The 576,716-nt window shown below is 42.6% G+C and overlaps 5 protein-coding genes, 2 long non-coding RNA genes and 2 other non-coding genes across 10 annotated transcripts; 3 read left to right on the top strand and 6 right to left on the bottom strand.

Annotated features, from left to right (window-relative positions):
- Positions 1-22,508: 22,508 nt before the first annotated feature.
- On the bottom strand, positions 22,509-23,004 carry LOC117515027. The gene is made up of 2 exons (XR_004562002.1): positions 22,954-23,004; positions 22,509-22,602 (listed from the first exon to the last, which is right to left on the bottom strand). It is a non-coding gene; the product is annotated as an uncharacterized LOC117515027 (long non-coding RNA).
- A 77,089-nt stretch (positions 23,005-100,093) lies between these two features.
- rbl2 (retinoblastoma-like 2 (p130)) lies at positions 100,094-312,475 on the top strand. Of its 2 annotated transcripts, none has more exons than XM_034175745.1 (22): positions 100,094-100,351; positions 126,144-126,274; positions 149,019-149,219; positions 171,008-171,072; positions 189,468-189,596; positions 223,537-223,697; positions 238,132-238,196; positions 238,811-238,982; positions 255,548-255,711; positions 262,097-262,209; positions 262,295-262,398; positions 264,762-264,899; positions 278,827-278,991; positions 280,581-280,689; positions 282,887-283,150; positions 283,293-283,492; positions 285,226-285,402; positions 286,567-286,638; positions 290,552-290,651; positions 290,757-290,984; positions 294,246-294,421; positions 312,234-312,475. In XM_034175745.1, exons 1-22 carry the CDS (start codon positions 100,214-100,216, stop codon positions 312,399-312,401), a joined length of 3,240 nt encoding a protein of 1,079 aa, XP_034031636.1. In that variant the 5' UTR covers positions 100,094-100,213; the 3' UTR covers positions 312,402-312,475. The 2 variants fall into 2 exon arrangements, with proteins under 2 accessions (XP_034031636.1, XP_034031635.1); XM_034175744.1 differs by having other exon boundaries at positions 100,214-100,351; positions 290,757-290,989; positions 294,248-294,421.
- A 25,370-nt stretch (positions 312,476-337,845) lies between these two features.
- Positions 337,846-348,965, bottom strand: rpgrip1l (RPGRIP1 like). Its single transcript, XM_034175988.1, has 5 exons — positions 348,956-348,965; positions 348,821-348,913; positions 348,150-348,256; positions 344,691-344,867; positions 337,846-337,949 (listed from the first exon to the last, which is right to left on the bottom strand). The coding sequence occupies exons 1-5, from the start codon at positions 348,963-348,965 to the stop codon at positions 337,920-337,922; spliced, it is 417 nt and encodes a 138-aa protein (XP_034031879.1). The 3' UTR covers positions 337,846-337,919.
- Positions 348,966-349,232: 267 nt separating this feature from the next.
- LOC117515026 lies at positions 349,233-357,995 on the bottom strand. The gene is made up of 2 exons (XR_004562001.1): positions 357,949-357,995; positions 349,233-349,335 (listed from the first exon to the last, which is right to left on the bottom strand). It is a non-coding gene; the product is annotated as an uncharacterized LOC117515026 (long non-coding RNA).
- Positions 357,996-455,416: 97,421 nt separating this feature from the next.
- LOC117515262 (cocaine- and amphetamine-regulated transcript protein-like) lies at positions 455,417-461,149 on the top strand. The gene is made up of 3 exons (XM_034175742.1): positions 455,417-455,774; positions 457,804-457,887; positions 460,535-461,149. The coding sequence occupies exons 1-3, from the start codon at positions 455,673-455,675 to the stop codon at positions 460,640-460,642; spliced, it is 294 nt and encodes a 97-aa protein (XP_034031633.1). The 5' UTR covers positions 455,417-455,672; the 3' UTR covers positions 460,643-461,149.
- Positions 461,150-461,174: 25 nt separating this feature from the next.
- Positions 461,175-486,145, bottom strand: zgc:114188 (uncharacterized protein LOC541327 homolog). The gene is made up of 5 exons (XM_034175741.1): positions 486,097-486,145; positions 482,835-482,986; positions 477,597-477,702; positions 468,498-468,563; positions 461,175-461,303 (listed from the first exon to the last, which is right to left on the bottom strand). Exons 1-5 carry the CDS (start codon positions 486,097-486,099, stop codon positions 461,226-461,228), a joined length of 405 nt encoding a protein of 134 aa, XP_034031632.1. The 5' UTR covers positions 486,100-486,145; the 3' UTR covers positions 461,175-461,225.
- Positions 461,396-461,522, bottom strand: LOC117516427. The gene has a single exon (XR_004562405.1). It is a non-coding gene; the product is annotated as a small nucleolar RNA SNORA71 (small nucleolar RNA).
- LOC117516428 lies at positions 480,436-480,563 on the bottom strand. The gene has a single exon (XR_004562406.1). It is a non-coding gene; the product is annotated as a small nucleolar RNA SNORA71 (small nucleolar RNA).
- A 23,445-nt stretch (positions 486,146-509,590) lies between the features above and the next one.
- Positions 509,591-574,724, top strand: tes (testis derived transcript (3 LIM domains)). The gene is given in 9 exon segments (XM_034175740.1): positions 509,591-509,761; positions 526,143-526,228; positions 551,794-552,238; positions 556,480-556,938; positions 556,941-557,015; positions 567,284-567,476; positions 567,479-567,498; positions 573,138-573,296; positions 574,154-574,724. Coding segments are annotated over 9 exon segments (1,656 nt in total). The 5' UTR covers positions 509,591-509,734; the 3' UTR covers positions 574,346-574,724.
- Positions 574,725-576,716: the final 1,992 nt, after the last annotated feature.

Genomic DNA, 576,716 nt, shown 5'->3' with positions numbered 1-576,716 from the left:
AATCACCGGCAATTTAATTTTAGTGAAGCAGGTTTTTAACTAATTCGATAGCTCCACATAGGACTTGTTTTTTTTTTTTAATTCATAATTTCTCAAATTTCTGTTCAAAGACACAGTATGTTTAAAACACCAAGGAGAGTTATACTACTTCACAAACAAGTGTTAAAACATTGTTTAAAAAGTGTTTTTATGACTTTTTCTATGTTCTCAAAAATGCCATTTTTGGTCATATCAACTTGCTGACTTGGAGGCGCATTTGCCTCAAAAAAAAATCACGATTGTTACCATGACAACCACTTAATATTATGGCCAAATATTTTGGGGAAGTTTTACACTAGCTAAGTACTGTTCACACAGCCAGTTTCATTAAAATCCGTAAGATGCCACTTTTCATGTTTTGGGCCCCTATGGTTGATTTTCTCAGTCTCAGCTGCTCTTAAGATGAATACATACAGTAGTGTTCAGAATAATAGTAGTGCTATGTGACTAAAAATATTAATCCAGGTTTTGAGTATATTTCTTATTGTTACATGGGAAACAAGATTCAGTAGATTCTCACAAATCCAACAAGACCAAGCATTCATGATATGCACACTCTTAAGGCTATGAAATTGGGCTATTAGTAAAAAAAAGTAGAAAAGGGGGTGTTCACAATAATAGTAGTGTGGCATTCAGTCAGTGAGTTCGTCTATTTTGTAGAACAAACAGGTGTGAATCAGGTGTCCCCTATTTAAGGATGAAGCCAGCACCTGTTGAACTTGCTTTTCTCCTTGAAAGCCTGAGGAAAATGGGACGTTCAAGACATTGTTCAGAAGAACAGTGTAGTTTGATTAAAAAGTTGATTGGAGATGGGAAAACTATACGCAGGTGCAAAGAATTATAGGCTGTTCATCTACAATGATCTCCAATGCTTTAAAATGGACAAAAAAAAAAAAAAAACAGAGATGCGTGGAAGAAAACGGAAAACAACCATCACAATGGACAGAAGAATAACCAGAATGGCAAAGGCTCACCATTGATCAGCTCCAGGATGACCAAAGACAGTCTGGAGTTACCTGTAAGTGCTGTGACAGTTAGAAGACGCCTGTGTGAAGCTAATTTATTTGCAAGAATCCCCTGCAAAGTCCCTCTGTTAAATAAAAGACATGTGCAGAAGAGGTTACAATTTGCCAAAAAACACATCAATCCACCTAAAGTGAGATGGAGGAATATTTTGTGGACTGAAGAGAGTAAAACTGTTCTTTTTGGGTCCAAGGGCTGCAGACAGTCTGTGAGACGACCCCCAAACTCTGAATTCAAGCCACAGTTCACAGTGAAGACAGTGAAGCATGGTGGTGCAAGCATCATGATATGGGCATGTTTCTCCTACTATGGTGTTGGGCCTATATATCGCATACCAGGTATCATGGATCAGTTTGGATATGTCAAAATACTTGAAGAGGACATGTTGCCTTATGCTGAAGATGACATGCCCTTGAAATGGGTGTTTCAACAAGTCAATGACTCCAAACACACCAGTAAACCAGCAAAATCTTGGTTCCAAACCAACAAAATTAATGCCTCACAGATGTGAAGAAATCATGAAAAACTGTGGTTATACAACTGAATACTAGTTTAGTCATTCACAGGATTGCTAAAAAAAAAAAAGCAGTTTGAACATAATAGTTTTGAGTTTGTAGCGTCAACAGCAGATGCTACTATTATTGTGAACACCCCTTTTCTACTTTTTTTTTTACTAATAGCCCAATTTCATAGCCGTAAGAGTGTGCATATCATGAATGCTTGGTCTTGTTGGATTTGTGAGAATCTACTGAATCTACTGGTACCTTGTTTCTCATGTAACAATAAGAAATATACTCAAAACCTGAATTAATCTTTTTAGGCACATAGCACTACTATTATTCTAAACACTACTGTACATGACAACCCCTTTGAGGGCCCACCTGTATAACCTAGTGAGAAAATCCATAAAATCAACACAAAATCCTTACAACCTCCAAATCGCACCAAAATCAGTTTTATTACAGTACACACAACCGCATAGCGGTATCACATAACTGGGATTTTGTCCACATATTATGAGTTGCCACAATGATATTAAAGTCAGGATCATTAGTATTTCCTCCACAGCTGAATTTCAAACAGTAGAGATCTAGTATTCATGCATCAAGCTGAATTTTATAGAACTGAATGTGTCAAATTTAGTTATTTTTTACAGAAACAAGAACTGTGTGTCACTAATGAAAATACATTGATAAAATCATGAAAAATAAATTGAATATAATGAACAAAATAAAATATACCTCAGAGCTTCATCAAGTGTATCGAAAATCGCCTTGCCAGTGCCGATGTTGCAGACTGGCATGTCAATGATCCTCGACTTCGCCCCTGTGTTTATTAGGGATGGGTATCAGTAAGATTTTATCGATATTGTTACCACTATCAATTCTGCTTATCTATCCGATTCCTTATCGATTCCCTTATCGATACCTCTTGTGAATTTTTTTGTGTACTAAAAGTAGGCTTTACAGGTTTTCTATGTCAGCAGGTGAAACAGCTTTTTCTTATCATGCACCTGCTCTGTGGAACGGTCTTCCTGTGACTGTGAGGCAGTCGGAGTCCGTGGGCATTTTTATGTCAAGATTTAAAGCCTATTTTTATTCTCTTTCTTATGAATAGTTTTTATTTTTTATCTGTTTTATTCTTTTACTTCTGTTTTAAATTATGTATTTACATTTTTTATGTTGAACTGTTCTATGTGAGGCGCCTTGAGACGGCTTTTGTTGTAATTTGGCCCTTTGTAAGCCGATTAAATTGAAATTGAACAACATTTTACTGAGTCTTAAAGTAAATAAATATGAAATTTGTCACTGGATCCTTAAACTCTGGACATAATAAACTCCACATGGTGGATCCTTGATCTCTGGACATAAATAGGAATAAACAAAATCTGTAGTTTTTGTCAAAAGTGTTGGGAAGGTGTCGTAGCATGGACCCACAACAGGGGGCGCAAATGAACGGACAATGAGTAAGCCAAAATGTAACAATTTAATGTTGTGATAATACACAACGAAACGTGCAGGAATCTTCACAGTCAATAACACCAGGTGACGTGTGGGCAGGCTCGAAGATAGAAGACCCCCGACGAGAGAGAAGCCGCGTCCCACACGGCCTCCACCACCAACGGTCTGAAGAACACCGGAGCCGCCAAGTCCCGAGTCCCCAGGTGGCCTCTGTCTTCGGCTGTCGACCCTGGTACTGCTGGCAGAAAGCAGAGATATGATGTGTGAGTGTGAGTCCGCACACTCAGTAATCCACAGTCCATACACAGTTAGGAGGGAGCACCTCCACCTCCAACTCACACACACTCGTGCAGCTCCTGGTCAACCACTTATCTGAGATGGGGTGTGAGGCGAAGCCGTCGCTGTCACACCAAACGCCAATCCTCCAGATAAGGCAACACTCCAGGAAAACGGCTGCAATAGAAGTTCAAGTTATTACACACACAGTGTTAGTCAGCAGAGAAATTACCTTGGTACTGGTAGTCGATTTCTCGGCGAGGAGGTGGAGTTGCAGTCCGGCTTTTATGGTGGTGATGATGATGAACGAGTGACAGCTGGTGCAGGGGATGAATGACAGCTGTCACTTCTTCTAGGTCTGGCGCCCTCTGGTGGTGGTGGACCAGCAGTACCTCCTCTTCAGCGGCCCACACAACAGGACCCCCCCCTCAACGGGCGCCTCCTGGCGTCCGACCAGGCTTGTCCGGATGTCTTGCGTAGAAATCGGCCAGGAGGGCCGGGTCCAGGATGAAGCTCCTCTTCACCCAGGAGCGTTCTTCAGGTCCATACCCCTCCCAGTCCACCAGATATTGGAAACCCCGGCCCATACGACGGACGTCCAGGAGCCTGCGGACTGTCCAGGCAGGCTCCCCGTCAATGAGCCGGGCAGGAGGCGGCGTAGGTCCCGGAGTACAGAGGGGCGAGGTGTGGTGAGGCTTGAGACGGGAAACATGAAAGACAGGGTGAATCCGCAGTGAAGCCGGGAGTTGAAGCTTCACTGCGGCCGGGTTGACGATCTTGAGGATCTTAAAGGGTCCAATGAATCTGTCTTTCAATTTTGGGGAGTCGACACACAAAGGGAGGTCCTTGGTCGAGAGCCACACCTCCTGCCCGGGCTGGTACGTGGGGGCCGGGGAACGCTGGCGGTCTGTATGGGCCTTGGCCCTCGTCCGGGCCTTTAACAGGGCAGAGCGGGCGGTCCGCCACACCCGGCAGCACCTCCTGAGGTGGGCCTGGACCGAGGGCACACCGACCTCTCCCTCCACCAGCGGGAACAATGGGGGCTGGTACCCCAGACAAGCCTCAAAAGGGGAGAGGCCGGTAGCAGACGAAACTTGGCTGTTATGGGCATACTCGATCCAGGCCAGATGGTGACTCCAGGCCGCCGGATGCGCGGAGGTGACACATCGGAGGGCCTGCTCCAACTCCTGGTTGGCCCGCTCTGCCTGGCCATTTGTCTGGGGGTGGTACCCGGACGAGAGACTCACGGTGGCCCCCAGCTCCTTGCAGAAACTCTTCCACACCTGTGAAGAGAACTGGGGACCACGATCTGAAATGATGTCCGATGGTATCCCATGCAGCCGCATGATGTGGTGGACCAGGAGGTCTGCCGTCTCCTGGGCCGTCGGGAGCTTCGGGAGGGCCACGAAGTGGGCCGCCTTGGAGAACCGGTCCACTATCGTGAGAATCACGGTGTTGCCCTGGGACGGCGGGAGGCCCGTGATGAAATCCAGGCCGATGTGCGACCAGGGGCGATGAGGCACTGGCAGGGGTTGGAGGAGTCCCGTCGTCCTCCGATGGTCTGCCTTGCCCATGGCGCAGATGGTCCAGGCCTGGACGTAGTCCCGGACGTCGGTTTCCAGGGACGCCCACCAGAAGCGCTGCTGGACTACTGCCACGGTCCTACGCACTCCGGGATGACAAGAGAGCTTGGACCCGTGACAGAAGTCCAATACGGCAGCTCTTGCCTCTGGTGGGACGTACAATCTGTTCTTGGGGCCAGTCCCCGGGTCCGGGCTTCTTGTCAGGGCCTCCCGGACGGTCTTCTCCACGTCCCAGGTGAGGGTGGCCACGACAGTGGACTCGGGGATGATGGTCTCGGTGGGGTTCGACAGCCCCACTTTGACTTCTTCTTCGTGCACCCGGGACAATGCATCTGATCTTTGGTTCTTGGTCCCGGGGCGATACGTGATCTGGAAGTCAAAGCGCCCGAAGAACAGAGACCAGCGGGCTTGCCTGGGGTTCAGCCGCTTGGCGGTCCGGATGTACTCCAGGTTCCGATGGTCCGTGAAAACCGTGAAGGGCAACGATGCCCCCTCCAGCAGGTGTCTCCACTCTTCAAGAGCCTCCTTCACCGCAAGAAGTTCCCGATTGCCGACGTCATAGTTCCGTTCAGCTGGGGTCAACCTGCGGGAATAAAAGGCACAAGGATGGAGAACTTTATCAGCCTCCATGCTCTGGGACAGCACGGCTCCTATCCCTGACTCAGTGGCGTCCACTTCTACTATGTACTGGCGATCAGGATCAGGCTGCACCAGAACCGGCGTTTCAACTCCTGGAACGCGGCTTCGCACCAATCCGACCAGGCGAAGGGGACCTTGGTGGAGGTCAGGGCAGTCAGGGGGCTAACTACCTGACTGTAACCTTTAATGAACCTCCTGTAGAAATTTGCAAAGCCGAGGAACTGCTGTAGTTTCCTGCGGCTTGTTGGTTGGGGCCAATCTCTCACCGCCACAACCTTAGCCGGATCAGGGGCGACGGAGTTGGAGGAGATGATGAACCCCAGGAAGGACAAAGAAGTGCGGTGGAATTCGCACTTCTCGCCCTTCACAAACAGCCGGTTCTCCAACTACCGCTGTAGGACCTGACGTACATGCTGGACATGGGTCTCAGGGTCCGGGGAAAAGATGAGTATATCGTCCAGATATACGAAGACGAACCGATGCAGGAAGTCCCGCAAGACGTCATTTACCAAAGCTTGGAACGTCGCGGGGGCGTTAATGAGGCCAAACGGCATGACCAGGTACTCAAAATGACCTAACGGGGTGTTGAATGCCGTCTTCCATTCGTCTCCCTTCCGGATCCGAACCAGGTGGTACGCGTTTCTAAGATCCAATTTCGTAAAGATTTGGGCTCCATGCAGGGACGTGAACACTGAATCCAACAGAGGTAACGGGTATCGGTTGCGAACCGTGATCTCGTTCAGCCCTCTGTAATCAATGCATGGACGGAGTCCGCCGTCCTTTTTACCCACAAAAAAGAAACCAGCACCCATCGGGGAGGTGGAGTTCCGGATCAGCCCGGCAGCTAAGGAGTCCCGGATGTAGGTCTCCATTGATTCGCGTTCCGGACGTGAGAGGTTGTACAACCTACTGGACGGGTACTCAGTGCCCGGGACCAAATCGATGGCGCAATCATACAGTCGGTGCGGGGGAAGAGTGAGCGCCAGATCTTTGCTGAAAACGTCAGCAAGATCATGGTACTCCTTTGGCACCGCCGATAGATTGGGGGGAACTTTGACCTCCTCATTAGCCGTAATGCCGGGAGGAACCGAGGATCCTAAACACTCCCGGTGGCAGGTTTCGCTCCACTGCATGACAACCCCGGACGGCCAATCTATCCGGGGATTGTGCTTCACCATCCATGGAAAGCCCAAAATCACTCGGGAGGTAGATGGTGTTACATGGAACACCATCTCCTCCCTGTGATTCCCAGACACAACCAAAGTCACTGGTTGTGTCTGATGTGTGATTAATGGAAGCAGGGTGCCATCTAGTGCTCGCACCTGCAAAGGTGCCGGCAGAGCCACCAGGGGGAGCCCTACTTCCATTGCCCATCTGCTGTCCAGCAGATTCCCTTCTGACCCCGTGTCTACCAGTGCTGGGGCGTGAAGGGTTAAATCCCCACAAAGGATTGTTACTGGGATTCGTGCCGATTTGCGGGGTTTTCCCGCGTGTGTGTTATGGCCCACCCTTAGCCCAGTTTCTAAGGACGGGCGTTGTAGTTTGACCGTTTTAGGGCAGTCCTTCTGCATGTGCTCGTAAGAGCCGCAGACAAAACACTCCCCGCGGGCCAGCCTCCTTTGTCTGATATTTGATTTTAATTTGGCCCTGCTCGTGTCCATAGCCTCCTCAGCAGGGGGAGCTGTAGCCACACGGAGCTCTCTGGCAGTGAAGCGTGGGGACGACGTCTCCTTGTCGGAACCAGAAGGGGGAGGGACGGCTCGTGCCCGGTCACGCCCCCCGGCCTGCTCCCGACGATGCTCGTTTAAACGGTTGTCTAAGCGTATAACTAAATCGACAAGCCTGTCAAAATCCCGCGGTTCCTCCTTGGCCAGTAGGTGCTCCTTAAGGACCGGGGACAGTCCATTTACAAAGGCGGCGCGGAGCGCAACGTTATTCCAGCCGGACCTTGCTGCCGCGATGCGGAAGTCGACTGCATACTCGGCTGCGCTACGGCGCCCATGTCTCATCGACAGCAGCACATTCGAAGCGGTCTCGCCTCTGTTGGGATGATCAAACACTTGTTTGAACTCCCATGCAAACCCAGTATAAGACGTTAGGAGCTGTGAATTCTGCTCCCAAAGCGCCGTAGCCCATGCGCATGCCTTTCCTCGAAGCAAATTAATAACATAAGCTACCCGGCTAGCGTCTGATGCGTACATGCCAGGGCGCTGTGAAAAGACGAGCGAACACTGCATGAGGAAGTCTGTGCACGTCTCCACACAGCCTCCGTACGGTTCCGGAGGGCTTATGTATGCTTCAGGGGACGGTGGGGGGGTTCGTTGAACGACCAGTGGAACATCTGATACAGGCCCAGGACCAGCCAGAGGAGTGGCTGCAGCAGCGCCCTGATCGCGCGCTTCCACCCTGGGCGGTGAGAGCCTCCACCCTCCGATTAAGGAGGACATTCTGCTCGGTCACTAAATCTAACCGAGCCTTGAAGGCGGTTAAGATCTGCTGCAGCTCACTCAACACGCCTCCCGCTGACGCCTGCGCTCCTGGCTCTTCCATTGGCCGTTCAAGCTTGGGTTGACGCCCCTCGGAATCCATGACGATGGCCGAGAAATCCTGTTGGGAAGGTGTCGTAGCACGGACCCACAACAGGGGGCGCAAATGAACGGACAATGAGTAAGCCAAAAGGTAACAATTTAATGTTGTGATAATACACAACGAAACGTGCAGGAATCTTCACAGTCAATAAACACCAGGTGACGTGTGGGCAGGCTCGAAGATAGAAGACCCCCGACGAGAGAGAAGCCGCGTCCCACACGGCCTCCACCACCAACGGTCTGAAGAACACCGGAGCCGCCAAGTCCCGAGTCCCCAGGTGGCCTCTGTCTTCGGCTGTCGACCCTGGTACTGCTGGCAGAAAGCAGAGATATGATGTGTGAGTGTGAGTCCGCACACTCAGTAATTCACAGTCCAAACACAGTTGGGAGGGAGCACCTCCACCTCCAAATCACACACACTCGTGCAGCTCCTGGTCAACCACTTATCTGAGATGGGGTGTGAGGCGAAGCCGTCGCTGTCACACCAAACGCCAATCCTCCAGATAAGGCAACACTCCAGGAAAACGGCTGCAATAGAAGTTCAAGTTATTACACACACAGTGTTAGTCAGCAGAGAAATTACCTTGGTACTGGTAGTCGATTTCTCGGCGAGGAGGTGGAGTTGCAGTCCGGCTTTTATGGTGGTGATGATGATGAACGAGTGACAGCTGGTGCAGGGGATGAATGACAGCTGTCACTTCTTCTAGGTCTGGCGCCCTCTCGTGCTTGGAGCCTGCACTCCAAGCAGGGCGCCCTCTGGTGGTGGTGGGCCAGCAGTACCTCCTCTTCAGCGGCCCACACAACAAAAAGCATTTCTTTTTCAGACAGTATTGGCATAAATATCTTTCCATACATCTGAGCTGAGCTCTTGCAGCTCACTGTGCTGCACGTAATTTGTAAAGAATGAGGACATCTCATTTTGGGAGGAAAAAATGTTTTAGTCGATTGTAGTTTCTTGTCTGTAATACAACATTTTAAAGAGGTGTCATTTTATTTAAAGAGGCAAATCATTTAGAAATTATTAATTCTGATCGGACTCTGTCTCGGCAGAGAGCTGCGCAGCGTTTGGAGCTGTGCCAACGGAGAACGAGTCTTGTTTCTTGACTGCAACAAGACATGAGTCCCAGTTAGTGACTTTAATCCACACAAAAGTGACTCATGATATTTTAATGCTTTTGAGAGGGGTTAATCAATCAATCAATCAACTTTTTTCTTGTATAGCGCCAAATCACAACAAACAGTTGCCCCAAGGCGCTCCAAGAAGCGGACATGCCGTTTCTGAAGAGCAGCGAATCAAAGAACCAACGAGCTAGTGGATCGAAGCATTGCTTCAGTGGTTCACGCTTCAAAGTGGAGTCGCGCTGCAGAAACGGTTGATTACAGAGCCGCTGCAGACCAAACCCTGAATATCCGTAAGACTTTATTTGTATGTCCATATGACTCTGGAACTCAACAAACAGGAGACAGAGTGATAACACCCCCTAATTTTTATATGACACTGGGACCTTGCTTTTATGTGACGAGACACACATTTCTACCACAAACTGCTGAAATGCTCAAGGAAGTATTCCTGATTGTGTAAAGAATAAAATGAAAATATATGCTATTTTACTCATAATTAGCTTTGCATGCTAACAATGCTAAAAGTTACCAAACTGAATAAAAGGTTTTGTGTTCATTATTTACAAAAAGTAACAAATGTTTAGAAGTGTGTACATCATGCAGGTTTAAATGAACTAGATATTGTATTGAATGAATGAAGTTGAATAGAGTGTATACTTGTGCCATAATGTGTTTAAGGGTTTTATCATGATGTCAAATGAATGAAAATGTGTATGCCTATGCTTTGAAAGGTGTTCAACTGATTTATGATGGTTTTGAAATGATACAATATTATACAGTTTGATTAATGACTGAAATATGTCCTTATGATGAATTGTATGGAACATGTTGAACTGCTGACAGGTGTGTTGACTCTCAAATCAGTAAAGTGTTTTGGTTTAAGGTTTTCATCAATAGCATATGCTTAAGTAGGGTGTAACATGTTGGTTTTAAAACATGTCAGACATTGACCATTTTTAATAAAGTCATTTTTATGCCTGACATGATGTTTCATGATATGTTCAAAGGTCATGAGGTCAAGATGTGTACTGCAAATAATATTGCTGTTGCCTCTGTTTATAATCAAATGGTTTGTACATTTATGTTTGAACCATGCTGATCAATAATGAACAGTTGAATGACTGTATTGTTCAAAATGAATTGCTGCTTCTGCATTCTGTAAAATGTGAGCAATTTCATATTTTGATTGTGAAAGAACTTTGTTTCCACAGGAGAGAACAATGACTGGATTATGTGTTATCGGGGAGGCAACCTTGAAAATGTCTGCAGAGACACAATAACGCCACTGAATTGAACACATGGACATGTTCTCATACGGAGCTAAAAACAAGAAAACAGTGATTCTTTAATTAATTAGTTACACTTTGCCACAAAAGGCAGAAACTGGGGGTGTATGTGCTGGTAAACCTCGGCACCCAGGGCAATTATCAAATCAGTTCCCATCACAACGTTGGACGATTAAGGATTAACAACAATACCTGCTTTATGGACTTCATGGAGTTACATTATTACATGAGGCCGAGGACGTGTGGGACTGGGAGCCCCGCCCGGACAGACTGACGTGTGGGACTGGGAGCCCCGCCCGGACAGACTGACGTGCGGGACTGGGAGCCCCGCCCGGACAGACTGACGTGCGGGACTGGGAGCCCCGCCCGGACAGATTTCTGAACTGCAAGCTTAAAAACTCTGTTTTTGAAAAGAGTGTTCTTTTGCTGCACATGCTGTGGGTATTGGTTTTGTGGCGTTATTAAAGATGTGTATGCATTCTGAACCCATTTTTGCGCAAAGATGAATGATTTTTGATGACTGATCTGCTCTGCTGTTTTAATAAACCTGGTAGGATTAACTTGAATTTAAATTATTGTCTGTGTATTCTTGCACTGCCCACGGACTCACGAGGGGAAACCTGAGATTTTCTATGTTTTGAGTAAAGGTTTTTTTTTATGGTGTTTTTTTCCCCAACAATTGTCACTAATTGACATAATTCGTTCTGTTCCCACATCAGGCAAAGGGTGAGAAAGACAGTTGAGTTAGGAAGATATGACATATCTACATCCCAACAGCACCTGTTTAAATGTACCGATGTTTTGTTTTTTGAAATACTTTACAATACTTTTTTCAAAACATCTATACAAGTACAGATGTTGTGCAGATTACTACGCCCCCCCCCACCACTATCTAGCTATCTATCTAAGATTCAAGTATAGATGTCTTGAAAAAGGCTTTAATGTTAAATACACATGCTTTGTGAGTCTTTAATCTTAAACATATGTGGCGTTATTAAAGATGTGTATGCATTCTGAACCCATTTTTGCGCAAAGATGAATGATTTTTGACGACTGATCTGCTCTGCTGTTTTAATAAACCTGGTAGGATTAACTTGAATTCTAATTATTGTTGTCTGTGTATTCTATTTGCACTGCGCACGGACTCACGAGGGGAAACCTGAGATTTTCTATGTTTTGAGTAAAGGTTATTTTTGTAGTTTTTCTTACTCTAGTAAGATTAAAGTACAGATGTTGTGCAGGATACTGTATGTCTTGAAAAAAGGCTTTAATGTTAAATACACATGCTTTGTGAGTCTTTAATCTTAAATGTATATATTCTGAAGTTCTAATTCTCACTTCCCTGTCACATTCACTCTTGGGATAATTGGCATTCAGACACCTAGTGGAAACATCAACAGCAACTAGTATGGCAGTGAATGCAAAAATGGCTCAAATCCGAGGTGTGAAGAGGATAGCCCCAACTTCAGAAAGACGGCCTCCACAAGGCGAGCCTAAAAAGACAGAAGGCACCTCGATGGAACAGTTGCGTGACAAAAAAGTTGAAATGCAGTCTTTAAAAATGAGGATCCGTAATCTTCAGAAAGAATTACAAGACTCAGAACGTAATGCTAAAATGAATAATGATACCATCAGGAGGTTGGAGGCTCAGGTTACATCACTCAATAAGAAATTTTGTGACCAAGATCTCAGCATGAAGACCGCAAAGGAAAAAGTGGCCCAAGCTTCTCAAGACTGTGCAAAGTACAGAAAGTGTTACCTGCAGGAAAGTAAAAACTCAGCCAAATGACACAAAAATATGAAAAGTCTGAGAAACACATGGAAAACATGAAAGCAAAAAAGAAGGAACAAGACATTCAGGCGAAACAGTTGAAGAAGTGGAGTGATGAGATCAGGCGGAGAGAAGAAAAAGTCAAAGACCTGGAGTCACAATTAAAAGCCAAAGACGACTACATTCAACAGATCCACAAAAAACTGCTTGAAGTGATCGAAGGCTTTGAAGAACAGTCTGAGCTCAAAACCAGACAGGGCCATACAATTAAAGAGCTGCCAGACACGATAAAAAGTCTTTCAAAGAAAGTACAAGACCTCCAGAAGGATCTAAACATGAAGAGGCAGCAAGTGTCTGACAGTGAAACACAGATAGAAAGACTGAACAAATGTCTGAATGACAAACAGTCAGAAGTTCAGCATTTAACAAATGAAAATAGAAGACTTCATCAAAGACTGGGTGAATTGGAACTGGAGCACAAGAGTGTCGAAATGCAAGCTGTAAATGCTGAAAAACAACACCAGCAAGAGATGGAAAACATGCACAAACAACAAGCACAAACAAACAAAGTGATGCAAGGGTTCCAAAGAGAAACTCAAACCCAAAAAGAGATTATCCAACAAATGGAGAGTGCTGCCTCTTACATGGGCAGAACTCTGGTGTCAAAACAGGAATGTTACAGCAAGCTGGATGCATTGACCAAGGACTTCAAATACAAAGTCCAACAGCAGCTTGAACAGTGCATGTTGGAGGTGGATCAACCTGTCAAACTGAAGGACAGAATACGTTGCCTCCTTGCCTGGTCTAGAGACTCGCTCGGCAGTTACCTCATACACATACCCGAAATTCATGAGGCTGATGAGTGTCCAGGGCACAAGACACAATTGATGCACAAGGAGTTGCAGGAGAGCTACAAAAAGCAAAAGAAATTAGAAGATGAAGAACTAACAAGGAAGGCTAAACTGTTTGTCAGAAATATCCAAAAAAGGGGAAAAGCCCAGAAGTGATAGGGCCCTTGAAGATGAAATGAGGGTGGACATTTCAGCAAGACAGTGATCCCAACACACAGTCAAGGAAACTCACAGTTGGTTTCAGAGAATGAAAATAAAGCTGCTCAAACGGCCCAGACAATCACGACTTCAATCCAACAGAAGGTCTGTGGAAAGAACTGAAGATCAGAGTTCATAGAAGAGTTCCACAGAACCTTCAACATTTGAGCAATGCATGAGACTAGTTTCTCCATATAGGAGGCTTCTTGTAGCTTTTCTAGGCTTTTGTACAAACTATTAAATACATTTCAAGAAGCATGTTCAATACTTTTTCCCTGTGTCATTCCATTTTATTACACAGAACTTAATATCGGTACTTATTTGTTTTGGTTTCTTTGCATGAATGGACAGTGTTGTCACAGTTACTTTAAAATGTTACTTGTTTAGTTACTTTATTAGCAGCTGCTGACAACTTGTAACTAATAAGTAATGTAACTAATAAGGTTACTGGTAATCTAACTTGGTCACTCTTAAGATTGAGTAATCAGCAAAGTAACTAATAGGCAGCAGAAACAAACAAAAAACTAAACTAAACTAAAATGACAGAAAGTAAGCTGAACATCAAACAGGAAAAACAGGGATTGGTGGGGTGGGTGTTAATTTGGCTTGCGGAGGAAGTTTTTGCAAACTCTCCATATTTCAGTCGGAGCTGACAATGTTAATGTGCTCCAAAAAAATCTGTGAGGACTATATTATCACAGTCCCAAGCCACATTCTGCACATGTTACCGTGGACTCCATGGGGGTCCTCCGTCACGGGCCGACGGCTGTCCGGTCTATTGGTACCCGGTTCTCGAAGGACCAAGATGTCAGAGTTGTTCAGAGTTGGACCAGAAAAGAACAACTCAGTTAACACAGAAAATAATCACACAGGAGACACTGAATTTCTTTTCCTGATCAGGAGACAGCAAACGAGCGTCACCCTCTGCTAACGACATCCTGTCAGCTCTGAAGGGCCCCGCCCATCTGCCTCTCATATTTATTAGAATAAAGTTACATGCAAGCGTATGGAGCCGACAATAATACAAAACAAGAAAAGACACAAAGTCTGGTCTCACGTCGATATGAAAACTGTTATGGCTTTGAGCCTCCAGTCTCCTAGCCTTACCATAACAACGTTCAGCCCTGAACCAGTGTGCCGGTCACGCCGCTCTTCCCTCAAGGCTGAACCGTTAATTAAAGATGCACATCTGCGCTTAGCAAAAACATAGCTTTAGCAAAACAGTCTGCACATTCACTAAGCCAAACATCATCTGTTCACTTTCCCGTGTGAGCAGTTGTAATGATTATTTGAACAGTTCAGTGTATGAGTGCTTTAACAATAAGTGATTAATTAAAAGAGTAATGGTACATGAACCCTCACACATGCATATATGTATATATGAAAATAGAGAACAGAATCAAAGACAGTACATCAAAGTAAAAAATTAATATTTGATAACCATATTGCTGATATATAGAAAAACCTGTCACATGTGCTTCCTGATATCCTTATTCTGGATGGCATTACCCTGACCTCTAGTAATACTGTGAGAAATCTTGGAGTCATTTTTGATCAGGATATGTCATTCAATGCGCATATTAAACAAATATGTAGGACTGCTTTTTTGCATTTACGAAATATCTCTAAAATTAGAAAGGTCTTGTCTCAGAGTGATGCTGAAAAACTAATTTATGCATTTATTTCCTCTAGGCTGGACTATTGTAATTCATTATTATCAGGTTGTCCTAAAAGTTCCCTGAAAAGCCTTCAGTTAATTCAAAATGCTGCAGCTAGAGTACTGACGGGGACTAGAAGGAGAGAGCATATCTCACCCATATTGGCCTCTCTTCATTGGCTTCCTGTTAATTCTAGAATAGAATTTAAAATTCTTCTTCTTACTTATAAGGTTTTGAATAATCAGGTCCCATCTTATCTTAGGGACCTCATAGTACCATATCACCCCAATGATGTTCCCGTGATGCACTGAGTGTTTCTTTCTCTTTTTGCTCTGTATGCACCACTCTGCATTTAATCATTAGTGATTGATCTCTGCTCCCCTCCACAGCATGTCTTTTTCCTGGTTCTCTCCCTCAGCCCCAACCAGTCCCAGCAGAAGACTGCCCCTCCCTGAGCCTGGTTCTGCTGGAGGTTTCTTCCTGTTAAAAGGGAGTTTTTCCTTCCCACTGTCGCCAAGTGCTTGCTCACAGGGGGTCGTTTTGACCGTTGGGGTTTTTACGTAATTATTGTATGGCCTTGCCTTACAATATAAAGCACCTTGGGGCAACTGTTTGTTGTGATTTGGCGCTATATAAATAAAATTGATTGATTGATTGATATAAGGCAGTGTACAGCAGCTTTTACAGGACAGTGATGGTAGCTTACTTGGTAAAGTTTGACTGCAATTAGAGCTTTTGGAAGGCGCAGCTAAAAGCTGCTGGGGAAAAGCTGCTGTGTTTCCGCGTGCATGGAACCATTGCAGCATGTATTTTTTTATTTGTTATTTATTTTTTCTTCACGCCAGCTGCATGGTATGTAAGTTTAAGTTTAATTAGCTTATAATGCGCCAAATCACAGCAAAAGCCGTCTCAAGGCGCCTTACATAAAACAAGTCAACATAAACTTGAATAAATACTTAAAAATTAATTTTAAAAAATTCAAATACAGAAATAAAAACAGAAGTAAGAGAATAAAACAAATAAAAATAAAAACTATTCATAAGAAAGAGAATAAAAATAGGTTTTGAGTCTTGACTTAAAAATGTCCACAGACTCAGACTGCCTCACGGTCACAGGAAGACTGTTCCACATCGTGGGTGGACGATACGAAAAGGCTCTTTGACCTGCTGACTTCTTCTTCACCCTGGGAACACAGAGAAGTCCCGCATCCTGTGACCGCAAAGCTGGGGCCGGCACGTAGAGTTCCACCAGATCAGCCAGATAAGATGGCGTCAGTCCATGAACAACCCTATAAGTCAATAACAAAACCTTAAAATCTGCTCTCACAGACAGGGAGCCAGTGCAGAGATGCCAAAATGGGTGTGATATGTTCAGACCTTCTGCTACGTGTCAGAAGTCTGGCGGCAGCGTTCTGAACCAGCTGAAGACCCCTAATGCTGGACTGTGGTAACCCTGAAAATAGAACATTACAATAATCTAGTCTAGAAGAAACAAAAACATGAATCAGGGTCTCAGCATCAGCCATAGACAGGATGGGGCGGATCCTCGCTATATTTCTCAGATGGAAAAAAGCAGTCCTAGTAACATCCCTGATGTGGAGGTCAAAAGACAACGTGGGATCAAAAATTACCCCAAGGTTCCTCATTCTGTCCGTATGATGTATGACACACGAACCCAGGCTGAGCGCCAGCTGGTTAAACTGATACCGATGTCTCGCTTGACCAAGAACCATCATTTCAGTCTTATCAAAGTTTAAAAATAGGAAGTTACTAGACATCCAACTTCTCACTGATAGAAGACAGTCCTCCAGGGATTTTATGGGAGTGAGATTTCCCACAGTTATCGGCATGTACAACTGAGTATCATCAGCATAACAATGAAAGGCAATACCAAAACTCCGCAGTATACGCCCAAGGGGTGCCACATACAGGGAAAAAAGCAAGGGGCCTAAAACAGATCCCTGTGGAACCCCAAATCTCATGTCAGCAAGGACAGAGGTAGTGCCATTATACAAGACACATTGAGAACGACTGGACAGATATGACGTCAACCAGGCAAGGGCACTTCCAGTAATCCCAAAAAAATTCTCCAACCTATTGAGCAAAATATGATGATCCACGGTATCAAACGCAGTACTGAGATCTAACAACACCAAAACCATAGTGGTGTTTGAGTCCATTGCTCGCAGAAGATCATTCACTACTTTAGTGAGCGCTGTCTCTGTGGAGTGATATTTCCTAAAAGCAGACTGCAGCGGCTCAAAAAGATCATTCTCAGTGAAGTGGTATACGAGCTGCCGTGAAACCACCTTTTCTAAAATTTTGGAACAGAATGATAGATTTGATATCAGCCTGTAATTTTTCAATACACTAGGGTCCAGATTAGATTTCTTAAGTAATGCTTTAATCACTGCTGATTTAAAACATTTTGGTACAGATCCAGAGGTTAATGACAAATTAATAATTTCCAGCACAGTCGGCCCAAGAGTGGGCCACAGGTCCTTAAACAGTTTTGTTGGTATGGGATCAAATAAACAGGTTGTGCTTTTTGTAGACGCCACAAGTTTCGTCAGCACGCCCAATGAAATGCTATTAAATTCTGTCAATCTAGGTAACACCTCAATGGTAGTGCCCACCTCCATAGCAGGTTTTAATGACAGGGCCAAGGCATGCTGAGATATGCTCAGCCTAATATCTTCTATTTTCTTCTCAAAATAATCCATGAAATCCTGTGCTGAAAAGGGAGAATGACTAACAGGTGGCTGCCCGTGAATAAGAAATGTGACCATGTCAAACAAAAACTTTGAGTTATGTTTGTTTTTACTGATCAAATCAGAGTAATAGGTCTGCTTCGTGGCCAGTAGTGCATGCTTATAATCTAAAATAGCATCCCACCACACAAGGTGGAACACCTCTAATTTGGAACAACACAATTTCCGTTCCTTCCTTCTGCCTGAGGTCACGCAAATAATCATTGAACCAAGGTGACTGTGCCTTAGGAGGGCGTGACCTTAAAAGACGAGGCGCAGTCTTATCAAGTGTAATTTTAAGCATTAAATTTAGACTATCCGCGAGGCTGTCCACTGATTTAGCATTCTCCAGATTCAAAGCTAAAATATCAGGTAGTCTGGCCTCAAGTTCAGTCATAGTTGAGGGTTTAATACGACGCCGCAGTTGTAGATAAGGTTGTTGTTCCACTAAATGTGGCAGCGTAAATGTAACTCTGATAAGTGAATGGTCAGAGACTATAGATGTGAGAGGCAAAATGTCAGTATTTGTGACAGCAAACCCACGTGCAAGAACCAGCTCCAGGGTATTTCCACTAATGTGTGTTGGGTCCTGAATGCATTGCTGGAATACTAAAGCATCCACAATTTGCATAAATGATTTGCTAAGGGGATCAGAGGGCTTATTTATGTGAATGTTAAAGTCACCAATAATCAAAATGTTATCTGCACTAGTTGACAAACTAGAGATGAACGCACCAAATTCATCTAAAAAAATCAGAATATGGGCCAGGGGGCCTATAAACAGTGACAAAATAACATAGCTGAGCTCCAGTTTTATGACCCTGACAGTACTTAGCATCATGGGCATAACGGAGAGTCAGATGCTCAAACAAATTATATTTGTGACCCCCAACAGCTATTAAAGAAAACCTAGATTTGTAAATAAAAGCCACACCCCCGCCTTGCTTCACACCACGAGACATGTGACTAAATGTGTACGCTGGTGGACAGGCCTCATTCAGAGGAAGGAGAGTTGTGGGTTTGAGCCAGGTTTCACACAAGTCAATCATATCTAAATGATGATCCATGATTAAATCATTAAAGGACAGTGATCTGATGTTCAGGATACCCAGGGTAAGGACCTCAGTGGGGATGACAGTCTCACTGTTCGGAACCCGGCGAAGCAAGCTCAGGTTCAGAGAGCACCACTGGTGCACATCAATCCGGTGAAGACGTGGACGTCCGGGCCGACAGTCCTCAGAGCCGACCAGTGGCACCACACAGGCGTTAACTGGATCCACAAGGCACCAGGGCAGCACAGATCCTGCCAGAATTCTGTGCACAGCTCGTCCAGAAGCCAAACAGCAGGCCAAACAGAGCTTCAGCTTCACCAGACGTCCACTTCGTCTCCCGTGGCGACGACTGTGCTTTCGGCCGAAAGGCAGCGCAGGAGCACGGCACAGAAAAGCCGGCACCTCTGATTAAAATGGGGGCGGAAAGTTCTGTCCACCCGCCGTTAACCACACCGCACCACGAACCGGTGGCTGGAGATCCAGCAGAGTTTGGTGATCATACACCCCCAGTGCCTCTGACTCAAAAACAGCATAAATTAAAAACAATAGAATAACAAACAGACTGGAGACACAACGGCGCCATCTTGGCACTCCCTCCCTTTCAAGGGACCTTGTAACCACGTTGTGCAGCTGGTGGCACTGTGTTCCCACATGCACAAACCCCCACCAGCATCGTGCATGCCTGTCCGTCAGCGTAATGTATTTGCACTATTGGGATTTCAAATTCCGCAAAATCTTGTAAAACTTCGAGAGATGTCATTAACATTGAGAGCTGCATTGAGACAATCTGATCAGGCTGGACTTTAACCACTGCACACGGACAACAGCATAAACATCACAACATAAACCTCTTTGTATATTATGCCTAAAACTCTTGAAATATATTATCTGGGTTTTTAAACATTGTTATTGCGTTTGTTTGTTTGTTCCTCCGTTATTTTCAATTGGAACTGCTGTGAGCCACGATTGTTTCCTGTTCATGTTGTTCTGGGGGACAGTGAAGTATGCTCTTTAACGTTGATTGTCCTTTATAATACTTTGTCCTGTTTGTTCCAGAGTAATATATATACGTCTGAAATTCAGTTTGCGCGGCTTTCCATGACAAAATCTCTTGTTAAAAGTGAAATCTGCCGGAAAATGGCTGATGTCCAGCTCTTGTGATAACCAGAGAAATTGCACACGACGGTCCCGGCTCCACACAGCCATCCGTTTAGAAATGATGTGGTGGTTTCTGCCTCTCGATGGCAGCTCGAAGCGCGGTGCGCCGTGCGCCATTGTGGGCCATCCTTAAAGCTGTAGTAACACTCCTTATTCTCTGTGAAGCCCGTAAAATTTTCACCGAAAGCCAGATAAATTTTTCGAATGGTTTCCAGCTGCCTGTCTCTAACAGTTTCTGAAAAAATTCTGATGGAAAAAAAGCGCAAATCATTCCACCATTTCCTCGCAATGAAACAACGACGAGAGGGGTGGACCAGTGCTCACTCAAAGCCTGCCCACAGGCGAATGATGCAAACGACAGGCGTGGAAAAACTCACGCATGCGCACAAAGGTTCAAGCTTGGCTGACGTAAAAACATATGAATCAAATCCATATAGTTTTTGAAAAAAATGAAATGGTTACTTTTCTAACAGACCTCGTATTTACCCTCCCTATCTAGGTGAAGCGCTGCTTATTCTGTGTGTAAGTCTCTCTTGTTGTAGGTGAGCTTTTACAGATGAGGCTCCTGGCTTCATAAGGAAGGCTGAAACCAATCTCCAGTGCTCCACCCTCTTCCTGTTCCCAACTGATGTGTCTCTGAGGTCACTTGTTTTTCTTTTGTTAATCTTTTGCATTCTTTTTGTAAATTTTGAAATTATTTGTTCTTGAAAAGCAGTCCAACATTTCTTGTTAGTATGGGTGAGAAGCCACGTTATTTTGATAGTTTTCTCCTGTTTTTGCATAGGCAAAGGCTGTTCGCCCAACTGTTGGGCAGATAAGTTAGACATTGAACATTGCATGCCCAACCGTGATTGTGTATTTGACACATTTTGTGCATCTAAACTATGTTTTTACACCACATTTTTAAGGCTCTATTGCGGCGTGAAAAACGGCGTATGTTTGACACATTTAACAGCGCTGTCTTTAATTACTGAGAAAAAAACACTGCAATGGATGAAAGCAGACAAACGTCATAAGAATTTTAAACGGAAGCCTGTTGAAGACGACAGTTTTTATGAGCAAAATGCTGCTTGTTGCCTATAAGATTGTTTTAGTTTGACATAATTCCCTGGGTGTGATGAGCCAAACAGAACCGCTTTAGATCACAGCCGGCGAGAAAATATCCGCCCTTTTTCCCCACATTGGAACCGGAAGTGAACTTACAAGTGTGCTCATTGGTCGGTTGTGGTTAGGCGTATATGCTCGCGTATTTACTTTATTGAACCAAAGGTTGGGCGTATAGCCACTCCATTTTGCTCAGGAGCTTAGGTAAGACAACTGTTGTTTGGTTGTTTTATTTGAGCACTAGGTGAGAACAGGGTTTTTGGTAGTTTGTTTTGTTTGTTATTTTGGCCTTTTTCTCACCCTGAAGTTTCATTTAAGAATAATAATTTTGTTGTATTTTGGACTGCAGACCTGGAAGTTTGGTCATCCTTGGGAGTGCGGGAGTCATTTTTATGTTATGTCTTGGTTCACCCCTAGGCCCGGTCATAACACCCACATCACCGAGCCTGGGTTTGAGTTTCAGCATCAGGTGAAATACAAACAGCAGGGTGTCCATGCAGCGCAGGTCAAGGCAGATCATCAGGTGGGTACATTTAGTTAATTATCATTTATGAACTAATGTGACAGAATATACATGTGAGCCTTCATTAAAATAAACTCTAAGACATTGTTTTTTACATCCCTCTAGGTCCAGTTGACACTGATGTGCCTGCAGCTGGTTATCTGGACACCTGCTTCCACCATTAGTGGATGAATTTGTTTCAAAGAAGGTTCTGCTCTGCCCCAAATATCTCTTAAAAATCTCTTAAAAATACAGTCATCACTTATCAGGTGTAATGTGTGTTACAGACAACAAAAGAGCACTGTAGGAAAATAAAGAAGGATGGAAATAAGACACTTTCAGATGTTTTTTTTTTGTTGTTGTTACAAGGAAAACAGTGTTTTCAATACATTTTCAATATGTTCCAAATTAAAAAAAATTATCTGTGTTCTGTACATGTCACATTTTCCACCATAAGCATCAGGGAAATAAACATGATTATTCCAGAGGGAGAAACAGCCACAAAATACTTAACTGAGTTATTTGCATAATAGTGACTGTATGACTCACTTCTTGAGCCCAGGTTTTTTCCTTTTTGAAAAGTGTCTCTGTGCAGTCAGTTACAAAGGTTGTGTTTGCAACATGCGCTTTAAAAGCTTTTGGCAATGTCGCTTTAATTGTTTCATGAGGCAATCGCACAGTGAGAGCTTTCATGTGTTCACACATAATGTCTTGCTAACCTGACCTTGTGATATTTTAAATTGGTGTGCCAAATCAGCCATGACAAATTTTTGTCTTAGTTTCATCAAATTCATTAGAATTTGGGCCATAACCAGCATTGATGGTGAAGTGTTTTACATTCTGTGAGTGGAATCCCTGCATACAGACGGGAGTCTGCATGCAGTCAGCTACAGGGTGTGGTGGTCCCGGTGGTGGTGGTGGATGCATTTCACACGTGATGGTGAGCCCTTTTGAACAGGTGTGATCTCCATCTCTGGGTCCAACATGATAACTTTGTTACTGCAAACAAGCTCCTCGCCCTGATCCATCTCATCTGGTTCATCTGAGGGCAGCTATGCTGGACATGATAATCAAGACCTGATGCATTAGGGTTTTCATTACAACACTAATTACACCATTAACCTTCCATCAACCCCACGACTTCTCACTAGTAACAGCATCAGCTCTGTGCTCCAGAAATCAAGAGAAAACCTGGTACATTATAACAGCTACATTATTAAATTCAGATTAAAATACTGCATTGTTGAACATTTTGTCTGTACTGAAATTATGGCATTTTTAGGTTCATACTGACCAGCAGTCCAAATGCATTTTAAGTTTTAACTCTTCAGAAAAGGATAATACTAATGAATAATATTACAGTGATTTGTCCTCCAGACACATGAAATCATACCTGTTATTCTGGTGACACTGCTGACGGTCGTCTTTATCTTCTCCGGTGGTCTGTTATATCCCAGCCGCAAACTAAGACTTTCCTCTGTCGGCTTTTTCATCAACAAAGTGAAAAGAGCAACGCGTATAACGTTTTAGGTGGTCTTTTAAAGTTGAGATTTTTCAGCCACATCCTTCTGGGTTCCTCATCTCTCGGTTGGTGGTGGAAACTCTCTCAGTCTGGCTGCATGTTAAAAACATCACTGTTGTAGCCGCAGATTTAACTTTGTCTGGTTGTTAAGTACAACTGCAAACAGAGCAACATGTTCCTGAGTTGCACAAGAACATTTTTTAAATGCTGCGGGACCTGATTGTCGTTTAGAAAAGAAAAACTTTAAAATAAACCAGCCCGGAAAATGAAAATCGCTAGAAAACAATGGCTCACTGCTACGTCTAACAGGACGTTACACCCATAATCGCTTCTACAGCAGCACCCTCAGGAATAAGGTGGATATAACGGCTGAGTGGATCCTTGTCATTTGATTGGTGCCTTTTATGTCACGTGAAAATTCAGTAAGGTATATCTTATATTCCAGTTCTAAGGTGGAACTGTGCTAGTACAGTGGTCCCTCATTTATCGCGGGAGTTACGTTCTAAAAATAACCTGCGATAAGTGAAATCCGCGAAGTAGTGAGAGCTATTTTTTGCAATTATTATAGATGTTTTAAGGCTGTAAAACCCCTCACTACACACTTTATACACTTTTCTCAAACAGGCATTAACATTTTCTCACTTTTCTCTCCTGTGTAAACACTCTCTTTTTCCTTCTGGGTGAGAAGATTATAAACAGACACACGCAGAACTCTCCCTTCACTCACTGCCTCCGGAGGTACAGATGCGGAGCCTGCAAAGAATCCAAGTCCTCCCTCGGTGGCAACGGAGCTCTGCAGCTGCGGTCAACATCCGCATCAAAACAGCGAGCGTAGTCTCTGGACCTGTTGCCATATTTGGCGCAGCTCCGCACAGCAGACAGGAGGGCAGTGTGAGTGGCCCGCTGCTGCGTTTACGGAGCCCGCAGACTCAGTAAGCGCATCGGAGGCAGTGAGAGCAATCGCGGTGATGCCGACCAGTGCCACGACCGGCCCGCCTGATAAGGACACAGAACACAATGCGCTGTTAAAAAAAAAGCATGCAAAATTGCACTAAAAAAATCAGCGAAACTGCAAGGCTGCGAAGGTGAACCACGTTATAGCGAGGGACCACTGTATACTAAGGTATATTTAAATATCTACAAAGGAAGAGTAAAATAGAAGAGTAGAAAAGAGTAGAGTATAGCCACTTAGGTGCCTGGTCTTGAGAACCAGGGATGATAGGTTGAAAAGCTTTTTCATCCCATGGGAGGGCTCCCTACCCACCCAAGCGGCTCAGGAAAAAGGTATGTATAATAATAAATAATAAGACATAAGAAAGATAAGACGTCATATATATATATATATATATATATATATATATATATATATATATATATATATATATATATATATATATATATATATATATATATATACATATATATATATATATATATACATATATATATATATACATATATATACATATATATATATATATATATATATATTCAATTCAATTTATTTATATAGCGCCAAATCACAACAAACAGTTGCCCCAAGGCGCTTTATATTGTAAGGCAAGGCCATACACTAATTACGTAAAAACCCCAAAGGTCAAAACAACGCCCTGTGAGCAAGCACTTGGCGACAGTGGGAAGGAAAAACTCCCTTTTAACAGGAAGAAACCTCCAGCAGAACCAGGCTCAGGGAGGGGCAGTCTTCTGCTGGGACTGGTTGGGGCTGAGGGAGAGAACCAGGAAAAGACATGCTGTGGAGGGGAGCAGAGATCAATCACTAATGATTAAATGCAGAGTGGTGCATACAGAGCAAAAAGAGAAAGAAACACTCAGTGCATCATGGGAACCCCCCAGCAGTCTAAGTCTATAGCAGCATAACTAAGGGATGGTTCAGGGTCACCTGATCCAGCCCTAACTATAAGCTTTAGCAAAAAGGAAAGTTTTAAGCCTAATCTTAAAAGTAGAGAGGGTGTCTGTCTCCCTGATCTGAATTGGGAGCTGGTTCCACAGGAGAGGAGCCTGAAAGCTGAAGGCTCTGCCTCCCATTCTACTCTTACAAACCCTAGGAACTACAAGTAAGCCTGCAGTCTGAGAGCGAAGCGCTCTATTGGGGTGATATGGTACTACGAGGTCCCTAAGATAAGATGGGACCTGATTATTCAAAACCTTATAAGTAAGAAGAAGAATTTTAAATTCTATTCTAGAATTAACAGGAAGCCAATGAAGAGAGGCCAATATGTGTGAGATATGCTCTCTCCTTCTAGTCCCCGTTAGTACTCTAGCTGCAGCATTTTGAATTAACTGAAGGCTTTTCAGGGAACTTTTAGGACAACCTGATAATAATGAATTACAATAGTCCAGCCTAGAGGAAATAAATGCATGAATTAGTTTTTCAGCATCACTCTGAGACAAGACCTTTCTAATTTTAGAGATATTGCGTAAATGCAAAAAAGCAGTCTTACATATTTGTTTAATATGCTCTTTGAATGACATATCCTGATCAAAAATGACTCCAAGATTTCTCACAGTATTAATAGAGGTCAGGGTAATGCCATCCAGAGTAAGGATCTGGTTAGATACTATGTTTCTAAGATTTGTGGGGCCAAGTACAATAACTTCAGTTTTATCTGAGTTTAAAAGCAGGAAATTAGAGGTCATCCATGTCCTTATGTCTGTAAGACAATCCTGCAGTTTAGCTAATTGGTGTGTGTCCTCTGGCTTCATGGATAGATAAAGCTGGGTAGCATCTGCGTAACAATGAAAATTTAAGCAATACCGTCTAATAATACTGCCTAAGGGAAGCATGTATAAAGTGAATAAAATTGGTCCTAGCACAGAACCTTGTGGAACTCCATAATTAACCTTAGTCTGTGAAGAGGATTCCCCATTTACATGAACAAATTGTAATCTATTAGATAAATATGATTCAAACCACCGCAGCGCAGTGCCTTTAATACCTATGGCATGATCTAATCTCTGTAATAAAATTTTATGGTCAACAGTATCAAAAGCAGCACTGAGGTCTAACAGAACAAGCACAGAGATGAGTTCACTGTCTGAGGCCATAAGAAGATCATTTGTAACCTTCACTAATGCTGTTTCTGTACTATGATGAATTCTAAAACCTGACTGAAACTCTTCAAATAGACCATTCCTCTGCAGATGATCAGTTAGCTGTTTTACAACTACCCTTTCAAGAATTTTTGAGAGAAAAGGAAGGTTGGAGATTGGCCTATAATTAGCTAAGATAGCTGGGTCAAGTGATGGCTTTTTAAGTAATGGTTTAATTAATGCCACCTTAAAAGCCTGTGGTACATAGCCAACTAATAAAGATAGATTGATCATATTTAAGATCGAAGCATTAAATAATGGTAGGGCTTCCTTGAGCAGCCTGGTAGGAATGGGGTCCAATAGACATGTTGATGGTTTAGATGAAGTAACTAATGAAAATAACTCAGACAGAACAATCTGAGAGAAAGAGTCTAACCAAATACCGGCATCACTGAAAGCAGCCAAAGATAACGATACGTCTTTGGGATGGTTATGAGTAATTTTTTCTCTAATAGTTAAAATTTTGTTAGCAAAGAAAGTCATGAAGTCATTACTAGTTAAAGTTAATGGAATACTCAGCTCAATAGAGCTCTGACTCTTTGTCAGCCTGGCTACAGTGCTGAAAAGAAACCTGGGGTTGTTCTTATTTTCTTCAATTAGTGATGAGTAGAAAGATGTCCTAGCTTTACGGAGGGCTTTTTATAGAGCAACAGACTCTTTTTCCAGGCTAAGTGAAGATCTTCTAAATTAGTGAGACGCCATTTCCTCTCCAACTTACGGGTTATCTGCTTTAAGCTGCGAGTTTGTGAGTTATACCACGGAGTCAGGCACTTCTGATTTAAAGCTCTCTTTTTCAGAGGAGCTACAGCATCCAAAGTTGTCTTCAATGAGGATGTAAAACTATTGACGAGATACTCTATCTCCCTTACAGAGTTTAGGTAGCTACTCTGCACTGTGTTGGTATATGGCATTAGAGAACATAAAGAAGGAATCATATCCTTAAACCTAGGCAGTATTATTAGACGGTATTGCTTAAATTTTCATTGTTACGCAGATGATACCCAGCTTTATCTATCCATGAAGACAGAGGACACACACCAATTAGCTAAACTGCAGGATTGTCTTACAGACATAAAGACATGGATGACCTCTAATTTCCTGCTTTTAAACTCAGATAAAACTGAAGTTATTGTACTTGGCCCCACAAATCTTAGAAACATGGTGTCTAACCAGATCCTTACTCTGGATGGCATTACCCTGACCTCTAGTAATACTGTGAGAAATCTTGGAGTCATTTTTGATCAGGATATGTCATTCAAAGCGCATATTAAACAAATATGTAGGACTGCTTTTTTGCATTTACGCAATATCTCTAAAAATCAGAAAGGTCTTGTCTCAGAGTGATGCTGAAAAACTAATTCATGCATTTATTTCCTCTAGGCTGGACTATTGTAATTCATTATTATCAGGTTGTCCTAAAAGTTCCCTAAAAAGCCTTCAGTTAATTCAAAATGCTGCAGCTAGAGTACTGACGGGGACTAGAAGGAGAGAGCATATCTCACCCATATTGGCCTCTCTTCATTGGCTTCCTGTTAATTCTAGAATAGAATTTAAAATTCTTCTTCTTACTTATAAGGTTTTGAATAATCAGGTCCCATCTTATCTTAGGGACCTCGTAGTACCATATCACCCCAATAGAGCGCTTCACTCTCAGACTGCAGGCTTACTTGTAGTTCCTAGGCTTTGTAAGAGTAGAATGGGAGGCAGAGCCTTCAGCTTTCAGGCTCCTCTCCTGTGGAACCAGCTCCCAATTCAGATCAGGGAGACAGACACCCTCTCTACTTTTAAGATTAGGCTTAAAACTTTCCTTTTTGCTAAAGCTTATAGTTAGGGCTGGATCAGGTGACCCTGAACCATACCTTAGTTATGCTGCTATAGACGTAGACTGCTGGGGGGTTCCCATGATGCACTGTTTCTTTCTCTTTTTGCTCTGTATGCACCACTCTGCATTTAATCATTAGTGATCGATCTCTGCTCCCCTCCACAGCATGTCTTTTTCCTGGTTCTCTCCCTCAGCCCCAACCAGTCCCAGCAGAAGACTGCCCCTCCCTGAGCCTGGTTCTGCTGGAGGTTTCTTCCTGTTAAAAGGGAGTTTTTCCTTCCCACTGTAGCCAAGTGCTTGCTCACAGGGGGTCGTTTTGACCGTTGGGGTTTTACATAATTATTGTATGGCCTTGCCTTACAATATAAAGCGCCTTGGGGCAACTGTTTGTTGTGATTTGGCGCTATATAAAAAAAATTGATTGATTGATTGATTGATTGATTGACATTGTTTTTGCAAAGTTACACACCGATTCAATGTTAATTTTAGTGACCTCCGATTGGCATAACTGGGTGTCATTACTGCCGACGTGAATTACAATCTTACCAAATTTACGCTTAGCCTTAGCCAGCAGTTTCAAATTTCCTTCAATGTCGCCTGCTCTGGCCCCCGGAAGACAACTGACTATGGTTGCTGGTGTCGCTAACTTCACATTTTTCAAAACAGAGTCGCCAATAACCAGAGTTTGATCCTCGGCGGGTGTGTCGCCGAGTGGGGAAAAATGGTTAGAAATGTGAACAGGTTGGCGGTGTACACGGGGCTTCTGTTTAGGGCTACGCTTCCTCCTCACAGTCACCCAGTCGGCCTGCTTTCCCGGCTGCTCGGGATCTGCCAGAGGGAAACTAACGGCGGCTAAGCTACCTTGGTCCGCACCGACTAAAGGGGCCTGGCTAGCTGTAGAATTTTCCACGGTGCGGAGCCGAGTCTCCAATTCGCCCAGCCTGGCCTCCAAAGCTACGAATAACCTACACTTATTACAAGTACCATTACTGCTAAAGGAGGCCGAGGAATAACTAAACATTTCACACCCAGAGCAGAAAAGTGCGGGAGAGACAGGAGAAGCCGCCATGCTAAACCGGCTAAGAGCTAGTAGCTGTGCTAAGCTAGCGGATTCCTAAAAACACGCAAAGTGAATAACGTGTAAATAATTTAGAGGTGATTCAGCAGAGGGAGTGCTTTAGTTAAGGCACGTGAAGATTACACTGTGAAACAAATCGTTATCTAGTTATCTAGATCAATCTAACTGCGCAGATTAAACAGCTAACAGATACAGCAAAACAGCAAAACACCGCTGTGACGTTGCAATACAGACAATAAACTACAATTGACTAAAACGTTTTTTCCTCCCAAAATGAGATGTGTTGCATTCTTTTTAAACCTGACCTGCAGCACATCTGCAAGAGCTGCAGCTCATAGATATGGAAAGACATTCATGCCAATAATAATGTCTGAAAGGAAATGCTTTTGACAAAAACTAACAGATTTTATTTCTGTTTATCTCCAGAGATCAAGTATCATTCATCAAGGATCAAGGATTATTATGTCCAGAGTTTAAGGATCCAGTAACCAATTTCATATTTATTTACTTTAAGACTCAATTAAATGTTGTTCAATTTCAATTTAATCAGCTTATAAAGCGCCAAATTACAACAAAAGCCATCTCAAGGCACCTCACACAGAACAGTTCAACATAAAAAATAAATAAATAAATAAAAATAAAAAAATTCAAATACCTAATTAAAAACAGAAGTAAAAGATAAAACATAACGAAATAAAAACTCCATAAGAAAGAGAATAAAAATAGGTTTTAAGTCTTGACTTAAAAATGTCCACGGACTCCGACAAACCCAGAATGCGATTGCCCACTCAACAAACTTCCCCAGCCTTCTGGACATGATGAAGGGACTTGGGCTGTCGTACCTGGCTTTTCCCCTTTGGGTACCCTTAGAATGGTCAATTTTTAGCTAGAACTTTCAAAAGCTCCACCCCGGTCGCTTCACTCCCTCGATATTACCACTACACTAAAGTTTTATCCTAGCTAAAACCCTGTTATCTGTATATAATATTTTTTTTTTCTTTGAAACGAAAACGTCCCTTCATGAACAGCGACATGACGTCTCCTAATTGGGCAAAATATTGATGAAGTTCCCAGATGTTAATGCATTTTCAATGGAGATCCGCGACTGTACACACTCAGAAAAATGCTCGCAAAATATGTGTTAAAATGCCATTTTGACCTGGATATCGAGCCAGTAAAATTAAATTACATTAAATTATGTCAGGAAAGTATTAAACTTACTCTGACACACACACACACATTCCCAAATATTAGTGTTGAAAGTTACACGGATCTGTGCTGTTAAGCTGCTGAGGCGTCCTGCTGCAGCTGCTGTTCAGCGTAACTCCTAAAACCATTACAATACATTTATATTTTTACACAGTTATCCTTTATTGACCGAGTTTCATTCATGAAGTCAGTGGTGTGGGTACACATCTCTATGTGTGGGTGTGACTGTGAGCGGCACAGCACGGGTCATTATAATCTCATTATTTTAAGGTGCAAATTAAAAAAATCCCCAGTCTTGTCGAACAATTTTAATCACTAACGACAAGTATTTTAAGTAGACATTGGTCTAGCAGTGGAAAATATCAACTAGACATAAGTTAATGGTCCGTGTCATCGGGCGACACAGGTACGGCAGGAAACATACAGCTGTTTATCATCCAAAAATCATGGACAAAGTGACAAGAAGAACCAAAACCACTTACTTATGGAAGGAAATATTGTCTCCCTTGTTCCTCCGTTTGTGGCTTTGCCAACATGCGCAGCTTTCCGGCATATTCCACCTGTTTCCTGAACTTCTATGCACGCAAATCACTAACTTGCCCGGAATTAAAATGGCGACCACGCCTCCTTACTGACATCCATCCATTTTCTTCCGCTTTATCCGGAGTCGGGTCGCGGGGGCAGCAGCTCAAGCAAAGCCGCCCAGACCTCCCGATCCACACACACCTCCCCCAGCTCCTCCGGGGGAACCCCAAGGCATTCCCAAGCCAGCCGAGAGATGTAGTCCCTCCAGCGTGTCCTGGGTCTTCCCCAGGGCCTCCTCCCAGTGGGACATGCCTGGAACACCTCTCCCACGAGAGGTGTCCTTACTAACAGGATTTATTTAATGGTTTTCATTATGCTGTTGTTCTTATTTTGAAAGTTCAATAAGTAGACTGATATGAAACTGTTAGAGACAGGCAGCTGGAAACCATTCCAAAAATGTATCTGTCCTCTAACTCTCCGAAACGGAGGTGTTCCTTTGTCTTGCTTCATCAGCGAATCGGTCGTGACGCGCGAAGCCTCCGCGCGGCTTTCCATGACAAAATCTCTTGTTAAAAGTGAAATCTGCCGGAAAATGGCTGATGTCCAACTCTTGTGATAAGCAGAGAAATTGCACACGACGGTCCTGGCTCCACACAGCCATCCGTTTAGAAATGATTTGGTGGTTTCTGCATCTCGGTGGCGGCTCGGAGCGCGGCGCGCCGTGCGCCATTGTGGGGCGTCCTTAAAGCTGTAGTAACACTCCTTATTCTCTGTGAAGCCCGTAAAATTTTCACCGAAAGCCAGATAAATTTTTCGAATGGTTTCCAACTACCTGTCTCTAACAGTTTCTGAAAAAATTCTGATGAAAAAAAAGCCCAAATCATTCCGCCATTTCCTCGCAATGAAACAACGACGAGAGGGGTGGACCAGTGCTCACTCAAAGCCTGCCCACAGGTGAATGACGCAACCGACAGGCGTGAAAAAACTCACGCATGCGCACGAAGGTTCAAGCTTGGCTGACGTAAAAACATATGAATCAAATCCATATATTTTTTGCATAAAATAAAAAGGTCGGCTACTTTTCTCACAGACCTCGTATATATGGGGTTTTTTTTAGGAACATTTTCTGTGCACGCAACCTAAATTCAGACACACTTCACATGTTTCCAGTGATGAGCTGAATACCATGAAGTCCAATCAGAAGAAAACAGCTCTGCTCTTCAGAATTGGAGAAAAGTGTCTTCAACAACTCCACCTGAGGTCAAAGCTGCAGAAGAGACCTTCATCTGGTTAAATGTCCCGAGAGTCCAGCAAACCAACACCTGCTTCTATACTTCTAAATAAAGCAAATGCTCTTTAAACAGCAACTATTTCATTATTTTTAAAAAAAAGCTGTTTCATTTTATATTTTAACATTAAATGAATGGATCATTAAAATGTCCAAAGTTCAGCTTAAATATTTGCACCTCTCATGGAACTTAGTGCTTAAAACAACAATTGAGGATGATGCTTGGGAAGAAATTTTAATATTACCCTCAAAAATATCAGTATGTAATCGGTACAAGGAGATGCAATATAATATATTGCATAATGTTTATATTTCTCCTTATATCTACAGCAAGTTCACCCCTGGAACGTCCCCAAATTGTCCTAAATGTAAATCGACTATAGGAACTAGATTTCATTGTTTATGGGAGTGTAATATAATACAGTCATTCTGGAAGGCGGCGTGCACACAGACCAGCACTGTAGTGGGGGCAGAAATTGTCTCCCAGCCCTCTGCTATGTCTTCTGGGACTGATACCTGTAGGCCTTAAAACTCACAAAGACATCTTACAATTCCTCCTGATGCTGGCTAGAAAGACCGTAATGTCCAAATGGGTCGGTGGTGATGCCCCTTCCATTCAAATGTGGAAAAATTTAATTTCTGAGCTAGTGACTTTGGAACGTTTAAGATATCGTCTTAATGGTAAAGCCAACCTGTTTAAAAAATGGGAGCATGCTCTGGACTGTCTGCAGATCAAAAGATTTGTGATTTGAAATTGCCAACAAATTTGTACTTTATCTTATTTTTATTTATGTTGCGGTAATTGTTGGAAACATCCTCAGACTACTGGCTACCAGTCAGTTGCCTGTATACATGTACTGTGCTGTTCTGTTTGTTTTCATTTGTGTGTTTGTATTAAGGAAAAATGTTTAATAAAAATAATATTTAAAAAAAAATGTCCAAAGTTCAGTCAAAATATATTTGTACAGGTATACTAGGGGAGCTACGACCACTACCTTTGCACCCCCCCCCAGGACTAAACCAAACCAACTTTTTTAGGTTCCTTAGATGACCCCAAAACACAATCAGGATGTTCCCAAAAATAAAAACTGGCCTCAAGCCAGTTATCCAAGCTAGCGTCCAAGATGGGCGCCAAAATAGTTTTTTTTTTCACTTAAACACCAATGATTTCTGTCATTATTAAGTCTATTGTTTCCTACTATGTATTTTAATGATAAGGATCTATTGGCGGCCATTTTGGGCGCCATTTTGAATCTTAAACCCATGAATGAATTTAGGCACAAATGAGTTTGCTGTGACCTGCAATGGTCTTCCCATTGAATCTCTGTGATATTTAAGTTTTTTATAAGTTGTGTAAAGGTGTTTTAGTGAAAAAAAAACATATTTTGGCCATTTTAAATGTTTAAAAAGGCTGGGGGTCGAGGACCCATTGTTGGGGGGTCTGGGGGTGAAGCTCCCCAGAAGCTGAAGGGTTTTAGCCATGCTAATGCTCCCCAGAACCATTTTCTGCAGTGAATTTTCATGGAGACATAGGAAGGATGGAGGCAGCTGTTTATCCAACTCTTTACAAGGTGGACAAAATGTATCTTCACATGCCAGCAGCTTCTGTGCCGTGTGAGTGAAGAGAAGAGGAACAGACTCAAGCCTAACACCACTGAAAAGATCTTGTTTTTAAATAAAAACCTTTAAAGTCCCCAAATCTCCTTCATTTTGTACAACTATGGTCATAACATTCACTAGTTGCACAAACATTGCACAATTTATATCTCTATTTCATACAGTATTTTATGATGGCACAATCAGATTATAAAACAAGTATATTATTAATGTCTTTAAACCAAAATACGTATAGTCAAAAATTTGAAGACGCACATAGAACCTTTATTATTTAACATACAGTGCCCAACTGTTTCATTGTTCTGTGCAAGTGCTATTAAAGACTGGACAGCAGATGTTGCAATATTTAATTATATAACAATATATATAACAAATGCTTCTTAACACTGAACCATTTCAACACAATTGTTTCATATTGATTCAGTGGTTCAAAATGCTTTAGTTTCTCTGTCAGTAATAATTTAGCAATAAAATACATCAGCAACCACATTTTTTAGCGCATGTGCACAGAGAGACTTAAAATCATGAAAACCTGTTAACCAGAACATTAAATAACCTATGACATGTCCTTTAAATTGCCGAGTTAGCAGTTAGTTGAAGACTGTAGCCGACTGTCTCAACACACAATTAGTCTGACTAGGCTACGTCTGTTGTGACAACGGACCCCATTTTATTAGACAATACAATAGATGATTCGATTTGTTTGGCTATTTATCAATCAATCAATCAATCAATTTTATTTATATAGCGCCAAATCACAACAAACAGTTGCCCCAAGGCGCTTTATATTGTAAGGCAAGGCCATACAATAATTACGTAAAAACCCCAACGGTCAAAACGACCCCCTGTGAGCAAGCACTTGGCTACAGTGGGAAGGAAAAACTCCCTTTTAACAGGAAGAAACCTCCAGCAGAACCAGGCTCAGGGAGGGGCAGTCTTCTGCTGGGACTGGTTGGGGCTGAGGGAGAGAACCAGGAAAAACACATGCTGTGGAGGGGAGCAGAGATCAATCACTAATGATTAAATGCAGAGTGGTGCATACAGAGCAAAAAGAGAAAGAAACACTCAGTGCATCATGGGAACCCCCCAGCAGTCTAAGTCTATAGCAGCATAACTAAGGGATGGTTCGGGGTCACCTGATCCAGCCCTAACTATAAGCTTTAGCAAAAAGGAAAGTTTTAAGCCTAATCTTAAAAGTAGAGAGGGTGTCTGTCTCCCTGATCTGAATTGGGAGCTGGTTCCACAGGAGAGGAGCCTGAAAGCTTAAGGCTCTGCCTCCCATTCTACTCTTACAAACCCTAGGAACTACAAGTAAGCCTGCAGTCTGAGAGCGAAGCGCTCTATTGGGGTGATATGGTACTATGAGGTCCCTAAGATAAGATGGGACCTGATTATTCAAAACCTTACAAGTAAGAAGAAGAATTTTAAATTCTATTCTAGAATTAACAGGAAGCCAATGAAGAGAGGCCAATATGGGTGAGATATGCTCTCTCCTTCTAGTCCCCGTTAGTACTCTAGCTGCAGCATTTTGAATTAACTGAATATTAACCGATTAACTGATATCGGCTGACATCAGTGGCTGACTCAGAAACAAGCTTTGAAGCACTCAAACTCTTTCTGAATTCTTCACTCTTGACGTATCAGGTGCAAGGTTTTCAGCAAATCAACGACCAAAAAATGAGGGATTTTCACACACCTACAGGCTAACTTCTGCTAACTGAGTTTGTGCATCAACACGTCTGGTACAATGGCGAGTCAATCTAAGCTCCACAGAAAGTTTACTCTTTTTACAGAATCTCTTTTAGATCTTCCAAAAGTAACATTTCAAGATGTGTACTGATTAACAGAGAGAAACTCTCCTATAGCCTGCTCCAAACTGGACTAAGGATACAGTTTATTTTTTTGAGCGCATTATCTACAACTATGAAGGTTAGCAGCTTAGCCAGTTTAGCATCTGCTCTGATATAAACAGTGTTAATGCTATAATGTGTGCACTTGAGGGTAATGTTAAACCTAAACAGTTTAGATGCTTTTTGTTAAAATATAAAACTGAGTTGACTTATTTTACAACCCCAATTCCAATAAAGTTAGGACATTGTGTAAAATGTAAATAAAAACAGAATACAATGATTTGCAAATCCTCTTCAATCTATATTCAATTGAATACTGTTGTGTGGGCCGCTGAAGAGGAGGTACTGCTGGCCCACCACCACCAGTCGGCGCCCTGCTTGGAGTGCGGGCTTCAAGCATGAGAGGGCACCGAGACAGAGTGACAGCTGTCACTCATTTACACCAGCTGTCAACAATCACCGTCATCTCTATAAAAGCCGGATCATTACTCCACCTCCTCGCCGAGAAATCTACTACCGTCAAAGGTAATCTTCTCTGCTGTATCTAACGATATTATTATCATTATTATTCTGCTTTGCAGCCGTGTTCCTGCGTCTCAGTCCCTGCTGGAGTGGTATACAGTGAGAGTCAGCGACGTCCTCGCCTCTCACTCCTCCTAAGCAAGCGACTGACAGGAGCTGCACGTTTGTTCTTTATTGGAGGTGGAGGTTCTCCCTCTTGAAGGAACTAGTTCCAAGGATTACTGGGTGTGTGGATACACACTCACCTTAACTGTTTTGTCATCTTCTGCCAGCAGTACCAGGGTCTGCAACAGAAGACGGTGACCACCTGGGGACTCAGGACTTGGCGGCTCCGGTGTTCTTCAGGCCGTTGGTGGTGGAAGCTGTGTGGGTCCCGGCCCTCAGATCGCCAGAGGTCTCCTATCTTCGAGCCTGCCCGCACGTCACCTTGTGTACAATTGGCACTATCTGTATCTGTATTTAGTTGTGCGATTCACAACATTAAATTGTTACTCTTTGTCTTATCCATTGTCCGTTCTTTTGCACCCCCTGTTGCGGGTTCGTGTTACGACCCTTTCCCAACAGAATACACCACAAAGACAAGATATTTAATGTTCAAACTGATAAACTTTGTTGTTTATGTGCAAATATTTGCTCTTTTTGAAATGGATGCCTGCAACATGTTTCAAAAAAGTTGGGACGGGGCAACAAAAGACTGGGAAAGTTGATGAATGCTCAAAGAACACCTAACTGGAAACAGGTGAGTGTCAGGAGCATTCCCAAAAGGGTCAGCCATTCACAAGCAAAGATAGGGTGAGGATCACCATTTTGTGAACAACTGCATGAAAAAATAGTCCAACAGTTTAAGAACAATGTTTCTCAATGTTCAATTGCAAGGAATTTAGGGATTCCATCATCTACAGTCCATAATATGATCAGAAGATTCAGAAAATCTGGAGAACTTTCTGCACATAAGCGCCAAGTCCGAAAACCAACATTGAATGCCCGTGATCTTCGATTCCTCAGGCGGCATTGCATTAAAAACCGACATCATTGTGTTAAGGATCTTACCGCGTGGGCTCAGGAACACTTCAGAATTGTCAGTTAACACACAGTGAGTTAAAACTCTACCATGCAAAGTGAAAGCCATACATCAACAACATCCAGGAATGCCGCCGCCTTCTCTGGGCCCAAGCTCATTTGAAATGGACAGACGCAAAGTGGAAAAGTGTGCTGTGGTCTGATGAGTCCACATTTCAAATTGATTTTGCAAATCATCGACACCGTGTCCTCCACTGTGGCTTAAAGAGTGTGGGTACTAGACTGGCCTGCCTGCAGTCCAGACCTGTTGCCCATTGAAAATGTGTGGCGCTTTATGAAGCGCAAAATACGACAACAGAGACCCTGGAATGTTTAACAACTGAAGTCGTATATCTAGCAAGAATGGGAAATAATTCCACCTACAAGGCTTCAACCATTAATGTCCTGGGGGGTCACATGGGTTCACCAAGCAAGATGGATGCTTGAAAGAGCTCTCCCGATCAAGGCTCACAAGTTTACGCTATTTCACTATCAAAACTCGCTTCTCAGTAACGAATGGTTGTTACTGGCTGACTGTAAATGTTATCGGGTGGGGTGGTATTCATTTTGCAGTGAACAATGATGACCAGGATGGCAGTGGCTAAACAAAGTGTGGTAGCTAGCAGGCTAATCATTGGCCCGCAAGCCAAACTGCGGACTCTGGTGTGTTACTGGAAATACAGCAGTCTCTACAGAAAGCTATGGAAGAAATGGCTAGAGTTGGTCAGCTTCTGACAACTCTACAAAGTGATGTGAGGGAAGTGAAGCAGGCTAATGTGGAGCTACGTGGTGATGTCGACGGCGTCCTGCTGAGACTGGAGGAGGCCAGAGAGAATAATACCCCACCTCTTGTCAAAAGTTTGATGGATGACGTCACAGCCAATCAGAATCGACTACGTCACTAAGCCCCACACCTAACCCCTCCCCTAATCCCGCCCCATGATGTGCCACAGCCAATCCGAATCAACTACATCACTAAGCCTCGCCCCTAACCCACACACAGGTGTCATATCAGCCTAATTTGCATTGAATGCTAGTCTGTGCATGGATGGGCATGTCTGCCCAATTTGCATCGACGGGTTCACCCCTTCCATGAGTCTCTGACGCTATAATATTATATATAAAATAAAGATTTATAAAATGTAATTATTTAATTCTTTAAACAATTGTTTAGTCTGGGAGCCCTGTGGGATTAACCCTTTAAAAAACGGTTCTGGCAGAAATGCCCATTGCAGGTGATGTATGCATGCGCATGTGCACGTGTGTGTGTGTGCGTCTCCCTTTAAAGCTGGTGGCGAGCTGGAATATCTCGCTTTTCAAACCGCGATGGCTCGACGTGTTTTAACTTCGCGCTGCATAGCCGAAACTCTGGTAAATATTACAATGGTCTCTAACGATGGGGCAGCGCCTAAGAAGGTAAAAATTATACATAAATCATGTAAAACCGCCTCTACCGCTCGACCACCTGGCTGGGGTAGTGAATTTTGAGTCAGGAGCCTGTCTGGGGTATACAAATTTTCGTATTTTCGAAGCGTATAAAGCAACCCTGAGTTTTTACATGTTACCCTCGATCGAGCCCCACACCCCGAAAGTGACTTTGTGCACATTTGACTGGAGCGTTATGTCCACCGTGGTCGTTGCTTATTTGAAAGGGGATGTTTCTCAGACAATCCGTGCTGAGAACAAAAAACATTTTCAGATTACATGGACCGGTTACACCAGCTCTCTGTATAAAGTGACCTTTGAATAAGTGCAAAAACCGTCTGGAATGAATAAACGTTTTAGATCCGTGTAGCACTGTTTGATCTGTGGGTGTGATGATTACAGCTCTTGTTATGTGTCGGACGCAGCTCGGAGAACCGACCAGCGTTTGAAGGACCCAGTATGAAATAAGCAGAGCACGGTACAAAGGCTAACTGAATTTAATACATAACAGTGATACAAAAATAACAGAAAGTGCGGTCTGGCGTGGTGCGCTCCCAGCAGCGCTAACGGTCCGGAGCCAGAAGCTGTTCGGACCCAAGGACCCCGCCGACACCCCCCAGGTGGCCGCAACAAACCGAGTCTGTGAAAGAAGGAACCATTATGTGAGTCCACACTCTACACACAGAGAGAACACTTAAAGGTGTACAAACAGCAAACACTTCCTGGCTTGATTACTAATCAGCTTCCCAACCTGCAGGCATGGAACATCCAGTTCACAAAACTCCACTGCAGTGGAAGCCGATACATGACTAACATACAGCTCAATATAATAAAGGTGTGAGGGACACCACATTTACTGACTGTATAAATGTTAGTCACAAAATCTAACGTACCTCAGGAAGTGTGCTGACGAGCGTGAGACCTCACCCCCTCCTCTTTCACAGACCGTGCATCAAACCCTGGACGTTCTCTGCATCCACTGATGATGAGATGGCTCCTGAGACGACGATCTCACCCGTCTGGTCACAAGGTCGAGTCTCTGGCAAATACACACTGTATACTCCAGTCTTAAATGCCACCATGTTCCAATCCATGCAGATGCACCACAGCTGTGAGTCCTGATGAGCCGCAGGTGATCAGCCTCAGGTGATCAGGGTGAGGTCCTGATAAACTCAGCAACACAGCCACTCAGTTCCAAATGCAAGCCACCTGGAAGGAAAAACAAAAGACAGAAACAAAAAGGCAGCCAGGCCCCCCAGCCATACAACAAGCTCTGACCTGTCTGGAGCGAATAAACGTTTTAGATCCGTGTAGCACTGTTTGATATGCATACAGTACCGGGGTGTGATGATTACAGCTCTGACCTGTCTGGAGCGAATCAACGTTTTAGCTCCCTGTAAGAGGGTGAGGGACATATACAATCTTGATTTAGCCGGAAAACAGGGTCAAAGCAGTCGCTCTGAGAGATCTCCACACATCCGCGTTAAAAGGGGTATTTTCAAAGTTTGATTATATTTGCAGGTCTTGACTCTCAAAATGTTAATAATCAACTCTTCCAACTAGAAATTGAAGCTTCAAGCATGAGCAGATTCTGCGGTGAGTGTATTTTGTAAATTGATTTTAAATTTGTTTTTACAGCCTGTTTAATAATAATTATCTTGTTTTTTGTCTTACCTAATTATTATTTATATATGTTATAAATTTGTTTATAATCATTATTACAACCTGTGTAATATATATAGGCCTATATATTGTCTAGCCTGATAATTATTTTATATGTTATTACAGATTATTTAAAAGCGAGTTGTGTAAATAAAATTGGTATGTTTGCTCTGTGTTTTAGAGAAATCTGCGCGGACATTACAAACCTGTTTCGGACATGCGTCAGCCGGGAGAGGTAATTATCTCAGATTATTTATTTATTTATTTGTGTATGTATTTATTTTTTAGCGTTTGAGGAGCACATATAATCCTTTCTCTCTCTCTCTCTTTCTTTCTCTGTCTTCACTTTTAGAATTCAAGCCTGAACAAGAGGTGCTAGGTAAATTACCCTCCGTTCATAAAAACTTTCTTTCTAATGAAAAGTATTTATTTATTTATTTTGTATGTATTTATTTTTTAGCGTTTGAGGAGCGCATATAATTCTTTCTCTCTGTCTCTCTCTCGCTCTTTCTCTGTCTTCACTTTTAGAATTCAAGCCTGAAGAAGAGGTGTTAGGTAAATTACCTTCTGTTCATAAAAATTTTCTTTCTAATGAAAACAGAACTTGTGTAATAATTATTTTATTTTCTATCCATCCATCCATTTCCTTCCGCTTTATCCGGAGTCGGGTCGCGGGGGCAGCAGCTCAAGCAAAGTCGCCCAGACCTCCCGATCCACACACACCTCCTCCAGCTCCTCCGGGGGAACCCCAAGGCGTTCCCAAGCCAGCCGAGAGATGTAGTCCCTCCAGCGTGTCCTGGGTCTTCCCCAGGGCCTCCTCCCAATGGGACGTGCCCGGAACACCTCTCCAGCGAGGCGTCCAGGGGGCATCCGGAAAAGATGCCCGAGCCACCTCAACTGACTCCTTTCGACGTGGAGGAGCAGTGGCTCGACTCCGAGCTCCTCCCGAGTGACCGAGCTCCTCACCCTATCTCTTTGGGAGCGCCCAGCCACCCTGTGGAGGAAACTCATCTCGGCCGCTTGTAATCGCGATCTCGTTCTTTCGGTCATGAGCCAAATCTCATGATCATAGGTGAGGATCGGAATGTAGATCGATCGGTAAATCGAGAGCTTTGCCCCCCTACTCAGCTCAATGTTCACCACGATGGTCTGATACAGCAACCGCATCACTGCAGGTGCTGCACCGATCCATCTATCGATCTCACGCTCCATCCGTCCCTCACTCGTGAACAAGACCCCGAGATACTTAAACTCCTCCACTTGAGGCAAGGACACTTCACCGACCTGAAGAGGGAAAAGCACCTTTTTCCGGTCGAGAACCATGGCCTCGGATTTGGAGGTGCTGATTTTCAACCCGGACGCTTCACACTCGGCTGCAAACTGCCCCAGTGCACGCTGAAGGTCCTGATTTAATGAAGCCAACAGAACCACATTATCCGCAAACAGCAGAGACGAGATTCTGTGGTTCCCAAACCAGACCCCCTCTACACCCTGGCTGCACCTAGAAATTCTGTCCATAAAAATAATGAACAGAACCGGTGACAAAGGGCAGCCCTGGCAGAGGCCAACGTGCACTGGAAACAGGTTTGACTTACTACCGGCAATGCGAACTAAGCTCCTGCTGCGGTCGTACAGGGACCGGATAGCCCTTAGCAAAGGACCCCTGACCCCATACTCCAGGAGCACCCCCCACAGGTCCTTGATTTTTTACAAGTCATGGAGGTTCTGAACTGCCCTTAGTCTGACCCGTCACCTAGGACCTGTTTGCCTTGGGAGACCCTACAAGGGGCACAAAGCCCCCGACAACATAGCTCCTAGGATCATCCGGGTACGCAAACTCCCCCACCACGATAAGGTGGCAGCTAGAGGGGGAGTTTACACAACTCGCTTTTAAATAATCTGTAATAACATCATAAATAAAATAAATAAATAAATAAATAATCTGAGATAATTACCTCTCCCGGCTGGCGCATGTCCGAAACAGGTTTGTAATGTCTGTGCAGATTTCTCTAAACACAGAGCAGATATACGATTTTATTTACACAACTCACTTTTAAATAATCTGTAATAACATATAAAATAATTATCAGGCTAGACAATATATATATATATATATTACACAGGTTGTAATAACGATTATAAACAAATTCATAACATATATAAATAATAATTAGGTAAGACAAAAAACAAGATAATTATTATTGAACAGGCTGTAAAAACTAATTTAAAATCAATTTACAAAATACACTCACCGCAGAATCTGCTCATGCTTGAAGCTTCAATTTCTAGTTGGAAGAGATGATTATTAACATTTTGAGAGTCAAGACCCGCAAATATAATCAAACTTTGAAAATACCCCTTTTAACGCGGATGTGTGGAGATCTCTCAGAGCGACTGCTTTGACCCTGTTTTCCGGCTAAATCAAGATTGTATATGTCCCTCACCCTCTTACAGGGAGCTAAAACGTTTATTCGCTCCAGACAGGTCAGAGGTGTAATCATCACACCCCGGTACTGTATGCATATCAAACAGTGCTACACGGATCTAAAACGTTTATTCATTCCAGACAGTTTTTGCACTTATTCAAAGGTCACTTTATACAGAGAGCTGGTGTAACCGATCCATGTAATCTGAAAATGTTTTTTGTTCTCAGCACGGATTGTCTGAGGATCCGCTAAAACATCCCCTTTCAAATAAGCAGTGACCACGGTGGACATAACTCTCCAGTCAAATGTGCACAAAGTCACTTTCGGGGTGTGGGGCTTGATCGAGGGTAACATGTAAAAACTCAGGGTTGCTTTATACGCTTCGAAAATATACCCCAGACAGGCTCCTGACTCAAAATTCGCTACCCCAGCCAGGTGGTTGAGCGGTAGAGGCGGTTTTACACGATTTATGTATAATTCTTACCTTCTTAGGCGCTGCCCCATCGTTAGAGACCGCTGTAATATTTACCAGAGTTTCGGCTATGCAGCGCGAAGTTAAAACATGTCGGGCCATCGCGGTTTGAAAAGCGAGATATTCCAGCTCACCACCAGCTTTAAAGGGAGACGCACACACACACACGTGCACATGCGCACGCATACATCACCTGCAATGAGCGTTTCTGTCAGAACCGTTTTTTAAAGGGTTAATCCCACAGGGCTCCCAGACTAAACAATTGTTTAAAGAATTAAATAATTACATTTTATAAATCTTTATTTTATATATAATATTATAGCGTCAGAGACTCATGGAAGGGGTGAACCCCAGTCGATGCAAACTGGGCAGAAATGCCCATCCATGCTCAGACTAGCATTCAATGCAAATTAGGCTGATATGACACCTGTGTGTGAACTAATTATGGATGGGTGGGACTCCGGAGGCGGGCTTACGCTGATTGGCTGTGACTTCATAGGGGCGGGATTAGGGAGGGGTTAGGGGTGGGGCTTAGTGACGTAGTCGATTCTGATTGGCTGTGACACGTCATAGGGGTGAGATTAGGGGAGGGGTTAGGGGTGGGGCTTAGTGACATAGTTGATTCTGATTAGCTGTGACGTCATCCATCAAACTTTTGACAAGAGGTGGGGTATTATTCTCTCTGAGGCCGAGCAATGCATTTCTGAGCTGGAAGACCATAACAAGAAGCTTCACCAATCGGTAAATAAAAGCACAAAAAGATGCGAGGAACTCCATCAGGCAGTAGAGAATGCAGCTAACCGAGATAGATACCAGAATTTACACCTGATTGGGTTAAAAGAGAGGATGGAGAAAGGAAAGGTAGAGGAGTGTGTGCCAAGTATAATTGCCGAAGCACTTGGTGTTGAGCTTGACCCGATACAGTTACAGCGGGTGCACCGCACACCTGTGCCGATACCGGAGGACAATAAACAACAGAGACCGATAATCATCAGGTTTCTGAGCTACTTGGAACGAGAACAGGTGCTCGCCACTGCAAGGGAGAAGTATAACAGGAAAGAGAGTATCAGCTGGAAAGGCTGCAAGCTGTCATTTTTCCCTGATATGACCAGGGAAATGGCAGAAAAGAGGAAAAAGTTCACGGATGTCAGACGGAAGTTACACGAGCTGGATGTGTGTTTTACCCTGGCTTATCCAGCAGAGTTACGCTTCACCTGGACGGGTAAACAGGTGAAGTTTACTGACTATCGCCAGGCTATATCCTTCTTAAGTAACAATGAGGTGGAGGAGGAAACTGCAAAGGAACTGAAGTAATGTGTCTTTTAACTACCCACAGATTTTTTTTTCTTTCTTCCTTTGTTGTGGGGGGTGAATAAATACAGGTGTACTGTGGAGGCAATTACCACATACGGACATTATTCTATAAGATGAATATAGGGTGGTTCTTGGCCGTAGTATATTGATAATTTTCAAAGTCGTTTGGTTACTTTTGTTTAGTAATTGTTACTTGAGAAATGGCCCATGTGACCACTCGTGTGTCGCATGGGCCATGTTTATGGGACGTTTTTCTCTGAACAGAGAGTTGGGGGGGGGGGGGGGGGGGGGAGATATGAAATCACAACAGACACAATTGGCCTTTATACAGGAAACACATTTGTCAGATTCAGAAGTACTTAAATTAAGGAGGGACTGGGTGGGGCAGGTGTTTCAAAGTTCATATGCAAGTAATCAATCAATCAATCAATCAATCAATTTTTTTATATAGCGCCAAATCACAACAAACAGTTGCCCCAAGGCGCTTTATATTGTAAGGCAAGGCCATACAATAATTATGTAAAACCCCAACGGTCAAAACGACCCCCTGTGAGCAAGCACTTGGCTACAGTGGGAAGGAAAAACTCCCTTTTAACAGGAAGAAACCTCCAGCAGAACCAGGCTCAGGGAGGGGCAGTCTTCTGCTGGGACTGGTTGGGGCTGAGGGAGAGAACCAGGAAAAAGACATGCTGTGGAGGGGAGCAGAGATCGATCACTAATGATTAAATGCAGAGTGGTGCATACAGAGCAAAAAGAGAAAGAAACAGTGCATCATGGGAACCCCCCAGCAGTCTACGTCTATAGCAGCATAACTAAGGGATGGTTCAGGGTCACCTGATCCAGCCCTAACTATAAGCTTTAGCAAAAAGGAAAGTTTTAAGCCTAATCTTAAAAGTAGAGAGGGTGTCTGTCTCCCTGATCTGAATTGGGAGCTGGTTCCACAGGAGAGGAGCCTGAAAGCTGAAGGCTCTGCCTCCCATTCTACTCTTACAAACCCTAGGAACTACAAGTAAGCCTGCAGTCTGACAGCGAAGCGCTCTATTGGGGTGATATGGTACTACGAGGTCCCTAAGATAAGATGGGACCTGATTATTCAAAACCTTATAAGTAAGAAGAAGAATTTTAAATTCTATTCTAGAATTAACAGGAAGCCAATGAAGAGAGGCCAATATGAGTGAGATATTCTCTCTCCTTCTAGTCCCAGTCAGTACTCTAGCTGCAGCATTTTGAATTAAGTGAAGGCTTTTTAGGGAACTTTTAGGACAACCTGATAATAATGAATTACAATAGTCCAGCCTAGAGGAAATAAATGCATGAATTAGTTTTTCAGCATCACTCTGAGACAAGACCTTTCTGATTTTAGAGGTATTGCGTAAATGCAGAAAAGCAGTCCTACATATTTGTTTAATATGCGCTTTGAATGACATATCCTGATCAAAAATGACTCCACGATTTCTCACAGTATTACTAGAGGTCAGGGTAATGCCATCCAGAGTAAGGATCTGGTTAGACACCATGTTTCTAAGATTTGTGGGGCCAAGTACAATAAGTTCAGTTTTATCTGAGTTTAAAAGCAGGAAATTAGAGGTCATCCATGTCTTTATGTCTGTAAGACAATCCTGCAGTTTAGCTAATTGGTGTGTGTCCTCTGGCTTCATGGATAGATAAAGCTGGGTATCATCTGCGTAACAATGAAAATTTAAGCAATACCGTCTAATAATACTGCCTAAGGGAAGCATGTATAAAGTGAATAAAATTGGTCCTAGCACAGAACCTTGTGGAACTCCATAATTAACTTTAGTCTGTGAAGAAGATTCCCCATTTACATGAACAAATTGTAATCTATTAGACAAATATGATTCAAACCACCGCAGCGCAGTGCCTTTAATACCTATGGCATGCTCTAATCTCTGTAATAAAATTTTATGGTCAACAGTATCAAAAGCAGCACTGAGGTCTAACAGAACAAGTACAGAGATGAGTCCACTGTCCGAGGCCATAAGATCATTTGTAACCTTCACTAATGCTGATTCTGTACTATGATGAATTGTAAAACCTGACTGAAACTCCTCAAATAGACCATTCCTCTGCAGATGATCAGTTAGCTGTTTTACAACTACCCTTTCAAGAATTTGTGAGAGAAAAGGAAGGTTGGAGATTGGCCTATAATTAGCTAAGATAGCTGGGTCAAGTGATGGCTTTTTAAGTAATGGTTTAATTACTGCCACCTTAAAAGCCTGTGGTACATAGCCAACTAACAAAGATAGATTGATCATATTTAAGATCGAAGCATTAAATAATGGTAGTGCTTCCTTGAGCAGCCTGGTAGGAATGGGGTCTAATAAACACGTTGATGGTTTGGATGAAGTAACTAATGAAAATAACTCAGACAGAACAATCGGAGAGAAAGAGTCTAACCAAATACCGGCATCACTGAAAGCAGCCAAAGATAACGATACGTCTTTGGGATGGTTATGAGTAATTTTTTCTCTAAAAGTTAAAATTTTGTTAGCAAAGAAAGTCATGAAGTCATTACTAGTTAAAGTTAATGGAATACTCAGCTCAATAGAGCTCTGACTCTTTGTCAACCTGGCTACAGTGCTGAAAAGAAACCTGGGGTTGTTCTTATTTTCTTCAATTAGTGATGAGTAGAAAGATGTCCTAGCTTTACGGAGGGCTTTTTTATAGAGCAACAGACTCTTTTTCCAGGCTAAGTGAAGATCTTCTAAATTAGTGAGACGCCATTTCCTCTCCAACTTACGGGTTATCTGCTTTAAGCTACGAGTTTGTGAGTTATACCACGGAGTCAGACACTTCTGATTTAAAGCTCTCTTTTTCAGAGGAGCTACAGCATCCAAAGTTGTCTTCAATGAGGATGTAAAACTATTGACGAGATACTCTATCTCCCTTACAGAGTTTAGGTAGCTACTCTGCATTGTGTTGGTATAAGGCATTAGAGAACATAAAGAAGGAATCATATCCTTAAACCTAGTTACAGCGCTTTCTGAAAGACTTCTAGTGTAATGAAACTTATTCCCCACTGCTGGGTAGTCCATCAGAGTAAATGTAAATGTTATTAAGAAATGATCAGACAGAAGGGAGTTTTCAGGGAATACTGTTAAGTCTTCTATTTCCATACCATAAGTCAGAACAAGATCTAAGATATGATTAAAGTGGTGGGTGGACTCATTTACTTTTTGAGCAAAGCCAATAGAGTCTAATAATAGATTAAATGCAGTGTTGAGGCTGTCATTCTCAGCATCTGTGTGGATGTTAAAATCGCCCACTATAATTATCTTATCTGAGCTAAGCACTAAGTCAGACAAAAGGTCTGAAAATTCACAGAGAAACTCACAGTAACGACCAGGTGGACGATAGATAATAACAAATAAAACTGGTTTTTGGGACTTCCAATTTGGATGGACAAGACTAAGAGACAAGCTTTCAAATGAATTAAAGCTCTGTCTGGGTTTTTGATTAATTAATAAGCTGGAATGGAAGATTGCTGCTAATCCTCCGCCACGGCCCGTGCTACGAGCATTCTGACAGTTAGTGTGACTCGGGGGTGTTGACTCATTTAAACTAACATATTCATCCTACTGTAACCAGGTTTCTGTTAGGCAGAATAAATCAATATGTTGATCAATTATTATATCATTTACCAACAGGGACTTAGAAGAGAGAGACCTAATGTTTAATAGACCACATTTAACTGTTTTAGTCTGTGGTGCAGTTGAAGGTGCTATATTATTTTTTCTTTTTGAATTTTTATGCTTAAATAGATTTTTGCTGGTTATTGGTAGTCTGGGAGCAGGCACCGTCTCTACGGGGATGGGGTAATGAGGGGATGGCAGGGGGAGAGAAGCTGCAGAGAGGTGTGTAAGACTACAACTCTGCTTCCTGGTCCCAACCCTGGATAGTCACGGTTTGGAGGATTTAAGAAAATTGGCCAGATTTCTAGAAATGAGAGCTGCTCCATCCAAAGTGGGATGGATGCCGTCTCTCCTAACAAGACCAGGTTTTCCCCAGAAGCTTTGCCAATTATCTATGAAGCCCACCTCATTTTTTGGACACCACTCAGACAGCCAGCAATTCAAGGAGAACATGCGGCTAAACATGTCACTCCCGGTCTGATTGGGGAGGGGCCCAGAGAAAACTACAGAGTCCGACATTGTTTTTGCAAAGTTACACACCGATTTAATGTTAATTTTAGTGACCTCCGATTGGCGTAACCGGGTGTCATTACTGCCGACGTGAATTACAATCTTACCAAATTTACGCTTAGCCTTAGCCAGCAGTTTCAAATTTCCTTCAATGTCGCCTGCTCTGGCCCCCGGAAGACAATTGACTATGGTTGCTGGTGTCGCTAACTTCACATTTCTCAAAACAGAGTCGCCAATAACCAGAGTTTGTTCCTCGGCGGGTGTGTCGTCGAGTGGGGAAAAACGGTTAGAGATGTGAACGGGTTGGCGGTGTACACGGGGCTTCTGTTTAGAACTACGCTTCCTCCTCACAGTCACCCAGTCGGCCTGCTTTCCCGGCTGCTCGGGATCTGCCAGGGGGGAACTAACGGCGGCTAAGCTACCTTGGTTCGCACCGACTACAGGGTCCTGGCTAGCTGTAGAATTTTCCACGGTGCGGAGCCGAGTCTCCAATTCACCCAGCCTGGCCTCCAAAGCTACGAATAAGCTACACTTATTACAAGTACCATTACTGCTAAAGGAGGCCGAGGAATAACTAAACATTTCACACCCAGAGCAGAAAAGTGCGGGAGAGACAGGAGAAGCCGCCATGCTAAATCGGCTAAGAGCTAGTAGCTACGCTAAGCTAGTGGATTCCTAAAAACATGCAAAGTGAATAATGTGTAAATAATTTAGAGGTGATTCAGCAGAAGGAGTGCTTTAGTTAAGGCACGTAAAGATTACACTGGGAAACAAATCGTAATCTAGATAACTAGATCAATCTAATTGCGCAGATTAAACAGCTAACAGATACAGAAAAACACCGCTGTGCTCCGGAACAGGAAGTGATACAATACCGCAGTGAGAGCCAACCACCAGTAGAGGCAAGCCTCTGAACAATGTAAGTAAGAAGTAAGAAGTAGGGGGTCGCTATTTTGGTGCACAAAAAACAATCTTTCTATTATAAAAGAACAAAAGGATTCAGAAGGTAGAGTGATATGTGTGGAAGCTACTGTTAATGCGGTCAAGGTTAATTTATGTAATATCTATGCCCTGAACATAGAGGATGCACATTTTTTCCATAAAGTAAACAAAATGATAGGGGGCTTGTCAGGGGATCATACAATAATTGCGGGAGACTTTAATCAAGTTTTAGATGTTGCATTAGACAAGACCACCTTCACCAGAAATAAACCAAAACACAGAATGGCTATTAAACCAAAGATGCAAGATCTTGGACTAGTGGATATATGGAGAGTAGTCAACCTGCGGGAAAGGGAGTATACATTTTATTCACATAAACACAAATCACAATCCAGAATTGATTACTTTTTAATAAGTAATAATCTGGTTGGGAATGTGTCAGAGTGTATAATGGGACCAATAGCCTTAACTGATCATGCCCCCATGCACCTAGGAGTGATTTTGAAGCTAGATCTAGGCAGAAGGGGTAGATGGAGCATAAATGTGTCTTTGTTGCAAAGCCCTGATTTTCTTAAGTTACTGGAAGATGAGTTGGATAGTTTTTTCAAAATTAATATAGGCTCAACAGAAAAGACTGGAACAGTTTGGGAAGCATCAAAAGCTTATATGAGAGGGCCGATTACTGCTTATAAAGGCAGACAAAAAAGGGAACATTCAAAAAAGATACTTGTAATAACACTGGAAACAGAACTTAAGGAACTGGAGAGGAAGCTATCAGCACATTATTCAGATGATACATTGAAACATGTTTGTGATCTAAAATTACAGATAAATGAAATATATAATAAAAAAGTTGAATATGCCCTGTTTAGACTAAATAGTAATTTCTATGAGAGTGGAGAGAAAACAGTAGGCTGTTAGCCAGGCAGCTTAAAAAGAAAGAGGTTAGTTATACAATACCTGCTATTAAAGATGAGACAGAGGTACTTAAGACCAGTACTAGTGACATAAAGTCTTTCTGACATTTTATAAGAAACTTTATGAGTCAGAGGTAGTATATGATAAACAGAGGTCTGATAAATTCTTTTCTAAATTTAATTTGCCAAGATTGACAGAAGATCAGCAGAAAGGTTTAGACAGTCAATCAGAATACTATAAAAAGTTAATGACGGAATGGAAGACGAGTATATTTCGATCAAGATTATCCCAGCAATGTGCTCGCCAAACCCCAAGCATATAATCCCATCAGGTGGATCTTAAAGGAGAAGGGGGTTCGCTTTCAAACTTTATATCCGTCCAGACTGTGGGTGTTTTATGAGAACGGCCCCATGATTTATAACAACGTACAAGACGCATCTGACGATTTGAAGAAGAGGAACATGATGGAAGTGGACCGGAGAACACATCGGAGCGCGACTCTGGGTCCAAGCTGGGTATTCGTATATAGACCACCTGGGAAGGACAAAGGATTGATCAAGAAAATTTTTGATTTGATTGCAACAGAAACATCTGGGACACTGATATGTGGGGGAAATTGGAACACTCACTTAAATCCTTATCTGGACTCTTCTAGCAAAATTAAAAAGTCTCAACCAGAAGCAATATACGTATATTTAAAAAAATGCTTAAGCAATCAGGGTTGGTAGACATATGGAGGGAGCTGCACTCACTAGACAAAAAATACACCTTTTTTTTTTCCCAATTCACACCTTATGTACTCAAGATTAGATTATTTTTTGTGTCAAATTCAGATCGGCACAGAATTGTAAACTGCTATATAGGGGTGAGAGATATCTTGGCTCACGCAGGGGTGTATTTGACACTCCACCTGGTAATGATTGTAAAGAGACCCTGTGGAGGCTGAACACTGGTCTGTTGAATGATATTAACTTTAAGAATTTTGTAGAAAACGAATTTAAAGACTATATGAATCACAATTTAAGGAGAATATTTCCCCTAGCATCCTATGGGATGCAGCAAAGGCAGTCCTTAGAGGGATATTAATCATGTGGTCTTCATACAAGAAAAAAGAAAGAGACAGTTATTTAAAATGTCTCACCATGAAACTAAAATCTTTGGAAACAGCCCACATGGAGAATAACGATATCGACACCCTATTAGAAATCAAAGAAGTATGTCAAGCTTTAAACAGATTGTACGAAGAACAGCTGGAAAAAAAAGCAAAATTTATCAAACAGAATTATTATGAAAACGGTGCCAAATCTAAGAAATTCCTTGCTTGGAGGATACATAAGCAGCAGGCTGATAGATTCATACAGAAGATTAGGAACCCAGTAGATAACACGACATACCATAATCAGAGAGTTATTAAAAAATCTTTTGTAGCATATTATACTCAACTGTATGCTGACCCTCACACAGTAAACTTACCCTCTGTGGAGGCATTTCTCTCTTCGCTGGACTTACCATCAATAGGAACAGAACAAAATACAAAATTAATGCAAACTATAACTGTGGACGAGATTAATAACGTCATTTCAAAACTGAAAGTGAATAAAATGGCAGGCAAGGACGGTTACCCAGCGGAGTGGTATAAACATTTTTGAGAGTTGGTTATACCCCTGCTTGGGGATTGCTTTAATCATGTGCTTTTAGGGGGGGAGATACCACCTTCATGGAAACGAGCGGTGATTTCAGTAATTCCTAAGGTGGGTAAAAACAAAGCTGAGTGTGGTTCTTACAGACCAATATCAGTCTTAAATATAGACTACAGGATATTCGCAACAATATAAAAGGCTTGAATTTATAATTCCCGATCTGATAGACACAGATCAAACAGGTTTTATCCGAAATAGGCAAACTCATGACAATGTGAGGAGGGCTTTCCATCTGGTAGACCAAATTAAAAATACAGAATCAATAATTGTCAGCCTCGATGCCGAAAAGGCGTTTGACTCGGTATGTTGGGATTACCTTTATTTAGTTTTAGAGAGATTCGGTTTTAGCAGTGAAATCATCAGATGCCTGCAGTCGTTATATAACTCACCTGTTGCCAGGATCAAGATTAACAGTGATTTATCAGATACAGTGCGCCTGGAGAGGGGCTGTCACCAGGGGTGCCCCCTCAGCCTCTCTCTCTCTACACTTTTTACGGAACCTCTGGCTCAGGCTATCAGAGAACATAAAGACATTATGGGGGTAACAATTAACGAGACAACACACAAAGTCTGTTTGCACGCAGATGACGCCCTGGTAACTTTAACCCTGACCTGAGTTTACCAAATCTCCTACTTTTACTTAAGATGTTCATTATATACTTGGGTTACAAGTTAAATCTACAGAAGACCCAGGTTCTCATATATAATTATCAACCATCACCTAACGTTCAAAAAATGTCCAAATTCAATTGGAATAGTACTTCTATAAAATACTTAGGAGTTCAAATATCTAATGATTTAACCAACCTTTTCGAACATAATTATGTCCCACTAACTTCATAAATTAAAGCGGATTTACAGCGTTGGTCATTATTACCCATGAACATGCACAATCGGATAGATATAATAAAAATGAACCTTCTACCAAGGCTTCTTTATCTTTTTTCAGGCACTGCCTGTCCATGTGCCCTCCAAGCAATTTAATGAATGGAATAGGATAATCTCAAATTTTATTTGGAGAAAGAAAAAAAACAAGAATAAAATTTCAGATCTTACAACTACAAAAGGACTAGGGCGGGCTCGCTCTGACACACTTGGAGGATTATTATAGGGTAGCGCAGATGCGAATTGTGATTGGCTGGTGTGACCCAACCAATGAGACCAAATGAAAAGTGATCAGTCCTACAGTGAGACACCCCTCCAGTCATTGCTTGGAGATCAATCTCTTATTAAAAGATACATAGAGACAGACCTGTTCCCAATGTGGAACAGGTCTGTTCACTGTACCAATGAATATATGGCAAAAAATATAAAAAAAAAAAAAAAAAATTGAAAGGAGTGCCCGGACTTTGCAATAGCCTGCTTATGATACAGATTTTTCACCAGCAGACATGGACAAGAGCTTCAAACAATGGTTACAAAGGGGAATAAAAGGATATTGGAGAATTTTTGATAAAAATGTATTGAAAGATTTCCTGCAACTTCAAAAAATCTATAATTTGCAAAAACAAGATTTTTTTAGATACCTCCAATTAAGACACCATTACAATAAAAATATAAAGTTCTTAGAAGAGGAGGAAACAGGCCTCGTTAAGATCCTTCTCGACTCATGCAAAGGAAACGCCCCAAAGAAACAGATATCCAGATTATACTCCTGTTTACAAACGAGGAGAAATCTTAATACAACACACATTAAAATTAGATGGGAAAAAGAAGCTAAAATTATAATAACGGATGATAACTGGTTAAATATATGCAATACTGTGCTCATTACTTACGTAGCTTAAAGCAGATAACCCGTAAGTTGGAGAGGAAATGGCGTCTCACTAATTTAGAAGATCTTCACTTAGCCTGGAAAAAGAGTCTGTTGCTCTATAAAAAAAGCCCTCCGTAAAGCTAGGACATCTTTCTACTCATCACTAATTGAAGAAAATAAGAACAACCCCAGGTTTCTTTTCAGCACTGTAGCCAGGCTGACAAAGAGTCAGAGCTCTATTGAGCTGAGTATTCCATTAACTTTAACTAGTAATGACTTCATGACTTTCTTTGCTAACAAAATTTTAACTATTAGAGAAAAAATTACTCATAACCATCCCAAAGACGTATCGTTATCTTTGGCTGCTTTCAGTGATGCCGGTATTTGGTTAGACTCTTTCTCTCCGATTGTTCTGTCTGAGTTATTTTCATTAGTTACTTCATCCAAACCATCAACATGTCTATTAGACCCCATTCCTACCAAGCTGCTCAAGGTGTTGTGTGGGCCGCCAGAAGAGGAGGTACTGCTGGCCCACCACCAGAGGGCGCCCTGCCTGGAGTGCGGGCTCCAGGCACCAGAGGGCGCAGCCGCCTCACAGGAGCAGCTAGGGTGACAGCTGTCACGCATCACCTGCAACAGCTTTTACCAATCAGCAGGGGTACATCAGCAGGACGACGTCTCCACCTCTTTGCCGAGATATCGTTCTACCTGGAAGGTAATATTCTCAGCTGACTGCTTGACAGTAACCTTTTGTGATTTTTGTGAGTGATAACAGACCTTTTTTCCAACGAGAGGTGGAGGTAGCTTTCCTGCCGTGCGGATTACTGGGTGCAAACGCGCCCACCTTTAATTGTGTTTTTGTTCCTCGCCAGCAGTACCAGGTCCGACACGCGGAGGCAGTGGCCACCTGGGAGTTCGGGACTTGGCGGCTCCAGTATTCCCGGGGTCTGGTGGCGGAGGAAATCGTGTGGTTCCGGTTCTGCTTTGGACAGGTGTCTCCTATCTTCGAGCCTGCCCACACGACACCTTTGTGAATTGATTCTGATCTATTGTTGTAATCTGTTGTATTTGTTGTGCACATTCACAACAGTAAAGTGTTGTTATTTGACCTACTCCATTGTCCGTTCCTTTGCACCCCCTGTTGTGGGTCCGTGTACCGACACTTTCCCAACAGGATATCTCGGCCAGCGTCATGGATCCCGAGGGGCGTCAACCGGCTGTTGAACGGCCAATGGAAGAGCAGGGCGCACAGGCGTCCGCAGGAGGAATGATCGGTGAGTTGCAGCGGATCCTCACCGCTTTCACGGCTCGGTTGGATCTAATGACCGAGCAGAACGTCCTCCTTAACCGCAGGGTGGAGGCTCTCGCCGCGCAGGTGGAAGCGCGCCCTCAGGGCGCTGCTGCGGCTCTCCCTCCTGTCGACCCTGTGCGTAACAGTGACGTTCCACAGGTCGTTCAACGACCCCTCCCACCTTCCCCGGAAGCATACATAAGCCCTCCAGAGCCGTACGGAGGTTGTGTGGAGACGTGCGCAGACTTTCTTATGCAGTGTTCGCTCGTCTTCGCACAACGTCCCGTCATGTACGCGACTGATGCTAGTAAGATAGCTTATGTCATTAATCTGCTTCGCGGCAAGGCACGCGCTTGGGCTACAGCGCTTTGGGAGCAAGATTCACGGCTGTTCGATCACCCAAATAGAGGAGAGACCGCTTCAGCCGTGCTGCTGTCAATGAGACAGGGGCGCCGGAGCGCAGCTGTTTATGCAGTCGACTTCCGCATCGCGGCTGCGAGGTCCGGCTGGAATAACACTGCCCTCCGTGCCGCCTTCGTAAACGGACTGTCGTTGGTCCTGAAGGAGCTCCTGGTGGCCAAGGACGAACCGCGGGATTTAGACGGGCTTATTGGTCTCGTTATACGATTAGAAAATCGGTTAGAGGAACGCCGTCGGGAGCGAGGCGAAGGACGTGACCGGATAGGCGCTGCCCCTCTCCCTTCCGGGTTCGAAAAGGGGCCGCCCTCCCCACGCTCCACAGCCGCAGCGCTTTGTGGGGCAACAGCTCCCCCTGGTGACGTTGTTAGGGAAACGCACAGGGCCAAAATGGGGAGGCTGATCCGTGGAGAGTGTTTTCTCTGCAGCTCAACAGAGCACACACAGAGAGACTGCCCCAAATGGCCAAAACGTCAACACTCACCCTTAGAGACTGGGCTAAGGGGGGGTCAAGACATTCAAGTGAGACACACACAAATTGCCACACGACTCCCAGTCACAATCCTGAGCGGGGATTTAACCCTTCAAGCCCGAGCACTGGTGGACACGGGGTCAGAAGGGAATCTGCTAGACAGCAGATGGGCAAAGGAGGTAGGGCTCCCTCTGGTGGTGCTTCCTTCGCCATTGCAGGTGCGGGCAGTAGATGGCACCCTCCTCCCTTTACTCACACACAAGACACAACCAGTAACTCTGGTGGTGTCTGGAAACCACCGGGAGGAGATTGAGTTTTTTGTGACTTCTTCTACCTCCCGCGTGGTTTTGGGCATCCCATGGATGTTAAAGCACAATCCCCGGATCCATTGGCCGTCTGGGGTGGTGGTTCAGTGGAGCGAAACCTGCCATCGGGTGTGTTTAGGATCCTCGGTTCCTCCCGGTTCCCATGCTAAGGAGGAGGTCAAAGTCCCTCCCAATCTGACGGCAGTGCCGGTTGAGTACCACGATCTTGCTTATGTCTTCAGCAAGGATCTGGCACTCACCCTTCCCCCGCACCGTTCGTACGATTGTGCCATTGATTTGGTTCCAGGCGCTGAGTTCCCGTCCAGCAGGCTGTACAACCTCTCACGACCTGAGCGCGAATCAATGGAGACCTACATCCGGGACTCATTAGCTGCCGGGCTGATCCGGAACTCCACCTCCCCGATGGGGGCAGGTTTCTTTTTTGTGGGCAAGAAAGATGGCGGACTTCGTCCATGTATTGATTACAGGGGGCTGAATGAGATTACGGTTCGCAACCGATACCCGTTGCCATTATTAGATTCCGTGTTCACCCCCCTGCATGGAGCCAAAATCTTTACTAAGCTGGATCTTAGAAATGCGTATCACCTGGTTCGGATCCGGAAGGGAGACGAATGGAAGACGGCATTCAACACCCCATTAGGTCACTTTGAGTACCTGGTCATGCCGTTCGGCCTCACAAACGCCCCCCGCGACGTTCCAAGCATTGGTTAATGATGTCTTGCGGGATTTCCTGCACCGATTCATCTTCGTATATCTAGACGATATACTCATCTTTTCTCCGGATCCTGAGACTCATGTCCGGCATGTACGTCAGGTCCTGCAGCGGTTGTTGGAGAACCGGCTGTTTGTGAAGGGCGAGAAGTGTGAGTTTCACCGCACATCTTTGTCCTTCCTGGGGTTTATCATCTCCCCCAACTCCGTCGCTCCTGATCCGGCCAAGGTTGCGGCGGTGAGAGACTGGCCCCAACCCACTAGCCGTAGGAAGCTGCAACAGTTCCTCGGCTTTGCAAATTTCTACAGGAGGTTCATTAAGGGCTACAGTCAGGTAGTTAGCCCCCTGACAGCCCTGACCTCACCAAAAGTCCCCTTCACCTGGTCGGATCGTTGCGATGCCACGTTCAAGGAGTTGAAACGGCGCTTCTCGTCTGCACCCGTTCTGGTGCAGCCCGATCCTAGTCGCCAGTTAGTGGTTGAAGTGGATGCCTCGGACTCAGGGATAGGAGCCGTGCTTTCCCAGAGCGGGAAGACCGATAAGGTCCTTCACCCGTGTGCCTATTTTTCCCGCAGGTTGACCCCGGCCGAACGGAACTATGACGTCGGCAATCGAGAACTCCTTGCGGTGAAAGAGGCTCTTGAAGAGTGGAGACATCTGTTGGAGGGAACATCCGTGCCATTCACGGTTTTCACTGACCACCGGAACCTGGAGTATATCAGGACCGCCAAGCGGCTGAACCCCAGGCAAGCCCGCTGGTCACTGTTCTTCGGCCGTTTTGACTTCCGGATCACCTACCGTCCCGGGACCAAGAACCAGAGATCGGATGCCTTGTCCCGGGTACGTGAAGATGAAGTCAAAGCGGAGTTGTCGGATCCACCGGAACCCATCATCCCGGAGTCCACTATCGTGGCCACCCTCACCTGGGACGTAGAGCCCGGACCCCGGAACTGGGCCGAAGAACAAACTATACGTCCCACCAGAAGCTAGGGCTGCAGTCCTGGACTTCTGTCACGGCTCCAAGCTCTCCTGTCATCCAGGGGTGCGAAGAACCGTGGCAGTTGTCCGGCAGCGCTTCTGGTGGGCGTCCCTAGAGGCCGACGTCCGGGATTATATCCAGGCCTGCACCACCTGCGCCAGGGGCAAGGCTGACCATCGCCGGGCATCAGGTTTACTCCAGCCGCTGCCCGTGCCTCATCGCCCCTGGTCCCACATCGGCCTGGATTTTGTCACAGGCCTCCCGCCGTCCCAGGGTAACACCACCATCCTCATGATAGTGGACCGATTCTCCAAGGCGGCCCACTTCGTGGCCCTCCCGAAGCTCCCAACAGCCCAGGAGACAGCGGACCTCCTGGTCCACCACGTCGTCCGGCTGCATGGGATTCCAACAGACATCGTCTCCGATCGCGGTCCCCAGCTCTCCTCGCAAGTCTGGAGGAGCTTCTGCCGGGAACTGGGGGCCACGGTGAGTCTCTCGTCCGGGTACCACCCTCAGACCAACGGGCAAGCAGAACGGGTAAACCAGGAGGTGGAGCAGGCCTTGCGCTGCGTGACTGCCGCACACCCGGCGGCCTGGAGTACCCATTTGGCCTGGGTCGAGTATGCCCATAACAGCCAGGTGTCTTCAGCCAACGGCCTCTCCCCTTTTGAGGTATGTCTGGGGTATCAGCCCCCGTTGTTTCCGGTGGTTGAGGGAGAGGTCGGTGTGCCCTCGGTCCAGGCCCACCTGCGGAAGTGCCGTCGGGTGTGGCGTGCCGCCCGTTCTGCTTTGCTAAAGGCCCGGACGAGGGCAAAAGCCCATGCAGACCGTCGGCGGACCCCGGCCCCTGCGTATCGGCCTGGGCAGGAGGTGTGGTTATCCACAAAGGACATCCCCCTCCAAGTGGACTCCCCCAAGTTACAGGACCGTTACATCGGCCCATTCAAGATCCTGAAGGTCATCAGTCCAGCCGCAGTGAGGCTTCGGCTGCCGGCCTCACTGCGGATCCATCCTGTGTTTCATGTGTCCCGGATAAAACCTCATCACTCCTCACCCCTCTGTACTCCGGGTCCGGCACCGCCTCCTGCACGGATCATCGATGGCGAGCCGGCTTGGACTGTACGCCGGCTTTTGGATGTCCGTAGGATGGGCCGGGGCTTCCAGTATTTGATGGACTGGGAGGGGTACGGCCCCGAAGAACGCTCCTGGGTGAAGAGGAGCTTCATCCTGGACCCGGCCCTCCTGGCCGATTTCTACCGCCGCCACCCGGACAAGCCTGGTCGGGCGCTAGGGGGCGCCCGTTGAGGGGGGGGGGTCCTGTTGTGTGGGCCGCCAGAAGAGGAGGTACTGCTGGCCCACCACCAGAGGGCGCCCTGCCTGGAGTGCGGGCTCCAGGCACCAGAGGGCGCAGCCGCCTCACAGGAGCAGCTAGGGTGACAGCTGTCACGCATCACCTGCAACAGCTGTTACCAATCAGCAGGGGTACATCAGCAGGACGACGTCTCCACCTCTTTGCCGAGATATCATTCTACCTGGAAGGTAATATTCTCAGCTGACTGCTTGACAGTAACCTTTTGTGATTTTTGTGAGTGATAACAGACCTTTTTTCCAACGAGAGGTGGAGGTAGCTTTCCTGCCGTGCGGATTACTGGGTGCAAACGCGCCCACCTTTAATTGTGTTTTTGTTCCTCGCCAGCAGTACCAGGTCCGACACGCGGAGGCAGTGGCCACCTGGGAGTTCGGGACTTGGCGGCTCCAGTATTCCCGGGGTCTGGTGGCGGAGGAAATCGTGTGGTTCCGGTTCTGCTTTGGACAGGTGTCTCCTATCTTCGAGCCTGCCCACACGACACCTTTGTGAATTGATTCTGATCTATTGTTGTAATCTGTTGTGTTTGTTGTGCCCTTTCACAACAGTAAAGTGTTGTATTTGACTTCCTCCATTGTCCGTTCCTTTGCGCCCCCTGTTGTGGGTCCGTGTACCGACACTTTCCCAACACAAGGAAGCCCTACCATTATTTAATGCTTCGATCTTAAATATGATCAATCTATCTTTGTTAGTTGGCTATGTACCACAGGCTTTTAAGGTGGCAGTAATTAAACCATTACTTAAAAAGCCATCACTTGAACCAGCTATCTTAGCTAATTATAGGCCAATCTCCAACCTTCCTTTTCTCTCAAAAATTCTTGAAAGGGTAGTTGTAAAACAGCTAACTGATCATCTGCAGAGGAATGGTCTATTTGAAGAGTTTCAGTCAGGTTTTAGAATTCATCATAGTACAGAAACAGCATTAGTGAAGGTTACAAATGATCTTCTTATGGCCTCGGACCGTGGACTCATCTCTGTGCTTGTTCTGTTAGACCTCAGTGCTGCTTTTGATACTGTTGACCATAAAATTTTATTACAGAGATTAGAGCATGCCATAGGTATTAAAGGCACTGCGCTGCGGTGGTTTGAATCATATTTGTCTAATAGATTACAATTTGTTCATGTAAATGGGGAATCTTCTTCACAGACTAAAGTTAATTATGGAGTTCCACAAGGTTCTGTGCTAGGACCAATTTTATTCACTTTATACATGCTTCCCTTAGGCAGTATTATTAGGCGGTATTGCTTAAATTTTCATTGTTACGCAGATGATACCCAGCTTTATCTATCCATGAAGCCAGAGGACACACACCAATTAGCTAAACTGCAGGATTGTCTTACAGACATAAAGACATGGATGACCTCTAATTTCCTGCTTTTAAACTCAGATAAAACTGAAGTTATTGTACTTGGCCCCACAAATCTTAGAAACATGGTGTCTAATCAGATCCTTACTCTGGATGGCATTACCCTGACCTCTAGTAATACTGTGAGAAATCTTGGAGTCATTTTTGATCAGGATATGTCATTTAAAGCGCATATTAAACAAATATGTAGGACTGCTTTTTTGCATTTACGCAATATCTCTAAAATTAGAAAGGTCTTGTCTCAGAGTGATGCTGAAAAACTAATTCATGCATTTATTTCCTCTAGGCTGGACTATTGTAATTCATTATTATCAGGTTGTCCTAAAAGTTCCCTAAAAAGCCTTCAGTTAATTCAAAATGCTGCAGCTAGAGTACTACGGGGACTAGAAGGAGAGAGCATATCTCACCCATATTGGCCTCTCTTCATTGGCTTCCTGTTAATTCTAGAATAGAATTTAAAATTCTTCTTCTTACTTATAAGGTTTTGAATAATCAGGTCCCATCTTATCTTAGGGACCTCATAGTACCATATACCCCAATAGACCGCTTCGCTCTCAGACTGCAGGCTTACTTGTAGTTCCTAGGGTTTGTAAGAGTAGAATGGGAGGCAGAGCCTTCAGCTTTCAGGCTCCTCTCCTGTGGAACCAGCTCCCAATTCAGATCAGGGAGACAGACACCCTCTCTACTTTTAAGATTAGGCTTAAAACTTTCCTTTTTGCTAAAGCTTATAGTTAGGGCTGGATCAGGTGACCCTGAACCATCCCTTAGTTATGCTGCTATAGACGTAGACTGCTGGGGGGTTCCCATGATGCACTGTTTCTTTCTCTTTTGCTCTGTATGCACCACTCTGCATTAATCATTAGTGATCGATCTCTGCTCCCCTCCACAGCATGTCTTTTTCCTGGTTCTCTCCCTCAGCCCCAACCAGTCCCAGCAGAAGACTGCCCCTCCCTGAGCCTGGTTCTGCTGGAGGTTTCTTCCTGTTAAAAGGGAGTTTTTCCTTCCCACTGTAGCCAAGTGCTTGCTCACAGGGGGTCGTTTTGACCGTTGGGGTTTTACATAATTATTGTATGGCCTTGCCTTACAATATAAAGCGCCTTGGGGCAACTGTTTGTTGTGATTTGGCGCTATATAAAAAAAAAATTTGAATTGATTGATTGATCGTTTTGCAATGGCTTGTACATACACTCAACAAAAATATAAACGCAACACTTTTGGTTTTGCTCCCATTTTGTATGAGATGAACTCAAAGATCTAAAACTTTTTCCACATACACAATATCACCATTTCCCTCAAATATTGTTCACAAACCAGTCTAAATCTGTGATAGTGAGCACTTCTCCTTTGCTGAGATAATCCATCCCACCTCACAGGTGTGCCATATCAAGATGCTGATTAGACACCATGATTAGTGCACAGGTGTGCCTTAGACTGTCCACAATAAAAGGCCACTCTGAAAGGTGCAGTTTTGTTTTATTGGGGGGGGATACCAGTCAGTATCTGGTGTGACCACCATTTGTCTCATGCAGTGCAACACATCTCCTTTGCATAGAGTTGATCAGGTTGTCAATTGTGGCCTGTGGAATGTTGGTCCACTCCTCTTCAATGGCTGTGCGAAGTTGCTGGATATTGGCAGGAACTGGTACACGCTGTCATATACGCTGGTCCAGAGCATCCCAAACATGCTCAATGGGTGACATGTCCGGTGAGTATGCCGGCCATGCAAGAACTGGGACATTTTCAGCTTCCAAGAATTGTGTACAGATCCTTGCAACATGGGGCCGTGCATTATCCTGCTGCAACATGAGGTGATGTTCTTGGATGTATGGCACAAACATGGGCCTCAGGATCTCGTCACGGTATCTCTGTGCATTCAAAATGCCATCAGTAAAATGCACCTGTGTCTTCGTCCATAACAGATGCCTGCCCATACCATAACCCCACCGCCACCATGGGCCACTCGATCCACAACATTGACATCAGAAAACCGCTCATCCCACACGATGCCACACACGCTGTCTGCCATCTGCCCTGAACAGTGTGAACCGGGATTCATCCGTGAAGAGAACACCTCTCCAATGTGCCAAACGCCAGCGAATGTGAGCATTTGCCCACTCAAGTCGGTTACGATGATGAACTGGAGTCAGGTCGAGACCCCGATGAGGACAACGAGCATGCACATGAGCATGCACATGAGATGGTTTCTGACAGTTTGTGCAGAAATTCTGTGGTTATGCAAACCGATTGTTTCAGCGGCTGTCTGAATGGCTGGTCTCAGACGATCTTGGAGGTGAACATGCTGGATGTGGAGGTCCTGGGCTGGTGTGGTTACACGTGGTCTGCGGTTGTGAGGCTGGTTGGATGTACTGCCAAATTCTCTGAAACGCCTTTGGAGACGGCTTATGGTAGAGAAATGAACATTCAATACACAAGGAACATTGACATTCCTGCTGTCAGCATGCCAATTGCACACTCCCTCAAATCTGCGACATCTGTGGCATTGTGCTGTGTGATAAAACTGCACCTTTCAGAGTGGCCTTGTTGTGTGTGGGCCGCCAGAAGAGGAGGTACTGCTGGCCCACCATCAGAGGGTGCCCTGCCTGAAGTGCGGGCTTCAGGCACGAGAGGGCGCTGCCGCCATGGACACAGCCGGGGGGTGACAGCTGTCACTCATTACCTCTTGACAGCTGTCACCCATCTACTCAACGTCCTCTCACTCCATAAAGACCAGACGTCATCTCCACCCGTTGCCGAGATATCATACTTCATTGGAGGTAATATCCTCAGCCGTTTGTGTTTACTTATAAGCTGTATATGTGAGTGTTTGCAGGAGTTACCGGTCCTTTTGTGGAGGCTGTGCAGGACGGCACTCTCTTTTTCCTCTGAGGGATCGCTGCAACATATGAGTGAGAGGTGGAGGTGGCATTCCCCACCGCTGTGTTACTGGGTGTACACACACCCACACTTGACTGTCTTTGTTCTCGCCAGCAGTACCAGAGCCGACAGTCTGGGACGGTCATCACCTGGGAATTCGGGACTTGGCGGCTCCAGTATTCACCAGGTTCTGTGGCTGGTGGAAATCGTGTGGTTCCGGCTCTTCTATCCTCGAGCCTGCCCACACGTCACCTTTGTGGATTGACTGTAATGATATTCTGAGATTGTCTGTATGTTCGTTGTGCACAATTCACAACATTAAATTGTTATATTTTGGCTCATCTATTGACCGTTAATTTGCGCCCCCTGTTGTGGGTCTGTGTCACTACACTTTCCCAACAGGCCTTTTATTGTGGGCAGTCTAAGGCACACCTGTGCACTAATCATGGTGTCTAATCAGTATCTTGATATGGCACACCTGTGAGGTGGGATGGATTATCTCAGCAAAGGAGAAGTGCTATCACAGATTTAGACTGGTTTGTGAACAATATTTGAGGGAAATGGTGATATTGTGTATGTGGAAAAAGTTTTAGATCTTTGAGTTCATCTCATACAAAATGGGAGCAAAACCAAAAGTGTTGCGTTTATATTTTTGTTGAGTGTAGTTATTTATTTTTATTTCCCTTAATCTCAAAAAGCCTTCAACCATCCTATTTGCTCTGAATGTTTGTTAAATGTAGTCTGTATGTTCTGTAATTTCATCGTCTGTTCTTTCTTTTGTTTAAAAATCAAGAAAATCATTAACATTATTCTGACCCAAGGGTGACAAGTTTTAACAAATCGATTGGTATCACCATTCTTTAGATTAAGGAGGGGGACAAAGTAAGGGGATCCTCTGAGTCCCCTATTATTCAGATTATTTTTCGAACCTTTAGCGGCCGCAGTTAGAAATGATAAAAGCATCAGGGGAGTAATCCATGGCTCAGAAGAGCATAAAATGTTTCTGTATGCTGATGATGTTTTGCTCTTCAGTTCCAAAGATTTTATGCACAATTGACAAATTTTCAGAGCTATCAGGCTATAAAATAAATTGGCAAATGTCAGAAGCTATGCAAAGGGATGTCTCCAACCTCTTCTTTCTCCATTCCAGTTTAGGTGGGTTCCAGTCGGAATTAAGTATCTGAATTAGGTTATGCTCCGAAATGACTAACATAATTTCAATAAATATAGAGCCATTATTACAAAAACTGAAAATTCATTTAGATAAGTGGAAATTGCTGAATCTTACTTTGTGGGGTAAAATTAACATATTAAAATGTTGGTTGCTCCTCAATTTAATTATATATCAATGATGATACCAATATCAATAGGTAACATTTTTTTTAACGATATAATTTATTAATTAGAGATTTTCTTTGGAATGGATTGGAATAACAAAACTCACACCTTTGAGGGAATGTGGAGGGCTGGCTCTTCCGGACCTGGAATTATATAATCTTGCATTTGAAATGAATAAATTATCCACTCATTGGAAAAACGAACAACCAGAGGTAGGGTGGATTAAACTTGAAAAGGAAATTGCAGCCCCATTTGATATTATTCAATTGCTTTCCCAAAAATCTACAAATTCAATACAACAGAACCCAATCACAACACTCACAGTGGGCATGGGCAAAGACTCATAAAACATTACAAATCTCTCCATACAAACAGATCTATTCTTCGGTATGGAATAATCCTTTAATGCGTATCGAAAATCTCCCTTTCTGTGGCAGAAATGGCTTGAACAAGGGGAGCACAAATTAGAACATCTACATAGAGAGGATAACTTTATCTCATTTAACATGATAAGAGAAACATTTAATTTGGTTGATAAAGGGGACTTCTGGAAATATTTACAGATTAGGAGAAGCCTGGGCTCAGTGTTTGGTTTAAATCAGATACAGAAAGAGAGTACATTACAGGATTGGTTGAATAGGCCAGGTACTCAGCAAACTGCATCAATGTTTTATAAGAAACTTTTGGGTAATCAAGGTGCACTATGTAATGGCTTAAGAGTGATCTTGCAAATGGATTTACAAATTTAAATTAGCGAAGAAAGGTAGAGTAATATAATTTCAAATATAGGCTGGGCAACTAGAGATGTCAGAAGCAAGTTTATCCATTACAAAGTGATACATCGATTATTTTACACCATCAAAGATGTTCAACATACCTTCACTGTCTCTGGGAATGTCCATTGGTGTTTTCATTTTTGAGAGATAAGTCCTTCCTGCCACCTTCATCTACGAAAGAACTGTTCGGATTTTTGATGGCTGCATTTATAGTGGCCACCAGATAAATCCTACGGCTTTAGAAGCCCCCATAGGCCTAAACGTGAGGACTGGATTACATTGATGTCAGACTGTGGCCTATGAGGCTTTCAGCTCCAAAATATGATGTCTGTTAGAAAACTATCCGACCTTTTATTTTTGCAAAAACCATATGGATTTGAATCACGTGTGATTGCATCAGCCAAGCTTGAACCTTCGTGCGCATGCGTGAGTTTTTTCACGCCTGTCGGTTGCATCATTCTCCTGTGAGCACGCTTTGTGGGAGGAGTGGTCCAGCCCCCTCTGCAGATTTTCATTGTCAGGAAAATGACTGAGCGACTGCCGCTTTGCTGCATCAAAATTTTTTCACAAACTGTGAGAAACAGCCAGGTGGAAACCATTTGGAAAATTCAGATGGCTTTCGGTGAAGATCTTATGGGCATCACTATCACCAGATCATTTCCAAAGTGAAGGCTGTGATGATCTGGGATGTCGTCTGACTACCAGAGAAATGGCAAGAGAGGTGGACATAGCACTTTTTCGGCACATTACACTGTTACAGGAGATTCTGTAATGAAAGACATGCGGCAGAATTCACGCGTCAGGACGGAGCCGCGTAATGGCGCAGAACAAAAAGCACCTCCGTGTTGGAAGTCTCATGGGACATGCCCAGCTCTTCCACCATTCGGAAGATTCAGGTTGCTTTGGGTGGCTTTTCAGTCGAGTGAGTATCCGAGAAATTGTCGAAGATCTGGGCATGTCACATGTCCTGTGAGACCAACACAGAGGTGCTTTCGTTCCGCGCCATTAGTGGCTCCGTGGTGAATTCCACCGCTCCTGTTTTCATGACAAAATCTCCTTTAACAGTGGAATGTGCTGGAAAAGTGCTGATGTCCACCTTTTCTGCCATTTCTCTGGTAGTCAGACGATGTCCCGGATCAACACAGCATTCAGTTTGGAAATGATCTGGTCATTTCAGCCTGTCGTTTGCCGCTCGTCCGCCATTGTGCACCGTCTTTAAACCGGCTGTAACACTCCTTAATCTGTGCGATGCCCATAAAATCGTCCCTGAAAGCCATCTGAATTTTCCAAATGGTGTCCACCTGGCTGTCTCTCACAGTTTCTGGAAAAATTTGATGCAGCGCTGCTCCAGCTGTTCAGACATTTTCCTTACAATGAAAATCCGACAAGGGGGGAGGACCAATGCTCACTCAAAGCCAGCTCACAGGCGAATGACGCAACTGACAGGCGTGAAAAAACTCACGCATGCGCACGAAGGTTTCAAGCTTGGCTGATGCAATCACACGTGATTCAAATCCATATGGTTTTTGCAAAAAATAAAAAGGTCGGATAGTTTTCTAACAGACCTCGTACATAAGGTCCATGATAAAACCAGCAAAATGTGGATATTTCATGTCATTTCTTAAAGAACAAGACTCTGCTATCATCAAAATACCATGATTGTGCCATTGATTATTTTACACATTATATATTTTTTGTTTGTTGTTTGTTTACTTTTTATTTGTTTTACTTTTTTGGGTTGTTATAATATTTTGGTTGTGTGAAAAAGGAAAATTAATAAAAACTTGAAAGACAAAAAACAATTAGTGTCCTCAGTTCCCAAACACTTATTGAGTGTTAGAAGGAAAGGTGATGTAACACAGTGTCCCAGCTTTTTGAAGCGTGTTGCGGGCATCCATTTCAAAAAGAGCAAATATTTGCACAAAAACAATAAAGTTTATCAGTTTGAACATTAAATATGTTGCCTTTGTGGTATATTCAGTTGAATGTTGGTTGAAGAGGATTTGCAAATCATTGTATTCTGTTTTTATTTAGATTTTTTCACAACGTCCCAACTTCATTGGAATTGGGGTTGTAGTATTGGACAATACAGTAAACAATCCATACAGTGTAAGTGTTTCTACAGTACATACAAATCTCTGTGTTTGATGCATTAATTACTTTTTTGTCATGGGCTGCCTTTGTATGCCTGTCCCTGTCCTATCCAGACCTCTAACCACAACAGTTTTGTTTTATCAGTATGCAACATCATTAACAGGAAGGTTTAAAAAAATCAGCAAATTAATCAATTACTGATTTATAAAGCAATTTGTGTGCAGGCCCACAGGCAAATAAAAATAGACTTTGGGCAACTTTTTTCCAAACTTGATGTTGACTTCTTACATTAAAGTAGGACACTGTTCCCAGGGGATTCATGCAGAGTCAGTTCAGGACGCAGCTGTGAGGAGACCAAAGCCATCAGCCAGGAGTGTCTGCAAACCAACACTCTATCAATGAAAATGTACCTGCTGTGTACGTCATGCCAGAGCATTGCTATGATATGACACACTATCACCTCTTATCATCATTCACTTGCGCAATGAAAATTAATGATGATAACATACACACAATGCAATGCAACTTGCTACATCTTAACTAAAGTGATATGAAATATACAATGACATGGTTAGAATTCATCTCTATTACCCGTGTGTAGAACGGGGAATTCAGCTAATTAAACTTGAGCAGTGAAAATAATGTGGGCCTGTTTTATAAATAAAATTGCTGAAGGAAACAATTTAGGCAGCGTGGAGACTTAGGGCTTAGCACTGTTGCCTCACAGCAAGAAGACCGTGGGTTCAATTTCCACCTGAAAACCATGATGGTCATGCTGTGTGTGACTCTCATGTTGATGAGAGCCACACAACATGGCCATTATTTGATAATGTTTTAGCTTCATAATTTTTGTTATGTGTCGACGCGGGTTGAGGAGCGGACCTGCGTCTGATGGAACCCAGCGCTAAAGCAACCAGAAAGCGGTTCCAATAACAAAACAATTTATTTTTCCACCCTTTGGTGCATAAAAAAGTGTACAAACAAAAACTGCGTCGGTCTGGCGGAGTGAAGGACGGCACGCTCTCCAGCGCCCACAAGGATCGAAGCCCGGCGCTTCTGGACCCACGTTCACCGCCAAACACCCCCCCAGGTGGACACGACAAACCGACTCTGCGAAGGATAGAAAAAGTGAGGTAAGTCAGCAGCTACAACTAATATCCTTCAAAAAGCACACACTATCAGCAACACATTCAGGTCTGAATTTAAGCTTTATGTAAATGAGCAGCTTCTCACAACAGATCATCAGTCCGCATGCCACGGCAGTGAGAAGCGAGCTGCACAATTCTCATCAAAGTTCAAATATACTGCGTAACAAAATACCAAGTTACTGTTAACAATTATTCAGATAATCAATCACCTCTGATGTGTGCTGACAGCGTGTGTCCCTCACCCTTCCTCCTTCACAGGCACGATGTGTCAAACCCAGGCGCGGTCCTCAGCGTCTCACAAACGAACATCACAAAGTCGAGTTCCCGGCAATTCTGCTTGAATCACACATGACTTAAATGCAGAACGCCATCTCATTATCTGCTTCAGCTGAAAGTCTTTAAGGTTGCACGTGAGCACCATACACAGGTGCGCACATCATGTTGATGAGGGTGAAGGACTCTTCTGCCAGCACCTTCTCCACAGACAATAAATCAGTTTGCATACCACCTGGAGAGCAAAGAAAAGAAAAGAACATCAAAACGTCCAGCCACACACCCCCAACACACAACAATTTTTGAATAATAAAAACCTCTTTTTCATGTTTTACCATTCTATTAGAACTGCGATATGTTTAAGTTTTAGGAATACATGTTGGCTAAGCTTTGGACTCAAAATAATAACTATGGACAGATTGTTCAGTCAGTGGCCCTGAACATAGTCCACTCTGTTAATGGACATATACATGGTTATCATAAAAAATGTTAATAAAGTAAATATTAAACAAAAATCAGCTTGGATAATATTTGTCCCTTATGCTATTGTAGTTTTTTCATTCTTAAAACAATAACAAAACAAATACTGATCAATAATACCTTTCAATTTTTAAAAGCCAGCATTTTTATGGACCCATTTTTGCAAACAGGATGGAGAATGATACCAAAATTTTGCACAAAACATCTATATGTTGTTAACATTTCTCATCTCTCAAAACATCTTGTACAACCCCAATTCCAATGAAGTTGGGACGTTGTGTAAAATGTAAATAAAAACAGAATACATTGATTTGCAAATCCTCTTCAACCTATATTCAATTGAATACACCGCAAAGACAAGATATTTAATGTTCAAACTGATAAACTTTATTGTTTTTGTGTAAATATTTGCTCATTGTGCCACCTGAGGGATCGAAGGTCACAGGCATTCAATGTTGGTTTTCGGCCTTGCTGCTTACGTATAGAAAGTTCTCCAGATTCTCTGAATCTTCTGATTATATTATGGACTATAGATGATGGAATCCCTAAATTCCTTGCATTTGAACGTCAAGAAACATTGTTCTTAAACTGTTGGACTATTTTTTCACACAGTTGTTCACAATGTGGTGATCCTTGCCCCATCTTTGCTTATGAACGGCTGAGACTTTTGGGGAAGCTCCTTTTATACCCAATCATTACACTTACAATTAGTGTCCTCAGTTTCCAAACACTTATTGAGTGTTGTTAGAAGGAAAGGTGATGTAACACAGTGGTAAACATACCACTGTCCCAGCTTTTTTGAAACGTGTTGCAGGCATCCATTTCAAAATGAGCAAATATTTGCACAAAAACAATCAAATTTATCAGTTTGAACATTAAATATCTTGTCTTTGTGGTGTATTCAATTGAATATAGATTGAAGAGGACTTGCAAATCATTGCATTCTGTTTTTATTTACATTTCACACAACGTCCCAACTTCATTGGAATTGGGGTTGGAAGACATTTATTGTTTTTGTCAAATTATTAACTAAAAATGACGTGTAACAATGTGGAACCACAGGGTGGAACACAGGTTCCAACAGGTTTCTAACAAGCTTCCTTCATTGTTCTGCAGGGTTCACCATGTTTTATATCATAATGTATGTGACTGTAATAGCGTTTCAAAACATTTTTTTTTTTTGCTACTGTAGATTTCCTTACAGTGTGCAGTTTGGTGGATGAACACAACAGACAGTTCATGGTGATGACATGTGCAAAGCAATTCTAGTAAGATGGTCCAAAAAAGATTGACAAATTTGAGAAGGCAGACAAAAATATGTTTTATTTGGTTCAAATAAAGATACTGCATTTAATCTTGTGATTATCATTAATTCCTTAAAACAGAGCACTTTTTGTATAAAAACAAGTGATAATTTATCAGTTTCACATGAACCTTGAATGCTGCTTGTAAAACAATAAAGAAAATAACAGGGTGAACTAAAATTCTATTGTTTTAAAAAAAACAAAAAAAAACATGTGGGTCCAACAGAAATGAACACCAAACAATGTTTAACAATAACAACCACTAGAAGCCACCTATTATTTAGTGATCGATTATACATAGTATATCTTATATAATTTGTAATATGCATAAAATATAAATTGTTCCATAGAATTTCCAGCAGAAATGTAATTTGTTCTGTAGAGTGTGTGTGTGTGTGTGTGTGTGTGTGTGTGTGTGTGTGTGTGTGTGTGTGTGTGTGTGTGTGTGTGTGTGTGTTTACGCAAGCGCATGTGTGTAGAAGTGTAATTACTATCCATCCATCCATCCATTTTCTTCTGCTTTATCCGGAGTCGGGTCGCGGGGGCAGCAGCTCAAGCAAAGCCGCCCAGACCTCCCGATCCACACACACCTCCTCCAGCTCCTCCGGGGGAACCCCAAGGCGTTCCCAAGCCAGCCAAGAGATGTAGTCCCTCCAGCGTGTCCTGGGTCTTCCCCGGGGCCTCCTCCCAGTGGGACGTGCCCGGAACACCTCTCCAGCGAGGCGTCCAGGGGGCATCTGGAAAAGATGCCCGAGCCACCTCAACTGACCGAGCTCCTCACCCTATCTCTAAGGAAGCGCCCAGCCACCCTGCGGAGGAAACTCATCTCGGCCGCTTGTACTCGCGATCTCATTCTTTCGGTCATGAGCCAAATCTCATGACCATAGGTGAGGATCGGAACGTAGATCGATCGGTAAATCGAGAGCTTTGCCCCCCTACTCAGCTCTCTCTTCACCACGACGGTCCGATACAGCGACCGCATCACTGCAGATGCTGCACCGATCTGTCTATCGATCTCACGCTCCATCCGTCCCTCACTCGTGAACAAGACCCCGAGATACTTAAACAACTCCACTTGAGGCAAGGACACTCCACCGACCTGAAGAGGGCAAAGCACCTTTTTCCGGTCGAGAATCATGGCCTCGGATTTGGAGGTGCTGATCTTCATCCCGGATGCTTCACACTCGGCTACAAACCGCCCCAGTGCACGCTGAAGGTCCTGATTTGACGAAGCCAACAGAACCACATCGTCCGCAAACAGCAGAGACGAGATTCTGTGGTTCCCAAACCAGACCCGCTCTACACCCCGGCTGCGCCTAGAAATTCTGTTCATAAAAATAATGAACAGAACTGGTGACAAAGGGCAGCCCTGGCGGAGGCCAACGTGCAGTGGAAACAGGTTTGACTTACTACAGGCAATGCAAACCAAGCTCCTGCTGCGGTTGTACAGGGACCGGATAGCCCTTAGCCAAGAGACCCCGGACCCATACTGCCGGAGCACTCCCCACAGGGTGCGCGAGGGACACGGTCGAATGCCTTCTCCAGATCCACAAAACAAGTGGACTGGTTGGGCGAACTCCCATGAACCCTCGAGCACCCGATGGAGCGTGTAGAGCTGGTCCAGTGTGCCGCGACCAGGACGAAAACCACGTTATTATAATGTGTTTATCATCAGAAGCGTCGTTTTGTTTCTTACATGCGGCGTGTGAGAGCTCTGTAATGACAGCGTTACTGAATGCTGTCAGATAGGTCCACTAAAACAAAAGCATGAAGTAATCGTAGTAAGTCCTTTATATGATTGGCAGCCGCGCTGACCAATCATGCTCGGTAACGTGGGTGAAGGGCGGGGCTATTCTTACGTAGCGCGTACCCTCCCTCAGCACGTAGCAGCTGTCAGTCAAAGGACATTTAAATGGCCACACCGTGCGGTCCTGTGTGTCGCTGCCTCTCACGGTAACAACAAGCTTATCTTCGTGTTGTGGAAGCGAGCTGCGTAAACGTCGTTTCAGTTGTTTTTCTTCCAAACCGGCATTTCTAAGAAGGAAAAGGCCGAAAATGAGCGACGAGGACGACTTTCTGCAGAAAGCCAGACGTGGGTTTGAGGATCTCTGTCGAGCTTTGAATATGGACGAAGAGGCGAGCACTGAGGCATGGAAGAGCTACGAAAACACCAGCAGGAACTTCACCTTAGAGGTATCAACCCCACGAAAAAGAGTGTGATTTTGTTTAGCGGTATAAATGAATCGACAGCAGAGTTTGGTTTGTTCACCGACGCAGCCCGTGTAAAGTAGCTAGCTGTCTGCGCGGCGATTCTAACTTCATAGCTAATATCATACAATCACAACATGTTTTCTAACCATGCTGGCGTTACATTCTTTAAAAATATAAGTAATTACAAAAGAATACAGTTTAAATACGCTTAATAATGTCCGAGCAGAGGACGCATCATACCGGTGTTATAACAACTTCTGTGACCCAGTAGATCCTGTGTCCGAATTAGGCATAAATATAAAGTGATTTTTTAACTGGCCTTCTAATGTTATTCAATTTGATCGATGTGGCAACTAGAGGGCAGTATTAGAGAACATACCTTTGCCAAAACCACGAACACTTCTGCCTTTAACCGTGCCGAAGTGCCTGTAGGGGCGCTGTTCTTTCAAATTACCATTGGTTGTGTATATAAATTACACACAAAAAAGGAAATCAGTGATAAGATTGTATTCTTATTATTTATTTTCCAAACCTAAAATGATTCTCAAAGATGATGCATTTGTCAAAACAGTTTAACAGCAAATGGGTTGCACTGTATTTCTAAACGAGCAGCATGTCTGTTGTGCTTTTCCATTTGATCTCAAAGCTCAAGCCACTTTAGTGCCTCACCACCGCCAGCTATGATGGTGCAGCAGTTGCGTCACTTTAGTGTGATATCATGATGGTTGTTTTATAAACTGATAGAATAATTCATTTAATATTATCATAATGTGATGTTTAAGCTTACATGTGCGTAGCATGTGTACAACCCCAATTGCAATGAAGTTGGGACATTGTGTAAAATGTAAATAAAAACAATACAATGATAAGCAAATCCTCTTCAACCTATATTTAATTGAATACACCACAAAGACAAGATTTAATGTTCAAACTGATAAACATTATTGTTTTTGTGCAAATATTGCTCATTTTGAAATGGATGACTGCAAAACATTTCAAAAAAGCTCGGACAGTGGCATGTTTACCACTGTGTTACATCACCTTTCCTTCTAACAACACTCAGTAAGCATTTGGAAACTGAGGACACAAATTTTTGAAGTTTTGTAGGTGGAATTCTTTCCCATTCTTGCTTGATGTACAACTTCAGTTGTTCAACAGTCCGGGGTCTCCATTGTCGTATTTTGCACATCATAATGTACCACACATTTTCAATAGGCGACAGGTCTGGACTGCAGGCAGGCCAGTCTAGTACCTGCACTCTTTTACTACGAAGCCACGCTGTTGTAACACGTGCAGAATGTGGCTTGGCATTGTCTTGCTGAAATAAGCAGGGACGTCCCTGAAAAAGATGTTGCTTGGATGGCAGCATGTGTTGCTCCAAAACCTAGATGTACCTTTCAGCATTGATGGTGCCCACAGATGTGTAAGTTGCCCATGCCATGGGCACTAACACACCCCCATACCATCACAGATGCTGGCTTTTGAACTTTGCGCTGGTAACAATGTGGATAGTCTTTTTCCTCTTTTGTCCAGAAAACACAACATCCATGATTTCCAAAAACAATTTGAAATGTGGACTCATCAGAGCACAGCACACTTTTCTGCTTTGCATCTGTCCATTTCAAATGAGCCCGGCCCAGAGAAGGCAGCGGCGTTTCTGGACATTGTTGATATATGGCTTTCACGTTGCATGGTAGAGTTTTAACTTGCACTTGTAGATGTAGCAACGAACTGTGTTAACTGACAACGGTTTTCTGAAGTGTTCCTGAGCCCATGTGGTAAGATCCTTTATACATTGATGTCAGTTTTTAATGCAGAAAGTTCTCCAGGTTCTCTGAATCTTCTGATTATTATGGACTGTAGATGATGGAATCCTTAAATATTTGCACAAAAACAAAGGAATCTTCTGATTATATTATGGACTGTAGATGATGGAATCCTTAAATATTTGCACAAAACAAAGTTTATCAGTTTGAACATTAAATATCTTATCTTTGTGGTGCATTCAGTTGAATATAGGTTGAAGAGGATTAGCAAATCATTGTATTCTGTTTTTATTTACATTTCACACAACGTCCCAGCTTCATTGGAATTGGGGTTGTAAGAGGCTTAATCAGTTGCGTGGGAGTGAGTGCATGCTTGTGGATATCTGTGGGTATGCATGTGGTTTTTGGCATCTTTTAGGAAGATCAGAATTTGCAAATATGCAGATTTTTAGTTTTTAACTTTGCTTGAGATTACCATGTGACATCATCAATGCCAGCCACAAGAGAGCAGATGTCAGTGCAGAAAAATGGGCTCAATATCTCATTTCAGTTTGACCTTGACCTTTGACCTGTGACATTGACATGAATTGTTCAAAAAATGTGAACAAACTGCAAACTATTTGCACATAAACTGCAATGAAGGTGAAGTTGTGGCCTGAAGGTCTTAGCTGCCTCGAGGGAGGGCAACCCTTGAATACCGTGGTGGACACCGGTGGTCAGAGAAGCCGTCCAACTGAAGAGTCCTTCCGGCAAATGTTATCTCGGAGGACTCTGGAGGTCGTTGCAAGGTACTGACAGGCCTGGAGGGTGGCAGCCTCTGTTGAGGGAGGCAAAGCAGCAGGTGGTGGATGATTTTGGAGTAACCATAGAGAAGGACATTCAGTCGGCACTATGGTCCTTCTGGCGGGCCATGAGGCACCTCAGGAGGGGAAAATGGGGAACCATCCAAGTTGTCAACAGTAAGGATGGGACTCTGTTGACCTCAACTGAGGAGGTAATTGGGCATTGGAAGAAACACTTTAAGGAACTCTTTCATCAGACTGGTGTGCTCTCTTTAGTAGGGGCAGAGCTGGAAGCTGATGGGGGCTAATCATCAGTTTCCCTGGTAGAAGTCACTGAGGTAGTCAAACAAATCTGCAGTGGCAAAGCCCGGGGGTTGATGAGATCTATCCAGAAATGCTGAAGGCTCTGGATGTGGACGGACTGTCTTGGATGAGACGTCTCTTTAAGATTGTGTTGAGGTCTGGGACACTGCCTAAGGAGTGGCAAACTGGGTTGGTGGTCCCCATATTTAAAAAGGGGGCCCAGAGAGTGTGTGCCAATAATAGGGGCATCACACTACTTAGCCTCCCTGGTAAAGTCTACTCCAGGGTGCTGGAAAAGAGGGTTTGGCCAAAAGTTGAACCTCTGATTGAAAAGGAACAATGCAGGTTTCATCCTGCCCGTGGAACAACCAACCAGCTCTTCACTCGCACAAGGATCCTGGAGGGTGCCTGGGAGTATGCCCATCCAGTCTACATGCGTTTTCTGGACTTGGAGAAGGCATATGCTTGGGTACCCGCGAGAAACTGCGGGAGGTGTTGCGGGAGTATGAAGTGAGGGGGTCCCTTCTCAGGGCCATCTAATGTCTGTACTCACAAAGTGAGAGCTGTGTTCGGGTGCTTAACAGGAAGTCTGACTTGTTTCCGGTGGGGTTTGGTGTCTGCCAGGGCTGCACCATGGCACCAATCCTGTTTGTGATATTCATGGACAGGATACTGAGGTGTAGTCGGGGGGAGGTGGGTTTTCAGTTCGGTGGGCTCGGGGTCACATCACTGCTTTTTGCAGATGATGTGGTCCTATTGGCTTCGTCAGCCTGTGACCTCCAACACTCACTGGATCAATTCGCAGCCGAGTTCCGCAGCACCTCTAAATCTGAGGCCATGTTTCTCAGCAGGAATCCGATGGATTGCCTGTTCCAGGTAGGGAATGAAGTCTTGCCCCAAGTGAAGGAGTTCAAGTACCTTAGGGTCTTGTTCACGAGTGAGGGAACAATGGAACGTGATGGGCCAGAAAATCAGCGCAGTAGGGACAGTATTGTATTCCCTCCACCGTGCTGTTGTGACGAAAAGTGAGCTGAGCCAAAGGGGGAAGCTTTTGATCTGCTGATCAATCTTCGTTCCTACTCTCACCTATGGTCATGACCAAAAGAACTAAATCACGGGTACAAGCAGCTGAAATGGGCTTCCTCAGGAGGGTGGCTGGTGTCTCCCTTAGAGAATAGGTGATAAACTCGGTCATCCGTGAGGAACTTGGAGTAGCTGCTCCTTTGTGTTGAAAGGAGCCACCTGAGGTAGTTCAGGCATCTGGTAAGGATGCCTTGTGGGCACCTCCCTAGGGAGGTGTTCCAGGCATGTCCATCTGGGAGGAGACCCCGGGGAAGATCCAGCACTAGGTGGAGAGATTATATCCACACTGGCCTGGGACCACCTCTGTATACCCCAGTCAGAGGTGATTGATGTGGCCCGGGAAAGGGAAGCTTGGGGTCCTATGCTGGAGTGCTTGAACTCGCGACCCAATGCCAGATAAGCAGTTGAAGATGAGGGAGTGAGATGAGTGTAATGCTGTCACCAGCTGCTGCACAACCTGTCTGTCCCTGCCCTGTCTTTTTCCTGTGTCTGTCTCTGCCTATCCGGTGCCTGTCTGTGCCTGTTGGTAGTACAGGCAAAAAAGGAACAAGTGTGATACATGTGATATCACATTTTTAATAGCAAGTGTCTGCAAACTGCTGTGCCTGAGGTAATAATGAATGCTTATGAGTGCAATGGAAAGAACATTTTCATTGCACAAATTGAAAACATTAATTAGTTGTTTTTATTCTAACCACCTGGGAAGGACAAAGGATTGATCAAGAAAATTTTTGATTTGATTGCAACAGAAACATCTGGGACACTGATATGTGGGGGAAATTGGAACCTCACTTAAATCCTTATCTGGACTCTTCTAGCAAAATTAAAAAGTCTCAACCAGAAGCAATATACGTATATTTAAAAAAATGCTTAAGCAATCAGGGTTGGTAGACATATGGAGGGAGCTGCACTCACTAGACAAAAAATACACCTTTTTTTTTTCCCAATTCACACCTTATGTACTCAAGATTAGATTATTTTTTGTGTCAAATTCAGATCGGCACAGAATTGTAAACTGCTATATAGGGGTGAGAGATATCTTGGCTCACGCAGGGGTGTATTTGACACTCCACCTGGTAATGATTGTAAAGAGACCCTGTGGAGGCTGAACACTGGTCTGTTGAATGATATTAACTTTAAGAATTTTGTAGAAAACGAATTTAAAGACTATATGAATCACAATTTAAGGAGAATATTTCCCCTAGCATCCTATGGGATGCAGCAAAGGCAGTCCTTAGAGGGATATTAATCATGTGGTCTTCATACAAGAAAAAAGAAAGAGACAGTTATTTAAAATGTCTCACCATGAAACTAAAATCTTTGGAAACAGCCCACATGGAGAATAACGATATCGACACCCTATTAGAAATCAAAGAAGTATGTCAAGCTTTAAACAGATTGTACGAAGAACAGCTGGAAAAAAAAGCAAAATTTATCAAACAGAATTATTATGAAAACGGTGCCAAATCTAAGAAATTCCTTGCTTGGAGGATACATAAGCAGCAGGCTGATAGATTCATACAGAAGATTAGGAACCCAGTAGATAACACGACATACCATAATCAGAGAGTTATTAAAAAATCTTTTGTAGCATATTATACTCAACTGTATGCTGACCCTCACACAGTAAACTTACCCTCTGTGGAGGCATTTCTCTCTTCGCTGGACTTACCATCCATAGGAACAGAAACAAATACAAAATTAATGCAAACATAACCGTGGACGAGATTAATAACGTCATTTCAAAACTGAAAGTGAATAAAATGGCAGGCAAGGACGGTTACCCAGCGGGTGGTATAAACATTTTTGAGAGTTGGTTATACCCCTGCTTGGGGATTGCTTTAATCATGTGCTTTTAGGGGGGGAGATACCACTTCATGGAAACGAGCGGTGATTTCAGTAATTCCTAAGGTGGGTAAAACAAAGCTGAGTGTGGTTCTTACAGACCAATATCAGTCTTAAATATAGACTACAGGATATTCGCAACAATATAAAGGCTTGAATTTATAATTCCCGATCTGATAGACCACAGATCAAACAGGTTTATCCGAAATAGGCAAACTCAATGACAATGTGAGGAGGGCTTTCCATCTGGTAGACCAAATTAAAATACAGAATCAATAATTGTCAGCCTCGATGCCGAAAAGGCGTTTGACCTCGGTATGTTGGGATTACCTTTATTTAGTTTTAGAGAGATTCGGTTTTAGGCAGTGAAATCATCAGATGCCTGCAGTCGTTATATAACTCACCTGTTGCCAGGATCAAGATTAACAGTGATTTATCAGATACAGTGCGCCTGGAGAGGGGCTGTCACCAGGGGTGCCCCCTCAGCCTCTCCTCTCTACACTTTTTACGGAACCTCTGGCTCAGGCTATCAGAGAACATAAAGACATTATGGGGGTAACAATTAACGAGACAACACACAAAGTCTGTTTGCACGCAGATGACGCCCTGGTAACTTTAAACCCTGACCTGAGTTTACCAAATCTCCTACTTTTACTTAAGATGTTCATTATATACTTGGGTTACAAGTAAATCTACAGAAGACCCAGGTTCTCATATATAATTATCAACCATCACCTAACGTTCAAAAATGTCCAAATTCAACTTGGAATAGTACTTCTATAAATACTTAGGAGTTCAAATATTACTAATGATTTAACCAACCTTTTTCGAACATAATTATGTCCCACTAACTTCATAAATTAAAGCGGATTTACAGCGTTGGTCATTATACCCATGAACATGCAACAATCGGATAGATATAATAAAAATGAACCTTCTACCAAGGCTTCTTTATCTTTTTCAGGCACTGCCTGTCCATGTGCCCTCCAAGCAATTTAATGAATGGAATAGGATAATCTCAAATTTTATTTGGAGAAAGAAAAAAAACAAGAATAAAATTTCAGATCTTACAACTACAAAAGGACTAGGGCGGGCTCGCTCTGACACACTTGGAGGATTATTATAGGGTAGCGCAGATGCGAATTGTGATTGGCTGGTGTGACCCAACCAATGAGACCAAATGAAAAGTGATCAGTCCTACAGTGAGACACCCCTCCAGTCATTGCTTGGAGATCAATCTCTTATTAAAAGATACATAGAGACAGACCTGTTCCCAATGTGGAACAGGTCTGTTCACTGTACCAATGAATATATGGCAAAAAATATAAAAAAAAAAAAAAAAATTGAAAGGAGTGCCCGGACTTTGCAATAGCCTGCTTATGATACAGATTTTTCACCAGCAGACATGGACAAGAGCTTCAAACAATGGTTACAAAGGGGAATAAAAGGATATTGGAGAATTTTTGATAAAAATGTATTGAAAGATTTCCTGCAACTTCAAAAAATCTATAATTTGCAAAAACAAGATTTTTTTAGATACCTCCAATTAAGACACCATTACAATAAAAATATAAAGTTCTTAGAAGAGGAGGAAACAGGCCTCGTTAAGATCCTTCTCGACTCATGCAAAGGAAACGCCCCAAAGAAACAGATATCCAGATTATACTCCTGTTTACAACGAGGAGAAATCTTAATACAACACACATTAAAATTAGATGGGAAAAAGAAGCTAAAATTATAATAACGGATGATAACTGGTTAAATATATGCAATACTGTGCTCATTACTTACGTAGCTTAAAGCAGATAACCCGTAAGTTGGAGAGGAAATGGCGTCTCACTAATTTAGAAGATCTTCACTTAGCCTGGAAAAAGAGTCTGTTGCTCTATAAAAAAAGCCCTCCGTAAAGCTAGGACATCTTTCTACTCATCACTAATTGAAGAAAATAAGAACAACCCAGGTTTCTTTTCAGCACTGTAGCCAGGCTGACAAAGAGTCAGAGCTCTATTGAGCTGAGTATTCCATTAACTTTAACTAGTAATGACTTCATGACTTTCTTTGCTAACAAAATTTTAACTATTAGAGAAAAAATTACTCATAACCATCCCAAAGACGTATCGTTATCTTTGGCTGCTTTCAGTGATGCCGGTATTTGGTTAGACTCTTTCTCTCCGATTGTTCTGTCTGAGTTATTTTCATTAGTTACTTCATCCAAACCATCAACATGTCTATTAGACCCCATTCCTACCAAGCTGCTCAAGGTGTTGTGTGGGCCGCCAGAAGAGGAGGTACTGCTGGCCCACCACCAGAGGGCGCCCTGCCTGGAGTGCGGGCTCCAGGCACCAGAGGGCGCAGCCGCCTCACAGGAGCAGCTAGGGTGACAGCTGTCACGCATCACCTGCAACAGCTTTTACCAATCAGCAGGGGTACATCAGCAGGACGACGTCTCCACCTCTTTGCCGAGATATCGTTCTACCTGGAAGGTAATATTCTCAGCTGACTGCTTGACAGTAACCTTTTGTGATTTTTGTGAGTGATAACAGACCTTTTTTCCAACGAGAGGTGGAGGTAGCTTTCCTGCCGTGCGGATTACTGGGTGCAAACGCGCCCACCTTAATTGTGTTTTTGTTCCTCGCCAGCAGTACCAGGTCCGACACGCGGAGGCAGTGGCCACCTGGGAGTTCGGGACTTGGCGGCTCCAGTATTCCCGGGGTCTGGTGGCGGAGGAAATCGTGTGGTTCCGGTTCTGCTTTGGACAGGTGTCTCCTATCTTCGAGCCTGCCCACACGACACCTTTGTGAATTGATTCTGATCTATTGTTGTAATCTGTTGTATTTGTTGTGCACATTCACAACAGTAAAGTGTTGTTATTTGACCTACTCCATTGTCCGTTCCTTTGCACCCCCTGTTGTGGGTCCGTGTACCGACACTTTCCCAACAGGATATCTCGGCCAGCGTCATGGATCCCGAGGGGCGTCAACCGGCTGTTGAACGGCCAATGGAAGAGCAGGGCGCACAGGCGTCTGCAGGAGGAATGATCGGTGAGTTGCAGCGGATCCTCACCGCTTTCACGGCTCGGTTGGATCTAATGACCGAGCAGAACGTCCTCCTTAACCGCAGGGTGGAGGCTCTCGCCGCGCAGGTGGAAGCGCGCCCTCAGGGCGCTGCTGCGGCTCTCCCTCCTGTCGACCCTGTGCGTAACAGTGACGTTCCACAGGTCGTTCAACGACCCCTCCCACCTTCCCCGGAAGCATACATAAGCCCTCCAGAGCCGTACGGAGGTTGTGTGGAGACGTGCGCAGACTTTCTTATTGCAGTGTTCGCTCGTCTTCGCACAACGTCCCGTCATGTACGCGACTGATGCTAGTAAGATAGCTTATGTCATTAATCTGCTTCGCGGCAAGGCACGCGCTTGGGCTACAGCGCTTTGGGAGCAAGATTCACGGCTGTTCGATCACCCAAATAGAGGAGAGACCGCTTCAGCCGTGCTGCTGTCAATGAGACAGGGGCGCCGGAGCGCAGCTGTTATGCAGTCGACTTCCGCATCGCGGCTGCGAGGTCCGGCTGGAATAACACTGCCCTCCGTGCCGCCTTCGTAAACGGACTGTCGTTGGTCCTGAAGGAGCTCCTGGTGGCCAAGGACGAACCGCGGGATTTAGACGGGCTTATTGGTCTCGTTATACGATTAGAAATCGGTTAGAGGAACGCCGTCGGGAGCGAGGGCGAAGGACGTGACCGGATAGGCGCTGCCCCTCTCCCTTCCGGGTTCGAAAAGGGGCCGCCCTCCCCACGCTCCACAGCCGCAGCGCTTTGTGGGGCAACAGCTCCCCCTGGTGACGTTGTTAGGGAAACGCACAGGGCCAAAATGGGGAGGCTGATCCGTGGAGAGTGTTTTCTCTGCAGCTCAACAGAGCACACACAGAGAGACTGCCCCAAATGGCCAAAACGTCAACACTCACCCTTAGAGACTGGGCTAAGGGGGGGTCAAGACATTCAAGTGAGACACACACAAATTGCCACACGACTCCCAGTCACAATCCTGAGCGGGGATTTAACCCTTCAAGCCCGAGCACTGGTGGACACGGGGTCAGAAGGGAATCTGCTAGACAGCAGATGGGCAAAGGAGGTAGGGCTCCCTCTGGTGGTGCTTCCTTCGCCATTGCAGGTGCGGGCAGTAGATGGCACCCTCCTCCCTTTACTCACACACAAGACACAACCAGTAACTCTGGTGGTGTCTGGAAACCACCGGGAGGAGATTGAGTTTTTGTGACTTCTTCTACCTCCCGCGTGGTTTTGGGCATCCCATGGATGTTAAAGCACAATCCCGGATCCATTGGCCGTCTGGGGTGGTGGTTCAGTGGAGCGAAACCTGCCATCGGGTGTGTTTAGGATCCTCGGTTCCTCCCGGTTCCCATGCTAAGGAGGAGGTCAAAGTCCCTCCCAATCTGACGGCAGTGCCGGTTGAGTACCACGATCTTGCTTATGTCTTCAGCAAGGATCTGGCACTCACCCTTCCCCCGCACCGTTCGTACGATTGTGCCATTGATTTGGTTCCAGGCGCTGAGTTCCCGTCCAGCAGGCTGTACAACCTCTCACGACCTGAGCGCGAATCAATGGAGACCTACATCCGGGACTCATTAGCTGCCGGGCTGATCCGGAACTCCACCTCCCCGATGGGGGCAGGTTTCTTTTTTGTGGGCAAGAAAGATGGCGGACTTCGTCCATGTATTGATTACAGGGGGCTGAATGAGATTACGGTTCGCAACCGATACCCGTTGCCATTATTAGATTCCGTGTTCACCCCCCTGCATGGAGCCAAAATCTTTACTAAGCTGGATCTTAGAAATGCGTATCACCTGGTTCGGATCCGGAAGGGAGACGAATGGAAGACGGCATTCAACACCCCATTAGGTCACTTTGAGTACCTGGTCATGCCGTTCGGCCTCACAAACGCCCCCGCGACGTTCCAAGCATTGGTTAATGATGTCTTGCGGGATTTCCTGCACCGATTCATCTTCGTATATCTAGACGATATACTCATCTTTTCTCCGGATCCTGAGACTCATGTCCGGCATGTACGTCAGGTCCTGCAGCGGTTGTTGGAGAACCGGCTGTTTGTGAAGGGCGAGAAGTGTGAGTTTCACCGCACATCTTTGTCCTTCCTGGGGTTTATCATCTCCCCCAACTCCGTCGCTCCTGATCCGGCCAAGGTTGCGGCGGTGAGAGACTGGCCCCAACCCACTAGCCGTAGGAAGCTGCAACAGTTCCTCGGCTTTGCAAATTTCTACAGGAGGTTCATTAAGGGCTACAGTCAGGTAGTTAGCCCCCTGACAGCCCTGACCTCACCAAAAGTCCCCTTCACCTGGTCGGATCGTTGCGATGCCACGTTCAAGGAGTTGAAACGGCGCTTCTCGTCTGCACCCGTTCTGGTGCAGCCCGATCCTAGTCGCCAGTTAGTGGTTGAAGTGGACGCCTCGGACTCAGGGATAGGAGCCGTGCTTTCCCAGAGCGGGGAAGACCGATAAGGTCCTTCACCCGTGTGCCTATTTTTCCCGCAGGTTGACCCCGGCCGAACGGAACTATGACGTCGGCAATCGAGAACTCCTTGCGGTGAAAGAGGCTCTTGAAGAGTGGAGACATCTGTTGGAGGGAACATCCGTGCCATTCACGGTTTTCACTGACCACCGGAACCTGGAGTATATCAGGACCGCCAAGCGGCTGAACCCCAGGCAAGCCCGCTGGTCACTGTTCTTCGGCCGTTTTGACTTCCGGATCACCTACCGTCCCGGGACCAAGAACCAGAGATCGGATGCCTTGTCCCGGGTACGTGAAGATGAAGTCAAAGCGGAGTTGTCGGATCCACCGGAACCCATCATCCCGGAGTCCACTATCGTGGCCACCCTCACCTGGGACGTAGAGCCCGGACCCCGAACTGGGCCGAAGAACAAACTATACGTCCCACCAGAAGCTAGGGCTGCAGTCCTGGACTTCTGTCACGGCTCCAAGCTCTCCTGTCATCCAGGGGTGCGAAGAACCGTGGCAGTTGTCCGGCAGCGCTTCTGGTGGGCGTCCCTAGAGGCCGACGTCCGGGATTATATCCAGGCCTGCACCACCTGCGCCAGGGGCAAGGCTGACCATCGCCGGGCATCAGGTTTACTCCAGCCGCTGCCCGTGCCTCATCGCCCCTGGTCCCACATCGGCCTGGATTTTGTCACAGGCCTCCCGCCGTCCCAGGGTAACACCACCATCCTCATGATAGTGGACCGATTCTCCAAGGCGGCCCACTTCGTGGCCCTCCCGAAGCTCCCAACAGCCCAGGAGACAGCGGACCTCCTGGTCCACCACGTCGTCCGGCTGCATGGGATTCCAACAGACATCGTCTCCGATCGCGGTCCCCAGCTCTCCTCGCAGTCTGGAGGAGCTTCTGCCGGGAACTGGGGGCCACGGTGAGTCTCTCGTCCGGGTACCACCCTCAGACCAACGGGCAAGCAGAACGGGTAAACCAGGAGGTGGAGCAGGCCTTGCGCTGCGTGACTGCCGCACACCCGGCGGCCTGGAGTACCCATTTGGCCTGGGTCGAGTATGCCCATAACAGCCAGGTGTCTTCAGCCAACGGCCTCTCCCCTTTTGAGGTATGTCTGGGGTATCAGCCCCCGTTGTTTCCGGTGGTTGAGGGAGAGGTCGGTGTGCCCTCGGTCCAGGCCCACCTGCGGAAGTGCCGTCGGGTGTGGCGTGCCGCCCGTTCTGCTTTGCTAAAGGCCCGGACGAGGGCAAAAGCCCATGCAGACCGTCGGCGGACCCCGGCCCCTGCGTATCGGCCTGGGCAGGAGGTGTGGGTTATCCACAAAGGACATCCCCCTCCAAGTGGACTCCCCCAAGTTACAGGACCGTTACATCGGCCCATTCAAGATCCTGAAGGTCATCAGTCCAGCCGCAGTGAGGCTTCGGCTGCCGGCCTCACTGCGGATCCATCCTGTGTTTCATGTGTCCCGGATAAAACCTCATCACTCCTCACCCCTCTGTACTCCGGGTCCGGCACCGCCTCCTGCACGGATCATCGATGGCGAGCCGGCTTGGACTGTACGCCGGCTTTTGGATGTCCGTAGGATGGGCCGGGGCTTCCAGTATTTGATGGACTGGGAGGGGTACGGCCCCGAAGAACGCTCCTGGGTGAAGAGGAGCTTCATCCTGGACCCGGCCCTCCTGGCCGATTTCTACCGCCGCCACCCGGACAAGCCTGGTCGGGCGCTAGGGGGCGCCCGTTGAGGGGGGGGGGTCCTGTTGTGTGGGCCGCCAGAAGAGGAGGTACTGCTGGCCCACCACCAGAGGGCGCCCTGCCTGGAGTGCGGGCTCCAGGCACCAGAGGGCGCAGCCGCCTCACAGGAGCAGCTAGGGTGACAGCTGTCACGCATCACCTGCAACAGCTGTTACCAATCAGCAGGGGTACATCAGCAGGACGACGTCTCCACCTCTTTGCCGAGATATCATTCTACCTGGAAGGTAATATTCTCAGCTGACTGCTTGACAGTAACCTTTTGTGATTTTGTGAGTGATAACAGACCTTTTTTCCAACGAGAGGTGGAGGTAGCTTTCCTGCCGTGCGGATTACTGGGTGCAAACGCGCCCACCTTTAATTGTGTTTTTGTTCCTCGCCAGCAGTACCAGGTCCGACACGCGGAGGCAGTGGCCACCTGGGAGTTCGGGACTTGGCGGCTCCAGTATTCCCGGGGTCTGGTGGCGGAGGAAATCGTGTGGTTCCGGTTCTGCTTTGGACAGGTGTCTCCTATCTTCGAGCCTGCCCACACGACACCTTTGTGAATTGATTCTGATCTATTGTTGTAATCTGTTGTATTTGTTGTGCACATTCACAACAGTAAAGTGTTGTTATTTGACCTACTCCATTGTCCGTTCCTTTGCGCCCCCTGTTGTGGGTCCGTGTACCGACACTTTCCCAACACAAGGAAGCCCTACCATTATTTAATGCTTCGATCTTAAATATGATCAATCTATCTTTGTTAGTTGGCTATGTACCACAGGCTTTTAAGGTGGCAGTAATTAAACCATTACTTAAAAAGCCATCACTTGAACCAGCTATCTTAGCTAATTATAGGCCAATCTCCAACCTTCCTTTTCTCTCAAAAATTCTTGAAAGGGTAGTTGTAAAACAGCTAACTGATCATCTGCAGAGGAATGGTCTATTTGAAGAGTTTCAGTCAGGTTTTAGAATTCATCATAGTACAGAAACAGCATTAGTGAAGGTTACAAATGATCTTCTTATGGCCTCGGACCGTGGACTCATCTCTGTGCTTGTTCTGTTAGACCTCAGTGCTGCTTTTGATACTGTTGACCATAAAATTTTATTACAGAGATTAGAGCATGCCATAGGTATTAAAGGCACTGCGCTGCGGTGGTTTGAATCATATTTGTCTAATAGATTACAATTGTTCATGTAAATGGGGAATCTTCTTCACAGACTAAAGTTAATTATGGAGTTCCACAAGGTTCTGTGCTAGGACCAATTTTATTCACTTTATACATGCTTCCCTTAGGCAGTATTATTAGGCGGTATTGCTTAAATTTTCATTGTTACGCAGATGATACCCAGCTTTATCTATCCATGAAGCCAGAGGACACACACCAATTAGCTAACTGCAGGATTGTCTTACAGACATAAAGACATGGATGACCTCTAATTTCCTGCTTTTAAACTCAGATAAAACTGAAGTTATTGTACTTGGCCCCACAAATCTTAGAAACATGGTGTCTAATCAGATCCTTACTCTGGATGGCATTACCCTGACCTCTAGTAATACTGTGAGAAATCTTGGAGTCATTTTGATCAGGATATGTCATTTAAAGCGCATATTAAACAAATATGTAGGACTGCTTTTTTGCATTTACGCAATATCTCTAAAATTAGAAAGGTCTTGTCTCAGAGTGATGCTGAAAAACTAATTCATGCATTTATTTCCTCTAGGCTGGACTATTGTAATTCATTATTATCAGGTTGTCCTAAAAGTTCCCTAAAAAGCCTTCAGTTAATTCAAAATGCTGCAGCTAGAGTACTAACGGGGACTAGAAGGAGAGAGCATATCTCACCCATATTGGCCTCTCTTCATTGGCTTCCTGTTAATTCTAGAATAGAATTTAAAATTCTTCTTCTTACTTATAAGGTTTTGAATAATCAGGTCCCATCTTATCTTAGGGACCTCATAGTACCATATTACCCCAATAGACCGCTTCGCTCTCAGACTGCAGGCTTACTTGTAGTTCCTAGGGTTTGTAAGAGTAGAATGGGAGGCAGAGCCTTCAGCTTTCAGGCTCCTCTCCTGTGGAACCAGCTCCCAATTCAGATCAGGGAGACAGACACCCTCTCTACTTTTAAGATTAGGCTTAAAACTTTCCTTTTTGCTAAAGCTTATAGTTAGGGCTGGATCAGGTGACCCTGAACCATCCCTTAGTTATGCTGCTATAGACGTAGACTGCTGGGGGGTTCCCATGATGCACTGTTTCTTTCTCTTTTTGCTCTGTATGCACCACTCTGCATTTAATCATTAGTGATCGATCTCTGCTCCCCTCCACAGCATGTCTTTTCCTGGTTCTCTCCCTCAGCCCCAACCAGTCCCAGCAGAAGACTGCCCCTCCCTGAGCCTGGTTCTGCTGGAGGTTTCTTCCTGTTAAAAGGGAGTTTTTCCTTCCCACTGTAGCCAAGTGCTTGCTCACAGGGGGTCGTTTTGACCGTTGGGGTTTTACATAATTATTGTATGGCCTTGCCTTACAATATAAAGCGCCTTGGGGCAACTGTTTGTTGTGATTTGGCGCTATATTAAAAAAAAATTTGAATTGATTGATTGATCGTTTTGCAATGGCTTGTACATACACTCAACAAAAATATAAACGCAACACTTTTGGTTTTGCTCCCATTTTGTATGAGATGAACTCAAAGATCTAAAACTTTTTCCACATACACAATATCACCATTTCCCTCAAATATTGTTCACAAACCAGTCTAAATCTGTGATAGTGAGCACTTCTCCTTTGCTGAGATAATCCATCCCACCTCACAGGTGTGCCATATCAAGATGCTGATTAGACACCATGATTAGTGCACAGGTGTGCCTTAGACTGTCCACAATAAAAGGCCACTCTGAAAGGTGCAGTTTTGTTTTATTGGGGGGGGATACCAGTCAGTATCTGGTGTGACCACCATTTGTCTCATGCAGTGCAACACATCTCCTTTGCATAGAGTTGATCAGGTTGTCAATTGTGGCCTGTGGAATGTTGGTCCACTCCTCTTCAATGGCTGTGCGAAGTTGCTGGATATTGGCAGGAACTGGTACACGCTGTCATATACGCTGGTCCAGAGCATCCCAAACATGCTCAATGGGTGACATGTCCGGTGAGTATGCCGGCCATGCAAGAACTGGGACATTTTCAGCTTCCAAGAATTGTGTACAGATCCTTGCAACATGGGGCCGTGCATTATCCTGCTGCAACATGAGGTGATGTTCTTGGATGTATGGCACAACAATGGGCCTCAGGATCTCGTCACGGTATCTCTGTGCATTCAAAATGCCATCAGTAAAATGCACCTGTGTTCTTCGTCCATAACAGATGCCTGCCCATACCATAACCCCACCGCCACCATGGGCCACTCGATCCACAACATTGACATCAGAAAACCGCTCATCCCACACGATGCCACACACGCTGTCTGCCATCTGCCCTGAACAGTGTGAACCGGGATTCATCCGTGAAGAGAACACCTCTCCAATGTGCCAAACGCCAGCGAATGTGAGCATTTGCCCACTCAAGTCGGTTACGATGATGAACTGGAGTCAGGTCGAGACCCCGATGAGGACAACGAGCATGCACATGAGCATGCACATGAGATGGTTTCTGACAGTTTGTGCAGAAATTCTGTGGTTATGCAAACCGATTGTTTCAGCGGCTGTCTGAATGGCTGGTCTCAGACGATCTTGGAGGTGAACATGCTGGATGTGGAGGTCCTGGGCTGGTGTGGTTACACGTGGTCTGCGGTTGTGAGGCTGGTTGGATGTACTGCCAAATTCTCTGAAACGCCTTTGGAGACGGCTTATGGTAGAGAAATGAACATTCAATACACAAGGAACATTGACATTCCTGCTGTCAGCATGCCAATTGCACACTCCCTCAAATCTTGCGACATCTGTGGCATTGTGCTGTGTGATAAAACTGCACCTTTCAGAGTGGCCTTGTTGTGTGTGGGCCGCCAGAAGAGGAGGTACTGCTGGCCCACCATCAGAGGGTGCCCTGCCTGAAGTGCGGGCTTCAGGCACGAGAGGGCGCTGCCGCCATGGACACAGCCGGGGGTGACAGCTGTCACTCATTACCTCTTGACAGCTGTCACCCATCTACTCAACGTCCTCTCACTCCATAAAGACCAGACGTCATCTCCACCTCGTTGCCGAGATATCATACTTCATTGGAGGTAATATCCTCAGCCGTTTGTGTTTACTTATAAGCTGTATATTGTGAGTGTTTGCAGGAGTACCGGTCCTTTTTGTGGAGGCTGTGCAGGACGGCACTCTTTTTCCTCTGAGGGATCGCTGCAACATATTGAGTGAGAGGTGGAGGTGGCATTCCCACCGCTGTTGTTACTGGGTGTACACACACCCACACTTGACTGTCTTTGTTCTTCGCCAGCAGTACCAGAGCCGACAGTCGGGGACGGTCATCACCTGGGAATTCGGGACTTGGCGGCTCCAGTATTCACCAGGTTCTGTGGCTGGTGGAAATCGTGTGGTTCCGGCTCTTCTATCCTCGAGCCTGCCCACACGTCACCTTTGTGGATTGACTGTAATGATATTCTGAGATTGTCTGTATGTTCGTTGTGCACAATTCACAACATTAAATTGTTATATTTTGGCTCATCTATTGACCGTTAATTTGCGCCCCCTGTTGTGGGTCTGTGTCACTACACTTTCCCAACAGGCCTTTATTGTGGGCAGTCTAAGGCACACCTGTGCACTAATCATGGTGTCTAATCAGTATCTTGATATGGCACACCTGTGAGGTGGGATGGATTATCTCAGCAAAGGAGAAGTGCTATCACAGATTTAGACTGGTTTGTGAACAATATTTGAGGGAAATGGTGATATTGTGTATGTGGAAAAAGTTTTAGATCTTGAGTTCATCTCATACAAAATGGGAGCAAAACCAAAAGTGTTGCGTTTATATTTTTGTTGAGTGTAGTTATTTATTTTTATTTCCCTTAATCTCAAAAAGCCTTCAACCATCCTATTTGCTCTGAATGTTGTTAAATGTAGTCTGTATGTTCTGTAATTTCATCGTCTGTTCTTTCTTTTGTTTAAAAATCAAGAAAATCATTAACATTATTCTGACCCAAGGGTGACAAGTTTTAACAAATCGATTGGTATCACCATTCTTTAGATTAAGGAGGGGGACAAAGTAAGGGGATCCTCTGAGTCCCCTATTATTCAGATTATTTTTCGAACCTTTAGCGGCCGCAGTTAGAAATGATAAAAGCATCAGGGGAGTAATCCATGGCTCAGAAGAGCATAAAATGTTTCTGTATGCTGATGATGTTTTGCTCTTCAGTTCCAAAGATTTTATGCACAATTGACAAATTTTCAGAGCTATCAGGCTATAAAATAAATTGGCAAATGTCAGAAGCTATGCAAAGGGATGTCTCCAACCTCTTCTTTCTCCATTCCAGTTTAGGTGGGTTCCAGTCGGAATTAAGTATCTGAATTAGGTTATGCTCCGAAATGACTAACATAATTTCAATAAATATAGAGCCATTATTACAAAAACTGAAAATTCATTTAGATAAGTGGAAATTGCTGAATCTTACTTTGTGGGGTAAAATTAACACTATTAAAATGTTGGTTGCTCCTCAATTTAATTATATATCAATGATGATACCAATATCAATAGGTAACATTTTTTTTAACGATATAATTTATTAATTAGAGATTTTCTTTGGAATGGTATTGGAATAACAAAACTCACACCTTTGAGGGAATGTGGAGGGCTGGCTCTTCCGGACCTGGAATTATATAATCTTGCATTTGAAATGAATAAATTATCCACTCATTGGAAAAACGAACAACCAGAGGTAGGGTGGATTAAACTTGAAAAGGAAATTGCAGCCCCATTTGATATTATTCAATTGCTTTCCCAAAAATCTACAAATTCAATACAACAGAACCCAATCATACAACACTCACAGTGGGCATGGGCAAAGACTCATAAAACATTACAAATCTCTCCATACAAACAGATCTATTCTTCGGTATGGAATAATCCTTTAATGCGTATCGGAAAATCTCCCTTTCTGTGGCAGAAATGGCTTGAACAAGGGGAGCACAAATTAGAACATCTACATAGAGAGGATAACTTTATCTCATTTAACATGATAAGAGAAACATTTAATTTGGTTGATAAAGGGGACTTCTGGAAATATTTACAGATTAGGAGAAGCCTGGGCTCAGTGTTTGGTTTAAATCAGATACAGAAAGAGAGTACATTACAGGATTGGTTGAATAGGCCAGGTACTCAGCAAACTGCATCAATGTTTTATAAGAAACTTTTGGGTAATCAAGGTGCACTATGTAATGGCTTAAGAGTGATCTTGCAAATGGATTTACAAATTTAAATTAGCGAAGAAAGGTAGAGTAATATAATTTCAAATATAGGCTGGGCAACTAGAGATGTCAGAAGCAAGTTTATCCATTACAAAGTGATACATCGATATTATTTTACACCATCAAAGATGTTCAACATACCTTCACTGTCTCTGGGAATGTCCATTGGTGTTTTCATTTTTGAGAGATAAGTCCTTCCTGCCACCTTCATCTACGAAAGAACTGTTCGGATTTTTGATGGCTGCATTTATAGTGGCCACCAGATAAATCCTACGGCTTTAGAAGAGCCCCCATAGGCCTAAACGTGAGGACTGGATTACATTGATGTCAGACTGTGGCCTATGAGGCTTTCAGCTCCAAAATATGATGTCTGTTAGAAAACTATCCGACCTTTTTATTTTTTGCAAAAACCATATGGATTTGAATCACGTGTGATTGCATCAGCCAAGCTTGAACCTTCGTGCGCATGCGTGAGTTTTTTCACGCCTGTCGGTTGCATCATTCTCCTGTGAGCACGCTTTGTGGGAGGAGTGGTCCAGCCCCCTCTGCAGATTTTCATTGTCAGGAAAATGACTGAGCGACTGCCGCTTTGCTGCATCAAAATTTTTTCACAAACTGTGAGAAACAGCCAGGTGGAAACCATTTGGAAAATTCAGATGGCTTTCGGTGAAGATCTTATGGGCATCACTATCACCAGATCATTTCCAAAGTGAAGGCTGTGATGATCTGGGATGTCGTCTGACTACCAGAGAAATGGCAAGAGAGGTGGACATAGCACTTTTTCGGCACATTACACTGTTACAGGAGATTCTGTAATGAAAGACATGCGGCAGAATTCACGCGTCAGGACGGAGCCGCGTAATGGCGCAGAACAAAAAGCACCTCCGTGTTGGAAGTCTCATGGGACATGCCCAGCTCTTCCACCATTCGGAAGATTCAGGTTGCTTTGGGTGGCTTTTCAGTCGAGTGAGTATCCGAGAAATTGTCGAAGATCTGGGCATGTCACATGTCCTGTGAGACCAACACAGAGGTGCTTTCGTTCCGCGCCATTAGTGGCTCCGTGGTGAATTCCACCGCTCCTGTTTTCATGACAAAATCTCCTTTAACAGTGAATGTGCTGGAAAAGTGCTGATGTCCACCTTTTCTGCCATTTCTCTGGTAGTCAGACGATGTCCCGGATCAACACAGCATTCAGTTTGGAAATGATCTGGTCATTTCAGCCTGTCGTTTGCCGCTCGTCCGCCATTGTGCACCGTCTTTAAACCGGCTGTAACACTCCTTAATCTGTGCGATGCCCATAAAATCGTCCCTGAAAGCCATCTGAATTTTCCAAATGGTGTCCACCTGGCTGTCTCTCACAGTTTCTGGAAAAATTTGATGCAGCGCTGCTCCAGCTGTTCAGACATTTTCCTTACAATGAAAATCCGACAAGGGGGGAGGACCAATGCTCACTCAAAGCCAGCTCACAGGCGAATGACGCAACTGACAGGCGTGAAAAAACTCACGCATGCGCACGAAGGTTTCAAGCTTGGCTGATGCAATCACACGTGATTCAAATCCATATGGTTTTTGCAAAAAATAAAAAGGTCGGATAGTTTTCTAACAGACCTCGTACATAAGGTCCATGATAAAACCAGCAAAATGTGGATATATTTCATGTCATTTCTTAAAGAACAAGACTCTGCTATCATCAAAATACCATGATTGTGCCATTGATTATTTTACACATTACATATTATTTTTTGTTTGTTTGTTTGTTTTACTTTTTATTTGTTTTACTTTTTTGGGTTGTTATAATATTTTGGTTGTGTGAAAAAGGAAAATTAATAAAAACTTGAAAGACAAAAAACAATTAGTGTCCTCAGTTCCCAAACACTTATTGAGTGTTAGAAGGAAAGGTGATGTAACACAGTGTCCCAGCTTTTTGAAGCGTGTTGCGGGCATCCATTTCAAAAAGAGCAAATATTTGCACAAAAACAATAAAGTTTATCAGTTTGAACATTAAATATGTTGCCTTTGTGGTATATTCAGTTGAATGTTGGTTGAAGAGGATTTGCAAATCATTGTATTCTGTTTTTATTTAGATTTTTTCACAACGTCCCAACTTCATTGGAATTGGGGTTGTAGTATTGGACAATACAGTAAACAATCCATACAGTGTAAGTGTTTCTACAGTACATACAAATCTCTGTGTTTGATGCATTAATTACTTTTTTGTCATGGGCTGCCTTTGTATGCCTGTCTCCCTGTCCTATCCAGACCTCTAACCACAACAGTTTTGTTTTTATCAGTATGCAACATCATTAACAGGAAGGTTTAAAAAAATCAGCAAATTAATCAATTACTGATTTATAAAGCAATTTGTGTGCAGGCCCACAGGCAAATAAAAATAGACTTTGGGCAACTTTTTTCCAAACTTGATGTTGACTTCTTACATTAAAGTAGGACACTGTTCCCAGGGGATTCATGCAGAGTCAGTTCAGGACGCAGCTGTGAGGAGACCAAAGCCATCAGCCAGGAGTGTCTGCAAACCAACACTCTATCAATGAAAATGTACCTGCTGTGTACGTCATGCCAGAGCATTGCTATGATATGACACACTATCACCTCTTATCATCATTCACTTGCGCAATGAAAATTAATGATGATAACATACACACAATGCAATGCAACTTGCTACATCTTAACTAAAGTGATATGAAATATACAATGACATGGTTAGAATTCATCTCTATTACCCGTGTGTAGAACGGGGAATTCAGCTAATTAAACTTGAGCAGTGAAAATAATGTGGGCCTGTTTTATAAATAAAATTGCTGAAGGAAACAATTTAGGCAGCGTGGAGACTTAGGGCTTAGCACTGTTGCCTCACAGCAAGAAGACCGTGGGTTCAATTTCCACCTGAAAACCATGATGGTCATGCTGTGTGTGACTCTCATGTTGATGAGAGCCACACAACATGGCCATTATTTGATAATGTTTTAGCTTCATAATTTTTGTTATGTGTCGACGCGGGTTGAGGAGCGGACCTGCGTCTGATGGAACCCAGCGCTAAAGCAACCAGAAAGCGGTTCCAATAACAAAACAATTTATTTTTCCACCCTTTGGTGCATAAAAAAGTGTACAAACAAAAACTGCGTCGGTCTGGCGGAGTGAAGGACGGCACGCTCTCCAGCGCCCACAAGGATCGAAGCCCGGCGCTTCTGGACCCACGTTCACCGCCAAACACCCCCCCAGGTGGACACGACAAACCGACTCTGCGAAGGATAGAAAAAGTGAGGTAAGTCAGCAGCTACAACTAATATCCTTCAAAAAGCACACACTATCAGCAACACATTCAGGTCTGAATTTAAGCTTTATGTAAATGAGCAGCTTCTCACAACAGATCATCAGTCCGCATGCCACGGCAGTGAGAAGCGAGCTGCACAATTCTCATCAAAGTTCAAATATACTGCGTAACAAAATACCAAGTTACTGTTAACAATTATTCAGATAATCAATCACCTCTGATGTGTGCTGACAGCGTGTGTCCCTCACCCTTCCTCCTTCACAGGCACGATGTGTCAAACCCAGGCGCGGTCCTCAGCGTCTCACAAACGAACATCACAAAGTCGAGTTCCCGGCAATTCTGCTTGAATCACACATGACTTAAATGCAGAACGCCATCTCATTATCTGCTTCAGCTGAAAGTCTTTAAGGTTGCACGTGAGCACCATACACAGGTGCTGCACATCATGTTGATGAGGGTGAAGGACTCTTCTGCCAGCACCTTCTCCACAGACAATAAATCAGTTTGCATACCACCTGGAGAGCAAAGAAAAGAAAAGAACATCAAAACGTCCAGCCACACACCCCCAACACACAACAATTTTTGAATAATAAAAACCTCTTTTTCATGTTTTACCATTCTATTAGAACTGCGATATGTTTAAGTTTTAGGAATACATGTTGGCTAAGCTTTGGACTCAAAAATAATAACTATGGACAGATTGTTCAGTCAGTGGCCCTGAACATAGTCCACTCTGTTAATGGACATATACATGGTTATCATAAAAAATGTTAATAAAGTAAATATTAAACAAAAATCAGCTTGGATAATATTTGTCCCTTATGCTATTGTAGTTTTTTCATTCTTAAAACAATACAAAACAAATACTGATCAATAATACCTTTCAATTTTTAAAAGCCAGCATTTTTATGGACCCATTTTTGCAAACAGGATGGAGAATGATACCAAAATTTTGCACAAAACATCTATATGTTGTTAACATTTCTCATCTCTCAAAACATCTTGTACAACCCCAATTCCAATGAAGTTGGGACGTTGTGTAAAATGTAAATAAAAACAGAATACATTGATTTGCAAATCCTCTTCAACCTATATTCAATTGAATACACCGCAAAGACAAGATATTTAATGTTCAAACTGATAAACTTTATTGTTTTTGTGTAAATATTTGCTCATTGTGCCACCTGAGGGATCGAAGGTCACAGGCATTCAATGTTGGTTTTCGGCCTTGCTGCTTACGTATAGAAAGTTCTCCAGATTCTCTGAATCTTCTGATTATATTATGGACTATAGATGATGGAATCCCTAAATTCCTTGCATTTGAACGTCAAGAAACATTGTTCTTAAACTGTTGGACTATTTTTTCACACAGTTGTTCACAATGTGGTGATCCTTGCCCCATCTTTGCTTATGAACGGCTGAGACTTTTGGGGAAGCTCCTTTTATACCCAATCATTACACTTACAATTAGTGTCCTCAGTTTCCAAACACTTATTGAGTGTTGTTAGAAGGAAAGGTGATGTAACACAGTGGTAAACATACCACTGTCCCAGCTTTTTTGAAACGTGTTGCAGGCATCCATTTCAAAATGAGCAAATATTTGCACAAAAACAATCAAATTTATCAGTTTGAACATTAAATATCTTGTCTTTGTGGTGTATTCATTGAATATAGATTGAAGAGGACTTGCAAATCATTGCATTCTGTTTTTATTTACATTTCACACAACGTCCCAACTTCATTGGAATTGGGGTTGGAAGACATTTATTGTTTTTGTCAAATTATTAACTAAAAATGACGTGTAACAATGTGGAACCACAGGGTGGAACACAGGTTCCAACAGGTTTCTAACAAGCTTCCTTCATTGTTCTGCAGGGTTCACCATGTTTTATATCATAATGTATGTGACTGTAATAGCGTTTCAAAACATTTTTTTTTTTTTGCTACTGTAGATTTCCTTACAGTGTGCAGTTTGGTGGATGAACACAACAGACAGTTCATGGTGATGACATGTGCAAAGCAATTCTAGTAAGATGGTCCAAAAAAGATTGACAAATTTGAGAAGGCAGACAGAAAATATGTTTTATATTTGGTTCAAAATAAAGATACTGCATTTAATCTTGTGATTATCATTAATTCCTTAAAACAGAGCACTTTTTGTATAAAAACAAGTGATAATTTATCAGTTTCACATGAACCTTGAATGCTGCTTGTAAAACAATAAAGAAAATAACAGGGTGAACTAAAATTCTATTGTTTTAAAAAAAAACAAAAAAAAACATGTGGGTCCAACAGAAATGAACACCAAACAATGTTTAACAATAACAACCACTAGAAGCCACCTATTATTTAGTGATCGATTATACATAGTATATCTTATATAATTTGTAATATGCATAAAATATAAATTGTTCCATAGAATTTCCAGCAGAAATGTAATTTGTTCTGTAGAATGTGTGTGTGTGTGTGTGTGTGTGTGTGTGTGTGTGTGTGTGTGTGTGTGTGTGTGTGTGTGTGTGTGTGTGTGTGTTACGCAAGCGCATGTGTGTAGAAGTGTAATTACTATCCATCCATCCATCCATTTCTTCTGCTTTATCTGGAGTCGGGTCGCGGGGGCAGCAGCTCAAGCAAAGCCGCCCAGACCTCCCGATCCACACACACCTCCTCCAGCTCCTCCGGGGGAACCCCAAGGCGTTCCCAAGCCAGCCAAGAGATGTAGTCCCTCCAGCGTGTCCTGGGTCTTCCCCGGGGCCTCCTCCCAGTGGGACGTGCCCGGAACACCTCTCCAGCGAGGCGTCCAGGGGGCATCTGGAAAAGATGCCCGAGCCACCTCAACTGACCGAGCTCCTCACCCTATCTCTAAGGAAGCGCCCAGCCACCCTGCGGAGGAAACTCATCTCGGCCGCTTGTACTCGCGATCTCATTCTTTCGGTCATGAGCCAAATCTCATGACCATAGGTGAGGATCGGAACGTAGATCGATCGGTAAATCGAGAGCTTGCCCCCCTACTCAGCTCTCTCTTCACCACGACGGTCCGATACAGCGACCGCATCACTGCAGATGCTGCACCGATCTGTCTATCGATCTCACGCTCCATCCGTCCCTCACTCGTGAACAAGACCCCGAGATACTTAAACACCTCCACTTGAGGCAAGGACACTCCACCGACCTGAAGAGGGCAAAGCACCTTTTTCCGGTCGAGAATCATGGCCTCGGATTTGGAGGTGCTGATCTTCATCCCGGATGCTTCACACTCGGCTACAAACCGCCCCAGTGCACGCTGAAGGTCCTGATTTGACGAAGCCAACAGAACCACATCGTCCGCAAACAGCAGAGACGAGATTCTGTGGTTCCCAAACCAGACCCGCTCTACACCCCGGCTGCGCCTAGAAATTCTGTTCATAAAAATAATGAACAGAACTGGTGACAAAGGGCAGCCCTGGCGGAGGCCAACGTGCAGTGGAAACAGGTTTGACTTACTACAGGCAATGCAAACCAAGCTCCTGCTGCGGTTGTACAGGGACCGGATAGCCCTTAGCAAAGGACCCCGGACCCATACTGCCGGAGCACTCCCCACAGGGTGCGCCGAGGGACACGGTCGAATGCCTTCTCCAGATCCACAAAACACAAGTGGACTGGTTGGGCGAACTCCCATGAACCCTCGAGCACCCGATGGAGCGTGTAGAGCTGGTCCAGTGTGCCGCGACCAGGACGAAAACCACGTTATTATAATGTGTTTATCATCAGAAGCGTCGTTTTGTTTCTTACATGCGGCGTGTGAGAGCTCTGTAATGACAGCGTTACTGAATGCTGTCAGATAGGTCCACTAAAACAAAAGCATGAAGTAATCGTAGTAAGTCCTTTATATGATTGGCAGCCGCGCTGACCAATCATGCTCGGTAACGTGGGTGAAGGGCGGGGCTATTCTTACGTAGCGCGTACCCTCCCTCAGCACGTAGCAGCTGTCAGTCAAAGGACATTTAAATGGCCACACCGTGCGGTCCTGTGTGTCGCTGCCTCTCACGGTAACAACAAGCTTATCTTCGTGTTGTGGAAGCGAGCTGCGTAAACGTCGTTTCAGTTGTTTTTCTTCCAAACCGGCATTTCTAAGAAGGAAAAGGCCGAAAATGAGCGACGAGGACGACTTTCTGCAGAAAGCCAGACGTGGGTTTGAGGATCTCTGTCGAGCTTTGAATATGGACGAAGAGGCGAGCACTGAGGCATGGAAGAGCTACGAAAACACCAGCAGGAACTTCACCTTAGAGGTATCAACCCCACGAAAAAGAGTGTGATTTTGTTTAGCGGTATAAATGAATCGACAGCAGAGTTTGGTTTGTTCACCGACGCAGCCCGTGTAAAGTAGCTAGCTGTCTGCGCGGCGATTCTAACTTCATAGCTAATATCATACAATCACAACATGTTTTCTAACCATGCTGGCGTTACATTCTTTAAAAATATAAGTAATTACAAAAGAATACAGTTTAATAATACGCTTAATAATGTCCGAGCAGAGGACGCATCATACCGGTGTTATAACAACTTCTGTGACCCAGTAGATCCTGTGTCCGAATTAGGCATAATTATATAAAGTGATTTTTTAAACTGGCCTTCTAATGTTATTCAATTTGATCGATGTGGCAACTAGAGGGCAGTATTAGAGAACATACCTTTGCCAAAACCACGAACACTTCTGCCTTTAACCGTGCCGAAGTGCCTGTAGGGGCGCTGTTCTTTCAAATTACCATTGGTTGTGTATATAAATTACACACAAAAAAGGAAATCAGTGATAAGATTGTATTCTTATTATTTATTTTCCAAACCTAAAATGATTCTCAAAGATGATGCATTTGTCAAAACAGTTTAACAGCAAATGGGTTGCACTGTATTTCTAAACGAGCAGCATGTCTGTTGTGCTTTTCCATTTGATCTCAAAGCTCAAGCCACTTTAGTGCCTCACCACCGCCAGCTATGATGGTGCAGCAGTTGCGTCACTTTAGTGTGATATCATGATGGTTGTTTTATAAACTGATAGAATAATATTCATTTAATATTATCATAATGTGATGTTTAAGCTTACATGTGCGTAGCATGTGTACAACCCCAATTGCAATGAAGTTGGGACATTGTGTAAAATGTAAATAAAAACAATACAATGATAAGCAAATCCTCTTCAACCTATATTTAATTGAATACACCACAAAGACAAGATATTTAATGTTCAAACTGATAAACATTATTGTTTTTGTGCAAATATTTGCTCATTTTGAAATGGATGACTGCAAAACATTTCAAAAAAGCTCGGACAGTGGCATGTTTACCACTGTGTTACATCACCTTTCCTTCTAACAACACTCAGTAAGCATTTGGAAACTGAGGACACAAATTTTTGAAGTTTTGTAGGTGGAATTCTTTCCCATTCTTGCTTGATGTACAACTTCAGTTGTTCAACAGTCCGGGGTCTCCATTGTCGTATTTTGCACATCATAATGTACCACACATTTTCAATAGGCGACAGGTCTGGACTGCAGGCAGGCCAGTCTAGTACCTGCACTCTTTTACTACGAAGCCACGCTGTTGTAACACGTGCAGAATGTGGCTTGGCATTGTCTTGCTGAAATAAGCAGGGACGTCCCTGAAAAAGATGTTGCTTGGATGGCAGCATGTGTTGCTCCAAAACCTAGATGTACCTTTCAGCATTGATGGTGCCATCACAGATGTGTAAGTTGCCCATGCCATGGGCACTAACACACCCCCATACCATCACAGATGCTGGCTTTTGAACTTTGCGCTGGTAACAATGTGGATAGTCTTTTTCCTCTTTTGTCCAGAAAACACAACATCCATGATTTCCAAAAACAATTTGAAATGTGGACTCATCAGAGCACAGCACACTTTTCTGCTTTGCATCTGTCCATTTCAAATGAGCCCGGCCCAGAGAAGGCAGCGGCGTTTCTGGACATTGTTGATATATGGCTTTCACGTTGCATGGTAGAGTTTTAACTTGCACTTGTAGATGTAGCAACGAACTGTGTTAACTGACAACGGTTTTCTGAAGTGTTCCTGAGCCCATGTGGTAAGATCCTTTATACATTGATGTCAGTTTTTAATGCAGAAAGTTCTCCAGGTTCTCTGAATCTTCTGATTATATTATGGACTGTAGATGATGGAATCCTTAAATATTTGCACAAAAACAAAGGAATCTTCTGATTATATTATGGACTGTAGATGATGGAATCCTTAAATATTTGCACAAAAACAAAGTTTATCAGTTTGAACATTAAATATCTTATCTTTGTGGTGCATTCAGTTGAATATAGGTTGAAGAGGATTAGCAAATCATTGTATTCTGTTTTTATTTACATTTCACACAACGTCCCAGCTTCATTGGAATTGGGGTTGTAAGAGGCTTAATCAGTTGCGTGGGAGTGAGTGCATGCTTGTGGATATCTGTGGGTATGCATGTGTGTTTTTGGCATCTTTTAGGAAGATCAGAATTTGCAAATATGCAGATTTTTAGTTTTTAACTTTGCTTGAGATTACCATGTGACATCATCAATGCCAGCCACAAGAGAGCAGATGTCAGTGCAGAAAAATGGGCTCAATATCTCATTTCAGTTTGACCTTGACCTTTGACCTGTGACATTGACATGAATTGTTCAAAAAATGTGAACAAACTGCAAACTATTTGCACATAAACTGCAATGAAGGTGAAGTTGTGGCCTGAAGGTCTTAGCTGCCTCGAGGGAGGGCAACCCTTGAATACCGTGGTGGACACCGGTGGTCAGAGAAGCCGTCCAACTGAAGAGTCCTTCCGGCAAATGTTATCTCGGAGGACTCTGGAGGTCGTTGCAAGGTACTGACAGGCCTGGAGGGTGGCAGCCTCTGTTGTGAGGGAGGCAAAGCAGCAGGTGGTGGATGATTTTGGAGTAACCATAGAGAAGGACATTCAGTCGGCACTATGGTCCTTCTGGCGGGCCATGAGGCACCTCAGGAGGGGAAAATGGGGAACCATCCAAGTTGTCAACAGTAAGGATGGGACTCTGTTGACCTCAACTGAGGAGGTAATTGGGCATTGGAAGAAACACTTTAAGGAACTCTTTCATCAGACTGGTGTGCTCTCTTTAGTAGGGGCAGAGCTGGAAGCTGATGGGGGCTAATCATCAGTTTCCCTGGTAGAAGTCACTGAGGTAGTCAAACAAATCTGCAGTGGCAAAGCCCCGGGGGTTGATGAGATCTATCCAGAAATGCTGAAGGCTCTGGATGTGGACGGACTGTCTTGGATGAGACGTCTCTTTAAGATTGTGTTGAGGTCTGGGACACTGCCTAAGGAGTGGCAAACTGGGTTGGTGGTCCCCATATTTAAAAAGGGGGCCCAGAGAGTGTGTGCCAATAATAGGGGCATCACACTACTTAGCCTCCCTGGTAAAGTCTACTCCAGGGTGCTGGAAAAGAGGGTTTGGCCAAAAGTTGAACCTCTGATTGAAAAGGAACAATGCAGGTTTCATCCTGCCCGTGGAACAACCAACCAGCTCTTCACTCGCACAAGGATCCTGGAGGGTGCCTGGGAGTATGCCCATCCAGTCTACATGCGTTTTCTGGACTTGGAGAAGGCATATGCTTGGGTACCCCGCGAGAAACTGCGGGAGGTGTTGCGGGAGTATGAAGTGAGGGGGTCCCTTCTCAGGGCCATCTAATGTCTGTACTCACAAAGTGAGAGCTGTGTTCGGGTGCTTAACAGGAAGTCTGACTTGTTTCCGGTGGGGTTTGGTGTCTGCCAGGGCTGCACCATGGCACCAATCCTGTTTGTGATATTCATGGACAGGATACTGAGGTGTAGTCGGGGGGAGGTGGGTTTTCAGTTCGGTGGGCTCGGGGTCACATCACTGCTTTTTGCAGATGATGTGGTCCTATTGGCTTCGTCAGCCTGTGACCTCCAACACTCACTGGATCAATTCGCAGCCGAGTTCCGCAGCACCTCTAAATCTGAGGCCATGTTTCTCAGCAGGAATCCGATGGATTGCCTGTTCCAGGTAGGGAATGAAGTCTTGCCCCAAGTGAAGGAGTTCAAGTACCTTAGGGTCTTGTTCACGAGTGAGGGAACAATGGAACGTGAGATGGGCCAGAAAATCAGCGCAGTAGGGACAGTATTGTATTCCCTCCACCGTGCTGTTGTGACGAAAAGTGAGCTGAGCCAAAGGGGGAAGCTTTTGATCTGCTGATCAATCTTCGTTCCTACTCTCACCTATGGTCATGACCAAAAGAACTAAATCACGGGTACAAGCAGCTGAAATGGGCTTCCTCAGGAGGGTGGCTGGTGTCTCCCTTAGAGAATAGGTGATAAACTCGGTCATCCGTGAGGAACTTGGAGTAGCTGCTCCTTTGTGTTGAAAGGAGCCACCTGAGGTAGTTCAGGCATCTGGTAAGGATGCCTTGTGGGCACCTCCCTAGGGAGGTGTTCCAGGCATGTCCATCTGGGAGGAGACCCCGGGGAAGATCCAGCACTAGGTGGAGAGATTATATCTCCACACTGGCCTGGGACCACCTCTGTATACCCCAGTCAGAGGTGATTGATGTGGCCCGGGAAAGGGAAGCTTGGGGTCCTATGCTGGAGTGCTTGAACTCGCGACCCAATGCCAGATAAGCAGTTGAAGATGAGGGAGTGAGATGAGTGTAATGCTGTCACCAGCTGCTGCACAACCTGTCTGTCCCTGCCCTGTCTTTTTCCTGTGTCTGTCTCTGCCTATCCGGTGCCTGTCTGTGCCTGTTGGTAGTACAGGCAAAAAAAGGAACAAGTGTGATACATGTGATATCACATTTTTAATAGCAAGTGTCTGCAAACTGCTGTGCCTGAGGTAATAATGAATGCTTATGAGTGCAATGGAAAGAACATTTTCATTGCACAAATTGAAAACATTAATTAGTTGTTTTTATATGAGTGGATCCTTGTCATTTGATTGGTGCTTTGTATGTCATGTGACATGGATTATTCATTCCAGTTACCATGCAGATTGGTTCCATACGTTTAGTACCATTGGCAGTTTGTTTTGCTGACAGATTATTCAATTCAATTCCATTCAATTCAATTTTATTTATATAGCGCCAAATCACAACAAACAGTTGCCCCAAGGTGCTTTATATTGTAAGGCAAGGCCATACAATAATTACGTAAAAACCCCAAAGGTCAAAACGACCCCCTGTGAGCAAGCACTTGGCGACAGTGGGAAGGAAAAACTCCCTTTTAACAGGAAGAAACCTCCAGCAGAACCAGGCTCAGGGAGGGGCAGTCTTCTGCTGGGACTGGTTGGGGCTGAGGGAGAGAACCAGGAAAAAGACATGCTGTGGAGGGGAGCAGAGATCAATCACTAATGATTAAATGCAGAGTGGTGCATACAGAGCAAAAAGAGAAAGAAACACTCAGTGCATTATGGGAACCCCCCAGCAGTCTAAGTCTGTAGCAGCATAACTAAGGGATGGTTCAGGGTCACCTGATCAATCAATCAATCAATCAATCAATCAATCAATTTTTTTTATATAGCGCCAAATCACAACAAACAGTTGCCCCAAGGCGCTTTATATTGTAAGGCAAGGCCATACAATAATTATGTAAAACCCCAACGGTCAAAACGACCCCCTGTGAGCAAGCACTTGGCTACAGTGGGAAGGAAAAACTCCCTTTTAACAGGAAGAAACCTCCAGCAGAACCAGGCTCAGGGAGGGGCAGTCTTCTGCTGGGACTGGTTGGGGCTGAGGGAGAGAACCAGGAAAAAGACATGCTGTGGAGGGGAGCAGAGATCGATCACTAATGATTAAATGCAGAGTGGTGCATACAGAGCAAAAAGAGAAAGAAACAGTGCATCATGGGAACCCCCCAGCAGTCTACGTCTATAGCAGCATAACTAAGGGATGGTTCAGGGTCACCTGATCCAGCCCTAACTATAAGCTTTAGCAAAAAGGAAAGTTTTAAGCCTAATCTTAAAAGTAGAGAGGGTGTCTGTCTCCCTGATCTGAATTGGGAGCTGGTTCCACAGGAGAGGAGCCTGAAAGCTGAAGGCTCTGCCTCCCATTCTACTCTTACAAACCCTAGGAACTACAAGTAAGCCTGCAGTCTGAGAGCGAAGCGCTCTATTGGGGTGATATGGTACTACGAGGTCCCTAAGATAAGATGGGACCTGATTATTCAAAACCTTATAAGTAAGAAGAAGAATTTTAAATTCTATTCTAGAATTAACAGGAAGCCAATGAAGAGAGGCCAATATGGGTGAGATATGCTCTCTCCTTCCAGTCCCCGTCAGTACTCTAGCTGCAGCATTTTGAATTAACTGAAGGCTTTTTAGGGAACTTTTAGGACAACCTGATAATAATGAATTACAATAGTCCAGCCTAGAGGAAATAAATGCATGAATTAGTTTTTCAGCATCACTCTGAGACAAGACCTTTCTAATTTTAGAGATATTGCGTAAATGCAAAAAAGCAGTCCTACATATTTGTTTAATATGCGCTTTGAATGACATATCCTGATCAAAAATGACTCCAAGATTTCTCACAGTATTACTAGAGGTCAGGGTAATGCCATCCAGAGTAAGGATCTGGTTAGACACCATGTTTCTAAGATTTGTGGGGCCAAGTACAATAACTTCAGTTTTATCTGAGTTTAAAAGCAGGAAATTAGAGGTCATCCATGTCTTTATGTCTGTAAGACAATCCTGCAGTTTAGCTAATTGGTGTGTGTCCTCTGGCTTCATGGATAGATAAAGCTGGGTATCATCTGCGTAACAATGAAAATTTAAGCAATACCGTCTAATAATACTGCCTAAGGGAAGCATATATAAAGTGAATAAAATTGGTCCTAGCACAGAACCTTGTGGAACTCCATAATTAACTTTAGTCTGTGAAGAAGATTCCCCATTTACATGAACAAATTGTAATCTATTAGACAAATATGATTCAAACCACCGCAGCGCAGTGCCTTTAATACCTATGGCATGCTCTAATCTCTGTAATAAATTTTATGGTCAACAGTATCAAAAGCAGCACTGAGGTCTAACAGAACAAGCACAGAGATGAGTCCACTGTCCGAGGCCATAAGAAGATCATTTGTAACCTTCACTAATGCTGTTTCTGTACTATGATGAATTCTAAAACCTGACTGAAACTCTTCAAATAGACCATTCCTCTGCAGATGATCAGTTAGCTGTTTTACAACTACCCTTTCAAGAATTTTTGAGAGAAAAGGAAGGTTGGAGATTGGCCTATAATTAGCTAAGATAGCTGGGTCAAGTGATGGCTTTTTAAGTAATGGTTTAATTACTGCCACCTTAAAAGCCTGTGGTACATAGCCAACTAACAAAGATAGATTGATCATATTTAAGATCGAAGCATTAAATAATGGTAGGGCTTCCTTGAGCAGCCTGGTAGGAATGGGGTCCAATAGACATGTTGATGGTTTGGATGAAGTAACTAATGAAAATAACTCATACAGAACAATCTGAGAGAAAGAGTCTAACCAAATACCGGCATCACTGAAAGCAGCCAAAGATAACGATACGTCTTTGGGATGGTTATGAGTAATTTTTTCTCTAATAGTTAAAATTTTATTAGCAAAGAAAGTCATGAAGTCATTACTAAGTTAAAGGAATACTCAGCTCAATAGAGCTCTGACTCTTTGTCAGCCTGGCTACAGTGCTGAAAAGAAACCTGGGGTTGTTCTTATTTTCTTCAATTAGTGATGAGTAGTAAGATGTCCTAGCTTTATGGAGGGCTTTTTTTTATAGAGCAACAGACTCTTTTTCCAGGCTAAGTGAAGATCTTCTAAATTAGTGAGACGCCATTTCCTCTCCAACTTACGGGTTATCTGCTTTAAGCTGTGAGTTTGTGAGTTATACCACGGAGTCAGGCACTTCTGATTTAAAGCTCTCTTTTTCAGAGGAGCTACAGCATCCAAAGTTGTCTTCAATGAGGATGTAAAACTATTGACGAGATACTCTATCTCACTTACAGAGTTTAGGTAGCTACTCTGCACTGTGTTGGTATATGGCATTAGGGAACATAAAGAAGGAAACATATCCTTAAACCTAGTTACAGTGCTTTCTGAAAGACTTCTAGTGTAATGAAACTTATTCCCCACTGCTGGGTAGTCCATCAGAGTAAATGTAAATGTTATTAAGAAATGATCAGACAGAAGGGAGTTTTCAGGGAATACTGTTAAGTCTTCAATTTCCATACCATAAGTCAGAACAAGATCTAAGATATGATTAAAGTGGTGGGTGGACTCATTTACATTTTGAGCAAAGCCAATTGAGTCTAATAATAGATTAAATGCAGTGTTGAGGCTGTCATTCTCAGCATCTGTGTGGATGTTAAAATCGCCCACTATAATTATCTTATCTGAGCTAAGCACTAAGTCAGACAAAAGTTCTGAAAATTCACAGAGAAACTCACAGTAACGACCAGGAGGACGATAGATAACAACAAATAAAACTGGTTTTTGGGACTTCCAATTTGGATGGACAAGACTAAAAGTCAAGCTTTCAAATGAATTAAAGCTCTGTCTGGGTTTTTGATTAATTAATAAGCTGGAATGGAAGATTGCTGCTAATCCTGCGCCTCGGCCAGTGCTACGAGCGTTATGGCAGTTAGTGTGACTCGGGGGTGTTGACTCATTTAAACTAACATATTCATCCTGCTGTAACCAGGTTTCTGTAAGGCAGAATAAATCAATATGTTGATCAATTATTATATCATTTACTAACAGGGACTTAGAAGAGAGAGACCTAATGTTTAATAGACCACATTTAACTGTTTTAGTCTGTGGTGCAGTTGAAGGTGCTATATTATTTTTTCTTTTTGAACTTTTATGCTTAAATAGATTTTTGCTGGTTATTGGTGGTCTGGGAGCAGGCACCGTCTCTACGGGGATGGGGTAATGAGGGGATGGCAGGGGGAGAGAAGCTGCAGAAAGGTGTGTAAGACTACAACTCTGCTTCCTGGTCCCAACCCTGGATAGTCACAGTTTGGAGGATTTAAGAAAATTGGCCAGATTTCTAGAAATGAGAGCTGCTCCATCCAAAGTGGGATGGATGCCGTCTCTCCTAACAAGACCAGGTTTTCCCCAGAAGCTTTGCCAATTATCTATGAAGCCCACCTCATTTTTTTGATGATGATGATTTGAACAAGCTAATTGATGGTGCTAATTCTTCTAACACACACACACACACACACACACACACACAAATCCACTTTCTCATAAGCCATCTGGAGGCATGAAGATCTGTTAGGATGAAAACCTGGAAAAATTTCTGATGTGATTTTTCGTTGGAGTGAGGAAGTACACAAAGTGTAGGGATGCTGAATAGTCCCTGATTATGTTTTGCTGGATCTAGATTATTAGAACCCTCGGCAGGTGGTCGGTAAGAATCATTCCAATGTCTTTGTCCAGATCCTTTATTGCAGCTGTCTGGCAACGTATGATGTGGTTCTATGAATCAAGTATAAATGAACACAAATGAGATGCAATCATTAAATAAAATATAGAAATGGTGTATATACCTAACAGATAACACTAAGAAATATGGCAAACCTATAACAGCAAAGATGGCAAATAGATAAAAAAGTGTCAGATACGTTTCTGTGTTTCTACAGCCATCGCCAAACCAACACTGCTATCTACTGGCCGTTGAACGCACTGGCAGTTGAAACCATGAGGGAAACTAGCCCCGGCTAATGCTACTGGCTGCTATCATGCAATTAAGTTTACAACACACTTGTGCTAAGCCAAACAGCTTATAAACAACATCACAGACATCATCAAAGAATCACAGGAAGACAAGTGGATTCTCTCACTCAATTGCACTGTACACACTGTTGCCAAACATGGCTGGTTAGGCTGATGTTGGCAAGGATTGCTGTGGATTGCAGCCCCACTCTGTGTTGAGCTCCAGACTACGGCAAAATGGTTGAGGTACAGTAGAGGAGAGAGAGTGCCCAATGACAGTGAGTGAAAGAACCAAATGTCCAGTAGAGGGGCCAATAAAGTTACAACCCTAATTCCAATTAATTTAGGACATTGGGTGAAATGTAAATTAAAAACAGAATACATCCATCCATCCATCCATTCATCCATTTTCTTCCGCTTTATCCGGAGTCGGGTCGCGGGGGCAGCAGCTCAAGCAAAGCCGCCCAGACCTCCCGATCCACACACACCTCCCCAAGCTCCTCCGGGGGAACCCCAAGCCGTTCCCAAGCCAGCTGAGAGATGTAGTCCTTCCAGTGTGTCCTGGGTCTTCCCCGGGGCCTCCTCCAAATGGGACGTGCCCGGAACACCTCTCCAGCGAGGCGTCCAGGGGGCATCCGGAAAAGATGCCCGAGCCACCTCAACTGACTCCTTTCGACGTGGAGGAGCAGCGGCTCGACTCCGAGCTCCTCCCGAGTGACCGAGCTCCTCACCCTATTTCTAAGGGAGCGCCCAGCCACCCTACGGAGGAAATTCATCTCGGCCGCTTGTACTCGCGATCTCGTTCTTTCGGTCATGAGCCAAATCTCATGACCATAGGTGAGGATCGGAACGTAGATCGATCGGTAAATTGAGAGCTTTGCCCCCCTACTCAGCTCTCTCTTCACCACGACGGTCCGATACAGCGACCGCATCACTCGTGAACAAGACCCCGAGATACTTAAACTCCACCATAAAGGCACCTTCATAGCGGATACGTGATAGATGAAAACGTGGGTCATTCTTCGTATAATCGCTGACACACCCATGCATGGCTCCTTCTTCATCCTTCATTAATCGGTGGGACCCAGGCTTAATGCTACTAGCTGCTATCATGCAATTAAGTTTACAACACACAAAATGGTTGAGTTACAGTAGAGGAGAAAGAGTGCCCAATGAGAGGGGAGAGTGCCCAATGACATGAAAGACCAACTTTTCCACACAAAGTCCTTTTTTTCTTTGGAAGTATTATGGACTACATTGTCAGAATCATTTGTGAACTATCGAACTGTTTTTTCAAGTTGACTGAGATCAATTTTGGATTCCTATTTAAAGTTTGTGTTGGATTGTTGATATCAAAGCACCAGTGACGCACCAAAATGTAAGTCTGTTTTCTGTTGTTTAAAAATTAATATAATATCAAATGACAAGGATCTATTTTAGCCCTTATATAAAACAAATAATGAATGTTTTTAAATTCTTTCAATGGAACAAATATTTAATTTGGTGAAAGCTGGAATGAACGTACCATTCAACTTGGTTTACCTCATTGAATGGAACATTCCATCTTTCACCTCATGAAATATTGTTACCATTGTACTCGTAAACATTCATTATTTGTATAGTACGACACCCAAATCAATCCAGTGTTGCAATTACATAGTCAAACCAAATGCCAAATGTTGGGTAGTTTACTCATATCATGGGATACATCTTCCAATGAATGAAAATATTCCTTCTATTGCACAAATGCAAAATATTCTTTTTGTTTTAATGACACCTAAATAGGTTGGTGAATTTTGACTTAAAATTACAAAAGTTTTTCTTGTAGGAACAGGAAGCCAACAGCAGAGGGAAGAGTAGGCTCTGTGTCTAACCAGCAGGCAGTGATGCCGGTAATGCGAGTAATCTAACGCGTTAATCTTTCCAAAACAGTAATCAGATTAAAGTTACTTCTCCATGTCACTGTGCATTACTATTATTTTGCATTGTGGGTTGATAGCAGCATTAAACTTGGTCTGTGGGCAGGAGGTCGGGGTTCGACTGAACTGCCCACTTTAAGCGAGCTGTGAGCTTTTCATCCACGTTTTTTTGCAGCTGCTCGACTCGTCCTCACATCTTAAAGCACGGTGATCAGCACACCTGCACTGAGCAGGTGAGACATTTTTATACTTTTTTCCCTCCTTTATTTAGAATTCTGAGCCGCTCCGTATCGTCTCATTAAAAACAGCTGATCCTCCGCAACGCGTCAACAACTAACACTATTTTCCACTCAAATGCACCTAAACTCTCTTTCTGAGGACCACATGATGTGAAAACGCAATAAAACTTTCTTACCTGTAAATCTGGTCCTGTTTTCTGCATAAATAAATGTTATCCATTCTTTGTGCTCAAACGCCAAAGCAGGGGCGAATCCAGATGGAATGGGGCGTGGGGCAGGGATGTGCCCCCCCCCCACAACACCCCTAGATTAAAGGTCCAGTTTTGAAGCCGTTTTTTACTACAACTACTAATATTGCTTAAAATAATAATAATTTCAACAAGTAAAATGTTTAGAGAGAATTTAAATGTTAGAAAAATGTTAGAATAGTTACATTTATAAAAAATGTAGGTTTGAAATTGCAAGTTTTACTGTTACAGTGCTGTCAACAGTTAAATATGAGGTCAAGAAAGAGGTCTTTATTTTACTTTTTATAAAACAAGTATTTATTTTCATTGAAGTCAAGAAAGGGTGAATATAAAGTGAGTTTTGGCAAAACAGGTATCATTGTCATGTTGACGTGGGTTGTTGTCGGCAGCTGGGGAAAGTAACTAAAAAAGTAACTAGTAATCTAACTTAGTTACTTTTACAATTGAGTAATCAGTAAAGTAACTAAGTTACTTTTTCAAGGAGTAATCAGTAATTGGATTACTTTTTCAAAGTAACTGTGGCAACACTGCCAGCAGGTTACTCCAGCTGGCAGGGGAGACAACACACCACTGAGCAGGACAAGAGCCGCTGAGAAGTTCAGCGGTATGTGTGGAAACACGTCTGCTTTCCTCAATCCTGTGAAAAAGAGCTTCTACGGTGGCTAAAGATGTCCCCATGAAAACTGCTGCTGCTTGATTTAACTTCCTCACATAATGGAAGCATTTTTGCAAAAAGCTAATTGAGGCATGCAGTAGAGCAGAACTTATTATATGGGAGAAAAATGTACAGCAAATAGTACAAAAATGCACATCAGTGATGTCACTCAAACAATGGGAAAATTAACATACAATCCACCAATCAAATGACAAGGGTCTATTTAGGTGTCGTATAATCTGCACTAACCCATGTCACCCTAGGCAAACATTGCTAAGTTTATCTTTGACAAGTGACACTTTTCTGCAGAGGGCTTTCCAAAGGACATTTCTGTGATTTGGACCGTTTGTCCCCAAAATCAATAGGCCAAACTGGTGCATTTCCAAACAGAATGAAAATAGCAAAGGTCATACCTCTGTACAAATCTGGGGATAGCCTAAGCACCACTTCACAAACTACAGTCTTGTCTCTTTACTCCTGCAATTGTCCAAAATTGCAGAAGTAAAAAAACTAAAAAAAAAAAAAAAACCCTCTTCAATAATTGATTGGACTTATTCACTGACAAATACAAGCTACAGACAGTCAATATGGATTTAGGACACGAAAGTCAACAACTCTGGCTTTACTAGACCTAACTGAAGAAATTACTAACTCCATAGATGAAAAAAACAGGTAGTTAGCATATTCATTGACTTCAAAAAGCATTTTAAACAATAAATTACAGCATATTAATTAAAAAGCTGGAACGATATGGCATTAGGGTGATAGTTTTTAACTGGGTCAGTAGCTATTTAAGCAGTCGGAGACAGTTTGTGAAGCTGAGTGGCAGTTCCTCTTCATGCTTGGACATCAGTTGTGGTGTACCCCAGGGGTCAGTGTTGGGACCAAAATCTTTCCTCATATATTAATGACAGTAAAGTACAGTGGGATAAAAAAGTATTTAGTCAGTCCCTGATTGTGCAAGTTCTCCTATTTAGAAAGATGAGAGAGGTCTGTAATTTTCAAAATAGGTACACTTCAACTATGAGAGACAAAATGAGAAAAAATAATCCAGGAAATCAGATAGTAGGAGTTTTTACAAATTTATTTGTAAATTATGGTGGAAAATAAGTATTTGGTCAATAACAAAAGTTCAGCTCAGTGCTTTATAACATAATCTTTGTTGGCAATGACAGAGGTCAAACATTTCCTGTAAGTCTTCACCAGGTTTGCACACACTGTAGCTGGTATTTTAGCCCATTCCTCCATGTAGATCTCCTCTAGAGCAGTGATGTTTTGGGGCTGTTGCTTGGCAACATGGACTTTCAACTCCCTCAACAATTTTTCGATGGGGTTGAGGTCTGGAGACTGGCTAGGCCACTCCAGGACCTTGAAATGCTTTTTATGGAGCCACTGCTTCATTGCCAGAGCAGTGTGTTTGGGATCATTGTCATGCTGGAAAACCCACCGATGTTGCATCTTCAATGCTCTCACTGATGGAAGGAGGTTTTGGCTTAAAATCTCATGATACATGGCCCCGTTCATTCTTCCCTTAACACAGATCAGTCGTCCTGTCCCTTTTGCAGAAAATCAGCCCCAAAGCATGATGTTTCCACCCCCATGCTTCACAGAAGATATGGTGTTCTTGGAATACAACTCAGCATTCTTCTTCCTCCAAACATGACTAGTTGAGTTTTTACCAAAATGTTCTATTTTGGTTTCATCTGACCACATGATATTCTCCCAATCCTCTTCTGGATCATCCATATGCTCTCTGGCAAACTTCAGACGGGCCTGAACATGTACTGACTTAAGCAGAGGAACACGCCTGGCACTGCAGGATTTGAGTCCCTCTCTGCATAGTGTGTAGCCTTTGTTACTTTGTTCCCAGCTCTCTGCAGGTCGTTCATCAGGTCCCTCCATGTAGTTCTGGGATTTTTGTTCACTGTTCTCATCATCATTCTGACCCCACGGGATGACATCTTTCGTGGAGCCCCAGATCGAGGGAGATTATCAATGGTCTTGTATGTCTTCAATTTTCTTACAATTGCTCCCACAGTTGATTTATTCACACCAACCTGCTTGACTATTGTAGATTCACTCTTCCCAGCCTGGTGCACATCTACAATTTTCTTCCTGGTGTCCTCGACAGCTCTTTGGTCTTGGCCATGGTTGAGTTTGGAGTCTGACTGTTTGAGGCTGTGGATAGGTGTCTTTTATACAGATAACGAGTTCCAACAGATGCCATTAATACAGGTAACAGGTGGAGGACAGAAGAGCTTCTTAAAGAAGTTACAGGTCTGTGAGAGCTAGAAATGATTGCTTGTTTGTGGGTGACCAAATACTTATTTTCTACCATAATTTGCAAATAAATTCTTAAAAAACCCTCAATGTGATTTCCTGGATTTTTTTTTCTCATTTTGTCTCTCATTGTACCTATGATGAAAATTACAGACCTCTCTCATCTTTCTAAGTACACTGAAAAAAGTGAAAACACAGTGCACTTCATTCAAAGTACTTATTTACATTGGTCTAATGGAAAATTGTGGTTTCCAATTTAAATCTGCTGAAATCACTTTACAAAATCATGAATATACATTGTGAGAAACTAAAAAAAATAGCTGTAACAAATTACATCAATTTTTTAAAGTTGATCCAAAGTAGCATTTTTTTTCAGTGTAGGAGAACTTGCACAATCAGGGACTGACTAAATACTTTTTACCCCACTGTATGTAAATCATTAAAATTCATAGTATTTGCCAGTGATACCAAAGTCCTTTGTTCTGGGGGGCATTTAAGAGAACTACTGGAGGAGGTTACAACCGGGATAATTAAACTAAAGAAGTGGTTCATTTATATAAAAAAATTATCACTAAACTTAAATAAAACTAAAGTAATATTATTTGGAAAAAAATAAATTCACCATGCAAACAAACATTCAAATAGATTGGATTAATATCAAAAGATTTAAGGAAATTAAATTTATTTGGATAATTATTGATGATAAATGTAGCTGGGAACCACATATATTAGGGTGCCACTTAAAAATAAAGTTTCTGATTTTTTCCACGGACAACAGCATTAAACTCTAGTGCCTAAAACTCTCGTGAATATATTCTCTGGGTTTGTAGACGTTATTGTATTTGCGTTTGTTAAATTCCACACATTTTAAATGTAGCAGACAGGGATTATCTGGAATTTTGTTTTCAAGGCCTCTACTGCCATCTACTGGCCAGTAGTGTTCATGGCAGTATTCGCCCTAAGTACTAAGCGTCTGGGCACCAAATCAACTTTTTGGCATTGCAAATGGCTTTTTTTTTTTACAAATGAAGTTTAAAAACAAAACAACAGCAATAAATAAATAAATAAATAAAATAACATTACAAGACAGCTCTGCGGTTTTTGCACAGGTACAGTGCGAGCGGTTAGATGCTTGTAGCTCTACAGCAGCAGGATACCCTCATGATGGCCGACCACAATAATATCAAACAGGTTTGATTTTCATTGGACCATACGATCGGCGATCAGGAGGTGGTCCTGAGATGTTAAACGCAGCTTGTTACTCCATGTACACTACACGATGCAGGACGCGCGATTAACCTGAAACTCGGTCCAAAAAATTCCTGCATGAAAAATCGTCTCGCACAGTGTAAAGCACGTTTTACAACATCATAAAACATGCGCACATTTTCTCCATATGCAAAACATTTTGCGATGACACTTCCAGGGCTCTGTAAAAATGCCTGTTTTTACAAATAAAAAAATGGAATATTTTACAAAAGCACATTTATCTGTAAACACCAACACACGACAGACATCACATTAATGTGTTGGTTTACATAATGAATGACTGAACCAATCAGTGTTTAGCAGAGGCACTTTTACCCAGAATCCTTTGCGATCTGTGTTTGTTACAAAACATCAGAATTAGTACATTATTCAACATTAAAAGATATATGCTATATTTTAACTTTGTACAAATGACAGAATTGACATTAATGGAGTTATTCTATTGGTATTAATGTTATTTTTTTGTAATTTTCTTAAATCCTCCAAACCGTGACTATCCAGGGTTGGGACCAGGAAGCAGAGTTGTAGTCTTACACACCTCTCTGCAGCTTCTCTCCCCTTGCCATCCCCTCATTACCCCATCCCCGTAGAGACGGGGCCTGCTCCCAGACCACCAATAACCAGTAAAAATCTATTTAAGCATAAAAATTCAAAAAGAAAAAATAATATAGCACCTTCAACTGCACCACAGACTAAAACAGTTAAATGTGGTCTATTAAACATTAGGTCTCTCTCTTCTAAGTCCCTGTTGGTAAATTATATAATAATTGATCAACATATTGATTTATTCTGCCTTACAGAAACCTGGTTACAGCAGGATGAATATGTTAGTTTAAATGAGTCAACACCCCCGAGTCACACTAACTGCCAGAACGCTCGTAGCACGGGCCGGGGCGGAGGATTAGCAGCAATCTTCCATTCCAGCTTATTAATTAATCAAAAACCCAGACAGAGCTTTAATTCAGTTGAAAGCTTGACTCTTAGTCTTGTCCATCCAAATTGGAAGTCCCAAAAACCAGTTTTATTTGTTATTATCTATCGTCCACCTGGTCGTTACTGTGAGTTTCTCTGTGAATTTTCAGACCTTTTGTCTGACTTAGTGCTTAGCTCAGATAAGATAATTATAGTGGGCGATTTTAACATCCACACAGATGCTGAGAATGACAGCCTCAACACTGCATTTAATCTATTATTAGACTCTATTGGCTTTGCTCAAAATGTAAATGAGTCCACCCACCACTTTAATCATATCTTAGATCTTGTTCTGACTTATGGTATGGAAATAGAAGACTTAACAGTATTCCCTGAAAACTCCCTTCTGTCTGATCATTTCTTAATAACATTTACATTTACTCTGATGGACTACCCAGCAGTGGGGAATAAGTTTCATTACACTAGAAGTCTTTCAGAAAGCGCTGTAACTAGGTGTAAGGATATGATTCCTTCTTTATGTTCTCTAATGCCATATACTAACACAGTGCAGAGTAGCTACCTAAACTCTGTAAGTGAGATAGAGTATCTCGTCAATAGTTTTACATCCTCATTGAAGACAACTTTGGATGCTGTAGCTCCTCTGAAAAAGAGAGCTTTAAATCAGAAGTGCCTGACTCCGTGGTATAACTCACAAACTCGTAGCTTAAAGCAGATAACCCGTAAGTTGGAGAGGAAATGGCGTCTCACTAATTTAGAAGATCTTCACTTAGCCTGGAAAAAGAGTCTGTTGCTCTATAAAAAAGCCCTCCATAAAGCTAGGACATCTTTCTACTCATCACTAATTGAAGAAAATAAGAACAACCCCAGGTTTCTTTTCAGCACTGTAGCCAGGCTGACAAAGAGTCAGAGCTCTATTGAGCTGAGTATTCCATTAACTTTAACTAGTAATGACTTCATGACTTTCTTTGCTAACAAAATTTTAACTATTAGAGAAAAAATTACTCATAACCATCCCAAAGACGTATCGTTATCTTTGGCTGCTTTCAGTGATGCCGGTATTTGGTTAGACTCTTTCTCTCCGATTGTTCTGTCTGAGTTATTTTCATTAGTTACTTCATCCAAACCATCAACATGTTTATTAGACCCCATTCCTACCAGGCTCCTCAAGGAAGCCCTACCATTATTTAATGCTTCGATCTTAAATTTGATCAATCTATCTTTGTTAGTTGGCTGTGTACCACAGGCTTTTAAGGTGGCAGTAATTAAACCATTACTTAAAAAGCCATCACTTGACCCAGCTATCTTAGCTAATTATAGGCCAATCTCCAACCTTCCTTTTCTCTCAAAAATTCTTGAAAGGGTAGTTGTAAAACAGCTAACTGATCATCTGCAGAGGAATGGTCTATTTGAAGAGTTTCAGTCAGGTTTTAGAATTCATCATAGTACAGAAACAGCATTAGTGAAGGTTACAAATGATCTTCTTATGGCCTCGGACAGTGGACTCATCTCTGTGCTTGTTCTGTTAGACCTCAGTGCTGCTTTTGATACTGTTGATCATAAAATTTTATTACAGAGATTAGAGCATGCCATAGGTATTAAAGGCACTGCGCTGCGGTGGTTTGAATCATATTTGTCTAATAGATTACAATTTGTTCATGTAAATGGGGAATCTTCTTCACAGACTAAAGTTAATTATGGAGTTCCACAAGGTTCTGTGCTAGGACCAATTTTATTCACTTTATACATGCTTCCCTTAGGCAGTATTATTAGACGGTATTGCTTAAATTTTCATTGTTACGCAGATGATACCCTGCTTTATCTATCCATGAAGCCAGAGGACACACACCAATTAGCTAAACTGCAGGATTGTATTACAGACATAAAGACATGGATGACCTCTAATTTCCTGCTTTTAAACTCAGATAAAACTGAAGTTATTGTACTTGGCCCCACAAATCTTAGAAACATGGTGTCTAATCAGATCCTTACTCTGGATGGCATTTCCCTGACCTCTAGTAATACTGTGAGAAATCATGGAGTCATTTTTGATCAGGATATGTCATTCAAAGTGCATATTAAACAAATATGTAGGACTGCTTTTTTGCATTTACGCAATATCTCTAAAATTAGAAAGGTCTTGTCTCAGAGTGATGCTGAAAAACTAATTCATGCATTTATTTCCTCTAGGCTGGACTATTGTAATTCATTATTATCAGGTTGTCCTAAAAGTTCCCTAAAAAGCCTTCAGTTAATTCAAAATGCTGCAGCTAGAGTACTAACGGGGACTAGAAGGAGAGAGCATATCTCACCCATATTGGCCTCTCTTCATTGGCTTCCTGTTAATTCTAGAATAGAATTTAAAATTCTTCTTCTTACTTATAAGGTTTTGAATAATCAGGTCCCATCTTATCTTAGGGACCTCGTAGTACAATATCACCCCAATAGAGCGCTTCGCTCTCAGACTGCAGGCTTACTTGTAGTTCCTAGGGTTTGTAAGAGTAGAATGGGAGGCAGAGCCTTCAGCTTTCAGGCTCCTCTCCTGTGGAACCAGCTCCCAATTCAGATCAGGGAGACAGACACCCTCTCTACTTTTAAGATTAGGCTTAAAACTTTCCTTTTTGCTAAAGCTTATAGTTAGGGTTGGATCAGGTGACCCTGAACCATCCATTAGTTATGCTGCTATAGACTTAGACTGCTGGGGGGTTCCCATGATGCACTGTTTCTTTTTATTCACCTCTTTTTGCTCTGTATGCACCACTCTGCATTTAATCATTAGTTATTGATCTCTGCTCCCCTCCACAGCATGTCTTTTTCCTGGTTCTCTCCCTCAGCCCCAACCAGTCCCAGCAGAAGACTGCCCCTCCCTGAGCCTGGTTCTGCTGGAGGTTTCTTCCTGTTAAAAGGGAGTTTTTCCTTCCCACTGTCGCCAAGTGCTTGCTCATAGGGGGTCGTTTTGACCGTTGGGGTTTTTCTGTAATTATTGTATGGCTTTTGCCTTACAATATAAAGCGCCTTGGGGCAACTGTTTGTTGTGATTTGGCGCTATATAAATTAAATTGATTTGATTTGAAATTGATTTATAAGTCAAAACCATCAGTCAGCATGACTTTATTTTTCAAGACCTCCGCCTGACCAGAGCATTGTGACTGATAGAGAGTTGGCTTTATGGCTGCTCTCAGAGTGCCTCTACTGGGAGCTCTGTAGTGAACAAGTGCTTCCAGCAGGGGCAGACTGTTCAAAGACAAAAGTGTGGTCTCATTGTTTGGGTCTGTTATTACTTTTAATGTTACTAGAAGCTATTGTGGCATTAAAACTTAAATTTGTTTTATTAGTAGTTGTAAATGTACCAGAGACAATATTCGAAGTTATCTATAACTTCTGATGCATTTTTGGGTGGTTTATTGTTTTCTCTTTATCAAAGATAACTTTTCAGTTATCTGATTATCTGTTATCGAAGTTAATTTTTTGGTTATCTGTGCCCACCACTGGCTGCAGATCATTTTGTGGTGCAGATGACTCGCACGTGCATGTGACCCAAGCCTTGAACCTTTATCACAAATGTGTTGAAATGGCCAAGAGACGAGAGTTCATGTGCAGTCAGTCGGAACTGGCAATGAAAGATGTACATCTTCAGACTGCATATGAGCTTTGCCATCATCTAGCTCGATGGAATGCCTCAGGAGTCTGAATGTGTACATTACTATTGGAGTCAGATTCCAGAAACAACAGTGACAATGGCCGGAGCTCACAGTAATCGTCTCTGAGATGGGTTGTTAGCTGTTTCCGAATGAAGTGAATGATATCACCCTTAACTGGATTGACAGCTGATGTTATGAACTCTACATCTAGTCCACTTTCATAGCCAGACTGGTTGATTGAGCCCCAATTATATTACGTGATATAGGGAACACTTGAGTTCATTGAGCTACCAGTAAATATTCATATATATTAATGAAACTTGCAGCAGTTGATATGCTTCATAAAAGGGAAAAAAAGTAATGGGTGGGACCTGGAAAAAGTTTTAAAAAATGGCCATCATATTGAGTGGCACCCTAACATTTATGACACATACACTCAAAAGTATTAAAAAGTACTGCAATAATAAGCAAAGTAAAACAGCTTCTGGATGACAATTCACTCCAAATTCTCTACTGTTCACTTGTTTCACTTGTGTGGGAAAATACCTATAAAAATATATCACATTCATTAGTTACTCTCCAACAAAGAGCAATAAATACCCAGTAGGCTGGTGACCTGGATCATACAGATATATTTTCACTCTAAAATTCTTAAGTTTGTAGGCTTTCAAACTGTGCAGGTATTGTTTAGTTCAGGTAATGCTTTGTAGGTCGAATTCTTTCCCATTCTTGCTTGATGTACAACTTCTGTTGTTCAACAGTCCGGAGTCTCCGTTGTTGTATTTTGGGCTTCGTAATGCGCCACACATTTTCAATGGGCGACAGGTCTGGACTGCAGGCAGGCCAGTGTAGTACCTGCACTCTTTTACTATGAAGCCACACTGTTGTAACACGTGCAGAATGTGGCTTGGCATTGTCTTGCTGAAATAAGCAGGGACGTCCCTGAAAAAGACATTGCTTGGATGGCAGCATGTGTTGCTCCAAAACCTGGATGTACCTTTCAGCTTTGATGGTGCCATCACAGATGTGTAAATTGCCCATGCCATGGGCACTAACACACCCCGATACCATCACAGATGTGGCTTTTGAACTTTGCGGTGGTAACAATCTGGATGGTCTTTTACCTCTTTTATCCACAGGACACGACATCCAAGATTTCCAAAAACAATTTGAAATGTGGACTCATCAGACCACAGCACACTCTTCCACTTTGCGTCTGTCCATTTCAAATAAGCTCAGGCCCAGAGAAGGCAGCAGCGTTTCTGGAAGTTGTTGATGTATAGCTTTCGCTTTGCATGGTAGAGTTTTAAATTTTACTTGTAGATGTAGTAACTGTGTTAACTGACAGTGGGTTTCTGAAGTGTTCCTGAGCGCACGTAGTAAGATCCTTTACACAATGATGTCGGTTTTTAATGCAGTGCCGCCTGAGGGATCGAAGGTCACGGGCATTCAATGTTGGTTTTCGGCCTTGCCGCTTATGTGTAGAACGTTCTCCAGATTCTCTGAATCTTCTGATTAAATTATGGACTGTAGCTGATGGAATCCCTAAATTCCTTACAATTGAACATTGAGAAACATTGTTCTTAAACTGATGAACTGTTTGTTCACGCAGTTGTTCACAAAGTGGTGATCCTCACCCCATCTTTGCTTGTGAACAGCTGAACCTTTTGGGGAAGCTCGTTTTATACACAATCATTACACTCACCTGTTTCCAATTAGGTGTTCTTTGAGCATTCATCAACTTTCCCAGTCTTTTGTTGTCCTGTCCCAACTTTTTTGAAACGTGTTGCAGGCATCCATTTCAAAATGAGCAAATATTTGCACTAAAACAATAAAGTTTATCAGTTTGAACATTAAATATTTTGTCTTTGTGGTGTATTCAATTGAATATAGGTTGACGAGGATTTGCAAATTATTGTATTCTGTTTTTATTTCCATTTTACACAACGTCCCAACTTCATTGGAATTGGGGTTGTAGTTTAAGGAGTTCACTTAATTTTAAATGTAGAAGAGTGCAGACGATTATGAAAAGTTTTTTGTATTTCTGTTTGTGTGGTGAAACGGTGGAACAGTTTGAACGAGGAACTAAAGGAATGTCCAAGCATGATCCACTTTAAAAGGTTGTACAAAAATATGGCATACACACAGTAAATTTTGCTGAGTAAATTTTACTTTGCTGGGAAAACATTTGGTCCCAGTCTAAATAGAATTAAATATACTCTACCACACAGCTAAATCGACTGAACACAGTGTAAAATTATTTGAGTAAAACCCCTTGAATTGACCAGTTGGTGTTGCTGACCGAATGGTCCTTCCTAAAAGTTGGTCCGCCCTGCCTTCACTGCACATGCGTCATTAGCCGCGGTTCACGGATTATCACCTTGTTTCTGCTTAAAACTGCACACCAGTCATCATCTATCTCAGCGACAGATATCTGAAGCTTTTGTACAACAATCATTTCCACATAAATTCAACATTATTTTATCATAAAAGACACAGGAAGTGATCAGAGTGCCGCAACTACACAGGCTGCTAGCTGTTGTGTTCACTGCATGTCCGGCATTTCAAAGCATCGCTGATTATCATCTCGTTTCTGCTTAAAACTGACTTTAGAATGAAGAGGTTTTACCTTGATATCTGATGGTTAATAATCCCATTAATCCATTTGATCTTTGAGTGAAGACAGTCCATCTCACAGGTGCTGCTGTGGTTGGGGGGGGGGGGGGGGGGGGCTGTTCGGTCTGTGACAACGGTAGAGCTGCTTTCAGTCTATAATTAGGAAATAACCCTGTTGTGTCTGCTGATGGGCGGACATTTATGCTGGGTTATACGGTTGAACATACAGCTTGACCGTATAACAGCATGAGCGTCCGCACATCATCAGACACAACAGGGTTACTCCCATTCTAATCCAATTCCATAATTTGCACGCTTTATTTTTCTGTAGGTAATTTGGCTTACCATGAAGCAGCGATCATCTCTCCAACTGTGGTCAGAGAGCGGAGTAATCCATCGAATGTGAAAAGCCATCAAACGCGTAACGGTGATTCTGTATCAGAATCCACATTAATACTTTCGTACTGTAGCTTAAATTCACCCATTTCAGCGGTGGCACGCAACTTTCTCTCACTCTGAGCTAACAGCGCTAACAGGTAACAGTGCTAACAGCTAGCAGCACGCACAGCCGATGTTCTGAAGAATTGTGCATTTCGAAAGTTCCACGTCCCGACAATACTGACATGCGTGCGCATGTGCAGTTGTGCGCATGTGCAGTTGTGCACACATGCGCAGTTGTGCGCAGAGGACAGAAATGACATTCAACAGTAATCATATCTCGTCAGAACAGCAGACACATCGCATCAGGGCATGGAGTAATACATCTTTTGCAACTGTTGTTGCAAAATTACACGTATATAAGATATTATACGGTCTGCGCTCTCACACGATTAACCAATCAGATTTGCAGAAAAAATGTAATTGGATTAGAATAGCGTGTATTTTACTTTATTTAGACTGGGACAAAATGTTATCTTGGCAAAGTATCTTTTGCTCAGCGAAATTTACTGTGCAGGGAAGAACTTGCATAAAGATAATGGCCTGTTTACAGTGTTCTTTTTATGTGTTATTTTAAAATTTTATATGTGTTTTATTTTTGTAAATTTGTGTTTTTAATGTTAAGCACTTTGGACACCAGTCGGTGCTGTAAAGCGCTTTCTAAATAAATGTTGATTGATTGATTGATTGATATTTATTTTCTGTATTTATTTTTTACTTATTTAAATATTAATTTCTTTGACTTTTTTGGTTTATCAAACGAGGTCTGTGAGAAAAGTATCGTACCTTTTTATTTTTTCAAAAACTATATGGATTTGATTCATATGTTTTTACGTCAGCCAAGCTTGAACCTTCGTGCGCATGCGTGAGTTTTTCCACGCCTGTCGGTTGCGTCATTCGCCTGTGAGCACGCCTTGTGGGAGGAGTGGTCCACCCCTCTCGTCGTTTTTTCATTGCGAGGAAATGGCGGAATGATTTGGGCTTTTTTTCCATCAGAATTTTTTCAGAAACTGTTAGAGACAAGCAGCTGGAAACCATTCGAAAAATTTATCTGGCTTTCAGTGAAAATTTTACGGGCTTCACAGAGAATAAGGACTGTTACTACAGCTTTAAGGACGCCCCACAATGGCGCACGGCGCACCGCGCTCCGAGCCACCATCAAGAGGCAGAAAACACCACATCATTTCTAAATGGATGGCTGTGTGGAAATGGGACCGTCGTGAGCAATTTCTCTGGTTATCTCAAGAGCTGGACATCAGCCATTTTCCGGCAGATTTCACTTTTAACAAGAGATTTTGTCATGGAAAGCCGCGCGGAGGCTTCGCGCGTCAGGACCGATTCGCTGATCGAGCGAGACAAAGGAACACCTCCGTTTCGGAGTGCCAGTGGACAAGTTGGGACATGCCCAGCTCTCCACAATTTCTCTTATACTCACTGGGCTGGTAAGCATTGAAAGCCGAGATAGGCATGCTTGTCTCTAACAGTTTCTGAAAAAATTCTGATGGGAAAAAAAGCCCAAATCATTCCGCCACTTCCTCACAATGAAACAACGATGAGAGGGGTGGACCACTCCTCCCACAAGGCGTGCTCACAGGCGAATGACGCAACCGACAGGCGTGGAAAAACTCAGCATGCGCACGAAGGTTCAAGCTTGGCTGACGTAAAAACATATGAATCAAATCCATATAGTTTTTGAAAAAAATAAAAAGGTACGATACTTTTCTCACAGACCTTGTATATTCTGTTGTGTTTTTTGTTCATTTTTTTCTTCTCCCACTTTTTTCCACATTATGTTATTATTTAGGAAATCAGATGTTTAGTTAAATCAGGTTACATTATGGAGAAGGAGTGGGGCTATTAAAGGATTATTATGGGGAAATATCAGACCAATGCATTGTCAGTACGGACCGAGTGTTAGCGAAAAAACATGGCCCACTCAGCTCACTCCTTTTTGACAGTGTCAACTCAGTGCTGCAACTTGCAGGTACTTGCTTCACTATTTTGCTGGAAAAAAAGAATTCTTTCATTCATTCATTCATAGATAGACAGATAGATAGAGAGATAGCTCCTTTCATTCCCTCAGTAACTCACGTGCGCACTCTCCTGTGCAGGGCAGTGAGCTGCACTGGCTGGCCTGTGCGCTGTATGTGGCCTGCCGGTCCTCGGTGCCCACAGTGGGCAAAGGCACTGCAGAGGGGAACTACGTTTCTCTGACCAGAATCTTACGCTGTGCAGAAATGAGGTAGGCCCGTAATGCACCTTCATACCTGCATCTGTCTGTATCTGCTTAATTACTGTGACACATCATTGCCCTTCATAATGAATTATCACACCAAAATGTATGTAAATTAACAGGGAATGTGAATTCTGTGCCTCTTCCTGAATTATTTGTTTCAGATTTGTTCCTTCTTTTTTTGTCCACCTGTATATAGTGGCAGAACGGTTTTTTTTTTAATTATTATTAATATTTATATGTTTTTTATGTATGTATATGTGTGTGTATATATATATATATATATATATATATTCTCTACTCAGATTGCAATAGCCAATCACAGATTAGCCTTTCTGTCCATCATTTACCTGTATTTTGGCATGCTTGGCACCAGAAAGTTATATTGGATCCAAAAGGATCCAAAAAGGGTAGGACCAAAAGTTACCAATAGCGTTAGAGCTTACTGCCAACAGCTAGCCAATCAGAGCGTGGCATGCGAACGTCAGGAACTAGCTGACAGACGCTGGTTGAAAAAATGGCAACAAACATGTCAACAACAGCAGAAAATCGTCTGTCAGCGATGTTTGCTGAGTTCACAGAGGAGGAACTGGTGGAAATATTGAACTCCAAGGATGCCAAAAACACTAAGAAGGTACTCTGAATCAATCATATGCTGTTCACAACAAAATAAATTTATTTAATTTACTTGACTCTTTGTTGTTTGCTTAATTTGGGAGGAGGGTGGAGAACATAACAATTGATGGATGGCAAGTCATCCAACATAGAGAAATATTTGATTCAATCAATCAATTTCAATTTTTTTTTTATATAGCGCCAAATCACAACAAACAGCTGCCCCAAGGCGCTTTCTGTTGTAAGGCAAGGCCATACAATAATTATGGAAAAACCCCAACGGTCAAAACGACACCCTGTGAGCAAGCACTTGGCAACAGTGGGAAGGAAAAACTCCCTTTTAACAGGAAGAAACCTCCAGCAGAACCAGGCTCAGGGATGGGCAGTCTTCTGCTGGGACTGGTTGGGCCTGAGGGAGAGAACCAGGAAAAAGACATGCTGTGGAAGAGAGCAGAGATCAATCACTAATGATTAAATGCAGAGTGGTGCATACAGAGCAAAAAGAGAAAGAAACACTCAGTGCATCATGGGAACCCCCCAGCAGTCTACATCTATAGCAGCATAACTAAGGGATGGTTCAGGGTCACCTGATCCAACCCTAACTATAAGCTTTAGCAAAAAGGAAAGTTTTAAGCCTAATCTCAAATGTAGAGAGGGTGTCTGTCTCCCTGATCTGAATTGGGAGCTGGTTCCAGAGGAGAGGAGCCTGAAAGCTGAAGGCTCTGCCTCCCATTCTACTCTTACAAACCCTAGGAACTACAAGTAAGCCTGCAGTCTGAGAGCGAAGCGCTCTATTGGGGTGATATGGTACTATGAGGTCCCTAAGATAAGATGGGACCTGATTATTCAAAACCTTATAAGTAAGAAGAAGAATTTTAAATTCTATTCTAGAATTAACAGGAAGCCAATGAAGAGAGGCCAATATGGGTGAGATATGTTCTCTCCTTCTAGTCCCTGTCAGTACTCTAGCTGCAGCATTTTCAATTAACTGAAGGCTTTTCAGGGAACTTTTAGGACAACCTGATAATAATGAATTACAGTAGTCCAGCCTAGAGGAAATAAATGCATGAATTAGTTTTTCAGCATCACTCTGAGACAAGACCTTTCTAATTTTAGAGATATTGCGCAAATGCAAAAAAGCAGTCCTACATATTTGTTTAATATGCGCATTGAATGACATATCCTGATCAAAAATGACTCCAAGATTTCTCACAGTATTACTAGAGGTCAGGGTGATGCCATCAAGAGTAAGGATCTGGTTAGACACCATGTTTCTAAGATTTGTGGGGCCAAGTACAATAACTTCAGTTTTATCTGAGTTTAAAAGCAGGAAATTAGAGGTCATCCATGTCTTTATGTCTGTAAGACAATCCTGCAGTTTAGCTAATTGGTGTGTGTCCTCTGGCTTCATGGATAGATAAAGCTGGGTATCATCTGCGTAACAATGAAAATTTAAGCAATGCCGAACCTTGTGGAACTCCATAATTAACCTTAGTCTGTGAAGAAGATTCCCCATTTACATGTAAAAATTGTAATCTATTAGATAAATATGATTCAAACCACCGCAGCGCAGTGCCTTTAATACTTATGGCATGCTCTAATCTCTGTAATAAAATTTTATGGTCAACAGTATCAAAAGCAGCACTGAGGTCTAACAGAACAAGCACAGAGATGAGTCCACTGTCTGAGGCCATAAGAAGATCATTTGTAACCTTCACTAATGCTGTTTCTGTACTATGAATTGTATGTATGTATTGTATGTATATTACACAGATTAAGGAGTGCTCCAGCCGGTTTAAAGACCGCCCACAGCTACTGAGAGCGCGCCGTGCTCCGAGCGCCGATCGACAGGCTGAATCAACCAGATCATTTCCAACATGAAGGCTTTGTTGATCCGGGACGTCGTCTGCCTTCCACAAAAATGGCAGGAGACATGGACATCAGTACTTTTTCATCACATTCCACTGTTACAGGAGTTTTTTTCATGGAAAGAGAAGCAGAGGGATGCGCCACGGAGCCATTCATGGCACGGCACAAAACCACCTCCGTGTTGGTGTCACAGGACAGCTTTGAGATGGCTTTCAGACGGCTTTCGGTGGTTTTTCAGTCGTGTGACTATCCAAGAAGTTGTGGATGAGCCTGGACATGCCAGAACATGTCCTGTGAGGCTTCATCACGGCGTTGCTTTACGCCATGCGGCACCACCGCGACGCGCGGAATTCCTCCACTCCTCTTTCCATGACAGAAACTCCTGTAACAGTGGAATGTGCCGTTCATTTCCAAACTGGACGCTGTGTTTTATCCGGGACGTCGTCTGACGAGCACAGGAATTGCGGACGACATGGACATCAGCACTTTTTCGGCACATTGAGACAGACGTGCGGAGGATTCGCGCGTCGGCACCCAGCCGCTCATGGCGCGGCGCCACAGCAAAACACCTCCGTTGGAAGCCTTAACAGGACAAGTTTGAACATGCCCAGCTGTTAAATAATTTCTCGGATACTCACTCGACTGAAAGCCATCGAAAACCGCCTGAATCTTACGAATGGTTATCAACACGGAGGTGTTTTGCTGTGGCACCGCGTGATGGGCGGCTGGGTGCCGACGCGCGAATCCGTCCGCACGTCTTTCATTACAAAATCTCCTTTAACAGTGGAATGTCCGGATAAACTGCTGATCCCGACCTCTTCTGAAACTTCTCTGTTCTCTCACGACGTCCTGGGTCAACAGAGGCTTAAATTTGGAAGTTTTCAGCTCGAAACAGGCTGACGACGGCGGCTCGGAGCGCGGCGCGCCCTCCGGTGCCGTGGGTAGTCCTTAAAGCGATAGTAACACTCCTTAATCTCTCATCAGCCGTTAAAATTTTCACCAAAAACCATATTAATTTCTCGAATGGTGTCCACTCGGATCTGCCTCACAGTTTCTGAAAAAATTTTGATAAAGCAAAGCGCCAGTCTCTCAGCAAGTTTTCAGACAAAGGAATTCCGACGGGAGGGGTGGACCAGTGCTCACTCAAAGCCTGCCCACAGGCGAATGACGCAACCGACAGGCGTGAAAAAACTCACGCATGCGCACGAGGGTTCAAGCTTGTCTGATGTAATCTCACGTGATTCAAATCCATATAGTTTTTGAAAAAAATAAAAAGGTCGGTTTCTTTTCTAATAGACCTTGTATATATATATATATATAATGTGAATTGTGATGTGGTGGACAAAAAAGAAGGAACAAATCTGAAACAAATAAATCAAGGAGGGCTGAACACCAAAACAACATAGAGACAAACAAGCACAAGACATGAGTGGTGGCAGTAGTAACAGTGAGGTGATGTAATTTGTGAAACACCAAAGAGGTGTAACATGATATAACATACCAGGACAGACAGCAACACATAAACGAGCAGTGGCAGTAACAGTCTGTTGTCTGATTAGTGACAATCCATACACTTACTGCAGGACACCAGAGTCTTGATGCTTTAGGGAAGACACAGAACCGAATGGTGGTGACATGGTGATGGCCACGGACACTGGACCTTCCACATACAGAGACCCACATCACAGCTGAATATCCGTTCACTTCTGTGGCTGGTGTGTTTGGCCATGACCCAAGTACAGAACCTGACCATACGACAAGGACCACTCCAGCATAACAGGAGCCACACAGGCGATTGCACGAACCTTGACAGAAAGGGATCCAGGATGCAGAGCCCTCATGGGAAACCAGGAGAACCAGGACAGCAGAAAGGCCCAGGGGCAAGGGAGGGCACCCACCACGGCCACTGGAGCAGCACTGGAAATATTCAGTGGACACCGGAGCAGCCCAGGCGCAACCCTGATGCATCCCCCCACCCAGACGGTCCCCCTACACGGAGGCACAGGAAACACCCCTGCGCACAAAGGGAAGTGCGGGTGGGTGGGGGGGGGGGGTCAACAAGAGCCGTGGAGCCAACACACCCAAACCCCAAGCCTGGGCCACCCCTGAGCAGATGAGGGCGAGACCCAGCCCCCAGGTGAGGGGCAGACCACATGCCCAGAGCCAGGCCGCAGGCGATAAACCCCAGCGGAAACTCTCCCAGCACATCCAGCAGGACTCCCCATGGCTCCCCGTCAGCCCCCGAGTTGCCCCACCTTCCCCAGGACCCCCACACACAAAATCCAAGGTCAAGAGACCACCCAAGCAAGAGCAGGACAGCATCCCCCAGCCGAAACCACGGACCTCAACGCCCATCAGCAGTCCACTACCCCCCAGTGACATCACAAGCACCCCACCGCAACCCCACCCGGCCACGGTGCCCTGGCACCCACAAGCTCCAGGGTAGGGCCACGAGACCACAGTGGGACAGGACAAATGGTCCCCACGCAACACCAACACCACCGATGTCCCCAGCCACCCGGGATCAGTCCCACATGCCACACTGACCCTAAGTGACAAACCCACCCTTGGTATTATAACACTGGTCAACATGATTTTTCTTGCATGGACTTTTTCAATGACTTTTGGGGAATTAGAAGGCGCTGAATCTGAATCTTGTGTTTGTTTTTGCCAATTGCATCACATTTTTGAGATATGAAAACATTTCTTCTATTAAGCATTGAAGAAAAGCTGCAGTCTCACACACCTCTTTGGCACCATAAATGATATTACAGCTCTTGTTCACATTTTGCAAACCTGGTTTAAAAACTATGCTTTCGAAGCTGCTTTTGTGCACTATTAGTGGCATCAAACTCTTGAGTGAATGAACAACTTTTGCATAATCTAAAAAAAAAATGTGATGTGATAGAGGAAATCTGAGCAGATTTGGATCTGATAGAGGAAATCTGAGTGGATTGGGATTCAGCACCCAAAAATTACCTTGAATCAGTTCTCAAAGTCCATGCAAGATTTTCTTTTTTTTTTTTTTTTGACCAGTGTCATTAATTTCCCTTGGTGTGTGTATCCCCCTAAGTGAGTAAGAACAGATTGCATTAAAAACAGGGCAGGAACGACAGGTGGCAGACTACTTTTAGCAAATGTGTGGCAGTAGAAGGAATCGTGATGACATCACTCGCTGGGCAGAGCCCACACCGGTAGGCAAAAACTCTTCTTCAGCCACTGACTGTGTGCACTCGGTGACCCATCACACGCTCACAGATCAGCTCTGTACATAAAAAACACATCATTTCCAGATGGATGACAATCTGATTGAAAGCTTTTCACTTTGCAGCATTTAGCCTCAAGGATGGGATGTGGTTTGGCTTAGAATTGTGTCCAGTACAAGTGGGAGAGATGGGGTCACATGAGCTCACCCTGTGTTCAAACTCATCACATTAATACTGGTGGTTGGCTCTCACTGCGGTATTGTATCACTTCCTGTTCCGGAGCACAGCAGTGTTTTTCTGTATCTGTTAGCTGTTTAATCTGCGCAGTTAGATTGATCTAGTTATCTAGATTACGATTTGTTTCCCAGTGTAATCTTTACGTGCCTTAACTAAAGCACTCCTTCTGCTGAATCACCTCTAAATTATTTACACATTATTCACTTTGCGTGTCTTCAGGAATCCGCTAGCTTAGCGTAGCTACTAGCTCTTAGCCGATTTAGCATGGCGGATTCTCCTGTCTCTCCCGCACTTTTCTGCTCTGGTTGTGAAATGTTTAGTTATTCCTCAGCCTCCTTTAGCAGTAATGGTACTTGTAATAAGTGTAGCTTATTCGTAGCTTTGGAGGCCAGGCTGGGCGAATTGGAGACTCGGCTCCGCACCGTGGAAAATTCTACAGCTAGCCAGGCCCCTGTAGTCGGTGCGGACCAAGGTAGCTTAGCCGCCGTTAGTTACCCCCTGGCACATCCCAAGCAGCCGGGAAAGCAGGCTGACTGGTTGACTGTGAGGAGGAAGCGTAGCCCTAAACAGAAGCCCCGTGTACACCGCCAACCCGTTCACATCTCTAACCGTTTTTCCCCACTCGACGACACACCCGCCGAGGATCAAACTCTGGTTATTGGCGACTCTGTTTTGCGAAATGTGAAGTTAGCGACACCAGCAACCATAGTCAATTGTCTTCCGGGGGCCAGAGCAGGCGACACTGAAGGAAATTTGAAACTGCTGGCTAAGGCTAAGCGTAAATTTGGTAAGATTGTAATTCACGTCGGCAGTAATGACACCCGATTACGCCAATCGGAGGTCACTAAAATTAACATTAAATCGGTGTGTAACTTTGCAAAAACAATGTCGGACTCTGTAGTTTTCTCTGGGCCCCTCCCCAATCAGACCGGGAGTGACATGTTTAGCCGCATGTTCTCCTTGAATTGCTGGCTGTCTGAGTGGTGTCCAAAAAATGAGGTGGGCTTCATAGATAATTGGCAAAGCTTCTGGGGAAAACCTGGTCTTGTTAGGAGAGACGGCATCCATCCCACTTTGGATGGAGCAGCTCTCATTTCTAGAAATCTGGCCAATTTTCTTAAATCCTCCAAACCGTGACTATCCAGGGTTGGGACCAGGAAGCAGAGTTGTAGTTTTACACACCTCTCTGCAGCTTCTCTCCCCCTGCCATCCCCTCATTACCCCATCCCCGTAGAGACAGTGCCTGCTCCCAGACTACCAATAACCAGCAAAAATCTATTTAAGCATAAAAATTCAAAAAGAAAAAATAATATAGCACCTTCAACTGCACCACAGACTAAAACAGTTAAATGTGGTCTATTAAACATTAGGTCTCTCTCTTCTAAGTCCCTGTTGGTAAATGATATAATAATTGATCAACATATTGATTTATTCTGCCTTACAGAAACCTGGTTACAGCAGGATGAATATGTTAGTTTAAATGAGTCAACACCCCCGAGTCACACTAACTGTCAGAATGCTCGTAGCACGGGCCGGGGCGGAGGATTAGCAGCAATCTTCCATTCCAGCTTATTAATTAATCAAAAACCCAGACAGAGCTTTAATTCATTTGAAAGCTTGACTCTTAGTCTTGTCCATCCAAATTGGAAGTCCCAAAAAACAGTTTTATTTGTTATTATCTATCGTCCACCTGGTTGTTACTGTGAGTTTCTCTGTGAATTTTCAGACCTTTTGTCTGACTTAGTGCTTAGCTCAGATAAGATAATTATAGTGGGCGATTTTAACATCCACACAGATGCTGAGAATGACAGCCTCAACACTGCATTTAATCTATTATTAGACTCTATTGGCTTTGCTCAAAAAGTAAATGAGTCCACCCACCACTTTAATCATATCTTAGATCTTGTTCTGACTTATGGTATGGAAATAGAAGACTTAACAGTATTCCCTGAAAACTCCTTCTGTCTGATCATTTCTTAATAACATTACATTTACTCTGATGGACTACCCAGCAGTGGGGAATAAGGTTCATTACACTAGAAGTCTTTCAGAAAGCGCTGTAACTAGGTTTAAGGATATGATTCCTTCTTTATGTTTTCTAATGCCATATACCAACACAGTGCAGAGTAGCTACCTAAACTCTGTAAGTGAGATAGAGTATCTCGTCAATAGTTTTACATCCTCATTGAAGACAACTTTGGATGCTGTAGCTCCTCTAAAAAAGAGAGCTTTAAATCAGAAGTGTCTGACTCCGTGGTATAACTCACAAACTCGTAGCTTAAAGCAGATAACCCGTAAGTTGGAGAGGAAATGGCGTCTCACTAATTTAGAAGATCTTCACTTAGCCTGGAAAAAGAGTCTGTTGCTCTATAAAAAAGCCCTCCTTAAAGCTAGAACATCTTTCTACTCATCACTAATTGAAGAAAATAAGAACAACCCCAGGTTTCTTTTCAGCACTGTAGCCAGGCTGACAAAGAGTCAGAGCTCTATTGAGCTGAGTATTCCATTAACTTTAACTAGTAATGACTTCATGACTTTCTTTGCTAACAAAATTTTAACTATTAGAGAAAAAATTACTCATACCCATCCCAAAGATGTATCGTTATCTTTGGCTGCTTTCAGTGATGCCGGTATTTGGTTAGACTCTTTCTGTCCGATTGTTCTGTCTGAGTTATTTTCATTAGTTACTTCATCCAAACCATCAACATGTTTATTAGACCCCATTCCTACCAGGCTGCTCAAGGAAGCCCTGCCATTATTTAATGCTTCGATCTTAAATATGATCAATCTATCTTTGTTAGTTGGCTATGTACCACAGGCTTTTAAGGTGGCAGTAATTAAACCATTACTTAAAAAGCCATCACTTGACCCAGCTATCTTAGCTAATTATAGGCCAATCTCCAACCTTCCTTTTCTCTCAAAAATTCTTGAAAGGGTAGTTGTAAAACAGCTAACTGATCATCTGCAGAGGAATGGTCTATTTGAGGAGTTTCAGTCAGGTTTTACAATTCATCATAGTACAGAAACAGCATTAGTGAAGGTTACAAATGATCTTATGGCCTCGGACAGTGGACTCATCTCTGTGCTTGTTCTGTTAGACCTCAGTGCTGCTTTTGATACTGTTGACCATAACATTTTATTACAGAGATTAGAGCATGCCATAGGTATTAAAGGCACTGCGCTGCGGTGGTTTGAATCATATTTGTCTAATAGATTACAATTTGTTCATGTAAATTGGGAATCTTCTTCACAGACTAAAGTTAATTATGGAGTTCCACAAGGTTCTGTGCTAGGACCAATTTTATTCACTTTATACATGCTTCCCTTAGGCAGTATTATTAGACGGTATTGCTTAAATTTTCATTGTTACGCAGATGATACCCAGCTTTATCTATCCATGAAGCCAGAGGACACACACCAATTAGCTAAACTGCAGGATTGTCTTACAGACATAAAGACATGGATGACCTCTAATTTCCTGCTTTAAACTCAGATAAAACTGAAGTTATTGTACTTGGCCCCACAAATCTTAGAAACATGGTGTCTAACCAGATCCTTACTCTGGATGGCATTACCCTGACCTCTAGTAATACTGTGAGAAATCTTGGAGTCATTTTTGATCAGGATATGTCATTCAAAGCGCATATTAAACAAATATGTAGGACTGCTTTTCTGCATTTACGCAATATCTCTAAAATCAGAAAGGTCTTGTCTCAGAGTGATGCTGAAAAACTAATTCATGCATTTATTTCCTCTAGGCTGGACTATTGTAATTCATTATTATCAGGTTGTCCTAAAAGTTCCCTAAAAAGCCTTCACTTAATTCAAAATGCTGCAGCTAGAGTACTGACTGGGACTAGAAGGAGAGAGCATATCTCACTCATATTGGCCTCTCTTCATTGGCTCAACTCACAGTTGTTATCAGCATACACTGGGTTTGTGGGGGAGTTCAGAACAGTGTTTGATCACCCTAACAGAGGAGAGACCGCTGCAACAGTGCTGCTGTCAATGAGACAGGGACGCGAGAGCGCAGCCGCTTATGCAGTCGACTTCCGCATCGCGGCTGCGAGGTCCGGCTGGAATAACGTTGCGCTCCGCGCCGCCTTCATAAACGGACTGTCGTTGGTTCTGAAGGAGCAGCTGGTAGCTAAGTAGGAACCGCGGGATTTAGATGGGCTTATCGATCTCATTATACGGTTAGACAATCGGTTGGAGGAACGCCGTCGGGAGCGAGGCGAAGGACGTGACCGGATACGCGCCGCCCCTCTCCCTTCCGGGTTCGAAAAGGGGCCACCCTCCCCACGCGCCACAGCCGCAGCGCTTTGTGGGGCAACAGCTCCCCCTGCTGACGTTGTTAGGGAAATGCACAGGGCCAAAATGGGGAGGCTGATCCGTGGAGAGTGTTTTCTCTGCAGCTCAACTGAGCACACACAGAGAAACTGCCCCAAACGGCCAAAACGACAACACTCGCCCTTAGAGACTGGGCTAAGGGGGGGTCAAAACATTCAAGTAAGACACACACAAATTGCCACACGACTCCCAGTCACAATCCTGAGCGGGGATTTAACCCTTCAAGCCCGGGCACTGGTGGACACGGGGTCAGAAGGGAATCTGCTAGACAGCAGATGGGCAAGGGAGGTAGGGCTCCCTCTGGTGGCGCTTCCTTCGCCATTGCAGGTGCGGGCACTAGATGGCACCCTCCTCCCTTTACTCACACACAAGACACAACCAGTAACTCTGGTGGTTTCTGGAAACCATCAGGAGGAGATTGAGTTTTTTGTAACTCCTTCTACCTCCCGCGTGATTTTGGGCATCCCATGGATGTTGAAGCACAATCCCCGGATTGATTGGCCGTCTGGGGTGGTGGTTCAGTGGAGCGAAACCTGCCATCGGGGGTGTTTAGGATCCTCGGTTCCTCCCGGTTCACAGGCTAAGGAGGAGGTCAAAGTCCCTCCCAATCTGTGCCGGTTGAGTACCACGATCTTGCTGACGTCTTCAGTAAGGATCTGGCACTCACCCTTCCCCCGCACCGTCCGTACGATTGTGCCATTGATTTGGTTCCAGGCGCTGAGTTCCCGTCCAGCAGGCTGTACAACCTCTCACGACCTGAGCGCGAATCAATGGAGACCTACATCCGGGACTCATTAGCTGCCGGGCTGATCCGGAACTCCACCTCCCCGATGGGGGCAGGTTTCTTTTTTGTGGGCAAGAAAGATGGCGGACTCCGTCCATGCATTGATTACAGGGGGCTGAATGAGATTACGGTTCACAACCGATTCCCGTTGCCATTGTTAGATTCCGTGTTCACCCCCCTGCATGGAGCCAAAATCTTTACTAAGCTGGATCTTAGAAATGCGTATCACCTGGTTCGGATCCGGAAGGGAGACGAATGGAAGACGGCATTTAACACCCCATTAGGTCACTTTGAGTACCTGGTCATGCCTTTCGGCCTCACCAGCGCCCCCGCGACATTCCAAGCCTTGGTTAACGACGTCTTGCTGGACTTCCTGCACCGATTCATCTTCGTATATCTGGATGATATTCTCATCTTTTCTCTGGATCCTGAGACCCATGTCCAGCATGTACGTCAGGTCCTGCAGCGGTTGTTAGAGAACCGACTGTTTGTGAAGGGCGAGAAGTGCGAGTTTCACCGCACGTCTTTGTCCTTCCTGGGGTTTATAATCTCCTCCAACTCCGTCGCCCCTGATCTGGCCAAGGTTGCGGCAGTGAGAGATTGGCCCCAACCAACAAGCCGTAGGAAGCTGCAACAGTTCCTCGGCTTCGCTAATTTCTATAGGAGGTTCATTAAGGGCTACAGTCAGGTAGTTAGCCCCCTCACAGCCCTGACCTCTCCAAAAGTCCCCTTCACCTGGTCGGATCGGTGCGAAGCCGCGTTCAAGGAGTTGAAACGACGGTTCTCTACTGCGCCAGTTTTGGTGCAGCCCGACCCTAGCCGCCAGTTCATGGTTGAAGTGGACGCCTCTGACTTAGGGATAGGAGCCGTGCTGTCCCAGAGCGGAGAGACCGATAAGGTCCTTCACCCGTGTGCCTATTTTTCCCGCAGGTTGACCCCGGCTGAACGGAACTATGACGTCGGTAATCGAGAACTCCTTGTGGTGAAAGAGGCTCTTGAAGAGTGGAGACATCTGTTGGAGGGAACGTCCGTGCCATTCACGGTTTTCACTGACCACCGGAACCTGGAGTATATCAGGACCGCCAAGCGTCTGAACCCCAGGCAAGCCCGCTGGTCACTGTTCTTCGGCCGTTTTGACTTCCGGATCACCTACCGCCCCGGGACCAAGAACCAGAGATCGGATGCCTTGTCCCGGGTGCATGAAGACGAAGTCAAAACTGAGTTGTCGGATCCACCGGAACCTATCATCCCGGAGTCCGCTATCGTGGCCATCCTCACCTGGGACGTGGAGAAGACCATCCGGGAGGCCCTGGCACGGAGCCCGGACCCCGGAACCAGGCTGAAGAACAAACTTTACGTCCCACCAGAGGCCAGGGCTGCAGTCTTGGACTTCTGTCTCGGTTCCAAGTTCTCCTGTCATCTGTGGGTGCGAAGAACCGTGGCAGTTGTCCGGCAGCGCTTCTGGTGGGCGTCCCTGGAGGCCGACGTCCGGGATTATATCCAGGCCTGCACCACCTGCGCCAGGGGCAAGGCTGACCACCGCAGGGCACCGGGACTGCTCCAGCCGCTGCCTGTGCCTCATCGCCCCTGGTCCCACATCGGCCTGGATTTTGTCACGGGCCTCCCGCTGTCCCAGGGCAACACCACCATCCTCACGATAGTGGACCGATTCTCCAAGGCGGCCCACTTCGTGGCCCTCCCGAAGCTCCCGACTGCCCAGGAGACAGCAGACCTCCTGGTACACCACGTCGTCCGGCTGCATGGGATTCCAACAGACATCGTCTCCGATCGCGGTCCCCAGTTCTCCTCGCAAGTCTGGAGGAGCTTCTGCCGGGAACTGGGGGCCACGGTGAGTCTCTCGTCCGGTTTTCATCCTCAGACCAACGGGCAGGCAGAACGGGCCAATCAGGAGGTGGAACAGACCCTGCGCTGCGTGACGGCCGCGCACCCGGCGGCCTGGAGTACCCATTTGGCCTGGATCGAGTATGCCCATAACAGCCAGGTGTCTTCTGCCACCGGCCTCTCCCCTTTTGAGGTGTGTCTGGGGTACCAGCCCCCGTTGTTTCCGGTGGTCGAGGGAGAGGTCGGTGTGCCCTCGGTCCAGGCCCACCTGCGGAAGTGCCGTCGGGTGTGGCGCGCCGCCCGTTCTGCTTTGCTGAAGGCCCGGACGAGGGCTAAAGCCCATGCAGACCGCCGGCGGACCCCGGCCCCTGCATATCGGCCAGGGCAGGAGGTGTGGTTGTCGGCAAAAGACATTCCCCTCAAAGTGGACTCCCCTAAACTGCAGGACCGTTACATCGGTCCCTTCAAGATACTCAAGGTCATCAGTCCAGCCGCAGTGCGGCTTTAGCTTCCGGCCTCACTGCGGATCCATCCTGTTTTCCATGTGTCCCGGATAAAACCGCATCACACCTCACCCCTCTGTGCTCCGGGTCCGGCACCGCCTCCTGCCCGGGTCATCGATGGTGGGCCGGCTTGGTCTGTGCGCCGGCTCCTGGATGTCCGTAGGATGGGCCGGGGCTTCCAGTATTTGGTGGACTGGGAGGGATACCGACCCGAAGAACGCTCCTGGGTGAAGAGGAGCTTCATCCTAGACCCGGCCCTCCTGGCCGATTTCTACCGCTGCCACCCGGACAAGCCTGGTCGGGCGCCAGGAGGCGCCCGTTGAGGGGGGGGTCCTGTTGTGTGGGCCGCTGAAGAGGAGGTACTGCTGGCCCACAACCACCAGAGGGCACCCTGCCTGGAGTGCGGGCTCCAGGCACAAGAGGGCGCCGCCGCCTCACAGGAGCAGCCCGGGTGACAGCTGTCACTTATTACCTGTGACGGCTGTCACCAATCATCTGATCTTCAATCGTATATCAGCAGGACGACATCTCCACTTCTTTGCCGAGATATCGCTATGCTTAGGAGGTAACGAGCTCAGCCAATCAAGTTGTCTTTTCGACAGAAGAATATTGTTGCTTTGTGTTTTTTGACAGCAGACTTTTCGACGAGAGGTGGAGGTGGATTTCCCACCATACGTGTTGCTGGGTATAAACACACCTACATCTAACTGTTTTTGTTCCTCGCCAGCAGTACCAGATCCGACAAGCGGAGGCAGTGGCCACCTGGGAGTTCGGGACTTGGCGGCTCCAGTATTCCCTGGGTTCGGTGGCGGAGGAAATCGTGTGGTTCCGGTTCTGCTTTGGACAGATGTCTCTTATCTTCGAGCCTGCCCACATGACACGTTCTGTAAATTGACTTCATTGCATACTATTGTGACCTGCCGTGTTTGTTGTGCTCATTCACAACAGTAAAGTGTTGTTATTTGACTTCCTCCATTGTCCGATCTTTTGTTCCCCCTGTTGTGCGTCCGTGTTCCTACACTCTCACAACAGTATGGCCTTGCCTTACAATATAAAGCGCCTTGGGGCAACTGTTTGTTGTGATTTGGCGCTATATAAAAAAATTGATTGATTGATTGATTAATAAGAACAAACCTCCCTTCTGTATTTTTTCTTTTTTCTTTAGGTTTTCTCTGTGCAGCTCCACATTTAGATGATAAGCTGTGACTGAAGTTATTATGAGGGCTGCAAACTAACAATGATCTGATTTTCAGTTCATTCTTTTGAAATCACACACAGTTCAACATGTGCAAAATAATAATTTTGCAGACAAATGGATGAACACAAAGTGAAAAGTTGGATTCACCAGCGTCAAAATGACTGTAAGCTGTGGAAGAAATAAAACCAGTGAGAAGAAAAGCAGAAGTGACTGTCCAGGAACCCATGTTTTCAGTTCTAGCCGGTCTGGTGGCTTTCAGGTTGTTAAAATGTAGAAATGTATGAATGCATACATTACACACACACACACACACACACATATATATATATGTGCCCACCACTGTATGTATATATATATATATATATATATATATATATATATATATATATATATATATATATATATATATATATATATATATACGATAATCCGATAACTGATAATTATCGAAGATAATGTTTTCATTATCGGATTATCTTTTTTGATAACTTTAAAAACCACTATCAGACTAATTATCTTGCAATAAATTTTTGTCCGCTAATTTTTATACCGATAACGTGGTAAATAAAGCTGAACAGCTACAAACACTTATAAATTTTAAAATCAGTTGAGTTACAGTTGAGTACTGTTAAATGTTTCATAGCAGATGTGTAGTTCTACCCTCTGCAAAACAGAGGAGAGCTGTTTATAGAAGAAACTGCTCTATCATCTGCAGGCAAAGGAGAACTGGTCACCAAAAAAAAAAAAAAACCTCATTTCTTTTAACCCCATACTGATACACGGGCAATATCACCCAAGTCATCCAGAGGCATACATTTTTAATTTATGGTTCAAATTTTAACCAAATTTCGGACAAGTTATTTAAATTAACGTCATGTCTGAAGTTTTATAAAGTGAAAATATCAGATATATGTTTTAGTTTTAAAGTAATGCGCTAATTTTTAAGGATTTAGTGTGGAGATGCTGATTCCAGGTGCATTATGGGTATGATAGGGTAATCTCAGTACGTTCACGACATGAGAAATGCATTTCAAATACTGATCAGGCTCCACGGACAACAGCATTAAACTCTAGTGCCTAAAACTCTCGTGAGTATATTCTCTGGGTTTGTAGATGTTAATTCCACGCATCTTAAATGTAGCAGACACGGATTATCTGGAAATTTGTTTTAGCAAGTTTTTTCGGTCTCTACTGCCATCTACTGGCCAGTAATGTTCATGGCAGTATTCAAACTGAAACTGGGCTGATATTTTCAATCACTGTACTCAGTTCTATATCAAACTGTACCACAGAACCGCACAGTGTAAAAGTTCAGAGCGCCCGATTTAAGTTCTCACACACATTGTGAGTTCAAAAACCACACATCGGACTCGTGTTTACAGAAGCAAAACGTAAACAGAAGCTTTTTTTTTCAAATTTAATTTACATTTCTTATTTTCTACAAAAACTCTCAATAGGAGACATCAAAGTTTAAAAAAAAACATTACAAGACAGGTCTGCGGTGTTTGCACATGCACAGTGTGAGAAGTTGGATGCTTGTAGCGCTTCAGCAGTGGGATACCCTCACGACGGCCGACCAGAATATCAAACAGGTTTGATTTTCATCTAACCATACGATCGCCGATCAGGAGGTGGTCGTGAGATGTTAAACGCAGCTCATTACTCTATGTATACTAAACGATGGAGGACGTGCGGTTAACCTGAAACTCAGTGCGATCCAAAAAATTCTGGCATGAATGAAAAATCAGCTGAAAAAGGGCCAAAACTCGCACAGTGTAAACCCAGCTTAAGTATTGAATGTCTGGCACCAGTAGATCATGGCAGTGTTCTATTATTTATTTTTGACACCGGTTATATCAGACGGTTATCTAATTACAACTTGGCTTTTCTTTTTTTGAAAATGCCTTTTTTTACAAATAAAAAAATGGAATATTTTACAAAAGCACATTTATCTATAAACACCAAAACACGACACACGTCACATTAACGTATTGGTTTACATAATGAATGACTCAACTCAATCAGTGTTAGCGGAGGCACATTTTACCCAGAATCCTTTGCGATCTGTCTGTGTTTGTTAAAAACTTCAGAATTAGTGCATTATTCAACATTAAAAGATATGTTATATTTTAACTTTGTACAAATGACAGAATTGACATTAATGGAGTTATTCTATCAATATTCATTTTATTTATACACCAAACCATAACTCAGCATTGCTTTATTTTTCAAGACGTCCGCCTGATGGCAGCGTTGTGATGGAGTAGAGAGTTGAGCTTTGTGGTTCCTCTCAGCTTGCGTCTGTGCTGGAAGCCATGTAGTAAAGTGGAGCTTCCAGCAGGGGGCAGGATGCTCAAAGACAGAAGTGCTGACTCATTGTTTGGGTCTGTCGCTTTTGATGCTACCAGCAGCGACCGTGGTGTTAAAACTCAAAATCAACTTGTTTGTAGTTGCACGTGTACCAGAGACAATACTGGAATTTATCGTTTATCATTATCTGTAACTTCTGATACATTTTTGGATGGTTTATTGTTTTATCTTTATCAAAGACAACTTTTCAGTTATCTGATTATCTGTTATCGAAGTTAATTTTTTGGTTATCTGTGCCCACCTGTGTGTGTGTATGTATATATATACACTCAGCAAAAATACACTCAACAAAAATATAAACGCAACACTTTTGGTTTTGCTCCCATTTTGTATGAGATGAACTCAAAGATCTAAAACTTTTTCCACATACACAATATCACCATTTCCCTCAAATATTGTTCACAAACCAGTCTAAATCTGTGATAGTGAGCACTTCTCCTTAGCTGAGATAATCCATCCCACCTCACAGGTGTGCCATACCAAGATGCTGATTAGACACCATGATTAGTGCACAGGTGTGCCTTAGACTGTCCACAATAAAAGGCCACTCTGAAAGGTGCAGTTTTGTTTTATTGGGGGGGGATACCAGTCAGTATCTGGTGTGACCACCATTTGCCTCATGCAGTGCAACACATCTCCTTCGCATAGAATTGATCAGGTTGTCAATTGTGGCCTGTGGAATGTTGGTCCACTCCTCTTCAATGGCTGTGCGAAGTTGCTGGATATTGGCAGGAACTGGTACACGCTGTGGTATACGCCGGTCCAGAGCATCCCAAACATGCTCAATGGGTGACATGTCCGGTGAGTATGCCGGCCATGCAAGAACTGGGACATTTTCAGCTTCCAAAAATTGTGTACAGATCCTTGCAACATGGGGCTGTGCATTATCCTGCTGCAACATGAGGTGATGTTCTTGGATGTATGGCAGTGGGCCTCAAGATCTTGTCACGGTATCTCTGTGCATTCAAAATGCCATCAATAAAATGCACCTATGTTCTTCATCCATAACAGACACCTGCCCATACCACCACTCAATCCACAACATTGACATCAGAAAACCGCTCACCCACACGACGCCACACACGCTGTCTGCCATCTGCCCTGAACAGTGTGAACTGGGATTCATCCGTGAAGAGAACACCTCTCCAACGTGCCAAACGCCAGCGAATGTGAGCATTTGCCCACTCAAGTCGGTTACGACGACGAACTGGAGTCAGGTCGAGACCCAGATGAGGACTACGAGCATGCAGATGAGCTTCCCTGAGACGGTTTCTGACAGTTTGTGCAGAAATTCTTTGGTTATGCAAACCGATTGTTTCAGCAGCTGTCCGAGTGGCTGGTCTCATACGATCTTGGAGGTGAACATGCTGGATGTGGAGGTCCTGGGCTGGTGTGGTTACACGTGGTCTGCGGTTGTGAGGCTGGTTGGATATACTGCCAACTTCTCTGAAACGCCTTTGGAGACGGCTTATGGTAGAGAAATGAACATTCAATACACGAGCAACAGCTCTGGTTGGCATTCCTGCTGTCAGCATGCCAATTGCACGCTCCCTCAAATCTTGCGACATCTGAGGCATTGTGCTGTGTGATAAAACTGCACCTTTCAGAGTGGCCTTTTATTGTGGACAGTCTAAGGCACACCTGTGCACTAATCATGGTGTCTAATCAGCATCTTGATATGGCACACCTGTGAGGTGGGATGGATTATCTCAGCAAAGGAGAAGTGCTCACTATCACATCACAGATTTAGACTGGTTTGTGAACAATATTTGAGGGAAATGGTGATATTGTGTATGTGGAAAACATTTTAGATCTTTGAGTTCATCTCATACAAAATGGGAGCAAAACCAAAAGTGTTGCGTTTATATTTTTGTTGAGTGTATATATATGCATTCAGCTTGGGACTCCGACGAGGGCGGTCGCATCTCCTCCACTCTCCCTTATCTCTGCTTTAACCTTCAAGTCCCTACTTCACCAGACTGTGAATTCCTCAAATTATATTGGATACTGGATCTATTGGACTACTATTGGATTAACCATGGAATTGATCAGCTGGTCTCTGAACGCTGTTGACACCAGCTTTTCTACAAGAAGGTCAGGACCAGGGGATCCTACCTGCCCAGATGGAACGCATCCTGCGGGCTATGTTCTCGATTCCTGGGGGTCTTGGCGTATTGCATGCTTGGCACCTTTCTCCGTTGAAAACTTCGAGGATTTATTTATATTTGGCCTTATGGTAACAGGGCTGGTACTCTCTGGCTTATGTGCTGCCCTGATCTATCGGAAAATTGGCGAGACGGCGGCATCAAGAACCACAGCCCCTCGCTTGTCCATCATGATTAACGAGGTGGGCAAGGCATTGCATTCTCAGACTGCGATGACTCTTGAACTTAGACGCAAGTTGGATGACATCTTGGAACAGACTTCGGAGGCCGGGGGATATTCTTAATTCATAATTGGGAATATTCTTAATTCATAATTGGGATTTGGTTTGTTCAAGTGGAACTTTTAAAAGTGTTTTTCACTGCTCAAACCGCAACATGGCAGGCTTATCAAGCCTAAAGAACAAATTGCCCGACTGTTTTCCTGGACCATTTTCTTCAACTTCCACCAAAGATTTTCAATTGGATTAAGATCCGGAATATTTGCAGGCCATGACATTGACCCTATGTGTCTTTTTTCAAGGAATGTTTTCACAGTTTTTGCTCTATGGCAAGATGCATTATCATCTTGAAAAATGATTTCATCATCCCCAAACATCCTTTCAATTGATGGGATAAGAAAAGTGTCCAAAATATCAACGTAAACTTGTGCATTTATTGATGATGTAATGACAGCCATCTCCCCAGTGCCTTTACCTGACATGCAGCCCCATATCATCAATGACTGTGGAAATTTACATGTTCTCTTCAGGCAGTCATCTTTATAAATCTCATTGGAACGGCACCAAACAAAAGTTCCAGCATCATCACCTTGCCCAATGCAGATTCGAGATTCATCACTGAATATGACTTTCATCCAGTCATCCACAGTCCACGATTGCTTTTCCTTAGCCCATTGTAACCTTGTTTTTTTCTGTTTAGGTGTTAATGATGGCTTTTGTTTAGCTTTTCTGTATGTAAATCCCATATCCTTCAGGCGGTTTCTTACAGTTCGGTCACAGACGTTGACTCCAGTTTCCTTCCATTTGTTCCTCATTTGTTTTGTTGTGCATTTTCGATTTTTGAGACATATTGCTTTAAGTTTTCTGTCTTGATGCTTTGATGTCTTCCTTGGTCTACCAGTATGTTTGCCTTTAACAACCTTCCCATGTTTGTATTTGGTCCAGAGTTTAGACACAGCTGACTGTGAACAACCAACATCTTTTGCAACATTGCGTGATGATTTACCTTCTTTTAAGAGTTTGATAATCCTCTCCTTTGTTTCAATTGACATCTCTCGTGTTGGAGCCATGATTCATGTCAGTCCACTTGGTGCAACAGCTCTCCAAGGTGTGATCACTCCTTTTTAGATGCAGACTAACAAGCAAATCTGATTTGATGCAGGTGTTAGTTTTGGGGATGAAAATTTACAGTGTGATTCCATAATTTATTCCTCAGAATTGAGTGATTCCATTTTTTTTTCCCTCTGCTTGGTCTAAAAAAGGAACCATTACTGACTGCCACAATTATTTTTCCTGATTTCTTATAGTGTTTCTTAAAGCCAGAAAGTTGCCATTTGAAATGACTTTAGTTTTGTGTCATGTCTATGATCTGCTTTTTTTCTACAAAATTAAACAACTGAATGAACGTCCTCCGAGGCCGGTGATTCCATAATTATTGCCAGGGGTTATATATATACACACACACACACACACACACACACATGCCCTCATATGGATGGGCACAATTTTGTGTTTATGGTTCTTGTATTTTTTATTTTATTTTTGGGAAGTCGTGTGGTCCACACAGGTGTATACGAGATCTGTGAGAAAAATATCCGACCTTTTTATTTTTTTCAAAAACTGTATGGATTTGAATCATGTGTGCTTGCATCAGACAAGCTTGAACCTTCGTGCGCATGCGTGAGTTTTTTCATGCCTGTCGGTTGCGTCATTCGCCTGTGGGCAGGCTTTGAGTGAGCACTGGTCCACCCCCCTCGTCGGATTTTTATTGTCAGTGAAATGGCTGAGAGGCTGCCGCTTTGCTCCATGAATTTTTTTTCAGAAACTGTTAGAGACAGCCAGTTGGAAACCATTCGAAAGATTCAGATGGATTTCGGTGAAGATTCTGTTGGTATCACACGGATTAAGGACCATTAAAACTGGATTAAAAATGGCCCATGTTGGCGGAGGGCGCAGCGAGTGGCCATTGATAGGCTGGAACGAGCAGATCACTTCCAAATTTAAGGCTCTGTTGATGCAGGACGTCATGTGACTAGCAGAGAAGTTTCAGAAGAGGTCGGGATCAGCACTTTATCGGCACATTCCACTGTTAAAGGAGATTTTGTAATGAAAGACGTGCGGAGGATTTCGCGCGTCGGCACGGAGCCGCTCATTGCGCGCAACAAAAAAAAACACCTCCGTGTTGGAAACCATTCAGAACATTCAGACGGCTTTTGATGGCTTTTCAGTCGAGTGAGTATCGAGAAATTGTTTAACAGCTGGGCATGTTCCAACTTGTCCTGTGAGACTTCCAACACGGAGGTGTTGTTTGTCCAGCGGCTGTGAGCGGCTGCGTCCCGACGCGCGAATCCGTCGGGACGACAATAAATATATAATAATTTCATTTTAATCGCCTTATTTTATTATTTTTCACTTAAACAGTGCACTTCTCCTTGAGGTACCTTGAAGTAATAATCTACCAGACTTAAAAAAATTTACAAATTTCCATGTTATTTTATTTGTCTAAAAATAAATGTCAAAGGTTCCTTATGTTAAACAACAGTTAAGCAAGAGTTTCGGTGGGAAAGTGTCGATCATCCTCTTGTCATTCCATCGAGGCGTCAAGCTGAGTGCGTAAACACACAAACAGCATTTCTTTAAAAGAAACTTTGTGCGCATAACTCTCCCCACCTCTGTCCGGTTGAACTTATGTTTTTTCTTTTGTTCAATTAAAAAAAAAAAAAAAGATTGGGTTGAACTTTGACTGCGTCAGCCTGCCGACAAGCGGCATTGCGCGCTCCCGTCAGAAGCGTCACATCAAAAGCTGAGCTAAAGTGACGCGTCTCACGTCTCCGACGCTTCCGATGCCCCATTAATCTGCAATAATGAGCCTGAAATAGCGCTGATCAAAATAATGAGGATAAAATCTATATCGGTTTCCTGATCAAGATGCAACGTCAGATTTCGATCAAGTCTGAAACCACGTGATCGGGCCAGATTTCCGATCATGTGATCGGATCAGGACATCCCTAATATATATATATATATGTATATATATATATATATATATATATATCTCGTATATAGCAATGGCTTTGTAAAACAGTTACATTTTCATTCCTTCTCATGAGTTAGATAATATATCTGTGAAGTTATGTTTATTATAGATAGTTGATTATTTATTTATTTATAGTTTATTATAGATGTCTTGTCATATCTCATCATAATCTCAGTTTCAAGTTTAGATGCATAATGACACGCAGTGATACGCAGTGTTTTCAAATAGGTTGCACAATGTTCATGACTAGTTCACAAAATTAATGTGAACTAGTCACATTAATTGCTGCTTAAGTATATAGAACATAGGCAGCATTTGGTAACATTCTGAAGCTGCGGTTTCTCCTCCTTCCCCTCCAGCCTGGTTGAGTTTTTTAATAAGATGAAGAATTGGCAGGACATGGTCAACGTGCCTCAGGATTTCCGTCAGAATGCAGAGAAACTGGAGAGGAACTTCACGGTGTCTGCAGTCATCTTTAAGAAGTATGTTCCCATCTTCAAAACTATCTTCAAAGCCCCGTCGGATGACCCACCCCGAGTTCACAGAAGCCGTAAACAGAGGTAGGACAAAACATTTTGTTCCATTTCCTGTCAGAATGTCCCGGTCAGAACATAACTGGTCATGTGTCAGCACTTGTAAATCACACTCTAACATTATCATGAATGAAATATGAATGTGAAATACAAAACCATTATTACTAATGTCGTACAGGTTGTACAACACGTACAGTCCCTGTACGACCGCAGCAGGAGCTTGGTTCGCATTGCCGGTAGTAAGTCAAACCTGTTTCCAGTGCACATTGGCCTCCGCCAGGGCTGCCCTTTGTCACCGGTTCTGTTCATTATTTTTATGGACAGAATTTCTAGGCGCAGCCAGGGTGTAGAGTGGGTCTGGTTTGGGAACCACAGAATCTCGTCTCTGCTGTTTGCGGAAGATGTGGTTCTGTTCGCTTCGTCAAATCAGGACCTTCAGCGTGCACTGGGGCGGTTAGCAGCTGAGTGTGAAGCGTCCGGGATGAAAATCAGCACCTCCAAATTCGAGGCCATGGTTCTCGACCGGAAAAAGGTGCTTTGCCCTCTTCAGGTCGGTGGAGTGTCCTTGCCTCAAGTGGAGGAGTTTAAGTATCTCGGGGTCTTGTTCACGAGTGAGGGACGGATAGAGCGTGAGATCGATAGACGGATCGGTGCAGCATCTGCAGTGATGCGGTCGCTGTATCAGACCGTCGTGGTGAAGAGAGAGCTGAGTAGGGGGGCAAAGCTCTCGATTTACCGATCGATCTACGTTCCGATCCTCACCTATGGTCATGAGATTTGGCTCATGACCGAAAGAACGAGATCGCGAGTACAAGCGGCCGAGATGAGTTTCCTCCGCAGGGTGGCTGGGCGCTTCCTTAGAGATAGGGTGAGGAGCTCTGCCACTCGGGAGGAGCTCGGAGTCGAGCTGCTGCTCCTCCACGTCGAAAGGAGTCAGTTGAGATGGCTCGGGCATCTTTTCCGGATGCCCCTTGGACGCTTCGCTGTAGGGGTGTTCCGGGCACGTCCCATTGGGAGGAGGCCCCGGGGAAGACCCAGGACACGCTGGAGGGACTACATCTTGGGAACGCCTTGGGGTTCCCCCGGAGGAGCTGGGGGAGGTGTGTGTGGATCGGGAGGTCTGGGCGGCTTTGCTTGAGCTGCTGCCCCCGCGACCCGACTCCAGATAAAGCGGAAGAAAATGGATGGATGGATGAATAGATATTACTAATGTCACAGGTATTTTCTTGCACCCACACTTATAACCATATGTATAATAATGTAACAAAGTGTGTCCACCAGCTGTCCATCAATTGTCCACCAACTTTACCATGTAGGCGGTCCCCTGTAGCCACCACGTTACAGACCTTCACAAATGGAACATTACTTAACAGTTCCATAAACACGCCAGTCCTTCTCACCTTTAGTTCACAATGCAACAAACACAGCAAACAAGACAGTAATCTTACTGTTAGCAAGCAGCTCTGTGTGAGAACTGTACTCGTTGCTGGCTAACTTGTAGCTACTGGTACGTTGAGGCTACTCACTCTGTTAATGACTTTTCATTTATTGAAGTGCCACACTTTGCTTTTACATAAGTCGTCATTCATACTATTGTTAACACTCTGTAGTGTATTACCGCTCTGACTGTAAAAATGTAGGATTTTGGTGGCCTGTGGAGCCAGTTCTTAAAAGTATAAGCATCTATCCCTGCAGGGATATATATATATATATATATATATATATATATACACACACACACACAACCCCAATTCAATTGAATACACCACAAATACAAGGTATTTAATGTTCAAAATGATAGACTTCTTTGTTTTTGTGCAGTTATTTGCTCATTTTGAAATGGATACCTGCAACACATTTCAGAAAAGTTGGGATGGGGCAACAAAAGACTGGGAAAGTTGTTGAATGCTCAAAGAACACCTAATTGGAAACAGGTGAGTGTCATGATTGGGTGAATCATGACACTCACCTGTTCCCCAAAGGCTCAGCCATTCACAAGCAAAGATGGGGCGAGGATCACCACTTTGTGAACAACTGCGTGAAAAAATAGTCCAACAGTTTAAGAACAATGTTTCTCAATGTTCAATTGCAAGGAATTTAGGGATTCCATCATCTACAGTCTATAATATAATCAGAAGATTCAGAGAATCTGGAGAACATTCTACACTTAAGCGGCAAGGGCGAAAACCAACATTGAATGCCCGTGACCTTTGATCCCTCAGGCGGCACTGCATTAAAAGCCAACATCATTACAAGAAACTCATCTAGATAATGACAAGTCAACAAAACTGCAGAGGGATTGGGTCAGTAAAGTATTTTATAGTACCTAAATTTCAAATCAAATCAAATGTATTAATTTATATAGCGCCAATTCACGATGAAATTGTTTGAAGGCGCTTCACACAACATAAAAAAACAATTAAAAATTTAAAACACAATAAAAAGACGACCATAAAAGAAAGACAACCATAAAAGAATACAAGAATAAAAACACATCATAACACTAATGATAAAACAGGGAAAACAAATGAGTCTTTAAACGTGACTTAAAAGTCTCCACAGTATCCGACTGCCGAATGTGTGCCGGGAGATCGTTCCACAGAGCTGGGGCACGGTACGAGAAAGCTCTGTGACCGGCAGACTTTTTATTCACCCTGGGAACACACAGAAGTCCTGCACCCTGAGAACGCAGGGCCCGAGCCGGTACATAGGGGCTTACCAGGTCAGCCAGATAGGGAGGTGCAAGTCCATGAACAATTTTATAAACTAATAACAGTACTTTAAAATCTGATCTTGCAGGAACAGGAAGCCAGTGCAGGGACGCCAAAACGGGCATAATGTGGTCAAACTTTCTGCTTTGTGTCAAAAGTCTGGCAGCAGCGTTTTGAACCAGTTGAAGACCCCTAATCCTGGACTGCAGTAAGCCAGAAAATACAGCATTACAATAGTCCAATCTAGAAGAGACAAATGCATGAATCAAAGGCTCAGCATCAGCCATAGACAGGATGGGACGAATCTTCGCTATATTTCGCAAATGGAAGAAAGCAGTCCTCGTAATGTCTCTAATGTGGAGATCAAAGGACAACGTAGGATCAAAAATTACTCCAAGGTTCCTCACTTTATCCATATGATGTATAACACACAAACCTAAGCTAAGTGCTAGCTGATCAAATTGATGCCGATACCTCGCTGGACCAAGAACCATAACTTCAGTCTTATCAGAATTTAAAAGTAGGAAGTTACTAGACATCCAACTTCTTACTGATGCAAGGCAATCTTCCAAAGATTTTATGTGAATAACATTACCAGCAGTTATTGGCATGTACAATTGAGTGTCATCAGCATAGCAATGAAAGGGAATCCCAAAGAGCCGCAATATATTCCCAAGGGGTGCTACATAAAGGGAAAAAAGCAGGGGGCCTAAAACAGATCCCTGCGGAACCCCAAACTTCATGTCCCTATGATCAGAGGAGGTGCCATTACACAATACACAGTAAGAACTGTTGGGAAAGTGTAAGTACACGGACCCACAACAGGGGGCGCAAATGAACGGACAATGGAATAGGTCAAATAACACACTTTACTGTTGTGAATATGCACAACAAGGACAACAGATTACAATAAAGGACAAAGTCAAATTCACACAAGTGTCATGTGGGCAGGCTCGAAGATAGGAGACGCCTCTCCAAAGTAGAACCGGAACCACACGGTTTCCTCCGCCACCAGACCCCGGGAATACTGGAGCCACCAAGTCCCGAACTCCCAGGTGGCCACTGCCTCCGCGTGTCGGACCTGGTACTGCTGGCGAGGAATAAAGAACAGTTAAAGGAGGGCGCGTTCGCACCCAGGAATCCGAACGGCAGGTAAGCTACCTCCACCTCTCGTTGGGAAGTTCTCTCAGAGAAATGCACAAAGTCACAAAGATCACTGTCAAACAGTTAGCTGAGTACGTTACCTTCTCGGTAGAAACGATATCTCGGCAAAGAGGTGGAGACGTCATCCTGCTGATATACTCCTGCCGATCAGATGATTGGTAACAGCTGTTGCAGGTGATGCGTGACAGCTGTCACCCTGGCTGCTCCTGTGAGGCGGCTGCGCCCTCTGGTGCCTGGAGCCCGCACTCCAGACAGGGCGCCCTCTGGTGGTGGGCCAGCAGTACCTCCTCTTCTGGCGGCCCACACAACAAAGAATGACTGGACAGGTATGACGTCAACCATGCAAGAGCAATTCCAATAATCCCAAAGTGATTCTCCAGCCTATTGAATAAAATATGATGATCCACAGTATCAAACGCAGCACTAAGATCCAGCAGCACCAAGACTGTAGTGGTATCTGAGTCCATTGCTCGCAAAAGGTCATTCATTACTTTAGTAAGTGCTGTCTCTGTGGAGTGATATTTTCTAAAAGCAGACTGCAGTGGCTCAAAAAGATTATTCTCAGTAAGGTAGTCCACGAGCTGTCGCGGAACCACTTTTTCCAGGATTTTAGAACAAAATGATAGATTTGATATCGGTCTATAATTCTTCAATACACTAGGGTCGAGATTGGATTTCTTAAGTAATGGTTTAATCACTGCAGACTTGAAACATTTAGGAACAGATCCAGAAGTTAATGAGATTTATAATTTCCAGCACAGTTGGTCCAAGAATGGGCCACAGGTCCTTAAACAGTTTTGTTGGTATAGGATCAAGTAAACAGGTTGTGCTTTTAGTAGACGTCATGAGCTTCGTCAGTGCGCCTAGCAAGATACCATCAAAATCTGTAAATCTGGGTAACACCTCAGTGGGTGCATCCACTTCCGTAGCAGTATGCAGTGGTTGGACCAAAGCCTGCTGAGATATGCTCAACCTAATATCCTCAATTTTCTTCTCGAAATAGTCCAAGAAGTCCTGTGCTGGAAAGGGAAAGTGAATAACAGGTGGCTGTCCATGAATAAGAAATGCTACAGTTTCAAACAAAAACTTTGAGTTATGCTTGTTTTTATTGATCAAATCAGAATAATAGGCACGCTTTGTAGCCAGTAGTGCCTGCTTATAATCTAAGACAGCATCACACCATGCAAGGTGTAACACCTCTAATTTAGAACTACGCCATTTCCGTTCCAAACCTCGAGCCTTCTGCCTAAGGTCACGCAAGTAACCATTGAACCAAGGCGACTGTTCCTTGGGAAGGTGTGGCCTTAAAAGAGGAGGTGCAACCTTATCCAGTGTAGCCTTGAGCGCTGAATTCAAGCCATCCGCAAGACTATCCACTGACTGAATATTCTCCAACCCTGAAGCCAAAATTTCAGGCAGTCTGGCTTCGAGTTCAGTCATAGTTGAGGGATTAATGTGTCGCCGCAGAGATAGACAAGGCTTTCGGTCCACTAAATGCGGCAACATAAATGCACACCTAATAAATGAGTGGTCAGAGACCACAGAGGCAAGAGGCAAAATGTCAATGTTCATGATAGCAAGGCCACGTGTGAGAACCAAATCAAGGGTATTTCCACTAATGTGCGTTGAATCCTGAATGCATTGCTGGAATCCCAACACATCCACAAGTTCCATAAATGACTTGCAAAGGGGATCAGAGGGCTTATTTATATGAATGTTAAAGTCACCAATAATCAAAATGTTGTCTGCACTAGCTGACAGGCTAGAGATGAACGCACCAAATTCATCTAAGAATTCAGAGTATGGGCCAGGAGGCCTATAAATAGTGACAAAATAACATGACTGATTTCCATACTTCTGACCCTGACAATATGTAGCATCATGAGCAGAGCGGAGAGTCAGATGCTTAGTAATGTTACTTATACACGTCCTGGTTTCATCATCCAAAAGTAAGCTGCAATGAATGTGAGATACAGATCTGTGTGCTCAGATCAGCAACAACATCAAAAGCGGGCGCCGTTCTTCCTCTCCCGCTCTTTGCCTCCGCTACGCTCGCTGTTTTAATGCGAAGTGGCCGGTACACCTTTTGCTGCAAGGACAGACTTCTTGCGGCAAAATCCACAGCACCGCACGTCTCGGCAGTCGGAGCCCCAGAGCTCCATGGACGCTGAGAGAGGTTTATATATTTTTAATGACTGGGATTCTTTGCGGGTCTCGCCTCCATATCCCGCGATGGTACCGGAGGCGAAAGACAGTAGATTTTCATTGCGACACCACTCAATCAAACGGGCGTATGAAAAAGTCCCCCAAAATAATTTTCAAGCACAAATAAAAGAAATGTGTACTCACCAAATGTGCTGCAAGACAATATGAAGTTTTAAAAAAGTAGATACTTCTGTATAAGACAAGAAAAAGGTGCAGATGCAAACTGACGTAAATCCACAAATTACAATTGGCACAATACATGCTGGGAGAGTGTCTTGTCCGTGACGTCTCGGCAACATCCATGATGAGAGGGACAATTTGCGGAGGGCTAAATGTTAGCTGTAAATTTGTCATTTTCAAATGAAGATTTCTCCGTTGAATGACAGATCTGGGCTTGCAGATTTACTTTACTACATTGAGAAGGATCTCACGTGTAAATGTAAGTCATTTTTTGTTCAAAAAATCTGACTGCATTTTTTTCAATGCAGGTCTCCTTTAAAAATGCACACTGAAGGACCAAGAACCATGTCAAGTACATACCCAAAGATAAAAAAAAATTACACTCAAGCCACTAAAAACCAAGTTACAAACGAGAAAACTGGAGAAAAAACAGAGGAGCGGCGAACACACAACGCCAGTCTCATCTAGATAGTATTCTAGAGTATTCTACTCATCTAGCCAAAGGGGTGTCTGTATCCTATTACATAAAAATGTAAATGTCACTATTCACAAACGACTCTCGGACAGGGAAGGCAGGTGGGTAGCAGTAAGTGCAGATACACTATGTTTGCTAGCAGATGCTCTTTCATTAATATATATGCACCAAACACAGATTCTCTTGATTTTTTTGCTAATATTTGCAGTGTGTTGAAACAATTGGGGGATACTTACATAATTATTGGTGGGGATTTTAATCACATAAGAAACCAAGCCCTTGATAAATCAAAAGTCACTAAGGTGGGATTAGCACATAAATCACAACTAGCCATAGATGTTTTGGAAGATGAGCTGGGATTATCTGATGTCTGGAGAACTCAACACCCCCGCAAAACGGAGTATACCTTTTATTCAAATCCACACTCTTCATATTCAAGAAGAGATTATTTCCTATTATCAAAACAATTAGTTAGTGCAGTTGTCTCTACTTCAATTGGAAATATTGTACTTTCAGATCATGCACCAATTGAGGTGATGTTGGGTTTTAAAACAGAATCCGAAGAATGGGATACATTTAAAGCCTGTTTGAGGGGTTGCTTAATACAACACAGTTCTTATTTGAAAAAACAAGCTACTGTCCGATTATTTGAATTGGAAAAAGAAATTAAGGATCTTGACCCAGTAGTTTTTACCCAGTTGAATAAATTGAAATTTGAACTAAATTCCATACTGCAGAAAAAGGTTGAATTGTCATTATTCCAATGTAGACAGAAGTATTACGAGCAAGGAGAAGCAGCAGGGAGATTTTTAGCCCAAAGCGTAAAACAGCGGCTTAATCATATCTTAATAACTTCTGTGGAGAATGAAAATGGGACATTAGTGACAGGCAGAGGAGAAATTAGCGAATTATTTAAGATATTCTATCAAAAATTGTACACTTCACACGGTGGGGTAGAACAAGAGGAAATAGACAGGTTTTTGTCCCAAGTGGATCTACCAACCCTGTCTGGGGAAGAACAAAAGGAGATTGGGGGAGATATTACACTGGAAGAGGTTTAGCAAGCTATAAAGAAGATGAACTCTGGGAAAGCTCCTGGAAATGATGGGCTACCAACAGATTTCTATAAAGAATTTGCGGACCTACTAGCACCGAGGCTAGTGATAGTTTTTCAAGATGCAATTAAGAGGGGTAACATGCCAGAGAGTATGCAATCTGCAGTAATAACCTTGATACATAAGAAAGGCAAAAATCCACAGCAGTGTGGAAATTATAGTAGTGTCTCTTATAAATGTAGATGCTAAAATACTGGCCAAGATATTAGCCAGGAGACTGGAGGTGCATCTACCTGACCTAATTCATCCGGATCAGGTAGGGTTTATTAGAGGTAGGTCTTCAGCAGATAATGTACATAGACTACTACATTTAATCTGGCAGGTGAGGAATCACACTGAACCCATAGTTGCTTTATCTTTAGATGTGGAGAAAGCTTTTGATAGAGTGGAGTGGACTTACTTGTTCAGAACACTAAACAGGTTTGGATTAGCCCCCTCCTTTATAAATTTGGTTAGACTTCTATATCGTAATCCCAAGGCCTTTGTGTTGACAAACGGGAACTTGTCCTCCTGTCCTCCTGTTGCGGCGGCCATCAGGAATAATTCAGCTATTAAGGGTATTTTAGCTGGAAAGTGGAAGCTGGAAGCTTGAAGCTGGAACACGGAAGCTGGAACACAAAGTATTTCTATATGCTGATGATATTTTGTTAGTGACCTCAAATCCAGAGACAGCTGTTCCTCAAATTTTGTCTTTAATTGATACTTTCTCTCTTCTTTCAGGCTATAAAATAAATTGGGGAAATCACAGGCAATGCCACTGTCTAGACTATGCCCACCAAGTATTAGACAGAATTGGCAGTTCACTTGGCTCCCTTCAGGTTTGGTGTACTTGGGGATAAAACTTACACCAGGTTTAAAAGACATTATGACAGAAAATTTACTCCCCCCATGAAAATTGAGAACACTTAACAAAATTGGGCTAAATTAGGATTATCTCTGTTGGGTAGAATAAATGTCCTGAAAATGATGATTATCCCACAAATTAACTAGATTTTGCACTTGCTACCCATAAGTCTCCCATCCCCTTTACTTAAAAAATTCAGCGTAACAGTAGATTTTTTTTAGGGGGGGGGGGGGGGGGGGGGCAAAAGACTGGATGTGAAATTCCATCTAGTAATCCGTTGCTGTCATTCGCCAAAGAAACCTTTTTAAACTCAGATAAAACTGAAGTTATTGTACTTGGCCCCACAAATCTTAGAAACATGGTGTCTAATCAGATCCTTACTCTGGATGGCATTACCCTGACCTCTAGTAATACTGTGAGAAATCTTGGAGTCATTTTTGATCAGGATATGTCATTCAAAGCGCATATTAAACAAATATGTAGGACTGCTTTTTTGCATTTATGCAATATCTCTAAAATTAGAAAGGTCTTGTCTCAGAGTGATGCTGAAAAACTAATTCATGCATTTATTTCCTCTAGGCTGGACTATTGTAATTCATTATTATCAGGTTGTCCTAAAAGTTCCCTAAAAAGCCTTCAGTTAATTCAAAATGCTGCAGCTAGAGTACTAACGGGGACTAGAAGGAGAGAGCATATCTCACCCATATTGGCCTCTCTTCATTGGCTTCCTGTTAACTCTAGAATAGAATTTAAAATTCTTCTTCTTACTTATAAGGTTTTGAATAATCAGGTCCCATCTTATCTTAGGGACCTCGTAGTACCATATCACCCCAATAGAGCGCTTCGCTCTCAGACTGCAGACTTACTTGTAGTTCCTAGGGTTTGTAAGAGTAGAATGGGAGGCAGAGCCTTCAGCTTTCAGGCTCCTCTCCTGTGGAACCAGCTCCCAATTCAGATCAGGGAGACAGACACCCTCTCTACTTTTAAGATTAGGCTTAAAACTTTCCTTTTTGCTAAAGCTTATAGTTAGGGCTGGATCAGGTGACCCTGAACCATCCCTTAGTTATGCTGCTATAGACGTAGACTGCTGGGGGGTTCCCACGATGCACTGTTTCTTTCTCTTTTGCTCTGTATGCACCACTCTGCATTTAATCATTAGTGATCGATCTCTGCTCCCCTCCACAGCATGTCTTTTTCCTGGTTCTCTCCCTCAGCCCCAACCAGTCCCAGCAGAAGACTGCCCCTCCCTGAGCCTGGTTCTGCTGGAGGTTTCTTCCTGTTAAAAGGGAGTTTTTCCTTCCCAGTGTAGCCAAGTGCTTGCTCACAGGGGGTCGTTTTGACCGTTGGGGTTTTACATAATTATTGTATGGCCTTGCCTTGCAGTATAAGGCGCCTTGGGGCAACTGTTTGTTGTGATTTGGCGCTATATATAAAAAAAAAAACCTGGCAAAGATCACATGATATTATTGGCTTTGACCCTTTCTTTACTAAACAGTCACCCTTTTGGCATAATAAAAAGTTGAAAGTGGGGGAAAAAACTCTGTATTGGAAATCATGTGCTGTAGCAGGGATTATTTATGTTGGAGATGTTTTTGAGGGTGACAACTTAATGTCCTTTCAACAATTGCCAACTAAATACAAACTCCGTAAACAGGACTTTTGGAAATATTTGCAGTTACGAAGCTGTATATTACAACAAAAACAAAAACTTCCCCTGTTTACTCAATCCGAGTTACAATAACTAATGCATGTTAATCATGGAGTTAAAGGTGGGGCATCTAAATATTATAGTTTTATGAGAAAATCTCACCCAACAATTCATTTTTAGGACAACTCATTTTATCACACCCATTTTGGCATCTTTGCAGTGGCTCCCTGTCTCAGATTTTAAGGTTTTGTTATTGACTTATAAGGTTGTTCATGGACTGGCGCTATCTTATCTGGCTGATCTGGTAGAATTGTACGTGCTGGCCCGGGCTTTGCGGTCTCAGGATGCGGGACTTCTCTGTGTTCCCAGGGTGAAGAAGAAGGCAGTGGGTCAAAGAGCCTTTTCATATCGTGCACCCACCCTGTGGAATAGTCTTCCTGCGACCGTGAGGCAGTCGGAGTCTGTGGACATTTTTAAGTCAAGACTGAAAACCTATTTTTATTCTCTTTCTTATGAATAGTTTTTATTTTTTTATATGTTTTATTCTTTTATTTCTGTTTTTAATTATGTATTTGAATTTTTTTTTATTAATTTTTAATTATTTATTTAAATTTTATGTTGAATTGTTTTATGTAAGGCGCCTTGAGACAGCTTTTGCTATGATTTGGCGAATTATAAGATAATTAAATTAAATTAAATTACTTTGGGATTACTGCGAGTGCTCCCTTCATGATGAGTGACGTCATGGTTGACATCATACCTGATCAGTTCTCACTGTGTTTTGTACAACAACCAGTGGTGGGCACAGCTAACCAAAAAGTTAGCTTCGATAACAGCTAATTAGCTAACGGAAACGTTATCTTTTATAAAGCTAAACCAATAAACCACCCAAAAATTTATCAGAAGTTACAGCTAAACCGATAACTGATAACTTTCAGTATTGTCTGCGGTACACTTGCAACTACTAACAAGCTGATTTTGAGTTGTAACACCACGATCGCTTCTGGTAGCATCAAAGGCGACCATAGACCGAAACAGTGAGTCAGCACTTTTGTCTTTGTGCGCCCTGCCCACTGCTGGATGCTCCTGTTTACTACATAGCTTGCAACAGCGAAGCTCAACTCTACACACACACAAAAAAACCCATCATCATTCCTTAACAGAATATAGCAGTGTTGCCATGAACCAGAGGTCTTGGACAATAAAGGTGATTTAAAAAAATTAATCCGGATAGAATAACTCCATTAATGTCAGTTCTGTCATTTGTACAAAGTTAAAATATAACACATATCTTTTAATTTTAAATAATGCACTAATTCTGAAGTTTTGTAACAAACACAGACAGATACCAAAGGGATTATGGGTAAATGAGCCTCATTCATTCTATGTAAAAACCAACACATTAATGTGACATGATGTGTGTGTTGGTGGTTACATATAAATGTGCTTTTGTATAATGTACCATTTTATTCATATGTTAAAAAAAAGTTATTTGCAAAAGCCAAAAGTCAAGTTGTGATTACTGTCTGATATAACCGGGGTCAAAAGAACATAGAACACTCCCATCTACTGGCGCCCAGATGCTCAGACCCTTACCCATAATCCTTTGCGTACCAGTTTTTGTTTTGTTTTTTTTTCGCACGCCAGAGAGTTGCTGCAGTGTAAACAACAGAATCCATGACGACAATTGGAAATGAACATTATACAACCAAAATGTACCTTTTTATTTCTTTAGCTGCTGCAAGAGGCTGCGACAACTCTCAGGAGCGCAAAGGATTATGAGATATCTCAATACTTAGGGCAAATACTGCCATGAACACTACTGACCAGTAGATGGCAGTAGAGACCATGGAAACTTGCCAAAACAAATATTCCAAATTATCCGTGTGCTACGTCTAATCTGCATGGAATTTAAGAACCGCAAACCGAATTTCAGACATCTTATATATATTACTCTGGAACAAAGATGACAAACAGTGTTGTAGGACAATAAGCAGGATGTTATAGGAAACAGGAATCGGTTGCAACTCACAGTGATTCCAATTGAAAATAATGGAGAAGCAACCTGAGCTTCTTCTGGCATTTTTACATAAACATAATAATGTCTATAAACCCAGAGAATATATTCACGAGAGTTTTAGGCACAATATACAAAGAGTTTAATGCTGTTGTCTGTGTGGAGCCTGATCAGAGCGTCTCAAATGCATTTCACCTGTCGTGACTGTACCGAGATTACCCATAATGCACCTGGACACAGCATGTCCACACTAAAACCTTCAAAATTAGTGCAATACTTTAAAACTAAAACATATAGCTGATGTTTTCACTTTATAAAAATTCAGAAGTGACGTTAATTTAAATAACATGTCTAAAATTAGTTTGGTTAAAATTTTAACCATAAGTTAAAACTGTATGCCTCTAGATGACTTGGGTGATATTGCCGGTGAGTTAGTATGGTGCCAAGAGCAATTATCTTGTGACCAACTCTTCTCTGACTGCAGAGGAAAGGGTGGTTTCTCCTGAAACCAGTTCTCCTCTGTTTACAGAGAATAGAGTTGTTTATCTGCTACAACACATTTAACAGGTAATCACTGAAATCTTTGATATCAGACTTATCAAAGGTTTTTAACTGTTTCACATTTATTCACTTCACCTGCAAAAACATGTTAGCGTTCTAAAAATTATTGAACCACCATTTATCGGAAAATAATTGGTCTAATGATGATTTTCATAGTTATCTGAAAAGCTAATCTGATAATGAAAACATTAGCTTCGATGGTTAGTGGATTAGCGGAACTGTGCCCACCATTGACAGTGACACTACCTCTAACTTTAGTGACATGAATTTTGTGGTTCCACAGGGGTCCATCTTAGGCCCCCTGGTAATTTCATCCACATAAAATCCTTAGAAGATTGTCTTGCATCAGTGAGAAGCTGGATGTCTAGCAACTTCCTACTTTTAAACTCTGATAAGACTGAAATCATGGTTCTTGGTCCAGTGAGACATCGGCATCAATTTGACCAGTTAACGTTTAACCTAGGCTTGTGTGTCATACATCATACTGGCAAAGTGAGGAACCTTGGGGTAATTTTTGATCCTGCGTTGTCCTTTGACCTCCACATTAGAGATATTATGAGGACTGCTTTCTTCTACCTGCGAAATATAGCGAAGATTCGTCCCATCCTGCCTATGGCTGATACTAAGACCCTGATTCATGTGTTTTTCTCTTCTAGATTGAACTACTGCAATATTCTACTTTCTGGTTTACCGCTGTCCAGCATTAGGGCTCTCCAATTGGTTCAAAATGCTGCTGCCAGAGTTTTGACATGAAGCAGAAAGTTTGACCACATTACACCCATTTTGGCGTCTCTTCACTGGCTTCCTGTCTCTGTGAGATCAGATTTTAAGGTTCTGCTACTAGCTTATAAAATTTTTCACGGACTGGCACCTCCCTACCCAGCTGACCGAATTAAACCCTACGTACCGGTCCGGGGTCTGCGTTCTCAGGGTGCAGGACTACTGTGTGTTCCTAGGGTGAATTAAAAAGTCTGTGGGTCACAGAGCTTTCTCTTATCTTGTGCCTGTTCTGTGGAATGATCTTCCTGCATCAATAAAACAGTCAGATTCTGTAGAGACTTTCAAGTCCAGACTTAAGACACACTTATTTTCCCTTTCATATGGCTAGCATACTGTCATATTATATATAGTACTATGCTTTTAACTCTTTTACATTGATTTTATTAGGAAATGGAGCAGGCCGCGGCCTCAACTTTATCTAAATTCTGGGTCTTTTAGTGAAGCTTAGGGCTAGTGGCCGGCATTCACCTTAGTATTTCTTTAGTTTTTCTTGTTGCTTAATGCCGACAAATTATACTGTATTTGTTATCTTTCTGATGTCTGATTATGTTTTTTTCTCTCTGTTTGAGGTGCGACTCCATCCAGGGATGGGTGTGGTATCTGTTCCGGAAAACCTCCTGTCCTGTGCACTGGCAACATTTCCTGTATATTCTTTTTGTAAATTGTTTTTGCTTAATGTGTCGGCATTTGTGTCGGTAGCATGGCTCAAGCAGAGACTGGTCCCCCTTTGAGTCTGGTCTGCTTGAGGTTTCTTCCTCAGAGGGAGTTTTGTGCTTGCTGTGGGGGTTGGTAAGGTTAGACCTTACTTGTGTGAAGTGCCTTTGAGGCAACTTTGTTGTGATTTATAAATGAAAATAAATTGAAATTGAAAATTGAACTCTGTGAATGTCCTTAAGTAGTCCAGCCAGAGCCCAGACCTGAATCCAATTCAACATCTCTGGAGAGATCTGAAAACGGCTGTGCACCAACACTCCCCATCCAACCCGTTTGGGCTTGAGAGGTGCTGCAAAGAGGAATGGACAAAACTGCCCAATGATAGGTCTACCAAGCTTGTGGCATCATATTGAAGAAGACTTGAGGCTGTAATTGCTGCCAAAGGTGCACCAACAAAGTATTGAGCAAAGGGTGTGAATGCTTATGTATATGTGATTTCTTAGTTTTTTAAATTTTCAATAAATTTGCAAAAAATCCCCCCCCCCCCCCAAAAGCTTTTCTTGTATTGTCATTATGGGATGTTGTGTGTAGAATTTTATTTTTTTTAAACAAAGTTTATTTATTGGAAATATTTTTACAACAATGCCACACAAAATTTTTCAGACATTTTTCTTTTTTTTCCTAAACAACTCACCCCCCACCCCCAAACAAACCCCGCAACATATATCCCCATGCCAGACAGGTATAAGAATGGTATAAACAAATAAATAAATAAAATAATAGTATATATGCATATATAAATAATAAAATGAAGAAGGAAAAAAAAGAAAACCGCACAGTTAAATCACAGAAATAAGATACATTAATAGAGTGAAATACAACCATACCACCGATTCATATGTCATATGTAGCACACAGACATGTCATTCCCCCATTACATTTCATGCAATTTGGTTTGCTTCCATCGCTTGAAAAAATATAATAAAGGGGTTCCAGATTTTATAACATTTTTGGACTGAACCTCTTGTTGTATATCTGATCTTCTCCAGTTGAATGTAATATAAGACATCCTTAACCCAAAGTCCAAATACAGGAGGTTGTGGCTCTTTCCAGTTTAACAAAATTCTCCTTCGGGCTAATAGTGTGCAGAAGGCCACTAGATTAGCCTGTGCCTCAGTGAGCCATAAACTATTAGTTACTCTGAAGATTCCAACAAATGGGCAAGGAGCCAGTGGTTTACCACTTATCTTGGAGAATACATCAAATATACAGCTCCAAAAATTTTGTATTTTTGAACAAGTCCAAAACATGTGCAACTGAGAGGCAGGTTCTTGCTTAACAGCGATCACAAGTAGGGTCAAGCCCAACTCTAATCTTACTTAGTCTGGTTTTAGACCAGTGGAGGCGGTGCACCACTTTGAATTGAATCACAATATGCCTAAGACAAATTGATGAAGAGAAGATCCTCTCAATAATGCTTCCCCAGGTCTTGTCAGAAATCTGTTTAGTTAACTCTTCCTCCCATTTGCACTTAAGTGACTGTAATGTAGTCATCTTGTATCTGTTAAGCAGTTCATATGAAGTACTTATGATGCGTTTGGCATTTGGTTTTAGCTTAAATATGTCATCCAAAAGGGTTGGTGCAGGGCAGGATGGAAAGGAGGCTGTATTACATGAAATGAAATTTCTAAGCTGCAGGTACCTGTAAAAATGTGGCCTTGATAGGCCAAATTTAAAGACCAGTTGTTCAAAAGAGCTGAAGACATTGTCACTGTAGAGTTTGTACATTGTTATTCCACAGTTCATTCATATGTTGAATGCGTCATCTGTCAATGATGCTGGAAACATACAATGTCTTTGAGGAGGCGCCAGTAGAGAAAGTTCAGACAATTCAAAGTGCCTTCTGAATTGGTACCACAGTTTGAGTGAATGAATAACAAGTGGGTTAGATGTAAAGTTGGAAATAGGTCTTGAAAGTGGCAATCTCGTACAAAGTAAGGACCATAATGACACATGTTTAACAGACATTTTCTCCAATACTGCCCATGATGGTAGGTCATCATTACCTTGAATCCAGTGCAACATTGCCCTGATATTGGAGGCCCAATAATAAAATAAGAAGTTTGGGAGCGCCATGCCACCCGCACGCCGAGGTTTTTGTAATACACTTTGCTTTAGTCTTGGCGGTTTCTTATTCTAAATAAAAGAGGCTATTAGGCGATTTGTATTAGTGAAAAAAGACTTTGTTAGAAAAATAGGTAAACCTTTGGAATAAATATAAAAATTTGGGAAAGACTGTCATTTTAATAGTGTTTATTCTACCACCGGGGCAACAGCTCCCATCTTTCAAAATCCTGTTTCATCTTTGATTTGCAAGCTGGCAAATTTTTTTGCCAGCTTGCAATCGGCCGAGACGGACGCACTTTTCTCTTCTCCCTCCCTCCTTATCTTTCCTGCTTCTGTGGCGTGTTGTCTGTGAGGCTGCAGCTTTGCTCTTCTGGAAAACGACAAAAATGGATCTGTTAAAGTGGTCTCTGAACGCAGTTGACACTATTTTTTCTACAAGACATTCGGGGGCGGAGGACCCGATCTGTCCTGCCGGGATGCATGTGATGGGTTACGTGATGGACTAGTGGAGGAGATGGCAGGTCATGTGCCTTTACATGCTTTCTGTGGAGGACGTCGAAGATGTGTACATATTCGGCTTGGTGGTGACCGGCTTTCTGCTGTGTGGAGCGGGCACTGCGCTGGTTTACCTGAAAATCAAGAAAGTGGAAGCAGCTTTGATTGGTCCTTCCAGGCTGCCCTACATGATTGATTCGATTGGGAAGGCAGTGGCTGCGCAGTCGGGTTAACCGCGCATTGGAAAACATCTAGAATAGAATCGCAGCCCTGGAAACCCGCTCTGACCGTCTGTGAAGACCACATTCTACATTCAGATGCATTGAGAGCCACTCTGTTCTCAGAACTGTGGAATCTTTCACGCGTCTGCTAATCTGGTTATTCATTTGGCTTCCCCAAACACAGCTGCACTTCAAGGTCGCTGTGATAAAACCTCCTCAGAAGATCAACACTTAAGCCTTGCTCCCTGGTCTTAACCCCTCCCCTCAGCTTCTCCAGCTCTGACGTTGACTGTGACAGTGGACTGCTCAGGGCTGCCCCTCCCCCTCCAGGATTGTCGGACAAGGCCGTTGACGGCGCCAAACAGGCTGCCTCCGGAGTGTTCTGATAAACTGGACCTTTTCAAATCTCGGTTGTCGTCCTGTGTCCTTGTTTTTGTCTGTGTGATTATTGTTTTTCTGTGCTGATGGGGATTTTTTTCCTCATTGCTGCTGTGTAATGCAGCGGCTATGGAAGTTTTTTTTTTCTCCTTTTCCCTCGTGTTTTGCTTTTCAATATATGTTTATGTACCGGGCCGGTCTATGTGTTGTGTTGTGTGTGTGTGTTGTTTGTTATGGGTCGGTGTTGGTTTGCTCAGCCCTGCTGTTGACCAAGGCAGGGATGTACATCTGGAGCTGGTCCCCGGGCGCCTAATGGCGACTTCTGCTCCTACTGGCAATTAGGATGGGTTAAATGCAGTAGACACATTTCATTGTGCAGGGAACATGTTCTTCTGTGCATATGACAATAAAATTCCTTTGAATCCTTGAATTGAAAGCAGCACTTGATAATTGCATTTATACAACTCTTTATGATTCTGTGTAATCCATATTCCTACATATTTGAACTTATTGTAACTAAGTTTAAATGGGGCAAATATTGCTGACATGTTCCCAGTCTTTTTACCAAGTGGCATCACTTCACTTTTTTCATAGTTCACTTTATACCCAGATATTGTTCCAAAGTCCTCAAGTAAATCTAAAACTTTTGGAAGACATTCGGATGGATTAGAAATAAACAGGAGCATATCATCAGCATATAGCAAGACCTTATGTTCTGTGACCCCACGATGTATGCCTAAAATATCAGTACGCTGTCTCAACGCAATGGCGAGCGGTTCAATTACCAGAGGGAAAAGAAGTGACAGCGGGCATCCCTGCCTTGTCCCACGCTGAAGTTGAAAATACTGAGATAAATTGTTATTAGTGCGAACTGCCTCTAGGGGAGAGGAATATAATACCTTAACCCATGAAATGAAATTATTACCAAACCCAAATTTTTGTAATGTATAAAAAAGAAAGTCCCATCTCACCCGGTCAAACGCTTTTTCAGCGTCCAGCAAAACTACAGCCTCAAGTGTATCATTATTGTGTCAATCATAAATCACATTTAATAAGCGTCTAATATTAAAGTAGGAATGTCTATTCTTAATAAAACCAGTTTGATCGGGTGAGATGATGGACGGCATAACTTTTTCTAAACGTAGGGCCAGGATTTTAGCAATAATTTTAGTATCCACATTCAATAATGAAATTGGGCAGTATGAACTGCAATCTAAATGGTCTTTGTCTTTTTTAAGAATAAGAGAAATTACAGCTTGTCTCATAGTTGGGGGCAAAGAATGTGTTTGGAATGATTCATCAAATGTGAGTTTTAATAGTGGGACAATTTGAGGTCCAAACATCTTATAGAATTCGGATGGAAACCCGTCGGGACCTGGAGCCTTGGCTGATTGCATACTCCTCAGCACTTTTTCAATCTCAGTGTGGGAGAATGGCTCCTCCAACATGTTTATAGTGTCTGCTTCCAGCTGAGGAACATCGACCTTACTGAAAAAAATGTCAAAATTTGAGTTGTCGGCTGTAGTTGGGCAGCTATACAATATTTGGTAAAATTTAAAAAAACTATTGTTTATTTCCAGATTGTCTGTACATTTAATTCCTTGATCATTTTTTTTATTTCTGGTATGGTTTGATTGGCTGTTTTCTGTCGTAACTGTTGAGCCAATAGTCTACCTGTCCTCTCTCCATGTTCATATGAGCAACTTTGTGATTTATATAGAAGAAATTCAGCCTGTTTTGTGAATAGAAGATTATATTCTGTTTGCAGCTCTAGCCTGTTTTTATATAATGTGGGGGTAGGTGAATGGGTATATGCTTGATCCAGTTTAACAATTTGATCAGCAATTTTATTGAGGCACTCATTTGTGATGCGTGTTTGTTTTGCACAGAACCAAATTATTTGGCCCCTCAAATGTGCTTTGAGTGACTCCCAAACAGTTGAGTGAGACACATCTGGAGTTTGATTTATGTCAACAAATAATTGGATTTGAGTTTGTATAAAGTTTGTGAATTCCTCATCTGCAAGCAGCAGTGGGTTTAATCGCCATGGCCGATAGTTAGAGTGGGCATTCGGAAACTGCACTGAAAGAACCATATGGGAGTGATCAGAGATAACCATAGCCTTGTAGTCACAGTCCTTGACTAAAGGTAATGGTTTTTTGTCCGAAAATATATAGTCAATTCGAGAAAAAGATTTATGAACATTAGAAAAAAAAGTATTTTTTGAGGTGGGATTTTTAAATCTCCAAACATCTACAAGCCCATAGGTATCAAGGAAAGAGTGAACTGCACGTGCTGATTTTGACATTTGTGCCACCGTCTGAGTGCTGCGATCCAGAGTTGATAAAACACAGTTTAGATCCCCCCCAAAGATAATATTATGGGATGCCATATTTGGAAGTCATGAAAAGAGATTATTGAAAAGTTTGCATCATCCCAGTTAGGAGCGTAAACATTTGCCAAAACTAGAGGGAACCCGTACAATTGGCCTATAAAATCAAATCAGATCAAATAAATTTTATTTATATAGCGCCAAATCACAACAAACAATTGCCCCAAGGCGCTTTATATTGTAAGGCAAAAGCCATACAATAATTACAGAAAAACCCCAACGGTCAAAACGACCCCCTGTGAGCAAGCACTTGGCGACAGTGGGAAGGAAAAACTCCCTTTTAACAGGAAGAAACCTCCAGCAGAACCAGGCTCAGGGAGGGGCAGTCTTCTGTTGGGACTGGTCAACAATAATATAAGGCCCGCCTGCATCTGCATCAACCCTTGATACCACTAGAGGTAATGATTTATTTATGATAATTGCAGCCCCCCTCGCCTTAGAATTAAATTTAGAGTGGAATACTTGCCCCACCCATATATTTTTTATTTTACAGTGGTCAGAAATTCGCAGATGTGTTTCCTGAGGAAACCCTATATCAGTCTTGAGTTTATATAAATGAGTAAGAACCTTGCTTCGTTTAATTGGGTGGTTCATAGATTTCACGTTCCAGCTTACAATGTTAACGGAGAGACCAGTATTTAAGCAGGCCATGTTTGTAATATGCATAAAAGTGACAAAAACAAAGGGAAACAAACATTCATCTCAAAACAAAAACAAAATAAACCTGTCTGGTACAACCCCAACCCTCCCACCTTCACAACTCTGTCATCAAACAGAACATGATGACTACAGAACCACAACATAAATCCAAACATCTGGTGCTTTTTTGGCAGACTTCAAGCCAGGAAAAGAGAAGGCTCCAGCTAAATCTACAATTCAACCTACAATACTTTATGCAGTAAAGGGAATTTTAAATCTGTAAATGAATAAAAGGAATACTGCAACTTATGGGTATAAAGATCAGAGCAGGTCAATTTAACGTCCAATCACATTTCCGTTGTAAATGAAATCTCTAGAAAATACAAGTTACGGATATTACCCATGTTACAGCGTTCTCACTCAGTCTTGGTATAGCAAATTAAGAAGTGGTGAAATCACTTCGCTCCCGTAGCAGATCCTCTGGTGCTCAGGTTTTAATCACATGTTTCTTGATGTACTCCATGGCGAGTGCAGCATCTACAAACTCCTTCTCCTCCCCGTTGTACGTAATGCGGAGCCGAGCTGGAAACAGGATGCCGAACCGGACGCCTGGTTGATCACGAAGAAGTTTCCGGGCCTCAGTGAAAGCCGCACGGGCCCGAGATACTGCCGCGGTGAAGTCGGGGAAGATGGCAACAGGTTTTCCCTGATGATGCAGTGGGGCTTGTGTGCGAGCGCGATGTAACACTTCCACACAGTCCTGATAGTAATGCAGCCTTGCGATGATGGCTCGCAGCCTTCCACCTTTGTGTGTAGAATTTTGAGGGCAAAAAATAAATTTACCCCATTTTGGAATAAGGCTGGAACATAACAAAATGTGGAAAATGCTGCAAATATTTCCCAGATGTGTGTGTGTGTGTGTGTGTGTGTGTTTGTATGTGTGTGTGTGTGTGTGTTGAACTGATATTCCTGATATTTTACAATTGGTGAAACATAAATTCAGCATAGACATGGCCCCAGATTTCGAAGCCACCTGTCTTTCTTCAGCAGCAGCTTGTAACTTAAGTGACAGCTTGACAGTCAGTGAAGCAGGTAACATCATGTTACTCCTGTTACCTTGCGAAAACACTGAATATTTCCTTCTTACATTACTATGACAAGTTGTATTTCAGGCTCCATTTTTAATGCCGTTCTTTATTTGATTTTTAGACGCCATCCATGTACCGTTTCCGAAGTCTTCAACTTCTGCTGGATTTTGTTCGTCCACGCTAAAGGTAAAAATTTTAATTTGTTTTTTTGTGTCACCCAACCATTAGAAAAAAAAATAGATCATCACCTTGTAACTCTCCAAGTTAAAATGGCATAAATGAAGGATAAATCCATTCATATCTGCTGAACTTTGATGCACCAGATCATTGGAAAAACAACTTTGATTTGCTTGTGTTATATCCCATAGACATGTGTGCCCCCTTTAGGAACAGGAATGTCTGAATTCATATATATCTTATCTTTCACCTACTGAATACAATATGACGGATTGAGGAAATGTATGAGTAATGTGTACGAAATTTTGATATTCATTCATGTCTGTTTTCATGCTGTATAAGTCCTTTTCTCATTCACTGAATGCGTTCATTGTCAGCTGATGTTTGGTGAGTCCGTTAGAAGGTTTTGTGTGTGCTCAAAACTTTGAATGGACATCAGACAGAAAGCTTTCCCAGTGGTTGCACGTTTGTTTACTGTTTTGTCCCATACTTTTTTGTTATTTCTATAGTACATGTGTTCATATCATGTGACTGTCTGATGCCTCAGACTGGGCCTCTGATTTGCCAAAGCGTTTGTGCGTGGTGTGAATTCAGCAGGAGGGCAGAGAGAACAGTCTCAGACACAGCAACATACTGCTCATTTAGCCAAGGTCAGACTGAAGAAAAAGACAGTGCAGCTGTGTGTGTTTTTATCTGAATGTCAGAGCGTACTCTTGGAGAGAAGATTCTGCAGAGAAATAAGGTTGTTTTCCGTCCTCACTGGTGCAGCCACATTGAACGGCAGCACAGTGGAGAGGATACTGTCAGTGCACAAATGTACTGACTAAGTATGATGTCATGATCCTGGAGCTATCCGGATTGTAGCTACATTTGCGTTCAGACTTCATCAGAGCCCCAAATACACCGGAGGCCAAGGGATTGATATTTGCCACCAGACAAATTACTTCAGTCTGTTACTAATCAGTTTTCTCAAGTTGGTCGTAGTGGGACAACACCTTCAAATGAAGATTGAAATGAGTTTGTTTGACAGTTTCTTTCGTTCCCAGAGCCGAGGTCTGGTGGCCGCAAGACCACTGCTGTGCTCAAAAATGTTGACATAGTTAGGGGAAGTTTCTGTAAAAACACAGCGAAATGCTGATTTAAAGGTGAGAAAGCCTCATTCAGCCAGACCTCATAACAAGCAATAAGAAGCTATCAGGCATTAGTGGCCAGGATCACACCATGTCTTATTTACGGGCAAGAATAGATTTGTGTGCTGGACATCATGTTGTGTGGTTCCACCACCTTTTGTTTCCTCTTCCTGAGATCATACTTTGACCTGTGTTACTTAAGCCCCATTTAGGGGTTTAAGTTTGGTGGGATGGCTCATAGTTGTTGTGTGTTTGAGAGAGAGAGAGAGAGAGAGAGAGAGAGAGACAGACAGCAAGAGAGAGAGAGACGGAGGGGGTGGGGGGGTGGGGGGTTGTTGCAGCACTCTGAAAACCGAGTTGTAAATTCGGTGTGACACACCATGAGTGTCTAAAGCTCATTCATTTTTCACATTTAATTTGTGTTGAAGCATTCTGTATTTGTTATTGGCATGAAATCAGAATTATTCACACATAATATTAACAAAGGACACACAACTTTCAGCCCAATTGTGACTTTGTCAACAAGAACCCAGAAATAGCATCTGTAAAAGGCATGTGGTGGATCATGTTTAATGTGAAACATCTTTGTTTTTGTTTAAATCCACAACAGCGCTCATAAATTTAAGTGCCATACTCCAGTGTGGCACTCGTTTATTTTAATGTGAACATTGACAACCATTGTTTCAAAACAAGAGTGTGGGACTGAGTGATTGTATGGAGAGAGAGGGAGAGAATGTGTGTGTATGTGGGAGAGAGAGAGAGAGAGAAGGAGAGAGAGAGGGGCAAAATTGAAACAGTTTGACTGTAAAACCTGAATTGCAACATGTAATTTATTCAGACTTCAGTGAAAAAAGTTAAAAAATGTTTTTAAACTTTACAAAATTGAGGTAATAATTTGCATGAACATGACTGAGTGGAATGGAGGCAAAGTAAAGAAGCTATAGAATAACTTAAATTAAATAATTCGGCTAACTAATTACACCAAAACCTTTGAATTAAATTGGTTAAAATTAATGAACAGCATAGAGGACAAAGCAAATTAAGTACACAAAACCACTAAATTAAATGCTTTGCTGAATTTGAGTTAGTGTGACTATACAACCCCAATTCCAGTGAAGTTGGGACATTGTGTGAAATGTAAATAAAAACAGAATACAGTGATTTGCAAATCCTCTTCAACCTATATTCAATTGAATACACCACAAAGACAAGATATGTAATGTTCAGAATCTCCATATCAACAATACCTTTTACAATTTGTATCCGTTCTTCTGTGTTAGGAGGTTCTACTCTACACCACTTTCTAGTAATAGTCTTTTTACAGGTTATTAGTAGTATTTTCAATAAGTATTTATCATGTCCTTCTACATCTCTACCAATATAACCAAAATACAAAACATGACGGTTTTAGGGATCGCATAGCCTAAAATCTTTGTAATTAGTGAATGGATATTTTCCCAAAATAATACAAGTTTAGGGCATAACCAAAAAACATGAGCATGGTTCACAATGATATCTCCACAGTCCCTCCAACAGGGCTGTACTCTGGATACATCTCTGGCTGTTATTTTGGGGGTTATAAAAAATCTAATTATATTTTTCCAACCATGCTCCCTCCAAATTCTGGAGGAAGTGGTTGAATGCTGAGTTCTCCAAACACCCAACCACTCCTCTTCAGAAACTTTTATTCCTAATTCTTTTTCCCATTTTGCTTTCACTTCTTTAGTATTGTGAGTTCTGTTAGCCTTAAAATATTTATATAATAAAGTTATGGCCCTGTATTTTTTAGAGTGATAAAGTCCATTAATCATATTTATTAGATTATTATTAGGATTAATGTTACCTTCAATTTCTGTCATAAAAATCCCTTAATTGAAGATAGCGGAAGTGATCTTGATTATTCAGGTCAAAGTCCTTTTTTAGTTCTTGAAAACTTTTAAAACATTTATCTTTTACTAGCACACACCATGCTGTTATTCCTTTATTAATCCAATGTTTATATGTCTGATCTTGTGTACCTGGAATAAAAGTTTTACTGTAAGCAGGCCATTGAAGTAATGGGAGTTGTTTTTCTAATTTATATTTCCATATTATTTTCAGCCACATTTCCAAGGTAAAACGTGTTATCGCATCCACTTTATTTAAATGATTCTTTATTACATCTGTTTCTCTAATAATACTTGAGCTTTCTCTTCCCTGTATATATTGTTCAATATTTTTCCATTTTGAGACATAATTTGCATCACACCAATTTAATATAGGAGTGATTTGGGCAGCATGGTAATATTCCTTAAGATTAGGCAGTGCCATGCCTCCCCCATCCTTTCCAATTTGTAATTTTTCAAATTTTATTCTCGGTTTTTTTTTTACCATTCCATATGAACCTTGAAATGTCTCTGTCCCATAATTTGAACTGTTTTCCTGGTATTTCAATAGGAAGTGCCTGAAAGAGATAAAGGAGTCGAGGCATGATGTTCATTTTCACAGTATCAATTCTGGAACTTAAATCCAGTATAAGAGGTTCCCACCTTCTGAAGTCATTCTTAATCTCCTGATCTACTTATTTACATTATATAATATTTACATTATATAATTTATCTAATGTTTTGGTTAATGAGACTCCAAGATAGGGCATCTTATTTGAGTTCCAGTTCAAATTGTATTGCTTTTTTAGAGTTTCAGACGGAGAATAGTTTATTGTCAGTATTTGTGTTTTTGCCAAATTTAATTTGTATCCAGAGTAAAACCTGTACACCTCTGGTTTGTGAATTAAATTAGGTAAAGATGACTCTGGGTCTTTTAGGTAACATATTACATCATCCGCACAAAATCCCACCACATATAAGTCATTCCTAATCTGTATTCCTTTAATATCCTCACTTTGTCAGATGAATTGTGCTAGTGGTTCTATATGAATTGCAAACAGAATAGGCGACAGGCTACATCCTTGATGCGCTGAACGTTCTAGTCTTATAGAGTCACTCAAATTACCATTTACTTTAATTCGGGCTGTAGGTGATTGGTATAATGTTCTCACACACTGTACAGCATTTGAATTAAAACCAAATCTGGTTAGAGTCTCATACAAAAAATGCCAACAAACACTATCGAATGCTTTCTCTGCGTCAAGACCTACTATAGCAGCTTGTATTTTTCTTTCTTTAATATTTCCTCTACTGGTGGTTGGCTCTCACTGCGGTATTGTATCACTTCCTGTTCCGGAGCACAGTGGTGTTTTGCTGTATCTGTTAGCTGTTTAATCTGCGCAGTTAGATTGATCTAGATAACAATTTGTTTCACAGTGTAATCTTCACGTGCCTTAACTAAAGCACTCCCTCTGCTGAATCACCTCTAAATTATTTACACATTATTCACTTTGTGTGTTTTTAGGAATCCGCTAGCTTAGCACAGCTACTAGCTCTTAGCCGGTTTAGCATGGCGGCTTCTCCTGTCTCTCCCGCACTTTTCTGCTCTGGGTGTGAAATGTTTAGTTATTCCTCGGCCTCCTTTAGCAGTAATGATACTTGTAATAAGTGTAGCTTATTCGTAGCTTTGGAGGCCAGGCTGGGCGAATTGGAGACTCGGTTCCACACCGTGGAAAATTCTACACCTAGCCAGGCCCCTGTAGTCGGTGCGGACCAAGGTACCTTAACCGCCGTTAGTTCCCTTCCAGCAGATCCAAAACAGTCGGGAAAGCAGGCCGACTGGGTGACTGTGAGGAGGAAGCGTAGCCCTAAACAGAAGCCCCGTGTACACCGCCAACCTGTTCACATTTCTAACCGTTTTTCCCCACCCGCCGAGGATCAAACTCTGGTTATTGGCGACTCTGTTTTGAGAAATGTGAAGTTAGTGACACCAGCAACTATAGTCAATTGTCTTCCGGGGGCCAGAGCAGGAGACATTGAAGGAAATTTGAAACTGCTGGCTAAGGCTAAGCGTAAATTTGGTAAGATTGTAATTCACGTCGGCAGTAATGACACCCGGTTACGCCAATCGGAGGTCACTAAAATTAACATTGAATCGGTGTGTAACTTTGCAAAAACAATGTCGAACTCTGTAGTTTTCTCTGGGCCCCTCCCCAATCGGACCGGGAGTGACATGTTTAGCCGCATGTTCTCCTTGAATTGCTGGCTGTCTGAGTGGTGTCCAAAAAATGAGGTGGGCTTCATAGATAATTGGCAAAGTTTCTGGGGAAAACCTGGTCTTGTTAGGAGAGACAGCATCCATCCCACTTTGGATGGAGCAGCTCTCATTTCTAGAAATCTGGCCAATTTTCTTAAATCCTCCAAACCGTGACTATCCAGGGTTGGGACCAGGAAGCAGAGTTGTAGTCTTACACACCTCTCTGCAGCTTCTCTCCCCCTGCCATCCCCTCATTACCCCATCCCCGTAGAGACAGTGCCTGCTCCCAGACCACCAATAACGGAAAAAATCTATTTAAGCATAAAAATTCAAAAAGAAAAAATAATATAGCACCTTCAACTGCACCACAGACTAAAACAATTAAATGTGGTCTATTAAACATTAGGTCTCTCTCTTCTAAGTCCCTGTTAGTAAATTATATAATAATTGATCAACATATTGATTTATTCTGCCTTACAGAAACCTGGTTACGGCAGGATGAATATGTTAGTTTAAATGAGTCAACACCCCCGAGTCACACTAACTGCCAGAACGCTCGTAGCACGGGCCAAGGCGGAGGATTAGCAGCAATCTTCCATTCCAGCTTATTAATTAATCCAAAACCCAGACAGAGCTTTAATTCATTTGAAAGCTTGACTCTTAGTCTTGTCCATCCAAATTGGAAGTCCCAAAAACCAGTTTTATTTGTTATTATCTATTGTCCACCTGGTTATTACTGTGAGTTTCTCTGTGAATTTTCAGACCTTTTGTCTGACTTAGTGCTTAGCTCAGATAAGATAATTATAGTGGGCGATTTTAACATCCACACAGATGCTGAGAATGACAGCCTCAACACTGCATTTCATCTATTATTAGCTCAATTGGCTTTGCTCAAAATGTAAATGAGTCCGCCCACCACTTTAATCATATCTTAGATCTTGTTCTGACTTATGGTATGGAAATTGAAGACTTAACAGTATTCCCTGAAAACTCCCTTCTGTCTGGTCATTTCTTAATAACATTTACATTTACTCTGATGGACTACCCAGCAGTGGGGAATAAGTTTCATTACACTAGAAGTCTTTCAGAAAGCGCTGTAACTAGGTTTAAGGATATGATTCCTTCTTTATGTTCTCTAATGCCATATACCAACACAGTGCAGAGTAGCTACCTAAACTCTGTGAGTGAGATAGAGTATCTTGTCAATAGTTTTACATCCTCATTGAAGACAACTTTGGATGCTGTAGCTCCTCTGAAAAAGAAAGCCTTAAATCAGAAGTGCCTGACTCCGTGGTATAACTCACAAACTCGCAGCTTAAAGCAGATAACCCGTAAGTTGGAGAGGAAATAGCGTCTCACTAATTTAGAAGATCTTCACTTAGCCTGGAAAAAGAGTCTGTTGCTCTGTAAAAAAGCCCTCTGTAAAGCTAGGACATCTTACTACTCATCACTAATTGAAGAAAATAAGAACAACCCCAGGTTTCTTTTCAGCACTGTAGCCAGGCTGACAAAGAGTCAGAGCTCTATTGAGCCGAGTATTCCTTTAACTTTAACTAGTAATGACTTCATGACTTTCTTTGCTAATAAAATTCTAACTATTAGAGAAAAAATTACTCATAACCATCCCAAAGACATATCGTTATCTTTGGCTGCTTTCAGTGATGCTGGTATTTGGTTAGACTCTTTCTCTCCGATTTTTCTGTCTGAGTTATTTTCATTAGTTACTTCCTCCAAACCATCAACATGTCTATTAGACCCCATTCCTACCAGGCTGCTCAAGGAAGCCCTACCATTAATTAATGCTTCGATCTTAAATATGATCAATCTATCTTTATTAGTTGGCTATGTACCACAGGCTTTTAAGGTGGCAGTAATTAAACCATTACTTAAAAAGCCATCACTTGACCCAGCTATCTTAGCTAATTATAGGCCAATCTCTAACCTTCCTTTTCTCTCAAAAATTCTTGAAAGGGTAGTTATAAAACAGCTAACTGATCATCTGCAGAGGAATGGTCTATTTGAAGAGTTTCAGTCAGGTTTTAGAATCCATCATAGTACAGAAACAGCATTAGTGAAGGTTACAAATGATCTTCTTATGGCCTCAGACAGTGGACTCATCTCTGTGCTTGTTCTGTTAGACCTCAGTGCTGCTTTTGATACTGTTGACCGTAAAATTTTATTACAGAGATTAGAGCATGCCATAGGTATTAAAGGCACTGCACTGCGGTGGTTTGAATAATATTTATCTAATAGATTACAATTTGTTCATGTAAATGGGGAATCTTCTTCACAGACTAAGGTTAATTATGGAGTTCCACAAGGTTCTGTGCTAGGACCAATTTTATTCACTTTATACATGTTTCCCTTAGGCAGTATTATTAGACAGCATTGCTTAAATTTTCATTGTTACGCAGATGATACCCAGCTTTATCTATCCATGAAGCCAGAGGACACACACCAATTAGCTAAACTGCAGGATTGTCTTACAGACATAAAGACATGGATGACCTCTAATTTCCTGCTTTTAAACTCAGATAAAACTGAAGTTATTGTACTTGGCCCCACAAATCTTAGAAACATGGTGTCTAACCAGATCCTTACTCTTGATGGCATTACCCTGACCTCTAGTAATACTGTGAGAAATCTTGGAGTCATTTTTGATCAGGATATGTCATTCAATGCGCATATTAAACAAATATGTAGGACTGCTTTTTTTATTTGCGCAATATCTCTAAAATTAGAAAGGTCTTGTCTCATAGTGATGCTGAAAAACTAATTCATGCATTTATTTCCTCTAGGCTGGACTATTGTAATTCATTATTATCAGGTTGTCCTAAAAGTTCCCTGAAAAGCCTTCAGTTAATTCAAAATGCTGCAGCTAGAGTACTGACAGGGACTAGAAGGAGAGAGCATATCTCACCCATATTGGCCTCTCTTCATTGGCTTACTGTTAATTCTAGAATAGAATTTAAAATTCTTCTTCTTACTTATAAGGTTTTGAATAATCAGGTCCCATCTTATCTTAGGGACCTCATAGTACCATATCACCCCAATAGAGCGCTTCGCTCTCAGACTGCATGCTTACTTGTAGTTCCTAGGGTTTGTAAGAGTAGAATGGGAGGCATAGCCTTCAGCTTTCAGGCTCCTCTCCTCTGGAACCAGCTCCCAGTTCAGATCAGGGAGACAGACACCCTCTCTACTTTTAAGATTAGGCTTAAAACTTTCCTTTTTGCTAAAGCTTATAGTTAGGGTTGGATCAGGTGACCCTGAACCATCCCTTAGTTATGCTGCTATAGACTTAGACTGCTGGGGGGTTCCCATGATGCACTGAGTGTTTCTTTCTCTTTTTGCTCTGTATGCACCACTCTGCATTTGATCATTAGTGATTGATCTCTGCTCTCTTCCACAGCATGTCTTTTTCCTGGTTCTCTCCCTCAGCCCCAACCAGTCCCAGCAGAAGACTGCCCCTCCCTGAGCCTGGTTCTGCTGGAGGTTTCTTCCTGTTAAAAGGGAGTTTTTCCTTCCCACTGTCGCCAAGTGCTTGCTCACAGGGGGTCGTTTTGACCATTGGGGTTTTTCTGTAATTATTGTATGGCCTTGCCTTACAATATAAAGCGCCTTGGGGCAGCTGTTTGTTGTGATTTGGCGCTATATAAATAAAATTGATTTGAATTGATTTGATTTGATTTCCTATAATATGAAGACTCCTCCTTATATTGTCCCTGGTTTGGAGACCTTTTATGGATCCTGTCTGATCTTCCTCTGTTATATCTCCAACAAATTGTTCAAATCTTTTAGCCATTATAGAAGTATAAATTTTGTAGTCTACATTAAGTATAGATGTTGGCCTAAAGTCTGCATACGTTTCACTTTTTTTCTTTTTTGGGATAACGTTTATAATTGCTTCTCTCCACGAAAGTGGGAGAACTCCTTGCCTCAGTGTATAATTGAATGATGTTTGCATTAATGGTATAAGTTCAGTACTAAACGATTTGTGCCATTCTGATGATTGTCCATCACTACCTGGTGTTTTATTTGTTTTGAGTTTGCCTACTGCCTTCTCTATTTCAATTTTTGTTATAGAAGATGTAAGTAGATCATTTTGTTTAGTGCAAATTGAAGGTAGATCTAATTTATGTAGAATGTTTCTCATATGTTCTCTATCTGCACCCAGTGATTGACTGTATAATTTTTGGTAGTAATTTTTAAACAGTTCTATTTCTTTAGGTTCATGTGTAAATTGATCTGATTCATCTTTCTTTAATTTATACTGCTCTTACTACTTGCTGTTTTTTAAGTTTCCTTGCATGTAATCTGCTTGCTTTAGGCCCCACTTCATAGTAAGACTATCTAAGGAATCTGGCTTTCTTTTCAAATTCTGAAGTTAATAGTTTATCTATGTTGTTTCTGATGTCTTTTATTTTCGATATTAAGTCAGGATTTAAAGTAATTTTATGTTCATTTTCCAATATTCCAAGTTTTCTTTTTTCTTTCTCGTACGTTTCTAGCTTAGCTTTTTTGAGTGCTGCGGTCTTGGAAATGAGCTTTCCCCTTATAACCGCTTTTAAGGCATCCCATACAGTAGTTGGGTTAACCTCTTCGTTATCCTTTTCATCCAGATATTTTATTATATCATTTTTAATTTCTTCCTTGTTAAGTTTATTGTTCAAAAGACCTACGTTAAGTCTCCATAAAGTATAACGTACTCTAGAATTAAGATTTAGTTTCATTGTCAACAAGGAATGATCAGACAGGATTGTCTCTTCAATTTTACATTCTTGCAATCTATATAGATCTACTTTATTCATGAGAACAACAATTCAAGAATAACTTTTGTTTGGTACAGAGTAATGCGTATAACCTCTTTTATCTGGGTTCGATTCCCGCCAAGTATCTGCAATCCCAAATTCCTCAAGACAGGTTTTAAATTTTTTTGTGACAGGATTTTTTAAACTTTTTATTATTTGTGGTGTCGAGCTTGTTGTTCATCAGTATATTGAAATCACCACCCCAAATCAATATTCCTTCTGATTCTGCAACTATTTGATTGGTGAGATTTCTAAAAAAAAAAAAAAAAGGTTGCCACTATAAGGCGGGGCATAAATATTAACCATTGTAATTTTTTCACTTTCTAGTAAGCCTTTTACTATATCTCCCTTTTCACTAATTTCCTGGGTGCACTCAAATTTTACAGTATTATGCACAAGTATTGTTATTCTTCTTTTGCATCCATGTCTAAATGTACTGTAATACAGTTTAGTATAACCAAATCCATTTAATTTGTCATTTTCTTGTCTGGATACATGAGTTTCTTGTAAATAAACAATTTGTGCCTTTTCTTTCTTAAGCATAGACATGACTTTCTTTCATTTTCTAAGGTTATTCAGACCATTTACATTCAACAACACTATTTTAATGTTATTATCCATTATTTATAACATGTCAAAAGTACCCTTTGTTTCCTTCCCCATGCCCCAAATGAGAACAAGAAAAAAAACCCTGAACATCATGAACACAGTACAATTGAACTTCCAAAAAGAGGAATTACACAAATCCCTGTTGGTCCCTGTTGGTGGGGTGAGGGTATAGCACCACTTACTTGCGGAGGCCCTCTCTAGTAAAAGAAAATCCCAAACCTGTGGTAATCCTCCCATACTAGAAATGTCCAACATTTAGTGGGGCCCTAGTCGGTGCTCTTAACGTTTTTATGCAATTTCTCAACTAAACCTATCAATATTTTAACGATTTAAGTGTATTTGTCTCTTAAACAACCTGTATTGTTTTAACTCACTTCACATCCACCATCCTTTATTATGCATTAATTTAAAATGATAAAATTAAATTGTTAAATTATAAGATAACTTTCATATCTGCCTTGTTTACGTGTATATACTTATTTTAAACTAGTTGACGTTGAAACTCGGTGAGCCTCTCCTTACATCACCTTTCCTTCTAACAACACTTAATAAGCATTTTGGAACTGAGGACACTAATTCTGAGTGTCATGATTGGGTATAAAAGGAGCATCCCCAAAAGTCTCTGCTGTTCACAAGCAAAGATGGGGCGAGGATCACCACTTTGTGAACAACTGCATGAAAAATCGTCCAGCAGTTTAAGAACAATATTTCTCAATGTTCAATTGCAAGGAATTTAGGGATTCCATCATCTACAGTCCATAATATAATCAGAATATTCAAAGAATCTGGAGAACTTTCTACATGTAAGCAGCAAGGCCAAAAACCAGTACTGAATGCCCGTGACCTTCTATCCCTCAGGTGGCACTGCATTAAAAACCGACATCATTGTGTAAAGGATCTTACCGCGTGGGCTCAGGAACACTTCAGGAAATCATTTTCAGTTGACACAGTTCATAACTACATGTACAAGTGCAAGTTAAAACTCTACCATGCAAAGTGAAAGCCATACATCAGTAACATCCAGAAACGCCACCACTTTTCCTGGGTCCGAGCTCATTTGAAATGGACAGACACAAAGTGGAAAAGTGGGCTGTGGTCTGATGAGTCCACATTTCAAATTGTTTTTTGGAAATCGCGGATGTCATCTCCTTAGGACAAAAGAGGAAAAAGACCATCCAGATTGTTACCAGTGCAAAGTTCAAAAGCCAGCATCTGTGATGGTATGGGGGTGTGTTAGTACCCATGACATGGGCAACTTACACATCTATGATGGCACCATCAATGCTGAAAGGTACATCCAGGTTTTGGAGCAACACATGCTGCCATCCAAGCAACGTCTTTTTCAGGGATGTCCCTGCTTATTTCAGCAAGACAATGTCAAGCCACATTCTGCACGTGTTACAATGGCGTGGCTTTGTAGTAAAAGAGTGCAGATACTAGACTGGCCTGCCTGCAGTCCAGACCTGTCGCCCATTGAAAATGTGTGGCGCATTATGAAGCTCAAAATACGACAACGGAGACCCCGGACTGTTGAACGACTGAAGTCGTACATCAAGCATGAATGGGAAAGAATCCACCTACAAAGCTTCAACAATTAGTGTCCTCAGTTCCTAAACACTTATTGAGTGTTGTTAGAAGGAAAGGTGATGTAACACAGTGGGAAACATACCACTGTCCCAGCTTTTTTGAAACGTGTTGCAGTCATCCATTTCAAAATGAGCAAATATTTGCACAAAAACAATAAAGTTTATCAGTTTGAATATTAAATATCTTGTCTTTGTGGTGTATTCAATTGAATATAGGTTGAAGAGGATTTGAAAATCATTTTATTCTGTTTTTAATTTGCATTTTACACAACGTCCCAACTTCATTGGAATTGGGGTTGTAAGTGTCTTGTGTGTACTCAGTAATGGCTGAGTTAGAAATTCTTTAAAAAAACATGCAAATTGCTATTTTATTTATTTATTTATTTATTTTTCTAAGCTGAGCAAATCATTCATTTTAGTCTGTGGAATACTCCAAAGAATATTTCACTTCTGTGGGCTGATCCTCATGACATGTAAACTGAAATCAAGTTGAAACTACTCTTATATTTTATGATCAAAATGCCAGCATGGCTGCAACTTTGTTACAAACAACCCCGGTGTCCCCGAACCGTAAGAACTGGTCCACTGTACCAATAAAGATCACAGTTTTGACCCCCTAAAACAAGTAAACAAACAATCATCACTCATTTGTTTTATCTTAAATTTTCATCCTCATTTCCACACCAGAAGCAACATTCGGGAGTAAATCCTAACAGCTCGTGAGCTCACCTGAGCTGAAGGTGGAACCGAAGGCAAATCCAGAGCTGAAAACCACCGAGGACTTAATGGCCAGGAGGAGCAGCCTCGTAACCAAACCACAGAACCGCAACACGTCAGGCAGCCGCGTCTGAAACAGACTTGGCGATATTTTTTCAGACCATTTAATTTTTGCAGTTAACGGTTTGGGGATAATTCACGATTTCCAACTGATTCACGTTTTGGGGGTTAACAACTTTCATGTAAACCTTTGCATTTTTTTTTTTAACCTCATAGTGATGGTTGCATGAAAACTAAAAATAAACCCACCATTAATGTTCACTTAATTACGGACTTGCTGCTTCTGAAAAGCAGCAAAGCAACGCTGCAACCCACTGCTTCAATCAGTGTAGAGAAATAATCCTTTTCCGATACACACCCTCAAAAACAACAGCTGATCCAGCGTAATATGCACTGAAGAACCCATAAGGCAGGGTTGCCCAAGTTGGATCCTCGAGAGCTACCTTCCTGACACTCTTAGTTGTCTCCCTGTTCCAACACACCTGAATCCAATGAAAGACTCGTTAGCAGGCTTTTAACAAGTTTTTCATTGGATTCAGGTGTGTTGGAACAGGGAGACAACTAAGAGTGTCAGGAAGGTAGACCTCGAGGACCCGACTTAGGCACCATTGCCATAAGGACATCATTAAGCAAAAAGGTTATTGATGTCAGTGGATCGAATCATTCCTTATCGATTCTTAACAGGAACCATTTTTCAATACCCATTCCTAATTGTAACACAGTCTGGGAAGCTAAAGATGAAGTTACAGTGGGGGAAATAAGTATTTGATCCACTGTCACTGTCAACTGTTTTGCAGGTTTTCCCACCTACAAAGAATGGAGAGGTCTGTAAGTTTTATTGTAGGTATACTTCAACTGTGAGAGACAGATCTAAAAAAAAATCCAGAAAATCACATTGTATGATTTTTAAATAATTAATTTGCATTTTATAGCATGAAATAAGTATTTGATCACCTACCAACCGCAAGAATTCTGTCTCTCACAGACCTGTTAATTTTTCTTTAAGAAGCCCTGCTATTCTGCACTGTTTACCTGTATTAATTGCACCTGTTCGAACTCGTTACCTGTATAAAAGACACCTGTCCACACACTCAATCAATGACACCCCAACCTGTCCACCATAGCCAAGACCAAAGAGCTGTCTAAGGACATCAGGGACAAAACTGTAGACCTGCACAAGGCTGGGATGGACTACAGGACAACAGGCAAGCAGCTTGGTAGAAGACAACAACTTATGACTATTTATTAGAAAGTGGAAGAAACACAAGATGACTGTCAATCTCCCTCGGTCTGGGATTCCATGCAAGATCTCACTTTGTGGGGTAAGGATGATTCTGAGAAAGCTCAGGAACTACACAGGAGGACCTGGTCAATGTCCTGAAGAGAGCTGGGACCACAGTCACAAAGATTACATTAGAAACTAGGGATGGGTATTGATAAGATTTTATCGATATCGATGCCATTATTGATTACGCTTATCGATCCGATTCCTTATCGATTCCCTTATCAATACCTCTTGTGAATTTTCTGTGTACTAAAAGTAGGCTTTACAAGTTTTCTATGTCAACACAACATTTTAAATTGGTCACTGGATCCTTGATCTCTGGACATAAATTAAAATAAACAAAATCTGTAGTTTTTGTCAAAAGCATTTCCATTCAGACATTTTGGCATGAATGTCTCTCTGTGCCTCTGAGCTGAGCTCTGCCAGCTGCTGCACGTCAGCACAGGACGTCTTGTTTTGGAAGGAAAAAACGTTTTGATCGATTGCAGTTTGTTTGTATTCCAACATTTGGACAGAGGTGTCAATTGATTTAAACAGCGTTTTGCTTTGAAGTTATCAATTCTGACTGGACTCTATCGTTCTAACTTGACTCAGCAGAGAGCTGCTCAGCTGTGGAGCTGTGTGAACAGAACGGAGGACGCAACAAGACAGGAGTCCCAGTTATTAACTTTAATCCGCACAAAAGTGACTCATCATTCCAGTAGTATTCTGCTCTTACTAGGATGCAGCAGTTTTCTAGCTTGGCAGATAGTTCTGGAGGAAATAACTGAAGAAATTAACACATTGAAAATATGGTTTGATCTAAACAAATTGTCATTAAACTTAAATAAAACAGGGATGAAGTGGAGGTGTAAGAGTCACTAGGTCAGGGGTGGCCAAGTTCGGTCCTCGAGAGCCACCTTCCTGGCACTGTTGGTTGTCTCCCTGCTCCAACACACCTGAATCCAATGAAAGACTCGTTAGCAGACGTTTAATGAGCCTTTCATTGGATGAGCTTTTTCATTGGTAATAAGTTATGTTGGAATGGCGTGTGAGTCCAGAATGTTTCTAGAACCTTAGGCCTCAACAATTTCTAGAGGAGTAACTCAACGCTTTTATTTTCTGTTAATTATGTAATTTTGTTATTCTGTTGATGTATTTATAAATTGTTTAGGTTCTTGTTATCATATACACACACTTTTTATTATCATTATTGTTATTATTATTGTTATTATTATCAGTATTGTTGTTGTTGTTATTATTATTAATATTGTTATTATTATTATTATTATTATCATTATTATTATTATCATTATTATCATTATTTAAATTTATTATTACTTTTATTTTATCATTTAATTTTTAAATGGACCACAAGGGAAACAAGTGTTGTGTCATCTATGTATTTTTAACATATTACAGTTATATTTTGTACTTACATTGAACTTAACTTAAATTTTTAACTTTCAATAAAATCATGCGCATTGCACATACACATACACTACTTACATACAAATCTTAGAAACATGGTGTCTAACCAGATCCTTACTCTGGATGGCATTACCCTGACCTCTAGTAATACTGTGAGAAATCTTGGAGTCATTTTTGATCAGGATATGTCACTCAAAGCGCATATTAAACAAATATGTAGGACTGCTTTTTTGCATTTACGCAATATCTCTAAAATTAGAAAGGTCTTGTCTCAGAGTGATGCTGAAAAACTAATTCATGCATTTATTTCCTCTAGGCTGGACTATTGTAATTCATTATTATCAGGTTGTCCTAAAAGTTCCCTAAAAAGCCTTCAGTTAATTCAAAATGCTGCAGCTAGAGTACTGACGGGGACTGGAAGGAGAGAGCATATCTCACCCATATTGGCCTCTCTTCATTGGCTTCCTGTTAATTCTAGAATAGAATTTAAAATTCTTCTTCTTACTTATAAGGTTTTGAATAATCAGGTCCCATCTTATCTTAGGGACCTCGTAGTACCATATCACCCCAATAGAGCGCTTCGCTCTCAGACTGCAGGCTTACTTGTAGTTCCTAGGGTTTGTAAGAGTAGAATGGGAGGCAGAGCCTTCAGCTTTCAGGCTCCTCTCCTGTGGAACCAGCTCCCAATTCAGATCAGGGAGACAGACACCCTCTCTACTTTTAAGATTAGGCTTAAAACTTTCCTTTTTGCTAAAGCTTATAGTTAGGGCTGGATCAGGTGACCCTGAACCATCCCTTAGTTATGCTGCTATAGACGTAGACTGCTGGGGGGTTCCCATGATGCACTGTTTCTTTCTCTTTTTGCTCTGTATGCACCACTCTGCATTTAATCATTAGTGATCGATCTCTGCTCCCCTCCACAGCATGTCTTTTTCCTGGTTCTCTCCCTCAGCCCCAACCAGTCCCAGCAGAAGACTGCCCCTCCCTGAGCCTGGTTCTGCTGGAGGTTTCTTCCTGTTAAAAGGGAGTTTTTCCTTCCCACTGTAGCCAAGTGCTTGCTCACAGGGGGTCGTTTTGACCGTTGGGGTTTTACATAATTATTGTATGGCCTTGCCTTACAATATAAAGCGCCTTGGGGCAACTGTTTGTTGTGATTTGGCGCTATATAAAAAAATTGATTGATTGATTGATTGACTACTTTGCTTTTATAGATAATTTACCACCTCCTGCTGGAATGGCGTGTAAGTCCAGAATACAATCTTCAATATCCATTGTTCAGTGTTGTTAGCTAATATCCATAGTTTCTGTAAAAGTATTAGTCCTGTCAACGTTCCATTTTGGCGGTGTTCATCCTTGACCCAAAATACATAAGGATACCAAACGACAAATGTGAGCTTTCCCCAGTTTCTCTGTGATAGAAGCCACAGATACGCATGCATGCATACACACACACACACATACACATGCACATACACAGAGGCCACTTGGCTATTAATATATAGATGCCAAGTACACGTAAAAACACAGAAACAGCTAACATAGTTAAGCTAAAATCAAACAGTATTTACTCATAGTAAATACAAGAAAAATACATTTAAAGATGTGCCTTGAAAGATTCAACTCGAGTGAACCTTTGAATATCACCAAGCTCTAAAGGCTCTAAAACCTGCTGACTTTTTAACCCTGTGAACTTGTATTCTGTGATGTCCCAAATTTTTCTGATTTAGGGTTGAGCATTTTACTGTTTGTAACATTGACGTCTAGGAACCAAACCTGTATGTATTTTAGAAAATATCTTAAAATACTGAAAATATCTGAAAATACAGAGGATAGATAATGTCTTATTCAGGTGCAATTCAACTCTACATTGTGGTGGATGCATTTAAATGGTTTGGTCCCTCTGGTCTCTTTTTAATTGTTGTTTGGTCTGACATAGCCAGATTTTTCTGAATTCTAGAACTTTAATAAAGGCTGTTTACACTTTTGTCCCCTCTTCAACCCCAAATAATTTTTTATGCTTGTAATGGGAAAAGTAGTTATGGGATTTAAAAAAAAAAAAAATTATTTATTAATTATTATAACTTTAAATCTAAGTTATTCTCTTTTTTCTTATTTGTTGATTTCTGTTTTCTAAAACGAACATTGACATTGCAGCTGATAAGCTGTTGACAAAGACTTATACTCTCCAGGTTTGTTCTAGTTTCATTCATAGGTTCACATACCCTTAATTTTCCAACAACAAAAAAAACCCTCCCAGCTATTTCTGTCCATTATGTCTCTTTCATATAAAAGCTCCAGTACAACAGCAGTGGAACGTGCCCGGCTAAAGACTGCTGGAGGTTTGTTAATGATTTACTTATCTTTCCTCTGACATCTATTCTCACATGGGCTGCTTCCTAATCCCTTGTAACACATACACACACACACACACACACACACACACACACACACACACACACACACACACACACACACACACACACACACACACACACACACACACACACACATTTCAGTGTGTATCTGATGTCTTGACAACTGCAGAGTCCAGTCTGGGCCTGCCTGTGTAGATTTGGCTGTGATGCTGAATCAGACTCATCCTGTCTGAACACAGCCTAAAGGCTCACTTTCCTCAGTAGATAGTAGAATTTTTAAGGGCCTTTTTTTGTCTGTCCAGGTAACTTCCCAATGATCAGCGATGACCTGGTGAACTCGTACCATCTGCTGCTGTGCGCTCTCGACCTTGTCTTCACCAACGCTCTGCTGTGCAATTCCAGGAAAGACTTGCTGAACCCAAACTTTAAAGGTACTGCACTCTGCACTGAAGTCCTCTGAAATGTGACTTTCGTCTGAATGCAGCGCTGGGGATTATGAGCTGGGTTAACATTCTGTTTAACCTTCATGACTGTGTGAACTTCTATGAAGCACGATGCTTCCTCCAACCTTAAAGGACAAGTTCACATTTTTATAACCCTAATTACAGCACAGTGAGGCCTCTGAGTGTTATGTTTGTGGCAAATCTTTTGTGAACAATATTTTTTTTGAATGAATAAGCTTGAACAGGACAGCAGTCCAAGAGACACAAATCCACCTTACTCTCAAAATAGCAGTTCAGAAAATGTGATTTAAGTTATTTTAAAGGTCTACTGATGGTGCCCTTTTACTTTTATTCACTTTGCGTGCTGGGGAGGGAGGCTTGATAATGGCTCATCTTAATGCTAACTTTAACATTGAAAATGCCATAGACATGCTAACACGTTAGCATCGGTCCTGTGTTTAAGTTATGAAATACATCTATCACTGACCATAACAGGTCTGTTTAACATAAAAAGGTAAATATTACTCACAGATATATGCTCTTTAGGGTTCTAGCGGGGAAAAATTAAGATAAAGTGAAATAAAACAAAGAACCAACGAAGCAGCAGATCAAAGATCGAAGCACTGCATCATTGGCTCAAGGTTCAAAGCAAAGCTGCGCTGAACAAACGGTTGATTATACAGACTTCCTGCAGGGTCTGTAATCAGTGTAGAGAAATGATCATTTTCCTGACAAACATCCCCAAAAAGAACAGCCACTCTGAAGGACTGATGAGGTAATTGTTAAACAAAAAGGCTGTTGATGTCGATGGATCGAATGATTTCTTAAGGATACCTGAAAAGAACCGGTTCCCAACCCTAACACCAACATGCTTTTTTTTTTCTTTTATAAAACTTACATTAAAGACTCACGATTATCTTAAACACCTAAATACATGTTTTGTTTGAACTCACCTCCGTAACGACGGAATGTTGCAAACAAGTTTCTACAAACGCTTGTTTGCACTGACAACGAAATCTTGGCCTCCCTAGCGAGAACGTGATTACGCGCGAGATTTGACACCTAAAGCAGGATTTCCCTGAGATACATACAAGTGATGGATTCAGTCAGTGAGTGAATAAGTGAGTGGTTCTGCAAAATGTCCCACCACTAACTACATAAAAACTACTGCGTACTCAGGTTTAAAAGATGTTGGGATGTTTTAACATAATGATTTGCAGTTATGTTGGTGCAGTGGGACGTGTCTGGGCTTGTTCAGGCAGGCACATGTGAAGTATGCCTTTTGTTTACATGTGATTTATGAAGTCTGTTGCTAAGGGGTCCTGGTGGCCACCGAGGCTGCTGGTGCTCGTTGGAAAACAGGATTTCCTTTGACAGCTGTCAAAGATCAGCAGAGCACTCAGAGGCCTGGCTGCTAATGTTTTAATATGAGTGGAACTGTAAAAAAGAAAACAAAAGAACTTATCCTTGGTCTAGACCAAATTACATTAGTGGGCAATCACAGTGTAACATGTTTTTGAATGGAAATCGATGGTATTAAAGAAAACCCATTTCCACACATGCACTTGAACAAAGTAGATTATGTTCTCTGACAGAGTCTTTCACATTCACAGCTAAGTGTTGTGTATTAATTTCACTCTGCAGTTCCCTGTCAGTCTGTGCCATCTTCCCTCCTCACGTTGCTGATGTTTAGTCTGACACTGGAGTTTTCCTTCTTGTAAAAATGAAAAGCTACTTGAAAAGCTACATAAAAAGACAACACATATACACATCATATACTCAGCTTTCTTGTCAATTCCTCAGTTTGCCGCAACCGTTGGTCTCTTTTTGTGAATGAAAGAAGCAAAATATACATTGAGCCAAACAACAGCAACAAGAAAGTGGTTAGTTTAATCACAACATCACCAACACTACTACCAAATATTCACAACACTTCACATTTTCCACATTTGTCATGTCACATCCTTATTCCAAAATGGAGTAAATTCATACTACTCACAACACCCCATAATGACAACATGAAAAAAGTTTATATATATATATATATATATATATATATATATATTTAATTTTTGCAAATTTATTAAAAATTAAAAAAACTAAGAAATCACATGTACATAAGTATTCACAGTCTTTGTTGATGCACCTTTGGCAGCAATTACAGCCTCAAGTCTTCTTGAATATGATGCCACAAGCCTGGCGCAGCTATCTTTGGGCAGCTGTGCCCATTCCTCTTTGCAGCACCTCTCAAACTCCATCAGGCTGGATGGGGAGTGCATGGCGCTGTATATGAGTATTAGAGAGCGCAGACCCAATGCTGCACACTAAGGGAAAACATCCCTTCATGGACAGCTACATGACGTCTCCTAACCGGGCAAAATATTGATGAAGTACCCGGATGTTAATGCATTTTCAAAGGAAATTCGCGACTGAACACATTCAGAAAAATGCTCGCAAAATATGTGTTAAAATGCCATTTTGACCTGGATATGGAGCCAGTAAAATCAGTAAAATTAAATTACATTAAATTATGTCAGGAAAGTATTAAACTTACTCTGACACTCACACATTCCCAAATATTAGTGTTGAAAGTTACACAGATCTGTGCTACTCAGACTCACTTTTATTGTCACTCGACCCTTACTGGCAGAACGAAATGCAGGTTCTCCAGGTGTTTTAACCTAACGTATTGTATAAACTTTTGCAGTATAAACTTTTGCAATGTACAATATGCGCACCGCTGTGGCCATATAGTATATACAAGGCAGAGGGTCGGCAGCAGCAGCAGCCTTAGAGTATTAAGAAGTGACAATGTGCATGTAGTGCAATGTTCACAGTTTGATGGTGGATGTTGAACTGTTCAACAGTCTGCTCCGTTGATGTAGGACGGGGGGATGGTGGGGGCTGACCTGCAGAAGTCAACAACTATCTCCTTGGTTTTCTGGGTGTTGAGGAAAAGGTTATTGTCTCCGCACCACCGTGTCAGGTTCTCCACTTCTTGCCTGTACGCTGTCTCATTGCCTTGGCTAATGAGCCCGATCACTGCTGTATCGTCTGCAAACTTAACAACAAGATTATTCTTGTGCTGGGCTCTGCAGTCGAAGGTCATCAATGTGTACAGCAGTGGACTGAGCACACAACCCTGGGGTGAAACAGTGTTCAGGATGATGGTGGAGGATGAGGTGGTGTTGATCCTGACACTCTGTGGCCTCCCAGTCAGGAAGTCCAGGATCCAGTTGCACAGTGCTGAGGGGGCTCCAAGTTCAGCCAGCTTGGAAACCAGTTTCTGCGGGATGATGGTGTTGAACGCAGAAATGAAGTCCAGGAACAGCAACCTCACATAGGAGTCCTTGTTCTCTGTGTGGGACAGGGCCTGATGCACCATGGTGGAGATGGCATCAGCTGTGGACCGGTTTGCCTGTACGCGTACTGGTGCTCATCTACAGTCACATCGATGGTCTGCTTCAGGCGCCTCTTCACCAGCCTCTCAAAGCACTTTGTGGTGATGGGGTGAGTGCACCTGGCCTGTTGTTGTTGAGGCAGGATGGTGCAGAGGTGTTTGGCACAGGGATTCTCCATGATGTCTTGAGGCACGGCGGAACTCTGGCTTGGGACAGAGAGGTGTTGAATATATCCGCCAGAACCTCAGACAGCTGGTGTGCACAGTCTTTAAGGACCCTCCCTGGTATTCTGTCAGAGCCCATGGCCTTTCGAGGGTTGATCCTCTGCAGCATGTTCCTCGCCTCAGCTGTAGTGATGTTGCTGACTGGGGGTCTTTGGAGGAGGGAGGGACTTGGGAGGGGGTGGTGGTGTTGGATGCCTCAAAACGCGCATAAAAGGCGTTCAGAGTGTCTGGGAGCGCTGGGTCTGCAGAGCACTGTGCTACATTGTTTTTGTAGTCCGTGAAGCATTTGATGCCCCTCCACATGCTCTGTGGGTCCTTAGATTGGAGGTGGCCTTGAACCTTGAGGGCATATGTGGACTTAGCTCTTTTTATTCCCACTGACAGGTTCCTTCTGGCTGCTCTGAGTGCTGTTGCATCGCTGTCTTTGAATGCAGCATCACGAATTTTCAGCAGGGAGTGCACCTTTCGTGTCATCCAGGGTTTCTGGTTTGGCCTAATGGTGATAGGTGGTCACATTGTCTATGCAATAAATAAATATATATATATATAGTGGTGTAAGTCAGTAGTCAGTGGTGTGGGTACACATCTCTATGTGTGGGTGTGACTCTGAGCGGCACAGCTATTGGGGGTCATTATAATCTCATTATTTTAAGGTGCAAATTTAAAAAAATCCCCAGTCTTGTCGAACAATTTTAATCACTAACAACAAGCATTTTAACTAGACATTGGTCTAGCAGTGGAAAATATCAACTACACATAAGTGAAGAGTTAATGGTCCGTGTCATCAGGTGACACAGGTACAGCAGGAAACATACAGCTGTTTATCATCCAAATATCACGGACAAAGTGACAAGAAGAACCAAAACCACTTACTTATGGAAGGAAATATTGTCTTCCTTGTTCCTCCGTTTGTGGCTTTGCCAACATGTGCAGCTTTCCGGCATATTCCACCTGTTTCTTGACAAAACTAAGTGAACTTCTATGCACGCAAATCACTAACTTGCAACTTGCAAATCCATCCCGAGGTTTCCTCGTATGCGCTCAAATCGTTTCGGATCCTGTTTTGCCACCATCAGAATATGTAAATTGCAGTCAGATGGTCTTCAGACTGCACATGGACCACCGCTGGATAGGTGTCCCATCTTGATGACGCCCGGAGGGTTTTGAACATGTGCCTCACACTCGGGCCGCTGGCCAATTTTGACCAACTGTGTGGACTTCCGCAGATGACTGTCAGAATGTTTTGGAACTGAAATCCAGCACTTTTCAGATATGTGCCGATTTGTCATTCTGACGCCATTCTGCATGATTCTGGCTATGTGTGATGGGAATGTAAGAATCGGAATGTAATTGATTCTTGAAATTTGAATTGATACCCACCTCTAGTACCAACACGATCACATGAGGACCGGCCAGCTTCTGAGCGCCCAGCACAGTGAGGAATTAATGAGCCGGCTGAGCAGGCTGATGTCACTTCCACCACATAAATTGTAGTTTACATGACAGACAGAAAGAGTGTAGATTAAATAACACAAATAAGGGTAAAGGTGTGAACTCATTCATTTGTGATCACTTTGCTGTGGACATACAGCGCCTGTCAGCTGAGCACTGACTGTCAGCTGAACAAGAGTGCACGCAAGGTGTTACATTACAAACACAGACATCAGACAGATGCAGGACAAACGCATAATAATACATACAGTTGTATATAAAAGTTTGGGCACCCCTGATGATTTCCATGATTTTCCTTTATAAATCATTGGTTGTTTGATTAGCATTTTAAGTTAAATATAACATATAGCAGACAAGCACAGTGATATTTGAGAAATGAAATGAAGTTTATAGGATTTACAGAAGTGTGCAATAATTCTTTAAACAAAATTAGGCAGGTGCATAAATTTAGGCATCCCAACAGAAAAAAATACATCAATATTTAGTAGATCCTCTTTTTGTAGAAATAACAGCCTCTAAATGCTTCCTATAGCTTCCAATGAGAGTTTGGATTCTGGTTGAAGGTATTTTGGACCATTTTTCTTTACAAAACATCTCAGGCTTGTTGGTTTCTGAGCATGGACAGCCCACTTAAAATCACACCACAGATTTTCAGTAATATTCAGGTCTGGGGACTGAGAAGGCCATTCCAGAACGTTGTACTTGTTCCTCTGCCTGAATGCCTTAATAGATTTTGAGCAGTGTTTAGGGTCGTTGTCTTGTTGAAAGATCCAGCCCCGGTGTAACTTCAACTTTGTCACTGATTCATCAACATTGTTCTCAAGAATCTGCTGATATTGATTGGAATCCATGTGACTCTCAGCTTTAACAAGATTCCCAGTACCTGCACTGGCCACACAGCCCCACAGCATGATGGAACCACCTCCAAATGCTGTGTTCGTTTTCAGCCATGCATACAGCCCCTTGATATACCCAAATAACTCAGTTTTAGTTTCATCACTCCACAGTAACTTAGTCCAAATGTGCTTTAGCATACCTCAAGTGACTCTGTTTGTGGTGTGTATGCAGTAAAGGCTTCCTCTGCATTACAACATCATACAGCATCTCTTTGTGCAAAGTGCGCTGTATAGTTGAACGATGCACAGAGACACTATCTGGAGCAAGATCATGTTGTAGGTCTTTGGAGCAGGTCTGTGGATTGACTATGACTGTTCTCACCATCCTTCACTTCAGCTTATCTGAGATTTTTCTTGGCCTGCCACTTCGGGCCTTAACTAGTACTGTGCCTGCGGTCTTCCATTTCCACACTATGTTACTCACAATGGAAACTGACAGCTGAAATCTCTGAGATAGCTTTTTGTATCCTTCCCCTAAACCATGATGTTGAAGAATCTTTGTTTTCAGGTCATTTGAGAGTTGTTTAGGGGCTCCCATGTTGCCACTTATTAGAAGAGATGTTCATGCATGCAAACACGAGCGTGCATGTTTTGCGGGTCCCCATTTTGTTTTTGGTTTGCGGATTTTCTTCCGGTTTCTGCATCTTTCGTGTTATGTGTGAATGGGCCCTTAATGAATGTAGCCCGTTCTACACATCTTGTTTCATTTCAACTCCATTGTGGTGGTGTACAGAAGCAAATTTACAAAATTTGTGTCACTTTCACAATACTTATGTGTCTATTTGTAATTTTAGTTAAAGTAGAACTATACAGCTGTGTACTAAAGGAAGTGTTCTTGATAATTTGTCAGTTTTATTTTTAACTGGTTGACATTTTCATGATATTAAAATAGGCTGTGTGTACTAGTATTATTATTATTATGTTACTATGTTGTTGTTTTGTTGTTAATGTTCATATAGAGTATTCAGTGTGCACCTGAATTATGAATTAACATATCCATATTTTATATTTATTTATTTACACCAAACCCAATATTTCCACAGGTATCTAATAGGGAGCAGTTTTGTTAACTGATACTCAAAATTCACTCAGAATTCTCCAACTCATGAATTATCTCCCACCCACACAGATCTGTATATGTGAAAGAACACGAGTGATAAAACTGTTGAATGTGACATAGAAGAGATGCAAATTACATTAGCAAGAGCATGGAGGAAGCCTGCTTATCGCTCATGTATTTGCGAACTGAACCATGTAAAATAAATCAATAAATTCCTAACAGCTAGTTTCCAAAAAAACTTTGCACAGAGGTGTATATCACCAGGCACGCTCTTCCTGTTCGGCTTGCTGTCAAGAAAGGAACCTTAGCACCACTGTGATAAACAGCACCACTTAAAATTGTATTCAGGCAGGAGACAATTGTTTTTGGGGTTTTTTTTCCACACACAGTGTGTTCCCATAAAGGATTTTAAGGAATTCAAGAAAAGATCAGTCTGTTTCACAGGATCCAGGGGAAGAAAATCAAACATAGGACTTATAGGACACATGGGACTTAAGCCATCCTACATGATGATGCAGTAGGAATACACTTTACATAGAGGAATGCATGCTGTATTGCAGCGACGATCAGCAGTGTTGAGATAGGAGTTGAACTTCCAATGTATTGTTTGCTGAGAATCAGATTGTTCAATGTTCACTTTTTATTGATTAAAGAAAAAACGTAGCCACCATAGCCAAGACCAAAGAGCTGTCTAAGGACGCCAGGGACAAAACTGGAAACCCGGACAAGGCTGGGATGGACTACAGGACAACAGGCAAGCAGCTTGGTAGAAGACAACAACTGTTATGATTATTTATTAGACAGTGGAAGAAACACAAGATGACTGTCAATCTCCCTTGGTCTGGGATTCCATGCAAGATCTCACTTTGTGGGGTAAGGATGATTCTGAGAAAGCTCAGAAGTACACAGGAGGAAAGCTCAGAACTACACAGGAGGACCTGGTCAATGATCTGAAGAGAGCTGGGACCACAGTCACAAAGATTATATTAGTAACACATGATGCTGTCATGGTTTAAAATCCTGCAGGGCAGCAAGGTCCCCCTGCTCAAGCCAGCACATGTCCAGGCCCATTTGAAGTTCACCAGTGACCATCTGGATGATCCAGAGGAGGCATGGGAGAAGGTCATGTGGTCAGATGTGACCAGAATAGAGCTTTTTGGAATCAACTGCACTTACCATGTTTGAGACTCTGATGAGACTTAGAGGATGAGAACAACCCCAAGAAAACCATCCCAACCGTGAAGCATGGGGGTGGAAACATCATACTCTGGGGGTGCTCTTCTGCAAAGGGGACAGGACGACTGCACCGTATTGAAGGGAGGATGGATGGGGTCATGTATTGCGAGATTTTGGCAAACAACCTCCTTCCCTCAGTAAGAGCACTGAAGATGGGTCATGGCTGGGTCTTCCAGCATGACAATGACACCAAACACACAAGCCAGGGCAACTAAGGAGGGGCTCCGTAAGAAGCATTTCAAGGTCCTGGAGTGGCCTGGCCAGTCTCCAGACCTGAACTCAATAGAAAATCTTTGGATGATGCTGAAACTCAAAACCTGAAAGATTTGGAGAAGATCTGTATGGAGGAGTGGACCGAAATCCCTGCTGCAGTGTGTGAAAACTTGGTCAAGAACTACAGGAAATGTTTGACCTCTGTAATGGCAAACAAATATTTCTGTACCAGTTGTTAAGTGCTGTTTTTCTAGGGGATCAAATACTTATTTTATGCAATAAAATGCAAATTAATTATTTAAAAATCATACAGTGTGATTTACTGGATTTTTTTTTTTTTAGATTCTGTCTCTCACAGTTGAAGTGTACCTACGATAAAAATTACAGACCTCTCCATTCTTTGTAGGTGGGAATGTATAATAGAAGATATACCTTACTGAATTTTCATATCAATATGATATACAATATGACTATGATTTGACACAAAGTGTAGCAACAGTGAAAATTAAACATTCTTAAACAAAACAGTAATAATACCACACTCATTTTGCACTCATCATAAGGTTAGGATACTGTGCCCTCCAAAAGTGTTGGAACACTTGGAATTTTACACATTTTAATTTGTTTATGCCATTTTTAAATACAAGAAATAGAAAAAAATAAAGAATAAAAAGTTCTAAAATTATATTCCCCAAACTCAAACTGAAAGCAAATCTCTAAAACTTGATAAAACCTGTAAATAATAATCAGTTTCATTGCCAGTTTTCTTTAGACAAGTCAGGGGATGGAAACATGCACATTTCCAAGTCACTGAATATGTCTTGGACTTTATTTACATCATTTATGAAGAAGTACAAAACTTTCTTTCACCAAAACATCAAATCTAGGCTTTCATCTCAAATGTACTTTCTGTCAAATTGTAGCTGAACTTTCAGGTCTTCTTTTTAAGAAAATCCTCCTCTACACCATTTCATCAGGAAGCTGGATTTTATATTTTTAATTAATTTATATCAAGTTGTGCAGATTTGCTTTCAAGTTGAGTTAAGGAAGATAATTTTAGAAAAAAATGTATTTGAAATTAAATAAACAAATTAAAATGTGTGAAATACCAAGTGTTCCAATACTTTTGAGGGCAACTGAGAAACACTGAGGAGCAGCATCTTATATCTCATATATAGTGCAGCAGATAAGATAATATTTAGATTGGAATCCTGCAAATGGTGATACAAGCATCAAATTTGTCACAAATAATCCATAATCCAAGACATGAACTCTTAAAAAACGGATTGGCCACTTGAATTTTCAATAGGCAGCCAGGTAGGGGTCAATTGAAGAATTACATAGGGGTCAAAATTAAAAGATGCTCCAATCATATAGAAAACTACACCACATTATTTGCCTGATCATAAAGTTTCCAAAAAGGTGTAGTTTGGACAATCTGTATAACCACATAACTCCATAACTGAATGTTATGGAGTTATGTGGTAAAAGCAACAAGAATGGTGAGAAAGGTCAGTTTCAGTTTGTACAGGGGTCAAAAGTTAAAGTTGCTCTATTAATTTTGCTCCAGCTGTATTTGTGCTGAATTTGATGCTTGTATCACCATTTGAAGCATTTTTTTCAGTTATCTGCTGCACTAATAAGCCAACAGAGCATGAAACAGCTGCTGTCTGTTAGTTTAAACATGTGTATTTATGGCAACCCGAATTAAAGGAGAAATGCTGCTTTTAACAGCCTGGACCTCATTTCTGGCATAAAATATGGCCGTTTACTCACCATTGTAAGTTTGGTGTGATTAGAAGTCCATAGTTCAAATGACATGTTCAGTTCAAATCTGAAGCAAACATTTTTCTATTCTACTAAGGTGGATTAGAACTTTTTGTGGTACAAGCTACTGGACAAGAGGAACCTAGCAGTCAGTGTGACTCACTAATTTCAAAATGCAACTCTTTTCAACCAGACGTGTGGTGCCATGACATGTCAATCATCTGTGTTCAATCAGATTTCTGGGGAGTCCAGTGAAACCCCGGCCTCCGTTCTAGCTCCACCCATGCCAGGAAGTGTTCAACATTGGACATTTCCTGTTTCACTGTGACTGAGAATTCAGCACTTCCTGTTTGAGTGTGAGCTTGCCACTGAGTTCCCGTGAGATTCCATGGGATCTCATCTGTCAATCCAGGAAGTGTTTTGACATTTGAACATTTCCTGTTTTACTGTGGATTTGAATTTTGGCACTTCCTGTTTAGGACTTTAAACAGGTTTAGGACTTTATCTAATGGATTACAATTTGTTCATGTAAATGGGGAGTCTTCTTCACGGACTAAGGTTAATTATGGAGTTCCACAAGGTTCTGTGCTAGGACCGATTTTATTCACTTTATACGAGCTCTGTCCATAAAGTGAATGAATGAATGAATGGATTTATTCGGCACACACAGATCCGAAAGAACAGAAACATACCAATAATATGAATGTTATATAAACAAGCCTGTGAGTCCGAAAGGGTGTGGGCAGAAGCAAAGCTTATCAACACCCACCCCTGCTAGAATGAGTCCAACAGTTATAACAGTCATAACAACATATACACAAATTCACAACACACTACATATCAACACAGACATACACTTCAATATTCAATTACATTTCAATTCATGTATAAGTATGTTATGTATAAGCACCAATCACAGCAAACTTGGCCCAAGTCACTCCATATTAACCCTGCCGACCCCCAGAGCAAGCACTAGGCAACTGTGGTGAGGAAAAACTCCCTCTTAGGAAGAAACCTCAAGCAGACCAGGCTCTAGGGGGTGACCCTCTGCTTGGGCCGTGCATATATACCTGTATACGTACATACATACATACACATTATATACATATATACACTTATACACACACATATACACACTCACATATATACCTATATACATACCCACTAACACATAAATAAATATACACTACATATATATATACACATACATACATTTATACCTACACATACATATACATACCCCAACACATATACACATATATATACACGCAGACATATACATACATACACATACACACATGTATACATATATACACATACATACTACATATATGCATATACATATATACACACACATATACACGTACATATACATACATATTGACTGATTGATCATTTATTTTGAGTTTACAAAATAAGCATTTCTTTGACATCTACATTTACCCACATTGGGTTGAAAAGAACAGGAGATACAAACATACACGCATACATACCCGCGCACTTAACCCGAAAAGGGGTGGGATTAAGACGAATTTATTTAATCCCACCCCCAAATACCCATACGTTATTACAACTACCGAGTGTGACAATATTCCTTTTTTATTACTATGTAATTGATATCATATATTAGTGATGAGTATCTATAATAATAATAATAATAATAATAATAATGATGATGATAAAAACAATTCCCACCATAATAGACAGTAATATGTCTATAATGTCTCAATATATATATATATATATATATATATATATATATATATATATATACACACACATCATACATGCGAACATACATACACAAAATACACACATCACCTATACACACATGTATACACATAATACATATACATATATACAATTATGCTACATTCATTTTATTTTATTAATTTAATTACCTTAACTTTTTTATTAATTTATCATTATCATTATTATTATTATTATTTATTTTTTTTTTTTTTCCCCTTCCCCTCCTTCCCCATTTGTCGTGTGTGGTGCATTAAAAGATGCAAAGTATTTTGTAAACCTTCTGCCAGAGAGGGGTCGCCCCTGACACAGGTCCACCCTTTGCTGAATGTCCTAGGCTCTGCATTAAAAGACAAGGTTTTGGAGTCTGCTGGCAGAAGGGGGAGACCTTTGAGCAACAGACCCCCACTTGCCGACCCTGATCTGGTGATAATGATCTAAGTGATGTAAGAGGGGGAAACGAGGAAAGAAAAGGAGAAGTCTTTTTATGTATCAATAAACTTACATATGTACATATTTATATAAATGTAAACATAAATATACATATATGTATATATACATACATACACACCCACATATACATACATATTATACATACACATATATACATACACACATACACATATATATATATATATATATATATATATATATATATATATATATATATATACATACATACATACACACACGCATACACATATATATACGCATACATATATACATACATACATACATACATATCCATGTTTCCCCTTCTCTCTAAGTTATTACCATCATCACCATACTTCTATTTCACTAGCATTTCAACTACAGGATCATGATGTATAAAAATAATACTTTTGACCATGGTTACGACACCGGCAATAACAGGTATTATGCACATATGTTAACATCTATTATATTAACAAACATATAGTAAGATTTTATTATCTTTATTATCATTTTTTTTTTTGTAATATAGTTTACAATTATGGCTATGATATATATAATTAAATTGATGTACAGGATAATTCCAGGTATTTTATGAAAGTTTGTGTGTCCTAGCGAGACCCCTTCTATTGCTGACAAGGCAAAAAAGCAAAGGTAAATTAACTAGAAATAAATTAAAAAGACGTGACGATCACGCACCTCTCTCCTCATTCATGTATTTCAACAGAACCATTTCTTTGTATCTTTTTTTGAATTGATGGATGTTAGGACATCGCTTGAGCTGAGGTGCCAAACTATTCCACAGCTTAATGCCACACACGGACACACAGAAACTTTTCCTGGTAGTTCTCACTGCCTTGACTTTAAAGTTACCACATCCCCTCAAGTTATAGCTTCCTTCTCTCTGGGTGAAGAGACTCAGAATATTACTGGGTAATGAGTTTTTAATGGCTTTATATAATAATTGTGCAGTGTGAAAATTAACCAGATCTGGCATTTTCAACAATTTGGATTGCAAAAATAGACTATTTGTGTGATCAAGATATCCTACCTTATAGATGATTCTTATTGCCCGCTTTTGGATTATACAGAGGGGATGTAGCAAACTTTTGTAATTGTTACCCCAGATTTCTACACAATATGTTAAGTAAGGAGAGATTAAAGAACAATAAAATAAATATAATGCATTATGATCCAGAAAATATTTTGCTTTGTACATAATAGAGACATTCTTGGAAACTTTTTTATGTATGTGGCTGATATGAGACTTCCAGCTTAATTTACTATCGATGGTTATCCCTAAAAATTTGACTTCTGACACTTTATCTATTTCGACACCGTCTGTATTTATTGGTAAATTAGAATTGACATTATGATTTCCAAAAAACATGACTTTAGTCTTTTTTATATTTAGGGATAATTTATTACTATTCAACCAAGTTTTCAGCTTAATTAATTCACTATTTACCACATTAATAAGTTTGCTATAGTTATCACTGGAATAGAATATATTGGTATCATCTGCAAATAATAATAATTTTAATAATTGTGACATATTAAATATGTCATTTATATAAAGATTAAAAAAATGTGGACCCAGTATGGATCCCTGTGGGACCCCACAAGGGATGCCCAAACACCCAGATTTAAATGCACCCATCTGCACAAACTGATGTCTCTCTGTTAAATAGCTTTGAATCCAGTTCCAAGCCACTCCCCTGATACCATATCTTTCCAATGTATTGAGTAGAATTGAGTGATTAAGTGCGTCAAACGCTTTCTTTAAATCAATGCATATTCCAACTATGTAGTTTTTACTATCTAAGGTGTTTGTAATCTCTTTTATTTTTACATTTATTAACAATATCTATTATTTCGGCTTCACTAACACTGGAGAGAAACATTGTGTTTGGATTGATTTTTATGAGTGATTCCTGCTCCTTGTTACAACCATCGGGAATTTTTGCTGCCAAGTCAGGTCCAATATTAACAAAGAAGTTATTAAAACCATTAACTATGTTATACATATTATAGATGTCCTTGTTCTTATCAATAAAATAATTTGGATAAGAATTACATCTTACCTTATTTTTGATTATAGTGTTAAGAATTTCCCAGATTCTCTTGGTGTCATTTTTATTATTATTTAATAGATTGGTATAATATAATTTCTTGCTGGCTCTGATTATATTAGTTAGTTTGTTTTTATATAGTTTATATCTATGTTCAGATTCTTTTGTCCTTAGTCTAACAAATTGTCTGTATAATGTATTCTTCTTTTTACAAGCATTTTGTAGACCTTTTGTTAACCATGGACTTTTGGCGACAGTACTGTTTTTGTTGACTTGGCGTATTGGACAGTTTATCTCATATAATGAATTGAAAATGTCTACAAATTTATTGAAGGCACAATCCACATCATTCTCCCTATACACAGTGCACCAGTCCTGTTTTGTTAAGTCATTATTGAGGTGATCTATTGCTTTTTGGGTTCTTACTCGTTTAAATGCAGAGTATTGGGGTTTTGTATTTTTAGTTTCTATGTTGTTTGTGAAGATGTTATCTATTAGAGTTGCACTATTCAATGTAATTCTGCTTGGCCTGGTGATAACTGGGTATAAGCTCATGCTGTACATTGTGTTTATAAATTCGTCAGTTGATGTGTGCCTATTGGGGTTTATTAAATCAATGTTATAATCTCCACATATAAATATTTTTTTGTTATTTATTGATGAAAACATTCTGTCCACCCAGTTTGTAAATGTAGCCATATTTGAGCCTGGCGCCCTATATAAACAACTTATAATAATGTTTTTCTTGTTTCCATTATAAATTTCTATTGATATACATTCTAACACATCCTTTATTGTTAACGTCATACTTTCTATTACCTTAAATTTAATATTTTTCCGCACATGTATAGCAACACCTCCACCTCCTTTATTCACTCTGTTGATGTAGTTTAGATCATAACCATCCAACTCAAATTGTATTCCTTTTTGCGCATTGAACCACGTTTCTGAAATTGTTATTATACTAAAGGGTTTTGTAAACTGCTGAAGAAATTCTTTGATACTGTTAAAGTTTGTGTACATACTTCTGCTGTTAAAGTGGATAATTGATAATTTACCTTCTGTTTTAACTGTATTATTGTAATCCTGTTCCGTATAGTAGTTGCAATGAATGGTATCAGTCGAAAAAAACATATTATCCGGGTCTATTTTGTTTTCCAAATCCATTGTCTTATGTTCGGTGTACTCAGTTGCTTTTAATTCCAATAATTCCTGGTTTATTATCCTCTGTTGTATTATTTCATCTCCTGAAGTAGAGATTATGGGTTTTGATTCAATGGTTTGTGAAGTAGAACTAGTTTTTTTTTTTTTTTACTTTTTTATTTCTCCATACATTATTGACTCATATTTCATATTTTTCCAGCTCTTTTATGTCCTTAATAACCAGCACCTTAGCTACTTCAGGAGACCCATTCAGTTTAATGAAGACTTTACAATTCCTGACCCATGTATTCTGAATTTTGTTTGTTTTCCTTAAGTATCTGGCTTTTTTTTTAGCAATGTCTGCATTTGTTTTTGTCAAGTGATCATTCAAAGAAACATTCGTACCTTTCAATTTTCTTCCTTGCCTCAACACTGTGACCTTATCCTTTCTGTTGAGAAACTTCATGATAAGCACAGGAGGAGCGCCTTTCTTCGTAGGGAGAGGGTGACAAGCTTCAAGACAATTTACGTCCAAATCAGTGTCCCTGGATGCCAGGAACGCAGCAACCTGTTGTTCCGCAGAGCTCTCCTCCATCTCGCCAGGTTCGAGATCACTGCCCGCGGCCACTGCGTGGGCATATGAGCGGGGTTTAATCTTTAAACCAGTCACAACCACATCGTTAATCCTTGAGTACTGCTCCAAGTCCTCAACTCTCTTCTCGAGAGCCTCGATCCTCTTGTCCTTGTCCTCTAATAAGGCTCGTAGTCGCGCGAATTCCTCCACTAGCTTGAGTATCTTGTCCTGCTTATTCTTTATGTCAGCGACGTCCAGTGACACTAACTCAAGCGCCTTTTTAACCTCCTCCGACTCCTCCACCACCGAGCTTTTCTTTGGTCCCATTTTGTAGTGATTTCGTCTTCGGCTGTTTACCCTGCTCGGTACCTCACCTGGTAGCAGCATGGCTAACCGCTGGCCCCGGTCCCAAACTGCGCTGAAATTTACTGTTTTACATAAGTCCGAGGTCCAATATCCTTTTTTTACGTTGTATTTTATCCATAGCCATTGTCCGTTTAGTCCGATTCCGAAGAAAAAAAAGGGTTATCACACTCGGATAACCCTGAACTCCTGACAGATTTCACTTTTAACAAGAGATTTTGTCATGGAAAGCCGCGCGGAGGCTTCGCACGTCACGACCGATTCCCTGATCAAGCGAGACAAAGGAACACCTCCGTTTTGGAGTGTTAGAGGACAAGTTGGGACATGTCCAGCTCTCCACAATTTCTCTTATACTCACTCGACTGGTAAGCACTGAAAGCCGAGATAGGCATGTCCCAACTTGTCCTCTAACACTCCGAAAAGGAGGTGTTCCTTTGTCTCGCTTCCAAAGCGAATCGGTTGTGACACGCGAACCCTCCGCGTGGCTTTCCATGAGAAAATCTCTTGTTAAAAGTGAAATCTGCCGGAAAATGGCTGATGTCCAGCTCTTGTGATAACCAGAGAAAGAACACACTACGGTCTCGTATCCACAGAGCCATCCGTTTAGAAATGGTCCGGTGGCTTGTGCCGCGTCGTCGCAGCTTGGAGCGCGGCGCACCGACCGTCCTTAAAGGGGTCCTTAAAGATGTAGATAAAGTCCTTATTCTCTGTAAAGCCCGTAAAATTTTCACCGAAAGCCAGATAAATTTTTCGAATGGTTTCCACGTGCCAGTCTCTAACAGCTTCTGAAAAAATTCTGATGGAAAAAAAGTCCTTTTCATTGCGCCATTTCCAGACAATGAAAATCCGACGAGGGGGCGGGACCACTCCTTCTCAAGGCGTGCTCACAGGGGAATGACGTCACCGACAGGCGTGGAAAAACTCACACATGCGCACGAGGGTTCAAGCATGGCTGACGTAAAAACATATGAATGAAATCCGTATAGTTTTTGAAATAAATAAAAAGGACCGTTACTTTATGGACAGACCTCGTACATGCTTCCCTTAGGCAGTATTATTAGAAAGCATTGCTTAAATTTTCATTGTTACGCAGATGATACCCAGCTTTATCTATCCATGAAGTCAGAGGACACACACCAATTAGTTAAACTGCAGGAATGTCTTTCAGACATAAAGACAAGGATGACCTCTAATTTCCTGCTTTTAAATTCAGATAAAACTGAAGTTATTGTACTTGGCCCCACAAATCTTAGAAACATGGTGTCTAACCAGATCCTTACTCTGGATGGCATTACCCTGACCTCCAGTAATACTGTGAGAAATCTTGGAGTCATTTTTGATCAGGATATGTCCTTCAATGCGCATATTAAGCAAATATGTAGGACTGCTTTTTTGCATTTGCGCAGTATCTCTAAAATTAGAAAGGTCTTGTCTCAGAGTGATGCTGAAAAGCTAATTCATGCATTTATTTCTTCTAGGCTGGACTATTGTAATTCATTATTATCAGGTTGTCCTAAAAGTTCCCTGAAAAGCCTTCAGTTAATTCAAAATGCTGCAGCTAGAGTACTGACGGGGAGTAGAAGGAGAGAGCATATTTCGCCCATATTGGCTTCTCTTCATTGGCTCCCTGTTAATTCCAGAATAGAATTTAAAAGTCTTCTTCTTACTTATAAGGTTTTGAATAATCAGGTCCCATCTTATCTTAGGGACCTCATAGTACCATATCACCCCAATAGAGTGCTTCGCTCTCAGACTGCAGGCTTACTTGTAGTTCCTAGGGTTTGTAAGAGTAGAATGGGAGGCAGAGCCTTCAGCTTTCAGGCTCCTCTCCTGTGGAACCAGCTCCCAGTTCGGATCAGGGAGACAGACACCCTCTCTACTTTTAAGATTCAGCTTAAAACTTTCCTTTTTGAAAAAGCTTATAGTTAGGGCTGGGTCAGGTGACCCTGAACCATCCCTTAGTTATGCTGCTATAGACTTAGACTGTTGGGGGGTTTCCCATGATGCACCCAGTGTTTCTTTTTATTCACCTCTTTTTGCTCTGTATGCACCACTCTGCTTTTAATCATTAGTGATTGATCTCTGCTCTCTTCCAAAGCATGTCTTTTTCCTGATTCTCTCCCCTCAGCCCCAACCAGTCCCAGCAGAAGACTGCCCCTCCCTGAGCCTGGTTCTGCTGGAGGTTTCTTCCTGTTAAAAGGGAGTTTTCCTTCCCACTGTCGCCAAGTGCTTGCTCATAGGGGGTCATTTTGACCGTTGGGGCTTTCTGTAGTTATTGTATGGCTTTTGCTTTACAATATAAAGCGCCTTGGGGCGACTGTTTGTTGTGATTTGGCACTATATAAATAAAATTGATTTGATTTTGATTTGATTTGACTCCCGTACCATGAGTGAGCTTCGTGCCGCTGCGCAACGCTTCGCTCATATAAAAGGAGCATCCCCAAAAGGCTCAGCCATTCACAAGCAAAGATGGTGCGAGGATCACCACTTTGTGAACAACTGCGTGAAAAAATAGTCCAACAGTTTAAGAACAATGTTTCTCAGCATTCAATTGCAAGAAATTTAGGGATTCCATCATCTACAGTCCATAATATAATCAGAAGATTCAGAGAATCTGGAGAACTTTCTACATGTAAGTGGCAAGGCCGAAAACCAACATTGAATGCCCGTGACCTTCGATCCCTCAGGCAGCACTGCATTAAAAACCGACATTGTGTAAAGGATCTTACCATGTGGGCTCAGGAACACTTCAGAAAACCATTGTCAGTTAACATAGTTTGTCGCTACATTTACAAGTGTAAGTTAAAACTCTGTCATGCAAAGCGAAAGCCATACATCAACAACATCCAGAAATGCCAATACCTTCTCTGGGCCCGGGCTCATTTGAAATGGACAGACGCAAAGTGGAAAAGGGTGCTGAGGTCTGATGAGTCCACATTTCATATTGTTTGTGGAAATCATGGACGTTGTGTTCTCCGGACAATCAATCAATCAATCAATCAATTTTTTTATATAGCGCCAAATCACAACAAACAGTTGCCCCAAGGCGCTTTATATTGTAAGGCAAGGCCATACAATAATTATGTAAAACCCCAACGGTCAAAACGACCCCCTGTGAGCAAGCACTTGGCTACAGTGGGAAGGAAAACTCCCTTTTAACAGGAAGAAACCTCCAGCAGAACCAGGCTCAGGGAGGGGCAGTCTTCTGCTGGGACTGGTTGGGGCTGAGGGAGAGAACCAGGAAAAAGACATGCTGTGGAGGGGAGCAGAGATCGATCACTAATGATTAAATGCAGAGTGGTGCATACAGAGCAAAAAGAGAAAGAAACAGTGCATCATGGGAACCCCCCAGCAGTCTACGTCTATAGCAGCATAACTAAGGGATGGTTCAGGGTCACCTGATCCAGCCCTAACTATAAGCTTTAGCAAAAAGGAAAGTTTTAAGCCTAATCTTAAAAGTAGAGAGGGTGTCTGTCTCCCTGATCTGAATTGGGAGCTGGTTCCACAGGAGAGGAGCCTGAAAGCTGAAGGCTCTGCCTCCCATTGTACTCTTACAAACCCTAGGAACTACAAGTAAGCCTGCAGTCTGAGAGCGAAGCGCTCTATTGGGGTGATATGGTACTACGAGGTCCCTAAGATAAGATGGGACCTGATTATTCAAAACCTTATAAGTAAGAAGAAGAATTTTAAATTCTATTCTAGAATTAACAGGAAGCCAATGAAGAGAGGCCAATATGGGTGAGATATGCTCTCTCCTTCTAGTCCCCGTCAGTACTCTAGCTGCAGCATTTTGAATTAACTGAAGGCTTTTTAGGGAACTTTTAGGACAACCTGATAATAATGAATTACAATAGTCCAGCCTAGAGGAAATAAATGCATGAATTAGTTTTTCAGCATCACTCTGAGACAAGACCTTTCTGATTTTAGAGATATTGCGTAAATGCAAAAAAGCAGTCCTACATATTTGTTTAATATGCGCTTTGAATGACATATCCTGATCAAAAATGACTTTTCTCACAGTATTACTAGAGGTCAGGGTAATGCCATCCAGAGTAAGGATCTGGTTAGACACCATGTTTCTAAGATTTGTGGGGCCAAGTACAATAACTTCAGTTTTATCTGAGTTTAAAAGCAGGAAATTAGAGGTCATCCATGTCTTTATGTCTGTAAGACAATCCTGCAGTTTAGCTAATTGGTGTGTGTCCTCTGGCTTCATGGATAGATAAAGCTGGGTATCATCTGCGTAACAATGAAAATTTAAGCAATACCGTCTAATAATACTGCCTAAGGGAAGCATGTATAAAGTGAATAAAATTGGTCCTAGCACAGAACCTTGTGGAACTCCATAATTAACTTTAGTCTGTGAGAAGATTCCCCATTTACATGAACAAATTGTAATCTATTAGACAAATATGATTCAAACCACCGCAGCGCAGTGCCTTAATACCTATGGCATGCTCTAATCTCTGTAATAAAATTTTATGGTCAACAGTATCAAAAGCAGCACTGAGGTCCAACAGAACAAGGACAGAGACGAGTCCACTGTCCGAGGCCATAAGAAGATCATTTGTAACCTTCACTAATGCTGTTTCTGTACTATGATGAATTCTAAAACCTGACTGAAACTCTTCAATAGACCATTCCTCTGCAGATGATCAGTTAGCTGTTTTACAACTACCCTTTCAAGAATTTTTGAGAGAAAAGGAAGGTTGGAGATTGGCCTATAATTAGCTAAGATAGCTGGGTCAAGTGATGGCTTTTTAAGTAATGGTTTAATTACTGCCACCTTAAAAGCCTGTGGTACATAGCCAACTAACAAAGATAGATTGATCATATTTAAAATCGAAGCATTAAATAATGGTAGGGCTTCCTTGAGCAGCCTGTTAGGAATGGGGTCTAATAACATGTTGATGGTTTGGATGAAGTAACTAATGAAAATAACTCAGACAGAACAATCGGAGAGAAAGAGTCTAACCAAATACCGGCATCACTGAAAGCAGCCAAAGATAACGATACGTCTTTGGGATGGTTATGAGTAATTTTTTTCTCTAATAGTTAAAATTTTGTTAGCAAAGAAAGTCATGAAGTCATTACTAGTTAAAGTTAATGGAATACTCAGCTCAATAGAGCTCTGACTCTTTGTCAGCCTGGCTACAGTGCTGAAAAGAAACCTGGGGTTGTTCTTATTTTCTTCAATTAGTGATGAGTAGAAGGATGTCCTAGCTTTACGGAGGGCTTTTTATAGAGCAACAGACTCTTTTTCCAGGCTAAGTGAAGATCTTCTAAATTAGTGAGACGCCATTTCCTCTCCAACTTACGGGTTATCTGCTTTAAGCTGCAAGTTTGTGAGTTATACCACGGAGTCAGGCACTTCTGATTTAAAGCTCTCTTTTTCAGAGGAGCTACAGCATCCAAAGTTGTCTTCAATGAGGATGTAAAACTATTGACGAGATACTCTATCTCCCTTACAGAGTTTAGGTAGCTACTCTGCACTGTGTTGGTATATGGCATTAGAGAACATAAAGAAGGAATCATATCCTTAAACCTAGTTACAGCGCTTTCTGAAAGACTTCTAGTGTAATGAAACTTATTCCCCACTGCTGGGTAGTCCATCAGAGTAAATGTAAATGTTATTAAGAAATGATCAGACAGAAGGGAGTTTTCAGGGAATACTGTTAAGTCTTCTATTTCCATACCATAAGTCAGAACAAGATGTAAGATATGATTAAAGTGGTGGGTGGACTCATTTACTTTTTGAGCAAAGCCAATAGAGTCTAATAATAGATTAAATGCAGTGTTGAGGCTGTCATTCTCAGCATCTGTGTGGATGTTAAAATCGCCCACTATAATTATCTTATCTGAGCTAAGCACTAAGTCAGACAAAAGGTCTGAAAATTCACAGAGAAACTCACAGTAACGACCAGGTGGACGATAGATAATAACAAATAAAACTGGTTTTTGGGACTTCCAATTTGGATGGACAAGACTAAGAGACAAGCTTTCAAATGAATTAAAGCTCTGTCTGGGTTTTTGATTAATTAATAAGCTGGAATGGAAGATTGCTGCTAATCCTCCTCCTCGGCCCGTGCTACGAGCATTCTGACAGTTAGTGTGACTCGGGGGTGTTGACTCATTTAAACTAACATATTCATCCTGCTGTAACCAGGTTTCTGTTAGGCAGAATAAATCAATATGTTGATCAATTATTATATCATTTACCAACAGGGACTTAGAAGAGAGAGACCTAATGTTTAATAGACCACATTTAACTGTTTTAGTCTGTGGTGCAGTTGAAGGTGCTATATTATTTTTTCTTTTTGAATTTTTATGCTTAAATAGATTTTTGCTGGTTGTTGGTGGTCTGGGAGCAGGCACCGTCTCTACGGGGATGGGGTAATGAGGGGATGGCAGGGGGAGAGAAGCTGCAGAGAGGTGTGTAAGACTACAACTCTGCTTCCTGGTCCCAACCCTGGATAGTCACGGTTTGGAGGATTTAAGAAAATTGGCCAGATTTCTAGAAATGAGAGCTGCTCCATCCAAAGTGGGATGGATGCCGTCTCTCCTAACAAGACCAGGTTTTCCCCAGAAGCTTTGCCAATCATCTATGAAGCCCACCTCATTTTTTGGACACCACTCAGACAGCCAGCAATTCAAGGAGAACAGGCGGCTAAACATGTCACTCTCGGTCCGATTGGGGAGGGGCCCAGAGAAAAATACAGAGTCCGACATTGTTTTTGCAAAGTTACACACCGATTTAATGTTAATTTTAGTGACCTCCGATTGGCGTAACCGGGTGTCATTACTGCCGACGTGAATTACAATCTTACCAAATTTACGCTTAGCCTTAGCCAGCAGTTTCAAATTTCCTTCAGTGTCGCCTGCTCTGGCCCCCGGAAGACAATTGACTATGGTTGCTGGTGTCGCTAACTTCACATTTCTCAAAATAGAGTCGCCAATAACCAGAGTTTGATCCTCGGCAGGTGTGTCGTCGAGTGGGGAAAAACGGTTAGAAATGTGAACGGGTTGGCGGTGTACACGGGGCTTCTGTTTAGAACTACGCTTCCTCCTCACAGTCACCCAGTCAGCCTGTTTGGGATCTGCCAGGGGGGAACTAACGGCGGCTAAGCTACCTTGGTCCGCACCGACTACAGGGGCCTGGCTAGCTGTACAATTTTCCACGGTGCGGAGCCGAGTCTCCAATTCGCCCAGCCTGGCCTCCAAAGCTACGAATAAGCTACACTTATTACAAGTACCATTACTGCTAAAGGAGGCCGAGGAATAACTAAACATTTCACACCCAGAGCAGAAAAGTGTGGGAGAGACAGGAGAAGCCGCCATGCTAAATCGGCTAAGAGCTAGTAGCTACGCTAACCTAGCGGATTCCTAAAAACACGCAAAGTGAATAATTTAGAGGTGATTCAGCAGAAGGAGTGCTTTAGTTAAGGCACGTAAAGATTACACTGGGAAACAAATCGTAATCTAGATAACTAGATCAATCTAACTGCGCAGATTAAACAGCTAACAGTTACAGAAAAACACCGCTGTGCTCCGGAACAGGAAGTGATACAATACCGCAGTGAGAGCCAACCACCAGTAGAGGCCAAAAGAGGAAAAGACCATCCAGATTGTTACCAGCACAAAGTTCAAAAGCCAGCATCTCTGATGGTATGGGGGTGTGTTGGTGCCCATTCCATGGGCAACTTACACATCTGTGATGGCACCATCAATGCTGAAAGGCAGTGGTGGGCACAGTTCCGCTAACTATCAAAGATAATGTTTTCATTATCGAATTAGCTATTCAGATAACTTTGAAAACCATAATTGGATCAGTTATCTTCTGATAAGTTTTGGTCAGATAATTTTTAGACCGCTAACATTTTTGCAGACATAGCTTTTCGTAGTAGATGCGCAGTTCTGTTCTCTACGGACAGAGAAGAGCTGGTTCTATAAGAAACTCCTCTATCCTCTGCAGGCAAAGGAAAATTGATCACACAAAAGAAAAAAGAAAACTCATTTCTTTTGACCTCATACTGATTCATTGGCGATATCACCAAAGTCATCCAGAGGCATACAGTTTTAACTTATGGTTAAAATTTTAACCAAACTAATTTCAGACAAGTTATTTAAATTAACGTCACGTCTGAAGTTTTATAAAGTGAAAATATCAGATATATGTTTTAGTTTTAAAGTACTGCACTAATTTTGAACGTTTTAGTATGGACATGCTATGCCCAGTGCATTATGGGTGCAGTCATGACAGGAAAAATGTATTTGCGATGCTCTGATCATGCTCCACACAGACAATTGTAAACTCTCGCGAATATATACTCAGCAAAAATATAAACGCAACACTTTTGGTTTTGCTCCCATTTTGTATGAGATGAACTCAAAGATCTAAAACTTTTTCCACATACACAATATCACCATTTCCCTCAAATATTGTTCACAAACCAGTCTAAATCTGTGATAGTGAGCACTTCTCCTTTGCTGAGATAATCCATTCCACCTCACAGGTGTGCCATACCAAGATGCTGATTAGACACCATGATTAGTGCACAGGTGTGCCTTAGACTGCCCACAATAACAGGCCACTCTGAAAGGTGCAGTTTTGTTTTATTGGGGGGGGGGGGATACCAGTCAGTATCTGGTGTGACCACCATTTGCCTCATGGAGTGCAACACATCTCCTTTGCATCATCCGTGAAGAGAACACCTCTCCAACGTGCCAAATGCCAGCGAATGTGAGCATTTGCCCACTCAAGTCGGTTACGACGACGAACTGGAGTCAGGTCGAGACCCCGATGAGGACGACGAGCATGCAGATGAGCTTCCCTGAGACGGTTTCTGACAGTTTGTGCAGAAATTCTTTGGTTATGCAAACCAATTGTTTCAGCAGCTGTCCGAGTGGCTGGTCTCAGACGATCTTGGAAGTGAACATGCTGGATGTGGAGGTCCTGGGCTGGTGTGGTTACACGTGGTCTGCGGTTGTGAGGCTGGTTGGATGTACTGCCAAATTCTCTGAAACGCCTTTGGAGACGGCTTATGGTAGAGAAATGAACATTCAATACACGAGCAACAGCTCTGGTTGACATTCCTGCTGTCAGCATGCCAATTGCACGCTCCCTCAAATCTTGCGACATCTGTGGCATTGTGCTGTGTGATAAAACTGCACCTTTCAGAGTGGCCTTTTATTGTGGGCAGTCTAAGGCACACCTGTGCACTAATCATGGTGTCTAATCAGCATCTTGGTATGGCACACCTGTGAGGTGGGATGGATTACCTCAGCAAAGGAGAAGTGCTCACTATCGCAGATTTAGACTGGTTTGTGAACAATATTTGAGGGAAATGGTGATATTGTGTATGTGGAATCTTTGAGTTCATGTCATACAAAATGGGAATAAAACCAAAAGTGTTGCATTATTATCTGGGTTTATAGACGTTATTATTGTGTTTGTTTTATGTAAAAATGCCAGAAGAAGCCCAGATTGCTTCTCCAAAAGCCGAAAAATCTGTTTAATTGTGATTCAGGCTGTGTGATATGACCGGCGTCAAAATGCATAGAACACTGCCATCTATTGGCGACCGGTTATATCACAGTGTTGTTGACCGCAGGATTTTCAAATTATCTGTAGGTTTCCAAAACCTGAGAGACCACGCATGTGGAGACAAAAAGAATCATAGATCTGACAGGTTTAGTTGTACGGTGTGTGGTGTCAGTCACACAGTAAAAACAACACACATGAACAGATTTCACACACGAACATTCCTAGGTCAAACACCTCGCTTTCTGATTGGCTGTATGACACATTTAGCTCCTCACGTCCTTCTGAGCAGATCAGAGTGCTCTTACAAACCACACATGGCAGGAATATCTGATAAGATTATATTTAGCATCATCACGATTGTTGGGGCGTCCTTAAGATTGTTGGAAGGGGAAGATCGAGTCCGATGTCGGCCTCATTATCTTGCCATGTGAACCAGGCTTGATGTTATGATGCCTCACGGAGCGACTGATTGATACGTTGTTATGATGCCGCACGGAGCCGCTAACTGATCGGATGTTATGATGCCGCACGGAGCGACTGATCGATGCGTTATTGACACCGCACGGCAAAGTTTAACAACCAAATTACCAACATTCTGGGCGCAATGAATATGTTTTCACTAGTATTTGATTTCTTTGTGTGACTGACATCGTTATTCAAGCATTCAAAAGGCAATTCCTATTGCCACACAACTCCAACCACATGAGAAAGTTTTTTGACAGTTCTTGTTATTGAAAGAAACCTCGTCTCCCTAACAGGATAGGGTTTGTGATGTCATCACATGTGCACTTAGGCGCTGTCTAGCGGGATCTTGAAAATTTCTTTCTTTTTTTATACAAATGAAAAAAAATGACATTTTACAAAAGCACATTTATTTGTAAACACCAACACATGTTACATTGATTCACTTGTGTTGGTTTTACATAGAATGAATGAATCAACCAATCAGTATGAACGGAGGCTTAGTTACCCATAATCCCTTTGGGCATCTGTGTGTTAATGTTCAAATCTTCAGAATTAGTGCATTATTTTAAAATTAACAGATATGTATTATATATCACTTTGTACATTTTAAGAGTTTACATTAATGTAGTTATTCTATCTGGAATAATTTTATTTTTAAAGCAAAATCATAATTCAAACCTACTTTCCATTTCAAGACCTCTGCCTCATCGCAGGACCACTGTATCCTGTCATGGTAAATGATGCTTTCCTACAGCAGGGAGCAGAGTGCACAAAGACAAGTGCTGGCTCATTTGCTGTTTGGGTTTGTGATCATCATTGATTCCATTAGAAGCTTTTGGTGGTGTTTAAGCTCAAAACCAGCTTCTTCTGAGAGTGTATGGGAAGCAAAATTGGAAGTTATCGGTTATCTGTGGTTTCCGATAAGTTTTTAGGCAGTTTATTGGTTTAGCCTTAAAAAAGATAACTTTTCAGTTAGCTGATTACCAGTTATTTGTTGTGTGGGCCGCTGAAGAGGAGGTACTGCTGGCCCACCACCACCAGATGGCGCCCTGCTTGGAGTGCGGGCTCCAAGCACGAGAGGGTGTCGGAGCCGCTGGAGGTGACAGCTGTCACCTATCAACACTAGCTGTCACCCATCACCACCACTACAAAGACCGGACTGCAACTCCACCTCCTCGCCGAGAAATCTTCTACCATACAGGTAATCTTCTCTGCTGTGATTATTGTTGTCCAAAACATTGTTCTGTGTGCAGCCGTGTTCCTGCGGGCCCTGTCGGAGGCTGGATTGGCAGACAGTGAGAGGACGACGTTCTTTGCCTTTCACTCCATCCAGGAAAGAGACCAACAGGAGCTGCACGGGTGAAATTGTTGCTGGAGGTGGAGGTTCTCCCTCCTCATTGTGTACAGACTGTGGGATTACTGAGTGTGCAAACTCACACCCATCCAGAACTGTTTCTGTTTTCTGCCAGCAGTACCGGGTCTGACTGCTGAAGACAGTGGCCACCTGGGGCGCAGGGCTTGGCGGCTCCGGTGTTCTTCAGGTCCGTTGGTGGTGAGGCCTGTGTGGGATCCGGCTCTTCTTGCACCAGACGTCTCCTATCTTCGAGCCTGCCACACGTCACCTTTTTGTCGGATTGATATAGCGCATATTTGTATCTGTCTGTATTACGTTGTGCACCTTCACAACATTAAATTGTTACTTTTTGGTTATTCCATTGTCCCTTCATTAACGCCCCCTGTTGTGGGTCCGTGTCACGACACTTCCCCAACAGGATTTCTCGGCCAGCGTCATGGATCCCGAGGGGCGTCAACTCGAGCCTGAATGGCCAATGGAAGAGCAAGGTGCACAGGCGCCAGCAGGAGGCGTGTTAGTGGAGCTGCAGCAAATACTGACCGCTTTCACTGCTCGGTTGGATCTGGTCACCGAGCAGAACGTTATCCTCAATCGGAGGATGGAGGCTCTCACCGCCAGGGTGGAGGCGCGCGATCAAGGCGCTACTGCAGCACCTCCTCCTGCTGGTCCTTTGTCAGACACAAACGTTCCACTGGTCGTTCAACGACCCCCCCCCCCACCATCCCCTGAAGCATACATAAGCCCTCCGGAGCCGTACGGAGGTTGTGTCGAGACGTGCGCGGACTTTCTAATGCAGTGCTCACTCGTCTTTGCACAGCGTCCCGTCATGTACGCGTCAGACGCTAGCCGGGTGGCTTATGTCATCAATTTGCTTCGAGGAGAGGCACGCGCCTGGGCTACGGCGCTCTGGGAGCAGAACTCACGGCTCCTGACGTCATACGCTGGGTTTGTAAGGGAGTTCAAACAGGTTTTTGATCATCCCAACAGAGGCGAGACCGCTTCGAGAGTGCTACTGTCAATGCGACAGGGGCGCCAGAGTGCAGCCGAGTATGAAGTCGACTTCCGCATCGCGGCTGCGAGGTCCGGCTGGAATACCGTTGCACTCCGCGCCGCCTTCATAAACGGGCTGTCTCCGGTCCTGAAGGAGCACCTGCTGGCTAAGGAGGAACCGCGGGATTTTGACGGGCTTGTCGACCTGGTTATACGCTTAGACAACCGGTTAGAGGAACACCGTTGGGAGCAGGGCGGGGGGCGTGACCGGGCACGGGCCGTCCCTCTTCCTTCCGAGTCCGAAAGGGTGCCGTCGTCCCCACGCTCCACAGCCAGAGGGCCCCGTGTGGCTACAGCTCCCCCTGCTGACGAAGCTATGGACACGAGCAGGGCCAAAATGAAATCAAAGGACAGACAAAGGAGGCAGGCCCGCGGGGAGTGTTTTTTCTGTGGGTCTAATGGTCACATACAGAGGAACTGTCCCAAATGGTCAAAACTACAACGCCCGCCCTTAGAAACTGGGCTAAGGGTGGGCCATAACACGCATGCGGGGGAACCCCGAAAATCAGCACGAATCCCAGTCACAATCCTTTGTGAGGATTTAACCCTTCACGCCCCAGCACTTATAGACACGGGGTCAGAAGGGAATCTGCTGGACAGCAGATGGGCAAAGGAAGTAGGGCTCCCTCTGGTGGCTCTGCCTTCCCCTGTGAAGGTACGAGCACTAGATGGCACTCTTCTTCCATTAATCACACACCAGACACAGCCAGTGACTTTGGTGGTGTCTGGGAATCACAGGGAGGAGATAGTGTTTTTTGTAACACCTTCTACCTCCCGAGTGATTTTGGGTTTTCCATGGGTGTTGAAACACAATCCCCGGATTGATTGGCCGTCTGGGGTTGTGACGCAGTGGAGCGAAACCTGCCACCGGGAGTGTTTAGGATCCTCGGTTCCACCCGGTGAGATAGCTAAGGAGGAGGTTAAAGTACCCCCAATCTGACGGCGGTGCCATGTGAGTACCACGATCTTGCTGACGTCTTCAGCAAAGATCTGGCACTCGCCCTTCCCCCGCACCGACCGTACGATTGTGCCATCCATCGATTTGATTCTGGGCGCTGAGTACCCGTCCAGCAGGCTGTACAACCTCTCACGTCCGGAACGCGAATCAATGGAGACCTACATCTGGGACTCGTTAGCTGCCGGGTTGATCCGGAACTCCACCTCCCCGATGGGTGCGGGTTTCTTTTTTGTGGGTAAGAAGGACGGCGGACTCCGTCCATGCATCGATTAGAGGGCTGAACAAGATCACGGTTCGCAACCGATACCCATTACCTCTGTTGGATTCGGTGTTCACGCCCCTGCATGGAGCCAAAATATTCACTAAACTTGATCTTAGGAATGCGTACCACCTGGTTCGGATCCGGAAGGGAGACGAGTGGAAGACGGCATTTAACACCTTCTTAGGTCACTTTGAGTACCTGGTCATGCCTTTCGGCCTCACAAACGCCCCTGCGATGTTCCAGGCATTGGTTAATGACGTCTTGCGGGACTTCCTGCACCGGTTTGTCTTCGTGTATCTAGACGACATCCTCATCTTTTCTCCGGACCCTGAGACTCATGTCAAGCATGTACATCAGGTCCTACAGCGGTTGTTGGAGAACCGGCTGTTTGTGAAGGGCGAGAAGTGCGAGTTCCACCGCATCTCTTTGTCCTTCCTGGGGTTCATAATCTCCTCCAACTCCGTCGCCCCTGATCCGGCCAAGGTTGCGGCGGTGAGAGATTGGCCCCACCGAACAAGCCGTAGGAAGCTGCAACAGTTCCTCGGTTTTGCGAACTTCTACAGGAGGTTCATTAAGGGCTACAGTCAGGTAGTTAGCCCCCTGACAGCCCTGACCTCCACAAAAGTCCCCTTCACCTGGTCGGATCGGTGCGAAGCCGCGTTTAAGGAGTTGAAATGCCGGTTCTCGACTGCACCAATTCTGGTGCAGCCCGATCCTACTCGCCAGTTCACAGTGGAAGTGGATGCCTCTGACTCAGGGATAGGAGCCGTGCTGTCCCAGAGCGGGGAGTCCGATAAGGTCCTCCACCCTTGTGCCTATTTTTCCTGCAGGTTGACCCCGGCTGAGAGGAATTATGACGTCGGCAATCGGGAACTCTTGCCGGTGAAGGAGGCTCTTGAGGAGTGGAGACACCTGTTGGAGGGAGCGACGGTGCCCTTCACGGTTTTCACGGACCATCGGAACCTGGAGTACATCCGGACCGCCAAGCGGTTGAACCCCAGGCAAGCCCGCTGGTCACTGTTCTTCGGGCGCTTTGACTTCCAGATTACATACCGCCCCGGGACCAAAAACCAATGGTCGGATGCACTGTCCCGGGTGCATGAAGAGGAAGCCAAGGCCGAGCTGTCAGACCCCCCAGAGACCATCATCCCCGAGTCCACTGTCGTGGCCACTCTCACCTGGGACGTGGAGAAGACCGTCCGGGAGGCCCTGACATGGAACCCGGACCCGGGAACCGGCCCGAAGAACAAGATGTACGTCCCACCAGAGGCCATAGCTGCGGTTTTGGACTTCTGCCATGGGTCCAAACTCTCCTGTCATCCCAGAGTGCACAGGACCATGGCGGTAGTCCAGCAGCGCTTCTGGTGGGCGTCTATGGAAGCCAACGTCTGGGACTACGTCCAGGCCTGCACCACCTGTGCCAGGGGCAAGGCGGACCACAAGAGGACCTCAGGACTCCTCCGACCCCTACCGGTGCCTCATCGCCCCTGGTCCCACATTGGCCTGGACTTTGTCACGGGCCTCCCACCGTCCCAGGGCCACACCACCATCTTAACGATAGTGGACCGGTTCTCCAAGGCGGCCCACTTCGTGGCCCTCCCGAAGCTTCCTACGGCCCAGGAGACAGCAGACCTCCTGGTCCACCACGTGGTGCGTCTGCATGGGATACCAGCGGACATCATCTCAGACTGTGGCCCTCAGTTCTCCTCTCAGGTCTGGAGGAGTTTTTGCAAGGAACTGGGGGCCACCGTGAGTCTCTCGTCCGGGTATCACCCTCAGACGAACGGACAGGCAGAGCGGGCCAACCAGGAGTTGGAGCAGGCCCTCTGTTGCGTTACCTCCACGCACCCGACGGCCTGGAGCACCCATCTGGCCTGGATCGAGTACGCCCACAACAGCCAAGTGTCGTCTGCCACCGGCCTCTCCCCGTTTGAGGTGTGTTTGGGGTACCAGCCCCCATTGTTTCCGCTTGTGGAGGGAGAGGTCGGTGTGCCCTCGGTCCAGGCCCACCTCAGGAGGTGCAGCCGGGTGTGGCGGACCGCCCGTTCTGCCCTGTTGAAGGCCCGGATGAGGGCCAAGGCCCATGCAGACCGCCGGCGTTCCCCGGCCCCTGCATACCAGCCTGGGCAGGAGGTATGGTTGTCGACAAAGGACATCCCGCTCCAAGTGGACTCCCATAAACTGAAAGACAGGTATATCGGACCCTTTCCCATCACCAAGGTCCTCAGCCCGGCCGCAGTGACGCTACGGCTGCCAGCTTCACTGCGGATCCATCCTGTTTTTCACATGTCGCGGATCAAGCCATACCACACCTCACCGCTCTGCACCCCTGGACCTGCACCACCTCCTGCCAGGATCATCGACGGGGAGCCGGCGTGGACCGTGTGTTGGCTTCTGGACGTCCGTCGCAAGGGTCGGGGCTTCCAGTATCTGGTGGACTGGGAGGGGTATGGCCCCGAGGAACTCTCCTGGGTGAAAAGGAGCTTCATCCTGGACCCGGCCCTCCTGGCTGACTTCTACGCCCGGCACCCGGATAAACCTGGTCGGGCGCCAGGAGGCGCCCGTTGAGGGGGGGGTCCTGTTGTGTGGGCCGCTGAAGAGGAGGTAATGCTGGCCCACCACCACCAGATGGCACCCTGCTTGGAGTGCGGGCTCCAAGCGCGAGAGGGCGTCGGAGCCGCTGGAGGTGACAGCTGTCACCTATCAACACCAGCTGTCACCCATCACCACCAATACAAAGACCGGACTGCAACTCCACCTCCTCGCCGAGAAATCTTCTACCATACAGGTAATCTTCTCTGCTGTGAATATTGTTGTCCAAAACATTGTTCTGTGTGCAGCTGTGTTCCTGCGGGCTCTGTCGGAGGCTGGATTGGCGGACAGTGAGACGACGACGTTCTTCGCCTCTCACTCCATCCAGGAAAGAGACCAACAGGAGCTGCACGGGTGAAATTGTTGCTGGAGGTGGAGGTTCTCCCTCCTCATTGTGTACAGACTGTGGGATTACTGAGTGTGCGAACTCACACTCATCCAGAACTGTTTCTGTTTTCTGCCAGCAGTACCCAGTCTGACTGCTGAAGACAGTGGCCACCTGGGGCGCAGGGCATGGCGGCTCCGGTGTTCTTCAGGTCCGTTGGTGGTGAGGCCTGTGTGGGATCCGGCTCTTCTCGCACCAGACGTCTCCTATCTTTGAGCCTGCCACATGTCACCTTTTTGTCAGATTGATATAGCGCATATTTGTATCTGTCTGTATTACGTTGTGCACCTTCACAACATTAAATTGTTACTTTTTGGTTATTCCATTGTCCCTTCATTAACGCCCCCTGTTGTGGGTCCATGTCACGACACTTCCCCAACATTATTGAAGCTAACTTTTTGGTTAGCTGTGCCCATCACTGCTGAAAGGTACATCCAGGTTTTGGAGCAACACATGCTGCCATCCAAGCAGCGTCTTTTTCAGGGACATCCCTGCTTGTTTCAGCAAGACAATGCCAAGCCACATTCTGCACGTGTTACAACAGCGTGGCTTTGTAGTAAAAGAGTGCGGGTACTAGACTGGCCTGCCTGCAGTCCAGACCTGTCACCCATTGAAAATGTGTGGCGCATTATGAAGCACAAAACACAAACACAACACAATTATGAAGCACAAACACATTATTATTGTTGTTATTATTATTGCTTTTTGCCATTTGAACTCCTGTGTGTGCTTGTAGGTCTGCCAGGGGACTTCAGCAATAAGGACTACAGACCAACCTCAGGCCCACCCTGCTTCATCCAGCAACTGTGTGAGCTGCATGACGGCCTGGTGCTGGAGGCTAAAGGAGTCAAAGAACACTTCTGGAAGCCCTTCATCAAGAAACTTTTCCATAAGAGGGTGAGGCATTGCACAGAATATGCATAATTATACCACAAAACATATCTGCATTATATTATTAAAGGATCTTTGCGCACCGCTGCTTAACGTCAAACTAATCGCGGTCAAAGTTCAACTCATTCCAACTTTCACCGCTGTGCGCTGATGTAGCTTCACGCGCCAAATAGAAACGAGGCGTCCAGGCCAAAACACAGAAGACAACAGAGTGCAGAAATGTGTCAGAGGAACATCAGAACTGCTACTCAGCATTTTTCTAAAGAAAATCCTTAATCCCCCATCACACATAACCAGAATGTGCAGGAAGCAGGCCGACACGGCAAAAATGGTCATAATCCGGATGCAGTCGGGAGGAAAAGAGGCGTGTTCAGCCATGTCAGAAAGCAGCCAGACTGCCTCGTGCACACCTGTCTAGGGCTGCAGCAATCGATTATTTTAGTAATCGAGTATTCTATCGATTATTCTGGCGGTTAATCGAGTGATCGGATAAAAAGTACTTTTGCGTTTTTAAACATCAATAGTCCAGGGCTTTTCCTAAGCAATGTCACTGTGCCAAAGTCTTGACATTTTGCTGAAATGGCGATGGGATGTGGTTTTCTGTTGTTGTTTTTTTCCCCAACTTGTAAAATTTATTATTATTTTTAAAGGTTGGTGTACTGGGTCCCTACGTGATTTTTCCCTCTTTCTCTTCGATTCAGCAGATGCATTTCAGCTGGAGGTTGAACATGCAAGCCTCGCAGTCACTGTTTTTTTTTTAAGTTACTGTGTTTGTGAAGCATTGGGTGTTGCCCAAAAAAAGCGAAAATTAAAAAGCAAAACACTCATTCAGCGCGAGTCTGAACAAAACAGACAGCAGCCGGCTTCGACTGTGAGTACCCAGCCAGCACTCACCACGTCGAGCAGACTGTGTTTTTTTTAAAAAAATAGACAAACACAGTGCTTCACTTTAAATGCGCAGTAAGTCTTTTTCAGATGATCAGTGTGAAGCCTCTTTCTCTTAAGGGCCCTGTCCCACTGGCGTTTAGGAGGATTTGCATATGGATTGTGCACAAAATTGTCCCATATTTGCCAAACATCCGCACTATCCATGTAACATGCCTGTATGAGTCGGCCGTCATCCGAACACACCCGTGATCATTCGCAGAGGCACGCATGTCTGCAGCCAGGATTTTTGAGCTGTTCAAAAATCTAGATGCGGATAACATCTGCCTTACATACTCCATATATACTCAGTTCATACACAATACATTTATTTAACACCAACAAAAGGAAGAGTCGCTGTGTAGCCACAACTTACTTTGAAGTCTGTTTTCTGTGACACTCTCAAAAAAAACAAAACAAAACACTGTCTCAGACCCCGAGCAGCTTCCCCCCTCCCGCTCCCCAAGCTCATGAACAGTTAACCCTCGCATGACAAAATGAACATTAACTCTGTGATCAACTTGTCCAAGTCCAGCAATTGCTCCAGAGGCTGTATTGTTGGTGTGAATAGTGATGCCGAAAGGCCCGAGTGAGATTATTTTATGACCGCAATACAGATGCCGTGCATGCACAACACGTGCGCGATGCATTCATAATACACCCATAATACTGCCGTGATAATGTCAATGTGTTGGATCAGTTTCCTCACTACATGCATTATATAACCGTGATTGTTCATCATATATTCATTATATATTAGTAATATATCCATAATTCATACAGGGACAATGTCATTTTTGGCCAATTTTGTTGCGGACAAAAACGAACACCCGTAATTTGTATACTCAATTCATGTGCAATTAATCCTCTCCCCAGTGGGACAGGGCCCTAAAAGGCTTTATTTTACTCTGTGTCGTCACATTGGAAAGCGGTAGCTTTAAGGGCTAAATTATTAGCTGTTACAGGGCCTGAGCGCATGCTCTAGTATTCTTCTGTTGTTTTTCTGGGGACGTTACAGTGCCACATACAGGCCTGGCATATGTACTACAACGTTAAATGAAGCTTTTTTGTAAACGAATTATTCGAGTTATTCGAATAATCGTTTCAGCCCTACACCTGTCAGATCGCATCCACAGCGTATGTAGACAACACAGACTGCTGTCAGACGGCCATAAAAGGCGCTGAAGACTGGCCGATGTCCAAACGTCTGAATGGCAACACGGGACCGGAGTGGGAGGCAGCGCTGTGTTCTCCCTTTGCACAGGACCTGTACTGGACATCAGTGGTGTAGTCTACATTTTTGAAGTGGGTAGACTGTGTTTTTTGCTCGTCATCAACCTTGTGCATTGCGCCCCGGTTATTAACATTTTTAACACCATAACAATGGTCTATATTTGCCACTATAAATGTGATAAATGTGTCAGAATGTAAGTAAGTAATTTGCACCAGTTGCAAAATACAGTATACAACAGTAAATCTAAAAGAGTGATTAAAAAATACAAAGATCAAATACATTTATTTTTTGGCATCTGAAAACCTAATTTAACAAAGAAATTTAATCAGGTCATAAACCAGGAATAAACAATGTTTAAATCCAGCCAAAAGTATCATATGCAAGCTACTGTGCATTGTTTAAATAAGACAACTTTAAGTCACAGTCACTCAAAAAAAAAAGTGACTGTGACTCCTTGTTATTAAGAAAGAAAAGTTCTCTTAACAATAATAAGGAGCAGATTATTGCCTCCCAACTAAGTATATTGCAAGAGTTCACTTTTCCTCCCTCTATTTAGTATCGGATATGAGCCTGTACTGTCAAATTCAGCAGCTGCAAGATTCACCCTTCATATAATCCGCATGGCCCCACGTTGTTTGTGGACAGTTTAGACGCATAAACAAAAACAAAACAGAACACACCGGTCTACATGAGCATGCACTGGCTGCAGAGCCTCACGCCTCCTACCACAATCTCTGTTGAAGTTGACAGTCCATCATCAGGTCCAGACGGGGGACGTGATGGGGAGGAAACCTACCCAGTATATACAAGCTAGTATTAGTATACGTTAAGTTCCATTAAAACAGCAGCTAGGCTGAAGGACAGAAGCTAGCTCCCAGAAAATTCACATACAATGAAAATATGGTAGATGCTTTACTTTGCAGAAACCTTTTCAACCCATGACAAAAACATTGTAGGCCAAATCAGTGGCACAAAAGTATAGTATGAAGACAACCAACTAACTAACTAAGACAACCATGCAACTACTGGGAGTATGCCACTTACCAGTTCCAGTCATTTTAAAACTACACTATCCAACAGCCAACGGGACTCAAGCTCAATTGACATCTGTAGATTACCGGCAAAACTGTATTATTTTTTAAAAAGCTGTTTCATTTTATATTTTAACAATAAATGAACGGATCATTAAAAATGTCCACGAATCAAAGTCAAAAGACATTTGCACAAGTAGAAGCTCTCCACTTATTGTGCTCAAATTCATATTTTAGAAATGACTCTGTCCTGATAACAACATTAAAGGCAATTACATATTTTGTCAAAATTACAAGTTGAAATGAGCATTAAAAAAAATTCATCAAGTGGTTTATGTCACAGAAATCCTACTTTACAATCACTGCAGTCATTGTTAAATTATTTCCTGTTACATTTATAATAAACATTTGTATTTATTTACAGTGTCTGTTTTTCTGGTTGAAATGAGATATAAATAATCTACCAGACTTAAAAAAAAAAAATGTACAAATTTCCATGTTATTTTGTCTAAAAATAAATGTCCAAGGTTCCTTATGTTAAACAAGAAATTATCTAATCTGAAATAACAGGTGGTTTTAATTTACAGATGAAAGGTTTCTAAAGAACCATTTATTGATTTATTTAGCTATTTTAATTACAAGTGTTTTAAACTTTTTTAACAGTAATCAGAAATTCTGAGGTAACAAACAACAAAAAAACATTTCCAAGGATTTTTCTTCATAAAACTGTTCCATAAATGAGCAGTCCTGTGACACGTTTGTTTTGTACAGATCAGTGGTTTATTTCTACACCGATCCATTTTGTACAGATCAGTGGTTTCTGGCATAGGCATATATATGAATAGACCCCACATTGGCTGCTGTGGCGCAAGAAATGCGTCCGCCATCTTTGAAGGGGCATCCTACCAATTAGTCCTATTGTAAACAAAACAAGTCCACAAAGTCACAGAAGATGCCTGCCCACTGTGCGGCAGTTTTTGTTCACATAGGCGGACTATTGGAAGCAGGGATGAGGGGATTACTTTTTACAAGTAAGATTGAACATTATTATTGTATTTTGTGAATAGAATATTACTTACTGTACCACTAGCGAGATGCCGGCCGGCTAACTATAGTTTAGTGCCGGAGGCTAACTGAGACATAACAGCTGTATTACAACTGCCAAAAGAATGCTCCTGTTTAAAAATAAAATAAATATTACTGGTATAACAATGATCAGCTAATTTTACACAGGTGGCAGAGACTGCATTATTCACATGTGGCTTCATTCACATGTATTCACATCTATGTCTTGACAGTGTTCCTTAGCCTCAGTCCAGCTCATGGCACAAGAGACGTAGAGGAAACACTTATTATATAATTATTTCACTTTAAAACAGTATAGGCTACCACTCGTGTCTCAAACCCACCCACTTACATCCTTAAAAATCCTGACAACAGAATATCTGATTGTACAATAGTCTGCAAAACAAGCTTACTCACAGTTTTCAGCAGCTTTGGTTCATTATCTGGAGATATGCATTAAAATAGGAGTTTTGTTGAAGAAAGTAGGAGGAAGTAAATAAGTAAACATGTTTTTTTGTAGGATCTCCAAAATTGGCCATTTTTGTTTTGAAGGTTTCCCAAAGACAAAGATGTCCAGAAGAAATGGGAAGTAGCAGTAAGGAGAGAAGGATTCACTGCAAATGATTCTTCTGTGCTGTGCAGTGAACACTTTAAGAATGATGATTTCGACAGGACAGGTCAGATCGTATCAAATAAAAAACTAGCTGTCATAGGCTAGCCCACTTACCAGAAATGCAGACAGCGCCAGGTTTATCTCCTCCACTCAGGGTGCAAACTTCATCAATCGGCCCTGAAGCAGCAGGTGGACGTTTTGGAAAAAAAAAATCTAAAACCGAGGCCTGTTTTCTTTTCATTTTTTCGGGTAATAATCACCATCGATACTTCCAGCATTCTTCTTATTTGTGTGCGGCTTTCACGCTGATTAGCTGGTAGCCCCGCCCCATCTCTCTATGAGCCAGTTAAAACTCTTATCTAGCAGAGCGAGGGGGGGTGGGACATACGGTGCACTCTGCAGTGATGGACGCCTGATGGCTGTCTTTTAAAGGGAGAAAATAAAATTACAGTCAATAAGCGCTTATTTTATTTACACCGTCACGTTCCCCGGGGCAATTTGAAGTGGGTAGACGGAAATTCACGGTCATTTTAGGTGAGTAGACGGCATCTACCTGCGTTCCACGTAGACTACACCACTGCTGGACATCAAAGAACAGCCAACGTATGGACCGGACTCACGCCATATGTGTCCAAGCCGACATCCGTGCGGTCACCCACTCCAATCACTCCATCACCCAGACTCACTGATCTCACGTGCATGTGTGTGCGTGCTCACATGAGGAAATGATCATTCAGTGTGTGTGTGTGTCTGTGTGTGTGTGCGTGTGTGTGTGTGTGTGTGTGTGTGTGCGTGTTTTCATAAGGGCTGAATAAACCGCTACGTGTGCACGCGTGGCACACGTGCATGCATGTGCTCTGCTGTCAGCCACTGCACAGCTTTTGATACTAAATTTACTGCCAGCTAAACTTCGCTACATGTGTGCGCACATGCACTTGCGTGCACACGCAGCACACCTTTGCTGTCCCACTATTTGTCAGACACAGCCGTTATTTAATTTCTTTAATTTTAATTTTTTTTTCCCCCCATAACGCAATTCTACATAGATTTCTGTTTGGGTTATCACATGGGATTTATTTATGGTGTTGTTGTTTCCAGCATTCCACCACAGGCTGTGGTCTTGGCTTCTAATGCGCTGCGTTGCAAAATGCTCCTGGAGGTCAGATTTATGTTTCGTATGTTGTCATGGCGAAACAGTTCCATGTCAGAATTAAATGTGATCAAGCAATAATTTGTATATTACAGCAGTGAGAACTGTTCAGCTCTGAGCCTCTAATGTGACATGTGACAGCGTGCGCACCTGCCCGCCAGCCGCCATGGTGTCACAGATCTGATGGGCACAATATTTCACATTATTTATTTCGCCCATGGGGAGGAATATTATCTGTACTGTGAGGTCTGTTATTGATATAACAGCCTGTCCAGATCTGCAGCGCTGTGTGCTGTGCGACACATTGACTCGCAGCAGACACAGTGCTTTTGGGTTGTTTGCGCTGTGCTCACATCGCCTGAACATGGATGGCTGCATACCACAATAGCTCCTTTGTGCTCCGGGGGGTATAAGTGGCATGTGCAGGTCATGCCAGCAGGCATTGCCATGCTGATCCATTCGTACATGCTCAAAATGTCATGGATCCTGTTTATGCCGCCTTCAGAGTATGTAAATTGTGGTGAGATGGCACTCAGACCGCCATCGGATAGGTGTCCCACCTCGATGGACTTGGGACAGCCGGTCGACTGTGTGGACTTTTGCAGACTGCTGTTAGAACGTTTTGGAACTGAAATCCGACACTTTTCGGTCATTCTGATGCCATTCGGCATCATTCCTGTCAACTAATTCATGCATTTATTTCCTCTAGGCTGGACTATTGTAATTCATTATTATCAGGTTTTCCTAAAAGTTCCCTGAAAAGCCTTCGGTTAATTCAAAATGCTGCAGCTAGAGTACTGACGGGGATTAGAAGGAGAGAGCATATTTCACCAATATTGGCCTCTCTTCATTGGCTTCCTGTTAATTCTAGAATAGAATTTAAAATTCTTCTTCTTACTTATAAGGTTTTGAATAATCAGGTCCCATCTTGTCTTAGGGACCTCATAGTACCATATCACCCCAATAGAGCGCTTCGCTCTCAGACTGCAGGCTTACTTATAGTTCCTAGGGTTTTTAAGAGTAGAATGGGAGGCAGAGCCTTCAGCTTTCAGGCTCCTCTCCTCTGGAACCAGCTCCCAATTCGGATTAGGGAGACAGACACCCTCTCTACTTTTAAGATTAGGCTTAAAACTTTCCTTTTTGCTAAAGCTTATAGTTAGGGCTGGATCAGGTGACCCTGAACCATCCCTTAGTTATGTTGCTATAGACTTAGACTGCTGGGGGGTTCCCATGATGCACTGAGTGTTTCTTTCTCTTTTTGCTCTGTATGCACCACTCTGCATTTAATCATTAGTGATTGATCTCTGCTGTCTTCCACCGCAGCTTTTTCCTGATTCTCTCCCCTCAGCCCCAACCAGTCCCAGCAGAAGACTACCCCTCCCTGAGCCTGGTTCTGCTGCTTCCTGTTAAAAGGGAGTTTTTCCTTCCCACTGTCGCCAAGTGCTTGTTCACAGGGGGTCGTTTAACTGTTGGGGTTTTTCTGTAATTATTGTATGGCTTTTGCCTTACAATATAAAGCGCCTTGGGGCAACTGTTTGTTGTGATTTGGCGCTATGTAAATAAAATTGATTTGATTTGATTCCATCTATTTGTGACGGGGATATTACTTCTTTTTTTTTTTTAATTCAAAATGAATTTCTGATTACTGTACATTTTGAAGTTAAAACACATTTCTTACATTAGAAAACTTGTAATTAATATAGTTTGAAGTAAAAAAAAAAATAGGTTCTTTAGAAGTATTTGATGTTGATCTTTTAATTAAAACCATAACTTATCTGTTGTTGTCTTTTCAGATGAGATGATTTCTTGATTAACATGATAATGAACCTTGGACATTTATTTTTAGGCAAATTTTATTTTTATTTAACCAGGTTAGACCCATTGAGACCGAGACCTCTTTTGCAAGGGAGACCTGGACAGTTATAAAGTTTCCAATTCACCTAACCTGCAATTCTTAGAGTGTGGGAGGAACCCGGAGCACCCCGAGGAAACCCATGCAAACACGGGAGAACATGCAAACTCTACACACAAGGGCCACAGGTGGGAATCGAACACATGACCTTCTTGCTGTGAGGCAACACTAAGCCACTGTGCTGCCCAAAGATAACATGGCATGAAAAGTAATGTATACATTTTTATATCTGGTACATTCATTCATTCATATCTGCATTTCAACCAGGGAAAAAAACAGTAAATAAATATTTATTATGAACACAACAGGAGATGATTAACAATGACTGCAGTGTGTCTATTGAAGTGTAGGTGAGACAATATGTAATTTTTTTGAGTATTTAAGACTAAAATTAAACAACAGTTTGAAATTAATGCTTTCCCGGTGTGTGGTTAATGAAGAGATAAATATTCAATTTTTGAACTGCACACCACTAAAAACCAGTGGTGTCAAAAGTACACACATTTGTTATTTAAGTAGAAGTATAGATACTGCAGTTTAAAAATACTCTGGTAAAAGTTGAAGTATCAACTTGACCTCTTTACTCAAGTAAAAGTGAAAAAGTATGTGCTCCAAAACCTACTTAAAGTATAAAGTAACCTTTTAAAAAAACAAAAAAAAAAGGTAGATGCCACTATATGAATTGAAAGCTTAATTTAAAAACTGATTCGTTCTACATGTGGCCCAAGACCCAAAACCCAAAATTACCCCCCAACACAACATGAAAATGTTTCAATTCTAGAAGCTCTGAAATGCAATCTGGGACTATTCCAGACAATAAACTGCAGTGAGTGCAGCATCCATTTAGTGAAGGAAGAAAAAAACAAAAAAAAAACAAACAAACAAAAAAAAAAACCCTACAACTTTCCTTATTCAGATTCATTCCAGTAGTATTCTGCTCTTACTAGGATGCAGCAGTTTTCTAGTTTGGCAGATAGTTCTGGAGGAAATCACTGAAGAAATTAACACATTGAAAATATGGTTTGACCAAAACCAACTGTCATTAAATAAGACAGGGATGAAGTGGAGGTGTAAGAGTCACTAGGTGTTCACAGGAAACACTTATTTATTTATGTATGTATGTATTTATTTATGTATGTTCTTTGTTAGTTGCTTTTATATTTTCTGTTGTGTTTCTATTCAGGTTGTTTTTGCCTCTTTCTCTAAAATTGTATATAATAATCATTAGATTATTAATATATAAACAAAAATAAATTTAAGAAATATTACAATTTGAAAGCAAATGCACCCGAATGTGATGAGAGCTGCAATTGCTTAATGCTAACTTTTAACATTGAAAATGCCATAGACATGCTCCCGTTTTTAAGTTATAAAATACATCTATCAACTGTTTCAGAAGACCATAACAGGTCGGTTTAACATAGAAAAGGTAAATGATACTCACAGAAGTATGCTCTTTAGGGTTTTAGCAGGGGAAAATTAAGCAAAAGAAAGAAAGAATAAACGAAGCAATAGGTCGAAGCATTGCTTCAATCTGCGAACCACTGCTTCGATTGGTTCACGGTTCAAAGCAAAGCCGTGCTGCAGAAAAGTTGATTACAGGCGCATATGACATATATATATATATATATATATATATATATATATATATATATATATATATATATATATATATATATATATATATATAAACATTAAACTAAAGCCAAGAGCAACGAGGCTGTTTGTTTTAAAAATGTAAGGAATAGAAAGTACAGATACTTGTGTGAAAATGTAATGAGTAGAAGTCAGAAGTAGCCAGAAAAATAAGTAATGGAGTAAAGTATATCTACCTAAAAAGTGTACTTAAGTACAGTAACGAAGTATTTGTACTCTGCTAAAACCCAGGACCTTCCGGGCGAGTCACGACATTGGAGAAGAAAGAGGAAGTGATTACAGCAGGAGAACCATTTACTTAATAGCCCCATTTGTTTGGTTAGAGATCTGACCAATTTCTGAGTTTAAGTGCTTCATTTCTGGAGTTATGACTGGATGAGTATGCGTCAAGTTTTTATGAAAACAGTGTTGCAGGTGGAGTCCACTGGTTTCAGTTTCCGAATTCAGTTTGCGTGAATTATGGACCAGCGGCACTGTTTTGCAGACTCTTTGAACACTGCGGCTTAAACAATGATGCGGCAAATTTATGGATTTTTACAGGCTACTGACAGCCCAAACTGACAGGACAAACTCAGGCTTAAATGCACACTGGGGTGATGACACAAACAGATGACAGGTGAGGGTGATTACAATCAACACAGCTGGGGTAGAGACACAGAAAAGTGTTACATAAAACATGCCAACAAAGTCAGACCACTAAAACAAAACAGGAAAAATAAACTACAGTTAATAAAGAAACAAAACCATGATCAAATAAACCCAGGGATGAGGCATAATAACAATCAGATTAAAGGACGCTAACTGCAGAACAGTGACATAATAACCAAAGATGGACACGGACAAAGACAGTTTTCATAAAGACATGAAAACTCACAGGGACTTAGACACAGACAACACTAAGGACAGTCACCAGTCACCAGGCGGAGTCAAAGGACAAGGACCAAGACAGAAATAAAACCCCAATGGTAACTCAAGGCAAAACCAAGGACAGGCACAAGGGGTTGCAGAGGAACATAACAGGGATCAAACACAAAGAACACCAATCTGAGGGCACAGATGTAATGACATGACCACAGACACACACACCAGAAGACAAGAAGGGATGACGAACAACCCTAGACACGGATAGGGGACCGGACACTGAGAACACAAACATAGGATGCAAACATGGACACAGGATACACCACAACACTTTTAATGTTAAAGTATAAAAGGAAAGAGCTTTTTCAAATAATAAAATAGTTGCTCTTTAAAGAGAGTTTGTTTTATTTCGAAGAGTAGCAGCAGGTGTGAGTTTTCAGAGATGACAGATCAGATAGACTCTGAGGATATTTAACCAGATGAAGGTCTTCTCTGCAGCTTCGACCTCTTGGTGGAATTTTTGGAGACACTTTCTTTACATTTTGAAGAGCAGAGACGTCCGTTTCTTCCATCTGGACTTGAGGTTTTGGTGTCCAGCTCCATCACTGAAAGTTTTGAAGTGTCATGCTCGGCCCTGATCAGGGCTTTGGTTCTGTTGTTCCCTCTTTCTTTTGCTCACCATCTGCCCCAGCTTTGTTTTATTAGTTATTTATCATGTGTTTATTCTGTTCCATTTTGCTTTGTCACTTTGTTTCTTTTCATACTTTAGCCATCGTCCATTTCCGTTCTAGTTTGGTTATGCCAGATTGTGTTTGCATTATTGATCATTGTTTAGCACTTGTTTATTTTGCTTTTCTTATTTGTGTTAAAGTTATGCTTTATGTCGGGTTTTGCTTTCTGTTTTCATATAGTTTGTTTTTCCTTATAGCTTGTTTACCACCTTGTTTTCTTAGTTTAGTTTTGCTAAGTATTTAGGTTCCGTTTTCAGTTCTCATGTTCATGCCCAGTTCTTGGTTATGTTTTTCTTCCCTCAATTTTTATTTTACTTTTGCTCATAGTTCTCACTTTCCCTCACACCACTCCCACTTAGTTCACCCTCCACAGCACTGCATCTGCTATTATTTTTGTCCCTCACTTTGATTCAGTCTGTTTAGTATTTTCTTTCACTCACACTCTTGGCACCTGCTCACACATCTTTGTATCCTACATCACTTCACTTTTTAGCGTTCTCTTCTTTAATCTTCGTTCACTAGCCACACCCCTTTCTTCCTTTATTTAAATCATCACAGTCTCACAGCTCACTGTTGTCGCTTCTTGCACACATTCCAGCCTTTTGTTCTCAGTCCTGTTTTTGTCTAGCCTTGTACCGATTATTGCTCTGTTCTCTTCAACCACGTCTTTTACCTCATCTTTGATTACTGTTTGCTCGTGCCTTGACTCCTGCTTGATCATGACTGCATTTTTGTTCGACCCCAATTGTACCTCTGCTCCTCTGCTTGACCACCTGTGCACCGAACCTAAGCCTGGAATAAAGACCGGGTTGTGGGGTCGTAGGGGCAACAGATCCAGCAGGGGACTCCAAATTTCTCTTTCCCGTGCTACATTGACCACCACTGACTGGGGGATCCCGAGGCTTTCCCAGGCCAGTGTGGAGATATAATCTCTCCACCTAGTACTGAGTCTTCCCTGGGGTCTCCTCCCAGATGGACATGCCTGGAACACCTCCCTAGGGAGGCGCCCAGGAGGCATCCTTACCAGATGTCCGAACCACCTCAGCCGGCTCCTTTCAACGCAAAGGAGCAGTGACTCTCCTCCTCCAGTGACTCTACTCCAAGCTCCTCACGGACGACTGAACTTCTCACCCTATCTCTAAGGGAGACACCAGCCACCCTCCTGAGGAAGCCCATTTTGGCCCCTTGTACCCGCGATCTAGTTCTTTCGGTCATGACCCAACCCTCATAACCATAGGTGAGAGTAGGAATGAAGATTGACCAGTAGATGGAGAGCTTTGCCTTTTGGCTCAGCTCCCTTTTCGTCACAACAGTACGGTAGAGCGAATGCAATACCACCCCTGCTGCACTGATTCTCCAGCCAGTCTCACTCTCCATTGTCCCCTCACTCGTGAACAAGACCCAAAGGTAGTTGAACTCCTTCACTTGGCAAGGCCGTATTCCCTACCCAGAGTAGGCAATCCATTGGTTTCCTGCTGAGAACTATGGCCTCAGATTTACAGGTGTTGATCCTCATCCCAGCCGCTTCACACTTGGCTGCAAACTGATCCAGTGAGTGTTGGAGGTCACCGGCCGATGAAGCCAACAGGACCACATCATCTGCAAAAAGCAGTGATGAGACCCTGAGCCCACCAAACCGGAAACCCTCCTTCCCCTACTACGCCTCGATATCCTGTCCATGAATATCACAAACTGGATTGGTGACAAGGCGCAGCCCTGGCAGAGCCAACCTCCACCAAAACAAGTCCGACTTACTGCCGAGCACCCAAACACAGCTCTTGCTTTGCGAGTACAGAGATTGTATGGTCCTGAGAAGGGACCCCCTCACTCCATACTCCTGCAGCACCTCCCACAGTATCTCCCGGGGTATCATACGCCTTCTCCAAGTCCACAAAACACATGTAGACTGGGTGGGCATATTCCCAGGCACCCTCCAGAATCCTTGTGAGAGCAAAGAGCTGGTCGGTTATTCCACGACCAGGACGGAACCCGCATTGTTCCTCTTCAATCAGAGGTTCGACTATCGGCCAAACCCTCCTGTCCAGCACCCTGGAGTAGACTTTACCAGGGAGGCTGAGTAGTGTGATGCCCCTCTAATTGGCACACACTCTCTGGTCCCCCTTTTTAAATATGGGGACCACCACCTCAGTTTGCCACTCCTTAGGCACTGTCCCAAACCTCAATGCAGTGTTGAAGAGACATCTCATCTAAGACAATCCCTCCACACCAAGAGCCTTCAGCATTCCTGGACAGATCTCATCAACCCCCGGGGCCTTGCAACAATGACTTCCACCAGGGAAATTGATGAAAATCCTCCATCAGCTTCCAGCTCTGACCCTACTATAGAGGGCATTCCGGTCTGATGCAGAAGTTCCTCAAAGTGTTCCTTCCAGTGCCGGATTACATCCTCAATTGAGGTCAACAGAGTCCCATCCTTACTGTAGACAGCTTGGATGTTTCCCCGTTTTCCCCTCCTGAGGTGCCTCACGGTCCGCCAGAAGCACCTTGCTCCAAACTCTTCCCACACCCGCTGCTTTGCCTCCCCCACAGCAGAGGCTGCTGCCCTTCGGGCCTGTTGGTACCTTGCAACTGCCTCTGGAGTCTTCCGAGATAACATATCCCGGAAGGACTCCTTCTTCAGTCGGATGGCTTCCCCGACCACCGGTGTCCACCACGGTGTTCGAGAGTTGCCACCCTGCATGCTGAGTCCATGAAGTGTCTTGTAAATTACTCCAGAGGTGTTATTAGATTCCAAAAACAGCATTTTTAGTTTTAGAAGTATTTATTTATTACTAGCCTTTATATAATATACGAGAAAGGTGCTATATTTAGCCCAAAACAAAGCAAAGTTAGCAGCTAGTGAAACCAGGAAGTGACGTCACCACGCTAACATACGTGAGATCATGCCATAAAAATAGGAACAGAATGTGACTTTTTAACCTCTTAAAATACGTCAAGGTTAGCCATCTTTGAATTTGTCCAAGGTCTGTGTCCTAAGAATGTTCCCTGTGAATTTGAAGACTGTGGCAGTAATAGGACTGGACTCATGCTGAGCACAGACAGACGGACAGAGGGACAGATGAATGCACAGCCTTTGCAATAACCGATAGCTGTATTTGATGGCCTTGGGTAAAAACTGATGTGGGTTTGCACTTTCCACTGACATAGTTTGGAATAATTACACAGGGTACACACATGCATTAATTCTGGTCTGGTGGTTTGGCATTTTTTTATACTTCTTTTATTTCATCCTTCTTCTACAGATTCTTCGAGGAAAAGAGGACAACCTGACTGGCTTTCTGGATCCCATGAACTTCGGTGACAGTTTGTGAGTTTTTGTAGAAAAAAATACTGCACAATTAACTGAACAAAAATGGGTGATCCCATAAAATCACATTTAAGTTAATGGTTTTGTAATATTTCTAGTATTATAAACTTTAAAATGATACATAATTTGTTGTAGTTTTTGCTTTCTTTTACATGTAAAATTGGTCATTTCCTGTAACATTTCTTTTGCCTGTCTTTGTGAAATATAAAGGCCATTTGTTCAAAATACCTGTCAGCAGATAGGAACATTTGGCATTTTAGTGGCACAAAGTAAAGTAAACTCTGTTTTCACCAGCTCCTGCAACCTGCTTTTCATTCTCAGTCTTAAGACATTTTCTATGAGAAGCTAAACTTCATTTTTATGCAATACATTTTTCACTTTGCTGCAGCAGAATCCGTTTATTGTGCCAAATTCTTTGTTTTTCAAAATTACTTTTCTTGTTTATGCTGTTGTTTTTGACCAACTTGCTCCAGTGTATTTTTTAATTTGTCACCACTTCACAGTTTAAATGGAAAATTGCCGAGTGTTTAGTCACAATCCACAGTTAGCCCAACGCTCCTAGATGTCTGGCTGTCACATTGACTTCTCTTTTGTCTGCTGCATGTTGACCACAGTGCGTCTCTGAGCCGGGTGTATGAGGAGCACGTGCTGGCCACCGGCAGCCTGGATGAGAGGATCTTCACTGGGGAGGGCGCCAACGAGGACATTGGTACCCCGGGGCCGTGTCTGTGTGAAGGGATGGAGAACCAGGACAGCAGCAGCTCCAGGCTTCACAGCAGCCTGACTGTAAGAGGCACCAGTTTTTTTTTTACATCCATGTAGCGGTATTGTTTTCAGTCTTGTGTATTCATCTGTCTGTCCATCCGTGTGTGAACAAAATTGTTTTGATGTTATTTGGACTAATCTTTGTGAAAGGTGATGCATGGGTGGGACTCTGTGTAACCTGGGTTGGATGAATGAACCCTGGACACACCCCCATCTTCAGAGATACTGAACAAACTAAGCAAACAAGCTAACCTTGGTTTGGGTGTTTATTAAATCAGATTTATGGGGACTGGGCAGTGGTTCTCATAATGGTTTGTTTTGGTCTGGCCATTAAATTACTTTTTCACATGGTGGCAGTGAATAGAACAGGGGTGGGCAACTTGTTCCAGAAAGGGCCATGAAGGTGCAAGTTTTCTTTGCAGCCACTGACTCCACCCGGTGATTTCACTTAACTGTGCAGCTTTTGATACTGTTGACCATAAAATTTTATTACAGAGATTAGAGCATGCCATAGGTATTAAAGGCACTGCGCTGCAGTGGTTTGAATCATATTTATCTAATAGATTACAATTTGTTCATGTAAATGGGGAGTCTTCTTCACGGACTAAGGTTAATTATGGAGTTCCACAAGGTTCTGTGCTAGGACCGATTTTATTCACTTTATACATGCTTCCCTTAGGCAGTATTATTAGAAAGCATTGCTTAAATTTTCATTGTTACGCAGATGATACCCAGCTTTATCTATCCATGAAGCCAGAGGACACACACCAATTAGTTAAACTGCAGGAATGTCTTTCAGACATAAAGACATGGATGACCTCTAATTTCCTGCTTTTAAATTCAGATAAAACTGAAGTTATTGTACTTGGCCCCACAAATCTTAGAAACATGGTGTCTAACCAGATCCTTACTCTGGATGGCATTACCCTGACCTCCAGTAATACTGTGAGAAATCTTGGAGTCATTTTTGATCAGGATATGTCCTTCAATGCGCATATTAAGCAAATATGTAGGACTGCTTTTTTGCATTTACGCAATATCTCTTGTGTGGGCCGCTGAAGAGGAGGTACTGCTGGCCCACCACCACAAGATGGCGCCCTGCTTGAAGTGCGGGCTTCAAGCACGAGCGGGCGTCGGACCGACCGGGAGTGACAGCTGTCACTCATCATCCGTACCAGCTGTCACTCATCCACTACTCAACACCATCACCATAAAGGCCGGACTGCAACTCCACCTCCCTGCTGAGAAATCAGCTACCTTGGAGGTAACTTTCTCTGCTGAACAAAACCTTGTGTAATAGTCTGAACTTCTTTTGCAGCCGTTTTCCTGTGGTGATTGCCTTATCTGTGGGATTGGCGTTTGGTGTGATCAGCGACGGCTTCGCTTCACACCCCAACCAGATAAGTGGTTAGACAGGAGCTGCACGAGTGTGTGATTGGAGGTGGAGGTGCTCCCTCCTTACTGAACACAGACTGTGGGATTACTGAGTGTGCGTACTCACACTCACCTGTGCTGTTTCTATTCTCTGCCAGCAGTACCAGGTCTGACAGCTGAAGACGGTGACCACCTGGGGATCCAGGACTTGGCGGCTCCGGTGTTCTTCAGGTCTGTTGGCAGTGAGGGCCGTGTGGGATCCGGCTCGGTTCTGGACGGGCGTCTCCTATCCTCAAGCCTGCCCACACGTCACCCAACGTGTAATTGACTGTAGTCCCAAACTGATTGTTCTCTGTATTCCGTTGTGCACAATTTACAACATTAAATTGTTACTGTTTGGCTTATCCATTGCCCGTTCTTTTACGCCCCCTGTTGTGGGTCCGTGTTCCTACACTTTCACAACATATTAAGCAAATATGTAGGACTGCTTTTTTGCATTTGCGCAATATCTCTAAAATTAGAAAGGTCTTGTCTCAGAGTGATGCTGAAAAGCTAATTCATGCATTTATTTCTTCTAGGCTGGACTATTGTAATTCATTATTATCAGGTTGTCCTAAAAGTTCCCTGAAAAGCCTTCAGTTAATTCAAAATGCTGCAGCTAGAGTACTGACAGGGACTAGAAGGAGAGAGCATATTTCACCCATATTGGCTTCTCTTCATTGGCTCCCTGTTAATTCCAGAATAGAATTTAAAATTCTTCTTCTTACTTATAAGGTTTTGAATAATCAGGTCTCATCTTATCTTAGGGACCTCATAGTACCATATCACCCCAATGGAGCGCTTCGCTCTCAGACTGCAGGCTTACTTGTAGTTCCTAGGGTTTGTAAGAGTAGAATGGGAGGCAGAGCCTTCAGCTTTCAGGCTCCTCTCCTGTGGAACCAGCTCCCAATTCAGATTAGGGAGACAGACACCCTCTCTACTTTTAATTATTAAGCTTAAAACTTTCCTTTTTGAAAAAGCTTATAGTTAGGGTTGGATCAGGTGACCCTGAACCATCCCTTAGTTATGCTGCTATAGACTTAGACTGCTGGGGGGTTTCCCATGATGCACCCAGTGTTTCTTTTTATTCACCTCTTTTTGCTCTGTATGCACCACTCTGCTTTTAATCATTGGTGATTGATCTCTGCTCTCTTCCACAGCATGTCTTTTTCCTGATTCTCTCCCCTCAGCCCCAACCAGTCCCAGCAGAAGACTGCCCCTCCCTGAGCCTGGTTCTGCTGGAGTTTTTTTCCTGTCACCAAGTGCTTGCTCATAGGGGGTCGTTTTGACCATTGGGGTTTTTCTGTAATTATTGTATGGCTTTTGCCTTACAATATAAAGTGCCTTGGGGCAACTGTTAGTTGTGATTTGGCGCTATATAAATAAAATTGATTTGATTTGATTTCAACTGATTCCATCTGCTCAAAGTGATATTAATCAGTGAAATCACCTGGTCAGTGGCTGCAAAGAAAACCTGCACCCTCTTTGCCCTTTCTGGAACAAGTTGCCCACCCCTGGAATAGAAGCTGCATGATTTTTGGTGAATGTTATTTTACAGCAGTCAATAAAGTGGAAACAAACCTGAGGGTGTTTAATATGATCAAAGACCATAAACACAAGTTTATGTCTCACTGAGAAACAATAATTATAGCCGGATATTGTACACACTGTATTATTTCTTTATTTTCTCATTACAACACAGGTTTAGAATAGAAGAGACTTTAATGTGTTCTCTATTGTTTATTGCCTTATTTTACAATATTATTATTATTATACATTATGCTGATCTTATTTTGATTAACAATAGGAGATCTGCATTAAAACAACTAATAATTAATAAAAGCTCTCAACATGAAATGATTACATTATTTATGACATATTTAAGTGGACTTAATGTCATCAAGCTACTGATAGCTGCTATTACGTCGTTAGCAGACATTACATGAGATGAAAATTTCACTCAACTGGAATACTGGAGCACTGTATTTACAGTTGATCTGTTAGGATAATTAACCCCACAACAAGGCGTATTATTACAGATATTTGTAATAAAATGCTGATAAAGGCCAAACAGTCCTCCACTATAACTAACAGCCACAGCTAGTGACCTCTCTGCTACCGGAGCTCTATACTCAGCTCAGCAGCACCGACTAGCTGTCACTCAGTGCAACCACACACCCTAGGAAGAAACTAGATCCTGCCACTATTCAGTCATGGATCTGCAACTTTTTCTTTTTCTAGGTAGACCTCATTTTTGACAGCTGATGCATACCTCTTGGCTAATACAGTATATGGGATAAGTAGAATGGCTATTTTGAAGAATTGGTTTCGGTACACCTGTGGATACAATGAAACACTAATATGAAGTGGCATATCACCCTTGTATTGGTGATGTGACCTTTGGCTGTAGGTGACCTTTCAGTTTGTAGCCAACATGGATTAGACATGGTTAGTCAAGGATAACATGCTTCTATTTTCGACTGAATTGATCAAATGACAATATCTTTTTTAGTATCTTTTTTTTAGTATCAAGTATCTTTGTACTGAAAAGGTTGCTAATATCAGGGCTTCTATTATAGCTCCTGATTCTGACCCCTCGGTTTTGGTCCCTGGTTCTGTTGTTTTTACCCAGTTTGAGTCTGTGACTCATTTGTTTTTAGAAGATGTGATAGGCCATATTAAATCCTCAGGTTCCCCCTATGACCCTCCTCCTCCCCAATTTTTTAAAGAAATTCTACCTAGTATAGGACGGTCAGTTCTTGCTATGTTTGTCTTCTGGGGCAGTTCCTGCTAAACTTAAACATGCAGGTAGTGCAGCCCCTGCCTAAGAAACCTGGCCTTAATCATACCGTTGCTGGCAAATTATAGGCCTATCTTCAAATCGCCCTTTCTTTCTAGGGTTTTGGAGAAGATTTTATTCTGTCAACTGAAGCCGTTTTTGTATGAGAATGGTATCTTGGAGGAGTGCCAGTCAGGGTTTAAAATCCTTCATAGTGCAGAATCTGCCTTAATAAGGGTCTTTAATGACATTTTTCTTGCATGCTATTCTAATAACTATGTTATTTTGGTTTTGCTTGATTTAACTGCTGCCTTTGACACTGTTGACCATAATATTTTAATATCTCAATTATATCAGTTAGTGGTACAGTTGGTGGTACTGTGTTCGAGTGGTTTACGTCTTATCTGGCAGATAGAACTTTTTCAGTGAATATTCTTGGTTCAGAATCATCTGCAGTTCTTTGACATGTGGCGTTCCACAGGGCTCTACTTTGGGGCCACTGCTTTTTTCACTGTATCTGCTGCCTTTAACTCAGCCACATGGGGAGTGCAGCCAGTACATTCTGAGTGCCGGTCCCAAGCCCAGATAAATGAGGAGGGTTGCGTCAGGAAGGGCATCCGGCGTAAAACAAGCCAACCCAACTATGCAGACTCAGAATCGAATTCCCATACCGGATTGGTCGTGGCCCGGGTTAACAACATCCGCCACCGGTGCTATTGCCCAACAGGGTGCCGGTGGAAATTGGGCTACTGCTGGGCGAAGACGACGAAGAAGAGGAGGAAAACGTTGCCACGAACAGCGGGAGAAGAAGAAAACTAGAAGGGTGGAAATGAGAGTGGGGACTTTGAATGTTGGTAGCATGACTGGTAAAGGGAGAGAGCTGGCTGATATGATGGAGAGGAGAAAGGTAGACATATTGTGTGTGCAAGAGACCAAGTGGAAGGGAAGTAAGAGCAGGAGCATCGGTGGTGGGTACAAGTTGTTGTACTATGGTGAGGACAGGAAGAGAAATGGTGTTGGGGTCATTTTAAAGGAAGAGTATGTTAAAAGTGTGTTGGAGGTTAAGAGAGTGTCTGACAGGGTGATGAGTGTGAAGTTGGAAATTGAAGGGGTGATGATGAATATCATCAGTGCATATGCCCCACAGGTAGGTTGTGAGATGAAGGAGAAAGAAGATTTCTGGAGTGTGTTAGATGAGGTGGTGGAGAGTGTGCCCAAGTATGAAAGAGTGGTGATAGGAGCAGACTTCAATGGGCATGTTGGTGAAGGGAACAGAGGTGATGAGGAAGTAATGGGTAGATATGGTATCAAGGATAGGAATGGGGAAGGACAGATGGTAGTTGATTTTGCAAAAAGGATGGAAATGGCTGTGGTAAATACCTACTTTAAGAAAAGGGAGGAGCACAGGGTAACATATAAGAGTGGAGGAAGGTGCACACAGGTGGACTACATTCTTTATAGGAGATGCAAGCTAAAAGAAATCACAGACTGTAAGGTAGTAGCAGGAGAGAGTGTCACTAGACAGCATAGGATGGTTGTTTGTAGGATGACTTTAGAGGTAAAGAAGAAGAAGAGAGTGAGAGCTCAACAAAGGATCAGATGGTGGAAGCTGAAGGAGGAAGACTGTTGTGTGAAATTTAGTGAGCAGGTGAGAGAAGCACTAGTTGGAGGGGAAGCAATTTTGGACAACTGGAAACGTACTGCAGATGTGGTGAGGGAGATAGCTAGGGCAGTACTGGGTATGACATCTGGACAGTGGAAGGAAGACAAGGAGACTTGGTGGTGAAATGAAGAGGTCCAGGAAAGCATAAGGAGAAAGAGGTTGTCGAAAAAGTTTTGGGATAGTCGGAGAGATGAAGAAAGTAGACAGGAGTACAAGGAAATGCGGCGTAAGGCGAGAAGAGAAGTGGCAAAAGCAAAGGAAAAGGCATATTGCGAGCTGTACAAGAAGTTGAATAGTAAGGAAGGAGAAAAGGACTTGTACCGATTGGCCAGAAAAGGGACAGAGCTGGAAAGGATGTGCATCAGGTTAGGGTGGTAAAAGATGCACATGGTAATGTGCTGACAAGTGAGGAGTGTGTGCTGAGAAGGTGGAGGGAATATTTTGAAGAGTTGATGAATAAAGAAAATGAGCGAGAGAAAAGGCTGGATGATGTGGTGAGAGTAAATCAGGAAGTAAAAGAGATTAGCAAGGAAGAAGTGAGGGCTGCTATCAATCAATTCAATCAATCAATTTTTTTATATAGCGCCAAATCACAACAAACAGTTGCCCCAAGGCGCTTTATATTGTAAGGCAAGGCCATACAATAATTATGTAAAACCCCAACGGTCAAAACGACCCCCTGTGAGCAAGCACTTGGCTACAGTGGGAAGAAAAAACTCCCTTTTAACAGGAAGAAACCTCCAGCAGAACCAGGCTCAGGGAGGGGCAGTCTTCTGCTGGGACTGGTTGGGGCTGAGGGAGAGAACCAGGAAAAAGACATGCTGTGGAGGGGAGCAGAGATCGATCACTAATGATTAAATGCAGAGTGGTGCATACAGAGCAAAAAGAGAAAGAAACAGTGCATCATGGGAACCCCCCAGCAGTCTACGTCTATAGCAGCATAACTAAGGGATGGTTCAGGGTCACCTGATCCAGCCCTAACTATAAGCTTTAGCAAAAAGGAAAGTTTTAAGCCTAATCTTAAAAGTAGAGAGGGTGTCTGTCTCCCTGATCTGAATTGGGAGCTGGTTCCACAGGAGAGGAGCCTGAAAGCTGAAGGCTCTGCCTCCCATTGTACTCTTACAAACCCTAGGAACTACAAGTAAGCCTGCAGTCTGAGAGCGAAGCGCTCTATTGGGGTGATATGGTACTACGAGGTCCCTAAGATAAGATGGGACCTGATTATTCAAAACCTTATAAGTAAGAAGAAGAATTTTAAATTCTATTCTAGAATTAACAGGAAGCCAATGAAGAGAGGCCAATATGGGTGAGATATGCTCTCTCCTTCTAGTCCCCGTCAGTACTCTAGCTGCAGCATTTTGAATTAACTGAAGGCTTTTTAGGGAACTTTTAGGACAACCTGATAATAATGAATTACAATAGTCCAGCCTAGAGGAAATAAATGCATGAATTAGTTTTTCAGCATCACTCTGAGACAAGACCTTTCTGATTTTAGAGATATTGCGTAAATGCAAAAAAGCAGTCCTACATATTTGTTTAATATGCGCTTTGAATGACATATCCTGATCAAAAATGACTCCAAGATTTCTCACAGTATTACTAGAGGTCAGGGTAATGCCATCCAGAGTAAGGATCTGGTTAGACACCATGTTTCTAAGATTTGTGGGGCCAAGTACAATAACTTCAGTTTTATCTGAGTTTAAAAGCAGGAAATTAGAGGTCATCCATGTCTTTATGTCTGTAAGACAATCCTGCAGTTTAGCTAATTGGTGTGTGTACTGTTATGTGTCGGACGCAGCTCGGAGAACCGACCAGCGTTTGAAGGACCCAGTATGAAATAAGCAGAGCACGGTACAAAGGCTAACTGAATTTAATACATAACAGTGATGTGATACAAAACAACAAAAGAGTGTGCGGTCTGGCATGGTGGTGATACGGTGCGCTCCCAGCAGCGCTAACGGTCCGGAGCCAGAAGCCGTTCAGACCCAAGGACCCCGCCGACACCCCCCAGGTGGCCGCAACAAACCGAGTCTGTGAAAGAAGGAACCATTATGTGAGTCCACACTCTACACACAGAGAGACCACTCAAAGGTGTACATAAACAGCAAACACTTCCTGGCTTAATTACTAATCAGCTTCTCAACCTGCAGGCATGGAACATCCAGTTCACAAAACTCCACTGCAGTGGAAGCCGATACATGACTAACGTACAGCTCAATATAATAAGGTGTGAGGGACACCACATTTACTGACTGTATAAACGTTAGTCACAAAATCTAACGTACCTCAGGAAGTGTGCTGACGAGCGTGAGACCTCACCCCCTCCTCTTTCACAGACCGTGCATCAAACCCTGGACGTTCTCTGCATCCACTGATGATGAGATGGCTCCCGAGACGACGATCTCACCCGTCTGGTCACAAGGTCGAGTCTCTGGCAAATACACACTGTATACTCCAGTCTTAAATGCCACCATGTTCCAATCCATATAGATGCACCACAGCTGTGAGTCCTGACGAGCCGCAGGTGATCAGAGTGAGGTCCTGATAACCTCAGCAACACAGCCACTCAGTCCCAAATGCAAGCCACCTGGAAGGAAAAACAAAAGACAGAAACAAAAAGGCAGCCAGGCCCCCCAGCCATACAACAGTGTCCTCTGGCTTCATGGATAGATAAAGCTGGGTATCATCTGCGTAACAATGAAAATTTAAGCAATACCGTCTAATAATACTGCCTAAGGGAAGCATGTATAAAGTGAATAAAATTGGTCCTAGCACAGAACCTTGTGGAACTCCATAATTAACTTTAGTCTGTGAAGAAGATTCCCCATTTACATGAACAAATTGTAATCTATTAGACAAATATGATTCAAACCACCGCAGCGCAGTGCCTTTAATACCTATGGCATGCTCTAATCTCTGTAATAAAATTTTATGGTCAACAGTATCAAAAGCAGCACTGAGGTCTAACAGAACAAGCACAGAGATGAGTCCACTGCCCGAGGCCATAAGAAGATCATTTGTAACCTTCACTAATGCTGTTTCTGTACTATGATGAATTCTAAAACCTGACTGAAACTCTTCAAATAGACCATTCCTCTGCAGATGATCAGTTAGCTGTTTTACAACTACCCTTTCAAGAATTTTTTGAGAGAAAAGGAAGGTTGGAGATTGGCCTATAATTAGCTAAGATAGCTGGGTCAAGTGATGGCTTTTTAAGTAATGGTTTAATTACTGCCACCTTAAAAACCTGTGGTACATAGCCAACTAACAAAGATAGATTGATCATATTTAAGATCGAAGCATTAAATAATGGTAGGGCTTCCTTGAGCAGCCTGGTAGGAATGGGGTCTAATAAACATGTTGATGGTTTGGATGAAGTAACTAATGAAAATAACTCAGACAGAACAATCGGAGAGAAAGAGTCTAACCAAATACCGGCATCACTGAAAGCAGCCAAAGATAACGATACGTCTTTGGGATGGTTATGAGTAATTTTTTCTCTAATAGTTAAAATTTTGTTAGCAAAGAAAGTCATGAAGTCATTACTAGTTAAAGTTAATGGAATACTCAGCTCAATAGAGCTCTGACTCTTTGTCAGCCTGGCTACAGTGCTGAAAAGAAACCTGGGGTTGTTCTTATTTTCTTCAATTAGTGATGAGTAGAAAGATGTCCTAGCTTTACGGAGGGCTTTTTTATAGAGCAACAGACTCTTTTTCCAGGCTAAGTGAAGATCTTCTAAATTAGTGAGACGCCATTTCCTCTCCAACTTACGGGTTATCTGCTTTAAGCTACGAGTTTGTGAGTTATACCACAGAGTCAGGCACTTCTGATTTAATGCTACAGCATCCAAAGTTGTCTTCAATGAGGATGTAAAACTATTGACGAGATACTCTATCTCACTTACAGAGTTTAGGTAGCTACTCTGCACTGTGTTGGTATATGGCATTAGAGAACATAAAGAAGGAATCATATCCTTAAACCTAGTTACAGCGCTTTCTGAAAGACTTCTAGTGTAATGAAACTTATTCCCCACTGCTGGGTAGTCCATCAGAGTAAATGTAAATGTTATTAAGAAATGATCAGACAGAAGGGAGTTTTCAGGGAATACTGTTAAGTCTTCTATTTCCAGAACAAGTCAGAACAAGATCTAAGATATGATTAAAGTGGTGGGTGGACTCATTTACTTTTTGAGCAAAGCCAATAGAGTCTAATAATAGATTAAATGCAGTGTTGAGGCTGTCATTCTCAGCATCTGTGTGGATGTTAAAATCGCCCACTATAATTATCTTATCTGAGCTAAGCACTAAGTCAGACAAAAGGTCTGAAAATTCACAGAGAAACTCACAGTAACGACCAGGTGGTATGATAGATAATAACAAATAAAACTGGTTTTTGGGACTTCCAATTTGGATGGACAAGACTAAGAGTCAAGCTTTCAAATGAATTAAAGCTCTGTCTGGGTTTTTGATTAATTAATAAGCTGGAATGGAAGATTGCTGCTAATCCTCCGCCCCGGCCCGTGCTACGAGCATTCTGACAGTTAGTGTGACTCGGGGGTGTTGACTCATTTAAACTAACATATTCATCCTGCTGTAACCAGGTTTCTGTAAGGCAGAATAAATCAATATGTTGATCAATTATTATATCATTTACCAACAGGGACTTAGAAGAGAGAGACCTAATGTTTAATAGACCACATTTAACTGTTTTAGTCTGTGGTGCAGTTGAAGGTGCTATATTATTTTTTCTTTTTGAATTTTTATGCTTAAATAGATTTTTGCTGGTTATTGGTAGTCTGGGAGCAGGCACCGTCTCTACGGGGATGGGGTAATGAGGGGATGGCAGGGGGAGAGAAGCTGCAGAGAGGTGTGTAAGACTACTGCTGCTATGAAGCGGATGAAGAGTGGAAAGGCAGTTGGTCCAGATGACATTCCAATGGAGGCATGGAAATGTCTAGGAGAGATGGCAGTAGAGTTTCTAACCAGATTGTTTAATAAAATCTTGGAAAGTGAGAGGATGCCTGAGGAGTGGAGACGAAGTGTGCTGGTTCCTATTTTCAAGAACAAGGGTGATGTGCAGAGCTGCTGTAACTACAGAGGCATAAAGCTGATCAGCCACAGCATGAAGTTATGGGAAAGAGTAGTAGAAGCTAGGCTTAGAAAACAGGTGAAGATCTGTGAGCAGCAATATGGTTTCATGCCGAGAAAGAGCACTACAGATGCAATGTTTGAAGGACAGAAAGCGTTACATTGTGTGTTTGTGGACTTAGAAAAAGCTTATGATAGGGTGCCAAGAGAAGAGTTGTGGCATTGTATGAGGAAGTCTGGAGTGGCAGAGAAGTATGTTAGGGTAGTGCAGGACATGTACAAGAATAGTGTGACAGCGGTGAGATGCGCAGTCGGAATGACAGACTCATTCAAGGTGGAGGTGGGACTACACCAAAGGTCAGCTCTGAGTCCTTTCTTGTTTGCAGTGGTGATGGACAGGTTGACAGATGAGATCAGACAGGAGTCCCCATGGACTATGATGTTTGCAGATGACATTGTGATGTGTAGTGAGAGTAGAGAGCAAGTTGAGTCTAGTCTGGAGAAGTGGAGATATGCTTTGGAGAGAAGGGGAATGAAAGTCAGTAGAAGCAAGAGTGAGTACATGTGTGTAAATGAGAGGGAGCCCAGTGGAATAGTGCAGTTACAAGGAGTAGAGGTGGTGAAAGTAGATGAGTTTAAATATTTGGGGTCAACTGTTCAACGTAATGGAGAGTGTGGTAGAGAGGTGAAGAAGAGAGTGCAGGCAGGGTGGAGTGGGTGGAGAAAGGTGGCAGGAGTGATTTGTGACCGAAGAATATCAGCAAGAGTGAAGGGGAAGGTTTACAAAACAGTAGTGAGACCAGCTATGTTGTATGGTTTAGAGACAGTGGCACTAACAAAAAGACAGGAGGCAGAGCTGGAGGTGGCAGAGCTGAAGATGTTGAGATTCTCTTTGGGAGTGACAAGAATGGACAAGATTAGGAATGAACATATCAGAGGGACAGCTCAGGTGGGACAGTTTAGAGACAAAGTCAGAGAGGCGAGATTGAGATGGTTTGGACATGTACAGAGGAGGGACCCAGGGTATATAGGGAGAAGGATGCTGAGGATGGAGCCACCAGGCAGGAGGAGAAGAGGGATACCAAAGAGGAGGTTCATGGATGTGCTGAGAGAGGACATGCAGGTGGTTGGTGTGACAGAGGAAGATACAGAGGACAGGGTGAGATGGAAACGATTGATCTGCTGTGGCGACCCCTAACGGGAACAGCCGAAAGACAAAGAAGATCTGCTGCCTTTGGGCTCTATTCTTAGAAGACATGGGATTTCATTCCATTGTTATGCAGATGATTGCCAAATTTACTTGAAACAGAACAATGTTCTTCCCTTGGATCAGCTTCTGGTATCTTTAAATGATATTAAAGCTTGGTTGGCTTTGAATTTTTAAAATTTCAATGAAAAGAAAACAGAGGTGATAATGTTTGGACCTAGTCCGTGTGAGTCTTCCTCTGTTGATTTGGGACCCTTGGAGGTAAATTTTAAGCCTGTGATTGCTGATCTTGGTTTTAAGGTGGATAGTGATTTTAAAATGGGCAGCCAAATTGCAGCTTTAATAAAATCCAGCTTTTATCATTTAAGGCATTTGGGAGATGGTGATCCATGCTTTTATTTCATCTCACTTGGACTATTGTTTTCACGTTTCCAGCTGGTTCAGAATGCTGCTGCGCGACTTTTCACTCCTTGAACGTCTTAAAGCAGGATTTCTTGCTGTGACCAGCTAGAAATGATGTGGTGTCACACCCTGTGATAGCAGGAATGGTGGAAGTACACTGAGTACATCATCTCCAAGACTTGCTGCTAGTGCATGAATGGGGATTTATTTCAGTTTCTTTGCTGTTCCCGTTTTCATCCAAACCTTCTTAAAGGGCATCTTGTTGTGAGTGAGTGAGTAAGTGAGTGAGTGATGCAACAACAATATGAATATGAGGTATACAATGCTATATATTATAACCAGCTATTCACTGTATAAAGTACATATAAACAAAACCTAACTGCCAATATACGTATTTACATATGTACAGTACTGGACAGAATACCCACACTATTTTGACGAGGCCATTTCTCATTTCTACTATTGTGAAAGACTTATGTATATATGCATACAATATATATCATACATACCAGCTATTTACTGCACAAACAAATAACAAAACCTTAATACTAGTATACTTATTTACATATGAAGAGTACTGGAGGGAAATATCTACAGCACTACAGCAGAATGAAAGTCACAGACCCATATTGACTAGGCCATTTCTCATTTCTACTATTGTGAAAGACTTTAGTGTAGCTTTGAAGTGATAATCAAAAGCCCTTCTGAACTAGGCTATTTCTTAGCTACTTGGTGAAAGCAGTTATCACACACGCATTGCCATGTACATTTTGGAAAATGTTCAGAGCTGTTAATCCCTTGTGGTGTGCCTACAATAGCAGCAGAGTCCATGGGGATTTTCCAGAAGTGAAATTGGGTCATAAATGGGAAGGTCACTGTTGACCTTATGGTGCACAGGGAGGTAAATGTCTGTGATTATTTTGAGGCTTACTACAAAGTCTCTGCATTGACAAACAAACAAATATTAGAATTTATGACAGGACGAAAAAGTTTGAATGTTCTATTTATCAGTTTGATGTTCCAAAGCAGTACAGTCACGATAGGTCATTGACCTCTTCCTAAAGATCATGTGCAGAATGACATTTCAGTGATTGCTTTGTGAAATACCTAAGTATATAAATAAAATAAAGTTCTACAACCCCTGGCAAAAATTATGGAATCACCGGCCTCAGAGGATGTTCATTCAGTTGTTTAATTTTGTAGAAAAAAAGCAGATCACAGACATGACACAAAACTAAAGTCATTTCAAATGGCAACTTTCTGGCTTTAAGAAACACTATAAGAAATCAAGAAAAAAAGATTGTGGCAGTCCAAGCAGAGGAAAAAAATATGGAATCACTCAATTCTGAGGAAAAAATTATGGAATCACCCTGTAAATTTTCATCCCCAAAACTAACACCTGCATCATATCAGATCTGCTCGTTAGTCTGCATCTAAAAAGGAGTGAACACACCTTGGAGAGCTGTTGCACCAAGTGGACTGACATGAATCATGGCTCCAACACGAGAGATGTCAATTGAAACAAAGGAGAGGATTATCAAACTCTTAAAAGAGAGTAAATCATCACGCAGTGTTGCAAAAGATGTTGGTTGTTCACAGTCAGCTGTGTCTAAACTCTGGACCAAATACAAACAACATGGGAAGGTTGTTAAAGGCAAACATGCTGGTAGACCAAGGAAGACATCAAAGCGTCAAGACAGAAAACTTAAAGCAATATGTCTCAAAAATCGAAAAATGTACAACAAAACAAATGAGGAACGAATGGGAGGAAACTGGAGTCAACGTCTGTGACCGAACTGTAAGAAACCGCCTAAAGGAAATGGGATTTACATACAGAAAAGCTAAACGAAAGGCATCATTAACACCTAAACAGAAAAAAAACAAGGTTACAATGGGCTAAGGAAAAGCAATTGTGGACTGTGGATGACTGGATGAAAGTCATATTCAGTGATGAATCTCGAATCTGCATTGGGCAAGGTGATGATGCTGGAACTTTTGTTTGGTGCCGTTCCAATGAGATTTATAAAGATGACTGCCTAAAGAGAACATGTAAATTTCCACAGTCATTGATGATATGGGGCTGCATGTCAGGTAAAGGCACTGGGGAGATGGCTGTCATTACATCATCAATAAATGCACAAGTTAATGTTGATATTTTGGACAATTGAAAGGATGTTTGGGGATGATGAAATCATTTTTCAAGATGATAATGTATCTTGCCATAGAGCAACAACTGCAAAAACATTCCTTGCAAAAAGACACATAGGGTCAATGTCATGGCATAGGGTCAATGTCAATGAGCAGATCTGATTTGATGCAGGTGTTAATTTGGAGGATGAAAATTTACAGGGTGATTCCATAATTTTTTCCTCAGAATTGAGTGATTCCATATTTTTTTCCTCTGCTTGGTCTAAAAAAGTAACCGTTACTGACTGCCACAATCTTTTTTCTTGATTTCTTATAGTGTTTCTTAAAGCCAGAAAGTTGCCATTTGAAATGACTTTAGTTTTGTGTCATGTCTGTGATCTGCTTTTTTTCTACAAAATTAAACAACTGAATGAACATCCTCTGAGGCCAGTGATTCCATAATTTTTGCCAGGGGTTGTATAAAAAGTCCATTGCACAAGGATTCAGATTGAAACACATTGAAAGGACATTGAAAATATGGTCAGTGACGTCTCAAGGTCATTGAACTTGCCCACCAGAACCACCCACATCAAGACATCAAGAACCTCGGGGTTGCCTTCTGTCCTTCCATTGTCGGGGGTGCAGTCCAGCGCTGCCAGGCCGCTCACCTGTTGGCTCGTTGTGCTGCCCTGGTGGCTCTGGTGGCTAACCTTTCTGGCCCCTGTACCCTTCCGCTGCCCTTTTTCTTGGTGTGGTTGTTTGTCCTCACTGCACAGTTATTGCCTTCACCACTTGTCTTTCATTCTGGTCTGTCTTTGTGTTGTTTTGGTGGTCGGCCCTTCCTGATAGAAGTTGTCGGTTGGCTTTGAGTAGGCTGACCAGGAAGGGAGGATGGGGGTCTCACACACACACACACACACACACACACACACACACACACACACACACACACACACACACACACACACACACACACACACACACACACACACACACACACACCACATTCACTCACGCACTACATATCTTCTGTCTTGCAAGAATAAATTGCATATATGTGTATTAATGTTCATAAATGGTTCTGCCAGTGTGGCATTAACCATTACTATATATGCAGACAGGGGGAGAGAAAAAAAAAAAAAAGAGGTCCAGCACATCCTAGAAAGTTGGTGATTAGAATTTGAAATACTCAAATCTAGAAAACTGGACAGTTATATAAGCATTTTGTGAATTTTGAATGAGGTCAGATTTTTAGTCAGGTCAACAGATACAAAGTTCAGTGACCTCTCAAGGTCACCAGAGGACAGATACAGTTTGGCAAATGGCAGATTTGGAATCAGCACACCCAAATTTGCAAACTTTTTCTCACATTTGCCTGTCTTTCTTTAAATAAAGCCCTTTTCTCATTTTGGCTCCAGTCTACATCTTCTACACCTTCTTACTCCAGTTAAGGGTCAAAGGGGAGCTGGAGTACTATCCCAGCAGTCAAGAAGATTTTTTTATGAAATGGCAGGGGCGGTGGCCAAGCATTCAGTACTCTTGTTTCCAGTATGGAAGGTTCCTGGGTCAGCCCGCCCCCCGGCCCATTCTCTACATAATATGGCGTTGCGGCTGCTCTAAACCTCGTGGGAAGCAGCAGAAGGGACTTAAGGATAAATACCAGACTTACAAGGTTTGTGAAGGTCAGTCTGACGGAGGAGAAACTCGAACAGACAACAAACCTTACTGGCTCAGAAATACAGAATATAGTTGGAAGAAAATGTAGGACAGGTTACTGTTAATGAGTTGAGTATGTGGGGACACGTGTACACTAAGGGCTGTCTGAACAACTTTTCTTCTTTTTCCATTTGTTGCTGCAAATTATCAAGAAAATTTAAATAAAAAACCTGCCTCCTGCTCTCTCTGCAGGCCTCAGCTCTGAAGGTTTCCAGTCCTCTGACCGGTCAGAAATATGTTCAAGAAAACAACCTATCATCTCCAGTGTCATCTGCCGTGCAGAGTGTGGGACGTCTCCACACCCTCTTGACAGGAACTAAACAAGGACCCAGCCCTAAACTAACAGAAACATTAAGGTACATGTCTGCATGTCAATATTTCAATGACCTAAAGTGATACATTTTGGTGTCTGAATGGTGATGTCCTTTACATTCACTGTTTCCAGTTACAGTCAACTGATATGAGAAATAATGCTCCTAAAGTTCATAAGTGAAAATTATGGCAAAAAAAAATTTAAACTTCTGAATTGTGTATTGGTGTATTAAATTTCCACATTGATTATATTAGTCAGTTTTAATTAGTTGTTTTTATGCTCACATCCAATCTTGAAAATACTGTATTGTGACACATGCATTTTGTATGTTCAAATATGCAAACTAAAAGACAATGAAAACACAACTATGAAAATGCAAAATGCTAATGTTAATACTCTGCATCCGGAAAGTATTCACAGCGCTTCACTTTTTCCACATTTTATGTTACAGCCATATTCCAAAATGAATGAAATTCATTTTCCTCAGAATACTACACACAGTACCCCATAATGACAATGTGAAAAGCTTTTTTTTTCTATTTTTGCAAATTTATTAAAAATAAAACTAAGAAATCACATGTACGTAAGTATTCACAGCCTTTGCTATGAAGGTCAAAATTGAGCTCAGGTGCATCTTGTTTCCACTGATCATCCTTCAGATGTTTCTACAGCTTATTTTGAGTCCACCGGGAATACATTCAGTTGATTGGACATGATTTGGAAAGACACACACCTGTCTGCATAAAAGGTCACACAACTGAGAGCGCATGCCAGAGCACAAACCAAGCATGAAGTCAAAGGAATTGTCTGTAAAAGGTACATGACAGCCCGGCTGGAGTTTGCCAAAAGGCACCTGAAGGACTCTCAGACCATGAGAAACAAACTTCTCTGGTCTGATGAGACAAAGATTGCACTCTTTGGTGTGAATGTCAGGCGGCATGTTTGGAGGAAACCAGGCACCATCCCTACAGTGAAGCATGGTGGTGCAGCATCATGCTGTGGGGATGTTTTTAGCGGGAGGAACTGGGAGACTAGTCACTCCAGACCTCAGACTGGTGCAATGGTTCATCTTTCAGCAGGACAATGACCCAAAGCACACAGCCAAGATATCAAAAGAGTGGCTTCAGGACAACTCTGTGAATGTCCTTGAGTGGCCCAGCCAGAGCCCAGACCTGAATCTGATTGAACATCTCTGGAGAGATCTGATCTGAACTGCCCAAAGATATGTGCACCAAGCTTGTGGCATCATATTCAGGAAGATGTGAGGTTGTAATTGCTGCCAAAGGTCCATCAACAAAGTATTGAGCTAAGGGTGTGAATATGTATGTATATGTGATTTCTTAGTTTTTTATTTTTAATAAATTTGCAAATTTTAAAAAATACTTTTTTCATGTTGTCACTATGGGGTGTCGTGAGTAGAACCTTGAGAAAAAAATGAATTTACTCAATTTTGGAATAAGGCTGTAACATAAAATGTGGAAAAAGTGAAGTGCTGTGAATACTTTCTGGATGCACCGTACACTTTCAATCAGTAAAATATTTTTCAGATATTATTTATAGCATTGTTCTAAAGACACCTTCAGAGTCTTACTGCCATTTCAGTTACCTAAATGACCTTTGTATTGTTTTCTTATCCATGCATTTGCTTTATAAACAGTGTAATTTCACATGTGTAATGCTAGAGAGGATTCCCAACAAAATCCTCATTAACTTTGACATTGTCATTCACTTCCAAAATACCGCAACTACAGTAAAGTAAGTCCTCAGGTCAGGTCTGGGAGCATGTGCTGGTGCTGTAAATGGACTGCATTTATATAGCACTTTTCCATTTGCATCAGATGCTCAAAACGCTTTACAATAATGCCTCATATTCACCCCGATGTCAGGGTGTTGCCATACAAGGTACTCACTACACACCGGGAGCAACTAGGGGATTCAGGACCTTACCCAAGGTCAGGCTGGGATTCGAACTGAGGATCCTCCGGTCTCCAGCCCAGCACTTAACTACTAGTCCATTACCTCCCACTGTGCATCAGAATCGCCCTGAGTCTTGGATGGTGACTGAATTCAGAGAGAAGTCTTAAGGCCCGGTCGCACAGCATATGACGATTCCTGAACGAAGGGAAAAAAGCAAAAAAGTCATAAATTGTTGAGAAAAGGTAAATGAATGAGCTTTTTCACCAAATAGCCTGTGAAGAGTGCAGAAGGAATGAAAGAGGAACAAAACAAATCTGAAGCTAACATTGATCGCCACGCTTTAAATGAAATGCTCCTGGAGCCACAGCTGGAGCAGTGTGTGTCTGCATCTCTGCATTCCAGGACTCGGTGCTGGGATGGAGCTCTGTAGCGCCTGAGTCCTGCAGAAACTGCAAACAGAAGTGCATGATCTGGCCCACTGTGGACATCTGTGTGCAAGTCGGTGCTCTGGTTCCTCGTCCAGAACAAAAGAGGGATCATCTCCTTCATCAGAATCCTCACTGTCTGGTTCAGACTGATGACACTCTGCTCGCTTTGTCTTGCTCCAATTAAAAAAAAAACTGAAGTACTAAACATTCATAAGAGGCCTAATTTTTACAAAAAAAAAAAAAAAAATACCACCACACTAAACACACGTTAAATACACACTGCAAACACGCCAAATATTTCTCAAATCTTTCAAATACCAAAACTCTAATCACTGTCTGTACACCCAAAACACGCACATACTCAGTTTTTCACGTCGTTGCATTTGTAGATTTGCTTGCAGCTGCGTATGTTTGCTTTTAATGTATGCGTTCTGTTATGTGTAGCTCTTGCCACATTCCTGCCTTCGTTTTTTGTTTTTTTTTGCATTGAAGATGTACAGCGGGATGCACTGCTTCTTTATCAGAGCTGGGAACATCACATCTCAAAGTTTAGAGTCCTTGGATGAACAAAAAAATGTGAGACTGGGCTGAACCATCATCAGTAAAACCTATGCCAGTGAGCCAACATACATCAGATGTAGTCCCTTCTGATTTTCCCCCAAAATTGACACAATTTAATTTGTGCTGAAATATTATTAGGACGCGCCTTTATTTCTCTCGTCTATTGTTAAATTACAGCTAATTTTGTTGCTGGTAATTTTTATTTTTTAAGGATTCCATGGCAGATATAGTGAATTTACTTCATGAAATCTTACAGATGACATGAAAGACCTTAATAACTGTCCCAACCTGTGTGAGAGTATGGTGATGGTCTAGTCAGCGAGGTGATGGTCTTGTCAGGAGCTGATAGTCTTGTCGAGGAGGTGATGGTCTAGTAGTCACTTAGTAGTCATATACCAGAGGTGCCTCTCCAGTGCCTTGATTGCAGATGCAGCAATGCCAGAATCAACAGCGTTGTAAGCATGTAGGTGGTGGTAGAGTTTGAGGTCATTCCAGGCAGCATTTACAGCTGTGTCGCAGGTCAGCCACCATGTTGCATAGATGTGTGTAATGAAGTTGGCAAATGCTCGAATCTTTGGCACCTGCTGCCGCTTGGTGATTGTGCCCTGGGGAAGAGATGTTATGTGCTGCTCCAACAAGGCCAGCTTGAGAATGTAGAGCAGCTTGGCCAACCATCGGGCCTTGTGCAGTGCTCCTGGTCGTTGCAAGGTTACTGAAGTCTGCTCTGCCCCAGCTGCTCCCAGATACACAAGACACAGCTGCACAAACTCACGGTAGTCACCTCACTTGTAGTTTAGCACTTCTGTAGCAGATGCAGAGAGTTCTGTACGCAACTTGTCCAAGAAAGGTGGTTCATCATCACCAGAAATATAATGGGACAATGAGCCGTGGTTATCATGTGGCAGCAGGTTCTAATTGTCCCTCAGACAGGCAAACAAGGCAACCTCTGGTGAGTGTGACACCTCCAGTTTAAGATCACTGAATATTTGGCTAAGAAGCACCTCGCCAATATGATAGAAATATGGATCTCAGTAATTTATTTCAATATTACTGTGTAAATTATTCCAATAAATGATGAAAACAATCCAAGAGATGACATGGGAGAGCTTGGTGGAAATGACATGGACTGACCACATAAATCCTTGTTTAAGCGTAAAATACCATTGGCCCGTTGGACCTGTAGAACACCACGGGTTGCAAAAATATTTTGCATGTGTTGTTTGATCATAGAATGGAACACTTTTATCACCCAGACAGATCAATATGTTGAAAAAGTGTATTTTGATGCACCCTATTGGGTAATAAAGACCTGGGCAATTGCTTAAGCAAATTGCAAAATCCATGGACAAAATTTGAAATTAAAATCTGGAACTCTGTTAAAGATGCATATAAATTGCACGACAAGTTAGGAATAATTAGATGGTGGTTCAAACCGAACCAACTGGACTCTAGATTTAAATGCTAGCTAATCAAGGGAATAACAACATTTCACTCGATAACAAATAAAGGACAACTTAAAAGTTTTGAGATTCTGAAAAGGGAACACTCTCTGGAAAAGCAAGACTTTTACAGATATTTACAACTACGTAATTATTTCAACCAGGTGATTACAAATTTTACAGTGGATCCTGATGATCCAATACTAAAAGAGATATTACGTGCTTATTCATCGGAACAAGGCAAGGGTACGATATCTAGATTATATAAGAGCTTTATGAATAAAAAATCTTATTCTACAGATTACATTAAAGATAACTGGGAGAAGGAATGTAATTTTGAAATTTCCAGAGAGGAATGGGACAATTACTGTGAGTTTCAATGGAAATGCACCAACTCACATACATGGAGAGAATTTGCATGGAAATGTCTAATCAGATTCTTTGTGACCCCCTAAGCAGAAAGTTCACTTTGCAGGAGGAGATCCATTGTGCTGGAGGTTGTGCGGGAGTCGGGATGCTAATCGCTGGCATATATTTTGGGAATGTCCAGTAATTTTAAGTTGTTGGTCTGAGATACACGAAATATTAGAAAACATGTTCCATATAAAAATACCATTTCATTTCAAAACACTTATTATGGGAGAAGTTAACTTTCTCACAGGCCAATTCAGCAAATACTTATTCGGTGTTCTGATTTCTGCTGGCAAGAAAACCATCACCTGACACTGGCTACATCCCGACTCCCCCCCCAATAGAGGAATGGACGGATATTGTTAATGAAATTTATATAATGGAAAAGATTACCTCCTCACTCCGTCTACAAATGAATAAATTCACAAGGTCATGGTCAAAATGGGTCTACTATGTACGAAAAGTACAGGCACATCCTACAGAATTAATAAATTAAATCATCTCTTCCTTCTCTGCCCTTTAACATCATTGGCTAATTTTCGTTGGTTTAAAAGGATTGTTCGGTCTTGTATGTACTATATACATATCTCAAAATGAAACAATATAACTGTATTTGTCCCTACAAAAGAATCCACTTCCTGTTATTAACCCATACATCCCTTTTTGATTTACTGTTCATTGGGTAGTATTTAATATTATTGGGGGTTTTTTCTTCTTTCTCTCTTTCTTGGTCTTGTCCTTTTACAAATACACAAAATACATGTTGCAGTTTTGTTCTCAGCACTTTATTAAACATTGCACAGTAATAGTATTGTTTGTAACAGCAAGGTTTTTTTATGCTGTTGTTTCTCCTTTCCTTTTATTCCTTTCTCCTGATGACCAATATTGGCTGTGTAATGTGATCTGTGAATAATAATGAAGAATAAATGTTAAAAAAAGAGTGAAATGGTAAAAAAAAAAAAAAAAAAAAAATCGGAAAGTACTACATCTTTAAATTTGCATGGTAAACCACTTTTAGTTTACCACAATTAGTCTGGCTGTGTCAGTCTACCTTTACAGTATGATTATATTCCCAAGAAATATTTGTTCAAAGCTAACATATTTTTAAACAATCAGCAGTGGCCTTAAAGCCTGGGTCCCACCAAATAATAAGCCAACTACTAAGGTGCCTCTGTGTGCCTCTCTGTGCCCCGCATCTGCCACGTAGCAGCCTCTAGTGAGCCACGACTGACCTGTCATTACAGCCTCAAATGGCTCTCATCAGCCACACTAAGCCACGTAGTGCTGTGATAGCACAATGATAACGTGATGTTGGCGCACGTTTAGGCATGAGTTTGGTCCAAACCTCCAGCCCTCCCACACCTGGTGTCTCAAAGTAGGAAGTTCACTGTTTGTCACATGTATCAGTCACAACCCCAAATTTCTGAGATGAATATGCATTGATATTTAGAGTTTTGCAGGCTGTTCATCTTATGCATGCCATCACATCAGAGGGAATTTCTCATAGAACACAACACAGTCTCAGCAGCACATGTGCAAAATGCTGCTAACAAAATCTATTTCTCAGCTGAACAAATGTTTTGAAATTCTGTAAAAGTAATTTCTGCACTCTTGTGTACAATCTGTTAAAGTGCAAATGCAGAAACTGTCCCTGTACTGTTTTTGGTTCTAGGTCATGTGCTAGAGACCCCAGTGATGCCGTCAACAAACGCCTCAAGGAAATGTTTGAGTGTTTTACACAACATTATGAAGGCGGTCAGGAAGAGAACCAGGAAATGGGAAAAGGTGCATGCACATTTTAAGAAAACCTAAACAGGGTTTAATACTGACACGCTACTCTCTCACCAACTAAATAAACCTTTCCTTGTAGATATTGCAGTGAAATATTTTCACCTGGCAGAAGCACTGTACTTCAGGATTCTGGAGTCCATCATCGAGCGAGAAAAGATGATCCTGGGGGATGCTGACATTTCTGTGAGTACAGCTGTTAGAATATACTCACTATGTGGGTAATGGCTCTCACATTACTGGACGTTTGTCTGGTTGCACTCAAAAAGTGGATGTCATCTAACTTACTACTTTTGAACTGAATAACTGAGATGACTGTTCAGTTAAAACAAGAAACATCACTGGGTGACTGTGTGAATAATGTGAAATCGGTGATAACATTACATTTATAGTGCCAAGAAGACATTACTATCAGAAGGTTTATTCTTAAATGGTAGATTTATATGGCACATTCCCATCTCAATCAGAAGCTCAAAGCACTTTGTCTTCATGTATTTATACACACTGATGTCAGCGTGCTGCACACTGGTATAAAGCCCGTTACCCTTAGTGTTTTCTGGTCTGATGGGGATTTGACCCAAGGATCCACTGGTCTGAAGCTCACCACTTTAACCGTTAGACAGTCAACAGAATCCACCATGTTGCTGGTAATTTTTTAAACAACATGGACTGCTGTCAGTGGGACACAAATGCACGTCAGTCAAAAATTGTTCAAGTGAAGAGAAGGTGAAGAAGGTGGTGTTGAGTGGCAACATTCTCCAGCAAGCACTCAATCGACATGTTCTGCCATGATGAACCACTTTAAAAGTAACTGGAAACCAAGATGAAAAAATTGCTGGAGTTTCTTCTTCCATTTTTGGGTGAGTTTCAGAATTGATTTGCATGACAGCGCCACCAGAAGGTGTAGTGTAGAAATTCAATATTGGCATGAAATTGTCATCAAAGAACCCAAGACTTATAGATGCACATTCAAAGGATCAATTAATCAATCATCCATGTGTCGGAAAACTCTTGAGATTTACGAGGGCTGTCCGTAAAGTATAGGTCCTTTTTATTTTTTTCAAAAACTATATGGATTTCATTCATATGTTTTAACGTCAGACATGCTTGAACCCTCGTGCGCATGCATGAGTTTTTCCATGCCTGTCGGTGACGTCATTCGCCTGTGAGCACTCCTTGTGGGAGGAGTCGTCCAGAGACTGGCGCTTTGTTTGATCAAAATTTTTTCTAAACCTGTGAGACACATCGAAGTGGACATGGTTCGAAAAATTAAGCTGGTTTTCAGTGAAAATTTTAACAGCTGATGAGAGATTTTGAGGTGATTCTGTCGCTTTAAGGACTTTTCACGGTGCGAGACGTCGTGCAGCGCTCTCAGGCAGCGTCATCAGCCTGTTTCAAGCTTAAAACCTCCACATTTCAGGCTCTATTGATCCAGGACGTCGTGAGAGAACAGAGACGTTTCAGAAGAAGTCAGTTTCAGCATTTTATCCGGATATTCCACTGTTAAAGGAGATTTTTTTAATGAAAGATGTGCGGACAGGTCCGCGCGTCGGGACGCAGCCGACGCGGCGCGGCGGCACAGGAAAAACACCTCCGTGTTGATAACCATTTGTTAAAATCCAGTTGGCTTTTGATGGCTTTCAGTGGAGTGAGTATATGAGAAATTGTTTATCAGCTGGCGATGTTCCAACTTGTCCTCAAGGCTTCCAACAGAGGTGTTTTTCCCGTGACGGAGCGTCGCGGTGGCTGCAAGCCGACGCTGCAATCCGCCCGCACGTCTTTCATTAAAAAAATCTCCTTTAACAGTGGAATATCCGGATAAAATGCTGAAACCAACTTCTTCTGAAACTTCTCTGTTCTCTCACGACGTCCTGGATCAACAGAGCCTGAAATGTGGAGGTTTTAAGCTTGAAACAGGCTGATGACGCTGCCTGAGAGCGCTGCGCGACGTCTCGCACTGTGAAAAGTCCTTAAAGCGACAGAATCACCTCAAAATCTCTCATCAGCTGTTAAAATTTTCACTGAAGACCAGCTTAATTTTTCGAACCATGTCCACTTCGATGTGTCTCACAGGTTTAGAAAAAATTTTGATCAAACAAAGCGCCAGTCTCTCAGCAACTTCTCAGACAAAGGAATTCCGACGAGGGGCTGGACGACTCCTCCCACAAGGAGTGCTCACAGGCGAATGACGTCACCGACAGGCGTGGAAAAACTCACGCCTGCGCACGAGGGTTCAAGCATGTCTGACGTAAAAACATATGAATGAAATCCATATAGTTTTTGAAAAAAATAAAAAGGACCTATACTTTACGGACAGACCTCGTATATGAATGATGAAAGAAATCAAGTGCTGCAAGACTTGTTATTCAAAATATCTTGATTGAATGCTTCTTAGTTTATAATTATGTTGTAAAACAAATATCTGATTTTTTTTTTTTCCCTAATATAGCAGGAAACAAATACCATGCAAATTCCGGCTCCTTTCCTTTTCTGAGACTAAATTGCTTCCCAGCTTAAAAGGTTGAATGATTAAAGTATGTGTGTTGCAGTGTATTTTGGAACAAGACATGTTTCATCGCTCTCTGCTGGCCTGCTGTCTAGAGATCGTCATTTTCTCCTACAGACCTCCTGGGGATTTCCCCAACATGATCAGCATCTTCCAGATCCCTGCATATCACTTCTATAAGGTATCCCTCCACCCTGTCATCTCAATCAAATATCAGTACACACTATCCTATAGTATACATCATATTACTCCTATAAAGTATCAAAACACCACACCAAGGTACCAGTGCACCCCCTTACATTCATAGACTTTCAAACAATGGTGAATGTGAGTCTGCATTTTAGATTTTTTTTTAAATGAAATAAATTGAACTTAAACACATTTGAATTTTTAAAAAATGCATAATTACAAGCAGTGGTAGTTTGGTAGCCACCATGCCTAGGCTTTAGAAAAGGTGCATCAAGAAATAGGTGCACCAAGCTTATGGCATCATATTCAAGAAGACTTGAGGCTGTAATTGCTGCCAAAGGTGCATTGACAAAGTATTAAGCTGAGGCTATGAATACTTATGCATATGTGATTTCTTAGTTTTTTAATCACTCAAGGCCATCAAATATGGCCATCAGGTATTTCAAAGGCTTTGCTTCCGTCTGTCTGTGCTCAACATAAGTCCAGTCCTATTACTGCCCAAGTCTTCAAATTTACAGGGAACATTCTTGGGACACAGACCTTGGATAAGTTCAAAGATGGCAAACCTTGACATATTTTAAAAGGATAAAAAGTCACACTCTGTTTCAGTCTTAACCATTTTGTGTTTGTGATGCGGGTGGCAGCCAATCAGAGAGCTGCACCGCGGCATTAGTGGCTGCTCTCTCCAAAATCGCTTTGTTTTGTGTGTTTATATACATGTCTCTCATATATTATGTAAAAGCTAGTGAGAAATAATCACTTCTAAAACTAAAAATGCAGTTTTTGGAACCTAATAACACTTCAGAACTTATTTACAAGACATTTCATGGACGTTAGCATAGTGACGTCACAGGCTGGTAGCTAGCTTTAAAACTCTGTTTTGTTTGTATTTAAATATATCCTCTTTGACATATTCCTTATGCTCTTGTGAAAAGGTCATGTACATGCACACATGCTCGCAAGACCTACTGCAGATGCCGTTAAAATGTAAATATTGTTTTTGATTGACTGAGTAATAGGGGAGCTTTATGAACATGTACAAATTGTATGTAAGGCATCCATCCATCCATTTTCGTCCGCTTCATCCGAGGTCAGGTCGCGGGGGCAGCAGCTCAAGCAAAGCCGCCCAGACCTCCCGATCGACTAGGGATGGGTATTGATAAGATTTTATAGATATCGATGCCATTATCGATTCTGCTTATCAATTCGGTTCCTTATCAATTCCCTTACCGATACCTCTTGTGAATTTTGTACTAAAAGTAGGCTTTACAGGTTTTCTATGTATTTCATTGAGTCTTAAAGAAAATAAATATGAAATTGGTCACTGTATCCTTGATCTCTGGACATAAATAAAAATAAACAAAACGTAATCCGTAACGTAATAATCCGCACAAAAGTGACTCACGATTTCACATAGTCAGGGATGAAAGTGGTGAAAAACAAAAAAAGCTGAAACCCAAAATTCTGGGACTATTCCAGACAATAAACTGCAGTGAGTACAGCATCCATTTAGGTGAGAAAAAAAAAACAACCCAACTTTCCTTATTCAAATTCATTCCAGTAGTATTCTGCTCTTACTAGGATGCAGCAGTTTTCTAGCTTGGCAGATAGTTCTGGAGGAAGTCATCAGGTTCACTGTTCTTTGCTGGCTCCTTGCATCTGACCCCCTGCTCATGTTGTTCATGCTGTTCCTAAGTACCTTGACCCTTGTTTACCTCCTTTGTGACTATAGATTTCTCTTTGTTTGGACCACCTTATCTTGTTTTGTTTGGAGTTGTTTTTCCACATCACCTCTTTGGATTGATACTCACCTTTGGAACATTAAAACCTCTTGGTTTTGCACTACCCCTTTTGTCATTTTTGCCACCTGCAAATTGGGTTCATTCAGACTTTGTTAAAAACATAACAGTTAGCAGCTACATTTAGAGTGGCCGTTGTTTTTTGAGGGTGTTTGTCAGGAAAATGATCATTTCTCTACATTGATTACAGACACTGCAGCGGGTCTGTAATCAATTTTTCTGCAGCGCGGCTTTGCTTTGAACCTTGAACCAATTGAAGCAGCGATTCGCAGATCGAAGCAGTGCTTCGACCTGCTGCTTCATTGATTCATTGTTTTATTTCGCTTTATCTAAATTAACACATTGAAAATATGGTTTGACCGAAACAAACTGTCATTAAACTTAAATAAGACAGGGATGAAGTGGAGGTGTAAGAGTCACTAGGTGTTCACAGGAAACACTTATTTATTTCTGCATGTATGTATGTATTTATTTATTTATGTATGTTCATTGTTAGTTGGTTTTATATTTTCTACTGTGTTGTTATTCAGGTTCTTTCTGTCTCTTTCTCTAAAATTGTATATAATCATTAGATTAGTTATTATTACTATTATTTTTGTGCTTGCTATTAATATTAATATATAAACAAAAATAAATTTAAGAAATATTCCAATTTGTAATACATTTGACTCTTTTACGACAACAAAAGCTTGACAGCTGCAACTGCTTAATGCTACCTTTAACATTGAAAATGCCATAGACATGGTAACGTGTTAGTATCGGTCCCGTTTTTAAGTTATAAAATACATCTATCAACTGTTTCAGAAGACCATAACAGGTCAGTTTAACATAAAAAAGGTAAATAATACTCACAGCCATATGCTCTTTAGGGTTTTAGCGGGGGAAAGCGAAAGAAAAAAATGAATCCACGAAGCAATGATCGAAGCACTAAAATTATAATTTTCCTGACAAACACCCCCAAAAACAACGGCCACTCTGAAGGACCGATAAGGGAATCATTAAATAAAAAGGTTATTGATGTCGGTGGATCGAATCATTTCTTAACGATACCCGACAGGAACCGGTTCTCGATACCCATCCCTATGCTGACATGCGAACAGCTTAATGCTAACTTTAACATTGAAAATGCCATAGACATGCTAACGCTTTAGCATCAGTCCTGTTTTTAAGTTATAAAATACATCTATCAACTGTTTCAGAAGACCGTAACAGGTCGGTTTAACATAAAAAAGGTAAATATTACTCACAGACATATGCTCTTTAGGGTTTTAGCGTGGAAAAATTAAGATAAAGCGAAATAAAACAATGAATCAATGAAGCAGCAGGTCGAAGCACTGCTTCGATCTGCGAATCGCTGCTTCAATTGGTTCATGGTTCAAAGCAAAGCCGCGCTGCAGAAAAATTGATTACAGACCCGCTGCAGTGTCTGTAATCAATGTAGAGAAATGATCATTTTCCTGACAAACACCCTCAAAAAACAACGGCCACTCTGAATGTAGCTGCTAACTGTTATGTTTTTAACAAAGTCTGAATGAACCCAATTTGCAGGTGGCAAAAATGACAAAAGGGGTAGTGCAAAACCAAGAGGTTTTAATGTTCCAAAGGTGAGTATCAATCCAAAGAGGTGATGTGGAAAAACAACTCCAAACAAAACAAGATAAGGTGGTCCAAACAAAGAGAAATCTATAGTCACAAAGGAGGTAAACAAGGGTCAAGGTACTTAGGAACAGCATGAACAACATGAGCAGGGGGTCAGATGCAAGGAGCCAGCAAAGAACAGTGAACCTGATGCTACTTAAATACTAACTCAACTGATGAACAAAAATGGAGGACAAATGTAGAACGCAAAACGTGTGTAAGTGCAAACAGAGGCAAAAGTGACATGAAACTAACACATAAAAAGAGGCATTCAGTAATCACACTACAGAAAGAACTGAACCATAACCAAGAACTAAATCCAGAACCACAAGTACAAAAATCAACGTGGAACTCAACAGTTAACAGAACACAAGATAAATCTATTGAACAGATAAAGACAACTGATGAGCACAAAAATACAACGACATGGTGAACACGAGACCTGAGGAATATAATGACAACTCACACAGAGGACTGATCACATAAAAGAAGAACAGACTGACCACAGACACTTGACCATGGGCAAACTGCCAGGAGGGACCACACGAATGACTGACAGGAGTGAAACACACACACACACACACACACACACACTGAATGCCACACAGAGCATAGGAAATAGACAGGTCAGAACACAAACTATGAACAGAGGGCACAAAGGTAGCCAAAATCAGACCTAACAGCTAACATTAAGAACGGAGCCGGAGATTAATTGAAAAGTTTACATAAGTATGATGTCGTGTTATGATAACTCGTTTTTAAGTGATAACTGTTCATTTTGATACACTCACAGTAAAAGCAGCAGGCGCTCTCCACTGTGAGAAGACTTAATGCATGTGCACGCTCATTATGAACGCAGCCTGAAAAACAGTGAAGAGGTCCACGTGCACCTTCACGTTGGGAGTTATAATGGGTTTAAAACAGAGTGCTGGTCCATTACAGAGAACAAACTCCGCGCACATCAAGATCCAAAATCTTGCCTCCTCTCTGTATATTCTATGTAAATTTGAGCCATCACTTTCGAATAAAAGGTCATAAGCTTCGTTATCAGATGTAGCAGCGTTCCTGTCTGTCTGTCTGTCGACCATCAGGATGTTACTGCTTTTCCTAAAATGTACAGCACACGCCGAGAAATGGCGAGAAATGCAGAGTAAGGTGCATTCCGTAAATTCACCTGCTGATTCACCGAACGAGAGGAATAATTAGCATTAAAATACATCAATTATTATCGCATGTGCATGGATCAACACAGTCATGAATACTTGATCTTGTGTTGCTAACTGAGACGTTAAAATAACGTGCGAGATTTCTGTGAAGCATCTATTCAGAAATGGTACAGTGACTGCTGATATGATGCACACATTGATGACTTTGCATGAAAATGCAGACGTGTGCATCTGTAAAAGGCAGTGATTGCACTTGTACTGACTCTGTTGTTGAAACACACAAGGGTAAACATTCTTGGAAGAAAGACCTGCTGTGTACTGTATCACATCATAAAGCCTTTAGAGAGGCAGATATGTAAAAAAAAAAATTGCCAGAGATGTTTACATCCAGCTAAAAGTATGTAAATTTGCATACAGAGTCTTTGAAGTATGCTGATTTCAGATTTTACTGGATCCAAACACTTTTCCCAAGGAACCCAGAAGTAAAATTATGGGCTTAACTGGCCACTGATCTCTACTGGCCTCTACTGGTGGTTGGCTCTCACTGCGGTATTGTATCACTTCCTGTTCCGCAGCACAGCGGTGTTTTGCTGTATCTGTTAGCTGTTGAATCTGCGTAGTTAGATTGATCTAGATAACTAGATAACGATTTATTTCACAGTGTAATCTTCATGTGCCTTAATTAAAGCACTCTCTCTGCTGAATCACCTCTAAATTATTCACACATTATTCACTTTGTCAAATCAAATCAAATCAATTTTATTCACTCTGAGACAAGACCTTTCTAATTTTAGAGATATTGGGCAAATGTAAAAAAGCAGTCCTACATATTTGCTTAATATGCGCATTGAAGGACATATCCTGATCAAAAATAACTCCAAGATTTCTCACAGTATTACTGGAGATCAGGGTAATGCCATCCAGAGTAATGATCTGGTTAGACACCATGTTTATAAGATTTGTGGGGCCAAGTACAATAACTTCAGTTATATCTGAGTTTAAAAGCAGGAAATTAGAGGTCATCCATGTCTTTATGTCTGTAAGGCATTCCTGCAGTTTAACTAATTAGTGTGTGTCCTCTGGCTTCATGGATAGATAAAGCTGGGTATCATCTGCGTAACAATGAAAATTTAAGCAATGCTTTCTAATAATACTGCCTAAGGGAAGCATGTATAAATCAAATCAAATCAATTTTATTTATAGAGCGCCAAATCACAACAAACAGTTGCCCCAAGGCGCTTTATATTGTAAGGCAAGGCCATACAATAATTACGGAAAAACCCCAACGGTCAAAACGACCCCCTGTGAGCAAGCACTTGGCAACAGTGGGAAGGAAAAACTCCCTTTTAACAGGAAGAAACCTCCAGCAGAACCAGGCTCAGGGAGGGGCAGTCTTCTGCTGGGACTGGTTGGGGCTGAGGGAGAGAACCAGGAAAAAGACATGCTGTGGAGGGGAGCAGAGATCAATCACTAATGATTAAATGCAGAGTGGTGCATACAGAGCAAAAAGAGAAAGAAACACTCAGTGCATCATGGGAACCCCCCAGCAGTCTAAGTCTATAGCAGCATAACTAAGGGATGGTTCAGGGTCACCTGATCCAGCCCTAACTATAAGCTTTAGCAAAAAGGAAAGTTTTAAGCCTAATCTTAAAAGTAGAGAGGGTGTCTGTCTCTCTGATCTGAATTGGGAGCTGGTTCCACAGGAGAGGAGCCTGAAAGCTGAAGGCTCTGCCTCCCATTCTACTCTTACAAACCCTAGGAACTACAAGTAAGCCTGCAGTCTGAGAGCGAAGCGCTCTGTTGGGGTGATATGGTACTATGAGGTCCCTAAGATAAGATGGGACCTGATTATTCAAAACCTTATAAGTAAGAAGAAGAATTTTAAATTCTATTCTAGAATTAACAGGAAGCCAATGAAGAGAGGCCAATATGGGTGAGATATGCTCTCTCGTTCTAGTCCCTGTCAGTACTCTAGCTGCAGCATTTTGAATTAACTGAAGGCTTTTCAGGGAACTTTTAGGACAACCTGATAATAATGAATTACAATAGTCCAGCCTAGAGGAAATAAATGCATGAATTAGTTTTTCAGCATCACTCTGAGACAAGACCTTTCTAATTTTAGAGATATTGCGCAAATGCAAAAAAGCAGTCCTACATATTTGTTTAATATGCGCATTGAATGACATATCCTGATCAAAAATGACTCCAGGATTTCTCACATTATTACTAGAGGTCAGGGTAATGCCATCCAGAGTAAGGATCTGGTTAGACACCATGTTTCTAAGATTTGTGGGACCAAGTACAATAACTTCAGTTTTATTTGAGTTTAAAAGCAGGGAATTAGAGGTCATCCATGTATTTATGTCTGTAAGACAATCCTGCACTTTAGCTAATTGGTGTATGTCCTCTGGCTTCATGGATAGATAAAGTTGGGTATCATCTGCGTAACAATGAAAATTTAAGCAATGCCGTCTAATAATACTGCCTAAGGGAAACGTATAAAATGAATAAAATTGGTCCTAGCACAGAACCTTGTGGAACTCCATAATTAACCTTAGTCTGTGAAGAAGATTCCCCATTTACATGAACAAATTGTAATCTATTAGATAAATAGCAGCCTGGTAGGAATGGGGTCTAATAGACATGTTGATGGTTTGGAGGAAGTAACTAATGAAAATAACTCAGACAGAACGATTGGAGAGAAAATGTCTAACCAAATACCGGCATCACTGAAAGCAGCCAAAGATAATGATACGTCTTTGGGATGGTTATGAGTAATTTTTTCTCTAATAGTTAAAATGTTATTAGCAAAGAAAGTCATGAAGTCATTACTAGTTAAAGTTAAAGGAATACTCAGCTCAATAGAGCTCTGACTCTTTGTCAGCCTGGCTACAGTGCTGAAAAGAAACCTGGGGTTGTTCTTATTTTCTTCAATTAGTGATGAGTAGTAAGATGTCCTAGCTTTACGGAGGGCTTTTTTTATAGAGCAACAGACTCTTTTTCCAGGCTTAGTGAAGATCTTCTAAATTAGTGAGATGCCATTTCCTCTCCAACTTACGGGTTATCTGCTTTAAGCTGCGAGTTTGTGAGTTATACCACAGAGTCAGGCACTTCTGATTTAAGGCTCTCTTTTTCAGAGGAGCTACAGCATCCAAAGTTGTGTTCAATGAGGATGTAAAACTATTGACGAGATACTCTATCTCACTTACAGAGTTTAGGTAGCTACTCTGCCCTGTGTTGGTATATGGCATTAGAGAACATAAAGAAGGAATCATATCCTTAAACCTAGTTACAGCGCTTTCTGAAAGACTTCTAGTGTAATGGTACTTATTCCCCACTGCTGGGTAGTGTTATGTGCCGACGCGTGTTGAGGAGCGGACCTGCGTCTGACTGAACCCAGCACTAAATAACCAGAAAGCGGTTCCAAAAACAAAACATTTATTCCCCTTTCGTGCAATAATTGTGTACAACATAAAGTGCGTTTGTCTGGCGGAGTGAAGGACGGCGCGCTCTCCAGCGCCCAAAGGGATCGAAGCCCGGGGCTTCTGGACTCACGTTCACCGCCAAACACCCCCCAGGTGGACACGACAAACCGACTCTGTGAAGGATAGAAAAGGTGAGGTAAGTCAGCAGCTACAACTAATATCCTTCAAAGGCACATACTATCAGCAACACATTCAGGTCTGAATTTAAGCTTTATGTAAATGAGCAGCTTCTCACAACAGGTGGAGGATTATCTGTCCGCACGCCACGGCCGTGAGAAGCGAGCTGCACAACTCTCATCAATATTCACATATACTGCGTAACAAAATACCAAATTACTGTTAACACTTATTCAGACAATCAATCACCTCTGATGTGTGCTGACAGCATGTGTCCCTCACCCATCCTCCTTCACAGGCACGACGTGTCAAACCCAGACGCGGTCCTCAGCGTCTCACAAATGAACATCACAAGGTCGAGTTCCCGGCAGTTCTGCTTGAATCACACATGGCTTAAATGCAGAACGCCATCTCATTATCTGCTTCAGCTGAAAGTCTTTAAGGTTGCACGTGAGCATCATCCACAGGTGCTGCATATCACATTGATGAGGGTGAAGGACTCTTCTGCCAGCACCTTCTCCACAGACAATAAATCAGTTTGTAAATGTTATTAAGAAATGATCAGACAGAAGGGGGTTTTCAGGGAATACTGTTAAGTCTTCAATTTCCATACCATAAGTCAAAACAAGATCTAAAGTAAGATTAAAGTGGTGGGTGGACTCATTTACATTTTGAGCAAAGCCAATTGAGTCTAATAATAGATTAAATGCAGTGTTGAGGCTGTCATTCTCAGCATCTATGTGGATGTTAAAATCGCCCACTATAATTATCTTATCTGAGCTAAGCACTAAGTCAGACAAAAGGTCTGAAAATTCACAGAGAAACTCACAGTAACGACCAGGTGGACGATAGATAACAACAAATAAAACTGGTTTTTGGGACTTCCAATTTGGATGGACAAGACTAAGAGTCAAGCTTTCAAATGAATTAAAGCTCTGTCTCCGTTTTTGATTAATTAATAAGCTGCAGTGGAAGTTTGCTGCTAATCCTCCCCCTCGGCCCGTGCTATGAGCATTCTGACAGTTAGTGTGACTCGGGGGTGTTGACTCATTTAAACTAACATATTCATCCTGCTGTAACCAGGTTTCTGTAAGGCAGAATAAATCAATATGTTGATCAATTATTATATCATTTACTAACAGGGACTTAGAAGAGAGAGACCTAATGTTTAATAGACCACATTTAACTGTTTTAGTCTGTGGTGCAGTTGAAGGTGCTATATTATTTTTTCTTTTTGAATTTTTATGCTTAAATAGATTTTTACTGGTTGTTGGTGGTCTGGGAGCAGGCACCGTCTCTACGGGGATGGGGTATTGGGGGGATGGCAGGGGGAGAGAAGCTGCAGAGAGGTGTGTAAGACTACAACTAACGGCGGCTTGTGTGTTTTTAGGAATCCGCTAGCTTAGCGCAGCTATTAGCTCTTAGGCAGTTTAGCATGGCGACTTCTCCTGTCTCTCCCCCACTTTTCTGCGCTGGGTGTGAAATGTTTAGTTATTCCTCAGCCTCCTTTAGCAGTAACGGTACTTGTAATAAGTGTAGCTTGTTCGTAGCTTTGGAGGCCAGGCTGGGCGAATTGGAGACTTGGCTCCGCACCTTGGAAAATCCTACAGCTAGCCAGGTTCCTGTAGTTGGTGCAGACCAAGGTAGCTTAGCTGCCGTTAGCTGTCCCCCAGCTAACGGCAGCTTAGCTGGGGTACTCACAGTTACCCAGCCGGGAAAGCAGGCCGGCTGGGTAACTGTGAGGAAGAAGCATAGTTCTAAACAGAAGGCCCCTGTACACCACCAACCCGTACACATCTCTAACCGTTTTTCCCCACTCGGCGACACACCCACCGAGGATCAAACTCTGGTTATTGGCAACTCTGTTTTGAGAAATGTGAAGTTAACGACACCAGCAACCATAGTCAAATGTCTTCCGGGGGCCAGAGCAGGCGACATTGAATGAAATTTTAAACTGCTGGCTAAGGCTAAGTGTAAATTTGGTAAGATTGTAATTCACGTTGGCAGTAATGACACCCGGTTACGCCAATCGGAGGTCACTAAAATTAATATTGAATCGGTGTGTAACTTTGCAAAAACAATGTCTGACTCTGTAGTTTTCTCTGGGCCCCTCCCCAATCGGACCGGGAGTGACATGTTTAGCCCCATGTTCTCCTTGAATTGCTGGCTGTCTGAGTGGTGTCCAAAAAATGAGGTGGGCTTCATAGATAATTGGCAAAGTTTCTGGGGAAAACCTGGTCTTGTTAGGAGAGATGGCATCCATCCCACTTTGGATGGAGCAGTTCTCATCTCTAGAAATCTGGCCAATTTTATTAAACCCTCCAAATCGTGACTATCCAGGGTTGGGACCAGGAAGCAGAGTTGTAGTCTTACACACTTCTCTGCAGCTTCTCTCCCCCTGCCATCCCTCCAATACCCCATCCCCGTAGAGACGGTGCCTGCTCCTAGACCACCAATAACCAGTAAAAATCAATTTAAGCATAAAAATTCATAAAGAAAAAGTAATATAGCACCTTCAACTGCACCACAGACTTAAACAGTTAAATGTGGTCTATTAAACATTAGGACTCTCTCTTCTAAGTCCCTGTTAGTAAATGATATAATAATTGATCAACATATTGATTTATTCTGCCTTACAGAAACCTGGTTACAGCAGGATGATTATGTTATTTTAAATGAGTCAACACCCCCGAGTCACACTAACTGTCAGAATGCTCAAAGCACGGGTCGAGGAGGAGGATGAGCAGCAATCTTCCACTCTAGCTTATTAATTAATCAAAGACCCAGACAGAGCTTTAATTCATTTGAAAGCTTGACTCCTAGTCTTGTCCATCCAAATTGGAAGTCTCAAAAACCACTTTTATTTGTTGTGATCTATCGTCCACCTGGTCGTTACTGTGAGTTTCTCTGTGAATTTTCAGACCATTTGTCTGGCTTAGTGCTTAGCTCAGATAAGATAATTATAGTGGGTGATTTTAACATCCACATAGATGCTGAGAATGACAGCCTCAACACTGCATTTAATCTATTATTAGATTCAGTTAGCTTCGCTCAAAATGTAAATGAGCCAACCCACCATTTTAACCACACTTTAGATCTTGTTCTAACATATGGCATAGAAATTGAAGATTTAACAGTATTCCCTGAAAACCCCCTGTTGTCTGATCATTTCTTAATAACATTTACATTTACTTTAATGGACTACCCAGCAGTGGGGAATAAGTTTCATTACAGTAGAAGTCTTTCTGAAAGCGCTGTAACAAGGTTTAAGGATATGATTCCTTCTTTGTTATGTTCTTCAATGCCATATACCAACACAGTGCAGAGTAGCTACCTAAACTCTGTGAGTGAGATAGATTATCTAGCCTGGAAAAAGAGTCTGTTGCTCTATAAAAAAGCCCTCCGTAAAGCTAGGACATCTTACTATTCATCACTAATTGAAGAAAATAAGAACAACCCCAGTTTTCTTTTCAGCACTATAGCCAGGCTGACAAAGAGTCAGAGCTCTATTGAGCCGAGTATTCCTTTAACTTTAACTAGTAATGACTTCATGACTTTCTTTGCAAATAAAATTTTAACTATTAGAGAAAAAAATTATTCATAACCATCCCAAAGACATATCTTTATGTTCGGCTGCCTTCAGTAATGCTGGTATTTGGCTAGACTCTTTCTCTCCGATTGTTCTGTCTGAGTTATTTTCATTAGTTACTTCCTCCAAACCATCAACATGTCTATTAGACCCCATTCCTACCAGGCTGCTCAAGGAAGCCCTACCATTAGTTAATACTTCGATCTTAAATATGTTCAATCTATCTTTATTAGTTGGCTGTGTACCACAGGCTTTTAAGGTGGTAGTAATTAAACCATTACTTAAAAAGCCATCACTTGACCCAGCTAACCAGATCCTTACTCTGGATGGCATTACCCTGACCTCCAGTAATACTGTGAGAAATCTTGGAGTCATTTTTGATCAGGATATGTCCTTCAATGCGCATATTAAGCAAATATGTAGGACTGCTTTTTTGCATTTATGCAATATCTCTAAAATTAGAAAGGTCTTGTCTCAGAGTGATGCTGAAAAGCTAATTCATGCATTTATTTCTTCTCAGCTGGAGTACTGTAATTCATTATTATCAGGTTGTCCTAAAAGTTCCCTGAAAAGTCTTCAGTTAATTCAAAATGCTGCAGCTAGAATGCTGACAGGGACTAGAAGGAGAGAGCATATTTCACCCATATTGGCCTCTCTTCATTGGCTCCCTGTTAATTCCAGAATAGAATTTAAAATTCTTCTTCTTACTTATAAGGTTTTGAATAATCAGGTCCCATCTTATCTTAGGGACCTCATAGTACCATATCACCCCAATAGAGCGCTTCGCTCTCAGACTGCAGGCTTACTTGTAGTTCCTAGGGTTTGTAAGAGTAGAATGGGAGGCAGAGCCTTCAGCGTTCAGGCTCCTCTCCTGTGGAACCAGCTCCCAACTCGGATCAGGGAGACAGACACCCTCTCTACTTTTAAGATTAGGCTTAAAACTTTCCTTTTTGCTAAAGCTTATAGTTAGGGCTGGATCAGGTGACCCTGAACCATCTCTTAGTTATGCTGCTATAGACGTAGACTGCTGGGGGGTTCCCATGATGCACTGTTTCTTTCTCTTTTTGCTCTGTATGCACCACTCTGCATTTAATCATTAGTGATTGATCTCCCCTCCACAGCATGTATTTTTCCTGGTTCTCTCCCTCAGCCCCAACCAGTCCCAGCAGAAGACTGCCCCTCCCTGAGCCTGGTTCTGCTGGAGGTTTCTTCCTGTTAAAAGGGAGTTTTTCCTTCCCACTGTCGCCAAGTGCTTGCTCACAGGGGGTCGTTTTGCCCGTTGGGGTTTTTCTGTAATTATTGTATGACCTTGCCTTACAATATAAAGCGCCTTGGGGCAACTGTTTGTTGTGATTTGGCGCTATATAAATAAAATTGATTTGATTTTATTTATTCTTCAGGACTTGTGGTATCTGGTGACAGGTGAAATGTAGAGTAGAATTAAATTAACTGTATTGTGAATTAATAACTAATGTATTAATAATTAATGTATTAATTATCATATATTAACAACTGTATTATTAATTCAGCATATCAAAATACCCTTGTGTACCAAAATTCAGTAACCTGTGTCTCAAGATAGTGACTATCAGTGTTTCAACATAGCAGCCATATTGGAATTCAAGATAGCAGCCAACCCAATGGTTAAACCTCTTGGATCCGGCAATTTTTGAATTCAGCATTTGAAAATACCCCTGTATGCAAAATTTCACACTTTCTGCCAGAAGTGAACATCTTTTTCATATATCTGCCTCACTACTTGGAGACATGTCTGGTCTGCGCTCTGTCAGGTTGGCCATATATTATTAGCATGCCAGAAAACATTTCACTTGTGTCTGCTGTCTCTATACTACATTGCCGTGTGTCCAGTGCAACCCAGTTGAAAGTTAAGGGTAGATGCCCCTCTGATTGATTGATATTATGTATTGACATGGCAAATGAAACCCTTTGAAGCCCAGTGCCTGGCAGTGCACCGGTTTTTTCTTTCACACATGCACGTACAGACTGACAGAGTGCTCAGCTGTATTCCTTGTCTAGGAATACAGCAAAGGCATGGCGATTGATGTTTATTGAGCTTACAAGAAATTTGCTTGTCAGTTACACTTGTTGTGCTTTATGTGTCCAGGTCATAGAGGTGTTGGTGCGTTCGGAGCAGGGTCTGTATCGAGAAGTAGTTAAACACCTGAACCAAGTGGAGGAGCAGGTATTGGAAAGCCTTGCCTGGACCTGCGACTCGCCTCTCTGGGAGAGCCTCCGCCAAGCCAAAGACCGCATCCCTTCCTGCCAGGAGGTCAACACACAAACACTTTGCTGTTCAGGTTCACTGATGAAGGCAATTCAGCCTGTGTGCTTATACGAGGTCTGTGATGAAAAAAGTGGTCCTTTTTATTTTTTCAAAAAATAAATGAATTTGATTAATATGTTTTTACGTTAGACAAGCTTGAACCCTCGTGCGCATGCATGAGTTTTTTCACGCGTCGGTGACGTCATTCGCCTGTGGAGTGCTCCACCCCGCCCGTCAGAATCTCTTTGTCTGAATAGCCGCTGCGGACGGCGCGCGTTGCTTTATCAACATTTTTCTGGACCTGTGAGGGATATCCGAGTGGACACTATTCGAGAAATTAAGCTGGTTTTCGGTGAAAAGTTTAACGGCTGATGAGAGATTATGGGGTGTTTCTGTCGCTGTAAGGACTTCCCACGGAGCGGGACGTCACGCAGCGCTTCCAGGCGCTGTCGTCGGCCTGTTTCGACCTGAAAACATCCTAATTTAAGGCTTAATTCACCCAGGACGTCGTGAGAGAACAGAGAAGATTCAGAAGAGGCCGGCATGAGGACTTTATACGGACATTCCACTGTTTAAGGACATTTTGTAATGAAAGACGTGCGCGCAAATTCGCCGAGTCGTTTCCGTGACGACTCGACGAATCTGTGTGCGCCGCGACAGGAAAAACACCTCCGTGTTGAAAACCATTTGTAAAATTCAGGCGGCTTTTGATGGCTTTCAACAAGTGAGTAACTGAGAAATTGTTTAACAGCTTGGGCATGTTCTAACTTGCCCATTAAGGTTTCCAACGGAGGTTTTTCCTGTCGCGACCTCCCGCGGTCGGGTCCGGCCCGACATGCGACTCTGCCCGCACGTTCTTTCATTACAAAATGTCCGTTAACAATGGAATGTCCGAATAAACTCCTCATGCCGACTTCTTCTGAAAGTTCTCTGTTCTCTGACGACTTACTGGGTCAACAGAGCCTGAAATGTGCAAGTTTTCAACTTGAAACGGCGAGACGCTGCCGCCTCGAAGCGCAGTTCGCCGTCAGGCGCCGTGGGCCGTCTTTAAAGCGACACTTACAGACCAAAATCTCTCATCAGCCGTTAAAATTTTTACTGAAAACCAGCTGAATTTATTGAATGGTGTCTACTCAGTTGTGCCTTACAGGTTTTGAAAAAATTTTTATCAAACAAAGCAGCAGTCTCTGAGCCATTCCTAAACAATGAAAAAACGACGAGAGGGTGGGCCACTCCTCACTCAAAGACTGCCCACAGGCGAATGACGTAACCGACAGGCGTGAAAAAACTCTCACATGCCCATGAGGGTTCAAGCATGTCTGATGTAATTACACGTGATTCAAATCCATATGGTTTTTGAAAAAAATAATAAGGTCCGTTACTTTTATCACAGACCTCGTACATCTCAAATCATAACGTAAAATAAAAAGTATTTTGTCATTGTTGCACTTGAGCATGAACATTTCGGTATATACTGTATCAGCACAATCTTTGTTTCTCAGAGATCCACTTTTTTCTTTTTAAGTGCTAATTATAACAGATGTAGTTCTGTGTTTGAGTTAGCTGGGGTTGTAGTCTGTATCTGTACCTTTCAGGTGATGCCTCCTCAATATCTGGAGCAACATGATGACAGCAGCACAGGCAGCGGCCCCCACACACCCATCAGCCGTGGTCCTGACCTCACCTCCAACAGCGCTCTCAAAGGTACGTTTTACTGTCAGCTCCTGCATCCTGTGCCCCATTCTTTCTCTGTCTGGATCAGTATTAGGAAGGGCATCCAATATAACATCTCCAATACGATCAAAAATGTGAAAAACCAAAAGAATATGTATTACTAATGCTGATACATACTTCATTATAAGCTTGTAAATGTCACTTTCTTTTTATTTTTTACTGTTCTGCAGTGAAAAAAGAAGTGACATCACTGTATATATTTTATTATACATGTTATTATACATGTTATGTTAATTAATTTTTGAGGGAAGGTTTGATTCTGTATCATGTTAAAGGAGTCACTCACAGTGAAAAAGTTGATCTTTTAGTTTATTTTAGTATGATTGATTTACTGCACTCACAAGCCAGCCAGACATTACACAATGATATTCCACGATACTGGCGTATGATATATGTGTAAATGTAATGGCCCAGTCACAAAGCACAGGACGATTCCTGAACGAAGGGGAAAAGTAAAAAAAAGTCACAATTCGTTGAGAAAAGGTGGACGAAAGCTTTATCACCGAACAGCCTGCGAAGCAAGAGCGCAAAAGGGATAAAAGGGGAAATTAACAAAACCCAAGCTAATGATCTCAACGCTTTAAATGAAATGCGCCTGGAGCCACAGCTGGAGCAGTGTGTGTCTGCATCTCTGAGTTCCAGGACTCGGCACTGGGACGGAGCTCATAGCTCCTGAGTGCACGTCAGTGGACCACCTGCTCTGGTTCCTCTTCCAGAACAAAAGAGGGATCATCTCCTTCATCATCAGAACCCACACTGTCTGTCAACACGCTGTGCACTCCGTCTGGCTCCAATAAAAAAAATAAAAAAAACCTCTGGTGTGCTGTGGTCACTGTATCGCTGTATTATGTTCTAAGCCATATATATTGATTTATAACAGAAAACTGTCAAAAGGGGGAATAAGTATAAGTGTAAAGATGATTGAATATGTCAGAGCAGTAAATTGATCAGTCTGTGTGAACGCTGCGCATTGACTCACGTGCGGTTATTTCCACCAGCTCCAGCTGATCCACAACGTGAATTCTGCCTTCCAGAACAGCTCTTTATATAATCATTTGAATTATCTACCTGTTGCCGCATGTACATAAGGGCTGGAATGTCATTCCTACACTCATATTGTTATTTTAATAAAAAAAAACAATAAGCGCATGCAGCAGCTGCTGCTGCCACTGATGCTGCATTCCAGTACCGTCGGAAAGTACACAACTTTTTTTTGTTTAAAATTCAGCAGTTGCTTGTGGCAAAATAATTAATTGTATCCACATAAAAGATTAATTCTGGCCTATATAAGGTGCCTGAGCCCAGTGAGGCTGACCCCCCCACCCAGATAAAACAGTAAGCAGGCCGAGTTTGCCCTGTAATTTCCAACGGTACATGAACGCAGCAGCAGCCTCAGCGCTCACAAACCGGCTTCTGCACTGTGTGAAAACATTCTGCCAGTCGAATGAAGTCAAACTAAACAATAACGTTACAAAAACTAAACAAACGATTAAAAACGTCAAGATCGACAGCTAAACGAAACATGGACGAATTGAGGTTTTCGTTGCCCTTCGTTCAAATTTTTCAACAGTTTAAAAATCCTGATGAATTGCCAGCTGCAGGGACAAAGCTGTGCGAAGGTTAAAAGATGCCAACGAAAGTCAAGATTTCTTGTTTTGTCAGGGCTTCGTTGCCCTTCGTTAAGTGCCGTGTGACTGGGCCATAACATAGAAGTGTGTTGGTATTTTGCAGTGCACTTAACCACATATTTGTAGATGAGGTGCAGTTAACAACACCAACCAAAGTTTTTGCTATCAAAGCGTCTGACAATACACTGAAATATGAACACAGTAAAATCCAGCCCTTACATAACCATCACTGTGCAGTATTTTACTGAGCTGCTGAAAAGAAGCATCACTTTTGCTACATGTTAAGGAGGATCCAGATTGCTTTGCAGCAAAACCAAAACACAAAACATAGTGCAAAATATGCCTGTTCTAGTGGCCATTGAGCTAATGCTAATAGATTTTCAAATTAAAATATAATATGTATTCAAATGCAATAAGTTGAAAGTGTGATTAATGTATTCAATGTCTGAATTAAAATTTTCAAATTTCAGTAGAATAAGTGCTGTGCAATGTGTTGTAGACTCTTCTGGAGCAGGATCTGACCCCACCCTCTCTTGCAGGTGTGTCCCCCTCCCCCACCACCCTGCTGGACCGCTACAGCTCCCCGCCTGCTGGCTTGGCACGGAAGCGTCTGTTTGTCGAACCACTGGACAGTGAACTTGGAGTAACCTCCTCTAGTAATATCAGCAGCACCTCTACAGCACCAGCTTCAGTGGTCAAGACCGGCCAGGCCAGTATAGTAACAGCCATCCCAGCTGGGCAGACTTTGGTCACCATGTCTGTTACTGCCAACAATGGCCAGACTGTCACCATCCCTGTGCAAGGTGAAAAACTGATTACATATTAATAAGCCTGTGAAATCCAAATTTTGAGTACATGATTATGTGTCCTCACAAAAATATCAGTTAACCCCCAAGTTTCTGTACCTAAGCAGACCTTCCTCCTGCTACCCTTTGGTCTCTGCAGGAATAGCTAATGAGAGTGTAGGCATCACTTTCATCCCAGTCCAAGTGAGTGTGACTGGACAAGGTGGCACCACACTGCAACCACTGTCTGGGCAAACTCTGACGGGCACCCTCGCCGTCCAGTCAGCTGTCACCAAGCCATCTACCAAACCAGCCAAAAGCACTCTGAGAAAAGGCTCACTGTCTCTGTTCTTCAGGAAGGTAAAAGCTTGTGTTACACTTTACATTTTCAAGATTCCAGCATATGAGGCACCTGCCACATATGTTGGAGTTTTTGGTGGGTGTGTCTTGACATGTAGGTCTCCCTAGTAACAAATTGTGAGTGTGTGCACTTCCTTGTTTATGTGTCTTGGTGCCCAGGTTGTGAGCAACTTATTATTTATGTTGGTCAGGTCAGGTCTGGAGCATTTGGAACCTTATGGGGTTCTGGTTGAAAACCATCCAGGTCGAGAATTGGTCTGCCTCCTGAAAGCAGCCCTATATCTGCCACAGCCAGCTGATATGTGGTCATCCTCTCGGCATTTTCCAGTTTCTGGAATTCTCAGTACTAAGTTCATGCTGGGTCATGGACAAAGAAGAGCTTCTCATGGCGATAGTGTTGTAACTGACATTTCCTCAGTGCAGACAGTACTTCTCATCTGAGTCTTTCCAAGTAATGGTACGCAAGGATCCTCTAAAGAGACCTACTGTCAGAAACCACTCAGGGGAAACCAATCCCAAAGCACAGACATAGACGCAGAGTTACATTGAAGGGTTTTATTTAAAGAAGAACTGAGCCGGCTAATTAGGAGAAGTGAGTACTAATTACACCGCAAACCACACTATTCATAGTGAGGACTAACGACACGGAGGTGGACAAAATATCAGAAACAACAGTACACGCAAAAGGCAAGAACAAACTAAAAGAAACACCATCTGGTTGCTCAGTCTGTAAAGAAAAAAATGTGATGGAAGCGCTGGGCTATTTGGTAACTTTTCTGACACCTCCTGCTTAAAACCCAAAAGGTCAGAAGGATCTTTAAAACCAAAGAACATGATGCGGAACAAGATAGAAAAGGTAAACATGGGAGCACTAAGGTACAGAGTTAATAAATCCAAGGAGAACAGGATGAGGGGGGGGGGGCAGCGAGATGCAGGGAAACGACAGGGAGATAGGCAGAAAACCAATAAATGAAAATGCTGCTCCATAGACTGTGCACCCACAGGGTCATGATATCAAGCAACAAAAGACATCTTTTCCCAACTCTCTCTCAGTCTTACAGGCTGGACGACCCAGAGACACAAACATCAATGCAGAGAAAAGCGACTCTACAAGTTTGACACGCTTATTAAAAACAAATACACTTCTGATGACAGAGCCCAGGAAATCACTTAAAGCCTGGATCTAACCAGCCAAACAATACATGATGATACAGTTGATGCTGCTGTATCCAAAATGTCTTAACAGAATCCTGCAGTGTATTGAAAAGAGCTGCTGAATGACAGTGTGGTTTGCCACATCATAGTTCACTCTGCAGGAAGTGAACTATGTGACATAGTGACAGAAAAAATGTATACATCGAGGCCATGTTTTATTGTACTGAGTGCTCCTATGTACATACGAGATACAACTTGTTCCCATCACCTGATTAATTAGTTCCCGTTTGTTAGTTTGTGCACACATGATAAATGTCTCCTCTGTGTCCTGTGTCAAGTTGAATGTGCACAGACCATGCTAAGTTGAGAGAGACATTGAGTAACAAATGTTATTGTGTGTTTGTTTGTGAATAATAGAAAATAAATATTTTCCTTTGATCTTTTGTTTGTGTGATCTTGAAGTAAAACCATTTACATTTCCGTGCTGAGTGTCTGTATCTTGCAGATGTGATGTCAAACTGACATGTGGAACAATAATTGCTTGAATTGAGCATGATATTTGACCTTTGCATTCACAGGTGTACCACCTCTCTAGTGTACGTCTTCGAGATCTGTGTGCCAGACTGGATATCTCATCAGACCTGAGAAGGAAGATCTGGACATGTTTTGAATACTCTCTCGTCCATTGTACTGAACTCATGATGGATCGTCACCTGGACCAGCTGCTCATGTGTGCTGTCTATGTCATGACAAAGGTCAGGCTCTCGGAGTACACATATATTATAGTAGCCAAATGGCATCTGTGTGCATGTATGCGTGCATGTGTATGGCTTTGATCACAAAGAAACTGAGGAGAGGCTGACGTTTGCTATTTGGTATGCTTATGTATTTTGGGTCAAGGATGAACACTGCGAAAACGGAAAGTTGATAGGGCCAATATTTTTGGAGAAATTAGCGATATTAGTTAACAACAGTGAACAATGATCATTGTGCTGCAATGCACCCTGGGAGTTCAGGATTTGGGGGTTTTAAATGTTTTTATTGTGGTTCATGTTAGTTTAACAGTGTTGTTAGTTGTTGTTGTCAGTTCAGCTGCTCACATTATTGTGATGCCCTTCCTGATGCAACTCCAGTTTTAACCTGGAGAAACACACAGCTGCTGGTGTTCCAGAGAGGTCTCCCATCCAAGTACTAACCAGACGCTTCACTCCTTAGCTTCTGAGATCTGACGGGATCAGGCTTACACAGAGCAGACCGGCTGCTTTTAACAGTATTGTTTAGTGTTATTTATTTATTGTGTTTTTGTAGTTAAATTGGTTTAGTCAGTTTAGTTAAGTGTCATGTTGCCGTTGCCATGAGGAACAAAGATGGTGCATTTGATGTCTTCCACCACTGTCTTTGTTTGTGGGTGTGTAAAAATAAAAGCATGCATACATGCATGCAACATGCATGCAACTTTGATCATGAACAAACTGGGGAAAGCTGACATTTGCCATTTGGTATGCTTATGTATTTTGGGTCAAGGATGAATGCCGCCAACGTTGATAGGACTAATATTTTTAGAGAAACTACGGATATTAGCTAACAACACTGAACAGTCGCTGTTGATATTTTCATTCTGGACTCACACTCCAATCCAGCAGGGGGTGGTAAATTATCTGTATATTAAAAGCATGCGTGCATGATTTTAGTAAGATATGTAGTAAGTTCAATATAAGTACATAATATAATTGTAAATACGTTAAAAATACATGGATCGCACAAGATAGTGAAAAGACTTATTTCCATTGTGATATTTTCATTCCATGTGTGTGTGTGTGTGTGTGTGTGTGTGTATATATATATATATATATATATATATATATTTTTTTTTTATTTTTATTTTTTTTTTTTCATCATTTTATTTGATTTTTTTGCAGGTGACTAAGGAGGACAAATCTTTCCAGAACATTATGAAGTGTTACCGCTCCCAGCCTCAGGCCAACAGCAATGTAAGTGTCAGCACCGCTGCTGCTTATTGAAACATACAACAGATAAAACAAAGCAAAATGAAAGGTATTGCAGGGGTGATGCATACCTATGCATGCACATAACTGGTCCTTGTGCATACTAAAACTCTATGACGCACAACTGAAAACACAGATGGAAGTGCTTTTCCTACAATTTATCATTGTTATCCTCTGAGAAGTGCTTTCCTCCTTGTTTTCTGGTGTGCATCATGTATTTTTAGCATCCATGAGCATCTGAGCACCAGTTAGGTGCACCAGTTAAAGCTTTTGTTTTGGGGTTTGGGGTTTACACCTTTTAAATTTTCATTCCTGAACTGGAGTCTTCCCAAGGGATCAATAAAGGTCTATCTAATCAGAATCAAAATCAGAATCAGAATCAGAAAAATGTTTATTGTCATTGCACGTGTGCAACGAAATTTAAAAGCAACTCCACAATGGCAGAAATAACACTCACCCATTTAAAAGTAATTGCACACACACAATAGACAAGGACTACAATGAATTCAGGGCTCATATTGTCCAAGGGAAAAACTGTTCATCAGTCTGGTTGTGTGCCCCTTTAAAGCCCTATAGCGCCTCCCAGAGGGCATATGGATGAACAATGAATGAGTTGGATGACATGGATCCTGTATTATCCCTCTTGCCCTATGCAAGGATCTTATTTTGTAAATATCTATGAGAGGTGGAAGATCACACTTAATAATGTTTTGAGCAAACTTAACTAGTCTGTCCAGTGCCTTCTTGTCTGACACAGTGCAGTTGCTAAACCACACCAGCATGTCATGAGTCAAAATGCTCTCAGTGGAGCATTTGTAAAAGGACAGAAGCAATGGCTGGGGCAGATAGGATCTCCTCAGGGTCCTTAAAAAGTATAATCGCTGCTGTGCTTTTATGACTAGGGATGTGATGTTCAATGTCCATGTTAAGTCCTGTGAAATTAAAGTGCTCAAGAATTTAAAGTGACTCACTCTCTCCACCATGTCCCCCAGTATATAAAGTGGGGGTGGATCATCACCCTGCCTCTTGTTAAAGTCCAGAACTAATTCCTTAGTTTTGGAGGAGTTTAGTGCCAAGTTGTTCAGTACGCACCACTCAGTGAGTTTAGAGGCATCCTCCCTGTAAGTGACCTGCTTACCATGCTGTATTAGGCCAATCACAGTAGTATCATCCGCAAATTCGATGATGAAGTTATTGTTTGGATGGGTGGGCCTGTAGTCATAAGTGTATAAGGTGTAAAGTAAGGGGCTTAACACACATCCTTGGGGAACACCTGTGTTCAGCTTTAAAACTGGGGAGTGGTAAGACCCCACCCTCACTGACTGCAACCGGTTGGTAAGAAAGTCCCCTACCGATCTACATATACTGTGGTCAACCACCAGGTCCTGTAGCTTAGAGAGCAGGCGGCTGGGGTTGATACAATTGAATGCAGAACTAAAATGCAAAAAGAACATCCATGCATATGAGCCTGGTTGTTCTAGGTGACTAAAGGCCCAGTGACACGGCATGTAACGAAGGGTGACGAAGCCCTGACGAAACAAGAAATCTGGACTTTCATTGACTGGTGTTGGCATCGTTTAACATTCGCGCAGCTTCGTTCCTGCAGCCGGCGCTACGTCAGGATTTTAAACTGTTGAAAAATTTGAACAAAGGGCAACGAAAATCTCAATTCGTCTGTGTCTCGTTTTGCTGTCGTTCTTGACGTTTTTTAATCGTTTGTTTAGTTTTTGTAATATTATTGTTTAATTTGACTTTGTTGGAGCAGCTGAATGTTTTCACACAGCGCAGAAGCCGCTGGCTGCTGCTGCTTCATGTACCGTTGGAAATTACAGGACAAACTCAGCCTGCTTGCTTGGATTTTTTTATCTTTGTGGGGGGGAGGGGGGCAGCTTCAGTGGGCTCAGGCACCTTACATAGGCCAGAATTAATCTTTTGTATGGATATAATTAATTATTTTGCCAAGCAACTGTTGAATTTGAAACAACAAAAAAGTTGTGTAATTTCTGACGGTACTTGAATGCAGCATCAGCGGCAGCAGGAGCTGCAGCTTGCGCTTATTATTTTGTATTAAATGTAACAATATGAGTGTAGGAATGATAATCCAGTCCTTCTGTACATGTGGCAACAGGTAGATGAATCAAAATGATTATATAAAGAGCTGTTCTGGAAGGAAGAATTCACGTTGTGGATCAAAGATATTCCCACCTCTGTCAATTTAAAGTTTCCAGTTCACCTAACCTGCTTGTCTTTGGAAGTGGGAGGAAGCCGGAGCACCCGGAGGGAACCCACGTGAACATAAAAGACCAGGCAGGAAGCAAACCCACCGTCTTCTTTCGGTGAGGAAACAGTGCTAACCCCTTATGCCCCTATTCCACAGAGCGGTGCTGTTCCTTCCCGTTTCATCCCAAAAAGCAAATCAAGAGTGCATTTTCAAGGATCACAGTAACTCCTTCATCCATCTTTTGTCAGTCTTGAACAAAATTGGTATATGCAGTAGTTATGGCTATCGTCGACACCAGTTTTGGTAGAATTTTCAAACTGTTCAAACATTTCATCCTGATTCGACAAATCGGCATCCTTATGCAGTCACTTCTGGGTGTTTGTAGTCTTAACAGGTTCAGTCATATTCAAATATCTTTAAACAGGGTAGTCCTAATGAGTACAGTTTGAAACATGTTTGATTGTGCTCCATCGAGATAAAAATTTTAAACAAAAGTAGTGTTTGTTATGGTTCTGGCTGAGAGCGCAACTGGGCACAGCATTACTTTAGTCTTTAACCAGATTGTCATGTATGTTGTTCATAAGCCAGCCTGATCAGAGGCATGCCAGGGTAAGCCATTTCATCCCATTTTTGCACTTTTTCTGGATCGTGGGGGATGCTAATGGAACATTCTTGTAGTATAGGGGTGTTAGTCACCTAAACATTGAAAAAACAAAACCAGTGGATTCAAGATTTTATCTTAGGGTTTCCAGCACCAATCCATGTTCATCTACATCAAATAATATCTAATATGCTGTTCGTCCGTCAGCACATTTCAGAGTGGTGTTTATATTTTTGTTCAGTGTACTTTTGCATATGTATATTTACTTTAAAATTTTTATCATCATGTCAGCCCTCTGATGCCTTTCATTAAGTGTTGAAATTAATGTAATGACAGACCTGTTGTTACTCATTTAATCTTTGCTGCTCATTAACATGCCACATTATACAGATTTTCATTTGTAAAAAAAAGGGGGCATTTTCAAAACCAGTTTACCCATCCCTTTGGGCATCTGTGTGTTAATGTTCAAATCTTCAGAATTAGTGCATTATTTTAAAATTAACAGACGTGTTATATTTTCACTTTGTACATTTTAAGAGTTATTCTATCTGGATTAATTTGATTTATAAATCAAAACCATAAGTCAAACCTGCTTTCCTTTTCAAGATGTCTGCCTCATGGCTGGACCACTGTATGCTATCAAGGTAAATGATGCTTTATGGGCAAATGGGCAGGACGCACAAACACAGAAGCACTGACTCATTGGCTGTGTTTGGGTTTGTGATGGCCTTTGTTTCTATCAGAAGCCCTGGCGGTGTTTAAACTCAAAATCGGCTTGTTAGTAGTTGAGAGTGTACCGGATACAAAACTGAAAGTTATCGGTTAGCAGTTAGCTGTAGCTTCCAATTAATTTTTTGGTGGTTTATCGGTTTACCATTATAAAAGATAACTTTTCAGTTAGCTGATTAGCAGTTATTGAAGCTAACTTTTTGGTTAGCTGTGCCCACCACTGCGAAAGACACACTATCAGATTTGTCACCAGCTCTAAACTCCTGGCTTGAGGGCTTTATCCATTTCCCGGGAAACCATGTTCAGATGTCTACATTAGTTTGTGTCTGTGTATGTGTTTGTCTCAGGTGTACAGGAGTGTGGTGATCTCAGCGAGGAAGAGGCGTCACTCAGACAGCAACAACACCAACAAACAGAGTTCACCAACTGACACCAGCCAGGATCCAGGTCAGAAGTCTCAAAACACTATAGAACATTACAGTTTATTCAGTTTTGACAGTCACTGACCTCACTGACCCAATGTGTCACCCTGCCCTAAACTCCTCTCTACAGCTGGAGAAAATAGTCCGGTAGGTGTCTGCTCCCATAGCACCATGCCTACCCCCCAGCCTGGCAGTGCTCCCTCCACCCCCACTGACACCAGCTCCAAGGCCACCTCCACACCTTTGGTTGTGGGTGATGGAGAGGAGGAGCGAGGAGATCTCATTTGCTTCTACAACAACGTTTACATCAAACAGATGCGGCACTTTGCTGTGCGATATTCACCAAGGTCACCTTCAGCAGGAGTAAGTATTCTGTCTATGTTGCTGCAGTGTAGTTAAGAAAATCTAGTTTTATCCTCGCTATACAGACATTTTTACTGACAGGTTTCATTCTGGGTTTGCAAATAAAATTTTAAACACTTCTGAATATTTCAGCAAACAAAACGTTTTTGAAACCAGAAACTAGCAGCACCTTCAGTGGGAGCTGCTGCGGTGTATCCAGAAAGTATTCACAGCACTTCACGTTTTCCACATTTTGGATCTGCTGTGGTGACACCGAGAGAAAACAAGGGAGCAGCTGAAAGGACTTAGTGGTATGTTACAGCCTTATTCTAAAATGGATTGTCTATTTTTTCCTCATAATTCAACATACAATACCCCATAATGACAATGTGAAAAAGCTTTTTTGAGATTTTTGTAAATTTATTAAAAATAAATAAAACTAAGAAATCACATGAACACAGCCTTTGCCACAAAGTTCAAAATTGAGCTCGGGTGCACCCTGTTTCCGTTGATCATCCTTGAGATATTTCTACATCTTAATTGGAGTCTGCCTGGGTTAAATTCACTTGAATGGACATGATTCGGAAAGACGCACACACTTGTCTACAATTAAGGTCACACAGCTGACAGTGCATGTTAGAGCACAAACCAAGCATGAAGTCAAAGGAATTGTCTGTAGACCTCTGACACAGGATTCTTCTTCATTATCCCATCTCAAGGCACAAATCTGGAGAAGGGTATAGAAACATTTCTGCTGCTTTGAAGGTCCCAATGAGCACAGTGGCCTCCATCATCCATAAATGGAAGAATTTGAAATCCACCAGGACTGTTGTTAGAGTTGGCCACCTGTCTAAACTGACCGAATGGGGGAGAAGGGCTTTAGTCAGGAAGGAGACCAAGAACCCAATGGTCACTCTGTCAGAGCTCCAGTATTCCTCTGTGGAGAGAGGAGAACCTTCCAGAAGGGCAACCGTCTCTGCAGCAATCCACCAATCAGGCCTGTGTGGTAGAGTGAGCAGACAGATGCAACTCCTTAGTAAAAGGCACATGGCAGCCCACCTGGAGTTTGCCAAAAGGCACCTGAAGGACTCACAGACCAGGAGAAACAAAATTCTCTGGTCTGATGAGACAAAGATTGAACTCTTTGGTGTGAATGCCAGGCATCATGTTTGGAAGAAACCAGGCACCATCCCTACAGTGAAGCATGGTGGTGACAGCATCATGCTGTGGGGATGTTTTTCAGCAGCAGGAACTGGGAAACTCGTCAGGATCGAGGGAAAGATGAATGCAGTAATGTACAGAGACATCCTGGATGAAAACCTGCTCCAGAGTGCTTTTGACCTCAGACTGTGATGACGGTTCATCTTTCAGCAGGACAGTGACCCTGAGCACTCAGTCAAGATATCAAAGGAGTGGCTCAGAGCAACTCTGTGAATGTCCTTGAGTGGCCCATCCAGAGCCCAGACCTGAATCTGATTGAACATCTCTGGAGAGATCTGAAAATGGCTGTGCACCGACGCTCCCCATCCAACCTGATGGAGTTTAAGAGGTGCTACAAAGAGGAATGGACAAAACTGTCCAAAGATAGGTACACAAAGCTTGTAGCATCATATTCAAGAAGACCTGAGGCTGTAATTGCCAAAGGTGCATCAACAAAGTACTTATGTACGAGGTCTATTAGACAATAAACCGACCCTTTTTTTTTTAACTATATGGATTTGAATGACGTGCGATTCCACCAATCATGCTTGAACCCTCGTGCGCATGCGTGAGTTTTTCACGAGTGTCGGTGACGTCATTTCCCTGTGGGCAGGCCTTGAGTGAGATGTGGTCCCGCCCTCTCGACTGAATTCCTTTGTTTCACACGCTGCTCCAGACGACGCGCGTTGCTTTATCAATATTTTTCCTGGATCTGTGAGGAATATCCAAGTGGATACTATTCGAGAAATTAAGCTGGTTTTCGGTGAAAAGTTTAACGGCTGATGAGAGATTATGGGGTGTTTCTGTCGGTGTAAGGACTTCCCACAGAGCGGGACGTCCTGCAGCGCTTCCAGGCGCCGTCGTTGGCCTGTTTCGACCTGAAAACATCCTAATTTAAGGCTTAATTCACCCAGGACGTCGTGAGAGAACAGAGAAGATTCAGAAGAGGCCGGCATGAGGACTTTATGCGGACATTCCACTGTTTAAGGACATTTTTTAATGAAAGACGTGCGCGCAAATTCGCCGAGTCGTTTCCATGACGACTCGGCGAATCTGTGTGCGCCGCGACAGGAAAAACACCTCCGTGTTGAAAACCATTTGTAAAATTCAGGCGGCTTTTGATGGCTTTCAACAAGTGAGTAACTGAGAAATTGTTTAACAGCTTGGGCATGTTCCAACTTGCCCGTTAAGGTTTCCAACGGAGGTGTTTTTCCTGTCGCGACCCCCCGCGGTCGGGTCCGGCCCGACATGTGACTCTGCCCGCACGTTCTTTCATTACAAAATGTCCGTTAACAATGGAATGTCCGAATAAACTCCTCATGCCGACTTCTTCTGAAAGTCATCTGTTCGCTGACGACTTACTGGGTCAACAGAGCCTGAAATGTGGAAGTTTTCAACTTGAAACAGCGAGACGCTGCCGCCTCGAAGCGCAGATCGCGGTCAGGCGCCGTAGGCCGTCCTTACGGCGACACTACCAGACCAAAATCTCTCATCAGCCGTTAAAATTTTTACCGAAAACCAGCTGAATTTATCGAATGGTGTCCACTCAGTTGTGCCTTACAGTTTTGAAAAAATTTTTATCAAACAAAGCAGCAGTCTCTGAGCCATTCCTAAACAATGAAAAAATCGACGAGAAGCATGTCTGATGTAATCACACGTGATTCAAATCCATATGGTTTTTGAAAAAAATAATAAGGTCGGATACTTTTCTAATAGTCCTCGTACATGTGATTTCTTATTTTTGTTTTTAATAAATTTGCATTTCAGAAACCCTTTTTTATGTTGTCATTATGTGGTGTTGTGGATAGAATTTTGAAGGGAAAATTTTTTTTTTTCCATTCTGAAATAAGGCTGTAACATATCAAAATGTGGTAAAAGTGAAGTGCTGTGAATACTTTCTGGATGCACTGTACGTGCTTGTAGATTTATATTGTCATGGGTAGAGCTGACATCATTCTATCTACACTGCAAGAGTTCAACAGGAGTTGTGGGGAATGTAGGAAATACTGAAAAAGAAGCCACAAAAATGGAATGTAATGGACAAATTGTAACAAATTGTATGTGTGTATGTGTGTGTAGGCGGACTGTCCACCATTGTGTCCGTATCCCACCCTGAGGACTGGGTCACCACGCCGCATGCTGCTGTCCAGCAAACACTCCATTTATATTTCACCACACAAGACTGACTCCACCCCAACACAGACAGCACCCCGAGACAAGCTCTACTATTACATCTGCGGCAGCCCCCCTAATGTGAGTGCACAGCTAATTAGCTGTTATGCTGCATTTACAGTGACAGTGGCAGCTAATGAGGTAGTTTGCTAGTCCGCTAACGGAGTTATGTACTCAGGTTTGCACCTTTTGCTGGCAGTAGTAAGGACATTAGTATCTGCAGATAGATAAGATACAAAATTTGAAAATTACATCTAAAATTTTGTGAAAACACAAAGAGCTGTAGCCATTTCTAACATGTCATGTTTCAGTTCAGATTGCTAAGAACAATCTATCATGAGCATTATGACAACTCAGCTCAACCTTACGTAACCCGGGAGAGGTCACTTAAGGTGATTTTTTATTTATTTATTTATTTTTGGTCAACTTAATTTTTTCCTTTAATTAAGTCCTTGAATTAATAAAACGTGTGCACATTATAGGCCTAAATTGAGCTCCCAAAATATGTATTTCGTGCTCACATTAAATCATTTCTGATATTTTCTCACCTTTTGCTGTCGCTAAGCTATTGTACAGAGATTTGGACTATTAGTACTTAAGTTGGAAAAATATTCAAGTATTTGACTCTCCAGAATCAATAACTTCAAAGCGGATCACTGTTTTAAATCAAATGACACCTCTGTCCAAACGTAATACAGACAACAAACTACACCCGCCCACCACCGTTTTTTCCCCCCAAAATGAGACGTCTTCTGTTCTTTATGATTTACAGTGAACTTGATGTACAGCCGACTGCGAGACTGGAGCTCAGGGACGTCAACAAATTACCACGCCGAAAGGAATTGCTTTGATAAAAACTCAGTAACGTACATTTATGGTTTGTAGTCCCACCAAACTGATGTCACACATCAGTGAGCTGCTTCTGGTTGTACTACAGCACTTAGATTGGAAAAATGTATGATTAGACAGTGTTGAAGATTTTTTATTGAAATAAATTTGAATAAAATCTCAATAACTTTATTTATAACTTGTAGTACCACCAAACTCACATCACACATCACTGAGCTCCCTCTGGTTGTACTACAGTACTTAGATTTGAAAAATTTATGATTATATAATTTTGAACTTAGATTTTAAAAAATTACGATTATAAAATACTCAACAAAAATATAAACGCAACACTTTTGGTTTTGCTCCCATTTTGTATGAGATGAACTCAAAGATCTAAAACTTTTTCCACATATACAATATCACCATTTCCCTCAAATATTGTTCACAAACCAGTCTAAATCTGTGATAGTGAGCACTTCTCCTTTGCTGAGATAATCCATCCCACCTCACAGGTGTGCCATATCAAGATGCTGATTAGACACCATGACTGGTGGTTGGCTCTCACTGCGGTATTGTATCACTTCCTGTTCCGGAGCACAGCGGTGTTTTTCTGTATCTGTTAGCTGTTTAATCTGCGCAGTTAGATTGATCTAGTTATCTAGATTACGATTTGTTTCCCAGTGTAATCTTTACGTGCCTTAACTAAAGCAGTCCTTCTGCTGAATCACCTCTAAATTATTTACACATTATTCACTTTGCGTGTTTTTAGAAATCCGCTAGCTTAGCGTAGCTACTAGCTCTTAGCCGGTTTAGCATGGCGGCTTCTCCTGTCTCTCCCGCACTTTTCTGCTCTGGGTGTGAAATGTTTAGTTATTCCTCGGCCTCCTTTAGCAGTAACGGTACTTGTAATAAGTGTAGCTTATTCGTAGCTTTGGAGGCCAGGCTGGGCGAATTGGAGACTCGGCTCCGCACCGTGGAAAATTCTACAGCTAGCCAGGCCCCTGTAGTCGGTGCGGACCAAGGTAGCTTAGCCGCCGTTAGTTACCCCCTGGCAGATCCCGAGCAGCCGGGAAAGCAGGCTGACTGGGTGACTGTGAGGAGGAAGCGTAGTTCTAAACAGAAGCCCCGTGTACACCGCCAACCCGTTCACATCTCTAACCGTTTTTCCCCACTCGACGACACACCCGCCGAGGATCAAACTCTGGTTATTGGCGACTCTGTTTTGCGAAATGTGAAGTTAGCGACACCAGCAACCATAGTCAATTGTCTTCCGGGGGCCAGAGCAGGCGACATTGAAGGAAATTTGAAACTGCTGGCTAAGGCTAAGCGTAAATTTGGTAAGATTGTAATTCACGTCGGCAGTAATGACACCCGGTTACGCCAATCGGAGGTCACTAAAATTAACATTAAATTGGTGTGTAACTTTGCAAAAACAATGTCGGACTCTGTAGTTTTCTCTGGGCCCCTCCCCAATCAGACCGGGAGTGACATGTTTAGCCGCATGTTCTCCTTGAATTGCTGGCTGTCTGAGTGGTGGAGCAGCTCTCATTTCTAGAAATCTGGCCAATTTTCTTAAATCCTCCAAACCGTGACTATCCAGGGTTGGGACCAGGAAGCAGAGTTGTAGTCTTACACACCTCTCTGCAGCTTCTCTCCCCCTGCCATCCCCTCATTACCCCATCCCCGTAGAGACGGTGCCTGCTCCCAGACTACCAATAACCAGCAAAAATGTATTTAAGCATAAAAATTCAAAAAGAAAAAATAATATAGCACCTTCAACTGCACCACAGACTAAAACAGTTAAATGTGGTCTATTAAACATTAGGTCTCTCTCTTCTAAGTCCCTGTTGGTAAATGATATAATAATTGATCAACATATTGATTTATTCTGCCTTACAGAAACCTGGTTACAGCAGGATGAATATGTTAGTTTAAATGAGTCAACACCCCCGAGTCACACTAACTGTCAGAATGCTCGTAGCACGGGCCGAGGCGGAGGATTAGCAGCAATCTTCCATTCCAGCTTATTAATTAATCAAAAACCCAGACAGAGCTTTAATTCATTTGAAAGCTTGACTCTTAGTCTTGTCCATCCAAATTGGAAGTCCCAAAAACCAGTTTTATTTGTTATTATCTATCGTCCACCTGGTCGTTACTGTGAGTTTCTCTGTGAATTTTCAGACCTTTTGTCTGACTTAGTGCTTAGCTCAGATAAGATAATTATAGTGGGCGATTTTAACATCCACACAGATGCTGAGAATGACAGCCTCAACACTGCATTTAATCTATTATTTGACTCTATTGGCTTTGCTCAAAACGTAAATGAGTCCACCCACCACTTTAATCATATCTTAGATCTTGTTCTGACTTATGGTATGGAAATAGAAGACTTAACAGTATTCCCTGAAAACTCCCTTCTGTCTGATCATTTCTTAATAACATTTACATTTACTCTGATGGACTACCCAGCAGTGGGGAATAAGTTTCATTACACTAGAAGTCTTTCAGAAAGCGCTGTAACTAGGTTTAAGGATATGATTCCTTCTTTATGTTCTCTAATGCCATATACCAACACAGTGCAGAGTAGCTACCTAAACTCTGTAAGTGAGATAGAGTATCTCATCAATAGTTTTACATCCTCATTGAAGACAACTTTGGATGCTGTAGCTCCTCTAAAAAAGAGAGCTTTAAATCAGAAGTGCCTGACTCCGTGGTATAACTCACAAACTCGTAGCTTAAAGCAGATACCCGTAAGTTGGAGAGGAAATGGCATCTCACTAATTTAGAAGATCTTCACTTAGCCTGGAAAAAGAGTCTGTTGCTCTATAAAAAAGCCCTCCGTAAAGCTAGGACATCTTTCTACTCATCACTAATTGAAGAAAATAAGAACAACCCCAGGTTTCTTTTCAGCACTGTAGCCAGGCTGACAAAGAGTCAGAGCTCTATTGAGCTGAGTATTCCATTAACTTTAACTAGTAATGACTTCATGACTTTCTTTGCTAACAAAATTTTAACTATTAGAGAAAAAATTACTCATAACCATCCCAAAGACGTATCGTTATCTTTGGCTGCTTTCAGTGATGCCGGTATTTGGTTAGACTCTTTCTCTCCGATTGTTCTGTCTGAGTTATTTTCATTAGTTACTTCATCCAAACCATCAACATGTTTATTAGACCCCATTCCTACCAGGCTGCTCAAGGAAGCCCTACCATTATTTAATGCTTCAATCTTAAATATGATCAATCTATCTTTGTTAGTTGGCTATGTACCACAGGCTTTTAAGGTGGCAGTAATTAAACCATTACTTAAAAAGCCATCACTTGACCCAGCTATCTTAGCTAATTATAGGCCAATCTCCAACCTTCCTTTTCTCTCAAAAATTCTTGAAAGGGTAGTTGTAAAACAGCTAACTGATCATCTGCAGAGGAATGGTCTATTTGAAGAGTTTCAGTCAGGTTTTAGAATTCATCATAGTACAGAAACAGCATTAGTGAAGGTTACAAATGATCTTCTTATGGCCTCGGACAGTGGACTCATCTCTGTGCTTGTTCTGTTAGACCTCAGTGCTGCTTTTGATACTGTTGACCATAAAATTTTATTACAGAGATTAGAGCATGCCATAGGTATTAAAGGCACTGCGCTGCAGTGGTTTGAATCATATTTGTCTAATAGATTACAATTTGTTCATGTAAATGGGGAATCTTCTTCACAGACTAAAGTTAATTATGGAGTTCCACAAGGTTCTGTGCTAGGACCAATTTTATTCACTTTATAAATGCTTCCCTTAGGCAGTATTATTAGACGGTATTGCTTAAATTTTCATTGTTACGCAGATGATACCCAGCTTTATCTATCCATGAAGCCAGAGGACACACACCAATTAGCTAAACTGCAGGATTGTCTTACAGACATAAAGACATGGATGACCTCTAATTTCCTGCTTTTAAACTCAGATAAAACTGAAGTTATTGTACTTGGCCCCACAAATCTTAGAAACATGGTGTCTAACCAGATCCTTACTGTGGATGGCATTACCCTGACCTCTAGTAATACTGTGAGAAATCTTGGAGTCATTTTTGATCAGGATATGTAATTCAAAGGGCATATTAAACAAATATGTAGGACTGCTTTTTTGCATTTACGCAATATCTCTAAAATCAGAAAGGTCTTGTCTCAGAGTGATGCTGAAAAACTAATTCATGCATTTATTTCCTCTAGGCTGGACTATTGTAATTCATTATTATCAGGTTGTCCTAAAAGTTCCCTAAAAAGCCTTCAGTTAATTCAAAATGCTGCAGCTAGAGTACTGACGGGGACTAGAAGGAGAGAGCATATCTCACCCATATTGGCCTCTCTTCATTGGCTTCCTGTTAATTCTAGAATAGAATTTAAAATTCTTCTTCTTACTTATAAGGTTTTGAATAATCAGGTCCCATCTTATCTTAGGGACCTCGTAGTACCATATCACCCCAATAGAGCGCTTCGCTCTCAGACTGCAGGCTTACTTGTAGTTCCTAGGGTTTGTAAGAGTAGAATGGGAGGCAGAGCCTTCAGCTTTCAGGCTCCTCTCCTGTGGAACCAGCTCCCAATTCAGATCAGGGAGACAGACACCCTCTCTACTTTTAAGATTAGGCTTAAAACTTTCTTTTTGCTAAAGCTTATAGTTAGGGCTGGATCAGGTGACCCTGAACCATCCCTTAGTTATGCTGCTATAGACGTAGACTGCTGGGGGGTTCCCATGATGCACTGTTTCTTTCTCTTTTTGCTCTGTATGCACCACTCTGCATTTAATCATTAGTGATCGATCTCTGCTCCCCTCCACAGCATGACTTTTTCCTGGTTCTCTCCCTCAGCCCCAACCAGTCCCAGCAGAAGACTGCCCCTCCCTGAGCCTGGTTCTGCTGGAGATTTCTTCCTGTTAAAAGGGAGTTTTTCCTTCCCACTGTAGCCAAGTGCTTGCTCACAGGGGGTCGTTTTGACCGTTGGGGTTTTATATAATTATTGTATGGCCTTGCCTTACAATATAAAGCGCCTTGGGGCAACTGTTTGTTGTGATTTGGCGCTATATAAAAAAATTGATTGATTGATTGATTGATTAGTGCACAGGTGTGCCTTAGACTGCCCACAATAAAAGGCCACTCTGAAAGGTGCAGTTTTATCACAGCACAATGCCACAGATGTCGCAAGATTTGAGGGAGCGTGCAATTGGCATGCTGACAGCAGGAATGTCAACCAGAGCTGTTGCTCGTGTATTGAATGTTCATTTCTCTACCATAAGCCGTCTCCAAAGGCGTTTCAGAGAATTTGGCAGTACATCCAACCAGCCTCACAACCGCAGACCACGTGTAACCACACCAGCCCAGGACCTCCACATCCAGCATGTTCACCTCCAAGATCGTCTGAGACCAGCCACTCGGACAGCTGCTGAAACAATCGGTTTGCATAACCAAAGAATTTCTGCACAAACTGTCAGAAACCGTCTCAGGGAAGCTCATCTGCGTGCTCGTCGTCCTCATCGGGGTCTCGACCTGACTCCAGTTCGTCGTCGTAACCGACTTGAGTGGGCAAATGCTCACATTCGCTGGTGTTTGGCACGTTGGAGAGGTGTTCTCTTCACGGATGAATCCCGGTTCACACTGTCCAGGGCAGATGGCAGACAGCGTGTGTGGCGTCGTGTGGGTGAGCAGTTTTCTGATGTCAATGTTGTAGATCGAGTGGCCCATGGTGGTGGTGGGGTTATGGTACGGGCAGGTGTCTGTTATGGACGAAGAACACAGGTGCATTTTATTGATGGCATTTTGAATACACAGAGATACCGTGACGAGATCCTGAGGCCCATTGTTGTGCCATACATCCAAGAACATCACGTCATGTTGCAGCAGGATAATGCACGGCCCCATGTTGCAAGGATCTGTACACAATTCTTGGAAGCTGAAAATGTCCCAGTTCTTGCACGGCCGGCATACTCACCGGACATGTCACCCATTGAGCATGTTTGGGATGCTCTGGACCGGCGTATATGACAGCGTGTACCAGTTCCTGCCAATATCCAGCAACTTCGCACAGCCATTGAAGAGGAGTGGACCAACATTCCACGGGCCACAATTGACAACCTGATCAACTCTATGCAAAGGAGATGTGTAGCACTGCATGAGGCAAATGGTGGTCACACCAGATACTGACTGGTATCCCCCCCCCCAATAAAACAAAACTGCACCTTTCAGAGTGGCCTTTTATTGTGGACAGTCTAAGGCACACCTGTGCACTAATCATGGTGTCTAATCAGCATCTTGGTATGGCACACCTGTGAGGTGGGATGGATTATCTCAGCAAAGGAGAAGTGCTCACTATCACAGATTTAGACTAGTTTGTGAACAATATTTGAGGGAAATGGTGATATTGTGTATGTGGAAAAAGTTTTAGATCTTTGAGTTCATCTCATACAAAATGGGAGCAAAACCAAAAGTGTTGCGTTTATATTTTTGTTGAGTGTAATTTTGAATTTTTTATTATAATAAATTTGAATAAAATATCAATACCTTTTAATTTAAAGCTGGGGTTTATTGATGTGTGATGTGAGTTTGGTGGCACAACAAGTTATAAATAAAACGTTATTGAGATTTTTCTCAATAACTGATGTTGGGATGTTGTTGGGCGGTGGAAGTACTTCGAGGATCTCCTCAATCCCATCGTCACGTCTTCCGAAGAGGAGGCAGAGACTGGGGACCCAGAGGCGGACTCATCCATTACCCAGGCAGAAGTCACTGAGGTGGTTGGAAAGCTCCTTGGTGGCAAGGCTCCTGGGGTGGATGAAATCCGTCCTGAGTACCTTAAGTCTCTGGATGTTGTGGGACTGTCTTGGCTGACACACCTCTGCAACATCGCGTGGCGATCGGGGACAGTGCCTCTGGATTGGCAGACTGGGGTGGTGGTCCCTCTGTTTTAGAAGGGGGACCGGAGGGTGTGTTCCAACTATATGGGGATCACACTCCTCAGCCTCCCCGGTAAGGTCTATTCCAGAGTACTGGAGAGGAGAATTCGACCGATGGTCGAACCTCGGATTCAGGAGGAGCAGTGTGGTTTTCGTCCTGGTTGCAGCACACTGGACCAGCTCTACACGTTCCATCGGGTGCTCAAGGGTTCATGGGAGTTCGCCCAACCAGTCCACATGTGTTTTATGTATCTGGAGAAGGCATTCGACCGTGTCCCTCTGGGCACCCTGTGGGGAGTGCTCCGGGAGTACGGGGTCCGGGATCCTTTGCTAAGGGCTATCCGGTCCCTGTACGACCGCAGCAGGAGCTTGGTTTGCATTGCCGGTAGTAAGTCAAACCTGTTTCCAGTGCACGTTGGCCTCCGCCAGGGCTGCCCTTTGTCACCGGTTCTGTTCATTATTTTTATGGACAGAATTTCTAGGCGCAGCCAGGGTGTAGAGGGGGTCTGGTTTGGGAACCACAGAATCTCGTCTCTGCTGTTTGCGGACGATGTGGTTCTGTTGGCTTCGTCAAATCAGGACCTTCAGCATGCACTGGGGCGGTTTGCAGCCGAGTGTGAGGCGTCCGGGATGAAAATCAGCACCTCCAAATCCGAGGCTATAGTTCTCGACCGGAAAAAGGTGCTTTGCCCTCTTCAGGTCGGTGGAGTGTCCTTGCCTCAAGTGGAGGAGTTTAAGTATCTTGGGGTCTTATTCACGAGTGAGGGACAGATGGAGCGTGAGAACGATGGACGGATCGGTGCAGCATCTGCAGTGATGCGGTCGCTGTATCGGACCGTCGTGGTGAAGAGAGAGCTGAGTAGGGGGCAAAGCTCTCAATTTACCGATCGATCTACGTTACGATCCTCACCTATGGTCATGAGATTTGGCTCATGACCGAAAGAACGAGATCACGGGTACAAGCGGCCGAGATGAGTTTCCTCCGCAGTGTGGCTGGGCGCTCCCTTAGAGATAGGGTGAGGAGCTCGGTCACTCGGGAGGAGCTCGGAGTCGAGCCGCTGCTCCTCCACGTTGAAAGGAGTCAGTTGAGGTGGCTCGGGCATCTTTTCCGGATGCCCCCTGGACGCCTCGCTGGAGAGGTGGTCCGGGCACGTCCCATTGGGAGGAGGCCCCGGGGAAGACCCAGGACACGCTGGAAGAATTACATCTCTCGGCTGGCTTGGGAACGCCTTGGGGTTCCCCCGGAGGAGCTGGGGGAGGTGTGTGTGGATCGGGAGGTCTGGGCGGCTTTGCTTGAGCTGCTGTTCCCGCGACCCGACTCTGGATAAAGAGGAAGAAAATGGATGGATGGATGAGATTTTTTTCAAATTTATTTCAATAAAAAATCTTCAAACTTGAATAATCATACATTTTTCCAATCTAAGTAGTTTTCATCAAAGCATTTCCTTTCGCCATGGTAATTTGGTGATGGTCCCTAAACTCCGGTCTCACATCTGGCTGTGCGTCAAGTTCGGTGTAATTCAAAAAGAACAGAGGACATCTCATTTAGGGGGGAAAAATGGTGTTGGTTGGTTGTACTTTGTTGTCTATATTACAGTGTTTGGAAAGTGGTGCCATTTGATTTAAATCAGTGATTCTCTGTGAAGTTATTAAGTCTCTTAGGCTGCTCCTGTTTACACTCAGTGTCGCCACAGCTCCAAGGTGGATCTGCATGTTGATTTGGCTCAGGTTTAATTGCATCTTTGGATATCTTTCCAACTTAACTCTGTAAGTTTACAGTTCACATTAAGTGATGATAGCCGTAGGCAGGTGGTGGCAGCGGACTCTACTCTTGGTGGCAGGATCACATGCGGTGCTGACGTTGTCAAGACAATATATATTGAGTGGCCACGTTTAAGTAGATTGTACACGCAATGTTTTATAACGGTGTTCATTAAATTAAATTAAATTATAATTAAGTTCATTAAATTATAATTAAGTTCATTAAATTATAATTAATTATCTCATTATACTAAATTGTTCCCTCGTTTTAATAAATCATGTGCATGTTTTAGAAATTGTGCATTCATTTTACAATGCTTAAAGTGAGCGCACACTGTAGTAAAACAAGAACACAATACGAGGTCTATTAGAAAAGTATTCGACCTTATTATTTTTTTCAAAAACCATATGGATTTGAATCACGTGTGATTGTGTCAGCCAAGCCATCACACGTATTCACAGTGATGGCATGACAAAAACCATCTGAATTTCTCGAATGGTGTCCACTTTGATGTCCCTCACAGTTTCTGAAAAATTTTTGATCAAGCAAAGCGGCAGTCTCTGAGCCATTCCTAAACAATGAAAAAAACAACGAGAGGGGTGGACCACTCCTCACTCAAAGCCTGCTCACAGGCGAATGACGCAACCAACAGGCGTGAAAAAACTCACACATGCGCAAGAAGGTTCAAGCTTGGCTGACGCAATCACACGTGATTCAAATCCATATGGTTTTTGAAAAAAATAATAAGGTCGGATACTTTTCTAATAGACCTCGTATAGTAAATTGTGCACAATATAGTAAAACATGCCTACATTCTTTCCACATGCAAAACATTTTACGATGGGCACCAAGTTACCCCAATCATAAATAAATAAATATCAAATAACATTAAAATTGCAACAGGCAATAAAAGAAATAAAAGACAAAGTAAAATAATGAGTAAAAAGTAGTAAAAAAAAAATAGAGGTGCAATCGCTCATTTAGGAAACTCCAGAGAAAAGAAGTAGGTTTTCAAAGAGGATTTAAAAGTCTCTAGGGACAGGGATGATCTAATATTGAAGGGGAGACTATTCCAGAGCCTGGGGGCAGCCACTGCAGAGGCTGTGTCACCTGTCGTCTTTAATCTGCTTTTGGGCACCTCCAGCAATAGTTGGTCAGAAGACCTTAAGGCGCTGTTTGGGGTGTAAGGAAAAAAAAAGGTACACCGGGGCCAAGCCATTGAAGGCTTTAAAAACAATTAAAAGAAGTTTAAAGTCAACCCGGTAACGGTCTGGGAGCCAGTGCAGAGTGGCCAAAACCGCCGTAATGTGGTCATACTTTTTCTTTCCCGAAAGAAGAGGAGCAGCAGTGTTCTGAATAAGCTGAAGGCAGTTTAGAGAGGTCTGATCCAAGCCAACGTACAGAGAGTTACAATAATCTAGTCTACTTGTGACAAAGGCGTGGATAACCTTCTCAAGGTCAATCCTAGAGAAATATGGCTTGGACTTGGCTAAGAGATGGAGTACCATCAGCTTGTGTTGTGGACAGCTAAACTCAAGCAGAAAGCTGGAAATCTTAACACATAAAAGCCCTCTTCACATGTACTGTTGCTGTTCCATGAAGCTTTGTATCATCTGTCTTTCATTTGCTGCAGACAGAAATAGTCCAGACAAATAAGGATTATACCCCCATCACACAGTCAGTGACACAGTTATGTATATATATATATATATATACGAGGTCTGTTAGAAAAGTATCCGACCTTTTTATTTTTTTCAAAAACCTGATGGATTTGAATCATGTGTGCTTGCAGGAGCCAACCTTGAACCTTCGTGCGCATGCGTGATTTTTTTCACGCCTGTCGGTTGCGTCATTTGCTTGTAAGCAGCCTTTGTGTGAGGATGGGTGGAGTCTCTCGTCGTTTTCCAAAATGAACGCTGTGGTGATGTGGGACCGAAATTGCGGAAGAGGTGGACATCAGCACTTTCTCGGCACATTCCACTGTGAAAGATGATTTTGCCATGAAAAGAGTGGCGGCGAAATTCATCGGCACGAAGCAGATGGCGGAGCAACAGCGACTCCGTGTTGAAGTCTCACAGGACATGTTGGGACATGCCAAGCTTGTCAACCATTCGGAAGATTCAGACGGCTTTCGGTGGCTTTTCAGTTGTGTGACTATCCGAGAAATTGTGGACAAGCTGGACATGTCAAGGCATGTGCATATATATATATATATATATATATATATATATATATATATATACAACCCCTGGTAAAAATTATAAACTAAAGTCATTTCAAATGGCAACTTTCTAGCTTTAAGAAACACTATAAGAAATCAGGAAAAAAAAATTGTGGCAGTCAGTAACGGTTACTTTTTTAGACCACGCAGAGGGAAAAAAATATGGACTCACTCAATTCTGAGGAATAAATTATGGAATCACCCTGTAAATTTTCATCCCCAAAACTAACACCTGCATCATATCAGAGCTGCTTGTTAGTCTGCATCTAAAAAGGAGTGATCACACCTTGGAGAGCTGTTGCACCAAGTGGACTGACATGACTCATGGCTTCAACAGGAGAGATGTCAATTGAAACAAAGGAGAGGATTATCAAACTCTTAAAAGAGGGTAAATCATCACGCAATGTTGCAAAAGATGTTGGTTGTTCACAGTCAGCTGTGTCTAAACTCTGGACCAAATACAAACAACATGGGAAGGTTGTTAAAGGCAAACATACTGGTAGACCAAGGAAGACATCAGAGCGTCAAGACAGAAAACTTAAAGCAATATGTCTCAAAAATCGAAAATGCACAAAACAAATGAGGAACGAATGGGAGGAAATTGGAGTCAACGTCTGTGACTGAACTGTAAGAAACCGCCTAAAGGAAATGGGATTTACATACAGAAAAGCTAAACGAAAGCCATCATTAACACCTAAACAGAAAAAAAACAAGGTTACAAGCAATCGTGGACTGTGGATGAGCCAGAGGTGGTGCAACAAAATACTAGTGATGTGTTGGAGCGTTCTTTTGTTTTTCATGATTCCATAATTTTTTCCTCAGAATTGAGTGATTCCATATTTTTTTCCCTCTGCTTGGTCTAAAAAAGCAACCATTACTGACTGCCACAATTTTTTTTCCTGATTTCTTATAGTGTTTCTTAAAGCCAGAAAGTTGCCATTTGAAATGACATTAGTTTTGTGTCATGTCTGTGATCTGCTTTTTTTCTACAAAATTAAACAACTGAATGAACATCCTCCGAGGCCGGTGGGCACACTTCCGATAATCCGATAACAGATAAATCTTTTTAGATAACTATTATCGGACCAATTATCTTCCAATTAATTTTTGTCCAATAACTTTTAAACTGATAAACAAAGCCAAACAGTGACAAGCATTTTTAAAATTTAAAATCAGCTCAGCATCCACCTGTTAAAAATTTTGTAACAGAAGCACAGTTATACCCTTTACTAACAAAAAAAAAAACTGCTTGTATGAAAAGCATCTCAGTCCTCTGCAGACAAAGGAGAAACAGCCCCCCAAAAAATAAAAAAAACATTTCCTTTAACACCATACCGATATACTGGCAATATCACCTAAGTCATCCAGAGGCATACATTTTTAACTTATGGTTCAAATTTTAACCAAACTAATCTTGGACAAGTTATTTAAAATTACTGTCATGTCTGAAGTTTTATAAAGTGAAAATATCAGATATATGTTTTAGTTTTAAAGTAATGTGCTAATTTTTAAGGTTTTGTGAGCACATGCTATGCCCCGCAGTGCATTATGGGTACGATGATGTAATCTCAGTACGTTACGACAGGACAAATGCATTTCAGACACTCTGTTCAGGCTCCACAGACAACAGCATTAAACTCTAGTGCCTAAAACTCTCTTGAATATATTCTCTGCATTTATAGACGTTGGTGTTATATTTGTGTTTGTTAAATTCCACGCATTTTAAATGTGACAGGGATTATCTGGAATTTTGTTTTCAAGGCCTCTACTGCCATCTACTGGCCAGTAGTGTTCATGGCAGTATTCGCCCTAAGTACTAAGCGTCTGGGAACCAGTAGATGGCAGTGTTGTATTTATTTTGTCCCTGGTTATATCAGATGATTGTCAAATCAACTTTTTGGCTTTGCAAATGGCTGTTTTTTTTTTTTTTTACAAATGAAGTTTAAAAACAAAACAACAGCAAAATAATAATAATAACATTACCTGACAGCTCTGCAGTGTTTGCACAGGCACAGTGCAAGCGTTTGGATGCTTGTAGCTTTTCAGCACAATAATATCAAACAGGTTTGTTCTCATTCGACCATACGATAGGCGATCAGGATGTGGTTGTCAGATGTTGACCGCAGCTTGATACTCCATGTAGGAGCTGGTTCCACAGGAGAGGAGCCTGAAAGCTGAAGGCTCTGCCTCCCATTCTACTCTTAAAAACCCTAGGAACTACAAGTAAGTCTGCAGTCTGAGAGCGAAGCGCTCTATTGGGGTGATATGGTACTACGAGGTCCTTAAGATAAGATGGGACCTGATTATTCAAAACCTTATAAGTAAGAAGAAGAATTTTAAATTCTATTCTAGAATTAACAGGAAGCCAATGAAGAGAGGCCAATATGGGTGAGATAAAGTTAATTTTTTGGCTATCTGTGCTCACCACTGTATATATATATATATATATATATATATATATATATATATATATATATATATATATAGACGAAGTCTGTCCAAAAAGTATCGGAACCTTTTTATTTTTTGCAAAAACCATATGGAATTGAACCACGTGTGATTGCATCAGCCAAGCTTGAACCTTCGTGCGCATGCGTGAGTTTTTTCACGCCTGTCGGTTGCGTCATTCGCCTGTGAGCAGGTTTTGTGTGAGCAGTGGTACACCCCTCTCGTCGGATTTTTATTGCGAATAAATGTCTGAACGATTTGGAGCTTTGCTGCATCAAATTTTTCCAGAAACTGTGAGAGACCTCCAGGTGGTAACCATTCGGAAAATTTAGATGGCTTTCAGCGACGATTTTCTGGGGATTACACAGATTAAGGAGTGCTCCAGCCGGTTTAAAGACCGCCCACAGCTGCTGAGAGCGCGCCGCGCTCCGAGCGCCGATCGACAGGCTGAAACCCCGCTGAAACAACCAGATCATTTCCACCGTGAAAGCTTTGTTGATCCGAGACATCGTCTTTCACAAAAAAGGCAGAAGGCGTGGACATCAGCACTTTTTCGGCACATTCCACTGTTACAGGAGTTTTTTTCATGGAAAGACAAGCGGAGGATTGCACCACCGTGCCGCTCATGGCGCGGGACAAAACCACCTCCGTGTTGGTCTCACAGGATGGCTTTCAGGTGGCTTCTGGTTGCTTTTCAGTCGTGTGATTATCCGAGAAATTGTGCATGAGGTGGACATGCCCAAACATGTCCTGTGAGGCTTCATCACGGTGTTGCTTTGTGCCATGCGGCTCTGCCGCGACGCGCGGAATTCCTCCGCACGTCTGTCTCAATGTGCCGAAAAAGTGCTGATGTCCACGTCTTCCGCAATTCCTGTGCTAGTCAGACGACATAACGGATCAAGACAGCGTCCAGTTTAGAAATGAACGGCACATTCCATTGTTACAGGAGTTTTTGTCATGGAAAGAGTAGCGGAATCACACGTGATTCAAATCCATATGGTTTTTGCAAAAAATAAAAAGGTCCGATACTTTTTGGACATACCTCGTATATATATATATATATATATATATATATATATATATATATATATATATATTAGGGGTGGGCAAACATAAAAAATCTTAATCGCATTAACTCAATGACTTTGTGATTAATCATGATTAATCGCATGGTATATGTGAAACCCAAAAATGAATTCAAAAGCCGCTTAAAAGCAGTTTTATTTGAAAATGTAAATTTCAACTGAAACACACTAATGAAATCAAATATAAAACCACTGGCAGGTCATTTGTTATCCTGTTTCATATCAAAATAACAATATTCATGTCCAAGATTAAATGTACTAAAACAAATACATCATAATTGTACACATACCACGATTTGATATGTGTACAATTGTGATGTATTTGTTTTAGTATATTTAGATTTTGTTGTGATTTGGCACTTTATAAGCAGATTAAACTGAATTGAAATCAAACATTTTATTGAGTCTTAAAAGTAAATAAATATGAATTTGGTCACTGGATCCTTAAACTTTGTACATAATGAACTCTACATGGTGAATCCTTGATCTCTGGACATAAATAGGAATAAACAAAATCTGTAGTTTTTGTCAAAAGCATTTCCTTTCAGACATTATTGGCATGAATGTGTTTCCATATATCTGAGCTGAGCTTTCAGCTGTGCTTCACTTCAGGATGTAATTTGAAAAGAAAACAGCACGTTTCATTTTGGGAGGAAAAAAAACATTTTAGTCGATTGTAGATTCTTGTCTGTATTACATTTGGAAAGAGGTGTCATTTTATTTAAAGTGGCGATTCATTTTGAAGTTATTAATTCCGACCGGACTCGGCCACGCAGCGTTTCGAGCTGTGTGAACGGAACGGAGGACAATTCTCGTTTCTTGACAGCAACAAGACAAGAGTCCCAGTTAGTGACTTTAATCCACACAAAAGTGACTGACGATATTTTAATGGCTTTGCGAGGGGTTAAGAAGCGGCTTGCCGTTTCTGAAGAGCAGTGAACCAAAGAACCAACGAGCTACTGGATCGAAGCATTGCTTCAATGGTTCATGGTTTCAAAGTGGAGCCGCGCTGCAGAAATAGTTTATTACAGACCAAACCCTGAATATCCGACTTTATTTGTACGTCCGTATGACTCTGAAACTCGTAAAAATCCGTATCATTTACGGACTATAGGTTGACATGAAAACCACCGAAAAGCTGTGTTCACCGCGGGGACACGTTCGGCTATTCGAGATTATTCAAGTTTTTTTTTACCGATGACGAACGATGCGTAAAAGATCCGGGCCTGATCCTGTAGAACTTTGTACCGAAAATGTCCATTCAAAAGTTCAGCGTCTTTCTCCATTTTGTTTTGTTGTGCATTGCATAGCGTGTACTTTTCTCGATCCTCGTGTCGTTTTCTGTGTGAACTCAGCTATCAGCAGGAAGCAGCAGCATAAGCTCGCCCTCGACTGACGCTTTCAAAATAAAAGGCAACGAGCAACAGTCATAAAAGGCCAAAAAAAAAAACAAACAAAAAAAAAACTGCAGAGTTAAGGGGAGGAACAAAATTGTCGGCGATAATTACCTCAATAATTAACGCAACGTTAGCGCGTTAACGTTGCCCAGCCCGAATATATATATATATGTATGTGTGTGTGTGTGTGTGTGTGTGTACATGTGTGTGCATGTGTGTGGCTTCAATCACATAGAACCTGGGGAGAGCTGACATTTATGCTTATGTATTTTGGGTCAAGGATGAACGCTGCAAAAACGGAACGCTGACAGGACTAATAGTTTTGGAGAAATTACAGATGTTCCGAGACAGCAGTGAACAGTGGACGTTGATAGTTACATTGTGGACTCACACATCATTCCAAATATTACAGAAACTTGGCATAATTTATTACCACCCTTGAAATATTTCAGCTACCTATTTTATAAACATGACCGAATCTAGAGCATGTGGATCCCCACAGGCAACACGCTAGATCCAAAACAAATTCAAACTTTTGCACCCAGTTCTTGTTTTTGTTAGAGTCTTTAATGATGTATGCGGTACAATCATTCCACCATGGCAAAAGAACAGTTCAAAGACATCATTAAATGGTCAAAGTTCCCAGTGACATTCCTGTCTCTGGGAGCTCCACCTGTGAGGTCAAGAGAGACGTCTGGAAAGAGTTGATGGAGTCATGGACAGATGGACCTTATAAAGAAGACTTCAGGGTCCTGGTGTTTCCTGTCTTAATGTAGTGACCCAAGGCAACAAGTGGATGTCTTTGGTACTGCTGGGAAACAACTTTGTATCAAATAAATGGTTACTTAGGGAGGCTCAGGTCAGGCATACGACTTGCACTGTGAGGGAACATCAGCTGTGGCCACGGTGGTCTGCGTCTCTGAGAATGACCCAGTACTCAGCGTCCTCAGTGCTGAGATCCCCAGCAACTGGAAAGTCCAAAAGGATTCCCACATATTATCTGGCTGGATAGATGACTGCTTCTAGGAGGTGGGGATAGACTGGATGTCTGCCTGGATTGGTGACAACAAGGACCCAAGGAGGTTCTGTAATATGGCAATATTATCAGCAATAGTATGTATTATGTACAAATTTATACTGCATATAACAGACTACTCACACAAATAGTGGCTGCCAAAGTCTAATATTTGCTGCCTCTGCTGACCTTTGACCCCCCAGCGTCTTCAGGAGATCAACAACATGATCCGTACTGGAGAGAGTCCCACCAGGAAGCGCAGCATGCCTCTGGAGGAGGAGCCATCAAACAAAAGGGTTTGTCCAGATAACCACTCCGCCCTGCTCCGCCGACTGCAGGACATTGCCAACGACCGCAGCTCCTCCCACTGACACACTGCAGCTCCTCCCACTGACACACTGCAGCTCCTCCCACTGACACACTGCAGCTCCTCCTACTGACACACTGCAGCTCCTCCTACTCATACACCGCAGCTCCTCCTACTCATACACCGCAGCTCCTCCCACTGACACACTGCAGCTCCTCCTACTGACACACCGCAGCTCCTCCCACTGACACACTGCAGCTCCTCCCACTGACACACTGCAGCTCCTCCCACTGACACACCGCAGCTCCTCCTACTGACACACCGCAGCTCCTCCTACTGACACACCGCAGCTCCTCCTATTCATACACCGCAGCTCCTCCTACTCATACACCGCAGCTCCTCCTACTGACACACCGCAGCTCCTCCTATTCATACACCGCAGCTCCTCCTACTCATACACCGCAGCTCCTCCTACTGACACACTGCATCTCCTCCTACTGACACACCGCAGCTCCTCCTACTGACACACCGCAGCTCCTCCTATTCATACACCGCAGCTCCTCCTACTGACACACCGCAGCTCCTCCTACTCATACACCGCAGCTCCTCCTACTGACACACCGCAGCTCCTCCTATTCATACACCGCAGCTCCTCCTACTGACACACTGCATCTCCTCCTACTGACACACCGCAGCTCCTCCTACTGATACACCGCAGCTCCTCCTACTGATACACCGTAGCTCCTCCTACTGATACACCGCAGCTCCTCCTACTGACACACCGCAGCTCCTCCTACTGATACACTGCAGCTCCTCCCACTGACACACTGCAGCTCCTCCTACTGACACACTGCAGCTCCTCCTACTGACACACCACAGCTCCTCCCACTGACACACTGCATCTCCTTCCATTGACACACCACATGTACAGCGATACAGTCATGTGCTCCAACATTGCCAACATGATGGAGACCTCAGAATAATTATTACAATAATTATTACAATAATTATGGGGTTTTACATAATTATTGTATGGCCTTGCCTTACAATATAAAGCGCCTTGGGGCAGCTGTTTGTTGTGATTTGGTGCTATATAAAAAAATTGATTGATTGATTGAGAATAAAAACTGAAACATGCAGTTTAGAAACATTTTAAGCTCAGTGCTTATTTTTTAAAATCATGTACAATGATGAGCTACATCAGTTTAGCTACCCTTTCAAGATGAAGCCTGGTGTAGACCTGTGTTTATACAATATCTTTTACACTCTAGTGTTAACTCTTCAGGGGCTGCAGCTTCTGCTGTACCTGAAATTTAAATTAATTAAAATAAAAATTTTAATCTTTCACCATGTCTGCTTACATCAGAACTGCAAAACATATGTAATACTCTGTAATTACATTGATAAAGTGTTCTGTCTCCCTTATTTCAATTACGATGTCACAAAGAGGATCTCACATTATCTGACAAACTGAACCGTAACAGTTACAGTTTAAAAAAATGGATTGTGAGCCCGATTCCTCCAAAAATGTCAGTGAAAGTTAAAATGATTCATGGATTATTAGAAAGAAGAATTATTAAAAAAAATTGACTTCCAATGACAAATTGTTTTACGATGTATATTCTAAGAATAAAGTGACAGAAAAGTATTAAATGCAGTTGGACAATAAATGATAAATGTTTCTGCACTTTGGGTGACAATATCACTGATGACAAAAAAAACAAAACAAAACTCAACATGCGGCATTAAACCTTTCAGGATGGGGTCAGGAAGAAACTGCAGCTTCCTCACATGAGCTGTTCAAATATCACGGATGATCACTCTGAATCAGGTGTGTGGTCCGGTGCAGCTGAACCTGTGCTCTTTTTCACACAGCAATCATGAAAACTCACAGGGACACTTTTAATGAATCACAGAAAAACAGAATAAAACATTCATTTAGGAAGTCCATCCATGAGAGTGTAAAGGGCAGCCACAGCGCTTGTTCCTCAGGATCATTACAGTGGTCACTGTGTACAAAATGTGAATGTTCATGTGCACATTGTGTTTGCACAGAACACCCACATGTGCCGCACATGGGTGAGGAAAATTAGATGTTTGGTCTGAAAAGTTCTGAAAGTTTGAAGACAGCTGGAGTTTAAACACAGTTTCAGCTGAACTGGTTTAGCCGAAACTGTTTTAAATCTTATATCCGTCCCAGTCTTTAAGTATTTGATCTGGAGAGGTCTGTAATTTTTATCGTAGGTACAGTTCAACTGTGAGAGTCAGAATCTAAAAATAAAATTGAGAAAATCACATTGTATGATTTTTAAATAATTAATTTGCATTTTATTGCATAAAATAAGTATTTGACCCCCTACCAACCAGCACGAATTCTGTCTCTCACAGACCTGTTAATTTTTCTTTAAGAAGTCCTCTTGTTCTGCACCTGTTTGAACTTGTTACCTGTATAAAAGACACCTGTTCACACACTCAATCAATCACACTCCAACCTGTCCACCATGGACAAGACCAAAGAGCTGTCTAAGGACACCAGGGACAAAACTGTAGACCTGCACAAGGCTGGGATGGACTACAGGACAACAGGCAAGCAGCTTGGTGAGAAGGCAACAATTGTTGGAGTAATTCTTAGAAAATGGAAGAAACACATACAAGAGCTCCATACAAGAGTTCGCCTTGTGGGGTAACGATGATTCTGAGAAAGTCCAGAACAACACAGGAGGACCTGGTCAATGAGCTGAAGAGAGCTGGGACCACAGTCACAAAGATTACATTAGTAACACATGATGCTGTCATGGTTTAAACTCCTGCAGGCCTGCAAGGTCCCCCTGCTCAAGCCAGCACATGTCCAGGCCTGTTTGAAGTTCACCAGTGACAATCTGGATGATCCAGAGGAGGCACTGGAGAAGGATGTGATCAGATGAGACCATGTGATCAGATGAGACCAAAACGGAGCTTTTAGGCATCACCTCCTCTCGCTGTGTTTGGAGGATGAGAACTACCCCAAGAAAACAGTCCCAACCGTGAAACGTGAGGTGGAAACATCATTTTTGGGGGTTCTTTTCTGCAAAGGGGACAGGACGACTGCACTGTATTGAAGGGACGTTGGATGGGGTCATGTACCGCAAGATTTTGGCAAACAACCTCCTTCCCTCAGTAACAGCATTGAAGATGGGTCGTGGCTGGGTCTTCCAGCATGACAATGACCCCAAACGCACAGCCAGGGCAACTAATGCTGGGCAGACACTGTACAATATTTTCAATGGTTATACTCGGCTCCCGCTCAAACTGTACGACAAAACCGCAGGGTGTAAAAGTTCAGAGTGCATGATTTATGTTCTCACACTATACTGCCCGATGCTCTGATGCAGACTACTCACATTGTACTTTCAAAACCACATATTGGACTTGTGTGTCCGGAAGCAAAACTTAAACTTAAACAAAACTTAAACAGAAGCTGCTCTCCCAAAAAGATGGTCACTGTTTATGCTCTCTCCAGTTCTGCATCGGTGTTTGCACATGCCCAGTGCAAGAGGTTGGGGTAAATCGGCTCATAGACGCTTGTAGCGCTGCTTCAACAGCACAACACCCTCAAGAGGGCCGACCAGAATACCAAACAGGTTTGATTTTCATCTGACCAAATGATTGCCGACGGGGAGGTGGTCATGAACGCTGCTTGTTACTCTTGTTACTACAAGATGCAGAACGCATGATTGCTCATTACTACATGATGCAGAGCAGAATGCATGATTAAGCTGAAACTTGGCGCGATCCAAAAAATTCTTGCATGAGTGAAAAATTGGCTCAAAAATGGGCCAAAACTCACACAGTGTAAGCCCAGCTTAAGGAGGGGCTCCGTAAGAAGCATTTCAAGGTCCTGGAGTGGCCTGGCCAGTCTCCAGACCTGAACTCAATAGAAAATCTTTGGAGGGAGCTGAAACTCCAAACCTGAAAGATCTGGAGAAGATCTGTATGGAGGAGTGGACCAAAATCCCTGCTGCAGTGTGCAAACTTGGTCAAGAACTACAGGAAACGTCTGACCTCTGTAATTGCAAACAAAGGTTTCTGTACCAAATATTAAGTTCTGTTTTTCTATTGTGTCAAATACTTATTTCATGCAATAAAATGATAATTATTTAAAAATCATACAATGTGATTTTCAGAATTTTTTAGATTCTGTCTCTCACAGTTGAACTGTACCGACAATAAAACTTACAGACCTGTCCATTCTTTGTAGGTGGGAAAACCTGCAAAATCGACAGTGGATCAAATACTTATTTAGCTCACTGTATATATTTGACTGACCTGGTCATATTACAGCATTGTTGGCAATCACGTGTCTGACTTTTCCAGTTACTTGTGACTGTTGCTTTATTTACAATAAATTCTTTTTGAAGCATTAATTTAGGAAGTCCAGTGTAAAGGGCAGCCACACCGGTTGTTCAGAATCTGCCGTACAGTCATAATAGCAGCAAAATAAGACCTTACCCCTGTGAAGCGCCTTGGAGTTCCTTGTGTCTTGATTTGGCGCTGCATAACCCATGTTGTTTCAAGATTTGCCCTTTTTTTTTTGTTTGAGTTGATCAACCAGAAAACAGTAATTGTTGTCAGTTGCACTGTAAGCACCATCTGAGAGAAGTTGGTTCATGTTATGGCGTGTTGAGCGTTTTTTTTTGTTTTTTTTTACTAAAGGTGTAATGAAGGCTGCATGGAACACCGTGTTTGAAATATGTTTAAGTGCTTTGTTTTATGCTTGTAAATATTATTTAATTAAAGTTTTATGAGACACTTCTGTTACGCAGAGTAATTAACAAAAATAATTCCATTCTTTTATCTGACCGATAACAGAAGACTTGTAACACCAAAGTATTTTTGCATCACAGGTGGAATTTAACCCTCAGTTTTCATTGTTTATCTTTAAAATCAGACACATTTGTCCAATCAACATTTCATATCAGCTGTGATTTTGTCAGCAGACTGGCCACATTTTTCACATCTTATTTTAGGTCTTTGTCTTCATCGTAGTAACAAAATCTCATGTTTGAAACTCAAACAAAATGTGCTCGTTGTGTTTTAGTGTTGAAAGTGACTGTGTAAATACTTGTTAAAAGAGAGAGAAAAGATATTTTATTGTAGGCTGTGTAAGTTAAGTGCCTTTTTCCTTACCTTGAAGTCTGTTTTCTTGTTAAATTCACCAAACTAAATGTTGATGAGATTTTTTTGCGTTGTAAGAAAACCCCAATGGAATAAAATCATGTTTGCCACCACTTGATGGCAGTGTGTCGGTGGTCACAAGTGTATTTGGCTTGTCTGGAGTGAGATAACTGGTTGTGTTTCTGTGTGGTTCCGTGTCTATCTGCCAGCATGTTGGGAAAAAAAATCTTGCAAGAGTGGGTGGTTAGATCTTTGCTGTGGGCGGGAACGAGTGCCTTAAAGAAAAACACTGCAGGTTTGGAAGCGACATTGTAAAGTGTCCCATGATGCATAACACAAAATGGCTGACGCACATCTAAAATGTCCTTGTAACTATCTAATCTTAACCTAACTTCTTTTCAAAATGGCTGAAGCACAAAATGTCCTTGTATTTGATAAAACTATCTGATCTTTTTACAGCTGTCTAATTGATAAAACCATGTGATCTTTTTAATTGTTTAATTGATAAAAACCAAAGTATTCCCGTCTATTTGGAAAAGAATCAACATGATGAAACACTGTGATTATTGCATGACATGCTAACTTACTTACTGAATTTTCATGCAGACACACACTATAAGATTTTTACAAAACCTTTAATGCAACGTGAGCAGACACCTGCCTATAACCGCCTACTTCACTTTTGCAGCCAATCACATAGATGCTGATTCATGACAGGCTAAGAGCTGCCCACATGGGACTGGTGGGAGGAAGAAAAGTTGGCGTAGACAGGAAGCCTGGGCTCTTTGTCCAGATGTTTGCATGTGATCTGATCCAAGACCCCAGCGCTGCAGATGATTCTATATCAGGGTTTGAACTTTCTTCAATACAACATCTAAACTTTGAAGTCCAGTACCTGATTGGTGTGCATGAAAAATAATAACGTATGTACAATAGGAGAAATAATTCTGGCTAATAATTTTCAAAATAGTTTGCTGCAGTTCACTTTATCAAAAGCTTTAGTTGCATCAAGCATGGTCACAAAAACATTACTTTTCTTGTAGTTATAATAACTTATGACCTCATTCATGACAAAAGTGCATTGAGTAATGGAGAAACCTGGTTGAAAACCAAACTGCAGGTCACAGCTCATTAATGCTTGTTTTTTGTTGTTTTTTTTACTAGAATAATGACATCAACAGTTTTTGCAATAATACTGTTCAAGGTAATGACACGATAATTACAACCCCAATTCCAATGAAGTTGGGATGTTGTGTAAAATAAATAAATGTAAATAAAAACAGAATACAATGATTTGCAAATCCTCTTCAACCTATATTCAGTTGAATACACCACAAAGACAAGATATTTAATGTTCAAACTGATAAACTTCATTGTTTTTGTGCAAATATTTGCTCATTTTGAAATGGATGCCTGCGCCACGTTTCAAAAAAGCTGGGACAGTGGTATGTTTACCACTGTGTTACATCACCTTTCCTTCTAACAACACTCAATAAGCGTTTGGGAACTGAGGACACTAGCTGTTGAAGATTTGTAGGTGGAATTCTTTCCCATTCTTGCTTGATGTACGACTTCAGTTGTTCAACAGTCTGGGGTCTCCGTTTTTCAATGGGCAACAGGTCTGGACTGCAGGCAGACCAGTCTAGTACTCGCACTTTTTTACTACAAAGCCACACTGTTGTAACACATGCAGAATGTGGCTTGGCATTGTCTTGCTGAAATAAGCAGGGACGTCCCTGAAAAAGATGTTGCTTGAATGGCAGCATGTGTTGCTCCAAAACCTGGATGTACCTTTCACCATTGATGGTGCCATCACAGATGTGTAAGTTGCCCATGTCATTGGCACTAACACACCCCCATACCATCACAGATGCTAGCTTTTGAACTTAGCACTGGTAACAATCTGGATGGTCTTTTGTCCAGAGGATACGACGTCTATGATTTCCAAAAACAATTTGAAATGTGGACTCATCAGACCACAGCACACTTTCCCACTTTGCGTCTGTCCATTTCAAATGAACTCAGGACCAGAGAAGGCGGCGGTGTTTCTGGATGTTGTTGATGTATGGCTTTCACTTTGCATGGTAGTGTTTTAACTTGCACTCGTAGATGTAGCAATGAACTGTGTTAACTGACAATGGTTTTCTGAAGTGTTCCTGAGCCCACGCGGTAAGACCCCAATGATGTTGGTTTTTAATGCAGGGATCGGAGGTCACGGGCATTCAATGTTGGTTTTCGGCCTTGCTGCTTACATTTAGAAAGTTCTCCAGATGCTCTGAATCTTCTAATTATATTATGAACTGTAGATGATGGAATCCCTAAATTCCTTGCAATTGAACATTGAGAAACATTGTTCTTAAACTGTTGGACTATTTTTTCATGCAGTTGTTCACAAAGTGGTGATCCTCACCCCATCTTTGCTTGTGAAGGACTGAGCCTTTTGGGGATGCTCCTTTTATACCCAATCATGACACTCACCTGTTTCCACAGCTGACCGGTTCACCTGTGGAATGTTCCAAACAGGTGTTCTTTGAGCATTCATCAACTTTTCTAGTCTTTTGTTGCCCCTGTCCCACCTTTTGTGAAACGTGTTGCAAGCATCCATTTCAAAATGAACAAATATTTGTACAAAAACAAAATAAGTCTGCCAGTTTGAACATTAAATATCTTGTCTTTGTGGTGCATTCAATTTTATATAGGTTGAAGAGGATTTGCAAATCATTATATTCTGTTTTTATTTACATTTCACACAACATCCCAACTTCACTGGAATTGGGGTTGTATTTGAATTGGAGATCATGCTCTTTTTCAGAATTGGACTCAATAATATATCTCTGTGGAGCATATGTTATATGATCAGACTGAATACCTTCCTCTCCATCAGATTTACCATGTTTTAGTTGATGAACTGCTTTGGAAACTTCATGTACGGAGATTTTATACTAAACTTCAATACCCTCATTCATTCTATTTGATATTTTCCTATATATATCATTTATTTCAGAATGCTCAAATGGAGCACTGTTATACAATTTTTTATTACTAAAAAGTACAGCAATTCAGCATTATCTGTGCACCCGTCAATGTTGCTTGGTGATACATTATTTCTACCTTTAATTTTTCTAACCTCCTTAAGGGCCCCTTCATACATAGTGTGAAGTTTGGAGGAAGTGTGCACTTAATGCGCATGACACAGGAATTGTGTTAAAAACCCTGTGAAATTGTCCCTGCCTCTAACGCCTCGTACACCTGTTGCTACGACCGTTTGCACACACCAGCAGCTGAAACACAGAGTGTGCACTGTGCGACCCATCGCACGCTCTCGCGGTAGGTGTCAGCCAAATTCCAGGTGACACACACGCACATCTAACACCGCTTGCATGGCACATAGAAAATGTGTGGCCAGTCACACTCTTGGCACGATAACAGACTGCAGAAAACCACTGTCGTACTTGCAGAGAAATGTGTCCAAGTTCCTCATGAGTGTGGCTTTGGTGTGTGCGCTGAGAACTGACAGGAGGTGTGGCTATGACAGAAGCAGCTGTGGTGATCTGTCATTCTGGACATTCCAGTTGGACAACACCTACTGTGTTTGGACAGACATGGACTAACAACTGTCCACTGTGAGGCGCGTGTGGCTGATTACTGTACTTACATGGACATAAATAAAAACATATATTGCCATGGCGACAAGCTGCAGCAAGTGAGTGTGCACACAGAGCGGACACAGCCTGTTAGGTTTAAATGGACCATCAGATCAGAACACGCAGCGAGCAATCTGATCATCACGTCACCCATGTAAGGTCTGTTCCACATGACGTGGTGTCTGGCCTGCGGCGCCCCGTCCACAAGACGCGTGTCGGGCAGAACACGCGCGTAGCCGACTGGACGCACCGGAGCAGTAGATGTGGACATCAGAGCACACTGCTTCTCATTCATGTCATTTCATGGCTGTATGTCTGTCACCATGGGTCATCATCAGAGGAACAGACGGATCATATTTGTATTGCTCGCTTGATAAATGCAGCATTTTTATATGGTGTGTGATTTAAAAATTTTTTTGTAATACTTCCATGTCCTTCCTGATATGATGCAGATTCCCACAGCTTTCAAAGAACAGCTCCATAGCTTAGTGGAAAAGTTGCTGACTGCTCATCAGAGCTTTTGGAAGGCCTGGGTTCGCATCCAGTGGGCGGTATGTGTTTTTTTATTCATCTATTCCACATAAGTGGCGCGATGTGGTCCCACAGGTACCGGCGGGTTTTATTTTTTATTTATTCCACATAAGCGATGTGGTGTACCTCGCACTGTTCCTGCTCAAAAGACACTGTCACGTGCATGAACTGTTTTGCGCTGTTTTGCCGTATTTGTCCAAACGTCGTCCAAACTTCGCACTGTGTGTGAAGGGGTCTTAAAGAGTGCTCATCTTATTTTTATGCAAATACTGACATGATGCCCTGTGTCTCACATTTATTGATACGACTACAGCTAAACAAGATTCCTTTAAACTGCCCCCATATCAAATGTGTGAAGTTGAAGCTCTGCTTGAGTCCCCAGATGATGCTGAAACGGACTTGCCCGAAGAATTGGCCCCTGGCGCCATTGGACCATCCGCCGGGTGAAAAATCACCTCCTTCCACCTGTTATAGAAAGACTAGGGTCTACGATTAGGATTTACATTAACATTTACATTAACTGCTTGAAAGGTGCTGCAAACAGGAATGGACAAAACTGCCCAAAGATATGTGCACCAAGCTTGTGGGGTCATATTCAAGAAGCACCAAGCTTGTGGGGTCATATTCAAGAAGACTTGAGGCTGTAATTGCTGCCAAAGGTGCATCAACAAATTATTGAACAAAGGATGTGAATATTTTTTTATCGTTAATAAATTCCCAAAATGTTTTTCATGTTGTCATTATGGGGTGTTGTGAGTAGAATTTTGAAGGAAAAACTGAATTTACTCCATTTTGGAAAATCAAATCAATCAATCAATTTTTTTTTATATAGCGCCAAATCACAACAAACAGTTGCCCCAAGGCGCTTTATATTGTAAGGCAAGACCATACAATAATTATGTAAAACCCCAACGGTCAAAACGACCCCCTGTGAGCAAGCACTTGGCTACAGTGGGAAGGAAAAACTCCCTTTTAACAGGAAGAAACCTCCAGCAGAACCAGGCTCAGGGAGGGGCAGTCTTCTGCTGGGACTGGTTGGGGCTGAGGGAGAGAACCAGGAAAAAGACATGCTGTGGAGGGGAGCAGAGATCGATCACTAATGATTAAATGCAGAGTGGTGCATACAGAGCAAAAAGAGAAAGAAACACTGCATCATGGGAACCCCCCAGCAGTCTACATCTATAGCAGCATAACTAAGGGATGGTTCAGGGTCACCTGATCCAGCCCTAACTATAAGCTTTAGCAAAAAGGAAAGTTTTAAGCCTAATCTTAAAAGTAGAGAGGGTGTCTGTCTCCCTGATCTGAATTGGGAGCTGGTTCCACAGGAGAGGAGCCTGAAAGCTTAAGGCTCTGCCTCCCATTCTACTCTTACAAACCCTAGGAACTACAAGTAAGCCTGCAGTCTGAGAGCGAAGCGCTCTATTGGGGTGATATGGTACTACGAGGTCCCTAAGATAAGATGGGACCTGATTATTCAAAACCTTATAAGTAAGAAGAAGAATTTTAAATTCTATTCTAGAATTAACAGGAAGCCAATGAAGAGAGGCCAATATGGGTGAGATATGCTCTTCTTCTAGTCCCCGTTAGTACTCTAGCTGCAGCATTTTGAATTAACTGAAGGCTTTTTAGGGAACTTTTAGGACAACCTGATAATAATGAATTACAATAGTCCAGCCTAGAGGAAATAAATGCTGCCTAAGGGAAGCATGTATAAAGTGAATAAAATTGGTCCTAGCACAGAACCTTATGGATGGCTGTAACATAACAAAATGTGGAAAAAGTGAAGTGAAAAACCTTCAACCCAAATGACTGACCCAGAGTTCTCCCCAGACAATGGAATAATGGCACTGTACCACTATACTTAATGGCGTTATCTCGCAATGTTTTAGGGATTAGACCTGGTGGAATCTGATTGCGCGCAAACCCATTTTTGCTGGTAAATTTTACATAAACAACTTCAGCTCTTAATTTTATTCTCTTTATCCTGTTTACATCCAGATGACACAAACCATGACAAAACGTAAGCGTTACATGAACCCCAATGATGAGAGGATGATCTCTGCATTTTTTGTTTCTTCTTTGGCGGTGACCACAGCCTGTGTAGCCGAGGAGCAGCCAGAAAACATCCTAATGTGCGGGGCGCTGTGATTGCCGGTCCATCCGGGGAGGGGGCACAGCGGCACAACGTATCACGGAGGCTGGGCACGGTGCATAGCCGACTCAATTGATGCTGTCAGCCATGGCATTGACCAGTTCAAAGGCTAATAACAGTGCTGCAAACAGCGATTCCTTTATGAAGAAAACAACAGAACAGAAATCAAAATTCTTGAATTATGGAGACATACTTTCATTCTTTGAAATGTTGGTGCTGGATAGCGACCTGCATTACTTCCATTCTTCTGTACTTGTTTGTGGCTTATTTTTTAGATCTAAAGGATCATTTTTGGGATTATTATTCCATTCCATTTTTCCATTCTTCTTGCAAGAAGGAAGGTGTAAGTACTTTTTAGTCCGTATAAATTGGTTTCAATTTCAAATTTAGTTATTTCTTCTGTTGAAAGTTTATCATTAGCACTTATATTTTTTGGGGGAGGAAAGCTGGAACTTTTGTTTTTCTTTTTCTTCTTCTTTTTGTGTACAATACAGAGGGGCGTCAAAATCTGAATCACAAGGACAAAATGAGTGTTTCATTTCACACTTTGAAGTACAGATTTCATTAAGTGCGTCAGCGTCACTTGTGGCAGCGTCACTCCAACAGCGATAGACAGCTCAGAGGCGGTTCATCCAGGCCCGCGGTATCGGCGGAGGTGGTTCATCCAGGCCCGCGGCATCGGTGGAGGTGGTTCATCCAGGCCCATGGCGTCGGTGGAGGCGGTTCATCCAGGCCCGCGGCGTTGGTGGGGGTGATACATCCAGGCCCGCGGTGTCGGCTACATCCGAGGCTAGCGGCGGCTACATCCGCGGCAAGCAGCGGCTACATTCAGGCCCGCGGTATCGGCGGAGGTGGTTCATCCAGAAAAACAAATAAAAATCTTAATAAATATCTGCATTAAAAAAAATTAAAAGAAAAAAACAAAACCCCTCCAAAGAAAGTCCCCTAAGCATAGCAGTCACCTATACCAACTATGAACCGTTTTTCTGCCATTGCCAGGCCTGTTAATAAGCCTTCCATCTTACGGGCGACATCCACCCCCATCCCCAGGCCAAAACACCACATGTTCATGATTCTATCACCTGCAAAGTTAGGTTAGAGATGCCAGCTGCTATGAAATCTTTACCTTGGGCCAGACCATCCAACACTGCTTCTCATCTTAGGCTGCTAGCATTAGGTAAGGATAGACAAACTCAGGAACATGACACTAAATATGTTAACACTGTTACTCATGCTGACGCCAAAGATGTTGGGATACGACAGTCTGAGGTCAAATAGATGGACATAGAGATGACTAGTAACCTCACCATTTAGGAGGCTAACATCCTTAAATAGGTGGCTGACAAATTTCCATCAACAGCAGGGCTCTAGTTTTAGCAATAACTAGCCCTCTTTCTGGGGTCGCCATGGTTTGTTGATGTGGACAGCCTTCACCCTCCAAAGGAAGGTGCTGCCATCTTATCTGTGGACATAGACACTTAAAGGGAAAGCAACATTAGGACACCACAGCAGGTTATGCTGCAGGTGATTAGAGAGCCTGTAGGGCCTACTATAAATGTGAATGGGGAATTTGATAGTTTAGTGGAGAAATATGGTCATAGTTTAAGTCTATGTGACAGGAAGGAAAATTCAATTCTCTGAATCTTCTGATTATATTATGGACTGTAGATGATGGAACCAAACCGAAGCTAACGTTGATCTCAACGCTTTAAACAAAACACACCTGGAGCCACTGCTGGAGCAGTCTATGTCTGCATCCTGCTCTGCGTTCCAGGATCTGACCCATTGTGGATATCTGTGCACACGTTGGTGGATCCACCTGCTCTGGCTGCTCGTCCAGAACAACAGAGGGATCATCTCCTTCATCATCAGAATCCTCATTGTCTGGTTCAGACTGATGACGTGCTGCGCACTCCATCTTGCTCCAATTGAAAAAACTGAAGTGCATGCTCAACACTGACACCTCATTTGTACAAAACAAAACAAAAAAAAACCCAGCACCACCACACTAACCACACACGCTAAAAACTCCACCAAAATAATACACACTCCAAACACACTAAATATTTCTCAAATACCAAAACTCTAATTGCTGTCTGTATACCCGAAATGCGCACAAAATCAGCCTGTTTCGGGTGCATTTATAGATTTGCTTGCAGCTGCGTATGTTTGCTCTTAATGTACCGTTCTGTTGTGTGTAGCCCTTGCCGCACTCCTGCCTTCTGTTTTTTCTTTTTTTGTGTTGTAGAAATGTGCTCCATTCTCAAAATAAGGAAAATAAGGATTAATTTGTAAGTATTTTTATTGACTTGAAAAAGGCTTTTGATGTTATTGACCACTCAAGATTGCTTCACAAGTTACAAAAATATGGAATAAGAGGTATTGCACATCAGTGGGTAAAAAGCTACTTACAAAACAGAAAACAGTTTGTTCAGATAAATAATACTAAATCAGAATTGTGTAATATTACTTATGGAGTACCACAAGGATCGGTACTTGGACCCAAACTGTTTATTTTGTATATCAGTGATTTTGTGAATGTATCTAATGTGCTTGGTAGCATTTTATTTGCTGATGATACAACTCTGTTTTACTCTGGATCAGATATACAGGAAGTAGCACAAGTTATAAATACAGAATTGGAAAAGGTTAAACATTGGTTTGATATAAACAGACTGTCACTAAATATTAATAAGACAAATTTCATATTGTTTAATGACAGAGCAAAAAAGAAAGAAAGAAGTGTTATTACAAATAGATGGAATGGATATACAAAGGGTAAAAGAAACAAAATTTTTAGGAGTCATGATTGATGAAGATCTTACATGGAAGTCACACTTAAATTACATAAAAGGAAAAATAGCGAAAGCCATTTCTGTTTTGCATAAAGTAAAAAAAATCATTAAATAGTTGTGGTTTATTAACATTGTACAATTAATTGATTTTCCCATATTTAACTTATTGTGTAGAAATCTGGGCATCAACATATACAGCTTATATACAACCTTTGTTTATTCTGCAGAAAAGGACTTTAAGGGTGATTAGCAACAGTGGTTTTAGAGATCCATGTAATCCATTGTACATTAAGTATAGGGTACTTAAATTTCGTGATTTGGTTGATTTGAAAATATTACAAACAATGTACCAAGCTAATAAAAATGCTTTACCAACAAACATTCAAAATATGTTTGAGAAAAGGCTAAGTAGTTATAAATTGAAAGGAATAGAAGTTTTTAGAAAACCAAGATTTAGAACCAAAGTAAAGGAACGGAGTATTGCAGTAAATCTATTATCTATTATTATTTATTATTAAATCTATTATTATTATCTATTAAAATCTATTAAATAATGATCATAATTATGAAATAAGTCAGTGGTATGTGACAAGTTAAAAAAATACAATCTGTTAAATAATGTTGAATAATGACGCTGGATATTGAAAGATTGTATTGTAAAAATGGGCAGAAAATATAAGACTTCTTCTCTCTGCTCCTTTTCATTCTGGTAATTGAGATGCTTTATTTGTGCTTTTCTGTTTTTTTTTTCTTTTAAATGAATGAAATAAAAAAAATGAATGAATGAAAAAAATGGTAAAGCAAACGGCACTCATGTTTCCAGATGTACAGCGGGATGCACTGCTTCCTTGTCAGGGCTGGGAACATCAGGTCGCAAAGTTCAGAGTACTTATGTGTCGTGCCCCCCAAAGTAGAAAATATTGGCATTTAAAGTCACAAGCAAACTTAAAACTTCGCGTCTTGTTCCAGCATTGAGAGTGGGGGGGGAGAGATAGTGCTGTCTCTTTCTCTCTGCCTTTTTTTAAACCCTGGTGTTTCTGATCACTGATCAAAGCTGTTCATACGCAAATGTTTGCTGCTGCTGAAACCTTTTTAACACTTGATGCTCAAAGTCACACTTCTGGAAACTGCCACCTGGTTTGCACAAACTGAGGTGCAGTTCCCTCTGAGAGATCACCGCAGATGACATGAAATATTATTACGTTGTGTTGGCCCTCAGCTCCACCGCAATGAGGCTGATCGCGTTCCTGCAAAGCCCCCCACTGCAAACAAATACGCAGAGATCAAGGATCACCTCCTCAAATCTTTTGAACTGTCAGACTGAAAGAGCCAGCAGGCTCTTCTCTCTGCATGGGCTGGAGGACAACAAGCTCTTCAGAGTTCATGGACAGAATGCTGCAGCTCCTGACAGGACACTGGCCGGACGTTTTGTGCAGCAACTGTCTCCACGGCTGGACTGAAAGGTGCAGGAGCTGAAAATATCGCAGGAGTGCACAGGAGACCTAAAAAAAAACATTGCTGTGCTGTGGTGGCTGCTGTATCACTGTATTACGTTACTAAGCTATATATGTTGATTTATAACAGAAAAATGTCAAAAGGGGGAATAAAAATAAGTGTAAAGATGATTGAATATATCAGAGCTAATTGATCAGTCCGTATGAATGCCGCGTGTTGACTCCCCATGTGCGGGTATTTCCACCAGCTGCAGCTGATCCACAATGTGAATTCTGCCTTCGAGAACAGCTCTTATATCTGAATCATCTACCTGTTGCCACATGTACAGTAGGGCTGGATTGTCATTCCTACACTCATATTGTTATATTTAATAAAAAATAATAAGCACACGCAGGAGGCGATCTCAGCTGCTGCCGCTGCATTCAAGTACCGTAGGAAATTACACAACTTTTTTGTTGTTTCAAATTCAGCAGTTGCTTGTGCTAGGATTTTATTTTTGGTAAAATAATTCATTGTATCCACACAAAAGATTAATTCTGGCCTATATAAGGTGCCTGAGCCCAGTGAAGCTGACCCCCCACCCAGATAAAAAAAAAAAAAAAAAATCCAAGCTGAGTTTGCCCTGTAATTCCGGTACAGGAACACAGAGGCGCGCCGGCGGCAGCAGCAGCAGCACTCACAAACTGGCTTCTGCACTGTATGAAAACATTCAGCTGGTCAAATGAAGTTGAACTAAACACTAACGTTACAAAAACTAAGCAAACAATAAGAAACCAACAAGAATGACAGCAAACTGAAATACAGAGTAATACAGGTTTTCGGTGGCATTCGTTCAAATTTTTCTACAGTTTTTCGTCCGGGCCTTTAGTGACTTCTGTATCCATGGAAATAAGCACGCTGATCACCACAGCAAAGCATTTATGGACACAGCAGATTTATTGGGATTTTGTCAATACATTCAGGGACTGACCCACTGTAGGAGTAACGCTCTGGATTTGGTCCTCATTCACGATACTCCTGTTTCAGATGTTGACACTGTTTATCCAACATCAGCGGCCTCCACTCACTCACTTACTAGTTTCATTATCCTGTCCACTTGTATTGGATACCTGTATATTATCTCTGCATCACACGAGCTCGTTGATGATATCTGAACTTGGCACCAGACTGCCTGATAGTCTATTGTCACTTTCTGGACATGATCAATCAGTAGATAGCCTTGGGGATATCTTAAATTCAGAGCTCAAGTCTATTAGAATCAACTGCTCCATCTACTATAAAATCACATCACCCTACACTGCACACACCTGTGTTTAATGATTACTTACATGATCTCAAGGATAACAAGAGAACTAGGCCCTCTGTAAAACTCTGGCCAAGGGGTTAGGGTTGCATTAGGATTAGGGATAGGGTTAGGATTAGGTTTAGCCCCATGCCCAGTTTACACCTGGAGCCATGTTTGCATCAGGTCGACTTCTCCTTCATTCATCTCAAGCATAAATGTAGCTGTCTAGACTGGAAATAGCCTAGCCTGAAATATTGTATGCCTAGCAAATTCTGACTCTTAAATTCTAACAAGAGATGATGGTCATTGGTCCTGTGAAACACAAACATCAATTTGATCATGTAACATTAACCTTGGACTTGTGTGTTCTTCATCATAGCGATAAAATGATGTGATCACTGATCCCACACCGTCCTTTACCAAAATATCAGAGAAATCACTAAGAGTGCTTTTTCTATCACCTCTAATATTACAAGCATTCAATCTATTTTACCAATGGTAGATGCAGAGACACTGATTCATGTCTTTGTCCCTTTTAGATTAGATTACTATAACATCCCTTTTTTTTTGGTTTACCGCAGTCCCATATATAAAAGGTCTCCAGATAGTTCAAAATGTTACTGTTAGAGTTCTGATTAGGAGAACAAAGTTTGATCATATTACCCCAACTTTGACCTACCTCCACTGGCTTCCTGTTCATGCAAGGTCAGATTTTAAGGTTTTGTTACAAACATACAAAATTTTTCATGGACTAGCACCTCCCTATCTGGCTGCTCTTACTGATTCATGCTCTGCATTCTCAGGATGCAGGATTATTGTTTCTTCCAAAGGTTAAAAAAAGTCAGCTTGTGCATCTGTTCTGTGGAGAAGTCTTGCCTGCTGAGATAAACAATCTGATTCTGTGGAGTCATTCAAATCCAGAATAAAGATTCTGGATTTGACGGTTCTCTGTTTTGTATGACTAACATATGTTACATTGAACTACTGAACTTTTGTGACGTGGCTTGGGGTGACTTATACTGTGATTTGGCGCTATATGAATAAGTTGAATTGAACTGAATAGTGCACCCCTACATTGGTTTGTAGGTCACTACATGCAACATGCAAAAGTCTACAGGCCAAATATGAATGTTAATGCTACATGAATTACATACATACAATTACATTACAAATAAATGTAACGTATTTTATAGACAATTAAATTTGAATCTGAAATTAAATTTAAAAGTAATTATAAAACTACACTTTAATCTCAGGGTTTGTGAGACCTCCCACATAAAAATTTGAAATGGTGACATGCCCTGCCTTTTTTGTGCAGTTTGACAAGTTTCTGATTAATTAAAAAGTAGAAAATTACAAGACCCATCAAAATTCTACATATATATTTACCTTAGTCTTAACCTGTGTGAGGTATATGGGTGCATCTCAAAAAATGTGAATATCATGAAAATATCAATATTTTTTGTCAGGTATTTCAGAAGGTGAAAATATTATATATTTTAGAATCATTACATGCAAACTATAATGTTTCAAGTATTTTTTATTTTAATTTTGATCATTGACAGCTAAAAAAAAAAAATTAAAAAATATATTTTACAATATTATAATATTTAATTTAAAATCCATATTTATGCAGTATAAACACCCTGAATCTCTCAGACTGGTGTACACACAAACAGAATCATAGGGAAGACTGCTGAGTTGACAGATGTCCAGAAGACAACTGTTTTCTGGGTGTTCAGAGTGCTGTATCAAAGCATATTCATGGAAAGTTGAATGGAAAGGAAAAGCATGGTCAGAAAACATGCACAAGCAGCAGGGATGACTGCAGCCTTGATAAGACTGTCAAGCAAAGCCAATTCAAGAACTTGGGGCAGTATCAAGCAAGTATTGAGTGCACAAATAAAGATTCTTTTCATAAGTTTGACATTTCTTTATTATAATTCCTTTTTAATTGATCTTATGAAATATCTATAATACAAATATTGAATGCTTATGAGTTCAATACTATGAATGTTTCATGAGGTGAAATATTTGCTCCACTGAAAGAATGTAAAAATGTTCATTATTTGTTTTATATAACAGCTAAAATAGATCCTTGTCATTTGATATTAAAAGAGACATACATTTTGGTGTGCGTCACTGGTGCTTTAACATCAACAGTGCAACACAAATTTAAATCAGAGTCAAAAATTGTTCATTGTCAACTTGGAAAAATAGATGTAGTCTGTGATATTTCAAAAAAAAAAAAGTTTGTGTACTTCCTCAGTCCAGCGAAACATTGCGCCAGAAATTTGTCCAGGCTTCCATCCTATCAGCTCTTCATGCATTCAGATTTAGCACTGTCAATTAGCTCGTTCAAACTGTTGTCCGTCAGCAAAACAAACTTTGCCATGTTTAGCTAAACGCCACCCCCACTAGTGTATGCATGGGCAGGGTTCACATGCAATGGTACAAAACATATGGAACCAAATTTGCACGGTAAGCGGAACCATATTTGCACACTAAATGCAACGCAACACAAATGGGACGAATAATCCATGTCACGTGACATACAAAACACCAATCAAATGACAAAGATCCACTCAGCTGTTATAAAAATTATAATAGCCAAGTGGCTTCTATGTGTGTATGACTTCAATCACACAAAAACCAGGCAGAGCTGACATTTGCTGTTTGGCATGCTTATGTATTTGGGTCAAGGATAAATGCTGCAAAAACAAAAAGTTTATAGGACAAATATTTTTGGATAAATTACCAATTTTAGTGAACCAATAAACAATAGATGCTATGCTGCTCCATGGGAGCTCGGGGGTTTTAAGGTTTTAAATGTTGTGGTTTAATAGTGTTGATAGTGTTATTGAGTTATTGTGTTTTTGTAGCTCAATTGGTTTAGTCAGTTTAGATAAGTCTCATGTTGCTATTAGCATGAGTGACTTAAGTTTCATGTTGGTACAATGAGTGAAATGTTGAATGGTTTTAATGTCTTCCAGCAGCAGTGCATGCGTGCTAGACCTGTTCAGAATGTCAAATTTTACAAAATCTTTTGGGCCATATGTTGTTCTTGTTCGTCTAATAAAATAAAAGGTCTGTGACAAATTTTATTGTAATTGGACATTGTTTAGGGGTGCCCCACAAAGCAACAATTTTCCCTAAACAAGCAATGTCGTAATCCAGTAATGTTCTCTTCTGGGTGACCAATCATCAGCCACCACTTTTTGCAATTAGAAGCCATCGCATGTACCTGTAAAAGAAAAATAATGGCATCAGGGTCTTCCCCCGTTAGGGTGACGTTGCCTTGCCAGCGAAGGGAGAGGAAAATGTGTCACTCTGGGGGACCTCTAAATCTTATCTGATGGAGTTCAAATTTGGTCTGCACCTATAAAACCCCCCAGTGGAACAAAAACAACTTTTATTTTTTTCACTATACAGTATAACATCAAATCAAATCAATTTTATTTATATAGCATCAAATCACAACAGTTGCCCCAAGGTGCTTTATATTGCAAGGCAAAAGCCATACAATAATTACAGAAAAAACCCAACGGTCAAAACGACCCCCTATGAGCAAGCACTTGGCGACAGTGGGAAGGAAAAACTCCCTTTTAACAGGAAGAAACCTCCAGCAGAACCAGGCTCAGGGAGGGGCAGACTTCTGCTGAGACTGGTTGGGGCTGAGGGGAGAGAATCAGGAAAAAGACATGCTGCGGAAGAGAGCAGAGATCAATCACTAATGATTAAATGCAGAGTGGTGCATACAGAGCAAAAACAGAAAGAAACACTCAGTGCATCATGGGAAACCCCCCAGCAGTCTAAGTCTATAGCAGCATAACTAAGGGATGGTTCAGGGTCACCTGATCCAGCCCTAACTATAAGCTTTAGCAAAAAGGAAAGTTTTAAGCCTAATCTTAAAAGTAGAGAGGGTGTCTGTCTCCCTGATCTGAATTGGGAGCTGGTTCCACAGGAGAGGAGCCTGAAAGCTAAAGGCTCTGCCTCCCATTCTACTCTAGGAACTACAAGTAAGCCTGCAGTCTGAGAGCGAAGTGCTCTATTGGGATGATATGGTACTAAGAGGTCCCTAAGATAAGATGGGACCTGATTATTCAAAACCTTATGAGTAAGAAGAAGAATTTTAAATTCTATTCTAGAAGTAACAGGAAGCCAATGAAGAGAGGCCAATATGGGTGAAATATGCTCTCTCCTTCTAGTTCCCGTCAGTACTCTAGCTGCAGCATTTTGAATTAACTGAAGGCTTTTCAGGGAACTTTTAGAACAACCTGATAATAATGAATTACAATAGTCCAGCCTAGAGGAAATAAATGCATGAATTAGTTTTTCAGCATCACTCTGAGACAAGACGTTTCAAATTTTAGAGATATTGCACAAATGTAAAAAAAAGCAGTCTTACATATTTGCTTAATATGCGCACTGAAGGACATATCCTGATCAGAAATGACTCCAAGAGTTCTCACAGTATTACTAGACGTCAGGGTAATGCCATCCAGAGTAAGGATCTGGTTAGACACCATGTTTCTAAGATTTGTGGGGCCAAGTACAATAACTTCAGTTTTATCTGAATTTAAAAGCAGGAAATTAGAGGTCATCCATGTCTTTATGTCTGTAAGACATTCCTGCAGTTTAACTAATTGGTGTGTGTCCTCTGACTTCATGGATAGATAAAGCTGGGTATCATCTGCGTAACAATGAAAATTTAAGCAATGCTTTCTAATAATACTGCCTAAGGGAAGCATGTATAAAGTGAATAAAATTGGTCCTAGCACAGAACCTTGTGGAACTCCATAATTAACCTTAGTCTGTGAAGAAGACTCCCCATTTACATGAACAAATTGTAATCTATTAGATAAATATGATTCAAACCACCGCAGCGCAGTGCCTTTAATACCTATGGCATGCTCTAATCTCTGTAATAAAATTTTATGGTCAACAGTATCAAAAGCAGCACTGAGGTCTAACAGGACAAGCACAGAGATGAGTCCACTGTCTGAGGCCATAAGAAGATCATCTGTAACCTTCACTATTGCTGTTTCTGTACTATGATGAATTCTAAAACCTGACTGAAACTCTTCAAATAGACCATTCCTCTGCAGATGATCAGTTAGCTGTTTTACAACTACCCTTTCAAGAATTTTTGAGAGAAAAGGAGGGTTGGAGATTGGCCTATAATTAGCTAAGATAGCTGGGTCAAGTGATGGCTTTTTTAATGGTTTAATTACTGCCACCTTAAAAGCCTGTGGTACATAGCCAACTAATAAAGATAGATTGATCATATTTAAGATCGAAGCATTAATTAACGGTAGGGCTTCCTTGAGCAGCCTGGTAGGAATGGGGTCTAATAGACATGTTGATGGTTTGGAGGAAGTGACTAATGAAAATAACTCAGACAGAACAATCGTAGAGAAAGAGTCTAACCAAATACCAGCATTACTGAAAGCAGTCAAACATAAAGATATGTCTTTGGGATGTCTATGAGTAATTTTTTCTCTAATAGTTAAAATTTTATTAGCAAAGAAAGTCATGAAGTCATTACTAGTTAAAGTTAAAGGAATACTCGGCTCAATAGAGCTCTGACTCTGTCAGCCTGGCTACAGTGCTGAAAAGAAACCTGGGGTTGTTCTTATTTTCTTCAATTAGTGATGAGTAGTAAGATGTCCTAGCTATACGGAGAGCTTTTTTATAGAGCAACAGACTCTTTTTCCAGGCCATTTCCTCTCCAACTTACGGGTTATCTGCTTTAAGCTGCGAGTTTGTGAGTTATACCACGGAGTCAGGCACTTCTGATTTAGGCTCTCTTTTTCAGAGGAGCTACAGCATCCAAAGTTGTGCTCAATGAGGACGTAAAACTATTGACGAGATAATCTATCTCACTCACAGAGTTTAGGTAGCTACTCTGCACTGTGTTGGTATATGGCATTGGAGAACATAACAAAGAAGGAATCATATCCTTAAACCTAGTTACAGCGCTTTCCGAAAGACTTCTACTGTAATGAAACTTATTCCCCACTGCTGGGTAGTTCATTAAAGTAAATGTAAATGTTATTAAGAAATGATCAGACAGAAGGGGGTTTTCAGGGAATACTGTTAAGTCTTCAATTTCCATACCATAAATCAAAACAAGATCTAAAGTATGATTAAAGTGGTGGGTGGACTCATTTACATTTTGAGCAAAGCCAATTGAGTCTAATAATAGATTAAATGCAGTGTTGAGGCTGTCATTCTCAGCATCTGTGTGGATGTTAAAATCACCCACTATAATTATCTTAAATGAGCTAAGCACTAAGTCAGACAAAAGGTCTGAAAATTCACAGAGAAACTCACAGTAACGACCAGGTGGACAATAGATAACAAATAAAACTGGTTTTTGGGACTTCCAATTTGGATGGACAAGACTAAGAGTCAAGCTTTCAAATGAATTAAAGCTCTGTCTGGGTTTTTGATTCATTAATAAGCTGGAGTGGAAGATTGCTGCTAATCCTCCCTCTAGAGGTGATAGAGGTGATTCAGCAGAGGGAGTGCTTTAGTTAAGGCATGTGAAGATTACACTGTGAAACAAATCGTTATCTTGTTATCTAGATCAATCTAAATACACAGATTAAACAGCTAACAGATACAGCAAAACACCGCTGTGCTCTGGAACAGGAAGTGATACAATACCGCAGTGAGAGCCAACCACCAGTAGAGACCAGAAACATGAACAACCCTAATGCTTGTGTGTTGCGAGCTAATTTCTGGACTCACGCCATTCCACCAGGGGGCGGTAAGTCATCAAGTTCAATATATGTACATAATATAATTGTAATTATGTTAAAAATAAATGTATGACATAAGAAAGTGAAAACACTTATTTCTAATGTGATCCATTTAAAAGTAAAATAAAAAAAATAGAAGTAGAAATAAAATACTAGTGTTTATGATAACAAGAACCTAAACAATCTATAAATACATCAAGACAGAAAATTAACATTAAAAAAATTACATAATTAACCGGAACTAAAAGGTTGAGTTGTTCTAAAAGTTGTTGAGGTCTAAGGTTCTAAAAACATTCTGGACTCACACGCCATTCCATCTCATTATACAAGCTTTGCTTAATACCTGATGAAAAATATTGACCGTTTTCAAGATGATATAAAATTTTGAGATGCACTTGTCCATTCTCAGTACCCTGTCCAGAAAGTAAGCCAATTATTTCTGCCCTTGCTGCTCTCTAACTATGTTAACTGACCTCTCGCTTTGAGTAGGCTTGCTATCTGGCAGCCCTTTGTTCACAGACTCCAAATGACTATTTCACTCTGTGAAATTTTACTTTTGTACTGAGGGTGGTGTTAATCTAATGTCATAGACAACTAGCTTTACTTTTGTAGATCTTGTTCAATGGCATTGTTTTCTGATATTCTTGTCATGATTTCAAATGAGAAGCACATTACAATATGAACTGTATGTACATCATGAAATGTAATGCTCTGTATGAATACATTTCTATTTGTCCCTGTTGTGTTTTTTTTTTGTTTTTTTTTTTTTTGTGAAATGCTTTTATTACTACAATAATGAAATGCAAATTCCAAAAGTGGAATGTTAGAAAATATTTTACTTACCGATCAGTGGCACAGTCCCATGAATTTTGCCATCTTGTTTGAGGAGCTGCTGAAGGTGAAGCTGTCCCGTTGCCAGCATCTGCCACTCCAGTCCCCTAGCCCGATGAAGCTCGACAGTTAAACAAGAACTAGAAAGGTAACTGAGGAACTGTTCATCCATACGAACGATATACTGAGATGTGTAACCATATTCAGGTTTCTGGCCTGTCACCAGTGGTGTGGAGTGCCAGTCAAAGAAACAGAAGCGGTAGGTAAAGAATGTGGTGAGTTCACAGTCAGCCAAAGCCTCCTGAGCAGACGGCGACAGTGTGGCACTGACTATTTGAAACTCCAGAAGGCTCTCTCCACGCTTCAGGTCAAGTCTTTCAGGAAACGTATCTGCCCCATCTTCACTTGTAATATCTGGTTTGTAGGCATTGGATTTGGTGCTATAAGCATTATCTCTGAGTTGAGCTGAGGAACAGAGACACAAAAAAACAACGTTAAGTGATTTCAAACTGCTTCCAGAAAGTGCTGAGAGAGTTCAGATTTTTAATCTGGAAGGACAAATTAAATATGAGCCCTCAGATACGTCTGGTTCCCAGGCTAATGAAAACCCAAACTTTGCTCTTTCTGGAAAGAGTTTGAAGCCACTGACAAAGATTAGAAAATAAGACCTAATAAAAAAAACTTAAAAAAAAAACTAATCAGCATCATGCACTAAACCCTGATTTTTAATAAAATGTTGGCCAAAACAAAAAAGAAGAAAAGATATTTAAAAATCCATTGTTTCAAGATGAATCTATAAAGTGTGAGACATAGCTGGAGAATTGCAGCTTGTTTGAAAAGCTTTGATAGATGAAGACTAAAGTAAAACATGGATAAATACCTTGTAGTTTCTTGATCGTAATGTCCTTCATGTCAAGTAGTTGGGTTTGATGTTTCAACTTCTGTTCATACTCCATTTTGTCACTGTCTCACTTCCTTAACACTTCTTCAACCTCCACCTCATGAGCAACAGAAGAGAAGTGCTACTGAGCACTTTGAAGAATTTACCTTTCAGGCAGCCCAACATTAGATAAGAAACTTAAAATGAAACAGGAACAGGTTGTTGTGTGGCTGGGGGGCCTGGCTGCCTTTTGTTTCTGTTTTCTGTCCTGTCTTTTGTTTTTCCTTCCAGGTGGCTTGCATTTGGGACTGAGTGGCTGTGTAGCTGAGTTTATCAGGACCTCATCCTGATCACCTGAGGCTGATCACCTGCGGCTCGTCAGGACTCACAGCTGTGGTGCATCTACATGGATTGGAACATGGTGGCATTTAAGACTGGAGTACACAGTGTGTATTTGCCAGAGACTCGACCTTGTGACCAGACGGGTGAGATCGTCGTCTCAAGAGCCATCTCATCATCAGTGGATGCAGAGAACTTCCAGGTTTGATGCATGGTCTGTGAAAGAGGAGGGGGTGAGGTCTCACGCTCGTCAGCACACTTCCTGAGGTACGTTAGATTTTGTGACTAACATTTATACAGTCAGTAAATGTGGTGTCCCTCACACCTTATTATACTGAGCTGTATGTTGGTCGTTTAAATCAGCTTCCACTGCTGTGGAGTTTTGTGAACTGGATGTTCCATGCCTGCAGGGTGGGAAGCTGATTAGTAATTAAGCCAGGAAGTGTTTGCTGTTTGTACACCTTTGAGCGTTCTCTCTGTGTGTAGAGTGTGGACTCACATAATGATTCCTTCTTTCACAGACTCGGTTTGTCGCGGCCACCTGGGGGGTGTCGGCGGGGTCCTTGGGTCCGAACCAGTTCTGGCTCCGGACCGTTAGCGCTGCTGGGAGCGCACCGCAATCCACCACGCCAGACCGCGCACTTTTATATTTTTCACAGCACTGTTATGTTCATTAAATTCTGTTATCCTTTGTACCGTGCTCTGCTTATTTTATACTGGGTCCTTCAAACGCTGGTCGGTTCTCCGAGCTGCGTCCGACACATAACAGTAGTCTCTGGCCAAACATCACGGACCCAGTGGTAGCAGAGACGGTAACGCGCCGGGAAGGCGACAGCAGACGTTCAGAAGTTATCCGGATCAGTTGCGGGTGCTCTCCGCCCGGATGGTGCGCATTGGAGAACCCATTACTGAATACTGATTTGAGCGCTCGTGCAGCCGTGTTCCTGTGTTTGTGCCTTATCCGTGGGTCGTGGTGGAGTGTGACTGGCGACGGCTTCGCGTCACGCTCCGACCGGATAAGAGGTTTAAACGGGAGCTGCAAGAGTGGGTCTGTAATGGGTGCACGCGCACGGCGGAGCTCTGTGGCACGGGTCACTGTGCTTCCCATGTGACAGTTGTAGCCCCGTTTCCCCGGATGAAGATAACTACTGCGTCTGTTGTTTCAGCTCCGGTGTTATTTAGTTAAATCACATTTTTGGTTGTGTGTTACACAGAGCTGCGCACAGAAAGGCAGCATGAGTTTGTTTTCTCAGTTACCAAAGGGGGTTTTCATTTTTAGCACTTTGGCTCCCTCTTTTGGTGACTGAGTCACATTACCGTCAAGCTCTTAAGTTGGAACAGGTGTGTTCCATTTGTTTGAGCTTGACGGTATAAATCACTTATTAGTTTTGTGTGGGTGTTTTTTGAGTTGGTTTTTTTGTGTGGGGTTTTTATTTGTACACTATTTAGTGTCTGGGGTCGTGACCCTGCAGTTCTGTCTGGAGCAAAAAAAAAGGACCCAAGCAACTTTGTTAGTCTTTCTTTTTATTTCTTTCAGTTTCACCTCCCAGGGTTTGATGGGACGGTCCCCTGGGGGGTCATGGGGGGGTAATTGGGTTGTTTTTTCTTTTTTCTTTTTTTTTGTTTTGTTTTTTGTTATGCCCTCTCTTCTCCTCTGACTCCAGCCGGGTGAGCCGTAGAGTCGGCGTTGCTGGAGTGGTGCAGTTTGGTTATGCTGGGCGTTTCCCAGGTAACCTCTGCACCCGGGAGGGGGGGGGGTTTGGGGTATTTTCTTTTTGTTCCCTCTCTTCTCCTCTGGCTCCAGCCGGGTGAGCCGTAGTGTCGGCGTTGCTGGAGTGGTGCAGTTTGGTTATGCTGGGCGTTTCCCAGGTAACCTCTGCACCTGGGGGGGGGTGTTTTTGTTTGTTGATTCCCTGTTCCTTCAGCGCGCCTTTGAGCCGTCTGCCATCGGCGTGGCTGAGGTTTGGGGCAGTGGGATATACCCGCAGCTGGTGGCTGGTTTGGAAGTCGGAGGAGTGGCGCCGTTTTGTGCCGTCTGCCATAACCGCTGTTCCACTCCTCCCGGTTGGCTTCTGGGGTATAGTCACGGTTGGTGACACTGGACGTGCTTCCAGTTTCCACTGCGCCAAGGGGGTGGGGTTGGGGTTGTTTTGTTTGTATGTTTTTTTTTTCTCATTTTGTTTTCCCCCCAGTTTCCGCCCTCAGGGTTTGACTGTGGTGTCCTCTGGGGGGGAAAGGGCTGTGGGTCCATCTAGCCATAGACGGCCGGGGCTGGGTCCGTTGGTCATGAGGGGAGGCGTCTCCTGGGGTTGATGGAATGGTTAGCATTTTTATTTGTAAGCTTAAGTTTGGGTTGTGTTTTTCTTTTCTCCTCTTCCCGGGGTTTGATGGGACGGTCCCCTGGGGAGGGGGGGGGTGTTTTGGTTGTTTGTGTTTGTCTTTTTTGTTTTATGACTAATCAGACTGTGAACATGGTTGGACAAAGGCTGACCGCACAGGTTCAAGAACTCCTGGCCACACCTGTGTTAACTGACTGATAGAAACAAGGGCAAAGATGCAGCCAGAGGAGAAGACATCAACCGTTCTGTTAGATGAAGATTCTGTTAGAAGATGAATGCGGATACGGTTTCCAGCCATGGTCCCTGGAGGGGGGTGTTTCTCCTGGGCCAGGTTTGTGTGGTCGCCGGGAGGCTTCCCGTGAGGGTGGGGTACTGTTGTATGGCTGGGGGGGCCTGGCTGCCTTTTGTTTCTGTCCTGTCTTTTGTTTTTCCTTCCAGGTGGCTTGCATTTGGGACTGAGTGGCTGTGTAGCTGAGTTTATCAGGACCTCACCCTGATCACCTGCGGCTCGTCAGGACTCACAGCTGTGGTGCATCTACATGGATTGGAACATGGTGGCATTTAAGACTGGAGTACACAGTGTGTATTTGCCAGAGACTCGACCTTGTGACCAGACGGGTGAGATCGTCGTCTCAAGAGCCATCTCATCATCAGTGGATGCAGAGAACGTCCAGGTTTGATGCATGGTCTGTGAAAGAGGAGGGGGTGAGGTCTCACGCTCGTCAGCACACTTCCTGAGGTACGTTAGATTTTGTGACTAACATTTATACAGTCAGTAAATGTGGTGTCCCTCACACCTTTATTATATTGAGCTGTATGTTGGTCGTTTAAATCAGCTTCCACTGCAGTGGAGTTTTGTGAACTGGATGTTCCATGCCTGCAGGGTGGGAAGCTGATTAGTAATTAAGCCAGGAAGTGTTTGCTGTTTGTGCACCTTTGAGCGTTCTCTGTGTGTTGAGTGTGGACTCACATAATGATTCCTTCTTTCACACTCGGTTTGTCGCGGCCACCTGGGGGGTGTCGGCGGGGTCCTTGGGTCCGAACCAGTTCTGGCTCCGGACCGTTAGCGCTGCTGGGAGCGCACCGCAATCCACCACGCCAGACCGTGCACTTTTATATTTTTCACAGCACTGTTATGTTCATTAAACTCTGTTATCCTTTGTACCATGCTCTGCTTATTTTATACTGGGTCCTTCAAACGCTGGTCGGTTCTCCGGACTGCGTCCGACACATAACACAGGTTTAGTAATAAGTGTTGATGGACACATACAATGCAATCTGCTGAGATGGCTCCTCAACCTTTATTATACCACAACAATCCAAATGTTCATTGACAGTAGTTTTGCTTACTGATGGACTGAGGATAGCGAGTCAGTCCAGGCTGAAGCTGGGAGTCTGTGACCAGTGTTTCTGCACTGTGGAGATTGCCCTATGCAATGCTCAGTGCATGAATCTATCATCAACTCATAACTGGAGCTGTATTTCACAATAATGGCCACTTGTTCTTATTCTACTTTGGAGAATAAATCAGATGAAGAAATATGGATTTTGGTTGCACTGTATGTTGAGAAGTGAAGTTGTGAAGTTCCAGTCCCATGTACATTTGGGTCTGCAGTGATCAGGTCAATCAGTCTCCAATCAGCCCTCAACTGTGCCTGATTGCTAAGGGCCCCTTCACACATAGTACAAATGTGGATGAATTGCACACGAAGCAGGAATTGTATGCAATAGGCGAAAAATCGTAGCTGCCTCCAACGCCTCGTACACCTGTTGCTACAACTATTTGCACACACCAGCGGCTGAAAGATAGTGTGTGCCCTGTGAGAGCCCATTTGATTACTCATGCGGCAGGTGACGGCCAAATTCTAGATGACATACACGAACATCTAACACCGCTTGCTTAGCACTAAGAAAATGTGGTTCCATTCACGCTGTCAGCACAAAAACTTTGAGCAGATCACTTTTGAGCTGGCTATGAAATATGTCTAAGTGTCCCCACAAGTGTGGCTTTACTTTGCAAAACAGCAACACACGTGGTGTGCCACAGTGTCAGCTCCCCCCCACAACACATGTGCGAATTGCGCATGTGTTGCACTCTCCCCCATCCCCAACACATGCAGCAGATGTGTTGCAGATGGGGGGATTAACTAAAAAGCAGTAAAACTAAAAAGAAATGATCATATAACACAGAAACACAGTGATATGTTGGCGTGTGCGCGGAACTGACATGGGGTGTGTCCGTCGACAGCCGCAGCTGTTAGGATCTCTGGTTCTGGACGACCCAGCTGGGCAACACGTATCGTGTTTGGACGGACATGAACTTACAACGTCCACTGTGAGGTGCGTGTGTCTGCTTGCTGTCCTCATGTGGACATACAAATAGCATCGTTTTGACAAACTAGATGTTCTGATTAGGCAAAAAAAAGAGGTTACCTTACAAAAATGTAATTTATTCAACCAAATTTTCCAAGACAACAGTGAACAAAATGTGAAACATTTGTGACTCATTACATTTGTGATTATTTTCAGTTACATTGACCCCATTTTGAGTTTACTGTTGAAACTAAAACTTACTAATGGAACAAGGAGGTTCTTAGCTTTCTGAAGACATTAATTATCACTGCCAACCAGATATTAAAGACGAATCTCAACTGTGCAGAAAAAAGTGTCCCAGTTCACTAGTTTGTATCATGGCCTGGGAGGTGGACGAAGGTCACCCGCAACACTAACTTGTAGAATAGTAAATATTTTATTATTTAATTTCCAGGCATTTGCGGCCCACTCTGAGTCAACCAAAGGGCTGGATATGGCCCGCGGACCATAAAATGCCCAGATGTGCTCGAGAGCATGTCTCCACATCTGCAGGCTAGCCTCAATATAATCTATAGTCTCAGTTCAGATCAGAAAGTCATCTGTATACATCATAGGCTGTGGAGACTCCTGTCTGATCTCGCCTTCAACCTGTCCATCGCCACTGCAAACAAGAAAGCGCTCAGAGCTGATCCTTGATGCAATCTCACCCTCACTTTGAATATATCTGTCACTCCAGCTACACATCTCACCGCTGTCACACTGTCCTTGCACATATCCCGCACTGCCCCTGCATACTTCTCTGCCACTCTAGACTTCCTCATACAACACTTTCTTCCACTCGTTCTTTTGAACACAGAGTATGACCCACTTTTCCTATCCATCATATTATAATCTCACATCCACACTTCTAACTTTCCTCCTTTCCTGCTCTCTTCTGACACATTCTACTACTCTTCTTCGTCCAGCAGTAGCCTAATTTCCACTGGCACCATGTTGGGCAACAGCACCGGTGGCAGCATTGTTAACCTGGGTTTTGACTAATCCTTTATGGAAATTCGATTTGTGATGTGCATTTTTCTCCCCCCTCCCACTGGATGCCCTTCCTGACACAACCCTACTCATTTATGTGGTTTAGGGGCCGGCACTCAGAATATACTGGCTACACACCCAATGTGGCTGAGTTGAGTGAAGCTGCAACTATAGAATACAAAAAAAAACATAAAAACTACATAAATGCACAGTAGGTGCATCAACACACCCAAAGAGTGTCTCAGTCTGACGCTAATAATATACTCATTGACAGAGATAACATGTAACACCATTGGAAAGTGACAGTATATGACAGTATCTGTTACTCCTTCAGTACACCGATGGGGGGAAAAAAACATACCACAGTTAGGTGCATCCACCCACAACATTTAGCCACTTTAAAGGATGTGAGCCTCAAAAAGCTTGGCCATTGTATTGTGGAGTCTTCAAAGTTCCCTCAATAGCAGCTGAAAATGATGACCCTCAGGTTCAGACCTGGGCACCACTGTGCTGTGAATGACCCCTCAGCATCACACCATGTGTCACCTTCCAGGGGTGAGACTTCTGATACTCTCTGATGGCTTTGCCTATTCCAAAGATAAGAATCGAAACATTACTTTTATTCCTGTCTAAAACTGTCAATGTACTTTTAATTTAAATGTTTCAGTGTGTTTATAATTGTAAATTATGTTGATGTAAGGCACTTTGAGCTGCATTTCCCGAAAGTTTAGCAGCTGGAGAGATGAGACAGAGCACGCCCACAATGCTGTCTGTGAAAGTGTTCAATGCTTAACTGCATTTGAAGAACACCTGGGTTGTCTACATATGACTTCCTCTACCTTGTAGTCTTTATTGATCTTGCTCTCAATGTCCAGTAAGTTTCTGGTCTTCTGTAGCTCCTGGATGGTCTCAGCATGTGCGGCTCGCAGCTCCTTGATGGTTCTCTCTTTATCAACATCACTGTACTCCACCTCATTCAAGAAGTCCAACTTTCTGCTTTTCTGGGCTTTGCTCTCCTGTGTGGGAAACATGTTTACATTTTATAGGCAGGACACAGCAGTAATGGCAACAAAGTTTAACCTGTTACAACATGAGCAGACAATAACAAATCAACACTAGTCATTAACAGAATATTCATTTAGTCAACTCAAGTCTGGTAGCAGGAGCTGGTGTTGTGCATTGCCACATCCACCACAACATGGAACCGGCTTGGGAAATGGATGGCAATCAAACAGGCAGCAACGTAACCATCTATCAGCCACAGCTGGAAGAAACGTGGCTATATCTCAGTCTTTTCTAGCTGCTGGTGACCTCAACAATGATGCAGAGAAATGCTGACGTCCCATCACAATGCAAGTGATACTTTTCATCTGAGTCTCCCAAAGTAGTAGCTGCATGTCTGAGAAAGTCATTCCAGCAGTACCCAAGGATCCTCCAAAGAGAACTGCTACCAAAGACATCCAGTCTGTTATGTGTCGGATGCAGCTCGGAGAACCGACCAGCGTTTGAAGGACCCAGTATGAAATAAGCAGAGCACGGTACAAAGGCTAACTGAATTTAATACATAACAGTGATACATAAAAAACAAAGTGCGGTCTGGCGTGGTGCGCTCCCAGCAGCGCTAACGGTCCGGAGCCAGAAGCTGTTTGTACTCAAGGACCCCGCCGACACCCCCCAGGTGGCCGCAACAAACCGAGTCTGTGAAAGAAGGAACCATTATGTGAGTCCACACTCTACACACAGAGAGAACACTTAAAGGTGTACAAACAGCAAACACTTCCTGGCTTGATTACTAATCAACTTCCCAACCTGCAGGCATGGAACATCCAGTTCACAAAACTCCACTGCAGTGGAAGTCGATACATGACTAACATACAGCTCAATATAATAAAGGTGTGAGGGACACCACATTTACTGACTGTATAAATGTTAGTCACAAAATCTAACGTACCTCAGGAAGTGTGCTGACGAGCGTGAGACCTCACCCCCTCCTCTTTCACAGACCGTGCATCAAACCTGGACGTTCTCTGCATCCACTGATGATGAGATGGCTCCCGAGACGACGATCTCACCCGTCTGGTCACAAGGTCGAGTCTCTGGCAAACACACACTGTGCACTCCAGTCTTAAATGCCACCATGTTCCAATCCATGCAGATGCACCACAGCTGTGAGTCCTGATGAGCCGCAGGTGATCAGCCTCAGGTGATCAGGGTGAGGTCCTGATAAACTCAGCAACACAGCCACTCAGTTCCAAATGCAAACCACCTGGAAGGAGAAGCAAAGGACAGAAACAAAAAGGCAGCCAAGCCCCCCAGCCATATAACACAGTCATTTCATTTGCCATTGCAGCTAATACAGTAATAGCATTATAACACACTTTATATTGTAGAATACTTTACCTTAATAAGCAGCAGTGCCTCAGTGAGCTCAGTAACATCATGCTCATTCTCCTTCAAAATCATACATATTACAGTTACAGAAAGAGACAAAAAAATCAGCTATTAATGCAAAACAGAAGATGTATGTTGCACAACTTGAAAAGGGTTGTATGTGTGTGTGCCTTTCAGCTATGTTTTATGACAGATATAATACTCAACAATTAATTTATTTGGATTAGTCTTGCCCATTTTGAAATAACAGAATCGATCTGCTTTCACTGGAGCTGTCAGGTGAGCCTCCAACATGCTTACAAAGGAGCCAAGATTTCTTTTAGAGCTGGAAAGCACTGTCACATAACTGTTTTATTGTTGTTTGTTTGTTTGTTTGTTTGTTTAAAAAAAAAAACTGCTCAGATGTAGTCAGAAACTGTTGCTTGGTGCTTCTTGTCCTGTGGTGTGCTGCCGCAGACCGAGGAAGATTGATAGTCATCTTGTGTTTCTTCCATTTTCTAATAATTTCACCAGTTGTTGCCTTCTCACCAAGGTGCTTGCCTGTTGTCCTGTAGTCCATCCCAGCCTTGTGCAGGTCTACAGTTTTGTCCCTGGTACCCTTAGACAATGTTTTGGTCTTGGCCATAGTGAATAGGTTGGAGTGTGATTGATTGCTTGTGTGGACTGGTGTCTTTTATACAGGTAACCAGTTCAAACAGATGCAATTAATACAGGTAAAGAGTGCAGAATAAGAGGGCTTCTTAAAGAAAAACTTACAGGTCTGTGAGAGACAGAATTCTTGCATGTTGGTAAGTGATCAAATACTTATTTCATGCAATAAAATGCAAATTAATTATTTAAAAATCATACAATGTGATTTTGTGATATATATATACATATATATATATTTTTTAGATTCTGTCTCTCACAGTTGAAATCTATATAAAAATTACAGACCTCTACATTCTTTGTAGGTGGGAAAACTTGTAAAATCAACAGTGGATCAAATACTTATTTGCCTCACTGTATATATATATATATATATATATATATATATATATACATATATATATACTGTAATGGCAGGCGAAGCTGGGGAGCATCACATCCAGCACAAAGACAATCAGCACTGCTGCCCCTCAGGGGTCTGTGCTCTTCCCACTGCTCTTCTCCCTCTATATGAATGACTGCACCTCAGATGACCCATCTGCAAAAATCCTGAAGTTAGCAGATGATACCACCATCATTGGTCTCATCCATGATGGTGATGAGGCCGCATACAGACAGTAGGTGGAACAGTTTGTCCTCTTGTGTGGTCAGAACAAACTGGAGCTAAACCCGCTCAAGGCTGTAGAGATGATAGTGGACTTCAGGAGAAATTCCCCCCATCCTCAACAATACCGTGTCTACTGTGGACACTTTCTGATTCCTGAGATCCACCATCTCCCAGGATCTGAAGTGGACCTCCCACATAGACTCCATCAAGAAAAAGGCACAGCAGAGGAAACATCAGCATGACACATCAGAAACTACTGATCTACTGACATTTTCACAGAATCCCTCTCTATAATCAACAGAGAATGGTCTGAAAAAGACGAAACTTCCAGTGAGTGGCAGTTTTCTTTAGCTGAGGACCTAGCTGAGACATATATACACATCATTTAGGAGAGGATAACTTAACTGTTCTAGACGAATACAACCCCAGTGAACAACTTGGGATATGTGCCAAAATCTCGATCCGGGACGAACTGCCCCAAAATGACCACACCCTTTATCGTCCCAAGTGTTACTTCAAATGCAGCTGTATTTTCTAAACTGTAGCAGCTATAGATTTTCCGAGGTGTTCAAAATGTTCAGTGATTGCACAGAAAAACTTTACTAGGTTAAGAAATCAAATTAGCCTTTACTTTAACATCAAGCTGACGTACCTTGTTACTGTGTTTCAAACAATCATTGAATTCTTCCACTTTCTGCATCTGCTCAAAAGACTGAATAAGAAGCTGCTTATTTTCTTCTGTCAGCTTCTTAGTTATATCTAAAAAAAAAAAAAAACCCAAACAAACCAATTCTCAATTTCTTAAATCTGTTACTTTTATTCAGTGTGGGTGTTAAGTGTGATTTACACTGATCAGCCATAACATTGTGTAGGTCTCCTTTTGCCAAAAAAGCTCTGACTCATCAAGCCGTGAGACCTCTGAAGGGCTGCTGTGGTATGTGGCAGAGGTGGGACAAAGTCACTGTCAAGTCATTCTCAAGTCATCAATCTGCAAGTCCCAAGTCAAGTCTCAAGTCAGCTTGCAAACAATTGTTGGTCATTATGACTCGAGACTTGACTTGGGACTTGGTGATTCATGACTTGAGAATGACTTGATGTGACTTCGTCCCACCTCTGGTATATGGCACCAAAACTTTAGCAGCAGATCCTTCGATCTCCTGCCCAGTCCTTCTGTCTAGTCTATACTCCTCATGTGCATCAATGAGCCTTGGCCGCCCATGATCCTGTGTCCAGTTCACTATTTTTCTACCTTGGACCACTTTTGGCAAGTACTGACCACTACAGACTGGGAAGATCCCACAAGAGCTGTAATTTTGGAGTTACTCTGGCTCAGTAATCCAGCTATCACAATTTGGTCCTGATCAAAGTCAATCACATCTTTATGCGTCCCTGTTTTTCCTGCTTCCAACACATCACCTTCAAGGGAAAAACGTTAACTTGACGCCTAATATATCGTACCAACTGACATATGCCGTTGAAACAAAATAATCAATGTTATTCACTTCACCTGTCAGTGGTTGCAATGTTATGGCTGCTCGGTGTCCACTCCATTGCATCAGAAATAATTAATTTTCAAAGTGAAATAAACATAGTGGCAGCAACTCTACAACGATCAAATTTAATTTTTCTTGTAGACTTTCTGAACTTAAACCAAAGGAAAAAGAACCAATACTGTATGAAAATGCCAAACCTCTTAATTACCTCTTTCAGATGAGAGTTTAAGTATTTCATTTTTATCCACAAGTTCAGCTTTTAGTGCCATCTCTAGCTGGGTAATCTGTGATTTTAGTTGCATCTCTTGAAGATTCCTCTTTTGTTGATGTGATATATCAAAGGCACTGAAAAACAAAAATACGACAATTATAACTATTAAAGCAATGAGAATTTATTATCTACACAAGTTGAGTGTTTGACATACAAGGGTCAGCTGAAATGTTCTGCCTCCTAGGTGATTATTTCAATAACAAGCAAGATATTCACATGAATCATATCTCTGCCCAATGCTTGGTATGCTCTCTATCAACTATCATTACTTTTGCAAATAGTCACCTTACTTGTCCACACACTTACATCAATGCCAGAAATGTCTTTGCACGCCTTCATTAAAGAAACTGGGTGTCTTTTTATGCACCAGTGATGTCCAACTGCTTGCTCCTCTGTATCACTTGTGTCATGAGACTATTATACTTGTGTCAACTATTATTAGACTCTATCGGCTTTGCTCAAAAAGTAAATGAGTCCACCCACCACTTTAATCATATCTTAGATCTTGTTCTGACTTATGGTATGGAAATAGAAGACTTAACAGTATTCCCTGAAAACTCTCTTCTGTCTGATCATTTTTTAATAACATTTACATTTACCCTGATGGACTACCCTGCAGTGGGGAATAAGTTTCATTACACTAGAAGTCTTTCAGAAAGCGCTGTAACTAGGTTTAAGGATATGATTCCTTCTTTATGTTCTCTAATGTCATATACCAACACAGAGCAGAGTAGCTACCTAAACTCTGTAAGGGAGTTAGAGTATCTCGTCAATAGTTTTACATCCTCTTTGAGGACAACTTTGGATGCTGTAGCTCCTCTGAAAAAGAGAGCTTTAAATCAGAAGTGTCTGACTCCATGGTATAACTCACAAACTCGTAGCTTAAAGCAGATAACCCGTAAGTTGGAGAGGAAATGGCGTCTTACTAATTTAGAAGATCTTCACTTAGCCTGGAAAAAGAGTTTGTTGCTCTATAAAAAAGCCCTCCGTAAAGCTAGGACATCTTTCTACTCATCACTAATTGAAGAAAATAAGAATAACCTCAGGTTTCTTTTCAGCACTGTAGCCAGGCTGACAAAGAGTCAGAGCTGTATTGAGCTGAGTATTCCATTAACTTTAACTAGTAATGACTTCATGACTTTCTTTGCTAACAAAATTTTGACTATTAGAGAAAAAATTACTCATAACCATCCCAAAGATGTATCGTTATCTTTGGCTGCTTTCAGTGATGCCGGTATTTGGTTAGACTCTTTCTCTCCGATTGTTCTGTCTGAGTTATTTTCATTAGTTACTTCATCCAAACCATCAACATGTTTATTAGACCCCATTCCTGCCAGGCTGCTCAAGGAAGTCCTACCATTATTTAATGCTTCAATCTTAAATATGATCAATCTATCTTTGTTAGTTGGTTATGTACCACAGGCCTTTAAGGTGGCAGTAATTAAACCATTACTTAAAAAGCCATCACTTGACCCAGCTATCTTAGCTAATTATAGGCCAATCTCCAACCTTCCTTTTCTCTCAAAGATTCTTGAGAGGGTAGTTGTAAAACAGCTAACTGATCACCTGCAGAGGAATGGTCTATTTGAAGAGTTTCAGTCAGGTTTTAGAATTCATCATAGTACAGAAACAGCATTAGTGAAGGTTACAAATGATCTTCTTATGGCTTCGGACAGTGGACTTATCTCTGTGCTTGTTCTGTTGGACCTCAGTGCTGCTTTTGATACTGTTGACCATAAAATTTTATTACAGAGATTAGAGCATGTCATAGGTATTAAAGGCACTGCGCTGCGGTGGTTTGAATCATATTTGTCTAATAGATTACAGTTTGTTCATGTAAATGGGGAATCTTCTTCACAGACTAAAGTTAATTATGGAGTTCCACAAGGTTCTGTGCTAGGACCAATTTTATTCACTTTATACATGCTTCCCTTAGGCAGTATTATTAGACGGTATTGCTTAAATTTTCATTGTTACGCAGATGATACCCAGCTTTATCTATCCATGAAGCCAGAGGATACACACCAATTAGCTAAACTGCAGGATTGTCTTACAGACATAAAGACATGGATGACCTCTAATTTCCTGCTTTTAAACTCAGATAAAACTGAAGTTATTGTACTTGGCCCCACAAATCTTAGAAGCATGGTGTCTAACCAGATCGTTACTCTGGATGGCATTTCCCTGATCTCTAGTAATACTGTGAGAAATCTTGGAGTCATTTTTGATCAGGATATGTCATTCAAAGCGCATATTAAACAAATATGTAGGACTGCCTTTTTGCATTTACGCAATATCTCTAAAATCAGAAAGGTCTTGTCTCAGAGTGATGCTGAAAAACTAATTCATGCATTTATTTCCTCTAGGCTGGACTATTGTAATTCATTATTATCAGGTTGTCCTAAAAGTTCCCTAAAAAGCCTTCAGTTGGTTCAGAATGCTGCAGCTAGAGTACTGACGGGGACTAGCAGGAGAGAGCATATCTCACCCGTGTTGGCCTCTCTTCATTGGCTTCCTGTTAATTCCAGAATAGAATTTAAAATTCTTCTTCTTACTTATAAGGTTTTGAATAATCAGGTCCCATCTTATCTTAGGGACCTCGTAGTACCATATTACCCCATTAGAGCGCTTCGCTCTCAGACTGCGGGCTTACTTGTAGTTCCTAGGGTTTGTAAGAGTAGAATGGGAGGCAGAGCCTTCAGCTTTCAGGCTCCTCTCCTGTGGAACCAGCTCCCAATTCAGATCAGGGAGACAGATACCCTCTCTACTTTTAAGATTAGGCTTAAAACTTTCCTTTTCGCTAAGGCTTATAGTTAGGGCTGGATCGGGTGACCCTGGACCATCCCTTGGTTATGCTGCTTTAGACGTAGATTGTGGGGGGGTTCCCATGATGCACTGTTTCTTTCTCTTTTTGCTCCGTATGCATCATTCTGCATTTAATCATTAGTGATCGATGTCTGCCCCCCTTCACGGCATGTCTTTTTCCTGTTTTTTTCCCTCAGCCCCAACCAGTCTCAGCAGAAGACTGCCCCTCCCTGAGCCTGGTTCTGCTGGAGGTTTCTTCCTGTTAAAAGGGAGTTTTTCCTTCCCACTGTGGCCAAGTGCTTGCTCATAGGGGGTCGTTTTGACCGTTGGGGTTTTTCATAATTATTGTATGGCCTTGCCTTACAATATGGAGCGCCTTGAGGCAACTGTTTGTTGTGATTTGGCGCTATATAAGAAAAAAGTTGATTGAAAAAAAGTTGATTGATGATGTCACTTCAGGTGCTCATTCAGCTTAGAATAAAGAAAAAAGTCAAAGCAAAGCAAAAGCAGAAGAAAGAGTGACGGATGTCACCCTGCTGGGAGAAGCTTTCATCAGCGGCTGTCCAGAGTGAAGCTGAGCTGAAGGGGCCGGCCAGAACTGAGACAGCTGGTGTTCAAGCCAGAGTGAGACACACAGCACCCAGTGTGATCAACAGTTTTGGATATATACAGTAGTGTTCAGAATAATGGTAGTGCTATGTGCCTAAAAAGATTAATCCAGATTATGTATTTTGTAATCTCATCCACATAAAATCTTTAGAAGACTGCCTTGCATCAGTGAGAAGCTGGAGCTATATAAAATGGATAAACTGAATTGAAACTTTGTCTATAATTTTGTGCTTGGGGTTTTCTGTCACTGCTTCTCTTGTCTGTCACTTGGTGCTTGTAGTCCAGCGGCCAAGGGCTGAAAAAATACCCATACCCCTCCCGGCGGTAGAACAAAATGAGACCTGTTTTATTTGAAGGGTATTGATGTCTACTTTTAGAAAATCATGGTTGTACTAAATTAACATGTGTACAGTGCAGCAGACATGTTAATGTTTTGGCAAACAGGGGGTTACCCTGTTTGCCAAAACATTAACATGTCTTTGTACTGCAATATCTGATATATTCCCCTAACAAAAAAGGCACAATATGTAATCAGGGCATCAATTAACCCCATTTTTTAGGTGTAAGGCATACCACTACATACATTCTTAGGGTTTAATTAAGTTCTTACCCTACTATGGGGATATTAACCCTTTAGAATCCAAATTTTTTTTATGAATTTTCCCCCATATATTTTGTTGATTATTCATGAGTGAATGGGAATAAAATAAGTTGACGTTTACAACATTTGACAATTTTATGTCTTTTATTAGAAAATACCAGGTAGAATCATTTAAAATGGGTACAATGCTTCAAATTAACCCTTTGTTTGCGGTAAACCATCAGTTCACAGTTAGTTAGCTATTTGACTGATTGTGGCTGAGAATTCCTTTGGGGATGAAAGTACATGACATTTATATAAAAATCATCACAAAGAATGTTCTGAAGTCCTAACCTTACCAACCCCCAGAGCAACAGCAGTAAGGAAAAACTCCCTCTGAGGAAGAAACCTCAAGCAGACCAGACTCAAAGTTAATAAAAAAAAAAGCCAATGACTGCTCAATAATAAAATGAATAAAATGCTGTGAACCACCAAGGAGCTGCTGGATGAATCTCATTCATATATCCACAGCAAAACCTGAAGAGTTCTTTCTTGGTCAGTAACCAAATTAAGGTTTAAATTCATGTGAGGTCAGTTGCCCAGCAGCTGTGCAAAAACTTGAAAAGATGCACAGCAAGTGGTAAAATTATTATTTGCTGCCTCATTAATTAATGCACAATTGGTTTGCCATAGAAGCACAATGACCTTCTCAGAAACAATCTGTTGGCTTAATTAAGTTCATTGAAATTAAACTTTGTACCATCTCATTGTTTCTACTCTTACTTACCTTTGTTAGACCAATTAATACTATCTTATTATAACTTAATTATAACTTATTTTGGTCAAATTTGGTCATATTTTGTTCGTTTAGTCTGATTGAGATCAAATCCATTTCTTGAAACAAAGGATCAACAGCCAACTGCTCTTTAAGTTGCTGCGTGTTGTGTGGGCCGCTGAAGAGGAGGTACTGCTGGCCCACCACCACCAGAGGGCGCCCTGCCTGGAGTGCGGGCTCCAGGCACCAGAGGGCGCCGCCGCCTCACGTGAGCAGCTACGGTGACAGCTGTCACCCATCACCTGAGACAGCTGACGGCAATCATCTGTGGGGTATATCAGCAGGACGGCACCTCCACCTCATTGCCGAGATATCGTTTCTACCGGAGAGGTAACGTATCGAAGCTAACGGAGTGTATCTTTTTGGATTGTGCTAGTTTGTGGATTACTGTTCCAACGAGAGGTGGAGGTAACTTCCCTGCTGTTCGGAGTCTTGGGTGCAAACGCGCCCCCATCTAACTGTTCTTTGTTCCTCGCCAGCAGTACCAGGTCCGACACGCGGAGGCAGTGGCCACCTGGGAGTTCGGGACTTGGCGGCTCCAGTATTTCCGGGGTCCTGTGGCGGAGGAAGCCGTGTGGTTCGGGTCTTACCTTGGAGAGGCGTCTCCTATCTTCGAGCCTGCCCACACGACACTTTTGTGAATTGACTGTTGTCCATTTCGTGATTGGTTGTATTCGTTGTGCACGTTCACAACAGTAAAGCCTTGTTATTTGACTTTCTCCATTGTCCGTTCATTTGCGCCCCCTGTTGTGGGTCCGTGTACTGACACTTTCCCAACACTGCGTTCAGAAATACAGTGAATTAACTGGGCAAAACCACTGAAAGATACCTAAAACACTCCGTTGTTTGTATTAGTGGTTAATTTCAGAAAGGTTATCAAAACTGTACAGCCAGATGCATTCCGGCAAGTTTCAGAAGAATTCTTGATCAACATGTCATTAGCTGGAAAGGGGTTAACACTGTCTATACTGCCATTAAAAGGACTTCAGAACATTCTGTGTGATGATTTTTATATAAAAGTCGTGTACTTTCATCCCCAAAGGAAATCTCGGCCACAATCAGTCAAATTGCTTACTAACTGTGGACTGATGGTTTACCAGAAACAAACGGTTAATTTAAAGCATTGTACCCATTTTAAATGATTCTACCTGGTATTTTCTAATAAAAGACATCTAAAATTGTCAAATGATATACACAGCAACCTATTTTAATAACATCCACTCATGAATAATCAGAGCATCAACAAAACATGTGGGAAAATTCATAAAAAAAAATTGAGTTCTAAGGGGTTAATATCCCCACAGTAGGATAAAAACCACATTAAACCCTAAGAATGTGTGTAGTGGTATGCCTTACACCTGAAAGATGGGGTTAATTGATGCTCTGATTACATATTATGCCTCTTTGCCAGGTGAATATATCAAATATTGCAGCACAAAGACATGTTAATGTTTTGGCAAACAGGGGGTTAATCTGATGCATTGTACACATTTTAATTTAGTACAACCACGATTTTCTAAAAGTAGACATCCATACCCTTTAAATAAAACAGGTCTCATTTTGTTCTACCGCCGGGAGGGGTATCACCCTTTTCTAGCAGTCTTTTTTGGGCATGGCTGCTACTCTGTTGATGGTGGGCCTTTCTGTCTACTCTTCCACTCCCTCACACCTGTTTCTCAACACCTGCTCGTAGGGATGGGTATTGATAAGATTTTATTGATATCGACGCCATTATCAATTCCACTTATTGATCCGATTCCTTATCGATACCCTTATCAATACCTCCATTTTGAGATTGCCTTTTGGGATTGCTATGCTGATGATACTCAATTGTACATGCCGATAACTGCTGGTAATCTCATCCACATAAAATCTTTAGAAGATTGCCTTGCATCAGTGAGAAGCTGGATGTCTAGTAACTTCCTACTTTTAAACTCTGATAAGACTGAAATGATGTTTCTTGGTCCAGTGATACACCGGCATCAATTTGACCAACTAGCACTTAGCCTAGGTTCGTGTGTCATACATCATACAGACAAAGTGAGGATCCTGGGGTAATTTTTGATCCTACGTTGTCCTTTGACCTCCACATTAGAGATATTACGAGGACTGCTTTCTTCCATCTGCGAAATACAGCGATGATTCGTCCCATCCTGTCTATGGCTGATACTGAGACCCTGATTCATGCATTTGTCTCTTCAAGATTGGATTACTGCAATGTTTTATTTTCTGGGTTACCGCAGTCCAGCATTAGGGGTCTCCAATTCGTTCAAAATGCTGCTGCCAGACGTTTAACACAAAGCAGAAAGTTTGACCACATTACACCCATTTTGGCATCTACTGGTCTATAAAATTGTTCACGAACTGGCACCTCCCTACCTAGCTGATCTAATTAAACCCTATGTACCGGCCCAAGCTTTGTGTTCACGGGATGTAGGATTACTTTGTGTCCCTAGGGTGAATAAAAAGTCTGCGAGTCATAGAGCATTCTCTTATCGTGCCCCTGTTCTGTGGAATGATCTCCCTGCATCAATAAAGCAGTCAAATTCTGTGGAGACTTGCAAATCTAGGCTTAAGACGCACTTGTTTTCTCTGTGTTATGGCTAGCATATTGCTATGCTTTTTATTTTTATTTTTTTTACTCTTTTATTGTGCCTTTTAATCTTTTAATTCTGCTTTTTAATCTTATAATTCATTTTATCTTGGTTTTTTAATTATTTTGTGTGAAGTACCTTGAGGCAACACTTGTGAATTGGAGCTATATAAAATGAATAAACTGAATTGAAACTGAAATTATTATTATTATTAATTCTGACCGGACTCTATCTTTCTAACTTGACGCAGCAGAGAGCAGCGCAGCATTTGGAGCTGAGCGAAAGGATGGAGGACGAGTCTCATTTCTTGCCTGCAACAAGACAAGAGTCCCAATTCGTGACTTTAATCTGCACAAAGGTGACTCATGATTGCCATCTTTAAATGGCTTTGAGAGGGGTTAAGAAGCGGACTTTCTGCTTCTGAAAAGCAGCGAAGCAGAGAATCAACGAAGCAGCGGATCAGAGCACTGCTTTGTTGGTTCAAGCTTCAAAGTGGAGCCATTACAGAAGCGATTGATTGCAGACCAGTTGCAGGGTCTGTAATCAACGTAGAGAAACAATCATTTTCCCGACAAACACCCTTAAAAACAACGGCCGCTCTGAAGGACCGATAAGGGAATCGTTAAGTAAAAAGACTATCGATGTCAGTGGATCGAATAATTTCTTAATGATTCTCGAAAAGAACCAGTTCTTGATACCGATCCCTACTAGTTACACCTTGTATTTAAGCCTCACCCTGTTCACTTCCTCTCCGCCAGATTGTTGTTCTTTTTGCCTTCGCTTCCAGCCTTCTTCAAAGTTCTTGTTTTGATTGTCCTGCTGTATCTTTTTAACTTCCTGCCTTTTTCCTCGACCCCGCCTTAGCCTGATGTTTTTGATACTGTTGCTTATTCTGGACTGCCTACCTGTGTACCGATCTTCACAAGTATATTCACTAAAGCCTTTTAAATGTCAAACTCTGGTGTCTGTGTCCAGCAATTGTGTCCAGTCGTTTCCGGGTTCAGATTCTGATGCCTTTACATTGAAAATGATTCTGCACATGCCAGAAACTGCAGGTGTTCTGTTTGGCAGAGCCAAAAGCAATAAGTGAAGGATTATTCTCAAACCACTTTCACTTTACCATCTTGCTTGTTATTAAAACAATTGCGTTGGAGAACTTTCCAGCCATCCCTCACACATATAGCATGTGCTTCAGTGGAAGCAAGTCAAGTAAACCATCAGAACATTTGATCAGTATCGGTCATACAGCTCTCAGATGGCTCACCTGGATAACAGTTTGTCATTATTTTCCTTCAGCAAGTCACTTTCCTGCAGGGCTTTTTTTTGTGAATAAGTAATTTACATTTTTAATGGACTGTGCTTTATCTTTACTTCATCGATCACATTTCTGTCATAAGACATTAAGTGCAATTGCTTCAAGGTTTATTTAGGTGTGTGGATTTTTTTTTAACTTTATTGAAAAACGAACAGTATTATCATTTTTCTGTTGTTTGGCTTTCTGCAGGGTGGCCAAATTAGGTAGGTGGCTTGGCTCAGGATCTCCAACATCCACTGCTGCTTTTGCTGACCTCCACACAACTGGTTCCATCCTGCCTTCACACAGCTCTTTTGCAATCTGCTCACGCAGGTTTCCAGAAATGAACCGCTTGAAACGGCCAGTGTTCAGGGAGATATCTGTATTTAGTGTGTGACACTGGAGCATCATTGGGCTATTAATTGGTGGATCTCTGTCACATGTCATTTCAAAATGCCCATGACACTCCTTACAGTAGCCTCTAATCTCTGTGTAGTTATTGGTGACAGTTGGATAGACCTTGACTCTTTGGAACACAAATGTGCATGTGTGTTTTATCTTCTTCCAAATCAGGTCATTTATGACATATGTGTATTCCCTTTTCTGAGATGGAGAAAACTTGTCTTTGTATTCAACTTTCTCAGGAATGAATTTAACCCATTCCTCAAAAGGTACTTCAAGCTGAAAAGCCGACACTCTTTTTGTGCAGGGGAAATGCAACCTGAGTCTAACTCCATGTCAACAGTACTTTCAGGATCACTTTCACTGAGTTTCAAAACTTTCACTGAATTCCAAAGCTGACCAAATGTTGTGTCTGTTCAACTTCACAAAAGTGCACAGGGCCTTTGCAAACATCTTGCCTTCCAGCTGCTGACTCACCTCTGTCCAGATAGCAGCAGCTGGAGTGACTATTTTGACATTTATGATGATGGCCTCTTTTGAAGTGCAGAGAAATACAAGAACTGAATCCTTGTCTACTGATGGCTTTCGGGGCATCAAAGAATTAAAAAAAAACTAATCAGCATTGATCAAAAGATTAACCAATCAGTCTCCAGAAATAAAGACACAAATACCTGGGTCTTTACCTGTTGAATTTTGAAAATGTTAGCTATGTTATCATGTTAGTTATGTTCGCTGTATCAGGTGCAAACTCTGTACTTTACATAAAACCTCTGTATTGGACAAGTCGACTTACTTTGTCTTGACATCCGATTTAACTGAGGATTATATAAATACCACTGAGATAGTAAAATTGTGTAAAAGTCATTGATTTTTTTTTTTCAGAATACGTGTTGATTCGCTGTGAAAGACTTTTGTGTAGTTTTTAATGGGAGTATAGAATGATCTTACTACTGTTAATTTTTCAATAACGTTAAAAAAAACACTCCACAAACCTAAATAAACCTTGAAGCAATTGCAAATTGCAATTAGCAATTAGAACTGGTGCGGCCCAGGGGAATCCGACTGTTTAATTAAAACAAAGCATCACACTTGAAGCAAATGTCTTATGACAGAAATGTGATCGATGAAGTAAAGATAAAGCACAGTTCATTAAAAATGTAAATTACATATTAACAAAAAAAAGCCCTGCAATTTCCGATGGCACCTGAATGCAGCAGCAGCACAATGCGTGTCCCTGCCGTCTTCGCACAAAAATAAAACTCTCAGAAACTAAAGCAGCACAAATGAAAATTTTAATGGCACTAACCAGCACAAACGAAGCACTAAAAAAAATTGACCAGTCTGGTTCATTTTGGCACAAGCTGGGGGGAAGGTGACCTCTGAATGACCTAAAATTAATCTTTAATATCTCAAAAACCATAGCAGCACAAACGAAAATTGTAAGGGCACAAATCTGCACAAACAAAGCACTAACCACTCATTAAGTTTGCTTGGATTTTTACGTGGATGGGGGGGGGGTCAGCTTCACAGAGCTTTGATGTACACACTGTATTGCGCAGGAGAGTAAACTCGTCGTTAACGGGTGTGGACTGAACGTGAGAGGGGCGTCGGCGCGTGCAATGATTTTTTGAAATGTTCAAAAAATCTTTCACCCATAAATGTCGTGCAACAAATGTGAAGTGGTAGTGAACGTTGCGTGATCTACTCACCAACACTACGTGCAGCTCAATTCGATTTAAGAAGTGAACAGTGTGATTGCGCCAGCGCACCACATCAGAGCACAGCTCATCTGAACGATGATAACAAGATGTTAAATCTATCACAAACATACTTTTACAGCTGCACAGAAGAAGGAAAAAACATGCAGCTGTTTTTCCAAGCCATGACAACGTAAACATTACAAATACCTTTTTAGACTGCTCCAAATGCGTTCTCCCCCTCATTCAGCCCGTGTGAGACATGCAGCGGCTGGAGCGCTCCTCTGTGATTCAGGAAGTAATTCGAGCAGTTTTCAATAGCCAACTCGAAGAGAAAATTATTAATCCGCTATAAAATTATTTTACAGATGCAACATCCAGCACGTGGCAGCCAGTGGAACACAGCGGGTGGGATCATCATGATGATGTGTGTGCAAGTGCGCGGATCAAAGTCATGCAAGTGTCATGGCACCTCGACTCTCAACACCCAAAACGATCAAAGGGAATAATATGTTAACCATCAGATGACAAAGTAAAAGCTCTTAAATCATTCTAAAGTCAGTTTTAAGCAGGAACAAGGCGAATAACTATTGAATCACTACTGATGCTCTGAAATGACGTAGGCACAGCAGCAGCTGTGGCGCTCTGATTGGCCCGCCATATTTTATTTCAAAATAATGTTGAATTTATGTGGAAATGATTGTTGACAAAAGCTTCAGATATCTCACCGAGATGGATGATGACTGGAGCGCAGTTTGAAGCAGAAATGATGTGATAATCAGTGAATTGCTGGTGCCGCTCAGAAATGAGTCTGTTGTACAATGCTCACAGTGGCTCAGCAGGTGTTTCTCACAAAGCAAGCAAAGGTCCACATATGGACTTTGAGCATTGCCACAAAAGTCTAAAACAAATCTTTTCAGGTCTAAGTTGGCTTTTAGCAGAGATATTTCCACATGCACATAGACTTGTGGGACTCTGAGGATGTTTCACATGAAATCACAATTCATAGCTTATAAAAGTAAACCAGTACCTATTTTGCATAATGTCTTTTAAATACTAGTTTCTTTTATTGCTATTGTTTTGTGTATAATAATCAAAATAGAGTGTGCTATGGCTGTAAAATACAAATCTTAGTGTTAAGAGGCCAGTCTCTGTGGAGCTGCATGCCACATAGCAAAAGGTTAACAGCTTTCCCTCAAAAAACAAGTGATCGTTCTTATCTGAGCTTCCTAGGTAACCGTTTGGTTAATACACAAAGTCATTCCAGCAGCAGCCAAACCTCATCTGAAGAGACCTTGCACTAAAGTGGTGTCCAAAAGATGAGGTGGGCTTCATAGATAATTGGCAAAGCTTCTGGGGAAACCTGGTCTTGTTAGGAGAGACGGCATCCATCCCACTTTGGATGGAGCAGCTCTCTTTCTAGAAATCTGGCCAATTTTCTTAAATCCTCCAAACTGTGACTGTCTAGCGTTGGGACCAGGAAGCAGAGTTGTAGTCTTACACACCTCTCTGCATCTTCTCTCCCCCTGCCATCCCCTCATTACCCCATCCCCGTAGAGACGGTGCCTGCTCCCAGACCACCAATAACCAGCAAAAATCTATTTAAGCATAAAAATTCAAAAAGAAAAAATAATATAGCACCTTCAACTGCACCACAGACTAAAACAGTTAAATGTGGTCTATTAAACATTAGGTCTCTCTCTTCTAAGTCCCTGTTAGTAAATTATATAATAACTGATCACATATTGATTTATTCTGCCTAATAGAAACCTGGTTACAGCAGGATGAATATGTTAGTTTAAATGAGTCAACACCCCCCGAGTCACACTAACTGCCAGAATGCTCGTAGCACGGGCCGAGGCGGAAGATTAGCAGCAATTTTCCATTCCAGCTTATTAATTAATCAAAAACCCAGACAGAGCTTTAATTCATTTGAAACCTTGACTCTTAGTCTTGTCCATCCAAATTGGAAGTCCCAAAAACCAGTTTTATTTGTTATTATCTATCGTCCTCCTGGTCGTTACTGTGAGTTTCTCTTTGAATTTTCAGACCTTTTGTCTGACTTAGTGCTTAGCTCAGATAAGATAATTATAGTGGGCGATTTTAACATCCACACAGATGCTGAGAATGACAGCCTCAACACTGCATTTAATCTATTATTAGACTCAATTGGCTTTGCTCAAATGTAATGAGTCCACCCACCACTTTAATCATATCTTTGATCTTGTTCTGACTTATGGTATGGAAATTGAAGACTTAACAATATTCCCTGAAAACTCCCTTCTGTCTGATCATTTCTTAATAACATTTACATTTACTCTGATGGACTACCCAGCAGTGGGAATAAGTTTCATTACACTAGAAGTCTTTCAGAAAGCGCTGTAACTAGGTTTAAGGATATGATTCCTTCTTTATGTTCTCTAATGCCATATACCAACACAGTGCAGAGTAGCTACCTAAACTCTGTAAGTGAGATAGAGTATCTCGTCAATAGTTTTACATCCTCATTGAAGACAACTTTGGATGCTGTAGCTCCTCTGAAAAAGAGAGCTTTAAATCATAAGTGCCTGACTCCATGGTATAACTCACAAACTCGCAGCTTAAAGCAGATAACCCGTAAGTTGGAGAGGAAATGGCGTCTCACTAATTTAGAAGATCTTCACTTAGCCTGGAAAAAGAGTCTGTTGCTCTATAAAAAAGCCCTCCGTAAAGCTAGGACATCTTACTACTCATCACTAATTGAAGAAAATAAGAACAACCCCAGGTTTCTTTTCAGCACTGTAGCCAGGCTGACAAAGAGTCAGAGCTCTATTGAGCCGAGTATTCCTTTAACTTTAACTAGTAATGACTTCATGACTTTCTTTGCTAATAAAATTTTAACTATTAGAGAAAAAAATTACTCATAACCATCCCAAAGACATATCGTTATCTTTGGCTGCTTTCAGTGATGCCGGTATTTGGTTAGACTCTTCTCTCCGATTGTTCTGTCTGAGTTATTTTGTCTTACAGACATAAAGACATGGATGACCTCTAATTTCCTGCTTTTAAACTCAGATAAAACTGAAGTTATTGTACTTGGCCCCACAAATCTTAGAAACATGGTGTCTAACCAGATCCTTACTCTGGATGGCATTACCCTGACCTCTAGTAATACTGTGAGAAATCTTGGAGTCATTTTTGATCAGGATATGTCATTCAGTGCGCATATTAAACAAATATGTAGGACTGCTTTTTTGCATTTGCGCATATCTCTAAAATTAGAAAGGTCTTGTCTCAGAGTGATGCTGAAAAACTAATTCATGCATTTATTTCCTCTGGGCTGGACTATTGTAATTCATTATTATCAGGTTGTCCTAAACGTTCCCTGGAAAGCCTTCAGTTAATTCAAAATGCTGCAGCTAGAGTGCTAGCAGGGACTAGAAGGAGAGAGCATATCTCACCCATATTGGCCTCTCTTCATTGGCTTCCTGTTAATTCTAGAATAGAATTTAAAATTCTTCTTCTTACTTATAAGGTTTTGAATAATCAGGTCCCATCTTACCTTAGGGATCTCATAGTACCATATCACCCCAATAGAGCGCTTCGCTCTCAGACTGCAGGCTTACTTGTAGTTCCTAGGGTTTGTAAGAGTAGAATGGGAGGCAGAGCCTTCAGCTTTCAGGCTCCTCTCCTGTGGAACCAGCTCCCAATTCAGATCAGGGAGACAGACACCCTCTCTACTTTTAAGATTAGGCTTAAAACTTTCCTTTTTGCTAAAGCTTATAGTTAGGGCTGGATCAGGTGACGCTGAGCCATCCCTTAGTTACGCTGCTATAGACTTAGACTGCTGGGGGGTTCCCATGATGCATTGAGTGTTTCTTTCTCTTTTTGCTCTGTATGCACCACTCTGCATTTAATCATTAGTGATTGATCTCTGCTCCCCTCCACAGCATGTCTTTTTCCTGGTTCTCTCCCTCAGCCCCAACCAGTCCCAGCAGAAGACTGCCCTCCCTGAGCCTGGTTCTACTGGAGATTTCTTCCTGTTGAAAGGGAGTTTTTCCTTCCCACTGTTGCCAAATGCTTGCTCACAGGGGGTCGTTTTAACCGTTGGGGTTTTTCCGTAATTATTGTATGGCCTTGCCTTACAATATAAGGCGCCTTGGGGCAACTGTTTGTTGTGATTTGGCGCTATATTAATAAAATTGATTGAACTGATTGATTAAAGGACATCCAGCCGTTGTCTTACGCCACCGGTTCCCATCCAAGTCTCCCAGCCATACAGTCAGACAAGAAGCACCAAGACTCAAAAAGTAGACCATCATTCCGCTGCAAAGATATCGACATCCCCAAACACCGCTGTCCAACAACCTCATGACTCCATAAACTCCTTCCATGTTTCCCTCAATCTGAAAGGCCAAGGACCAGAGACATGAATGTCAATGACAACGTAAGTGAATGTCTCGACAAGTTCAACACTTTCACTGCATACATGGTGGCCAAACCAGGTTGTCACTGAAAGCTTGGATCTTGACTCAGAAAAACCACAAACACAGCTGGGTGTTTATTCCAGAAAGTTGATGTCAGTAAACCTTTTCTGGGTGACAAAGACACCTAAGGTGCCATTGTCCACAACACTACCAAACACCTAGTCAATATGAGTACTGAACAGTGTAGGAGCCAGAACACATCCCTGAGGAACACCAGAAGTCACTAAGAAGAGGTCAGAGATTTTGACACCTGCTCTGCACAACATTCACAGTCCCTTTGCAGGACTGGCTATGATGCAATATAATTTTGTAGCAGCATCTCTGTGAAGTCAGTGTTGCTATTTTTTGATCCTTGCCAGGTGAGCAGAAGTTACTGAGGGAAACAGCAATGAATAGTTAAACACATGATGGACGTACACAGTGGTTTTCCTCATATCTTGGACGCTCTGCAGTGGGTTAATGGTATCAGGGCAGCGAAGAATGCAGGGAGCAAAGACGATGGCGAGGGCATTAGCTGACATCCTGTTCGTCTCTTCCTGCAGGGTGATCCTGTACACAATCCAATCATGGTGAAGTCCTAATCCAAAAAATCATGTGGCACCCTGCAGATGTAATAGTACTATAGAAATACAAACGACAGTAATGAGAAAGGTGCTGGAGCCACCACCCTTTTGGAGCGCCGATGGTCATCTCATCATCAATCTATGAGAAAAGATGAACTGATTCTGTATCAGAATTTTGGAGGTAAAATGATGAAGAAAACTTAGATTTAATCCCCTGTTATTACCAATAGTGACACAAGATAAAGTCATGATGTTATGAACCTTCTGGATAATCCAGCATTTCTGATAACCTCGGGGGGGATCTGACATAACTGCCTCCAACATGACAAACCCTACATTCCAGATTCAATATGATAAACACACTTCACTTGGAGGATCCTTCGTATCCCATCACTGACCTGACTAGATGGTACAGAATACACCCTCAGATCACCTCACGGTTGTCTGGTTGACCTGAACAATAAAAAAAAAAAAAAAAAAAAACGACAACAATTTAACCAACCTGCTGAAAAAAGTGTGTCTGTCACAAGCAATAAGAGCTGAATTACATGCTTACCCATAGCCGTAAGGAACTCCTCATAAAGTTCAAAGGTCATGAGAGGACTGGGCAGGTCACGCAGCCACTGTTTGAGTACGCTGGCAATGACGTGGATGTTGTAGTCATCCAGTATCACAGTACTGACATCGAGCAAAGGAATATTCAAACATATTCAACAAATATTCAACATGAATTAACACTACCTTGTTGTGTGGGCCGCTGAAGAGGAGGTACTGCTGGCCCACCACCACCAGATGGCGCCCTGCTTGGAGTGCGGGCTTCAAGCACAAGAGGGCGCCAGAGCCACTGGGAGTGACAGCTGTCACTCATCCTCAGCACCAGCTGTCACTCATTCATCATCATCACCATCACCATAAAGGCCGGACTGCAACTCCACCTCCTCGCCGAGAAATCAGCTACCATTCAGGTAACTTTCTCTGCGGACTCAAAACATTGAGTAATAATCTGTACTTCTTTGCAGCCGTTTTCCTGTGGTGTGTCCTTATCTGTGGGATTGGCGTTTGGTGTGATCAGCGACGGCTTCGCTTCACACTCCAACCAGATAAGTGGTTAGACAGGAGCTGCACGAGTGTGTGATTGGAGGTGGAGGTTCTCCCTCCTTTACTGAACACTGACTGTGGGATTACTGAGTGTGCGAACTCACACTCATCAGGACTGTCTCTGTTTTCTGCCAGCAGTACTGGGTCTGACTGCTGAAGACAGCGGCCACCTGGGGCGCAGGGCTTGGCGGCTCCGGTGTTCTTCAGCTCCGTTGGTGGTGGAAGCTGTGTGGGGATCCAGCTCTCTCTCGCCAGGCGTCTTCTATCGTCGAGCCTGCCCACACGTCACCTGGTGTATGATTGACAGTCCACCATATTGTTATTGTCTGTGCGTCGTTGTGCGATTCACAACATTAAATTGTTACTTTTGGCTTATCCATTGTCCGTTCATTACCGCCCCCTGTTGTGGGTCCGTGTCACGACACTTTCACAACAGGATTTCTCGGCCAGCGTCATGGATCCCGAGGGGCGTCAACCATCGCTTGAACAGCCAATGGAAGAGCGAGGTGCACAGGCGCCAGCAGGAGGCGTGTTGGGTGAGCTGCAGCACATCTTAACCGCCTTTACCGCTCGGTTGGACTTAGTTACCGAGCAGAGCAGTGTTCTCAATCGTAGGATGGAGGCTGTCACCGCCCAGGTAGAAGCGCGGTGCTCCAGGGCGCTGCTGCAGCACCTCCTCCTGCTGACCGTGTGCCAGAACAGACATTCCGCTGGTCGTTCAACGAACCCCCCACCGTCCCCTGAAGCATACATAAGCCCTCCGGAGCCATACGGAGGCTGTGTGGAGACGTGCGCGGACCTTCTTGATGCAGTGCTCGCTCGTCTTTTCACAGCGTCCCGTCATGTACGCGTCAGACGCTAGCCGGGTGGCTTACGTTATAAATTTGCTTCGAGGAGAGGGCAACGCGCCTGGGCTACGGCGCTTTGGGAGCAGAATTCACGGCTCCTAACGGTTTATACTGAGTTTGTGAGGGAGTTCCGACAGGTGTTCGACCACCTCATAGAGGCGAGACCGCTTCAAGTGTGCTGCTGTCGATACGGCAGGGGCGTCGGAGCGCAGCGAAGTATGCAGTCGACTTCCGCATCGCGGCAGGCGAGCCGGCTGGAATGCTGTGCGCTCCGCGCCGCCTTTGTAAACGGACTGTCTCTGGTCCTTAAGGAGCACCTGGTGGCGAAGGACGAGCCGCGGGATTTAGATGGGCTTATCGACCTGGTTATACGGTTAGACAACCGATTAACGGAACACCGACGGCAGCGAGACGAGGGGCGTGGTCAGGTACAAGCCGTCCCTCTTCCTCACGTGTCTGAAAGGAAGCTGACTTCCCCACGCTCCACTGCCAGGGCTCTCCACGTGACAACAGCTCCCCCTGCTGACGTTGCTATGGAAATGAGCAGGGCCAAAAAACGATCAGATCAGAGACAAAGGAGACTGATCCGTGGAGAGTGTTTTCTCTGCAGCTCTACCGAGCACACAAATGCTCCAAACGGTCAAAACAGCAGCACCTCGTCCTTAGAGACTGGGCTAAGGGTGGGTCACAACACCCACGTGGGGAAACCCCGACGATCTGCACGAATCCCAGTCACGACCTGAGTGGGGATCTAACCCTTCACGCCCCAGCACTGGTGGACACGGGGTCGGAGGGGAATCTGCTGGATAGCAGATGGGCAAAGGAGGTGGGCTCCCCTCTAGTGGCCTTACCGTCACCATTGTCGTTGCGGGCACTAGATGGCACCCTTCTTCCACTAATCACACACAGACACAGCCAGTGACATTGGTGGTGTCTGGAAATCACAGGGAGGAGATTGTGTTTTATGTAACACCTTCTACCTCCGAGTGATTTTGGGTTTTCCATGGGTGTTAAAACACAATCCCCGGATTGATTGGCCGTCTGGGGTTGTGGTTCAGTGGAGCGAAAACCGGCCACCGGGAGTGTTTAGGATCCTCGGTTCCACCCGGTGTGACAGCTAAGGAGGAGGTTTTAGTCCCCCCAATCTGGCGGCGGTGCCGGCTGAGTACCACGACCTTGCTGACGTCTTCAGCAAGGATCTGGCACTCACGCTGCCCCCGCACCGTCCGTACGATTGTGCCATTGAATTTGATACCGGGCACTGAGTACCCATCCAGCAGGCTGTAACAACCCTCTCACGTCCGGAACGCGAATCAATGGAGACCTACATCCGGGACTCGTTAGCTGCCGGGTTGATCCGGAAACTTCCACCTCCCCGATGGTGCTGGTTTCTTTTTTGTGGGCAAAAAAGGACGGCGGACTCCATCCAGCCTTGATTACAGAGGGCTGAACGAGATCACGGTTCGCAACGAAACCCGTTACCTCTGTTGGATTCAGTGTTCACGCCCCCTGCATGGAGCCCAAATTTTCACGAAATTGGATCTTAGGAATGCTTATCACCTGGTTGCGGATCCGGGAGGGAGACGAGTGGAAGACGGCATTTAACACCCCGTTAAGTCACTTGAGTACCTGGTAATGCCGTTCGGCCTCACCAATGCGCCCGCGACGTTTCCAAGCATTGGTTAATGACGTCTGCGGGACTTCCTGCATCGGTTTGTCTTCGTATATCTAGACGATATACTCATCTTTCTCCGGATCCTGAGACCCATGTCAAAGCATGTACGTCAGGTCCTACAGCGGTTGTTGGAGAACCGGCTGTTTGTGAAGGGCGAGAAGTGTGAGCTCCACCGGCACTTCTTTGTCCTTCTTGGGGTTTCATACTCCTCCAACTCCGTCGCCCTGATCCGGCCAAGGTTGCGGCAGTGAGAGGATGGCCCCAACCAACGAACGGTTAGGAACTACAACAGTCCTCGGTTTTGCAAATTTCTAGCGGAGGTTCATAAGGGATCACGCAGGTAGTTAGGCCCCTGACAGCCCTGACCTCCACAAAGGTCACCTTCACCTGGCTCGGATCGGTGCAAAGCCGCGTTAGGGAGTTGAAACGCCGGTTCTCGACTGCACCGGGTTCTGGTGCAGCCCGATCCCAGTGCCAGTTGTTGTTGCAAGTGGATGCCTCTGATCAGGGATAGGAGCCGTGCTATCCCAGAGCGGGGAGTCTGATAAGGTTCTCCATCCATGTGCCTACTTTTCCCGCAGGTTGACCCCAGCTAAACGGAACTATGACGTCGGCAATCGGGAACTTCTTGCAGTGAAGGAGGCTCTTGAGGAGTGGAGACACCTGTTGGAGGGAGCATCAGTACCATTTACGGTTTTCACGGACCATCGGAACCTGGAGTACATCCGGACCGCGAAGCGTCTGAACCCCAGGCAAGCCCGCTGGTCGCTGTTCTTCGGGCGTTTTGACTTCCGGATCACCTACCGCCCCGGGACAAAGAACCAACGATCTGACGCCCTGTCCCGGGTGCATGAAGAGGAGGTCAAGACCGAGCTGTCAGACCCCCCTGAAACCATCATCCCCAGTCCACTGGAGAAGACCGTCCGGGAGGCCCTGACATGGAGCCCGGACCCGGGGAGAGGTCCAAAGGACAAACTGTACGTCCCACCAGAGGCCAGGGCTGCGGTCCTTGACTTCTGTCACGGTTCCAAGCTCTCCTGTCACCCAGGGGTGCGAAGGACCGTGGCAGTGGTCCGGCAGCGCTTCTGGTGGGCGTCTATGGAAGCCGACGTCCGGGAGTATGTCCAGGCCTGCACCACCTGTGCCAGGGGCAAAGCCGACCATCACAAGGACCAAGGCCTCCTCCAGCCTCTGCCTGTGCCTCGTCGCCCCTGGTCTCATATTGGCCTGGACTTTGTCACGGGCCTCCCGCCGTCCCAGGGCAACACCACCATCTTAACGATAGTGGACCGGTTCTCCAAGGCAGCCACTTCGTGGCCCTCCCGAAGCTCCCGACGGCCCAGGAGACTGCAGACCTCCTGGTCCACCACGTCGTGCGTCTGCATGGGATTCCAGCAGACATTGTCTCAGATCGTGGTCCTCAGTTCTCCTCCCAGGTCTGGAGGAGTTTCTGCAGGGAACTGGGGGCCACCGTCAGTCTCTCATCTGGGTACCACCCCCAGACGAACGGGCAGGCAGAGCGGACGAACCAGGAACTGGAGCAGGCCCTCCGCTGCGTGACCTCCGCGCACCCGACGGCCTGGAGTGACCATCTGGCCTGGATCGAGTACGCTCATAATAGCCAAGTTTCATCTGCCACCGGCCTCTCCCCGTTTGAGGTGTGTTTGGGGTACCAGCCCCCATTGTTTCCGCTAGTGGAGGGAGAGGTCAGGGTGCCCTCGGTCCAGGCCCATCTGAGGAAGTGCCGTCGGGTGTGGCGTACCGCCTGCTCTGCCTGCTCAGAGCCCAGATGAGGGCTAAGGCCCATGCAGACCGCCGGCGTTCCCCGGCCCCTGCATACCAGCCCGGGCAGGCGGTTTGGTTATCCACAAAGGACATACCTGTGCAAACGGAATCCCAAAAGCTGAAGGACAGATTTATAGGACCCTTCACCATCGTGAAGGTCCTCAGTCCAGCCGCAGTGAAGCTGAAGCTGCCAGCTTCACTGCGGATACATCCGGTATTCCATGTCTCCAGACTCAAACCCTGCCACACCTCTCCCCTCTGTGCCCCCGGACCGGCGCCGCTGCCTGCCCGGATCATGGACGGGGAGCCGGCTTGGACTGTGCGCCGACTCCTGGACGTTCGTCGAAAGGGCCAGGGGTTCCAGTATTTGGTGGACTGGGAAGGATATGGACCCGAAGAATGCTCCTGGGTGAAGAGGAGCTTCATCCTGGACCCGGCCCTCCTGGCCGAATTCTACGCCCGGCACAAGGCGGACAAGCCTGGTCGGGTGCCTCCTGGCGCCCGTTGAGGGGGGGGGTCCTGTTGTGTGGGCCGCTGAAGAGGAGGTACTGCTGGCCCACCACCACCAGATGGCGCCCTGCTTGGAGTGCGGGCTTCAAGCACGAGAGGGCGCCAGAGCTACTGGGAGTGACAGCTGTCACTCATCCTCAGCACCAGCTGTCACTCATTCATCATCATCACCATCACCATAAAGGCTGGACTGCAACTCCACCTCCTCGCCGAGAAATCAGCTACCATTCAGGTAACTTTCTCTGCTGACTCAAAACATTGAGTAATAATCTGTACTTCTTTGCAGCCATTTTCCTGTGGTGTGTCCTTATCTGTGGGATTGGCGTTTGGTGTGATCAGCGACGGCTTCGCTTCACACTCCAACCAGATAAGTGGTTAGACAGGAGCTGCACGAGTGTGTGATTGGAGGTGGAGGTTCTCCCTCCTTTACTGAACACTGACTGTGGGATTACTGAGTGTGCGAACTCACACTCATCAGGACTGTCTCTGTTTTCTGCCAGCAGTACCGGGTCTGACTGCTGAAGACAGCGGCCACCTGGGGCGCAGGGCTTGGCGGCTCCGGTGTTCTTCAGCTCCGTTGGTGGTGGAAGCTGTGTGGGGATCCAGCTCTTCTCTCGCCAGGCGTCTTCTATCATCGAGCCTGCCCACACGTCACCTGGTGTATGATTGACAGTCCACCATATTGTTATTGTCTGTACGTCGTTGTGTGATTCACAACATTAAATTGTTACTTTTGGCTTATCCATTGTCCGTTCATTACCGCCCCCTGTTGTGGGTCCGTGTCACGACACTTTCACAACAACCTACTGTATTCTCTTTATCTTTTGACTTTTTGCAGGATTATCCAAAAACAGCGAAAATAATAATAAAGTGCCTTAAAGCTGTATGGACTGTTTTTTTTTCTTTTTAAGATTTAAGTCATAATTTTCTTTGGCACTTTAATTTTATTCTTCAGCATTTAAATAAGGGATTCATAATATCATATTGCCAATATGATCAAAATTTGCTCTGTCTGGAAACAATATAGAATTTCGTCCCCTGAAGGGGACAAATTCAAACAATCAGACGCCATGACCTACATTTGTCAGCGATGACAGATTGCGTGAGGGCTTCCTCTGATCTATGTGAGGGATGCTGGAAGGAACAGGGTAACTGCCAAATGGAGTAAAGAAAGGCAGTGTGATGTCATTTGATGGAAAACGCTCTAATGGCCCGGTCACACGGCACTTAATGAAGGGCAACGAAGCCCAAATGAAACATGAAATCTGGACTTTCATTGACTTTTGTTGGAATTTAACCTTTGCGCAGCTTCCTTCCTGCAGTTGGCGCTTCGTCAGGATTTTTAAACTGTCGGAAAATTTGAACGAATGCTGTCAAAAACCTCAATTCATCTATATTCATTTTGCTGTCATTCTTCACAGTTTTTTATCATTTGCTTAGTTTCTGTAACATTAGCGTTTAGTTTGACTTTGTTCGACCAGCTGAATGTTTTCATACAGTGCAGAAGCCGGTTTGTGAGCGCTGCTGTGCAGGAGAAAGTTTTTTTTTATATATATACGAGGGCTGTCAATAAAGTTACGGTCCTTTTTATTTTTTTCAAAAACTATATGGATTTCATTCATATGTTTTTACGTCAGACATGCTTGAACCCTCGTGCGCATGCGTGAGTTTTTCCACGCCTGTCGGTGACGTCATTCGCCTGTGAGCACTCCTTGTGGGAGGAGTTGTCCAGCCCCTCGTCGGAATTCCTTTGTCTGAGAAGTTGCTGAGAGACTGGCGCGTTGTTTGATCAGAATTTTTTCTAAACCTGTGAGACACACGAAGTGGACACGGTTCGAAAAATTAAGCTGGTTTTCAGTGAAAATTTTAACAGCTGATGAGAGATTTTGAGGTGATTCTGTCGCTTTAAGGACTTTTCACGGTGTGAGACGTCGCGCAGCGCTCTCAGGCGGCGTCATCAGCCTGTTCAAGCTGAAAACCTCCACATTTCAGGCTCTATTGATCCAGGACGTCGTGAGAGAACAGAGAAGTTTCAGCAGAAGTCGGTTTCAGCATTTTATCGGATATTCCACTGTTAAAGGAGATTTTTTTAATGAAAGAAGTGCGGACGGGTCCGCGCGTCGGGACGCAGCCGACGCGGTGCGGCGGCACAGGAAAAACACCTCCGTGTTGATAACCATTTGTAAAATCCAGGCGGCTTTTGATGGCTTTCAGTGGAGTGAGTATATGAGAAATTGTTTAACAGGCAGGACATGTTCCAACTTGTCCTTAAGGCTTTCAACAGAGGTGTTTTTCCTGTGGAGGCGCGTCGCGGCGGCTGCGTCCCGCGCGGACTCGTCCGCACGTCTTTCATTAAAAAATCTCCTTTAACAGTGGAATATCCGGATAAAATGCTGAAACCGACTTCTTCTGAAACTTCTCTGTTCTCTCACAACGTCCTGGATCAATAGAGCCTGAAATGTGGATGTTTTCAGCTTGAACAGGCTGATGACGCCGCCTGAGAGCGCTGCACGACGTCTCGCACCGTGAAAAGTCCTTAAAGCGACAGAATCACCTCAAAATCTCTCATCAGCCGTTAAAATTTTCACTGAAAACCAGCTTAATTTTTCGAACCGTGTCCACTTCGATGTGTCTCACAGGTTTAGAAAAAATTTTGATCAAACAACGCGCCAGTCTCTCAGCAACTTCTCAGACAAAGGAATTCCGACGAGGGGCTGGACAACTCCTCCCACAAGGAGTGCTCACAGGCGAATGACGTCACCGACAGGCGTGGAAAAACTCACGCACGCGCACGAGGGTTCAAGCATGTCTGACGTAAAAACATATGAATGAAATCCATATAGTTTTTGAAAAAAATAAAAAGGACCGTAACTTTATTGACAGCCCTCGTATATAAATTGGAGCAAGATGGTGCGTGCAGCACGTCATCAGAGTCTAAACTAGACAGTGAGGATTCTGATGATGAAGGAGATGATCTCTCCTTTGCTCTGGACGAGAAAACAGAGCAGGTGGATCCACCGACGTGCACACAGATCTCCACAGTGGGCTGGATCACGCACTTGTGTTTGCAGCTTCTCCAGGACTCAGGCATTACATAGCTCCATCCCAGCGTCGAGTCCTGGAACACAGAGCAGGATGCAGACACACACTGCTCGAGCAGTGGCTCCAGGCGCATTTCATTTAAAGCCCCAAGATCAATGTTAGCTTGGGTTTCATTTGGTTCCTCTTTTGTTCCTTTTGCGCTCTTGATTCGCAGGCTTTTCGGTGATGGGAAAAGTCAAAGGCTCATTTGTCCACCTTTTCTCGATTTGTGGCTTTTTTACTTTTTTCCATTCATTCAGGAATCGTCCAACCCAGTCTCACGGCATGTCGTGACTCAACAGCACGAAATATACATTAATCTATTGGTTTGTAATATTGTCATGAAAAGCTCCTCATTTTCGTCACGGCAGTACTGGATATAGGGTCCCACCCCGTGACCCTTAACTGGAGTTAAGTAGGTATAGAAAATGGATGGACGGATACATTTTGTAAAAGTTTGTGAGAAATAAATACTTCCAAATCTAAAACTGCTGTTTGTGAAATGAGATAACACCTCTGAAGTCATTTACAACAATTAATTTATTTGGATTAGTCTTGCCCATTTTGAAATAACAGAATCATCTGCTTTGAGCTGTCAGGTGAGCCTCCAACATGCTTACAAAGGAGCCAAGATTTGTTTTAGAGCTGGAAAGCACTGTCACATAACTGCTTTTTTGTTGTTTGTTTGTTTGTTAAGAAAAAAGCTCAGATGTAGTCAGAAACTGCTGCTTGGTGCTTCTTGTCCTGTGGTGTGTTGCCCCAGACCGAGGAAGACTGACAGTCATCTTGTGTTTCTTCCATTTTCTAATAATTTCACCAGCAGTTGTTGCCTTCTCACCACGCTGCTTTCCTGTTGTCCTGTAGTCTATCCTAGCCTTGTGCAGGTCTACAGTTTTGTCCCTGGTACCCTTAGACAATGTTTTGGTCTTGGCCATGGTGGATAGGTTGGAGTGTGATTGATTGCGTGTGTGGACTGGTGTCTTTTATACAGGTAACAAGTTCAAACAGGTGCAATTAATACAGGTAAAGAGTGCAGAATAAGAGGGCTTCTTAAAGAAAAACTAACAGGTCTGTGAGAGACAGAATTCTTGCATGTTGGTAAGTGATCAAATACTTATTTCATGCAATAAAATGCAAATTAATTATTTAAAAGTCATACAATGATTTTGTGATTTTTTTGATTGATTCTGTCTCTCACAGTTGAAGTGTATATAAAAATTACAGACCTCTACATTCTTTGTAGGTGGGAGATTTGCAAAATCAACAGTGGATCAAATACTTATTTGCCTCACTTATATATATATATATATTATATATATATATATATATATATATATATATATATATATATATATATTATCCACTGACTGTAATGGCAGGCGAAGCTGGGGAGCATCACATCTAGCACAAAGACAATCAGCACTGGTGCCCCTCAGGGGTCTGTGCTATTCCCACTGCTCTTCTCCCTCTACATGAATGACTGCACTTCAGATGACCCATCTGCTAAAATCCTGAAGTTTGCAGGATGATACCACCATCATTGGTCTCATCCATGATGGTGATGAGGCCGCATACAGACAGTAGGTGGAACAGTTGGTCCTCTTGTGTGGTCAGAACAAATTGGAGCTAAACCCGCTCAAGGCTGTGGAGATGTTAGTGGACTTCAGGAGAAATTCCCCCCATCCACAACAATACCGTGTCTACTGTGTACACTTTCTGATTCCTGAGATCACCATCTCCCAGGATCTGAAGTGGATCTCCCACATAGACTCCATCAAGAAAAAGGCACAGCAGAGGAAACATCAGCATGACACATCAGAAACTACTGATCTACTGACATTTTCACAGAATCCCTCTCTATAATCAACAGAGAATGGTCTGAAAAAGAAACTTCCAGTGAGTGGCAGTTTTCTTTAGTTGAGGACCTAGCTGAGACATATATACACATCATTTAGGAGAGGATAACTTAACTGTTCTAGACGAATACAACCCCACTGAACAACTTGGGATATGTGACAAAATCTCGATCTGGGATGAACTGCCCCAAAATGACCACACCCTTTATTGTCCCAAGTGTTACTTCAAATGCAGCTGTATTTTCTAAACTGTAGCAGCTATAGATTTTCCGAGGTATTCAAAATGTTCAGTGATTGCACAGAAAAACTTTACTATGTTAAGAAATCAAATTAGCCTTTACTTTAAAATCAAGCTGACGTACCTTGTTACTGTGTTTCAAACAATCATTTAATTCTTCCACTTTCTTCTGCTCAAAAGACTGAATAAGAAGCTGCTTATTTTCTTCTGTCAGCTTCTTAGTTATATCTAAAAAAAAAAAAAACAAACAAACCAATTCTCAATTTCTTAAATCTGTTACTTTTATTCAGTGTGGGTGTTAAGTGTGATTTACACTGATCAGCCATAACATTGTGTAGGTCTCCTTTTGCCAAAAAAGCTCTGACTCATCAAGCCGTGAGACCTCTGAAGGGCTGCTGTGGTATGTGGCAGAGGTGGGACAAAGTCACTGTCAAGTCATTCTCAAGTCATGAATCTGCAAGTCCCAAGTCAAGTCTCAAGTCAGCTTGGAAACAACTGTTGGTCATTATGACTGAGACTTGACTTGGGACTTGGTGATTCATGACTTGAGAGTGACGTGATGTGACTTCGTCCCATCTCTGGTATATGGCACCAAAACCTTAGCAGCAGATCCTTCGTCTCCTGTCCAGTCCTTCTGTCCAGTCTATGCTCCTCATGTGCATCAATGAGCCTTGGCCGCCCATGATCCTATGTCCAGTTCACTATTTTTCTACCTTGGACCACTTTTGGCAAGTACTGACCACTACAGACTGGGAACATCCACAAGAGCTGTAATTTTGGAGTTAGTCTGGCTCAGTAATCCAGCTATCACAATTTGGTCCTGATCAAAGTCAATCACATTTTTATGCTTCCCCTGTTTTGCCTGCTTCCAACACATCACCTTCAAGGGAAAAACGTTAACTTACGCCTAATATATCGTACCAACTGACATATGCCGTTGAAACAAAATAATCAATGTTATTCACTTCACCTGTCAGTGGTGCAATGTTATGGCTGCTCGGTGTCCACTCCATTGCATCAGAAATAATTAATTTTCAAGTGAAATAAACATAGTGGCAGCAACTCTACAACGATCAAATTTAATTTTTCCTTGTAGACTTCTGAACTTAAACCAAAGGAAAAAGAACCAATACTGTATGAAAATGCCAAACCTCTTAATTACCTCTTTCAGATGAGAGTTTAAGTATTTCATTTTTATCCACAAGTTCAGCTTTAGTGCCATCTCTAGCTGGGTAATCTGTGATTTTAGTTGCATCTCTTGAAGATTCCTCTTTTGTTGGATGTGATATATCAAAGGCACTGAAAAACAAAATCCGACAATTATAACTATTAAAGCAATGAGAATTTATTATCTACACAAGTTGAGTGTTTGACATACAAGGTCAGCTGAAAGTTCTGCCTCCTAGGTGATTATTTCAATAACAAGCAAGATATTCACTGAATCATATCTCTGCCCAATGCTGGTATGCTCTCTATCAACTATCATTACTTTTGCAAATAGTCACCTTACTTGTCCACACACTTACATCAATGCCAGAAATGTCTTTGCACGCCTTCATTAAAGAAAACTGGGTGTCTTTTTATGCACCAGTGATGTCCAACTGCTTGCTCCTCTGTATCACTTGTGTCATGAGACTATTATACTTGTGTCAACTATTATTAGACTCTATCGGCTTTGCTCAAAAAGTAAATGAGTCCACCCACCACTTTAATCATATCTTAGATCTTGTTCTGACTTATGGTATGGAAATAGAAGACTTAACAGTATTCCCTGAAACTCTCTTCTGTCTGATCATTTTTTAATAACATTTACATTTACCCTGATGGACTACCCTGCAGTGGGGAATAAGTTTCATTACACTAGAAGTCTTTCAGAAAGCGCTGTAACTAGGTTTAAGGATATGATTCCTTCTTTATGTTCTCTAATGTCATATACCAACACAGAGCAGAGTAGCTACCTAAACTCTGTAAGGGAGTTAGAGTATCTCGTCAATAGTTTACATCCTCTTTGAGGACAACTTTGGATGCTGTAGCTCCTCTGAAAAAGAGAGCTTTAAATCAGAAGTGTCTGACTCCATGGTATACTCACAAACTCGTAGCTTAAAGCAGATAACCCGTAAGTTGGAGAGGAAAATGGCGTCTTACTAATTTAGAAGATCTTCACTTAGCCTGGAAAAAGAGTTTGTTGCTCTATAAAAAAGCCCTCCGTAAGCTAGGACATCTTTCTACTCATCACTAATTGAAGAAATAAGAATAACCTCAGGTTTCTTTTCAGCACTGTAGCCAGGCTGACAAAGAGTCAGAGCTGTATTGAGCTGAGTATTCCATTAACTTTAACTAGTAATGACTTCATGACTTTCTTTGCTAACAAAATTTTGACTATTAGAGAAAAAATTACTCATAACCATCCCAAAGATGTATCGTTATCTTTGGCTGCTTTCAGTGATGCCGGTATTTGGTTAGACTCTTTTCTCTCCGATTGTTCTGTCTGAGTTATTTTCATTAGTTACTTCATCCAAACCATCAACATGTTTATTAGACCCATTCCTGCCAGGCTGCTCAAGGAAGTCCTACCATTATTTAATGCTTCAATCTTAAATATGATCAATCTATCTTTGTTAGTTGGTTATGTACCACAGGCCTTTAAGGTGGCAGTAATTAAACCATTACTTAAAAAGCCATCACTTGACCCAGCTATCTAGCTAATTATAGGCCAATCTCCAACCTTCCTTTTCTCTCAAAGATTCTTGAGAGGGTAGTTGTAAAACAGCTAACTGATCACCTGCAGAGGAATGGTCTATTTGAAGAGTTTCAGTCAGGTTTTAGAATTCATCATAGTACAGAAACAGCATTAGTGAAGGTTACAAATGATCTTCTTATGGCTGCGGACAGTGGACTTATCTCTGTGCTTGTTCTGTTGGACCTCAGTGCTGCTTTTGATACTGTTGACCATAAAATTTTATTACAGAGATTAGAGCATGTCATAGGTATTAAAGGCACTGCGCTGCGGTGGTTTGAATCATATTTGTCTAATAGATTACAGTTTGTTCAGTAAATGGGGAATCTTCTTCACAGACTAAAGTTAATTATGGAGTTCCACAAGGTTCTGTGCTAGGACCAATTTTTATTCACTTTATACATGCTTCCCTTAGGCAGTATTATTAGACGGTATTGCTTAAATTTTCATTGTTACGCAGATGATACCCAGCTTTATCTATCCATGAAGCCAGAGGATACACACCAATTAGCTAAACTGCAGGATTGTCTTACAGACATAAAGACATGGATGACCTCTAATTTTCCTGCTTTTAAACTCAGATTAAAACTGAAGTTATTGTACTTGGCCCCACAAATCTTAGAAGCATGGTGTCTAACCAGATCGTTACTCTGGATGGCATTTCCCTGATCTCTAGTAATACTGTGAGAAATCTTGGAGTCATTTTTGATCAGGATATGTCATTCAAAGTGCATATTAACAAATATGTAGGACTGCCTTTTTGCATTTACGCAATATCTCTAAAATCAGAAAGGTCTTGTCTCAGAGTGATGCTGAAAAACTAATTCATGCATTTATTTCCTCTAGGCTGGACTATTGTAATTCATTATTATCAGGTGTCCTAAAAGTTCCCTAAAAAGCCTTCAGTTGGTTCAGAATGCTGCAGCTAGAGTACTGACAGGGACTAGCAGGAGAGAGCATATCTCACCCGTGTTGGCCTCTCTTCATTGGCTTCCTGTTAATTCCAGAATAGAATTTAAAATTCTTCTTCTTACTTATAAGGTTTTGAATAATCAGGTCCCATCTTATCTTAGGGACCTCGTAGTACCATATTACCCCATTAGAGCGCTTCGCTCTCAGACTGCGGGCTTACTTGTAGTTCCTAGGGTTTGTAAGAGTAGAATGGGAGGCAGAGCCTTCAGCTTTCAGGCTCCTCTCCTGTGGAACCAGCTCCCAATTCAGATCAGGGAGACAGATACCCTCTCTACTTTTAAGATTAGGCTTAAAACTTTCCTTTTCGCTAAGGCTTATAGTTAGGGCTGGATCGGGTGACCCTGGACCATCCCTTGGTTATGCTGCTTTAGACGTAGATTGTGGGGGGGTTCCCATGATGCACTGTTTCTTTCTCTTTTTGCTCCGTATGCATCATTCTGCATTTAATCATTAGTGATCGATGTCTGCCCCCCTTCACGGCATGTCTTTTTCCTGTTTTTTTCCCTCAGCCCCAACCAGTCTCAGCAGAAGACTGCCCCTCCCTGAGCCTGGTTCTGCTGGAGGTTTCTTCCTGTTAAAAGGGAGTTTTTTCCTTCCCACTGTGGCCAAGTGCTTGCTCATAGGGGGTCGTTTTGACCGTTGGGGTTTTTCATAATTATTGTATGGCCTTGCCTTACAATATGGAGCGCCTTGAGGCAACTGTTTGTTGTGATTTGGCGCTATATAAGAAAAAAGTTGATTGAAAAAAGTTGATTGATGATGTCACTTCAGGTGCTCATTCAGCTTAGAATAAAGAAAAAAGTCAAGCAAAGCAAAAGCAGAAGAAAGAGTGACGGATGTCACCCTGCTGGGAGAAGCTTTCATCAGCGGCTGTCCAGAGTGAAGCTGAGCTGAAGGGGCCGGCCAGAAACTGAGACAGCTGGTGTTCAAGCCAGAGTGAGACACACAGCACCCAGTGTGATCAACAGTTTTGGATATATACAGTAGTGTTCAGAATAATGGTAGTGCTATGTGCCTAAAAAGATTAATCCAGATTATGTATTTTGTAATCTCATCCACATAAAATCTTTAGAAGACTGCCTTGCATCAGTGAGAAGCTGGAGCTATATAAAATGGATAAACTGAATTGAAACTTTGTCTATATTTTGTGCTTGGGGTTTTCTGTCACTGCTTCTCTTGTCTGTCACTTGGTGCTTGTAGTCCAGCGGCCAAGGGCTGAAAAAATACCCATACCCCTCCCGGCGGTAGAACAAAATGAGACCTGTTTTATTTGAAGGGTATTGATGTCTACTTTTAGAAAATCATGGTTGTACTAAATTAACATGTGTACAGTGCAGCAGACATGTAATGTTTTGGCAAACAGGGGGTTACCCTGTTTGCCAAAACATTAACATGTCTTTGTACTGCAATATCTGATATATTCCCCTAACAAAAAAGGCACAATATGTAATCAGGGCATCAATTAACCCCATTTTTTAGGTGTAAGGCATACCACTACATACATTCTTAGGGTTTAATTAAGTTCTTACCCTACTATGGGGATATTAACCCTTTAGAATCCAAATTTTTTTTATGAATTTTCCCCCATATATTTTGTTGATTATTCATGAGTGAATGGGAATAAAATAAGTTGACGTTTACAACATTTGACAATTTTATGTCTTTTTATTAGAAAATACCAGGTAGAATCATTTAAAATGGGTACAATGCTTCAAATTAACCCTTTGTTTGCGGTAAACCATCAGTTCACAGTTAGTTAGCTATTTGACTGATTGTGGCTGAGAATTCCTTGGGGATGAAAGTACATGACATTTATATAAAAATCATCACAAAGAATGTTCTGAAGTCCTAAACCTTACCAACCCCCAGAGCAACAGCAGTAAGGAAAAACTCCCTCTGAGGAAGAAACCTCAAGCAGACCAGACTCAAGTTAATAAAAAAAAAAAGCCAATGACTGCTCAATAATAAAATGAATAAAATGCTGTGAACCACCAAGGAGCTGCTGGATGAATCTCATTCATATATCCACAGCAAAACCTGAAGAGTTCTTTCTTGGTCAGTAACCAAATTAAGGTTTAAATTCATGTGAGGTCAGTTGCCCAGCAGCTGTGCAAAACTTGAAAAGATGCCACAGCAAGTGGTAAAATTATTATTTGCTGCCTCATTAATTAATGCACAATTGGTTTGCCATAGAAGCACAATGACCTTCTCAGAAACAATCTGTTGGCTTAATTAAGTCATTGAAATTAAACTTTGTACCATCTCAATGTTTCTACTCTTACTTACCTTTGTTAGACAATTAATACTATCTTATTATAACTTAATTATAACTTATTTTGGTCAAATTTGGTCATATTTTGTTCGTTTAGTCTGATTGAGATCAAATCCATTTCTTGAACAAAGGATCAACAGCCAACTGCTCTTTAAGTTGCTGCGTGTTGTGTGGGCCGCTGAAGAGGAGGTACTGCTGGCCCACCACCACCAGAGGGCGCCCTGCCTGGAGTGCGGGCTCCAGGCACCAGAGGGCGCCGCCCGCCTCACGTGAGCAGCTACGGTGACAGCTGTCAACCCATCACCTGAGACAGCTGACGGCAATCATCTGTGGGGTATATCAGCAGGACGGCACCTCCACCTCATTGCCGAGATATCGTTTCTACCGGAGAGGTAACGTATCGAAGCTAACGGAGTGTATCTTTTGGATTGTGCTAGTTTGTGGATTACTGTTCCAACGAGAGGTGGAGGGTAACTTCCCTGCTGTTCGGAGGTCTTGGGTGCAAACGCGCCCCCATCTAACTGTCTTTGTTCCTCGCCAGCAGTACCAGGGTCCGACACGCGGAGGCAGTGGCCACCTGGGAGTTCGGGACTTGGCGGCTCCAGTATTTCCGGGGTCCTGTGGCGGAGGAAGCCGTGTGGTTCGGGTCTTACCTTGGAGAGGCGGTCTCCTATCTTCGAGCCTGCCCACACGACACTTTTGTGAATTGACTGTTGTCCATTTCGTGATTGGTTGTATTCGTTGTGCACGTTTCACAACAGTAAAGCCTTGTTATTTGACTTTCTCCATTGTCCGTTCATTTGCGCCCCCTGTTGTGGGTCCGTGTACTGACACTTTCCCAACACTGCGTTCAGAAATACAGTGAATTAACTGGGCAAAACCACTGAAAGATACCTAAAACACTCCGTTGTTTGTATTAGTGGTTAATTTCAGAAGGTTATCAAAACTGTACAGCCAGATGCATTCCGGCAAGTTTCAGAAGAATTCTTGATCAACATGTCATTAGCTGGAAAGGGGTTAACACTGTCTATACTGCCATTAAAAGGACTTCAGAACATTCTGTGTGATGATTTTTATATAAAAGTCGTGTACTTTCATCCCCAAAGGAAATCTCGGCCACAATCAGTCAAATTGCTTACTAACTGTGGACTGATGGTTTACCAGAAACAAACGGTTAATTTAAAGCATTGTACCCATTTTAAATGATTCTACCTGGTATTTTCTAATAAAAGACATCTAAAATTGTCAAATGATATACACAGCAACCTATTTTAATAACATCCACTCATGAATAATCAGAGCATCAACAAAACATGTGGGAAAATTCATAAAAAAAATTGAGTTCTAAGGGGTTAATATCCCCACAGTAGGATAAAAACCACATTAAACCCTAAGAATGTGTGTAGTGGTATGCCTTACACCTGAAAGATGGGGTTAATGATGCTCTGATTACATATTATGCCTCTTTGCCAGGTGAATATATCAAATATTGCAGCACAAAGACATGTTAATGTTTTGGCAAACAGGGGGTTAATCTGATGCATTGTACACATTTTAATTTAGTACAACCACGATTTTCTAAAAGTAGACATCCATACCCTTTAAATAAAACAGGTCTCATTTTGTTCTACCGCCGGGAGGGGTATCACCCTTTTCTAGCAGTCTTTTTTGGGCATGGCTGCTACTCTGTTGATGGTGGGCCTTTCTGTCTACTCTTCCACTCCCTCACACCTGTTTCTCAACACCTGCTCGTAGGGATGGGTATTGATAAGATTTTATTGATATCGACGCCATTATCAATTCCACTTATGATCCGATTCCTTATCGATACCCTTATCAATACCTCCATTTTGAGATTGCCTTTTGGGATTGCTATGCTGATGATACTCAATTGTACATGCCGATAACTGCTGGTAATCTCATCCACATTAAAATCTTTAGAAGATTGCCTTGCATCAGTGAGAAGCTGGATGTCTAGTAACTTCCTACTTTTAAACTCTGATAAGACTGAAATGATGTTTCTTGGTCCAGTGATACACCGGCATCAATTTGACCAACTAGCACTTAGCCTAGGTTCGTGTGTCATACATCATACAGACAAAGTGAGGATCCTGGGGTAATTTTTGATCCTACGTTGTCCTTTGACCTCCACATTAGAGATATTACGAGGACTGCTTTCTTCCATCTGCGAAATACAGCGATGATTCGTCCCATCCTGTCTATGGCTGATACTGAGACCCTGATTCATGCATTTGTCTCTTCAAGATTGGATTACTGCAATGTTTTATTTTCTGGGTTACCGCAGTCCAGCATTAGGGGTCTCCAATTCGTTCAAAATGCTGCTGCCAGACGTTTAACACAAAGCAGAAAGTTTGACCACATTACACCCATTTTGGCATCTACTGGTCTATAAAATTGTTCACGAACTGGCACCTCCCTACCTAGCTGATCTAATTAAACCCTATGTACCGGCCCAAGCTTTGTGTTCACGGGATGTAGGATTACTTTGTGTCCCTAGGGTGAATAAAAGTCTGCGAGTCATAGAGCATTCTCTTATCGTGCCCCTGTTCTGTGGAATGATCTCCCTGCATCAATAAAGCAGTCAAATTCTGTGGAGACTTGCAAATCTAGGCTTAAGACGCACTTGTTTTCTCTGTGTTATGGCTAGCATATTGCTATGCTTTTTATTTTTATTTTTTTTACTCTTTTATTGTGCCTTTTAATCTTTTAATTCTGCTTTTTAATCTTATAATTCATTTTATCTTGGTTTTTTAATTATTTTGTGTGAAGTACCTTGAGGCAACACTTGTGAATTGGAGCTATATAAAATGAATAAACTGAATTGAAACTGAAATTATTATTATATTAATTCTGACCGGACTCTATCTTTCTAACTTGACGCAGCAGAGAGCAGCGCAGCATTTGGAGCTGAGCGAAAGGATGGAGGACGAGTCTCATTCTTGCCTGCAACAAGACAAGAGTCCCAATTCGTGACTTTAATCTGCACAAAGGTGACTCATGATTGCCATCTTTAAATGGCTTTGAGAGGGGTTAAGAAGCGGACTTTCTGCTTCTGAAAAGCAGCGAAGCAGAGAATCAACGAAGCAGCGGATCAGAGCACTGCTTTGTTGGTTCAAGCTTCAAAGTGGAGCCATTACAGAAGCGATTGATTGCAGACCAGTTGCAGGGTCTGTAATCAACGTAGAGAAACAATCATTTTCCCGACAAACACCCTTAAAAACACGGCCGCTCTGAAGGACCGATAAGGGAATCGTTAAGTAAAAAGGACTATCGATGTCAGTGGATCGAATAATTTCTTAATGATTCTCGAAAAGAACCAGTTCTTGATACCGATCCCTACTAGTTACACCTTGTATTTAAGCCTCACCCTGTTCACTTCCTCTCCGCCAGATTGTTGTTCTTTTTGCCTTCGCTTCCAGCCTTCTTCAAAGTTCTTGTTTTGATTGTCCTGCTGTATCTTTTTAACTTCCTGCCTTTTTCCTCGACCCCGCCTTAGCCTGATGTTTTTGATACTGTTGCTTATTCTGGACTGCCTACCTGTGTACCGATCTTCACAAGTATATTCACTAAAGCCTTTTAAATGTCAAACTCTGGTATCTGTGTCCAGCAATTGTGTCCAGTCGTTTCCGGGTTCAGATTCTGATGCCTTTACATTGAAAATGATTCTGCACATGCCAGAAACTGCAGGTGTTCTGTTTGGCAGAGCCAAAAGCAATAAGTGAAGGATTATTCTCAAACCACTTTCACTTTACCATCTTGCTTGTTATTAAAACAATTGCGTTGGAGAACTTTCCAGCCATCCCTCACACATATAGCATGTGCTTCAGTGGAAGCAAGTCAAGTAAACCATCAGAACATTTGATCAGTATCGGTCATACAGCTCTCAGATGGCTCACCTGGATAACAGTTTGTCATTATTTTCCTTCAGCAAGTCACTTTCCTGCAGGGCTTTTTTTTGTGAATAAGTAATTTACATTTTTAATGGACTGTGCTTTATCTTTACTTCATCGATCACATTTCTGTCATAAGACATTAAGTGCAATTGCTTCAAGGTTTATTTAGGTGTGTGGATTTTTTTTTTAACTTTATTGAAAAACGAACAGTATTATCATTTTTCTGTTGTTTGGCTTTCTGCAGGGTGGCCAAATTAGGTAGGTGGCTTGGCTCAGGATCTCCAACATCCACTGCTGCTTTTGCTGACCTCCATACAACTGGTTCCATCCTGCCTTCACACAGCTCTTTTGCAATCTGCTCACGCAGGTTTCCAGAAATGAACCGCTTGAAACGGCCAGTGTTCAGGGAGATATCTGTATTTAGTGTGTGACACTGGAGCATCATTGGGCTATTAATTGGTGGATCTCTGTCACATGTCATTTCAAAATGCCCATGACACTCCTTACAGTAGCCTCTAATCTCTGTGTAGTTATTGGTGACAGTGGATAGACCTTGACTCTTTGGAACACAAATGTGCATGTGTGTTTTATCTTCTTCCAAATCAGGTCATTTATGACATATGTGTATTCCCTTTTCTGAGATGGAGAAAACTTGTCTTTGTATTCAACTTTCTCAGGAATGAATTTAACCCATTCCTCAAAAGGTACTTCAAGCTGAAAAGCCGACACTCTTTTTGTGCAGGGGAAATGCAACCTGAGTCTAACTCCATGTCAACAGTACTTTCAGGATCACTTTCACTGAGTTTCAAAACTTTCACTGAATTCCAAAGCTGACCAAATGTTGTGTCTGTTCAACTTCACAAAAGTGCACAGGGCCTTTGCAAACATCTTGCCTTCCAGCTGCTGACTCACCTCTGTCCAGATAGCAGCAGCTGGAGTGACTATTTTGACATTTATGATGATGGCCTCTTTTGAAGTGCAGAGAAATACAAGAACTGAATCCTTGTCTACTGATGGCTTTCGGGGCATCAAAGAATTAAAAAAAAAACTAATCAGCATTGATCAAAAGATTAACCAATCAGTCTCCAGAAATAAAGACACAAATACCTGGGTCTTTACCTGTTGAATTTTGAAAATGTTAGCTATGTTATCATGTTAGTTATGTTCGCTGTATCAGGTGCAAACTCTGTACTTTACATAAAACCTCTGTATTGGACAAGTCGACTTACTTTGTCTTGACATCCGATTTAACTGAGGATTATATAAATACCACTGAGATAGTAAAATTGTGTAAAAGTCATTGATTTTTTTTTTTCAGAATACGTGTTGATTCGCTGTGAAAGACTTTTGTGTAGTTTTAATGGGAGTATAGAATGATCTTACTACTGTTAATTTTTCAATAACGTTAAAAAAAACACTCCACAAACCTAAATAAACCTTGAAGCAATTGCAAATTGCAATTAGCAATTAGAACTGGTGCGGCCCAGGGGAATCCGACTGTTTAATTAAAACAAAGCATCACACTTGAAGCAAATGTCTTATGACAGAAATGTGATCGATGAAGTAAAGATAAAGCACAGTTCATTAAAAATGTAAATTACATATTAACAAAAAAAAGCCCTGCAATTTCCGATGGCACCTGAATGCAGCAGCAGCACAATGCGTGTCCCTGCCGTCTTCGCACAAAAATAAAACTCTCAGAAACTAAAGCAGCACAAATGAAAATTTTAATGGCACTAACCAGCACAAACGAAGCACTAAAAAAAATTGACCAGTCTGGTTCATTTTGGCACAAGCTGGGGGGAAGGTGACCTCTGAATGACCTAAAATTAATCTTTAATATCTCAAAACCATAGCAGCACAAACGAAAATTGTAAGGGCACAAATCTGCACAAACAAAGCACTAACCACTCATTAAGTTTGCTTGGATTTTTACGTGGATGGGGGGGGGGTCAGCTTCACAGAGCTTTGATGTACACACTGTATTGCGCAGGAGAGTAAACTCGTCGTTAACGGGTGTGGACTGAACGTGAGAGGGGCGTCGGCGCGTGCAATGATTTTTTGAAATGTTCAAAAAATCTTTCACCCATAAATGTCGTGCAACAAATGTGAAGTGGTAGTGAATGTTGCGTGATCTACTCACCAACACTACGTGCAGCTCAATTCGATTTAAGAAGTGAACAGTGTGATTGCGCCAGCGCACCACATCAGAGCACAGCTCATCTGAACGATGATAACAAGATGTTAAATCTATCACAAACATACTTTTACAGCTGCACAGAAGAAGGAAAAAACATGCAGCTGTTTTTCCAAGCCATGACAACGTAAACATTACAAATACCTTTTTAGACTGCTCCAATGCGTTCTCCCCCTCATTCAGCCCGTGTGAGACATGCAGCGGCTGGAGCGCTCCTCTGTGATTCAGGAAGTAATTCGAGCAGTTTTCAATAGCCAACTCGAAGAGAAAATTATTAATCCGCTATAAAATTATTTTACAGATGCAACATCCAGCACGTGGCAGCCAGTGGAACACAGCGGGTGGGATCATCATGATGATGTGTGTGCAAGTGCGCGGATCAAAGTCATGCAAGTGTCATGGCACCTCGACTCTCAAACACCCAAAACGATCAAAGGGAATAATATGTTAACCATCAGATGACAAAGTAAAAGCTCTTAAATCATTCTAAAGTCAGTTTTAAGCAGGAACAAGGCGAATAACTATTGAATCACTACTGATGCTCTGAAATGACGTAGGCACAGCAGCAGCTGTGGCGCTCTGATTGGCCCGCCATATTTTATTTCAAAATAATGTTGAATTTATGTGGAAATGATTGTTGACAAAAGCTTCAGATATCTCACCGAGATGGATGATGACTGGAGCGCAGTTTGAAGCAGAAATGATGTGATAATCAGTGAATTGCTGGTGCCGCTCAGAAATGAGTCTGTTGTACAATGCTCACAGTGGCTCAGCAGGTGTTTCTCACAAAGCAAGCAAAGGTCCACATATGGACTTTGAGCATTGCCACAAAAGTCTAAAACAAATCTTTTCAGGTCTAAGTTGGCTTTTAGCAGAGATATTTCCACATGCACATAGACTTGTGGGACTCTGAGGATGTTTCACATGAAATCACAATTCATAGCTTATAAAAGTAAACCAGTACCTATTTTGCATAATGTCTTTTAAATACTAGTTTCTTTTATTGCTATTGTTTTGTGTATAATAATCAAAATAGAGTGTGCTATGGCTGTAAAATACAAATCTTAGTGTTAAGAGGCCAGTCTCTGTGGAGCTGCATGCCACATAGCAAAAGGTTAACAGCTTTCCCTCAAAAAACAAGTGATCGTTCTTATCTGAGCTTCCTAGGTAACCGTTTGGTTAATACACAAAGTCATTCCAGCAGCAGCCAAACCTCATCTGAAGAGACCTTGCACTAAAGTGGTGTCCAAAAGATGAGGTGGGCTTCATAGATAATTGGCAAAGCTTCTGGGGAAAACCTGGTCTTGTTAGGAGAGACGGCATCCATCCCACTTTGGATGGAGCAGCTCTCTTTCTAGAAATCTGGCCAATTTTCTTAAATCCTCCAAACTGTGACTGTCTAGCGTTGGGACCAGGAAGCAGAGTTGTAGTCTTACACACCTCTCTGCATCTTCTCTCCCCCTGCCATCCCCTCATTACCCCATCCCCGTAGAGACGGTGCCTGCTCCCAGACCACCAATAACCAGCAAAAATCTATTTAAGCATAAAAATTCAAAAAGAAAAAATAATATAGCACCTTCAACTGCACCACAGACTAAAACAGTTAAATGTGGTCTATTAAACATTAGGTCTCTCTCTTCTAAGTCCCTGTTAGTAAATTATATAATAACTGATCAACATATTGATTTATTCTGCCTAATAGAAACCTGGTTACAGCAGGATGAATATGTTAGTTTAAATGAGTCAACACCCCCGAGTCACACTAACTGCCAGAATGCTCGTAGCACGGGCCGAGGCGGAAGATTAGCAGCAATTTTCCATTCCAGCTTATTAATTAATCAAAAACCCAGACAGAGCTTTAATTCATTTGAAACCTTGACTCTTAGTCTTGTCCATCCAAATTGGAAGTCCCAAAAACCAGTTTTATTTGTTATTATCTATCGTCCTCCTGGTCGTTACTGTGAGTTTCTCTTTGAATTTTCAGACCTTTTGTCTGACTTAGTGCTTAGCTCAGATAAGATAATTATAGTGGGCGATTTTAACATCCACACAGATGCTGAGAATGACAGCCTCAACACTGCATTTAATCTATTATTAGACTCAATTGGCTTTGCTCAAAATGTAAATGAGTCCACCCACCACTTTAATCATATCTTTGATCTTGTTCTGACTTATGGTATGGAAATTGAAGACTTAACAATATTCCCTGAAAACTCCCTTCTGTCTGATCATTTCTTAATAACATTTACATTTACTCTGATGGACTACCCAGCAGTGGGGAATAAGTTTCATTACACTAGAAGTCTTTCAGAAAGCGCTGTAACTAGGTTTAAGGATATGATTCCTTCTTTATGTTCTCTAATGCCATATACCAACACAGTGCAGAGTAGCTACCTAAACTCTGTAAGTGAGATAGAGTATCTCGTCAATAGTTTTACATCCTCATTGAAGACAACTTTGGATGCTGTAGCTCCTCTGAAAAAGAGAGCTTTAAATCATAAGTGCCTGACTCCATGGTATAACTCACAAACTCGCAGCTTAAAGCAGATAACCCGTAAGTTGGAGAGGAAATGGCGTCTCACTAATTTAGAAGATCTTCACTTAGCCTGGAAAAAGAGTCTGTTGCTCTATAAAAAAGCCCTCCGTAAAGCTAGGACATCTTACTACTCATCACTAATTGAAGAAAATAAGAACAACCCCAGGTTTCTTTTCAGCACTGTAGCCAGGCTGACAAAGAGTCAGAGCTCTATTGAGCCGAGTATTCCTTTAACTTTAACTAGTAATGACTTCATGACTTTCTTTGCTAATAAAATTTTAACTATTAGAGAAAAAAATTACTCATAACCATCCCAAAGACATATCGTTATCTTTGGCTGCTTTCAGTGATGCCGGTATTTGGTTAGACTCTTCTCTCCGATTGTTCTGTCTGAGTTATTTTGTCTTACAGACATAAAGACATGGATGACCTCTAATTTCCTGCTTTTAAACTCAGATAAAACTGAAGTTATTGTACTTGGCCCCACAAATCTTAGAAACATGGTGTCTAACCAGATCCTTACTCTGGATGGCATTACCCTGACCTCTAGTAATACTGTGAGAAATCTTGGAGTCATTTTTGATCAGGATATGTCATTCAGTGCGCATATTAAACAAATATGTAGGACTGCTTTTTTGCATTTGCGCAATATCTCTAAAATTAGAAAGGTCTTGTCTCAGAGTGATGCTGAAAAACTAATTCATGCATTTATTTCCTCTGGGCTGGACTATTGTAATTCATTATTATCAGGTTGTCCTAAACGTTCCCTGGAAAGCCTTCAGTTAATTCAAAATGCTGCAGCTAGAGTGCTAGCAGGGACTAGAAGGAGAGAGCATATCTCACCCATATTGGCCTCTCTTCATTGGCTTCCTGTTAATTCTAGAATAGAATTTAAAATTCTTCTTCTTACTTATAAGGTTTTGAATAATCAGGTCCCATCTTACCTTAGGGATCTCATAGTACCATATCACCCCAATAGAGCGCTTCGCTCTCAGACTGCAGGCTTACTTGTAGTTCCTAGGGTTTGTAAGAGTAGAATGGGAGGCAGAGCCTTCAGCTTTCAGGCTCCTCTCCTGTGGAACCAGCTCCCAATTCAGATCAGGGAGACAGACACCCTCTCTACTTTTAAGATTAGGCTTAAAACTTTCCTTTTTGCTAAAGCTTATAGTTAGGGCTGGATCAGGTGACGCTGAGCCATCCCTTAGTTACGCTGCTATAGACTTAGACTGCTGGGGGGTTCCCATGATGCATTGAGTGTTTCTTTCTCTTTTTGCTCTGTATGCACCACTCTGCATTTAATCATTAGTGATTGATCTCTGCTCCCCTCCACAGCATGTCTTTTTCCTGGTTCTCTCCCTCAGCCCCAACCAGTCCCAGCAGAAGACTGCCCCTCCCTGAGCCTGGTTCTACTGGAGATTTCTTCCTGTTGAAAGGGAGTTTTTCCTTCCCACTGTTGCCAAATGCTTGCTCACAGGGGGTCGTTTTAACCGTTGGGGTTTTTCCGTAATTATTGTATGGCCTTGCCTTACAATATAAGGCGCCTTGGGGCAACTGTTTGTTGTGATTTGGCGCTATATTAATAAAATTGATTGAACTGATTGATTAAAGGACATCCAGCCGTTGTCTTACGCCACCGGTTCCCATCCAAGTCTCCCAGCCATACAGTCAGACAAGAAGCACCAAGACTCAAAAAGTAGACCATCATTCCGCTGCAAAGATATCGACATCCCCAAACACCGCTGTCCAACAACCTCATGACTCCATAAACTCCTTCCATGTTTCCCTCAATCTGAAAGGCCAAGGACCAGAGACATGAATGTCAATGACAACGTAAGTGAATGTCTCGACAAGTTCAACACTTTCACTGCATACATGGTGGCCAAAACCAGGTTGTCACTGAAAGCTTGGATCTTGACTCAGAAAAACCACAAACACAGCTGGGTGTTTATTCCAGAAAGTTGATGTCAGTAAACCTTTTCTGGGTGACAAAGACACCTAAGGTGCCATTGTCCACAACACTACCAAACACCTAGTCAATATGAGTACTGAACAGTGTAGGAGCCAGAACACATCCCTGAGGAACACCAGAAGTCACTAAGAAGAGGTCAGAGATTTTGACACCTGCTCTGCACAACATTCACAGTCCCTTTGCAGGACTGGCTATGATGCAATATAATTTTGTAGCAGCATCTCTGTGAAGTCAGTGTTGCTATTTTTTGATCCTTGCCAGGTGAGCAGAAGTTACTGAGGGAAACAGCAATGAATAGTTAAACACATGATGGACGTACACAGTGGTTTTCCTCATATCTTGGACGCTCTGCAGTGGGTTAATGGTATCAGGGCAGCGAAGAATGCAGGGAGCAAAGACGATGGCGAGGGCATTAGCTGACATCCTGTTCGTCTCTTCCTGCAGGGTGATCCTGTAACACAATCCAATCATGGTGAAGTCCTAATCCAAAAAATCATGTGGCACCCTGCAGATGTAATAGTACTATAGAAATACAAACGACAGTAATGAGAAAGGTGCTGGAGCCACCACCCTTTTGGAGCGCCGATGGTCATCTCATCATCAATCTATGAGAAAAGATGAACTGATTTCTGTATCAGAATTTTGGAGGTAAAATGATGAAGAAAACTTAGATTTAATCCCCTGTTATTACCAATAGTGACACAAGATAAAGTCATGATGTTATGAACCTTCTGGATAATCCAGCATTTCTGATAACCTCGGGGGGGATCTGACATAACTGCCTCCAACATGACAAACCCTACATTCCAGATTCAATATGATAAACACACTTTCACTTGGAGGATCCTTCGTATCCCATCACTGACCTGACTAGATGGTACAGAATACACCCTCAGATCACCTCACGGTTGTCTGGTTGACCTGAACAATAAAAAAAAAAAAAAAAAACGACAACAATTTAACCAACCTGCTGAAAAAAGTGTGTCTGTCACAAGCAATAAGAGCTGAATTACATGCTTACCCATAGCCGTAAGGAACTCCTCATAAAGTTCAAAGGTCATGAGAGGACTGGGCAGGTCACGCAGCCACTGTTTGAGTACGCTGGCAATGACGTGGATGTTGTAGTCATCCAGTATCACAGTACTGACATCGAGCAAAGGAATATTCAAACATATTCAACAAATATTCAACATGAATTAACACTACCTTGTTGTGTGGGCCGCTGAAGAGGAGGTACTGCTGGCCCACCACCACCAGATGGCGCCCTGCTTGGAGTGCGGGCTTCAAGCACAAGAGGGCGCCAGAGCCACTGGGAGTGACAGCTGTCACTCATCCTCAGCACCAGCTGTCACTCATTCATCATCATCACCATCACCATAAAGGCCGGACTGCAACTCCACCTCCTCGCCGAGAAATCAGCTACCATTCAGGTAACTTTCTCTGCTGACTCAAAACATTGAGTAATAATCTGTACTTCTTTGCAGCCGTTTTCCTGTGGTGTGTCCTTATCTGTGGGATTGGCGTTTGGTGTGATCAGCGACGGCTTCGCTTCACACTCCAACCAGATAAGTGGTTAGACAGGAGCTGCACGAGTGTGTGATTGGAGGTGGAGGTTCTCCCTCCTTTACTGAACACTGACTGTGGGATTACTGAGTGTGCGAACTCACACTCATCAGGACTGTCTCTGTTTTCTGCCAGCAGTACTGGGTCTGACTGCTGAAGACAGCGGCCACCTGGGGCGCAGGGCTTGGCGGCTCCGGTGTTCTTCAGCTCCGTTGGTGGTGGAAGCTGTGTGGGGATCCAGCTCTTCTCTCGCCAGGCGTCTTCTATTGTCGAGCCTGCCCACACGTCACCTGGTGTATGATTGACAGTCCACCATATTGTTATTGTCTGTACGTCGTTGTGCGATTCACAACATTAAATTGTTACTTTTGGCTTATCCATTGTCCGTTCATTACCGCCCCCTGTTGTGGGTCCGTGTCACGACACTTTCACAACAGGATTTCTCGGCCAGCGTCATGGATCCCGAGGGGCGTCAACCATCGCTTGAACAGCCAATGGAAGAGCGAGGTGCACAGGCGCCAGCAGGAGGCGTGTTGGGTGAGCTGCAGCACATCTTAACCGCCTTTACCGCTCGGTTGGACTTAGTTACCGAGCAGAGCAGTGTTCTCAATCGTAGGATGGAGGCTGTCACCGCCCAGGTAGAAGCGCGTGCTCAGGGCGCTGCTGCAGCACCTCCTCCTGCTGACCGTGTGCCAGAAACAGACATTCCGCTGGTCGTTCAACGAACCCCCCCACCGTCCCCTGAAGCATACATAAGCCCTCCGGAGCCATACGGAGGCTGTGTGGAGACGTGCGCGGACTTCTTGATGCAGTGCTCGCTCGTCTTTTCACAGCGTCCCGTCATGTACGCGTCAGACGCTAGCCGGGTGGCTTACGTTATAAATTTGCTTCGAGGAGAGGCACGCGCCTGGGCTACGGCGCTTTGGGAGCAGAATTCACGGCTCCTAACGGTTTATACTGAGTTTGTGAGGGAGTTCCGACAGGTGTTCGACCACCCTCATAGAGGCGAGACCGCTTCAAGTGTGCTGCTGTCGATACGGCAGGGGCGTCGGAGCGCAGCGAAGTATGCAGTCGACTTCCGCATCGCGGCAGCGCGAGCCGGCTGGAATGCTGTTGCGCTCCGCGCCGCCTTTGTAAACGGACTGTCTCTGGTCCTTAAGGAGCACCTGGTGGCGAAGGACGAGCCGCGGGATTTAGATGGGCTTATCGACCTGGTTATACGGTTAGACAACCGATTAACGGAACACCGACGGCAGCGAGACGAGGGGCGTGGTCAGGTACAAGCCGTCCCTCTTCCTCACGGGTCTGAAAGGAAGCTGACTTCCCCACGCTCCACTGCCAGGGCTCTCCACGTGACAACAGCTCCCCCTGCTGACGTTGCTATGGAAATGAGCAGGGCCAAAAAACGATCAGATCAGAGACAAAGGAGACTGATCCGTGGAGAGTGTTTTCTCTGCAGCTCTACCGAGCACACAAATGCTCCAAACGGTCAAAACAGCAGCACTCGTCCTTAGAGACTGGGCTAAGGGTGGGTCACAACACCCACGTGGGGAAACCCCGACGATCTGCACGAATCCCAGTCACGATCCTGAGTGGGGATCTAACCCTTCACGCCCCAGCACTGGTGGACACGGGGTCGGAGGGGAATCTGCTGGATAGCAGATGGGCAAAGGAGGTTGGGCTCCCTCTAGTGGCCTTACCGTCACCATTGTCGTTGCGGGCACTAGATGGCACCCTTCTTCCACTAATCACACACCAGACACAGCCAGTGACATTGGTGGTGTCTGGAAATCACAGGGAGGAGATTGTGTTTTATGTAACACCTTCTACCTCCCGAGTGATTTTGGGTTTTCCATGGGTGTTAAAACACAATCCCCGGATTGATTGGCCGTCTGGGGTTGTGGTTCAGTGGAGCGAAACCGGCCACCGGGAGTGTTTAGGATCCTCGGTTCCACCCGGTGTGACAGCTAAGGAGGAGGTTTTAGTCCCCCCAATCTGGCGGCGGTGCCGGCTGAGTACCACGACCTTGCTGACGTCTTCAGCAAGGATCTGGCACTCACGCTGCCCCCGCACCGTCCGTACGATTGTGCCATTGATTTGATACCGGGCACTGAGTACCCATCCAGCAGGCTGTAACAACCTCTCACGTCCGGAACGCGAATCAATGGAGACCTACATCCGGGACTCGTTAGCTGCCGGGTTGATCCGGAACTCCACCTCCCCGATGGGTGCTGGTTTCTTTTTTGTGGGCAAAAAGGACGGCGGACTCCATCCATGCATTGATTACAGAGGGCTGAACGAGATCACGGTTCGCAACCGATACCCGTTACCTCTGTTGGATTCAGTGTTCACGCCCCTGCATGGAGCCCAAATTTTCACGAAATTGGATCTTAGGAATGCTTATCACCTGGTTCGGATCCGGGAGGGAGACGAGTGGAAGACGGCATTTAACACCCCGTTAAGTCACTTTGAGTACCTGGTCATGCCGTTCGGCCTCACCAATGCGCCCGCGACGTTCCAAGCATTGGTTAATGACGTCTTGCGGGACTTCCTGCATCGGTTTGTCTTCGTATATCTAGACGATATACTCATCTTTTCTCCGGATCCTGAGACCCATGTCAAGCATGTACGTCAGGTCCTACAGCGGTTGTTGGAGAACCGGCTGTTTGTGAAGGGCGAGAAGTGTGAGCTCCACCGCACTTCTTTGTCCTTCTTGGGGTTCATAATCTCCTCCAACTCCGTCGCCCCTGATCCGGCCAAGGTTGCGGCAGTGAGAGATTGGCCCCAACCAACGAACGGTAGGAAACTACAACAGTTCCTCGGTTTTGCAAATTTCTAGCGGAGGTTCATAAAGGGCTACAGCCAGGTAGTTAGGCCCCTGACAGCCCTGACCTCCACAAAAGTCACCTTCACCTGGTCGGATCGGTGCAAAGCCGCGTTTAGGGAGTTGAAACGCCGGTTCTCGACTGCACCGGTTCTGGTGCAGCCCGATCCCAAGTGCCAGTTTGTTGTTGAAGTGGATGCCTCTGACTCAGGGATAGGAGCCGTGCTATCCCAGAGCGGGGAGTCTGATAAGGTTCTCCATCCATGTGCCTACTTTTCCCGCAGGTTGACCCCAGCTAAACGGAACTATGACGTCGGCAATCGGGAACTTCTTGCAGTGAAGGAGGCTCTTGAGGAGTGGAGACACCTGTTGGAGGGAGCATCAGTACCATTTACGGTTTTCACGGACCATCGGAACCTGGAGTACATCCGGACCGCGAAGCGTCTGAACCCCAGGCAAGCCCGCTGGTCGCTGTTCTTCGGGCGTTTTGACTTCCGGATCACCTACCGCCCCGGGACAAAGAACCAACGATCTGACGCCCTGTCCCGGGTGCATGAAGAGGAGGTCAAGACCGAGCTGTCAGACCCCCCTGAAACCATCATCCCCGAGTCCACTGGAGAAGACTGTCCGGGAGGCCCTGACATGGAGCCCGGACCCGGGGAGAGGTCCAAAGGACAAACTGTACGTCCCACCAGAGGCCAGGGCTGCGGTCCTTGACTTCTGTCACGGTTCCAAGCTCTCCTGTCACCCAGGGGTGCGAAGGACCGTGGCAGTGGTCCGGCAGCGCTTCTGGTGGGCGTCTATGGAAGCCGACGTCCGGGAGTATGTCCAGGCCTGCACCACCTGTGCCAGGGGCAAAGCCGACCATCACAAGGACCAAGGCCTCCTCCAGCCTCTGCCTGTGCCTCGTCGCCCCTGGTCTCATATTGGCCTGGACTTTGTCACGGGCCTCCCGCCGTCCCAGGGCAACACCACCATCTTAACGATAGTGGACCGGTTCTCCAAGGCAGCCCACTTCGTGGCCCTCCCGAAGCTCCCGACGGCCCAGGAGACTGCAGACCTCCTGGTCCACCACGTCGTGCGTCTGCATGGGATTCCAGCAGACATTGTCTCAGATCGTGGTCCTCAGTTCTCCTCCCAGGTCTGGAGGAGTTTCTGCAGGGAACTGGGGGCCACCGTCAGTCTCTCATCTGGGTACCACCCCCAGACGAACGGGCAGGCAGAGCGGACGAACCAGGAACTGGAGCAGGCCCTCCGCTGCGTGACCTCCGCGCACCCGACGGCCTGGAGTGACCATCTGGCCTGGATCGAGTACGCTCATAATAGCCAAGTTTCATCTGCCACCGGCCTCTCCCCGTTTGAGGTGTGTTTGGGGTACCAGCCCCCATTGTTTCCGCTAGTGGAGGGAGAGGTCAGGGTGCCCTCGGTCCAGGCCCATCTGAGGAAGTGCCGTCGGGTGTGGCGTACCGCCTGCTCTGCCCTGCTCAGAGCCCAGATGAGGGCTAAGGCCCATGCAGACCGCCGGCGTTCCCCGGCCCCTGCATACCAGCCCGGGCAGGCGGTTTGGTTATCCACAAAGGACATACCTGTGCAAACGGAATCCCAAAAGCTGAAGGACAGATTTATAGGACCCTTCACCATCGTGAAGGTCCTCAGTCCAGCCGCAGTGAAGCTGAAGCTGCCAGCTTCACTGCGGATACATCCGGTATTCCATGTCTCCAGACTCAAACCCTGCCACACCTCTCCCCTCTGTGCCCCCGGACCGGCGCCGCTGCCTGCCCGGATCATGGACGGGGAGCCGGCTTGGACTGTGCGCCGACTCCTGGACGTTCGTCGAAAGGGCCAGGGGTTCCAGTATTTGGTGGACTGGGAAGGATATGGACCCGAAGAATGCTCCTGGGTGAAGAGGAGCTTCATCCTGGACCCGGCCCTCCTGGCCGAATTCTACGCCCGGCACAAGGCGGACAAGCCTGGTCGGGTGCCTCCTGGCGCCCGTTGAGGGGGGGGGGTCCTGTTGTGTGGGCCGCTGAAGAGGAGGTACTGCTGGCCCACCACCACCAGATGGCGCCCTGCTTGGAGTGCGGGCTTCAAGCACGAGAGGGCGCCAGAGCTACTGGGAGTGACAGCTGTCACTCATCCTCAGCACCAGCTGTCACTCATTCATCATCATCACCATCACCATAAAGGCTGGACTGCAACTCCACCTCCTCGCCGAGAAATCAGCTACCATTCAGGTAACTTTCTCTGCTGACTCAAAACATTGAGTAATAATCTGTACTTCTTTGCAGCCATTTTCCTGTGGTGTGTCCTTATCTGTGGGATTGGCGTTTGGTGTGATCAGCGACGGCTTCGCTTCACACTCCAACCAGATAAGTGGTTAGACAGGAGCTGCACGAGTGTGTGATTGGAGGTGGAGGTTCTCCCTCCTTTACTGAACACTGACTGTGGGATTACTGAGTGTGCGAACTCACACTCATCAGGACTGTCTCTGTTTTCTGCCAGCAGTACCGGGTCTGACTGCTGAAGACAGCGGCCACCTGGGGCGCAGGGCTTGGCGGCTCCGGTGTTCTTCAGCTCCGTTGGTGGTGGAAGCTGTGTGGGGATCCAGCTCTTCTCTCGCCAGGCGTCTTCTATCATCGAGCCTGCCCACACGTCACCTGGTGTATGATTGACAGTCCACCATATTGTTATTGTCTGTACGTCGTTGTGTGATTCACAACATTAAATTGTTACTTTTGGCTTATCCATTGTCCGTTCATTACCGCCCCCTGTTGTGGGTCCGTGTCACGACACTTTCACAACAACCTACTGTATTCTCTTTATCTTTTGACTTTTTGCAGGATTATCCAAAAACAGCGAAAATAAATAAATAAAGTGCCTTAAAGCTGTATGGACTGTTTTTTTTTCTTTTTAAGATTTAAGTCATAATTTTCTTTGGCACTATAATTTTATTCTTCAGCATTTAAATAAGGGATTCATAATATCATATTGCCAATATGATCAAAATTTGCTCTGTCTGGAAACAATATAGAATTTCGTCAAACAATCAGACGCCATGACCTACATTTGTCAGCGATGACAGATTGCGTGAGGGCTTCCTCTGATCTATGTGAGGGATGCTGGAAGGAACAGGGTAACTGCCAAATGGAGTAAAGAAAGGCAGTGTGATGTCATTTGATGGAAAACGCTCTAATGGCCCGGTCACACGGCACTTAATGAAGGGCAACGAAGCCCAAATGAAACATGAAATCTGGACTTTCATTGACTTTTGTTGGAATTTAACCTTTGCGCAGCTTCCTTCCTGCAGTTGGCGCTTCGTCAGGATTTTTAAACTGTCGGAAAATTTGAACGAATGCTGTCAAAAACCTCAATTCATCTATATTTCATTTTGCTGTCATTCTTCACAGTTTTTTATCATTTGCTTAGTTTCTGTAACATTAGCGTTTAGTTTGACTTTGTTCGACCAGCTGAATGTTTTCATACAGTGCAGAAGCCGGTTTGTGAGCGCTGCTGTGCAGGAGAAAGTTTTTTTTTATATATATACGAGGGCTGTCAATAAAGTTACGGTCCTTTTTATTTTTTTCAAAAACTATATGGATTTCATTCATATGTTTTTACGTCAGACATGCTTGAACCCTCGTGCGCATGCGTGAGTTTTTCCACGCCTGTCGGTGACGTCATTCGCCTGTGAGCACTCCTTGTGGGAGGAGTTGTCCAGCCCCTCGTCGGAATTCCTTTGTCTGAGAAGTTGCTGAGAGACTGGCGCGTTGTTTGATCAGAATTTTTTCTAAACCTGTGAGACACACCGAAGTGGACACGGTTCGAAAAATTAAGCTGGTTTTCAGTGAAAATTTTAACAGCTGATGAGAGATTTTGAGGTGATTCTGTCGCTTTAAGGACTTTTCACGGTGTGAGACGTCGCGCAGCGCTCTCAGGCGGCGTCATCAGCCTGTTCAAGCTGAAAACCTCCACATTTCAGGCTCTATTGATCCAGGACGTCGTGAGAGAACAGAGAAGTTTCAGCAGAAGTCGGTTTCAGCATTTTATCCGGATATTCCACTGTTAAAGGAGATTTTTTTAATGAAAGAAGTGCGGACGGGTCCGCGCGTCGGGACGCAGCCGACGCGGTGCGGCGGCACAGGAAAAACACCTCCGTGTTGATAACCATTTGTAAAATCCAGGCGGCTTTTGATGGCTTTCAGTGGAGTGAGTATATGAGAAATTGTTTAACAGGCAGGACATGTTCCAACTTGTCCTTAAGGCTTTCAACAGAGGTGTTTTTCCTGTGGAGGAGCGTCGCGGCGGCTGCGTCCCGACGCGCGGACTCGTCCGCACGTCTTTCATTAAAAAAATCTCCTTTAACAGTGGAATATCCGGATAAAATGCTGAAACCGACTTCTTCTGAAACTTCTCTGTTCTCTCACAACGTCCTGGATCAATAGAGCCTGAAATGTGGATGTTTTCAGCTTGAACAGGCTGATGACGCCGCCTGAGAGCGCTGCACGACGTCTCGCACCGTGAAAAGTCCTTAAAGCGACAGAATCACCTCAAAATCTCTCATCAGCCGTTAAAATTTTCACTGAAAACCAGCTTAATTTTTCGAACCGTGTCCACTTCGATGTGTCTCACAGGTTTAGAAAAAATTTTGATCAAACAACGCGCCAGTCTCTCAGCAACTTCTCAGACAAAGGAATTCCGACGAGGGGCTGGACAACTCCTCCCACAAGGAGTGCTCACAGGCGAATGACGTCACCGACAGGCGTGGAAAAACTCACGCACGCGCACGAGGGTTCAAGCATGTCTGACGTAAAAACATATGAATGAAATCCATATAGTTTTTGAAAAAAATAAAAAGGACCGTAACTTTATTGACAGCCCTCGTATATAAATTGGAGCAAGATGGTGCGTGCAGCACGTCATCAGAGTCTAAACTAGACAGTGAGGATTCTGATGATGAAGGAGATGATCTCTCCTTTGCTCTGGACGAGAAAACAGAGCAGGTGGATCCACCGACGTGCACACAGATCTCCACAGTGGGCTGGATCACGCACTTGTGTTTGCAGCTTCTCCAGGACTCAGGCATTACATAGCTCCATCCCAGCGTCGAGTCCTGGAACACAGAGCAGGATGCAGACACACACTGCTCGAGCAGTGGCTCCAGGCGCATTTCATTTAAAGCCCCAAGATCAATGTTAGCTTGGGTTTCATTTGGTTCCTCTTTTGTTCCTTTTGCGCTCTTGATTCGCAGGCTTTTCGGTGATGGGAAAAGTCAAAGGCTCATTTGTCCACCTTTTCTCGATTTGTGGCTTTTTTACTTTTTTCCATTCATTCAGGAATCGTCCAACCCAGTCTCACGGCATGTCGTGACTCAACAGCACGAAATATACATTAATCTATTGGTTTGTAATATTGTCATGAAAAGCTCCTCATTTTCGTCACGGCAGTACTGGATATAGGGTCCCACCCCGTGACCCTTAACTGGAGTTAAGTAGGTATAGAAAATGGATGGACGGATACATTTTGTAAAAGTTTGTGAGAAATAAATACTTCCAAATCTAAAACTGCTGTTTGTGAAATGAGATAACACCTCTGAAGTCATTTACAAGACGTCTTACAGATGTTAGTGTGCACGCCCTATGAATGTGCATCAATCAAGTGGGTCAGGTCACAGGTAATCCCAAAACCTCACACATGCACACATGCGGTTCCTCCTGCAGTCCGTCTGCATGATAGCATAACAACCAATAAACAATATTCACTATAAATGAGCTGTAATTTTGCATTTTACGTAAGAGAACTTTGGGAGGGTTGAGCCACATGCACGAGCTGCTGGGGGGACGACAGTCCATCCAACAAGGATCATTCTACTATTTGGTGAGTTCACTATCCACACTTTTGTTTCAGTTTCTTGTCGAAGTCATTCAATAAGACTCTGTTGCTCAGTCTGTTGGTTTGTTTCTTTAGATGTTTGTTTGTCTGCTCATCTTTTTCTGACTCCGTGTTGTGATGATTTATGGACTTTTTTCTGCCAATCGTATTTGTTCCATGATTGAAAACTATTAAATATGACGTGTGAGGAGGTTAAACGCAAAAGTGACAAACAGCCCTTGTGTATGGGAAGCCATGAATGCCACAAATACATCACAGTCATTCATGTATCACCAAAAATACACCGAAAAAAAAAGAGAAAGAAAACGCTGTTTTGTTTATGTTTGTCTGCTGGTTTGTTAATATATTAAGGATAAAGGATTTATGTACAGCTGTGATCAAAGGTTTACGTACCCTGGCAGAATTTTACATTTTGTGGCCATTTATCAGAGAATATGAATAACACAAATTTTTTTCACTCATTTTTTGTGGTTGTGTCAAGCCATTTATTGTGAAATAACTGTGTTTACTCTTTTTAAATCATAATGACAACAGAAACTACCCAAATGACCCTGATCAGAAGTTTACATTCCCCAGTCCTTCATACTGTGTATTCTGTCCCATTTAACATCAGTGACAGTTTGGAGTCTTTTGTGGAAGACGAGACTCTTTATTTACTCTGATGGTAAAGCTGACACTGAATATGTCTTGGACATCAGTTATGAAGAAATACAAACAGCATGGCACTCTATAATAAAAATAACAAGCTACAGGAGAGTTAGTTTCTCTGCAATGACAACATTTATTACACATTAGCTCCATGAGCTTCAGCCTCACATTAGCAATAAAGCTCGTAGCAACAACGCCTAAAGCTCCAAAACTATGCACAAGTAGATATAATAATAATAATAATAATAATAATAATAATCATAGGGATAGAACTTATGAAATTATTGTTCATTATTTTCCATTTCAGTCATACTCACAGGTAAAATGTTCGTCCTCAGCCTTTGAACTGGTGATTTGTGCAGTTTATAGCTGCACATGAAGGTATTTTTTAGGCAAACTCACGGTTGCGTCCACCTGCTTAAAGTTCGGTAGAAAAGCTCGTTCAGAGCGGTACATGGGAGTGGTAATATGGCGGCCGATTTGCTTCAAAAGTATTGGCCAAATCCCGCGATATCACGCAGTGTTCAAACGAGACTGCGCTGCAACGGGTGGGGGTGGGGGTGGGGGAGCGGGGTACACCCACAGGACTCCAGTCGGTAGGGGGCGGGGCTTAAGGCTCTTACGTCACGGCGTTAACGTCTTTTTTAACTGACGCTCTCCTTAATTCTGGGCCATTTCTGCTACAGGAACTGAAGAGAGAAGTCGTAAACATACTAAACTGTTAACACAACACAGAGGTGAGACTCTTTACATTTAACAATGTGTTCAAATAAAATAAAATATTACTGGTAATATCAGAGTGTATTTTGTGTTAGAATAGATTTAGATTTAGAAGAGATTTAGAATATTTGAAAAAGTAAACATTCAGTCCCCCCGTGGATCTGACCCTGAACACAATTCATTTCAATGTTTCACCCACAGCAAAGATAAGATTTTATTCAGCTGAACTACTTACTGAAACTTGATGCAAATTGTGAATTGTTTCTGATAGTAATTTTTAGAAAAAGAACTGATTTTAGCTGTTTCTTTCATTGTTGTCAAGTTAGACTCAGTCTCATTGAATAACACTGTGACTTTCACAGTAAAAGTCTTTCACCTACTTTTTGCATTCAAATATCTATTGTGAAATATTGGAAAAATGAACAATCTGAGATCTTATTTAACTTCACTAACAGTAACATCAGTGACCGAACCTTCATGCTATTATATGTACAAAAAACAAACATGGAAACAACACATTTAACTACTGCGGACCTCAAAACTCACCCTCATGGAGTTCTTATATTTATTTTGTTGATTATATATATATATGTCTGTGTGTGTGTATGTTTGTGTGTGTGTCTGTGTGTATTGGCCTCAAGTTGTCATTAAGTTTCTGTACATTTGCTAAAATTTGTGGTCTTTATTTACGGGGCTGAAGACAATGTACACAGTGTGCACAAAAGGAGATCTGACTTTGCTGCTCAGTTGTTTTTAGAGATTTTACTTATCAGGTGGATCTGAGGGTGTTTAATCTCATAACATCTGAATTTTGCACAGTGAAGTAGTTTTGATGTAATCCTTCAGAGCCTCGACAAAGTGAATTGCCCTATAAATCTGTCATTTCAGAACAAAATTAACAGATAAATTGATTTGAAGCGCTGTGATGTTTCCAAGACAAATTTAAAAATCTTCTATTTTATGGAATACTGAGATGCTATATGCTCTACACAGCTGTTCTATACTGCCGTGGTAATGATGTTGTGATCCAATAGATCAGCAGTATTTACCCTGATGGTGGTTATTGATTACTATCAGGGTACGCGGGTGTGGGATCTCATAGAGATTTGTGATTTCTTTACCTCTGATAGTCCAGTTTGTAGATCAAAGGTTCATGGTTTTGACAACTACATGTATTGTGTGACATCTGTGTGTGTGTGGGGGGGGAAGTCACTTTGATCAAAGTGCAGATTTGTCATGTTGCATTTAATGTTAAAAATGCTTAAGAGGTTTTTGAGAATTTGATAAAAATGTTTTAAAAAACCAGAACACACAGTGTTAAAGTTTAAAAAAAATCTGACTCATTATAGAGGTCTGCAGTTTTTATTTAATTAAAAAAAACATTTAACAGGGTTGAAAATGTTTCCTGAACGGTGTCGATGAAACCAATGTCAGATATCTAACTGTGCTGTTCTCCACTGTTCATTTGTTCTCAATTTTCACAGGAGATCATCTTGCAAAAATGATGACCAGCACCGCCAGTTTCCTGTCCAAACTTTCACACCTCCAGGATGTAATTGGGAGAACCTCCACAATGGACAACGACCAGAGTTCTGACTGTTTTTATGACATGTCAAATCTGAGCCTCCTGGAGGCGAGCACATGAACACATCTACATCCTCCAACACACGCAGAGGTCCAGGCAGGGTTGGACACTGTGATCAGGAGGAGATGGATTTGTAATGCATGAACATTTAAATTTGTTTTCAGATGAACCTTAGTGGCTGAAACTGTAATTTACTGAATGTACGTGAACACACTGCACAGGTACACCAAATCAAATCAAATCAATTTTATTTATATAGCGCCAAATCACAACAAACAGTTGCCCCAAGGCGCTTTATATTGTAAGGCAAGGCCATACAATAATTACGGAAAAACCCCGGTCAAAACGACCCCCTGTGAGCAAGCACTTGGCAACAGTGGGAAGGAAAAACTCCCTTTTAACAGGAAGAAACCTCCAGCAGAACCAGGCTCAGGGAGGGGCAGTCTTCTGCTGGGACTGGTTGGGGCTGAGGGAGAGAACCAGGAAAAAGACATGCTGTGGAGGGGAGCAGAGATCAATCACTAATGATTAAATGTAGAAAAGAGAAAGAAACACTCAGTTTGAGATGAAAAATGAAGCTAATCTGATTAATGAACATTATTTATCACCCAACCACAGTTCCAAGTAGACATGAGACATGAATAGACAATATTTGAAAGAAATAGGTCTTTTGTGTACGTAGAAAATGTTTTAGATCTTTGAGTTCAGCTCATGAATAAAATGGGAGCAAAAACAAAAGTGTTACATTTAGATTTTTGTTCAGTGTAGTTTGTCAAAATATCAGCTAGTCAGTGTAACTAATGATAACGATTACAAACAACAATATCAATACATCATACAAATACATTGTTGTATTTGCAAATGTTTTCTAGCATCCTCACAAAATTAATACTTCAAGTGTCTTTGATCAAAACGTCAGTGAAGATTCTCATTCATGCGGGTAAATGATATTTAACAGAGGAGTTCGTTGGTGTAGAAAGAACCTCCTCCAACACAGGCACAGGTACAGACAGGGACGAAAACTATGATAGAATGTAGAGAAGACACCCATCAGAAGACCATGATCAACCATAGAATAGTTATAAAGTGGTATTCAGGAGGAGATGGACGACCAATATTTAAACCTGCATTTGAGACGACTTTCAGCCACTTAAACTTATCAGCTACAACTGTAATTTCCTGAATGTTGATAATCACACTGTGTTCAATATAAAACACCAGTTTGATAGATGAATGTTTCTTTATTTCCCACTCATCAGCAGGACGACTTCACGCTGCAGACATCTTCCAAACTTGACCCAAAACAAGCCTTGACACAGAGGGAGGAGGAATTTCTATTACTGCTTCGAAACCTTGATGATGTGTACCACCTGAGCCAGGTTAGTCCGTTTGCAAGTAGAGGACACACACTGGTATCACTGAGTCTTTACTGCCCACATTGAACACATAAAACTTGTGACGTGTTAATTTTGGTAAGAACCTGTGAATGACAAAATATCAATCATTGGAATTTAGGACAAAGCCAGAAAACATTTCCACTTTAGAGAATTTTTCAGTTTTTTTTCAAAAATGTTCTTTGTGGAAAAAGTGAAATGTGACGATGTTTAAACCTGCATTTAAGACGACTTTCAGCCACTTCAACTTATCGGCTGCAACTGTAATTTCTTGAATGTTGATAATCACACTGTGTTCAATGTAAAACACCAGTTTGATTGATGAATGTTTCTTTATTGACACAGGCGGAGAAGGAATTTCTGTCCCTGCTTCCAGACCTTGATGATGTGTACCATCTGGACCAGGTTAGCCTGTTTGCACGTAGAGGACACACACTGGTATCACTGAGACTTTACTGCCCACATCGAACACATAAAACTTACTAATACCATCTCAGTCACTAACCATAACAATCAAGTCTAGTCAGGTCTGGGAGCATGTGCCATCTTAGGTCCTGGATGGCAACCACTTGTGCAGACAACCGGTTCATTCCCACACCTTGAAAATAGCCGTCTATCTGTAGTGTTATGACTGAATTTAGAGCAGTAACACGTTACAGACAAATGTAATGTGATTACAACAACATGTTACTAATTAATACGTTGCACCTCAGACTAAAAAAAGTAAAGTAAGTCCCTTCGGCTGCTCCCTTGTTTGCACTCGGGGTCACCACAGCAAATCCAAGGTGGAGCTGCATGTTGAATTGGCACAGGTTTTACACCGGATGCCCTTCCTGACGCAACTCCACATTACATGGAGAAATGTGGCAGGGGTGGGATTTGAACCCGGAGCCTTCTGAACTGAAACCAAGCGCATTAACCACTTGGCCACCTCAGACTGTTGGTGGTGAAACACACAACTCCTGCCCCAACACACCACAACAGGAGCTCAATGAGGCATCGCAGCTGAGAGCGACACAACGAGAACACACAGCAAGCAACTTCAGTTGACCAAACAGTAGGAAGACTAAATGAAGACTGACAGAGTCCCAAAATGTGACAATACTATTTTATTTATTTATTTTAATAGTTATTCACAGAGCTGGGTTCAATTGGGCAGCGCAGTCTCGTTTGACGGCGGGCGCTAAAGGGGTAATTTCTCTCCAGCGGAAAAAAACATAGTATTTTCTGAGTTTTTGAGGAAATTACATGCAAACAAAGTGAAAATGCAAAGAAAAAGTGACGATGTGGTGAGAAAGTAGACGTGCTGAGGTTTGTTTATGACCCGGAGCACAAACGTGTCGACGTTTTTGCAGGCGAGAGAACGTAGCTACTCTCATTAGGGCCCTGTCCCACTGGCATTTAGGAGGATTTGCGGATGGAATGCGCACAAAAGTGGCCCACATCCGCCAAACAACTACAATAACCGTGTAACATTCCTGTATGAGTCGGCCGCCATCCGAACACGTCCGTGATCATCCGCAGAGGCACGCATGTCCGCAGCCAGGATTTTTGAGCGGCTCAAAAATCCTGCTGCGGATGTGATCCGCATCACTGCCTGAACACCTACTGAAGACACACGCAGGACATACACAACCAACGCGCCGCATATCCCCTGTCATCCGCTGATATCCGCAACCGACGGGTTGGCGCGGGTTGGCGGCGGACCAGAACATCGTGCAAAACAGATATGACGCGTGCCCAGCATGGCCACATCACGGTCGTAAATGGTATGTCGCGCATGCAGACAGAGTGGGCACGGATGAAGCGAGTGCATCACGGCCGCTGTGCCCCTCATGGGGGTGCCTCCGTGGTCGCCTTCGCTTCTGTTCCCTGTTATATATGCTTTTCTTCCTCATGTATTCACTGATCCACCCTGGGACATTTGTCATTTCCGCCGACCTTTGTTGCGGACGCTCAGCTTTTGTCTCCTCATTTCATGTGCAAATCCTCCTAAACGCCAGTGGGACAGGGCCATTAGCTGTGTAGGCTAACACTTACTGACACGACGCGTCCCATTCGCCTCGTCTTCCCTTCTTCCACTGGGAACCGAAAAGAAACTTTTCGCGTCTGTTTCTGTGATTGCAGCCAAAAACAAAACAGCACCATGTGAAGTTCTGCTGTGTATATATTGCACAACGGGGCCGGCGCTCCCCGTAAGTGGTCAAATCCCGCGATATCACACAGGGTTCAAACAAGACTGCGGTGCACTATACCTGACTGGAGACTGTCAGCATTCAAAGGGGCAGAGATCATGACTGTCAGTATATTTACCATCTCCAACTCTTTTCCCAAAAGATATGAAATAATAAAAGTAATAATAAAATGGACTAATTTAAAGCAAAAAAAAAAAAAAAAGGAATATTAAGATGAACTTTGTCAAGCCTAAATAATCAGTAACATCCATGTTCTACATGCGCGTGTTAATTTTGGTAAGAATCTGTGAAGGACAAAATATCAATCATTGAAATTTGGTACAAAACCAGAAAACATTTCCACTTAAAGAATTTTTCAGAGGTTTTCTCAAAAATGTTCTTTGTGGAAAAAGTGAAACGTGACATTGACGATCCACTGGACACAACGTCACAGTGGAACCAGAGCCTGTGTTCCAGACTGGACTCAGCCAACCCACAACACCACGTTCCAGACCGGTGTAGGCCGCCGCCGGAAGACGACTACAAAGACATGCATCCACGCCCAAGTCCATCCTCCCAGCTTTATGACAAACATGACTTTCTGAAAGTTATTCTGACTAAGTGAGGGGGATTAATGTCACCTGGTTGATAAGCAGCACCGTGGCAGCTGGTAATCATTTACTGTATGTGTGTTTTTCCAGGTTTGTGATGTGCCAGCGGAGCAGCCCACCAAGACGACCCACCTGCAGGCACCAATCAGACCAACAGTGACACCGTACGTCAACTACCGCCAACTCTGACAAATCCATACTTTTATTTTTATAGGATTGGTTTGTATTCTTGGTTTGTCGCCTCCACGTGTTCATTCTAAAGGTTCAGTCAGACTTCTGTCCTGACAGCTCGTCATTTCACATTATAATAAATTCTATTTTTAAACAGCAGACAGAAAAGCCAAAGAGCAGTTTGTAGTATTAAATCTCTCTTTCTTTTACTCTCCAGTACACAGTAACCACAATATACATATGCATACAAAATAAATAATGGACAAAATTTTATAACAGCATGAAGAATATGAATATATATTCAGGTGGAATCAAAGTTTTGTATCTAAAGGATTAGATCAATAAAATCAGTTACAGTTTCATAAATAAATAAATAGTGACTCATTTTGTGAGGATAAATGTCTTAGATTATTTAGCGTATTTATTTCTGCAACACTCCCTTTTTTGTCATCATGTTGCACAATTGTAAAATGTATTCTGTGTTTCTTTCTGTGTAGAAAACACAAACACCAGACTAAAGAAAAGCCGTACGTGAAGAAACCACAATCTGCGTTCATGCTGTTTGTGACGGAGCAGACAGAAATCATCATGAACGAGCAGAAGATGTCTCGTGCTGCGGTGCTGAAGATTCTGCCAGAGAAAGTAAGTGTACAGCAGCGACACACTCAGTGTTACACAATGCACAGAACTCATTCCTGCTGCTCAGTGTACATACATGTGCATGTGTGTGTGTGTGTGTTCATACTAACAGACAGTGTGTTATTTGTCCACAGTGGAAAAAAATGTCAGCGGTGGAAAAAGCCAAATATCACAAGGAGGAAAACCAACTGAAAAGTCTCCACTCAAAGTTATATTCAACCGACTCATTCAAAGATGATCACGTGAGTATCCAACTCACACGTTACATACTAATATTTATACAACAGAATTGAAGGAAAAGATAAGACTGTATTTCTTTGCTGACACCACACAGAAAGTGTAATGTGTTTGTTTTTTGGTGCAGGTTGCAAAGAGGCAGAGGCACACACACACAGTCTGGAACAGCATCATGCACAGATCTTCCACTAAGATCAAAGGTGAGTGAGTTTTATTGTCAATGACAAAACATTTTTATGTAAAATTTAACATACTATCAGGGTCAGCGAGGGGAGAAAAAACATGATAATGTATTTGAAAAACCTGTTGTGTTGTCTGAGTGAACCCAAACTTTGTAAAAGAAGACTTCTGAGCTCAGGCCTTCACAAATCCACTACCCAAGTAACCAACATCTGGACCCAGATCTGAATCGGGTCAGGTCCAGATTTTATTTTGTTGAACTGGGGCACAAATCATTTTATTACTGCTGGATCCAACAGATTTGACTGTCAGCTGTGATCAGATAGAGCCTGATACCAGTATGTTTTTTTTATTTTTTATTTTTTTTAAGAACAGATGTTTTTGTAATTCTTACTGCTGCCATAGTTTGTAATATAACGAAGGCAAAGCATTGGACCAAACATCAACATAGGCTGATGTAAATATATTGTGTCGATTGCATGTGACAGCATAGTTCAAAATTGTTTGGGTGTATGAAGGTCTTGAGATGAAGGTACTTTAAACAGACTGACACTATTTGTTAATTATAAACTATTGTAGGCTTTAATGGTACAAACGTGTGGGTTTATTAAAGGTACTCATTAAAATATCATTGCTCAATAGAATATCAAGAACAGAAACGTCTGCATTCTCGAGATCGATAGATTTATTCAATGATCAATTTAATTTACAACAGTAAATATTATGTTTATGTTGCTGACATTAATGAGTGAAGCTACTCATCATGTCATTTAGGTCCTTCAGACTTTTTAACTAAAACCCTTCAGTTTCTGTATTGGAATGGGCAGGGACACCGGCAGGTTTGCCTTTGAAAAAGTAACCAATTAATGATTACTCCTTGAAAAACTAACTTAAGTTTCTTTACTGATTACTCAATTTTAAAAGTAAGTAAGTCATATTACTAGTAGTTACTTCATTAGTTACTCTCAGCAGCTGCCAACTCGACATGAAAATGAGAACCCGTTTTACCAGGACTCACTTTATAGTCACCTTTTCTTGACTTCAATGACCATAAACACTTGTTTTATAAAAAATAAAGTCAGTTTTTCTTGAGCTCATATTTAACTGTTGACAGCACTGTGATGGTAAAATGTGGTTCCTGTACTGAGTTTACATGTTGTTCCTGAGACTGCATGGATTTGATCAAATGAAGCATGTTTTGTTTATGACTCTCCAATTCTGAAGACATTCACACAGTTTGAAACCACATTAGTCAGTGTGGTGCTAAGGTGTCCTGTGGCCACATGCAACTAACCCAACATGAAGTTGAATGATCAAATCAAGCTGATTGATTGACACGTCTGTTCATGTTGCAGCAACTCAGACTGTGAGCTCTGGAGTTCCGCCCAGACACCAAAGTTTGAAAAGGCAGAGAGCAGCGCAGCACATCCGACTTGACTGAGGAAGAACAGACACGTTCACACTCTTCAGTCACTGTGCATGCTTCACTCCAGGGACGGATTCCTCCAAGGACAATCAGTGGAAACAGGATCCAAAACTTTTAACTTCATGGCAAAGGCAGAATAATGGACATGTTTTTTCTTTTAAATAAATTTGCAAAAATCTAAAAAAAAAAAAAAAAAAAACTTTTTTCACCTTGTCATTATGTTGTTTTGTGTGCAGAAAAAATAAAACAGAGTGTGGTTCCTACAAACCAGTATCACTTTTAATCATCAAATACAGAATATCTGCAACAATATTAAGTTGGATTTATCTTCATAGAGAATTGGTTTAATAGGCAAATTATTGGGTGCTTAAGGTCTTCATATTAGGTCATATAGGTCTTCTTCACGTGCCTTAACTAAAGCACTCCCTCTGCTGAATCACCTCTAAATTATTTACACATTATTCACTTTGTGTGTGTGTTTTAGGAATCCGCTAGCTTAGCGCAGCTACTAGCTCTTAGCCGGTTTAGCATGGCGGCTTCTCCTGTCTCTCCCGCACTTTTCTGCTCTAGGTGTGAAATGTTTAGTTATTCCTCGGCCTCCTTTAGCAGTAATGTTACTTGTAATAAGTGTAGCTTATTCGTAGCTTTGGAGGCCAGGCTGGGAGAATTGGAGACTCGGCTCCGCACCGTGGAAAATTCTACAGCTAGCCAGGCCTCTGTAGTCGGTGCGGACCAAGGTAGCTTAGCCACCGTTAGTTCCCTTCCAGCAGATCCCGAGCAGCCGGGAAAGCAGGCAGACTGGGTGACTGTGAGGAGGAAGCATAGTCCTAAACAGAAGCCCCGTGTACACCGCCAACCCGTTCACATTTCTAACCATTTTTCCCCACTCGGCGACACACCCGCCGAGGATCAAACTCTGGTTATTGGCGACTCTGTTTCGAGAAATGTGAAGGTAGCGACACCAGCAACCATAGTCAATTGTCTTCCGGGGGCCAGAGCAGGCGACATTGAAGGAAATTTGAAACTGCTGGCTAAGGCTAAGCATAAATTTGGTAAGATTGTAATTCACATCGGCAGTAATGACACCCGGTTACACCAATCGGAGGTCACTAAAATTAACATTGAATCGGTGTGTAACTTTGCAAAAACTATGTCGGACTCTGTAGTTTTCTCTGGGCCCCTCCCCAATCAGAGTGACATGTTTAGCCGCATGTTCTCCTTGAATTGTTGGCTGTCTGAGTGGTGTCCAAAATTGAGGTGGGCTTCATAGATAATTGGCAAAGCTTCTGGGGAAAACCTGGTCTTGTTAGGAGAGACGGCATCCATCCCACTTTGGATAGAGCAGCTCTCATTTCTAGAAATCTGGCCAATTTTCTTAAATCCTCCAAATCGTGACTATCCAGGGTTGGGACCAGGAAGCAGAGTTGTAGTCTTACACACCTCTCTGCAGCTTCTCTCCCCCTGCCATCCCCTCATTACCCCATCCACGTAGAGACGGTGCCTGCTCCCAGACCACCAATAACCAGTAAAAATCTATTTAAGCATAAAAATTCAAAAAGAAAAAATAATATAGCACCTTCAACTGCACCACAGACTAAAACTGTTAAATGTGGTCTATTAAACATTAGGTCTCTCTCTTCTAAATCCCTGTTAGTAAATGATATAATAATTGATCAACATATTGATTTATTCTGCCTTACAGAAACCTGGTTACAGCAGGATGAATATGTTAGTTTAAATGAGTCAACACCCCCGAGTCACACTAACTGCCAGAACGCTCGTAGCATGGGCCGAGGCGGAGGATTAGCAGCAATCTTCCATTCCAGCTTATTAATTAATCCAAAACCCAGACAGAGCTTTAATTCATTTGAAAGCACGACTCTTAGTCTTGTCCATCCAAATTGGAAGTCCCAAAAACCAGTTTTATTTGTTATTATCAATTTTCCACCTGGTCGTTACTGTGAGTTTCTCTGAATTTTCAGACCTTTTGTCTGACTTAGTGCTTAGCTCAGATAAGATAATTATAGTGGGCGATTTTAACATCCACACAGATGCTGAGAATGACAGCCTCAACACTGCATTTAATCTATTATTAGACTCAACTGGCTTTGCTCAAAATGTAAATGAGTCCACCCACCACTTTAATCATATCTTAGATCTTGTTCTGACTTATGGTATGGAAATTGAAGACTTAACAGTATTTCCTGAAAACTCCTTTCTGTCTGATCATTTCTTAATAACATTTACATTTACTCTGATGGACTACCCAGCAGTGGGGAATAAGTTTCATTACACTAGAAGTCTTTCAGAAAGCGCTGTAACTAGGTTTAAGGATATGATTCCTTCTTTATGTTCTCTAACGCCATATACCAACACAGTGCAGAGTAGCTACCTAAACTCTGTGAGTGAGATAGAGTATCTCGTCAATAGTTTTACATCCTCATTGAAGACAACTTTGGATGCTGTAGCTCCTCTGAAAAAGAGAGCCTTAAATCAGAAGTGCCTGACTCCATGGTATAACTCACAAACTCGCAGCTTAAAGCAGATAACCCGTAAGTTGGAGAGGAAATGGCGTCTCACTAATTTAGAAGATCTTCACTTAGCCTGGAAAAAGAGTCTGTTGCTCTATAAAAAAGCCCTCCGTAAAGCTAGGGCATCTTACTACTCATCACTAATTGAAGAAAATAAGAACAACCCCAGGTTTCTTTTCAGCACTGTAGCCAGGCTGACAAAGAGTCAGAGCTCTATTGAGCCGAGTATTCCTTTAACTTTAACTAGTAATGACTTCATGAGTTTCTTTGCTAATAAAATTTTAACTATTAGAGAAAAAATGACTCATAACCATCCCAAAGACATATCGTTATCTTTGGCTGCTTTCAGTGATGCCGGTATTTGGTTAGACTCTTTCTCTCCGATTGTTCTGTCTGAGTTATTTTCATTAGTTACTTCCTCCAAACCATCAACATGTCTATTAGACCCCATTCCTAACAGGCTGCTCAAGGAAGCCCTACCATTAATTAATGCATCGATCTTAAATATGATCAATCTATCTTTATTAGTTGGTTATGTACCACAGGCTTTTAAGGTGGCAGTAATCAAACCATTACTTAAAAAGCCATCACTTGACCCAGCTATCTTAGCTAATTATAGGCCAATCTCCAACCTTCCTTTTCTCTCAAAAATTCTTGAAAGGGTAGTTGTAAAACAGCTAACTGATCATCTGCAGAGGAATGGTCTATTTGAAGAGTTTTAGTCAGGTTTTAGAATTCATCATAGTACAGAAACAGCATTAGTGAAGGTTACAAATGATCTTCTTATGGCCTCAGACAGTGGACTCATCTCTGTGCTTGTTCTGTTAGACCTCAGTTCTGCTTTTGATACTGTTGACCATAAAATTTTATTACAGAGATTAGAGCATGCCATAGGTATTAAAGGCACTGCGCTGCGGTGGTTTGAATCATATTTATCTAATAGATTACAATTTGTTCATGTAAATGGGGAATCTTCTTCACAGACTAAGGTTAATTATGGAGTTCCACAAGGTTCTGTGCTAGGACCAATTTTATTCACTTTATACATGCTTCCCTTAGGCAGTATTATTAGACAGCATTGCTTAAATTTTCATTGTTACGCAGATGATACCCAGCTTTATCTATCCATGAAGCCAGAGGACACACACCAATTAGCGAAACTGCAGGATTGTCTTACAGACATAAAGACATGGATGACCTCTAACTTCCTGCTTTTAAACTCAGATAAAACTGAAGTTATTGTACTTGACCCCACAAATCTTAGAAACATGGTGTCTAACCAGATCCTTACTCTGGATGGCATTACCCTGACCTCTAGTAATACTGTGAGAAATCTTGGAGTCATTTTTGATCAGGATATGTCATTCAATGTGCATATTAAACAAATATGTAGGACTGCTTTTTTGCATTTGCGTAATATCTCTAAAATTAGAAAGGTCTTGTCTCAGAGTGATGCTGAAAAACTAATTCATGCATTTATTTCCTCTAGGCTGGACTATTGTAATTCATTATTATCAGGTTGTCCTAAAAGTTCCCTGAAAAGCCTTCAGTTAATTCAAAATGCTGCAGCTAGAGTACTGACAGGGACTAGAAGGAGAGAGCATATCTCACCCATATTGGCCTCTCTTCATTGGCTTCCTGTTAATTCTAGAACAGAATTTAAAATTCTTCTTCTTACTTATAAGGTTTTGAATAATCAGGTCCCATCTTATCTTAGGGACCTCATAGTACCACATCACCCCAATAGAGCGCTTCGCTCTCAGACTGCAGGCTTACTTGTAGTTTCTAGGGTTTGTAAGAGTAGAATGGGAGGCAGTTCCTTCAGCTTTCAGGCTCCTCTCCTGTGGAACCAGCTCCCAATTCAGATCAGGGAGACAGACACCCTCTCTACTTTTAAGATTAGGCTTAAAACTTTTCTTTTTGCTAAAGCTTATAGTTAGGGCTGGATCAGGTGACGCTGAACCATCCCTTAGTTATGCTGCTATAGACTTAGACTGCTGGGGGGTTCCCATGATGCACTGTTTCTTTCTCTTTTTTCTCTGTATGCACCACTCTGCATTTAATCATTAGTGATCGATCTCTGCTCCCCTCCACAGCATGTCTTTTTCCTGGTTCTCTCCCTCAGCCCCAACCAGTCCCAGCAGAAGACTGCCCCTCCCTGAGCCTGGTTCTGTTGGGGGTTTCTTCCTGTTAAAAGGGAGTTTTTCCTTCCCACTGTAGCCAAGTGCTTGCTCACAGGGGGTCGTTTTGACCGTTGGGGTTTTTACGTAATTATTGTATGGCCTTGCCTTACAATATAAAGCGCCTTGGTGCAACTGTTTGTTGTGATTTGGCGCTATATAAATAAAACTGATTTGATTTGATATAACTCGCCGTTTGCCAGGATCAAGATTTATGGTGATATTTACACACACACACACACACACACATATATATATATATATATATATATATATATATATATGTTTATATATATATATGGGGCAACTGTTTGTTGTGATTTGGCGCTATATAAAAAAAAAATTGATTGATTGATTGATTGATATATATATATATATATATATACGAGGGCTGTCAATAAAGTTACGGTCCTTTTTATTTTTTTCAAAAACTATATGGATTTCATTCATATGTTTTTACGTCAGACATGCTTGAACCCTCGTGCGCGTGCGTGAGTTTTTCCACGCCTGTCGGTGACGTCATTCGCCTGTGAGCACTCCTTGTGGGAGGAGTCGTCCAGCCCCTCGTCGGAATTCCTTTGTCTGAGAAGTTGCTGAGAGACTGGCGCGTTGTTTGATCAAAATTTTTTCTAAACCTGTGAGACACATCGAAGTGGACACGGTTCGAAAAATTAAGCTGGTTTTCAGTGAAAATTTTAACGGCTGATGAGAGATTTTGAGGTGATTCTGTCGCTTTAAGGACTTTTCACGGTGCGAGACGTCGCGCTGCGCTCTCAGGCGGCGTCGTCAGCCTGTTCAAGCTGAAAACATCCACATTTCAGGCTCTATTGATCCAGGACGTCGTGAGAGAACAGAGAAGTTTCAGAAGAAGTCGGTTTCAGCATTTTATCCGGATATTCCACTGTTAAAGGAGATTTTTTTAATGAAAGACGTGCGGACGGGTCCGCGCGTCGGGACGCAGCCGCCGCGACGCTCCGCCACAGGAAAAACACCTCTGTTGAAAGCCTTAAGGACAAGTTGGAACATGTCCTGCCTGTTAAACAATTTCTCATATACTCACTCCACTGAAAGCCATCAAAAGCCGCCTGGATTTTACAAATGGTTATCAACACGGAGGTGTTTTTCCTGTGCCGCCGCACCGCGTTGGCTGCGTCCCGACGCGCGGACCCGCCCGCACGTCTTTCATTAAAAAAATCTCCTTTAACAGTGGAATATCCGGATAAAATGCTGAAACCGACTTCTTCTGAAACTTCTCTGTTCTCTCACGACGTCCTGGATCAATAGAGCCTGAAATGTGGAGGTTTTCAGCTTGAACAGGCTGATGACGCCGCCTGAGAGCGCTGAGCGACGTCTCGCACCGTGAAAAGTCCTTAAAGCGACAGAATCACCTCAAAATCTCTCATCAGCTGTTAAAATTTTCACTGAAAACCAGCTTAATTTTTCGAACCGTGTCCACTTCGATGTGTCTCACAGGTTTAGAAAACATTCTGATCAAACAACGCGCCAGTCTCTCAGCAACTTCTCAGACAAAGGAATTCCGACGAGGGGCTGGACGACTCCTCCCACAAGGAGTGCTCACAGGCGAATGACGTCACCGACAGGCGTGGAAAAACTCACGCATGCGCACGAGGGTTCAAGCATGTCTGACGTAAAAACATATGAATGAAATCCATATAGTTTTTGAAAAAAATAAAAAGGACTGTAACTTTATTGACAGCCCTCGTATATATATATATATATATATATATATACATACACACAAACACACAGAATACCAAAAGACAGTGAAAAGATTCTCAGTCCTGAGAGACGGCTGTGTGGCCTCCACCTCCACGTCTTTGTGGAACATGCTATAAACGTTCTGAAGCACACACCCTTATGAAGCCCTCTGTGGCTGTCTCATCAAATTTCATGACTGCATCTGCACAAGTATAAAAAGACAAGTGATTAGAAAATTGAAGGCATTCTGCAGTCATATACAAAGTCCCCATATTTGTAAGCAAATATATGTTGTCTATGCATCAACTACCAATATTGGATTAATATAAAACCACCACAGCAAATGTTAGACTGTTTAAATTTGTATTTTTAATGTCGACAGGATGTTTTGTCTAATCAAGTTAATATTCATTCCCTTGTCACACACAGCTGGAATCACTCAGAGTGGCGTCAGACCTATGAATTGGTGCACATCCAAAAAGTGTCAGATTTCAGTTCCGTAATGTTCTGACAGCCATCTGTGTAAGTCGACAGTGTTGGTCAAAATCAGCCGGCGGCCCCGAGTGTGACACACATGTTCAAACCTCTCCGGGTGCCGGGACACCTATCACATGGCGGTCCATGTGTAATCTGACGACCATCTGACTGCAATTTACATATTCTGAGGGCATCAAAACAGCATCTTGAAACTGTTGTGTGTTGGGGGGTGTGGCTGGATATTTTGGTGTTCTTTTCTTTTCTTTGCTCTTCAGGTGGCATGGAAACTGATTTATCTGTGGAGAAGGTGCTGGCTGAAGAGTCCTCACCCTCATCAACATCATGTGTAGCACCTGTGACTGGTGCTCACATGCAACCTTAAAGACTTTCAGCTGAAGCAAATAATTGGATGGCGTTCTGCATTTAAGTCATGTGTGATTCAAACAGAACTGCCGGGAACTCGACCTTGTGATGTTCGTTTGTGAGACGCTGAGGACCGCGCCTGGGTTTGACACATTGAGCCCGTGAAGCAAGGAAGGGTGAGGGACACATGCTGTCAGCACACATCAAAGGTGATTAAGTGTTTGACTAATTGTTGATAGTAACTAGGTGTTTTGTTACGCAGTATACATGAATTGTGATGAGAATTGTGCAGCTTGCTTCTCACTGCTGTGGCGTGCGGATAATTGATCCTCCACCTGTTGTGAGAAGCTGCTCATTTGCATAAAGTTAAAAAAGATACAGACCTGAATGTGTTGCTGATAGCGTGTGTCTTTTGAAAGATATTGTTGTAACTGCTGACTTACCTCACCTCTTCTTTGCTTCACAGAGAGTCAGTTTGTCGTGTCCACCTGGGGGGTGTTTGGCGGTGGTAGTGAGTCCAGGAGTGCCGGGCTTTGATCCTTGCGGGCGCTGGAGAGCGTGCCAACAGTCACTCCACCAGAAAGACGCTGTTTAGTTTGTACACATTGTTATGCACCAAAGAGGGTAAAAAATAAATTGTTTTGTTTTGGAACCGCTTTCTGGTTATTTTTAGCGCTGGGTTCTGTCAGACGCAGGTCCGCTCCTCAACCCGCGTCGACACATAACAGAAACGATCTGATCGCAGTTGATTGAGCTCTGAGATCGATCGGTCACAGCAAAGCCTGCCAACATGCTGTGCCACGTTTGTCCACCTCCACTGGACCCCGGACAGGGAGCGCAAAGGAATTGTTTTGTAATAACATGTACAGTGAGGAAAATAAGTATTTGAACACCCTGCAATTTTGCAAGTTCTCCCACTTAGAAATCATGGAGGGGTCTGAAATTTTCATCTTAGGTGCATGAGAGACATAATCTAAAAAAAAAAAAAAAAAATCCAGAAATCACAATGTATGATTTTTTTAACAATTTATTTGTATGTTAATGCTGCAAATAAGTATTTGATCCCCTACCAACCAGCAAGAATTCTGGCTCACACAGACCTGTTAATTTTTGTTTAAGAAGTCCTCTTATTCTGCACTCTTTACCTGTATTAATTACACCTGTTTGAACTTATTACCTGTATAAAAGACACCTGTTCACACACTAAATCAATCACATGCCAACCTGTCCACCATAGCAAAGACCAAAGAGCTGTCTAAGGACACCAGAGCAGGCTTGGACTGATAATCTGTGATTTTGGGCATTTGCCCGGTGGGCCGCTGCACGTTTAGACGTGCGTGGGCCAGCCCTCCCATATTTATAGAGATTATGGAAATATACAGTGTTCTCGAACCGCGCGCTGCTGTCAACACGAGGAAAGTCCGTGATCGGTGAAGCTACAGCATTTAATCGGCGCAGCTGCAGAGCCACTTCCTGAATTTGTGTCAAAATAAAAGTTCTGCAGTGTTTCATACACGGCACAGTCTTATTCTAGGTTTCAGTTTTGTTTCCGTTTGATCACACAACGGAGACTTACATCGAGCACAATGATTGACATGACCAACAGCCAATGACAATGGAGAAGCATACAGGGTGGCCAATCAGATTGCAGGAAGAGCAGGCGGCCGCTCCCGCCCCTGTGAATGGATTGAGTCCTCGGCACCTGGACTTCTCTCCGCTCTCCTACTGATACAAGGTTGGAATCATTTCTTTTATCTTAATTAACTGTGCTTTACTTTGTTAATCTTTAAATGCAACAGCTACGGACTTCAGCTCCTTAATTTGCTGCTGTGTGAATCCTAGCAGTGGTTACACATTACCTCCCTCCCTCTCTCTCTCTCTCTCTCTCTCTCTCTCACTCACACACACACTTTGGAGACACAAAAACTTTTTTTTCCGCTTGTGTGCTTTTGCTTCTGTTTTGTCAGACCCGGCGCCAGAAAAAAATATATATATATCACAGGGGGCGGGGTCGCCCCCCCCCCCCCAAAAAAAAAGTGCTCACCGGAGGAGACGTGTGCTGCTGGAAAGCTTGTGTATTTATGCTGCACCATTGTAAGAGACTGACTAAGAGTGAAGAGTGATGACAGTATTTTTTTTAATTATTATTTGAACGTATAGACGCTCGGTCAAGTGATCTCTTGCATACCACAGAGCCGGTGTTCTGTCGAGATGAGATGCGCCAACTTTCAACACTCTGAGCTGTGACGTACCTTCGCATTGTCCAATAGGAATGTCGGGCCAAAACACGGAAGACTCGTGGCAGAAACCACTGATCTCTACAAAATGGATTGGACCAATCCGATTGGTGCAGAAACCACTGATCTGTACAAAACATTAATGTGTGACAGGACTGCTCATTTATAGAGCAGTTTTCTGAAGAAAAATCATTGGAAATGTTTTTTTGTTGTTGTTACCTCAAAATTTCTGATTACTATTAAAAAAAGTTTAGAACACTTGTAATTAAAACAGGTAAATAAATCAGTAAATGGTTCTTTAGAAACCTTTCATCTGTATTAAAACCACCTGTTATTTCAGATTAGATAATTTCTTGTTTAACATAAGGAACCTCAGACATTTATTTTTAGACAAATAAAATAACATGGAAACTTGTATATTTTTTTGAAGTCTGGTAGATTATTTATATCTTATTTCAAGCAGAAAAACCACAACCCCAACCACAATTTTTTTATATAGCGCCAAATCACAACAAACAGTTGCCCCAAGGCGCTTTATATTGTAAGGCAAGGCCATACAATAATTATGTAAAACCCCAACGGTCAAAACGACACCCTGTGAGCAAGCACTTGGCTACAGTGGGAAGGAAAAACTCCATTTTAACAGGAAGAAACCTCCAGCAGAACCAGGCTCAGGGAGGGGCAGTCTTCTGCTGGGACTGGTTGGGGCTGAGGGAGAGAACCAGGAAAAACACATGCTGTGGAGGGGAGCAGAGATCGATCACTAATGATTAAATGCAGAGTGGTGCATACAGAGCAAAAAGAGAAAGAAACAGTGCATCATGGGAACCCCCCAGCAGTCTACGTCTATAGCAGCATAACTAAGGGATGGTTCAGGGTCACCTGATCCAGCCCTAACTATAAGCTTTAGCAAAAAGGAAAGTTTTAAGCCTAATCTTAAAAATAGAGAGGGTGTCTGTCTCCCTGATCTGAATTGGGAGCTGGTTCCACAGGAGAGGAGCCTGAAAGCTGAAGGCTCTGCCTCCCATTCTACTCTTACAAACCCTAGGAACTACAAGTAAGCCTGCAGTCTGAGAGCGAAGCGCTCTATTGGGGTGATATGGTACTACGAGGTCCCTAAGATAAAATGGGACCTGATTATTCAAAACCTTATAAGTAAGAAGAAGAATTTTAAATTCTATTCTAGAATTAACAGGAAGCCAATGAAGAGAGGCCAATATGGGTGAGATATGCTCTCTCCTTCTAGTCCCCGTCAGTACTCTAGCTGCAGCATTTTGAATTAACTGAAGGCTTTTTAGGGAACTTTTAGGACAACCTGATAATAATGAATTACAATAGTCCAGCCTAGAGGAAATAAATGCATGAATTAGTTTTTCAGCATCACTCTGAGACAAGACCTTTCTGATTTTAGAGATATTGCGTAAATGCAAAAAAGCAGTCCTACATATTTGTTTAATATGCGCTTTGAATGACATATCCTGATCAAAAATGACTCCAAGATTTCTCACAGTATTACTAGAGGTCAGGGTAATGCCATCCACAGTAAGGATCTGGTTAGACACCATGTTTCTAAGATTTGTGGGGCCAAGTACAATAACTTCAGTTTTATCTGAGTTTAAAAGCAGGAAATTAGAGGTCATCCATGTCTTTATGTCTGTAAGACAATCCTGCAGTTTAGCTAATTGGTGTGTGTCCTCTGGCCTCATGGATAGATAAAGCTGGGTATCATCTGCGTAACAATGAAAATTTAAGCAATACCGTCTAATAATACTGCCTAAGGGAAGCATGTATAAAGTGAATAAAATTGGTCCTTAGCACAGAACCTTGTGGAACTCCATAATTAACTTTAGTCTGTGAAGAAGATTCCCCATTTACATGAACAAATTGTAATCTATTAGACAAATATGATTCAAACCACCGCAGCGCAGTGCCTTTAATACCTATGGCATGCTCTAATCTCTGTAATAAAATTTTATGGTCAACAGTATCAAAAGCAGCACTGAGGTCTAACAGAACAAGCACAGAGATGAGTCCACTGTCCGAGGCCATAAGAAGATCATTTGTAACCTTCACTAATGCTGTTTCTGTAAAAACAAACACTAAATAAATACAAATGTTTATTATAAATGCAAAAGGAAATAATTTAACAGTGACTGCAGTGTGATTGTAAAGTAGGATTTCTGTGACATAAACCTCATGATGTTTTATATATATATATATATATATATATATATATATATATATATATATATATATATATATATATATATATATATATAGTCATTTAAACTTGTAATTTCGTCAAAATATGTAATTGCCTTTAATGTTATCAGGACGCCCCCTAGTGGTGCCGGGTCCGCGTTTTGTACTATGATCAAGGTGAAATGACAGTGAAAGTGTGTATTTAGGTGTGTGTTCATGGTGTTTAGGTGCATAGTATTTGTTCATTGGGGTTCGGTATGGACGGGTGGGTGTGTGTGTTTGGGGGTGGATTCGTCGGGCCAATAGTGGGCTGGTCCAGAGGAAAAATGCCAGGGCCGAAATTTGTTCCCAGTCCGACCCTGCGGACAGCTGCCCGGCAACTGTAGCGGCTGGACCCGCAATGCAAACTCCCAGATTAGGTTTAGGTGTAAGAGAAAACATGTTCTTTATTCCAGGCTCTGGTTCACATGTGGTCAATCAGCGGACCAGAGGTACAATCAGGATCAGGCAAAAATGCAGTCATGGTTGAGCAGAGGTCAGAGGTACAAGCAAACACAGATATCCGGGATGAGGCAAGAGGCATGATCAAGGAGAACAGAGCAAAAAAATACAGTACAGGGCAAGGCAAAAATCAGGACTGAAAATGACAGCTGGAATGTGTGCAAAGACCACAAACTGGCAGGGGAGTGATGGCTGGGAGGTGTTTAAATAAGGCAGGTGTTAATTTTGTGCACCAGATGAACAATCTAGAAAGGGGCATGGCTAGTGGACAAAGATTATATGGGGAAGATGGTAAGGAGGGGAGTATACAGAATGGAAACACAAAGCAGACTGAATCAAAGTGTGAGAAGAGAGCACAGAGCTGGTGAAGTGGCATGACGTGAGAACACAAACAGAGATGCAAGAGGGACAAAGACAAAATGGCAGGTGCAGGATGTGGCGTGAACCTAATCAAAAGGGAATGAGGACAAACTGAGAAAGCTAAAACAGAATATAATACTACAATGAACAGGAACTAGACCAGAGCATGAACATGAGAACTAATCAGAGTAATAATAAAATAAAGAAAAGACAAAACAAGACTGGACTTGACGAATGACTGAAGTATATCAACAGATGACAAAACAAACAAAGGCTAATAATTAACAGAAAACAAAACCCGATACTTCAGCATAACTAATAACACAAATGAGAACAGCAGAACAAACAAGTGAGAAACTAATGAACAATAAATGAAAACACAACTGACAGAACACAACGAGAACGGAACTGAACTATGGCCGAAGTATAAAAGTAACAAAGAAACAAAGTGGCAAAGAAAAATAGAACATAGAATAAACACATTATGAAAATAAACAACTAATAACTCAAAGCAGAAGTAGCTAGTGGAAAAAGAAAGAGGTAAAAAAAATCAAAGCCTTGATCAGGGCCAAAACGTGACACAATATTGAGATACGATAATTTGGTCATATTGTGCAGCCCTGCTATCAACTACCTGAAAAGTTTGAATATTCATTTGCATCTACATTTTAAAGAAATGCTTAAAGTGGCAGTGGGTTAAGTAGTTAGTGGGATCTGGGGGGCCAGCCATGCTAATGCTCCCCAGAAACATTTACTGAAAATAACGTGTGAAGGACCTAAATGAGATGGTGAAGACTTTCCAGGTATGTGAGACACAAATAAAGAAAAAAATGGTTAAAATGGCAGGGGATAAGAGGGTCGTAATTAGGGGGTCTGGGGAGTGAAGCTCCCCCAAGAAACTGAAGATTTTTTAGCCATGCTAATGCTCCCCAGAGGCATTTACTGAAAAAAGTCTGAAGGGCCTAAATGACATGGTAAGATAATGAAGAGCTTTGTTCGTTCATGTCCATGACATATACATATTAAGTAAATGTTCGTCTTATAAATTACAGCAACACCCCTGCCTTTCTTCATAACATGACATACATGACTAAACCTGTATGCCGGTGGGCAGGATTCATTTAAGGGGAGGACAGCATTATTTTGAGGACAGTGACCTTATGTTAAAGAGACCCAAACTAAAGACCTCAGCGGGGTTGACAATTGGGATTTAGGGGTGGTTCCAGAGTAGTGTGTGTGTGTGTGTATATATATATATATATATATATATATATGACATGTTGCACTGAAATCATAACTGCTGTTAGTGACCATCCGATGATCCACCGGGATTACTTTGTTCATTTCCGCGACCAGTTTCAAAGTATATGGCATTTGCAGCAAACAGCTATGGAGACTTCCGAAAACATAGTATTCATGAGTACTCAGGTGTTTCGAAAGGTGACGTAGTTACCTGAAGCAGGGGCGTAGGTTTGCATATGGACCATAGGGACAAGTCACAACCAATATTTTGGGATGGCAAAATAGTCCCTACCAATATTTAGAATTTTTTTTATATAACAAAATCATTCACTATTTTTTTGCGAACTCGATACTATAATTTTAGTCGTCACGTTTTGTGTTTTCGACGTGTCAGAGTGACAGGGTTACCATGTTGCAATTTCATTGGCTCACGTTCTTCTCACATGGACGTAAACAAAGCGCATCTCGTGGCAGGCAGTGCTTCATTTGTAAAGTGGGAGGTCCCGGAGCGCAGAGGATGGGTGGCTCCGGTGCAGTGTTGCCAGATGTACGATAATTATCGTATTTGTACGATAGTTTTGCCCTCTGTACGATGTACGATCAATAAATGTACGATCAATAAATGTACGATCAATAATGGGAAAAAATCCAATATGTACGATAATTTCAGTTGGTTGCCCAAACACGCATCTCTCTCTGACACCCAAGAATCATTTTGCAGGTGTTGCACTCAGGCGGCATCAAATGCTGGCTTTGGGCGACCGGGACAGTCATTTGAAAGCCCGCCCCCTCTCATACAAAGTAATGAGTTCCCATCCAATCTGTACCGTGACAGGAAGATTCCCCAAACAACATCTTTTTTTTTTCGAAACTTTATTTCAACACATGCAATAACAAACGAACAAAACACAAGAGCAAAGAGATATACAAGAAAAATAAAAAAAAGTTCAAGTTCCTTATGGAGGTGTCAACATTTTTTTCTGTGTTCAACAAAATCTGCACAAGTGGCATCGGATGACGACAGCCACCTCGAGGTTGAATTCGACTCTTTCTAGTCTAGTAATTAACACGTTTGTGTCCCTTCACAGAAAGTGCATTTGCTTGTGCATTTGCGTTCTTTTTGTGCCATAGTTTCCCCATTACTATAATTACTGTTTAAAAATGTGACATAAAATTCTTTGTAAATTAAAAAAAAACGCTAAAATAGCTACGTTGTATGCGTTTTGTTTGTGTACGATAATTTCTCCCAAAATACGATAATTTTGAGGTTTTGGTACGATAGTTTCATATTTCATATCTGGCAACACTGCTCCGGTGCAGAAAAACAAGAAGGGCGGGGGGGAGGGGTTGCGAACAATGCTGTGCGCCACACTTAAAATAAACTGCACACCCACACAAACACGCACACACACCTTCACAAATGACACTAACACCCTGCCTTTTCCTCAAAAATTACTACATTTATGTTTGCTGTCTGTACTTTTCTGTCACTTTTGCGCTCTTTTTCATACTTTTCCCTCGTTTCAAAAGTCACCGAACGCACTTTACCGTAATATATGCAACATATAGCACACTGTTGGAAAGCACGGGTTCTTGGCTTGCTGTCAGTGTTGAAATTTTTCAGCGTGAGGGCTTACATGAGATCCTACGGTAATGAGAATCAGCGGCGCACTAGTGTGAAATTTCCGTGTTTTTCCTCTGTGTTATGACATCACAGGCTTACGTTTACCGTAATACACCCTATATATCATTGTAAAGCCCTTTTTTTTGTTGGCAAATTAGGTTGCCAGATACCTACAACTGCATTATTGATGAAGAGAATAGATTATACATCTTGGTTGCAAAAACTTTTTTTTTTTTGTTAGCTCCACAAGTATTTTTTTTTGTTGTCTTGTTCTCTCAGGTGTAGGCCTATAGAATAGATTCGTGATTTTGGGTTTGTTATTTAAGCTATTTCTTTGTCTGCCTACACACTTAATAATGTAAATAAAGTGTTAAATTATTCAGCATTATGTCGTCATATGTATTATGCTGTACTTGTGCGTCTAATGGTATGAGTGGGTTAGGGGGTGGTGGTGGGCAGGGGGGTGGTATTGTCCCTACCAAAGCTGAGACCAAACCTACGCCCTTGACCTGAAGTGTCCCAGCGTGCGCGTCAGTGGAATGTAGCTGCTGACATTAAGAACGGAGGCACAGATTAATTCTAAAGTTTACACAAGTGCGATGTTGTGCTATGGCGACTCGTTTTTAAGTGATAACTATTCATTTTGATGCAGTTACGCTAAAATGAGCAGCTGTGAGAAGGTTTTGTGCACCTGCAGCAATTAGTCATAAACACAGGTTGTTAAAGTGTTGTATATAACTGTGAAAAATCTAATAAAGAGCTGTGTCATCACTGAGACATTCCACGTCCATTTAAGCGGCAATAAACAGCTGACATGTGGGTTAAAACAGCATAACAGCTATTCTAACCCACATGTCAGCTGTTTATTAAGGGATTATTCAACATTAATTCTCTTTTAAAAAGTTCCTTATAGCAATTGACAGTTTTATGATATTTGAGAGTCTCCAAGCTTAATACTGATTACATGTTGTTCAAATTCAGCCAGAATTTGAACAATATATTAATTGTGGATTCAAACAGCTGCTGCTGCATGCGTGTGTCGTGCGCGCGGGTGCACACACACGCACACACAGACACACTTGTAAGTCCCTTTGGCTAAACAGTCTGTACAACTACAGTCTGTAGTTTTTAACACAGGATTTTGTGATTTTCTCCCATTTAGATCAGTGTCAGTTCTATTCTCTTTGTATTTTTGGACCATTTCATGGATGAAACATCATAAAGTCAATGTAAATTTTCACAAATATTTGACATTAAACACACTAAATTAATTCTGAAAACAATCAGAGTAATAATGAAAAGAATCAGCAGCTGCAGCATTAAACGCGGGGTACAGAACTAAAACATTTAGAAGGATATAAATTTGGAATTTTGAAATAAAATGTTCAATTACACACCAGTTAAGGCTTGTTTAACATCAGTGAGCATAAGTGGGAATTTAATTACACATGGAATTAAAAGCAAGTGTTTCAGAGCCCTGACTGTAAACAAAGGATCATTCAGCTCTCTGTAGCCTAATTCCAGAAAACATGATTCCAAAAAATGATCCGGGTGAGGAGGCACTAGAGACTATTAAAGTGATGCAAAAAAACATACAGTCTGGATCTGGAAAATACGAGTTCTTACATGAAAACCATCAGAAAGAAAACCCTCACTATCTTCCAAATCATTATACCTTCCTTCTCCTTAAATGTTAAAGACGAGAACAGCATGGTTTTCTTATTTAAAAAAAAAAAAAAATGGTAACATTCCGATGTGGCAACAATGATTCTGGTGCACAGCGGTTCTCCTAGGTTGAGAGAAGACAAGAGGAGAGCCCCACACTGTCTGCACTGCGGGGATCTCCTCTTGTCTGTAGCGTAGCGCTGAGACACGCGGGCTGCGGCAGCCTTTTTCGTCAGTGGAAAATTGTCTGCTGTGATGCAGGCGGTGACACACGCACAGAGGCTACTGATGCCGCTTCCTGCCTGCATGCCTCCTCCGATTACTCTTCTTTATACCTATTAACATGCTTTACACAAATTTTAGATGTATCGTTACTAGTAGCCTATTAGGATGATTTTTCATGAGCTTGTTTTTTTGGTGCCCCCAGGCAGCATGGTGCCCTACGTGCAGTGCATAATTTTTGTGTGCGTAATTTTTGTGTGCAGAGTGACGGCCCTGCCAGTAGGGCATCCTCAATTTTAAAGTTACCCAGTGTAGTACTGGGTATTAAGTTTACAAAACATGTCCCTCTGTTCTCTTTATGGGCATGTCTGCAGAAACCACAGTCTCAACTTGACGAATTTCCTTCCCTGCCACATAAACTGCACTGTCACCATAATGGAATTTCTGCACCAATTTCGGCATGAAACTAATGGATTCCACGTCCGCATTAATCCCAAGCCCTGCGGGTTTTCTGATGACCTGTTCCATGGCCTGCTGTAGAATCCTAATCCTAACCTCACCTGCCTTGAATACAAGCTTGCCTGTCTTAGGTACCAAGTCTGAAAAATGAACACCCGGGCTATTAATATGCATGTAGTTTTTTTCTTGAATTTCTTTAATATGTCCTGTTCATTTACAGTGCTACAGCCAGGTGTTTTGCATGTCTTCACAACACTGAATATATTGTTATGGTTTGGAGTTATGATGGCTAAACTGGAACCAGGACTTAGGCTGAACACAACCCCAGGATGCAGGACAGCCCAGACACAGGAAGGTAAAACAGTTCATTTGATACAGGGGAGTTTCACACAAACCCAGGAAATCATCTTCACGAAAGGTGTAGACAAAGTCAGGAAATCTTCAGAAAATCAGAGGTTGAGATGTAATGGATCTAAGGAAACACCAGAGGGCAGCAAACATACAGACACTACATGAACTGAAGATAATACTTGGAATAGAAATGATAATGCACATGCAGAGAATAATGAAAACCCAGAGAAGAGGAAAAATGCCTAGCTCTGATACTAGATCAGAAGCCGGGAAATGCAGAGAATAATAGACAATAGACAAGACAGCAGGTGAAAAGCCCAGATAAGAAGCTGAGAAAATACTGTGAGAAAATAAAGCGATGAGAACAGATGTAAAAACAGTGACTAACAAAAAGGAGACAGGAGACTAAACCAACTAAACCCTCACAGAGACAGAACCACAACACATAGCAATAGAATTTTGATCAAAAGTGTCCAAAAAGGTTTAAATCACTTCACTCCAAATGATACAACTGACCCACCCAGAACATGCAGAACCTCCGATGAAAAGACACGTATGTGCGTGTGCATGCGTGTGTTTTGTGGTGTGCATGGACAGACATCTCCATGTGGGCCTGTGCTTCTCACGTGAAGCACAGCAGTGGACATGAAGGCATTTATCTCCCCATCAAAAACCCCTGGCTTCATTAGCATTAGTCAACCACCACAATAACAGGACGGGGCGAATTAGCAGAGCCGCAATGAGATGGTTACAGCAGGAACTTCAAAGAGACAAGTCATCTAAGCTGACATCAAAGCCTGCACAGATAACGAATCAGCATCGCACTTCTGAGTCCGAGCCGCAAACTTTTAGCTCCTCAGCAAAAGTAAAGTTGGTGTTCGTGCTTGTGGAGAACATTACATAAGCTGTCTCTTTGAGGGAGCACAATACACTTTGTACTCAGTTTGCTAAGATGGTATTTTTATTCTTTTTTCCTCCATGTACGAGATTATCTGTAAATACTCCACATGTGCTTTGAGCGCTGCTCTGTTAAGTCGCTGTCTGCGGAGGTGCTTCTGCACGGGGCAAACAAAGTGACACATCAGTGATGACAAACACAACCATTTGACCTCTTTTCAATGTTTGACCTACAAGGGCAAAGGTCAAAACATACACCTGGTGTGTGGCTGAAACATGTTTTGTGCTTCACTAGCGGACAGCTTCAATCAGAAGCCGTCGGTCGCCATCACAGCACATTCATCACTGAGTTGTGTCGTCCAACCCACAGACAGAGGAGGGCGGAGGTGATGTCATCGCTCCTGGGTGTTAAAACTCAAACAAGGCAAACAAATTTTAATGATAATCTGAATTTGCCTCAGAGTTTTTAGTTTTATGTCTTTCTTAAATGTTAACTGTGAGCTAGATTTAATTTAATTTAATTAGCTTATAATGCACCAAATCACAGCAAAAGCCGTCTCATAAACAATATAAATAAAACTGATAAAAAAAAAATTAAAACTATTCATAAGAAAGAGAATAAAAAATGTTTTTTCAGTCTTGACTTAAAAATGTCCACGGACTCTGACTGCCTCACGGTCGATTTCCTTTGATCTCATGCTTTGGTCATCACAATGAATTCATGGGTACAAAAGCAGCGAGGTTTTATGAGAATGATGGGATTTGTGACGCGCATCAATATGATGCTGGCCATTATTACACTGACACGGCACATTTGACTGCTGAGATGCCATAGTAACAAAAATACAAAAGATGGTTAGCCTAAGCAGTTAGTGTTAACATATCAGAGTTAGTGCTAATCATGGCTGATGCTGGGGAATGCTGGCTGACCTTTCCAGTGAGTCCGTTGGAAAGTTTTGGCCATGCTCTAAACTTTATGTGGATGTCAGTTGGAGAGCTTCCCCGGTGGTTGCACGTTTGTTTTCAGTTTTGTCCTGTACTTGTTTGTTAGCTTGCCATTGGACATCCAGATGTGAGTTAGTTTTATCCATGAGTTATCTGTTCATCTTCTGTGTTCGTTGGAAAAGACGCAAATGTTCGGTGGTTGTCCACTCATTCCATGAGATCCCAAAATCTACTGGAGACTGGTGGATTAGATGATTTTTGACAGCTAATAGATGATTTCAATCTGTAACTAATCCTTTTACCTGGGTAGCTACTCTGTGTAAGGCTATTAAAGACTCACTTGACCAGTTGTTAAAATTTAGCATCAGACAAAACAATAACCATATGAGCCATTTTAAGAAAACCCAAGACTAAAGTTCTGTATTAAGTACTTTCCATGTAAATTGTCCAGAAACTCATTTTGTCTCTGTTGTAGTTTTGTCTTAGTAGTCATCCACACAAATTGTGCGCATGTGAAACTCTCAACACTTGCAATGAGTGGAAACGATGTGAAAAGGAAAAGAAATGACAATGTTCCCAACACTGAAACCCGCAACAAAAGACAGGAAAAGTTGATGAATATCAAAGAACACCTATTTGGAACATTCCACAGGTGAACAGGTTAATTGGAAACAGGTGAGTGTCATGATTGGGTATAAAAGGAGCCTACCCTAAAGGCTCAGCCATTCACAAGCAAAGATGGGGCGAGGATCACCACTTTGTGAACAAATGCGTGAAAAAAATAGTCCAACAGTTTAAAAACAATGTTTCTCAACATTCAATTGCAAGGAATTTAGGGATTCTGTCATCTACAGTCCATAATATAATCAGAGAACTCAGAGAATCTGGAGAACTTTCTACATGTAAGCGGCAAGGCTGAAAACCTACATTGAACGTCCATGACCTTCAATCCCTCAGGCAGCACTGCGTTTAAAAACCGACATCATTGTGTAAAGGATCTTACTGCGTGGGCTCAGGAACACTTCAGAAAACCATTGTCAGTTAACACAGTTCGTCGCTACATCTAAAAGTGCAAGTTAAAACTCTACCATGCAAAGCGAAAGCCATACATCAACAACATCCAGAAACGCCGCTGCCTTCTCTGGGCCTGAGCTCATTTGAAAAGGACAGACACAAAGTGGAAAAGTGTGCTGTGGTCTGATGAGTCCACATTTCAGATTGTATTTGGAAATCATGGATGTCATGTCCTCCGGACAAAAGAGGAAAAAGACCATCCAGATTCTTACCAGTGCAAAGTTCAAAAGCCAGCATCTGTGATGGTATGGGGGTGTGTTAGTGCCCATGGCATGGGCACTAACACACCCCATCATCTTTTTTCTGTGATGTCCCTGCTTATTTCAGCAAGACAATGCCAAACCACATTCTGCACGTTACAACAGCGTGGCTTTGTAGTAAAAGAGTGTGGGTACTAGACTGGCCTGCCTGCAGTCCAGACCTGTCCCCCATTGAAAATGTGTGGCGCATTATGAAGCACAAAACACGACAACGGAAACTGCTGAACAACTGAAGTCGTACATTGAGCAAGAATGGGAAAGAATTCCACCTACAAAGCTTCAACAATTAGTGTCCTCAGTTCCCAAACACTTATTGAGTGTTGTTCGAAGGAAAGGTGATGTAACACAGTGGTAAACATACCACTGTCCCAGCTTTTTTGAAACGTGTTGCAGTCATCCATTCCAAAATGAGCAAATATTTGCTCATTTGCAACTGTCAAGTGTTTGACAGTTGCAAGTCAGCTGTCAAACACTTGGTCATAATGACCAAGTGTTTGACAGCTGACTTGAGACTTGACTTGAGACTTGACTTGGGACTTGCTGATTGATGACTTGAGAATTGATTGATGAATTCCGTGGCAATTCATTGGTGCACAGGGCATGCAATGCACCTCTGATGCCTTTCATTTTAATTTAGACTATTTTGTTCGTGTTTCAAAAAGAACTTCCCCTTGAGGGACAGTGTGGGCAAAATTTCAAACTTTGGACCAAACAGTCTCTGGTTGTCTGTGGAAGGAAGAGTCAGGAGGTTGTCAAAATTAACAGGTTTATTATACAAAGTGCTTTGGACACACCAATGAACAGCACACAGCAAGTGTCTGAGTGCGCGCATGAGTGCGTGAGTGTGTGTGTGTAAATCAGCACTTGGAGGCACCCTTATGTACATGTGTCAGGACAGAGTTTGCGCACAAGTTCTCATGAGCTCATTTCCCCAAACAGATACTGGTAGCTATCTGAAAATGACTTAATCTGGAAACAGGCTGTGGAGAGACGAATTCCCACAGAAAATGTTTTTGTCTCAAGGCTGCAGTTAGGCGTGATCAGAACAGACTCTGTGTCACTCTGGGTCAGACAGAAACACGTGGCTATCAGTCTTTTTGCACAAACTGCATGAACATGTCTCTGGATTAAGCAAAGACATTTCACAGTGCTGAACACAATATGTAATAAACACGACGTCACATGAAGACAGTTATTTTGCTTTCACAATCCCTCCCTTTTGATCATATATGATCAATCAAATCATAGCAAAATAATAATAAGAACATAATAGAGCATCTGTATTGTCACACCTTTGCAAGTTTAAGACAACATGTCATAGGATTACATTCCTCAAAATCATAGACATTCCCGAAGCAAAATAATAAATTCTACCATGATGGATGGAGTGGGGTTGGTTGAAGTCTCTTTAGGTTGGTGGGGGAAAGGAATCAAGAACAAGGGCCAGTTCTTTCAGTACTTTTTTGCAGTGAGTTGCATGTATCCACGTCGTTCTCTCTGCGACCTTGATCATAATATGCATCGTCAATTGCACTTGGAAAGGGCCTATGCAGCGATGATCATTCCAGCGCTTCTTTCTCAGATTCTTAACAATCACGAAGTCTCCAGGGTGAATACCATGGAGTGGTTGTTCAGCTGACAACGGAAGGGCTGCCTTCACTCAAGACCCGCACACAGAAAGAACTTGTGAAAGCTTACTGCAATAAGACACAAGACTGTGATCATCTTCTCCTGTCAATACCTTGGAATGGAGTCCTGTGTGGGGTGGTCTTCCAAACAGGATTTCAAAGGATGATTAAGTCTCTGTTGTGTGCGAAATCTCATTTGCATCAGAGCCACTGGTAAGCATTTTACCCAATTTATGCCTGTTTCAGTGGTACATTTTACCACTTTGTTATTTTAATGTACCATCCTCCCTCTCTACAGCTCCAGCTGATTGCAGATGATAGCTGCAATGATTTTTAAGCTCAGTGTCCAAGACAACACTCAGCTCTTTGACCACTTCATTCACAAAGTGTGTACCATTGTCTGAAGAATGTTTTTCTGGAACTCCCCATCTGGGAATGATGTCTGTCATTAATACTTTTTGCTACTGCCTTTGCTGACACATGTTTTTTTTATTTTTTTATGACTTAACCTTTATTGTTTTCAGACAATAATAATAAACAGACAACAATCCATATAATATCAATCAATCAATCAATTTTTTTATATAGCGCCAAATCACAACAAACAGTTGCCCCAAGGCGCTTTATATTGTAAGGCAAGGCCATACAATAATTATGTAAAACCCCAACGGTCAAAACGACCCCCTGTGAGCAAGCACTTGGCTACAGTGGGAAGGAAAAACTCCCTTTTAACAGGAAGAAACCTCCAGCAGAACCAGGCTCAGGGAGGGGCAGTCTTCTGCTGGGACTGGTTGGGGCTGAGGGAGAGAACCAGGAAAAAGACATGCTGTGGAGGGGAGCAGAGATCGATCACTAATGATTAAATGCAGAGTGGTGCATACAGAGCAAAAAGAGAAAGAAACAATGCATCATGGGAACCCCCCAGCAGTCTACGTCTATAGCAGCATAAATAAGGGATGGTTCAGGGTCACCTGATCCAGCCCTAACTATAAGCTTTAGCAAAAAGGAAAGATTTGGTCCTTGACAAGTGACTTCAAGTGAATTGTAACAACATTTAACCCACAAATAAAATTAAATAATGAAGACAATACAAAACAGAAATGGTCTATAGATAAAATATACAAATATACATATGTATACATATCAGTATAAATAAAGTAGTAAACAAAGAAAAAAAAGGTGCCAAACAAAATCTGGACATACAGTTTCAGCTGTGTAAACCTATTCAGATGCCTAAAGTATTTGAGCTGGAAGACGTCGTTAATTGAATATAAGCCAGATAGGGGCCCCATTTGCGATTATAATCATCTAGTCTGTTCAGTAGTCTAAAAGATAACCTCTCTAGAGAAGCTAGTTGGCCGAGAGAAGTCTGCCAGTGAGTAAAAGATGGGGCTGAAGGAGACTTCCACTCCATTACTAATAATTTCCTTCCTAGCATAATCGCTGTTTGGGCCCACTGTGAAAGAAATTAAGGCAGAGCATTCATAATTGAGGGGTCCCCAAGCACGTAAAGTCTATTACAAAAGGGAATATCTTTACCAAGGATCTCCCCCACTACCCTATGAACTGATGCCCAGAAGATCTGAACTTCTGGGCACTCCCACAGCATATGTAACAATGTACCGTTATCCTCCTGGCACTTACAACATTTATGATTATCTGCTAATCCCACTTTGTGTAGCCTAAGAGGAGTCCAGTACATCCTATGTAATATTTTGAATTGGACTAATTGAGTCCTCAACTCTCTTGATATTTTCTTCCCATTTCTAAGTATCCCCTCCCATTCAGCCTCTAAAAAAGTACAATTTAAATCTTTCTCCCATGACTGCTTAGTGGGTGTCAAAGAGGTATCAGATTCCATTAGTAACATCTTATAAAATGTGGAGGCTGCATGCCCTTGCCTGAGTGCTTTCTTGAGATCTTCTAAGAGGCTACAAGTTGAAGGGGCTGACGCAGCAAACCCAAAAGTTTTAACTAATAAATGTCGCATCTGCAAATATTTCCAAAAATCCTGTCTAGGCAGATTGAATTCCCCAGCCAGGATTTCAAATGACTTTAATGTGCCATTGTCATATAGATCTCCCAATATTGACACACCTTTCAAAAGCCAAGATTTCCAAAGACATGGGGTTTTGTTGATACAGAGTTTTGGATTGTGCCACAGACCTGAAGTTTGATTAAGGTGTGGGTTAAATTTAAAAATCTGAGATATTCTTTTCCACACTATTTGAAGGTGCGACATGACAGGGTGCAGCCTATTTTGAGGGGCAAGGTTAGTGGACAAGCAGTAGAATGGAGTGAATGGAGCAGAGACCTCACTCTCAAGAGCAAGCCAAGGGGGTGCTCTCTCTGGGGGCATAAACCAGTGGGATAAATGCCTGAGAGAGAAGGCACAATAATAATACAGCAAGTTAGGGATTCCCAGTCCTCTACTATGCACCGGTCTCTGTAGTTTTTTCAAATTGAGCCTGGGTTTTTTATAGTTCCATATGAATTCTTTACACAACCTATCAAACTTTTTAAAATATAATGGTTGAATATACACCGGTAGAGCCTGCAGCAGATAGTTGAATTTAGGAGTACAAACCATTTTAATAATGTTCACTTTACCCCACATTGAAAGATACAGTTGATTCCAGCGTTCTATGTCCACCTTCATGCTCTCAAGTACAGGGTCAAAATTAATTTTTATAAGGTTAGATAGTTTTGGGGGAAATGTGATGCCTAGATATTTTAAACCTTTTATGGGCCAGGAGAACATACCGGAGGAAAAAAATGTTTTGGGGCAGTGAGCAGTGAGTGGAAGGGCCTGCGACTTTGTCCAATTGACCTTATAACCTGAAATATCTGAAAATGTATTGATTAGAAAGAACAATGCAGGAAGGGAATTTTGAGGATCAGACACAAACAAAAGAATATCGTCTGCATATAGCATTAGCTTATGACATCTTTGACCGATAGAGATGCCTGGGATTTTAGCTTCTCTTCGAATAGCCACCGCCAGCGGTTCAAGGGCTACTGTGAAAAGAAGGGGGGACAGGGGGTCCAAAGCTTTTGGACATATGTACATAAGCCGTATCCAATGAATAAAATTACTACTAAAACCAAAGTATTTGAGCGTTAAAAACAAGTATTGCCATTCAACCCTATCAAATGCTTTTTCAGCATCCAATGAAATGGCTGCAATAGGGTCCTGACAATCTTGAACTGCCACATAATGTCCAGCAACCTTCTAACATTATCAGCTGAGCATCGGGAGCGTATAAAACCCACCTGATCAGGATGGATCAGGTGAGTCATAATACGATCTAATCGATTGGCCAAAATTTTAGATAATATTTTGCTGTCGTAGGAATTCAAACTAATTGGCCGATAATTGCGGCAATCTGAGGGGTCTTTGTCTTTCTTTAGAATAAGTGTTATAATGGCTGCAGATAGCGATGGTGGAAGCATTTGTTTTTTGAAATGATTCATTATAAACCTCTAGGAGCATTGGGGCCAGTTCTTCAGGAAAAGATTGATAAAATTCGGCCGTAAACCCATCTCGGCCCGGCGCTTTACTGGAGGGAAGGTGTTTAATTACTGCAATTATTTCTGCTACAGTTATTGGTGCATCTAAACTCTCGATTTGGTCCTGGGTTACTTGGGGAAGGTTTAAGCTCTGCAAAAACTTGGTGCTATCTTCTTCTGAAGCCTGTGACTCCGAACTATAGAGATGAGCATAAAAATCTGTAAAAGTAGCATTCATTTTTTGGGGTTCTGTGTGGAGTTGTCCGTTTGTGTCCTTAATAGCAGAGATAGTGTTATGTGGGCCGCCCGAAGAGGAGGTACTGCTGGCCAACGCCAGAGGGCGCCCTGCCTGTAGTCGGGTTTCAGGCACCAGAGGGCGCAGTCACCACCCAGGAGCCAGGACTACCAGCTGTCAGAAATCATCTCATTATCATCCCATCCCATATAAGACTGGAGGAGACACCACATCTCTGCCGAGATATCAGTTTACCACTCAGGTAACCTCTCAGCCGTTTTTGACTGTGCTGTATGCACGTGATCTTTTTCTGAGTGTTTGCAGCAGATCCTGGTGACTGCTTTCAGCTGGTGCTGAGTTTTGTGGTCCGAGTAGGAGTGACGTTCTTCACCCCTCACGCCAAAACGGATAAGTAGCTCTCAGGCTCTGCACTACTGTGTTTTTGTGTCGGAGGTGGAGATTCTCCCACAAAAGGAACTGAACTGAATTGCTGATTGTTCTGCTGGGTGTGCACACACCCACCATTAACCTGTCTTCTGTTCCTGCCAGCAGTACCGGATCTGACAGCTGAAGTAGAGGCCACCTGGGGACTCGGGACTTGGCGGCTTCGGTTTGCTGCAGGTCTTCGTTGGCGGCGGAACCTTCTGGGCCCCGACTCTTCTCTGGATAGGCGTCTCCTACCCTCGGACCTGCCCACACGTCACCTGTTGACATTTGTAATTGACTGTCTAAAAATAGTATTCGACCTGTTGTGCACATTTGCCACAATAAATTGTATTTATTTGACTACCCATTGACCGTTCATTTGCGCCCCCTGTTGTGGTTCCGTGTCATTACACTTCCCCAACAGATAGCACTCTTGGCCTCTCTTTGTTTAATATACCTCGCCAGTAACCTTCTTGCCTTGTCTCCCTCCTCAAAGTACTTTTGTCTTGCCGAAAAAGACTAAATTCAGCTTTCTGTGACATTATTGTATTATATTCATATTTTAATTTTGTGAATTTGACCAAGTTGATTGAAGAGGAATCATTTTTAAAAGTTTGCTCAGTGGCTTCCTGTTAATTCTAGAATAGAATTTAAAATTCTTCTTCTTACTTATAAGGTTTTGAATAATCAGGTCCCATCTTATCTTAGGGACCTCGTAGTACCATATCACCCCAATAGAGCGCTTCGCTCTCAGACTGCAGGCTTACTTGTAGTTCCTAGGGTTTGTAAGAGTAGAATGGGAGGCAGAGCCTTCAGCTTTCAGGCTCCTCTCCTGTGGAACCAGCTCCCAATTCAGATCAGGGAGACAGACACCCTCTCTACTTTTAAGATTAGGCTTAAAACTTTCCTTTTTGCTAAAGCTTATAGTTAGGGCTGGATCAGGTGACCCTGAACCATCCCTTAGTTATGCTGCTATAGACGTAGACTGCTGGGGGGTTCCCATGATGCACTGTTTCTTTCTCTTTTTGCTCTGTATGCACCACTCTGCATTTAATCATTAGTGATCGATCTCTGCTCCCCTCCACAGCATGTCTTTTTCCTGGTTCTCTCCCTCAGCCCCAACCAGTCCCAGCAGAAGACTGCCCCTCCCTGAGCCTGGTTCTGCTGGAGGTTTCTTCCTGTTAAAAGGGAGTTTTTCCTTCCCACTGTAGCCAAGTGCTTGCTCACAGGGGGTCGTTTTGACCGTTGGGGTTTTACATAATTATTGTATGGCCTTGCCTTACAATATAAAGCGCCTTGGGGCAACTGTTTGTTGTGATTTGGCGCTATATAAAAAAAATTGATTGATTGATTGATTGATTGATTGATCTCAATTTCTTTCTCCAAATCAGCAAGCTGTTTAATATTTTCTTTCTTTTTGAAGGAGGCCTGTTGAATAATATAGCCCCTCAAAAAAGCCTTCAGTGCCTCCCAAGCCACTCCAGCTGAGGGGGCAGAAGGAATATTTGTCTCCTTGTACAAATTAATTTGTGATTTAAGAGAATTTATGAAAGCGTCCTCCATTAACAGACTGGAATTTAATCTCCACCTAGGAGTTCTAGTGATAGCATTAAACGCGATCAAGGAGAGATAAATTGGACTATGATCTGATAATATTATATTACAATACTGCTATTAACAACAGCTGGCATTAAAGATTGGGAAATTAAAAAGAAATCTATTCGCGAAAAGGAAGCATGTGGGGTGGAATAGAAAGTATAGTCCCTGCCCATTGGATTTTGTAACCGCCAAACATCTACTAGGGTGCAGGCATCAGACATTTCTCTGAGTGATTTCCTCTTGTTGTGCGAGTAAGACTTTTGCTTCGGTCTAATGTCCCATCCATCACCTCATTATAATCACCTGCCAACAAAACAGGATAGTCCCCCAGATCTGAAATCTTTTTTTCTAGCTGGCCAAAAAAAAGACGGATCATCAATGTTGGGAGCATAAATACTTGTAGCTCTGGAGCGAGTGGGCTGCTCACCATCCTGGCTTCTAGGCATGGCTCCAAGTCTATATGCTTTTTCAACTTCCAAACCTTTGGCGAAGCTGATGTCAGATAGCGTCGGAATGATCTCCTCCAGGAAAGAGACTACATCATTATTCTCACAAGATTCTGGGAAGCCAACAAAACGTAAGTTACATCTGCGTTCACGATTTTCAACATCATCCAGCTTCTCCCTGAGCACCTCAACCTCCTTGCTGGTAGCCGGGGGATTAGCCTCCAGCCTTTCCTGTGCGTCCTCCAGAAATCCCAGGCGGCTCTCCACGTTGCTGATACGGTTAGCAATGTCAGTGAGCTTACTCTCTGTGGCACTTGTTGCAACGCGAATCTCCTCAAGTTTCTTATCATGACTGTCCGACTTCTCCAGTATGAGTGCAGTGAGCTTAGCGAGCTCCCATGCTACCTCACCAGGGACACTGGGAGACTCCAGCGCGTGTGCCTCCTCCACCACAGAGCTTGGTGGAGAAGGGGGAGCCCTTGGGTTAGCATTAACATTAGCTTGACTCGCACTGGCAACCTCGGAACTTTTACCACTCCCGATTCCCATAGTCGTGGTCGGTTTGGTTGTGCTTCTCGTGTTGTTCGGCATATTAGCAGCAAAATAAGAGTACTACTGCGTAGTTATGGTCGCTCCTTGTTGAATTAAAATGTAAAATAAGGTGCGGGGGAGGCACAGATCACTCTCAAGCAGCCATACTTGCCAAGCGCGTCACGTGACTCCTGCTGACACATGTTTTGTTGGAAAGGCCTCAACCCATTTGGAAAACATGTCCACTATTACAAGGCAGTATTTCTTCCCCTCTGCTCGGGTTAATTCAATGAAATCCATCATAAGGTGTTGGAAAGGACCCAAAGGGGGAGGGTATGCACCCACAGAAGTCAGTGGAGTAGTTTTACCTGAATTGTTTTGGGCACAGATCAAACATCTTTTACAGAAGTCAGTTGCATAGGCCACAAAGCCTTTAGTGAACCAAAATTTGGGAATGTCAGCACACATTCCCCTGTTGGACACATGGTCATGACCAAGTGACAAATTAGCATAAATTTGGAAAAGGGCTGTAGGCATGTAAGGTTTAGGGGGCTCAGACAGGAGATGTGGACCGTACCAAATCCCATCAACCTTCTCAGCACAAGCTTTGTGCCAAATAGAGACATCAGTGGGAGTCACAAAGGATGCGATCGAAGCAAGCGCAACCACTGGAGTGGGAGGAGTGGAAACAGACCTGAAGATAAGAGCAGGGGCCTGAAGGGCAGCCTGCTTAATCAGCAAATTTATTACCGAAAGAAATTGGGTCAGTGTTGGAAGTATGGACTGAGCACTTGCAAACAGCAATTGAGGAAGGTAGCAAAATGGCATCCAAGAGAGCTGAAACTAGGGTTCCTTGATGAAGGATGGAAGAGCCATTGGACTTCAGAAACCCTCGGTGATGCCAGAGGGTGCCAAAATCATGCACAACACCAAAAGCATAAGCAGAGTCTGTGTAAATAGTAACGGACTGATCCGTGGCTAATTTGCACGCTTCTGTTAAAGCAACCAATTCTGCTGCCTGGGCAGAAAGGTTGGACAGAAGAGAACCCATGGACATAACCTCATGATCCGAAACAACAGCAAAACCCACACGATTAATACCAACAGAGTCACGAGAGGCAGAGCCATCTACATACAGGATCATGTCATTGTTTGAAATGGGGACGGAAGAAAGATAAGGTCTGGGAGTCAAAACCTCCTGAAGTGCCGCCTTACAGGACTGAGGTCCACCATCCTCAGGTAGAGGCAACAGAGTTGCTGGGTTCAAGGTGGAACAACGTTTGATGGTAACATCAGGTAAACCCAACACAGTTGTGTGATATTTCATCCAACAGGAAGAAGACGTGTAACGTCTTTTGATCATGCAGAATGGAAGAGACGCAGTGTGGAACATGAACGGTCAAGGGAGCATAACCCGTGAGTTCACGAACACCCAGGATTGCTTGATCTGTCGCAGCAACAGCATGCATACAAGGTGGAAAACCCGAGCCACAGGATCAAGTTTTCGAGAGAAGTAACCACAAGGGTGGTTACGACCCCCATGGGGTTGCGTCAGAATGGAGGTTATGCAACCTGCACGTTCATCCACATACAAGTGAAATGGTTTGGCAGAATCTAGGACACCCAAAGTGGGAGGGGTCTGTAAGGCCTTTTTTAATGCAGTGAAAGTGTCTCCGCATCAGGAGACCAGTGTAATCTGATGGCAGCAGAAAGCTTCACCACTGATCTCAATGGGACTTCCATGCAGGAATAATCAATTCCTACAATAATAATTCCTACAATAGGAGCACATCACCAGAAAAGACAACATTTGTTTTTTTGTTTGTGGGCGGGGCACATTAATGATGGCTTGAACACGTGTGGAGTGCAGACGTTTGCCTTCTGCTGACACTAAGTGGCGAATGAAAGTAACTTCGGGCTTTACAAACTGCAATTTTTTACTGACACCTTATGTCCCCCTTTGCCAGGTGTGAAAGAAGCAACAAAGTGCTGTGGTCAGACTGTTTCTTAGAAGGAGACGCCATCAGCAAATCATCCACATACTGTTGTGTGGGCCGCTGAAGAGGAGGTACTGCTGGCCCACCACCACCAGAGGGCGCCCTGCTTGGAGTGCGGGCTCCAGGCACCAGAGGGCGCTGCCGCCTCACAGGAGCAGCCGGGGTGACAGCTGTCACTTATCACCTACGACAGCTGTCACCAATCATCTGATCTGCAGTGGTATATCAGCAAGACGACATCTCCACCTCTTTGCCGAGATATCGCTCTACCGAGGAGGTAAAGTACTCAGCCGACTGTGTTTCTGACATTAATACTTTGTTACCTTGTGCGTTGGATAGCAGACATTTCTTCCGACGAGAGGTGGAGGTGGTTTTCCCACCATACGTGTTGCTGGGTGCAAACGCACCCACATTTAACTGTTTTGTTCCTCGCCAGCAGTACCAGATTCGACAAGCGGAGGCAGTGGCCACCTGGGAGTTCGGGACTTGGCGGCTCCAGTATTCCCGGGGCTCGGTGGCAGAGGAAATCGTGTGGTTCCGGTTCTGCTTTGGACAGACGTCTCTTATCTTCGAGCCTGCCCACGTGACACATTTTGTGAATTGACTTCTTTGTCTATTATTGTAATCTGCTGTGTTTGTTGTGCTTATTCACAACAGTAAAGTGTTGTTATTTGACTTCCTCCATTGTCCGTTCATTTGCGCCTCCTGTTGTGGGTCCGTGTTCCTACACTTTCACAACAGGATATCTCGGCCAACGTCATGGACCCCGAGGGGCGTCAACCGGCTGTTGAACGGCCAATGGAAGAGCAGGGCGCACAGGCGTCTGCAGGAGGAATGATCGGTGAGTTGCAGCGAATCCTCACCGCTTTTACGGCTCGGTTGGATCTAATGACCGAGCAGAACGTCCTCCTTAACCGCAGGGTGGAGGCTCTCGCCGCGCAGGTGGAAGCGCGCCCTCAGGGCACTGCTGCGGCTCCCCCTCCTGTCGATCCTGTGCGCAACAGTGACGTTCCACAGGTCGTTCAACGACCCCTCCCACCTTCCCCTGAAGCATACATAAGCCCTCCAGAGCCGTACGGGGGTTGTGTGGAGACGTGCGCGGACTTTCTTATGCAGTGTTCACTCGTCTTCGCACAACGTCCCGTCATGTACGCGACTGATGCTAGTAAGATAGCTTATGTGATTAATCTGCTTCGCGGTGAGGCACGCGCTTGGGCTACAGCGCTCTGGGAGCAAAATTCACGGCTCCTTCTGACATATGATGGGTTTGTGAGGGAGTTCAGAACCGTGTTCGATCACCCAAATAGAGGAGAGACCGCTTCAGCCGTGCTGCTGTCAATGAGACAGGGGCGCCGGAGCGCAGCTGCTTATGCAGTCGACTTCCGCATCGCGGCTGCGAGGTCCGGCTGGAATAGCACTGCCCTCCGTGCCGCCTTCGTAAACGGACTGTCGTTGGTCCTGAAGGAGCACCTGGTGGCCAAGGACGAACCGCGGGATTTAGACGGGCTTATTGATCTTGTTATACGATTAGACAATCGGTTAGAAGAACGCCGTCGGGAACGAGACGAAGGGCGTGGCCGGGCACGCGCCGTCCCTCTCCCTTCCGGTTCCGACCGAGTTCCGCCCTCCCCACGCTCCACGGCCTCTATGCTCCGTGTGGTTACAGCTCCCCCTGCTGATGAAGCTATGGACACGAGCAGGGCCACATTTAGGCCACCAGATAGACAGAGGAGGCTGGTCCGCGGAGCGTGCTTTGTTTGTGGCTCAATAGAGCATCAAGTGAGGGACTGCCCCGAGCGGTTAAACACCAACGCCCGCCCCTAGAAACTGGGCTAGGGGTGGGCCAAGACATTCACGTGGGACATACCCATATTGCCACACGACTCCCAGTTACAATCCTTTATGAGGATTTAACCCTGCAGGCCCCAGCACTGGTGGACACGGGCTCTGAAGGGAATCTGCTAGACAGCAGATGGGCCAGGGAGGCAGGGCTCCCTCTGGTGGTGCTTACTTCACCTGTGCAGGTGCGGGCACTAGATGGCTCCCTACTCCCTCTAATCACACATAAGACACCACCAGTAACTCTGGTGGTGTCAGGGAACCACCGGGAGGAGATCGAGTTTTTTGTGACTCCTGCCACCTCCCGTGTGATTCTCGGGTTCCCCTGGATGTTAAAACACAATCCCCGGATCGATTGGCCGTCCGGGGTAGTGGTTCAGTGGAGCGAGACCTGCCATCGGGTATGTTTAGGTTCCTCGGTTCCTCCCGGTTCCCAGGTTAGGGAGGAGGTCAGAGTCCCGCCCAATCTTGGGACGGTGCCAGTGGAGTACCATGACCTTGTGGATGTGTTCAGTAAGGATCTGGCGCTCACCCTTCCCCCGCACCGTCCGTACGATTGTACCATTGATTTGGTTCCAGGCGTTGAGTTCTCGTCCAGCAGGCTGTACAACCTCTCACGACCCGAGCGCGAATCAATGGAGACCTACATCCGGGACTCTTTAGCCGCCGGGTTGATCCAGAATTCCACCTCCCCGATGGGTGCAGGTTTCTTTTTTGTGGGTAAAAAGACGGCGGACTTCGTCCATGCATTGATTATAGGGGGCTGAACGAAATCACGGTTCGTAATCGATACCCGTTGCCCTTGTTGGATTCAGTGTTCACGCCCCTGCATGGAGCCCAGATATTCACTAAGCTAGATCTTAGAAATGCATATCACCTGGTTCGGATCCGGAAGGGAGACGAGTGGAAGATGGCATTTAACACCCCCTTAGGTCACTTTGAGTACCTGGTCATGCCGTTCGGCCTTACAAACGCCCCCGCGACGTTCCAAGCATTAGTTAATGATGCCTTGCGGGATTTCCTGCACCGATTCGTCTTCGTATATCTAGACGATATACTCATCTTTTCTCCGGATCCTGAGACTCGTGTCCGGCATGTACGTCAGGTCCTGCAGCGGCTGTTGGAGAACCGGCTGTTTGTGAAGGGCGAGAAGTGTGAGTTTCACCGCACCTCTTTGTCCTTCTTGGGGTTTATCATCTCCCCCAACTCCGTCGCTCCTGATCCGGCCAAGGTTGCGGCGGTGAGAGACTGGCCCCAACCCACCAGCCGTAGGAAGCTGCAACAGTTCCTCGGCTTTGCAAATTTCTACAGGAGGTTCATTAAGGGCTACAGTCAGGTAGTTAGCCCCCTGACAGCCCTGACCTCTCCAAAAGTCCCCTTCACCTGGTCGGATCGGTGCGATGCCACGTTCAAGGAGTTGAAACGGCGCTTCTCGTCTGCACCTGTTCTGGTGCAGCCCGATCCTAGTCGCCAGTTTGTGGTTGAAGTGGACGCCTCGGACTCAGGGATAGGAGCTGTGCTTTCCCAGAGCGGAGAGGCCGATAAGGTCCTTCACCCGTGTGCCTATTTTTCCCGCAGGTTGACCCCGGCCGAACGGAACTATGACGTCGGCAATCGAGAACTCCTTGCGGTGAAAGAGGCTCTTGAAGAGTGGAGACATCTGTTGGAGGGAACGTCCGTGCCATTCACGGTTTTCACTGACCACCGGAACCTGGAGTATATCAGGACCGCCAAGCGGCTGAACCCCAGGCAAGCCCGCTTTTCACTGTTCTTCGGCCGTTTTGACTTCCGGATCACCTACCGCCCCGGGACCAAAAACCAGAGATCGGATGCCTTGTCCCGGGTGCATGAAGACAAAGTCAAACCGGAGTTGTCGGATCCACCGGAACCCATCATCCCGGAGTCCGCTATCGTGGCCACCCTCACCTGGGACGTAGAGAAAACCGTCCGGGAGGCCCTGGCACAGAGCCCGGATCCCGGAACTGGGCCGAAGAACAAACTTTACATCCCACCAGAGGCCAGGGCTGTAGTCCTGGACTTCTGTCACGGCTCCAAGTTCTCCTGTCATCCGGGGGTGCGTAGAACCATGGCAGTTGTTTGGCAGCGCTTCTGGTGGGCATCCCTGGAGGCCGATGTCCGGGATTATATCCAGGCCTGCACCACCTGCGCCAGGGGCAAGGCTGACCACCGCAGGGCTTCGGGACTGCTCCAGCCGCTGCCTGTGCCTCATCGCCCCTGGTCCCACATCGGCCTGGATTTTGTCACGGGCCTCCCGCCGTCCCAGGGCAACACCACCATCCTCACGATAGTGGACCGATTCTCCAAGGCGGCCCACTTCGTGGCCCTCCCGAAGCTCCCGACTGCCCAGGAGACAGCGGACCTCCTGGTCCACCACGTCGTCCGGCTGCATGGGATTCCAACAGACATCGTCTCCGATCGTGGTCCCCAGTTCTCCTCGCAAGTCTGGAGGAGCTTCTGCCGGGAACTGGGGGCCACGGTGAGTCTCTCGTCCGGGTATCATCCTCAGACCAACGGGCAAGCAGAATGGGTCAATCAGGAGGTGGAACAGGCCCTGCGCTGCGTGACGGCCGCGCACCCGGCGGCCTGGAGTACCCATTTGGCCTGGATCGAGTATGCCCATAACAGCCAGGTGTCTTCAGCCACCGGCCTCTCCCCTTTTGAGGTGAGTCTGGGGTACCAGCCCCCGTTGTTTCTGGTGGTTGAGGGAGAGGTCAGTGTGCCCTCGGTCCAGGCCCACCTGCGGAAGTGCCGTCGGGTGTGGCGCGCCGCCCGTTCTGCTTTGCTAAAGGCCCGGACGAGGGCAAAAGCCCATGCAGACCGTCGGCGGACCCCGGCCCCTGCGTATCGGCCAGGGCAGGAGGTGTGGTTGTCAACAAAGGACATTCCCCTAAAAGTGGACTCCCCTAAACTGCAGGATCGTTACATCGGTCCCTTCAGAATCCTCAATGTCATCAGTCCAGCCGCAGTGAGGCTTCAGCTTCCGGCCTCACTGCGGATCCATCCTGTTTTCCATGTGTCCCGGATAAAGCCGCATCACACCTCACCCCTCTGTGCTCCGGGTCCGGCACCGCCTCCTGCCCGGATCATCGATGGCTCTTGGATGTCCGTAGGATGGGCCGGGGCTTCCAGTATTTGGTGGACTGGGAGGGGTACGGACCCGAAGAACGCTCCTGGGTGAAGAGGAGCTTCATCCTGGACCCGGCCCTCCTGGCCGATTTCTACCGCCGCCACCCGGACAAGCCTGGTCGGGCGCCAGGAGGCGCCCGTTGAGGGGGGGGTCCTGTTGTGTGGGCCGCTGAAGAGGAGGTACTGCTGGCCCACCACCACCAGAGGGCGCCCTGCTTGGAGTGCGGGCTCCAGGCACCAGAGGGCGCTGCCGCCTCACAGGAGCAGCCGGGGTGACAGCTGTCACTTATCACCTACGACAGCTGTCACCAATCATCTGATCTGCAGTGGTATATCAGCAAGACGACATCTCCACCTCTTTGCCGAGATATCGCTCTACCAAGGAGGTAAAGTACTCAGCCGACTGTGTTTCTGACATTAATACTTTGTTACCTTGTGCGTTGGATAGCAGACATTTCTTCCGACGAGAGGTGGGGGTGGTTTTCCCACCATACGTGTTGCTGGGTGCAAACGCACCCACATTTAACTGTTTTTGTTCCTCGCCAGCAGTACCAGATCCCCAGATCTGAAATCTTTTTTTCTAGCTGGCCAAAAAAAAGACGGATCATCAATGTTGGGAGCATAAATACTTGTAGCTCTGGAGCGAGTGGGCTGCTCACCATCCTGGCTTCTAGGCATGGCTCCAAGTCTATATGCTTTTTCAACTTCCAAACCTTTGGCGAAGCTGATGTCAGATAGCGTCGGAATGATCTCCTCCAGGAAAGAGACTACATCATTATTCTCACAAGATTCTGGGAAGCCAACAAAACGTAAGTTACATCTGCGTTCACGATTTTCAACATCATCCAGCTTCTCCCTGAGCACCTCAACCTCCTTGCTGGTAGCCGGGGGATTAGCCTCCAGCCTTTCCTGTGCGTCCTCCAGAAATCCCAGGCGGCTCTCCACGTTGCTGATACGGTTAGCAATGTCAGTGAGCTTACTCTCTGTGGCACTTGTTGCAACGCGAATCTCCTCAAGTTTCTTATCATGACTGTCCGACTTCTCCAGTATGAGTGCAGTGAGCTTAGCGAGCTCCCATGCTACCTCACCAGGGACACTGGGAGACTCCAGCGCGTGTGCCTCCTCCACCACAGAGCTTGGTGGAGAAGGGGGAGCCCTTGGGTTAGCATTAACATTAGCTTGACTCGCACTGGCAACCTCGGAACTTTTACCACTCCCGATTCCCATAGTCGTGGTCGGTTTGGTTGTGCTTCTCGTGTTGTTCGGCATATTAGCAGCAAATAAGAGTACTACTGCGTAGTTATGGTCGCTCCTTGTTGAATTAAAATGTAAAATAAGGTGCGGGGGAGGCACAGATCACTCTCAAGCAGCCATACTTGCCAAGCGCGTCACGTGACTCCTGCTGACACATGTTTTGTTGGAAAGGCCTCAACCCATTTGGAAAACATGTCCACTATTACAAGGCAGTATTTCTTCCCCTCTGCTCGGGTTAATTCAATGAAATCCATCATAAGGTGTTGGAAAGGACCCAAAGGGGGAGGGTATGCACCCACAGAAGTCAGTGGAGTAGTTTTACCTGAATTGTTTTGGGCACAGATCAAACATCTTTTACAGAAGTCAGTTGCATAGGCCACAAAGCCTTTAGTGAACCAAAATTTGGGAATGTCAGCACACATTCCCCTGTTGGACACATGGTCATGACCAAGTGACAAATTAGCATAAATTTGGAAAAGGGCTGTAGGCATGTAAGGTTTAGGGGGCTCAGACAGGAGATGTGGACCGTACCAAATCCCATCAACCTTCTCAGCACAAGCTTTGTGCCAAATAGAGACATCAGTGGGAGTCACAAAGGATGCGATCGAAGCAAGCGCAACCACTGGAGTGGGAGGAGCGGAAACAGACCTGAAGATAAGAGCAGGGGCCTGAAGGGCAGCCTGCTTAATCAGCAAATTTATTACCGAAAGAAATTGGGTCAGTGTTGGAAGTATGGACTGAGCACTTGCAAACAGCAATTGAGGAAGGTAGCAAAATGGCATCCAAGAGAGCTGAAACTAGGGTTCCTTGATGAAGGATGGAAGAGCCATTGGACTTCAGAAACCCTCGGTGATGCCAGAGGGTGCCAAAATCATGCACAACACCAAAAGCATAAGCAGAGTCTGTGTAAATAGTAACGGACTGATCCGTGGCTAATTTGCACGCTTCTGTTAAAGCAACCAATTCTGCTGCCTGGGCAGAAAGGTTGGACAGAAGAGAACCCATGGACATAACCTCATGATCCGAAACAACAGCAAAACCCACACGATTAATACCAACAGAGTCACGAGAGGCAGAGCCATCTACATACAGGATCATGTCATTGTTTGAAATGGGGACGGAAGAAAGATAAGGTCTGGGAGTCAAAACCTCCTGAAGTGCCGCCTTACAGGACTGAGGTCCACCATCCTCAGGTAGAGGCAACAGAGTTGCTGGGTTCAAGGTGGAACAACGTTTGATGGTAACATCAGGTAAACCCAACACAGTTGTGTGATATTTCATCCAACAGGAAGAAGACGTGTAACGTCTTTTGATCATGCAGAATGGAAGAGACGCAGTGTGGAACATGAACGGTCAAGGGAGCATAACCCGTGAGTTCACGAACACCCAGGATTGCTTGATCTGTCGCAGCAACAGCATGCATACAAGGTGGAAAACCCGAGCCACAGGATCAAGTTTTCGAGAGAAGTAACCACAAGGGTGGTTACGACCCCCATGGGGTTGCGTCAGAATGGAGGTTATGCAACCTGCACGTTCATCCACATACAAGTGAAATGGTTTGGCAGAATCTAGGACACCCAAAGTGGGAGGGGTCTGTAAGGCCTTTTTTAATGCAGTGAAAGTGTCTCCGCATCAGGAGACCAGTGTAATCTGATGGCAGCAGAAAGCTTCACCACTGATCTCAATGGGACTTCCATGCAGGAATAATCAATTCCTACAATAATAATTCCTACAATAGGAGCACATCACCAGAAAAGACAACATTTGTTTTTTTGTTTGTGGGCGGGGCACATTAATGATGGCTTGAACACGTGTGGAGTGCAGACGTTTGCCTTCTGCTGACACTAAGTGGCGAATGAAAGTAACTTCGGGCTTTACAAACTGCAATTTTTTACTGACACCTTATGTCCCCCTTTGCCAGGTGTGAAAGAAGCAACAAAGTGCTGTGGTCAGACTGTTTCTTAGAAGGAGACGCCATCAGCAAATCATCCACATACTGTTGTGTGGGCCGCTGAAGAGGAGGTACTGCTGGCCCACCACCACCAGCACATTAAGCACATTAAGCACATTATGAAAATTAACACACAAGGAACATTCAAAAATATCCAACCTAATTTTATCCCATAGAAACAAATGAAGTGTGCGAGTTATCAGGAGGTGTAAGGAATCTTCTTGCACATGGGTGAATTTCTTCCCACCTGCAGAGGAGAGCACATCAGTCAGTACCAGTCAGCCTTATAGTGAACACGTGCTGAACACCTATTGGATTCTCATTTGCTATAACGTGATGGAATGACTTGAGCAAAGGTATTGCATCAAATTTTGCCAAAAGCTTGGTGATGCCCAAGCGGAAACCATTTAAAAAATTCAGGAGGCTTATTTTGGCGATGATGCAATGAGCATAACACAAATAAAAGAGTGGTATAACCGCTTCAAAAATGGGTGCACATCATTGGAGCAAAGCATGTTCTGGTAGGCCATCCACAAGCTGAAATGGCCAAGCGATTGACAGAATATGGACTTTGGTCATGGTCATGGATGACCATTGTTTCAGTAAGCAAGAACTTGCAGATGAGGTGGGGATAAGCATATATTTGGTACCTTCCACTTTAACAGAGCCCATTCTGCTCAGCTGATTCAGGCTTTGCTGGTCAGACTCCCTACTCTACTGACATGGCTTCCTCCAATTTTTGCCTGTTCCTCAAGGTCAAAACAACACTAAAAGAGACTTGATTTGAGTCATGAGAAGTCATCATGTAGAACACAATGGCCCAACTGGACACATTCCATTAGAAGGCCTTCCAGAAATTCTTACAATGCAAAAATGCTGGGAGACATGTGTGCAGTCCCACGGAGAGTAGTTCAAAGGAGCTTAGGATTTCAGACCCCCAGGTAACTGTATTTTTTGCATCCAAAGGTTAGACACCCTTTGAATGTTCCTCATAAGCTACAAAGAACACATGCCTATGTGTGGTCAGTGGTTGAATTCTTGGGTGTGAAGCCAAACTGCTCCAACTGCTGGGTGGCAAATAACTGGAACTGGAGCTAATGGAAGAGTGCAGCAGAGGCATCTGTCAGGACCAAGCTGTCATCCACCATAACGGTGCTCTGTAGGCTTGGAGGAACAAAGCGCTTTGATTTCTTTGTAAGCAGGGTAAGGGTCACTGGACCACAGATGGCGAGTCACCTGATCACAGATTCCTCAAACAAATGTTTCCTTATCTACTCTCAGGGTCATCACAGCCTTTTTTCTTATCTCCCTAAACAGCCTCAAATTTCCATCAAGCAGTATGTAGGAGCACTACATACTGTGTAGTAGGAGCACTATGACTCCTCTGAATGACATGACATTCTGAGTGCCTTCAGATATGAGACAAACCCGATCTATAATCTCCCATTACTGCCACTGTTATTACGTCCGCCATCAGAGTTGTAGGAAGTTATGTTTTTGCTTGTTTGTTTGTTTGTTTGTGAGCAGCCTGGAGCCCACAATTTTTCATATATCATTATTAAATTTTTGTTATTGAAGATTCATATCCTAATAGGCAAGAAATAATTCAATTTTCAAGGTCATGGCTCTAAGGACAAAGTCAGGAAAAATCTTGGAAAATTGGAAAAATCCCTATCTCTTTGAACAAGTTTTCAAAAATGATCAAATTTCTTTCATATTTGAGAGCATTATGTAGGATAATATCCTATATTGACTGACAAAGTTCAACCCAGGTCTGATCCAGTTACAGAGTTTGTGGCCATTTAAATTTAAATTTATCATTGAAAACCCCATTTAATGCAAATTTTACATCTTATTCAAATGTGCCTCAATCACTCTCCTACTTGAAAGTGGGTGCAGACTGGCACTCACTAACGCCTGACAAAGTTTGATCTGGATCTGATTCGGATTGTGGATTTTGTGGACATTTGAATTCAATTTTGAAAAGCCCATTTGGGGTATAGTTTGTATTATTATTTGCAAAATTACATCAATGACTGTCATTTGAGGTGCAAACTGGCTCTCAGTGAATATGCTCAGTTTGATCTGCATTTGATCTGTATTGTGGCGCGTTTGTTTTATATTTTAGCTTATGAAAAACCACTTCTAACAGGACTTTGACCTAGAAAATGCTCTCCAAGGTAAAAAATGTGTGGAATTGGAATCTAGTGTTGGCGGAGTTTTGCCCTCTACAAGCGTGGTGTTACGATTATGTATTTATTTAGTTTTAAACAATAATTCCATCATTGTGTAACACCAATTTAAAATGACAAACCCCACCTGGTGCATCAGTTCAATCAAAAACAACTTTGTTTTGTTGATATATTATTCTGTAGACGTGGATCATGGAACGTATATTTTGCTGTAAAATACTGAATAAGGTTTTACTCTAATATGGTGAAAGCCATGTGGGAACCTTCCATGTTGAAGGTCATAGGAAAGTTTCTGTGCCCCCCCCCCCACACACACACACACACACATCAACCAGTACCACTCATATAAATTTAATCATGTTCAAAAACTCTACAGAATAGCTGTTGCAAGATTGAATCTCAGCCCAAACACAGTGTTGCATTTGTTGTGTTTACTGAAAGTTAAATCTCCATTTTTTTGGCCGGGTAGGGACACAGACTCTGTTCTTTGAGTCAAAAGCCCCATGGAACTGTGCACGCTGCAGAACTCGTGCTCAGTGTTTGATTTCTCTGCAGATGTTTTAAAGCCATTCAAGTGTTTTGTGACGTCACAACCTCAGCACGGTCCCGAGGCGCGAGGGGGCGGAGCGATGCAGAAGGATTCAAAAAGCCGCGCGGCACTTCCACAGCGAGCGCGTGTTCAGACAGCGTGGAACGGCTGAGAATCGTCTCGTGGACCTGAACTTTGCTCTTTAGACACGAGTTTTTGGCACCATGTGGGCGCAAGCTGTGCTGTGTACGGCGCTACTGTCTGTACTGTGCCCGGCGGGGCGTACGGAAGCCGAGAGGGACGAACGAGACGTGCAGGACAGACTGGTGCGTTTTTTTTTTGTTTAATTTAATATGAATAAATTACAATGGACTCGTGCGTTTTTTTAATTTAACATGAATAAAATACAACAGACTCGTGCGTTTCGATTAATATGAAGCAATATTAATACATTAAATTTCAACTACAGACTGGTGCGTTTTTAATTTAATATGAATAAATTGCAATACAACAGACTCGTGCGTTTCAAATGAATATTATGACAGACGGGAGTGTTTTCATTGTATATTAAATAATATTACTCAGTTAAAAAGCAGCTCCAGCAGACTGGTGCGTTTCAAATTAATATAAACAGTCCAACAGACGTGTGAGTTTTGTTAAGTGAATATTAAATAACAGTCCGACAGACTGTTAGTAGTAATTAAGAGCCTCCGGCTGCTCCCGTCTTTGCACTTGGGGTCGCCACAGGTGGTTCTGCATGTTGAATTGGCACAAGTTTTACGCCGGATGCCCTTTCTGACGCAACTCCACATTACACAGAGAAATGTGGCAGGGGTGGGATTTGAACCGGGAACCATCCACACTGACTAATAATATTAAACAGTCCAACAATGACAGACTGGCAGGTCTTTGTTATTTAACATTTACACCTTAAACGCACTAGTGGGATTAAAATTTGTTATATTAAATGATGAAACAATAAATTTATAATAATTAATTTAAATTTAGTACTGTAATTAATACTAGGTAAATAATAAATAATAGTAGATGAGGTACAGACGTTAATGCAAACACTATACTGATTTTATCTAAACGTGTTATGATAGTTATTTGTTACTGATTTACGAGTTTTCTTGTTTGTGAAATATTTATTTCTTGTGAAGCACCCTGTGATGACTTATGTTAGGATTTGGGCTACATAAACGAATTATAAAATGATTTCTATAAGTAAATTAATAAATCCTATATCCTGCATATGGCTATCTTCAACTCATTTTATTGCAAATATTAGATCATTGTACCATGTCGTGTCAGTAATACTGTTTGGAGTCAGATCCACAGAAATTGTGCTTTTTGGCCTCCAGCTTGTACTATGCACTACATTGTTTGACCAGTAGATGTCAGCAATCCCTCGAAAAAGGAAAAAAATACTTCTGTAAGAAGTCAAATGGTCAAGAGCATGTTCACTGTTAAATAAATATAATGCAGGATGGTGCTGTGCAAAAGCATGTGATAGGTGTGCAGATGTGCAGTACCTTTCAGCGCAGGAGTGACCAATCTGTACTTTGTGGAAGTGGGGAGGCAGGGTAAATGGGGATCTCTGGAATTATGCATTTGTCTAGCAAACAGATGGACTTACACAAGATACAAACTTCGTATTGACAGGCCGCCCCAGTGTTCAGTCAGATTTGAAGTGCATCGTTCTGATTTTTTATTTTTTTTTCTCGAGAGATTGACACAATAGATCCCCACTCCTTTTCTTTGTAAAAATCTTTTAAATTAGTTTTTATTGTCAAGTGTGTTAGCAGACGAAACTTCGGGCAGGCTGTGATCTTTAGCGGCCCTCTGGGGTGCCCGGGTTTTTGCACCTCAAAGAACACAGGGGTGCCTGAGATTTATCTTTTTAGTTAAACCATTGTAGAGAAGCATGAATCTTTGACTGGACTGGGTTGCTTGACAGGAGGACGTTTCGCTTCAAATCGCAGAAGCTTCCTCAGCTAAAATTCTTGCTCTGGTAGTCTTACTTCTGTCTTGACTCTTTTAAACCTAACCAGACCCTCCTACCAAGATGCTGGTTAGGTTTAAAACTCCAGCTTTAGTGGCTTCTGTTTATTCTTCTCTACAAGAGTCAAGACAGAAGTCAGACTCCCAGAGCAAGAATTTTAGCTGAGGAAGCTTCTGCGATTTGAAGCGAAACGTCCTTGCGTCAAGCAACCCAGTCCAGTCGAAGATTCAAGCTTCTCTACTATGGAAACCACCTGGACAACTGAGAGCCTACACAGAAAAATAGTTAAACCATTGCTGATCCAAACTGTTATGTCCTGAACGGGCCTCTGTGGTTTTTTTTTTTGTCAGCTTGGAGCTTTGCATGAAGTGCTGGAGAAACTGCAGACGAACAGGATTAACCCCTGGGAGAAGAAATACGGACAGATTCGCTCTGTATGTATAACAAAGGACACGTTGGTACTTCAGTCTCCATTTTAGTTTGGCACAAACTGAGTCAACAAAGCCTTAAGCAGCATCTGCAAGCTATTCAAAATGTTGGTTTTCATAAATTATATTGCTAAACTAAAAATACAAACTGAACTCACGTAACTGGAAAAAACACTTTTTCAGAAACAATTTGTCCATTTTCCCAATCCAGAGAAGTCACGTTCATCTTTAAATCACCACATTTCATAGGCAAAGAGTGTTTTGAGGGCATGTCTACATCCGTTGACAGCCACAAATGGGGGAAGACATTGGGCTCGTAGATGTGCGTACAGTACGTCTAATGATCAATATTATACAGGAGACGTGTATAGACACACACAGCTAACTGGTGAACAGTGTGTAAGCACGTCTATGTACATTTAGTTTTCAGTCGATTGTAGTTTTATGAACAAGACGGGAAGGGTAAATCAACGTGTGTCTGACAATGTCAACTGTGACAGTTAAAGAGTTCTGTGGCTGACTGGAGAAAGAGCATAAACACAGTGTGCTGCTTCACCAATCACTGCTTCATGGTGGAGAGGAACAAAGTAAAAGACCAAATTTAGGTTAGAGTCTCCCATGTGCCTTCTGGCAAAGGGTAGATAAAATGTCACCTCTTAAGAAAATCCTAATAAGCCACTATATCAGGAAGCTGCAGAACCTCTGAAGTAACAGACAAAAGTTAACGCACCTTGATAGTTGCACAAATTTGAGCCACACGCTGGCAGGCAATCTCATGTGCCAATGAGTAAACTCATCATAAACTACTTGCAAACTGTGCACGGCTGTGTGCCTGTGTGCCAGTGGGCAAAGAAAATTGTGAAATTTCAAATTTTCTGGCACTCAATTTCGTGAACATTGCACAACCTATTCAAAAACTGCATGTCACTGCGCGCAGGGCATCGGAGCCGGAAATTGAGATTATGACGAGATGGTACATCTATAATAAACATAACTTTACAGATACATTATCTAACTCAGAAGGAATGAAAATGCAACTGTTTAACCAATCCATTACAATACACAGTAGTGTTCAGAATAATAGTGCTATGTGACTAAAAAAATTAATCCAGGTTTTGAGTATATTTCTTATTGTTACATGGGAAACAAGGTACCAGTAGATTCAGTAGATTCTCACAAATCCAGCAAGACCAAGCATTCATGATATGCACACTCTTAAGGCTATGAAATTGGGCTGTTAGTAAAAAAAAGTAGAAAAGGGGGTGTTCACAATAATAGTAGCATCTGTTGTTGATGCTACAAACTCAAAACTATTATGTTCTGCTTTTTTAGCAATCCTGTGAATCACTAAACTAGTATTTAGTTGTATAACCAGTTTTTCATGATTTCTTCATATCTGCGAGGCATTAATTTTGTTGGTTTGGAACCAAGATTTTGCTCGTTTACTAGTGTGCTTGGGGTCATTGTCTTGTTGAAACACCCATTTCAAGGGCATGTCCTCTTCAGCATAAGGCAACATGACCTCTTCAAGTATTCTGACATATCCAAACTGATCCATGATACCTGGTATGCGATATATAGGCCCAACACCATAGTAGGAGAAACATGCCCATATCATGATGCTTGCACCACCATGCTTCACTGTGAACTGTGGCTTGAATTCAGTTTGGGGGTCATCTCACAAACTGTCTGCGGCCCTTGGACCCCAAAAAGAACAATTTTACTCTCATCAGTCCACAAAATATTCCTCCATTTCTCGTTAGGCCAGTTGATGTGTTCTTTGGCAAATTGTAACCTCTTCTGCACGTCTTTTATTTAACAAGAGGGACTTTGCGGGGGATTCTTGCAAATAAATTAGCTTCACACAGGCGTCTTCTGTCACAGCACTTACAGTTAACTCCAGACTGTCTTTGATCATCCTGGAGCTGATCAATGGGTGAGCCTTTGCCATTCTGGTTATTCTTCTATCCATTTTGATGGTTGTTTTCTGTTTTTTGTCCATTTTAAAGCATTGGAGATCATTGTAGATGAACAGCCTATAATTTTTTGCACCTGCCATTAACTTTTCCCCTCTCCAATCAACTTTTTAATCAAACTACGCTGTTCTTATGAACAATGTCTTGAACGTCCCATTTTCCTCAGGCTTTCAAAGAGAAAAGCATGTTCAACAGGTGCTGGCTTCATCCTTAAATAGGGAACGCCTGATTCACACCTGTTTGATCCACAAAATTGACTAACTCACTGACTGAATGCCACACTGCTATTACTGTGAACACCCCCTTTTCTACTATTTTTTATTTTTTTTTATTTTTTACTAATAGCCCAACTTCATAGCCTTAAGAGTGTGCATATCATGAATGCTTTGTCTTGTTGGATTTGTGAGAATCTACTGAATCTACTGGTACCTTGTTTCTCATGTAACAATAAGATATATACTCAAAACCTGGATTAATCTTTTTAGTCACATAGCACTACTATTATTCTGAACACTACTGTAATTCTTGAATTAAGATGGTTAAATCTAGAAATAAGCACATCAAACACTTAAGAAATTAACTCTCAAGACAAGACAAATTATCTAGCACAAGTTTTTTTTTTTTTTTTAATCTGGGTAAGAACCAAATCATTTGCAGTTGGTGTTTTGTGTTTGCAGTGTGACTTGGGAGAACAGTGTGCCATCAGGAAAGGCTCCCGCATTGGGAAGATGTGTGACTGCCCCCAAGGAGCTTTCTGCAATCTCTTCCTGTTGAAGTGCTTATGAGCAAAAGATGAGTTTATTTTGAAAATGAATAAACATTGTAACTGAATTGTAGAATGTATAAAGTGTTTCACTGAATTAAAATTAAATGTTTTCCCACTTACATTGCTGTCCTGAGATATTCTTTAAATCACTTGATATGCAACTTTTTAAAAGTTTTATTTGTATTCGTCATGTTATTCACATCTTCAGAAAGCCAAAATGGGTCAGCAAGCATCTGAAGCCTGGTTCACACGACAGGATTTTTAAATTATCTTCAGGTTTCCAAAACATGAGAGATCACACACGTGAAGATAAAAAATCATGACACTAATTATCTGCCTAATTATCCTGCCTTGTGAACCAGGCCTTAAACAAACATAAGCTTGCAGCTAAAAGTCACCCAGAAAACAAAAGAAAGGCCTTGAGTAACAGGTTTGATATGTTAACACAGGATCTACCTTTGGGGTCACAGACAGCTGACTTTACTGTGATGTTCCATTGAGATTTACCAGTTTTTGAATTTCACCAACAAAAAGAAAAGCATGGCACAGTGAATTTTCTCCATGGACCAGAGAATTTTATTTCAGAGATATTTTACAGATGTTTAGACTCCTCTGGGCTGTCTGAAGCTCACGCCGATGGGGGGCTGTGTAACCTGCAGGTTGGACAGACTGCCAAAGTCCTGACAAGAAAAAAAAAAAAAAATAGTGGGGTCAATATTCCAATGTCACATGACCAGAGGTCAGCAGATTTAAGAAAACAATCTGAGGAAACTGTCTGAGAGCGCCAGGGTCTGATGGGAACAGAGGTTCCCTCAAACACGGGAAAAGCCCTCGAGTTCATCTTCCTGTACTATCAATGACCTGGCAACGGGAACGCCATGATCACTTTCGATACAGGGTATGACATTTCCCCCAATGGTCCCCACAAATCAGTAATACAAAGTGTTGGGGGAATCACCCAAGTACATCCTTACGCTAACTATGAGTGAAACTGATCAACTGGTTCTTCAGATATCAAGCTAACAATGGTGGCAATGACAATATCTTGAATATCTCACTTTGACTTTGAAATTGACCTTAAGATCACCGTAATCAACTGGTGTCGGGGATCACCCAAGTACACCCTTATGTGTGTACTTATGACTGAGACATTATGCTAGACATAAATGAAACCATTTTTTGTTTTTTTTTGACCAGCCTCATTCCTTTTCCTTCACTTTCTGTCAAGTAATACCAAATTTGTAAAAAAAACAAACAAACAAACAAAAAAAAACTTCATGTTTTGATTTGGAATAGAATGTGCGGTATTCCAAATGCATAGAACATCGCACCGGAAATGTATGGAAATAAAAGCCATTACATGTCTGTGATCTGCTTTTTTTCTACAAAATTAAACAACTGAATGAACATCCTCCGAGGCCGGTGATTCCATAATTATTGCCAGGGATTTTTAGCTTTACTCACTTTTTAAACTTCTTTTGGCTGCTCCCGTTAGGGGGCGCCACAGCAGATCAATTGTTTCCATCTCACCCTGTCCTCTGTATCTTCCTCTGTCCCCCCAACCACCTGCATGTCCTTCTTCAGCACGTCCATAAGCCTCCTCTTTGGCCTCCCTCTTCTCCTCCTGCCTGGTGGCTCCATCCTCAGCATCCTTCTCCCTATATACCCTGGGTCCCTCCTCTGCACGTCTAAACCATCTCAGTCTCTCCTCTGACTGTCTCCAAACCGTCCCACCTGAGCTGTCCTTCTGATATGTTCATTCCTAATCCTGTCCATCCTCATCCAAAGAGAATCTCAACATCTTCAGCTCTGCCTCCTGTCTTTTTGTTAGTGCCGACGTCACTAAGCCGTGCAACATAGCTGGTCTCACTACTGTCTTGTAAACGTTCCCCTTCACTCTTGCTGATATTCTTCAGTCACAAATTACTCCTGCCACCTTTCTCCACCCACTCGACCCTATCTGCACTCTCTTCCTCACCTCTCTACCACACTCTCCATTACTTTGGATAGTTGACACCAAGTATTTTAAACACATCTACAGTCACCACCTCTACTCCTTGTAACAGCAGTATTCCACTGGGCTCCCTCTCATTCACACACATACTCAGTCTTGCTCCTGAAAATAGGAACCAGCACTTTGTTTCCACTCCTCAGGCATCCTCTTACTTTCCAAGATCTGGTTAGAAACTCCACTGCTATTGACATTTCAATGTCTCCACTGGAATGTCATCTGGACCAACTGCCTTTCCACTCTTCATAGCTGCCCTCACTTCATCCTTACTAATCTCTTGCACTTCTGATTTATTGTTTACAAAATTCAGCCTTTTCTCCCATTTTCCATTTTGCATTTGCTCCCATTTTCTTCATTCATCAGCTCTTCAAAATATTCCCTCCACCTTCTCAACACACTGCCATCTGAATCTTTTATCACCCCAACCTGCTGCACATCCTTTGTCTGGGCAATTGGTACAAGTCATTTTCTCCTTTAGTATTCAACTTGTTGTACAGCTCACAATATGCGTTTTCCTTAGATTTTGCCACTTCTCTTTTCACCTTACGCCATATCTCCTTATACTCCTGTCTACTTTCTTCATCTGTCTGACTATCCAAATTCTTTTTCACCATCCTCTCTCTCTTTATGCTTTCCTCGACATCATCTTTCCACCACAAAGTCTCCTTGTCTTCCTTACACTGTCCAGATGTCACTCCCAGTACCTTCCTAGCCGTCTTCCTCACCGCATTTGCAATACTTTTCCAACTGTCTTTTTTAAACACACTATTATTTTGAGCACAACTGTACATACATGAAATCATATCATATCAATCACCAGTTAAAAAATGTAAATGGCCCTTTGGTACTGAACACAATGGGCCTTTTACAATTTCAATGGCCCATTTGCCATAGAATTCACAGAAGTTTTTTTTTTAAATGAGATATAACTAAACTCCTTTGTATCCATGATAAATGTGACTGATGTAAAAAATGGTATGCATGTTTAATAATTTCGCTACTTTGTACTTACTTTTATAGTAAAATACATATCACTGTAATGGCACTTTTCAAGTTCTTCACATCAACTTTAAATTTAATGGTCCCGTGGTTGCGAACTGACCAACAAAGGTCAGTGTGATAAGAAAGACGATCATCTCGATACATCGGCCTTCCACGTCCGCAGGTAGGATTCTTTTTCTCAAAACACGATACATTGGATGTCCATGACTGAATACGTATCACAACATCGATACATTTATGTGCTTAAAACTGCTTATTTAAATTGTATTTAAATGCATTCATAAATTAGAGTCTGTGGTGTTCATGTTTAACATGTTTTTAATACAGGGGTCGAATTAGTACGTGCATGTGCTAGTTTGTGCACGTATTATTCGAGCGGTGAACATAATTTTATACTGCACTAACACTGATGCAAGTAACTTTATCCAAGTTTTATCAACTCTAAGCACCAGTAGAATGAACCAATTAGGCCTGGACGATATACTGATTTTATCAATTAACTCGAGTTTTTTTTTTTGTGTGGACGATTTAAAAAATAAAAAATTCAAGTTTTTTTTCTCCTCTTGCAACGGCGCACCTTTTTGTCCGCAGGACCTTCCGTAGGTCCCCCCTCCCCGTTCGGTTTTCTTCACACAATAACAAACATAGCTACCGCTAAGGAAGAGCGAGTTTCGTTACTGGTTTGGGATTGCTGTGACAGACGTGGAACAAGTGACTGCACGCTGCAAAGTTTGTCTAAAGCCAAGGTTCTCTTCAGACAATGGAACAACGGCGTAGTGCCGTTATATCTTTTTTTAATCCAGTCAGGCTGTTTGTGCTGAACGGGCTGCTGCCCGCTCAACCCGCACCTGCCGGCAGCCAGCCGAGCAGAGTCACAGCGTCTCCCAGTGAAAGAACAAAATCTCCATCAAAGTCTTCCAATAAAAACAGCTCCTTCTGCCTGCGTAGCAAGTGACACATTAAGGCTTTATTTTACAGAAGCAAGCCTTCATGTTTCCAAAGTTTGCCCAAATAAGCCGCAAAGAGAGTGTGAGAGTGATGAGTCATTCGCTCGCTCACAGGGAGGGAGGGGGACAGAGAGAGAGAAAGAGGGAGGAGAGAGAGGCGAGAGAGAGAGGGAGAGAAAGAGGGAGGAGAGAGAAGAAGAAAGAGTGTGAAAAGTGAAGAGTGTGTAGAGTATCTCGTCAATAGTTTTACATCCTCACTGATAACCCGTAAGTTGGAGAGGAAATGGCGTGTCACTAATTTAGAAGATCTTCACTTAGCCTGGAAAAAGAGTCTGTTGCTCTATAAAAAAGCACTCCGTAAAGCTAGGACATCTTACTACTCATCACTAATTGAAGAAAATAAGAACAACCCCAGGTTTCTTTTCAGCACTGTAGCCAGGCTGACAAAGAGTCAGAGCTCTATTGAGCCGAGTATTCCTTCAACGATCATCTTCACCATGCAGCTTCAGTGAAACAGTAAAGTGTGAAAAACTGATTCAGAAAGTTTTTCCATCCAGAGTTTCATCTTTAAAAGAGCAAATTTACTTCTTTACTTCTTACAGAAGTGTTTTTTTGTTATTGTTGTTTATGCACCAATGACACCTGGGGCCTGTATTACAAAGCGGGGTTACTGGCTTATCAGGGTAACTTCAGGAGTAAGTTGATGACATGTGGAGTAACTTCCCGGTTAACCCGTACTACAAAAGGTGGATAGGTTTTGATCGAGGTATGCTGCCATGGCAATTTACGCTGTGTGCCAAACCTGCTCCGAGCAGGTTATGTTCCAGGTTAGCTTGAGGTTATCTCTTAACCACTCCCTTTATAAGTACCGCCCATCCACCTTCAATCACTCTGAAGACAATGCCGGCCTACCTGGATGATCCATTTGATATTGAGGCACAAATTGTGAGGGGCTCTCCTCGCAGGGCGAGGGTTTTTAAAGACCGCCAGAATCCGCTGACATACCCGGACAATATTCTCTATGAAAGATATAGATTCTCAGCCGAGGGAATTCGTCATCTTTGTCAGCTGATTGGGCCAGAAGTCTGTAACATCACCCATCGTAGCAATGCCCTGACGATCGAGCAGATAATGTGCCTTGCGCTTAGATATTTTGCCAGTGGACAATTTATGTATTCCATCGGTGATGCTGAACATCTGAGCAAGAATACTGTATGTCGTATGATTCGCATGGTAGTACTTGCTCTATCTAAACTGTTGGATGCATTTGTCGTTTTCCCTGGCCATTTATCCGCAATGCAAATCAAAGAAGGGTTTTATGCAATCGTGGGTAATTACTAATATCAAAATAGGTCTAATGCATGTCCATTAATTAGGCGAAGTGGGGCTTATCAATGACAATTTCTCCTAGGTTTCCCAAGAGTAATAGGAGCCATTGATTGCATGCAAATCCCATCAGTGCACCCCTGGGAGAGCACGAGGGCGATTATGTCAATCGCAAATCTTTTCACAGTACCAATGTGCAGGTATAGCCGGTCTATTCGGCCTATTTCATATACCCATTATCGTGTAGTCCACTCTAAGCTCACCTTCTTTTCACTTATTTCAGCCACATAAGGGTTGCTTTGGTTTGGTTGATTTTTCTAAATATTCCAATATGCAATTACTATAATTACATATTTCACATTCTTTTTCTCCCCACATGGGGCTGTCCTGTTGGATAACCTTCATGCCAAAGTGATATATATGTACCTATGTTAACAGAATGACCATTAATGGCTTTAAATCCTTAGATGACATGTGAGCATTTACCCGATCAGCAATACGTTGCCTGTCTTGCTTTATTGACAGACGATGTGTTCGATTTCCCCCTTAACGTTAATTTAAATTCCTTCTTCAGTCAAGTAAGGTGACCGCGCCATCATTGAAAAATGGTGACGTGCACTGCAACCTGCCCCTTTTATGTGAATGTGCACAAACTCCAATTAGGTTAACACAGGTTCAACAAATCAACATCTTACTCAGCGTCATAGTACCGATTAACACCACTTGAGAAAACCAGGTTTTGTCAACCCCGGTTTAAGAGGTTGACAATGGGTTACATCTGAGTAAGTTAACCCCGCTTCATAGTACAGGCCCCAGATCAAATTACTTGTATGATTTGACAATCAAATTAGCCCAGGTTTAGGTCTTGTTCAAACAAGACAATTAGGGGTTATATTGATTTAAAAAGCATGCAATCCCAGTCAGAAATGTTAATAAGAAAAAACTAAACTCTCAATATAACAACAACAAAAAACTCTGCCTGTCTGACTGGATTAAAGGTACAGAGCGTCATTTTTGAAGAGGAGAGCAAATGTTATGTCCATCAAACATTAATGTGTTTTTAAACTTTTCAATGTTATTTATTAACTTAGACAGAAACATGCAAAAAAAAAACTCTGATATTACAACATAAGTGTCATTTTTTGTCTATTATTCTTGCTTTCAATGCATCTCAAACCAGTAAAAATGACTCACACCGCCTCGGGTGATAATTGCCAACAGCACCGCTACACTAAAAATATCTGGGGAGAACCCTGAAAGCCCATTGCAACAAAACACAGCTGCATAACAAACTTATTCCAGCATCTAAAACAGAGGCATCCGGCTGCATGGGAGAAAGGCCACACTTTACGAGGGGAACAAGAGCGCAAACTCCCACTAAAAAGCATCTTACTCTGGTGCAATCATTACCCAAGTGTATTTTTTTACACTTGGGTAAACAGTTGGAGCTTCAATTCCAGGAGGTATGTAGGCGTTAGTTTAAAGTTTTTGATAAAATAAAAGCAAGCCTTGTTTTGAGTTATCGCTGTCATTTGTACTAAATGTTTTCTTTATAAATGGACAAAAGACAAAATTTTTTTCTGAAAAAAATCTGAGATTTTATTTTTAGGCCAAACTACCCAGGCCTAGAACCAATAAAGGAATAAATAAGGAAAAAAAAACAATTTCCAGTTTGTTGTCTTCATCTTCCCTGCGTTTTATGACTCTCACACATGGAGCGAGTTGCTGTGCTCTATCTGTTGTGGAACGCTGACAAACGTCGCCAGCGGCGCCATCCCTGGGTTCACAACATCCTCATGAGACATTTCCAATTCGGGGAGTTTCATTATTTGCTACTGGAGCAGCAGGAGCTCCACTTGGAGGACCTCCTGTCCTGTTCGTGCGCGCACATGTAAACAAAGTAAAGAAAAAAATAAAACTGGCTGCCGCTGCGGTTCCTCGCACTCTCTCCCCTCAAACTCTGCCATAATTGTGTTATAAACCAGTCACCAATTATTTTATTATACGTCTGTGTAGTTAAATAAAATAATCTTCACGGACGATACGTTGGCATGCACACGTGACAATAAATAAATAAATAAACTGTCTGCCGCTGCTGCTGGTCTCCTCTCAAACTCTCCCCAGAGAGGAAGAGTCTGACACATCAGAGGAGGAGTTTTAAGGTTGATATAAGTCTGACTTTTGGTTGTGCAAGTAACTTTTTTTGTTGCAAGTAATTTTTTTGTTACTAGCACCAGTGCAAGTAGGTTAAAAAATGTATTTCGACCCCTGTAATACTTTATTTACACTGCTTAATTTGCACTGTAGCTATCTTTTTTGTTGTTGCATATTTTCATCTTTTCTTTGCCTTTATGCCAAATTGACATCACAGCCAACATGTGTGTTTGGTAGGATTACAAAAAGTAAAAATTTAAAACTTTGCTTGCAGCTCTAAAAGCAGGGGTGAAAATGTTCTGGATGAAGTAAACTGTGTGCTCAGGCACTTAAATGAAAGCATGAAGCTGTACCAGAGAACAAATGTAAAAGGTAGTGATAACTAGCAGTAGTTATGTGCACGACAGCGCTCCTCCTGATGTAAACAAACATACCAGCAGCTTCAGCATCTCCTTTGTGTCTGGATCAACTTCAATCAGTTCCTGGTCCAGAGCAGAAACCTGCAGACAAAACGAGTGAGACAAGAAAGTTGGTGCACAAGTTGGTTTTTGGGATTCTTCTGCAATTAAACACATGTATGTCAGCACTTATTAGACTGACCAACACACAGAACAGTGGGAAAGTTTCAGGCGCTCAGTGCAAGTCTGAGAAAGTGCTGATTTCAGAAAATCAAAAATGAATTTAAATTTGTACATGAAATGATCAAAGATGTGTGCAGTACAATTATTCTGTCCCAGAAACATGATAGTACAAGAACACCATTAGGCATGAAATATTGCCATGTTGCCAAGCTGTGGTCATAAGTTGAAAATGACTGTATGTAAACTTATGACAAAAGCCTCAGTGTTTTGTTATGAATTTACTTATTTGTGGCAGCCCACCACAGAAATCAACATTAACTGCCACATACTTACAAAAGGGGATGAAAAAAAAAAATTACAACAGGTAAAATCTTATTTCATTGTAAAGGTGTACATAGAGCCTTGATACGCTGCTCCCCACGCCATGCACATTTACCATATCATGACGTGCTTCACAGGAGTGATATTGGATTGCACTGAACGCAGAAGATACCAGGAACACATTCACAAACAGTGTCATGTCTTCCTCTGTATACATTTTGTGAAAATACGTCCAACTTAACTTTTCAATTTATTTATATGTACAAAGATCAGCATTTCCTCAGTGTTCTTGGCCCGGTGGCACAATAGGCCATAAATATTTAAAGTAACATCACAGGGGGTGGGGGCACTGACAAATAGTTTTAATTTCATCAGACGAGACTTGACAAAATATATTTGTCAACTGCCATTTTTTTTCATGATGAAGATGACACCGAGTTCCATCACAGAACCTACTGTGGACAAACTGTATCTACATGAATTACCGACCAATTCCTATTTAAGTAAAAATGGGAGCCTTGCTACTTGCCAAGACATGAAGTTTGTAAAATGTGTAAACAAAGATTATAATTTTGCCTGGGCTCAAGAGGATTAATATGCATTATTTTTGACAAAAAAAAAAAAAAAAAGTGAGAGTAAAATATTTGCCATGAAATAAAATCTCTCCTCATATTCATCTACAATCACACTTTGAAAATGTTTTCAAAATGTGTTGCATTCAGCAGGATTTGAGATTACACTGTACTGACACAAAGTTAAGAAGGCTAGATCTAAAATGTACCCCAGCATGCACATTAAAAAAAGTTCAAAAATCAAACAGTCAACAACAACAACAAAAAAACCAGTCTCCATTTTGCTTGATTCTCCTGGCTGCTCTCTCCTTTAAACAGCAGGAGTTGGTCTGCTGTAGGTTTGAGCATAGATCTGTGAAGACCACTAGAGTGGACATCAGTCTGCACCCCTCTGTCCAGAAAGTTTGGAAGAATAAGTGGAATTGTTAACTTAGATTAAATTAACAGTGATGAAAGTGGGCCACTGGAAAAAAAAAAACTGAAAATTTCTGGCAAAGGCCCCAAGCCCCAAGCAGGGGGGTTCTCCCCCAGAAAAATGTGAGAATGTCAGATGCATTTTGGTGCATTTACTGGTCTATTTACCCACCAATAAAATATAAAAAAAGACCTGATCTATTGGGTCAGGTCAATTTTTCCACCCCAGTCTTTTCACACGTGTATTGTACTACCAGCCTTTAAATCCAAAAACCATACATTGTGGTTCAGAAAACTACACCATAAAAGAAATAATTCAAAGAACTCAAAAATAATAATGATTCTCAGTATCAATTCAAATGGAACAATAGGACTATTTATGGCACAAACCTGTTCAATCTTTACTTACTGCTGAGTTTTCCTACTTTTGGTCGGAGCTTTGGAGCTATTGATAATCTCTGTATTCAAATTATTGGCCACCTTAAAATTATTACAAATGTGTTTTTACTTCCAAGATAATTTCTGATTACTGTACATTTTGAAGGTAAAAAAAACAACCTTTTCTTACATGAGAAAACTTTATTTGTAGACAAATGAAGTAGCTGATAAATGGCTTGCAAACCAACACGGTGCATTACCGCCACCAACTGTTTGAGCGTGGAACTGAAATGAACTAAATGAATGGATTCTGGCGTATGTTGTCAAAAATAACCCGGAAACATTCACCACGTGAGTAAAACCTGGTTTTCCGGGAAACTTTCATCACTGAATTAAAACTGCAGAGTAAATTCATCTGCCAGGATGACAGACATTAATAAAAAAAAGGTTTACCTTTACTCTGTCTCATGGTGTTAAACAGTCTCATCAGCTCTCTGTGGCTCAAATTAAACATACTGTGTGTAGATTTTTTAACACAGTAGCAAGTGATATACCATCCATTATCAATTTTATTAACATTTTAAACATTATTTATGACTAATATATAATAAATGACATGAAATATAAAAAAATAATGAAATATGAAGCATGCATCCTATTTAAATGAAATTGGCTCAAGTTGTGGCTATTACAATTGATAAAAAAAACATAAATGTTGAATATGTTATTTTATTTCATTCTGCTTTGATTTAACACATTTCTGAATGTACAAACAAAATAACTACAGCCAATAAATGTATTTTAAAAGATCTGCGTCCCTACAGCATCATGGATTTACAAGAAACCCCAGCATCTAATTGTATCTGACAGGAAGCCTTGTGAATTTAAAGTATCTGAGAAAAACAACACAAACCTTCAATTATTCAACAAGTGTATTTTGTCAGGTAATGATAATAGTTGGTATACGAGAAGTGTGGAAAAAGTATATTGACTGAAATGTAATCAGAAATAATCTTTTTTTTTTTTTTTTTTTTTTTAAATCAAAAGACTAAAATGTCTCAACTGAAATGACTAAAACTAAAGCTGTGTTTCCACCGAGCACTCTGGGTCGGTACAGTATGGTACGGGTTAAAAAGGTTAAGTCTGGCTTGGCTTGCATTTCCACCACCAGCAGAACCTTTTGTTTGGTCTCTGAGAAAAGACCCCGTGTCTATGCTGTGGCTGCAACAAACTGCTCCCTCTCTCTCTAGAAGACTTTCTGTCTCACCTACAGACTGTGTGGGCAATTACACCAAATGAGGGAGTGTCTCACACAATCTCTATATGTACTGGACAAGTCCTCCATGATATCACTCAGGTTTTCTGAAGAGGGGTTTGAAGTTGTGGAAGTTGTCATCTCGGTGGTGTTTACTCCACCTAACTGCTGGCCAACCCATAAATGGGTAACAAGGTGAAGCATGAGCTCCCCTAATAACTTTTTATAAAATAGGAGGTTGTAGGATCAAATCTGGGCATTTCTGAGGCCAAATTCCAGAGTAAGAATTATATTTTTTTGTACAGAGAACATGAACAAACTGAAGCACTACTGGCTGTTTACTTAAGTTTGTTCATGTTCTCCGTAGTAGGTAACTTCTTTTAGTCTAACATATGGCATGTACATATGTTTTCACAACTAATCCGAGTATACACACACACACACACACACACACACACACACACACACACACACACACACACACACACACACACACACACACACACACACACACACACACACACACACACAAACAAAAGAAGACTAGCTATACCAACAGTAACACTGCAGTTTGTATTGCTGAAATAGCCTCAATTCAATACATCATACTACCAGCAAATTAATGTTAATGTCAATATTAATTTATTCCTGTGGCAATCAGGAACTCGAATGCACTGAACTGACAACTTTAAAAAAAATTTTTATACAGGATTTTTAAAATATTGCATTATTTTATTTTTTTATTCCTGTCCATGTTTATGATGACAGTTTTGTTTATTGTCCATTGGCTTCTGCCATTGGTTTTGGGGGAGGGAGGTTTTTTTTTATATTGTTGAGTGTCTTGTGTTGTGTATATAATTGTTGTGGTGGTCTGTTGTACATGCGTTTTGGACATCCTGTTGCACTCTAAATTTCCTTGTTATGGATTAAGTGAAAATCGTAAAAAGAATAATTCAATAGGAAACTGCACAAACTAGAAGCGTTTGGTGAGCGATATGAGATTGTCACATTGCACTTCAAGTTTCAATTTGGACCCCAGTTTATTTAGTAGACATATATAAAGATGTAGGTTTGATTATTTTATTGCTTTTTGATCACAGTAAATCACAAATTTATGGCAGGAGTCGCGCAGAAACAAACAAACAAAAAAAGCTGCTGATACCAACAACTCCAACAGAAAGGGTCAATTTTGACTGTAGTTTGTGGCGTTATGTCAATGATAACATCAAAAATAACATGAAGACTGTTTATATATCATTGTTCTATTACAGATTTGCTATTATTTAATTGCAGATGGCTAATAGATATATTGATTTATGCAACTTTTTTTATTTGACAGCTCATCTTATCATGGTTCCTCATGGTGTTTTAGGCAAATGCACATGCGTTGCTTGATTGTTGCTTGATTGACAGTTGATTGCTGAACCAAACAAAGCCTCAGTGTTTTGTTATGAATTTACTTATTTGTGGCAGCCCACCACAGAAATCAACATTAACTGCCACATACTTACAAAAGGGGATGAAAGGAAAAAAAAAATTACAACAGGTAAAATCTTATTTCATTGTAAAGGTGTACATAGAGCCTTGATACGCTGCTCCCCACGCCATGCACATTTACCATATCATGACGTGCTTCACAGGAGTGATATTGGATTGCACTGAACGCAGAAGATACCAGGAACACGTTCACAAACAGTGTCATGTCTTCCTCTGTATACATTTTGTGAAAATACGTCCAACTTAACTTTTCAATTTATTTATATGTACAAAGATCAGCATTTCCTCAGTGTTCTTGGCCCGGTGGCACAATAGGCCATAAATATTTAAAGTAACATCACAGGGGGTGGGGGCACTGACAAATAGTTTTAATTTCATCAGATGAGACTTGACAAAATATATTTGTCAACTGCCATTTTTTTCATGATGAAGATGACACCGAGTTCCATCACAGAACCTACTGTGGACAAACTGTATCTACATGAATTACCGACCAATTCCTATTAAAGTAAAAATGGGAGCCTTGCTACTTGCCAAGACATGAAGTTTGTAAAATGTGTAAACAAAGATTATAATTTTGCCTGGGTTCAAGAGGATTAATATGCATTATTGTTGACAAAAAAAAAAGAAAAAAAAAGTGAGAGTAAAATATTTGCCATGAAATAAAATCTCTCCTCATATTCATCTACAATCACTTACACTTTGAAAATATTTTCAAAATGTGTTGCATTCAGCAGGATTTGAGATTACACTGTACTGACACAAAGTTAAGAAGGCTAGATCTAAAATGTACCCCAGCATGCACATTAAAAAAAGTTCAAAAATCAAACAGTCAACAACAACAACAACAACAGTCTCCATTTTGCTTGATTCTCCTGGCTGCTCTCTCCTTTAAACAGCAGGAGTTGGTCTGCTGTAGGTTTGAGCATAGATCTGTGAAGACCACTAGAGTGGACATCAGTCTGCACCCCTCTGTCCAGAAAGTTTGGAAGAATAAGTGGAATTGTTAACTTAGATTAAATTAACAGTGATGAAAGTGGGCCACTGGAAAAAAAAAACTGAAAATTTCTGGCAAAGGCCCAAAGCCCCAAGCAGGGGGGTTCTCCCCCAGAAAAATGTGAGAATGTCAGATGCATTTTGGTGCATTTACTGGTCTATTTACCCACCAATAAAATATAAAAAAAGACCTGATCTATTGGGTCAGGTCAATTTTTCCACCCCAGTCTTTTCACACGTGTATTGTACTACCAGCCTTTAAATCCAAAAACCATACATTGTGGTTCAGAAAACTACACCATAAAAGAAATAATTCAAAGAACTCAAAAATAATAATGATTCTCAGTATCAATTCAAATGGAACAATAGGACTATTTATGGCACAAACCTGTTCAATCTTTACTTACTGCTGAGTTTTCCTACTTTTGGTCGGAGCTTTGGAGCTATTGATAATCTCTGTATTCAAATTATTGGCCACCTTAAAATTATTACAAATGTGTTTTTACTTCCAAGATAATTTCTGATTACTGTACATTTTGAAGGTAAAAAAAACAACCTTTTCTTACATGAGAAAACTTTATTTGTAGACAAATGAAGTAGCTGATAAATGGCTTGCAAACCAACACGGTGCATTACCGCCACCAACTGTTTGAGCGTGGAACTGAAATGAACTAAATGAATGGATTCTGGCGTATGTTGTCAAAAATAACCCGGAAACATTCACCACGTGAGTAAAACCTGGTTTTCCGGGAAACTTTCATCACTGAATTAAAACTGCAGAGTAAATTCATCTGCCAGGATGACAGACATTAATAAAAAAAAAGGTTTACCTTTACTCTGTCTCATGGTGTTAAACAGTCTCATCAGCTCTCTGTGGCTCAAATTAAACATACTGTGTGTAGATTTTTTAAACACAGTAGCAAGTGATATACCATCCATTATCAATTTTATTAACATTTTAAACATTATTTATGACTAATATATAATAAATGACATGAAATATAAAAAAATAATGAAATATGAAGCATGCATCCTATTTAAATGAAATTGGCTCAAGTTGTGGCTATTACAATTCATAAAAAAACATAACAAATGTTGAATATGTTATTTTATTTCATTCTGCTTTGATTTAACACATTTCTGAATGTACAAATAAAATAACTACAGCCAATAAATGTATTTTAAAAGATCTGCGTCCCTACAGCATCATGGATTTACAAGAAACCCCAGCATCTAATTGTATCTGACAGGAAGCCTTGTGAATTTAAAGTATCTGAGAAAAACAACACAAACCTTCAATTATTCAACAAGTGTATTTTGTCAGGTAATGATAATATTTGGTATACGAGAAGTGTGGAAAAAGTATATTGACTGAAATGTAATCAGAAATAATCTTTTTTTTTTTTAATCAAAAGACTAAAATGTCTCAACTGAAATGACTAAAACTAAAGCTGTGTTTCCACCGAGCACTCTGGGTCGCTACAGTATGGTACGGGTTAAAAAGGTTAAGTCTGGCTTGGCTTGCATTTCCACCACCAGCAGAACCTTTTGTTTGGTAGGTGAAGCATATAGATATCCACTTGCACATCACCGAGAGCGCGTATGCTGTCACGTGGACTCGCCCCCTCCACATGGAGTCCACACAATGTATTTAACATTTTTTTTAAAAACTTAATTTAAACTTATTTTTATTTTGTTTTTGTCATGGTGGATCATGGGATTTATTTTCATTCTGTGCAGATTGCTAAAGACTCAGCTGATGGTTGTGGTAAACGCTGGCATGAATGAATGAGGTGCTGACTTTTTCAACAAGCTAATTTTCTTGTTGTGGGACAAAGCGCCAGCGTCCTCTGGTTCAGGCTGAGGAACGCACAAAACACAGAAGGACTGCTTTTAAAACTCTGCGTTCTTCAGCAACAACAAGGAATTAAAGTATTTCTAGATGCTTTTTCCAAAATAAGGATGCTTTATGAGGATAACAGTTTTCGTCAGGCTGCGACGATGAATCTGACTGAAACGAACAGGTAAGATTAAGACTTTATATTTACACAGTGTGTGACACAGTGTGTGAATGGTTTTAATACCTGAAACAGTCTGAACTGTTCACATTTCATCTGCAGCTTTCACTTTTGCTCCTGAGCCAATCAATGCACAGCAGCAGGTTAGCGCACCCTTTTGTTACCGGCCCATTATTTTAGGACCCCAATGGCTCGTTTTAGGCTCGTTTTCACCAATTGGTCTGGGTCAGTACGGGATGGGATGATATGGGTCAGAGCGCTTAGGTCTGGCTTGGCTTGTGTTTCCACCGCCAGCAGTACCTTTTGTTTGGTCACTGGAGTATGTCAATGTAGATGTGTACACTGTTGCGGGGCCTCGGCCCCCCGCACAAACTTCACACAGTGCAATTTAAAATCTTTTAAATTTTATTTTATTTTAGTCTTGGTGGGTGATGAGATTTATTTTCATTTCGTGCAGAATGCTGAAGACTCGACTGATGGCTGTGGTAAACGTTGATGTGAATGAATAAATAAGGTAGCCAACTGTTGTAAGCTCAGTATGAAAAGCAGTGTATTTAGACAAGTGGTAGGAATGTGAGGATTATGAACAAAGGCAGATAACAGGAGATCGGTTCATTATGCAGTAGTGCTGCCACAAATGATTATTTTGATAATCGACTAGTCACCGATTAATTTTGCGATTAGACGACTAATCGGTGCGGTTTATCGCACCAGCATGCAGCTGCTCTTATATCACCATCATTATCTTCAAGCTTGAAGTGTTTAAGGTTTGTGCAAACTAAAAATAAAGACAATTAAGATAATAGTTCATTCAACTTTTACTTAGTAACAAAGTCATCCATTGAAAAGGAACGTTTTCTTTTTTAGCACTGTAACGTAGTGTTATAAAACATCAACATTGTCACATTACCTATTCAAACATGACATCGCTGTTATAACATTACAGCAAACACATATGTGTGCTAAGGCTAATGAAACTAATTGTTAATGTTTACAGCCAAGTAAGCAGCTCACTATAGATGTTAATGTTAGCGGCTAACTAGCCAATTAGCTTACTGAAACGACATTCTTCCTTCCTCAGCATCAGCCACAACATGTCTCCTTCTCAGATGCTCCTGCATCTCCGCTGTACTGCCGTGGAAGGCAAGTTACACCTTGCAGAGTTGGCATTGCACATTTTTCTCTTTAATTTGGTTAAAATGTTCCCAAACTTTTGAGCTTTGTTTCCGGCTTGCCATGATATTGTATGGGCATAACGTTTCTGGTGACATCACAGCTGACCCGGATTACCACTACTGCACATGTGTGTCAAGGACAGAAAGGCAGCAGAAGATACAGTGGCAGCTTTGAGAGAAAAACAAAGCTTAAAAAAAAAGAAACGATTACACTGATTGTTAAATTAGTCACCAATGATTTTGATAGTCGACTAATCGTGGCAGCCCTATTACACAGCAAAAGGTGCCTTGAGGTCATGTGCAGTAAAACCAGCATGTGGACTAACCTCTGGCACATAGTTATCCCTCCTCTCTCTCTCCTCCTCTTGCAGCTTGATGGAGATTCCTCTGACGGGTCCCCTCTGAATCCGCTTCATCAGGTGGGTAACATATCTGCACAGAAGAGTGTGATCAGAAATCAAAAGTTCTCAACATTTTAAGAATGTTGATTACACACTAATCCACTGAAAGTTAATTATGCCCATTTTTGGGTCTCTGAGAAAAGACCCCGTGTCTATGCTGTGGCTGCAACAAACTGCTCCCTCTCTCTCTAGAAGACTTTCTGTCTCACCTACAGACTGTGTGGGCAATTACACCAAATGAGGGAGTGTCTCACACAATCTCTATATGTACTGGACAAGTCCTCCATGATATCACTCAGGTTTTCTGAAGAGGGGTTTGAAGTTGTGGAAGTTGTCATCTCGGTGGTGTTTACTCCACCTAACTGCTGGCCAACCCATAAATGGGTAACAAGGTGAAGCATGAGCTCCCCTAATAAATTTTTATAAAATAGGAGGTTGTAGGATCAAATCTGGGCATTTCTGAGGCCAAATTCCAGAGTAAGAATTATATTTTTTTGTACAGAGAACATGAACAAACTGAAGCACTACTGGCTGTTTACTTAAGTTTGTTCATGTTCTCCGTAGTAGGTAACTTCTTTTAGTCTAACATATGGCATGTACATATGTTTTCACAACTAATCCGAGTATACACACACACACACACACACACACACACACACACACACACACACACACACACACACACACAGACACACACACACACACACACACACACACACACAGAGGAATACATACAACAAAAGAAGACTAGCTATACCAACAGTAACACTGCAGTTTGTATTGCTGAAATAGCCTCAATTCAATACATCGTACTACCAGCAAATTAATGTTAATGTCAATATTAATTTATTCCTGTGGCAATCAGGATCTCGAATGCACTGAACTGACAACTTAAAAAAAAATTTTTATACAGGATTTTTAAAATATTGCATTATTTTATTTTTTTATTCCTGTCCATGTTTATGATGACAGTTTTAGTTGTTTATTGTCCATTGGCTTCTGCCATTGGTTTTGGGGGAGGGAGGTTTTTTTATATTGTTGAGTGTCTTGTGTTGTGTGTATAATTGTTGTGGTGGTCTGTTGTACATGCGTTTTGGACATCCTGTTGCACTCTAAATTTCCTTGTTATGGATAAAGTGAAAATCGTAAAAAGAATAATTCAATAGGAAACTGCACAAACTAGAAGCGTTTGGTGAGCAATATGAGATTGTCACATTGCACTTCAAGTTTCAATTTGGACCCCAGTTTATTTAGTAGACATATATAAAGATGTAGGTTTGATTATTTTATTGCTTTTTGATCACAGTAAATCACAAATTTATGGCAGGAGTCGCGCAGAAACAAATAAACAAAAAAAGCTGCTGATACCAACAACTCCAACAGAAAGGGTCAATTTTGACTGTAGTTTGTGGCGTTATGTCAATGATAACATCAAAAATAACATGAAGACTGTTTATATATCATTGTTCTATTACAGATTTGCTATTATTTAATTGCAGATGGCTAATAGATATATTGATTTATGCGGCTTTTTTTATTTGACAGCTCATCTTATCATGGTTCCTCATGGTGTTTTAGGCAAATGCACATGCGTTGCTTGATTGCTGAACCAAACAGCGCTTTGATTCACTGTGAGAAAGACACGCCCAGGAAAAAGGTCCAATCAGGACTCTTGTGACATGCAGGAGATTGTTTACCAAAGTAAATGAAGCACATGGTTTGTCTACAGGCCGTGTGGAGTGGAGCTGGCCCCTACATCAAGCAAAGAAATTTACAGCGGATTTGCACTGATCTCAAAACTGTTTCCTGGCGATACAACAAATGCACAAAACCTCAGATCCATGGGAAACTGGCACCACTGAACATCAGGTAGTTGTGTTTGGACAAATACCTGCAGACAATGGCAATTAACTTTTTAAGATTTTATTAGTCAATACCAGTATTTTCCCTATATAACCATGCATGTTTCACTCTAGGATTAACAGAAATATTGCATAAGCCATTATGGAACTACAGCCATTTCCACCACTGTGGAACGTCACAGCCACAGAGGCCTGTAACTCCTTCAGAGTTGTCAGGGTGTCTCAGCAGCTTCCTTCATTAATTTCCTTCTTTCAGTCACTCCGTTTAGTTTTAGTGCAGTGCCATACGGTTTGTATTCATGACTGATGTAAATGAGTCTTTACTCCATCCTGACTTGTCGATAGAAGACTGTCTGTAAAAGTGATTATTTCTATCAGCAATCAGTTTGTCCAATTACGTATGGACTCTGACAATGGAGACACAGTGCATAAAAATGGCTGCAACTCCTAAATAGTAAAATAGATTATAAAAGCTCAAAGTCTAGACTACAAGGGCATCGTGACCATTTCATTTCAACTCTACTGTAGCGTAACAAAGGCAAAATTACAAAACGGTGTCACTGTATAATATCTATGTGGACTTCACTACAGCATTACAAAAACCATTCATTTTCTAGATCACAATGTTTTCCATAATAATCGCAATATGACTATTTCATCAAATCATGCAGCTATAGTAAAAATATTGACTGTTAGAATAAGAAGGCCTTGTTGTGTTGAGAATCAATATGATTCAAGACTCTTATGTATTGGACCACTTGTTTTGTCTTCAGTGAAGACACACAGTTTAATAAGTGCTTAATTACAATATCTAAACACAGGCTGTGCTTCTCTCCTCCAAAAGTCACTGGCCATCAGTAATGAACATTCTTAACTGTAAAAAAGTGTACATGTTTCTTAATTGTACGAAAGCATCAGGGTTTGACAGGAACAGACATGCCTCCAAACACGGGAAAGGCTCTCAGGTTTATCTTCCTGTACTATCTATGACCCTGGCGATGAGGACGCCATGACCACTTTCGATACAGGTTGAAGAAAAACACCACACATCATTTGCCATAAAAACACCACACATCATTTGCCATACGCCTGTCTCGTAGGCCTGGTGGTCAGGCCCACGAAAGCACACAAACAAAGGTACAAAATGTTAGTACCGAAATGATGAAACCTGGGCCACAATTTCCTTATAAAGCATATTAAACTAAAAAGGTAATCATAAGATCCCATTAAAAAAAAACAAAAAAAAAACTTTAGTTGCAACTAGCATGCAGTACAACAACTTTATTCAACATGGGTACAATATTTATTTGAAAAATAGCTGATATTTTCAGTTCCTAACTTGGTATGCAGGTGCTGTATGTCATTTTTCAGGTTTGAAATTACATCGTATATACCGGTTTCTACGAAATAAATAAATGAATTTTAAAAAATCTGCCTGCCTTCATCACTTTTTTCTGATGTCAAGGATGATAAACTGTTTTTTTTGTTTGTTTTTTTTAAATGGGGCCTAATGTATGCATTATTTGTGACTCAGCACTAGGATTGGGTATTGAGAACTGGTTCTTTTCAGGTATCATTAACAAAAATGATTCGATCCACTGATATCTACAGCCTTTTGCTTAACGATTCACTTATCGGCCTTCAGAGCAGCCGCTGTTTTTGAGGGTGTTTGTCAGGAAAATGATCATTTCTCTACACTGACTACAGACCCTGCAGCAACTCTGTAATCAACGGCTTCTGCAGCGCGACACCGCTTCGAAGCTTGAACCAATGAAACAGTGTTTAGATTCGATGCTCTTCAGAAGTGGCAAATCCGCTTCTTAACTCGTCTCAAAGCCATTAAAATATGTCAATCGTGAGTCACTTTTGTGCAGATGAAAGTCACAAACTGGGAGCAGTCGCGTGTTTTCTCACAAAACAAAAACAAAAACACTGCCTTGACTCCACATTTTGTAAGTGACTTCTGGTAAATCGTTTTGATAACAAGTCCATTTACTTTCAAAAACTACTTCTGAGTAAGCGCCAATGAACGTGTTAACTAATGTTAATGAACAGCTAAGAGATTGTGATGAATGCAGTAAAACTCTTTACTGTATGATTGTCACCAATTTCAATTTAAATTGATTTTATTTAAACATACCGTATTTTCCGGACTATAAGTCGCACCGGAGTATAAGTCGCACCAGCCACTTTATCCATTATAAAGAAAAATAAACCATAAATAAGTCGCACCGGAGTATAAGTCGCACCAGCCACTTTATCCATTATAAAGAAAAATAAACCATAAATAAGGTCCCCTGGACTATAAGTCCCATGGACATACAGGTATGTTAACATGAAAAGTTCAGATGATAATATTGTGACGGCTACCGTTTTCGGATGCATATTTCACCAGTCGCAACTTGTAATCTGCAGAGTATGATTTTCTTTTTGGTGGCATTTTTTCGGGCCTTCTCCGTTGTCTTGTTATGTTATCAGTAACGTTAAAATTTTTATTTTTCTATGGTAGTCAGAAGTCGCAGGAACAGTCACACAAGCCTCGAGTGCCCTCTCGTGAGCTGCATTTTACCTACGGATGTTTGTATTTTGCGGACCACATTGCGAGCCGAACCATGCAGCACCTACCTGCGCAGCTCATGACCTCCCAGCGGTGTCGATCCAGCTCCTTCCAAGTGCAGACGCTAATCCTCCGCCGTCGCTCACCCAATGCTCCCACGCAGCTCTCAGCGTCAACTTAAACACTCTGCTCAAACTGATATCCAAGGGTTGAAGCTGTTCTGTTCGCCATGCCGGAATAACAGCAAGCACCGTGTTTGTCAGCTTCACACGCTGTGGGTGAGGTGAGGAATACGCATCCAAAGTTCTGTTCTCTGATTGGTTATCGCGACCAGCGTGAACTATAGGATGGCCGTCATACTACAGTGCCCATGATGCATTGCATTTCCTTTTCCGGTGGCCATTTTAAAACATAGATCGACTCTGTCACGTAAAATTGTTTTGTTACAGTAAATTAATTGAGATCCTACCGGTATATTTTTCATTTATAAGTCGCACCGGAGTATAGGTCGCACCCCCGGCCAAAACATGTAAAAAAGTGCGACTTATAGTCCGGAAAATACGGTATTCGGATCAGCTGCAGACCTTTCTTCTGCTGTCTACAGTGACCGTCCACAGCAGCTTTAACGAGTCACTTTTCTACTGTGAAAATCTTATCTCAAATTTTTAGAAAGTACATTCTTAAAATCACTGCAAACACAAGACCTGGAAAAAAAAAAAATCAAATCTTCAACGATGGACTCACCCAGCAATCTTGTTGCGGAGCTTCTTGCTGGGGATGATGGCAATTTCTTCACAGACCCTCTTGTTGGTGTGGAAGTCGCTCCCCAGTCGGGTATAATATTTCTCAATTATGACCCGAGCAGCCTTCTTCACCGTCTTTGTCCTGACTCGCCCCTGCGGACACAACATAAGACAATAATCCATACAATCACCCCTGGGATTGGTAAATGTAAAAATAACTTCACAATGACTTCCCAACCTCTGTGCAACAGTGAACATTTCAAGCAAAAAGCTACAATTTGTCTGATGACAACATTACATTGAGCTGTTCCTTGTATCTGTTGATAGTTGGGCTCCAGATATAAAATATAATTAGTGGTCACTCATTGAAAACAAATATGATTAAATATCTTGACCATACAGCAAACATGCTGCTTAAAGTGGATATGACACCTAAAAAAATTAGGTAAAACTGATATAAATATCAAAATATACATACAGTACAGTAAGTTGAAAGAGGTTTTAATTATTATCACTGAGAAATAAAGTTTCTCAAAAGTGTGTTTCTTGGAAAGCGCGCTAGTAGCGTTCCATCAGCGGTCACGTGATGCCGTGACATCACAGCATGGAGAGTCCCGTCTTTGTCTGTTAGATTAACAACAGGAACAGATGACCTCAGACCTCAGCATGGACAGTGACGAGATCAAGAACTTTTCTGACTTCTCTTCAAGTGTGGATTATTTCTGACTCGGATCCTGAGGATGTTGCAGCAGTGATTAGACCCTACAGATTGGAGCCGTATCTTTCGGACGAACATTCAAACCAGGAGCATTCTGGCAGCGAAAATAATGCCGACTGTGCCGAAACAGAGGCAAGAGACGTGCCAATTCCGATGGATTTTGAACGGCTGCAGAATATGGAATGGTAAGGTAGACTTTGATTTTTGTTGCTGCTGTTTATAACACTCTAATTACTGTATAGCATTTTCGATTCGAGCGTCTGTTTACCGCCTGTTATTGTTCCGGAGCCGTGATAGTGTAGCTATTACTTGCGGACCACCGTCATTACCTTCGGGTTTTTGCTGTTTTCGAGTGCCTGGCATTGCATTCATCCGTGTTTAGTTACATTATTTTCACGAAAGAATAGGAAATAAATGGCGAAACTTTTGAAAAAGATCACTGAAAACAACAGTGAACGTGCCGCCGCTGTGTTTACTACGTAAGTTCCTTGACCATTTCAAGATTATTCTGAACATATTATTTGGGGCTGACATTTTATGTGTTCCTGTGAGCTGTGCGAGAACTTGGAGACGGTAGAGGAAAGTGTCTGCTGTCGGGAGCAAATGCGTGTGCGCGAGCGGAAGGAGTGGCAGCCTGACAATTCGTGCATCACACAACACCGTGGCTTTCGATCAATCTGCCTGGACTTGAAAAGGCTAAAACCTTTCGCCCTTGTGTTTGTGCAATATGCTGCGACACACTGGTCAGGCATATCGACAAACAAGTCCCTGAGAGCTGTGTTTATTCAAAGTTTTTGCCGCTAAAAAAAGTGTAAACATCAGGCGCGCAAACCGATACGGTCTACACGTAGTGACGTATTTTAGGCTTGGTGCTCAGCGGGAAGCTGATCACGAGGCATGCACATTTTTCAGTGGCAGGACGTTCAAATGTTATATATAACGGGAAAATCGCATCCATTTTCCCAAAACGCTTAGCTTGGCCGAATTATATAACCTCTGTTACATGTAATAAGACTATGTTGTCTTTAAGTGTCATATCCACTTTAAACAACATGAACAACTGCTCTCATGTGCTGCTACCAGATGTTTTGCCAACCAGGCAGCACACAGTGAAAAAACACAACATAAACAGTAACTGAGTGCATATTTCATACAATAGGATCCGCACATTAAAAAAAGACGTCTGCAATACCACCTATGAATTATACTGTCATGTTCAAATGTATGCTTTTAACTTTAACTACATAACGTCATGCAATGTCAAAACTTCATCCAGTATGCACTCTGTAGAACAGTCATTTGGTACTTTAACATTTCACATAATCCCCCTGCGCTTCCCAGACTGCACCATGGCGCCAGCAGAGTTCCGACGTCTCACCGCGCATGTAAACAATGGCTAGCGAGGATGTGGGTGGCAACAATTCAGCAAGTTCACATGCAATTATGATGATGACACATTCTCTCAAGTTGAGAGGGTTATCTAGAAGAGGTGTAGTTCCTGTGACGGACTTCTGTTGTGCCCAGATGTTGTTCATACTTCATGAGGTGTGTTTACATTGTGCCCTAAAACAGAGCTCTACTGAAACTGACCTCTTGCGTGAGTCATGGACCGCGAGACACGCAAGATTCACAACTGCGAAACAGCGAATAACGTCAACGTTTTCTCCTTCATCATGGTTGCTACGGTCACCAGTGACTCTGATGTTCAGGAAGATCTCGGATGACTGTCTTCCATCATTGCACCTGCGAGTACCAGATATGTTACGAAAACCAGATCCATGCTACACATTTGCACAATTACACATGCAAAAAAATGTGATGGGAAACTGGAATGACTGTCTTTCATGTTGATGCTGGTTGCAGCAAGCGTCTGTTTTGTGAAGAAATCATACTAGTTATCGCTGATCCAAAATTGTCTGCACATGCACAGAACTGATCGTTTGGAATCGGGTCCTGACAGCATCTCCACAGTTCAGTGTTGTCAAGGTGCATGTTGAAGTGCAACGCGCAGCGCATTGTGGGAGGCAAATCCTACACCTTCTATCTGCAGTCTTTTTAACTATAACATACAGTCAAAATGTACCACTAATTAAAACGCCAGACTGCGTTTTAATTAGACTGCTCAACTTTTGGCTGCGGCTAAACGTTGAACAGCTTCCTACCAAACACCGAGCTAGCAGAATTACCCGTTAGCTCCACAGACGGCAGACAAGCTCCTAAAATACAATAACTAAATAAAATAAAGCATCTGTCCTATCGTCTGTCAAGAAGATTTTCCACAATAACACGGCTATAAATACTAACACGTTGTAAATCCAACACAGCGGTGAACAAAATGTGAGTGACAAGCTTCATCAGCAGGTTCACTCCGACACCGAACAACACAGACGATAACCACTTCTTACAAACCCATCTACACTCAATATCGCACGAAACGAACAGCAACGACTCTCCGCTACCCGTAACCGGCACAACGGAGCCACGTAAATCTACGACGCTTTAAGATTATTTCAGATGTACTGAGTAAAAATCTTCAAATACCCACCATGTTGGATCTGCCTGGTAGAAAAGAACAAGCACACTTTCGACGGAAGCTTAAAACGGACAAATGGAACAGACACTATCCTGTGCTCTGTCGCCCCCTGTCGACCGGAGAGTAATCCTGCTCGACTGTGAAAGTAAATATATTGTAAAATGTGACTTTGTAGAACACAAATGTAAACTTGCATGTTTACACTGTTACTTGTGTTAAATATTAACACACTTATAAACAGATTTTTAAGTCACAATTTTGTGTAAGAAAAAGTTCTCACACCTGTGACAAAAATATTCATAAATATCCATCCATCCATCCATCCATCCATCCATCCATCCATCCATCCATCCATTTTCTATACCCACTTACCCCAATTAAGAGCTGGGGGTCCAGAAGTATTCACAAATATGTAATGACATAAAAATGCAATGGCAACTATAAACTTGAAATCCTACAGCAGTGTGGTGCTTCCACTCCAGTGCAATAACAATAACAATAATAATTAATCATTATCACGTTGCAATGTGATACTTTTCTCGTTTTAATATTAATGTGAAACATTTCATTTTAAAATTAGTTTTTCTTTGATTACAAGATACAAACTTAGAAACGTGATACTGTTTGCGACGTTAAAACATGAAACTTAACAAAATAAAATGTCTACAGTTTCATGTTCTAATGCAATAATTTGCTGTCAGATAATGTCACTGATCACAGCTGCAGACATTTCTGAAGTTGGTATTACAGTTTTTCTCCGTTGGTTTGGCTCATTTCTTGGAAAAGAAATGACATTCTTAAAACTAAAAGATCATTTGGCCTAACAGTCTTACAGTTCTGCGCACCATTGCAGTTCACTAGCAAAAGCTCATCTCTCTCCAAAACTGTTCACACATGCTTCAAAAGTAGATTCATTTCCCATATAAAGAGTCAGTACCATCAAAATTGCAAAGATCCTTCTCAATTGTTTTGGCTCATTTGGATTCACTTAGTGCGTTGTGCCAAAATAACCTGGATGGTTCAGCACAACACCATGGATCACCTGCAAAAGCTCATATCGCTCCCAAAATGGTTTAACCATGTATTCACCTGTATTCACCTGTACCGCGAGGAAAACCCTCACGGTAGCCGGGCTAGTAAGCCTTCCGGCTCTTAGCGCCCGTCCACCTTCTGCAGAGCTTTATCCAATTGCTTCTTGAAGCCATTACAGTAACTGAAGTTGCTGTGACTATGTGAGCGGGGAGCGAATTCCATTGGTTAATAACTCGCTGGATGAAGAAATTTTTTCTCAAATCAAGATTACATCTTGTCTTTTCCACTTTCATTGTGTGGCCTCTGGTCCCGTGGGTATTAGCTACTCTGCAGAAGAACTTGCCCGATTCAACACATTCGAAACCTCCCATGATTTTAAATGTCTCGATTAAGTCTCCTCTTGTTCTACGTACTTCTAGTGTAGTCAGCCTCAGTTTTTCTAGTCTTACTTCATACTCGAGGTTCTTCAAGTCTGGAATCATCTTTGTTGCTGCTCTTTGTACTCTCTCTAACAGGTTTCTATCTTTTCTATACCAAGGGGACCAAGCTTGTATGGCATATTCAAGATGTGGCCTAACAAGTTGTTTATATAATTTGCCCAGAATTTAGATTTACCCCTTCCATTGAATATTGGTAGTGGTTGTTTTTATTTCCCATATGCATTATCTTACATTTTTCAATATTGAAGACCATTTGCCAGTCTTCAGACCACTTTATTAACGTGTCAAGATCATTTTGAAGTTGCTGCCTATGATGTGGGCTAGGGACTTCCAAGTAAATTTTAGTGTCATCAGCGAATTTGATTATGTGAGATGATATATTCTGGTCGATATCATTGATATATATAATGAAGAGTGCTGGTCCCAGGACTGAGCCTTGGGGTACTCCGCTTAGGACCGGTATATTAGTTGATTTCTCCCCATGTAATACTACTCTCTGGGTCCTATTTAATAGCCACTTTTTTATCCATTTTGATGTGTCAAAACTAAATCCCTTTTTCATATAAATAGTCAGTGTCCCCAGAATGCAGCGTCCCTTTGGCATTGTCAAGTCAGAATGCCTCGATGTTTTGTCACTATGGCAGAGGTCTAGCTAACAGAGCACAATTATGTATAAAACTGAAGAAAAAGGATTTCACAGTAAGAGCAGCCTCCAACGTTTGACATCAAACACTGCACTCATACTGCAAAGGAAATTAGAACCATTTTTATTCACACACATAAAGTAACTTCCATAGATTGGAGTACATAAAGAAAATGGATAGAGTACTCTGTACATGTACAAAATATAAATAAAACAAAAAATATATCTAGCCTACAGTGCTGTAAATAAAGTTTCATAACTAAAGTAACACTTTCACTGGTCGCTGTCGTCACCCTCCCTCTCCTGACCACCATCCTGGCCATCCATGTGCTGCTCTCTGTGTGGCCATAGATTTTTGTCCACATCGCAGCGGATATTTTCCCTTGCGATGCAGCGAGAAAAGAAATGGCTGAATGTCTCAACCATCCCCAACACTGATCCCTTGTGATGTCCTCGCACGTAGCATCTATTGCATGGAGCAGGGACCTCTGATGTTGAGTCCGATGTTCATACACTCTCCATCTCCATGCGGAAAAAAACCTCCTCAATCGGATTGAGGAAAGGAGAGTATGGTGGTAGTAGCTCCATGAACATCCCTGGATGGGTAGTGAACCAGGCCCTGATGAGTGGGCCACAGTGGAAATTCACATTGCCCCACACAATCACTTAGTGTGGTAGGTGAGGCCCTTAGAGACCTTTCTCATTTTCTGGGACCAGATCAGTATAACGACGGTCATCATCCTTTGGATCTATGAAGCTTAAATATGAAAAAGTATCGGTATCAGTATCGATATCGGCGATACTCGGCCTGTATTTACTTGGTATTGGATTAATACCAAAATTCCCAGTATCGCCCACCTCTAGTGGGTAGACAAAATGAATATAATGATTTTAGATGGATTATCTGAATGATCTTTATGAACTCCATCAATCCAAAAGGCAGCTTTGTTTTTCTTATGTAGTACACTGTATACTTGTCTGCCAACTGCTGGACATGCCTGGGTTTGTTGCAGGGAATGATCTTATACATGATGGAAATGAGGAGCAGGTGTGGTTGGAGTTATATGTATCCTGAAATGAGTTTGGTTGTCAGTCTCTTCTATTTCCAAAGCTGAGGTCCACTGATCACCAAGACGGCTGCTGCTTGTGTAAACCTGTAAAGAAAGTTTTCCATGGTCTTTCTTTTCTTTAAATGTCTTGTGCTGTGTTCTGGGGGCTACTGGTGAGAATCTGAAGGTGAGCATAGTATCAAAATAGCTGAGACATGACAATAAACACATGCATGATGTTTTGTGATTCATTAGCCTGCAGGACGTCTTTGGTTTTTGAGTCGAGTTGAGTCGTCTTTGGGTGGATCATTGCTGTGGTTTTGGTTGAAGAGGTCAGCAGGTCATATATCCTGTTCACAAGCAGGGGAAGCTGATAAATATATGTTTCCTGTGTGTGTGTGTGTGTGTGTGTGTGTGTGTGTGTGTGTGTGTGTGTGTGTGTGTGTGTGTGTGTGTGTGTGTGCACCAGAGTGGGATATTTTGTGTCTGTTATGTGTTTGTGAAACACTGTAGCAGCTGCAGCGTTTCCACACACACACACGCGCGCACACACACACACACACACACACACACACACACACACACACACACACACACACACACACACACACACACACACACACACACACACACACACACACACACACAGAGTAAATAACACAGTAAATGTGGACTTTTGTTGTAGTGATATCATTGTCAGATTTGTCGTCATCACATCACGATGAGACCAAATTGTTTTGGTAACAGCTCACTGAGAGATGCAGATAACCAACAGACCACAAACTCTGCTCCCCTTTTCTGCACAGACAGACTTCTCATCTTCTTTGTCTTTCCCATGTGGCATTGATGGATCTTTTACATTTTTCCTTTTCTTTAAAGTCTTCCCTTCTGTCTATCCACCTGCACTTCAGCCTTCTTGTTGTGTGGGCCACCAGAAGAGGAGGTACTGCTGGCCCAACACCAGAGGACGCCCTGCCTGAAAGCGGGCTTCAGGCACCAGAGGGCGCAGCTGCCTCCCTGGAACACCTACTCCCTGGAACACCTACGGTGACAGCTGTCATTCATCACCCCTCATCATCCAACCATAAAAGCCGGACAGCGACTCCACCTCCCTGCCGAGATATCAGCTTACCCGACAGGTAACCTCTCAGCCGTTTTCTGTGCCGTACGCACATCATTGTTTCTGAACGTTTTGCAGTCGTAACTTTCTGTCACTTTCAGCTTGAAGCTGGTTTGTAGGAATTTGGAGGAGTTGGCGATTCCACTCCTAAATTTCTTAAGTGTTACAGTAGGCACTGCACGAACTGTGTTTTCCTGCTACATGGGAGTAGAGGACTTTTCCCTCAGGAAAGGAACTGTGAGTTTACTGACTGTTGCTGGGTGTTCACACACCCACATAATCTGTTTGTTCTTCCTGCCAGCAGTACCAGATCTGACAGCTGGAGGCAGTGGCCACCTGGGGACTCAGGACTTGGCGGCTCCGGTGTGTTGCAGGACTCCGTTGGCAGTGGAAATCGTGTGGGGCCTGGCTCTTCTCTGGACAGGCATCTCCTATCCTCGAGCCTGCCCACACGTCACCTGTTATTTAATTGACTGTTACTTAAAAGCAGCATCTGTATTCCGTTGTGCATTTTTCACAAAATTAAATTGTTATATTTTGGCATTTTCATTGTCCGTTCATTTACGCCCCCTGTTGTGGGTCCATGTCACTACACTTTCCCAACAGGATATCTCGGCCAAACGTCATGGATTCCAAGGGGTGTCAACCATCTTTTGGACAATCAGTGGAAACGCAAGGTGCACAGGTGCCAGCAGGAGGTGTGTTAGGTGAGCTGCATCAGATCTTAACCGCCTTCACTGCTCGGCTGGATTTAGTAACGAGTAGAATGTTATACTCAATCGGAGGATGGAGGCTCTCACCACGCAGGTGGAAGCGCGCGCGCAGAGCGCAGCTGCAGCACCTCCTCCTGCTGACCTGGTGCCGAATACAGACATTCCAGTGGTCGTTCAACGAACCCCCCCCCCCCCCCCCGTCCCCTGAAGCATACATAAGCCCTCCGGAACCGTATGGAGGTTGTGTCGAGACGTGCGCAGACTTCTTGATGCAGTGTTCGCTCGTCTTGGCACAGCGTCCCATCATGTACGCGTCGGATTCCAGCCGGGTGGCTTATGTTATAAATTTGCTTCGAGGTGAGGCACGCGCCTGGGCTACGGCGCTTTGGGAACAGAACTCACGGCTTTTATCAGCATACACTGAGTTTGTGAGGGAGTTCAGACAGGTGTTCGATCACCCTAATAGAGGCAAGACCGCTTCAAGTGTGCTGCTGTCGATAAGACAGGGGTGTCGGAGCGCAGCGGAGTATGCAGTTGACTTCCGCATCGTAGCAGCGAGAGCCGGCTGGAATGCTGTTGCGCTCTGCGCCGCCTTTGTAAACGGACTGTCTCTGGTCCTTAAGGAGCACCTGGTGGCAAAGGACGAGCCATGGGATTTAGACGGGCTTATCGACCTGGTAATACGGTTAGACAACCGATTAGCAGAACGCCGATGGGAGCGAGACTAAGGGCATGGTCAGGCACGAGCCGTCCCTCTTCCTTCCGGGTCCGAAAGAGAGCCGTCTTCCCCACGCTCCAAAGCCAGGGCACTCCACGTGACGACAGCTCCCCCTGCTGACGTTGCTAGGGAAACGAGCAGGGCCAAAAGAAAATCAGACCAGAGACAAAGGAGGCTGGCCCGTGGGGAGTGTTTTCACTGCAGCTCAACCGAGCACATGCAGAAAAACTGCCCCAAACATTCAAAACAACAACACTTGCCCTTAGAGACTGGGCTAAGGGTGGATTACAACACGCACGCGGGGAGTGCATGCAAATCTGCACGAATCCCAGTTATGATCCTGAGTGGGGATTTAACCCTTCACGCCCCAGCACTTGGCAGAGGCTGAGGCAGAGCCTTCAGCTTTCAGGCTCCTCTCCTGTGGAACCAGCTCCCAATTCAGATCAGGGAGACAGACACCCTCTCTACTTTTAAGATTAGGCTTAAAACTTTCCTTTTTGCTAAAGCTTATAGTTAGAGCTGGATCAGGTGACCCTGAACCATCCCTTAGTTATGCTGCTATAGACTTAGACTGCTGGGGGGTTCCCATGATGCACTGAGTGTTTCTTTCTCTTTTTGCTCTGTATGCACCACTCTGCATTTAATCATTAGTGATTGATCTCTGCTCCCCTCCACAGCATGTCTTTTTCCTGGTTCTCTCCCTCAGCCCCAACCAGTCCCAGTTGAAGACTGCCCCTCCCTGAGCCTGGTTCTGCTGGAGATTTCTTCCTGTTAAAAGGGAGTTTTTCCTTCCCACTGTTGCCAAGTGCTTGCTCACAGGGGGTCGTTTTGACTGTTGGGGTTTTTCCGTAATTATTGTATGGCCTTGCCTTACAATATAAAGCGCCTTGGGGCAACTGTTTGTTGTGATTTGGCGCTATATAAATAAAATTGATTTGACTTGTGGACATGGGGTCGGAAGGGAATCTGCTGGATAGCAGATGGGCAAAGGAAGTAGGGCTCCCTCTAGTCACCCTCCTTTCACCAGTGAAGATACAGGCACTATCAATCAATCAATTTTTTTTTATATAGCGCCAAATCACAACAAACAGTTGCCCCAAGGCGCCTTATATTGTAAGGCAAGGCCATACAATAATTATGTAAAACCCCAACGGTCAAAAAGACCCCCTGTGAGCAAGCACTTGGCTACAGTGGGAAGGAAAAACTCCCTTTTAACAGGAAGAAACCTCCAGCAGAACCAGGCTCAGGGAGGGGCAGTCTTCTGCTGGGACTGGTTGGGGCTGAGGGAGAGAACCAGGAAAAAGACATGCTGTGGAGGGGAGCAGAGATCGATCACTAATGATTAAATCCAGAGTGGTGCATACAGAGCAAAAAGAGAAAGAAACAGTGCATCATGGGAACCCCCCAGCAGTCTACGTCTATAGCAGCATAACTAAGGGATGGTTCAGGGTCACCTGATCCAGCCCTAACTATAAGCTTTAGCAAAAAGGAAAGTTTTAAGCCTAATCTTAAAAGTAGAGAGGGTGTTGGGAAAGTGTAGGTACACGGACCCACAACAGGGGGCGCAAATGAACGGACAATGGAGGTAGTCAAATAACAACACTTTACTGTTGTGAATAAGCACAACAAACACAACGGATCACAACAATAGACAATGAAGTCAATTCACAAGAATGTGTCACGTGGGCAGGCTCGAAGATAAGAGACGTCTGTCCAAAGCAGAACCGGAACCACACGATTTCCTCCGCCACCGAACCCCGGGAATACTGGAGCCGCCAAGTCCCGAACTCTCAGGTGGCCACTGCCTCCGCGTGTCGGATCTGGTACTGCTGGCGAGGAGCAAAAACAGTTAGAAGTGGGTGCGTGTGCACCCAGCAACACGTATGGTGGGAAACCACCTCCACCTCTCGTCGAAAAAAGAAACTGAATATCCAACTCACACAATCAACAGATATTCACAGTCAGCTGAGAATTTACCTCCTTGGTAGAGCGATATCTCGGCAGAGAAGTGGAGATGACGTCTTGCAGATATACTGCTGCGGATCAGATGATTGGTAACAGCTGTCGTAGGTGACAGCTGTCACCCCGGCTGCTCCTGTGAGATGGCAGCGCCCTCTGGTGCCTGGAGCCCGCACTCCAGGCAGGGTGCCCTCTGGTGGTGGTGGGCCAGCAGTACCTCCTCTTCAGCGGCCCACACAACAGGACCCCCCCCTCAACGGGCGCCTCCTGGCGCCCGACCAGGCTTGTCCGGGTGGCGGCGGTAGAAATCGGCCAGGAGGACCGGGTCCAGGATGAAACTCCTCTTCACCCAGGAGCGTTCTTCGGGGCCGTACCCCTCCCAGTCCACCAAATACTGGAAGCCCCGGCCCATCCTTCGGACATCCAAAAGCCGGCGCACAGTCCAAGCCGGCTCGCCATCGATGATCCGGGCAGGAGGTGGTGCCGGACCCGGAGTACAGAGGGGTGAGGTGTGATGAGGCTTAATCCGGGACACATGGAAAACGGGATGGATCCGCAGTGAGGCCGGAAGCTGAAGCCTCACTGCGGCTGGACTGATGACCTTGAGGATCTTAAATGGACCGATATACCGTTCCTGCAATTTAGGGGAGACCACTTTGAGGGGAATGTCCTTAGTTGACAACCACACTTCCTGCCCTGGCCGATATGTAGGGGCCGGGGTCCGCCGACGGTCTGCATGGGCCTTCGTCCTCATCCGGGCCCTCAGCAAAGCAGAACGGGCGGCACGCCACACCCGACGGCACTTCCGCAGGTGGGCCTGGACCGAGGGCACACCGACCTCTCCCTCAACCACCGGAAACAAAGGAGGCTGGTACCCCAGACACACCTCGAAAGGGGAGAGGCCGGTGGCTGACGACACCTGGCTGTTATGGGCATACTCGATCCAGGCCAAATGGGTACTCCAGGCCACCGGGTGCGCGGCCGTCACGCAACGCAGGGCCTGTTCCACCTCCTGATTGGCCCGTTCTGCTTGCCCGTTGGTCTGGGGATGATACCCGGATGAGAGACTCACCGTGGCCCCCAGTTCCCGGCAGAAGCTCCTCCAGACTTGTGAGGAGAACTGGGGACCGCGATCGGAGACAATGTCTGTGGTAATCCCATGCAGCCGGACGACGTGGTGGACCAGGAGGTCCGCTGTCTCCTGGGCCGTCGGGAGCTTCGGGAGGGCCACGAAGTGGGCCGCCTTGGAGAATCGGTCCACTATCGTGAGGATGGTGGTGTTGCCCTGGGACGGCGGGAGGCCCGTGACAAAATCCAGGCCGATGTGGGACCAGGGGCGATGAGGCACGGGCAGCGGCTGGAGCAGTCCCGAAGCCCTGCGATGATCAGCCTTGCCCCTGGCGCAGGTGGTGCAGGCCTGGATATAATCCCAGACGTCGGCCTCTAGGGACGCCCACCAGAAGTGCTGCCGGACGACTGCCACGGTTCTTCGCACCCCTGGATGACAGGAGAGCTTGGAGCCGTGACAGAAGTCCAGGACTGCAGCCCTATCCTCTGGTGGGACGTAGAGTCTGTTCTTCGGCCCAGTTCCGGGGTCCGGGCTTCGTGCCAGGGCCTCCCGGACGGTTCTCTCTACGTCCCAGGTTAGGGTGGCCACGATAGTGGACTCCGGGATGATGGGTTCCGGTGGATCCGACAACTCCGCTTTGACTTCATCTTCATGTACCCGGGACAAGGCATCCGATCTCTGGTTTTTGGTCCTGGGACGGTAGGTGATCCGGAAGTCAAAACGGCCGAAGAACAGTGACCAGCGGGCTTGCCTGGGGTTCAGCCGCTTGGCGGTCCTGATATACTCCAGGTTCCGGTGGTCAGTGAAAACCGTGAATGGCACGGACGTTCCCTCCAACAGATGTCTCCACTCTTCAAGAGCCTCTTTCACCACAAGGAGTTCTCGATTGCCGACGTCATAGTTCCGTTCGGCCGGGGTCAACCTGCGGGAAAAATAGGCACACGGGTGAAGGACCTTATCGGTCTTCCCGCTCTGGGAAAGCACAGCTCCTATCCCTGAGTCCGAGGCGTCCACTTCAACCACTAACTGGCGACTAGGATCGGGCTGCACCAGAACGGGTGCAGACGAGAAGCGCCGTTTCAACTCCTTGAACGCGGCATCGCAACGATCCGACCAGGTGAAGGGGACTTTTGGTGAGGTCAGGGCTGTCAGGGGGCTAACTACCTGACTGTAGCCCTTAATGAACCTCCTGTAGAAATTAGCAAAGCCGAGGAACTGTTGCAGCTTCCTACGGCTGGTGGGTTGGGGCCAGTCTCTCACCGCCGCGACCTTGGCCGGATCAGGAGCGACGGAGTTAGGGGAGATGATAAACCCCAGGAAGGACAAAGAAGTGCGGTGGAACTCGCACTTCTCGCCCTTCACAAACAGCCGGTTCTCCAACAACCGCTGCAGGACCTGACGTACATGCCGGACATGGGTCTCAGGAGCCGGAGAAAAGATGAGTATGTCATCCAGATATACGAAGACGAATCGGTGCAGGAAATCCCCCAAGACATCATTAACCAATGCTTGGAACGTCGCGGGGGCGTTTGTAAGACCGAACGGCATGACCAGGTACTCAAAGTGACCTAAGGGGGTGTTAAATGCCGTCTTCCACTCGTCTCCCTTCCGGATCCGAACCAGGTGATATGCATTTCTAAGATGTAGCTTAGTGAACATTTGGGCTCCATGCAGGGGCGTGAACACTGAATCCAACAAGGGCAATGGGTGTCGGTTACGAACCGTGATTTCTTTCAGCCCCCTGTAATCAATGCATGAACGTAGTCCGCCATCCTTTTTTCCCACAAAAAAGAAACCTGCACCCATCGGGGAAGTGGAATTCCGGATCAACCCGGCAGCTAAAGAGTCCCGGATGTAGGTCTCCATTGATTCGCGCTCAGGTCGTGAGAGGTTGTACAGCCTGCTGGACGGAAACTCAATGCCTGGAACCAAATCAATGGCACAATCGTACGGGCGGTGCGGGGGAAGGGTGAGCGCCAGATCCTTGCTGAACACGTCCACAAGGTCATGGTACTCCACCAGCACCGTCCCGAGATTGGGGGGGACTCTGACCTCCTCCTTAGCCTGGGAACCGGGAGGAACCGAGGAACCTAAGCATACCCGATGGCAGGTCTCGCTCCACTGAACCACTACCCCGGACGGCTAATCGATCCGGAGATTGTGTTTTAACATCCAGGGGAACCCGAGAATCACGCGGGAGGTGGCAGGAGTCACAAAAAACTCGATCTCCTCCCGGTGGTTCCCTGACACCACCAGAGTTACTGGAGGTGTCTTATGTGTGATTAAAGGGAGTAGGGAGCCATCTTGTGCCCGTACTTGCACAGGTGAAGTAAGTGCCACCAGAGGGAGCCCTGCCTCCCTGGCCCATTTGCTGTCTAGCAAATTCCCCTCAGAGCCCGTGTCCACCAGTGCTGGGGCCTGAAGGGTTAAATCCTCATAAAGGATTGTAACTGAGAGTCGTGTGGCAATATGGGTGTGTCCCACGTGAATGTCTCGGCCCACCCCTAGCCCAGTTTCTAGGGGCGGGCGTTGGTGTTTAACCGCTCGGGGCAGTCCCTCACCTGATGCTCTATCGAGCCACAAACAAAGCATGCTCCGCGGACCAGCCTCCTCTGTCTATCCGGGGGTCTAAATGGGGCCCTGCTCGTGTCCATAGCTTCATCAGCAGGGGGAGCTGTTACCACACGGAGCGTAGGGGCCGTGGAGCGTGGGGAGGGCAGAGCTCGGTCGGAGCTGGAAGGGAGAGGGACGGCGCGTGCCCGGCCACGCCCTTCGTCTCGTTCCCGACGGCGTTCTTCTAACCGATTGTCTAATCGTATAACGAGATCAATAAGCCCATCTAAATCCCGCGGTTTGTCCTTAGCCACCAGGTGCTCCTTTAGAACCAATGACAGTCCGTTTACGAAGGCGGCGCGGAGGGCAGTGCTATTCCAGCCGGACCTCGCAGCCGCGATGCGGAAGTCGACTGCATAAGCAGCTGCGCTCCGGCGCCCCTGTCTCATTGACAGCAGCACGGCTGAAGCGGTCTCTCCTCTATTTGGGTGATCGAACACTGTTCTGAACTCCCTCACAAACCCATCATATGTCTGAAGGAGCCGTGAATTCTGCTCCCAGAGCGCTGTAGCCCAAGCGCGTGCCTCACCGCAAAGCAGATTTATCACATAAGCTATCTTGCTGGCATCAGTCGCGTACATGACAGGACGTTGTGCGAAGACGAGCGAACACTGCATAAGGAAGTCCGCGCATGTCTCTACACAACCTCCGTACGGCTCTGGAGGGCTTATGTATGCTTCCGGGGAAGGTGGGAGGGGTCGTTGAACGACCTGTGGAACGTCACTGTTATGCACAGGGTCGACAGGAGGGAGAGCCGCAGCAGCGCCCTGAGGGCGCGCTTCCACCTGCGTGGCGAGAGCCTCCACCCTGCGGTTAAGGAGGACGTTCTGCTCGGTCATAAGATCCAACCGAGCCGTGAAAGCGGTGAGGATTCGCTGCAACTCACCGATCATTCCTCCTGCGGACGCCTGTGCGCCCTGTTCTTCCATTGGCCGTTCAACAGCCGGTTGACGCCCCTCGGGATCCATGAAGTTGGCCGAGATATCCTGTTGGGAAAGTGTAGGTACACGGACCCACAACAGGGGGCACAAATGAACGGACAATGGAGGTAGTCAAATAACAACACTTTACTGTTGTGAATAAGCACAACAAACACAACGGATCACAACAATAGACAACAAAGTCAATTCACAAGAATGTGTCATGTGGGCAGGCTCGAAGATAAGAGACGTCTGTCCAAAGCAGAACCGGAACCAGACGATTTCCTCCGCCACCGAACCCCGGGAATACTGGAGCCGCCAAGTCCCGAACTCTCAGGTGGCCACTGCCTCCGCGTGTCGGATCTGGTACTGCTGGCGAGGAGCAAAAACAGTTAGAAGTGGGTGCGTGTGCACCCAGCAACACGTATGATGGGAAACCACCTCCACCTCTCGTCGAAAAAAGAAACAGAATATCTGCTGTCCAACACACACAAGCAATAGATATTCCAGTCAGAAAGTCAACACAGTCAGCTGAGAATGTTACCTCCTTGGTAGAGCGATATCTCGGCAGAGAAGTGGAGATGACGTCTTGCAGATATACTGCTGCGGATCAGATGATTGGTAACAGCTGTTGTAGGTGACAGCTGTCACCCCGGCTGCTCCTGTGAGATGGCAGCGCCCTCTGGTGCCTGGAGCCCGCACTCCAGGCAGGGTGCCCTCTGGTGGTGGTGGGCCAGCAGTACCTCCTCTTCAGCGGCCCACACAACAGAGGGTGTCTGTCTCCCTGATCTGAATTGGGAGCTGGTTCCACAGGAGAGGAGCCTGAAAGCTGAACGCTCTGCCTCCCATTCTACTCTACAAACCCTAGGAACTACAAGTAAGCCTGCAGTCTGAGAGCGAAGCACTCTATTGGGGTGATATGGTACTACGAGGTCCCTAAGATAAGATGGGACCTGATTATTCAAAACCTTATAAGTAAGAAGATGAATTTTAAATTCTATTCTAGAATTAACAGGAAGCCAATGAAGAGAGGACAAGACCTTTCTAATTTTAGAGATATTGCGTAAATGCAAAAAAGCAGTCCTACATATTTGTTTAATATGCGCTTGAATGACATAATCCTGATCAAAAATGACTCCAAGATTTCTCACAGTATTACTAGAGGTCAGGGTAATGCCATCCAGAGTAAGGATCTGGTTAGACACCATGTTTCTAAGATTTGTGGGGTCAAGTGCAATAACTTCAGTTTTATCTGAGTTTAAAAGCAGGAAATTAGAGGTCATCCATGTCTTTATGTCTGTAAGACAATCCTGCAGTTTAGCTAATTGGTGTGTGTCCTCTGGCTTCATGGATAGATAAAGCTGGGTATCATCTGCGTAACAATGAAAATGTAAGCAATACCGTCTAATAATACTGCCTAAGGTAAGCATGTATAAAGTGAATAAAATTGGTCCTAGCACAGAACCTTGTGGAACTCCATAATTAACTTTAGTCTGTGAAGAAGATTCCCCATTTACATGAACAAATTGTAATCTATTAGATAAATATGATTCAAACCACCGCAGCGCAGTGCCTTTAATACCTACGGCATGCTCTAATCTCTGTAATAAAATTTTATGGTCAACAGTATCAAAAGCAGCACTGAGGTCTAACAGAACAAGCACAGAGATGAGTCCAGTGTCCGAGGCCATAAGAAGATCATTTGTAACCTTCACTAATGCTGTTTCTGTACTATGATGAATTCTAAAACCTGACTGAAACTCTTCAAATAGACCATTCCTCTGCAGATGATCAGTTAGCTGTTTTACAACTACCCTTTCAAGAATTTTTGAGAGAAAAGGAACGTTGGAGATTGGCCTATAATTACCTAAGATAGCTGGGTCAAGTGATGGCTTTTTAAGTAATGGTTTAATTACTGCCACCTTAAAAGCCTGTGGTACATGGCCAACTAACAAAGATAGATTGATCATATTTAAGATCGAAGCATTAAATAATGGTAGGGCTTCCTTGAGCAGCCTGGTAGGAATGGGGTCTAATAAACATGTTGATGATTTGGAGGAAGTAACTAATGAAAATAACTCAGACAGAACAATCGGAGAGAAAGAGTCTAACCAAATACCGGCATCACTGAAAGCAGCCAAGATACGATACGTCTTTGGGATGGTTATGAGTAATTTTTTCTCTAATAGTTAAAATTTTGTTAGCAAAGAATGTCATGAAGTCATTACTAGTTAAAGTTAATGGAATACTCAGCTCAATAGAGCTCTGACTCTTTGTCAGCCTGGCTACAGTGCTGAAAAGAAACATGGGGTTGTTCTTATTTTCTTCAATTAGTGATGAGTAGTAAGATGTCCTAGCTTTACGGACGGCTTTTTTATAGAGCAACAGACTCTTTTTCCAGCTAGTGAAGATCTTCTAAATTAGTGAGACGCCATTTCCTCTCCAACTTACGGTTATCTGCTTTAAGCTACGAGTTTGTGAGTATACCACGGAGTCAGGCACTTCTGATTTAAAGCTCTCTTTTTCAGAGGAGCTACAGCATCCAAAGTTGTCTTCAATGAGGATGTAAAACTATTGACGAGATACTCTATCTCACAGACAGAGGTTAGGTAGCTACTGTGCACTGTGTTGTTATATGGCATTAGAGAACATAAAGAAGGAATCATATCCTTAAACCTAGTTACAGCGCTTTCTAAAAGACTTCTAGTGTAATGAAACTTATTCCCCACTGCTGGGTAGTCCATCAGAGTAAATGTAAATGTTATTAAGAAATGATCAGACAGAAGGGAGTTTTCAGGAAATACTGTTAAGTCTTCTATTTCCATACCATAATTCAGAACAAGATCTAAGATATGATTAAGTGGTGGGTGGACTCATTACATTTTGAGCAAAGCCAATAGAGTCTAATAATAGATTAAATGCAGTGTTGAGGCTGTCATTCTCAGCATCTATGTGGATGTTAAAATCGCCCACTATAATTATCTTATCTGAGCTAAGCACTAAGTCAGACAAAGGTCTGAAATTCACAGAGAAACTCACAGTAACGACCAGGTGGACGATAGATAATAACAAATAAAACTGGTTTTTGGGACTTCCAATTTGGATGGACAAGACTAAGAGTCAAGCTTTCAAATGAATTAAAGCTCTGTCTGGGTTTTTGATTAATTAATAAGCTGGAATGGAAGATTGCTGCTAATCCTCCACCCCGGCCCGTGCTACGAGCATTCTGACAGTTAGTGTGACTCGGGGGTGTTGACTCATTAAACTAACATATTCATCCTGCTGTAACCAGGTTTCTGTAAGGCAGAATAAATCAATATGTTGATCAATTATTATATCATTTACCAACAGGACTTAGAAGAGAGAGACCTAATGTTTAATAGACCACATTTAACTGTTTTAGTCTGTGGTGCAGTTGAAGGTGCTATATTATTTTTTCTTTTTGAATTTTTATGCTTAAATAGATTTTTGCTGGTTATTTGTAGTCTGGGAGCAGGCACCGTCTCTACGGGGATGGGGTAATGAGGGGATGGCAGGGGGGAGAAGCTGCAGAGAGGTGTGTAAGACTACGACCTCTGCTTCCTGGTCCCAACCCTGGATAGTCACGGTTTGGAGGATTTAAGAAAATTGGCCAGATTTCTAGAAATGAGAGCTGCTCCATCCAAAGTGGGATGGATGCGTCTCTCCTAACAAGACCAGGTTTTCCCCAGAAGCTTTGCCAATTATCTATGAAGCCCACCTCATTTTTTGGACACCACTCAGACAGCCAGCAATTCAAGGAGAACTAGATGGCACCCCTCTTCCACTAATCACACCCCAGACACAGCCCGTAACATTGGTTGTGTCTGGAAATCACAGGGAGGAGATTGTGTTTTTTGTAACACCTTCTACCTCCCGAGTAATTTGGGTTATCCATGGATAATAAAACACAATCCCCGGATTGAGTGGCCATCTGGGGTTGTGACTCAATGGAGCGAAACCTGCCACCGGGAGTGTTTAGGATCCTCGGTTCCACCCGGTGTGACCGCTAAAGAGGAGGTTCAAGTCCCCCTCAATCTTGCGGTGGTGCCAGCCAAGTACCATGATCTTGCTGATGTCTTCAGCAAAGATCTGGCACTCACGCTGCCCCTGCACCATCCGTACGATTGTGCCATTGATTTGATCCTGGGCGTTGAGTACCCGTCCAGCAGGCTGTACAACCTCTCATGTTCTGAGCGCAAATCAATGGAGACCTACATCCGGGACTCTTTAGCTGCCAGGCTGATCCAGAACTCCACCTCCCCGATGGGTGCTGGTTTCTTTTTTGTGGGCAAGAAAGGCGGTGGACTCCGTCCATGCATTGACTACAGAGGGCTAAACGAAATCACGGTTCGCAACCGATACCCACTACCTCTGTTAGATTCAGTGTTCACGCCCTTGCATGGAGCCCAAATCTTCACTAAATTGGATCTTAGGAATGCATCCCACCTGGTTTGGATCCAGAAGGGAGACAAGTGGAATTCGGCATTCAACACCCCGTTAGGTCACTTTGAGTACCTGGTCATGCCGTTTGGCCTCACAAATGCGCCCACGACGTTCCAAGCCTTGGTTAATGACGTCTTGTGGGACTTCCTGCATCGGTTCGTCTTTGTATACCTGGACGATATTCTCATCTTCTCCCCGGATCCTGAGACCCATGTCATGCATGTACGTAAGGTCCTGCAGCGGTTATTGGAGAACCGGCTATTTGTGAAGGGTGAGAAGTGTGAGTTCCACCACACTTCTTTGTCCTTCCTGGGGTTCATAATCTCCTCCAACTCCGTCGCCCCTGATCCGGCCAAGGTAGCGGCGGTGAGAGATTGGCCCCAACCAACAAGCCGTAGGAAACTGCAACAGTTCCTCAGCTTTGCAAATTTCTATCAGAGGTTCATAAAGGGCTATAGCCAGGTGGTTAGCCCCCTGACGGCCCTAACCTTCCCTAAAGTCCCCTTCACCTGGTCGGATCGGTGCGAAGCCGCGTTTAGGGAGTTGAAACGTCGATTCTCAACTGCACCAGTTCTGGTGCAGCCCGATCCTAACCGCCAGTTCATAGTTGAAGTGGATGCCTCTGACTCAGGGATAGGAGCCGTGCTGTCCCAGAGTAGGGAGTCCGACAAGGTCCTCCACACTTGTGCCTATTTTTCCCGCAGGTTGACCCCGGCTGAAAGGAACTATGACGTCGGCAATCGGGAACTCCTGGGGGTGACAGAGGCCCTTGAGGAGTGGAGACACCTGTTGGAGGGAGCAGCGGTACCATTTACGGTTTTCACGAACCATCGGAACCTGGAATACATCCGGACTGCCAAGTGTCTGAACCCCAGGCAAGCCCGCTGGTCACTGTTCTTCGGTTGTTTCGACTTCCAGATCACATACCGCCCTGGGACCAAGAACCAAAGGTCCGATGCACTGTCCCGGGTGCACGAGGAGGAAGTCGGAACAGAGCTGTCAGATCCACCGGACACCATCATACCCGAGTCCGCTATCGTGGCCACCCTCACCTGGGACGTGGAGAAGTCCGTCCGGGAGGCCCTGGCATGGAACCCGGACCCGGGAACTGGACCCAGGAACAAACTGTACATCCCACCAGAGGCCAGGGCTGCAGTCCTAGACTTCTGTCACGGTTCGAAGCTCTCCTGCCACTCAGGGGTGCGGAGAACCATGGCAGTGGTCCGGCAGCGCTTCCGGGAGTATGTCCAGCCCTGTACCATCTGCGCCAGAGGCAAGGTGGATCATAAGAAACGTCAAGGACTCCTCCAGCCGCTGCACGTGCCTCATCACCCCTGGTCCCACATCGGCCTGGACTTCGTCACGGGCCTCCCGCCGTCCCAGGCCATGACAACCATCCTCACGATAGTGGACCGGTTCTCCAAGGTGGCCCACTTCGTGGTCCTCCCGAAGCTCCCGATGGCCCAGGAGACAGCAGACCTCCTGGTCCACCATGTTGCACGTCTGCATGGGATCCCGAATGACATCGTCTCAGATCGTGGTCCTCAGTTTCTCCTCACAAGTCTGGAGGAGTTTCTGCAGGGAAGCTGGGGGTCACCGTGAGCCTCTCGTCCGGGGTACCATCCCCAAACGAACGGACAGGCAGAGCGGGTGAACCAGGAACTGGAGCAGGCCCTCTGCTGCATGACCTCCACGCACCCGAAGGCCTGGAGCAACCATCTGGCCTGGATCGAGTACGCTCATAACATCCAAGTGTCCTCTGCCACCGGCCTCTCCCCGTTTGAGGTGTGCTTGGGGTACCAGCCCCCAATGTTTCCGATTGTGGAGGTAGAGGTTGGTGTGCCCTCGGTCCAGGCCCATCTACCACACCACACCTCAACCCTCTGCACCCCCGGACCAGCGCTGCCTCTTGCCCGGATCATCGACGGGGAGCCTGCATGGACAGTTCGAAGGCTCCTGGACGTCCGTTGAAAGGGCGGGGGGTTTCAGTATCTGGTGGACTGGGAGGGTTACGGACCCGAAGAGTGCTCCTGGGTGAAGAGAAGCTTCATCCTGGACCCGGCTCTCCTGGCCGATTTCTACAAACGACATCCCGACAAGCCTGGTCGGGCACCAGGAGGCGCTCATTGGGGGGGGGGGGGGGGGGGTCCTGTTGTGTGGGCCACTAGAAGAGGAGGTACTGCTGGCCCAAAACCAGAGGGCGCCCTGCCTGAAAGCGGGCTTCAGGCACCAGAGGGTGCAGCCGCCTCCCTGGAACACCTACGGTGACAGCTGTCATTCATCACCCCTCATCATCCAACCATAAAAGCCGGACAGCGACTCCATCTCCCTGCCGAGATATCAGCTTACCCGACAGGTAACCTCTCAGCCGTTTTCTGTGCCGTACGCACATCATTGTTTCTGAACGTTTTGCAGTCGTAACCTTCTGTCACTTTCAGCTTGAAGCTGGTTTGTAGGAATTTGGAGGAGTTGGCGATTCCACTCCTAAATTTCTTAAGTGTTACAGTAGGCACTGCACGAACTGTGTTTTCCTGCTACATGGGAGTGGAGGACTTTTCCCTCTGGAAAGGAACTGTGAGTTTACTGACTGTTGCTGGGTGTTCACACACCCACATAACCTGTTTGTTCTTCCTGCCAGCAGTACCAGATCTGACAGCTGGAGGCAGTGGCCACCTGGGGACTCAGGACTTGGCGGCTCCGGTGTGTTGCAGGTCTCTGTTGGCAGTGGAAATTGTGTGGGGCCCGGCTCTTCTCTGGACAGGCATCTCCTATCCTCGAGCCTGCCCACACGTCACCTGTTATTTAATTGAATGTTACTTAAAAGCAGCATCTGTATTCCGTTGTGCATTTTTCACAACATTAAATTGTTATATTTTGGCATTTTCATTGTCCTTTCGTTTACGCCCCCTGTTGTGGGTCAGTGTCACTACACTTTCCCAACACTTCTTCCCTATTTCACATCTTATCACACTTTTACCAAAATGTTCTTCATCTCTTCCCTCTGGTCCGAACCACTAACCTCTGCACTTTCTTACATACTTTTACTTTTGTTGGACCATTAATGCTCTCATTTCTCCTTCTGTCCACCTGCTGTCCGTCTCAGGTGGCTGTGTGGTGTGGTAGACGGACTTCCAGTTCCAGGTTTGTGTCCTTGGACCTGGTATTTTAACTGTATTGTCCCAGTCCTCTGGGTGCCGGTCTTGGAGCTGTCTGACACACAGACCGTGCTCGTGCTGTGTGAAGTGGGATCAGAGTCTCTGATTTCTTCCCTGTGAATTCTGGAAGTTTTCTGGCTCCTGCTCTGTTTGGTACTTTTCATGGACTGGGTCTTGGGTAGGGTTGTGAAAACCAATGACTGCGGTGCCTTTGTAGGTGTGGAAAGGTTGACTGACCTTGACTTCAGGGGTGGTGTGTCGGGGAAAATAACCTTTTCTCATAACACAGAAAATCTCAGGTTCCCTCCGTGAATCCGAGGGCAGTGGAAAGATAGAATACACAGACAACAATAAAATTATGAACACTAAACCTTTTATTCAGTTTGGTAACTTTTAGCATTGTTAGCATGCAAAGCTAATCATGAGTAAAATAGCATATATTTACATTTATTCTTTATAGGTGCCAGGATGTTCCTTAACGTTGCAGTTTGGGCCAAGACAAAGTTGAGCCCATTTTTGGTGTTGTTCTGAATTGGCTTTAATTTTCTGCATTATCTATCCTCAGTTTGGTTTGCTATAGCATTCTCTCCTTATGACATCACAAAGGTCTGCTGGTGGGAATAAAAACCTCCGTTCAAGTATGAATTCTGAAAACTGACTAAGGTGGGTCGAGGTTCTTTGAAAATCTTTCAAAATTAACAAATAGTTATTAATTATGTTTATGGAGAAATGACTTCATAGTAATCCAAATCTGCCTCACAATTTTAACTTTTATTTCTTGATGTCTTTATCATTAAAATATATTCCTCTTTTTTTTTTTATCTCATTTTATAGTACTTGTGTTCCTGTTTAACTCTTTGGTTTGTATAATTGTTGAAAATAGTGAAAAACTCATATTAACAGATAAAATGACTAATTTTGTCCACAACCTACAGATATTCAATTTACAAACCAATCATAAAATTGAAGAAGCTGGAACCTGTGGACATTAACTCCTGCAGGTTCGTTGTCTCAGCTGCATTCACTTGTAAAGGAGTTTTAAAGGCTTATTGGCACTGTGTTACATTAATAACAGAAAACCCAGTGTTTGCACAAAAGTATGAAAAATGATCACAACTTCATATTTCCTTCACTAAAATCCAGACGGTGTTACATCAAAAATAATGCAGCTGATGTACATCCCTTTAAATGATGACAAACATCTTAATCCTGTCAGAAACAACATTTAGTTCAGTGTTCCAACAGTGTTCTTTGTTCGGCCAAGTACACGCCCCTTCTGTGCGCTGATTGGTTGTGTCGCGCTCTGTTAGGCCGCGTTCTCTCTTCCTATTGGTGGCAGTAAAGCGCTATCAAAGTGCAGCGGTGCATAAATATCAATGAAAAGTGTGGAGGACCTTCGAAATAAAAGTCGTGTAAAGAAAGGACAAGTGAACCAGGAAATAAAGCGACTCAGCCTTCGAATTAAAAAAGCAAGAAACAACAACAATTTTACTGCTTCGTATACAGCGGTTACTTTGTGTAGTTACAGTCATGTCGTAGCAGTCAAATAGTATTTAAATGGTAATTATATTTACCAAAATGTTTCTAAAATTCTGGGCCTCAGAGTAATATATATTTTTATGAAAATATATTTTAATATTGTTAAAGTCAGGTGTATGATAAGCACTTCAGTTACAATATGTACACATATGACGGTAGTCACATGGCACAAGGCCTATTTTTTTTCAGAATTAATTTAGTGTGTAAAATGTCAAATATTTGTGAAACTTTACATTGACTTTATGATGTTTCATCCACGAAATGGTCCAAAAATATAAAGAGAATTGAACTGACAATGACCTAAAATGGGAGAAAAGCACAAAATCCTGTGTTAAAAGCTGAAACATGAAAAAACATTAACATTTTTTTTTTCTGAGAGCGGTTTAATTAACTACAGACTGTAGTTATTAATTACATTTTTAAATAATGGTGGTGGTATTTATTCATTTAAAATTTTGTATTTATTTCTTGTCATGTTCAGTGCCATTGTTAATGTAAAATTATTTATTTGCACCCGTTTTCAAAACATTAATAAATTATTATTAAAATGACAACTTAATATTTACTTAATGTTGCGTATTGAGACGTTCTTTTGGAAAAAAAAGAGAACCACGCTGACAAATTCTAAATTATTTGTGCTTAGGACACCCAAAAGGCTAGCACCGGCCCTGTTCATGCAACAACCACTCATACTTCATAAATGGCTATTAAAGGAGTGATTTAATAGTATTTCCCACAGTCTCCCATTTTATTCCATTTTATTCCATTTTGTAGGTAAAAACAAATCTATGAGAGGTCCAGACCTGCAGAAGGGGTTGTGTGTGATTAGTCTGTTGTCATCCAAATCTATGTTTTCAGTAACAGATTGTTTCTTTCATTATTTTGAAGCAGTTTTAGTTTAAAAATTTCACATAAAATTATACATAAAATGATGTTGAATTTCTTCTTTTTAACTCTACTGTTTGAAATGTGGTATAAATGTAAATCTATTCAAGCCTAATATATCATTAATGTGAAACCCCAAATCAGAACAAGTTGGGACAGTGTGGATAATAATAATAATAATAATAATAATAAATTAAAACAACAATAAACAAGCAAACAAACCAACAAAAAGCCTCCCCAAAAACAACAAGACAAACAACATCAAAAAACAAGCTAACAAACAAACAAAAGGCAGCTACACTGAAAAAAGAGAATAGTTGAGCCAACTTAAAAAAGCGTTACAATTGGTAAAGCCTGAATGAATTAAGTTGTTTGTACTTAAGTTTGTAAGTTCAATCAACTCTAAATTACAAACTTAGGTTCAAACTGAATTCATTCAGGTTTTACCAATTGTAACACTTTTTAAAAGTTGGTTCTTTTTTCAGTGTAGTGTTCCGGACAGTTACCTTGATTTCTGTTTCATTGCAGAAAGAATGAACCCGAAATGTTTCATTTTTTAATGTAGTCAACTTCATTCCATTTGTTAATATACATCCATTCCTGCATTTTCAGTCTGCAACACATTCCAAAAACGTCCAGGTGGGGGCAATTTACATATTAAAATTAAGTCATCACTTTTACAGCCAGTTTTCTTGAGACGAGTCAGGGGATGGATACATGAACATCTCCAAGTCATTGAATGTGCCTCGGACTTCATTTACACTTTCATAATTCTAAGAGAATAAAGTCATAATATTACGAGAATAAAGTCATAATATAATATTGACTTTTTTTCTTGTAATATTATGACTTTTTCTCATAAAATTACGACTTTATTCTCGTAATATTATGACTTTTTTCTCGTAATATTACGACTTTATTCTTGTAATATTACGACTTTTTTCTCGTAATATTACGACTTTATTCTCGAAGTCCCCCCCCAAAAAAGAAATTCAATGTGGCCCTAAAACGCTGTCATATTATTCTGCCACTTTAATGTTATCTGCCATTATTTTACGTTTTATATAGGTAGACTGAACGTCTCATCAAATTTCGTGAAATTTGGTTTATTTTAAGTAACGATGTCGGATATTTTAATTTTGAAAGTACGCACCGGAAGGTTGCGCTCGGTTTATCGAGCTTGACAGTTGCACTGGCCCAGAACTGTGTGAAGAAAAAGCGGAGACTTTTATGTTAATCTTAACTCAGTTTTTGTTTCGAACATCTGGTTGATTATCGGTTCGTTTCCTCGCTTGGTCCTGATCAGGGAGCGGTGTGTGCTGACAGACGAAATGGAGATCGAAAAGGAAGTGAAGAAGGTAAGTTTGTCGGTGTTTGAGGTTAACGCCCTGAGAAGGTGAAACACGCAGGTGGCAACAAAAGTAACAACACGCTGGTTTTTAAGACTTTTCTTTACAAAAGTCTTTATCTTAATTTTCTGCACCCCTCAAATGAACAGAAGTAAAAACATAAATACAACAGCAGGTTATGTTTGAGCACTTTACTGTTTTTTTTTTTTTTGCTTTGTCAAACTAACTCTGAAATATGTTTTTGCATTTATTATATTTTAGATATTATACAACATAGAGGATAGTTTTTTTTTTTTTTTTGTAAAGTCTTTGCAAAATACATCTTGTCAGTTGAACATCCAGGGGCGGTTCCAGGATTTTTAGTCTCAAGTGTCACAGAAGCCGCTCGATGCTAAAACCTGTGACAGGATTAGAACAGATACACTGACGTCTCGACTCTCCTCTTGTGGTTTTAGTATCTTAGTTTATGGAGTGGCTATACGCCCAACCGTTGGTTCAATAAAGTAAATACGTGAGCATATACATGCCCAACCACAACTGACCAGTGAGCACGCTTGTAAGTTTACTTTCTGTTTCAGTGCAGGGAAAAAAGGCAGATATTTTCTCACCGGCTGCGGGAGGGTTCGCAGCCCGCGGAGGGGCTGTGATCTAAAGCTGTTCTGTTTGGCTCATTGCACCCAGGGAGCTGTGTCAAACTAACACCATCTTACAGGCAACAAGCAGCATTTTGTTCAAAAAAACTGTTTTGTTGTCATTAACAGGCTTCAGTTCAAAATGCTTATGAAGTTTGTCTACTTTCATCCATTGCAGTGTTTTTTTTTTTTCAGTAATTAAAGACGTCGCCGTTAAATGTGTCAAACATACGCTGCAATAGAGCCTTAAAGTGGTGTAAAAAAAAAGAAGCGTAGTTTAGATGTACAAAACGTGTCAAATACACCATCACGGTTGGGCGAGTAAGGTAAGACATTATATTTATCTGCCCAATGGTTGGGTGAAGAGCCTTTGCCCTTACTTTAACAGCCTATTTTCACCAAATTTTAATGCATTTTAAAAAATCCTTTATAACCTTTTAGCACTTTGAAAAGGTGTACTTTACCCAGAGGTGGGGGAGTCCAAAGTAATTTCCCAGTACATGACAGTCAGACTGACTCAGGACTTGTGTACGATGGATCACTGTTGTTCTTTACGTTCTGTTTTTCTGTTGTGCGCTGCCTGGCACACCAACATTGGTCTAGTTGTCGCACTTTTCAAATTGGCAGGCAGACTCAATGTTACAGTCGCCAGGTTTTATTTGTTTGATTGATGTCAATTTTAAAGTCCGATAGAGTCATAGCAGGCTAATGCTTGTTTAGCATGACATTATCCCGCATGGTAAACAGCATTTTGGTTATGCTTGCTGATTGAGTACCAAGCAGTAAATTGCACAAATCACAAATTCTTTTTCAACGCAGCACGACGTATTCCACGTCAGCGCAAACGAGGACTGCCCACGATGGGGGTTAGACATGTTCAGTAGTTTATCACTTTTATTCACATTTGCCAGAGCTGTTAGCTAACTCTTAGCACTGTGCACCTATGACTTGACCAAGCGGGCGGTAGGTGATACAGATTGACTTTAAACCCATTTTGCAGCCCATTTTGCTTTTTGCTAATGACAGTTATTATTTTAAATGAGCATGACTGATAATTGTATGTTATTACTGTGTTAAAACACTTGGAAGGTCAGAGATTGCGACTGCTAGCTTGGGGAAAAATGCCTTGACTGCTCTGTCGGGCCGTAATTTTCAGTTGGAAACTCTTGAGTAAATTGGGCCACCTGAGGTTTCAGAGTTGACGTCACAGCCACGGCAGCCATATTTGTGACTAAAGAGCCAACAATGTTACTAATGCTAAAAGTTTCTCTCCACATAATGTGGAGTTGCGTCAGAAGGGTATCTGGTGTAAAACTGGTGCCAATTCAACATGGAGATCCACCTTGGATTTACTGTGGCGACCCTGAGTGCAATCAAGGGAGCAACCGAAGGGACTTACTAACCCTTTGATGCGTGAATTATAAACGCTTTGGTCAAGATTTTTTCCTGAAGTGTTTTTATTCTTCTCAGGACATGAAAAAACATGGTCAACTTTTTTCTCTCAAAATAGGATTTTTTTTTTATAAAGTTACATACATAAATATTAGGAACTAACTCTAAAAATGAATAAACTTGTGATTTATCATAAATATACAAACACTTGTTCTTTTCATGCTTGGAAAAAAACATAAAAAAAATTGGGGGAAATTTTTAACACTGTATAGGTTCAATGTTTAGGCCTAAATAAGAAACCAATGACATTCATAGCTGGAAATCTTGCGCCTAAATAAAAACCATCTCCAACAGGAGAAACAATATTGTGTGTCTCTACACTCTAAAATATTGCAGCGTCATTTAGTTCTGTCCACTTGCTACCTCTCTTTAACATAAAGACCTCTTACAAGTTTTGGATGTTGAACTCAACTTTACAACTCAACTCAACTTGTAAATTTGAGTTCAACCATAGAAACCATTGCATTTAAGAGAAAATGACTTTTTAGTAGCTGTCCACTAGGCATGTGAATCTCATCACTGACAACGAATTGATGCGCACCTGGATACACTACCAGCGATATGATGCATACAGTGATACATGACGATGTGATACGATTCGCCCCTGTTCCCGATTCGATGTATTTGATGGCGATTCAATTCCTCACAATGCAGTTCGATTTGGTGCGATATGATTAGGGATGGGTATTGATAAGATTTTATCTATCGATGCCATTATCGAGTCCATTTATTGATCCGATTCTTTATCGATTCCCTTATCAATACCTTTTTCGAATTTTCTGTGTACAAAAAGTAGGCTTTACAGGTTTTCTATGTCAGCAACATTTTATTGAGTCTTAATGTAAATAAATATGAAATTGGTCACTGGATCCTTGATCTCTGGACATAAATAAAAATCAATAAAATCTATACGTGGTGTACATGTACATACTTGATGTACATGGTGGATCCTAGATCTCTGGACATAAATAAAATCTGTACATGATGTATCTTTGATCTCTGGACAGAAATAGAAATAAACAAAATCTGTAGTTTTTGTCAAAAGCATTTCCTTTCAGACGTTAATGACACAAATTAAACTCCATAGACTCACCTGAGCTCTTCAGCCGGCTGGCTGCACGTCAGGATATAATTCATAAAAAACAGATGATGTCTCATTTTGGGGAAAAAACGTAGTTTTGGTCAGTTGCCATTTATTGTTTGTATTCTAACATTTGTAAAGAGGTGCCATTTGATTTAAAACAGCAATTCGCTCTGAAGTTATTAATTCTGACTGAAATCTGCCTGATTCTTTGGAGCTGCACACTAATCCCACAAAACAGAGGATATTATTATTATTTTCTTTACTTGATGGACAACTCGGAAAAAAAACGATGCAACCAGGCATTGAGCGATGCAACATGATTCAACCTGTCAATTGAATCGATGCACACTGAATGAATCGATGCACTCGCATTGCGCACTTTTGTATCTTGATACCAATTCGTATCGATTAATCTCGACATGCCTACTGTCCGCTGTAGTGACCACTATGCACCAGAGACATTAATAAGACATTACTGCTATATGTAATATATTCACATTCTATGTACAATTATTTATCAGCAACACACATCAGCAAAAATGTCTTTGACAAGTTTATTTAGCCCAAAAGATATTAGCCTAGCTCTACTGTGCTAAGTAGTTGATCCATATTTGTCTCCAAGATAATCTCATGAACGCACTTTTTTCTGAAGTAGGTTTTTTTTCTTTGTCTTCTTTTATGTCTGGTCTTTCTGAGCTTCTGAGGGCCAAGACGTCACAGTTGATGTTTCCTCACAATGCAAGTGTTACTCCTCTTCAGTCTCCCTCACTAATTGTTCATTTGACAAAGTCATCCCACCAGTATCTCATCATCATCAGTATCCCATCAGTATCATTGGGTCTCTTCCCAAGAGACCCAATGACAAGGAAATCTAGTCAGCACTGGTTTATGTCCAGGTCTCACAACCATACAGGAAGAACCAGGAATCAAAGGACTTAGATCTTCCTTCTTCTACAGAAGTGTCACCATCACTAAACACCTCTGTCCCAGGACCCAGAGACATGAATATCGGTGCTGACATGGCTGAGTCCAGGAAGCCTTTGTAACCCTGGGTATTAGGCTTGATCGTAGACAGTATATAAACTGGACAAACCATGTGTGATGCCAACAATAGTGTTTCTTTAGAGACCCTGAACTGGTGCTATGAAGACCATCTCTGGGAGTCACCATGTTGGCAGTAGTGGCCAACCCATAAATGATAAAATGTTGTGACTACATCTTCAGTCCAGTTACTCTGTAAAAACCTTTTAACTGTGAGAATGACCTAAGAAGTGGGTCACCCCTCTAAGTCTGATCTGCTTGAGGTTTCTTCCTCAAATCATCAGAGGGGGTTTTTTCCTTACCACTGTCACCTGTGTGCTTGCTCTAGGGGTTGGTAAGGTTAGATCTTACTCATGTGAAGTGCCTTGAGGCAGCTTTGTTGTGATTTGGCACTATATCAATGAAATAAATTGAATTGAATAAAGGCATGGTGTGTGGGTTGCTCGGTGTGTGACGAAAGAAGCCTGAACACACATCTATCTTCGAGTCAAGACCAGCTAAGCTAACAGGCTAACCTTGGTTAGCCTGTTAGCCAAATAACCAGTTTTATTTGTTATTATCTATCGTCCACCTGGTCGTTACTGTGAGTTTCTCTGTGAATTTTCAGACCTTTTGTCTGACTTAGTGCTTAGCTCAGATAAGATAATTATAGTGGGCGATTTTAACATCCACTCAGATGCTGAGAATGACAGCCTCAACACTGCATTTAATCTATTATTAGACTCAATTGGCTTTGCTCAAAAAGTAAATGAGTCCACCCACCACTTTAATCATATCTTAGATCTTGTTCTGACTTATGGTATGGAAATAGAAGACTTAACAGTATTCCCTGAAAACTCCCTTCTGTCTGATCATTTCTTAATAACATTTACATTTACTCTGATGGACTACCCAGCAGTGGGGAATAAGTTTCATTACACTAGAAGTCTTTCAGAAAGCGTTGTAACTAGGTTTAAGGATATGATTCCTTCTTTATGTTCTCTAATGCCATATACCAACACAGTGCAGAGTAGCTACCTAAACTCTGTAAGGGAGATAGAGTATCTCGTCAATAGTTTTACATCCTCATTGAAGACAACTTTGGATGCTGTAGCTCCTCTGAAAAAGAGAGCTTTAAATCAGAAGTGTCTGACTCCGTGGTATAACTCACAAACTCGTAGCTTAAAGCAGATAACCCGTAAGTTGGAGAGGAAATGGCGTCTCACTAATTTAGAAGCTCTTCACTTAGCCTGGAAAAAGAGTCTGTGGCTCTATAAAAAAGCCCTCCGTAAAGCTAGGACATCTTTCTACTCATCACTAATTGAAGAAAATAAGAACAACCCCAGGTTTCTTTTCAGCACTGTAGCCAGGCTGACAAAGAGTCAGAGCTCTATTGAGCTGAATATTCCATTAACTTTAACTAGTAATGACTTCATGACTTTCTTTGCTAACAAATTTTTAACTATTAGAGAAAAAATTACTCATAACCATCCCAAAGACGTATCGTTATCTTTGGCTGCTTTCAGTGATGCCGGTATTTGGTTAGACTCTTTCTCTCCGATTGTTCTGTCTGAGTTATTTTCATTAGTTACTTCATCCAAACTATCAACATGTTTATTAGACCCCATTCCTACCAGGCTGCTCAAGGAAGCCCTACCATTATTTAATGCTTCGATCTTAAATATGATCAATCTATCTTTGTTAGTTGGCTATGTACCACAGCCTTTTAAGGTGGCAGTAATTAAACCATTACTTAAAAAGCCATCACTTGACACAGCTATCTTAGCTAATTATAGGCCAATCTCCAACCTTCCTTTTCTCTCAGAAATTCTTGAAAGGGTAGTTGTAAAACAGCTAACTGATCATCTGCAGAGGAATGGTCTATTTGAAGAGTTTCAGTCAGGTTTTAGAATTCATCATAGTACAGAAACAGCATTAGTGAAGGTTACAAATGATCTTCTTATGGCCTCGGACAGTGGACTCATCTCTGTGCTTGTTCTGTTAGACCTCAGTGCTGCTTTTGATACTGTTGACCATAAAATTTTATTACAGAGATTAGAGCATGCCATAGGTATTAAAGGCACTGCGCTGCGGTGGTTTGAATCATATTTGTTTAATAGATTAGAATTTGTTCATGTAAATGGGGAATCTTCTTCACAGACTAAAGTTAATTATGGAGTTCCACAAGGTTCTGTGCTAGGACCAATTTTATTTACTTTATACATGCTTCCCTTAGGCAGTATTATTAGACGGTATTGCTTAAATTTTCATTGTTACGCAGATGATACCCAGCTTTATCTATCCATGAAGCCAGAGGACACACACCAATTAGCTAAACTGCAGGATTGTCTTACAGACATAAAGACATGGATGACCTCTAATTTCCTGCTTTTAAACTCAGATAAATCTGAAGTTATTGTACTTGGCCCCACAAATCTTAGAAACATGGTGTCTAACCAGATCCTTACTCTGGATGGCATTACCCTGACCTCTAGTAATACTGTGAGAAATCTTGGAGTCATTTTTGATCAGGATATGTCATTCAAAGCGCATATTAAACAAATATGTAGGACTGCTTTTTTGCATTTACGCAATATCTCTAAAATCAGAAAGGTCTTGTCTCAGAGTGATGCTGAAAAACTAATTCATGCATTTATTTCCTCTAGGCTGGACTATTGTAATTCATTATTATCAGGTTGTCCTAAAAGTTCCCTAAAAAGCCTTCAGTTAATTCAAAATGCTGCAGCTAGAGTACTGACGGGGACTAGAAGGAGAGAGCATATCTCACCCATATTGGCCTCTCTTCATTGGCTTCCTGTTAATTCTAGAATAGAATTTAAAATTCTTCTTCTTACTTATAAGGTTTTGAATAATCAGGTCCCATCTTATCTTAGGGACCTCGTAGTACCATATCACCCCAATAGAGCGCTTCGCTCTCAGACTGCAGGCTTACTTGTAGTTCCTAGGGTTTGTAAGAGTAGAATGGGAGGCAGAGCCTTCAGCTTTCAGGCTCCTCTCCTGTGGAACCAGCTCCCAATTCAGATCAGGGAGACAGACACCCTCTCTACTTTTAGGATTAGGCTTAAAACTTTCCTTTTTGCTAAAGCTTATAGTTAGGGCTGGATCAGGTGACCCTAAACCATCCCTTAGTTATGCTGCTATAGACGTAGACTGCTGGGGGGTTCCCATGATGCACTGTTTCTTTCTCTTTTTGCTCTGTATGCACCACTCTGCATTTAATCATTAGTGATCGATCTCTGCTCCCCTCCACAGCATGTCTTTTTCCTGGTTCTCTCCCTCAGCCCCAACCAGTCCCAGCAGAAGACTGCCCCTCCCTGAGCCTGGTTCTGCTGGAGGTTTCTTCCTGTTAAAAGGGAGTTTTTCCTTCCCACTGTAGCCAAGTGCTTGCTCACAGGGGGTCGTTTTGACCGTTGGGGTTTTACATAATTGTTGTATGGCCTTGCCTTGCAATATGGAGCGCCTTGGGGCAGCTGTTTGTTGTGATTTGGCGCTATATAAAAAATAAAATTGATTGATTGATTGATTGGTTTGGGTGTCTATTAAATCATATTTTTGGGGACTGTGCAGTGGTTCTCATAACAGTTTGCTTTCCAGCTGGTTTGGGAATGCCTCATTATTCCCTGGAAAGACTTCCAGGACTTGCCTGAGAATAAGAACGTGTGGGAAGAGCTGCTTAGTCTGTTGCCACCGTGACACGGATAAGTGGCAGAAAATGATGAATGAATGAATGAATGAATTTATGGTTTACAGCAACGTAACCGAAGAAGTTAGGGAAAAAAATTCATCCCACCCCGTATGGTTGTCATGGAAGGGGAACCGGTTTGCCAGACATTGCTGGCAATGCGAGAAGAACAGCAGCAGCTTCTTCCACCTGGACGACCTCATCTCCTTCTCTGTTCATCTGCATTTAGTGAGGATGAGTACAACCCCTGGCAAAAATTATGGAATCACCGGCCTCGGAGGATGTTCATTCAGTTGTTTAATTTTGTAGAAAAAGAGCAGATCACAGACATGACACAAAACTAAAGTCATTTCAAATGGCAACTTTCTGGCTTTAAGAAACACTATAAGAAATCAGGAAAAAAAAATTGTGGCAGTCAGTAACGGTTACTTTTTTTTAGACCAAGCAGAAGGAAAAAAAAAATATGGACTCACTCAATTCTGAGGAAAAAATTATGGAATCATGAAAAACAAAAGAACGCTCCAACACATCACTAGTATTTTGTTGCACCACCTCTGGCTTTTATAACAGCTTGCAGTCTCTGAGGCATGGACTTAATGAGTGACAAACAGTGCTTTTCATCAATCTGGCTCCAACTTTCTCTGATTGCTGTTGCCAGATCAGCTTTGCAGGTTGGAGCCTTGTCATGGACCATTTTCTTCAACTTCCACCAAAGATTTTCAATTGGATTAAGATCCGGACTATTTGCAGGCCATGACATTGACCCTATGTGTCTTTTTGCAAGGAATGTTTTCACAGTTTTTGCTCTATGGCAAGATGCATTATCTTGAAAAATGATTTCATCATCCCCAAACATCCTTTCAATTGATGGATAAGAAAAGTGTCCAAAATATCAACGTAAACGTGTGCATTTATTGATGATGTAATGACAGCCATCTCCCCAGTGCCTTTACCTGACATGCAGCCCCATATCATCAATGACTGTGGAAATTTACATGTTCTCTTCAGGCAGTCATCTTCATAAATCTCATTGGAACGGCACCAAACAAAAGTTCCAGCATCATCACCTTGCCCAATGCAGATTCGAGATTCATCACTGAATATGACTTTCATCCAGTCATCCACAGTCCACAATTGCTTTTCCTTAGCCCATTGTAACCTTGTTTTTTTTTCTGTTTAGGTGTTAATGATGGCTTTCGTTTAGCTTTTCTGTATGTAAATCCCATTTCCTTTAGGCGGATTCTTACAGTTCGGTCACAGATGTTGACTCCAGTTTCCTCCCATTCGTTCCTCATTTGTTTTGTTGTGCATTTTCGATTTTTGAGACATATTGCTTTAAGTTTTCTGTCTTGACGCTTTGATGTCTTCCTTGGTCTACCAGTATGTTTGCCTTTAACAACCTTCCCATGTTGTTTGTATTTGGTCCAGAGTTTAGACACAGCTGACTGTGAGCAACCAACATCTTTTGCAACATTGCGTGATGATTTACTCTCTTTTAAGAGTTTGATAATCCTCTCCTTTGTTTCAATTGACATCTCTCGTGTTGGAGCCATGATTCATGTCAGTCCACTTGGTGCAACAGCTCTCCAAGGTGTGTTCACTCCTTTTTAGATGCAGACTAACGAGCAGATCTGATTTGATGCAGGTGTTAGTTTTGGGGATGAAAATTTACAGGGTGATTCCATAATTTATTCCTCAGAATTGAGTGAGTCCATATTTTTTTTCCCTCTGCTTGGTCTAAAAAAGTAACTGTTACTGACTGCCACAATTTTTTTTTCTTGATTTCTTATAGTGTTTCTTAAAGCCAGAAAGTTGCCATTTGAAATGACTTTAGTTTTGTGTCATGTCTGTGATCTGCTTTTTTTCTACAAAATTAAACAACTGAATGAACATCCTCCGAGGCCGGTGATTCCATAATTATTGCCAGGGGTTGTATTAGGGACAGAGGCAATCGGAGGCAGAATAGGAGTGGGTCTTTGCAGAATCTGGGTGGGGTGTGGGGGCACATATATTTGCGGAGATGGACCACATGGGACCATTTTGGTCATATTCTAGAGTGTTGCACATGTTCCAGTATTTTTGCTGGCCCCAAACTTGAGTGCAATATTTGCTGCAGTATAAATTGCACCAAAAAATGCTAAAGGTGCACATTTTTCCTGTATTATCAGCTCTAATTTAGGATTTTTGTGCATTTTTGTCTTTGTGATGGAGAAAGAATCTTTCCTGCCTTAGTTTACTAGCAGGAGTTAGTTTATGCTCCTCAGTTGTGAATGTCTGCAGGGGTTTGTGTTGGAGTTTGATATCCAGTATAGTTGGCCATAAATGGTCTCAGACAGCGGTGCTGTAAACATCAGGATTGTCAAAGCCTGAAAAACCGTGCAGCTGTTCCTCAGAGAATCACAGCACAGAGTGAACGGGCTTCAGTACACGAGCTCGAAGACTGTCTTGTGCATTTCATTTTGACAAAAACAAACTGCAAGTAGTTTAAAAAGTTTTTCTTTTTATTAAGAGCCATAGTCTGTAACTGGAATGGTTTATAGAAGGGGGTGATATATCATGTTTCAGTAGGCCACTGAAGTTTTTTTTGTTTTTGTTTTAAGGGAAGATATATTGTCCAGACTGACAAAAATTCCATTTTTTTTATCCAAAGATCCCGTCGGGCGGAAAATTATGGCCCTTTTCAGGGTTGGAGTTAAAGGGGTTGAAACATTGACATAGTCAAAATGTGGATTTTGACCTTTGAATATCTTTGTGTGCCCTCAGTAATTAGATTAGATATACTTTGCTACCTCAGACAGCAATTAGTCCACAATTATTACTTGTTTACCGTAATAATGGCACACATCAGAATTAAAGGCAACACATACACATTTGACATTGTTTATGTGCACTAAGTTTAAAGAAGTTCGTTATCCGAATTGAGCCATGTGGGTGAAGGCCACGCAGCAACCCTGAGTTGCGCGCCATCATCAGCTTGGGGGGGGGGGATGTGGGCTTGCAGCTAAAACTGCACCGCCCCCGCCGAAGGGAAAAGGAATGACGTTAGCGGCACCGGAAAGGGTGGATGTTGATGGAGGTGGGGGGGAGAGAATGGAACATGCTTCAGTCCTTTGAAAAGCAGTTTGTCTTTGTGAGATGAGTTAAGAAACAGCCAATGTTCCCCAGGCCAAAACAAATCCCTCTAGAGGAGACAGTCGAGCAATTTGACCTTCAGGCTTGATAAGCCTGTAATGTTATTGTTACAGCAGTGAAACCACTTTTTAACAGTTCCACTTGCACAACCAAATCCCAATTATGTATTAAGAATATTCCCAGTTATGAATTAAGAATATTCACTGGCTTCTGAAATCTTCAGCTTCAACTGCAAGGCACGCATCTGCTCCAAGATGTGATCCAATTTGCATCTGAGAATGCACTGCCTTGCCAACCTCGTTAATCATGACGGACAAGCGAGGGGCCGTGGTTCTTGATGCCGCCATCTTGCCAATTTTCCGGTAGATCAGGGCAGCACATAAGCCAAAAAGTACCAGCCCTGCTACCATGAGACCAAAAATGAATAAATCCTCGATGTCCTCAACGGAGAAAGGCGCCAAGCATGCAACACGCCAAGACCCCCAGGAGTCGAGAACATAGCCCGCAGGATACGTTCCATCTGGGCAGGTAGGATCCCCCAGTCCTGACCTTGTAGAAAAAATGGTGTCAATAGTGTTCAGAGACCAGCTGATCAATTCCATGGTTAATCCAGTAGTAGTCCAATAGATCCAGAATCCAATATAATTTGAGGAATTCACAGTCTGGTGAAGTAGGGACTTGAAGGTCAAAGGCAGAGAACAGAGATAAGGGAGAGTGGAGGAAATGCGACCGCCCTCGTCAGAGTCCCAAGCTGAAGCCTCATTGATCTTATGGTATAGGAATGTATGGATGGAGTTCTCCCATTTAGTGTTCTATTTTTCAAGGCTAACTGAGGGCGCCGCCTGTAGGTGGTGCTTCAAGTCACAACTTTTGGCATTTTGGGTTACATTTGGGACTCTCCCAGGGCCTGCACCCTGAATAAGCCTTGCTCATTTATGCATGTTTGGATACACTGGGACAAGTTCTTTCCAAATTTGCATAAATGGCGGTGGCTTAGTTAGGGTGCTTTTGCATAGGTGGCACTCTATATGTTAAGAACGCGATATTTGGTGATTTTCATTTGGCCATATCTCGGTGTGCCCCCTATGGATTTCAGTGAAACTTGTTTTGTTATTTTCCTCTGTATCTCTGCTATTCATGATAAAGATATCAAGAAGGTGTTTTGCCTCATGAAACCTTCCTGATATCTTTATCCTTTTTTTTTGGCAAAAAAAAAAGTAATTTTTGTCTGTTTGGACAATACATTTTCCCCTAAAAATACTTCAGTGGCCTACTGAAACATGATATATCACCACCCATTTGAAAGTTACAGATTTCGGCTCTTAATGAAAAGACTGAATTGAACCTTGATGCTAAAAGGATTTTTGATGTGTTAAAGTTCAGCTTTTTTTACTGCACCTTTGATACATTCACACAAGTCTGAAATGAATCTCAGAAATATTTCTGACAGCATCTCTTTGCTGTGATGTTAACATGTGTCTGTGTAATAACCACTGACAAACATCTTGACCTCTGTCTGCTGATGTCAGGTACAGCTTTGTCACCGTTAAATGTTTTTAAGGCGTTCCTGGATGTTGGTAGCTTTGGCTCTTTGTCAGATGATTCACATTTGCACTTGAGAAATACCACTTTTTACATTATTTATTTTTTTTCCACAAGCTGTGTGTTTTAGTGGTCGTGTTAAAATGGGCGTGGCACTTGCAGAACTAAACAGGAGTGATTGGTTTGGTGCTAGTTGTCAATAGTAGTGGACAGGGTAGTTTTTTGTCACCAGTGTTGGTTTTCCCAATCAAAATTTCAAAAAGTTTTTCATGAATTTATAGAAAGAAACTGGAGAGATTTTACTGTTGTTGATGCACTGAGATGAAGAAAACTGCTCTGTTTTTTCTGACACTCTTCAAAGTCACTTACTTTACACGCTGGTGTGGCTGATCACACAGTTGTGGTGTCGTCAATTTATGTTCATGTTTGGTTAATAGCAGCTGTGCGGTAATTTGGCTTTTGTTCGCCTCTGTTGGGTAGTATTTAATGTATTATGTACGAGGTCTGTGAGAAAAGTAGCCGACCTTATTATTTTTTTAAAAACCATATGGATTTGAATCACGTGTGATTACATCAGCCAAGCTTGAACCCTCGTAAGCATGCAAGAGTTTTTTCATGCCTGTCGGTGACATCATTCGCCTGTGAGCACGCCTTGTGGAAGGAGTGGTCCAGCCCCCTTGTCGGAATTCCTTTGTCTGAGAAGTTGCTGAGAGACTGGCGCTGTGCTTGATCAAACTTTTCAAAAACTGTGAGGCACATCCGAGTGGACACCATTCGAGAAATTCAGCTGGTTTTCGGTGAAAATTTTAACGGCTGAGAGATTTTGGATTGTTTCTATCGCTGTAAGGACTTCCCACGGAGCGGGACGTCGCGCAGCGCTCCGAGGCGACGTCGTCATCCTGTTTCAAGCTGAAAACCTCCAAATTTAAGCCTCTGTTGACCCAGGACGTCGTGAGAGAACAGAGAAGTTTCAGAAGAGGTCGGAATCAGCAGTTTATCCGGACATTCCACTGTTAAAGGAGATTTTTTTTTTTTTTTAACGAAAGACATGCAGACGGATTGGCGCGTCGGTTCGCAGCCGGCGTGGCGCGCCTGCCACAGGAAAAACACCTCCGTTGGAAGCCTTAAGGACAAGTTGGAACATGCCCTTCTGTTAAACAATTTCTCAGATACTCACTCAACTGAAAGCTACCAAAAGCTGCCTGGATTTTACAAATGGTTATCAACGCAAAGTGTTCTTTTTTTAAATGACATTGTGCAAGTTTTATAAGACCGCGGAAGTCCGCGAACACTGATTTAAAAAAAAAAAAATCAGTGTCCTCGGAGGAAAAAAAAGCCTGGCTGTTGTGACAGTTGTCGTAAAGTGAGACTGGTTGGTTGCTGCGGCGACACTGTGTGTCTCCTGCACCAAGCTTTTGCTAAAGGTAGCATGTGGACGTCGCAAACCTTTAGAGCACTAAAGTTTTTAAAAGAAGACTTCTGCAGCATGTCTCTGTCACGGACCGACGTCGGACAGAGAGAAGATGGCGAAAAAGACTGTTTGAAAAAGTCTGATAAGGACAAGAATCCGTGGAATCATCGCTGGCTTCATCAACACACCTGAAAGATAAAAGAAACGGGAAAAGTGAAGTGTGCCGTCAGGAAACACGGTAAGAATTTCTCTCTCTAGAAAATAAACATTCTGCTGTTCAAACAGGATTTTAGAAAAGATTATGTGAGGTTTTTTCATTAATCTAGACTTTTTCATTGGGGAAAAAAGACTGGCTTTGAATGGATTTAGGATGCATGAATTTCCACAAGAATGTAAATGAGTTTTTATTAATGTAGACGTTTTTCATGGGAAAAAGACACTGTGGCTTTGAGTGGATTTACAGGAATTTACACAAGAATATGTGGCTTTTTTACTATAAGGTATGTCAATCAGTAAATAAATTTATGTATAAAATAAAAAATAAATTTGGGTTCTCATTCTTAGAGGTGTTTGGGCTCAGACTGAGATGGATAATTTAAACAAATTTAACATTTTATTGTTATGCATTATTGAATAATAGTAATCGAGTGGCTTCAGTATTATGGCATGATATTATGATATATCTCTTTACCTAGTCTGAAAGCAGTTATGAAGTTATTTATAACATTTTAGTTGAGAGTTATGATTTTTAATTGCCTAGTCTTTGAGCCCAATCACAAACAAACTAAATAAAGTTTTCATGAAGATTTAGCTATGCTTGTAAACTGTTGTGTTGTTATATTCTGTACATGCTCCTACAGGATGCACAACATGCATTCAAAAGCCACATGTTGTGCCATACTGCATGAGATCACAAGAGAAATTTAACAGCTGTTTCAGGTCCAAATTTAGTCCAAAGAATGCACCAGAATGCACCACAGGGCACTTGAATTGTCAAAAGTTAGCTTTACAAACACCCATAGCATTCAGGGTAACTTTTGCTGTCTTGAATATTATAGATGAATCACATTGCTGTCTTTTTTCTTTTTTTCTCCTAAACATTCATGTCCTCCCTATTCAGCTGTTTGGTAACACCATGGTATCAATTAGTTGTGCAAAGAAAAACTGCCAATACTGTGCAAGATTTGTTACATGGTGGTGTTTGCACCATAAGACAAAGCAGAGCTCTGCCCCCAGTTGGTTTTGATAGCGTACTACAATATTTGATCCAATTTATTTCTGTATTTATCTTTTTATATGTTGAATATAAGTTTAGTAGTTTTTAGCAGAGGCAGACCCATACATCGGTTGGCTGATATCAGTCGATGTGTGCCTGTCACGAACCGATATTTATCAGTGTTATCTTTGTCAATATGAAAGCTTTTTATTTTACCAAACAGACAAAGCAGAAAAACACTTTGGCCATTGAAATGGTGTCTTTACAAAGCTTGTCCTAACTGGATTGTGAGCAATGCAGTCAGGAGTGGCTGGGACCCTCATCACCCCCTGGTCACCAAGGCTACACGAGACAGATTTTGTGTGTTAGTGAAACATATGAAGCAAGCATCAAAGCTTTCAATGAACTCCAGCCTGAATCCCTGAGTTGCTCCCGGTGTGTAGTGAGCGCCTTGCATGGCATCACCCTGACATTGGCGTGTGAGTGTGAATGGGTGAATGTGAGGCATAATTGTAAATCACTTTAAGCATCTGATGCAGATGGAAAAGTGCTATATAAATGCAGTCCATTTAACGGCTTCACTTTGACACCAAACAAAACTTGAATGAAATGACCAATTTCTTTGGCCAGGTTTCATTTTTATTCCCAGTGAAAACATTGCATCGTGGCTAACTGTCCTCACTCCACTATGTCTATTAGCGAGGTGACATAGCATCTCACAAAACATCACTCTGTATAGTTTTAAAGTCAGCGTATGCAGCATCACCATTTTGGTGAACATTCTGTCTGTGAAATCTTAGTAATTCATAGAAAATGTCAAATTGTGTAACCAGCTTCGTAGCACAGTTGTCTTTCTCTGTTCGGTGGCAGTAAGGCGGAGTGACAACTGTTTGCAAGTATAGATAATAATACAATACAATACAACAATAATACAAAAAATTGTTTGATACCTAGTCCTCACAGCAGTTCACCACACCTTGTAGGTGAGCTGCAAATGCAACACTGAGCTCAGCGAGAGCCACTGAGGACCGAAGTGAATGGTGTCGAAGCACACGTCTGCTTTCCTCAATCCAGCCAAAAATCACACGAGAAACACAGTGACGGATCAGCACACCAAAACACTCCCATGCACAGTGTAGATTTGTGAAGTTTGGAGTCTTGGTTCATCCTCAAACTGTTCCCTTGTCTTTGTTTACAGATGACTCTGGGCCACGAGTTTGGAGCAGGAGCCCCCTGCCTGAAGTGCAAGGACAAATGTGAGGGCTTTGAGCTACACTTCTGGAGGTTGGTACATCTGCATCCTTTAACATGTCACAGGTTTCCTTCAGAATGCCAACTTGCCATTTGACTTTTTGTTTTTGCACAGGAATTGTGAAAAATTAAATGAAAAATGCTGATTGATTTAAAGCAGATGTATCTTTTTTTTTAAACTAGTAATGTAATTCAGATTGCCTTAATTTTATGCAAATTACAGACTTGTACATTAGTTCATTATGACAGTACAATAGTGCCATTACAGAGTTATTGTGTTCTTATATACAGCTGGAGGATTTGAAGAAAAAGTTGTATTGCATTGATTATGGAAAATATTATGTGATAAATGTATGGTTTTTGTTGTAATTTTAGTGTGCTTTCACACCTGAGCATCCAGAATTCGGTTTCTGTCCAGGTTCATGTTGTCATACCTGTTCTTTTGGATTCACATTGCAATTTGCATTTGCACTATAGAACTTTTCATGATGTACTTCCACCTTGTTTTCATCATTTCCGTAGCCTACGTCTCCCCATTCTTAACACTGATCGACTTTATGCATCTTTTTAAGTTGAGTTAAACTTCATCTTACCAAATCACAATTCAAAATTCCTCCTCTCCAACTGCTGTTACAGCTAATTTTTGTTGCTTTCATGTTTTCATCTTCTACTTTTTAATGAGTGACAATAACCTGCCTCAGCTTCTTGCAACTGGTCCAAACATCCAAAATCTAATTACCATTTAAGGATTACAGTAATTTTATGCATAGTCCCTCATTTTTCAGAGCCTATAAGTAAATGAACAAACTTTTAATACAATTCATCACTTTTGCTGTCAGTTTTCTCTCAGGAAGTGGATCCATGAACATTCTAGGTCACTGAATATGTCTTGGACTTTATTTATCTCAGTCATTAGTACAGATAGTGTGGTACTATGGTAAATTTGTCTGGAGTAGACTGTTTTCAAAACTGAGTGACTGTACAAGGAGACTAGGGTGTATTGTACTTATTATTAGTGTTCATTGTTATATTATTCATTTTTGTTAGTGCATTGATTCCTAGGAAAGACCACTATAATAATAATAATAATTATTATTATTATTAACCATGGATGTGTGAATTATTATTTTCGTGGATATAAATTGCACTAGATTATAAATTGTACGACTTCCCAAACTAGTAAAAACAAAACCGTGACTTGTGTGCATAGTGCTCTAAAGAGCTGTAATTCCTAAATGGTTCCTCAGCATTTCCATTCACTCACTGAAATGAGCATGCACGTAAAATGATAACTCTGTGTGCATGTTTAATTGGTACCAGGTGGGGTTGCGGGTGGATAATCATTAAAAAGTTATCTACATTGTCTGAAATATGAACATTTTTCAAACTTAATTTTTCCTCACACACAAATTAGCTGTATAGTTGCAGGGTCCATTGGAAACACATTCACTTGAATATCACAAAAAACAAACAAACTTTGAGTGGGTGCTAGGTGAATGTTCAGAATACACGCTAAGACTCCAGCCACTGTAATCGCATTATGTGCTGTCATCTTTACGTGGCTCCATTCTTTGAAGAATGGAGCCACGTAAAGATGCCTTTGGGAGACACATTTGTGATCCAAATTCTTAGGCTTTATGGCATTGCTGGTGCTCCGTAAGAGGCGGCCTGTGAAGCCAGACGCACGTCGTTGTCCATATTCACTAAGAACTCTCAGGAAGTTGAGGATAAAATGTGAGCACTGTTAGCTCTAAGCTCAATCAGCCAGTCTGTGCTGTGCCGTCCTCAGCAGCAAACGCATGAGGCTTTTGCTTCATGGTACTGATCCTGAAAGTACTATATGTATCTTTGGGTCATCTGTCTGTTGTCACTAAAATGAACATGTGTAACCATCTTCTTCTCAGAAATTGCTGGACCAATGAAGCTAAAACATGGAGTGCATGTTTCTACTCGTGAGGACACCAAAGTTTGTTTGAGGTGTTCCGATCTGATGTGTGGTGTCCATCTTTAAAATCTCATATGTAGCCATTTATGCAGCAATTGAGCTGGGTAGGAATCAACAAGCTCCCAAAAAAATATCAGATGGGGTTTGTGAAATTTTCAGTTTTGACTTTGATATGACCCCTGGACTGTAATCACACCCACTTTTACAGTTGTGACTTTAAACCTCTTTTTCTCAGAAACCAGTGAAGCTATAACTTGGTGCACATGTTCGTACTGACGAGGACACGAGGACACCAAACTTTGAAATTTGGTACAAGGGTGGATAGTCAGTAGCTCCAAAGATTAAGATTTTACATTTTGACCTTGACACAACCTTTGGAGTTTGGCCACACCCACTTTTCTAGTTGAAACTGTGATGTCAGGTGAGCTATAGTGCTATGGAGCTAAATCCAGGCCAAACGTTTTGTAATCTGAAAATAAAAAAAGATTGAAAAAATAAATTTTGAAACTGAAAAGTCAATGTTTGTTCTTGAATTTTATAATCATTTAAAACATATTATTAAAATAAAAATAAGTGTAAGATATATATTTTTCAGTTTAAATATGTTTTTGATTCAGATCTGTAATTTTTTTTGATCATATTTATTTTCATTCATATTTCTTTTTTCACCTTCATATCTTTTTTCCACTTTCAGATCTTATTTTTTCAGTTTCAAACTTTTGGCCCCGTTCTGGCGTGGGAGGGCATGGCTTCGATTGAGAGGGGCGTGGAATTGTGAGTGACAGCAGAGCAATCGGTCCTCACATGATGTTGCCATCTGAAAGTGAAAAAAGAAATATTGTATATAAACCATACACATATATGTATGGTTTTCTTCAGGGTGCATAAAACCATATTCATTCGTAAAACAACTTGATAATGATTTTATCATATACCTATAAATGATAAATGCACGCAGAACACAATGTGTGTGCTGTCCCTTCGCTCACTGCCTCCGGGGGTACGGATGTGGGACCCGCAAAGGATCTAAGTCATGGCCACGGAGCTCTGCAGCTGCAGTTACCGAGACCATGCAGCGGGTGCTGTGCATCAAAACAACGAGCGTAGTCTCTGGACCTGGTGCTGGAGTTGGATGCAGCTCGGCACAGCAGACGGGGGCGGTGTGAGTGGCCCGCTGCGGCGCTTACCGAGCCTGCACACTCTGTAAGCGCATCGGAGGCAGTGAGAGCAATCGCGGTGATGCCGACTAGTGCCGCGATCGGCCCGCCTGATAAGGACGCATAACACAATGCGCTGGAAAAAAAAGTATGCAAAATTGCACTAAAAAAATCTGCGAAACTGCGAGGCCGCGAAAGGGAGTTACGTTCTAAAAATAACCCGTGATAGGCGAAATCCGCGAAGTAGTCAGCGTTATTTTTTACAATTATTAAACACTCAAAGTTCAAACCTTAGTAGAAAAAAAATAGAACGTTTTCCTGTAAATAATTATGATGGCTTTTAGAACTAACGAATTTAATTTTAACGATCAACCTACGAGGTTGGACACGTAAGAAATTATTAATAGTGACTCGTGGCGCCGCTCCGCTGTCCGGATTGGCTGATTACTCGGGTGGTATGAAAAATATTACCCGTCTGCGAAAAGGGTGTATTGCTATTTATTCTTTAGTGTTTTATCCAATCGTATTGGCGTATCATTTATAGGTATATGATAAGTATAATTATTGCCCAAAAAAGCAGAGATATTAAAGATGTTACACAGCTGTTGGGTTGCATAAGATGAGCACAAGGCCAGAATTAGTGAAGTATAAGGTGCACGGTACATTCACATGAAAGCAGAGGATCATGTAAGCAAATGTTCATTACTTTACATGCATTCAACACAAAATTAACAAATACAATGTTGATTGAATACATGCACATGATGTGATGATTAATGGTACGCTGAGGCTCACCATCGGAGGCTCTGAGCTTACAAATACCCGGGGCCACTACCTTAGACCAGGAGGACCAATAACAAAATTGGTACTACTGGTCCTGACCAGTAGGCTAAAAAAAAAATCTATTTTCACAGTTGATCCATTGAGAAAATATTGACTGATTAATTGATTAGTTGTTTGGTCATAAAATGGTCAAAAATAATGAAAAGTTTCTGTGTTTTCCAGAGCTCAAGAAGATGCCTTCAAATGTCTTGTTTTGTTCACAACTCTGAGATATTCCTTTACTGCCAGATAGGAGTAAAGAAACCAGAAAAATAAACCAGAAAGTATTCACATTTAAGAAGCTGGAATCAGAAAATATGGCTATTAAAAAAACTCATCATTTATCAGAATAGCCCTTGAATAATTTAAAAGTTCTTTTATAATCACTTTGCTGTAGCTCCAGTTCATGTCTGTTCTGTTGTCAGTGCTGATTCACATTGTAGCGTGTTGTAGCCTTTAGTCTCCTCTGACTGAACTCTGTGGTTCCTTAATACACTTTGTGTGGTATGTCGACATTCATGTGGAGTTGTGGTCACGAGTGGACTAAAGGGATATGAATCAAAAGGTCCCGGGTCAAAAAGGGCCCCCATGTAATGGGCCTGAGTCAGTTATTTATAACTGGTTTATAAAAACTGCAAAGACTTTGAGCAATTTAGGCATCTTTCCAAATATGACATTAATCAACTTTTCGTTCTCCATTTGGTTGATCTTCAAGCTGTGAGTGCACCATTGTGTACAAAGCTTAGACAAACTGAGTCCTCTAGAGAGACTGAATATGACAACCGCACTCGTCTATTTATTGGAGACCCGCGGGCATCGCTCCTCCTTCGACTTTTTTTATTTATTTCATTCCCAAGACATGGTTTTCTATTGGAAGCGTCCTCTAGTGAACCCTAAGCAGGTGTTAGGCCATTATTTCAATGTGACAAACGCTCCCATTAAAACATGAAGGATTTACAACTGATTTTTTTAAAAGACCTTCAGCCACAAGTGCAGCTGGCCTGAGGCCCCCTCCGCACGTGGCCTCAGCCACACGTGCAGCTGGCCTGAGGCCCCTGCACGCGGCCTGCGGGAAAGCACCTAAAAGGCCTTGGAAAGCCCCTGACAGACTAAATGACTAATAGAGCCCTTTTTTTGGGTTGAACACCTGCTAGTTCAACCAGAGGACATACAGTTCGGATCAGGACACTTGATAGTTCATCACAGTTCAAATATGGACCTAAAAATTCTTCTGCAGTCCCTCCTCTGGGACTCGAAAGAGTCCCATTACATCAACTATACTCTTGGGTTGTTTACTGACAAGACATCCTCATTTGTGCATTGCAATAAAAAAGAAAAACACAGCACTCGACTTACTGATAACTCTGGTGCGGATATGAATATCAGTGATACTTCACACGGTAAATATATTGCAGTGCAGGTGAACCTACATACTAAGGCACAAGGTGAGCAATTAGCTGGATTATATCAACACAAGGTGACATTCAAACATTGAGTTTTGGTGTAATTCAAGGCACTTAAAATGGCCACATAAAACAAGTTACATCAACCTCTTAATCATGGCAAAGTAAAGGCTTCACATTGACATCAGTGCAACCAATCATCTTCTGGCATCTATTGACTCACTCAACCAGAGGCCCCAACCCATTATACTTGGTTCTACATATTATTTTGTTAAAGCGTCACACATTTATTATTTAAATGCATCAAATAACCCCTACGTTACCACTATTTAGTCAACCAATCAAGTAACTATTCTAAGGTTAGCGCAGCTATGTCTAGTTAAATGATAAACACAATAAATGGTTTCCCTTCATGTCCGTCCTTAAGTCATTTGCCTTAGTCAATCGTATAATGGTTTTCATTATAGGCCATTTCTCAACATTCTCCACTTTGTTTTTCTTCTTTTTCAGCTTGTTTTCTAATGCCCGTTTTGGCCAGACACCAAATTTAGGCAATGCATGTCTCTTGAGGCATGCTATAATTTAAGAAAAAAGGGGTCCCTATGGTGCATCTTTACTACTAAATCTACAAACACGCCGTGTAAGGGTTCCCTTTTTATAACTTTGCAATGTGATATCTGTGTATGCATTTAGCTTTATCTGTGTTACGCAGATGATGGTAAGGACAGACATTTACCCAACCTTCGTTACTAACATATATCCTTCTTTGTTTTATTTACACTCAGATTTCTGAAACCAGTCCGCAATTCAAACTCAAGAACCAAGATCATAGTCCGTGTTCAGTGCCATTACGTCAGTCCGCGCTCCTCAGCATTTACTCAGCATCTGAAGTTTTGGGAGAAGTTGGGGAACATGGGGAGGTTGGCCTTTCAGGGGTAGTGGGGGAAGGATCAGGAATTCTGGCTTTCAGACAGTCGTGCAGTTCTCTGATGGATCTTTCCAGCTCCTTGTGCTGCTTGGCCAGGTTGTACAGGGCCCCCAGAGAATTCTTGCCCACATTCAGGGTGGTGGTGGCCAGCCCTAGCTGTTCCCTTTCCATATGCTCCATCATGCAGGCTAGCATGTCCATACTAGACTGAAGACCACACAGTTGAGTATGGAGGCCCTCCTGAGCACAAGAGATGTTGGCATTGTCATGGTGTATCCTGAACAGGTATGCAGCTGTCTGACTTAGTTGTGGCATGATTTCCTCAAATAGCTCATGGGGAATGTGATTTGTGAGGGGCAGGAGCTGCTCCAAGGTTTTTGGAACAGACTCTTGTGGAAGACGAAGCTCTCAAACCAAGATTGCCATGTCCTGTGGGGTGACCATGACCAGATTAAGGTTGTGCAGTCCAGGGGACAGGAAGTACAAGGGGGAAGGCATTTCGTGTGTGGGGGGAGTATTGTTGATGTCGCACAGGCAAGTGGGTGGGACACTCTGGGCATTTAGCAGCCTGTACAAAGCTCCCCTCTGTCCTGGTGGGTGAGTTCGGCTAAGGTCTACCCCTGCTGATCCTCCTCCAGAGGTACTGGGCTGATCAGAATATCTCTCCTGCCTTGGGGGTGGAAAGCTGGGGACAGGTCCTAGCAGCGAATTGGGTCTAGGATGCACTCGGGCGGTTGCTGCATATGGCCGACCTTGGCTGCCTCCCCTGGAGGGTATCGTTGCCACTGGCACATGTGACTGTCTCCATGGCATCTGCGGAAGGGGTGTGTTCCTGAGTCCAAAGGGTCCTTCAGGTGATGGTGGAGTCCTCGGGCCGACTCTTGCTGCAGGCAGATTCTGTGAAGCTGTCATCGCTAGGTGCTGGAACGATGAAGATCCTTCTGTTGCCAACTGGTTTAGCTGCTGGATGGATGGCGGCTGTGGCGACCAATCATGTCTCGACCATCCCTCCTGTATATCCTCTTCTCCAAACAGTTCTGAGAGTCCAATCAGACTTGATAGAGGCAGATCAGGCATAGGTCCCTGATCAGGGGAGTCTGGTCTCTCAGCCATACTCCTGTGTCCTAGTAATATACATATACGTTCATTATTACAGCTCCATGTCATTCTTTCAGATATTGTCTATCCTATCCCTCATTTTTGTGGGTGCATGAGTGTGAATGTAAATGTGCGTGCATGTCTTCTTCCTCGTCTACAATATCACCAAGCACGGTCCATCCCAGTCCTCCCTATCTGGGGTGTACGCCACAATATTAGGGAGCTGGGGGCTGTCGGGGAGGATAATTGGTATTTCATCCATTTCCATATATTCTGGTTCTCTGTCTGTTTCGTTTGTGCTTTCGTCTAGGGCTCGGATGGCTAACAGTGGGAGCTGTCCTACTGTGGATGAAAGCAATTTATTGACCAGAAATTTTATCAAGGGAATACCACAACATATTACCAGCAAGACCGCCACCCCTGTTAGTGCCAAGATTACACCTATCTGGTATAACCAGTCTTTCCATGATATCCACCCTCTCCTTAGAGTCCCAAACAGTGAAAACAGTGGGCCAATATTCATTCCATTCCCTACAATGTATCCAGAATCGTCAGTTTCATTTCTCCCTCCTATGGAGTTACTTAACAGTTCCTGTTGCATCTCTTCAAGTGTGATTAAGAGCTCTGTCAAATTTCCGTCTTCCCCTGTACGCATGGGAATAGCTGTGCAACATTCGGTGGCTTTGATCATAATACAAACTCCTTGTTCATCAGCCATCATCATCTCGATAGCTAATCTATTTTGCATTGTCATTAGCGAGGTGGCATGCAGTTGTTCGGTTAAGGCTCCTACTGCTGCCAATGTCCAGTTCAGGTATCTTTGCTGATTATACCACAAGTAATTAATCCACTGCACCTCCTGGAACCTAGAACGGATTTTTGGAGTAACCCCAAACAGAGCCAATGCCCATCCCCATTTATCCGCATCTTCATCTGCTTTAACTCTGCTACTGTCTATGGCTTCTAACTGTCGGGGTATCCCTTCTGGTATCCCGTTTCTTACTGTGATGTTGTAGTCTGTTTTAAACGTCATTATTCCTCTTTTCTTACGAAGTTTCTGTGGCATGGGTTGTATTGAATTTGGCATTTCAATTACTGTTATTGCTCCTGTGAGCATCACAGGAGCACAAAGGCCTTTCCAATTCGGGGACAGCGATGACAGGAGTTTCCTTTTTTGTCCGCATATCCAAAAGATGTCAGCTAAGGGTACCGTTCCCTTAGCTAAATTTGGAGTAGATACCCATGAAGCATGGGTGAGATTCAGTCCAATTACAGACCCCCCTGTGGCCGGTACTATTTGTTCACACTGTATGCCTGCTGCTGGCAGGGTGTGACAGACGGTAATGTTCCATGCTGTTTTGGCCGGTTTGTATTCTTGCTGCTTTTGCATACACTGTATGTGGTGTTTTGGCTGGGTCGTCCCTACCTGCCAATCGCTTATGTATTGTGCTACTAAGCCTTTAGCTATACAGAATGGGTGTATCATCCCTTTCTCTATTTTAATCATAGGTGGAACGGTTCCTTCTGTACTTAGGGGCACTGGACAAAGTTTACTGTCGGCAGCATATTTTTCATCACCTACTGCCATTTTCATAACACATTGTGTATAGCATTCTGCTTGGTCTGGGTTATGTTGGGGGCTCCTATAACAGTTGTTGATATCAGGTAGGGGTTTAGCCTGAGGTATCACACCTTTCCGGTGACAGGCTATGCAAGGCTTTTCACTGATCTGCCTAGCCGAAAATTTCAACCATTGGTAAAATAAATTGGTCTTCAACCCTTGTGTGCGGGCTAGGTCTGTACTGGGATCCCATCTCCCTAAGTGACTGCTTGTTTCTAGGCTTCTAATTGTCCTCTTTTTCCTTGGTTTGATTTTTACCCATTTTGTGGCTTCATGTACTGTAACAGTTACGTCTTGCTTGGTTTCCCTGCATCCTCTTTTATCACAAATTACCTCTATGTTGAGTGTTCCCTCCTCTTCACATTTGATGCTAATGGCTTCGCCTAATATGTAATCCCCCAGCTTTCCCTGTATTCCTATGTTCTTGTAGGCTTTTGATTTAATGTATACCAAATTATATGTTTTTCCTGTGTTTAGAATGCCTTGTTTAGCTGCTATTGCGGCCATGGCCACGGCACAGTCCGTTGTATGTTTTGGATGTCTATTTTCTCCCATACTGACCACCAGTAGTATTGTCAATCCCTTGAATAATTCCTTAATCATTGCTCTGATGACTGTTGAGATGTGCTACTAGATGTGCTACTAAGTGAGCCGTCACTAGATGAGCTGTCACTAGGGATGTGTGGTGTATCTGTGCTTTGTCTGGGTTGTACTTCCTGCGGTTCTTCTGTCGGTAAATCTACTGAGTTGCTGTCCGAGTCTGATGTCTCCTGTGGCCTGTCTATCCGTCGGTCTGTATTTCTGTCTGTCTGTTGGCCTGCGTCTCCAGTTGTCTCTGAGTCTGCATCTGAGTCTGTCGCTGCTCTATCTGGCAGGGATCCACTACTCTCTGAAGCTGTGCGTCGTCTTTGTTCAATCAGTCTCTGTGAGTGCCTTGGCCAGTGTTCGCCTGGCCGCAGGGAGGCGTGGCCTTCCCTCGGTGCTTCTTCTGGCTGCAGGGAGGCGTGGCCGTCCCTCGGTGCTGCTGTAGGGTCTCTGGCTTCTCCTGCTTCCCCCTTGGCCCGGCGGCTCTGCCAAGACGAGCTTGCCGAGGCCGCAGGGGCGCTGGGCCACCAACCCTACAGCAGTGGTTTAAATGAAACCAAGTGTCCTTACCGTCTACTTTGACTGCTGTACGTGAGGCAAGAATAACTTTGAAAGGACCTTCTCGGCGGGGCCTGTCCCACTTCTTTTTGAACACCTTGACGTAAACCAGATCACCAGGCTGGATGCTCTGATTTTCAAGTGGAATCTCTGCTTCTCTGTCTTCTGTAGCACCTTTGACCTGCAAAAAGATAGTTTTGTGTATTTGGGTTAACTGTCTCAGATAATTATGCCATTCGTCTTGTAGCTGCTCCAGCGATGGTCCTTCGTAGGGTCCTCTCAGGTATGGAATAGGCATCGGCCGACCTGTAAGAGCTTCAAATGGTGTCAAATGGGTTAGTCGGTTAGTTTGTGAGCGCATTGACAATAAAGCAAGCGGCAACGCATCCAGCCAGGTTAGTTTGCCATTGCTGTCTGCTATGATTTTTGCTAGTTTGTTCTTTAAAATGCCATTAGCCCGTTCCACCGCCCCATTTGATTGGGGGTGATAAACACACCCAAACTTCTGTTTGATACCCAATTGTTTGAATGTTTCTTGTGTAACCTTGGCTACAAAAGCCCTACCGTTGTCAGATGAGATAGTATCTGGAATGCCAAATCTTGGAAAGACATCTCGGCACAAGAATTTGGCTACCGTTTTATGGTCTTGATTTGCAGAGGCTACTGCCTCAATCCATCGGCTGAATCTGCATATCACTACCAAAACATATCTCATTCATTTAACTCGATTTTCAGCTCCCATGTCTATGAAATCCATCATAAGATGTCTGAATGGCCCATCAGGGACCGGAATGTGGGCTAAAGGGGCTGTGAATGATTTCCGGACATTGTACTGTGCACATACCTCACACTCATTCAACAAACGGTCCACTGTTGCTGCCATATATGGTGACCACCAGACAGCTTTTAGTTTGTTCATAATTTGGACTCGCGAACAATGATCAGGTCCGTGGGCCCAAATGATTGCATGTCGTAATAAATTGGTGGGTAACACAAAATGTCCATGACTACTGCGCCACAGCTTGTCCGCTGGCCCCTGACTGCGTGTCTCAATAGCGCCTCGTTTAACCCACATTCGTTTTTCTTCTCCACTGGCCCTACTTTGAGCCACTATCAGTGCGTCAAGTGAAACCAGTGGGGCACAATCTTGGATGGTTAGCAGGGGAAACATATTTTCTCCTTGTGCTCCTTTGCGAGCTGCGTCATCTGCTAGGTTGTTACCTTGAGCTATGATGTTATTATTCTTTTGATGACCTGCACATTTAATGATGGCTACCTCAGACGGTAATTGGAGAGCTTGTACAGTTGGGAAATCGCGTCTCCATGAAGTGACAGGGGTGCCATCTGCTCTCAGGAATTCCCCTTTGTTCCAAATGGTTTGCATGTTAACATGAACATACCGGCCATAAGCGTAGTCTTGGAGTCTGGTGTAGACATATTAACACGTTGATCTTTAGGCTAGCTGGCAAGCCATAGTTAAGGCTTTGATCTCTGCCAGTTGGGCTGAACAAGGCTGATCAATTCCTTGGGACTCCATTAATTCAAAGGTCTCGCCATCGTGTTTAGTTTAACTATCCCCATACCCGCATGCAATCCCGCGGCATCCCGAAAGCATGAGCCATCCACGAACAGGGTTAGATCTGCATCTATGGCGTGATTATACAAATGTTCTCTGGCTCTCAAAATTTCTCTGTCCTCTGACACCAGTTGTGTGAGTACCATCTAACGGTGTGGTCAATTTGGTGGCGGGATTCACCTGGTGACAACGTTGTATGTTATTCTGGAGCGGACAACACAACTTCATATCCAGTGCGTCTAGCTTGTGTTAAGACACAAACGTTGACTGGTTAGCAGGGCATGTAACTGATGCGACGTTTTCAACGTTACTGCATGTCCCATGATTATGGATGATGCTTTTGAAATGCAAAGGCAGCTGCTGCTAGACCCTGATAGCATGGTGGCAATCCTGTTTCAATGTTGTCAAGCTTTGTACTATAATAGGCCAATGGTTGTTTTGCCTTCGTTTGTTTCCTGCATTAGTACAGCACAAGCATATCCAGTTTTTTCAGTAACATACAAATGGAAAAGGTTTCCCATAATCTGGGTTACCTACCGCGGGAGCAGATGCATGGTCTGTTTTTAGGGCCTCAAAGCTCCCCGTTGCCTCATCTGTCCAGACCGAGGAGAGCTGCATTGCTTGTTTGCCCCCTGCTCTAATCATGGCACGCAAAGGTGCAGTTTTTTATAGCATAATCACAAATCCATGGCCGACTGTACCTGCCATGCCCAAGGAATGAAAGCATCTGTCCCACTGTTTGGGGTTGGGAGCCTTGAATTATAAGCCTCCACCTTGGCTTGGGTGCTATACATCGCGTGGATCCCCACACAACTGTCTTCCCAAGGTATTCTACTTGTTGTTTGCAGAACTGCAATTTTGGCCTTACTTACTTTATGACTCCATCTGCCATGCATGCAATACAATTAATTGAATCTTGTTTCACACACTGTTCTTGAGTCCTATGATGCAATAAGGCGATCATCCATATATTGCACCATGTCGGGGTATGTCAAGGTGTTGTAAATTCTTCAAGCCAGGACTTGTTAAAGATGGCTGGGGACAGGTTCAGTCCCTGAGGTAGCCGTGTATACGTTAGCTGTTGTCCCAGAAATGTGAATGCAAACAAATGTTGTGAGTCTGGGTGCACAGGCACACTGAAATAGGCTGAACACAGATCGATTACTGTGTACCATTTTGCTCCAGCAGGGATGCTTGATAGTATAGTATGCGGATCAGGTACTATAGGTGCATCCATTTCTATTATTGCATTGATAGGACGCAAATCATGTACCAGCCGATACTCTTTGGTATTGTTTTTAGGGATAGGATAGATAGGAGTATTGCATGGGCTTGCAGTTTTTATTAGAACTCCAGCTGCCATTAGTCCCTTAATTACTGGTTTTATGCCTTCAATAGCCTGAGGTTTTAATGGATACTGCCTTTGGTGAGGCAGTTTTGCTCCCGGTTTTACTTTTATTTTTACTGGTAAGGCTGTTTTTACTAGTCCTACATCCGTTTTGCTTTTGGACCACACCACTGGTGGTATTTGCTCTAACAATTTCTCTTGTTGGGCCGATAACACCATCTGTCCCTCTGGTCTAGGATTGAGCTCCACTTTTTGAGCTATAGCCTCATCATTTACTTTTAAATTAATTCGTACAAACTGCTGGTCTTTTGACAGATGTACTTGTGGACTTTCCATGTTTTGCCATTCTTCAACTTCTGAGGCTGTCTTTACCATTGGACCTAGGTCATGGGATTCGTACTTTTCAGAGACTAAAAGGGTCACATGAGGCCTGGCATTCGGCACTTGATACCATTGTTGTTCAGCTGAAGTTAGCTTGACAGAAGCTGCGGCCCCTTGGGGACCTAAATAAATTTCTGTAGTGGTTATGTGAAACAGCCGTTGATTCATCAATGCATCCCAGCAGCATGCATAGTCAGTTTGTTCTTGTTTGGCGTCGAACATCAGGGTGACATGTAAAGGTAAACTAGGTGTACATACTGCTTCATAGTGTTGTTCTGCCCAGGGCTTCCATTTTTCCCATTCCAGTTGGAGATTTGAATTTTCTGGTTGTAACTTCAGCCAGTATACCATGGGTTGCACAGGTCGGCCCTTGTTTTCCATGTCCATAAGCACCATAATGTTGGCGAGTGCTTCGTCAGGAAAGTGTATTTGCAGTCCTTGATGGGTACACACTATCTGGGTTTGTAGCTTACATAAAATGTCTCTTCCCAGCAAATTCACAGGTGTATTTTGTGAGTATAACAGGGGTGCTTCAATTGTTTTTCCTGCAATCGTTACAGGAAGTGGGCGTGTAAACGGTATTATTTGAGTCTTCCCAGAGAAGCCGATGGTCTTAATTACAGACCCAGAGAGGGGGAGATGAGCGCCCATTTTCCCTATGCAAGAGTATGTTGCCCCTGTATCCACCATGAACGGGAAATCTCTGTTTTGTATATTAACAGTGACGGTTGGCTCTTCCTTAGGTATCATCGAAATAGCCAATGCCACCGTTTCCCCCTCTGTCTTCTCTAGGCCTCCCTATTGCCAATAGGCAGAGGGTCCAACCCAAGGTCGGGCCGGACAATTTCTCATTCGATGTCCAGGTTGTCCACAGCTCCAACACTCATTAGAGGGTTGATCCCCTATTGGGGGTGTTGGTCCCATAGGCGGTCCCGCTTGACTGTTCCTGGGAGCTGAGTTTTGGAATCTGCTTCCAAATGAAGGTTGGCGAGATCCTCTTCACCACCCTCCTCTTTGACCTTGAAAGTTCCGTGACTCTCCTCTCCACCCATGACTGTAGGTGGGTCCATTTCCGGGTGTGCCAGTGCTATGGTAGTGATAGTGATGCTCCACTGGTGCTGAGACTTCTCCTGCAGCAGTGCTCCCTGCTGCTCCTTGGGGCTCTGTGTGGCTGTTACCACAGGTGCCTGTATGGTGGCAGCAGTGTTTGCCGTAGGGCCTGTGCTTGCCGACTCAGAAGGAACAGGGGTCATCATTGGTGCCTGGGTCTTTGTTTTTTCTTTCTTGACTTTGGTTAGCTCTCCCAACTGCATCTGCACCAATTTTTTCGTCAGGGATTTTGCTGCATCTTCTTCTTTTTGTTTTTCTTTCTTGTAGATTTCAAGATGGTGACAAATATGCTCAGAGTATAAAGCCCAATTCATTTTTGATAGTCCCACAACTCCATCTAGGGCTTTCTGAACCTCATCTGGTAGAGCCTTTTTTACAGTTATTTTAAACAGGATTTCAGTTGCTGGAGAATGGTTCCATGCATTTCCTGTTTCCTCGGTGCAGGAACTTCTTTGGGCACTCTTCAGGTGTCCACTCCTCATCATCCAATTTAGAGGGATCCAAGACCTCAGGGTACTTTCTTCTCAGTCCTTCCCACATGGAGTTTCTATAGCGATTAAAGGGGGCTTCATCATGTTGATTTGTGCCCATCATCTGTGTTAGTCCAACCTTTCCTGCTAATTCTTCAGTGTCATGTTTTCCCATGACATGCATTAGCAAGGCTTTTATGTCACCTAAAGACAAGGTTACCCCTGCAGTGCCTTCTTCTAAGGCAGTTATCCATCTCCCAGCTCCTTGGGTGATGTCTGGCAGCCTGTTGGCCAGCCCCACCATGTCTGTCCAGCTCCATGGGGTATACACATGATGACCATTTCTAACCACCAATGGGCATATGAGGTCTTCGTCCTCCTCTTCTTCTGTGGGGGCTCCATACTGTCTTCCAGATCGAGTGCGACTGACTGGTTCCAGGCAGTCCATCCAGTCGGTTATATTCTGTTCTAAAGCCGCTATGTCTTTGGCTACACATCGTTGTCTTTGCCTGAGTCGGGCCTCTTTTGCACTCTCAATGATGATCTCACCAGAAATCTTTCGGGTGGGTGGCTGTATAATGTGATTCCCTTGATTGGGCGTCGACTGTTGTAATATTCTTCTTTCCTCGGTGTCCCTATGTCTTTGTATTCTTTCCTTCGCTAGCCGAAGTTGCTCAGCTAGTTCTTCATTATCTCTTCTGACCAGATCCAGTGTGTCACAGAAGCTCTTGTGCCACTCTTCGGAGCCTCTATAGCCTGTGAAGGTCCAGTCGGCTGACTTATGGTGGGAGGGGACGGTTTTCAGTGGACCTCGATGTGCAGGCGGAGCCTTCAGGTCTCTCTCTTTATCCTCGTCTGCCAGACCAATAACTTGCTGGCTGTAACACCTGTTTTGTATTTTAAACCCTTAAAAGGATTAAATTTCCAACTGCTATGCCCGTCTTCTTTTTCTTTAACTAAATATGAAAATTTACCTGTTTCCCACCGAACCTTCCTTGGGACCACAGTCAGAGTCAACCTAGGAAACAGTTCTTCACCTGGATCGGTTGGTAGTGTTACTAAATGATTTAATGGTATGCTAAGTTCTTTATTAGGGTCAGCACAAAGCAGCTCCAGCCACGGGGTTAAACCCTGATGCCACAGACGTCTTATCAGCAGCTCCCAATTAATTAGAGGGAATTGTTCTTTCTTTTGCTTCAGATTGATTACCTTAGTAATCTGCCATAATTTCTGATTGATCTCTTGTTCGTCCTGCCAATGTTCTGCTCCTACCCTGTCAAAATAGGTCCTTTCCAGCCAAAAATGTGTCCTGATTCCCTGGGTTTCGATGTCTCCGTCAGTCAAGTAATGTTCTGGGAGTATTATTTCATCATCACTTAAGTCTCCCATCAATGACTGTCCCAAGCATTGATCAGTCTGTCAGCTTTTTTACTATAATCTAAGCTTTATCTCTTTTGATTTATAACCAATTTTATTTATTTAATCCTCTTACAACCCTAACACCTCCTAATGTCTTTGCTCCCGACTTTCTATTTCCCTTCTAATTTTTTTTTTTTAACTTTCTGCTTCTCGTCTTTTTCTGCTGTTTGTTTATTAGTTTTCTCTCTTTGAAATAATATCTACCTTCTCTGTATTACATAGCACTCTTCTCCTGTCTTTTTCTTCACTGTCCTCTGTTTCACACTTTCCTCTCTGCCTGTCATGCACCTCCCAAGTCCTACCTGTTGGGTCTAAATACCTCCCCCCTCGTACTCTTTCACATTAATCTTGTATGTCAGCCAGCTTGCCAAGCCCTCACAGCTTTTGCTTGCACCTCCCCGCTTACTCTCCACTCTCCCACACACAATTTCAACAGCTTTATACACAAAAATTATTAAAAACAACTTTCTATATCTCTCTATCTAGACTTTCTGCCACTTTTCACTCCGCGGCTTTAAACAACCTTTTTATTCACTTAACACCAATGTGTTCTGTTTAAGCATGTATCTCTTCTTCACGTTAGACAGCTTCTCCGCGCTGTCAGCAACTTCATATATACTTTTTTTACAAGCCCTCTTTGAGCGTACAATATTTCATTACTTCTACGCCTTACCGCGCCTCGCGTGCGTATCCTGTGCTTATATATTATTTTTCACCAGCTCCTTTCTGAGCATACAATATTTCATTTACTTCTAACGCCTTACCGCACCTCGCGTGCGTATCCTGTTGCTTACTATATTATTTCACAAGCTCCTTTCTGAGCATACATATATTCATTTATTTCTACGCCTTACCGCGCCTCGCGTGCGTATCCTGTGCGTACTATATTATTTTCACAAGCTCCTTTCTGAGCATACAATATTTCATTTATTTCTACGCCTTACCGCGCCACGCGTGCGTATCCTGTGCCTTTCTGCACTTTCTTCTACCTTTTTTTTTCACTTACTGAGCTCCTCGTGAGCTTAATGTGCCTTTGCACTGAAAATATTCTTTTTCTTTTCTTATAAAAAAAAAAAACTCATATTACTGTGTACTTAATTACTTATTCTTCTCCCACGCCCCACAAGCGTGTATTTGGTGCCTTACTGCACTATTTTCTGCTTCATTAATTCTCATGTATTCTGCACTAACTCTCAATTTATTTTATTATTTTTTTATAGTTTTTCTCTTTTCTTAAAAAATGACGTCCTTTATTGAGCTCTTTTACTTACTGTCAGCTGTGCTTCTTTGCACTTTTCTCTTTAAATCTCTTTATCACGTACGGTATTTCTACTGCGCCCCCTCAGGCGCTTATCTTGTGCTTTCTCTGCACGTATTCTCTTGTTAAACTCTTTTTTCTCACTTATTTCACTTCAGTCTCTGTTAAACTCTTTAAATAACCTTGTATAACCTTGTATCTATTTGTCAGTATACTCCCCTAAATTAACCCCTACAGCGCATGCTATCAGCCGGCACGTTAGTAATGAATTTCAACACCAATTATTCCCCAAGCATCCAGGTTAGTTCTCCACGCACTCTTTCCGCACCAGAGTTCATGAACATTCCTGACCTTTCACTCACACAGACATTCTTTTTCCCGGGAACACACACACCTTCTGAGCATTTTATCTACAAGGCCTGATAATTTTCAATCTTATCTTTTTTTTAGTCTCTTATCAATTTTCTTAGTCCAGGTTCTTTTGGGTAAGAGGCAATTAAAAATATCACCTGTCAACTTGGGCGGAAATCCTGACTCACTCCTCCAGATCGTGCAGAAATTATAAAAGGTTTCTGCTTACCTTTTAGTCGTGATCACTGTTATTTACGGTCTGGAGGGATGAGCTGGACTGCCCCAGGCTGCCGGAATGCCCCTGGACCCTCCTGAAGCTGGCTCGCCAAGTTCTGTCGCGGCTCGTCTTTTTGGTCTTCTCAGGATGTCGTCTTTTAGATAACACAAACTAATTGCAAGTGATATGCTAGAAAGAGGATACAACACTTTAGAATAATTCAGCCTTAAGCAAGATAAAATGCACAGAGTTTTTAAGTTTATTTAAGCCTTCGACACAAAGCTTAGACAAACTGAGTCCTCTAGAGAGACTGAATATGACAACCGCGCTCGTCTATTTATTGGAGACCCGCGGGCATCGCTCCTCCTTCGACTTTTTTATTTATTTCATTCCCAAGACATGGTTTTCTATTGGAAGCGTCCTCTAGTGAACCCTAAGCAGGTGTTAGGCCATTATTTCAATGTGACAAACGCTCCCATTAAAACATGAAGGATTTACAACTGATTTTTTTAAAAGACCTTCAGCCACAGGTGCAGCTGGCCTGAGGCCCCCTCCGCACGTGGCCTCAGCCACACGTGCAGCTGGCCTGAGGCCCCTGCACGCGGCCTGCGGGAAAGCACCTAAAAGGCCTTGGAAAGCCCCTGACAGACTAAATGACTAATAGAGCCCTTTTTTTGGGTTGAACACCTGCTAGTTCAACCAGAGGACATACAGTTCGGATCAGGACACTTGATAGTTCATCACAGTTCAAATATGGACCTAAAAATTCTTCTACAAAACACTCATGCAATTGTGAAACTTTGAGCATGTTGAACCTAAAAGCACAAACACATTAAAATATTCCAGTGGTCCCTCGTTTATCGCGGGAGTTCCGTTCTAAAAATAGCCCGCAATAGGTGAAATCCGCAAAGTAGTCAGCGTTATTTTTTTACAATTACTATAGATGTTTTAAGGATGTAAAACCCCTCACTACACACTTTATACGCTTTTCTCAAACAGGCATTAACATTTTCTCACTTTTCTCTCATGTGTAAACACTTTCAAAGTTCAAACCTTAGTAGAAAAATAAGACCAACCTGTTTTCACGCCCAAACATTTGTTTGAGAAATAAAAATAGAACGTTTTCCTATAAATAATTATGATGGCTTTTAGAACTAACGAATTTAATTTTAACGATCAACCGACGAAGTTGGACACATAAGAAATTATTAAGTGACTGACCAGTATTTCACGGTTCCACTGACCGCGCGTCTTTGTCGTGGCGCTGCGCTGCTGTCGCGCCTTTTTCCACTGAGTCACACCTCAGTGCAGGTGTCTTTTTCCGAGTGAAGAACACAGTTATGGGTAGTTGTTGATGCTCTTTTTTTCTTCTGGGTGAGAAGATTCTTATAAACAGACACGCAGAACACAATGCGCGTGCTCTGCCTTCGTGGTGCCGTGACCGGCCTGCTTGATGAGGAAGCAGAACACAATGCACTGTTTAAAAAAAAAAAAAAAAAAAAAAAGCATGCAAAATTGGACTAAAAAAATCCGCGAAACTGCGAGGCCGCTAAAGGTGAACCGCGTTATAGCGAGGGACCACTGTACTGGGTTTGCACAAAATGACCCCTTTAATAATGACCTTTTTGATGAAGAGTTTCATCAGGGCTACTATCATTTCCAAATTTGCCCCTTGAAAGTTAAAACCTTAATGAAAACCTTCAGGACCCGGTTTTCCACACAGTTCTAAATTTGGTCTGTTTTGTTGTATGAAGCTGTGAGTGGTGATGCAACAAAAAGGACGAGGTCATGTAGAATAATGTAACACAGAGCAGTTGTTCTTCTCACAGAAATGATCTTTGGCTGAGCTTTGAATACATCTGCACACAGATGTACTGTTGACCTTCCCAGCTTGGTAAAATGTTGTTTGCGCTGGCAGATAGAGATGAATTAAAACCATTGTGATGTTTTTAAAATATTGTGCATTCAAATGACCATTTTGCTTAAAAACAGTTCAATGAATTATTACTAGAAACTGTTGAGAAAACTGCCTGTTGGACACACTAGTAAATGTGCACACAGTAGACAACTGGTTGTGTTGAGCAATGACTGGCAGTTAACGAACACTTTAAGGAAGAAATATGTGCCGAGTCATCAGAGACTGAAATAATTCAAATGCACAAAACCCCTCCATGTATGGGCAGATGTGTGACGTAGAACTTCTTGTTTTTTATGTGAAACACCAATGGCAACAACAATTAAACAAAGGCACAGTGCTCAAGGAAGAGATCCTGACCATCCTGAATATGTTGAAATTATTTCAAATTTTGGTATTCAAATCTCAGATGCACTTCTTGTGTGGTTACTGGAATGAACATTTGAACATCAGCAAGTCCTTTAACTCTTCCTGGGGGATCCTGAGGCATTCCTAAGGCAGTTGGGAGATATAATCCCTCGAACATGTCCTGTGTCTTCCCTGGGGGCCTCCTCCCAGTTAGATGTGCCTGGGAGACTTCCCTTGGGAGACAACCAGAGACCATACTTGCCAGATGCCTATATAGTCAAACATCTCACCCTCTCCTTGAGTGCAAGTCCAGCTACCCAAATGAAGGAACCTAATTTACGGCACTTCTATCTATGACCTTCTTTTGGTCATTACCCAAAGCTCATGGCCTAGGTGAGGATAGGAGCATAAATCAACTGCTAACTTGAGCATCATCTTGACCTTAAACGTAGCCCCAATCCATCTGTTGGTCTCGCTCTCCTTCTTGCTCCCACTCATGAACAAGACCCCACAATACTTGAACTTCTCCACTTGAGTCAGTAACTCTGCTGACCCAGAGGGGACAATCCACTATTTTCTGACAGAGGACCATAGTCTCAGATTTGGAGGTGCTGATGGTTATCCCAGTGCACATTGGTGGTCATTGTCTGAAGCCAACAGAACCACATAATCAGCAAAAGGCAGAGATGCAATTCTGAGGTCACCAAACTGGACACAATCCTTGACTGTGCCTTCACACCCTGTCCATGAAAAACACAGAGGATTGGTGACTGGGGAACTGGTCTGTGATGCCCAGAATGTGGACACAGCTGATACTTTAGTTTTTTAGAAATCGTGTCATGCGTTCGCAGTGGTCCCGGTGCACCATACTCCCATGGCACCCCCACAAGACACATTGAAGGTTGCCATTTTCAGTTCCACAAAACACATGTAGACTGATCAGGTATACTCCTAAGCCCTGCCTAATATATTTGTGCAAGGGTAGAGAGCAGGTCCACCATTCCTCAACCAGAATGGAACCTGCATTGTTCCTTCTGAGTCTGCTTTGAGTAACCTGAGATAGGCTTTCCCGGAGAGACTGAGAAGTGTGATTCCTGTATACCAAGGGTGAGCAGCAAGGGCCAAGACAGTGCAGGTTTTCCTTGCGAACAATCACTTTAGCAGGTGGTTTTACTGATAAGCTGCTCTCGACTTGAAGTCCTGATAATCTGTAAAATCACCTGTTGAGGTGAGCAGTAGTAAAGAAAACCTGTACTGACTTGACCCTTCCAGGCACAGAACTGTCCACCTCTGCTCTCTGCAGTAATTGGAACACACTCTTGTTTTTTAAAGATGGGAACGACCAGCTCAGCTTTCCAATCCAGAGGTACTGTCCCAGACTTCATGCAACATTGTGTGGGGCTCTCAGCCATGACCGCCCAACAACATCCAGAGATTTCCAGAGTGTCATAATGCATCAATCAGTCGCTCTGTGAGGTGTCATAGCATCAAGCCTGGTTCACATGGCAAGATAATTAGGCCGATATCGGACCCGATCTTCCCCTTCCGACAATCTTAAGGACACCCCAACAATCGTGATGACGCTATATATAATCTTATCAGTTATTCCTGCCGTGTGTTAAGGATGTGAGGAGCTATATGTGACATGCAGCCAATCAGAAAGCGAGGTGTCTGACCTGGGAATGTTTGTGTGTGAAATCTGTTTGTGTGTGTTGTTGTTATCAGGGGGCTGACACCACACACTGTCAGATCTATGATTTTTATTTATTTTTTTTTTTTATCTCCACGTGTGGGGTCTGTCAGGTTTTGGAATCGTACAGATAATTTTAAAAACCTGGGGTCGATATAACCAGTCGCTAGTAGATGGCAGTGTTGTATGCAATTTGACGCCGGTTATATCACATGGCCTGAATCACAATTTAACACACTTTTTGGCTTTTGGAGGAAGCAACCTGGGCTTCTTCTGGCATTTTTACATAAAACAAACACAATAACAATATCTATAAACCCAGAGAATATATTCACAAGAGTTTTAGGCACAATATACAAAGAGTTTAATGCTGTTGTCCGTGTGGAGCCTGATCAGAGCCTCTCAAATGCATTTCTTCTGTCATGACTGTACCCATAATGCACTGGGCACAGCTGCATGTCCACATTAAAACCCTTAAAATTAGTGCATTACTTTAAAAGTAAAACATATATCTGATATTCTCACTTGACGCTAATTTAAATAACTTGTTCGAAATTAGTTTGGTTAAAATTCTAACCATAAGTTAAAACTCTATGCCTCTGGATGACTTGGGTGATATTGCCAGCATATTAGTATGGGGTCAAAAGAAATGAGTTTTTTTTCCTTTTTTTTTTTCCTTTCTATGGCCAGTTCTCCTTTGCCTGCAGAGTATAGAGCGGTTTCTTCTAGAACCAGCTCTTCTCTACTTATAGAGGATAGAACTGCGCATCTACTACAAAAAGCTACATCTGCAAAAATGTTAGCGGTCTGAAAATTATCGGACCAAAACTTATCAGAAGATAATTGGTCCAGTGATGGTTTTCAAAGTTATCTGAAAAGCTAATCCGATAATGTAAACATTATCTTCGATAATTGGCGGTTAGCTGATTAGCGGAACTGTGCCAGCCACTGCAGCAGTACAATGTATGGTTGGAATGATTGATGGGTTCAAGTCGGACATGGGATTAAATCTGAGCTCATCAAAAAAAAAAAAAGCCAGAAAAGAAAAACATTGTAACTTAATCAGTTAATGAGGGGTATAAACCTTGTTTGACTATGTTGGAATGGGAATGTTTGTTTGTTCCACATGCGATTTTCAATTAACCCACTGATGCAGGGGGAAAAAAACCATCAAACACTTCATTTTTATATTAAAATTCTGCTATGCCTAAACTTTGCAGTCATCATTAATGTGATCTGTGCCCTTTTTAATTTGTCTGTATAAAGCGAGACATCGAATGAAACATGCTGTTCCTTTCTCTGTGTTATCCGTGGGCCTGGTCCTGTTGTGGCATGCTGAGGTGATAAATTTAAAGCACAGTTGCTTTCCAAATGCAAAACGCATTTTGTCATGACACGCACAAACTGTAGACACTGGAATTTAAAGTGTACCACTGATACTCACTTTTACAGTAGTAATTTTAATGAAATGATAAATTCTTCCTTTATGTTGTGCTTGACAGTGCACATCTATATCAAATTCAGTGTGTGATGCAGCCACGTGTACACAGCAGGAATAAAAATACTCAAGTTATCAGGGCACATTAAATCCCAATCTGAATACAGCCTGTTTTAAATGTCATGCCAAAACATTTTTTTAGTTGATCAAATTTTGGAGGAGGAACTTAAAGCATTTATAAATTATTAATGAATTTTTTTATGGAATGCTTAATGGATATATTTATTTTATATATAGTTTTTTTTTATTCTCAATCTGTCAATTCTTTGGTGTTACACAACATTTTTTTTCTTTTTTAGATTAATTATGTGTACAGTTGTTAATTTATTTTAACTGTTTTAATTGTTCATCTTTGCTTTTATTATTTGTACATTTTTAGGTATTTACTTTTATGTGTGGATCACTGGAAATAAGTGTTTTCACTTCATATATATATATATATATATATATATATATATATATATATATGCTTCTAGTATGTACATTGAATTTTACTAAATAAATTCAGTTATTCATGTCCATTTCCCTTTACAAAATGTCCAAAATATTTCCTTTTCTTTCTTTCACATTTATGCCAAAGTTGTCAAAAAATTATTCTGTAGCACATGCTAAAGTTTACATCATTTTCATTGACTCTCAATTAAACAAAATGCTGATATGCTGAAGTTACTAAATGCACAGACATCCAGAGGTGGCTCCTGTGTGTGTGTGTGTCTCTCTCTCTCTCTCTTTCTCTTTCTTTTGGTTTTGGCTAAATTATTTAATGGTAGAGGGATAGAATGTGTAATAAAAGTGCAAATTCAGGAACACTTAAATGCCTACGAGTTAATTGTTATCTGATTGAAGTCAGTTGTTTAAAATCATAATAATCACTTGTTAGATGGGACATAAGTATAAATTGGGACATTTGTGAATGCTTACTGACAGAATAACATGAAAAACTATGCAACAGACAGTTTGGTTAAAGCTGCTGTCCTTTAGGTGGCGCAATACTGTTTTGCTCTTTCTGAATGTTGGATTTTGAGTTACAGTTACTCAAATTCACCAGGTTCTGGATACTGTAGGGAGTTATTTTACAATAAAATAATTCATTTTGAATCATGGTTGCATACCAACGCAAAGTAAACAAAATCAATCTGAGATTTCTGACATCTGCCAATCCGGATCCAGACCACCTTCAAAATTCAGTGGAGTCTTCCGGGTTCTAACACCTATCTGTGGTGGAAATTTGGTGAGAATCTGTGAAGCAGTTTTGACGTAATCCTTCAATAAAGTGAAATCTTGATTCAGAATCACCTCCAAAATTTAATGGGGTCTTCCATGGCCTAATATTTATCTGTGGTTGAAAATGTTGTCAAAATACGTGCAGGAGATTTGATGTAATCCTGCTAACAGGCAGACAAATAAATAAACATTGATTTTATTACATCCTTGGCGGAAACCAAGGATGTAAACCAAACCCATGTCAAGATATTGGTAGACCAGGTCCTTATCGACTCAGCTACCTGCTCAACATATAGTTAAGCTAAGATAAAACTTTATAACTAGTGGTAAGATCCACAGGCAGTCTTCCACAGTGTAGTAGCATGGTAGGTAAAATCTACTCAGTGGCAACCCTGGGAATGGGAAGCTCACATCCTGTGATGGCAAGGCACGCCAAGGTTTGACAAGTTCAGAAAGCGCACTTGTGCTGGTATTTGTATCAGCAGTTGTGTATCTGAGTCATATTGGAAAATGTGGATCAGTCCACCTCGAGAAATAGTTGTTACATTAAGCAATAATAAATTAAAAAATGTATTTCTTGTCCGACTGTTTCTGCCACCATCAAGCCAAATGAAGCTCTCTGAATCTTTTTTGTACTTCAAAAAGCAGAGTAATGCTTGTTTGTCTTTTTATCCAGAAAAATCTGCAGAAACTGCAAATGTGGTCTGACTGAGCACGATGTCCAGATGAACTCTGAGGAGAATAAGAAAGTGGGGAAGCTGTTTGAGGACACCAAGTACACTGGACTCGTTGCCAAACTGAAGACTGATGGCATCCCCAGCTACCAGGGCACCATGGTGACCATCTCTCTCCCAGCCTCTGCTACTGCACATGTAGTACCGCCCAGTGCTGCCTCCACTGTGGTTCCTCCGAAAGCCACGGCCAGTTCTGTTCAGCCTGCTGCTGACTCGGTGGTCACCCAGCCCGCCAACACCCAGAGGGTATCAGGTGGTGTCACACCTGCAACGAGCAACAAGGCACCTGTTAGTGCTGTGCCAGCCAGTGTGGTGCCAGTACCACAAGATGTGCCCGTGACCTCTGTCACCTACGAGTGGGCCCCACCAGTGCCCAATAAGTATCTGGTAAGAGCTGAAGCACAAAAAAATGGTTTTATCTGTACAAAACATCTTCATTCATTGTTGGAGTGCAGCACCACCTTGAAAAACATTTTCACTGCTTCCATACAAAGGTAAAAATAGATCTGTTCAGAAAGTAATCAAATGTTATTGAAGTCCGGTCCAAAGTTACCTATGGTTACTTCAGCAAATGCTGTGGAGAAAGATCAAAGATCATTCAACAGATGTTCATCAAAGGACCTGTGGCGTATGTGCTTGTTCTTTCTGTGCACATGAGAAGAGCATGCACACATTAATTTTTATTGGACTAAGGCAGGGGTGCCCAAGTTCGGTCCTCGAGATCTACCTTCCTGACACTCTTAGTTGTCTCCCTGCTCCAACACACCTGAATCAATGAAAGACTCGTCAGCGGGCTTTTAATGAGCCTTTCATTGGATTCAGGTGTGTTGGAGCAGGGAGACAACTAAGTGTCAGGAAGGTAGATCTCGAGGACCGAACTTAGGCACTCCTGGACTAAGGACTTATGGTGGTGTCCCTCTCTGTCACCTTCTCATAGTGGCACCATCTGGTGGAAGTTTGAGGTAATTGTGAATTTTCAAAAAGTCATTTGGAAACTTGGAACTCAAAATCACAAATTTCAGGGCTCCAAACTAACTTTATTTATGAGGAGCACTGACTGAAAATGTTAGGAGTGCAAGCAGAAAATTTAGGCGCACAGCCCATAAATAGACCTGGAATGCAATTATTCACCTTTTCACTCATTTTAACTGTTAATGATGAATGCTTTGGAATAAATTAGCTCCCTCAGCCACCCCTGTCAGAAACATTATTTTCTTACTATTTTTATTTTATTTTATTTTTTGCCAAACCCTTCCCATCTCTCAAGCATTGGCCTCAGGCTGTGAAACGAGGATCTCATTATATAACTAATTTCATATCCCTATTAACAAGTCTATTAATATTATTAATATACAGTACATTTTCTGTAAATTTGATGAATTTGTTTTATATACTGTTTAAAGTAAATAAAGGCGCACCATCATTTACTTAATATCAGCTATATATATATATATATATATATATATATATACAGTGAGGAAAATAAGTATTTGCGGTTTTGCAAGTTCTCCCACTTAGAAATCATGGAGGGGTCTGAAATTTTCATCTTAGGTGCATGTCCACTGTGAGAGAAACACAAGATGACTGTCAATCTCCCTCGGTCTGGGATTCCATGCAAGATCTCACTTTGTGGGGTAAGGATGATTCTGATAAAGCTCAGAACTGCACAGGAGGACCTGGTCAATGACCTGAAGAGAGCTGGAACCACAGTCACAAAGATTACATTAGTAACACATGATGCTGTCATGGTTTAAAATTCTGCAGGGCAGCAAGGTCCCCCTGCTCAAGCATGTCCAGGCCTGTTTGAAGTTCACCAGTGACCATCTGGATGATCCAGAGGTCATGTGGTCAGATGAGATCAGAATAGAGCTTTATGGAATCAACTCCACTTACCATGTTTAGAGGATGAGAACAACCCCAAGAAGACCATCCCAACCGTGAAGCATGGGGGTGGAAACATCATACTCTGGGGGTGCTCTTCTGCAAAGGGGACAGGATGACTGTACCGTATTGAAGGGAGGATGGATGGGGTCATGTATTGCGAGATTTTGGCAAACAACCTCCTTCCCTCAGTAAGAGCATTGAAGATGGGACACGGCTGGGTCTTCCAGCATGACAATGACCCCAAACACACAGCCAGGGCAACTAAGGAGGGGCTCCATAAGAAGCATTTCAAGGTCCTGGAGTGGCCTGGCCAGTCTCCAGACCTGAACTAAATAGAAAATCTTTGGAGGGAGCTGAAACCCCAAACCTGAAATATCTGGTGAAGATCTGTATGGAGGAGTGGACCAAAATCCCTGCTGCAGTGTGTGAAAACTTGGTCAAGAACTACAGGAAATGTTTGACCTCTGTAATTGCAAACAAAGGTTTCTGTACCAAACATTAACATTGATTTTCACAGCTGTTGAAATACTTATTTGCTGCAGTAACATACAAATAAATTATTTAAAAAAATCATACATTGTGATTTCCAGAATTTTTTTTTAGATTATGTCACCTAAGTTGAAAAAAAAAAATAAATAATATATATATATATATATATATATATGCCTCTGGTGATTTTCCACGACTGACCCTGTTTTAACGAAATGGGCTACAAATATGCATTGATGTTGTTGGTCTCAGTGCAAACTCAGATAGTTCATCCTTGTTAGAGTTACTAATATTAGTTATATAGTGGTATGTAAAAGTTTGGGCACCCCTGATGATTTCCATGATTTTCCTTTATAAATCATTGGTTGTTTGTATCAGCAATTTCAGCTAAATATATCATATAGCGGATGAACACAGTGATATTTGAGAAGTGAAATGAAGTTTATTGGATTTACAGAAAGTGTGCAATAATTCTTTAAACAAAATTAGGTGGATAAATTTTGGGGACCCCAACAGAAAAAAATACATCAATATTTAGTAGATCCTCCTTTTGCAGAAATAACAGCCTCTAAATGCTTCCTATAGCTTCCAGTGAGAGTCTGAATTCTGCTTGAAGGTATTTTGGACCATTCTTTTACAAAACATCTCCAGTTCAGTCAGGTTTGTTGGTTTCTGAGCATGAACAGCCCGCTTAAAATCACACCACAGATTTTAAATAATATTCAGCTCTGGGGTCTGAGATTGTCATTCCAGAATGTTGTACTTGTTCCTCTGCCTGAATGCCTTAATAGATTTTGAGCAGTGTTTAGGGTCGTTGTCTTGTTTAAAGATCCAGCCCCAGCACAACTTCAACTTTGTCACTGATTCATGAACATTGTTCTCAAGAATCTGCTGATATTGACTGGAATCCATGTGACCATCAACTTTAACAAGATTCCCAGGACCTCTACTGGCCACACAGCCACACAGCATGATGGGACCACCTCCAAATTTTGCTGTAGGTAGTAGCGAGTGTTTTTCTTGGAATGCTGTGTTCTTTTTCAGCCATGCATACCGCCCCTTATTATGTCCAAATAACTCAATTTTAGTTTCATCAGTCCACAGCACCTTGTTCCAAAATGAAGCTGGTTGTTCAAATGTGCTTTAGCATACCTCAAGCAACTCGTTTGTGGCATGTATGCAGAAAAGGCTTCCTTTGCATTACAGCATCATACAGCATCTCTTTGTGCAAAGTGCACTGTATAGTTGAACGATGCACAGAGACACTATCTCTGTCTATCATGTTGTAGGTCTATGGAGCAGGTCTGTGGGTTGACTGACTGTTCTCACCATCCTTCGCTTTAGATTATGACATTTTTCTTGGCCTGCCACTTCAGGCCTTAACTAGTACTGTGTCTGTGGTCTTCCATTTCCTCACTATATTCCTCACAGTGGAAACTGACAGCTGAAATCTCTGAGATAGCGTTTTGTATCCTTCCCCTAAACCATGATGTTGAACAATCTTTGTTTTCAGGTCATTTGAGAGTTGTTTAGAGGCTCCCATATTGCCAGAGGGGAAACATTTACAAATGGCCACCTTAAATACCCTTTCTCATGATTGGATTCACCTGTGTAAGGAGGTCAAGGGTCAGTGAGCTTACAAACCAATTTTCATGTTCCAATAATTAGTGCTGAATATATTTAAATCAATAAAATGACAAGGGTGCCCAAATTTATGCACCCGTTTATGCAATTGTTTAAATAATTATTGCACCCTTTCTTTAAATACTAGAAACTTTATTTCACTTCTCAAATATCAGTGTGTTCATCTGCTATATGATATATTTAACTTAGATTTCTGATCCAGACAACCAATGATTTATAAAGGAAAATCATGAAAATTATCAGGGGTGTCCAAACCTTTGCATACAACTGTATATGTGAAACTCCACAGCTCAGCAGATTTTTTTGACATCCGCTTGTAAATGTTTTTTTAAATGGTGTCCGCTGTTAGAATTATTCTCCTGTTTGGATTTATCAGCCACCAATAGTTGAGGTCCCTGAGTCAGAACTTAACATCCTCCTTTGTGTGTCTTTGTTTAGTCTGGTGTTCTATCAGCAGAACCTTTGTTTGTCTTTTACTTTCAATGTTGCGTTCCCTTCCGTCGCCTCCTGATTTTTCTTAACCATTTTCTGTCTGTACTACTTTACAGGCTGTCTTTTTTCCTCACTTGATAAAACATTGTGTGTGTGTGTGTGTGTGTGTGTGTGTGTAGGCTGTGCGCTACATTGAGCTGCTCCCAGCAGAGAAGCGTCCAGTCGCGGGCTCAGTGGGTGCTTCTTATCGTCGCCAGCAAATGGCACACCAGCTACCTGAACATGACCAGGACCCCTCCAAATGCCACGAGCTGAGCCCCGCTGAGGTCAAGCAAATGCAGCAGTACGTCCGAAAGTACAAGGACGAGGCGCTGGGTGTTGGCGATGTGAGGCTGCCTGAAGAGATGGCTCTGATTCAGGCAGGAGGGCCGGCTGGGGCTCCCGCTGGAGGAGCTGGTGCAGGTTTGCCTTCTGGCACAGGGGCTCCTGGAGCTGGTTCTGGACGTGGTCCAGAAGGTGCTCAGCTTCAAGTTGGCTCAGCTGGCTTTGGACCTGGAGCTGCAGCTGCTGGTGTTAAACCAGTTTTGACACCTGTAACTGGAATCTCTGCAGGTACTGGACCAGCAGCTGGAGAGGAGATGTTGGTACGACTGCTCCTGCTGGAGCCATGGGTGTCCCTGGAATGCAACAAGCCGGACTGCCATCACCAAACTTTGTAAGTTGTCTAAATTTAATTTGTCTTTTTTTGTCATTTGCCACTAACCCCTTCTTTATTCATCAATTTCCAAAGTGTCATGGGTTTTCAAACTGTTTTGTTTGGAGGTGTTGGGGCTGTATCATGATAATACCAGCCCTTGCTGTATTATCATGGTACAGTCTTAGGCACTCAATTGTAGACCACAGGGCCTCCACTTCAGAGGTTATCTCATCAGTCGTGTGCAACTACAAAATACCATGGAGCTGTATATAAGAACTAGAGAGCGCAGTAGCGCTGCGCCGTGTGCCGACAAGGAGGCGTGATCGCCATTTTATTCCGGGCAAGTCAAGTGATTTGCGTGCATAGAAGTTCACTTAGTCTCGTCAAGAAACAGGGTGAATATGCTGAAAGCTGTGCATGTTGGTAAAGCCATAATGGAGGAACAAGGGAGACAATATTTCCTTCCATAATAAGTGGTTTTGGTTCTTCTTGTCACTTTGTCCGTGATATTTTGGTTGATTAAACAGCTGTATGTTTCCTGCCGTACCTGTGTCGCCCGATGACACGGACCATTAACTCTTCACTTATGTCTAGTTGATGTTTCCACTGCTAGACGAATGTCCAGTTAAAATACTTGTTAGTGATTAAAATTGTTTGACAAGACTGGGGATTTTTTTTTTTTTAATTTGCACCTTAAAATAATGAGATTATAATGACCCGTGCTGTGCCGCTCACAGTCACACCCACACATAGAGATGTGTACCCACACACTGACTCATGAATGAAACTCGGTCAATAAAGGATAATTGTGTAAAAATATAATATATATAAATGTATTGTAATGGTTTTAGGAGCCACGCAGCGTTGAACACAGTAGCAGCTCAGCTTCGCAGTGCAGCTTAACAGCGCAGATCCGTGTAACTTTCAACACTAATATTTGGGAATGTGTGAGTGTCAGAGTAAGTTTAATACTTTCCTGACATAATTTAATGTAACTTAATTTTACTGGCTCGATATCCAGGTCAAAATGGCATTTTAACACGTATTTTATGAGCATTTTTCTGTGTGTTCAGTCGCGAATCTCCATTGAAATGCTTAACATCCGGGTACTTCATCAATTTTTTGCCCGGTTAGGAGACGTCATGTCGCTGTTCATGAAGGGACGTTTTTGTTTAGTGTGCAGCAATGGGACTGCGCTCTCTAGTACTCATATACAGCTCCATGAAAATACCTTACTTAGACTTGTGGATGTAAACTTGCATGCGCCTTAGTTAAAGACTCACTCATTCATCGTCAAGTGCTTACGGCAATTAAGGGACATGGCGGGGTGTGGGTGTTGGGCTTGAGCCTATTCCAGTAGTCACAGGCGTTGAGGCGGGATAGGATAGATAGAATAATTCTTTATTGTCCACCCATGTGGAAAATTGTCTTTGGCTCACCAGCACAAAAAAGATAAAAAAAAACAGTCATAAAACATTCATGCAAACACACGAATAAAACAAAAATAAGATACATAAAATACATGGAAGTAAAAAGTAAAGCAGTTCAGGTTTAATTTGTGAAGTGGTCACTTTTGAGTTCATTATGGTGATGGCATTTGGTATAAAAGATTTTTTGAAAGAACCTTTGGCCAGAGGAGTTCTGTAGCGCCTCCCAGACTTCAAGAGCTCAAACTGACAGGACAGAGGATGAGAGCTGTCTGCCAGGACTCTCTCAGCTTTCCTCCTCATCCTGTCAGTGTAAATGTGGGCCAGAGTCTTCTGGGGTTTTCTCACAATTTTCCCCGCCCTTTTTACAATTCTATTTCATTTGTCCTTACATTTACAACTCTAAGTGACCAAACCAAACACAAAGATGAAATGTTAAAATACTCTCAATATGTTGCAGAATACACAAGCTCTAAAATCTGCGGATTAACACCAAGACAACTCAATCTTCTGAGAAGACTGAGTCGCTGTGAACATTTCTTAAAGATAAAATCAGTGTTTTCAAAGAAGCTCAAGTGACGATCAAGAACTGTACCAAGATATTTAAAAGTTTCAAACCATTTCAACAAGCTGGCCATCGAGTGAAAACTGGCTGCACGGGTCAGTTCTTGCTTTGTGTGAAAAACAAGGCTCCTTTGTCTTAGACACATTGATTTCCAGCTGGCTGTCAAGACACCAAGCTTCAAGAGCCTTAGTGTGAGCGAGATAGGAGGCTTCGCCAGAGGAGTCACACTTCTGTAGCAGGCCGACTAGGGCCATGTCATCCGCGTATTTAATCAGTTTAAAGTTTGTGTCATTAACTGCAAATTCGTTTGTAAAAAGAGAGAAGAGCAGAGGTGAAAGAACGCTACCCTGTGGGCAGCCAGTGCTTAGTGATGAGCTCTCCTGACAGAATGTTGTTAGCACAAACTCTTTGAGGGCGACAAGACAGAAAGTCTCTGATCCAGAGCATCAGGCCCTTTTCAACATTTAAATCAGCCAGCCTTTTCAGAAGAATATGTAATTTCATAGAATTAAAAGCTGCACTGAAGTCTACAAACAAAACCCGAGCATATGTTTTAGCAAGTGAAAGCTGCTTTGAGATCATGTCCAGCAAGATCAATCCGGCATCATCAGTACCTCTGTCCCTCTTATAGGCAAACTGCAGAGGGTCTAGTTCACTGACCACTGTGGTGGTCAGGACGTCAACTAAAACTCTCTCCATAGTTTTACATAATATGGAGGTTATGGCCAATGGGCCGAAAATCTTCAAGTTTGCTTGCCCCTGGCTTTTTTGGTATAGGCCTTATTATGGAGAATTTCCAAGATTTGGGCACTCCTGTGACAAGAAGGAATTAAACAATCTGGAAAAAGACTCCTTTTAATTGAGAGCACAGTCTTGAGTAGACGGGCTTTCAGGCCATCTGTGCCAGTGGCCTTGTTTGGCTTCAGTTTAGAAAGACTTTTAGGCCACGTCATCCTCAGTGATGGCTGTGGGAACTCCTGCAGGAAGATTTTTACAGATCTCATTCACATTCCTGTTATCATCCACTTTATCAAATCTACAGAAGAAACGGTTTAAAACTCATCAACAAAACATTGATTAATGGTTGTAAGAGCATCACATTTCTTACTGGATTTGTCCATCAAGTGTATTCAGACCTTCCCAGGCTTGTTTTTATATTGCCACTGAAAAATTTACTTCTACTTTATCTTGTACTCAATTTTTGCCTTAAATATATTCTCCTCTCCTTTTTTTCCTGCATTAATTGCACATTACCAGAGCAGAAGGCTGCCTTCTTTTCATTAAGACAAATTTTCAATTGTTTGGACACCCAAGGTTTGTTATTTGGGAATATTTTCACAGTTTTAGTCTCTGACACGTTATTCTCACAGAACTTAATATAAGATGTGATGGTGTCAGTGAGTTCGTCTCCATCCAGACAGGATTCAAAGAAAATGTCCCAGTTGTTTCATCAAACAGTCTCTGAGTTGCTCTTTGCTTTCCTCGGACCACACCTGTACCTGCTTATTAACTGTTTTAATTCTTTTGACCACAGCTTTGTATTTAGGCAAAAGATGAATCACATTGTGGTCAGATTTTCCAAGAGGCGGTCTGCATACCGCTTTATAAGCCTCTGGGATGTTGCCATAGCAACGGTCAAGCGTGCGATCAGGACGTTAGGGCAGTCTACATATTGCTGTAGAGTGGGCAGGTGGTCAGACAGACTGCAGGAGTTAAAGTCACTCAGAATGAAAACGGGCTGGTCAGCAGAGCAGGTGAGTGCATTATTATAGCTCATCTGCTTTCTCTCTCCTGCTGCATTGTCATCTGGACCGGGCACGTATAGCGAGAATGACAGTGATCTGTCCGAACCTACTCCCGCGAAGATAAAAAGGGGTCTAAAAGATACAGTCAGTATCTCATAGTCAGGTGTGCATACTTGCTCTCGTATCTGTATTGAGTGGCCCAGCTGTTACCACAAACAACACAGACCACCCTCCGATGGATTTGTGCGCAGTGCGCGCGTCCCTGTCCGCTCTGACAGCGGTGTAGCCTGACGGCTCGGTGTATCGTGATGATCTTCTTACTAACCCTGGACAGGACACCAGTCTGTCGCAGGGCCCATATAGACAAACAAACACATTCACACCCACACACACACCTACGGACAATTTAAAGTTTCCACTTCACCAAACCTGCAGTCTTTGGATGTACCTGCGCATGCGCATACACTCGCAGTTCCTCTCTACCCTGGACCTTTAACACCTTCTCTCCCTTTTGAGTTTAACTACCTTCTCTTTACTGACGGGGCGCAAGCATACATGCGCATCTCTTCTCACAAACCGCACTTTTTTAACACCTCACACGTGGGTCGAGCTTCCCCACCGAAGAAAACCCACATAAGTTTTGTCTTCACAGAAAAATACAGCAATAACTGTCTTTTAAAATTTTAAAAAGTAAAGATTGCATGTACACACTGTCTTTTTAAAGACAGAATATTGTCATTAGGTGACAATAGTACAACAGTACATTTTATTGTAGCTAAAGCTAGTAGTTTTTATTGTGATACGGTTTATCACAATAATAAAAAATAGCCTCCAGGTTAGAATATTTATCTTTTATCCTGAGTACATTTTACACATTACTACATTTGGATTAACAATTTATACATTTATTTGCCCATCAAAATAAGATGACTTTAAGAATCATATACAACCCCTGGCAAAAATTATGGAATCACCGGCCTCGGAGGATGTTCATTCAGTTGTTTAATTTTGTAGAAAAAAAGCAGATCACAGACATGACACAAAACTAAAGTCATTTCAAATGGCAACTATCTGGCTTTAAGAAACACTATAAGAAATCAAGAAAAAAAAAATGTGGCAGTCAGTAACGGTTACTTTTTTAGACCAAGCAGAGGGGGGAAAAAAATACGGAATCACTCAATTCTGAGGAAAAAATTATGGAATCATGAAAAACAAAAGAACGCTCCAACACATCACTAGTATTTTGTTGCACCACCTCTGGCTTTTATAACAGCTTGCAGTCTCTGAGGCATGGACTTAATGAGTAACAAACAGTACTCTTCATCAATCTGGCTCCAACTTTCTCTGATCAGCTTTGTAGGTTGGAGCCTTGTCATGGACCATTTTCTTCAACTTCCACCAAAGATTTTCAATTGGATTAAGATCCGGACTATTTGCAGGCCATGACATTGACCCTATGTGTCTTTTGCAAGGAATGTTTTCACAGTTTTTGCTCTACGGCAAGATGCATTATCATCTTGAAAAATGATTTCATCATCCCCAAACATCCTTTCAATTGATGGGATAAGAAAAGTGTCCAAAATATAAACGTAAACTTGTGCATTTATTGATGATGTAATGACAGCCATCTCCCCAGTGCCTTTACCTGACATGCAGCCCCATATCATCAATGACTGTGGAAATTTACATGTTCTCTTCAGGCAGTCATCTTTATAAATCTCATTGGAACGGCACCAAACAAACGTTCCAGCTTCATCACCTTGCCCAATGCAGATTCGAGATTCATCACTGAATATGACTTTCATCCAGTCATCCACAGTCCACGATTGCTTTTCCTTAGCCCATTGTAACCTTGTTTTTTTCTGTTTAGGTGTTAATGATGGCTTTCGTTTAGCTTTTCTGTATGTAAATCCCATTTCCTTTAGGCGGTTTCTTACAGTTCGGTCACAGACGTTGACTCCAGTTTCCTCCCATTCGTTCCTCATTTGTTTTGTTGTGCATTTTCGATTTTTGAGACATATTGCTTTAAGTTTTCTGTCTTGACGCTTTGATGTCTTCCTTGGTCTACCAGTATGTTTGCCTTTAACAACCTTCCCATGTTGTTTGTATTTGGTCCAGAGTTTAGACACAGCTGACTGTGAACAACCAACATCTTTTGCAACATTGTGTGATGATTTACCCTCTTTTAAGAGTTTGATAATCCTCTCCTTTGTTTCAATTGACATCTCTCGTGTTGGAGCCATGATTCATGTCAGTCCACTTGGTGCAACAGCTCTCCAAGGTGTGATCACTCCTTTTTAGATGCAGACTAATGAGCAGATCTGATTTGATGCAGGTGTTAGTTTTGGGGATGAAAATTTACAGGGTGATTCCATAATTTTTTCCTCAGAATTGAGTGATTCCATATTTTTTCCCTCTGCTTGGTCTAAAAAAGTAACCATTACTGACTGCCACAATTTTTTTTCCTGATTTCTTAGTGTTTCTTAAATCCAGAAAGTTGCCATTTGAAATGACTTTAGTTTTGTGTCATGTCTGTGATCTGCTTTTTTCTACAAAATTAAACAACTGAATGAACATCCTCCGAGGCTGGTGATTCCATAATTATTGCCAGGGGTTGTATATAAGGGAAATGCGACAGGGAGCTCATCTCGACACACGTAACTGTTGATTTATACTTTGAGGAGCTCATTTCAGTGGGTCAGCTCATCTCGACAGAATACCTGATCTGATCCGGATTACAGATTTTTGTGGCCATTTAAATGTGACATTGGAAACCCAATTTAATGTATATTTTACATTATATCTTAATCAAAAGTGCCTCAATCACTCTTTTTTTTTTCTCTGTTCGGGATTTTCCTACACCACCAAAATTGGATGGAGGTTCCAATTTTCTGCCTGTTCATCTGTCTTCCAGTTATCAGTAGGAAACTAAGTGCCAAAAAGCAATGGCAAATTGTGCATAGCAGAGATAACCAGTGTTCTGTGAAAATGATCTGAACAGTAATTCAGAAACTGAAAAAGTATATATAAAACAAAAACTGACAACCCCACAAAATACCTTGATTTAAGTACATGAACTAAATACATACTCCTGCCATTTGATCACATCTAATTTATGTTATGAAAAACCACTTCAGAAAGGACTTTGACCTTAAATTTTTTTCCAAGGTAAAAATTTGTGGAATTGGAAACTACAAATCTACGAGCGCAGTGCTTTAGTTTGAAACTATAACTATCTGATCTACCTGAATGGGTAGGATAGAGAATGGAAGTCAAATCAACCAGTATTATTAATGTAAACTTGATGGCACACTTACAGTTGCTTGTGAGGGTTTTTTTTTCTTCTGTATTGTTTTATGCATTTTTTTTTTTTTTTTTGGTCAGGATGTGGTTATTTTCTTTCCAAACACTAGATGGAGCCGGTGGACCAGCCATGAGTCTCTCTTCTTATTTTAATGGTTTAATTCAATGAGTCACTCTTTCAGTTGCAGTTATTTATTTATTTATTGTTTTACTTTTTGCTTGATATGAGATCTTATGAGTTATTCCTGCTTTTGAATGTACTTTTATAGATTTTTGGAGTTATGTAATTATGGATGAAATGATTTGTCTCGTGACCATATTAACCCTTAAGAATGTAGACTGGTGACAGATTACAGGTAAATCCTGGATCCCAGTGAATGGCCCCATCTTTCAGGCAGGAGGGGGTCACTGAGTGCTTTAATGAGTGTGTACCACAACATCCCACCAGAACATCTGTGGGAGATTTTGAACAGCTCTGTCCACCACCATCATCAAAACTCCTCCTGTATGTTTCAGAAGAATGTTGGTCCACTCTCCAGTAACATTCACCTGAATTCTGGCAACACGTGGCGGTGAACACCTCACTCAGACGCTTCCTGTTGGTTTTTACTTTAATATTTAACCTGTATGTATGTCGTGCACACTTCACTCTAGGTATTTCCTGGGCAGCAGTGTGTGTGTGTGTGTGCATGCATGCATGCGTGTTAGTAAGGTGTAAATGTTGTGTTCTCACAGATATGTTGACTTGGGTTAACTAGGATGCTGATTGGCCATCGGTATATTTTTGTAGAATTCTGTGGTCTTGATAAGCAGGCAGGACATCATGCAGCTCATGTGCTGAATATTAAACTATTTAAAATTTGAATAACTCATTATTGAAATTGCTGTTCTCTCTATAACAGGGTGTAAATGCTCAGGACTTGTAAACCTGCAAGCAGTAATTAACGAGTGCAATCTCTGTGGTTAAAGTCATTGTAATTGGGCCCAAATTCCCCAAAATTTAATATAAAGCATATTTTTATTAAAGGTATTCAATGAAATTAATGAAGTATCAAATATATCCCAGTTAACAGTAGCTTACTAATTTAGTAGGTTTCTGTAGTCATAGTATTTCTTTTATGAACATGAGTTGATAAATAAATATTACTTGATTATGAGCACAGTCATTAATTTGCTGTAATCTGTTGAATCGTTTGTCTTTTTTAGAGCAGTTTTTGGGAAAATATTGAGAAACATGTTCCAAAGTCCTTTGAACTATATATTTATCCAGTTGCATTTCATAATGCTGTTATTGTGTTGCCGCACTGGTTTCTTAATTTTAGTAAAGTTACAGTCTTTATTTAATTGGCTTGGCACTATCTTTTGAGTTTTTTGTTGGATAGAGTAATGTATAACAGACACTGATTTGGGTTTCAGATACATGATACATTCATGAGTGAATAAAGAGAATTATGGGATAGATATTTTGCCACAATGCTGAGAAAGAAGCAGCATTGGAGCCAACAAACCTGAACTATTTCATATCTGTATTATAGACTGTGTATATTTACTGGACAAAACCTGCATGACGTCACCTGTAGGTTTTCTATAGACACCTATAGTAACTAACTAGAGGGCTACATTGGGACTGGGTCCCACCAGATCCAATGGAAATCTTACAGGAGCGGGTGATTAGAACTTCACTGGAGGCGGGAACAGGTGGCTAAAGAACAGTGCTGGACGGGAGGCGACAGGATGACTCAGTCAGCAAAGAAGAATAATGTATATGGTGTCCACACGCTACTTTCAGCATAAATAGAGCATCTTTAATTTAAATGGAACAGTGGACAACAGGAGCAGACAGCAACAGATATGGAGACAGACGCAGCCACAGTGGGAAGTACCGCAGCACCCCACTGCATGCCCACATATGGCACATCTACATAACAATAGAATATGAAATTGTCTTTAAACTAATTGAAAACAACAAAATAGGAGCACTGTTCCTGACCAGTGCATCAAAAGAAATACAGGCCAGGGAAACAAAACAAACAATCCCAAGAATCTCTTTATTAAAAGCCTAAATGACTTTTTCTCCTGTGGGATAGGAAAAGAAACAAAATCAGTGCATCTCTATTACTTTGTGGGCATAAATTGTCAGAGTTTCACGGGTGCGGGCGGGAGTGGAAATACACATCACGGGTGTGGGTAGGGGTAGTAATTGTCCGAAATTCAGCAGTAGCAGGATGAAGAAAATAGTTCTGCGCAGGGCTCTACAACAAAAATGAAGCCCATATCTGAGCATCGCCATGTTGGCAGCGCTGATTCTGGCTATGTGACACTTAATGCATAAACGGGTGGAGCGTATGTGGCTCTTTGTGTGAATAAGAAGCCTGGCCATGCCCCTATTTCTGATTCCAGTCCACCTAAGTTACAGTAGCAGGCTAACCCTCAGTTGGGTGTTTGTTAAATCATATTGTTGTAGAATGCATGGTCGTTTTAATGATTTATTTTAGGGTGGACATTAAAAGTTATGAGCCGCTTATTTTCTCAGTAACGGTGGATTAATGAGGCTTAATGGATCGGCTATGAATAGCTGGTAAAAGTGCCAACACCATTGGCATACAGCATTAAATCTGACCACAGTTTCACTTTGCGTGAATATTGCAGCAGGGACATCTTAGCAGATCTATTATTCTTATAGGTATTTGTAATAAAATACTCCAAACAAAATAGACAGCCTCCACAATAGTGAGCAGCTGCTGCCAGCAGACTCTGAAGTTACTGACAGTGAAAATCAGAACTCCGCACAGCCGCTGTCACTCAGAGCGGCCACATCCACAATTTATTGCTTAAAATGTCTTAAACTAAGATATTACAAAAAAATTCACTTGTCCATACAGCTGTCATGGAGGAGGAATATCTGCAGACACCAAAACCCTTTTGTACAGGTGTAAACATGTAACATTTTGGCTCTAAATGGGACATTTTAACACGTATACCTATGGCAATGTGCTGTGTTTCGGAAGGCCAGCCTGAAGCAGTCAGTCAAGGGAACTTATTCTTCCAAGCGGTAAGCTTCAGTGACCTCAGATGAAGCCCCGCTGGAAGAACAAGTTCCTCAGATGAAAAACTTTGTCTTCTTCCTGTGGGGCTTCATGGATGCTTACCGCTGGGTATTGAGCAGTCAGGCAGTATTGTAGCCGTCATTATGAATGTTAAATTAATTCCACCTCTGTGACACTATGTCATTTGTCCTTTTTCCAGTCATGTCACCGCTGCCAGAAACCATGTCTCTGGCGTGAACAGCGGTCTATGCTGAGCGTGCCGGCTTATGACAAGCTGTGGCACCCAGCCTGCTTTGTGTGTTGTACCTGTGAGGAGCTGCTGGTGGACATGATCTACTTCTGGAAGAAAGGCAAGCTGTACTGCGGACGCCATTACGGAGACAGTGAGAAGCCGCGTGCCTTGGCTGTGACGAGGTGAGATGGCAGACCTGCTTCAGTTAATTATAGGGGGACACGAGACGGTTTACTGCAGGTGTTTTCCTGTCCTGATCATTAGAAAGGTTTTGACTGTCTACTGCATAAATCACATACTGACAGGCTGAGATGTTTCAGAACAGAAGAAATGTTTCTGGAGCGTGTTTTACTATTATTTATTTTTTTTTTTGGTATGTGTGTCTTTCCAAATAGTTTCCCAAACAACTGCCAACAAAAATAAGCAACAAAAAATCTATACATTTTTGGATCTGATAACATTATCTTGAAGCATATCTCAGGGAATTTTTTCCGTGGTGTTCATTGTAATTTCACCTCAGTTCTGTAAAAGTTTTGGTATTACAAGATGTGGTCATATGTGCAGCGCTCCCCTGGTTTCAACCAGATCTCCCTTTAACATTTTGAACAGTTTGAGCCAGTCATCAATTTTGGCCTTATTCGGTACCATGTAAGGTCTCTCAGCTGACACTGACCGATGTGAACACAACGTGCTAAATTAAAACAAAGAACAATAAATAATATAGTAAAACAATGTCAGTATGTCATGAGAGCCCGAAAACACTGTGCACTGTTGTGGCATGTTGAGAGGTGATGTTATTCATGGCCGATATGTGTTCTCCAGCTGTGAATTGCACCGGACAGATGCAACTCATCAGCGAGCCGCTGCAGCTCAGCACTGTCTTTGCTACTCACAGCTGGAGAACACATATCGTGCCATGTAGAACATCACCTCTAACACCCCACTGTGATGCACACATGTTGGCATGCTCTCCTGAGATGGTAAAAAATAAAAACATCACCTTTCCAACGTTTCAGCAGCACCTCACTCCACACTGCAGACTCCATCAGCCAGCCTGCCCCATGTGAATATATGCGTCTGATCATATGAATGCTCAGCTGACGATTCATGTCCACCACGAGTTATAGTCTACATGATGCGGTGCCCTTTGGCATGGTGGATACGCGGAGCTGGCTGTTGTGTTCATAAGAGCATTCATTCATGTCAGTTCACTAATTCCTTGTTTACATCCATGGCCATGGTTCATGTATATGAAGGAACAGAAGGACGATAATTGTGTATTGTCTGCTCTTTATAACCGGGAATTAATTATTTTAACAGACAAAACGAAATCCCATTTGTTTCCTCAGGGGAGGTGATGTCTAGTGGCTAAGCGTTGGGCTTCAGACCAAAGGATTCTTGTTTCAAAACCCAGCAAGACTGGAAAATCACTAAGGGTTCTTGGGCAAGGTCCTTAATCCTCTAGTTGCTCCTGGGTGTAGTGAGTGCCTTGCATGGCGCACCCTGACATCGGTGTATGAGTGTATCTGTGTGAATGGGTGAATGTGAGGCATAATTGTAAAGCGGTTTGAGCTTCTAATGCAGATGGAAAAGCTGTATATAAATGCATTCCAGTCCTCATTTTCAACACAGACAGTCAAGCCAACAGGCATCACTTACAAATCATTACCAGTAAAATGGTTGTCTTACATTTAAACAGTACCTTCATTGTTCTTATAATGTTCTGTGCTCTCATGTTTTTGTTCATACACATTTTTGTCGATTTATGTACATTTGTCCAACATGTAACTGCTGCTGCTGTGTGAGCGTGATGTGGTATCACACCTCGTGCTCGCACTGTGTGCGTGCGCAGGCACAACAAGTGTGCAGAAAACCGTCGCTGCGGGATCGTTCCCTCTCTCCTGACAGTGGCTGGAATTTTTCGCGATTCACCAAATCATTTTTTTTTTCTTTTTCTTTTGGGGGGGCTTTTTGGCCGGTTTTCTGCCTCTCACCCCAACTTCATGTTATGTGTGACGGGGCCATTAAGGTTTGAGCTATTACTTGAGAAAGTATCAAAAGAAATCAGTTTAGACTTGAGAAAAATAATTGATGCTCACAAAGCAGGAGAAGAATATACAGAATTATCAGTGTTTCCATGTGTCAAGCACTGGAGTGAGAAGTATCATCAAGAAATTCAATGAGGGCCATACAGTATAGAACAAGCCTGGCAGAGGTAAAAAAAAAAGAAAGAAAAGATTTTGAAAGACTCTGGAAAGAAAACTAGTGAGAGATGTGGCCAAACACTCCACAACAACTGGCAAGACACCAAATGAATGACTAACCAAGTCAGGATTGGGCTGTTTTACAATCAGGGTACATAAGTGGATTTTAAAGATAACGTTTGGTTTAATGACTAGGGGAAATGACCAAGAAAGTGAGTTTGCCATACATGGATAACTACATACTCGCTATCCAGCAGCAATGGTCATTTGCTTTGAGATCCCCATTTGTTTACCAGCAGAACCCTAATTATACCAGTTTTTACCAAAATGTCATTTCCATGATGTCTAATTTTGATGGACGTCCAAAACTATTATTTATTTAGTAGGTAACCACTAAATGGACTCATTTTCCCATCAAATTGTACTGTATAACAGTGTAATTCCCATGATCATAGCCCAGTTGGGAAATGACTGGAAACAGGCCTTCAAAAATGTCTGCCAAAAATGGAAGAAGGCTGCATTTCATACTCAAGCACCAGTGTTATGTGAATTATTTTTTTTGTTTTGAAAGAGGTAATCACTATCTGTGATACCACAAAAGGATGTGTACCTAATTCCACTTCAAATGTCTTTATTATTATAATATTGGGGTAACGCTCCACCTGTCAAAACTGTCCTCTCCAGAAATGCATCACTATTTGAGGATGCAGAAACACAATAGCAGTTGTATACTCTGAGCACATACTTTCTATCTTTTTTTTTTTTTTTGTAGATGTTATATTTGGGTAGATTGCACTAATCTTAGTCTGGCTAATTTACACTACAGTTATCTTAGTCAAACAAAGTCCTCTCCAGACAGTATAGCAGATCATATCTTGAACTCATATATGCAACATCTGAGAGTTCTGAAACTTTAAGTATTTAAATTCCCCAGTCAGCAGTTAGATATGGATGAATAACTTGACCAAAGTAACCACTTAGATTTTTTTTATTTTATTATTTATTTTTGTGCCAGTGACACATACTTGTGTACTGTGGCGGTGAAAGGATTTTAGACTAAGCAATCTCAGCCTGTCTGTGGAAAGGTAGAGTCAGGACATTGACCATTTGTAAAAATAACAGGCTCTTTAATACGAAGCTTTGGACACTGTCAGACGGTTTGTTCTGATTGAACAGTGTGAAGTGTGGCACTCTGGGCTTTGCTTTTATGCACATGTCAGGGCTGGGGGGCCCATTGTGGGCAGTTATGTATGCAGTGTCTAAAGAATGCATCTATCAAACATAAACACAGAGTTGATTAAAAAACAGGTTGTTAAAACAGAGTCACTTCTGAAAGGCTAAATGATTGTCCTTTTTGTCTACAAGAATGATGGATTTTCTCAGTGTTTGTGGTTTGCAGTATTGTGATTAAAGGGTTGTTTTTCATCTGAGAATGTCTTTTCATCACAGTGCTGATCAGAGGTCACTTGGAGGTTTAACAACGTCTCACTGTGAAGATATCTTTATTTAAGACAGTGCCTTTTCTTCTGCATTGTAATTGATCACAATCTGGAGTTATTTCTGCTTGCAGCCGTTTGTCACTGAGGTTATTTGTGTGATAAGGCTCAAAGGATGACTTTATCAGATGCTACCCAGGGGTCATTCAGATGCTGTAAACCTGAAGATGTTTTGCCTACTGAGCATGGGGTCACATGCAGACAAACAGAACATTTAGTTAACAGAAAAACAATATTTATCATTTTGTTTCCACAGTACCCTGACTGTGATACAGCTCAATTGCAGTCTCAAAGACGATCACTGGAGGGTTGCAGACCAAGAATAATTCCACTTCTGCAGAAGAGACACCTTCAAACCAGACTACAGTATGCTAAGGACAACTTAGCATTATGCATACTTTGGTCAGATGAGACAAAACTACAGTTCTTTGGCCATAGAGACATTGCTTACTATATTTGGACGAAAGCAACCCAAAAACATGGCGGTGGGAGTATTATCATCCTGTGGGGTTGCTTCAGTATGCCTGGAACTGGGAATCTCCTCAAGGTGGAAGGAATCATGAAGGAAGGATATGTGAAGATTTTGAAAGAAAACCTCAAACAGTCAGCAGCAAAACTGGATCTGAGTCGTTGCTTTGTCTTCCAGCACGACAGCAACCCCAAACAAACGTCGCTCAAGGTGAAGAACTACTTACTTCCAGAAAACCAAAGTGAACGTTGTTGACTGGCCTGCAGAAAGCCCTGACTTGAATCCCACTGAAAATCTGTAGGAACAACTGAAGAGCAAGATCCATGATAGAAGACCTCAGTTGTGGGGGGGAGCTTGAGAGATTTGTCAAAAAGTAATGAGCTTGGAGTCCTCAGGAGACATGTCTGAGACTTATTGAAAACTACAACAAATGACTGCAGGTTGTTAAGAGAACACACAACTGACTATTAACTAACTATTAACCATCCCTTAGTTATGCTGCTATAGACGTAGACTGCTGGGGGGTTCCCATGATGCACCGTTTCTTTCTCTTTTTGCTCTGTATGCACCACTCTGCATTTAATCATTAGTGATCGATCTCTGCTCCCCTCCACAGCATGTCTTTTTCCTGGTTCTCTCCCTCAGCCCCAACCAGTCCCAGCAGAAGACTGCCCCTCCCTGAGCCTGGTTCTGCTGGAGGTTTCTTCCTGTTAAAAGGGAGTTTTTCCTTCCCACTGTAGCCAAGTGCTTGCTCACAGGGGTCGTTTGACCGTTGGGGTTTTACATAATTATTGTATGGCCTTGCCTTACAATATAAAGCGCCTTGGGGCAACTGTTTGTTGTGATTTGGCGCTATATAAAAAAATTGATTGATTGATTGATTGATTGATTGATTACAGGTGGGCTAATAATTTTGACTGTTTTTTTTTTTTTTTGTAAAATAATTTTGTTTCTGTGTGCAAAGTAAAATAATTTAGGCATTTAAAATAAAATGAGGATGTTTACATTACAAATGCTGTTAAAAATTTCTTGCTCTGTTATAAACACTTAAATTTCACAGGGGTCCTAACACATTTATCCTCATCAGTACATTTCCACCGTGTAAGGCTTTAGCGCAGGGGTGGGCAATCATGTGCCATGAAGGGCCGAAGCACTGCAGGTTTTCCTTGCTACCAATCACCTCAGCAGGTGATTTCATTAATGTTCAGGTGTTTCAGCAGGTGATTTCATTGACAACCAGGTGGTTATGTTCAGGGGAGATCATCAGCAACCCACCTGCTGAGGTGATTGGGTGCAAGGAAAACCTTCAGTGTCTCGGCCCTCGTTGCCCACCCCTGCTTTAGCGGGACATTAGTCATTTTTCTTCTTTTTGTCTTTACGTCTTCATGAGACAGATATTGTGCTTTTACCAAAAAAAAAGCACAATCGTGATGACTGAAACAGATTTTTATCCTACACCATGATGCAGACAGAAGACGTGGGCAAAGCATGATGAAGTTATCTCAGCTCAGGATGGAATTTCTGTTGAAGGTTGCTGGCACTTTAATTATGATAACAGCACTGTGTTGCTTCTCTAATTATTGTTCTTGTTGCACCTGTCAGTCTGGGTGTTCATTCAAGGAATAAAAGTGTATTTGCATGTGTGTCCACAGCTGATCTTCAGTAACGAGTACACTCAGGCTGAGGGCCAGAACTGGCATCTGAAACACTTCTGCTGCTTTGACTGTGACTGCATCCTGGCCGGCGAGACCTATGTGATGGAGCAGGACAAGCCTGTGTGCACATCGTGCTACATGAAGAACTACGCTGTGGTGAGACACGCTTTAAATCTGGACACACATTTTTCCCGGAGCAGCTGGGGAACCAGCACTTAGCCAGAACAACAGCTTCACTGTTTCTTCTTCTTTAATGTTACTCCTCGAGCAGAGCATCGGGAGACGGGTGGCACTCACGCCACACTACCAAACCACGCTGCTGTCAGCTCAGGCGTATTTATTTGACTTGGAAAGAGACTTTGGATTCATGTTTCAACATTTACTTTAGCACAACCACATTGTGGCACAGTGAGGATAAGATTCATTTATTTCAAGAATATCTTGTGTTTATTTTCCAGTTGTAATAAAATTCAGTTGGTGTTAAATCACCACTAGTTTCAAACAACCACCCAAAAACAGTATGAGTGAACAGCCATCAAGAAGATTACACGTTAAGAACTTTCCAGAAGATCAAATGATCATCATTAAAATTCAGGAATCTTCATATATATGGTCATTAATTTCAAAGTGTGAATCAATCTCTACAATATGATTTCACCGAAGTTAAAAAGGATAATGTATTTCATAACTACACACCTTTAACATTAATGCATCATCACTTTTACAGCCTCTGCTTCAGACAGGTGAGTCGGTGAGTAAAAGAGCGTTTCGTCAGTGTCCGGCAGAGTTCAGCTACAGTAAATCAATCAGTAAGAAATAAACCATGGAACAAACATTTTTTAATTAATTTACATCATGTTCTATAGATTTTTAATTTTGAGATTAAAGAGCATAATTTGGAAAATGTTTGGAATGTGACGATTAGAGAATAACCAGGATGGTTGTATAGGTACAGTAGGACCAAGAGAAGAGAGGAAAATGTGGCTTTTTCACATCTGTCATGTTCTTCACAGAAATGTTCAGCCTGCCACAAGGCGGTGGAGCCTGAAGCCCAGCGGGTTTCCTACGGCGAGCACCACTGGCACGCTGAGCCGCAGTGCTTCCAGTGCTCTGGCTGCTCCAAGTGCCTAATGGGCCAACGCTTCATGGCAGTGAAGGGCTTCCTCTTCTGCTCTGTGGAGTGCAAGAAGAAAATTGTGGTCTAGCAGGTCAAGATGATGTCCTCAGTCTTCTCCAAAACCACTCACTGTACCAGCACCATTGTTCAGCTGAAAGTAGAAGCAGGAAGAGAAACCTGTACCACGGGTCCCGATAAACGCCAAAACCACGAGTGTTGCTCCATAAAGTGCTTTAAAAAATCCATTCTGCTGCACTGAGAACACCTCAGTGACACAAACACTGGCACAGTCATGGGTTCACCGCTGTGTTACATCATCTCTTTTGTGTGACATTCCCACATTCACCTTTTACTCAGGTTTTCAGCTGCACTTCAGTATGTAGTGTCACTGAATCATGCCTCACACATCCTCAGGCAGCCAGGGACCAGAACTTGTTCTGCTGGATTCTCAACCCAAGTCCCTGGAACAACTCCAAAAAAAAAAAAATGTTGACTTGTCAACATCACAAACTCTATTCCACTGTGCCACTGACCCTCTCAGAATTTAAAGTTTGAATGATTAACTCACACTTCTCCTGGTAAACTGGTGCACCTTCAGTTTTCTTTACACAGGACTGAAGGTCCAGCCATTTTTTTTTGGATGTTCCATGTGTATGTACCTGTGTGTGTGCGTGTGTGTGCGTGTGCGCTCCTCATACAGTGAGGAAAATAAGTATTTGAACACCCTGTGATTTTGCAAGTTCTCCCACTTAGAAATCATGGAGGGGTCTGAAATTTTCATCTTAGGTGCATGTCCACTGAGAGACATAATCTAAAAAAAAAAAAAAAAAATCCGGAAATCACAATGTATGATTTTTTTTTTTTTTTAAAGAATTTATTTGTATGTTACTGCTGCACATAAGTATTTGAACACCTCTGAAAATCAATGTTAATATTTGGTACAGTAGCCTTTGTTGGCAATTACAGAGGTCAAACGTTTTCTGTAGTTTTTCACCAGTTTTGCACACACTGCAGCAGGGATTTTGGTCCACTCCTCCATCTTCAAATCTTTCAGGTTTGGAGTTTCAGCTCCCTCCAAAGATTTTCTATCGAGTTCAGGTCTGTAGACTGGCCAGGCCACCCCAGGACCTTGAAATGCTTCTTCCGGAGCCCCTCCTTAGTTGCCCTGGCTGTGTTTGGGGTCATTGTCATTCTGGAAGACCCAGCCATGACCCATCTTCAATGCTCTTACTGAGGGAAGGAAGTTCTTTGCCAAAATCTCGCAATACATGACCCCATCCATCCTCCCTTCAATACGGTGCAGTCATCCTGTCCCTTTTGCAGAAGAGCACCCCCAGAGTATGATGTTTCCACCCCCATGCTTCACAGTTGGGATGGTTTTCTTGGGGTTGTTCTCATCCTCTAAACATGGTAAGTGGAGTTGATTCCAAAAAGCTCTATTCTGGTCTCATCTGACCACTTGACCTTCTCCCATGCCTCCTCTGGATCATCCAGATGGTCACTGGTGAACTTCAAACAGGCCTGGACATATGCTGGCTTGAGCAGGAGGACCTTGCTGCCCTGCAGGATTTTAAACCATGACAGCATCATGTGTTACTAATGTAATCTTTGTGACTGTGGTCCCAGCTCTCTTCAGGTCATTGACCAGGTCCTCCTGTGTAGTTCTGAGCTTTCTCAGAATCATCCTTGCCCCACAAAGTGAGATCTTACATGGAATCCCAGACCGAGGGAGATTGACAGTCATCTTGTGTTTCTTCCACTTCTAATAAATAATCATAACAGTTGTTGTCTTCTACCAAGCTGCTTGCCTGTAGTCCATCCCAGCCTTGTGCAGGTCTACAGTTTTGTCCCTGGTGTCCTTAGACAGCTCTTTGATCTTGGCTATGGTGGACAGGTTGGAGTGTGATTGATTGTGTGTGTGAACAGGTGTCTTTTATACAGGTAACAAGTTCAAACAGGTGCAATTAATACAGGTAAAGAGTGCAGAATAAGAGGGCTTCTTAAAGAAAAATTAACAGGTCTGTGTGAGCCAGAATTCTTGCTGGTTGGTAGGTGTTCAAATACTTATTTGCAGCAGTGACATACAAATAAATTCATAATTGTGATTTCTGGATTTTTTTTTTTTTTAAAGATTGTCTCTCTCAGTGGACATGCACCTAAGATGAAAATTTCAGACCCCTCCATGATTTCTAAGTGTGAGAACTTGCAAAACCACAGGGTGTTCAAATACTTATTGTCCTCACTGTATCTCTGTTGTGGACAGCAGGTTGCTCAATGGGACGAGGAGTTGGAATACTAATATGTAGTCCTTGTATTCCTCATCTGCACTGTCTCAGTCCACTCAGATGTGAGTGTGTACGGGCTCTTTAGGTGTGGGACTAATGTGATGGACTGGTGCTGTGGTCTGTCATCAGTAGACCTCAAGGCCTATGCAGGACTCACTACTTCTCATTACGCAC

This window comes from Thalassophryne amazonica, chromosome 8 (assembly GCF_902500255.1).
Source record: "Thalassophryne amazonica chromosome 8, fThaAma1.1, whole genome shotgun sequence".
In the NCBI taxonomy this organism is placed as follows: domain Eukaryota; kingdom Metazoa; phylum Chordata; class Actinopteri; order Batrachoidiformes; family Batrachoididae; genus Thalassophryne; species Thalassophryne amazonica.
Note: the sequence above shows the minus strand (reverse complement) of the source record. Positions and strands in the feature narration are given on the sequence as shown.

What these genes read in the sequence shown, in the direction of transcription:
- rbl2 (XM_034175744.1), top strand. Translation starts at nt 100,214, where the DNA reads ATGAGCGACGAGGACGACTTTCTGCAGAAAGCCAGACGTGGGTTTGAG. An exon ending in AGAAACTTTTCCATAAGAGG is followed by an intron (nt 223,698 to 238,131) that starts GTGAGGCATTGC and finishes CTTCTTCTACAG; the next exon opens with ATTCTTCGAGGAAAAGAGGA. An exon ending in CTGTCTATGTCATGACAAAG is followed by an intron (nt 285,403 to 286,566) that starts GTCAGGCTCTCG and finishes ATTTTTTTGCAG; the next exon opens with GTGACTAAGGAGGACAAATC.
- rpgrip1l (XM_034175988.1), bottom strand. An exon ending in AGCTGGATTACTGAGCCAGA is followed by an intron (nt 348,257 to 348,820) that starts GTAACTCCAAAA and finishes TTTTTTTTTTAG; the next exon opens with ATATAACTAAGAAGCTGACA. An exon ending in AGATCAATAAAGACTACAAG is followed by an intron (nt 337,950 to 344,690) that starts GTAGAGGAAGTC and finishes GTTGCTCATGAG; the next exon opens with GTGGAGGTTGAAGAAGTGTT.
- LOC117515262 (XM_034175742.1), top strand. Translation starts at nt 455,673, where the DNA reads ATGTGGGCGCAAGCTGTGCTGTGTACGGCGCTACTGTCTGTACTGTGC. An exon ending in GAGACGTGCAGGACAGACTG is followed by an intron (nt 455,775 to 457,803) that starts GTGCGTTTTTTT and finishes TTTTTTTGTCAG; the next exon opens with CTTGGAGCTTTGCATGAAGT. An exon ending in AATACGGACAGATTCGCTCT is followed by an intron (nt 457,888 to 460,534) that starts GTATGTATAACA and finishes TTGTGTTTGCAG; the next exon opens with TGTGACTTGGGAGAACAGTG.
- zgc:114188 (XM_034175741.1), bottom strand. An exon ending in CTCCGCAACAAGATTGCTGG is followed by an intron (nt 477,703 to 482,834) that starts GTGAGTCCATCG and finishes TCTTCTGTGCAG; the next exon opens with ATATGTTACCCACCTGATGA. An exon ending in AGGAGATGCTGAAGCTGCTG is followed by an intron (nt 461,304 to 468,497) that starts GTATGTTTGTTT and finishes TTTTCTTGTCAG; the next exon opens with GACTTTGGCAGTCTGTCCAA.